Genomic DNA, 520,905 nt, shown 5'->3' with positions numbered 1-520,905 from the left:
GTGCCGAGACACGCCATGGCAAAGAATTTTGTTAAAAAAAACCAAAAACACCATAAAAATGAATATTGAAAAAATGACCAAAAATAGCATAAAAATCTCATATTATAGCATGTTGTAGAAAATGGTACGCAAAAAGTCATACTCAATTAGTCAAATTATATTTATATAGCACATTTCAAAGTAATCAAATGTAATTCAAAGTGCTTTACAGTTTGATTGAAAAAAAAAAGAACAACACATGAAATAAGCAAAAATGGAAACCAGAGTAAGTAAAAACCATAAAATAGTAAGACACTACATAAAAGCCAGACTAAAAAGATAGTTTATGTTTAAAAGTATCAACATTTGCAGCTCCTCTGAGATTCTCCGGCGGGCTGTTCTTTTGGAGTCGGAGGATCTGAGGGGCCTTCCTTGTGCGTAAATGTAGTCCAGTGCAAGGCCATGTAGTGCCTTATAAACTAATAAAAGAACTTTACAATTAAAAAAAAGTAAAATTTATCTGAAAACTAACAGGCAACCACTGTATAGCTTTTAAAATAGTCGTAAGGTGTGCTCTCTTTCTTGTCTTAGTCAAAACTTGTGTTGCAGAGTTCTGAATTAGCTGCAGCTGATTGATTGTGTTCTTTGGTAGACCAGAAAGGAGAGCATTACAGTAGTCCAGCCTGCTGGTTATAAAAGCACGCATTAGTTTCTCTGTGTTGCTCAAAGAGAGAAACAGCCTGACTTTGGAAATACTGTTTTAAATGATAAAATACTGTTTTTGTAATACTAAGAATGTGGGGTTTAAAATTAAAATCTGAATCAAATATGACCCCTACATTTCTTGCTTCTTGACTTGGGTTTAGTACAAGTATGTTTAGTTTGGAGGCAAGTTTCTCTCTCTGAGCCTTCGATCCATGACTGGTACTTCTGCTTTGCCATGGTTGAGTTGTAAAAAGTTACAGTTAAAAAGTGATTTAATCGGCCCAGTGTCATCAGGAGACACAGCCACATAGAGCTGAGTGTCATCAGCATAGCTGTGGAAAGAAATGCCATGCCTCCTGATGACACTGCCCAGCAGTAGCATATATAGATTAAAAAGTAAAGGTCCTACAATAGATTCTTGTGGTACACAACAGGTAACCTCATATTGTTTGGAGCAGGGATTATCTAAAAACTTTCTTCCACAATGATATAAACTGAACCAATTTAAAACAGGCCATTCCAGACGGGCCAACAAACGCCAAAATTTATTTCTCTAAAAACTGTACTCAAAATGGGAGATTTGAAATTGGTCTATGATTGCTTAATGATAAAATATATAGTTCCTTTTTTTAAGAGGTTCAACTAAAGCTGTTTTAAAATAATTGGGGAAGACGCCCAGCAGTAGAGAGTATAGTAACTATGGCAAGGGTGTCTTCAGATAAAGAATTAAAAATGGTTTTAAAAAGAGAAGTTGGGATGAGATCAGAGTCTCAGCATCAACCAGGTCAAAGCATTCATACTTTGCGTCACATTGTAAACAGGGTACAGATAAAGGTGCAATGGGCGTGTTTTGCTGGCAGACGCCAGACCTTATGTTGATAATTTTCTTTCTGAAGTAGGCAGCAAACTCTTCCCATTTAGAGGCCGGAAGCGCAATACTGTTATTTAATTTTGGATTTAAAAGATAATCTATTGTAGCTCTTTACCCTAGCAAGGGTACCCCGGGTGCCGGGGTCGCTTCTGCGAGCCAAATGGTTCCTGTATAACCAAAGTGAGAACTGTGTCCGCATACTCGGCGTGAAGTCAAACATGTTTCGAGTTGATGTTGGCCTCCACCAGGGTTGTCCCTTGTCTCCGATCCTGTTTGTAATTTTCATGGACAGGATCTCAAGGCGCACCTGGGGGGAAGAAGGGGTCCAGTTTGGGGACTTTAGAATTGCATCTCTGCTTTTTGCAGATGATGTGGTTCTGTTGACTTTATCACACCGTGACCTCTAGCATGCACTGGGGTGGATTGCAGCTGAGTGTGAGACGGTCAGGATGCCTGTCAGCACCTCCAGATCTGAGTCGGGATTTCTGGGTAGGGAGTGAGTTGCTGCCTCAAGCAAAGGATTTCAAGTATCTCAGGGTCTTTTTCATGAGTGAGGGTAGAACGGTGCGTGAGATGGACAGGCAGTTTGGTGCAGCATCCGCAGTGATGCGGGAGTTGGGTCTGACTTCTGTGGTGAAGAAGGAGTTGAGCTGGAAGGCAAAGCTCTCGATTTACCGGTCCATCTATGTTCTAACCCTCACCTATGGTCATGAGCTCTGGGTAGTGACCAAAAGAATGAGATAGCGGATACAAGCAGCTGAAATGAGATTCCCCCGTAGGGTGGCTGGGCTCAGGGTGAGGAGCTCGGACATCCAGAAGGAGCTTGGAGTAGAGCTGCTGCTCCTTTGTGTGGAAAGAGGCCAGTCGAGGTGGTTCGGGCATCTGATCAGGATGCCTCCTGGGCGCCTCCCGTTGGAGGTGTTCCAGGCAAGTCCTACTGGTAGGCCCGGGAAAGCCTTGGGGTCCCCCCAGGAACTGGAAAGCGTTGCTGGGGACAGGGACATCTGGTGTGCGACCTGGCCACGGATAAGCCGGACGAAAATAGATGGATGGATGGATGGATGGATGAAGTCAAAGCTTGTGCGACTGACAGACAGTAGTTCTGAGAATTCTGTTAAAAAAGAGGGGACAGGTCAATTTTAGGAGCCCTATATATAGTCACTGTGAGGAAACAAGTCTGACAGTTTAAAAAAGTTGCATTATATTCAAATGCATTAAAAGAGCCTTAGTCCACATCTCTGCCCTCCAGTGACTCTGAGGCTGTGCCTCCACCCTTCTTTCCCATTCTTGATGAGAAGAAGAAAATGTAGCCGGGTGAATGGTAAATGGACTGTATTTCTATAGCGCTGTTCAAGTCTTATTGACCACTCAAAGCACTTTCACACTACACTGTCACATTCACCCATTCACACACATTCACACACTGGTGGCTGAGGCTACCGTACATGGTGCCATGTGCTACTCAGTAATCATTCACACGCTCTCACATTCTGACGATGCGGCATTGGGAGCAATTCAGGGTTCAGTATCTTGCCCAAGGACACTTTGACATGTTGCCCAGAGAAACCGAGGATCGAACAGCTGACCTTCGGATTAGAGGACGACCCGCTTTACCGCTGAGCCACAGGCCTCTATTATCGTGGCAGGTGCATCTGAGCCTAGCCAGTCTCAGTAAGAAAAAGACAATATAGACTGTTGTCATTCATTAGTTCATTAACATTAAAAGACTTGTTCGTTAATGCCCTAATGTTGAACAGAGCCATGTTGTTTTCTGTCTGTTTTGCGGGTGAAAAAGAGTTTCTATTTATGTTAATGGTAATCAAGTTGTGTGGGTTCCGTCCTTTTGTTTTTCTTTTCACAGTATTTTGTTGAGCTGAGATGATAGGTTCAATAAAATCAGCCGGAGTGGGTGAGGTAACAGTTAGTCACTGTGTAATACAGTGCATTATGTTTTGGGCCAGTGCTTGTGTACCCCTGCGGTTGGGGTGCAGTCAATCATGTGTAAAAAATGCAGGGCGACCCCAGAACAGATCATTAGCCATGGATTAATGGTAAAAAGCTGGCTGAATTTTTCTATGCCCCTTATGTAGGTCGGTAGGGGTCCAGAGATTGCAATGTATTTACCATTTGCTTTAAGGGAGTTAAGAAGAGTTTAAAAAGCTCCTTTAAAGTTTCAGACTCACGGTAAGCTGTGCTGTTGCTGCCACCACAATACTGACGTTGGCGTGCTTTCCGTGTACTGCTGAAAGCTGTGTGTTGAGGTCCAGCAAACGGGCACCGGGGAAACAGTGGACTGCTGCGGCGTTGTCGTAGGAGGGGAGCAAGAGCCCCTGGACGATCCGAGTCCCTGATCACCATGATGGAGGCATGCGCTGGTGAGGGGGTGGGCACGACAGAGGGATGTCGGTTAGAGGACGAGTCTGGGCTCAGCACCGGAAAATGGTTTTCCAGCCTCAGCTCCAGGCAAGATGGTAGGGGCCAGAGAATTTCCCTCTGTCTTCCCCTCCAGCCTCTGCCACCCACCTGCTTCCACTGACTCCCCCTCAGGCATGGAGTAGTGCAGGAGCCCGCTGAGTGCACCCCAGCTCGAGCTGCCGTGCCAGTGGTCAGTGGCGGAAATTGCTCCTCACTCAGTGCCTCCACACATGGATCCTGAACCGGGAGAGTGGAGGCAAGCTCGGCAAGCTGACTGGGCTCCCATGCCAGCGGAGCCGATAAAAACCGTTGAGTTAAAAGTTTCCTGTGTTTTAGCTGTTGCTTTTAGAGCGGTGTTTAACTCTCTCACTTGACAGAGTTTTATGTGCAAATCAGTTAGCTTCTCCTAAAGCATGTTCTCCGAAATAGCATAAAAAAAGTCATACTATAGCATGCCGTCCAAAATAGTATAAAAAGTCAAACTATAGCATGTTGTCCAAATTGGCACCAAAAACTCATACTATACCATGTTGTCCAAAATGTCAAAAAAAATTCATACTATAGCATGTCATCCAAAATGGCTCCAAAAAGTCATACTATAGCATGTTGTCCAAAGTAGCATAGAGAAGTCATACTTTAGCTGGTCGTTAAATATTTTTTTCACAAAAATGTTGGAGTATAGCATGACATGAAACCCTGGTATAAAGTATGGTATGCTTTTATTAAGTTTTAAGCCTGATATCAGAAACATTTGGTATTTTAGGAGGGCTTTCCTCCTCTTAAATCATACATTTTACTTTCATCCCAAATTACGACACAATCCAATGAGATGCTGGAAGGTTCTTACTGCAGCCCCCTGCATCTGAATGGCTCTCAAGGATAATTCAGACTTGCCATTTTATACCCGGGACGCTTTAGGCTATGAGGTGGTTTAATTAAATATCTGAATGTATTGAAGCTCTGAGGGGACAGATGCCACATGAACCTGGCCTGCTTCCCTTAAAAGGCATGAAAGATACACACAAAAAAAGAACTTTGCTGCATCTATATTCCTCCCTCCTAATGTTAAAAAAAAAAAACAGCTCTAGCTGCAACCTTATTTTTGCCTTAAGACTTAAAGTCATCAATGAGTTTAACGAAAAGCAGTCTGTAGTCTATGACATACACAGAGTGCACCCAACGAAATGCTAATGCTGCAGCAAGATTTGAATGGGCAAAATTTGAAGCTAATACAATCGATTTTAATGACAGTAAACAAACCAAGGAGCCAATGTTTAGATATCATTCAGAAACTTGCATAGCGTTGTGCAGTTTCAGAGGGGTGAAAATGAACCATCAGCGATTCACATCTTCTTGCAAAATTAGTCCAGAAACATTCACGTACCTTTGGTCATACGATTATAACTGGCTCTCATCAGGAATCAGTCTCATGCAGTTTTCTCTTTCCAGAGGATCCTTCTTCAGAGCGACTCCACCACTGCAAGTCAAACTCTTCTTTGATGTGACAAGGCTAAGAAGCAGAGCACATGACAGTGTTGATTTACTAGTAGAAAAAAAAACCTCAGCTGCAATATAAAACATTAATTTTTGAATGTGCTCTGTTGAAGCATTCTTTGTGTCATCTGTAGGACCTCTTTTGTAATTTAGAACAGAAAATGTATAATTAATGCCTTTGAGGACATTTATTTATTAGAGGAGGAGTAAGTAACAAAGATTGTAGAAGAGTTTTTAACAATAATGCCAATTTCATCCTTTTATCATTACGATCCATTAAAGCTCCACTAATGTATTTGCAATATGCGGAAGCGTCTGCCATCTGCTCTGTTGCAGGTTTGCCTTTTCTTCTGTTGAAAATATGAACTTCATCGAAAACATTGTGTGAAGAAAAAAATAAAAGTGACACTGGCAAACATGTTAATTTCTGTTGTTTTTCAGCCGTAAGTGTACTAAATTAAAGATATATAGTTTAACATGGTAGTTCAACCTATCTGATATTTTTGCTGTGATTATTCGGTTTACTCTGTTGCTTTGCTAGCATCTTTGATATGACAAATCTACTGACATGGAAGCTAAGCAATGTACTGCTGGATTGGGGCCACCACAAAACATATTTTTGCCACTTAAGACCCACTAAAACATCAACATCAGTTTTAGTGTATGCTATAGGTGGAATATTGCAACTGTGGTGCTCTGCAAAGTCAAATAACTATTTTTGTCAAGGGACTGTGCTGTCTGAGAAATACCAGCTTCAGTTTGCTGTCAGACAGAGCTGTCAGAGCTGAGAGACTGAAACACACTTGTCATATCAGGTAAGATTGTTTTTCATTAGTCTTTAACTCTTCAGTAGAAGCGTTTCCTGGTTGTTTGTGTAATTATTCATTGGCGGCAGATATGCTATATTCTTTCAACACTGGATTTTGCTTCTAATGTACAGGCTAACTAGAGTCATGATGGTCTTCTGGTTTCCCTTTTTGAATGACAATTACAGATTACTGCTGTCTGCTGGTATGGAGAGTTTTTATCCCTCAAGAAGGCACAGATCATATGTACTTGTTTGCCATTGGTCTTTGCGATGTGTTGATGTGCAACTTTTTGGCCAAGACACAGGTGATGTGAGGCAGTGCAACAGTCCGCTGTCATCGCCTCTAGTTCTTTGATGTTAGTTCGGTGTGTCCGGGCCTTTAAAATGCTTTTGGGTAAACCTCTGAGTGTCTTGGATCTGAATCAGCAGAGTGTTTTCTATGACAGCCTGTTTTTGTGAATTACAATAAGACTTTTCTTGTAAAAAGTATTGCCTGAAGCTGTTTTTTAATGAAAATAATGGGCTTCTTTATCAAACCAGACCTGTTTTACAAGAGCAAACATAATTTCACAGACTCCATTTTGACATTTACCTCTCAACGAAACCCCTTCGACAGAATCAATACTGAGCTGGATGATGTGCAAGTCAATGTTGCTTGTAGTACCTGTCTAGAAGATTTGATCAGTGTTGCAGAGCGCAGGGTGGAGTGGCTGATGGCCGCAGCCCTCTCTAATCGCTCCAGCAGGATCCTGGTTCTGGGGACCTGACTCCAAGACACACCGAGGCCTGGCTGCACCTCCCCGCTGCCACTTCTTGTAACATGGTTTGTAACCTGCAGGCCCAGACAGATTCAAGTTAATCTTTTGATTTTTTTCCCTCTTAGGGGATTATGACGACATTTCTCTATTCTGTTTCATGGTTTAGTATAGCTTGCAACAGAAAGCTTTAGAAGAGAAAAATACATATATAAGTGGGACAGCCAGATTGTGCCGCTTTTAATCAAAGGCCACCATCAAACAGTCTATCAAATTGTCTTTATTTCACTTCAGATAACTTGATGATTTAAGGGGAAGGCTGATTTTCTTTGGTGCATGCTTTTTTAATGTGATTAGTTCATATTTTACATAATCGCAACCCCCAGCCATACACCTGAACTAACAAATGGATTTTTTTGTTTTACATATTTAATCATCAGAAATGATTAACCTTTGGATTTTATCTTGATTTTCTTTTCTTACCCAAACAAAAATGGGAAAAAAATTGTTTAGTTTTCATCATGTGTCTCAAAGCAATAACAAGAGGAAGTGTGAAAGGGTTTGCAGAGAGTTTAGATTGACGCTGGAAATGCATCTTGCATTTAGAGTAGCACACGTCAAGGACTGTGTCATCCTTACCAAAGCAGCAACATTGAAGTCCTTTGCCATTGTCTTAAGAACTCCTGCCACTTGTATCATCAAGGACATGCCTGGAGGCAAAGGAAGTTGTAGAAAGGTTTGTTCGTGTGCAGAATATCTCAGTGTCATTTACGGTACTTTCTAAGCAATGCAACAGTAGGAACTAAGGCTACAGATATCATTGTTGTGACATTTACAGTCTTTAATATTCTTATGGTTGACTCAATTTGTTTATAGCGACACCGACAGCGGAGCTCAAAGGATTGCAATGACAGTCAGTCCTCAACAGTGGTCCAGAATAAAAGTGTTACACAGATTGACTGGAATTTGGTGCAGACATTCATTTAATTAAAAGCCCTAAAAATCTATTTTTTATAAGCTTTTTACTATGAGCCATGAGGTCCGACATGAACATGTTTTCTGCCAAAGTCTGAAAAGTTTGTGTTTTTTCACATGATTAATTTTGTATTTGCAGTTTTGTTTTAATTCCTCTCACTGGTTTGAAGTTGGCAGGGCTAAATTGGAAAAAGGCGATGACACATATTGCGGTTCACTAATCAGGATTTAGCCAGATTAGCTGGTAAAACTGTTAATTTATTTAAATCAGGGCTTAAAATATCATTGTCTTTTTAATTTGTAACTATTTATTTTCTTGCTTTTGCTTCTTATTACTGTCTTTTAATGCATCACCTCCACACCCAACAAATTTTTAACTATTTATTTACTCGTTTTTGCTTAAACCACACTCAGAAACACAGAGGGATTCCTATTTTGGGGGGAATTTTTTTCTTACATTACTTATTTGCAGTGCAAGCATTTACAAACTACAATATTATCTACTGAACAGAGCTAAATATCTTGGTCTTTAATGTCCACTTTGGAGAAATATTTTGCAGCGCTTTTGTTATATTTGGTTTTATTGCAGATTATTCAAACAGACTTGTTAGGTGTGGAGAGCATGAAACTGCTTCATGGTAAATCAATTATATTTTTCAAATTATAATAAATTCTCAAAGCTCAAACTCAAGTTGGTCACGAATAAATGAGTGTACACAGACCAGTAGCTTTTGCTTAAAGGGACATTTCAACCAAAAATAAAAAATACCTAATTGTCTTCTTACCTGTGGTGCTATTAGTTAATCTAGCTTGTTCTGGTGTGAGTAGCAGAGTGTTGGAGATATACACAGAAATGCCTGCCTTCACTCAAATATAATGGAATTAGATGACACTTGGCTTGTGGTGCTTATAGTGCCAAAAGAAATACATATGAAAAACGAAGCTCCATGTAGGAACTACGTAGTTCTATTATATTGGAAAGAAAGCAGACATCTCGAAAGCTGATATCTAGACTGATAAATAGCACTACAGGTAAGAGGAAAATATGTATTTTGGATTTGGATTTAGGGGTGAACTGTTCCTTAATAGTGTTTATAACTTTTAACAAAATACGTCATCAGTTAGCTATTTTTAATACATTTAATATTTTTAGATATAGTTTAATTACATTGTTCTTTAATGTTTTGAATTTTTTACAGACCCATTCAGCAGGTTTATTTTAGAGCCCTTCTAAACCCTGTTGTATTGAATGATTGCTTAATTAGATTGCAGTTTTGGAGCTTTTCTATAAACCAATAGTTAGACATGAAGTTGAATTAAGTTCACTTGGATTAAGAACTTTAATTATATTGATTCTCAAGAGGTCAGACTCCAGTCGATGCAGCTCCAAGGTTAATGAAACAGCTCTATTTATGACTGACATCAGAAAAACTGAGCTTTTATTCTAAACGTGACTGTACAAATGTTTCTGTGTTATTTTCACACCCTCTCATGACTGGAACTAACTTAGATGTCATGCCTGCAAAATGTGTGGGAACCCTGTTGTGGTATTTATTTTACAGACATTTGGAGTTTACAGGCTCAGGTGTAAACACAGCCTCAGGTATGATGCACTATGATGGACTCGCAGAGAGAGATATCACCTTCATTTTGTTTGCCTCCCAGTAGAGGAGAGATAACAGCTGACACCGAGTCCACGATCACTGCCTTGACAGAGCCACCGCCAACAGAGGCCTAATACAAAATGTGACAAAATTAGACTGCTGAAAATTTCACCTGTCTCTCTGAAAGGTTCCCTGGATGCAGCAAGATTGTTGGTATATTTTGAGCAAAAGAAAAAAAACAAATACAAACAAACCTGCTGAAGCCCACCGCTGCAAAGACCGTACAGACAGTCGAGTAAAGAGAAGATGTTAAACAAATGAAAGATATGGATCCTCTGAAGAGCTTCCATCTGTAAAATGACAGTTTGTTTTAACTTGTCTTATATTACAAAACATGTAATTTTAGTGTCAAACTTAATCCTTGTCAACTCACCTGCTCTTCTGTGTTACTTGTTTCAGCTTGTAGCATTTGAAGCAAGCGGCTGGCAGTCAGCCCTCCTGTCGTATCAATAAATATTACACTCTGTTTCAGCCGGTGAGAAATGTGCACTGCAACTCCGAAACACACCTAGAAGACATGACAAGCACACAGGGAATAGTTAAAGATAGCATGGATAATTTGTGTTAGTTAAACGATAACTTGGAAAAGGATTATTTCAACCAGAGTACAATTTCTGATTCTATGGGAGGAGAGGGAATTCTAAAAAGGGGGAATTTATGAGTAAGAAATTATCAGTGATGGAGAGAGTAGGTAGGAAATGTTCACCTGAGATTTGCCACTTCCTGGGCCTCCTGACAGCTCCGTTATCTCTCCAGTATACAAGCCTGAATCCAGCAGTTTATCTAAACTGCAAGAAACAAGGTGCAATCCATTACTCACTCCTGCCATCCCGTGTAATAAACCATTAAGTCCACGTACATCCGTAGAGCCAACAAAAACTGCAGTTGGGTGAGCATAATACAAACAGAGCTTGCAATAGGTTCCAGACTATTCTGAAAATGTTTGGCTAATTCCTAATTTCTGTTGCTGTTTCATTGCTTCTTATCAGGCTCAGCCACTGGCTGTGTTTTTAAATTGAATATATCAAAAAATAGTTGGCTTTTCATTAATCTTAGTGTGTGTGTCTGTGCGTTACATAGTGCGGGCCCAAACATGCTTTTAACTGACAGAGTGAGGACCTTTTTGAAAAGTGAGACAATTTTGACCCCTCTTCACTTCTTTAACAGTCTGTTTAAGGGTTAAAACATCAGGGTCTCGCACATAGTAATTTTTTTGTGGTGGCCCGCCAGGATTAAAACATCAAACACCACAAATACAGTTTCTATTTTCAAAGTTGGTGTGTCATTCAGAGCGCTGTTGACATATATATATATACAGTTAAGTTATGCATTGCTCCACACTCTCACAGTGCAGAGTGCACTCTGGGCACACATGGAGCAGTAAAACATTAGGCGCATTTAATGTTAAACTTAAGCGTTCAATACGCTGTGTCTAAAAATTTGCATTTTCTCACAGCAGCTGCTTCTCTCATTCATTGATCTAATCTGATAAGCTCAGATCAATTATCCATCCTGCAAGCCACAAACTGCTGCTGAGGAAAAAGAACTCACTGAGCGCTACACCTATGCCCGCAAAAAATCTCAGAATTTAGGGAGGGGACGGAGAGTGATACAAGGGAAAGACAAACATTAAAAAAACAAAACACTGAAAGTCTGCTGTCGGGTCAAAATTGGGTCAAATTTGGTTACATTCTGAAACTATGTTGCACTGCTTTCTTTTCAAAATGAATTTGCTACAGATCTGATTTGCTGCTCTGGCTTGATTCCTCTCCATAGCAAAGCAGAGGCAGCTGGAGCTTATGGGAGAAGAAGTATCTATACCAAATTCATTGAATACTAATTATTTTTCAGAAACTGATGGCTACAACATATAGAACTGTTAAATCTTCTTGGATATGCTGAGTATTTACAATATTGTCATGAAAACGTTGATATGGGAATAGCAGTTTTTTATATTTGATTCGATTTAGTGTAAACAACTGAGTGTAAGATGAAATAAGATAGAATAAGTCATTATTGATCGCAAGAGGATACATCTGCAGCAGCAGAAGGACAGAATAAGTACAAGTAAATACAAAAAAAGAGTAGAGGTAAAAATAGAAATTATACATGTGCAATTTAGTTACTATGCTCATTGTATTGTGTCTGTTGGTGTTAGTCTCAGCATTGGCTGGGTTTCAAACCTCAAAACGTTTGAGTGCTGACCTAAATATGTCCACAGCATGGACTACCACAAACTGTAATCTACTGATACACTTTCGTTGCTGTCAAAGGCTTGCTATACTTCTAAATATATAGATATAAGTAATAATATAGTGGAATTCCACATTTCATTTAGGAAACATTCTCATAAGTTACTAGCTGTGTAAGAAAATACCAACACACTTCAGTATCCTGATATTATGTTATTTTATTATTATGTTCACTTTTTTTTGAAGTATTTAATTTTCTCAATTTGTTTATCTAAATTATTCTGCGAGCACTGTTATTTATTTAATAATTCATGTATTTATTTATTTTTACTGATAAAGAGCAAATGTTAATTCCTTCCAAGAAAAGTAGTACAGGGAAATACATAAAGATACTCTGACTGTAGTAAAATCATCGCAATCGCAATATGTCACCTTGCTTACAGTATAATAATATATCACCAGATTCTTGAAATACACAGCCCTGAGCGTTACAACATAAAACTGGTGCTTTAGAGAATTACAGACTTATTTTATTAAAATGTAGATATTTCTACTGCTACTAGCTCCTAAGGGAGTGAGCGTTGCTCTTGCACCTGTATTTTGATCATCACCAAGGTAGTGTTTGTTGTATTGCTTTGACCATATGTTCTTTCAGCGCTGGAGTATTATGATGTGTCTATGTTGACGTTCAGTGATGTGTAGTTTGTGAAATCTCATCATGTTTGCTGGCACATGTGATGGTGGATGTGACGGCGATGCAGTCAAATCTAAATAGCCAAGGTCCTCCAGCTTGAAGGTTAAGCATCGCTGGAAGCCTGCGATTGGTTAATAGAGGTTCTTATCGCCCACAGCGTGATTGTGAAGAGGAGAATTGGTAGGGATGGACATACTTGCATTATTCCTGCCTTCGCTGACGACAGATCAGAGAGGGCTGCACTGTTGATGAAAACACCAGGCTGTGTTCCTGTAAGACCTCAGAAGGATAAGAGCGATTGTCCTTGAAAAGCTGGATTTCTTATGGACCACACTCATTGGTGAGATCAGAATACTGTAATACTGTTTACTACTTAAAACTCAAGGTCCTTTCCCTTGTGACTAGAGTAGAAGCAATGAAGCTCAGATGTTGTTATGTGTAGAGCTCTTGTTTGATTCCTGCAGACAGATATCTCCTTCCTGTGGCCATACTCAGCACCTGGATTTAAACAAATAGTGAACAGGGACTAAGCAGCACATTGTGTGGGCTGCTGAGAGCCACTTACACTGAACTCTGAGGCTGAGTTCTTTATAAGAAGGCTACGACTATTGCACAGTATAACATCATTGGTGTCATTACTATCAGGTGATGACAAAAATATTATGTAGGCAACATGATAAGCAAGCTGATGACGGCTATATACCATTATCAGCCCTGATCATTCGTTCTGTTAGTGTGAAAAATCGCGACAGCATCAGGATTTCTGACAGGGTCTGTTTAGTTTTTGTAGCTTCCTCTCTGTTTGTCTTTGTACATAATGTTTGATTTTCTGTGGCTAAAAATAACTGAATGCCATTTATTATCCCTTAATAATGACTATGTTAGGTTTGAGCTTTGATGGAGGTGTATGAAATGCAAGTTGCACTAGTGTGACTTTTTGACTGTAATGTTGTCAAAAGTATGAATAATTCCATACTTTTTTGTAGGGCTGTCAAACGATTATTTTTTTAAATTGTGATTAATCACAGAATTCAAATAGTTATTTGTGATTAATCACATTTTTTATTCACGTTTTCAATTACATTATTTTGCTTGACAAAACAGGAAGTCCATACTGACAAGGTACGGCAATTATTAATAAAAAAAAAAAAAGTTACGTATTAACCAAATAGAGAGCTAAGTATAAAGGTTTAACAATGCATTTGGTTATTTTATTATGTAACAGTAGGATTTCTTTGAGCTCTTTTGATTTCAGATTTAATTTCTGACATTTCTGCTAGCTGGTTTGACGTAACACCAAAAAACTGAAAAAAAGTTCACGTCCATCACATCCTTTTATCCCTTTCCTGGGCTCAAGGCTCTCATTCACTGAGCATATATCAAACAGCTGGAAGAAGAAAGGGAAAGAGACATAAAAATAATATGCCAAAAGGTGTCTGGCAGCAGACGTGATTGAAAGCTGAAGAGAAGTCCTAACAGTGTTTACAGCCTTCAGGGCTTCAGGCTTCAGGAAGGAAAAGTCTAAACCTGGCTGCCTTCACTAAGTATGATGAAGAAAATGTAAATACTCAAATATTTGCTTCATTTCACCCAGGCTGTATAGTTTTTGGAAATACATCACAGTTTGTTTGGTATTAAAATGGATATTTTTTTCTACATTCAGTTTGCTAATTCTGACGCAGAGATGAGAAAGATCTCCTCTTCTGTCTGTGCAGACGATCAACAGACACGCTCAGCGTTAGCAAGTAGGCAAAACAGGAAATATCATTCTAATCATCAGCATATCACAGTCTCTCAAAGAAGCTACTGTACAAAACCATTTACATATTATACACTCAGATAGGTGCACCAAGCTAAAAGTAATGTAGTCTAATAAAACAACCTGCAATAAATTCTACTTCCATGACAGTTATAATGTTCAGGTTTGTTGAGTCTGTTTAAGAGAGGCATTAACTCAACTTTATGGTCATTTTGGGGGTCATTGTGGTTTGTTTTTGAAATGAGAGCAGTGGTGGATGAAGTACCTGCAAACCACACTTGAGTAAAAGTACAGATATATTTTACCAGGAAATGATTTTTCACCTTTGAGAATATTATCTGAGTAAAAGTCTTAAAGTATAGGATATTTACTGCACTGAAGTATCAAATGCAATTATATGATGTACTGCTTGACTTTCTGTGTCACTGTAGATGAGGACAAGGAACCAGCAGCATCACTGGGTTTGCCTGCTGCACGCCCACTCTATAAACAAGGGAAAAGCAAAACAAACCCACGTCGCATGCTGTGCGACTACTTTGGTTGACACCAGACAGTATTTACTGTGAGTTTTGTAAAATGCAGTGCTCAAGTCTGGTTTTAATGATAATTAAAATTTCAAACAGTAGGACTAATCATAATTAATTTTATAGAAATTTATTGTGAAATAAGTTAACCGAATTAACCGATTATTGATATTATCAATAGTTATAATGATTTGAATGTTAATCAAAAATAATTGGATAAATCATTTTTCAAAAGTAATGGTAAATGGACTGTACTTGTATAGCATTTTTCTAGTCTTATTAATACTTCAAAGCGCTTTCACACTACACTACCACATTCACACACTGGTGGCTGAGGTTATCGTACAAGGTGCCACCTGCTACTCAGTAATCATCCACACACACTCACACTCCGATGACGCGGCATCAGGAGCAATTTGGGGGTCAGTATCTTGCTCAAGGATACTTCGACATGTTGCCCAGAGGAGCCGGGAATCGAACCGCTGACCTTCCAATTTGAGGACGACCTGCTCGACCTCTGAGCCACAGCCGCTGTGTAATGAGATTCTAACTGGTCCAAGAGCTGCAACAATTAATTGATCAATCAGTTAGTTGTCAACTATTATTTCATAATCAGTTAATCATTTAGAGTTGTTTTTTTTTGGATTTGGGAGGGGTTTTTTAAAGAAAAAAAAAGTCAAAATTTTCTCATCCCAGCCTCAAAAATGTGAATATTTTCTGGTTTCTTTACTTCTCTACGACAGTAAAGCGAGTATCTTTTAGTTGTGGACAAAATAGCATATTCAGGACAATATTTCTGCTGCTGAAACTGCATTATACAGAGAGATTTGTCTAATATTTTACCCACCCCATTTAAATAAATGAAAATACTTAATGTTACAAACACCTCTTGTATAACTCAATAAAATGTGACTACACCACAAACTTCAGCCTAAAACTAACCATAAAGTTGTATCAACACATCCCTACAACAACTTTGACAAAAATTGAACTTTATAACCATGAAGGTAGGATTTATCGCAGGGCTGATGTATTAGATTAAGTCACCACAAAATAATCATCACAAAAAAAACCCAATTAGGTCATTTTCCAACAACATGAAACAGGTTTTCTTTCGGTTTCCGTATCTAATTTTGAACCATTTGGAGCATTTTAACCAAAAAAAAAAAAAAAAAAGGTTCAGAACCCCAAAAATTCACAGCTTGATTGAACCAAAACACAGTAAGTTTTCCTTGACCTGAAGTGCGAACTGTGACAACATCAGTGGGTGTGCCAGCCTTGCACGTGATAGACTCTCATGCTTTCTTATTTTTAAAAGTTGGGCCATGATTGTCATTTGGACAAAAACAAATATCTGTAATAACAGAGCAAAAGCTTGCAGGTAATCAATGCAATCTGCTAATTTGTTACTGTTTAGTTTCCGCATTCTTGATTACGTTTCTACTCAAACTGATGGAAATGCAGGCAGGACAAAACCAAAGGTCAAAGAAACTTGAAATGATCTGATTCAAGAACCAGAGCTAATTGAGTGGAAAGAGGGTATCTGTGTATGTTTCTCTACTCAGTCTCTGAATAAACCACAGAACATACTGGCTGTACAAAATAAGACACCTTCGAGAGCAGAGAGCATCATCCATCACTTCATCTTCTCACCAGTAGAGCGCAGCCAAGATACACAAATCACGCTGCCTCTACTCACATGGCTGATTCACTTTCATATCACTAATCCAAAGCACTAACTAATTTATGAAAACCACTTAAAAAAGAGCCGCGGAGAGAAAAAAAAACACCTGTGGTCATTAATTATGCTGAAACTGTGGGTTTAACTGTAGGAAAGGTACCATCCTATAAATTATGCCATGCTGGCCCATTTCACAGATTTGTCCAGAGCAGTCTGTGTCCTGGCTAAAGAATATTTCCCTTCAAAAAGTGGTGAATTTATCTGCTATGATTTGTGCTGTGACTGCATACAGATAACTGAACCTGCCAATGCCAGCACACACCTCTGTGCAAACCTTTTATGGGATGTTGTGTCTCAGTTTTTGCAGGCTAATTCCAAGTATTGCTGTAATACGACGCCATGCTGGTAGCAGTGGGAATTTTAGGTTTCTTTCAAGTCATTAAATTTTTATTTTTCAATGTACCGCAAAGATGTTTTAAAGGACTTGTCTGTGATGTTTGTTGTTTTTGGTGGAAAGTAGTCAGCTAGAGGCAGAGTTAATGCAGCTGATATATCAGAAGCCACTTTAGGCTGCGTTCACGAGCCAAATGGAAGAGCAAGCAAAGAAGGCAGCTTTAGCAACTAAAATATAGCACACAGGCCATTTCTAAAACACTCTATTGCTCTGCTGTATTTTTAACTTCAGGTACTATGCTTCAGATGCATATTCTGCTGGCACAGTTCGATGCAAATTCGATTTCAACAACACTGAAAAGATCTTAGTTTGATAAAACGGATCGATGCAGAGGAATCCGGTTACAAACATCTTGTAATGTACAATAGTATTGATTTTACAGGTTATCCTGTGATTGTGGACAGTCTGTGCTGGTCTGCAAAGCTAAAGAACAAAAATTGCAAATATTAAACTGAAAAAAGTGACTTTAGCCCTTTGTACACAGAAAGGGTGCTATAAGGTCACTACGAGGTACGTTCTTCATGCTGCCTTTGGTATTTTCACACAGAACCAAACGACAGGGGATTTGTACCTTTTATACAGATCACCAAGGCACCATAACAGTGTGACATTCCCGCCTCTAAGAGCAGACTTTTGAAATCCAACCCTTGAATCAATGACAGTTTGAAGGAGCTCTATGCAAAATTCGAAGAGTATGCGTTGTATGGACACCTAAAGCAGCAGCTGATGGTGCCAACTCTGTAAACAGCACTAAACAACGGTAAAGGTTGGTGGTGCTCACCAAGGGGAATGTATAGGTTGGGCGCAATGCTTTCACAAAGCTGCCAGATTGGTATCAGAGGTAACCGCTGTATGGGCAAAGTGCAAAGAGGAGGTAATGAGATAGCTAGTATCCCACAGAATTAGAGTAAGTGTGTAGAGGTAGCAGACAAAGACACCAAACTGTTTTTTTCTTTTAAATGTGTGTGTGTGTGTGTGTCCTTTTGTATCATTTTTAGTCCCCTCTCTAAATTTTTGGGTCTCTGAATGTAGCGCTGGTGGAGCTTGTCATAAGTTATTTTAGCAGCAGTTTTTGAGTGGAAAATGGTGGAAAATTAATCTATCGATACATTCAGAGCTAATCAGATCAGATCGATGGATGAGAAGAGCAGCTGCTGCAGTCTTTTAGACCCAGAGGAATGTGGAGTTTCACTTTCAATGCACTAGACGTTCTGCTGCTCCATCTGTGCCCAGAGTGCTCTCTATGCTCCGAGAGTATGGTGCTACAAATAACCACACAGTATGTATATTTCGACTACTGATCGGTCCAGCTCCAAAAATACAAAATCTATTTGTGGCAACATATGTTTTGATCATGGTAGAGTTCCACAAATAAATAAATGTGTAGGAAACCGTGCAGTAGGATACACACATGCATTGACATGCACACATTGCCAGACTGGCTTACTACAACAAACCACAGAGAGGCTCGGATTACAACACACTTAGATAGCATGACTTCACTCTCCACTCACGACGCCATGACTCAGCTAAATCTTTACATTAATGCTGTGAATGTTGCATACAGAAAATTTCAGCACAAATTAATTTGGTACAGCATGTTAAGTGTTTTGTTGGCATCAACCAACATGTGCTTCAACTTTCAAAACACACAGAATATGGCTATTAACACCGCTAAACAAATCCAAGACTTTAATCTGAAATAATATCAGGTAGCACTGATGAAGGAGCCACTGCATGCTGAATCAACACAGAATGACTTTTGCCTCTAAACTGAACACTGGGGAAATGTCTCTTAATTCAATATGTGGGGGAACTGTCCTTAGGAATACATATTTGATTTGGGAGGTGAATCTTCCTTTAAGCTCCTGTGGCACTGAGCCCACTGTTAAATCCCCCAGTCCTCAAAAGACAAAGCAGTGTGCTCTGCTGTGTGTGCAGAATTGTCTTTACCTGGGATTTCCAGTAGAGAGGATGGCTGTTGAGCTCAATAGTTCTTCATACAGATCAGCGCCTGACACGGGGAAAGCAGTGTGTTGGGCCAGCAGTACTCGGCGGATGGCAAACAGAGCCTGAAATACAGAAATTACACCATGAGGTTCACACGACTGCAGCACAGGACAGCCACAACACAACAAGTACTCATCTACCTTGGACAGTGTTGCCAGACTGGGTGGTTTTCTGCCCATTTGGGCCATTGAGATTATATCCCAAAAGCTCAAGGTAAAATTTTGGCATGTTTTAATGCACTTAGGAAGACTTTTGAAATAACACAATCAGACCTACACTGTCCGCTGTCCATACTTTCTCATATCATCATTTGGTTAATATTTGATAACTAAAGCTGCAGTAGGCAAGTTTGCATTTAAAGGTCCAGTGTGGAGGAATTAGGGGGATCTACTGGCAAAGATGGAATCATATATAATAAGTAGATTTTCTTTTGTGTATAATCACCTAAAAAAATGTGAATCGTTGCATTTCCGTTACCTTCGAATGAGCCAATTACATCTGGATAAGCAGCAGGTCCTGGTTTACGTAGATCATCATACTGCACCGTATACCGTAGCTCAGGACAAACCAAACCAAACACTGGCTCTAGTTTGGGCCATTCAAGTTTAACAACAACAATTGTAGTTCGTAGCCCCTCAGTGACAGTAGCATCGGAAAAACACAGTGTTATCACTGCTTTCGATCACCAGGTCCATTTATTTTAGAGCAGAGACCTCTGTGGATATTTCAGCTCTTGGTAAAAACCTCCAGAACGTCTAGGCTTTAAATTAAGCCAAGCCAAGGTGGTTGCAAACTGCAATCCTAAGGGTTGCGGGGGGGGGGGGCAATCCCAGCTGTCATTAGACGGAAGGCGGGGTACACCCTGGACAGACTATCACAGGGGCTGACACATATAGACAGACAACCATACAAGGGCAATTTAGAGTCACCAATCAACCTGAGCTGCATGTCTTTGGACTGTGGGAGGAAGCACGCAGACACGGGGAGAACATGCAAACTCCGCCCCCCCTGCCTGGACTGAACCCTGTTCCAACCGGGACTTGAACCAGGCACCCTCTTGCTGTGAGGCAACAGTGCTAACCACAAAGCCACTGTGCCGCCCACTTACAAAAGTTAAATCACCAAATAAGATTATAACTGGTGAGATGTCAATAATTGTTGTGCTCAGGTTCTATATTAGTTTTCTTGTATCATGTTATGATGCTTAGTTTTAGATATACAATCGCAATGGTTCAGGATAGTCCTGCTGGGATTAACAATTATTTTCTTTATTGATCTGTCTGATAATCTTTTGTTCAGTTGATTACAAGTCAGAAAATATTGAAAAACTGCCATCAAATTTTCCTGCCTCTTTTTCACACTGTTAGATTTTTTTCTTTCCCTCACTTCCTTAAACATTTTAACACTGCTACATACAGGATAATGGTTGTCTGCATCATTTCACACACGTCTCACACATACACCTACACTCCTGCATTAAAGGAACAGAACAGCCGAGTATATAATTTTAATGACCTGTTTACCTTTGTTTTTCACTTCCATGGACACAGAATGTCAATTGTGTTCACTGTTTAACATCACTGTTATGTTGTACTATACCACTGTGTTATTTTTATAATAAAAAATAAAAATAAAGTTTCATTTTAAGTTCCCAGAACCCAAGTGAGAATCTTAAAATTTTCCAGCCACTTGTGCAAAACCTAAATATTCTTAATTATTTGAGAAAAGCAGCAAATCCTTAAATTTCACAAGAGCAGGTACAAGCAAATATTGGACATTTTTGTTTGATAAAAGTGCATTGGTTCTGGTAGGTACTTTGAAAATATAAAGGGAGAGACAATAAAAAGTTTGAGTTTAAGCGCAAACAGAGACCATTTTCAGTATTAGAATACTTCTATGCATTTTGCTTATCTTGGCATTTTAATTGCCAAACAAGGATGCTCACAGCTGTACACAAGAACATTAACTGTGGCATTTGTTGCCTAATTTATAATAAGCAGCATCAGCATTCAGTTGAGACACAATAACCCTCCATTTATTTAAAATTCACTACAGTTAAACATTAAAACCCACAGACTATAAGAACAGGCACATATGACAATTTGGCATTATTCAGTTAATTATAACTGCATCAATATTATGTTGCAGATCAATAGCTATCACTGTGGCATCATCAGTCTTAAAGGACTGAACCACATCCCACCTCAGGACAGCTAAACCACTGAGAAACGTCACTGACGGAAAAAGAAGGAATATTTCTACATCCCTGCTGTTAATTTAGTCCCTTGTGTCCGCGGCCCATCGGTTAGGAACCACAACTTTAGTTCTCCACATGAACATGCAACTTAAAAATTGAGAGATAAGAAATACATTTTCCAAGTTCTGTGTCCCTGTGTGTTAAAATATCAAAATCCTACTCTTCTTTCCTCCTGCAGAATGTTAATACATATTTTGATGATTCATATTGCACTCAAGGGCACATACATAAATGTATCCAATGAAAAGTAATATGGGGTTTCCAGCCAACCTCTCCAATCATATAAAACTGCACTTGACTGTTAGTTTGTGGGTCACAGCAGCTATCAGAGCGATATTATGGGTCGGAGGTGTGCTTGTTTTTTTATTTTCATAGGGAAATATTTTCGCCTTTGCCTCCAGATTTAATAATGGATGTGTGGTATCGCTCTGTAAATCACTGTGGTTCTTCATATACAGCACATGGTGAGGCTGCCAGGAACCGCCGCCACCTCCCGCACTCGGCCGCCTATGAGCAGATTAATCAGGCTGTTATTTCGAGAGTCTGTGGTCGCTAAGTCACACCCACTTATGAGTGATCACAACAATTTTATCATATCCTTCTCATAATTATGCCCCTGCTCACAAACTCACTTTACCTCAAAAAATGTCTAAACTTGTACGCAAAAAAGCTATATATGCTCCATTTGACGTTTCACTTAGACTTAAAAATTGCTAGGAAACAGTGATGGAAATAACGTTACGAAAATATCTGGACTTTTGTCGTCATTTCAAATCTCTAAAGGAAGAGGAGAACTTTTCTATCTATCTATCTATCTATCTATCTATCTATCTATCTATCTATCTATCTATCTATCTATCTATCTATCTATCTAATATATTAAAACTATATTACAGAATTATTATTTTCAAGCACTATTTCTGTCATTTCCTTAATTGTTTTTGTTTTGTTTTGTTGCTTTCCTTTTTCTGGGGATAATTTTCAGGTGATTTTATTGTTCCTTTTACTAATTTCTAGCTATTTTTGGGGTCATTCACTTTTATAAATTGCTTATTGCCCTCTTCCCATTCTTTAAATAAATCAGTTTGCTCAGGTTCCAAAGGGTTAATAACTCAATAACTTTTCAAAAGTCTTAATGATTTTTACTAATTCCATAACTTTTCAAGGCCTTTATATGAATGAAATGTCAGGGTTAGGTTATAAAATTCCCAGGTTTTCCATGACTGTGGGAACCCTGCGTATTGTTAAAACTGAGTTTAGAACAGTAACATGCCACATTACTTCATTACTGCATTACTGACAAATGGAATGTGATTACAGCTACATGGTACTTTCAAACGCATTACTGTGATCACATCACATTACTCTGTAACACGTCATCCACAACAGCATAAACTAAACAGCTGGGTTGTGATACTTTTTATGGAAACAGATCAGAGGGGAAAAACATCACATTTTGAGCCCTGCTTTCTGCAGAATGAGTAATAACTTCTGTTTAGCAGGCTTACATTCTGATTAGTCTCCTCTTCTGGGCAAAGAGGATTTCCTGCCAGAGTTCATGTCCAACAGCAGAAATGTATTTGGGGAAAATAAGGCAAATCTGCTGGGTCTCAATTAGTGGGAATGTTGGCGCCCCATTTTAAGATGTGGGCTCATAAGATAGGTGTGTTTTTACTTACAGACCTTGCCTTGAGCGGCTTTAATTGAACTGTAGCAGGCTGCTTTAGTCAGACGGACGTGCCGGTGCAGATGGCCTCGCAATGACCTCTGAGCCATTGCAATGTGTGCGCACAACAATGGTTCAAATCAACAGCAGGAGTCTGATGCACCACAGGGAGACTGGTGATCAGCTCAGGGGATGCCTGCAGGCTGTACAAGCTGGTCAGGAAGTGTAGCTCGGCCACTAGGATGAGCCTCAACCTGCTGCAGGCGGTGATGGAAAAAAAAAGATATTCTAAAAATGTAATGATCTCAGGGGGAAAAAACTGCAGTTCATTCTGTGATATCTTTTTAACACTTTAAACTGAGATGACCACCAGCAAGGTGTTAATCAACGTCCAGAACGGCAACAACAGGGTTCCCACGCATTGTCATGGACAGAATTTCAAAACTTTTCCATGACTTTTCAATGACTCAGGATCCGACATAATGTGTTCAAGGACCATCGAACATTTAAAAATCCAACAATAATTTCTGTTTTTACAGTTTTTGGCCATGATGAATGGTGTAATTTGGAGGAATTTAAATTAAAAATGCCTATCAAAATTTTAAGAAATAGAAACCAATTAGCCCAAATTTTAAATTTTCAAGGAAAAAAAAATCACCCAAAATGTTTTTTAAAAAACGTTTTCAAAGAAAGCATGCTTCCCAAACTTATTTTCCAAAAAAAAGGAGAAGGTAACTAAAAATAAAAATTCTATAAAAGTTTCTATTAAAAAACAAAGCCAATTTGAAAAAAAAAAAACTTAAAAGAAAACAAAATCACCGACATTTTCACAAAAGTTAAAAAATACCTCATTATTTTTTAAAAGAAAACATATGTATGGAAGGCATGTTTTCTTAAAAATTGGTGGTAAAATATAGCCACAATAAACAATAAAAAAATACAACACATCAAGGCATATTAGAGCTTCATTATATCGTCAGCTACAGAATATAAATTCACCACTATGTTACATTAATGCTAATTAAATTTTTTTTACGCACCACAAATTAACATGATTTTTCAATTCAATTGTTTTTACTAGTTCCATGACTTTCCCAGGCCTGGGAAATGTGACTGTGACTTTTCCAGGTCTTCCCTGACCTTGGGAACCTTGTTTAAATTCAAATGATTGACATCAAGGTGGTATTTAACTCTCAAAAGGGCAACAAGTCAGTCATTAGGGGTTCTAATCTGAGATAGGTTTAATGCACCGTAGCCAACGTGAAAAGAAGATTTGCAGTGATATGAGAAAGGAGACTGCAGAATATAATTCACACTTTTCAAAAGTTTCTCTTGGGGTTACAAAAATCTTTGTCTAGACTGCACGTACAGACCGTCTCACCACAGAGGATGTGCCTCTGACTGGAAAGCTCTCACTCATCTTTTTTTTAACCAAGAAAGCTCGGGTCGACTTCCATGCCCTGTCCACCCACACAATTATTCACTGACACACTTATCTAAGAGGCCCTTCTGAGTCTCTTTCCTGATTATTTGCACTCTTATATCTCTGAAAAAGTTTGGTGGAAAACACTATTTATGATCTAAAAAAAAAAGTAGTTTCCTGTTATCTGCCCATAAGGTCAGAACTGAGTTAGGCAGAATTTCTTTCATGATCTCTGCTCTCCTCCTGGTTCTCACAGCGAAATGATTTAAAACTGAAAGAGCTGGCCTCTCTCTGCAGGTCCAAACTGATAATGAAGGACTATGTGGCATACCCAATAAGGAGTTTTTTAGTTTTGAATAGAAATGATAGAAACTTTCCTATTGTTTATCGCTAAGTGTACACACAACTATATTTAAAATACTACTTATACTTCTTATTAAATCCATTTTTGCTGTGCAACCTCTCTGCTATATCTACCGGAAACAATGTAGTCTAGTTTTAAGAGACCTGAACCAGTGCTGTGGATCTATTTTGCCTAGCTTGTTAACCAGATGACCTGTTTGCCATAACAAGCCAAGTGGAACTTTTGTTTAATTAAGAGAAACAGTTTGTCCTTTTTTTTAAGTTCACCTAATATGAACCACTTACAAAATGAGAAACTCACGCTGCGTGTGGGTGAAAATGTGCCCAAGATCAACATAATATTGGACAAGGCCTAAATCTCCCACACTTCACTGTTTATGCCAAGTATTAAGTGTGGGTGTCTTTTGTTTTTATTTCTAACACTGCAAAATAAAGCTATGAATTTGATTCATCATCAGGAAATAAGGGAACATAAAGGGTGTCCTTAGTGATGAAGATGTTAAATGTTACAGTGGGGAAATTTGTTTGGTTGTAGGAGCTTTATAAACGGCCAATACGGTGAGATATATATGCAGAAATTGGATACAATGTAATAAATATGTTTTCTTTAGCGTTTGATTGCCTGGAAATAAGATTTGTTGTGTTTCTTGTTACCTTAGAGTTAGCTGTTTATATCTGCACAGGCAGCAGGTCGTCATCCATGGACAGCGCCACGCTACACCGCCATGTTTTCATGGTGCTGTTCAGAATGGACAAACCAAACACTGCACTGCATATACTGTAACAGGACTTTCTGGAGGCCATGCTGAGTCCCTTTTTTTGGGCCTTTCTCACATTTTTCAGCCCCATAAACTCTCTCCACAAAAATGATCAGAGAACATCTTTTTTTTTTTTTTAAATCTTGAAAATAAAAATAGATTCATAATAATAGATACGTAAAGTTAAAATTTTAATTGTTTAATGTGCTCAATGTGAAAATGTATAACAGAAAATTACTAAAAATGCATTTATTGGCATGAAATTTCAATCCATTATGGAATCCCACCATTGCAGTTTTTGGTAGTATTTAGGTTTAAAGTTTTACAGTCATCATAATGTTCTTTTTATCTCTGCAAATTTACCTAGATAACTTTAATAATTATAAACATTTTCCATACAGTATTGTATACAATTTTATTTTTTTAAATAATGTTTATCTGTGTTATGACAAAAAACATTACAAACATTTTTTTTGGGCAACTGGCATCATAATGTGTACCATACAAGATACAAAGTAGATTTACTGTCATTTTTCTCAAATGTGGTTTAAGAAGAAATTAAACTGAAGTTAATCCTAAATCCTGCTACATCTTTTTTGGCGTCGAAGGAGGAGTTGAGGAGTCTCACAGCCTGGGGAGAGAAGCTGCTCTGTAGTGGTTTGTGGTTTTTCAGCGGAAACTTCAGTATCTTTTCCCCGATAGCAGCAGGGTTAACATTTATGTTTTAAACTGCACATGTCCCCGCTTGGAACCGTCCCAAGCGGCTGGGACGAGGAAACTTCTCTTGAGTTACAGCTGTGAGCGACCAACACATGTTGAACTCTATTCTCTGTACACAGATGAGGCACTTTGCACCATGCACTTTATGTCATACAGTTTACATTGACCCTTTTAATGCACTTTGTCCTCCGTATAATTTATGTTGTTTTTTTCTGTCAATTTTCAATTCAGTTCAATTCAATTTGCTTTATTAGCATGAATGTGTAAAACAATTTTGCCCAAGCCTCAGATACAATTAAATGATGATTATAAATAAATACAAGGAAAAAAAATCAATAATGATATTCAAATCAACAGCAATCCATTGGATAAAAAACAGATGTATAAATAAAAAGAGCACGAACATTTACTGTATATAGACGTAAACAAATGTATTTAAACAAAAAGTGAGACTTGCAGGAGGAATGAAGTATAAATGTCATGTCAGGTTGTCCCGTAGACTCTGACATGCACCAACATACCTTCACTGCTTCTATAACACAGACACTGTTTTCCCCCAGCAGGTACTGTATTACTGTATCAAAATCTTGGCATTTACATTTAATTTGTGTGAAGAACTTTGTTCTAATATCATCATATGTGCTACAGTGTAGCAGGAAATGTGTCACTTGCCTCTGAATTTCTTTTACCTGTTACCTGCCAAGGGACTACGGATGTAAATTTGTAGTAATGCTACCTCGGGCATATTTACATTTATATTTTCTACTGATGTTCATCAATACGCTATGTCCCTTTTAAATAAATAAGTAATTAAAATCTAAATTAAATAAATAAATAAGTTTATGTATGACATAAATACCTTATATGACACAGAGCATCTCTGTGCAAGTTCCTCGATGTCAGATGAGACCACGTCCTCCACTGTGAAAATAAAAACCGCGCCTGTTACTGCTGCTCTGTTTTTAATGAGATGAATCCTCAAAACAGCGACACACAAACACTCACCTGTTTTAACATCGGCAGCACGCAGGTCACGCAGTAAATCCGCATCCAGTCCAGGACACATACCTTCTCTTAAGACCGCCATGATCTTGCATCGTCAACAAACGTTTCCTAACATCAGAAACAAACGTGAACTAACATCCAGCTTCTAATTTACGCTAAAACAGGTGAAAAGATGCCGCGAGCCACTGTTGTTGTTAGCTATGCGGCTAAGTTACAAAGCTAACTTTTCCGCCCGTGTGGTCGTTGAAACAGTATGAATGACTTTCTCGAAGTCTCCTACTAAAGTTCACGACGATAAAAACGTAAAAGTATTTATTTACGGCAAACTTACGCTTTTACAAACTTTTTGGGCTCGCTTCACAAACGCCACAGCAGGAGGAGGAAACACTTCCTTCCTTCAAAAAACAGCAAAGGCTCACATTTCCGCCTCCGGCTTGCCGTAGTTCCGTGCACTCGCAATGTTGTGGGGAAATGTAGTTCAACTTGACTAACTTGTTTCCTCATTTCTATTTAGTTGACTGTCATGAATGCTTTAACTTTATTACTGTTTTAAGTTTTGTTAACCCTGTTTTTGCAATAAAAGTTCCTGAAAATTAGCACACCAAAATGTTTTGTTCTTTTGTTTGTTAAAAAAAAAAAAGAAATGACCAAAAATGGCGATAATAAATGATTTACTTTACTTTAATTTAATTTAATTTTAATTTAATAAGTAAATAATATTAAAAATAATAATTCCCATATCCCAGATTAGACATGTTATTTGGTGTGTTTTTTGTTTAATACTTAGAAATCTGTGATAGGTTTTAATAATCATAGACTCTCTGGTGTATATTTTGGTGCTTCACTGCTGTCTTTATAATTTCATAAAGTCATCAATGAAAAGGCTTTTGGCGCTCACCTTGTCCCCTCTGTAAAAATCAGTGCTATCACAAGTGTGGAAGCGGTCACAGCAGCTTTGACACTGAGGGCACTTCCAACCGGACAATGCACTGATCATGAAGCCTGTTGCATAGTGATTCTCACCAGCTCAAAAAGTCATTGACTTTGGCTCCACTTGTCTCTCTTTTGGTACTCTGACCAATTACTATTTATAGTTCTTCTGTAGGCAGTCGTTTTTCAGCTGAAGTGCCCCTGAGCAAGACAGAGAACCTATTAAGCATTGTAATGTAACTAAACTGCCGTTTTGCTGCTTTTGTTTGAAATTTTATGCAATTTCTGCTTCATAAATACAGTTGGATTTATTTGATCAGATACCCTGTGAATGACAGGGAGACAAGTGAAAATCTGATTTTCTCAGAGATCAATAAAGAATCCTGTAATAACCATTAATATGCTAATATAATTCAACCCAAATTAATCATATTAGAGTTATGGATAAAGAGCTGGAACTGTGTTAATCTTTTGATGACGTCTGCATGGATGAGTAATGAAGTTGTACTTTGTGATGGTGGACTTCACTGCTGCTCTGTGCTTTCCATTATTGAAGGCTTATTCTGAAAAGTTATTTCTGTTTCCAGAATAGTCCTGCGAGTACATCGCCCTAATGAAGATCCTCCACCTTACATACAATATGATGTAAAAATACTGTGCATGTTAAAGTTTACAGCAAAATAATGGACACTTGGACCAAGTACTTTGCAGAAAGGATCTCATAATAATGAAGCACATTACATGTCACATTATATCAACAGGGACTTCAAAACAATACCGGCATTTAAAGGGAGAATTCACCATATAATCAAAAGTAAATATTCTTTCTTTAAAAAAGGGATGGACTTATAAGCAAAAAACTGTGGTGTAAAAGATCCAGGTCCAGGCACTCAGGATGGTTTGAAGGCATAAAAGCCCTTTAATTCATGGGATAGAAACATTAAAAATACACACACTTAATTTAATCCGATCCATGTTGGTGCATTCTTTATGTTTCTAGCTGACTGCATTTTGTGTATGTGTGTGTGTGTGTGTGTGAAGGTAAAAAAAGAGAATTTGTTCAGATTTCAAAGGTTTAATGCTTGTGAAAGGTGTCAAAATGCAGCAGAAGAAAACTGATGACTATCCCGGTTTCAAAGGCCTTTTATGCTTTTCAAACCACAGTGAGTGCCTGGACCTAGATGTTTTTTAGATATAAGTTCCCCCTTGTTTAAAATCTTTTGGCGCTTTGAGCATCACAAGCTGAGTGCCATCAAGTTTCATTATATCTCTACGACCGATATCTCCAACAATAAGCAGTTGATGTCACTGAATTTGTACAAGATCAGTAAAAAGCCAAGCTAGGACCGCAGCACATAAATAATCTCCTCTACCTGTACTTTTTGGGTGAGGTAATGTAAAATAACACACAGGTAGTGAAGAAGAAAAAAGATTGAGATGAGTCATCCTTCTCACGCTGCTCTCAAAAAGCTAAATATGAACATATGTCCTCACCAAAGCGGTTCGATCCAAGTCTGCCGAACTGGCTATTAGCAGACTGAAAGGCTGTTATGCTGGCTGTTTTGTGAAGTCAATTTTTAATTCTCTGGAGAGAGAAATGTCAGTCACAAAAAGTGTTACTGGGAATCACAAATGGCAAAGAATCCCTGCTTTGATTAAAGTAAAAACTCTCTAAGTCACGTCTTCTCAAACTGTTTGATGAGACAGAAATGGAAATGTGGTCAAAATCATTAATTTTTAGGGGCAGCCAGAAGGAAAGAGATGAAAATTCAGAAGTTTGCATTGGAGTCCTTAAAAAGATTGACCTCAACAAGAGCATTCACAGACTCTCTGGGCTTCGGGTCGATAACATATTGAGAAAAGTGAAGAGGCAGCACCATCTCTGCTCTACCTTCACCATCTCTAGTGAGTACAGATTAATAATGCATGCCGCAGTTTCAAAAAAACTTCAAATGCCTTCGATATTTGATGTAGAAACACTGCTCAAAAAAGATGCACAACCCCGTGGTTCGTCAACACATCAACCCTTTGGAGAAAACAATGTCTCCGTCTCATTTTTACCGAATGGAAGAAATGTTGCCAAAGTCAGCCTCAATCACATTGAGCATTTCTCTCACAAACATACACCAGAGCCATTCCAGTCAACACATTTCAAACCCATTTCACACGTTAAAGTGAGTCCAGATTGGTGTCTGAGACGGTGTCAGCTACCATCAGCTGAAAACCTCCACATGCGGGAATTTTTGGTGAGAGAATGGTGTCAAATCTCTCCAACACCAGACACTCGTCTATGCCAAGACTCTGTGTAGCTGGTCTTCAGAAGCCAGTTGCCAAATCAAAGTGTTTTATTTTGGCAGCTGCACTCCTAAAAGTTGAACTTACAAGAACTTTTTTAACTCCCTCATGACTTTCTCCAGAGAAAATCATTTTTGGCCTGGTTAGGCTTTGACGTGAGTTATACCTTCAACCCCCTCTGGGAAATTCCTCAAGAAATATTTAATAATATCTCAAAAGGGTGCAATAGTATATGAAGTTATTACATCTGAATCCCTAAGTATTCAAGAAAGACTCCTCACACAGCCTCCTTCAAGGATTTGAACCATGAAAATACAGTTGGAGTAGAAAAGATATCGAGCTGTTTGCTGTTGTCATCACTGTAAAAAAGAAAATGACAATTGTTGTAAGTTGATTTGTTGAAACACACATCAATGGGGACATAAAGTATGTCACACTCACTAGTTTGAGAACATTGTTTTGGCCTATTCTTACACCTATTTTACTTATTAAACAGAAAAAATAATTTTCTGTTTCTCCTGAGGCAACAGGGAAATAGCAGACACAGTAATATCATTAAAGTGACTGCTGCGGCATCTGGTAGCTCACCTGGTAGAGTGGGCGCTCCATGTACAGAGGCTGTGTCCTCACCGCAGGGGCCGCACGTTCGACTCCAACATGCATGTCATCCCCTCTCTGTTACCCTTTCACTCTCAATCTGCCCTATAAAATAAAGGCAACAAAGAAAAGAAAAATCATTAAAACTGAAACAGTGAATTTGTGACATTCCAGAAAGACAGTTTGTTTATACCATAATTTTGTGTTGTGTTGCAATGTCAACGGTACACGTAAAAATGGCCACGACTCTGATCATCCTGCTCCTCTGATTTGGACGGGAATGTCCGTTCTACCGCCGTTCTGTTCCTGTGGTCTAATGGAGAACATTTTAGGAATGATCTCAACAAGATCCCTGTTGTATTCTCAAATTCTTGAGATACCCTTCTTTGTAGAGCACTTTCGTGTCCTTTACGTTTTTTTGTCAAAAAATGCCAATGACATAATAACAAAACTAAGGGCTCTGTTTAAATGCACAGATGCAACAACATAACAACATATGCTTAAGGTCAAGAAAATGCCGAACAGTCGCCAGCACAAAAATAGGGCCTTAAGAGTATCTTTGAGTATCTTCGATCTTTGAGCATGCTCATTTAAAAGAAAATCAAAGGTGCAAGAGTGTAGGTTTTGTTTCAACATTTGGGACACACACACACACACATGCACACACACACACACACACACACACACACAAAATGTTGGGTACGGGGGTCCTCTGTCAAAAAACTGGGAATCAAACCATTCCTTGCATTGTGGTGATTTTTTGCAACAATTTGTGCCTTTCCTGCATAAATTCATAGTGTAAATGTCTTGAATTGTATCTGTATTTTTTTTTGCACATGGTCCAAATATGTTGAGAGTTTGACCTAATAATCAGTTAGACGAACAGCCGCATTCACCACAGTTTGCAAAGACCACAAGTGTCTCCGTCACCCTGCGTCGAGCAGATGTCAAATTTCACACTAAACCACAAAGGTCAACCCGCTGGTGGTGCTCCACGAAAAGTCAAGGAGTCACCAAAATCAGATTTATCTTCGATAGGGAACATTAATGTCTGTACCACTTTTCTGCTCAAGTCCACACAGAAGCCTGCATGTAGAGATTATTTTTTTATAAAGATTTATTTTTGGGCATTTTTGCCTTTATTAGATAGGACAGGAGATTGCTAGCATGAAAGGGGGAGAGAGAGGGGATGACATGCAGCAAAGGGCTGCGAGCTGGGACCAAACCCGTGGCCGCTGCAGTAAGGACTCTGCCTTCATATATGAGGCGCCTGCTTTATCCACTGAGCCACCCAACGCCCCAGCATGCAGAGATTTTTAATTGGATGAATGAAGACTCTGACCTGCTGGTTGGATGTAAATGGCCTCTTTGATCTTTCTCTAATCACCTACTGTCAGGTCGATGACTTTGACCTCTTCCCAATAAATGCTTTGAACTGTTGTGTTCAGATGTTCACAGAGAGCTGATGTCCGTTTCTAGTGTTCGTTCAGTCTCTTGTCCCAGGTCATTTAATGCCAAAAACCACCTCCGTAAACAGATATAAACCACCCTTTATCGCGTGACATGTGAGGTTACACACTTTACTGGCATGATGACATTTTGAAAAGTGAAGCTGTGGCAGAATGTAAAGAGAGAGCAGACTGGAGACCTACATCTACAGGTTCATGTGCTGTTTTAATCTTCTCTGCTTGTCACGGCTTTGTAGGCGAAGTCAGAGAGGTTGAAATCCAGATGCTTTTAGAAACTCTGTGCATGATACCGCTGAGTTTATTCTTGTTAGAGACAGTGCGTGATTATATTGAGACATCTGTTTTACTGTGTCCTCTGACCAATGACAAAGAGTGTGGAGAGATTCTTTCAACATAAGAAGCAATAAAACAGCAGACTTACTCTTGTTCAGGTCAGGTTCACCAAATCCTCCTCACTTAGGTTTTTTATACAGGTACCTGCAGATGTAAAGACTGAGAAGAAACAATGGTAAGTGGTTGCACATGGGCTTAACGGTCCAGTATGTAGGATTTAGGTGGAAAATTGGTAGACATAGAATATAACATTAAAAAACATGGTTTCAAGGTGATACTTAGAAGTGTTACGTTTTTGTTACCTTAGAAAGAGCCGCTTGTATCGACAATACATTCAGGATGGGGTTCTCTCCCACAAAGTCCGCCATCTACAGTAGCAAAAAACACAAATCAACAATGGCTCTAGGTAGGGCCATTCATGATTTGGTATTTTTGCATTTTTCTCAATGTGCACCCTCAACACTAGATGCCACTAAATCCAACACACGGGACCTTTAACCCTTTGAAATCTGTAGTGACATAACTTTTCTTTCAGATGCCTTTCACAAGTATTAAAACCTTTGAAGCAAACTGATGCAATTTCTTTCAAAAAAAGGAAAAAGGGCAACAAAAACTTGTTAAGAAATGTTTGACAAATTGACAGATTTAATAAAATATTTTTCAAAGCTAGGGAAAATGTCTACAGAAAAAAATAGAAAAAATAAAGTAAAAAAACAACATATTTGTAATGATTATAATTACATAACTGAAAGTGTTACAGAATTATTATACTTTTTTAAAATCACTTTTCTCTGTAATTTCCTTGTTCTTTTTTTAACGTTCTTTTTCTTTCTTTCTTTTTCAATCTAATTGTCAGGTAATTTTCTTGCACTTTTTATTAATAATTACTAATAATGATTCGTGGGTGATTATACACTAACGCCAAAATGGACCTTTAACATAGAGGACTGGAAAAAGTTTTTGTTCATTTTGCAGCATCATTGTAAGATAAGTGAACACTATAACAAACTTTCCTTTGGTCCTGGTAGAATAAATGAGTAATTGTCACAATAAAATAAATGATCCATTTTATTTTGTTTGGCCAGTGGAGGAAATCACATAAGACACCTCTGAAGCTCAGTTGCAAATTACAATAATCAGTGTCTGTGGTGAAGCCACCGGATCTCTTGTGAGGGTCACATCTCTTGAGTTTTGTGGGTTTCGAGACAACAACTATTGTTCTGGTCTCATATAATTGGGCCCTCCCTTTTTAATCATTGCCATGGTAACTAAACTGCACATGGTCCCCAGCAGGCTGTATTGAGGATATTGAGCCTAAATGTGTAAAAAGGCCTCTGCGTTCACTGGACCCTGTGGCCATTTTAAAATAACAACCTTCACTGCGACAATTTCATCTCCAAACCCGATTACCTGTGTCATTCGAAACAAATGAGACAAGTAATAAAAAGGACAGCGCAGTGGGACAGTTCTGAATTAACAGATAGTGAGAAGAACCGTTCTCAGGGCGGCTCTCTTCAGAGAGCAGCGCAGCCGCTCTGCCTTCTCTGATGATTTATTACATCAAACATGTAATGAATGCTTGTAGCATCTCCAGGCCATTCGCCCACCAAAGGCGGCCTCTTTAACTAGCAGGTAGCTCGCATTATTTGATGATAGTTATCAATAATGAATTAAATTTACTACTGCATATTAAGAGTGCTGAAATTATTCATTGGATTCCCACGAGAATTGATGTAGTAGAATGCACCCGTAGTCCATCACCCCAGCATGAGCCTGACACTTTCAGTGGGAAGACTCAGAGTTGTCCCAGTGAAAAGAAACTCTACTTGGTGATCAATTTAGATTTGATATCTGCCTCAGCAGGAGAAACAAAGTTCATTTTCGAATGTTTCTGTCCTGCTGCTTATTATGTTAGTTTGTTGTTTTGAGACGAGTGCGTGTGCTGGTGATCAAATCTGCTCTTCTAAGCTTCCTCTGTGTCTATGTATTTAGCTATGTGGAGAAACTGCAAGCTGCTGTTGAAAAGAAAAACATGCAATTCCAAGTTTGATGATTTCCACATTTTATTGGGCAAAATGAAAGATTATATAATGCAGATGTGGAACCATGTCAGTGTTTTGCAAGTCATAAGTAAGTCTCAAGTCTTTACACTGAAGTCTTGAGTCAAGAAGACATTTGCTCTGTTGACCACTGCGTAAAATTTCTATGCAAAAAAAAAAAGATTTTTGGTTGACTATCATTTTTTTCCAACTTTTCCTCAGTAATATGTTCATCCTGGTTCAGGAAATGGAAAATGGATTTGTGGTAAACGTTTCAAATAACATACTTTAAATCTTTGGGCATTAAATCCTGGAGGAAGGTATCAAAGTATTTTCAAGTCAAAAGGCTCAAGTCCAAGTTAAGTCATGAGTCACTGTCTTTAAAGTCCCAGTCAAGATGCAAGTCTTTTTGTTTTTTTCTGAAAAGTTGACATTGTGTAGATACAGGGTTTTCATATGACATGAACACTATCATTAAGTAACGCATTATTATTTCACAGCTGTGTCTTTCCTTTTGTATTACAAATAACTTGTGTTAAATATTACATTATGATCAGGTGAGTTTTTTTTTGCCTTTGCAACAACCTGATTCCCCCACAGTAATCAATACTGTAATCATAGCCAGTAGATACAACTCATCTAGATTTGCCCATGTTGCATGAAATTGGCTATTTGCTACAAACAGTGCCTTTTTAAGTCTGAACCTGGTTATATCCTGTCCCAAAACCCCCGCAGCAAGATGATTATAACCAGCTGTACAGATATACAGGAGATGTAGATGGGCAGACTGAACCTTTACATAGTTTCAGCTCTTGAAGGTCATACAAGTTAATTTATCGAACCTCTTGTGTTCAAGTTTTAATATGACAAAATACGATTCTGTTACCCCTGACACTGTTACAGTACATGCACATCTGATAGCTAGTACCACTCACACCACAAAACTCCTCTTCAATGCATTTCCAGACATCTTGTATGATTTCACATTTAGAAAGATTAAACATCCGTTTCAAAACACTAATTCTGCATATCACTTATATGTCGGTATGTAAGTTTAAATCAATGTTACAGGAATGTCCCTGACAACTAGCAGATGTCCCAACTGCCTCCACAGCCTTGTACTACATCATCTGGTGTCAGAATAATGGGTGAACACGGCTAAACTGATTTGTCTCCTTTGGTCTCCCTTACCAACATGTTGTTTAGCCACTCTGAGCAATAAAATATAACAAATTGTATTTATGGTATCTATTTTGTTTCCATATTACAACTTAAAGCAGTGTCAACCTCCGACACTATAAAAGGAAGATAATGTCAGAGTGCCAAAAACTGCAGTTCCACTAATGTCCACTTGAGGCTGACTCTAAGATCGAGTCAGTCCCCAAAGACCCCCATGTTAAAATGTCCAACTTCTTAGCACAAACAATTTTGGTCTTTATAGCTAATTTAAACATTTATAGATGTTTAAGGGCATATTCAAGGGCAGGGCCTCTTTGAGTGACGGGCTGTCTGCGAGGTTTCACTAAAGTCTGTAGGTGGGTTTCTATTAAGTCTCAAATGCGCAAATATAAATTGCGAATATCAAATACGCCTAATGAAAATGTTGGAATGTTATTATGAGAGATGTTGCATAACATCACTCAGTGGAAACACAATCACCTCGCAATTGTATTTTATCAACATTTGGTAGATATCACTCAAGTTTTTTTTTGTGCAAATCTGTAAAACAAAACCTGCTTTTTGAGTCAGATCCACCTCTCGCTTCTCCACAGCTCCAGCCTCTCTAAATACAGTCACCTCTGGCTCCAAAAACACAAAGATGGTGATAGTCATAATGCCTCGAGGATTCAAAATGGAATACCACAAACCAATGGATTACATATAGTAGCTATATCCATTATTATACAGTTAATTCTTTAAAACTCACGATAAGACCTATGGTGGAAGAATTTAGGGAGCATGTGAATGCATCATTGACTGTGGGTGGCGGAGGTCATAACTTGAGTCCTATTTATTTGGACCTTGATTATTAATTCACTGCTGTTACTGCATGACATTTAGTCACATTAAAGATTCTTAGACGTCCAGTGGGTTGATTCTGTACATACTATACAATAAGAGCAGTTAAAAAAAGATTTGTTTGCTCATTTTCACCCATAACTAACAGGAGATGAAGATGGTACTAACATTAGCTACTTGGTAGAAATGTTGTAAACTTGAAAACATCAAACATCAGGCAGACGGAGAAAACACAGCAGATTGAGGCCCTTCCTGTTCATCTTCTATAGCTAGAGATGAATCATGCATGAAGTATAAATTATATAAAACACGTCTTTGATCGTCATATAACATGAAGGGATCGCTCAGAATATACAGCAGCACATGGTGGTGTGATGTGACCTACAAGCCCTTATATCTCCCCCTGGAATGAAATATTATTAATCTCATTTTGCACAAGCGTTCTCATGCTGTGTTTTCGTCCCAAGATGCCTCAAACACTGCACATCACCCTCTGACCGTCACTGCGGCTCAGCTCAGGCAAGTTCCTTTCAGAATAAAATAACCAGACTATAGAGAGGAAAATCATTATTGATTATTTTTCCAATTGCTCTAATTTTCTTTCACCTATTACCAAATCCCTGAGGACCATGTTCTTACAAAAGCAGTTATGTGCAAGGAATCTTTTCAGAGAGAAAACTGCAAAAACATCCCTCTGACTTGCTATAGTGCACCCATAGATTTATCCTCATGTCCTACTTTATGTTTCTTTTTAGAGCAACATAAAGGTTTGTTTATTACACATGATTATCTATGAGATGAGATTACACCTCATAAGCCTTTGTGTGGCTGAACAAAGGAAACTGCTGTTTTAATCTGTAGAGACAGGTGAATAAAGATCATTGTTACAGATTATAGGTGTACAGATTAACAGACAGTTAACAGTCGTGATGATTAAGATTTTGACAGAGAGACTTTGGCGCTCAGACTCTACAGGGAAATTTGGTAATCAATGGGCGTCTGCTCTGCGGAGCAGCAAGATAAATCCCCCCAATGGAGTCCAAACACTGGCTGTGGCTGACAACTTCTGAGGGCTCATTTACGCTCAACTTAAATACAGACATGGACGGAGCCCTCTGTGTGCACTAAACTTTCATTTTGTCTGTATTTGCAAAACGTTCTCATCCAAAGTCGTTACATATTGCAGCTTTGTCGAATGACTTTGCGCCTACGTATTACGCTCTAGGTATCCACCTGCTTCTACTGTTGATGTTCCAGGATGCTGCAACTAATGCAGGGATGACAACAAAAGTTAGGATAGGGCAACAAAAGCACATGGCAACCTGCGCCACAACCTCAACAAAAGGCAGGGATGGTTAGGTCAAGGCAATAAAAGGATGTAACTGTGCAGATAACCCTAAACTTTTGTATGAGGTCTATACCATTTTTAGATAAGCTGCATTATGTTACAACAGAATGTTTTTTTATATGATCAGCATATAAAGTTGGATGAATTCAAGGAAATTGAATTAAAGAATCTCTTATTCAACATATTTTGGACTCAGAAGCAATCCTCCAACATTCATGAATTGTCACATCAGACTTGATAAATATGCGGTTTGTTTGTTGTGGTTGAGGGTTTATTTGCTTTCTTTGCATTTCCTCTTCTAGGTTAGACTCACACTGATGATTAAATTGGACATGTTGGCTGAGAAAAAGGCTCGGGGTTATCACCCTCGTGCAGAGGGCTTGCTGCCGATGGACCCTGACAAGATGTTGACTCCCACATAGGCTGTAAACCCTCCCTTCCTCAGCCATTTAAGGGGCTGCCAAGTTCCTATTAAGTCTGTCTGTGTGTGTGTGTGTGCCTCTACTGTCTGTGTAAAGCATCTTCCTTAATGGAAGTGTGGGAGACATCTGTAATGAAGGATGTCGGAATCAGGCTGAAAACAAATTGCATTATTAATTATTAGCAATTTGTGTTCTGTTGTTCCAAAAAAGGTTTCTATGATTGATGAAAAGCTGATATATTTTCTGTTATATCAGAAAAAGCAAAAATACACTTAAAATAGTTCACTTGAAAGCAACCTCAGTTTACACAATTTTTTTAGTAAAGACTTCAAATTGTCACTTTAGCATTTTACAACTTGGACCCTATTTTCCAACGTTTTTGTGTCTAAGTGACTAATGGGAACAACAGTTTTCAAAATTGGTCCAGTATTGAGCAAGAGGGCTTAAGCCAACAGCATGGAAACAGGCTGCAATGTAACATTAATTGTGCACTGCCATTTTATGTCCATGGAAAGGCTTGTTTTTGCAATTAACAGGATCAGATTTTTTTAAGTGTCTGAAAACATTATGGAAAGGATCCAAAAAGAGTAGGACCCTTTTTCATTCTTTCAAACACACTTCATTCAAAGTTGAAAGAAACAAAATAAAACTGACACAACTGTCTTGGTTCTTCTTTATACTCTTCTAACAATTGCTAACCCTAGTTTAGTTTAAATTAACCCTTAATTCCCCCACTTAGATATGAAAATATGTTGGCTCTGTACAGATTTAAATTAGTGTTAATTAAATGGAGTCTGGCGGGTTTGCCCATGGAGATTTTGGGGCAGTTTATGGTTTATAAAAAAAAAAAAAAAAGAAAAGAAAAATCTTTAGCAAAAAGGTCTTTCTCTGTAGGGTCCCTTCCATAATGTTGTCTGACACTAAGAATAATAATCTAAGCCTGTCAGCGGCAAAAACAAGCACTTTTAGTAGACATAAATTGATGGTGTACAATTGCCCCAAATGGTTACATTTTAGCCACTGCCAGCTGCAGCACTCTCACACAATACTGGACCATTTTCAAAAATTGCCATTCCTATTAGTTACTAAGACAGACAGACAGACAGACAAACAAACACACAAAAAGAAAAAGGCTCCAGTTGTAAAATACATAAGGAACCCTTTAACCTCAGCCATACACAATCTACAGCAGCCTTACATAAATATAATTGATTGCATTCAGATGATCAAAAAAGATGACTTTTAGCGTCATATCTGCCAAAACCCGTGGCTTTGATTGCATGTTTGCTGCCTGTGATAACACTTCCACAATTCATGACACTAAGTGGGTGACACTGGAGCCTACGCAGACTTCCAACATGACATGAACGCATCATGAGCTGAGCTCCAACATCAAAGCGGGCTGAGCTTCCCAGGCCTGCTGTGAAGGTGGCAATGGACTAAAAACACATTTTCACCGTCTGAGAGACACATTTGCATGTCATTACACGGAGATCGCTGCATGGCCCAATCGGAAATGATTTTTAAAAACTGGGTTTTTTCAAGCACCCTACGTGGAGGGAAGTATGGCCAACAACAGCAGCAGCAGCAGCAGCAGCAGCAGCAAGGCACAGAGGTTTAAAAACAGTCACCTGTTATTGTCTATCTTTCTTCTGTTTCCAATGAGGCCCAGACACCAAAAAAACCACACAGGAGATCTGAAGGGGAAAAACAAAAAGACCCAATACAAACAAGCTTTGCAGTTGTTGGGTCATGCCTCCTCAGAGGGCCCAGGTGAGTTGCGGTCCAAACACACAACCTCACACTCATCACAGCAGGTGTCAGTCTGTGGCCAAAACTATGTTCTTAAGCTCTGACTTTTGTTTTCCTGAGCACCATAGCAGGAGCCAAACAGACTCCCACACACTCATGCAATCGTTCACCGCGCTCGCGGGATCGCTCTGAAAACGCCCTCAGACCGAGCGACTCTGGATGCATGTCAGGATGTGACGGCATGAGCTGTCAACACTGCTGTTGTTGTTGTGCATACACTCAAATAAATAATTACTGAGCCCTGTCCTCTAAGTTATGATTTCAGGCCTTATAGGACAGGACAAGATGACAATTTTGTGTTTGAGTAAGAAAGTTGAATTTTTCATGGGCACTTGTGTTCATAAAACATGTATGGCTATTTGGTGTGTTGCATAGTTGCTGTCTAAAAGTTCACATTGTAGTTTTTAGCCCCAGAGACCATCAAAAAGCAATAAAAGTTGTTAGCACAAGGGCTTGAAAACACATCTATACTGACTATCTTCTATGATTTTTTAATCTTTGTGTGCTTCACATACAAGAAAACCTTGAAACTATATTTATCTAAAAAAAAGAAACCCTTTCCAAAAGCTAGCTTGCCTTCCCCGCAATTTTCTAGGCTTTCATTGGCCAAGGTTGAAGGCAAGACACGCTTACAAAGGAACACCTTGAGCCACCATAAAACTTTAAACTGCTGTCTTGCCCACCGTGATGAATAATGGTTTTGTTGTCCTTGGTTGCAAAACCGTCTTGCCTTAGAAAACAGAAAACCATCCAAATAGATTTATTTAAAAAGCCACCAGGACACTGGGAGCTGCACTCAGTCTGCACAGCCAGTTGCTTCTATAAAAAAGGAAATACATGCTGGAAGTATGCAAGTTGAGCAATAGGAGGACACATTGCTTTGGTGAGCACCCGCCAAATGCGCCATAGCAGCCCCGATTACGCAGCATTTAAAGTGGAGACTAATGTTGGTATGGATAGAAAGGCTGCTGGCACAGCACATTGACGTGGCTGAGAGATTTCAACATGTGTCGGTGAACCCAGCTTGTTTTGATGCTGTCTCTTTAATGGCAACTGCTCTCTGTGTTTGAGCTTTACCACAAAAAAACAAATTGATTTTTTTTCCCAACGTGCAACATTGCTGTGTCTGAGAAGCAGAACAGATCTAATTGTGAGGATTCCTTTGACGCCATCTACATTTGGCCCCAAAAGTTTGAAAATGAGCCTACTTAATGATAAAATCTCTCGCCACAAGCTAGAGACTGCAAAAACTGATTTTAGGGTTATACTTTATCCAAGATCACCAAAAACTCATCCAAAGTCATCCTAAGAAATTCAAAATCCTGTCTAGTTGTCCACCTATAAGTGGGGTACAATAGCCTTTATAGATTAACGTGGCATGTACAGTCTGACCTTGTTTGGTGTTGAGACTAGTGAAATGCCAATGCAAGTTTGGTCCTCACCTGCAGTAGAGAGTGTGGGAGCTTAGACTAAAGCCTTATTCCCACCGTACAAAAACCCGCTAACACCTACTAACATCTGGCTTTTTAATGTAATGAGGATGCTTAAGATCGGCACTCACACCTGAGTCAAATGACTCTGCAGTAGACATGGGCTTTATTGTCTCTGGCTCAGATCGGCATTATTGGGAACACAATACCCAGGTGAATGCACTAATTTCAGCTCCTTAACCAGCAAGATGCAACAACGCACCACCACTAATTACCCTCCGTTTCCTCCTAAGCAGCGCTAAAACACAGACCCAAATACACACACACAAAAGCTGACTAGTGGCAACCGATTCAACATGCTAAATTTGCCGGAGAAAAGCCAACAAGGACCAACAAGGGCAGCCAGTGCAGGACGCACTGCAAAACATAATGCAACATGCGCTCACCAACGCTTGGTGTGTCAGGGCCTAATTAATCTGCGCAACAACCTGTGCAGAGCTTCTGCAGATCCACAGAGATGGTATGCAGGACTTGTTGAGGGCCGCATGGATGTGCAACCCACCTCCCAAAAATGTGTCTTCATGCTAGGCAAACACCTTTATCATCACCACCTCTATCACAACCTTTTTTTGTGGGAATGTGAGAACGAGCGCTGCACACGGATTTCTCTTCAAAAAAAGTAATTTCACTGGTTTCTAGCACCTTAGTTTATTTCTCGTTTTGGAAAGTTAATTCTTCATGAGAGGGCAGGGAGTGACGGAAAAAAATGGAAAGCACGTCCAATCATTTTTAAGCACTGTGGAGAACTTTTGTTTTTCATTTGGCTTAAAGGGGACATACAACCATAAATGGTTTTATTTTTTTATTCATTTGTTTTAAATACCATTTGACTTACAAAATCAACCAGTGGGTTTGAAAAGCTTTTTTTTTTTTTTAAATTGCCAACAAATTTGCTTATTTTTTGCCAAATTGCCTGTTGTTTTTCTGTGCTTCGAACACACCTCAAATTTGAGGGCAATTCTATTAATTTATTAATTATCTGTAAAGTTTCAACAAATGAATGAAAATTGGAGTCCATGATGCTGAAATATGCGCCAGAATAGGTAAAATGAAAAATATTTTTCACTGTTCTCTTTAAGTCAAAGGTGATTGTGAGAGAACTGTTTTCAACAACAGAGCAGGTCCTTGACGTCATGTCATATTGCCTTACCTCGGCATCTGCTGAAACAACGCCCCTGCACTCTGCTCATCATCCCTGCCCTCCCTGAAACATATTTTACATTCATATAAAAAACATAAATGTCAGTGTACACGGTCAGTGTTTTAAAATGAATAATAGCAGCTGTAAAAGTCAGGATGCACAACCCTGAGCCTGAACCTGAACCCCCTAAAAATGTGGTATCAAGCTATGCAAATAGTTTGGGTTGCTCATATTCAGTGCTATCTGCTTCAGACTTTTTTCCACAGCAGACACTTAAACTTGTTGTAGCAAGAAAACCACCGGTGTGAGTAACATTAAAAAGACTCTCCTCTACTTGCCATTCCCGTGAGCCAGCATGCATTATTAACTTTATTAATCGCAACCGTGCTTCTCTTCCTATGACATGTCGAACTGATTGCTGTGCCCAGGTTTTAAGATGCAGTATATGCCTCTGAGGTTTCTGCCCCTCCCTCAGGTGAATAAGGTTTTGTTTGTGGTGCTCACAGCCTTGAAAAATGACACTGAAGAAATACAACAAGATCATCACTTTCCAGAAACAGTGTCCTGGGATCAGGTCAATCCACAGAACTCGCAGTATTTTTTATTAGAACTATTTATACTGGAGAAATAGCTCTGATGAAAACAGTTCACAGTGAGATCTGAGGAGTAATGAAGACAGTGTTTCTTGAAAGAAATGATTATGCTAAATTGGTTATGATAATACAGTGATTACATCTTTTTTTAATTAATGGTCAACAAATCTAAAGAAAAGACCAAACCCAGCAAAGAACAGATCCTATTAACAAGTAACATCTGTGTTTTTATATTTACATGAACATGGCAACAAATGTGAATTAATCCATAGCTGAAAATAGTCCCCGACAAAGGCACTATTTATTTATTTATTTTGTTAGAGTAGTGCTTGCTAAAAACTATAATGGCCAGCTGTTTGAGGACATTCTTTAGCCATTTACAACATTTAAGCATGTTTCTAATAAATTTCTTTAATTGGCTTTGGGCTGAGTGCCAAAAATGAGATGGACATACAAATCATTAGTTTGGTGTTTTCATGAGATTTGCTGACAGTATAAAGAGGTATAAGTTATAAACAGGCTCTTAAGCCTCATTCCCACTGCACAAAAACCCTGCTATCACCCACTAACATCTGGCTTTTTAATGCACTGGGAATGCGTACAATCGGCATTCAAACCCGGGTAAAACGACTCTGCAGTAGACATGGGTTTTTAACCCCTTCGACTCCAATCTGCATCGGTGGGAACATAACCCCCGAGTGACTGCACTGTTCCTCACTCAAAACTCAAAATTTCAGCTCCTTAACCGGTGAGATACAATGACGCGCCGCCAGTAATTACTGTCTGTGTCCTCCGACGCAGCGCTAAAACAACGATCCAAATACTTCTGCACAGAGTTTGAAAGAGGGAGTGAATAAGTAAGACATAAATAAAGAGACGAAACCACTGAAAATACACATACAGACACACACACACACACACACACACACACACACACACACACGCCAGCTGACAGAAAGCCGACTCGCTCTCCAGCGGTTCAGTGGCAGTGGGAATACAGCCATTTGGCAGGTTTACCCGTGTTAAAAAACCCTGCGTGCACCCGCTCATTGCGGTTGGAATGAGGTAATAGTACGATTAATCACCATTGATCATAAGTGTTGGTCATTAATTTAAGGTTTTCTTTTTTACCACTTCTCAAGAACTTAAAGTAACGTTGTAATGCACTTCTTTGGGCGTATCAACTTTCCCTGAACTTATCTGTCTACTTATATTTCAGGTAGTGATTTCGTGCCTTTTGTCTCCAGAGAAGGGACTTATACAAGGATATATTTAGGCAAACAAATGTGAACGGCACAGCAAGAGCATGAGTTTTACCAGTCACATGAAGGGTTGTAGCCTTTACCTAAAATGCAACATGTCTTGTCTCAGCATTGCATTCTGGTCTATGGAGGCAGCTGTCAGTGTGATGCTGTTATCTCTGCCTCTCCTATGATGGATTTCTTCCTGTACGATTGCTGAAGGCCTGTGAAAATGGTAAGTCTAGAAAGAAGGCTCCCTCTTTGATTCGGATGGGGCTGACGCAGAATGCTGACATTTACTGTTGATGTTTTATATAGTTAAAGATATTTCTGCTGTCAAGCTTCGTTGTAGCTGCTTTGACATGGGATCACAGTCTCCATGACTGGCCTGTTATCCACAGGAATAAAACAAAAACATTACAAAACATAAAAATGGGACCAGAAATGTAAGCTTCACCACCACCAGCTGCATTGGGTTGTTTTTCTCCTTTTTGTTCAGCATTTCATGTATTAAAGTTATGAAAATGTCATTGAATTTAAGCCCATGCAGGCAATGAAGAGCTCTATCTATGCACTCAGTCTTGAAACATACAGGTTTTCTACAGCTGCAGGACTCCTCCTACTTCGATGTCAATAATGGTATGGAGGAGCCCCTCTACAGAAGTGACTCTTTATTACAGGTTGGATAAGGTATAAATGGCTGGTATGCTCACATAAGGCCATGCAGATTGATTAAGTCAGAGTCACCCCTGAACTCCACATTGAAACAAATTACCGAGTCATATTATTTGAGTGCTGAAATGCCTCTGACACATGACATCAGAAAAATAATACGTTAAGCCACACATGTCCTGTTATTACCAGAGTGCACTCATAATGTTTATCTGAGCATCACACGTGTAATTTCTCACACAGTGGATCAGCTGAGAGAGATGACCACTTGAGTACAAAATGAAAAAAATGACAAATGAGCGCTACAAGTACTGTAGATTTTTCCAAAACAGGGAGACACACCATAGTCATAGCTCATGATGTGTCTGGATCACCTGAATCCTACATTTAGATGTGAAAACATAGACTTTAATCCTCACAGTAGACGGTGTTAAATACTTTAAAGTACATGTAAAAGTAACAGGTCATAAAATCTGACTACAAGGTTTTACAGCACAACTGTGACTGTTTCATAATGTTAAGGAGCTGATTAAAACTGTAACCATTAGGACGGTAATATATGTTGTTTTGGGAAAAGTCATACATGTTGCTTGGGAAGTCAGTAGAAATTGACTTGTTCTGTCATTTATGTAAAACAGAGCACTGTCAAAAGCGAGTTTTAAACATTAGATCAGCACATGTCCAGCAGCTATTTGAAGCCAAAAATGATGTTTTCTTTAATTTAACCACCACATATAAAAGGTACAAATGTAACATTTTGGTGGTTTGCAGAGACTACAATGCAAAGAGGTTTACAGGTTTTTTCTGTGCCTACATATAACCACGTTAAATATTTAAAAACAAATGTTAAATATCCGTGGTTTGCAGAAATGAAGTAACCCTTACCCTAACCTCTGCCCTAACTCCTCCCACCCCACCCCACCCCTTAAAAAATCCCCTATCTTGAGCTGTCTGGGGAAACAGGATGCAAGATTTCGTGTGTTACACTGCCCCATCGTGGCCAATTTAGGAATTGGAATTAAAGTTTGGATGAAAAGTTGGACTGCGAAATTTGGAATTGAAACTAATTGTTTAGTAGCTGATAAAATGAGTTGGAAAGGTGGAATTTGACGATTTCAATTTATTTCTTATGGGACAACCCTGACCCTAGACTTAGGCCTTAACCCAGGTACACCTCTACTGCCAATGAAACCAGAACTGTCCATGTGTGATACTTACACGAGTCAGCTGCCAAGCAACAGACAGAAATAGACAATTGTTTGAGACCAACAAAAGTGGTTATTTGTTAATGTGGGGACATGTCCAGTCATGTTTAAAGCAACAAAACTGGGTATTTTAAGCAAAAGCATGTTTTCCTTTTCCTAACCAAGTAATTTATAAATACATTTATTGTGGTGATTGGGTTGATAAAAAGGATACTGCATGTTTTGTCCTTTTTCCATGTTTTGTCCAATTTACTGGAAATGTATCTAAAATAAACCAAATGTTTAGTTATGACTGAGTAGTGTCTTTTGACAATGAAAATCAGGTCGATTTCCCTGTAAAAAAAAAAAATCCCTGCGATATGTGGAACTATTTTTTTTAAATCAAAGCCTGAAGGAAGAAACGGTCATATTCTCCTTTTTTGAATTTCACACATAACTATATTTTTCAAAACATGTTTGTTTTATTACTTCCGCTAAACCACACATTGATCATTTTTTGGACGTATTTGTCTGAAATTTGGTTAACAGAAGAAGCTGATAATATTGAAGAATTCAGATTCTGCCTTAACATAATTATTGTTTTTCCAAACACAACTATGAGTGTGAAGATCTGTCCACACTGTAGTATTACGCAAGTGTTTGCAACCAGCTCAGCCTGTCTTTTCAGTCCCATAAACACACTAACTCTCTCCTAATGACCTGAGTGCCTTACCTGAGTTCAAAAGGCTTTGATCTCTGCTGCCCAAATGAAGTGAACTAAAGGAGTAAACACTCCACGGTTCAAGTAAACAGCTCCAGGTATGGATTTTTTGGATGAGAGCTGCTGGATGAGTAGACGTGCAGTACAGTAGGTGTATACAGCCGGCACAGCGAGGGGTGAGCAGCAGTGATCCATGGACTTCAAACACTAGTGGGACTCAAGCCAGGATCTGATCAACCCTGGCAGGGACACATGCATAGGCAAAGGTGTCAGATGTGAGCTACATACTGTATAATTTAAAAAAAAAAACAAAAACAAAAAAAAAACCTCTTATGTAATCAACCTTCTCTTTCTCGTCTTCAGTGTCAATGAATTTCCCAGCGACCCATATGATAAAATATACAGAACAAAAATTAAAGCACTTTGGTTTTTGCTCCATTTTCTACATGTTTAAGTTATTTTATGCACTCAAAAGATATAGATCTGCACTTCTCCTTTTCCAAAAAAATGCATCCACCTGACAGTTGCAGCATATCAAAGTACTGATTAACAAGCCTCATTACTACACCAGAGTGACCTTTTCCTGTGACCATTTGAAGGCACACCTGTACAGTAATGGTGCTGTTAGAGCAGCATCTTGATATGCCACACCTGCCAGGTGGATGGATTATCTTGGAAAGGAAGTTCTAAACACGGATTTTAAAAAATTGGAGATAAATAAGTCTTTTGTGTGCGAAAGAAATCTTTGATGATCTTTGATGCTTAACTACTGCCTTTGAAAAAAATGGTAGCAAAAACCAAAGTATTTTGTTTAAATATCCATGGATGAGTGTGAGTACAATTAACAATGAATTAAAGTGGAAGTCTTTTTACAAAATGTGTAAAAATCATTGCTTTCATAAACCGTATACATCAAACATGTTTGTGACTTTTGTGCCAAACCTCTCGTGAGCCAAACGAGCCAAACTCGTTCAAGGGCAGAGCGTTCCTTCATACATGAAGATACTGAGGCTGATCTCTTATAAAAACCTGTGAAAAAATACACACGTACATACAGTAGACATCACAACACTGTCAACACTGGCAGGTAAAGTAAAAATGACACAGTGTCATTTGTGTATTGCATTTTCTTTAGTACTTTACATATAACGGGAAAATACAAGGGTTTATTTTCAAGAGAATACAGGAAATTGAACAGTGCTCTGTACATTAACATATTATCGTGAGTGTTGTGTTAACTTGGCACAGCCGACTGAGCCGTGCACATCGTGCACAGTCTCCCATGGGGGTGATGGGGGTACAATTCAAGATGTTCAATTATACGTTGTAAAAAGACCAAGTTCCTATTAGCAGCTTGATGAAAATACAAAATGAGCAACATGTGCACTGTCACCAAAGCAGCGTTACAAAAAAAGACGTCATATGCACAAAATAAAATGTTTTTTGAGATGCATCATGTAATGTAATGCATCATGTAATGGGCAACATATTTACATAATGTGAGTAAATCAATGGGAAAAAAACTGAGGAAACAGTGTTTAAAGCTGCTATTAGATACTTAATCTGTTACAGTAGCGTCACCAGATTGGGCTGACCACATTTACACTGAACAGCCAGGTTTAATTTAAAATCCTACATTCATCCTGAGAAACCATCATTTAAGGTTAAAACTGAAATGCTTCCCGCTGGCTGCTGCTTCTCCTAATTTCATGGCAAATCATGTTGATGCTGTGGCTGAAGGACGGGCTTGGACTGTCGAAAAGAACATCTCTTCTTCTCTTTAGATGTTAACACAGATTGAATATTATTAAACACTAGAATCAGGTCATTATTCATTTCAACCACATGGAACATAGAGAGGGCATGCAGTAAACCAAATCCTTAAAAGTCCCAATCCAGGATCAAATGTGGGTCTATATACACGACGAATATTGATGGTTTACTGATGAAAAATAATCTCATGGCAACTTTCAGAGAAAATTAAAGCCTGTTTTGCTCCAATATTTACAATGTTGCTGTATGTAAACCATCTTTAGATCACACTTTACGCATGTGTTTAGCTGTCACACATCAATGAATAAGGAGCTCAGGACTCATGTCTTTAAAGTAAATATAAAATCTGTCTTCAGTGTTTTTGTCCCTTTTATAATGACGCTGCCTCAAGGAGAACAATTCTGGATTGGGTCTTTAATAAGGCTGCGGGGGTTGAAAAGCAGGTAGGATGGCAATAAAATGTTTTGAGTGACGAACAGAGCTTATGCTCATTATCACCAAAGAGCACGTAACATTAGTTTTCTCACAGGATCACCAAAACCAGTCAGTTAACATAAAAGAAAAATCCAAGCCCTTAGATGCACCACCGAATTAAAGGAAAAGTGACACGGAAACAAATTTTCATCACATAGTTGCTTCATTAGTCTTGGAAATAAGTTGTTTTATGTGAGATCAGAGCTTGAATAACACCAGCCTTCAAAAGTCATCTCCAATCATCCACTTTACTACTAAAAAGCATACGCTACGCTAACAGGGCAACGGCAATTAAAAATACTATTAGCTCTGCTGTCATCATGCTCTCAGTTACGATGTGTCTGGCTGCCTTGCAATGTTTTGGTTGAAATCTTGCTTGAGATGTTTTATGCTCTTTCTAAACCTGCCAGATCTTCCCTCTTTTCTGCTTAAGTGTAATTTAAAAGCCTTGTCAGTAAACCTTTAAATGCTCAACAGCAATTAAGACGTTGCTGCACAACAAAACCTGTAGACTACATCCAGCGGCTGTGCTGTTTTCAATCACTTTGATTTGTCACTGAAGCCAATCAGCTTCCTGAGATACTTTTACACCCTTCGCATCCACGCAGCTCATCTGCCAGCAACAACTCCACTCTTTGCTACCTGTCTCTCGCTCTGTCCTTTTAGCTCAAACAAAGCAAATCTGTGACATCCAGATGCGAGTTCACTGGAACAGATTAAACAAAAAAGGGACTACAAAGAGTGTTTTAAAATCAGCATGACAACATGGGATGGTCATGATTTAAATGATGGAACAAAATCAATTATTTATTCTTCTTTTCGTGGTAAATGATATTTCCAGGAGAGTTTAGAGGATCTTATGTTCAGTTTTTCCAACTAGTACATTTTTTTATTTTACCCAAAGACTAGAGGCCAACCGAACTCGAGGAGGAGAAATAACTTATCAAAAGATTAGTTCTGTTGCAATTCTGATGCATAGCAAATCCCCATGTTCAACAGTCAAATGTGACACCACTTTGTTAAAAAGCTACAGTTCTGTCATGAAATTTACCGAGGGGAACCATCTACTCAACACGAGACTATAAAATTTTCAACTGACTCCGCACTCCAGCTCTGAGTAAGTAACTTGTTGAACGTTCGTGCGGGAGGCGACGCTGGCTCGATACGGTATATACATATACTAGAGAGGAATGTCTGCATGTATGTAGGCCTGACACGGCATGCGTGTGATGCATGATAACATATTTACTTTGTGTATGAATGAGTATATAATTACAATACAAACATTTACAAATTTGGAAAAAAAAAGTTGCTGATTGTGCCTCGAGATCCCCTTCCATGCAAAGAACGTTAGAGATCCTCACAATACACAAGCTCTTTTCTAATTTTACCTCATGCTCGAGATCAGTCGTAGTATTTTACATCTTACCACGCCGTCTCTAGCCGCAGTGAGAAAACAGGGTGTCCGCGCTGATATAAGAAGTGAACCGTGACCATTTTTATAAGGCATTAGATTTGTTCAGGACCAAGAGGACTAGTAGGGCACTGCTTTCGACTACCTATGAAATGTAGAAAAATGTAAGGAATGAACATGAGTACAAATCATGAGTGTGCTGCACCAAGAACAACAATGAAGAAAGTTTCGCCACTAAAAGAACGCTTTTCCTACTTTGGCAAAAACAAAATGACTTTTTTTAACACAGCTTTTATGAGAGTCTTTGACAGTTTTTGTTCATCAAAGGCATCTTTGTTTGGAGTAGGTACAGTACTGCAGAGTCCCACTGAGCCAGCAAAAACACAGCTAACACTGAACCTCTTCTACATTCCTGTCCGAATCAGGCTTTCTTTCAAATCAAATCCTGAAAATCAGAGAGCTGGAGCAGCTCTCACCTCTGGTCATGGCTCAGCTTTCCGCGTGAAACAATGTTTCCTGTAGCCAAGATTTACAGATTTCTCTAGTGATTGAGATCCTCTGGTCAAGTCTTTGGCTTCCTTGCATTCTCCTCTGTGTGAGCGTGTATGAGATTACAGCACTGTGCAAACTAAATGGAACACACCCTAACCAAAACAACAGTTGGCCTTTTAGTCTGTGAAAAATTATCTTTCACTTAGGTGAAAAAGAGAAAAATAGAAAGGAACGTTTCTTTAGAAAGCTGAGAGCTGTGCTTCACACTGCACCTCTTATCTCAGGCTATTTCTTTTATTCTGCGCATGTAATCATGCAGTTCCTCTGGGTCTTGAAAGCCCATATCCTGGCAAACCCACTGAATGTCCTCTTCGTCTGCAATGGGGATGGAGTTATAGGGCAGCTCCTCTGTGGGAAGGGTGGTGAAGGTGGTAAACTTGACTCTCTTGCGCTTGGAGGTGGGTGAACTGGCCTCCTCGCCGTTCTCTTTTGTGGAGCCCCCGGAGCTGCCGTCACCCCGCCCGTGTACCTGGCTTTGAACGCTAGTCTGGGAACTGCCACTGCTGTGGTGGTCCCCATGGCAGCAAGTCTGTACGCCCTCCAGAGGGTTACTGGGACTTTCTACCTGCTGTGGCGACAGATCACACTGGGCCCTCAGTGGCTGGCCGTTTCCCAGGAACACCCAGTGATGGGAATGGTCCATGTTGGCCTGACCCTCGGGCGGGATCCGCTTATGGCGGTATTTAAGTACAAAGACAATGCAGTTGATGAGAAAGACTAAGATGGCAAGACAGAATACGCCTAACAGAGCATACATGCCGATCTCAAGGTCGGTCATGTTACGAGGTGAATGCACAAAGTCATCTTCCTCCTCTTCATCGCTCTCAGTTGGTCGCTCCTGGTTGCTAATGGTGGGAAAATTGGTGTAATCAATGGGAACACTGGCAGGCTGCTCATTAGATGTCTCATAAACTCTTCCACTGCTGTTCGGATCAATGATTGGACGCCTGGTGACAGGCGCCAGCTCTATCTCGCCCTCGGTCGTTGCCTCTTCCTCAGAATCTTCCTCTGGGCCAAAGCGGACCTTGACATAAACCGAAGCAGATGCGATGACGCTTTTGCGTTTGGTTTTCTGGCAGGCCTCACAGATGGTCATCTCTAAACGCACCATCTCGCCAGATCCCTCCCCTTCTGCCACCACCACAGGCCAGCGTTGCTGAGGCTCCTGGGACACCAACACAACTCTGTCATCCAGTGTGGAGGCGTTGAGGTTGTAGTCTTTAGGATCAAAGTAAGTCAGAGTGGCGGCTGTGTTGTCACTGAAAAGCATCCAAACAGACAAACTGGCCTCCTGTCAGATAAAAAGAAAAAAGGACAGTTTAGATAGCTGTTTCTTTACACTACAAGTTAACTTTTGTTAACTTCAAAAAGAAATAAAAAGGTTACAGCATCACAAAAATGCACTGAACTTCCTGATGCAGTTGTTTGAATATTTTTTGGCATCACAACAGAAACTCACATGTAGCCCTTTTCCCTACAAATATGCTGGCTTGGCTTGACTCAGCACATCAGCCCAGAGCAGTAGGGATTCGCATTGCCATACAACAGGGCCACATGTTTAAAAATTGTGTCTTTAACCCTTCGAAACCTGAGCAAAATGGCTGGATTTCTTTTGAAAACATGGGAAGAGGGTGGTAAGCAGCTTAACAAGAAATGGCCAAAACATGAGCTTACAATCAGTATAAGCTGCAAGATAATTTCCTGAAAATAAGAAAAAAAATTAAATGAGTGAATACACTTTCAATTAATATATAATTTAAAAAATAATAATATATATATAATATATAATATATTATAATATATATAATAATATAATTTTCTGGAATTTTTTTCTTTATAAGATCTTACAACCCCCTCCCCAGCTAATTTTCAGATCATTACCTTTACCTAGTATTTTTTACTATTTTTTTTCACTTTGTGGGATATTTTTTGTCTAGTTGCTCATTATGTTTTTCCCATGTTTTTGAAAGAAATCAAACCATTTTTTCAGGTTTCAGAGCTTTAAATATTAATAAAAGGCATCTGAATGTAGCACAAGAAAATCAAAGTCAATCCGGGTTTTAAGGGGTTAACTGATGATGCATCTGTGCTTGTGTACCAGTGCAACATTCTTCTCGTCTGCCCCGCTGGTGTTATTGTGGTCATTAACTTTCTTGTACTACTTTTGTAAGTTTTTAAATTTTCTCTCAGCAGTGCATGATCTCCTGCCTGTATGGTCTTCTCGCTCAAACAGCACGCAGGTTTTGTGTTTCATCTGAAGACTGAGCTATTCTCTTTTCTCTTTGAGACACAGAAGAGACTGAGGAAGTATGTACCATATCTGACAATAGCAGGGGAGGTAATTTACAATAAATACGTTGCTGCATTGTCACTGAACGTTAATGCTTCATAATGATAAGGAAACTTGGAGGCAGTCTGATGCACACTGGCCCGATTCTGGAGATGGTCCAACTTGGGCATGATTCAGGCGTGACTCTGCATCTCGGCACATTCAAACTGGTAATGCAAAGGCAAATAAATGCAGCACGGTTTGACTCAGCAGGGCCAAAAGTGCCAACGGTTGCTTGTCCTCAGCCAGTTAACACATAACCACAACTTTTTCATGAATAAAATACGAACAGTAAACAATCTTCTCCAGAGAATGTACTTGGCAAAATGTGTTTCTTAACCGCTAGCTCATGAGAAATAGTTTTACAATTTTTTGAAAAAAAAAAAAAAGAACTAAATCTCTGCCAAAACTCAACAGCAGACTGTAAAAGTCCAAGAGCAACTAAGTCAGCACCACGGTTTGTTTGTGACTCAAAATGGAGAAGAACTCTGTAGTCACATAAAAATGTGGAAAAAAATAATCAATTTGTAAGTGGTTGTAAGGATGAGAATAGGATAATGAAAGGGATCACTTGTGCTGGAGACTTTGTAATTGCTGCTTTGTGATTGTCACAACAGAAAAGTTGCATTTACTTCAGGTCTCACGCTACTGAAAAGTAGCTACAAATATCCATAAAAGGGCCCGGCGATGAAAAAATTGTCTTTGACCTTTCAAACCAACTTCTGCAATTAAAGTCGGCTGATTATTCATACAATTAAAATGATGATGGTTAATGATTTTGCTGAGCCTAAATTGCTCCATTAGCTTCACAAGTAACAGAAAATCTATTTAATGTGTGTGCTTTTTGGGTAGCCAAAAAAAAATGATGGAGAACATAATGGAATAAACGAGTTCAACATGACTTCTAACATAACTGTACAGGTTAACAGCAGCACAGTTTTCTTTTAGACTTATCATGGTCTTAAGCTTAGATGAGATACAAGTGTTGGCAAAAAACTGATAAATAGGGTGAAGGAAAGGTACGAAAATAATACAATTCCTTCCCCAAACAGAAAATTTACAATATATTTGCTTCATAATCTTTTCAACAACATATTGTTAATATCAAAGTTTAAAAAAAATTAGTCACAAAGCTGTGACAGTGCCTTGTGTTTATACCTCTCCAAAGAATATTTCAATGGTTCAGATCCCATTCTTTCATGGCATTGACCGTGATTTGAATATCTGTTCCCAACTGAGCCTTTGAAGTTCTGGACTTGCTCCAATCCCTAAATCTCCAGAGCGTTTGTGAACATCCGCAGTACCCTGTGCTCAGTACAAGCCTTGACACGCACACAGACGGCCTGCCTCTGATGTGCACACCAGCAAACCACTTTCAAGCACGGAGGAGGAAGGGGTGGCAGGAATGACTGCGTTGTCCTGAAGGCTACAACACGGCTCCGCTCTGCAGCGCAGACAGATAAGGCAGCAGCAGCGTGTGCTTCGAATGATGAGCTCCTGTCCCGTCTTCTCGTGTTTGTTGCGTGTGATCTTCTCGTTTGGTATTTTCTATCACTTTTTACTGTCTATACTCCCCTATGGAGAAACTGGACAAAAATGAAATTCTTCTTGGTGGTTACCTGACAACATTCATCTGCCGTGGAACAAACCGCAACGCTGGTGTCCATGTAATCAAGGCTGCGTTTGACAGTCCCCTTTGTTCACAGCGTGCTTAAACATCAGCAACCAACCATTAGGTGAGCTGACAAAAAGGGAAGATTTTCTGTCTAAAACCCAGTCAGACAATTTTAGAGAAAGGGCAGACACACAAGAAGTCTTTTCAGGACAAAAATCTCTTTGGTCCAGTTTGGTAGAATTTTGTGACGATATCCCGATGAGAGTCAAACCTCTATCATCTCAGCATGACAGAATGAAGACAGCCTTTGATATGGATGATTTAAATAATACATTGAATATGAAATATCTGTTTTTTATGAGCTGACTCGGCTAGGAAAGGAGTGATATAGCGAGCAAAAACAGGAAAAAAATGGTGTTTTGAGGCTGACAAAACAATTGGCACTGGTTTTTCAACGCAGACCCAATGCTGGAAAGTTGTGGCCATTTTTTGCCTAAAAAATAGGCTTTTCTGTCGAAAAAGGCAACTGGGGCATCAAAGACCTGATGAGACCCAGAAGGATTTGTGCACTATGTTGATATTATTTTCTGCATGTGGCTTTTTAAACCATCAGCACACAATTTCTACAATTAATGAAACCTGTGTTTTTCCAGAAAGTAATGTGCATCAGGATGAATTTTCCCATTTTCTTTGATCTGTGCTTCATGGCATCGGGGAGTATATATGTATGTAAATTAAACATAAACAGCTTGGATAATAAAATATGTATATGCAGGAAAACCAGCCCCTGGAAATATTATTTTGGGACATTTGCATCAATGCAATAATACCATTCAGACTGATAAATGCCTTATTAAGTAGCACATTTAGGCAGTAACAATGAGTAAGTCATTGCAACAGAAATGGTCCATGTTGAACCGTCAAGCACTGAAACCTTTCACTTCTGAAAGGCTTCAACTTTGTCAAGTGGAAAAGAGAATAATACAAAGAGACCTTGATTGTCCAACTCTTTCCATCCATAGTTTATGTGTTTCATTCATTTCTAGAGTAATAGAGGACATTTAGAAAGTTTTCCTGTGAAACAGAATCAAATGGCTTGAAATAGCTGCAGTACTCCTCTGAGAGCTTTGCCGGCAGAGGAATTGGCTGCCTTTTATGGCCCGGCCTTGGAGAGCACTTAGGACAATACATTACAATAATTAAATTTCAAGGTGGCCAAGAAGCGGAAAGCAAGAAAAATTGGAATTTAATGCTCGCTTCTCTCTCGTTGATGCTTGATGTGGTTGTCGTTGCATTTTTAGCAACTTACAGGCCAATGAAAGGGCGAAGCAGGGAATGAACTCCTACACACACACACACACACACACACACACACACACACAAACACACAAACATACACATCTCCCTAGGTGTAGCAGGGCTGCCAATTAATTCCTTGCAGAGAATTGCAGCGATCCTTACTCCTGTGTAAAGAGACAGTGGAAAAGAATAAGCACAGTTTCTGCTTTTTTTCACCCAGACGTCTTCTCGCTTCTCACTTGAGCAATAAAATCAATTTTGGGAAATGCATTTGGACGTATCAGAAATATTTCCGCCAGGCTTGGCTAATATGAAGGTTGTAATAAAACAGCACCAAGGATACTTATTAGTTCACTGCGGCTGCCTTTATCTGGTGTCCTTGCTAACAATGCTGGCTGGAGCTTAAAAGATTTAGCTCGGAAATAATTTTATTACTAAGAAGTGAAACTAGTGCCTGCTTGTTGATATAGAGCCACTGAAGGGATTTGCAAATAAACTTCATTTTACCACTCTGGAGACAGAAAGAAGGAAACACACAGAATGTATGTAAGGCATAAGGAGCATTTCTTCTGATTTTAGTAATTGGTTCAGTGCCATATTTGAATGTATATAGAACTCAGTGGTTTTAGTTTTAGACCTAAAGTAGAGGTGTGTAATTATTCCTCTTAGGCCATTCAACACCTACATATACAGTTTATGTACCAATACAAACCAATACAGATACATTTGTAGCAACTTAATTCAGTGGCAATTTGATTTAAGTGGAATTTAAATATTGATCCAATGGCAATTCAGTGCTGTTTTATGTCATTAATCAGAACAAATCCAGAACATTATGTCCTGTATACATCCAGAACAATGATAGTAAACACGAGAAGTGAGTTTCAGGTCCTCAATCAGGATAAGCAGAATACGCCAATTTTGAATTTTTGATCACTAAAGGTTTTAAGAAGGTCAATCCAGTCGTTAAAGAAAGTTGATATTTTAATGGTGAAATTGATTTGGGTTCATCAGATGTTGCGTATTCCCTTATTTAGTAGAAAACTATTTTAAAGCCTCAGTGTTGGGCTTCAGATAATGCTTGATCACCAGTGTAAGACAAATATTCATCTATCTGGCTTAAAGATTTTTTTTTCATTTTAAGTACACATTTTATTTGGATGACACTCAAGCTCATATATGGAGCATTATCTGTACTGTACACTCTTTTCTTCTGAGTATTTGGCTTAACTGTAAGATGCATGCTTTGGATGTTAATAAGGTTGGTGGCTGTAGTTTGATAGAAAAAAAAAAGTTCCTACATTAGACTGCTAACTGCTGGATTTTGGGATGACCCTTTACCCTTTATGTCTCTGATGACTTAACTCTAACCTTAACCATAATCACTACACTAAGGTATTTTGCACCATGCACTTTATACCATGCACTTTATGCATACAGTTTACATTGCCCCTGTCACTGCAGTTTTGTCCTCTGTATGAATTGTTGTACTGATTTTTTTCTTTTTTTTTTTTTTCCTTTTTCTTTACTTATTTCTACTGCCTGTTACACAAACAAACACTGACAAACACTTGAGGGACAAAAGCACAAAGACAGAGTTCAGTTTCTGACAAAAAATTTAAAAAGCATTTGGTTCAGGACTCTTTACTGCAGTGTGTGATAAGTTACCTGCTTGGGAGTGGTGAGTGTCTGGATGCCGGTTGCCTTGGCCACCATGGTGTGGCTGTTGCCGGGGCTGGGCTGCAGTGATAGGGTCAGGCCTGAGATGGCGTGAACACGCATCTCCGTGATGGAAACCTTGTCATCTGTGACCGCAAACGCAGACTCTCCCAATACTGCATCCACTGCCAGTGGAGACTCCACCTGCAGAGGGAAGATGCTCTTTTATTGTTTCTGCACCTGACTGAGGGACATCGTTTAAGTCCAGAATAGACAACAGCTTTATTGTTTTTCTGAAGCTCATAAAGCCCATGACAAGGCAATTTTGGATTAAAGTGCTTTGTGCTATTGTTTGTTCCAGTGTGTGTTGGATCTGTATGTCAATGCCTCTCTGTCTATCACAGTGAAAAAAACAAACAGAAAAAACCCAATAGAGATAGAATCCATCAGAAACCAGACAACAATCCAGAGCAGCCACCACACGCTTTCAAAGTGACGGTTAGCAGAAACACTTGTGCCCATCTAAGTGTCACCACATGAAATACCAAAACCATTTAAAGCCGGTCTCGCCTCTTCGGGTAATCCCAGTCTTTTGACAGGCCTCTGCACCCGGTACTTTGAGGACTTTTAAAAGATCATCATTTCACTTTGCAATTGCAACCAGAGGTCATGAGGGACTTGAACAAAAGTAAAGAGCCATTCAGTGAAGCAGTGGCCTTGTCCTCAGAGTCAGACGGAGAAATCTTTTCCACCTTCGTCTCAAGCATTTTCCAGCTGGTGTCAAATCAAGCATAATAAGCCAGAGCAGTGAAGGGTTTGGTGCTATGACAAGTTTGCCCGATCATCGTCAACTGAAACCTTGAAACAGTAAAACCAATCACAAGATACACAAGTTCTGTTTACAAAGCATAGTAACTAGAAATTTAATGTGATAATCATGTTTTGAAAATCTGGATTCAAACAGGCAAGACTGATAAAAATAAAATGATAAATAAATCACCATGGTTACTTACCTGAAGCTTTCAATCTCCCTCTCTAGACTAGAGCCTTGTTGTGACACAAACCCAGTTTCTGTGACTGCTTCTTCGCTTGCGTGATTACTACATCATTTATCGTCCAGTGTTTTTTTCCCCCTCTTTGGCTCAGATCTAGGTGCCACATAATTTGTTGCGTAATTTGCTGCAATGTAATTTGTCATGTAAAGGCTGGAGCCAAATCCTCTGCGGAAACAGATGCACATGCAGGTGTCTGGTTTTATTAATTTGGTCTCGATACGTTACGATTTCTGTTGTGCTCAAAATCATAAACAGCCCTAATAAAAACACACACATGCATGTGCCTAATCTACACCCACAGAGTGCATGCTGGTCTCATTTTAGCCCCTGTAGCTTTTACTCTGCGCTGTTTAGTGAGTCAAATCTATGTGACAGAGAAATGAACTACAGTTTTTCTAAATGTTCCTTTACGGTATAAGTTGCTTAGGGCCCATGGTCTCGGGGCCCCCCTAGAAAATATATAGTTTTTAATAAACAAAAGACAATAGTAAAATAAAAATGTAACATCCTAAATAAGAACTGACAACATTTTGAACCATCTTCTATAAATACTGGCAACATGCTGCAGAAGTGTTAACCAAGTTGGAATTTACTTTGTCATTAAAAAGGATTTGATTTAGAAGTTTCTATTGAGAATTCATAAAGAATAACACAAATGTACTTCAAATCCTTGTGTACGTAAGTTCACTGCATAAAAAAATAATTGATGACAGAAAGAAAAAAAAAAAAACATTTTTTGAATAAAACAAGACTTAACTACTGCCTGTAGGAATCAAAATGAATTAGTGAATGTTTACATTTTACCTGCCATTAGAAGTTTGGCCCTTTTCTTGGGCAATTCAGTGTCAACATGTTACTCAAGTGCTCCAGACTTTTTATAGTTTTATAATTTGCATTTTATGTTTGTTCCTCTCTCTATTTTTGCTTTTTGCCTTTTGCATCAAACTTTAACCAGATCAAGCAAGATATACTGTATTTACTGTAGTCTGTTGAAAGAAAGTTGTCATTTTAACACAGAAATCACACATTATTGCCGTTACGAAGTCCTGTCTTTACACTGTCTTTGCATTTTTACACAGAACCAAACAAGGGTGGCATCAGCATGCCGGCATCATGTAGGCAGTGTAAAGGGGGCTAGTGTTGCTGCAAGTAAGGCTTAAGTCTTTACATAATCATTTTTACATTATATGTGTGTAAACTCATATTTACAATACACAAGTTGGTTCAGTGCCATGTAAGGTGTCAACATGTTACAATGAGGAGGGACCAAACCGCAACCTGTGTCAGGGATGCCAGAAGTCTCATTTTCAAACTTTTGCTGCTTTTTTAACATCATTTCACACACCTTAGCAGTGATTGAGTTTGCTCCTCCAAAGTATTTTTGACACATTTTATTTGTAAAATATTAAAATATTCTAAACTCAAAGTTCACTTGCTAGCTTTTTCTGGAGCTTTTTGTATCTTATTCTGAGCACGCTATAAAAAAAAATCTATATTCTTCACTTCAGAATGAGATCATTACCCTCTTTTTTTTCAGTGTAATGGCATTTGTTACAACATAATAGCTCACACTAATTACATTGCTTGATGACTGTTGCCAACCTTTGTATTTCATAGCTACAAGAATGGTATAATGCTCCTTACTAACATCCTCTTAGCCTACAGAGGCTAATGGTTGGAAACAATTAAGCGGAGGTGTCGGCTGTGTGAAAGGCTTTCTGCAGCTGTGTGTTTGTGTGTGTGAATATATCTAACCCTACAGCTACTCGACTTCCCTGCCCTTGATATTTTGTTTTATACATCTCTGCAGAACACACTGTGTATGCAGAGCAAAGTGTTATAAAAGTTAAACAAGTATTGCTGAAAATTTTACAAAGAAATATAAAGTAATCCTCCATAGTGGTAAATGCTTAGGGCTAAAAATAGGAGAACAAACTTTTAACAGAGCAGCAACATTTTTCAGTCAGGTTCTACTTCCATATGCATACTGTCTGAGTGTGTTGGATTAATGTGCCAGAAGAGAGTTAAGGTTTACTGGGCAACATGTGCTCATGCAAACACGCACAAACACACACAGAAGTGTACATGCAAAGCCCTAAGGCATAAAAGTAATTTGATGCATAAGTAAACTTTTCAGGAGGATAACTCGGTTGCCTGATGGATCACTCTTACATTACTACAGAAGCTTTTTCGACAACAACTTTGCATCAACTTGACTGCAGAAGTGTGTTTCTAGGGATAGATTTAGTTTAAGAGAAGAGTTGATAGAGATGAAGACCAGAAGTCATCTTATAAATACTGTCCGAGAGGTGAAAGATGTGTCCAGAGCAAAAACAAGTCAGTTTCTTTGTGAAAACACATCGAGACATAAATCCTACTGAGGTCGCAGTGAGTACGAATCCACCAGTAAAAACTGTTTGCTTGCAATTGATTTTCTGCTATTTTTCACGTTCCATTTCACTGTGGCTGATATTTTCACCGGCCAATTAAAGTGACTAAAAAGAAAATCTAATACTATCAAAATCAATACTTGCAACTATGTACAAATGTCAAAACACGGTTAAAAAATACACCACATTGTGCACATTGATTGTCTAAATAAATAAAAAAATTGAATCACAGAAACTAATCTTGTTCTGGGTTATGATCCTTTATGGATACATATCATATGGTAAAGGCTTTTATTCTCAGCTGTCATGTATCCAATTTCAGGAATATTTAAGAAAAATCACACTGGTGCTACAGAAGGGATGCTGCATTGCAAGTTTGGTACCAATGCTTGTTCCTCCCACAGTCTCTGCTATTTTTGGTACTTGAGATGGCACACATAGACCCTCAAACATCACATAAACCTGTTTCATGCATGTTATAGTTGTCAATAGATTCGTTACCCCAAATCTACCTGAGCATTACTTATTTTTCCAATGAAACAGACACCATTATAACAAATCAACTTAACAGAAATACAGAATGAAAAAAAAAATCTATTTTAAATCAATAAGCAGCCAAGCTCACATTTTGGGACAGGAGCGGTACCCAGTGATATTTATAGATAAAATGGCTCACAGGAGTTGCCACCCACAGTTGCCAAAGTACAAAAAGCGGCTTGAATGTGGAGGAAAATAAAGAGAGAAAACAGAAGTGCTCAGAATGATTCATTCCTTCATAATATTTGCAAGTTTAAAGGCTGTGAATATCCTTGAAATACTGGATTGCTCAAGGTTTCCTTACACCTAATTCTGCAACTGTGCTCACCTAGAATTCTTATGTAAGGCATAATTTGATTTATGGATACTTATCAGTGTTACTGCCTGAGCCATGGTGCTGTTATTTGTATCGCACTGTGACGTTAAAAATAGATGTATTTACAACTTTATGCACTACTGTATAATTTGTGCACAGACTAGATAGAAACACAGGGTTTCTGTAGGAGCATCTTGTCTAGACTTTTCCTGTCACTTTAAGTTTTGTTAAGGGCAAGTTTAGCCAGTGATGACTTTGTGTTTAGTTCGGGCCAAGCACCCTATTGAAACGTAAGGAATTATTTATGCAAATAAATCACATTTTTAGAGGGGCTAAAGTGTCTTGAAAACTTGTATTTTAGAGGTCTTATGTTCTGGTGTCAAAAAATTGGCTCAGTAGCTTCCTCTACAAAATTTCATTGAAGGTGCCCCTGCAGTATATTTCACCTAGATGTACAAAAATTGGGAGGCAGATGTAACATCTTATGGTGTTCAAAAAAATGATCTTGGAGCCATACTATAAACCCATCAGGAAGTCAGCCATTTTGAATTTAGTGTGCATTTTTTGTGCATTTTGGCCCTGTACAGGGGTTATACTTTAACTAACTTCTCCAAAAGATTGAAACTTATCAACTTCAAATTTTATGTTTGCCATCTTAAAACCTTTGAGACCAAAGGCTATTAAAAGCTTAAGTTTTTACAGAAAAGTATGACCATGGTGAGGCCTTATATTTCCGTGTTTTGTCATGAAACAGGATGTTGTTTTTAACACCGCTGTAGATGGTCAAATCTGGCTGAAACTTTAAGTATTCGATAAACGTCACCACTGGAAGACATCTAGATGCCAATATTTTGTTAAACTTACAGAGAGACCTACTGGCAACAGAAAATTAAATGTTTTATACTGTGCAATATGTCATCTCCAGCGCCACCGCTCCCTGCAGTGAATACCATACCCCTGAGGTGTGCAAAGCTGCGAGGGCCTGTTCATCCCTGCTTGCAGCTTTAAACAAATTATTTTTTATTGTTTGAAGCTGAAAATTGTTAAACTGTAGGACATGACTGATGATACTGAAAGTTTGGGTATTCATTGTAGTCTCAATTTTCAGTTTAAAAGCTATTAATGAAAATATGAGTTACAAAGACACTTAGAGTATTCTAAATTCTCTTGACAAACAACTGATTGGAAATACTTTTGGCCAGCTGCATGGTAACATGGTAAACATTGTACAAGATAGAAAAGATGCAATTTCAGATTACAACACGAACCTCAATATCTTATATGTTAAATTGTGAGTCATGATATCTTGTTTTTCATCTACTCACTACTGATGTTATCACAATCAATATTACTCCCTTCACCCACACATGCTGCATGCAGAACGTGTGGGAGTTTCCCGCAGACATTGTGGGCAAACTTAGAAAATCTGGTACTGTGGTAAAAGAAAATGAGGCAATCTGAGGGAAAACGAAAAACTAAATTGCAGCACTTCATCAGCAAATACACCCTGGAATACATCACAAACATCACAAATTGATAACAGTCTGGGAGAAAATCTTTCCCCCTAGGTTTTCATTTTTAATGTGACAAAAGCTTGTTTGAAGCACAATTTCTTTCTGCAAGTGCCAGCAGTTCTCTCCCCCAAGTATTATTTTAAAAACAGAGGACTGCATCAGTGCCAATAGAGTAAGTGATAAACTGTGGCCATTTGTCGATCAGTATTTTGGTACATAGTACTTGTGATACAGATCTACCTTTTTACAATGACTCTGTCACTCTCTGTGGTTCACCATAACTTGGATGTTACATTTTGACTACTTAATACTATATATTTTACACAATTTTGAGATTAAAAATACATAATATTTAATGTCCATTTTGGAAATTTACCTCCAAATAAAAAAGGTTACTGTTTTTAAGTTAATATACCACTCTCACCATGCAGACACCATGGCCAAACATTACGTTTTATTATATTCTGTAATTCATAGTATAGCATATAATGTTACAGTGAGGATGGCGATATTAAGTGTGGCCAAACTTTCAGATAATGGGGTAAATGTATGTAAAAGTAATCCGTGTGAACAAAAACCTCAGATGTTCTGAAACTGTTTCCAATGTTTTTTTCTACTTTTGCGATGGATTTCTTTAATTGGTCATCTGCTCCAGGCACGCTACTACAAATATTAAGGTTACATAAACTACTACACGTGGCTACTGGCTAACATCAGGGAATTTTGGATCAAGTTTCTGCTGGAACAAGTTTACTTGTGCTGGTTTAAAAGCATTTTTTGGTGTTTTTTAATACCAGAAAGTGCAGCTATACACATAGTTATTCCCTAGCTACAAGTAAACTGCTACATGCTAATGTCAGAGAAAAATATAATTTTGCCTGCTGATGTTGGAGATTTTTTCCCTAATTTGCTTTCATATTCCTGCTGGAACATGTCCAGTTGTGTTCAGAAGTTTTTATCTGTGATTTCCCATGGCAGATAGTACCGTCATTCTCTGTTACAGCCATTTCCCAACTGCAATGATGGTGCAGAGGTGCTAAGAAAAAAGAAGACCCGAAAATGCAAACCAATCAGAGCAGACGGGGCTTTTTTTTGTAAAGACAGGAGCTAAAACAAAGTGTTTTTGACCAGAGAAACCCAAAGAACATGATCATAGCAAGTCCATTTTAAATTCTTGAGAACTCACCTGTGATTTTTATACTTTTTACAAAGTATACCCATATCAATGTGACAACTGTTGTACTGTGGAAAGAAAGGTGTTTCATGTCACATTCATCAAGCCAATTTCAAGTGTTTGAATGTTGCGGCAGGGTTTATTTAAAATCCTAATTGGGGCAGGGACAAAGCTAGTGAAAGAAAAAAGATTCTTGAACCGAGTCTGTCCCTTTTACTTTGAAAACACTTTCTCCCCCTCTGATGGTGGGAGATAATTAACATATGAAAAGCCAGCACCTCCCGGCTGAAAGTAAACAGTGCTATTTTGACAAAATTTGACAATGTGGGATGAATATTGATTCACAGCTACACAGAGTGATGAATGATGAATGTGTTCCATGTCGGCGTTTCTGTCTGCCAGCAAGGAGAGGTCAGCTGTAGCTGTGTAGCTCCTTCCAGCCCAGCTCCCAGTTGAATTTGTCATCAGTGCTGCAGGCAGGGGAGGTGAAGTGAAGCACGAAAGTAGTTACACTTTACATGTTCCTCAACTAGGAGCTCCTCTATCAGTCACTGCTGTGTGGCTGTGCGAGGCGTTGTATTGGTGGCCTTCACAGGAAGCCGCGGCACTATTTCACTGATGCTTAAGGCAAACAGAAGATCAATGATGAGTCCAGCAGATTGACACTGACCAGCAGTGTTTCTTCACTAAGCGTGGGTGAGCACTCACTCATGCTAGTGCATATTACTTGCATCACACTACATTATTTTCTCGTTACTACACTCCATGCCTCTCTTCTCAAACCTTGCATTCAATAAATCATAATTTTGCTTTGCAGTGCAATGGGAATGTCAGTGGAGGATTTATTCATGCAAGCAGCTGATGTCGTGGGTACCTTACAGAAAGAGGAAAACAAGTCACCTTTCATGCAACAGAGCATCCTCAGACATCTAAAGAAAATTACGCAGGTCTGTTTAAAGTGAGCACCACTTTAAACAGACCTTGAGAAGAGATCATTAACACCTTTTGTCTCATCTGAAGGCTGTGCCCTATATCACCATAAGCTGCTAATGTAGGGATCTGCTAAAGGCAATTTAAACCTTCAGTTATACTTTCATTATGTTTAATAACGCTAAAATAAACTTGGGCTGGTTGAAAGCTAAAGTTGCAAGTACAAAGTGCATCTTAATTACAAAGTTGAGGAGCAGTAAGAGTATGCCGTCCCCACTAATTGGGAGACTAGAAGGGCATCTTATCAAATAGTGTGTGACATAATACAGTATGAATCCAGCATATTGAAAGCATTTCACATTTTTTGAAATTCAAACAGTTTTTTTTGCTGCCACTTGGGACAGCCAAAGTGAGAAGGGGCGTAGTGTAGTTTTATCTTTGTTTTTAAGAAATAGACACACAGCTTCATTTCAAATTCTCTTGGTGTGTAAATAAGAAAACAGAAAAAGTCACACAGTTCTAGTATTTTTTTTCTTGCATGTAGTAAAGTCATATGTGTTTCTTGTGTATTCTGTAGAAATAGATATCCCTCTAAAGTTTGAAAATACAAATTAAGCTGTACAGTAAATTTAGAGCAGCAAATATAATATAATACTATATAATTCATTCAATATATATCACTCACAGTATAAACATATAAAAACAGTTAACCTTAACTAATTTGCTCCTGGTTGCTGTTTTTTATAATATGGCCTTAAAGCTGGAATAAGTGGTTTCATTTTGGCGTCATTGAACAAACGATCAGAATTTTCTTTATCTCCAAGCAAGAAGCTGATTTATTTCTCAGAGACAAAGAAAAGACTATTGCGAGCAGCAAACTCTTCCTCTGGGCATGGCTGCACTGGAGAGTTTGTGCTAGCAAAATTTGAGCCGCTATAACCACCAATCAAAGCTCCAAAGCTGCTGCTCACTCTCCTCCCCAGAAAGCAATGGCTAACTGGCTGATTCTCATTTGTGGTCTGATAAACCAATGCTACAATGCAAGAGTAAATAAATCACTGGAAATACCCAAACTCCATTATCAGTACTTCATACTTTAGCGGCTAAAAGGAAAACCAAACACATTACAAAATATCCCACTCATCCTCCGAATAAGTCTTTCCCGCTACTACCATCAGGCTGCCGCTAAAAAGTCTCCTTGGCCAAGGAAAACACCTATAAAAACTCCTTTAATCTCACTGCAACAAACATATTAAACAAATGGTAATGATCAACACATCTACATAAACACGATACCATTTTGCACACAGTAGTACATTGTCTAAATTATTAGTATCAGGTATTAATTCAGTTTTTAGGAACACATGCTACATGTTTACTGGCCGAGTTTGTTTTCCACTGTATGTTGTATGTTGAGCCACGTCAAAGACGATTTTTTTGTCATGACAGACAATAAAGTTTTCTGAATCTGAATCATGTATGGTAAACATTGGGTTACTGTTTGGGGCATGTGCATGTGTCTGTGGTCCTCTGGTTGGAGGAACTTAGGATAGAGAGACGAGGAGGTGGAGGGCGTATTTTCAAATCCAGCCTGTTTCTGCCCGTTCTACATCTCCGACTCACTCTCCTTTAATATTCAGCACACATATGACACATGTAACAGGCAGCATCAGTTAACAACATCAGACAGTAACCTGTGCACAACGTCGAGAAACAAAACTCCAAGCAAAATACAATTTACTACTCTGAGGAACAGTTTTAGCAAATTGAACCTTGATCAATTATTTGTGGACTCAAGTGACAGATCAGTTTAGTCTGATTATGCTTTGACAACAAGCTGGAGCCTTCATCTTGTACAAATGACGATTTTTTATTAAACCTTCCATCAGTGTAATCAACACTGACGAGCACCGAGATGCATCCTGCCTATTTCTGCTTGTTTGCACAAAACACAAAGTGCTTCTTCTCCAAGAGGATGAAGTTCTGATGAAATACAAATGTAATACCTCTCGAAACACAGCGAAAAAACCCTGAAAACATGACCCTCGCTTTCAACTTTTACCGTCCTGTAAACTTTCAGGCAATTACACAGCTTCCCACGTTGCAGAGTAAGTGGGTGCAACAGCTGCAAAATAAACCTCTACACCCCTTCCCGCAAGGCAAGGGTTCCCTCGACAGCTAGAGCCGTGCAACAGAACAGTCTGCCTAGTATCCCTGATAGACGCTCCAATAAAACTATTACTTTCTTGGGGGACATTTTCAACTTTATTAGGTAGATCAAAGTGCGGAGAGACAGGAAGGGGGGGAATGACACGAGACAAATGTCCTGTGTCGTTTTTCTTGTCTATGCGACATCTGGGGATAGAAGCCGTGATGTAGAAGTTTGTTTTGACATTTCATTGCATTTCTTATCTTCTCACCTTCATCTATTACATAACTCTCTATTTTAAAAAGATGTGATAATATTTGAAGAGTCCCACCATTTCATATACATTAGATGGACCTAAATTATGTATGGAATTTGTACTTCCATATTCACTCTACAAACCTCCACTTTTTCTTTTTGTGAGTGACACCATTTCTCCACAAAATCCATTTAAATCATCGGGTGCCGTTATCATTTAAATAGAAATCAAATAGTTGAGATATGTGCCATACTGTTCATACATCATAGAGTAAATATTGAGCTATAATTTTCATGGGAGATTAAAGATTCTCCAGATTGGACTCTATTTCTATCTGCTGTGTGTGTTTGGGCAAGCGGTTGGTGTTTTCAGATATTAATGAAATAATCTCTGATGAGACGACTAACTGTGAATTCTGTCCAAGTCTGGCTTTGAGAAGCAGCTATTGTTCAATAATCCTTTGGATTAAACCCCCCAACTCCCCCCAGGTTTGCCAAATTCCTAGAAAGTCATCATTCTGCCATGTAATTACGGAACATAAATATACAGAAATCTACAATGTACTATCTTTATATTAAAACTTTTAAAGCTCAGATACTTTCTCTGTGTCCTCAATTAAAAAAAAACTGTCAAATCTAACAGAGAAATAGTAATTCATGCAATAATCCTTAACCATGTGTCCAAAAAGAGAGAAACTAAATGACTGCACTAAGTGAACAAAAGCTGCTCCTTGTCTTTATTCACATTCATGAGCTGGTGGACAATTTGAATCGGACTCTGAAAGAGTCAAAGACTAATTCAAATCCTCTGAAAGGCTGAAAATTTTAGTAAGAGCTCCATTGTTGAGATCTATACTGTTCACTTTCAGAAAATCTGCATAATAATTTCACTGTTCTGTGCTCTGCAAACTGGAGGTCTTTTACTGTAACTTCTTTGTAATGTGAGTTTTGAAAGCCATTAATTATCTCATTGCGCAGGGCTCTAATTTCAGTTTCCTTATTTGGGGTTTCACGCAAGCCTTTTTAAGAAAAGTGTTTTTACTTTGCCTTTTTGATTCATTGACACCTACAGAGAGTGAGCTGCAGGTGCAGGAAGCAGCTGGAGTTTCAGTTTGGTCTCATTGGCGAGCGATCACTTGACTTACACACTTAGCCACGTTAGCCGCATAGCTCGAAGGATTGTTAATGTGGTCATTCCACCACTTTAGTTAAGAACTGAAATATCTCATCAACTATTACATGGATGCTATGAAACTTCACACATGCATTCGTGGTGAATAGTTATTCCCTAACTTTACTTCTAGCACCATCAGCTGGGTTGATATTTCTGGCTTTTAGTGAAATATCTTGACAACTATTGGGTAGATTTATCATGACAATTTTGTATAGATTTTTATGGTGCCCAGATGATAAATAATGAAAGCTTTTGTGATCTGTTTACTCTTTGTCCAGTGCCATCGGGAGGTTTAAACTTTTTAGATATCCAGTAAAATATCTCAACCTCTTCCAGGTGGATTTGCACAAAGTTTTGCATTGATGGCAAGACAAAGAATCCCATTGACTCTGGTGACCACAATTTAACATGAAGTTCACATTTGTGAAATTTCTTAACAACTTTTGGATAAATAGCCATGAAATTTTCTGTGTGAATTAAGTAATTTAGTCATTGGGCTGATGCATGTCATGCGACATTAACTACTGAATGGTTAAAATCAACTCTAAATCTTACATGAGACACCAACATCCGTCTTCTTAGTGAAAGTCCTGTGTTTGTTTTACCCATCCGCCACCCCTCCTCCCACTGTACTTTTGAACTTTCTCGTCCAATATACTACATCATTGCTTCAGCATTATTTACACTGGAGTTAGCTGAAAGCCCAGTGTATCACATACAGATACTAAAGGATGCCTTGTGTGTCGTAATCAGAAATTGGCGGCCACTGACCAAGCTGCCGTTTTTGATGCCCTGGAATGAGAATACGCTGAACATTCCCACCATCCTTAGCTATAATTTGTGCTCGAAATGTTAGCATGCTAACATGCTGAACTACAATGATGAACATGATAAACATACCTGCTTCATCATTGTTAGCATTTTGCTCAAAGCACCAGTGAGTACACCCTCAAAGAGCTGTTAGGATGGCTGCAGACTTATCACAAAGACCTTTGAATAGTGATTAAATGACATCGAACAAGGCTTGCTCGGATGAGAAGGGGGCCTGAGGGCCACCTGATGGAGGACTTAATCCAATAACAATGGGTGTTTGAGTGATCCAATGTTTCCAGACCAGCTCTAGCATGTTGCTCTATATCATTTCACAATATTATAAAGTTGTTTGAGGGATGTAATTATTTTTGAACACCTTATCTATTTATTTATTTACAATTGCTATGACGCAGAGTGGCAAGTTATGTCTGGTGGTAAATTGATAATTATTCATGTCCTTCACCAGATTACAAATGATCCATTGCCCATTTAAAATGATGGATTGGTGACTTATATCTTTCCTCCCTATTTCGCCATCATTGGACGCATCCATCAGGCAACCATTCTTCCTCCTGACAGTCTGAAATTGTGATCTTTCATGGTGATCAAAACTCTCACCAACCGTTACTTCTCTCTGTCCCCATAAATGACCAGTGAAGCATCAGTAAATCACTGCCCAGGAGTCATAACTTTTGCTGCTTCCTTTTTTTAAGCACTCCTGAATCTGTCTCGGCTGAGGCATTTATATGCACTTTCCGTCAGGGAGCTCTTTTTACTTGAGAGAAGTGGACATCAACAGCCGCATAAGAGAGATCGAGGGGTTGTTGTTTTATAGCAGACAAAGGGAGACAAAGAAAGATGGAAGGGACAATAGATTGATTGTGAAACTTCAAGGATGAATCTTGTTCATTACAACTTTGGTGTTGTGTTCTTAGTTTCAGTCAGCGCTATACAATTTAAGGCCTGCGGCCCAAATTTGACCTGCAATAGGTACCAGGTTGCCAAAAAAAACATTCTCTAAATAACAATGAAAATTAATGGATTCATACTTGGATTTCTTTGCAATTTGAAAGTAAACAAGGTGCCAGAGCATATAGAAAAAGCATTAAAGTAGAGCTTGTATATGGTGGCTCAGATGGTAGAGCAGGTGCCCCATTTACAGAGGGTATGCAGCAGCTGCGGGTTCGATTCCGGCCTCGGCCCTTTGCTGCACGCCATCCCATCTCTCTCCCCCTTTCATACTATCATTGTCCTATCATCAATAAAGACTAAAAAAGCCAAAAAAATAAACTGTTTAAAAAAAGTGCCAACAGCTAATACACTGAGTCCCAAATATCCTCACAGGACAGCAAACATGCAAATATTCAAAACAGGCAATTCATGTATTATATACACGGATAAATATGACTATTTGTCTATTAACTGGCCCCTGGCCTCTTGTCATACTGCAAAAGTAGCTTAGGGGTAAAGCAAGTTGATTATCCCAGCTTTAGGCCATCATTCCCAATAGTAATGATACCATTGTATTCCTCATGTTAAATATATATGATATGGGAAAAGGGCAAAGAAAAACAACAGAATTAAATCATAGATCAGGTTTTAAACAAATTCCCATGTTTGTCAGATTTTTTTTAAGAGAAAACAAAGATGAACAGTGATATTAATTCCCTAACTGTTGCACCCACCCATCACAGTTTATCAACTGTCTTTTGGGTTCATCTTCAATCTACCAGCAATGTTTTTTGGTGAGTACAATATTATTAAAACCAAAAGAAAAAAAAGATCAAAACTCTGAAAATAAACCCCATGTTGTAATACACCTGCATTATCCTTTAATCAAGGGATCAGCAATCTCAAAGAGAAACCAGCTTCTTTAGCCCTGGCTAACAACTGCTGCAAACTCTGAAAGAGTAATGAGCTCTAACTTTTTAAATCTTCCCTTCTCATCTATTTACCTCAGCCTTCATTATGTGTGTGGTAGCTGTGGTGGGCACATTCAAGGAACACCACGCCTGCTTTCACGCTTCTCACTCAGACGCGTCATTTGTCATCAAGAGGCACTTAATTTTTCACTGCTGATTTATGTGAATTCTCAGCACTGAGCTGTAAAAAGGCGGTTTGTTTACCTTCAGCACAGTCGATCCCAGCTCCAGACCCACCAACACCGTCCTGTCCACCAACTCAGCTATCCTGGGGTCGGCCACCTTTAGGGAGTCCTGGACCAGGTCTGTGACATCCACCTGCCAGTCAGGCCCCAGCATGGTGATGACCTGGTCGGTGCCTTCTGTGGAGGTGGTGTGAAACTGGGTAAGCACCTTGACCAGAGCCCTCTGGTACTGCAGGGTGCAGCCTCGGCTCACCCGGCGCTCGTCGTCTTCATCATCTGCATCGCTGTCTCTGGTGCTCCTTGGAATGAATGAAAAATGGAAAAATATTTATAGAAGGAAAAACTGGAATTTCCATCTTGGGGTTGTATGCATCAATACATCAACCTGCCGTAGCATTTCACATTCATGTCTGTCCAGACTGATATGTAGCCATGACAGATGACCATGCTTCACATATGGATGTTGCTGCTAAGAAGCTACAAACTCTAAAATGTGAATGTTTCACAAGCACTTTTAACCCCGCAGCACAGATGATCTATACAATCAATAATGGACACACAAGTTTGGTGCCACCAAGTCAATATCTGACCAGATGACCTCTCTTCTGTTCCTGAGTTATGACGTTGAATAGTGGCCAAAAAAGTGCTTTTGTAGAACTTTATGATGTCACAATAAGGTTGACCATTAGCCTGTTTGAATATTAAATATCAGCATTGTATTCATATTTGATCTCATCTGACATTTGTGTGAAATCTTTTCATAAGAAGCATATAATTTCTTGAGTTATTGCCAAAAAAATGTTTCATAAGATGACAGTGGCCTTTGAAAAAATCTAATCAGTTTATTGTAGCATCCAAAAGGATGTTTGTGCTTCATTTAAGGAAATTCCCTCAAGGCCTTCTTGAGATATGTCGTTAATGAGAATGAGATGGACCAATGGTCACAATGACCTTTGATCTTCAACCACCAAAATCAAATTGGTTCATCCTTGAGTCTAAGTGAAGGTTTGTCCCAAATTTGAAGAGATTCCCTCATAGTTTTCTTGAGATAATGTGCTTATGAGAATAAGACAGACAAAGCCACCACTTTCCTTGACCTTTGACCACAAAAATCTAATAAGATCATCATTGAGTCAAAGTAGACGTTTGTGCCAAATTTGAAGAAATTCACTCAAAGCGTTCTTCATATATCACATTCACAAGAATGGGACTTCAGAAGACCGAGGAACAACCTGAAGACATAATGCTTCTGGTCACAGCTGTTGCATTGGAATAAAAACCGCTTAAACATTCCTCTATTTGGTGTCAAGGATTTATTTAATAGAGTCAGTGCTGTCCTAAACCACCCATGAATGCTGTGTCTGCCAGTTCTAGGCAGCTGTAAGTATCCAGAAACAAAGCAACTGAGCTAAAAAACTTGCGAAGCTACACTTAATGTCGAAAATCTGGCCAAGTCTGGAATTGGCCACCAAAAAGATTGAGAACTCCTCATAAAAACATTATGAACTTTAAGCCGTCACCAATCACAACTAGTCACTTCTCTAAACCGAGCAGCTGCTGCTAAATTATGCTCAGCACTGTGGCACGATGCTACGTCTCAATGTGTGCCTTCTGTTCTTAAGGGTCTCTACTCATTTTATAATTTGACATCATAACACTGATGAGAAAGTCGGCACCACTCCATGTGAATCCATCACATTATCTGTTCTGATGTAATGGCGATGAGGAAAAGGATCCTCTGAGCCAGCAGGGAGGGAATGATAGGCACCAAAAAGCAGAATTTTGGACTGATGCCCTTATTTCACAGGAGCCCTGGGCAGCGGGGTTAAACATGCCAGGTGCAACCCCCACTGAGTGCAATCTGCTCTACAACAAGATGTATGAGTTACCCAACTTCTCCCAGCAGTCTTGACACTCTGCCAGTTACTCCTTAAAAAGCACTCTTCTGCTTAATCTTAGCTTTGACTTAACTATCTGAGCGACTTGAGATTCAGGAGAGGCAGCAGGGCTGTCAGCCACTGACAAAGTATATATCCCCCCCATTGATTCAAGGTAGAGGTCTGATTATTAGGCTAAACACTTCAGTCCTGAGGTCTCATAACCGCTTAGAATACACTCCCACTACAGCAATATGCATTGTTGAGTGTGCTGCTCCACCTGTCCCACCTACTGGGTCCGATTATTAATTCATCTTAGCATGCTTCCTCTCCACACCTCATCTTTCTCCCCAATGCTTCGGTGCTCTGCTTCGCTTATAACTTTGCTCTGGCAGGTTATATGATGTATAGGAATAAAAAGGCCTCCCATAAGGCTCTCATGGATCATTGGAGGTACCTGCATGTAACTGTTCATTCAACCCACTTTAACTTCACCTCAGGAGCTTCTTTCGCTCTGGTTAAACTCAGGTCCTGGACTTATCACTCCTGTTTCTATGGTTGGTTGAATGTGTTACTTTAAAATTAATAAAAAATGCAAAGCCATTAACACTTGATGTGCTTTTTTAACAATGTGGCAAAGCCTCTATGAATTCAATACTATGGAAATGATTGCCCTGACAGGTAAAAAGCTGAGGACATTACACTGTTCAGTGCAATGAAGCATAGTATTAGTACAAAGTGCATGTGTGCAGACAGTAAAACAATAACAATGCAAATGGCATAATAAAAATAGCATTAGCTACAACAACTTGGTTTTACTTTTGAGTGTTAAAATAACCTTGCATATAGATTCTGTCTTAAATAATAGAGAGGATCTATTGCGCTCATCTCCAGGTTTAGACTTGTACTGAAGATTTCTACAAGAACCCATTTACAGGCTTTCATGACCAAAAGCACTTTTTCTCATATTGCAGAGATACTCAACTTGCTTTGCTTGGAAGCCAGTTTTGCAAAATGCCAGCAGGCCAGGGGCCAGTCACAGCAGTCCCAAACATATTTCTAGGATTTTAGAACAATTCTTGGATTTTTAGACATTTCTAGGATTTCAGGACATTTCTAAAACTTTTGTAAGATTTTAGAATCTTTCTAGGACTTTCTAGAAGCAGGTTTCATTGGGCAGGGAAGGTCTAAAAAAGATGAGACTGGGTGCATTATAGGCAATGTGGGTAGATCGACTCATAGACTGAAGTCAAAAAATGAAGATTTTAGCCATACCTGTAAATTACAACACATTACAATGTATTTTACGTATATCAAGACTGTAGCCACGTGTCCAAATATATACACTGGATAGGACTGTGTGTATGACTATTTCACGAGAAACAAAAATGAGAAAGAAGTGCTGATAAATAGAATATTTCTACAGCTTTCACTGCTGTTGATGCGCAAAGCAGCTACCTTGGGATTTTGAGGTCAGAGTTGCTGACGTTCCTCCAACTTTCCGAGTCAGAGATTCGACTTTAGGGGTTGTTCCAGTTGAAATTTCCAACTGACTACCATGAAATCTAGTGCAAATGGAACACAGTACTTTTGCTTCATAGATAGTTCTCTTTTTTTAATGCAAATTTTAGTGCCTGTGAATTGTATTTTGTCTCTCTTTGTGTCTCTGTCTGCAACTTTGTGTTTTCACTGCTGACTGTCTTGGCCAGGCCTCTCGAAAAAGAGATTCTTAATCTCAATGGGACCATCACGGGTAAATAAAGGTTAAATACAATAAATAAAAATGAAAGTCAGGATATGTCTTATGTGACCTCCGGTTATACCTCAAAAAATAATATGTAACTATATTGTGGGCCTAAATGACCCCAAACCAGAAAAACCCAATCAAAAGCAATTACTTCATGATTTTGCTGATTTTTTTCATAAAAAACTGGGGCCTTAAACTGATCTTAGGTAGGTTGCATTTTTCTTCCTTTTAATATAAGCTTTCTGGTCTAGATGTCATCTGGACTTCATACTGCGGGCCTGTGTGTGTCGCAGACTGACAGTGTAGCTTCAGGTCATGTAGTTGCTGTTGTACTTAGGTAAGTGAGTTAACAGCAGACGCTGAGGCTGCACACTCAGTTACTCATTCACTTAAAGATAGAGAAAAACCCAATGAGACAGTAGGACTCTCTCCGTCTCTGTCAAGGAGTTTCACAACTCTGGGCTCAGGTCAGTGAAAGTTTACCTTTCTGAGTCTGTACCTGAAAATAAGGCTGACATTTTTTCTCCCCAAGAAGAATATTGTCTGTTCTTATTAGAGTCTCTGATACAACCGTACAAGCTGAAGCTTCAGTGCACACGGGCTGCCCGCCCGATTACACTTTCTTTCCTTTTTTAGAGCATGTTGCTGGATAATGCAGCCAGTGAGCAATTCTGCTGCACTGTAGCAAAGGCCCACTGCAGGCCAAGAGACCTTGCTGCGCATGAAGGTTCAGAATGTGTCACATTGCAGAAGTGAGGGAATGTAGGATGGAAAGACTGCAAAGGAAAGGGAAATTAAAGAGCTAAGGAGGTGAGGGAGAGCGTGTGGGAGGTTAGAGGTTGTGCAAAGGAGAGTTGGAGAGCTTGTGAGAGCAAAAAAATAAGCAGGAGAGACTGAGCGATAGGGGGATTAATGGGAGTTAATGAAAAGGCAATAATTCAGTCTAACAATCCCAAAATGAAGCAGCTTTAGTAAAGTCTGATGCAGATAATCATCATGATTTGGTGTTACTGGAATATGTTTGAGATGACTAACGAGCTACAATATATTGTATCAGAGTTCTTACTTGGAGGTTTTATTTACAGTGCTTTGTGAGGCCTGTGCAAACATCATCTAATTCATAATCACAACGCTCCATGATTACTGTAAACAGACAAGACCAAGGTCAGGACAAATAGATCCTGCCATCCCTTGCCAGAGCTGTAAGTGCTGCTGTCCCTCAGAACTAAGATGATTTCTCGTAAATCCTGTTGCTGTGTGTCCGTTCTCTGCCTGCCATCTTGGTACAGTAGAGTTTGCCAGTCTTGTTGACAGTGATGATGTTTCGTTAAAGGGACAGTTCACCCCAAAATCAAAACTACATGTTACCTGCCGTGCTATTTATCAAACTAGATTGTTTTGGTGTGAGTTGCAGAGTGTTGGAAATATCGCCCATATTTTCTCAAATATAATGTAATTAGATGGCACTTGGTTTGTGTGTGCTCAAAGCACCGAAAACATACAATAAAAAAACTCAACCGCAATGTCTCTTTCCAGAAATCATGACCTGTTCACTCAAGATAATCCACAGACCTTGTTGTGAGCAGTTGTTAGGAACTTTTTTCTTGCTATGGAACTACAACTGCCAACGGTACCACTACAAAGATGACAACATGCATCAGGCCCCCAAGACGTGTGCTGGGATTTTGAGTCAATTAGCGGCTAAACTGTGGAATTACACCTCCCAAATCTGTGATGTGATGCTGTTTAGCCCCAAAACCCCTTTTCCTCAGTACCAACATTGTGTAAGAGGCACATGTTTTGAGCTTTGCAATCCCACAAAATGTCTTATTTCACTCTCATGATTTGATAAATTTAGTGCAATAACATTTGGAAAGTCTAGAGAAACCGTAGGAGTAAATAATTTTATTCCTGTTCAAGATAGCAGAGCACTGAACCAGAAGTGGCCGGCTCAACCTGCGGATGTCTCTTGGGCACTTGTTCTGTGGGCCCAATGATTTAGAAGGAGCGCTAATCATTTGGGTAATTTTATACGCGGCAGCTTAACGTTTTTGACTTCATGTGCTCCTTAGCAACTTTTCAACGCTGCATCCAGGTCTCTTAATGCATCCATGGCATGCATCTAATGCTGGCTCACCTAGCACCATTGAGCTAACTACTGTTTACAACTCAGCTGCCCTGTCACAAGCACGAGCCTCAGGAGACAGATGCACGCTTCCTTCTGTGCTGTGATAAAGTTGCACAATATCAACTCAATCTACTGATGATGGCTTTGTGATTCAGGCGAAGCTCCTGACTCCTGGCGTGTAAGTAGATCTTGATTGCGGTTGTTTTGCTGCCATAAGAGATTGATGTTTTGACATTAGATGTCTTAAATTTAATATGTGAAGCATCTGAAAACCACACATGCCTGTATGTGAATCAATGATGAGTGATAAATGTGCTCTTTTATGAGGGATTTATCATTTTTCCAAACACGTTGATTCATGAATAGCCTCTGTATCAATCAACACAGAACAAGTACGATTACCCTGAAATGAGATGTGGGCTGATTTAAAAACAAAACATTACTAAATCAATCAATCAAGAGGTGCATATATAAGGATAAATTGATCTATTTCCTGTGAAGTAAACAGAAGGTATCATTGCAAGCTACACTAAGGTCTCAAATTAAAGTGGTAATTACTTTATGATGTAAAAACAACATATTTCACATTTAAATAGCTCCAAGTGAACGCCAGCCTGCTGTCACAGTGCTACTGCAACAAATCAGGCAACAGAGAAACATTCTATATCGCATACATCAAAAGATATGTCCAACACAACCACTAGAAATATCACTGAAAACACAAAGCTTCCTGTGGGAAGGCCAGTCTAGTCAGTATCAGCAGCTTCAATAGTCGGCATGTGGCACCATCGAGAACGATGGGAGCTGCCTTTGTCTGCAGTTGCCTGATGCTGCAAAGATCTACAGGGAGAAGTAAAGGAAATTACATTCCCTCAGTAAATCCAAATGACAGCATGCAAAAAAGAAATGCTTCACCTGCAGTGAGATGAATTCTCTGGCCTGGCTGTGTGGCAATCATAGCAACCTAAAATAGCTCACAAGGGGTCTTTGATTATTGTTTTCATGACGGCACAAGGGAAGATAGGTGCATAGAAAATGGGTTGGAAGAATCGCATGGATACATAATTCAGAGAAAGAAACTTTAAAACACGCCAATTTGCTTGAAACAACCAGCACAACTGTTGGTTTTCAGGGAACGGTAATAACTAAGGAAATATTGTTAGGCAAGAGTTACACCATACGAGACTGCTGGCAAACCCTGGGGCCTGGTAAACGTTGGACGAATGACAAACACCACTCACAATAACGAGGTCTGAACATCTCACAAATCTGATAAAAGCCCATATATGATTCTTCATCTGCAGAGTTCTACTTTAATAGGCTGGGCCTTTTAGAAAAAAAATGAATGAAAGTGGGGATTTAAGACACATTTTACACGTCAAAATAATACACCATCTATAACACATTATAGCCCATTGGGGATCTTTGAAAAATGAGGCTATGCAAGATGTTTTTCAAGCACTCTAGGTCATTTGAAATACCTTAATTCTTCAAACAACTCCTTAAACACGCCATTTGTATTCAGCTTGGGTAGAAATGGATTTGGTCGACTGTGATGTACTCCAGCAGCGACGACAGCAGCCACCCGCGTGAGTGTTAATGCTCCCATTAAACATTTCCTAAATGAAGGGTTGTGGGCCTGTTTGTTACTGCTCCATGCATGACAAGAATGCAGGAATGTTTTAATGAACCCAGGTTCCTTAACCTCAGACCACTTTTCATCGGGGTCCAACCTCATACAACCTTAATCTCCCACTGGTGCCTTTTCACCTAAAGCTGTTATATTTCTAATAGCTCATTCATTTTTTATTGCCTGCTGGATTCTTTCTATCGACAAAAGCTTCTGTGGTATAACATTGACATGAAGGCCAGACTTGGCCTTTATTCCTCACAATGGCGACAATATAAACAGACCACTAGAAGTGTAGAAGTGCGAGAGCTGTATCATGATGTTGCAAAGATGTATATAACACCTTTAATCTGTATATACTTTACTTACAATATCGTGAAAGTGATTTGTTTTTGTTCTTTACAAGATATTCCTCTAGCCAATCCCAACTACTTTTATTTCTATACTTGTATAGCACTAAATCAAGGATATCTGGCATCAAAGAAACATTTCACTGATATAAAGATACTCCTCATATAAAACTAGGCCATCTCTGCAGGAGAAAGATGCAAATACTGGTGCTAAATGACCAAAGCAAACAGGAGGAAAAGGACACTTTTGCTCAAGAGGTAGAAAACCTAAAATTACCAGAATGCATCGCACCTTACCAGACATTGGAAACTTCTGGAAGCATCTGAGGAGAGAAATAAGTCGTGCAGCAACATAATCTTGATCTAGTTGTCCTAATCTAGATGATGGGAAGTTTACCACAGTTCATCTACACATGCTACCCACATTATTTTGAGTCAAAGACGGTTGAAAATTGTCAAAATATACCTTTAAGTGCAAGTTAATACAGACCCCCTCTATCTCTTGGTAAATATACTTTTTTTCTGAGTAATTCTAGGCTTTTTTTTTCTTTCCACAAAAAAGAAGAAACCATTTTGTCTATATAATCAAACCAAGGTTTTGGATGATATAATAGAACAGAAAACAATAAAAAAAAAAAAAAAAGTCAATCTAAGGTCATCTTAAGCACTTCCGCTCTGACCACCATCTGAGGTCCTCTCTTTTAATTTAGTAAGGATTATGAATTTGAATCAAACATTTTATCAATTGGTGTTTTAATCATTACACCTAAATATTTTATCTCTTCTGCTTTCCACATAAAATGAGTTGGTACCAGTTCAGTAATGTATAATATCATGTATTCACTTTTGGTCCAATTTATTTTATAACGAGAGAGACTACCAAATATTTCAACAATTTCTGGGGCTTTTGGGATGGATTATGATGGGTAAGACAAGGTCAGCAAAATATCACCTGCGTACATATTTAGTTTGAAATCATGATTCCCAATTAAACTAAAGTAAAGTCAAACAGTGGTTGAAATTATGCACTTGCCCTTAACTGAGGACATAGGTTCATTATCTAATACTCAAACCTATTGTAATCATCTTCGATCAAAACCATATCTGGAAAGTGAATAAAACAGGTACCTAAAATATCCTAATGAAGCAAATACAGACCAGTTATATGCAGCATATGGCTGAACTACTGCATCAGCAGTGTTGCTGCTATTTGGAAGTACAGCTGAAACTACCCTGACTATTTGGAGTCTTGAGTAACACTCTAAATTACCCGCTTGTTAGTCCAAAAACATTATTTGTGTGAAAGAACAAGCAGTATTCATTATGAAATGTTCTCTGTATGCTCACCCAAAGTCAAATTAAGTTTGTGTTTTGGACTTGTTTTGTAAAAGCAGTTCAGATGGGTATGACACAAACATGACAGCCTCGTAGATCAATTTGCACTTGAGAGCCTCATTTTGCCGGGTACAGTTCTGCTGCCTACCTGAGCAACTAATTGGAGCAAAACAAGCAACTACACATGAAATCCTGGGAAACAGAGAGAAGGCTGCTTTTAGTTTCTAATGTTTTAGAATGCTCTTTGGACAATGAGTCCTCTGGTCATCATGTACGAAAATAAAAATGAAAAACCTTGGCCGCATCTAATGCATTCTGGCTCTGTTGGCTTTTATTTTAAAGTATAGATATAGAAAAAGAATGTTCTAATATATGAAATGTACAGAGCTCCTGAATATCTTTCCATCGAGGTAAACTTTACATTACTTTCTTTTCTGGGATTTTAAAATGGAAATGCCCACTCAGCTGTTGGCTAAAAGCAGTGACATAGGTCAGAGCGCTGATAATCATAATAACTGAAAGTGATAGTTCAGATTTTTTGAAGTGGGATTATATGAGGCACTTATCTATAGTCAGTCTTTTGGCCTCAATAGACGCCCCCAGTTTGGAGAGGCAGGCAGGAGTGCTGACATTGAAGCTAAGCAATGTACTGCTGTGGAGGGATCAGCAACAAATGTATATTTGCCACCTAAAAAAAATTGACCCTTTAAGTATATGTTATATAAAGAATATTTTTGTCGCTCTACCTTGCCATCAGACAGCGATTTCCAACCGAGGACTGAAGCTGTTATGTCATTCTTTTTGACAGAAGCAGTCATTTTACCTTGCAGAACATGGGAGTTCCTGGTCTATTGGTGCCACGATCGGTTAGTTTGTGATATTGCCCGACTTTCGGATAAAAATTAACTTTGTAACCACAGCAGTGCATTGCTTAACTTCTCATCAAATCAAAATCAAATCAAATCTTTATTTGTATGGCACTTTTCATACAAAGAGTAACACAAAGTGCCTCACAGAGATTAAAAACAATAACAGAAATGAAAAACATCAATGAAAATCAAGAAAAATACAGACAGCCTGACCCTCCCACCCCCAGTGCCAGTTAAAGGGTAAGAGAGATATAGCTAATTTGGAAGATCGATAACAGACAAAGCTTGGCTCAGTCACAGAGAAGCAAATTACGCTGGATTCACGCTAGATGCAAAAGCACCGCAAAGTGCGCTGATTTAAGTGCTGCATGCTTTTTTAACAGGCCCATGTTAACAAACTGAGCTGTTCAGACTGGACAGCTCATATGTTCATAGGTCACATTATGGTCTTTAGTCTGTTTGACTGAGGAACGTGTAGGTATATGTCTACCATCCATTTCATCGAAACCACTTTATTTCAAGCACAAAATGGAAAGTGGGAAACTGTCTGCATATAAGTGTGGTCATTATTGTAGGTCAAAGTTGAGGCAGGAAGTCGATCTGTGAGCTTTCATAAATAGACATTTTGGGTAATTACAGTCCTGCCATGTTTTTTCTTTGAAATAACAACCTGTCTGATCTTAAGTTTCCTCCCCTGTCTTTAGTACTGCGTTCCCAAATGTCAACAGCTACCTTGGTGAGTACAATGCTATAATTACAGATAGGAATGAAGGCCAAAGCTATTAAAATAAGACTCAGGCTACATGAAACTGTCATTTCCCAATAACACTGCATGCATGCTGACTGTATCTCTGGATCTGAGCCTCACCTTCTGTCGGGCAGAATGGGAACCCTCCAGCCTTTGATGAAGCTCAGATTGTTGTCGGAAAGTTCCACCTGTAGGGGAAGTTTGGGCACCCAGACGGTCAGCTCCAGCGGTGCGCTCAAGTGCTCGTAGCTGAAGATAACCCTCGCGTTCATGGATCCCCGCGTCTCCTTCCCGTTGACGAACACGTAGTCGCAATTCATGGACACCTAAGGCAGATCAGGGTCAGAAGTCAGAGACCATCTATATGGTAATGGTCACGTCAGTGGCAGAGGATCTAAGTGATATGTGATGATATACGGCACAGTATGGATGCAGCTGTCAGTGCCACAATTTATCACAGAGCATTTCAAGGTTGACACTTTCAGCAGAGCAAATACGCAGCAAGATATCTGAATGTGATGTGAAAGTTCAGGACATGTAAACCATCTCTGCAGGTGCTTCCATTTTGTCTTAACCCTATAGAGGTAACACTCGTGGCTTTACTTTTTGGAGATCAGTTTTTTGGAGATCAGATTTTGAGATTGGAGAAACTCAACAGTTACAGTAACCAGAAACAATATCTTGGGTAGTCAGGATAACTACCATCTAGTGGATAAAAAGTCTTAATGAAAACTGTGAACATGAATATAATTAAAAACCTATGCACATAAAACTGAAACTATCTCAGAAATCATGAAACAATTAGCACTAGTACCTCAATATTTAAATATTTAAAAATAATATATGTACAATATGCTGAATATGTAAGTGTGTAAAATTATAAGTTTAAGAAATACAGTAATGGACAATTAGCACTAATATGCAAATATTTAAATTATATTATGGATAATTTCCTGAGTTTGTTAAGTGTGAAAAATATAAAACTCTGCCTTATGCCACAACAAAATGTATAAAACTAGTATGTAGGTTCAAAATACAAAATATACATGTGTGCAATGCTACAACGATGAACAAATAAGCAAGAAGAACAATAAAAATATATATAATATATACAATATGTGTAACATGTTAAAATTAGTCTAGATTCAAGAGTGGGAACATTGCACATTTAAATAATTGCACTGGGAAATGCTGTGGTTGAAATATTGCAGCAAATACTGCAGTTAAGACAGTGGATCTGCATGACTAGATGCCCATATGAATAAGTAGGAAAACTTAGCGGTGAAAAACATTAGAAAACTCATAAACTTGAAAACTTGAAGGCCCTTTCTAGAGCCAGTGTTTGGTTTGTAGTAATGTATATTAAGGGTGGGGTCACTCGATTGAAAGCCAAGATGGCGATGGCCAAAATGCCGAAGTTGACGCTACAAAACAGCAGTCCACAATTTACAAAAAGTACTTTTTAATGTACAAGAAGTACAGAATAAGGGTAAAAAAAATCCAAAGCTAAATACTAAACTGTCAGTCTTTAGTTGGGGTATCACCTCTGGACCATCTACTAGTTCATCAGTGAGTGGTCATCACAATCAGAACATGCTAGAGCTTTTGTTGGTATGATGGAGACGCGTGTGTTTGAAAAGCATTAGGATAAGAGAAAATGAAGGGACAAAAACCATCCAATGCACAGTAAAAAAAAAAGAAAAGAAAAAAGACAAAGTTTAATTATTATGTATGCATATGTGTAACGTAGCCTGTAATTGTTGGCTAATTGATTTATTATTTGTGTATCTAATCTAAGAGAAAATAAAAATAATCACAAGAGATGGGGTCTTGCCTTGGGCACTGAATGTGTTAAGTCCAACACTGAGGACCAGCTCTGTATGTGGATGTAATACTCATGCCAAGGAAATAAGGTCATTATAAACAAATTAAAACATTGTTATGAACATTACACACCATTCTCTGCCAGTAGATGCCCCTAAATCTTACACAATCAACCTTTAAAATGAGGCTGTATGTTAATATTTAGCACACGGTAGACCAGTGCTTCTTAGCCGTGTGCCACTGACTCTGCAGGTTTTCACTCCATCCAAACACTACAGCAGCTGATTTGGGCGGCTTTAACCAGAGACGTGGAACGAATCAGTGAAAATCAGCTGCTGCTGTGTTTGGTCAGAATAAAAAAAATGCTGCAGACTCTACGGCCTTGATGGTACAGCGTTGAGAACCAGCACTGTAAACAATGCTTACTGACTGTGGGCTGTTCTCTGATCTAATTTGCATCTTTTATGCAGTCAAATTAGCGCTTCTAAGTAACAGTGTTTGCTGAGCATGTACAGTGCAAATTAGGTATGCAAAGCACGTCCTAACCCCACCACCTCTGCTGCCCATTCTCGGCATAATGATCTATGAACAATTACACACACACACGATACGCCAACAAAAGCTTTTAGGCAAACACATAATTCATCTGACAGCAGTGTGACATTTCTTGTGAACTTAGTTCACAACACCTACATGGCACATTAATAAACACATTCACATGTTTCTCCTTTCACAAGAAATTCATGTAATGTGATATCATTTGACACAGCACAGACACTGAGCGAGAATTCAATATATGGAAATTTCTAAATTTAAGCCTTAGCAAATGCCATTTTTAACTTAAAGCCATTCTTTAGCTTTCCCATCTAGTCAAAAATCTCCAGCTCCATTTGAATTATCATAAATACTTGTCCCCCTCTAACACTAAATTATTAACTGCAATGGAACTGGAGGGCTTTGCTTTTGGGCTCCCATCGAAGATTTATCTAGTGGTGGGAGGTAGCTGGCATTGTAATCAGAGGATCTAATCTCCAGCAAATGGAGGTCGGGCTGGCCAGTCTTCTCAGGGCTGGGAATTCATCATAACTGGGAGGAGGTCTGGGTAATATAATTCCCCCTCCATGCAGACAGGCCAGGGTGGAGGGGGGGTGGATGGACTTCTTAAGATGACAGTCTTTCCCTCTGGTTCAGTTAATGCAATTTTGCAGGGTTTGACCTTATGGGCTTCCACAGTATCCAGTTTTTGTGCGTTATTGTTCTGTCTGCTTGTGTGCAGGCTTATCTGTGTGAAGTGAGTTACAAAGACAGAAGAAGAAGTAACTCAACACAATGACCCCAGCCACCTTGATTAATCACAGCATGGCTGGCTGTATGTAGAGTCGAGAACATCTGCCTGACACATACTCCCTTCTACCCTAAAGCCACACACACACACACACACACTGAAAAGGTGCCCTAGCTGCAGTGCCGCTTCAGCTCCTGCGGCTATTGCGGCTGATAAACTTGGCCGGCTAATTGCAAGTCAAAAGCTGTTAGCAGCTCTGGGTATCAGTGGCCCTGTGGGGGCTTGCTGAGGAGGGCTTTCACACACTGAGCCGCCACATGCCGTCACACTGCTGCTAATGTGCTGTGGCATCTTCCCTGGTGCCAGCAGATTGCCTGGGTGGAGACAGATGATCAGGACAAGTGCAAGTGCTTCCTGCGTTCGGTCATGCACTGGTCACATGATGCAGAGTGAACGACTGGATGGGTTAATAAAGGTGAGGACACCTAAAGAGCTGCCACACATTTATTCCATAACATTAACTGAAGTCATTTTCCAAACGGTTCCAGGAGAGGCAGCAGCTTCAGTACTTCAAGCAACTAATGCTTTAGTACCATTTTATTATGATGTGACCATTCTCCGTTCATCCACATTCTGCAGCGATAGCAGTTAAACACATACATATTCCAGTGTGGAGCTTGAGCCATCATTTTATCCCTTCTTGAGCAGTCGGACTACTAAAATAGATTTACTGCCATTACATCATGGGCTCATTATTTACACATGACCCCTTGAAGGGGCACTTCGGCAATTTAGTGTTGAACTTCCGCAAAGTTTGGGGACTTACAAGTGACAGATTGAAACACGAATGGTCAGAATAGATGCAGAGGCAGAAAAAGCCAGACTTTTAGTCCTTAGTGTGGGTCAAGATCGCCAAAACTGGATTCTACACTTCCCATGATGCAACTCCATAGCATATTTTGAAAGACCAATCCTGCCAAATAAATGTCCACATCTGTCCACCTCCATAGCCCCAGTTCGTAGCTCAGACTTTGTGTTTTTTTTTGTCCCTGGAGCGAAAACAAGTTACACAACCTGACACATCTTCACCTTTTTGCTCATTCATACCTGCAGCAGTTATGGATCAAATTCCTTTTGGGTCCGCCTGCTGAATATAAATTCAATATTCACTCTGAGTTTTTGTTTTGTTTAGTGATATACAATGTGAATGCAACAGATTTCACCCGGCTGCGTTTTTTTTTTAACTTTGCAAAGTCTGCCATGACTTGATTTCAATTAGATTCACTTCAGGGGCCTGCAATCGATATGACACGATTTCAGTAAATATCCTCATTGTCTTTTTCTTGGCTGCTTGCCGTTGTCTGCCTGGCGCTGGGCTTCATTTAAAAAAAAAAATGTTTACGACGGATGTGGGCTTGGATGGAAATGTTGACACGGCCGTGAGATGGGATTTTCATATCTAAAGGATGATGATATGTATTGATGTTTCCACTTTGCATCAAGCTTGTTAATCATTTAACCCTTTGAAACCTGGATCGACATCACTTTTCTTGTGCTGAGTTCAGACGCCTTTCACGAGTATTTACACCTTTAAACCCAGAGCGTATTTAGTTTGAATTATTATGGAAATGTGGGAATTGAAAGAAAAAATTTTGTGCTAACTTCCAAGTAATTTTCTTGTACTTTTTAGAATTGATTTGCAAATGTTTGGGTCATTTCCTTTTAAGTTGCTCATTACCTTCTTCCCATATTTTTAACAGAAATTTGCTCAGGTTTCAAAGGGTTAATTGGATTATCAATTTAGATCGATGTATGTTTAACCCTCAGTGACCAGGGTGAACATGAAGTGAATACTGACTGGTGCAGACATAACTACACTGATCAAAACTGATTAAAGCCTTTGAGAGATGTGTACTGATAATGAAGGTTAAAAAAAATACAAAGAAACAGAATACTAAAGCTGCTAATTCATAATTCATTAATTTCATTAATAATACAGTAATCTCTCTGTATAAAATAAGCTGAGTATCAACAAAGAATAATGGCGTGAGAAGAATGTCTAATTAAAATAACAACATCATCAATGTCATGTCCAATTTTAACGTTTTCTCTGGCTCTGATCGAGGGTTGAGTGCGGCAGGTGGCGGGTGAGGACAGTCCACTGCAGATGCTCTGACAGCACAGTATATATTTTGGAATTTATAGGATATGTTGAGCATTTAGCTTTTATTAGACGGCAGGAAAGGTCAAGAGAGAAAGGGGATGACACGCAACATACTAGACTGGAACCTCAGTTGCCATGGTTACACGGTTAGTGTCACAGACCCAAAAGCAACCTGGTCATCACGAAGATCAAAAAAGTTTTTACAAAAACAAAAATGGTAAAAAGGAAAAAACTAATACACAAAACCAGATGCAGACAAAAGATTCAAAACATCTTCCATGCTGGAGGTGCAATTATCCTGAGGTGGCAGGAAATGAACACTCAGCTGGGCTGCTTGAAAGTTAAAAAACACCGGGTAATTTCACACACACAGCTTTTGTTCCAGTGTCTTTCTGATTTCCTTTAAGTGTACCAGAAAGACAACGGGAAGACAAGTGATTTTCTCGCCCACGTTTCAATGTCAGAGACACCACATGACAAAGAACAAATGGGCGCAGAAGAAAAATGGAGCCATCTTGATGACACATTCATGCTGCTTGGCATGTGTTTCCAAACAGAAACCGCAATATTATCCTCAAATTTAAATATTCACTGAATTAATTGCCACAGTATTCTGCCAAATGGAGTCCTCATTTAGGGATAAGATATGTATTAAATGAACACTGGATGAGAGCTGACATATGGCTAGCATTACTGGGATTGTGTCTTGGAGCTGTTATGAAGCTTTTCTTCATGTGATGGATGTGTGCTGGCTTCAGGAGCGCTGCAACCAATGAGTTCATTTAGCTCTGTTAGCTAAATGAGCCAGCCCCCATTAGCCTGTTGTTGGTTGGATTAATGGTGTTTAGGGTGAAATGATCTGTCTGCAAAGCTGGGACTTTGGGGACTTTTGTAAACAGTTAAAATGTAATTTAAAAAATATCATATTTTTATTTATTTATCTATTTCATATATCAAAGCAGCAATCTGACTTGAGCATATTGGCTAGATTTCTTTTAAAAATTTGGAGGAAGGTAATGAGCAACTTAACACGAAATGGACAAAAAAAGTAACAAGAAATTAGTAAAATATTACCTAAGAATATTACCTAAAAATAATAAGAAAAAAAAAAGAAACTGAAGAAAATTACCTTAAGAAAGAGGTGAAAGTAAATAATTATATATATACATATAACTTTCAAGCCAATTTTCTCAGGTTTCAGAGGGGTAAATGCTTGTGAAAGGTGTTTGAATGCAGCAAAACAAAACTGATTCAGGTGTTAAAAGGTTTTTTGTCCAAGGTATATATCAAAGATGTACCTCTGCTCATATTTGGCCATTCAGGCAGATAAATTCACCTCCATTATAGGATGGGAGTAGGACTCTCAGAGACAGATATCAGGGATTTCCTCCCGTCCAGCCACAATAGCATTAGCAAAGTCCAACACTGATGTTGTCTGATAAGGTTTCACTCATGGTCGGTGTTTCAGTTTCTCTAAAAAGGTCTGAATGGGATTAAGGTCAGACCTCTGTGCAGGCCAGTCTTTATGGATCTGGCTTTAACAGGAAAAGGCCTTCCCCAAAATGTTGCCTCAAAGCTGGAAGCACATTATTGTCAAAAACAGTATAGTGTGCTGAGACATTAAGACTGGCCTTAAAGTTGCAATGTGTAATACTTGGCCACAAGCTCCAAAATAATGGGGGGCAGCATTTCACCTCCAAGCCAACTACTTTAACAGCAGGGCAAGAATGCACAAAATGTGACCAAAGTGCTGAAGGACTGAGAGCCAGTCTAAATAACACCGCTATTTTATGATCCTCACATGTGGCAGTTTGAGCAACAGCAAGAAAACAGCCACATCAAAACCATATGTTGACTCCATTTGGAATGATTTTTAGTACAGTCTGTGTTGCTATTCGACAGTCTGACTAAAAACAAATTTTGACAATTGTCCCCTTAATGGGAACTAAGGGGAATATGATTGCCTAATGTGTATGCATAGATGTTTGCATCTTTAATGACATTTTTCTCCAGCATAATTATTGGTGCAACTTCAACAAATCATTAAAATCACCTTCATCCTGAGCTGAAAGTCTGTTCGACCCTTTAAAACCTGAGCAAATTCACTAAAATTACCTGAAAATGCACCAAAAAAAAGAAAAGTTAAAAAAAAACAAGGAAATGACCTGAGAAAAAGGCTAAAACAAAGTAAATTAAGTCTTGTAAAATAATTTTAAATATATAATTATAACAATTATAATGATAGCTTCCTGGAAATTTTCCTTGGCCTGAAAAAAATCAAAATCTACTTATTCCTTGCAATTTGCAGATAATGTTTACAAAGTTGCTCATTGCCTGTTCCTTGTGTTGTACAAAAAAATTCAAACCAATTTTCTGAAAGGCGTTTGAATGCAGCAAAAAAGTGATGTCGATCCAGCTTTCAAAGGGTTAAGCACACAGCAGTAAAAGAGTTGTCCCCGATGTTGTCTGTAATTTCTTGTCTTTTAGATGCTAAATTTGGAGTTGCACTAAAGGTAAATGTGTCACACTAATATGCAAGTGTGGCGAGGAGGAAGAAGCCTTCAGCTTGGTACAGTACGTGTGCAGGATGACTGCAGGCATGAGAAGTAATGTGCAGACACAAGGCCTTATCTTTGCCTTCAGATGGCTTCTGTGAGTCACAATGCCAGGGGGAGAGGATGATGAGTGGGGGAACGGAGGTTGGTCTAGGTTGCTCATGATGGCCGGCAAGTCGCCCCTACCCCCTGACACACTCAAAACCTTTTTATTCTATCTTTTCCAAGCTTGTACAACGAGGGTGCCTTAATAAAGTCTCCCGCACATGCACATGCACATGCACACACAGCTACTACTGTGCACATGCAGGATTGGCTTATCTGCTATAGGCTCTTGATGCACGCTGCAGCTTAGTTATTTCCAAAGAAGAAAGAACTAAAGAAATAAATAAAAGTTCCAGTAAAGAAAAAAAATGACAGCTTCTCACCTATTTTTACTCTCAAAGTTGGAAAAGAATACAACAGCCTGTAGGTTGGCAAATATCCAAATGAGAAAAACACTGGGCTGAAAATAAAGCTTTATTCAGGGAGGAAGTCTTGAATATAATTTTAGTCTAAATGCTGTTCGAGTCTCAAGTCACGAGGCTAGCAGGAGAAAAGGTACTGGAAAGCTTTGTGGCGTGTGTACTTTGCACCGCTCATCTGTAGTGCTCAGAATACGAAAACAAGACAATGTGATTAGAATAGATCGGTGACTTTTGGCATGACAGTAATGTGTGCGGTATTAAAAAAAACCCCACACACAAATAAAGTAATGGAGTGTTCCACCTTTGTCTGTCTCACTGTGAATATTTTTATTTCTGCATTCAGGAGGTACGTTTTATTGAACTGTCATGACTCGTGTATTTCCTGGGCCTGAAGGGCTCATTTTAAATTAGCCTCGAATGTTCAATGGCAGGGGCACTGAAGCAAGCCCACTCAATACCACATGGCCCAGCGCCTTGTCTTTAATGGATAATGAAAAATGATAAACGACGTGCTGAGGCCAGCCATCCTAATGCAACACCTGTTCTCTTCTATTGACAGCACGATGCAATACACCACAACTCCCGCCTTAAAGACACACGTTTATACAGGAAACGCATCGATCTGAACTCCGCAATGGGTTTAATTCATCTTTTGTTTGTCCCGCAGGTATCAGAATCTATTTATTCCAACCAATTTGTATAAAAGATAATAGAGACAGTGTGAGGCAGAAAGTCCAGTAGATCAAACTGAAAATATATTGGACAGATACTGGTCTATCAATAAGAACAGATACAGCCTATACACAACGATCTGACTGAAGTCAGTGTCTGATTCAGTTTTATGGCTTCATGCCCTCAGTCTGTAAAATCCACAATCAAACCTGTTTCACCTGACCTTGAGGAGCTGCTAAACCACTGAATAGAGTTTCATTAGTCTGGCTTGATATAATAGTTTTACTATTCAATGAACAAAAGGCTTTTCGACAGAGACTGGATTTGGTATTCTTCAAATATAACGTATTAATTTGTTGAATTTAAAGATTTCTGTGACTGCGGGACAAGCCTGACAAGTCAAAGTTGATCGCACTGCCAGTCACGTCCGTCCTCTCTCTCCCTGATGGCTGTTTGCCACTGAGAGCAGTGTATTAACATGCAGCTGTTACTGTAGTCAGAGTTTTCAATAGCTGAGCAAGGAGAAGGAGATAGAGTTGGAGAAATGTGAGTGTACACTTAGAAAAGTACTGCTATTATTCGTCATATTCCTTGGTTAAATCCATCTGTATCCAGGGGTTGAAACACCCTGCAGGCGTTCTGCTAGACCCGGTGAAATGGCTTAAGCTGTGGGACATATTGCTATAGGCAGAATTTATTTTTGTTCATAAAATACATGCTTGGACAGTTAGTGCCAACCTCACGGTAATTAGAAAGTGGGTGTAAGACAGCAGAAACAATGCACAATCAACATCCTCTTTCATCATGCTGCCATTGTCACCCTTTGTGCCCGACAGCCAGCGATGAGGAAAACTTTGAAGTGAGACACCTTTGTGAAAGCTTCTGCAGTTGTCCATCTCACAAAACTTTAGGAAGAACAAAAGAAAATGTCTAAAACTAAAACTTGCTGTTAATAACTTTAAGGGTTCCAAAAGGGTTCTTCCCGAAGGACTGAGGTTCTATGCAGAACCATTAGAAAAAGGATTCTTTTACGACTAAAAGCCTTTGCACGCTGTCCTTTTTTTATCCAAAATTGCTGCACGTCTACAAATAAGTATGACCACATATGTGTCAATCATGTTTGCACACTGATTTCGAAACCTTCTCCCAGCATTTAAAATATCGGAACAAGTATGATTTTCTGTGTTTGTAATCATCAAAAGCCTTCAGATAGCTGTTTGACCAAAAATCAGAGAAGAAAATGTGCCGGCATTGCACATCTGTGCTAAGGAACAGGTGCTCAGTATCATTTTATAATTCAGATGGCTCACTTAACAGGTCAGATAGTGTCATTCAGGTGGATGATGATGTCGTATTGCGGTCGTATCGTGAATTTTCACAACAAATAGAACAATAAAACACATCCCTCTCAGTGTGAAAAATTTCTGCGTGTGATGTTATTTTTTTGGATGATTAAAAAAAAAACATCTGGCGAAAACTAACTCAGCGTGAAAATGCTTAAGCTGCTGTGTCCAAATGAGACGCGTGAGCTCATGTTTACAGAATGGGCAGTTGTGAGCATTAACTCGTGAACTTGGAGCTCTCAGAAAATTTCCACTCACAAGGTTGTGAAGACAACAACAGCAAGGACGTTCATATGACCTCCTCTCCATTAAGTCCCAATAAAACCCTTCTCATCCAGCGAACCCTTTTTTGAAGAAAGGATTCTTCATGAGTTCTTTGTAAAGGCCTTTGCACATTAATTATGTTTTTTCATATTCATGTTTTAATTTGATAAAAGTCATTAAGCAGATAAACTTGCAAATCGAGTCCAACGTGTTTTATTGTTCTATCCAATGTGAAAATTGACATTACAAGTCAAATGGAAAGACCTCTTATTGGTGTGTCTTGCATTTGGCAACGCAGCTATCTGGGTTGTGAAATTTTACTGTGCGCCTAATCAATTACATCATCCTTGCAGTAGTGCACTTCTGGATAGGCTCACATTATCCTTTTTTTGTGATGTAAGATTTCAAGAGGGTAATTGCTTCCACTTATTTCCACTTCTTTTTCTAACTGGGCCCCTCTTCACTTCTGCACTGTTCCTCTATGTTATTACAGATGTATGAGGTTACGACCACATTTTTTGAACTGCTTCTTGGTCAAACAACACTTCTGACAGAAGTAGAAAAAAAATGAACATGTTCCAAAAACTCTAATGATGGACTAAAGTTTCAGAGTCGGAGAGGTGTTTGGCACAACATAAGATTTGTGTTTCCTCTTGAACGGGCAAAAATTTTAGACTAAAAACACAGACTTGGGCAAAGGCTTCAAGATGAGGAGAGATAAATTAAAAACCCTTTTTATTCAAAGAACATTTTTTGGAAGAAAGAGTTCTTCAAAGATCATTGAAAGCATGGGTGTTAAAAGATCCTCAACCTCAAATACTCAAAAATTAACTCATACTCCAAATGGTATTCTTAAATGTAGGTGTATCTGGAAAAGCCTGAATCAGTTCATTTTACTTCAGCTCTGCCGTTGATATCTTTACCATCAGTTCATGTCCACAATCTCTTTGTTTTCTGAGTATTTGGTTCTTGGCATTTTATATTTGGTTCAAAGTCAGTTTCAGTTCCCCACCCTAATGCACCGCTGATATAATAAAGGCTGTAGTAGTGGTGATTTCACGCACCTTTATCTCTATGACTGCAATTTCAATTTTATTTATAAAAATGATTAATTTCCCTAATCTGATCACAAACACCAAAATGCTCACAACATAGAGACTAGAGCTCTGTTAGAAACTCAGCAGATCTTTTATTAGTTACGCTTGTCTAGTTTCTTTTGTCTTGGTTGGTCCACACATGCATTCTGCAAACCTTTCATTAGATTTCTGTGGATTTTATTTTTTTAAAATTGTACTCATGACATTATTATAAATGAGCGCATGCCCTCAATGATTTGTTGCGATTTAAATAAATGCTGATGAAAATTAATATTAAAAAACTCTTTTCTCTTTATTTGATCCCTTGATTGTTTAGTTTTAACACATTTTATGAAGTCTACTTTTGGAAATTACTAAAGAATGAAAAATGATTATATTAGCATTATTAGAGGTTGCATGAGAGGAGACCTGAGAGGATGAATGAGGCAATATGAGCTTTTTTAATACAGTGACATAGTGTATGCTGTTGGGATGAGAACATGTTGGCTGTTTACATCCTCTAAGGTCACATCTCCCCTTGCACCATCACTTCTAATATGATCAACAGTGCAAAACGACACTGCGACACCTCACTGTGCTGCCTATACAATTATGCAATCTGCATATAGCGCAATCCATTATGATTGTAATTGACTGGAGAAAATAATAACGGCGTAATCACAGCCTCTAATGTGCTCTGCAAGTTGTTTTGATCCCACTTTAATTTATTTAATCAACCAACGAGACTTGATATTGTACTCTCAGCTTGGATTCCCTGTGAGCGCAGACCGTGATTGTTCCCTGGATCCTGGGACACCAGTGTTATATCAGCCCGCAGCTATCAAGTGAACAACAAGAGATGCTGGGCTTTGTACGACAGCACATCAGGTGAGCAGAGCAAGGTGACAAGCAGTATGTGTGGTGTTTGAAAAAGCATACTGTATAACAGAGCTTTTACCGTCCCCTTGCAAACACATTGATATGTGGAGCTTTATGAACATCCATTGATTTTATCTGAGGCATAAGGGAATAATCAAATCACGAGTACCTATGGAGCAGCCCAAAATGAAGTTTTTATGCTTTCCTGATGTTGTGACTGTGGTGCTCGGCCACTCTCCAGTATTAGCAGAAGAGTAAAGGGATTACATTTTCTAAATTGACGTTGTCTCCCAGATACAGAGATTGAGCAAATCAAGTTTACCGTACCTTGACAATGTCTTCATTGGAGGACTTGCACTGCACAAAGGCTGAGACGTCAGTGACTGCTCCATTCATCTCTATGGAGACCATTTTGACGGGAATGGCCACAGTGCGTCCGGTCAGAATGGCTGTGTTGATAATCTCGGTATCCTACGGAGAGAGAAAAAAAATAATGATGATGAGAAAAAACATCATATTCATGAAACAGTGAGAGGTAGAGGGTGATTTTCTTTGATATTTCATCAGTATTACTGATGTCCAAGTTTAAAGCCATTATCACCAGGGCTCCAGTGTCTCTCAGGTGAAACTCTCAGCAGCACACCACAAGTCATTTTACTGAGACATCTTACACTGGGTGTCGTCAACTGACATTTTAATTTCAAGTACGCTCTTCTTCAAGTGAGCGACTGGAAGTAACCGAACTGGGGATAAAAAGGACATCATTTGAAGAAAAGTTAACAATTTCAACCTTAATCATTCTAGGAAACCCATTTTAAATGTGTTCTTCTCGGTAAATCACAGCAGCAAGCTTCAACTTCAGGCCACACAAAAGACATGGCATTTACTGTACGGATGCACAAGATCTGATGCAACTACTTTAAGTCGAGCACATGAGTGGAAATTTGACTCAGATATTAGAGGAGATGGGTTTTTGTCACAGCAGCAGTCTTATTAGGGATGGATGCTTCTGTTAAAGGACTCCAGCAAATGCAAAAGGAAATGCTAATGTCCACATGATGCGTAAGAGCAAACTTTTTATATTAAAATGACTAACAAAAATACCTGTAATTTTCTCATAATTTTATCCATTTACAAAATTTGGTTGCTATCATGTATGCTTAGTGCACCTCCATTACCTATTTATGTGCTTAGCACTCTACTCAGGAAGCTGAATTATTATATTAGTTTGAACCATTTTGCCATGAGGGTATTTGAGAAAAAAATGCATGAAATAAGTTTGGTTTTAATTGGGCCAAATAAAGCATACAGAAATTCATGGAGAATTTCTCAGTTGTTAATTTTATGGATCTCTCTATAACAATTTAAGTGCTGCTCAACAGTTTGGGGGGTTTGTTAATCCATTTGTACTTGAACAATCATTATGAAGATAATCCTGAGTGAGGAAAACTATGCACGACAGAGAAGCCTTTATTTTCACTTTTCTTGATAGTGTGTCTGGTACTTCACACATACATATTATATAATTATGCCAGAGTTTATTCAGAGAATGTCTGTTATATTGTTGCCCCGTTATTCTACATAGTTAAAACTTCAGAATATCAAGAGGGATCAAATGGTGATAAATCCAGCTTGTTGTACACACTGATTAAAATAACCCTTGAATTCTTATAAACAAGATCAACATTGTCACCCCATCTGCATTTTTATTTTCAATGCATTGGAATGCAAACAGCCAATTAAAATACACACCAGGCCTTCAGCTGAAGTTTGCATCAATTCATTATTTTTTTCTTTGCAGATCATGTAAGCTGCGAGAGGGTAACAAGTTTTCTCATTTGCGGTGCACAAGTAGCCCAGGAGAGAGACCATGTAAATTTCCTGCAATCAAAAATAGCATATTTAAATTTCTGCTTGACACTTATATTGAAGTCTTAATAAGGGTGCAGAGCACTAAATATGTGACTTTCTCCCCCCACTAATTTTTCATACATTCCCACTCAACTGCAAGGCTCAGAATTGTTTATTCATTGTGGGATATTATGCAGGAAACTTAGCATTTAGTTTTGTCATGGCATCCACTCTTAAGCCTTAAGCAACAAAAGTAACAAAAAGTAGTCAGTGCTGCAGCATCCTTAGGCATGACACTTTACTTCTGACAGTGACAGAGCACTAAGGTGCAAAGATGTCAAGAGGATCTAAAGATACATTCTGAAACATTTTTAAGTATTTTATTTTACCAGGTAAGCTTGAGGTGTAACAGCTCTTTCACATGGCTGACACCAAAAACTGAAAAGGGGGAGAGCGATCATCAAGCAAATATATAACTGAAACCCTCACGGGAGCAAAATCTATATCGATATAATTGGTAATAACTGAGGCAATTAGCAGCAGAGTCATTAACCATGGACTTCACAACAGTTTTTAATTGCACATTTCTTCTAGAGGCCTTTCCAAATGGCTGGAGTAAAAAACATTAAAATTTTCAGTCCCGTCTGAGCAGGACAACTCCCAAATATGAGACAGTGGCTGAAGCCAAGTCTGTATGATGTTTATAAATGTGTCAAGCCACGTTTCAAGTTAATAAATAAAAAGTAACAACCTCAATGTATCTCCTCTGACTTGTAATGATGCTCAACAAGTGCATCACCAATCATACCATCAGCCACTGTGCCGCCTGCATTTGGAACTCTTCAAACTGGCATATTTGGTCTAATTTCATGGTGACACACACATCTTGATTTGCACTGATGAGGATTTTATTATAATGATTTTAAAACTGTTTTTATGAAAGATTATGTCAAGTTATTATATTAAATAATTAATTTATATTAATGACTGTCTGATTTTATGATTCATGGAGGCATTGCTGCTTGTTTTTAATTTTGTCTTGTGAGATGTCTGAGTGCTTTGAAAGGCGCCTATGTGTTAGTATTATCATTATTATCCACCTGTTGTTGTTTTTTTTAAATTCTGTTATATTTACATTTTTTATTTGCAACAAAACCCCACAAAAACTTGAAAAACTAAAGGAAAAGAAACAAATGGGCCAAAATATTGCAAAAAAAAAAAAAAGGTTCTGTGCAAAACTTTGTGTTTCAATACAGATAAAATGCAAGAAAGTGCAAATGAAAAAATCTAGTTAAGACAATGTTTTAGGTACTGACAGCGGTGCTTTTAATCAAAACATTTCAACATAGACTGAAACTTTCAATGTGTCCTCCATACAGCATGTTTGGCTGTTTTAAGTCTGTTGCTTGGTGGTTGTATGTGGATTTTTGTGTTTGTTTTTTGTTTATGTTTTTGCTGTTTTGTTTTTATTCTGTTTGTTCTTTTGTGTAAAATTGTTGATGGTGCTGTCTTGGCCAGGACTTTCAATGGGACTATTCCCAATTAATTAAAGGTTCATCTGAAAATAAATAAATACATGCATACATCAATAAAAAATGTTCAGAAATAGAAAATACATTTATCTATCATTGCTCTTAAGCAAGTCCAGTCAGAGAATCACAAGGTCCCATTTTTTTTAAAATACTATGTACTTTGAGTCCTTTGAAAATGCTGTAAGACATCAGTATACTTGTTGCCAATGATAACGTCCAGAATTGTTTTTTTTTTTTTGTTAAACTAGCACATCAGTTCATGGTGATTAAACCCGATGATCCAATCTATCTAATATTGTAAATCTTTTATTGACACTCATAAGCAAAATCTGTTCAACAAGTTCCAGTATTTTAGAAAGATTTGTTTTTGTTACTAAAGATAGGCATTTCCGACTTTATGAAACATGCCCAATTTATGCAAAACAAAGCACAGCAGACCTCCATGGATAATCGACTGGACTCTGGGGCGAAATCGTAATTGAAAGACATCATCCCTGAGCTCTACTTGCTGTTTTGGCATCTGGTATGTGGTGCACTACACAAGACACTTTACAATTACATGTGTGCTACTTTGGGAGCACTAATTATGCTTACCTGAATTCAGCTTGGAACAAAATCAGTCATCGGTGCACAGAGCTATCATTTTGCTTAATTACTATGTTCTTTATGAAGCAGCAAAACAGTTATTAGATTACCTGCTTAATGGTAAAACAAAAATATTTTAATTCCAGCATATTACTGAACTAAATTAGTTTGTTATGGCTGCACTGAATGTGTTTTTTTATTACTACACTATAAAATAAATCACTAATTCACTTTAATAAAGACACCAGCATGCATACTATTCTTGCCATCACCATGGAAGTGTGGCAGCGCATTATAAACGTCACTCAAAGCTCAAAAGAAAAAAAACAAACAAAAACCTTCTCACTCCCGCTTAGTCTACAGGCTGAATCACCATTATTTGTCTCTCTGTTTTGTTGTCAGCATTAAGATATATTGAAATGAAAACAAGGTTAAAAAATGATCATACATTTGTGTGGGTTTATGGGCTATTTTCCTTTTTGACCTATCCATCACTTATTTTTTCCGATAAAGTTCATCACTCTGCAAAGTATATTGCTCAGTGGTTTAGTTGGTTGTATTGTAACATACTGTGATGTTTGGTTTTAAAACCCTAAAAATGTATTTTTTAGGTTTACAATGTGTGTGTGCATGCGTGCATGCATGTATAATCTCAGTTTAATGGAAAAATGTGTCAGATTTGGGGGGATTTGGAGAAATCTTGCAGTGAGGATTGCAGATTGCAACCAGCAGAAACATCTCCCTGTTAGGATTCTTCAGTGTTCTGTGTTCGGGAGGTTTTTACCAGGAGCTGAATTATCTAAAGGTAGGTCTTTTCCTCACCAAAACAAATGGACCAAGTGATTAAACTGGTAAAAAAAAAAGAAAAAAAAGTGACTTAATTAAGCATTTTAATGCTGCAAATCAGTGTTTCTGAAATGCTGTTCAACATGTCGGAGCCGGGCCAATGTGCGCTCACCTTTTGTCTCTGATATCTTACTTTTGACTCCTTTGGGAAAGAAATTCTGAATCTCAATGGAACTATTCCTTACCAAATAAAGTTTAAATAAAAAAAAGAATAATGATTCAATTTAATTTTGATGTGAATATTTACCATTTTGTCTTCTTTTTCACCATAACTGTTACTGTATGCACATTATTGTATGTAACCTTGATATCTTCCTCTTTTTCTTAAGTAGTAGCCCAACTAGGGACAGGATTTGGAGAGTAGCAATAGCTACAAACTCAATATGTGAAACATCAGTTACTACATTACAACAGCTTGTTTGTAATAAGCTGAAGTTGTACTATGTTAATTTGCATTGTCTCTATCAAATAAACTCTATAAACTCAAAAAACTCTATAAATAAACAGATAATTAAATAAATACTTATTATATTATATTCCTTTTCTGTCAATATGCCCCCTCATACACACTGTTTTTTTAATGCCACTCATTCACAGAGTCTATTAGACCAACAAATAATTACCTTTTTGTCCAAACCGTGTTTACAGATGACATATAGTAATTTGTTGTGGTTATTCTTGTCCATTTGAATGTAATATATGACTGTGGAGCCTGCTTGGTTTAACAAGCAGTGAAGCGAGTTTATTCAGCGTGTGAAACTTAAATGGCATGTTAAATTCCTATAATTTCCACCTGCTTTTACATTATGTAAACAATTCACTTTGCCAGATGTGTGTCTTTATGAATGCACAAACATATACATGTAAATAAGTGAAGCGTGACTTCAAGCTGTGGGATTCGTCATTTTTTATTTAACATCTGGTTGCTTCTGTGGCACAGAGCTGCTAATGGAGTTAGGAAATCTGGCATACCCCCTGCTCAGCATCCTCCTTCCTGTTTTCTTCAGCTTTCTCCCTTCAAAGTAATGAGTACGTCCGGGGAAAGCGGGCTTTGATGGCTTTGTGTTAACAGTGGCCTAAACTGTGTGACGAGCCTCGGGGTTGATTTAACCTTACCATTCAGGAATTGTTTCTCTTTTTCACATTGTAAATTCACTAGTAATTCCCCCCTTTTCTCCCTCCTTCCGTCCTTTATCTGCAGCAGGTCAACTGTAGTTGGCACACAATCTGTGGTCTGCCAACCATAAAAACCCTCTTTTTTTATGCTCTTAACTGTCGATTTACCAGCTCTTTCTTTTCTCTCTCTCTTTCTCCAGACAGTCCTCTGTCAAAAGTTACTATAGGGGTCCATCCCAAACCGCCATCTCTGTTGCTTTTGTTGCACAAAATTTGTATTTTGAAGACAGAAAAACCTCCCACCTCTTTATATCAGCAGTTTCTGAAAGTGCTGATCTGTTCTACAAGCCTCTCAGTGGGTGTATGGCACAGGCTGAAAAGTGCAGGATGGTTTGCATCAACTACAAACCCTTAAAATGACAGTTATTCTACAGGAAAAACAAGTCAGTTTTCTCAGCCTCTTTTCCTTTTACCTGATTCATTTATGTTTTAAACACTAGCTCCTTGACCTGAGAGGTGCAGGTGTGCTCATAAAAAGCCCTCAAGACACACTGCTTGATTTATGAACACACAGCGACCATGTTCTCTGTGCTAATTACAGCACATTCTGATGCTTAACATAAAAACATCACTTTTGTACTTCAGAGCCGCATTGTATTCTTGTTAAGGGCTAAGAGATAAGCACCTGCTGCAGGGTCGAGTCCACACTGGCAACTCAACTTTCATAGCCGCAACAGCAGTTATTACTGTTCTTCCATTCAACAATCAGTCAAAGTCATTAGATTATTCACATCACATTAAAAAAGGCTCCAGGGCTGTTCAAGAACAATGTGCAGCAGAGGTTAAACATAACTGCAACAACGAAAAGCACAAAAGCACCACTGTCAGTATTCATTTTTCCCTAGATAATAGTAACCCTGAAGTCAGTCTTCCAGTTTGGAGAACAAACATTTATTTCTGTGGTGTAATGTTACATCTGGACCAACTCCAGAGGGTGATAATCAAAAGGCAACAAACCAATATGAGCAACTTAAATTATACATTTAGATGAAGGCATTAATTCATGCTATCCTCCCATCCTGCTTTTTTATGCAATGTGATACAGCTCAGTATGATCGTAAATTTACTGATTTAAAGGTCCACTGTGTAGGTTTTAGGGGGATATACTGAAATAAATTGAACATAATATAAGCATGTTTTCTTAAGCGTATAATTACGTAAAAAGAATAATGTTTTTGTTACCTCAGAATAAGCCATTTATATATAAATATGGAGCAGGCCCTCATTCACAGAGATCAGCATGTTGCACCACCATGTCACTACAGTAGCCTAGAATGGACAAACCAAATGGTAGTTCTAGATAGGACCATTCACGTTTTTGTGTCAACTATAGATAGAAATAAACAGTGTCGGAAAAACACTGATTTTTTTTTTTTTGTGAAACTGCTTTATTTTCAACCAAGCCGCAACTTCTGAGGCTGTAAGACAAAGCCAATGCAGAAATGCCAAAAACTGGCCATCTGAGGTTGGTTAAAATGTCTAACATTACAGCAGCTGATACAAGCCTAAATCCTTAAATCTTACAAACCACACCTTTAAAATGATCTTTAGAGGTAGAGTGAAGTCATTTCTTGACTTTCTGATTGTACATCACACATCTTTGCCACTGCACACCGCCCCTTTAAGCTCCTCAGCAACCTGCCATGATGATGAAGTTGGTCTGTTCTTTTCTGCTCCGATAAGACCAACTGTTTTCAGTTCATCAGTCATGTATAATGTGGTGTTACCATTGTTTAACTGTGTCACATCTCCTGCTGGGTGATATGGAACATCCACTTTTTTTGTTCGGATGTAATTTACAACCCAATTAGTCACCCCTACTGAAATGATGGATTAAACCTTATCTTTCAAGGTGACCACAGGTGACCGACCTGCAGGAGTCCGTCCGATCTTTAAATCGATAAATGCTGCCTGATGATGAAAGTTTTTAGAGTTAGTCTGAGCCTTTTACTGTGCCTTCTGAAATTTTAGAGAGAGCAATGAGCAGAGTTGATCTGAGTTGCTCTCAAATTTGGTTTTGAAGCAAATTTGTGACTATTTCTATCAATGACGATGTCAGCTGTACTCGATAGAGTAATTGGAAGCACTCAGAGGATTCCCAGGGTGTGAAAACTTTCTGAATTGATCATCTTTTCCTTTCCTTCCATTTCAAAACAAATGTAGCCAAGTCTTCTTTTTACAGTGACAGGGAAGCTACTGACGTCCGTAAAATTCCCTGCCAACCAAAAATATTGGAGAAGATGACAACGCCAGTCCTCTTTTACTGCTCCGTCTAGTGTTAACACAAGTTCTGTGCTCAGAAACTGCAGCTAAAAATCATTAGAATCAATTCAATTTACCCACTGATGTAACTACAGAGTAATACACGGAGCAAAACTGGCAGGCAGTTACAGAAAAAGCACCAAACGTTGCTGCCATCCTGCTTCAGAATGTAAATTTTTACAAGCAAAAGTCACACAGGCAGAAATCTAATTTTGCAACACAGCTAAACACATCTGGGTACAAGACGCATGCTAATTCCAAATTTCACCGGGACCGGAGACATGAAGTGAACCTTATGTTGCAACAGATGTGCTGTACACACAAAGTCACAACTGCAGATCAGGTTTATTTAACGGAGCTTCAGGTGAGACACCGCTGTAATTATGCAAATCGATGACAGTGAAAACACTGTACTTGAAGATTCTCAGAGCTGCGACGATGACCTTTGCCCACCATGAACACCGCAATGTCCTCAGAAAAACCAACATCTACTTCTACACACTACATACATCCAGTCTTCTATATCATTTACCATGCAGTGTAAATTTTAATGAGCAAATATCATGTGGGTTTGGACTTTTATCACTGGCTCTAACTCGAACAGGTGATTGAAGCAAGAACACAAGAGAGGAAGTCGGCAAAGCCAGAGGTACTCAGCACCTTTTGCTTGATTAATTTCCCTTTGTTCCCATAATCTGTTTACTACCTTCACTAATTGCACCTTTCACAAGACAATGAGAGGAGCTCCAATTAAAAGTAATAGATACCTAAGTGTTCCAGAATTGGTTGTCTTTCTTAACAATCAGCACGTCGTTTGGAGCCTGTGTAGGTGTTGATTAGATTTACTTGCAATGAGAAGCTGTCCGTTTTATGTCTGATGCTCTGTGCGTGATATTTACTTATATACAAATGCAGGCTGTCATGAATAAAGACATTTAAAGGTACAGTATTAGTGAGTATTAGTAAGTTGCAAAACTGTTGATACTGAATGAATCAGTAAAATGTTGATTGACGATGACAAAATCAAAATGGCTTTTGTTGTCTCCACAGAAGTGAATGGATTCTGGGGTCGCAGTCCCTTTGTCTGTTCACCATCCACCTCGACCACCTCCTCAGCTCGGTACATACATGCAGTGTTTTATCAGCTCAAAGAAATGTTGTCTGCTAACATAATCCGAACAGCGAATACGTTGCCACCACAACTTCCATTATGAATCCAATTTAGCAACATACAAATGTAGTTTCCTGGAGATAGGGTTGAGAGTATGCATTGTGCCGCAGTGTTAGAAAACGTATACGTTAGAAAAACACTACATATAAATATAATCTTACAGCAGCTGTGCCTAACAGAGTAACATTTCTCAGCACTACAGAGGCACTGTCGGAGCCATGCAGAAACCAACCAGATATGACAAACTTTTGTGTGGCTGCTTGCACTGTGCAGCCACACAAAGAGTGGTGTTATATTTCACAAGGAACAAGGCTTGAATGAAATCAGACCTACTGATGGCCTCCACAGCAAAATATGTCATTATGCTTTCTGACAGCTCACTGATCATCTGTCTTACATTTTGAAAGCTTAAGGCACAATGTAAATGGGAGACATTGTTTAAAATGAGGCATTTCAGTTCTGTTGTTTTGGTTTATTAAACTAAAACTTAACTTTAACCCTTTGAAACCTCAGAATTATACATTCAAATAAATTAGTTATGTTATATAATTATTTTGCATTTTAAACACTTTTTTGTCTTGTTCGCCTTTTTTAAAAATCTATTTCATTTTATTTATTTATTTATTCGTACTAATTTTCAGTTGTTTTTTTTTTTTTAACTAATTTCTTTCAGTGTTATTTCTTTGGTTGCTCATTGCCTTTTTTAATCTTTTTTTCTTTTAAATTAAGCCAATTTGCTCAGGTTTCAAGACGTTAAATAACGATAATTAGATGAATCTTAGACTGATAACAATCCCTCCCATATGAGTCTATATACTGAGCTATACTTCCACTCACCATAGCGAGCGGGATGATGGCCTGAATATCTCGCTGCACCACCGTCAACTCCGTCACCACCTTCTCTGAATCGGGAGGCGGGTTCTGCCCCTTGTAGTCGATGTTCCAATTGATCCTTCTGGTCACGGAGAGGCTGGTGAAGTTTTCCATCTCGAAGTCCAACTGCATCACCTCGACATTGCCCAATACATCCCTGCCAGACCAAAAAAACACACAAAAAGGCAGAGTTAAAATAAAGGCCAAATGTCAGCTGCAATAACAACAAGAAATTCTGGCACTGCATGCGTTGGTGATGAAATTGTTGACAGGAAAGTGTTTTATTATTAAACAGCTGTCGACACACTGCTTTGCTGTTATTTTTAAGTTTTCCTTAGGTCCCCGTGAGTTGAAAAAAGCGACTATGTATTCATAAAGGCATCAACGTAAAGAACTGCAGCCAAAAGCTTTAGAGCCCAGTTGAAACTTGTCAGGTGATGTATTTTAGTATTTGTTCTTTATTCAGTTTTATTCCACATCTGCATATCTGAAGGCGTGTCTTTTCGTGACACATGAGATAAAAACACAAAGGCAGCATGAGATTATATGTATGCTGCTGTTAACCTTTAGAAAATGACATCACAGCTTTATTGTCTTTTACTGAAATGACAGAAGAGCTGAATGTACTTTTAATATCGTTTTCAGTTTTCTGGATGGATCAATGAGTCGATATCCAATAAGCCGTCCAAAGAGGATTTCAGGATAAAAGCCAGTATCTTGTTTTTGGCTTCAAGGGGAGTTTAATCAATCTTATTTATTCAGCAGAGCTCACAGAAGTTGTCAGTCACATTCATCGATGAAATGGACGTTGTGACATTTCATTCAGTTAACAGTAGCCGAAACAGCTTCTTCAGTCTGGATCTCAGACTTCATGACACAAACAAGGCAGCGAACATGTCGGACCTTAAAGGTCACAGTTTGCTGTTTGCAACCTGAAGCTTCACAGCTGGACAACTGACCTCCCATTTGAAATGTTACCATTCTAAACTTTCAGAAATGTCATTGTTTGATTTTTAAAAAAATAGGCAGCAGTAGCAGCTGCAATGTTATTCAAGTTTTGATGTAAACAAAAAGGGTGTGAAGAGACGATATAATATTAGTGGTTCTGGTGAAAATAATTCCCAGCCATTATGATAAGTGGTTTCAGTTCACACCTTTCTTGATTAAATGAAGTCAAGGTGAAAAAGCTGAAACTCTGCTAAAGCATATTACAATAAGAATCCTTCTCTCATGCTGCAATTTAATCCTTCAGTGCCGTAATCCCTTTATAAACTGTTTTTTTTTTCTGGTAACAAACACTGAATACAAAATGATTCCTTCTGGACTGAGCCCTACTTAAGTCTAAATAATGATGTATCAATAAACCAAAACGTCCTGCTTTTTATTACCCTTAGTGGTCTGCACTTTCTTTTCAAAACATTAGACACAGCCTTCTTATCATTACAATAGCCTCAAATGGAGCAAAATAACCTTCCTACAAAATGCATTCATATGAAATTCAAAGAAATATCAAATGTTTAAAATGTAACTCCACCTGTGCTGAACATATCTGCAAATTGAAAAAAAGAAAATTAATTATAGACCTTAAAAAGAGTTGAACAAAATAATTTTAACTCAAGTCCACTTTAGTTTTCTTTCAGTCTCTTTCAGTGTTTTCTAATATGTATTTTTTGTCTTTTACTAAACCGTATCGCTGTCATACCCTGCTGTCAAGGTATGATAAAATGATCACGGTAAATAGGTATTTTTGAGCCATTGTAAAATCTTGTTTCAATCTGTAGATTGCTGTTTTTTTCACTTACTAATCTGCTTGGCAATGTGTGCGTGCAAGGGCGTGTTTGGTTTCAACATTGGGGTACGGTAGGAAACAGTAGGTTTCAGACATTTTGGGGTCTATTTATGGTGTCATTGTCTCCAAAATAAAAATCCCCTGCTACATTCATGTTTTTATTGGGGGGAGAAAAATGTGCATGTAAATATTGAGTCCTACAATTCTATGTCTATTTGTGTGTTTCTGCTCAAATAATTTCATCAAATGTTGGAACTGATTTCTCTTAAATGAACTGAATATTGGTTAAATATTGAAAATTTAACATTGATGAAAAGCACTGGACAAAATGACTTATTAAATATTTAACTCAAAACGTCTATTGGGAACCTTAACAAAGTGTTTTACAATGTCTTAATGTAAAAACACAGGAATCAATGTGCTGTTTCAAAACTCTATGCGCCCAACCATCCAGCACTATGAGCTCTGTGCAGTATAAATATGTCACACTTTTTGATTTACAAAATCTTTTTCTGTATGTAATCACGATGGCAATCAAATTTTCAATGACAAGTATATGGCAAAGGTATTTTGCTGGAAAGTGGGTTGTATTTTCTTTCTGATTCATAAAGCTTCATGTCAGACATGATTTATTTATTTGTGCATTAATGAAAAAATCTACTCTGACGTCAGACTTCTTTATTTTCATATATGTGTTTCCACTTATACACAGAGATGTTAAAACGGCTGAGAAGTGACAGTTTTCTAATGGCTTTCCTGCTTACTTAGATGGAGTTATCATATGCTGTGAATTCAGTGTGTGCAGTGTGCTTTCCAATAAACAATCACTGCTCCCTAATCTTGCTGGCTTTCTTCTTTCATCTTAAGGCTTGAGTGTGGAGCTTGTGCAAGGGGATTGCAAATTTGGTTCTACCTCACTCTTTCAAATAACCGTAATTGCAGTGGCTGCAGATTTGCTTCTGACCAATCAATAGCTTTTGGTAGGTGACCTGATTGTTCTCATGGCCATACACATGAAATATTCCAGCATTCTCTCTTTTGCTCGTCTCTGCAGTGTGAAGATACCAACACTTCAGCTGGGATTTCATCGCAAGCATGCCAGTGATGGAGCAGCGATAACAGCCCCCCTGTTATGAAAATCCTGCTTGTTGGGTTTGTAATCCTCAGGTTCAACAAGCCTTACATGAAACTGTCTCACTGGTGGCGAAGGGGCAAATTAAATCTCTCTCCACCCGTGACGAGAAGCATCCCGCCAAAACCTCACCTCTAAGCTGAGAGCGAGGCGCTATAGCCGTCTGTCCTTCACAAAAGCAGGGACCCGTCCCACCATTCAGCCTGAGAGCCTTTTAATGAAAGCTGCATCAAACTATCTGTGCGAGCCTCCACCCACAAAAGGCTCCTCTCAGGAACATCGTGATGAGATCTCAGCCTATTTGTCTCGACATCACTCACTGAAAACAAACACCCCCGTCTGTCTGTGACACACTAAAGCTGTCATCAATATGGCCCGCTGGAGTGAGTACATGTACAGCCGCTCAATACAGTGTCGACTGCCACCGCGCCGGAGGAAGGAAAAATGATGTTCACAATGCACTGATCTGGGTTAGAGGGAATGCTTTTTTTTTTATCAGAGTAAAATGTATAAAATGTAAGTGAAAACAAAAAACATATTTGCACACTTGACATTTTGACATGGTTTTTGAGATCAGAAATATCACATCGCTGTCTGTCTGCACATGGCCTTATCCGATTGGCCTCATTGATTCCTGTTTCGGGTTTCTATCTCCTTACAATGCCAACAACAAAGGTAACCAAACCCACAGGTTTAACTTAAAGGGACAGTTCACTCTAAAATCAAAAATACATATTTTTTCTCTTACTTGTAGTGCTATTTATCGATCTAGATTGTTTTGGTGTGAGTTGTCGAGTGTTGGAGATATCGGCCGTAGAGATGTCTGCCTTTTCTCCGGTAAAATGGAACTAGGTGGCACTTAGCAACACATACTGCGAAACATCAAAATATGACGTGCTAGGTACTTTTCGCTGTCAGTTTTGGATGTTCAGGGCAGCCTGTTCTCATTCCAAACACCACTGCTTTCCTAGTGCTTTAGACGTAAGCGTGTGATGCCAAAAGAGACCTTGTGCATACACATATTAAATTTCCTTAGGCCATCTCAATGGAGTTATAGAGTGACCTTTCATCAAAATACTAAATTATGTATGTGTTAGCTAATTAATGTTACTTGAGTCCAGTTCTTAGGGTTTAAAAATGAATTATCATTCTACAAGGAAATGTTTCGGTGAGCTGTCCTGTCCTCCGTTGTGGTCCTTTATAAATATTTCATGTAAGTCTTTCCTTCAGATTTGATGGCAATGAATATATAAAAAAAAGACATTGATATTGATGTCAGACACAATTCAGCATTAAGGTGTTTTTACAAAGTAGTGGGCGGTGAAAAGTGAGTGATTTCAAACAGGAGGAGAGGAGGGAAGTAAACATGACTTCAGAAAGTCCAGTCTTGTTTCCATTAGGTTAATGATGTACGGTCTGTATAGCACAAAGTATATATTTTAAAAGCTGTAGCTTGGGGCCTTTCCTGAGCTCGAGGGGATTTCATTCTTTGATCAGAGGTCTGTTTGAACTGATTAACAGGGAGAGTTCATCGGATCAAAGCGCTGCAAGGCAGAGTTACAACAGCCCAAGAACAGAGATGGTGAACTGAAGGCTCAGAATGGGCCATGCTTAAGTCTATAATATAAAATCTGAAGTACTTAAGTCTATAACACTGATTTTTAAAAGCATTTAAAGCAAAGTATAGGAATGTTCAACTGAAATAAAGTTAGGAAGATTAAAGTTTTAAGGGGATTTACACACTGGAACTATTTTTCTGGTGAACCACAGTTGGCACAGTGAGCCTGCGAGAGTTTTCTTCACAGTGAGGTTGCCAGGTTTGGTATCACTGCGCCTGTAAAGAGACCAGGGTACAAAAACCTGTGCCCACTTGTTGTATTTAACCCCTTTAAACCTGGATCGACATCACTTTCGTTGTGCTGAATTCGGACTCCTTTCACAAGTATTTAAACCTTTCCACCCTAAGCAAATTGGTTTGCTTTCTTTCACAAACATAGGCAAAAGGCAATGGGCAACTTGGTAAGAAATGCCTGGAATATTATGAGAAATTAGAAGATTTGGATTTTTTTCTTTTTTTTAAGCTAGGGAAAAGTGCCTAGGGAGCTAAACTTATTTATAATTATTATGTTGAAATATTAGAAATTCTTTTACAGAATTCCTTTGAGCAGCTTTTTTCCAGCTCATTTCCCTTTTTGTTATTGTTTAAATTGCTGAAATCAAGTCATTTCGCCCAGGTTTCAAGGGGTTAACAGACAGACCAGGCAGATGCATTAACTGCTGTGGTCCATTTTCTTCCATGTAACACTACAACTGTAACTTCAGTGACTGTGTGTTGGGCTCTTAGTGCTGCCAAAACACCAGTGAACTCTGCTGTAGTGCTGTGCCTCCTGAGTATACATGGTGCTCGCCTGCTTCATATATACTTGAAATGTGTGAGGGATTAAAGATAAATTGCGAAAATTGGTCTTTGATAACTGATCTATCAATCTGTTGATTGATTTGATCAGCTGATCTGATCAAACTGATGGATGAGAGGAGCAGCTGCAGTGGGTGGATGCAAACTTTCTGAGCTCTCTGATGCTCCATCTGTACCCAGAGTGTGCTGTGCACTCCAAGAAGTGCAATGCATAACCAATTGGTATATATATTTCAACAGAACTCTTCATAAATAGTCCAGCTCCAAAAATAGAAAATCTATTTGTGGCGGCAGGTGTTTTAAGGCAGGCCACCACAAATAAATTGGGAAATCCTGAAAGTTTTTGGATGTGTTTGAAGGGATGACAGCTTACATGTGATAGAACTTCTTAATATAAAAAGCATTCCTTTATTGCCTGTTATTGGGGTCCTTTTCAATAATTGCAGAATTGTAATTCACACCCATATTTTTATTTTTCTTACAAAATATAGTCCAACTTAAGGCTGACTGCAGATGCCTCAGTGAAACTGATCATCTCCATGTTGTATGAGGATTTCAGCAGCTGGTGGAGTCACAAAGCTACTCTAACCGCAGCTAAACATGCAGACCAGATTTTACCAGTACAAGGATAAGGATATAAACAGGAGGATATGACACAATATGATGCTTCTCCCCTTTTTAACTACTAGTTTTTTCCATGCCTATGCTAAGCTAGGCTAAGCACATCCTGCATTTGGCCATGACTGTATTTAAACATGGACAACAGGACAGCTCCCAAAAAGTGAAGCCAAAACATCAAAATTTCCCTTTGGTGGCTGGCTGCAGTATGGGTAATAATGGCACCAAAATAAAAGAAATGGTTTGAACAGGTATGTGCAGGAACTCCATATAATGGGGCCCATTGCCAAAAGCGACGTGCAGACTCTTGGTAAGCATGACATCTTGTATCTGGGACTTTTTAGCTTCACTTTCTGCACAGTGGGAGAAAGTGTAGACGCACAGTCCATATTTATATAGTCTATGGTTTCAGCTCTGTACTTTAATAGACAGGCATGAGGTAGACGATCTTCTCATGTCACTCTCACATAAAAAGGAAATGATTGCATTTCCGAAAATGTGAAATTATACTTTAAAAAAAGAGTAAAATAACAAAGAAAATATTGATCAAAAAAATAGTTCAAATTACTGAGAAACTGCTAAAATTGAGACATTATCTGCTGTGCTCCCCACACTGCTCAATATTTTTCCAATTTTTGGCCCACAAAACTTACCTTCAAAATAAAATGCACATTGTTGTAATAAAAGATTTTCCCTTGGGTGTTGGAACAATTTATGTAAACACTCCCTAGAGAACATCTATTGCGCTAAAAAAAACATTTTCTTTTTCATGCTGCTTCAAAATGGGCAAACATCAGTGGCGACGGAGCAGCTTTGAAAACCGGATGAAAGAAATGAAAGAGTGCTTGTCAGTCCGCGTCTGTGCTGCAGAAGTTTTGTTGGGAGTCAATATTGGCACTTTAAAAATGTGCTCTGAATCCTTTTTCCTGTTTCATCTGCTTTTTAACATTGAATTATTCAGAGCACAAAAATGAGACTCATCTTATAAACGCCCAGTTATTTCTGTTGTCCTGACTGCGACAGTGGTAATGCCACAGCTTTTTAAAGAACATTATTCATTTGAAAGCCATTGACCACGATCAATAATGCATTGGTTCATGTGGTGTTATCAACGAGCCGCTGCTGGAATGGGATCGTTCCAGATGGGCGGTTACAGAAGAATAAATAGGTTGAATAATTCCAGCATTGACGAGAGAGTGATCTGATGAAGAGAAACTTGGAAATAAGAAGAGAATAATAAAGAGAAGAGAGTGATGAAGAGATCAACAATACGCCCCGAAGGGAAAACACTGTCACCTCGTTTCCTCAGTTTCAGGTAATTTTGAGTAAACAAAACCAGATGTTCAAACAGAACTGGTACTCAGACGTATTCACCAATGAGATGCAAAATGATGCTGGTGTGTTTATATTTGTCTTTTTTGGGGGGAGAAGGGATTATGTGGGTGTGGAGGGGGAGGGCTTTAAATAGTGAGCAGTTACTTGTTTGCTGCTGTAATTTTGCAAATAAACATATATGGACAAGAACAATTATTGAACTTAGAAAACATGTTTGAATTGTGCTTATTACTGCATTGAATTGGGTAATTAGGGGAAGAATTGTCTTGAGAATTCATGTTTTTATTTTGGGCTCATTACTGTAAAAAGTCTGAGTTAGGCTCCTGCACGGTTGTATGCTGCAGTAAAAGCTCATTCACCCAACGAAAGGAAACAGGTTTGAATACATTTTCTAGATAAAATAAAGTAGAATACCATCAAAAAGAAAGCTGCAGGGAATAACGGTGCTGAAAGCGTGATAACAGAAACACACCTGAAAACCATTAAAACATATAAAACTGCAGATCTGTATTTGTGCATTTTTCCTTTTTTTGTTAATACGCAGGAAGCAATGGGAATTATTCCCCACTTTTTGGCTCCCTTACATTCTGCCATGTTTTGCAATTAATCTGGTAAGAAATACATTTATGTGGGAAAATGTGGAATTCTGTTTCCTTCATATTAAAGTGGGTGTTTTGAATGTGTTCTGGGTTAGATGTCATGACCTATATGGCCACCAGTGTTGTTAGACGTTGATATTTGGTTGAATTTAGGTTGCAGCACTGGGTAACCAAAATTTAATGAATAAAATAATTACAAAAATGACGTTGATATTTGGTTGTTTCCAAGTTGTTGTTAAGTGACCAAAATCCAACATCTTCCAAAATTTCACACCAACATCATCTTGACTTAGAACACCTGTTAGTTGTAAGGTATGGAGAACAAAACCCAATATCCACACAATGTGAAATTCTCACATTGTTAGACATATAAATATCCTGAACTTGATTTATATTACAACCAAAATCTAATGTCTCTCTGACATAAGAGTCCAACGTCTGTGTGACATCATACTGATGTCCAGTGCCAGCTGGAAAGCTCTGTGGTTTGCATACGTTTCAGAGGATTTCAAGCTTTGTTCTAAAGCATAAAATCTTTTAGTTAATACCCCACGTGTAAATTTTTAAGCTTTTGCATGTCTTATAAAAGGCTAACAAGAGGCTTAATGAGACTACAAACATCATCACTCCAAACATCGCTTTACAGCCTCGTTGTGATGGTGACATTAAAGTCATGCAACCACAGTGTAGTTCATTTAGAACCTAACATTAGCTTTTTACTTTTAGTGATTACATTAAAGCTTAAAAACTCTTAAAAAATTGCGTTCATTTGTGAAGATGAATACAACATGTAAGTATCGTACATTTCTGTTTGCCACAGAGCTTATTTTCTGAAATAATCCCAAGTCCAGTGAAAAAATCGAATTGGCTTTTAGTTGAGAGGACCAAGTTCATGTTGACTTCCATGCAACTCTACAAATAGCATGTCATCCATATGGCACTCTGTTGTGGTTTAAATTGACTCTTTTCACTAGTAAAAGATGATTAATGTGAGCATTTTCTGCACCCCTTCCTTTATGGTAAAAATCAGGTTAAAGCCACTGTGTATAGGATTGCAATGACTGTAGATAATACAATGCAATATATGATCAGATGAAGAGAAACATCTTGATTGCCAACTTTTACAGATGTAATAATCACATACAAATATACACATAGCTGCTTAAGGTTGAGGCAACTGACATCACTTTAGGTTTGTAAAAGAAATCAGCTTAATGGTGCCTTCATGATGAGTACAGCACAAATCTTAAATAAATTCTGCTCTATTCTGATACAAATAAAGACTTCATGCAGACCTCCAAACAACCTAAATTACATGTAATGTGAAGCAATTTCACAACACTACATCTCCACAAGAAAATCTCCAGAGGCATGGTGGCTTTTTTATATAAAAAGATTTTACACTCACGCTCAATCTATTTGATGGGAACGGAGCATTAAAACATGAATTCCTCCGTGACACCACTCTTTATAACTCCAAATGCGATTGTTGAGCTGTTTGGCTTTAGGTGGTCACAGAATTGACTGGGTTTTTGACAAAATGCAGCGTGACACGTTGTTTCTCTATCCATGCTTGACCCCCTACTGGACATTTCACACACGGTGACAGGGTGGCAAAGATTACAGGACATGGGTCACTAAATATAGCAAGAAAGACTGCCACAAAGGCGCTAAGAAGTAAACAAGAGAGGAATAGTGGATTTCTTTTTCAGGTAAGGCTGCTCCTTTTGCCTCCTCTCTGTTCGCTCTCTCCCCAGCCATGAAGGAGTCCACCGGGATGCCAATATTTAGACCAGCAGTTGCTAATGTCTCCGAGGCTTGGTGATAACCAGCGTAACTCCCAGTGCTTCAGTTCTTAATGAATTGAACGCATCACATACTGTGATTTATGGTTGTAAATTTTTAGTTGCTTTCCCTCAGTGGAACTAGCTCAACAGCAGGCCAAACTGTACCCATGTAAGAAACCCACAAACAAAACGTTATTGATGTACCCTGGGCTAACGTGCAAGCAGCTGTGTAAAGGATCCGTTCACTCAAATTCCCCAAACAAAAAGAGGACCTTATTTTCTCACCTACCTGCTGTGGCATCTGTTTAAAAAGTTTCGTCTTAATTTGCAGACTCTGAGATTTCTGCATCCACTTCAATTCAATTGAGGTGAATGAAATTCTGGTTGATGCTCAAAGCGTTTATCAATACAGCAAGTGCAAAAGCTTTGCCTTAGTAATTCTGAATATTACATAAACTTTCTATCAATAGTTGTCATTAGAACACTTTTTTCCAAGCAAATAGCCTCTAAAAAAGTGGAAAGACACTACAGCAAGATATGTTGCCGACAGTGGATACGATTACACCCAAGTTAGCTGGCTGCCAAGCTGCAGGCCACCAGGTGTTCAGCCATGACTGTGCTGCTATAAGGGGTTGTTTTTTTAGGTGTAAAACTGGGCCTATAACCCTTTAAATCCTGAGAAAATTGTTTTGATTTCTATTGAAAACATAGGGGAAAAACAACAAGCTACATAACAAGGCATGGCACAAAATCTAGTCAAAAAATAGTAAAAAAGTTACGCAAAAATGACCTGAAAATAAACATAAAAAAAAGCAAACAAAAAACAAAAAAACAAAAAACAAAAACAAACAGGAAAATGGCCTAGAAAAAACACTAAATAAAAAATATATTTATATGTTTTTATTTGATATATGTTATTCTTCTTATTTTTCTGTAACAGTTTTTAAATATAAAATACTATAAATACAGATTTTTTTTCCCATATTTTCAGGATTATTTTATGATAAGCCTCCCCTCCTTTAAAAACAACTTTTTTCAGTAAAATTTCTTGCAACTTGAAGGGCATTTCTTGCCAAGTTGGTCACTGCCTTTTTCCATTTGTTTTCCAAAGAAATCAAAACAATTTGCTCATTTTGTAAAGGGTCATATAGCTTGTAAGAGGCATCTGAACGCAGCACAAGAGAAGTGATGTCGATCCCGATTTCAAAGGGTTAAGCTGCCGCCACATGTTAATGCCTATATTTACTGGTTAAATCATTTAGGTCGTATCCCTAAAAGCAGCCTAACAAACGATTAATAGCCTATACACCATTTAGACTACATTAAGCCTGCAAATCACTTAGCAACTCCAGTTTCTCTATTACCATAAAGTTGCGTTTACCGTAGAATCTGCCCAGACAGAGTCCATTACAGTCCCGTCAGACACTGTAGGACTGTGATTAGGTGTTTTTACTCCTTTGAGGAACTTGGCATAATTACTGCTGTTAGACAAGATCTCATCTCAAAGGTATTTTAATGCCCCCAGTCAAAATAGTCTACCTCATCACTCCACGTAGACTGAATTAACAGCAGATGTAGCGAGACTCGGCAGATAACATCTCCATTCATTTAACTTTGTGCTATAAAGCAGAGGGTGCTTTAGTCACTGCTGAGGGCCAAAGCCGTATTTTATCTTACAGCTTCTGGGGCATTTACAAAGAGTGGTGTATGCTTTAAAAGCTGCCTTTAATCAGAGAGTGAACTATGACCGTTGCATGCAAGGAAACCTGTTTGGAGACCTTTTGTCCATTGTTTAGGAAGATAAATATCTTTGTGTGGCGGGAGTGAGGGCAGGAATCAACAGCTGCAGCTGCGGTAGCTGGTTAGAGAGACGCGGTGTGTTTTGGCCCGGGGCTGTTGACTTACCCCTGTTTGACTGCTTTGTTCTTGTTCACATCGATGGTGGTGATGGAGTGCTTGGCGCCGGACTGCACCTCCCAGTCCACCTTCCACTGGGCGTTCTTCGACTTGGTCTCGAGCAGGTTCACCCCTTTCTTGGCTTTGACCCTGCAGGAAATGGTGAGGGAGAAAAGAAATAGGACGAGTCAATTTTATTAGAGGGGGGTGATTTATGTGCGAGGTCAGAGGTGAGCGCCCTCTGTGCGCACCAGTCCTCCTCCTTGTATTGCGTCATGGCAAAAGCAATCCCACAGATGAATCAATAACAGAGATGAATGAAGATGACAGTGCAGTGATACATGAGACCAGAGGGCTCAGACTACTGCAGGTCACAGTGTTCACCAACACTTTCTGTGAAATCAGAATCTACCATGCTTTATACTGAACCCACTGGGCATTTATACAGTATTACAGGCTTCTAAATTCAGCTCACATGCTTTGTGGAAACATTTAGACACACAACTAATGAGGCATTTGATTTCACATAAATAAGAAATTAAACACTGTTGGATTTCCTAAAGATATAATATCATGATACTATATTGATTCTTGAGTGAAGTCCTCTCTTCCACCCCTCAGCTCCTCAGAGAGAACAGACTGCACAGTTTGGTCAGGTTATGCTACAGAACAGGAACCCTGGAGCTGCTGGGGGATTTGCAGTTTTTGCTCAAGGACACTTCAGCGGGGAAGATGTTTGAACTCGGAAACCCACTTATACTCCCTGCAGTCTCTTATCATTTCATGTTTTCACATTAAACAGACTGAAGTAGGAAATTATGAGCGCAGCAACGTTTAATACTACAAGCATGTCTTTGAAAATCTCACTTTTTTATTATTATCTCAACCTGGCATAGGGTTGGAGAGGGTTGATGCATTTTGCTGTGTGTGTGTGTGTGTGTGTGTGTGTGTGTGTGTGTGTGTTTCTGTCCACCCACAGCTAATCTAACAAACTACTGGACCAATCAGCCTAATATTTCGTGTGCACATTTATGACTGTATGCTCAATGACCTCTCATGGTTGTGGTGATTCACAATTACTGAAAAACCTGTTTTATTCACAGTTTTATGCAGGGATGCCCCATAAAAAATGGAAATTTCAATCACTTAGAGACCCCTCAGCTGGCTGAAATCGCTTCATGTCGAGCAGGTCCACAGAATTTACAGTGGAGGGAGTGCTCTTGACTTTCACGCAGCTCTGACAAACAGTTGCAGACATGCAGGCAGTGGCACAGAGGGAGAGAAAGAGAGACCACATCATAAGGTGAAGAAGTGGTGAATTCACAGCCCACAGCAAGTTAATACAATACAGTCTTTGGCTGCACACACACTTGGCTGTCACACTGAGCATCCTGCTGAGGCCCGTTCAAACTTTAAAACTTAATACAGAGAGGAAAAGATGAATATGTGTATTGAACTGCAGAATCTGATTTAATTGGCATAATTCTGAGTCACATACAGCCCTAGTTTTATATTGTCATTGACTGCTGACTCCTCAGACTTCTTAACCAGCCATTAGCGGCAAAAGTTTTCAGAAATCTGCTTGTCTTAAAACAAGGCTTACTGTCTGTTTCAGGCCACATTTTGTCCTTCATTGTGGCTCAAAAACTGACAGCAAACGAAAAGTTTGGTCTCATTTTCAGCAGATTAATTCCATACTTTATATGTTAAAGTTTGGCACATTACAAGACAAATAAATCCCCATTTTTGTTATCTTCAATTAGATTTTGACTGTAAAAGAGCAGGGAGGGACAATTCATCTTTTGTTCTGTCTGCTGAATGTCATCATACCACACCAGGAGGGTTTCAGAGGTGTTTACCTGCCAGATTTTGTAGTCTTGCAGATTATTTTGCTTTGGTCATTTTTTCTTGATATTTGTGCTTCTGCCATAATTAAGTAAGTAGGCAATATTGAATGTGTTTTCTTTATCTGTTTAAATCAAATCTATTGTTATCAGTTCCTACTTTGTTGTGCTTCAGCTTTAATACTGTTTGTGTCTGTCTAAGTCGCTAAAAATACATTTGTACACATAATTACATCATATCTGCATTTTACATATAGCGCCTGTGGATCTTTTAAAAAATAAATGATGTGTGTATTTTTATTTTTTTAGCTCTGAAACCCGCTGCGGTGTGTTCGCTGGAATTATAAGATCATCTAGAGTGACCGCGATAAGCTCAGGCATCCACCTGGTGGAGATCTACACTCTACTGAGTGCACTCTTCTACTTTAATTATTCATTTTTCCCATGAATAAATATAAACACACATACATGCACATTTCACTTGATACATATTAAAGAAAACGTCATACTGTGAACATGATCTGTCTCTTACACCGCATCAAGGGAATAAATATAACAGTTAATCTAATATACATGTGTGTCATTTACCAAACATGCACAATCTCTCTCGCTAACAGGCACGTGCATGTTAATGCACCGACCACATTCATTCAAAGCATACACATACATACAGTGCTTTCATAATTCTACAGTGCCTACAGAGATTTTGTATGTTAACTGAGCATGCATATGCGTATACAGTGCACATATAAAACTAACATGTAGATGCAAAAATCTGCTGTAACTGCAGATATACAGTATGTTCCAGCCACACAAAAACAAACGTGTACCCAAACCTGTCTGCTGAGAGAAGAGAAAAAATGCTACTGGGACATTCAGCTATGATATAGATTTACTGCTCCAATATGCAGCAAGTATTTTCCTCTTTCTTAGAGAAAGCTCAGGTTTTGATTTAGAATTTTCACATCTAAATTTGACAATCTAAGGTTATTCAGCTGCAGCCTTCAGATAAAAGCAGATTCAGACTTGAAACTGAAACACCACAAGTTAAATATTTTCAACAGTGATGGTGACAGTAAGCAGCGTTTACAGAGAAGCAGAGGACTTCCTGTTAAGAAATGAACATTTCTGGTTCATAAGTGCTTAAACTAATGTAGATTTAAGGTAAGTTGTGGGAAACGTTTGGGTCTGTATAATTTGCTTTGCTTTAAATGTGTATCATTATGATAGCGCTGGCTTCCACTTTAAACCAAGAAGCTGTCCAAATCAGGGACAAATAATCTGAAGTTTTCTGTCAGCCGGGTAACAAACGAGTTCTGGCAGCTGTCCTTAGTGACTTTACGTAGACGTGCTATTAAAATGTCCACTGACAGAACACAAAAATGGAAGTGAGGAAAAACAAAAGCACTCGACTCCCAGTTATTATTTTGAGTCTGGCTATTTGACCACAGAGCCACGCCCGGCCCCTGCACTGACGCATGATGCAGACAAGCTGCCCGTCCACAGACATGTGGAGCCGATGGAGTTCATCGATCTCATGGTCTCATTTTCATGAAATAGAAGACAGAGATGAATTATTAACATATCTGGTTTTTGTTTGTCTGCCTTGTGCTGTCAAGACGATTCATTAAGAGTCAGACTGGAAGCTGAGTTAACGCCTACATTGTGGTCACAGACACTAGTAAAATATTTTAAATTCTGTTTTAAACACCATATTATAATGATATGGAGAGTATGAGAAAGTGTTGTCCAGAAGATTGGCCGGTTATGAAAATAAGAGTGCCAATTTCTGCTTTCCTGCAGGCAAAACTCTGGGGATCTTAATGATTTTTCCTTGTTTACCAGAAAACACAGTGCTGGATTTCTCTTCCCACCATGAGATCACTGCATTTCCATTCTGACAAACAACAGCTTTCTCTGGACAAACTCGCTGAGAGCATTACCTAAATCATATTTTTCTCTCAAGTGTCTCATTTACATTCGGCTGAAAGTTTGAGGTCCCTGCAACATCTTCCAGATCATTCCATTTATTTCTTTGACAGATAAAAATTCTGAAGTCCCGCTGAGGTGTTTCCATTTGCTACGCTAACCTGCGCTCAGTGCATCGACCACTCATCCATGATTTGTGAAAGCAATTGACTTTCAGCTGGAGCTGTCTCCCCTTCTTCAGCCCGAACAGGCACACAGCTCAAACACAATCGCTATTTTAATGTAATCGCCACCATTTTTTAGTTAGCTTCTGGTAGGATTTAACAAGTGACTCATGGAAACTATGCAAGATAATTATAAACATTAACTTATCTAGCCATCAAGTTAACTTAAGGTCCATTTTTTGAAATGGAAAAGCTTTTGGCAAAGGAACTGCGAGGCCAAAATGCATGTATTAAATTATCGTATGAAGGGTTACGTCCGGTACTTTCTGAAAATGTGCTTGTTTGCCATGCTGGCAAAACCCAACCTTAACTACATCTTCAGCAGGGCCCCTCAGCTCTGCAACAACCTGCATGAAAAGATAAAGTGGGCAGAACTGGTGACTTCTTTTTAATCACTTCTTAAAACTCATTTTAATATACTTGCTTTTATGTGATGTTGTCCTTTTATTAAGTCTTTTTATTTCTTTTATTTATTCTTATCTATTTAATTTATGTTTTATTTTATTTCCTTTATTGTGGTTTTCATGCTTTTATTGTTTCTGTTGTGTTTTTGGTCAGTTTCTTTGTATTATTTCATATTGACATTATGTATCCTGCATCTTGCATTATTTGTCCTCTGGTTTGTATTTTATCCTGACTCTACCCTAGTTTCTTCTCGCTTGTGTTCAATAGGACTGTTTGACTTTCCGTTGTATTGCCATCTGTGTATCCCATTTCAGCTTTGCTCTGTTTGTCAAAGCACTTTGTAAACTCTGTTTTTAAAGGTGCTATATAAATAGTAAATAATCGAGGAAAAGACACATATTCAGACTTACTGACAACTTAGGATGTAGAAAGCCAGCACTTTTCTTGTGTTTTTTGTTTACCATGCTGGTATATCTTGAATTCTGAACTGAACAATTGAATGGTGGAGAATCTAACAAAGCTAACGATGTGCAGCATCTCCACTGACAAAAGTTTAAACATTTATATTTGCATGCCTCATGCCTCTGAATGGACACAAAATGATTCTTGAACATGTAAAGTCTGCACTAAACAAGCTTTATTTTGAAATACAGTGAATTTCCTACACAGACCTTATATTTTGAAGTGCCATTTCTGTTTATTCTTGTAAAAGGTTTTATTTTTTGTGTTATAAGCCAACATGTTATTTAAATATTTTTGAATTAAAAATACGTGGCAATTTATAATGTATATGCCTTGAACTAACGACTAAGGAGAAACCTGGACTCCATGACTGGACCAGTTTTGAACCGCTGGTATATGCAGTTCATGTAATTATTTCAAGTCCTTTAAACTCAACTACAAACAGTTTTTTTTTGCTATTCCAAAATTACACATATGAGCGTGATCTGAGAGAATTATGATTCATGATTATGTGAAACCAACTAATTATAAACTAAACCTAAAGCTTTTGCACGTGCTGCCCTAAATGTGCAAAATCTAGTACAAATCCTGCCATCAAAAATGATGTCTTTTACGTTTCCAATATGCCTGAAATAAACAGAAGGCGCAGGTTGCAGCTTCCAAAACATTGTTTCCTGTTATTGCAGCTCTTATTGTCCTCTTTCATCAAATCCCCCCATTAGAGAAAATACAGTAATTATCTGATACAGTGCCGTCAAGGGGAGATGAAACAGAAATATGTAATGTTTAAGAAATCACCCTGATCAAGCGTGTTGCCTTTGATGTGAGTTGAAAAGGGGAAATGTAATACCCTCAGACTCTCGCTAAATGAGGTGACCCAGTTGCTACTTGATCACTGCAGCTTGTAAAAATACTGATCATAAAAGAGGATAATTACACATTATTGTGGGGCATAACCATTTCCAGTGCATTTCCTGGTGAGGATGCAGCCCTGGTGAGTAATACTTATATTTATATTCATTACCTACACTCGCCAGCAGCTTATAAAAGCCACTACATATTCATCATAATCTGTTTTAGAGAGCCCACATATTGCACAGAACCAATGTTTTTAATCAGATGGTCCTTTTCACAGACTCTGGTTCATTTTTGCGCCACAAATGAGAGGGGATGAAGCATTACCCATGGGAGCGCCACATGAATCGGGCTCCCATTGAACAGTGTTAATGCTGATTAATGAAAGAGCATTGCAAATGGAGAAGCTGCACAGCAGCAACCAGCGATAATACACGCCCAAATTCTCAGAATCTCTGCGAGCTGTTGCTGCTGCCTCTGCTGCTGCTGCGACGCAGGGAGAGTGGAGAGGCAGTGTGAGCCACTTCAGCTAAAACAGAGCTATTACTTACTCATTCCACACAGATGCCTTCTGCCATGGCAACACCTATTAGACTCCGAGTTGGCTGACGGACTGCTAAACAGGAGAGCTTTTGGTCAACACATTTCAGGCCAGATTTCTGAGCTGCCTGTTCCGGAGCTCCCTGGGGTTATCGAATTTAGACTTGTATTTAGTGGTAAAACAACACTGTACCACAGCATGAAGTGACCACAACAGAGCACAATCAATCAGTGATCAATACAAAAATGACTGTTTGGAGTCTGCTATCAATTTTGCAACCAGTGCAGTGTCTGGAAGAAAAACCCATCACATGCTGGAGCTGTAAGACACTTTTAAAAATCCAGTAAATGCTTTTTTAACTGCTCAGCGCAGACATAAAAGTGGTTTTAAAGACAGTAAATTTACAAATGTACTCAACAATTCTTCCCTCCGTTATATTGTATGGTCTGCCCTCTAATTACAGCGTCCTTGTCTCTTCTTTGCAGTTTGCCATGTCTCCATGGTGCGCTTGTGCTTGTGAGCTTGGATTCCTCTCCTCTGGGCACATAGGCTCGTGTCCTCATGACCCATTTATGACATTTGCTGTCAGAAATCACGCCAACTTCCAAGCCACACTCTGTCATTTAATCTAACTGGCTGCTGTTAATAAATAAAATATGCAAACCAGGATTAAGTCAAATCATGGCTCCCAAGTCTTTAATTTCTCCTTAATGGCCCTTTTAAAGAGTATTTATTGAACACATTTGAAGAGAACATCCCCACAGGCAGAGCAGTCGCAAAACTGGGATTTTTTACCACGACATAATGAGACTGACTGTAACAAATGCATTTTTAGACTTCAATCACTTTAAATCTTGACAATGAAATAAAATTTTTAATAGTCTAGACTTCATACGCGTGCTGCACAGGATTAATCTGAATGTCCGTTACAAATGAGCCAATTGGCAAGCTCAGGGCAGAAGACAGGGCACAGTGGGATGTGCCCTCTAACAGAGGAAACATGATCAAATTATTGCTTTTCTGGAGTATTAAGGCGAGTTGATGCTATGATACATGTTGTAGTTGTTGTTGCTGACATGCATGCTGTAAATTGTGGTCGTGTTCTAAGACTTTTGCGCGCTTATATTTTGATGCACACGTACACCACCAGTGTGTCATATGCAGTAAAAATGTCACAAGACTGACTTGAGGAGTCTGGCATGGTGCCACTGCTGAGGGCTTAAACAACCTCTTTGTGCCCAGCAGTATGTTGGGTATCAGTCGTTTCCCTTTGGAGAACAGCACATTGACCCAAATACATTTTTGTGAGGAACTGAGGCAACATTGAAAGATCATGCTAAACATGTGAAATAATTGGACGTAATTAATTCAAGTTTTGCTGTCCTTGTTTATCAGCCTTGGTTTATTGATATACATCAGTGGAAATGAGCATCTCTAAAATATACAAAAATACTAAAATCAAGCATATTCAAATGTGAAAATATTAAAAACTGAATATAATGGCCAGTTTTAAGACTTAAAATAACCCTGCAGTTAATTGGAGAGGCTCTGTTATTTATGCAACACTACTGAATAGTAGGGGTCAACGGGTTATCGGCCTGGCCGATTATCGGAGCAGATATTTGGCATTTTATAGCTATTTTTATTTATTCATTTTTTCATTTAAATTTTCAATGAACTTTATAAAAGAAGTTGCTGGGAAAGTTGCGATTTGTTTTGATTTGGGCTGATATGCGTATTTTGACATGGGCCGATATTATATGCTCATTTAACAGTCGTTTACAGGAGAAGCTGCCAACCCTTTCTTTGATTTTGGCCAGAAAAGATAAAAACAACATATACATAAGTGGAAATAATTAAAACTGGCTCACTTTATAAAGTATAAAGGGAGAGCTTATCTAGACCACAACATGTAGTTAGTAACTAGCAAAAAAAACGAGTTTGGGATGCTGGTCACATTCGCTTCCAAGTTGGTAGTCATATGTATTGGTCTTTGTATTGTTCTTTACATTGTTATATAAGGATTTTTTTTTAAAAAAGCACTTATATGAGTGATTTTTTTCCTGTTTCCAGGGTTCTTGAATGAACATTTTCAATGAAATAAAACTTTTAAAATTCATTTTTTTAGAGTGCCTCCATTCTTTTCCCTCCAGCTTAAGGAGAGTATGGTCATTTCAGTCCTACTTGACACTTTAGGCATCCATTACTCATGGAAAGGGAATCTATTAAGAACACAGTTTTTGAGGGATTCAAATGAGAATCAAAAATGTGACGACCAACCACTTTTCTCCCCACTTTCTAACATATCCTGCTGCAGGGCTTTTCATCTCACTTGTTCTTCCTAAAAACGTCACTAACCACTTACAAATTTTGTCCTGGCACTGTAATGGTTTTCCGCAAAATACTCGGCAGCTCTCAAGTGACAAACATGGCTTCACCCTCAGATCGCAGGCAGCAATCTTATCAATCATCTAAAGCACTTTGATATCTGTGGTGTTTATCTTCACAAGTAAACAGCTTTGAGGCTTTCTCGACAGCAGCACGGAGACATACAGCTGGAAAGCCAGACGGGAGGGTGAACCTGCCAGGGACAGACTTTTTAATGGGAGGCTCCGAAAATTAGAATATGAGAAGCAGGGGAAATATCAGACAGCAGATTACAAATTTGAAAGTGCAGCTGCTGGTTTGCACACGCTGAAACTGATTTATTTCTTGTAGGTGGAGATGAGCGATGCAGCGTGGTGATAAATTTCTCCTCTGCAGAGTATGGTATTGTTAACAGCAGCACAGTCCTAGTTATTAACACCAAAAGTTTCCTTACAAAATAACCGGACTAAGTGCCAACCATAACTGCCTGGTATTAAAGTAGCATCAGCAGTGCTTTGTTGCAGCTTACAGTGCTTTGTAATTAATGAAAACAATAAAGTCGCATTGTAACCAAAGAGATGAGTAAGCCAGATAATTATAGCAGAGATCCACCAAAAACATCTAATGCTGAGGTAAAATATTACACTGCCAAACACTGCAATTATAAAGCTGCTTTGTCATTTTTCCTTTCATCTGGAGAAATATGCTTTTTACCCTTAAAGTTAGACAATTTTATGATCTTAGATATCTTAGATATCTCTGTCCTCGATAGTTATGTTCAGACATAACATATATGCCTCACATTTTTTAACTCAGCTCATTGTATTTGTTCCAAAACTAGACAATGAAGCGGTTTTAAAGATGCAATTTAACCCCCAAATCAAAAATACATATTTTTCCTCTTACCTTTAGTGCTGTTTGTCAGTCTTGATTGTTAAGTCTTAAATTGCTTAAAGTGCTTAAATTGTCTAATATAAAGGAACTAGATGACACTCAGTACGTGGTGCACGCTTCCCTCTGCACTGTGATACAGTTGGCCTGTATAGTTCAGTAGAAGAAGGTAGTTCTAAGGTCTAAGGATTATCTTGAGTAGTTGGGTCATGATTTTTGGAAAGAGGCATTGCTGTTGAGTCTTTCAAATTTATTTATTTTTTTCTTTAAGCACCACTAGCCGAGTGCCATCTGGTTCCATTACATTAAGTGAAGGCAGACATCTCTATGGCAGATATCTCGAACACCAAAACAATCGAGGTTGCTAAATAGCATTTTAAGTAAGCTGTAAAATATGTATTTTTGATTTTGGTGTGAACTGTCCCTTTAAAGGCTTAGATTGACTTTATACTACATTTTTCACATTGGTTCCTACAAAAAATAAATGTTTCAAAACTGGTCAAAAATACATTTTATTTAATTTTTTTTAAAGGCTCTGTAATTTCTTTAAACAGCCGAGCACACCTGTTTTTTGGTCAACATTACTCAGAATGAAACAGCATTTGTTTGGGACTATTTTTATCTGCAGATTAATACACATCTGGTGATCTATTGAGTTTGATTTCCTGCAGCAGGGCAATAAATGTGGAAGTGACTCAAAGGAGACTACCGTGCTGATGTTCATTGTAAAGAGGATCATGTCATTTCATGCAGCCTGTAATTGTGTGGGTCATATATAATAGTTTTTTTAATAGTTGCTGTACAGCAGCGCAGCTCTCTGGCTCAGAGAAAAAAGCTACACGCATTGGCTACACAAGCAATACTTGTTTATAGGATCAACTGATGGCTTTGATCATTTCATGGATTTGTGGACATTAAGAAAAAAAAGATAATCATCAGCATAATCTTTTCAGAAGCAGATTTGAAAAAGCAAGAAATATGAGCGTCTAATGAAGTCATCTTTGAAATACTGGCATTGATCAATAAACCCATCAAAGCCAGCAGATACTGTATAATCACGATAAGGAGGTTAAAATCATACTGCCCTTGCCCCTTCAGGAAGTATTTAACAGCTGATGTTACGGTCTGCTGAGAGTGAATATCTCCAGAAGGCCTTGGGGAGCACAGAAGCAGAAAATTAAGTATATTGTGATGCTACATGCCTGAACACGGGCATTATCTTTCCATTTCTTCATCACATTCAAAGGCTGCCCAAACATGTGTGACAGAAATGTACTGGGGGAGGACTTTTTTTCCACTGGATTTACCACCAGCTGGTTTTCAAACATTTTCTCTCTCTGCCTTTGAACTACAGAGACGCTCCCACTGCTCTCACCTTATAAAGCTCAGGCCTTCTTCTTCGCACTCTGAGGACCAAGTCATGATGAATAGCTGCAGTGCCTCTTAAACTAGGCCTTAGTTTGCACTTATCTCCCTCCACTTCTCTGTACAAAAACACATGAACTCAAATAAATCATGTGATGTGTGATAATGCCATTTCTCATGTATGAACATCTGTGCATAAGGCATTTTTTATCTGTTACTGAGAGAGTTTTTCTTAGAAAATAAGGAATTTTTGCAAAGGGGTTGACATGTAAGTGCAACCTCCATAGTTATCCACACATTATCAAAAGATTTAGACTCAACTTGTCCAACTCTCTCACTTTTCCGTTTGCTTTGTAAATAAATAACTCTACAAATGTTAAAACATTTTCTGAATATCAAACATGAAAGTGGAGCTTTTTAGCCCCAGCCTGTGATGATTTCATCATAGCAAATAAAAAAAACATTGCTGGAAAAATATTGCAAGATGTTTCAAAGAAATGTCATGTGATGATGACATATTACGCCTAATAGACAGGATTATTTTACTTTTTTTTGTTACTGAAATTAAGTTAACTCTTCACAATATGTTTCTGTGGTGCTCTGTTCAAGGAAGAATTAAGTTTATTTAGTTTTTGTAGTTCAGCCTTCATTTACATGTGCAATGATAAAGAGATAAACATAAATCTAACAGGGTAAGTGTGGGGTTATAACTTTTTTGGGCAGGCATTCTTTTAGTTTCAGACTTCTTTTTAGCAATGTTACAATGACCCAATTTTTCTTTTTTAAATTCTACGTTTTTCTATTCAGGATCAGCTAATCCATTTTACTTATGTGCCAGTATTTCAAAGCAACACTGTGTTGGTTCACTTCGATCTAAATAAAAACTTTTTAAGAATTATAAAATTTCAATTAACAAGTGTTTTAAATGGGATTGCATATCACAATGCAGGCAGTCTGCTGACAAACTCACTGTATTTATCACTTATTGCCATGGGTACCGCCAAAGAGACTGAAACAGAGATCCCTGAGATTGTAACTTTATTATTATTATTTTATACTGACAACTACTTTTTTATCTGTATATATTACATACACTGTATATGTTTGTTTTCTTGTTACTAATTTATGATTCTAATTTTGTTTTTTTGGAGAACACGTCACTTTTTCTATGTGGCCAAAAGAGGAGGGAGCGGTTGAGCATGAGGTTAGACTTATGCCCTGATGAAGCCTATTTTTGGTTGTGACTATTTTACATATTTATTTATTTACTTTACCGTAATGAAATGCTTAAATGATACCCTAATGTCTACTTTCTCTGCTTTATAAAATAACTGTTAATTAAATAAAATAAAAATAAAAAGGTGCAAAATATAAATAAATGTGTACATATTTGACCAATTTGAGTGTATTATTACATTTTGTTCGTAAAACAACTACCCTGAATCCTCCCTCGCTCTGGTTACCACTGATCTGATCTGTCTAATCTGATTTCAGAATCCCATTTTTATCTTTTGAAAATTTTCAAGATTTTAACCAATCTTGGCCTGTTTTCTCAGATCCCAGCACTAATTTTGGAGAGTACATAAACACAACGACCAATACTAAAATAAGAACCACATTGTAATAAACCAGCAGTATCCTTTAAATAAGCTAAAAGGACTTAAGTTAATTAACAACCCTGATAGCATACAGTAATAACGTCAAGCTGTAAAATGTCAGATTCTTTAGGATAAAGAAAGTGTTTTTTTGCCTTTGTTGCCAATTAATTTAGAATATTTTTTACAACGCTTGAACAAGAGAACTAATGCCAAAATCATTAAGAGTGTCCTTCCCTTTGGGGTGGATATCACTTACTAATTACATCCCTCCCTACACTCACCATGAAAGGTCAAACTCGATCCGGGGCTTTGCCTGCACACCAACAAGAGTGATTTTGATGAGATCTTGGTTTTTGCCGAACTACTGCCTCAATTCAATCTTCTTTTCTGAGCTCCACCAAATACAGCTTGCTGCTCTGGTTTGTGCATTTCATCAGGGCCTGACTACAATTCCCTTGTGAAATTATCAAATGAAACGACCAAGACCTTCCTCTCTGTCTGCCAGCCCCAGACAGATTGGAGTCCTGTATTTGGCATTCACAAGTGGCATGTTATGCTGCCGAGTGGGATGTCGTAAACAAACATCTGATCACGGATGGCGGTGACAACAGGCCACAGAACACTTGTAGTGCCACTATTGGTGAGCTAAACCCTGATGGATGGAGTTGAGATTCACGTTCGTCCCTTTAGCGATGCACAGATGAAGGCAGAAAAGTAAATAAACAACTAAAATGTCAGCACTTGGATGTCTCAGAGGCATTAGATGCACTCCCTTTTGCATTACAGAAGAAACAAGCCTTCGCCCCAAAAGCTAAATTTGGCCAGCGATGCCTTTTTTCCCCCGCATTCATCTAATGGAGGCAGAAGCTCCATTAGCTCCTCTGAGGGGGGCACTTTACAGACAACTTTGCCACTTGTGCGACTGCAGACACAACAAATCCCATTCCATGAAGATATGTATAATTCACAATAAGTGCACATTTTTATATGTCCTTGGCCAGTCGTGAATATGGTGCTTTTATGTGTCCAACGACATGTGTTTCAATTATGTACTCCACTGTGTTTCAGCTTCAGCATGTTATGTTATGTTTATAGCTTAACTTAAAAAGCAGAAAAAGTTGCTTGCTACTGGTTTACAGAACTTTAATGACCCTGTCAATTGACCTCACATACAAAAGAGAAAGTTAAAATAACCGCAGTGTCATGCTGTGTTCCATTTTTACCCTGGGAGTCAGAGGTCGGAGCTGGGAATGACCTCTAACCCGAGTCAATAACTTTCCAGCACAACAAGTCAGAAAACCAAGATCTTGTTAGCGATACCAGTTAAAGCCAGGTTAGCCACTGAAGGAACTACCAGCTGATCAGAATGCATAACGCTGTATTTTGTGCATAAAAACACTGTAGCAACATGTACATAGATAGAAGTTGAACAATACTGTGTGTGCTGCTGTTTTAAAGAGACACAAATAAGACATAAACATTGCGATTAAACAGTATGGTCCTGCAGCTTTTCCTACTGTTAATGCGCAGAGCTGTCGTTTTGGGTTTTGAGGTCGATATTTGTGAGGTTTCTCACATTTTCCACATTGGAAATCCAGTTTCAGATGGCATTCAAGTTAAAATGTCTGACCAGAAATTTAGACTTTTCAATGAAAATGTAACACATCATAAACATTCAGTGTATAACTGCTGTCAGTTCTAGTTTAACTGAAGAATTATAAAAGATACGATGACGACTTATGTTTACCATATACTCGAAGACTTTGAAAACTGACTGAAAGACTAAAGTATGATGGCCTCTAACATCTAATGGCAATGTGACTTTTTAGTCACACACTGTAAGACTTATGACTTATTTAGACTTTACAAAGACTGGAGATCTTGCATGGTCACTATGTGCAAGACTGCAAATAGACTACAACTCTTTCCTATCCTGCTTCTGATGGAAAATAAAATGGCAAACTCACTAGAAGAAATACAACATTTTAACAATTCATTACATTTCTGCAAAAACACATAATTCTAAAAACACAAGATAAAAGACGTCCATGTTGACAGTGTTCTTGTCTATTCGGCAACAATATAATCCATAAAGATAAACTGTATTTGCGTACAAACTCCACATTTAGATTTTGTTGTCTTAACTTGCTACGAGTCTGCTTATGCACTATTTTAGTGGGAGGAAACAGTAGGTGTAAGAGGTGAACTGTTTCAGAAATTATGATTTTGAACTAAAATCAGTGCTGGTTGGTGGATCAGACACACAGACTTAAAAAAAACAACTCCTGTTCACTCAACAACGCTACTTACTCTTCTTTTTTACAGTACGAAAGAACCAGCTGTTCATGTTTTTGTGCCTCCACAAACTTCCTTCCATGTTTACTTTCTACTTGGTTTGCTGCTTCTTGTTTGGTGCTGGAGAGAGTGCACCTATTGGATGCTCCATGAACAAAGACTAAAAATGTGAAATAATACTAAACATGTTTGATCTTATCAGCATGTCAAGACAAGAAAAAGACTGACTTGCGACAGTTGGAGCAGAGTTTAATGACCACGGGAGCGCACCACAACGAGCAAAACTCTCCTGATTTCATCCCAACATTGAAAATTTGTCTGCAACAGTGACTTTGCTTGAAAAATCACTTGGCATTAATTAGTCTTCACCCTTTTTCCTTCCAGTACTTCTTTCCAGGTGTGGATAGGAGCCAGAGGTCTGTGCTGCCTGATCAGCAAATCAGAGAGCATGAAAAGACTGACAAAGGATGGAAATTCTCTGAGTTTTGTGTCTCCTGACCTGTCAGTCAAACATTTGAGGAAAACATTTCTGTGGTTTGTGTGTGTGTGTGTGTGTGTGTGTTGTGTGTGTGTGTGTGTGTGTGTGTGTGTGTGTGTGTGTGTGTGTGTGTGGCTACGGGGTGGGCAAAAAATCTGAGGGGCTGCAGACCCACCCAGCACCCTGCTAGATCCCTCTCTGTTTACAGTTTATTTGGAATAAAGAGAAAAAAAGTGTTGTTGTTAGAGTGAAAGTAGTCGCCATGGCTCAACAGAAGACCCCAAGCCCTGCATGGAAACTGAAGATGATCAATCGCAAATGCAAAAATAAAGATGTCACAATAATTGCCACAGTGTTGTGACATTTTGACAAGTTTGACAGCTGACAGCATCTGGGAATGCAGCGCAGAGATACTGCTGTAATGAGCACTTAGCACAGAAAAAAGTTTATGCCAAACACAAAAAAAGTTTTGTTTTGTTTTACTGTAAAACTCCACATCTGTATTGTGTATGCATGATGACAACCTCGCAACTCATCTCATAACAGACTTCACTAACTTCAACATGAAGGCACAGTAATGCTTGTCCTCAGCCGAAAAAAAAAAAAAAGTGCTCATCATTATGGCCCCGAGACAAGAGAGGTGTCAATGTCAATATGGGGGCTGCACAACATTGTCAGTCATGAAGAGCGGGGCAGCCATCACCACAGATGTTCACTTGGCAAAGTGATGCAAATGCTCATTATGAGAGTCAGACGAAAGAACGCCTATCTCACAGTAAACAGAGCGGCCAGGCCATGCGAGAGGGCTCTGCCAACGGGGACATTATCAGCAGCAGACTCTGTAATTCACCCATTTCTGACTGAAATAAAAAACAATGTGCAGCACAGTATGGCCCAGTAGTCAGGATTTGGCCTAATCTGACAATTCACTGGAGGAGAAAAAATGAGTGGAAAGCAGGAAAATCATTTAGTTGTTTAGATGAGAGGCTTTTCTGGAGCTGCTTAAATAGATGCTTATAACTACTGATTGAATAAGATGACATTCAGACACTTTTATCTATGCAGTGGATACAAAGAAAGGAAAAGGCAGTTTTTTTGTTTTTGTTTGTTTGTTTGTTTTAATAAAGAAACAGAAATGCAGAATGATCAATGAAGGATACATCAGTGGTGGATTGGAAATAAGTGCATTTATTCAAGTACCGTGCTTATGTACAAATTTCAGGCAACTGTACTTTACTAAAGTTTTTTTTTTCATACTTTTACTTCACCACATCTCAGAGGAAAACAATGTACTTTTTACTTCACAACATTTATCTGAGAGCGTTAGTTACTTTACAAATCAAGATTTTTGCACAAAAACCTAGCAAAAGTTGTTTTTGTTACAAATTAAATATTAGGTATATTATTAAGTATGGCTAAACTGGGTAGTTGACTAAAAAAATAATTTGTTTTTAAAAAACAATTTATTTTCTGTGTTTTGTTTTAATTATTTTTGGGGTGTTTTTTTTCTCTTTTTAATCATTTGAAGGTTTGGACTTGTTTTTTTCCAATTTCTAAAAATAATTATTTCCAGTTTGTTTGTTTTTTAATTTCTCTGCATTGGGTACTTTTACTTTTAATAATTTAAATACTTTTTCCCTGATTATACTTCTCTACTTAGGTAACATTTAAATGCAGGATGTGATATTAGTACTTCTACTTAAGTAAAGAAACTGAATACCTCTTCTACCACTGAGATAAACAAATACTTGCAGCCATGCAAAAGATGTCTGTTGCTATGGAAACGATCTAGACAATATAATTACAGTGTACAGGAGAGGGTTTTAAGAGGCTCAGCATTTTCTTCTTAAGTTTAGATATCTTAGAAGTCTAAATGTCAGTTGTGTTCCTACTTGCTTTGGCTGGATTTTGCCTTCTTGCTGCAAAACTCAATTACAGGCCTTAAAACAGAGGCTGTTTGTCTCTGCAGCAGATGAAAAGGGACTTGTGGTGGGTTTTAGCTTAAAAGAGTTAAGGGGTTTACAAAGTCTACTTCAGGGAATTCCAAGCTGCTGTGAGCAATCTGTGCATATGGACCATAGACTGTGTGGGCAATCATTCGCAGCATTCGTAGCTGCTGATTTTCAACCTCTGATTTGGGAGAAAGTGTGCATGTATGTATATATATATATATATATATGCATGTGTGTATGGGTACACACATTATCCTCTATAAACAAATGCAAACAGGAAAGGCAAGTGAAGACAGGACAAGAGACAATGGCAAGACATCAAACCCAGCCCAGGAGCCAAAAGAAAATGTTGGTATACACTTGTTGAACCTTGAATACGTTATATTTGCAGATATGTATATGAGCCGACTTTACCAACTGGAGGAGGAGGGAAGGCAGATGAACTGACACACCCAAGCTTCAGACCACTGTTCAAAACAAACAGCAAAACCGATTATGGCACAGCAAGCAGTTTTTTTAGCAACCTGTTTCTGTTTATTTCAATCATCTTTATAGGAACCTGTTGCTGTGTCTTCAGCATCTTTCTTTTAGTCCCCTGACACTGTTTTCCCAGTGGCTTCTTTAGCAACCCATTGTTGTTTTTCCCAAGTATATTTTTTTCAAACATCTTTTTTTTCCAAGTGGCTTTTTTTGCCAACCCATCTCTGTTTTTCCAGCTGCTTTTTGTTTTTTTGAGTAGCTTTTTTCTGCAGCCTGTCACTGTTTTCTGGTGGCTTTAAAAGCAACCTGTTGCTGTTTTTCAAGCAGCTTTTTTAGTTATATGTCACTGTTTTACAGTGGCTTTTTAGCCACCAAACCTGGGTGTTTTTCAGTGACCTGTCACTGTGTTTTTTGTTTCCCAACATTTGTTTTCCTGCCAGGACAATATTCCACAAAATTGGTATTTTAAGCCAAAACATGGTCTTTTTTCTAACCATAAACTTGTGTTTTTTTATGCCAACATGCTTCAAATAAAACATTTTCAATTTAAAGGCAAACGAAAATAGAGAAAACATGTTCTGCCTCAGAGATTCACTGATTACAACCTGCAAGATTCAGGATTTTTGCTTCACCTGACCAACATTTACTCTACACATTTTGAACATACGGGATGCCATACGATGGAGCAGAACAGATGGTAAAAAGCATGACCCACCGTATGTGACCTGATAATAAAACATTAATGATCTGCTACTATGAAACCATTATAAGTAGCTGCTGTCGGCCAACATGATGCTTCTAGCTCCATGTGAACACACTGATGCTCATGTTGTGACTAAATGTGACCTTGGCAGACCTTTTACCTACAGTGATCAGGCTGTTTGGAAGTAAAACACATTAGACTTTAACCATGTTTAATTTAGCTCTGGAGGGATATGTCTGAAGTGAGATGCAGTTGAGACACATACAGGAGAAAAGCCTTAGACTTGCACATTTAATTAAGCTGATTGGCCAGCTTCTATTGATTTTAAACGCATTGTTAACACCTTTGGTATTTACTTCTAGTTGCATCACCGTTGTGAATAAACTACATAGAGTGTGTTCAGGCTACAGCTATTATTTTCTTTACCATTTACTGTATCCATTTTTTTTACAAACTCATTGATTATTTGGTCCTATGACTGTCAGAAAATACTGAAAATTCTCTATCATGTTCAACTTGCACTTGACCTGCAGTTTGTAGTACGTGCCTTCTGTTAACAAGGTGCTGGCCATGCTAGCAGCAATGTAAGCCTGTTTTTGGGAATAGCTATTATTTTAGTTAAATTCTAGTGTCAGAATGCTCTTGCAAAAAAAAAGAAAAGAAAAAACAGCTGGATATGCTGCCAATGTCCTGCTAAATTCCAGTCAATTTAGTGGCACAATCCCAGCTGTAAATGACACAGATGTCTCATGGAAATATACCTGTTTTTGGTAGTACAATTATAGCTGGACATGCCTGTAATGTCCTGCTGAAAAACAGATGATTTAGTGGCACAATCACAGTTGGAAATGCCACAGATGTCTCACTAAGAAATACCTGGTTGTTGGTCCTTAACAGTGGTCTGCAGTCTGGCAACTGTCTCACTATTCCCTTCACCTCCAGATGAGAAAATCTGAGTCATGTCATTTTAGAAACTTTGGTATCGTACATATGAAACGCACAAATGCAATGTATCTGTGATGTGCAGAAATGTTAAATTCCAACCTTGCCTTCCCACGACTGGGCTGAACTCAGACAAAGAGTTGCAAAGACAGACTCACACAGTATTCTTTAAAGCCATGCTACCAGTGTGGCTATAAAAATGTAAGTTTCAAGCTCGAGCTGAGATGACCCTGATGACATCACAGGGGTTATATCTGTCAGAAATCTTTGTCCAGAGCCACAGGAAACATTACACAACTGAATTTATAGTCTGAGTAGCATTCTGTATGATGAATAAACCGATGTGGTGGAGTGCCCTTTAAAAGCAGTACTTTGCACAGTGGGGCGGTAGATAACATCAAAGCAGATCTCCAGATTTACTTGCATCACTGGAGCAGTTCTGTTTAAAATATAAAGCCATAAACAAACACTCTGAGGGCTAATGAAGTGATCACCAGACACCAACTTACTGCAGATAGCATCAGTGCATTGTAGTCAAAAGGCATCATTCATACATATTGCATGAACCTCTCTGCCTTCCCTACATTTACACCTCCTAATGTATAGATCAAAGTGAAGATAATTACATTTTGTTACTGCTGTCAAGCCAAAAAAAATGTTTCACTTGCTGCACAACAAATAAATCTGAGCCAGCTTTTCAGTGTTCCAATAACAAGGCAGTGCAAGAAGTGAACACGCTGAACACAAATCCTGACACATCACCTGAGAAGTAGTATGCCCTTAGCGTGTATCTCCCTCTTACTGTCACACACACATGCGTGATGCACATGCAGCAGCATGGAGGCGACAGCATTGGCTTGGAAGGCGTCCTTTTGGAGGACAATTATTCTAAGTAGTTTTCCCATCAGCCAAAGCCATGAGCAGAAGACCCTCGGGTAAGCCAGAACCTTTCTGAGGAGGCAATCGGGAAAATAGCCACTGTCCAATTTATTTGATAAGGGGAGTAGAGCTCAGACCTGCCAACAGATGCAGAGGGGAAGAAAATTGGGGCCGTGCCGCAACCTAGTTGCTGACATTTTCAGAGTTCAAATCACTATGCATACATAGTGATTATAATAATATTTCAGCCAAGGTTCACAGTAGATATTCAAAGTTCAGGGTGCAATGGACGACTTTTAGCTTTCAGTATGCTGCACGGACAAAGTGATAAAGCAAAAGTATTGGTTACTACTAGTCGTCAGAGCATGAGATACCGAGGCTGCAGCTTGTGAGCAGCAGTGATTACTACATAGTGAAAGTGGGCAACTGAGCTTCCCTTTAAGGTACCGACAATCGGAGATTAAATTCAAAGATCTTTTCAAGCAGGGGGTGGTGTCAGCACTCCTGATGTTCTCAACTTTTCCCCCGAGGAATTTCTATTTCAAATTGGACAGCTCCGCGTAAAACTAGCTCTCTCTGGGGATCCTCACCCACACAGAAGCCAGTGTACAAGAAATGCCATCCTTCTCGAGGGAAAGACACACACACACACACACACACACACACACACACACTCTCTCTCTCTCTCTCTCTCTCTCTCTCTCTCTCTCTCTCTCGCCAAGTAACAGAAATGATGCCTTCACAAGAAATAAACAAATCACACAGAGCCCACAGCATTCTGTCAAATTAAGCTTTAAAATGATGGTACCATATGTGGATTTAACTAGTTTTAAAATATTTAAAAGTGCATGTGCATTAACTTTGAGACACACTCTGCTGGATGATTACTGCAAAACAAATGACACGATGGTGCTGAAATGATTAATGGGTTTTAAGATCAAAAGAACAAAATGTATTGAGGACAGTTTCAGTGATCAATTATTTACTCAAGTAATAACAATAATTATTAATGCCAAATATATGTAGGTTCCTGCTTATGTAATGCAAGATTTGCTGTTATTTTCTATCTCATATTATCAGTATCCACATACCTACAGTATGAGTTGTTTTTATGTTGTTAGGGAAAAAAATATTTTTCAAGTGGACTGTTTGGGCTTTGAGGATCTACAGTGAGCTGTTTTTCTACTATATTCTGATTTGTCCTTATATATATAGAAGAAACAGTGAAGTAACTGTTCTAGAATACATTAGAAATCTTGAAAAATAATTAAAATAATCATAATCTGCAGCCTTAAATGATAGCTTGTGTAGAGACGGTAGCTCACACAATGCATTTCACGTTATTCTACCTGATAAGTTTGATCCAACATGCTAGTTTGCTGTATGCCAAACAAAAAAGGATGCTTATCTTTAATGTCAGTTGGTATAAGTATGAAAAAATCTGGTGGTAGTATAAAAAAAGACACAGACCCCAAAAAAGGATGCAAGGATTTTTTTGACAAATATATTCTTATGTAACCGAAATAAACTGAACAACGAACAAAGTCAACAAAGAAATCCAAGAATCTTTAATACAGCTGGTGAAACAAAAAGTCAACAGAGCTTCTCATGTCTCTTTTTTATGTTATGTTTTATGTAAATAGTTTTGTCCAGAATTAATGCAAAGGTATAGTGCAAAAGGTAAAATATTCAGGATCTTCTTGAAAGTGACATGAGGCATCTTAAAGGGCGAATCATGTAAGTAAAGTTGTTCAGATAATCATGCTTCCTTTTTGTTGATTTGAGTAAAAAAAATAAAATGGACAAAAGAAAACACATCAAACGTTTGCAACTTTTCGTCAGATACAAATGTTAAAGTCACACTGAAGGACATCCGGAGCCAAAAGTTAACTACTAGTGTAATATGGACAAACTTTGGTCATTCAAAATGTAAAATGTCTCTTGAACTGAAGACATTTGGAGGATATTTGGACAAGATGAAAAGTGAACTGTAGCTGCATTCCCAATGAGTTTAATATCTGAAGTAATATCCTCAAGTGTTCTGGACTCTAAAGGTCATGCACTGAGAGAGAAGTCTGTTCCTGAATACTGTTAACAACAGTCCATGACATCTCTAAGTACATGTAAATGACAATGTACAAGACACGGAGCCCAAGAAGAAAAGCTTCAGTGATGAAGAAGGCCTAAGAGACAAACCTACACGATGTGACTGTTGAGGCTGGTAGGCCTTTTAAGTTACTTCACACACTATGGCACTCTTTCATGTTGTGAATCTCAGAGAAATCTAACTCTGTTAGATGATCAATGTCTCAGACAGGTCATGTTGCAGACAGGATGAAAAGCAGACAGAGCATGAAGAACCCCCGCAGATTGCTATTGGACCTGCAGCTCAACTACAGCCAAGAGAAACCATTCATATCTGATTCACACAGCAACATGCAGCCAGCTTTCTTGTGCCTCTCCTACAATCGATTTTCAAAACATCTTTGGTAATCGGAGGCAAACAGAACTCCTCCGACACAACGCTGGCAGCAGCCTTCTGAATGATGTCAATTATCGCGCAACAAATGACAGCAATACACCTGAGAGCAGCTCCGAGCTATCTGACATACCCTTACCTTGCATATCTCGCTCTTTCAAATGCAAATGTGCCTTTATTTCCCCGCGGCACAGGAAATCCTCCCTGTACACCTACTGTATGTCAAATTGGTAGAAAGAGAGACATCCCTCAAGAAAGACGCATGAATATGCTGTCTAAAGTAGCCAATAATCTGCCCGAGACAGCGAGAGGCTCCACCTGAACGTCACTGAGACGTCTTTGAGCTTATGCAGAGCCGTCTGCGCTCTGAAGAGGGGAATGCTCAAGGAGATGAGTGAAACCTTCTAGGCGCTTCTCCACACGGAGTTTAAAATGAAAATGGGAGACACCTTGAAGATGTATTTCAAGGAAGATGACATTACAAAGGAATCACAGACCCATATAGCTGACATTATCTGAAAAAAAGTGTATGCTGGCCTGCATCCCGGTAGGCCGGCAGTCTGTGGAAGTAGTTTCCTGGCAGAGAATACATCTGCGTCTGTTGATGTCTTTTAAAGCCTTGTAAATTTCCCATCTCTTCCATAACATCCCGCAGACTGCAGAAAGGTCTTTCACCATCTCAGAGACTAAACTCTACATGTCCTCTATGCCCTCCACTACAACTTCACCAGAGATTTATCCAGTCCCAAGCACTGACTTTCGACTACCCTCACTCACTGGGCATGTCTCTATTTGGAGCCCTTATTACTTCAAGGAATTTAGTATTGCCATGGGACCAAGATGTCATTCAGTTTGTCCAGTGCACTAACAGGACTACATTCCTAATCCTGGACATAGCTCCTTCTTCCATTAAAAATAAAAATAGTCTGAGAACAAGAAGTTCACAAACAGTAAATATAATCCCTGGCTTCTGTAATATGTAGTCAGCCATGTGAAGAGATTCCAGGACATATTTGTTATTCCACAACACAACAAATTGGCGTCTGACCTTCACAGAAAATCCACAGGTTTGTGGTTTCTTTCTCATTTCCTCATGGCCAAAAGCTGGCAGTCGCTGCCCCTCCAAAAATGCACTCCTGATTAGGCAGTTTAATCAGGCTTGCCATTATTCAGTTCAAACGAATACCTGAAAAGAACACAAAGCGTCTGGAAATTGACTGAGGCAAATGTAAGGTGAGGCGTGGAATGGCTGGAAACTACCCTGCGGCATTTTGGAGAGATGATTCAGAATACCTGAAAAATCAAAAGGGGGGAGAAATGAACCAAACAACTGACAACAGTGAGAAACAGCGTTTTATCCCACACTGACTTCTTGATATGCAGTTTCACTACATCATTAGTAAACAGGCGGCATGGACTCTTTACAGCCTGCTGTCTGAACTATCTTTGCTTTGTTTCATCAGGTAATGTGCAAACCTTAAAGTGAAATAATTAGTGCAGTAAAAGATTGGATCTAAACACACAGCACTGTCATTAAACACACTGAAGACTGACACTGGACTTCTGTGGCACTTCAAGAGGACGGTGGCATGTGGATGAGAAGATAAAAGAATAAAAGAAACATAACAGAGCTGGAGTGGACAAAGTTGAATTGCTTTTTAAACTGGACTGCAGCAATTAAATCAAAGCACCCAACTACCTATTTGATCAAGAAGTGAATCCCTGTTTGTTCCAAAAAGCAGCCTGGTCTCACTCACAGGGTGTCAAAAAAATACTGTTCAGTCATAGGTGCTCAGTGTCAGATACACCCGTTAACATCTGTATGAGATACACTGGGCTTTCTATCAACTCCAATGTAAACCCCTCCATGTCATTATGAGACCACCAGAGCAATGGACATGGCATAAAGAGTGAGAAAGTCTGCTTTGGGTGCATTTGGAGGGGAGGTGGATTGGTCCAACAAGCATAGGACTTTGACTCATGAAACGTGTTTGTGTCGCCTTAAAGCAGACAGTTGAAGGAGTAACAGCGCCGAACTGACGTCTGTGTGAAAGAGAGAGCCAGCAGAAAGGGACAATGGACGGTATGGGTACAACTTTTTGACAACATATAGTGGGTGCAACCTTACCTACTGCTGGAAGATGTAAAAACCAGCTAATGGCAGTTAACAGCTAACTCAAAAAAGAAGAGCAGAGACTGAAAATGTCCACATATTGGTGAAGCAACTAGATCTATTAGTGCCTTAACCTCCGAGCAGAGGGTGAGATCAGCCACAATATTACAGTGACGGGTGCCGGCATGCTAACTAAAATCACACACTGATGGGCATTATGCCTGCTTTGTTCGGTTCTCTTAAAAAAAAAAAAAAGCACAGGCAGCTTAATGAAAAGACCCTGTTGCAGATCTATCACACAATCTCTTTGTACAAATGACTAATGTGACTGTTGTAACTGCCACTTAAATGGGACCCTGAAAACTGAGCCAATCAGAACCACTGACAAAGTAATGGCCGTTAATCGGACACTTTCCTCTGACCCTATGAACCACTATGTTCAATATACATTCAGATGAGGCATATCAAGATATTGTTTTCACGTCATTCATGCGTACAGGCGGTCATTCAGGCACATGCGGAGAAAGACTAATTCTGATGCACTGACTACACCCATAGTAAGAAGTTGCTGCAGAAATGGATCAAACTTTTCCAGCCACCATACTTGGATTGATCATTCATTGTTTTATACAGCCATGGTGGTATTATGTAATGTTCAGTTATACATAATACACTACACAGCAATAGTGCTAAGGTTAAAGTTTTACTACTTAAAAACAACGAAGATTCACAATTCACAACGATGACAGAAAGAATAAAGACCAGCTTTCGCCTGTTGCTCCTTTATGAGCCACCAACTCTGTTTACTCTGCATCTAATGACTCAGCAAAATTAGCTAATATTTAAACTGTGTTGTATTTAAATGTACCTAAACTGTTTGCTAATCAGCTGAATGGAAATTACCTTCCTTAATTACAGTGTATTCAAAATGTTCACTCACTTACATATATATATAATGATACAGACTTCTACAAATTGGATAATAAAGTTAGAATAACCAATTCAACACTTACTAAATATCCAGTGTAAATTCAGTATATAAACACTTCAGCCATGCTTAGAGAAAGTACTTTTTGCATGGAGAGGCCTGGTTGTACAGGACTATCTCCACCTCTGCTGCTGCTGCTGCTGCTGGGAAATCTTGGGGTGTTTGAAGGTTAACAGAAATCCATAACTTCTAACTTCTAAAGTCAATTAGGGACAAAGCACACATATACAGTACACAGGCTGTTTTGGATGACTCCCTGTGGGCAACTCATTAAAATGCAAATAGTGCGATTGTGTACCACTATCTATAAAAGAGGCACCTTCCCTTTTCTCTCATATGCATTTTGTTATCAGGAATCATGCATAATGATGAAATTATCTAGATGCTTGCTAGATTCATGTGATGAAGATACAGTAAAGATTTATGCAACAAAGGCCTTTAGCTCGACAACAGACACAGCACTTGGTGTAAACTATGTATTTTGGTCTTTTTATAGTAAATTAAATCTGAGCACGGTTACTATACATTCACACACACACTTGCTCAGTACAAACACTGGTAGCATCTTGCATCTTCAATGTATAACTACAGACAACTCTGCTGCAGTGATGGAGTTGTATTGCTTTGCTCAAGGGCAACTCAATTTATTCACTTCCTCCGACTAACAACCTTCAAACCACCTGTCTAAACTTTATTTTACTTTGGCTGCACGGTTTAAGGATTTATTAACAGCAGTGTTTGACTGCCTGCCCTGCATGTAAGAAAATGTGTGCACATGATTCTCAATAGACATAGAAATTTAGAAAAGTGCACTCAGTAGAGCAGCTGTGCCCAGTGGAGTTGTCCTTCCCTGCTCCATTTCAGTCAAGAAGATAACAAAAACAATTACTTATTCATCTCGCATCATGCCTTTAGTGGATAACAACAGATCAGGAATCAATCTGCAGATGTTCTGGTTCAAAATGAAACCAAACCTTTCTATGGATGTCAGTTTTTAAGCCACAGCAAAGGCCATAATGCGGTCTGTATTAGACGGTAAGGCTTCTTTAATCAGTACTCATTAAAACTGGGAACTAAGGAAACGCTACCTTAAGTGTAATCTGTTTTAACCGAACCCATTTCAGAGCCCCTTACTGGCCGGTTAAGAAGATTGAGGAGACAGCAGCCAATGACGGTATGAAACAGTCAATAATACAAATTTTTCAAAAATTGCAAATCACAGCAACCACCAGAGGTCCTTGAACATACATCCATTGATGTGCACACAAAATATTAGGTCATTGGTCCAGTAGTTTGCAAGATTACACAAACACACATGACCAAACACATGATATGATAAATGTATACATAACCTATAGTTTCATAAAATAAACTGCTCATTCATTGAATTAAATAAATAAATAAAAGAGAGGCATAAAGTATAACTAAATATAAATGCAATGAAAGGGTACTTGTTACAATTATAATGAATAGAAAAACTGTGCAGTGATCTATATTACTTCTTAGAAATGTTAATATGAAAGAAAGACTGTTCCTCAAAATGAAGTCTCAATTTCCCATAAACCCTTTTGCTTCCTTTCACTGACATGTCTCTCTCCCTCTTTGCCGTCATTGGCCTAAAGCTTTCTCTTTATCTTTACTGAAGAGGCTAAATGTTGGAAGTGGTTTCTCCATTGCCCTTTTGCGCCATCCGCCTTCTGGCATTGTGAAGAACTGATAAATTTAGCTCAGTTTGCAGTGAAGGAACAGCATCATTTTCTTTTATGCCTCAAATCATTCTCTCGCTCTCTTGTCTCTCTCTCCAAAAGCAATCCAGCAGACTTACAAACAAGCCTGACCTGGTGGCAAGAAAGCATAAAATACAGAGTAGAAGTTGGCAATATACTCAGCTACAGACTTGTGTCTTTGCTAGAATCACACAAATGTCTCAACCTAAATAATGCTATTGATTTACTGACGTTAAAATGCTCCATGTAGCATATGTATCCCTTCCTTAAGAAATCTGTGCATCACTTTTCTTTCATGTGGACGCCCCTCCGAGCTTCCACTCAATCTGGATGTTCCATCTCACTATCTGGTGTTTCCATCTTAACTGAGTGAAATAATTCTGTGGCTGCTGTTGACAGTCGAGGACATGAGGGGGCTGCTTCCCTGTGGCAGTTAGTGCTGATGAAAATTGTATTATTTTTGTGCACTTTATATAACTTTTCCATCCATCTTCATGTGCACTCTCATTTCTCTGCCCTTTAAACAACAAGCAACAACTGATGCCGGATTTATTTCGAGAAGATATTAATGTCAGGTAGAGCACTCACGGAAATCAATGAAATATCAGATTCTCACCTCTGCATTCTAAACGCAGCAAATATGAAGAAAAGCAAAAGAGCGATCACAAGAAAAAACATTAAAAGAAATATTTTGGGTGTTTCTGGGTCATATTTTTGATCACACCTGTAGGAGTTTTGACATATTTTTACAGATATTAGTCACAAAAACATTAGATAGTTGGGTTTATAGTGACAGTATAGCAAGATGCATTCTGTAAACTAACTCCCATGCATTTTTTAGTTGCAGTGCAAACTCACTTTTACTCTCCGTTCACCCTCTCTCCTCAGTGCACATTACATTCTAACATGCAACGGTGTTGAATTAAACCGTTACTAGATTTGGCTGATGGCTTCTCCATGTAATCAGAGTATGGTTTAGTAGTTAGTGCAGATCGCCAGGCTGCAAAAACATGGCCTTTGAGATAAATGTCGTTTGAAGTGGCGTTGCCATATGTTCACAGCTTAGACTGACTGGCTCCTTCAACATTAATGTTTTATACAAACTGCATGAACTGTAAAGATATCTTTCTAAACGACAGAAAATGGAGCAAAATTTGCAGCCCATGTAATGTGGGCTATTTTAAGCTCCATTACATGGATGGCACCTGTAGATAGGATGCAGACTTTCTCTCACAGGGAGGAATCTTAAAAAAGCAGAGAGGAAGATATTGTAGCATTAGTTCTGTGCCAATATTTAACAGCTTATTTGCAAATGGCGCCATACATTGGTGCACTGTCCAGATGGAGGGAAGGCAATTAGAGGCAAAGGCAGGAAACACTGCACTAAGGCCTATGATTTGTGCTTATTACAGCTGTCAATCTGTCAGCAATCAATCATATTGGGAAAAACACTGGCGACTTCAAGCAGAGTCAACCAATTTCAAACCTTAAGGTTAAAGCGTTGTCTTAAGCATGCCTCGATTTGGATGTAATTTTAGTGTGCTGTGACGGTTTTTTAAAAACATTTTTTAGCCACAACCTAGATCTTTCACAGCATTTTACCAGATCAGGTAGAATATAGTAATGTTAGCTAGAGTTAGGTTATGTAAACTGATAATGTTGGCCTGACAGCTTGCATCCATATACAGTTAATATATAAACGTTATACTCAAGCACATTCACTAACCCTAGGCTCACACTGGACTTGAAATGGCTGCAAAACGCCGATTTTCCACGGATCTCCAGCAATAGTTTCAGTATCTGGTCTGTGTATTCTGCGAGCCGCAAGTGAATCTGGCAGGAAAACACACTAAATAATCTATTATGAATGATATAGATATGGTATGAATGATTTGATCATGATGAATGATAAAATATGCATCCAGGGCTTCTACAGTACTTGCCAGTTGAGTCCTCAGAGAGGGAGAGAGACAGACACACTGACATGCACACACACGCGCGCACACACACACACACACACACACACACACTCACTCACGCACACACTCAACGACATACACACACAGAAACAGACACACAAACAAGCAGGGACAGAGACACAGGGACAGAACTCGCCATGTGATTAGAAAGGAGCAGAGAAGGTGAACCAATGCAAAAAAATGTGCTTCTGGTGTGAACATCCAGGTGACTGCTGATGGGTAGCTAGCTAAACCATTAACACATCAGGGTTCTGCGTCCAGCATGAGCCCGGCGAAAGCCGCCCAAAAATGCGACGGCAGTTGTTCCAGATGAGGACCTAATAATAAATAGCTATCATTTCTCAAAATACTGCTGGTTCTGTGGTGTAAAATCTGACAAAATGATTTTAATTTTAAAAAATCTAGGAAATCAATTGTCCTGAAAACTGCAGGTTAATATAATTACTAATCTTGATTTATGTTTACTTTATATCTAATTGCTAAGTTTACATAAAATTTAGTTATATATATATACACTTAATTTTGTGAAGTTGATGCAACTTAAAAATTACAAGTATCATAAAATCTTTATAAGTTTTAGCAACTTCAGTAAACCAAGTTCACTAAATGATATATCTGTATTTTGCTGGTTGCACAGTAGTCAATCATATTTTTATTTTCTTAAACATGTTAACAAACTGAACTCGCAGTTCTCTTAATTTCATCATTGGCAAAATCCTCTTCATGATGATCAAGTTAAGTCAGACTAACTTAGTTTACTGAAGTTGCTAACACTTAAAAGGAACATGTTAATTTTAACTTGTCATTTCTATAAAGTAAACCTAAATGAAGACTTATAGTTATATTTACTTTCCTTTTTCACAGCAATCAGTTTACAAAATTATTTTCAGCAAGATCAACTTGTCAGATTTTACATTCAATGTGCAAAAATTGTTGCTTAAATAGCAACCTTTTTTTCAAAAATCCTGCTGGTTCTGTAGACTTGGCATTTCAAATCTGACGCCTGCAGTGCGCCATAGGAGCATTTATTGATGCCTGTCAAAAGAGGACCATCAATGATCATTTTAGCGTTTGGGTGTTAAGACAGTGAACGGTGAACATACTGTAGCATTTTTAAGGCATCATGATTTTTCTTGTGTTTTTGGTGGATGAACAGAGATCTAATTTAAATGTTCCAGGCAGGATAGGTGAGAAAGTGGTGAAATAACACCCCAGATGTCGTAACTTTGCCTTTATCAGAGAGGTATCGTCAAGAGGCCAATGCAAGACTAGAAGTATTACAACCTTGCTTTGAGTTTCTTTCACCCAGAGCTGTAGGCTTATCTAGCAATACTATCAGGACCTGCCCTCAAGGATATGAGATTCGACCTGAGATTTGACTTGGACTTGTCTCAATCGACTTGACTTTGCAACTCTGCTTCACTTTTGTTTAGCAAGTGATCCTAAACTAAACAGCAAAGTTTTTCTTAAAAGAGTGTAAAAAGCTGTGTTCTCTTGGTGTCTATTCCTGCAAAAGCGAAGCAAACAAGAAATCTAAAAAAAAACAAAAAAAAACAAAAGACACTATTTGATACTATGCCAAACTCTCAAGTCTTACCAAAATAATTAACTCTGACTTTATACCGCTGTAAACCACCTGCATACCAAACACATATAGGATTCCAACTTGACAGAAAGGACAAATGCAATTTCAGGAGAACAAAACCTTCCTAAAGACTTAAGCAAAACAAGTTTGAGGCATGTTTGGTCCAAAACAGAGTTGTTTTGTAGCAGGCTGTCTGACCAGAATGACTGATAGGAAGAAAAAAAAGAGACCTTGGCAATGTACAGATGGAGTCAGAGTGGTGTGATGGCTTTAGAAAGGACACTTGCCTGACCAAAAATGGTGGTTCTGCCAATATAATGGCAACACAACAAAAAACAGAAAATCATTTCCAAAGTGTTCTTAGTATAAAAGCACAGGAGGAATGATTATCAAAGCACCTGCTCAACAGGTAGCCTGCTGTCACAGCGAGGTCAGTCAGTGGGACACTGACTATATCAGACAGGACCAAAGACAGGGATGAGAAGATATCATGTGAGAAAAAAAGACATGCATATGATGTCTTGTCTTTTTTACCAGCAAACTATGACCTTTATGGCTGTCGACTTCACTTTAGTCTTTTTTTCTTGATCATTATCAGCAATTTTTCAACTTGCTTTGGCAGCACGTCAGCTGGCCTCCCGATAAAGCCCAATACAGTGAAGCAAACTAGTAATGCCTGGGTTGACTCACATCTCATGGGTTGACCCGCTGGTTGGGCGGTTCGGGTGAGCTTGTTAGAATATATTGCAGATTTTGGGTAGGGCAGGTCATAAAATGACAAAACAGCATTCTGAGTTGTAATAATTTAACACAACAAGCAACTCTCCCATCAGCGCTGCTGCGCTCAATATTTCTGATCCGGCTTTTGATAAGGAAAATCTGTTAAGGTCTGACATTTATATATCTCTCTGCAAATATGTAAGACTACTACAGTGTTTTTACAGGAAGCAGGAATCTCCCTGTCCACACTGACTGTTGAATATGCACCTCTGTAACATCATGTAAACTAATCACTTTACTGATCGTCTGTCAGCTCATGTAAACAAGCCACACAAGTTATCAGCTGTGCGCTCAAGATCATATTGAAGGACCATATTAAGACATAACCACTTTAAAAATGGGTAATCTGCACATTAACCTTTTATTTATTTATTTATTCATTCATTTATTTCTCGCAAATTTCTAGCCTTTGTGTGTTTTTGTGTTTTGTGGTTTGTTTCAGTTGTTCATATGTATTTGGATTTTGTAAATGTAGGCATGCTGGGACAGAAGTATGAGAAAATACGTATATAATTTGACAATACACGTATGCTGGCCTTCTGATATGATTTGTTGTGTTTTTCGACAAAAAAAAGTTTCTGTCATTTGTAAATGTTAAAGCAGAAAACACGTTGTAAATTGTGATATTTACTGGAAATGACAAACAATATAGACAACAGCGAGTAAGTCGCTCCCAAAAACTTTCAGCTGCAGTTGGCAGGTTTGTGGTTCAGTTTCGGGTCATTGAATACTGCATGTGTGTACGGGTCAGGCGGTTTGGGTCTGCTGTCATAGTGGGCCAGGTTGGGTCAGGTTTAAAAAAAAACCCTGATCTGCACATCACTAAAGCAAACACAAGTGAATCATCTCACGTCACACTGAGCGTGTAATCATCACAGCCTTACTACTCTCACCTCTTAGCGACTGGCTCTAATACTCGCCGACCTGTCCTCATGTCATCCCCACCTTAATGTACTTCCCCGGGCTCCATTTAAATCACTGCGCTCCAGTTCCCTCCATCCTCTTTGTCTTCCTCTTGTTCACTCGCTCTTCCTTTTCTGTCTCCTCACCCAGCCACTCTAATTGCCTTGCTTTGCCAAATGAGCCAGCCGATTGCGCCTCAAGTTAAAAGCTGATGAGGAGTCTGCCCTATCCAGCCCTCCAACTTTGTTGGGCTTGGGAAGCTAAATAAAGAGGGGAGAGATGAATGAAGCGCGCTCCTGAATGCAGATGCCATCTCATCTGCACTGACAGCCATCGCCCGCGACAGGCAGCATGCAATCATATTCCCGTGTCCCACGAGAGTCGAATTTCTGGCACCCACATCTTTGCAGTTTGGAACCTCATGTCAGTGTTGTTTTCATGGATCAACTGATGTGCATACTGGGTTACTGATACCTAGGGGAAAAGGAACTCTTTTCTCTGTGTGCCTTTTACACAACTAAGAGATTTACAATAAATGCAACTGTCTCAAATGGTATTGGAAACTTTGCTGAAGGGTAAACAGTGAGAAAGGAACGGAAAAGCAAAGGACACAGTTTGACACTGTTAAAGGAGCCTAGCTGAAATGCATGGAAGGCCTATGTGATAAACAACCCTGGGCCCCGATCATTTTCCAGGGTCAAAAGCTGCAGATCTCCTAAACTCTGAAAGTTATAAAGATGGCATTTCACACATTCTGTTACGTCTGGCAGGAAGTCATAACAAAATGCAGGCTTGTTATTCATAGCTGCCTTAGCGTCACAGAGCTGCTTTTTCTTGCAGCAGAAGAATGAAAAGGTAAACATGAGCATCAAGCTTCTGGTTAATTTACTAATGGAAAATAATTCTCACTTTTACCACCAAATGTTGGCTGACTTGGCCTCTGCTCTCGCTCATTTTCTGTGCTTCCTAAATGTCACTTGGTCTCTGCTGCAAGTCCCTGAAGAAATAACATCCCTCAACAGTTCATGTGTGCTGAAAAATTTAGCAAGAGGTGCCAATTATCTGATTCTGAAATGCTTTGTTGCTTAGTGCTATTGTTGTGGCAGAAATAATTAGAAATGATCTAATAGTCCGTTCATCAGCCAACAAAATGTTAGCAAAATTTCAGTCAGGTATCTGTAATTTAAAAGGTGGGTGTACTTTCATTTCCCCTCAATTATCTTTAGTTGACCAACAGTCACCTTTAGGAAGGTATTCATTTATGAAGTCACTATAGTGGAGGGTGCTGCACCAACTGATAAAAGATTTAATGTCTCACTAACAAATGTCACATTCTGTGGTTCTCTTTAAACAGTAACCCAATAATTTATTACTGTGATGTTAGGGGATTTGAAAGAGAGAAATTTAGGATAAAAACTAAAGCAGCAGAGCAGAGGTGCTCAAACTATGGCGCACTGGGGCAAATCTGGCAACCGTTGGGGTGCTGGGTGGCCCCCAAATCATTTTCTAATTCACAATAAAAAATGAAGTGATTCTCACTAGAAATTGTTTTTCTACTTTAAGTATACATACGGTGCCAGACAGCACCAAAAAGAAAGCTTGTTCATCAAAAACCAGAGAAAGATCCCCAGCACCAAACAGAGGCTGGCTAAGCCCCTAATGTCCTAAAATCCAAGAAATTTCCCAAATCCTAGAAACAGCCTAAAAACCTCCCAAAAACCTTGGAATGCCCTAAAATCCTTAATACTTCATCAGAACCTTGAAATGCCCTAAAATCCCAGAAAAGTCCTGAAGTTTAAGAAATGCCCCCAAATCCTAGAAACATCTTAAATTCCTAGAAATGTCCTACAATACCAGAAATGTCCTAAAATACTAGAAATGTCCTAAAATCCTAACAACCTCAAAAATCCAACAACTGTCCTGAAATGCTACATATGTCCTGATATCCTACAAATGTCCTAAAATCCTAAAAATCCCAGAAACGTTAGGGGCCTCTGCAATTGGCTCCTGGCCTCCTGTCATTTTGCAGACATTGTCCCCAAGCAAAACAATATGAGTATCTCTGCAGTAGAGGCTGAGATATCATGTTGTTTAGTCCCCAAAATCAACCTCCAAAAACACTGGATCCTAAAATACCCATAGTGCAACTTGACAGCACTTTTCGTTGGACCCTCTCATGGCAAAATTGCTCCAGAGGAACAGGCTGAGTGCTCCCCATGACTAGTTCATGTAAAATTGGTGGAGTTCGTGGTTAAGCATGCTTACATTACAAAACAACCTACTTCATAACTAGAACTGTCACCTCCTGGTTTTAATGCCTCTGTGAACAATCTGAGTTGCAGTTACAGTTTACATCCATGCAGTGCTGCCAACTTTTTGAAAGTAGCTAGCTCCAAGCCGCTAGATGATGACTTATGCTCATATGAATATTGGTGATGTCATCAGGCATAAATGGGAGCATCAAAACTTCACTGAATTAGATCAAACGGAAAAATCCTCAATTACATATTTAAATGGGATAAGAGCTATGGCGCTTACACTATAGTGAAACCACTTCCTTGCACTTCTAATGCAGAGAGCAAGGGAGTCAACGTAACCATGGAAACTCAATACAGCTGAACTCCCATTGTGAACGATGTCTCGTCTCCTCCTGCCTGTCACACACCTTCTGCACGGCACAAGAGAGAAGATGAGAGACCCCATGCTGATGCCGAAACAAGCGTGGACTGTGATTACTCTGAGCAGTATGACTGGTCATGAATTAAATATATTTCTCTCTTTTTTCCTCATGGTCTGATTGAGTCACCAAATTGTAAACAGTGCAACAGTCTGTCTAGACTCCTATTTAGCTTTGACGGTTGAAAATGTTTCAAATATAGATGTTGCTGTCACAAAGCTACATATTCTAAAACATGACTTGCTTCACACATATCTTCAACCCAACAGCACAGAAGATAAATGCAATCAGTACAGTTTTAAGATGGACACCCAAGATTACAGCAACCAGTTCAGTATCTCACCAAAGGACCAAATGGCCAGAAAAGTGTTTTTGCAAAACATTGTGATGTCACAATGAAAATCACCTTTGACCTTCTGGATAAAAAATGTCATCTTTTTCAACTATCAGACATTTACGCAAGGTTTTGATGAATTGTCAACAAATTATCATCCCAACTTGTCCCATATAAAAGCTTTGCAGTGGACTTCTGCATCTACATATTGCACTCGAAGATCCTTCTGCATCTGCTGATGACGGTCCGGGACCAACTTTGTTTGTTTCCCATTCATAGTCAGGGCTCTGTATGAACACCAGATTTTTCCTCTGGGCACAAACAGAATGACAGCTAAGGAACCGAAAGGAGATACTTGTTGAATTTGACAAAAAGTGTATTGAATTAGCATTGCAGACTGCACCTTTAAATTAAAAAAACAAGTATCTCAAGACAGTTGTTTTACTAGTTTAGCTTGCAAATTATAGCTTCCTCTCTTGGGGTTTATCCAATGTTTTCATGAGTAACTTGAATAAATTCCCCTGACTTCACTTACATAAAGAAAAACAGGTTTCACAGTATTTCAAATATTATTCACTCCCTTTCTTTTATCTCCTTTAAATATCACTCTGTGTCTGCTTCCAGCTCGGTGACTGTGAGTTTGCAGTAACCAAGCTGGTATATATATTTTATGGTCTATTTTACACAAAAACAAGCTGCAGCTGTAGCTGTGTTGTTTATCCACTTCACCCTGCAGAGGTGACCTCCTTTATGGAGTCATGCTGATGGCAACCCTAAAGCTCCAGAGTATCTGCTGCGCAGGTGGCTACTGAATACGGATCTTAAAGATGAGCCTATTAAAAAGGATAGGAGGATATCTCAAGAGGACGTTTTGACCAGCTCACACAGAGAGAATGCTTTACCAAGTAGTTCCCACTTGCCTGAGCCTAGATCAGTCATAGATGAACACCAGCTCATTGTTGATCCAACTCTCAAGTGATGGTTTTAAGATCCTCCTACATTGATCTTTTGACATTGCAGTAATAGAAATTATGTTTTGTGGAGATCTGATATATGTATACTGAACACCCACTTCTTTTCTTTATATCAGGAAATACTGAAAACTGTCAATTTTGTAGCCAATGTGAACCTACACTGTAAAATCTGACAAGCTGATCTTACTTAAAATAAACGTGGAAACTGACTGCATTGAAAAAGGAAAGTAAATATAACTCTTAAACTCTTTTTTTATGTTTACTTTATAGAAATGAAAAGTAAAATTACTATGTTCTTTCTAAGTGTTAGCAACTACAATAAACCGAGTTAGTCTGACTTAACTAGATCATCATAAAGGATTTAGCCAATGATGAAGTTAGGTGATCTGTGAGTTCTGTTTTCCTAAAATGTTTAAGAAAATACAAATACGACTAATATGCACCCAACAGACTACAGATATATAGCACAGTATACTTGGTTTACTGAAGTTGTCAAAACTTAGAAAGGTTGATTTGATTACACTTGTCATTTTTAAGTTACAATAACTTTACTTCATTAAGTATATATAATATAGTAATATATATCATATCGTATATATAATATAACTACATTTCAAGTGATTGAATTAATAATGATGATTAATAATTGTGTTAAGTTACATTTTTCAGGACAATTGGTTTCCTAGATTTGACAGATTTTACAGTGTAAAAAAATGCTAAAAGATGCATGAAATTATTTCCTGCAGTAAACATCTAACACAAGAGTCTGTGGCTTGCCTCATGTAGGAAAACCTTGAGCCCCACACATCACAGCAATAACAGCACGAGAGATGCTCAATCCTGTAGCTGCACATTTTAAACTGGCAGAGCACAACGTTGGTGCGCTGGCAGTGAAACAGTTGAGAAAGCACCCGGGAGAGGCGAGCACAACAGGAAGCTTTTTAAAGAGGAAACCTATTGAATGTACTGTCTTACTCCCCTCGCGGTTTGAAAGACGGGTAGCTTTCTCACAGTTTCAACACACAGAGTTGAAATTGATATTGATCTTTACATCTGACTCCGGGTAAGAAACTAAAGAGGTACATTACAAAAAATATGTTGGAATGTTCCTTTAAACTAGCTGCTGCTTTTTTTGATAAGTCCCTGTCCTCATTTTATACTTATATCAGTGCTATAATGTATTCTACAGGATGTGAGGATAAAAATGTGTTGAGACTCTGTTTGCATGGATGTACTGTATCATGGAAGTCTTTCAAGGCCACCATGGGTAATGTGTGCATCCTCACTGTTCGAGAGTGTGTTTGCGGTAGCGCGCATGAGGCTTGTGGAGTGAATTATACAAAGTAAAGTGTTTCTACAACCTCGAGCTTGGCTTTCGCAGCAGGATAACAGGGCCAGCCGGGTCTAACTCATTATTCATGTCCCCTCGGTTTCTTCCCAAACCAAATTAACGTGAATGTGTTGGAATGTTGCTGCTAAAAGAAAATGATTTGTCAGTCCGGCTCTTGTGTCAAAATAACTGCTGTGTGTTTTCAGCCATGTGGAGAGGAGAGGAGGCGATTACGGGATAGATTAGAGGAGAGGAGGAGAGGAATGATGGAGGTGAGGATGAGTTGAAAACAGATACGTTGAAGGTGAGACAGGTGAGGAGTGATGAGGAGCATGATGATACATCAAAAAACCTTTTTAGTTTTGGACAGTCTTTTCTTCTGGAAGAGTGTAAGCAATTTGAGCTGATAAATGTGTGTATGTGTGTGTGTGTTTGAGAGAGCAACAGGGACAGAGGAAGTACCACAGGCTTTTCAGAAAAGTATATTTCCCAGAATGTTCCTTAAAGATATAACTTGAATAACTCAACAAAACCATCAAGATTCATTTGTTCATCGACTAAAATTCACCTACACTATCTGCCGTTCTTCTAAAACAAAGTCCAACAAGTTCCCCTTGAGGCACATTTTAAAGTATGTAAAAACATAAAATATATTATGTTATGATTAATTTTTAGTTAACATGGATTACCCACATAAAAAGTAAAAAAAAAGGTCTACCCTTTCCGTCTCATTGTAAAATTCTGGCCTTATGCCCCACCCACACCTCCACCTTCTGTAGGTTTCACGTTTGCTTCCTGTTTTCTCTATTGCTGACAAAGCGCTAAAAGAAAGTGTGGAGATGGCGAAACGAGACTAGTGCTAGGTTGAGCAGTCAGTGTAAAGAAATTCCCCTCTTTAGTAAAGATGTGAAAAAAATGTCGAACAGCCAATTTTGCACAAATACAAGTCAGTAAAATCAAGGTCAGACAGTGGACACTGGAGGGGGACTTTAAATTGAGAGAGAGAAGAGTGTTGACTTACATGCGCTGTTTAATTCATAGAGGGAGGTGATGTGGGACCTTTTGGTATTTTACAGCTGATGCTGCTGTTTTGTTCCAACTGTAAATACCATCCACTGGCCAGTTTGATTGCCTCCTTTACAAATTAAAAGCCAAAGCCAGAGAGCTCATAAACAAGCACAGTAGTTGGATAAAATGTCTAAGGGGTTCAAATATCTGGATTTCAATCTTTCTTTATAATTTCTAATCTATAGTCATAGCACATTTAGTGAGATCTGGAATTCTAAACCAAAATTATCCCAGAGGCAGCAAACTAAGTCGCATTTGCTTGAGCAGAGGCAAAGTGGATGTAATTGTAACTGACCCTGATGATGGGAGCGATTGCTGGTCATTAAACCGTAAAATACCAGCCAGGGTAGGAGATAATAAATCTCAGACAGGAACGTGAAACTCAGCAGAATCAGCCAAGGCCAGGACTGTAACGGCTGGGGGGTTAGTGAGGGGCCGGGTCTGAATCTCAATTGTATCTGTCCCCGAACTTCCAGCTTATACACACGTACACACTCGAAACTGCTTGCGTAAGAGCACATGTGCGCGCACACACACAAGCTGCAGAGCGGATCTGTTCCTCGTTCGATTATGTGTGCATAAAGCATGTCGATATTAACAGTGACAGTGACAATAACAGCAAGCCTCCTCACCCCTTCAAAGCATGGAAACATGAGAGCAGTGAGCTGAAAGAACATCCCAAAAACATCACCCATCATCGCAGTCACTGCCAGGACAATTTGAGGTCTATGTTCCATCGAGCACTCACCAACCAGCTTATGAGGCTCTGCAGCTAGTGGCCCGACATTTACTTCTCACACAACAAGCTGTACTTTTGGCATTCAGACGTAGGGTGCAAAAATAGAACATCATATTCTTTTGTGTACCCAGACCTCTATCAAAGTCAAGTTCACATCTCCTTTTCCTCTCACGCCTACAAAAGCACAGCTGAGGTGAAGGCAGCTAAAGATAAAACGGGATATCTAGCTTCCTGGCTGGGAGCCACGCTCTGCATATGGCACAAATATGGACGCATTCATTGTTCACCTGGACACTTATGTCTGAGGTGTTCTGCCCTGTGAGTGATGGTACAGTAATACAACACACTGCTACAGGCATTTTTACGCATGAAAGGGCTGCGAAGGTATGTTGCTTGCCTGACTGCATGATGAGGTGATGCAGCACTGTGGTTTGGTAAAAAGGTAAGACTTAACAGAGGAAAAAACACATTAAATGTGCAAGTTTCCCAGCCATCCATTTAGCCTCATGAATTACAATGAGCCGAGTCTCGTCAGGTAGTTTAATTTAGTGGCTGTTGAGAATTGACATTTTCTGTTTAACAATTGTCTGAAGCAGTGCGTCAATGTTAAATACATGTTTGGTAATGAATGTTGAACTGAATGGAAGACACATTTGGGAATGCTGTCTGCCGTGCACCAGCAGGAGCAGCAACTCATGCAGTGGTTTGTATGATATCATATGAGAAGTTATTAACATGGTTCATATATTTAAAATAAGTTGCCCCATAAGTTAGGTTACTTCAGAAAATGAATCAAGGGTGGGCATCTTCACTTCACACATGTTACTTACAGTAAGTCAGCACTGATTTTTGTTTCACACAGGACACAAACCCCAGTTTCCTGGGTCAAAGTCTTATGTTTGCATGACCTGACCTGTTCCTCCCTACACAGACTCTCACAGACCTTGATATGTATGCAGAACCTGCAGGAGACAAGAGTTTCATGTCTCCAGTGTTTAGGTTATTTGTTTGTAGTTGTTTGGACCACCATCTTAATAAATCTGTGTGTACACCTCACAAAACCTGCTTAGTTCCTTCCTCAGCAACCAATCTCTGTAATAAGTACAATAAATCTGGGCAGTAAGCAGGAACAGCACCGAAGAAAAGCAAACCACCTATTGAGACACAAACTATATCAGCAGGAGCTCAAACTAAAGTTGCAATGGCACCAACTGAGTGACAGACTGGGCAGTGCATGACATAACAACACCACAGCCAGAACAGTTAGCACCAAAGATACTGTGAAATTAACTATAACGAGGCATCTACTCAGGTTATGGGAGTGTGTGTGGTCACGTACAGCAGAACACACCAACTGTTACAGTGTATGTGATCATAAAGCAACAGATTTTAAATATCCTGTCTAGGGCTGAGTGCAATTGAGTGCTTTTCCTCAATACAAGATCCAGTGTGGATTTGTTTGTAGCCAAGGAAACAGTTCAGCTTTGTGAATGCTATGATGAGAAAATAAGCTTTCAGTCACCGCTAAAAGGTGAGTAAGTTCTTTTGATCCATGGACAAGAAAATTAGTTCATAGTCAAACCAAAACTGCAAAGAAAATCCCTTAGAAAAGCTAGAGCTGGGAAAATGTTCAATTATAGTGGCAAAAAGATACCTGAGTTTTGACACTGACACCAAAAATAATTGAATTGCTCCAAATTTGCTTGGAATTTAAAAGGCAAAACCTCTTAAAAAGTTGTCTAAACACTATAGCAGACATACAAGGAGCAAAGCAATGATGGCCGAGTCAACATGCAATGGCTTGTGACTAATTGTGCTTCTAAACACACTAGCTTAGTGCGCAAAATCAGATGTGTTTACAGAAAGTCAGTGGTAGTTAGCTGATGCTATAGCAGGCAAGCTAACAAGCTGGCTTTAACTAGACACAAAATCAATATGATGGAACAGTGCTGAAGTGATCAATGCAAAGTCAATAATAAAATGTAAATTTACAGTAGCTCGATTAGTAGAGGAGTCTTTCTTCTGCCCTACTTTCGCTGAGGGGTGTACTTTCGCATAAAAATCTTGCCCAATGCCCAGTGAAGCCTCAACGCTGTAAAACATGACAGGCGGCAGACACACTGGGCCCAGGTGTTTGAGCTCTGCAAACACAAACTATTCCCCTCGCCTTCACCACACCAGATAACACCGGGCCCCAAGGGAGGCAACACACAACAGCCACGACACCAAGAGGTGGGCAGAGAGGGTGTTGGGGACCTGTTGTCAGTTCCAATTGGCTTGCTCTCCCACACTGAGCTCTTGGAGGTCCACTAAGGTAGCCGAGTCGAGCGCCTGCTTGGTTGGGGACAGATAGGGAGGGAAAGTGAAAGTGAGAGATGGGTAAAAAAAAAGAGTGTTTGAGTGCTGAGCCGCTTGCACGTCCTCAGCCCCACTGCAACCTCGGTCTGCTGGTTTCATTAGGCCTCAATTAACTGCAGCACATGATAAGGGGGGCATTGATGCTGCTTAACAAGTTAATGCACACGCTGTGTATTTAAATGCTTCAGCTGGAGTTACAGATGATGCTGCTTTTGCACTTTGTCTTTCCATAGATGAAGCACTTAGCTGTTACTCGGCCTATTTCACATCACTGGACACTTCTGCATTACAGATCGTGTTTCTTAATACTCAGTTCTGACAGCAGATGAGCAGCAAAATGGCATCCGCCACACAAAAGGACTCTGTGATGTTCTGGGCAGTGGGAGCCGAATTACTACATGAGCCATTCAGTGTGGCTGAGAGAGAACATGAGCTGAAGCCAAACAATCCTCTGCCACTCACTATGAATTCAATTTCAGTGCCTGTGTCTATCTCAGGTTTAAGCAGGAGAGAATAATTAACCCCCTTCCTGGTGACATGTAGCAATTTCCTTAAGTAAATGAAGTGCTAATATTCTGAGCAAATGCATTCAGACACCTTGCTAGGCTTAAGCTTGTTGCCTGGTAACAGTGTTTTTATAAAAGAACGGTAAATCCTGATTTGATCTGAAGGTGATATGTTTTTGAGTTTATAATCCCATATCATCCGATAACAGGAACACCAAATGGTCCAATTTTTTGTGTAATCCTATGATAAATGATCTAAATGGAATTTTTGGGCTTCTTTAAATGGTATTTTCAGTGTATTTTTCGACAGATGCTGGAAAACATTAAGCATAAATGTCACTTTCTGGTTATTGGTTCCATTAGGCAAAATCTGGATATTGAAAGCAGCATTTTACATATTCCCAATTGTGCACCACCAATTTTGTTTTTATTGTTTTAATTATCATTTTAACCTTTTTTTGCAGCAACTCATAATGAAGGCTCTTGCTCCACCGGATTTTGGGGGAGCATTACTAGCAGTAATTGCAGAATCGCCCAGTTAATGGCTCTGCAAGCTAGCTCACAAATTTTCTTTACCTAGGATAGTGTGAACTGCCCTACCCTGCCTAACTGCCTTACCCTGACATTTTTACCCTAACCCTAACCAAGGTAAAAGGTACATGTATTAGTTAATTTTTGAACATAGTCTAAAAAACAAGATTAAAATTTATCCTTGATCTTGCTACATCTTTGGAGGTAAAGGATGAGTTTATTATAATTACCAGCTACTATGAAAATTCCAATCCCACTCCTCCTGCCCAGACTTATCCCATCCAACCAACAAAGGCAACGAGTTCTATCCTGTCACAGGGAGAGTAGATTGGGTCATGCCTTCGCTTTTCTGGAAAATGCAAATTTGTGACCTGGGATGTGTCCAGTGGGCACTATGTTTCTAAGCATGTTAACACGGCTAGCCGGCTGTCTCTCAGCAAAGCCAACAGAAAATAAAATAAAAGGCAAGGCATGTACGTCACCAAACATTCAAAGTTCACAACTTCTAACTAGATTGTACTTGTGCTGTGTTAAAGCTCACTGAGTCAATGGAAGGCTGGACTCAAGGGAAAGGCCTCTTGGTTTCATTTCATTAACTGATTTGCCAATAGATGTCAGGCTACCAAAAGCAAAAGTAACCAAAACTGACATCCCTTGTTAATGCACCTTCAGATGTTTTTATTTTTTGCATTCCAAGTCTCCATCATCTTGCAATAAATTGTGTAGTCTTATATATGTTTTTAAAGTTAATTAAAATATGCTTTTTTGATTCCTCCTGCTGTGTTCTGTAAAACTCAGCTCTCTCTATCAAAATGTCTCACTTATACAACAGACTTCCCTAAAAATACTTCTACCAAAGCACAAGTATAAGTTGCTCTTTTTGCAAAATGGATGACTTTCTTGTCAAAATGATTTCACACCGCAAAAAATATGACACTGTGTGATCTCCAAACCTGGATGTCAAAGGATTAAAGGGTTGATTCAAACAGGGTTAAGCTATCAGCTTTCCAAGGCAGTGGCAGATATTGTGCAACTGAGTGTCAGGTTGGCTTGCGAAGGGGTTGGAGTGGAGTCAGGAGCGGTGGCAGGGGATCATGACAGAGGTGTGTTTCCCTGGAGGGATTTATGCTGTATCACAAATCATAATTACTGTCATTACATAGATTTTATAGCAATTATGAAGAGTCTAAGATTAATTAATGTGTGGAGAGTCAAAGTGCAGGTGCTGTGCATGTAATTAGTGTAAGAAAATACAGCCTGCAGGATAGTCAAGAAGCCAATAAGTCCTTAAATACTTGATATAGCCTTATTCATCAATGGGTTATTAAGTTTAAATGGGTGGCATATTGATACACAACTTAGAATTCTTGGTTATTATTGGCAGACAGGTTTTCTGTTTTCAGCCATTTCCTTTAGATTTGCTGAGGCGGTGGTTTGCTGCAAAAAAAAACTTAAGTGCAAATGTGGCTACAACAGCATATAAAATAAAGAGATAAAAGCAGTGTTACATACACTTTGTTTGATGTTATCCATTATGTTTAAATAATGCATGATCAGTAGTTCAGGTATAGGAAAATAATGGATGAGGTGGAGGAAAAAGGCACTTCTTCTGCTGAGTCCGTCATTACACTAATTCCACTAACAAAGTGGGAAAAGGAAGCTGCGTACATTATAATGATATATATTTCTGTGTGTGAACTCAGTTTAACTCTTGCGTAGGTCAAGTAAAGTCATCTTTTATCATCCCATCAGGGGAAATTTGGTTGCAGCCACGAATCCAAACACTTTCATCATAAAATGAAAAATAATTATATAATGCAACACTCTAAAAAAAACAAAAAGGACCAAAAGTACAAATTCCGGATCATGTCCAATGAAGACAGCGAAAGAAACAGCTGAAGTGCTTAAAAGTGCTTAGGTGCTAAGATCTCATGCAAATTCAGGCTACCAGCTGTGCAAACAAAGAGACTTTGTATGTTTTTGTTCCTTGAACAGAAACTCTGTACCATGTAACTCACTAATAATAATTGACTGGTAATGTAGCACAATTAATGTATCAGCTCGAAGAATATTTAAAATTGTTGACAGATCAGATATACCATTTTATTGAAATGTCCCCATCCATGACCAGAACAAACACTAGGAAGCTGATCAGGAGCAGATATTTTCCATACTCATGGTATAATAATCACAACCTGCCCACAAAACAAACAAAAAATATTTTATGACTCACTCAACCTCTATTTGCCACATTAATTATGACAGGAGCAAAGAGGGAAGTCAGATGACGAATAAGAGTGAAGAAATTCGCATAGAAGAAGGCTTGGATGGATGGATGGGTCAACCAAACAGGACTCTCACCCACGAGGCTGCTGTTTGTGTCCCATGTGAAACCAAAAGTCAATGAGAACTTATTTTAAGCATGTACCATAATTAAATTACATTGCATACAGCATGCATGTTAGGTCACTTAAATTACATAACAAACATACTTATTTAATTCGAACTATGATATTTTATTAAAACTTAACCTTGAATTCTGTGAGTTCTTGAGTTCCAACCATTTTACACTGCTAACCATGTGTTTAGCCTGTCACTTGTACTTTTATAACAGTCATATATTATTGACATATATATATATATATATATAATTTATGGGAGTCATTTGGGAGTCATCGGCAAAATAGGGCTGGGTATTGTCTGAAAAAATATAATATGCTACCAATCAAGCACTTCCTTGATACTTTTTTATCCAACTTTTTTAGTTACACAACAAGTGAATGGAGGCATTTAGTTACGTAAAATCCCACCAGGCATCACAGGCGTGTAGTAAAACTACCTTTAAACATTTTTGTGTCATCTTGGCATAATCAATTGCAAACTGTTAAATATGCCACGCTCGACATCACCACACCACAGACTGTGTGGGTCGTAGCTGCCACGATAGTGAGCCGATCCCATGTTGCAATAAATCGAAGAATGCTTGGGGTGACTGACTGATTGATTTGGAACTGGGTTATTTTGGTCGATACCTAAAGGGTATTGAGAACAGATACCCAGCCCTACTGGCAAACCAGCTATTCTGTCAGCTAAGTATGTGGATTTGTTGCATAACCATCTTAAAATGTAGATACTTAGAAGAGACTTATGACATGAGGCTTATTACAAAAAAATTATGTGTGTGTGCACCCATACAGTACATGCAAACACAATTGATCCACTATGTTTGACTTTATCATACAGTACATCAATGATAACAAGCAGAAAGCAAGTATTCATGGAGATAATGAATTGTGCTCTATTTGTTTGTCAGGAAAAAAAACCCAACATATTCTCTGTCTTCTGTTGTCTAGGCTGCTTTAAATATGCCAGAACCTTTCAAGTTGTAAATCTTGGTTAGGTGTCAAATTCATTTCAAATAGCCTCCACTCTGTGGGCTGTAATGCTCAGTGATTATTGTAGTCCTTAAGTGTTTCTTCGTGGGTGGGTAGAGAGCTAATGGAGGCTATCTTGATGGAGAAGTAATTAACTGTAGTCAATACCAATACTAAGTAGTTGAAACTTCCTACTGCAACTTTCTTACATACCATCCATTCATAATGAGGGAAGAAGAAAAAGATGCATATGGTCTGTAGGGGGAAACATAACCATAAAATGAGAAATTCTGTTTTTTTTTCTTCAGTGTGTGCCCTGTTGTTTTTATAATGATCCCTTGATAATGTATGACAACATTTTACTAGTTAATTACTCATATGGGAATGTGGCAACATAACCAAAACAGAATCAACAAACACCTACATTAGCCATATTATCTATTAAAGGAGACGCAACAAATAAGCACAACCAAATTGTTGCTTATATTTACACAAATTAACTCAATGATACAGTAAATAAAGAAGGACAAAGTTAAACCAGATGTCACTGTGTAAAAATTTTTCCTAGAACAAAAATTTGACCCTGTTCTGTGCTCAGATTTTAGCTCTAATGGCCAGAACTGTGAAAAATAGCTTTAACTGAATTTTCCATTTAAGCAGGAAAAAAATTAGAGAAGCGCCTTCAAGCCAAAGCCTGAAATAACAACACTGTTCTCTGTCTCTCCTGGTCCCTCTGCAGCAGGATGCTTTCTAGTGCTACAAGAAGAATTGCTTTCTTAAACAAAACACTTCCCACAGAGGAGTAAACAAAGACAACCACAGTCCTCAAAACCTCACCACCAAGGAGAATTTTACTTCTTGGATATGGTTACCAATTCATACAGACTACTATTAAAAGGAGTGTGACTTACACTTTAACTGTGTTTTTCAATGCTACCAGATCTACCAAATGTTTTCAGGACGTGCTGCCTACTCTTCTTATGTATGTAAAAGAAAGGGGAAAAAAAATACATGTGAGAGTTCGCGACTCCGTGTGAGGCTGGAGCGCTAAACAGCCATTAAAGAGCATGGGAGGGCATAGCAAATGGCCATAACAAATCTGTCCTAGTTTGCTGGGAGGCATCAATTTTGAGGAGTGTGCTCAAAATTATTCTAATTTAAATCAGCCTAACATAACAACCTTCCAGCAGCGGGAACCTCCACTCTGGAGCCCACTCCTCCCCCGAGAAGAACAAAGAAATGAGATGAGAGAAAAAAAAAGGTTTCACACATGGTGGTATGAAGAGCTGGGCTTCGCTGCGTAGGAGGGGGATGCAGGTGGGAGGGGGGTGCAGTCAGTTCTGCTGCATGCAGCCTGGGAAGTTATCACACTGTTCCTGGAGATAATACTGACCACATATAAATGCAATTTGCAGTTCTTAGATGTCACCCCTGTGTTGTTGAAGAGATAGTAGCAATAGCCCGGGGCTAAAAACACTCCACTGTGGAGCTCTCTTTGAACTCCCTTTAACACCCTCCACTACAACATACATAATGTTTACAAAAGAAATGGCCCCCACTGGAAAAGGCACAGACTGCACTGCATACGTTCTCAACCTGGAGGTAGATGGGCTTGACAGCAATTCCTTAAGGCTGGTAAATGAATATTAAATACATTCAAAAATGTTTAAAATTGACTTGCTCAGTGATTCCAAACTGTCTTTACTGTAAATTGTCAAAACAAAAGGAAGAAGAAAGAATGAACTACAAAATTCTTGAGGAAAATATTCATGCCACAGAGAAATTCTCATTAAAACTAGACCTTTCTAATATAGCGGCCATGAAAAATGACACAGAAAAACAGGCTTACCTGTAAAGGTTAATAAAACTTTCAGTGACTGTATTATTATGACCTGGTATTAGCTTCTATTAATGTAGTATGGGGGGAATATTTTAACATTTGAAAAGTGCAAATTTCAGGGCTGTCAGTTTTCCAGTAAAAGAAGTAATATAAAGGCACTATTAAATATGACAGCTAAATAGTTGTGCAGATGACAGTGAATAACATGAATCATAGCAGCAGGAAGAATATTGTCGGTTGCTTTGAATCTTCATACAATGGTTCATTTGGTATTTTACAAAAATGAGCACACCTCGGTTCGAATGATATAAGTCATTAGCTAACCAGGAATGGCATTGTTTTGTTAACTGACATAAAGTTACATACTTAATGTAAAATTTCAAAGGTTAGCTTCAGACAAGTAAAGTTACATAAGCTATGTTGAAGTTAGTATAGTTATGTAGGTTGGGTCAATGTTAGGTTAAGGTAAGTGAAGTTATACAGGTTAGGTTACGGAAAAGAAACATAATTGGGTGTCATCCCTTTATGTACCTAATGTTACGTACTTAGCGTAAAGTTCCGTAAGTTATGAGTGGAAAGTAAAGATAAGGTTTGATTTAGCATTACAGTTGCAAATGTTAAAATAAAGTTACGTAGGCCAGGTTTAGTTAAAACAAATAATGACTCAAAGTTCACTTTGTTTCGCCGGTCTCCTAGTCCTTTCTGTGCAGACTTTTCTTCTTACTGCTTTCTGTTTAACTCCCGACAGAGCGATGTACACGTGATCACAGTCTAGCCAGTTTTGAAGGTTACATATGAATAACCGGCTCATGATTACAGGGATTATATATGAATTCTAGTGCATTGATTTCATAGCTATAGGAGTGAACAGTGCATGAGAACAATTTGATAGATTGACATCTTAAGTTTCGAGCAAAAATGAGAAAATATTGTCACTGATTTTGGTGAATTGCAGAGTTCCATATCCTTTTTATGCAACAGCCTGTCTGTATCAGTACATGTAAGTGTATCAGTCAGTGGATTAAAAAAAAAAGACAGGCTGTACATCCATACAGACATGTGCATATCAACATAAGGCCTGCTGTTATAGAGGAGGTATGATAATATCAGTGCAGCTCTACAGCCCGCAGCTCCTGCAGCTCAGCAGAGGAGTGATATTTACCTCCAGTTGGTATTCATGGAAACAGGGACCTGGCCTATCTCACAGCTGCGGGTTAGTCCACCTGGGAAATATTGTAGAGGGATGGGTGGAGTCCAGCAGTGTCGGGGCCAGCCAAAGGTTGCCTTGCCAATGTCAGATTCTAGCCGATTACTGTAGACCTCCATTTCAAATTCTCCCTAAAAAGACCCCGTGTGGATCCAAGTGTCTATATGCCAACTGGACTCTGGGCCAAAACGCAACCTTGACGTTAAATTCCAGCACAAAAAAAAATAATGTGGCTTCTTCAATTCAGCGACATGAAAGTGAAAACAAGCCATTGTCCTGGAGTGTGATGGAAAATCTGAATTTCAGGCGAAGCAACCGCTCTTGTGATTGTATGCCAAAACACTTCAACAATATGCTCCATTGGCAGGCGGGGAGTGCCGTGCATTGAGTTGGAAGCTCTCTGCCACTGGAGTACATCACTGCAGATGCTAGGGATGAATATTGCCGTTTCAAATGAAAACGTGACAGGAGTGAAAATGTGACGGGGCATATCATGCGGACTGTGCCACCAGAGGGAAGAGGGAAAAAAACAATTCATGCATTTACAATCATTAGATTAGCAGTCCTGGATGGCTGCAATGTATTATGAATATGCATTAACCCAGTCATGTCTTTATCAGAATTTCTTCCATTGAGATTGGCTAGTTTCCCATGTGCTCACAATGCATTATCTTAGCCATTATTCATTTACCATTACTCCCATTATGCTATGTAGAAGGCAGAGCAATGCTGCCAAAGTGTATTCGTATCTGCGCTGCTCTTCTTTCTTTAACACCATCATGAATATAGCCTCATGACTGACTTCTTTTTCACTCCACCCTCTCAGCTCTGTTGGGACTTCTAATGTTTACAGTGAACACAAGGTTGTGACTACATGTTGAACCACAAACAGTCCATGCTAACATCCTAACAGCCTCAAACAGAAAAATTGCTTTCGTTCTTTCAGGATCAATAACTAAAAACTGTGTTCTCCTTGTCAAAAACCACACAATTATTTTTTTAGTCCCAAGAAATTGAACATAACTGTGCATGACCCAAAGAGTCCTGCTCTCAGGACAGCAGTAAACAGTGCATCTCTTGATCTTTGTGTACAGGATTTGATGTTCAGCTTTGCAAATAACAGCTGCGAAGAACACTCACTCAAGCCAGAGAGTGCATCATTAAAATCAGAAGTTAGTTGTGGTGGGTAGATGCAGCTTCTCCACACCACTGCCTCCTTTGAAACTGTAGCCTACTGGGCAGTACAATCCTTCACGCTGGGTAGAGCCGTGTCTATTACTACAGATTGGTTCGGCAAATCTCTTGGCAGGCATCATAAAAAAGCAGAACGAAGGAGGGACGGAGGGAGAGATAGTAATAAAACCTCGCCAATTTCTGTCTGTGACAACATGAAAGAGGGAGGGACAGGTAAATAGAGGCTGCCTGCAGTGGAAAATATGGCTTATCTTAGTCTTGTCCCCTAAACCCCTAAAGGTTTTGAAGATAACTGTGTGAGGCTGTGTGTGTTGGAGGAGGGCTGCTTTGTGCACGTAGAAAGTGATCTAATGGAGGAGGAAAAGGGGACAGAAATTTGATGCTGACTGAGAAATGTGATAACCTCACAGGGTTGATGCCTCACTACCTGCCTATCAACCTACACATATTCCCCTCGTCTGATTTTCCACATTATTGCATCTCCCTCGCTGAATGTCATCCAATCATGAACCAAAATCTGCTACGAGATGAAAAGCAACAGAGAGTGAAGACATTCTGTCGCTCATTTATTTCTTGAAATAAAGTTATGCAACAGCCATTTCGGCGGTGTAAAAAAGCAACACTTCCTTAAACTCAATAACTGATTACAGCACATTTAGCAGCGGTGGCTGCAGCCAAACATTTCCTGATGAATTAATCAGACTCTCCCAGACGCGTGGGGTAATTTGATCCACTGTTAATGCAGAACTGCTGTTAATCAGGGTTATTGAGTATTAACGGCTCATTTTGTTTTCTTAAAAAGTTAATCTTTTGACTCGTGTCCACAGAGAGTCACTCTAGATGTGCTTTCTGGTACTCCTGACATGAGCACACAATATATTTAACTATTAGAAGGTAACATTTTTCCATTTTGTAGTCAATAACAAACTAGTATGCCTCTGCAAATCAGTCAAGTTGCAGTTTACAACCCTGTCTATCAAAACATGGACACTTCCATCCATAACCCGGCAGCACAGGAAATCTACACAATCAGCACATTTTTATGGTGGACACACAAAATTAGTGTCACCAATTCAGCATCTGACCAAATGTCTCCCCTTTTGTTTCTGAGTAACGGCACTGAACAATGGCCAGAAAAATGTTTTGCAAAAGATTATGATGTCACAGTAAAGTTGACGTTTTAGATATTAAACGTCATCACTTTATCATTGTATCCTATTAGACATTTGCGTGATTTTTTTTGCATATAGTGTAGGAATTCTTTAGTTATGGACAAAAACATATGTGAGATCACAGTAACCTTGACTTTTGACCTTTAACCACCAAACTGTAATCAGTTTATTCTTGAGCCCGGCAGGACGTTTGTGCCAAATTTGAGGAAATTCCCTTAAGGTTTTTCTGAGATATCATGTTCAGAAGAATGAAATTGCTACAAGGTCACTGTGACCTGGACCTTTCCCACTAAAATCTAATCAATTCATTATTGACTTAAACTGCAAGCATGTCTTGCAGACAACAATGACAAAGTGCCATACATTGTGAGACTGCAGGAAAGACCGGCACATCGAATACATCTGTATTTCCCAGTAGAGATGTCAAAATATTTCACAACTTGAGCGGCAGCACAGCACATTTCGTGAAAGGCTAAACCCGAACATAAAGCTGTCCAGATGAAAACAAAGAAATGTGTTTGGATAGAGAACAAACACATTTGGTGATCGAAAGATTTGCAGTTTCATTTGGAGCGCCGGAAAATGAATTTAGAGAGATAAAACAGTTAACGTAAGCCTGTGCAGTCAAATGAAAAACACATTTTTTTATACCTGACGGCTGCTTGTTTGATTACCTTGGAAATGAGGAGCTCTGAGCTTTTGTCAATTTGTCTCTCAGGCTCCTTCTATAAACCACTGCAGTCTGCAGGAGGATTTGGCAATATTCAAATACGCTTTGGAGAAAAAGTGGGAAAGTACAGAAAATCCCCAGGTTTGTGTGTGTTTATCCATCTGCCAGACAAACAGACATTTGATCAACCGACTTCCCAAAGCGTGAGACCTAAATGAGCGGTCCAATGTAAATTTAAGGTTTACAGTTTAAGGTGAATATAATAAATACTAAGTTAAGATCTGCATGTGACCAATCACTGACACAAACACACAGTGGCTATAAGATTACAGCTTTCATCAGACCAATGCAATCAAATGGACAAAATAATGACATGCATTTCTGCAGAGCCAGAGCTTTCATTGCCAATCTGTTGATTAACTCTTGATGAAAGGGTTCAAAAACCAAACCGATGCAAAATAACTGAGCAGGGAGTTTGAATGAACGGCACTCGGTGCTATTTTACATTATATTAATTACAAAAGATTAATGAAAGCCATTTAGGCTACAAAAAACGCCTGCGCACTGATACTCAGCAGTGGGAATACATGATGGGGATGAAACTGTGCAATTTTCTCCCCCAAACATACGGTTTTTAAAATCGTGAAAAATGTATGCGAAATGATTTTTCCCCACAAAGCCTGAGCACATCACAAAGGTCCAGCACAATTAACGGTGTCAGAAGGAGTTCACTCAAGTTTGATTAAGTGGTTAATTGGGAAAATGGCTGCTGATTACACAGTCTTCAGCACTTCCATACCAATCCTAGACATCATTAAAACTCATTTCCTTTTTGTTTGGTTTCTTTGGAAACTCCTTAAATTTAAAACAGTTCTGTGTCCCTGAACAATAGGCCTCATGCATTAAAAGATATGCAAACAAATTTTCTCTTATTTTTACTCATATCCACAATTTGTTCTTATTTTGCAAGTACCCATTGATTTTTGGGATTCAACAATGTTTTCTTGTTTTTGCTCTAATCTTAGAGAGAAATAACGTGCTTTTTACTCCACTAATACTTTTAGATAACTACTTTGCAAATTATGATTTTTGCACACAAACCATATGAAAGTGTACAAATGCTGCTGAAACAATTCAATTTATTCGAAAATTAACTGGCAACTAGTTTATTTAACAGTACGTCAGTTTCACTACTGCAGAAGTTCCTCTTCTAACAATCTTTTTTGATGTGATGTCTCAAGTCTTTGAACACAGCACAAACCTGTGCTTATATAGTATTTAGGTGTTACCTATCCCTAATAGGTTACTTATGATTTAGTAAGAGCAGATTTGGATGGTTAAGAAGGTTTGGTGCATCTGGAGTTGACTTCTCTTATATTTCCTCTTACCAGAATATTAAGAGAAAATGTAAGAGACATTTATGAGAATGTTACCGCATGAGGCCCAGAGTTTGTCTACACAACATGTTTAATGAGCCCACCGGCAGGTCTTGCAGGGTTGAAGAGGTTAATGAATAATCTTCTGGTTGGCTATGTTAACAAATGTGAATATTAACTTCCTCTAGTGATAGGGTAGGGAAAAGATAAATATGCAAATATCTCTGCCTAAATGCCTAATGAGTTTACAGCTGTACTCTTGACCCAGATGAACTTTGTGGGTTCGAGCTGAGTTAGATAGAATGTCTCATTTAATTGGTTGTGCTTGGGTTTGTTTGTCTCCAAACCGGACCATCACTCAACAACCTGCTGAGCATACCAAAAAGCCCTCCACAATAGATACGAGTCTACAATAAGAATCTTTCAAGCGTATAAACTAGAGCTACCTAAACAAAGTTACTCAGCTGGCCTATTCAAGGTTACAAAAGGGCTGAATTACTTTAGTGGTAGCCAAGCAGTGGAATAAACCTGCATAAATATCTGCATTTCGCCCTGCGCAGAGAGCTGACACATGCAACTTTCTTTAAGCATTAAAAACTCCAGCTCAAAACAGCCCATTTCATTAAAACCTTGGCACATGCACTATATCCCCCTTTTGTGACTTGATCCACACACATTAAAGTTCACAATGGTAAATGCTTCGCCCCCTGCTGCTTGGCCTCAAATGACTTGTACACAGTTTAGAAAGAAAGAGTGAGGAAGGAATAGAGGTGAAGAAGTAGTGGTGGTGCAGTCCAATATGGCCTAATAGAGAGGTTTATTTTGTCATGGCAAAAGTGGAAGCACTTTGAGGCGAGCAAGACTCTCCTGACCTCCTCTCCCTTTATCAGAGATGAGTGCTGATAAACAGCGGTTCTCCATGTCACCCGATGTGTCGTGACAAGACGGCCCCACGGCAGAGGCATCACTTCCCTAGTCATACGATCTGAACGGGCGCACGCTTCACGGCGAGAGGTGCTGACATTTCCCATCAAAGCGTTCGGGAGAAGACGAGCCGACACTGACAGCGACAATTGAGACGTGGGACACGGAGCGGAGCGAGACCGCAGAGCTGGCAGGAAGCAGAGGATGGGGTCAGGAAGTTGCTGTGTTCCCTACGAGGCACGAGCAACCATCTCACTGCCGGGGATGAAGCCACTCCTGCTGAATGTGGGTCACTCTCCCTGGCTTCCACTGCGCTTTCTCTCCTCAAGCCTTTATTTGGAGCCAGGGCATTTGAATACTGCATGTTGCACCCAGGGCTCTGGAGTATTGCGCTGTTTCCAAGAGCCTTGTACCGTGCACATAGATGAGAATAATATGAATATAGTTCATGTGTGCAACGAGGCTGGGTTTATTTCAGCGAAAATGTCAATGAGTCACAATAATCTAAATTGGCAGGTCCTCTTTGAGTACATTTACATGCATGCAATAACTCTAAAAGTCGTATCCAGGTTTTGCTGAGTATTGCGAAAACATGTAGTGCAATTTATTACATTTCTTAAACTGCAAATGAAGGAAAACACACTAAATGTCTGTTTTTATCTATTGAGACAAAGTTTTCAGTCTGTTTATCTCATTTCAATCATTTTTAAAGCAGCAATGTGTGTCTAGATGACTGAAGAAGAAATTCATTTTATTATTCAAAATCTAAATTTGTATTTGCAATATTAATACTTTATCGATACAATATTGCAATGCAAAATATCGCAATAATATGCTGTATCAATTTTTTCCCCTCTTCTTATCTCTTAAATTGTGTCTCTTTGTGGTTATTATCAATCTCTTCCTGGTCTGCATGAGTTAATTTGAATGACATTTTGCAGGTTAAGGCCAGGTTCAGTAATCCACCTATGACTGAATTAGTTTAAGAGCCCCAGAAAGCCTCATGTTGGACTTCCATGACCATTTGCACATTTCCTCCAGGTGACCCAGCGGGACCTCGAGTCAATCAAAAATCTTTTGACAGTACATCGGGGGGAAAGAGTTATAAAGTACATCTGGAGAGGGATTTTAGCAAATGCACAGGGAGAACTGACACTGCGATGACAAAATACTATGAAGACATCACGAGCATTTTAGAATGATTCATCGGCCAACGCTAGGTATTTAGTCGAGAATCGTCTTTGTGTCCTTGAAGCTGTGACAGATAGTCCCAAAAGCCAAGAGTGACACCAGAGTAAGAAGACATGTTTATGTTTTGAAAATTTAGTGAGTGATTTATCACAGCTTTTTTTCCCCCCCTAAAAACAGCTGTCTGCTGCAGGTGGAAATGAAGAGAGCTGTGGGCGGTAAAACACGAACAAGCTAAAGGGGGCTAATTGGTAATTCTCGATGGGTCCATCACTATAAGAGCCACTTTTCACATTACATGTAGTCATCTTAAGAGGTATTTAAAGCTGATTTTCATGGCAGTATTCCCTGAGTGACTCCCACCACTGACTGTGGTTTTCACCATATGACATTCATTATATATGTACATCAACTGGCTCCTCTCAGCCCTACAAATTAGGTTTCCATTAGCATAATGAGGAAGTGATGCAAATTAACGAATCTGGCAAATGTTCACTGACGTATTTCAATAGTTTTCCATCAAAAAAGGCATTTCAAACCGTAACACCCCAACCCTAACATTGTGCCGAAATCACGATCTTCCCTAACCCTTAACCAAAGGGCTTTTGTTGTCTAAACATTGAAAAGGGGCCTGGATGCAAAACCAAAGTTCTGGTGTCAAGATCCTGCACTTTGAACGCCTGCCAGCATCCCTCTGAAGCCTTTGCCGTACAGAGATGCTCTGTTTGGTTACCTAAAAGAAACATCTCTAAACATTAATACAGGAAGTAAATACTGAAAATAAAGGGAGCAGTTTGGTGACATAAAAACGCAATTTCTAGGAGACAGGGTCTCTTATGCAGTTTCAGTACAAAACTGTCAATACAGTAAATAAGCTTGCCTGGTAAGACCATAATGATAACGTGAGCTCAGCATTCTGTTTCGCATACTGTATCAGTATGGAGTCACTGCTGACCCAAACACTTTCCAGAAATTAAAATCCAATTAGGGCCAATCAGGGATCCACACTGTAGCTGACAACATATGCAACCAATCAGGGACCGCGTTGTGTTTGATAACTTAAAATGCAGACCACCACTTGCAGAACAGTAATGGTGGCTACTAGAATGACAAGTGCTAACTTTTAATGTTAGTAGGGTAAACACAGCATTAAGTGAAGTTACTGCTGAAATACAGTAGAGAACCCCTGGAATGAGTCCTACAACTTAAAGCACCTCTTGTACTCTCGTCTTAAAGTCAATTGATTTTTTTAATGGACTTTTTTTGTTTGAAGACTGAAACAAGGTCTGTAGTTAGCACAGGCTGAAGAGACTTTCACCTTTTCTTCCACAACATAATATTCGTCAGCAAATACTCAGTTGCAAACTTTGTGTCTTAAAAAGGTGGTTGCTAACAAGTAATTGAGACTACAGAACATCAAGAACAGAACAGATCATCAAGCCAAACTGTGCCAAACTTGGCTTTGTAGCCTCTTTGCAGTGGCAATGCGACTGTAGTGTAGTTTCTTTATATAACGTTAGCTTGATGTGTCTGACATTGCATTTAGGGTTCAAAAATCCAAGAAGTGGTGTTTATTTGTGAAGACCATCTTGTTGAATGTAACTTGTATCATAAACTTGTGTTTACCACAGAGCATATTTTCTGTGATGATCCAAAATGCAATAGAAAAAAAACCCAACGGAAAAATCCCATAGGCTTTTTGACGATGGAACCAGGGTGATGTTGGCTTCTAGGTTGGCCTACAGAAAAACGTGATCCCTGGGGCATTCAATGACAGTTACATAAGAACAACAAAATGCACCTAAGGAGTTTCTCAGAGGAAAAGATGTTCTTGCTATTCTTCTACCTGGACTTGCTCCATTGGTGTTGAAGACGTTTCCCATGGCAAATCCAATGTTCATTGTTGCGTCCCTACTGATTACTGTGATTGGCTGAAGCATTTTGTCTGTCAGACGAGTACTACAGAGTACTTTAAGTGTTTGAGGGCGGCAGAGAGTCCAGACTGATACAGAGAGAGAAAGAGAATGTTGAACTTGCGTCATCAGGATGGTGATACCACAATAAATCTGATTAGCAGGTTAAATAAACACAACAAACTACTTCAAATCATTTCCCACCAAAAATGATAGCTCAGTTTAAGTGGTCATCTGTGAGATCCTTGAAATTTTACCAGCTTATTTGCTGTTAGCCTTGACTAAGAAGTCATTTGGCAACAAGCACATCTCATTAAACAAGCCTGTCTAGTGTCACGACATTGAATTCTCTGCTCAAATTGTAATTCTCTGCTCAGGCAAAACACAACTGCACAAGGAAAAATATCACTTTCTGTGCAACATCATGATTTCTTTTATCTGCAAAACATGCACATGATAATGAAGAGCACCCTTCATGAACCACATGTTGTTGGAGTCACTACTCTGGAAATATGAATCTGAGATGGTGAGTAGAAAATATTGCAGACAAGGGATTCACCAATTTTGAGAAGTGATTTTTAAAAGACATCTGATGTGAAAAAGAAGCTCATCCAGAAAAGCAACATCATCCTGCACCATGACAAGCAGAGCATGCCAAATAATTTCTAATACAGCAACGCATGTTATTATCGCATTGCCATGGTAACCAAATTTGACACACCACTACTTCGCATCTCACTGCATGACATGTACTCATGCAGGCACACACGACGCGCATTTCTGACAGCGCTGCTGCAGCCGCGGGATAAGTGGGGCAGATTCCACAAGTGGCCGGCTCTGCCCTCTGTCTGCCTGGCACGCCATCATCTGCATAGCAAGTCAAAAGATCTTCAAAGCTGGACGCCTGAAAAGGAGGAAAATTGGTAGGAAAGATAGAGGCAAAGGGAGAGTCAGAGGAGGCCTTCTGATTCATCTTTAAAGACGCTCCTTATTGCATCTTTAATCATCTTCCTCGATGCGCGGGGACTCGACAGTTGGCTTCCAGAACTATTGAATTCACACCCTATTGAGTCGAGTCGCTCAGGAGGTTCGGGCTGGGCTTTCTTCTCCCTGCCCCATCTCTTTTTTAACTCTCCGGCTTTATAAATCCTCATTTCCATCCCTGCAAGGGGCTCAGAGAGGCAGCATGGACGAGGATTGCAGTGGTGTGTGGATGCTAACATGGTCAGCTAAATGTTTCAAGAGGCAGGGGATGTGACAAAGCCCTCCGCTTGTACTACAAAGCCTCGCTGTAACTTTGTCACACCACGCCTTGACTGACAGATTCCCACAGCATCTCTCTTCTCTGATTTAATGAAATATTTTGTAATCTAGATTCCAGATAAAGGCGTACATCAGCAAAAGTGAAGAACACTGTCAGGCAGAGGCTCTGTTGTTTAGCTTTGTGAGAGCAGGATATTATGACTGACACTAGATCATACATTTTACAGAGGGGGAGTCTCAAGGAGTGTAAATGTTGCTCTGACGTTGTGAAGACAAATGCTTGGGATTCCTTGGGGTTGTGACTTTGATAATAAATGGTTTGCACTCGAGTCTGTCTACGAGAAGGACTGAGAGAAGATCTTTAAAATACATATCAAAAAAGCATTCATTCATACATTAATTTCAGGTCTCAGCTACCTTCAATACCAAAAATGACATCAACTTGCAAGGCCGTAGTCATGGAGGTACCAAACACTGGGAGTACCAAATATCCGGGGGTCCCCCAAACGTTCAAAATTTGAAAATAACTTTTCCTATTTATCATAAGCAAGTACTGCTATACAGTACACTTTGCAAATATGCAATGAATAAAAAGCTAATACATAATTTACACATTCAGCTTAACATATATGATACATGACACTTCACTCCGGCTTCACATGGGCCATCTGATTAAAATAATGTCAGAAAGACATTAGCATAAGTTGAACACACCCAGACGTTGTGTTCTGCTGAGGTGCGGCAACACCACTTATACGAACAACACACAGAACTGCAGTCCATCTTAAAACTTGAAGCAGTAGTGGTACTTCAGGCAATTTGTTGTTTTTATGGTTATGATTACATTTTCTAATGATTATTTCAGACAGCCACGCATGGTTACCTGTCATAGAATTATTGTATTTTTCTTTATTTTTTAAATCAATTTATTTGAGGGGACATTTCAGTATATTTGAATTGGGGCGGCGGTTCCCCAATATAATCCATAATAATTGCTTTGTACACTAGTAAGAAACGGTCCAATATGGTCATTAGTTCGGTTTATCAAAGACACTGATCAAACTCTAGCTGTCCATCATCTGGCCAATAAATGCCTTCTGAGGCCTTTTATTTGAAAACAACAGATATAATCACATCAGCCCACAGTAAAGAAGTCAGCTTCATTTTGTTGATTATTCATGAAGTTAAACAGAAACACTTTTGACCAAAAAGTTTGGTTAATTAATGTAGTTTATAAATCATCCTGATCGGTGTTTTGTCTGTATAAAATCATGTTTGTATAGCGACAAGGTTTCAAAACCTTTTCTGCAATGCAGCTATTGCAATTTAAACCTTCGTTACTATTAGTCTGCTCAAAAAGTGGGGACTGATAGAGGGGAGGGGGCGTGCACAAGGAGCACCTTTACTGCAGATACAAGGTTTCCAGCTGCCTGAAAGAAAACAAAGCACCACCCATCTTTTAAACCCACAGTGGAACAAGAGTCAGCTCCCACCAATAATCCCCGACCACATCTGGCCACACTTTTCAAACCAAACTCTAAAAAAGACAGCAGTTGCATGATGAAGTGCCTGCTTTGCCCCCCCAAAAAAACTCTGAGATTTCCACTTGTAAAAACTCGTCTCCTAACCTCTGCAAGCACATTGAAGTAAGATGCACCTACTGTAGGTGAAAATTCAGTTAGCTAGCGAAAAATAAAAGTCCAAAACTGCAATAGTTACTTGATTAAAAGTTTGTAATTGTTCTTCATAAGCATCTGTATTTCCCAAAGGATACGATAGTAAAATTTACTTCAGGTAAACTGCTGAGGCCGGAGTTAAAATGACACCTAATCAGAGCTGATGCAAAGAGACATCAGTATCTGTATTAAGAAATGCATCAACAAGCTGCTATGAGGATGTTGTCATGGTTTTATGGGTTATGAAGAGTTAGGAAGCTGACCAAATCGGTTTACTTTTGCTGTATTGGGAAGTTACCGCTGTGGAGATGTCATGTGTCATATGTTGTTATTGAGTGTGTAGATTGTGTCAATGTCTTTGTTTACATACTGTGCATGTCTTTTTGTTTATGATGGCAAACCAGTGTATCTTTTGGGGGATGAATAAAGTGAATCGTATCCTATCTTATGATATGGTATGGTATGGAACAGTACCACACGGTAATGTATGCTGTGGTAAGGTATTAATGCGATGACGTAGTGCGGTATGGTACAGTATAGTATTTTATCCTATCCCATCCCATCCTATATCAATCAACTGTGTCATTTAGGTAGTTTTAAGTCCAAATTTTGGGTCACATTACAAAAGGTGAACACGTGTCACCATGTTTTTGATTGACTTGGGTCATAACCTCTAGAGGTTAGATTTATTAATAGTGATTTCTCCAGCTGAAATGTGAGGAATTACTATTAATAAACCATTTCTGCAGGGAGAACTCATACTGGTTTTGCGCTCTGAGCTTATTGGGTTATTGAGACTTTATGAATATCCTGCAAATCTCCAAATTTCATTCTGTAAGAGCTTCAGTTAGGATTACAACAATCGTATTTACAGTGTGTTTCATCATCATTGCTGAGTTAGTCGGTAATATTCTCCTTACGTTTTCCATTCTTCCTGCTGCCTTCACACCTACAAGCAGAGAAACACTTACTTTCCTCAAGCTTTGTCAAGTGCAAATAATCATTTATTCTCTAACCCTGAATATTGTGTTGACAACCGAGGAGAGGAATGAAGTTCAGGGACCGGTGAGCCGAGCTGGGCCTCATGCTTCCTCAGCTCTATTTCCATGGAGAGAGGGTCAAACTCAGGGATTTAACAATGCCAAATATTATTTACTGCAACACCAATTATGGCCCCTCTGGGACACAGGTCTTAAGTCAGAGAATATAAAAACGAATACTGATGTCCTGAGAAAATAGGGAAAAATGTAAAGCTGAGATGGCAGAGCTATGGAAGTAGCAGGGGGGTTGGGGCAGACATTTCAACATCCAGCACACTGGTAGCCACTACTGGTTGCCTTTTATGTCCTGTCATGTCATCCTATTCAAAAACCAAATCTTTTATTTTACACCGTGCTAATTAAATATAAAAAAAAAACTGAGATTGGTCCTGGATGTACAGTATGTACAAATATAAAGTTCTATCATCTTAGTTTGATGGACTTTTGCCATCTATATGCTAATAAAATAAAGACATTTTGAATGCTTTCATTTACTGTAAATTCAATCATTCCTTTTTATTCCAGCACTACAACAGTCAATAGAATAGATTGCTCATTAAATGTTATTTCATAGTAAATCAAGGTAGATGTTATTATAAAATTTAAAAGAGCAGTGTGTGTGGGTTTAGTAGGATGTAGTGATGATGATTGCAGATTGCAACTAGCTAAATCTTCTTCCATGTTCAAGCGAAAACTCCTGCTTAGGATTCCTTCAGATGTTCATTGTTCAGGAGGTTTTTCCTGACAGCAAAATTATCAGCAGAGGTCCCCTTCTCTCTCCAAAACAAACAGATCAGGTGATTGAAACCAGTAAAAACACTGAATGAAGCGGCTTTATGTTACAAATTAGTGTTTTTCCAATGCCGTTCAGCACGTTGCAGCAGGCCGCCAGCCCAGCACGTGCTAATATGTGCTTGCCTACTTTCTCTGATAACTTAGGATCCAGACTTTCAGGAGGTTTTTAAGAAGCCGAATTATCCACAGAGGTCTCCTCTGCACCAAAGCAATCTGCCCCAGTGTTTTTAATCAGTGAAAACATTGAATAAAGCAGTTTTACATTTCTACATTTTACACTTACATTTTAGAAGCATGGCGATTTCTGTGAATGAAGACAGTCTCCAAATATTTTAGGTTCAGTTTGTTCTCTGCTACAGTAACTCTGCATGAGAATACGACAGAGGACTGCAGCAAGCCATTTCAATATGTGATCTACAACCATTACCTGGTCAAACAGCACAAGCCTTGAGCTTTTAAACACACTCTGCTTTGAGCAGCAGTTCACTGCAAATTATTCATACAATCCTGTCCTGAGAGAAAAAAGACATCTCAGGATGTTAAGCCACCACTTCAAAAGGTGAGCCGTGCAGTGCTGCCACACTTTAACCCTGTCGTCTCCTTTTTTATCTTACCTAACTGTAATTACTGCTGGCACATCATCGGGCTCAGTGAAGGAGAAATTAATGAGAGGGATGAAATATATGATTACATGCTCATTTGGCTCTTTAGGCCTAAAATGACATAAATGGCAAGTCGTGTGCTGGAAAGAATTGGAATTACATAACGCTGGCAACACTTACATGCACCCCATGATCATATGCTCGCCTAAAATGCTGCAATTAATGTTGGGGTTATTTAAAAACCTTTATCTAATTATGCTGCTTTGAATGAGGTTGATTATCAAAACTGTAATGAAGACATCCAGTGCCGTGATAATTGTGCCATTAATAGAGGGCTATTTGGACGAGTAAATCCAGAATTTCTTATGAGCCTGTCCGCCAGGGACTTCACAGGACGCAGCACTGCAGAGCTTTGTTTACATGCAGTGCTGCAGCCTTAAGCCTAAGCCTTGGACAAATTGCAGACAATTATGTGTGAGCATAATTATAAAAGGAGATATAAGACTGCAGTTCATGACAGGAGGGGAATGACTAATGTTGGCCGAGGCCTAGCAGGAACCAGACGAATTATTTATTCATCAATAACTCTTGTGTACATGATTGCATAGAAGGAGGGAAATTCTCAGAATGAGTGTCTGCTGTGCATGTAAACAGCTTGATATTTTTTTTCCCAAGGGATAAATGTGTGAATATAAACACATTAAAACATGTGACATTCAGTGTGGAATACATTTGGAAGAACACACGGAGTATGTTATAAGTAAACATTTTAAATGCGACTTACTTGAGGGTGAACTGCTCGACGGTGGAGTTAGGCATCAAGTAGAGGAAGATTTTGAGGGTTTCTCCTGGCTTCAGGGGTTTCTCTGGCAGCCTGAGGAACATGTTCTTGTCTAACTGCTTGTCCACCAGCAGCTGCTCTTGACTGGCCTGGTACAGGCTGATGCTCCCGATGCGCAGCAGGGGGTGCTGTGACAGAGGTTCTCCCCTGGAAGCACCACCACCCCTGTGACCGGAGCCCTCGCTGCACTCCCCATCCACATTGGGCCCGTGCAGCGTGTAGTAGAGCTCAGCCTGGAGGGTCTCACTGGTCAGCCCATCCAAGAGCCCGTCAGTGGAGCCTTTCCTCCGACCCAGTGGGGCTACATTGGTGTTAAACCAGGACGGAGGCAGCTCCAGCTGGGCCAAGCACTGTGCCAGGTTGCCTTTCATGCGGCAGGAGGTTTTAATTTCACGGACATCCCGAAAGGCGTGCAGACGGACGCAGGGCAGCTTGTCCTGAGCCTTGAAGTCATCCCAGTCACGGCCAGCAATGTAGAAAAACACCTGGACTGTGGGGTTGTTGGAGAAGACCCTGGCCTGGACAATGAAGGCCCGCACCTTCCAGTTGACTGTCAGCTGGCCGGGGATATCCAGCGGACTAGTTGGCTGGAGCAACTCCTTGGACAGGGCTTGGTCCCGGGCAAAAGGCCCAAAGCTTATGTTGATGGCAGGGAGGTCTTTTGTCTGGAAAACCACGAAACTCTCCGAGCGCTGCAGTGGGTGTCCAGTGCTGGGGCTACTGCTGCTCCTGCTGCCGCCGCCGCCGCCAACGGTTTGTCCTGTGATCTGAGCTTCCCGCAAGAAGAAAGCCAGTTGTGCATTGGACATTTTGAAGTTGACGGGAAGGTACACATTGGGTGGTGGAGGACTGGCTGTCATTGCTGAGGAGCTGAGGAGGGCATCTGAGCTGGTTGGAGAGATTTTTCCTGCAAGAGCTGCAAAGAGAGGAAGGAGAGGAGAGAGGTTAAACCTTTAAATACGAACTTTTTGTCTTTTCTAACTGTTTTTAATATGAGCATATTGGTTTGATTTCTCTCATAAACAAAGGGGGGTTGCAACTTTAACCAAAAATTTGGAGATAATGAGTTAAAAAAAGTTACAAGAAAATTAGCTAAAAATAAGCACAAAATAATAAAATAAATAAAGAACAAGTAAACAAAAAAAAACAAGAAATGCCCGTAAAATGTGAAGAAAAATGATAAAATGATGATATTTTATTATATTTATTTTGTAACCAAATTTTAACAATACATTTTTTGTAATTGTGAATATAGTTTTCTAAACATTTTCCCCTAATTTTGAACAATTTTCTAATAATCCTCCCCTCTTTTTAGAATTTTTTCAAATTATTATCTTCTTGTAACCTTTTACTAATTTCTTGCCAAGTTGGACTTTGCCTTTCACCCTAAAATTTTATGAAAAGAGGAAAAGGGGAGAAGGTCAACACACTAATCAGATGATAACTGGTCAATTCATGTAAAGCACAGGCTATTAAACAAATCATGTTGACATTGTCAAGGTGCATGCCACATGATGTTTATCTGGGATGCAGCAACAATCAGTGTTTGGCTATTCAACAGTTTGAAATGGAACACACACAACTCTTTAAAATCTTTAAAAAGATACAAACTCACAAGAGACCTGAAGGTAATGAGCTACCGAATTAAACAAGAAACCTGTGTTTGTATTGGCACACACACTACATCATGCTGCACCGCACTTGTTGAGAAAAACAAGTCAACATAGCTTAACACCTAAGTTACGACAGTGAAATCAAAGTAGGGCAAAACCAGCCCAGAACAAACAGAATAAATGTGACATACTTATCAAAATTACCCAGAGCTGAGCACAAAAACACAGTTTCCTGTCCCCATGGTCCAAATCATAGATTAAAAGTCCCATATTCCAAATGGTTTTATCATTGAAATCGCATCCTTAAAATGTGGGGGAAAAAAAAAAATCAAGCGGATCTTTTTTGAATTCCCCAAAAGGAAAAGCCTCTTCAAAAGGTTTGTTACTCAGCGGGCACTCCACAGAAGTTTCTTTTTTGGGGGTTTCGCTTTAGAAAATCTTTGTCATGAGTTGCAAAAAGAGGAATAAATGAGGGTGTAAAAAAGAAAAAAAAGAAAAAAAGCAATATGCTCCGGCAGTTCTTCACTTGCTTCTTGTATCTGGCTACAAAGACTCCACCGAGCTTCTTGAACTTGTGCTTGTCTAATTCCCCGTGGCTTGGGTCTTGGTTTAAGAGTGGTTCAGCCCCATGCAGCAGCTCTTTCAATCCCAGACTGTGCATGGCTCCAGGACAGACTCTGATAGACAGGCAGAGCCTCCTCCCGGTTGGTGGGCTGTACGGGAACTATAGACAAAGCCTTTGACGCCGCCCCATCTTGCCACACCTAGTCTCTAGTCTATAATCACCATTTTAGCTCCCGGTCAGAGCTAAGACACACAGACTCTCAGAGGACTCACACACACACACACATATGGAGGCGAAAGGAACAACACTCTCCAGCTCGATTCATCCTCTCCCTCTGGACGTGTTCAGGCAGACTCTTATGTGTGTGTGTGTGTGTGTGTGTGTAAGGGCTGGTTGGTGTGTGTGTGTGTGTGTGTGTGTGAGGTGGGGCGGGGGATGGATGTATTGCTTGAATGCCTCCAGGCAGAGAGAGAGAGTAAGAGAGTGTGAAGGGGAGAGGGAGGGATTAGGTAAAGATTATTGATGAATTAGCCTAGCTCTCCTCCTTCTTCTCCTTCTTTCCCTCCCTCCTCCTCCTCCTGCCCCCTTTCGTCTGCTTTAGCCCCATGAGAAATCCATGAGAAAGAGGGGATACCGGCCGGAGAGGGGGAGGGGTATCTGGACTGCCTCCCTGCTTCACTCACATGCGCCTGGAATTCCCATAATAAAAGAGAGAGGGGATCCGTGATGTGTGTGTGTGTGTGTGTCTGTGTGTGTGTGTTTGTGTGTGTGTGGGCCCCATAAACTGAATGGCAAACAGTGCGGGCAACAAAGGATGAAGCCACAGCCGGGGAAACATCCCGCATTTACAAATGAGCAGCCGTAGCCATAGAGAAGGCTGGAGGAACTATAATGATGAGAGGAGCTACTTAGAGGCTGTCTAGTCTTTATCGACCAAAGGCTTTCTACCTCGCAGGAATGCTTGTGTGCTTTTGAGTGTGTGTGTGTGTGTGTGCCTTGATCAACATTAAAAGCGACAAATATGCACAGCATTCCACAAACTTCCTTAAGGGCTCCTCCACCAGAGCACCATCTGCTTCATTCTCCCGGGTCCAAACGCAGGAGCCGCCGTTCAAATCTCCCACCGCTACTGTATATTTTACCAGTCACATGACGACATAGCAAAACTGTAAGAGTCTACCGCCAATCCTCGCCTCAGGGAAGGATCAAATTTCAGCGTCACGTATGAGGACGTACACCTAGTACACCTTCCAGTGTTACTATCAAAGCTCTATGTGATTTTATTGCTGTTTAACTCTTTGAAACTTGAGCAAAATGGCTTGATTTCTATCAAAACCATGCAAAGAAGGCAATGAGAAACCAAAGAAGAAATGACCCTAAAATTTGTAAAAAGTACAAGAAAATTACCTGAAAATTAGTTAAATAAATACATAGTAAAAGTAAATCAATAAAATGAAATAAAAAGAAATGACCTGTAAAAAGTGCTTAAAAATTACAAAAAATCTGTGACATATTTTTAAATATGTAATCACGATGATTAGCTATGAATATAGTTTTCTTCACTGACTGATGGAGGTCTAGTCCCGAACGGCATTTTAAAATAATGATCTTTGCAAGTTAGTTGCAAGTTTTCCTCAATGTTGTATTCCCCAAGCTTTTTAAAAATAATTTTCCATGTTCATGTTTATGAAAGAAATTGCACCAATATGCCACAGGTTCAAAGGTTTAAATACTTGTGAAAGGCGTCTGACATCAGCTCAAGAAAAGTGATGTCGCTCCAGGTTTCAAAGGGTTAAAAAGAAAGAAGATATTGGAACAGAATACAGACCACTTCTCTCTCTGACTGTGTCTTTAGGCAGCAGTAGCCTGAAGCTCAGAGAGAACTTGAATGCCCAAACCTGCTGGGACTTTTAAAACTGAATGTGCAACATTTTCCCTGCTTTCCAAACTGCTGCTGAGGTGTCCTTGAGCAAGGCTCTTAAAGAAATGTCTCCATGTGTTTCACAAGCACCTGCTGCTGGCCAAACAGCCCAAAACAAAATGGTTTCCAGCTTGCTGCTGTTTTTTTTTTAAATGGTAATTTAGTTTTTAAAGCAGTTTGCCTCTGACTCGACTGCTTCTCTCTTGCATCTGCTCATTTGAACACAGGGAGGCTGTAGGGCCCACATCAGGGAACTTAAGGTAAAACTGTGACTCCAAACAGCTTGCTGACATTATTTGAGTGTGTGCGAGACAATAACGACGCAATATGTGGCTGTTTGCATCATCAGTGATGTGCATTATAATCTAGCTGTTGGATCAACTCAAACAGGGTGCAGCAGGAGCGGAGAGTTAGTGAAGTGTGAGACGCTGTTTGGCAATGCGAAGCAATTACCCCAGGAAATTGGCAAAATACACAAAAATAACTCAGATTCAAAGGGACAGGATATCTCTCCACAGAGGAGTGATTGTGACTTCTTTCATTTTTTGTACAATAATCCTGGCTTGATACAAGATATTATCTCAGTATTTATTGAAATAAGATGAAAATCCTCCCGACACGATCAAAACAGTTTACACTATGCTGGTTGTGGAGATGTGTTTTTTATTGCGTTGCCGCCTTTGGCGGTGACTATTTGAACATTTGAACAAATGCTTTACAAGAGTCAATATCAATTATTTCTAATGAATTGCAGGATTGCCACAATCACTTTTTGCCCCTAAAATCTAAATATCAACACACTTTGGAGGACCGTCTCTGAGGAGGAAAAGTCACATTTTCTTTTGATATGCTGGAAAAACATTGATTTCCCTTTCTTTTACCATAATAAATGTGTATTAAAACAGCACGTTCTTGTAGTTATCATCTTTTTCTACGATAATGACAGCAGTACAGATTCATTCTATAACTGCGTTCTGTCAAAGAAATACAATTTGACTCTTATTGTCTTACTCAAATCAGGTGGCCTTGCTGATAGCGGTTTCGGGGCCATTTCTGATTGAACAAAAAGGAGCTCACTTTTTAACGAAAAGGTCTGTCTCTTTAGGGAACCTTTCCAAAATGTTGTCAGACACTAAGCTTATTAATTTGAACCCATTAATGGAAAAAACAATATCAGCAGACAGTGCATATGCTTTGTAGGCTGACGTGCTCTCGCTCAATACCGGCCCTGAAAGTCAAAAATGGTGTTCCCGTTACACATCCAGAAGTTACTCATAAAGATGACTGAGATTAGGTACTGAACGTGGTACTTTTACAGCTACTGAGCAAATAACGTCAGTAATACGGATTCTTATTAAATCCATCACTGCCATATTTTGGTACCAGAGAGCATCTGAGTAAAAATGTGAGATTCAGAAAAGTGTCAGGAAGCACCCCAAAGCCTGGAAGCAGGGATGCACGATAATATCAGCAAGTCATCTGTATCTGCATATACTGACTTTAAAATGAAATGTGCAAATAGGCCAACACACCGATTTCTGAAGATATCACAAACTGTTTTTGTTTTTTTAAAGAAGACGTGTTCAAAACATCATACCTAAGCTGAAGTATTTTTTTTTCTTATTTTGCACAATGAATGACTATGACATACTTTGAAAAGCATTTTAATTTGTCTCATGCCATCACGATAAGATAATGCATAACATGATGTTAATTCAACCACAGAGGAGACTTGATGATCAATAAAATTAGGTGGGGATTCTGGGGAATAGAGTGGATATATTGATATCGGCATATTGGATATCTGCAAAATTCCAATACTGTGCTGGAAGCCAGCTCTGTGGAGGCGCCGGCTTTCACCTCGGATATGAGGCACAAGTGCTCCAAAGTCAGGAAGCTGGACACAGAGCTCCCCTCTAATGCGATAGTTTTGGCATCAGGTCGAGTTACTTTTGTATATTATTTCAATAGCAGCCTAGCATCACTGTATATGAGACACACACTAACAGACACATACACTCACAGAGCCGACAGAGACAGAATTAAATTAAAGATTTGCTCTTTAGTCTACTGTGTCAGGACTGTAGCTTGTTAAAAATATATTTTTTTTGTTATTACAAAGAAAGTACAGAACCAAAAAAGGGTACAGTAAAGTACTAGTACCAAACTACAGGCACTGGATCTGGTACTGATGTCAGTCCAAATGTGAAAGATGAGAAAATGTCCATAAATAGGGTGTAGTCCCTCATGCAGTAGTGGAGCAGGTGAGCGGCTGATAGGAGACTGTGGATGTTGCTGGAACAAAGTACTTTGCTAAAGTATATTGAGTACATTGTGCCAATTGCACAATGGTCTGTTGCCTCTGTGAGCCTCCTGGGGAATGTGAACCAACATTGACACAGATACTTTGATGTTACGCCTGAAGGTCACCTGACTCCCGCCCAGGAGTCACCTAATCCCTTTAAAATCCAATGAAACTGTACAATGACAATACACACATTGAATGCCATCAAACAAAACAAATCTTTGCCCCTTCCTCTAAACCCCGAGGCCTGCTGGTGTCATTCGAGAAGGTGATTACAGCCTATGATGCATCAGGGTGCTCTTGTCTCATTTCACTCTAACAACATCACTGGGTAGGTGGGTTTGAAGGGGAGCCTGGACACAGATGGGCTTCCAGTGTGAAACCCTATCGCCTTCCTCTTCCACTTGATGTCCTATTAGACCTCGGGCCAAATTGAATTGAATTCTCTTCCTGTTGTGCTCCCATTACATGAAACATCTGCTCGGTGTGTTGGTGTGTGTGGGGCAGGGAAATGAGTGGGTGTCTAGTCAGAGGGCACTTTGTATTCATCAGATTACTTTGTCTGATGTCAATTAATGAAAGTATCGGGCCACTTTGAGGCTGAGGCCACTTCTACTGTTATGCCAATAACAGTCTGCAAAGAGAGACGCTTTAGATAAGAAAAGAGCGAAGGTTTCCAACCACAATGCTGTTGATTTATCCCAGTGGAGATGTTAATCATCAATCCACTTATTGGAGGTTTTTTTTCGTGTTTTAGAACTAGATTCGATTCCACTTCGATGCAAGCTTTTTTTTTCTCAGTGGCTAATGTGGGAAAGTTTTTCGTGCAACAAGTTTGCTTTTATTCTCAGAAGAAGCAGGAGGTTAAAACTTAACTTTAGTGGGTCTGAAGACAGACTTAGCAGGATTTATACCTCCGTACTGAATCAATGGTGGCTGAGCCTGATATGCACCTCCTCAGAAATGTAACTACAAGTCACTGCAATAAGGATCACTTGCTTTTTTGTTGTGTTTTTTGTATACTGAAAACCATTTCCCTTGTTGGAATCAAAGCTTTTCTTTCACATAAAAGATTATGAAGAAAATGAAGCCCCCACAAAATAGCATTTTGAACCCTGTGTGTTATTTGTCCTGGCTTTCTATGAGAGGTGAAAAGTCCTAGTGCTAGGCTAACAGGCTTATGCTAATAAAGTCAGCATGTTGTATATAGGTGGGAAAACACGCCCAGTATGATACAGTTTTTTTGTCGTTTAACCTTCTGAGCTACAGTGGAGCTGAATTTTCAAATGAATTTTTCTTAAATGTTAGCTATGGCACAGACCTGATGCACAATCACAAATCAGCCTGAAGAGGCTGTGTTCACTGAAGCTTTTTTCTTTTTATTTTTTCTAAGGCCAGCATATTTTTTCTAATGCTTTGCAATGGGAGTGCTGCATAGCGTATTTACGTCGCACTACAATTGCCAGCAGCACAACAAGGCGTTGGGCATGCTTTTTTCAGAGCATCCACAGTTGAAAAATGTTCAACTTTGTAGTTGTAGCTGTCACTTCAGCCATCCAGCCACAGTGCAGGAGGGACAAACAGCCTCTGCGAGGACAAACTGTCACATCTGATATGAAGAAGTACTGAGCAACAACAATGAAGGAGAAATATGTTAACATAATGTAATATACCATAAAACATCAAATATAAACCTAGGCCCACTCAGACACCCAGTCCCTTTCACTAGCCCGGTGTGGCTACACATTTTGACAAATAAAGGCCTGTCTCAGTCAGAGGCCATTACATGCAGGTCATTCTTATAGAGGTTCTTTGAATGTATAAAACTGGGTTGTCCGCTCCCCGCTGGAGATAATGTTAGTTAGCTGCTAAGATAACACATACAAATATAAAAGCTTAAACTCTTGTATATATGTATATATATTAATTGTGATTTTTTTTTTGGTCATACTACACACATGGTTAGCGTGATAAGATTGTCAACAATTCAATCATCCACTTCATTTTACAAAAAACATAAGCACCAAAGAAGATGTCAAACCTGCAGAGTAAACCAGAGAGATGCAAAAAAGCGGTTTAAATAAGCAGTGTGATTGATTTCCATCTTTGCTGAGCAACTGTTTAATGTGAAAGGAAATAAAAGCCTTCCCAATAAAGACACCTGTCCCAAATATAAGCCTACTGAGTTCAGTGGTTTAGGCAAATAATAGCCGGGCTATTAATTGAAGTTTTATGGTATGTTTCCTCTCATGAACCCACACAGACTGGTGGGTCTGTCCTCTGTCCCTGCATGCTTCAGCCTTCCCCTCATCCAAAGCAAGTTTTCTACCTTGTGCTGACATATTTACTTCTGCAGATATTCCGTATCATAGCAACGACACAGCAAAAGCTCCTCAGCTGAAAAAAACGGAGCACCTCCAAAGCGCTCTCAAACGCTCCCAGCTGGGCCTTTCCTGAGGAGCTCCTGGTGTTTGCAGCTGGATAAAAAAACCCACCTTGGTAGACGCGGCCCCTTAGGCCCTACTACCGGTGGGGAAACTTATTTTGAGCAAAATATCTGGAAAAGCCTACACTCCTGGGATAATGTAACCAGATACACTTTCAAACCAAATAATCCACTTAAACACAACCATCTTCTTTTCAATCAGACAGACTTTACCACTTATTCTATGCATTCAAATTTAAAAGGATCTAAAGTACCTGTTGTGTTGTTTAGTGCCCTCAAAAGCATTTAGAAGGCTGAGACTAAAAAGCTGTCCTCCACAGTTACCGTAAATGAAACACTTAACTGTACGTCTTGCTGCCCATACAAAAGCTGTCAAACATAAAAGCCGGCTGCCAAGTCAAGGAGAAATATATGGAGAGGATGTTATGAGGAGGGCAGACATTTGATCTTGAGGAAGAGAAGTGCATAAATGTCTCTTCAAGTAAAAGGTCAGGAAAAATTGTTGAGAGGGTTTAGAGAGAGATGGAGCATCCTTACAGCATTACTAATGTTCCAGTGCCAAGGGTTTCCCTATCGATCTTCATCTTACCCTTCACTCCCTCCCTTCTTTTACTCACTGCACTGCTATTACATTTGGAATGGTGAAATAATACCTCTCGACTCGCTCGACAAAATACTTATCGCACTATGTTACAGTGAGAGATCGCACTTAACAAACACAGTTATTGCACTTTCTCTTGTCAACTTTTAATTTCCGTATTCTTTATTCAGATTCCACTTTTGCCGAGACTTGTATGCAAATAAAGGCCCATAATCTAAAATGGTTCACATTATCATTCAATTAGCTATGAATGCAACACAAAGTGCAGATGAAAAGACATGTTAGCCTGAGGATGAAGGCTGTATTAGCACTTGAAACACTAGTGGAGTTCGTCCTATTTTTGCCTCTCTCTGAGGAATGTCTATTTCCATCTCAGTCAGACCTGGATTACCTTTACAAATGGACTGCAGATGGATTATCTCAAACTGTGTGTGGCTTTATATTCCATCACTTTTCATCTATATGCATAGAGAAATTACATTCAAGTTTGAGCCACACTGTGGCAGGTTTGTCCAGTCCATGTATTTGCATGAAATCAGATCACTTTGGCAATTTAAAGTAAAGTAGATCAAGTCATTCTACAGGCTACTTGTCATTGCTACGTTATATGTCCCCTGAGGCGGGCAAACACGCCTTTCACATTTCCGCCAGATTAAACAGATCTACGTTGTGAATCAGCATGTCCGTAATCACATCATGCACAACTGACATCACAATGAAGCAGAAGCACTGACATGAAGGCCGATGAAGGCTGTCGTCCACAGCTGCAGCATGCTGTCTGGATACATAATGGCCACAACCTGAAACGTCCAACGGCAGCGTTTACAATGTGGACACAACGTAGAGAAGCACAGCCTGAAGTTTGTGTTTCTCGTTTGTCACGTTTATGGGTGAGCGATGCTTCAACCAGTGTGTATTAGCTTTTATATAACTAAACTGCTCTCCGATTGGTCTTTTCAGTTTATGTTCAGCCACAGATTTGACAAGACAAACAAACAAGGCCAGAGAGCTGCCAAGCCCACAGAAATAAAAGCCAGACGCAGCCGATGTATCATTCAATCAGTCATTCATTGATTTCAACCATTAAATCGATGAAGAGTCATCCAGTCACTAGAATAAAATGTTGGCATTGTAGATTTCTGCAAACCATTGATTTGTTACATTTTTACATTTGATACGTACCACATCAACATTTCAAAAGTGACAGTTCAGATTAAATGTATATGAGCTGGATGGCATGACATTTTAGCGAGATGGCTGCCAAGCAGCAGACAGTAGCAGACCACTGTTAAAGACCAACAAAATCCGGTGTTTTGACCAGATTTCAGCCATGTTTGTTGCAACAAAAACAAGCATGTTTGATGAGTAATGTTTGTATCAACAAAAGCATGTATTTTAAGCGACAATATTGTATTTTCCTAACCACGTGTTTTTTGTGTCTAAATCTAACCATGTTAACCACAGCATTATCACAAATAACACTAAAAACTGAAACGCACAGTTTCAACACATCCGCAACATATGAAACATACAACTGTAACATATCCATGGTTTTCAGCCGTAAACCACACCATCATTTATTCTGGCAATTATCTTGGACATTGATCCTTAAACAGCATGAGGAAAATGTGCATGTTGGTGATCCCAAAAATGTTCCAGATTCATGAGGATCAACATCTTGTCCTCCTTTAAAGACATGGCAAAATAAAAACACAGTTAATTGTAAAAAAAAATGTTCAGGGTTTATGTGATTTTACATCATTTATGTCTATTTCACTATATATGCAAGTACGCAAGTGAGGGAGATGTGATCACATTTTTGTTTCACTTGAAAACAATTTGTCAGAATATTAAAGCTAAAGACGCTCTAACTTCCCTTTCACCGTGATTGTATGCAGCTCTGCAATGTGGAATTTAAGACTCAAGATTCAATACTTTATTGCCATGTCAACAATGCAATTCCTTCAACATAACTGAAAGTAGTTTATGTTACTGTGTTGGATTTGTAATCAATCCTTGTAACTGGATTAAAAAAAAAAAAAACACAATGTGTTTTTTAAATGTTTTCTAGACATTTCGCTACCTGAAAAACAGCCTTTATATCTTGATAGAATTATAAACCACTACCTGTTGTTCGCCAAATAATCACCTTGGTTTTAAAACAAATCCCCTATATAAAATCCCCCATTTATATTCTATCTGCATCTACCCAGAAACATTGCTTGACCTTTACAACTAATTGGCATTTTATCTTTTGCTTCCTCGTGAAGAGTACTGTATGTACACGTGAGCATGTGTACAGTCCTTATGTATGCACTGTCACAGCTATCTCTTGCTCTCATGGAAAAATTGTTTCTGGGAACATGATGAAATTAATGAATATCCAGAAGAGAGACTTCAAGATATTGTTACTGCACTGAAGCCCTACAGGGAAACTCTCGCTCTGCGACAAAAAAGGATAACAAAAGGAAGGGAAGGGTTAATGATTTAAGAGTCCAGCTTCCTCTGGATGAAGCCATCCCTCTGCGGGGTTTAGAAGACAGTTCGAAATTCGCCCTCAATTTTCAATCTATCACCTCATGTGGACAAGAAATGTCTGACACAAGGATGTAATTTGGTGAATCTACAGAGTCTCAATTAGCGGAGATGGAATGTTTCCTCTGTTAAAGTCTCACTTTGTAATTCAGGCTGATAAGAGTGGTGTATTTCCACATTAAATTCATAGTGCAGCTTTAATGAGGCATAATTTGCAGATTAAAGAGGAAGAATATATAACCAGTGTGACACCGTCAGTGGGAAATGGAACATTTCATCATTGATCCTTTATATGCACCCATAAAATCATCCATAATTTATATTATCAGTCGCCCTTATCAGGTCCAGCAGAGGCTGTTTGAATGGTGGAAACTAGAATGTGATGGTCTTCTGATTAGAGACCTGCGAGGGATCTATAATTTAACTACGCGACTCTTCCCAATGAGCAGATAAGAACACAACTGTTTGACATCAAATATTTACCAACCAATTAGTCACAGGCTGAGCTATGAAAGGAAGTATCGCAGGATGCATGCAAAAAGGATGCATGTTTCAAGAACTCTTTGAAGCGGTACAAAACACCAACACCCACATTTTTTTTCCTTGTTTTGATCATGAGAGCTCGGATACGTTGTACAAGGCTTAAGTCAATATCTGTCTACACCAAACTTATAACTAATGATCTGAGACTTTATAGCAGCATGACATTCTAATTCAAAATAAGTCCATCTCCCTACTTCCAATCATCAAGAACGTCCATTTAAGATACATAAGACATAAGACATAAAGGGAAACTTTTTTTTTTTTTTTTTTTTGTTACTTGGACCCTATTATGTCATGTGAGTGAGTGAGTAATGGAGACAACAGTTTTTGAAATTGGCCCAGTACTGAGCGAGAATTAGGCTGCTATGTAACCACTTACACTTACCCTAAAGAGAGTTGAACGGTTTTTCTGGTCTGTTTGTTAGTGTGGCTAACCGAGTTTCGCTCAAGAAGTGCTGTTCTGAAAATCTCAGACTTTTCCATTTTTTTGAACTGGGCTAAATATTCAGCCATGACACTGAAAACCTTTTCGATAAGAACCTTCTGTACTTCAACACAGCAAACTCTTCCCGGCCCTCCTTCCTGTTTTTTAAAAGCACTTCGTAAACTCTGTTTTTAAAGGTGCTATATAAATTAAGTTATTATTATTATTATTATTATTATTATTATTATTACAATTTAGATTTTTTAAAAATGTATTTTCCAGCCTTTTCAGGTAGCCTCTGGTTTCCATTCATTTCTGTTCTGTATGCTTATTGGTCACTGTTACAGTATGGTTGTGTAGTTATGCAGTTTAAAGTACAGACTGGTTTGCACTCTGGGGCCTCATAGCAATAATTTAATACAGCCAAAAATGGATTTTTACTTTGGTGGATTTTTAAAACTCAAGCACATTTTAAGTTTACTAATAGATTTTCACATTGTGCAAAAATGAATGGAAATGAGTGGGAGAACACGCATTCAAATTCAAACACAAATCTTTTAGTTTTTACATTATAGACCATCAGGCAACCCCTTCAGCAGGAACTTAATTCTGTGGCCCTTTACTGAAGTTATGACCTTGTATTTCCATGCTCAAATTTGTTATTTCAACTTAATAATGTAAGAAGTACAGAGCTGTGCAGTTTATAAATAATTATGTAATGTGAGCTCTTGCTTCATCGCTTTGCTCGTGTCTAGTTTGTTTCTCTTCATCGCTGCTGGCAGTCTCTGATGAAGGCTTGTACGTCTTAACACTTGCCACACCGTTTTCTGAATACATCTGAAAGCTGAAGAGGTCAACAAAGACGCTTTTAAATTCAAATTCAGTTGGCATGGGATTCACCAACAACTTCATCAAGTACCAGAGAGCTGAAGCTCTGCGTGTGAAGCTGAGAGGATAACGGAGTCTGGGAGAGGAGGGGTGCCCTGCAACTATAATCACACACTAGAGCTGACCTATGAAGTTGCGGATGTTTAGTATGTGCAGTTGCGCCTCAGCTTCTACCATGGCCCCTGCCTTCTGTTTCTCTGCTACCAAATGGAGCCTTGTAGGCCCAGCCACTGCATGGATTAGTAGTGTATTGATGAAAGGATGCAAATGCCTCGAGGCTGCATGATCTGTGCCTCAATACGATCTGAGGCTGACGCAATCTATAGGGCTCCAGACAACAGGACTTCCCATAGGGGATACTCTGTGTGAGGTAAACTGAGCCCCACAATATTATACAGACACTGTTACAAAAGGATTTCCAATGCAATAGGATTTACTGTATTATTTGATGCATTAAACTCTAAATTCTCTTTCTATTTTTTAATTAAATATGTTAATCTGCATGGTATTCATATGCTTTATATTGTCCATAAATTGCTCCCTACACGTCAAGTCTGTATGTCAAAATTGTCACAAGTATACTATCTGTGTAATTAAACCATTTGTAGTCCAATTATTATTTTATAGTCGTGTTTTCATTATTTTTACTGTTTTGTTGCTTGTCCTAAATTCAATTTTCAACCCTCGAACCCAACTTTCCCCCTTCTAAATCCCATTACTTTCACAGAATAGACACAACGACCTCATTTCCCTATGGCGATCAATAAAGCCACACATCCATGAACCAAAGATAGGGAAAAAGACCCTAAATGATTTGAATGAAAGAAAATATATCAAGTTATACCCATAAAAATGAGAGACCGACTTGCATTACAGTCAATTTACCTCCATTTTATACCATCATTTAGACTGATCCGTCAATGGCTTTACCCCAAGGAGCGCAAGGACAACGCTGATGCATGCAATTCCCGGAGACAAGATAGCTCTCACATTATTTGGCATATCATTCACAGACTGAAGCTATAACTGCGTGCAAGGATCCTCGTTTCAAAAAGTCTCAGCTCTGCGACTTGAGTTTCTCTGTACTCCCTGGCAAAGCCCGCTGTCCCGACTTTTATTGTAATCACTGTGAGCCTAAGTAATGCTAAATTATGCTGATTTGTAGGTTATACATTGGCAGTCTTTCATTGTATTTGACCAGATTCAGCAGCACTGCACTAATTGCAGCCCTTTGGGGATAATAAAGCTCTGCTGAACATTGTAACAGGATACACCACTGGACAAAGCTTCTTTTTATTACCATATATGTTTTCAGCCTTCTGGTGTTAGCCATTAATACGTCTTGGGAAGATAAATGCAAGCTTCATTATTGGAAAGAAAGGGCGGGCAAGACAATGGAAAAGTGCACTCAAACATAGACAATTTTAACCCTGGAGGACCAGGCCGAAGCCCCCTGAGGTAAATTTGTGATTCCTGATGTTGGGCTATATAAACAAAATTGACTTGGCAAGTAGATGAAAGCTCGGCACTATTCTATATTTTATGTTTTTATCATCAAATCCCATTAAATGACAGAAACAAAAAATACCAACTGTTTCTAACTGAAGATGGAAATCTTATGTTATCAAAAATGCTTTACTGGATTTTTTTTTCAGCCAGGGTTGGGCCATTGAACTGATGTTCTAGTGAGTATGTTGAGCCAATGAAAATCTGGTATGGAAAATGTACTTTTTAAGAGCATAAGTGTCATCTTAGTATATGTGTCATTATACATAGGAAGGAAATTACTGATTTGGGTGGCGAAATAGTTCTACTCTTGTGATTGAAGCTCAGTCTGAAGCTCAATTCTGAGGCTGCTGTGTGAATGGTTTTCTAATAAATAATGAATAAAGCAACTAACGATCAACCCATATCGATTTCAGGCTTAGAATAACTATTTATGATCAGGCCCCATCCACTTCTAATATAAACCCCACCTACTTCTGCTTCAATCCCTCCTACTCAAAGTACAAATACAGAAAACTTAGTTAGCTAAAAACATACAAATACTGACTGTTGTACTCTCACTTTTTATGATAGTTTAATAAGTTAATCAATTTGAGTTTATCTCTAATTGTGTATCTATATGCCCCTCAAGAACTGCATGTATTGGAGTATCTTTCATAAAAATAAATAGAAACCTGAGAAAAAAACTATAACCCAGAATGATACTACTTAAGGACATCTCTGTGGATTCATCATGAAGGTTAAATATCTCAATTCTCCTAGAGTTTCACTATGCAGAGAGCATCTTGTTTATGACTGAAGCATCACCCTACACCATGGTAACAATATCAATGATCTGCTGGAATTATTTTCCAGGTTGTTAAACTAATTCACTATGAAGGACAACGCAGTGGCCCTTCCTCTGCCACACACAGCCACCTACAAACAGGTTTCTCTCATGACACAAAGGACTCTTTCAAGGCTGTTTAATCATCAGAGGGGAAAAAAAGTGTTGACCACGTCCCTGAGATGACTGCTCAATGTGTGGCCTCCACTCTTTTAAATTGTTCCCCAGGAAAAATCTTTGATACACGCTCTTTGTTACTCACACAATGCTGGTATAGCTTTTAATCTCGCTTCTCGGTTGAATCAGAGGAGTAATAATCACTTAGTGTTCATAACAATATAATGAAAAGTAAAACTAAAATTGTGTCCTTAGATGAACAAACAAGCCTGTTTGACCCTGGGCGATCCATTTTGTAATTGGATTTCAGATGAATTTTGAGTTTTTAGATTTGAGCCTTTATGGAGTAATTATGTTGTTTGTGTTTTCAAATAAATTTTCCACTATTTTTGTACTTATATCTGAGAACCAGTCTACACAATCAGGAGTTTACATAACTGTTAAGCTTAATGGATAACTTTGATACTTTTTGACCTGGACCCTATTTTCCCAAGTGACTAATTGAAACAACAATTTTTGAAATTGTTCCAGAATTGGATGAGAGGGCTGCAGCCAGCAGCCGTGAAACAGGCTGCAATGTAACCACTCAGGGCAGGTGCCAATGTGCATCCATTAAAAGTGCTTCTTCTCCTTTGACAGGCTAAGATAATTATTCTAACAACATTATGGAAAGGATCCCTAAAGAGTTAGACCTTTTTGTTGAAGAACAAGATCCTTTTGTTAAACCAGAAACCGCCCTTAGTTGCTATCACCAACCTACCAAACTAAATTTAAATACACTGTAATTTTATTAATGTAAAATGCTCTTTATTCAAAGTGGACAGAAACAAAACAAAACTGTTTTCCACTGTTTTAATAATTACCAAATCTGGTTTGATTGATAAAACCTTAAAATTTATATATAAATTATGAAAATATGAAAATATACCAACTGTTGCCAGTAGCAATTTCTGGACTGTTTCTCGTTTAACAAGTATGATCTTACTCCTACGTAATTTTAAAATCTGTTGTTACCACTAATCACTTAGACAGAAAAACAAAATTGTGTCCCAGTTTGAAAATACCAAAGTAACACTTAATGATTAATCTAAATAACCGATGCACATGGAAGAGCAGGGAACTTTGCTCTCTCTTCCTTTGGCTTTCCACGTAGGCGTGCTGAGGGTTGAGAGACGCTATCTCCGCCTTAGGTGTTTCATGTAGGCACAAGGAAGGGCAGAGAGGTCACATAACCAAGCCAATTTCACACTGCAAATATGTTTTCTTTGACTAAAGTGATCCTGACTAAACTATATTTTTTGGCTGATCAGCTTAACCTTCAAGATCTTTTGTCTATGGATTTTTTGAAGAAGTGGAAAGAAGTTTTGACTATGGAAGAAGTCAAGACTCTACTAACACTTGTAGTAATGACCAAAGGGTTTTGGCTGGTGTCCTTTATCAGGATCATCTTTCATCAAGGTCACAAGTTAAAGCTTTGGTCTGAAAATAAAATAGTTTTTTATATACAAGTATTGCTAGATTTTGACCTCTTAAGATTTTTGTGTCTCGGTCTGATACTTTTATTGGTAAATCATACTCTGTATGAATATTATCTTGTCTTTTTTTCCAGTGGCAAATTAAAATTGAGACCCTATTTTGTCTGCTGGGCCGAAGCTGCGATAAGGAAATAAGACTGTTTTGTAGACACACGTTATTTGCTAAGGGGCTGCAGGCAGCATAGGGGTGGATGTTTCCTTTCTGCTTTTGATTTTCCTGCCTCTGATCATTAAATTTCATCGCCGCTGGGGATACTCTTCATCCCCTCGCTGGTATGCATTTCATTTAGTCATGGTATTAACATTTTTGTAACCTTTGTTTGTTCAAGAAAGCTATTAGTGAGGCTGAATGCTTTAAGCCACATCCTGCTTTACACCTGAGAGCCACCCGTTGGGACCACAATCATCTCCTTCTTGTTGACCACCGAGCAATGGGGGGGTGTCATTTCTTGCTTGAGGCACCTTGACAGTGGTTGCTTTGTGAGGGAGAGTGAGAGTCATTCACTTCTCAACAAACATCAGATCTGAAATGGGAGCTTCCAGTTTGCTTTTACTGATAAGGCTTTAAATTTCCTCTGCTACATGGCACAGTGTTGTTTCTGGAAAAGACTTGTAGAGGTATAGTCCTGTAGATTTCAACAACAATCAAGGATTGTATGAAGAAGATCTTGGTGGTAAAGGATTTTGTTTTTGGTAAAATGTTGTGAATAAACAGTTTCCAATTTATTGGGTGTACCTTGCTAAGTTTACAATCTAAAACCCTGTCTTGTACATTTTCTGCTAATTTGTGTTTTGATGGAAACATGATGTTGAAAAAACATTTTAATGGTTATGTTTAGGTGGTCAAGGTTACAAAACTATTTGGTTAGGATTAGCAAAATTAAACTAGGCATGTATGTTACATACTTAAACCTACAATGTGTCATGTGACATGTATTTTCATGACGTTAACTACATAACTTAGTCAAGAAAAAACAAAAAAAGCCCTCAACATTTCAAATGACATGGACAGCTGTGTTATTTGACCCAAAAACACCTCTTCCCATCGCACTTGGACTTTCTTGTTCTTTATAATATGTCACTGCTGCAGATGGGTTTACATTGAAGTTAGCTGAAGGTAAATGCCAACTGGACCAAACTTGTATAGCACTCTTCTAGTATCTTGAACACCCAAAGTGTTTTTTACACTACATATGACACTCACGTATCCACACACCCATTCACACACTGGTGGCCGAGGCTACGATACATGGTGCCACCTGCTACTTTGTAACCAATCACATACACATCGATGGAACAGCCATCGGTAGCAATATGGAGTCCAGTAGTTTGCCCAAGGACACTTCAACAAGGCCCGGTGCACCTCATACAGACGCTAAAGGCTGCCTTGTGTGTTGGAATCAGACGTTGAGGGCCACTGACCAAGCTGCCGTATTTGGGAATGAGAATGTGCTGCCTAGCCACACACAGAACTCAAAATGCAAGTCTCAATCTCCAGTATCAGAGTGTTGCACTTGTGCTAGGTTTATTCCACCAAAACATGATGGGGAAGTGTCATCAGTTTAATACATTTCCCATTATTGGGCACTGATTCATTTATGGCTCTCACCGCACACAAACGGCTCCATAATTTGCTTGGGAGCTCTTTTGCAGGTACTCATAGCAGTCTGAATGACATTGACCTCACCATGCATGCATGCAAGGGGTGACCACACCACTGTTGATTCACTGATGACGCCGCTACTTTTTGTTCTCTTAGATCAGTTTTCATCCCCAGAAAAAATAAGGATAAGAACTATTTGACAATGTTAATGCAGAGACAGTGACACTGTGATAGCTGATGAGATATCAAATCAGCAATACAGAAAAAAATCAGTGAAGATCACACTTTCATGCTGCCATGCCATGGTCATATTCAGTACCTCCTTCTAATTCAGCTTTATGGGGCTCAACGAGCCAAATTCTCTGGTTGTAAGATGACCTCTGACGTTTGTAAAGAAAAAAAAAAGAAAAGTAGATCTTTTCTAAATACTGCGTCAACTAAATGCAAATCTAACATTTAATTTCCTTGTATAACATCAGTTTCCTGGGCAGACCACCTATTCCAACTGTAATATAAATATACAGAATTCACTGAACCCATATCTGTTCAAAAAAGCTCAGACAGACACCTCACTAGCCCCTCTTCTAACACAAGGGTAAAATATTTTCGCATGACATCATACACCCTTGATTTTCGGGTCAAGAGGCTTCAGCTAAATCAACATTCCCTTTTTCCCCTCATGGGACCCACGTGACATTTCGGTTTCACAGCTTATCCACTGCTTGTGATGCCTTTCAAAAAAAAAAAAAAAAACAGCAACAGCAGCCTTTGGTCTTTTGTGGCAGAGGTCCATTGTATGCCAGCGCTGCATAGTGTCATGGCCAACGCACAGTCAGCGCCGAGCTCTCTGAGCAGAGTGCCTCAGTGTAGTCAGGAAGGAGAAAAGGATATCTTTGTTTCACATTTTCTTCATATCACTGTCACACAAAAACACTGCTTTTAGTTGTTTTGTTCCCATGGTGATGGGTTACACAACTTGCTGCCAAATCTCCATAACAACATGCTAAAAAGGAGGTGTCAGGAGAAGCACTCACTCCTGGACAAGTGGAGGCTAAGAGCGCAAGATCTTGATTCCAGCATAGTAACACCATGTCTTTTCTCCAGTGGCAGATTAAAGAGACGTAAAATGTGTTAACTCACATTTAGTGAGATTGTGATTGTGATTAAGTGATCAAACGGATGGAACAATCTCATATCACCAACCTCAAGTAAACTGGGAGACAGAACTAAAATAAAACTAGGCAAAAGTGATCAGAACACAAGAGAAGAAAACAGACCAAAACAAAAAAATATCTAAATGATGAAAAGTATTTTTAAGATATACTTTGAAGGATTTTTCCTAAAAAAAAACAATATGAGACATACAGAAATAATCCATCTCAATCATCACTTCCAATATATAAATTTAAATAAAACTGCAGGGAAATCTAAATTTCTGACGCTCCACATAGTATCTGTGTCTGTGCAAGCCCCCTGCATGGTCTAACTCTCTCAACATCCACATTACTGTGGGGAATTGCTGCAAGTGTCAAATCCCTTGAGCTAAACTTGTACATTATCCTGTCAGACAACTTGACATTACTGGCCATCATAATGTCCAAACCACAGAATCACCGCCTGGGGATGTGTTTTCCTCCATAATACTATATAAACCAGTGTCACTCCATTATAATATTGCCAACCCTTCAGCAAATTGACATTTGCACATAACAGCTCACTAATATTGCACTGCGAGATTAATTCCCATAAAGGTATTACATCCCAAAATAAACTGCCTACTTAGTGGAGACAGCTGATTCGGAGAGTTGTAGCTTTTCTCGTTTGATGGGATTTTTCTCTAACTTTTTCGTTTTTTTTGGCCAAATTGTGCAGACTTCTGGTGCACTGTCATGTCATGTACTGGGGGAAAGTCTACTGTAGGAGCTATAATACAGACAGACAGTAGATGAGGTTAAAGTAGAAGACAGGTACAAAAAGTATGATAAACGGTGTGGATAAAGGTACCAAAATTAAAAATAAATTACATTTTCTCATTGTTCATGGGGAGTATCTCTTATAGAAAGTGTTTTTCAATGAAAAGTGGTAACAGGGAGGTCTGTAGAGTATTACGTATTTTTTTGATCTCTGCTTTATTGGGGTGAGGTGGAAATTTTGGAGACAGATATCCAACAATATGGACGAATAGAGGAAAAACTATCTGCATGGTCAGATACCACTACAGGCAGAAAAATATGCTTTGTAAATCTGGTGGACCAATGCATCAGAACAAAAGAACAAAGTCTCTTCTTCATGAGTATGTAAAAGAGTATCTGCACTTCACTTCAACAGGCACTCAATCAACTATTTACCATAAGACGGCTTAAGATCAGGGTGTTGAGTTTTCTTAGCCAGACATGGCATTTGTGTGACAGGCAATAGTAATTCTACGGATTTGATTTGAATGAGACCCACTGAAGCGTGACGAGTTTATTATATTATTTTACAACACTTTGACTCCATCTAAACGGAGCTGTATACTGCAATTTCTCATTTCTTTTTTAAAGGCTTAAAGGGGCATTCACTGAAGACAAAGCTGATTTATTATGTGCATAATATCACACACACTCCAAATCTGTAAACAGTTTTGAATTCATTTGGTGTGACACTCTGAATGAGCCCAACAAAGATGTAATCTGGAGGCCATTTATTCCTTGTAGTGTTAAATATATCTCACTAAAAGTGATGAAAACAAATATCAGCATAGCCTGAAGCTCCAAAGGAGGAAACAATGTGGAAAGAGAAGTTTGGGAGTTTAAAAGCTGTTTTTCTTACCTGGATCACTGTTAAAATTAGAGTTTTATGCACTAGGAAAACATGGATGTTTATGGACTATTTAAAAATCTTGCAGTTCGGATATATTGTAATTTTTAAGGTCTCTCATTGGAATCAATTTTGAGCATAATTCAACAAAATAAAGGTGTACGGGATAATTTTTTGAGCTCTGACTGCACTCATTGACAATTCATGAATTAACAAAGAGGTTAAATGCTGATTTATGCAGATTGAATAATTAATTTGATAATGTGTGCAAAGATAAAGACAACAATAATTATTTAGGACAAATGACAAACTCAGATTCATTGCCTTAATTAACTGTGACTGGCATCTCCTTTGACATAATCTGTTTTCCATTAGTTGGAGTGAAAACAAAGGGGGTTCATAATACTGTGCAGGTGGTGGAATGTGCAAGGTTTAAACACATTAATTACAGAGAATTAAGTTCCTATCAACAAGGTTCAGTGACAAGGTGCAGCCTGAGCTAGCAGAGTAAGCGTGGGGCACAATACCAGTTGTAATGTGCCTAAAAGGTAAATATCAGGGCATATTATGGCGGTTATGTGATGCTAAGGGGATGTCATTTAAATCAGAAAATCCAGGAAATCATTTGTGCAGTGAATAGACTTTATTACAGAACATGGCCGCCTATAAGGGGGGATACGCCACAGATAATAACTATGTTTATCCTAGATATTAAGCAATGCTAACCACACTTTTTAAGCCAAAATATTCCATTTTGAAACAACCAAAATAAATCTTAAATCTGTTGTTGCTTTAGTAAAATGTAGTCTGTTCCACAATGAAATGCCCCTCACCTAAAATCGGTATGAGTACTTTTTGCCTTATGCGTATGTACACAACTGTTACACACACACAAAAAAAAATCAAAACAATGGGAGGCTGGCCACATGACCTGAGAAATTTGCTGATCTAATCTAGAGAGCATGTGCATTCACTGATATCATAATGTCTAAAAAGACCTTAGTACAACACATGAGGTGGGCCCCCATTTATTCCTATGAAAGTTGCTCAGTGGTGCAAAAAGCCAAAATGGTTCAACTGCCACAAACAAAATGACTTGCTCTCATTCCAAAGTTGCCAAATACTGCCACTTTGTCAGTGCTGCATGATATGTTTCTGGACAGCGTTAGATTGAAAGGCTGCCAGTAATGACATAATATAATGTGCTGGAAGGTTCTTGTAGGGTGGGCGGGAGGGATGGATGGATCTAACTAACCCCAGACTTTCACCTGGGAACCCAGTCTTCGCTTACCATATGAACTGGAGCCAAACCATGATGCTTTTTTCAAAACCTAACCACCCATAGCCTATGTGCTTTTATTGATGTCTTGGCATTGGTTTGCACTGTGCTTTAGTTGACATCCTGGCATTGGTTGCAGCATCCCAGAAAGTCAATAGTAGATGTAGGAGAATACCTAGAGCGTTATATATAAACATGAAAGTCCACTGTGATGACTTGGGATGAGAACGTGTTGGGATAATTGGCCTAGAGACTGCCACCCTAACCCTTTCCCTAACCCAGCCAAGACAGCTACTTCCAGTTTAGAACTCTGTTTGAATGGATATCGTGCAGGTCTTTTAGACTTTCCAATTGTTATTGGACCAAATGGTATAAAATCTTTTATTTCGCTGGAGTTGTGATGCTCAAAACATGTATCTAGAAAAAGACGTTTAGTTTGCCATGTAAGTAAATGGGAAAAAGACTTTTTGGGCCACAAGGCATCATATGACACTGTTTGGACACTAGAATTATTGTCTACAAAGTGTTGTAGTATTGTCTCCCTGGGGGCCTGGTTTATATGAATAAAGCAGATTGGAGAAAGCCAATTCACTGGACATTTTCAAGGGCCCAGCCATTTCTTTGAGGAGGCCTGTTAGAGACTCCAAGGTTGTTGTGTGTATTTTATACTGTATTAGGAACTGCATATAAGGTTTAGGTGAAGTTGTACTCAAAACAGAAAAGTAGTTTTTGCATAGTGAGGTATAGTAAGTCCAACAAGAAGTTTGTTTTCCAGAATTGTTTATGTTAACAGCATTTTCAAAGCAGACAATAAACTTTGTAAACCCTACACTAATCCAATAATTATAATTTATCGCTTCTGCTGCAAAACCTAGGCAATAATATAATGGATGACAGAAAGATGGCCAAAAAGCAAAGCCAGCATTGGAACAGGTGGAACTTTAAGTCTTATGTACCCAATGCACCACCTCTGCAATAATTCATATAAAGAACGTTTTTTTTCTCCTCTCTTTGGATTGAAAGTGGAAAATAACTTGCTGGTAGTCAAAGTGAAGTTAGATAATACATTTTTGTCATTTTATCTCAGTTTTTCAGTCCCCTTTTACACTTTTAAAGAATGCAACAATGTAGGTGGCAGCTGACAATTGGTATAAAGATGTGGATTTCTGCACAATGACATCCAAGTTATCAGCAAGACTACTGCTTCTGCTAGTCGAGAACAATATGTCCAAAAATCCACTGTTACTTTGTTTTGCATCCATAAAAAATATTTCCATTAATTTCTTCATGATAAAAAGTGACTTAATCTCATATCAATCTACCAACATGTCTTGTACAAGTGCAACTGTTGAACAGGAACAGGAAAAACATTTTTTTATCCCTCCTTAAAAAGTCAAAATCTGATGCTTTCCTTGCTTGGAATTACTTTCTGTATTTTTCATCCTCACTGTTGCTGTAGCCAACAGCTTCCTTGAGAACCTTCACATGAACTCTGTTGTAATTGGTCCTGGTGACCATCGACTTGGGCATTGTGCTATTATTTGTAAAGGCCGACATAAAAGAAAGACTAAAATTGGGAATAATGACTTGTTTCCTGCAAATGACACTGTGGTGAAGACCCTAATTCTGATACTGCTCAGGTCGGCATTTCAAAAGAGAGCATAGCTCAGATAAATTTACATCTCATTGACACCATTCTTTAATAATGAGATGTGAAACAAAGCATACAATAGGTATGCATTTAAATTTAGTCACTGACGGGAACATTAGGCATGTGAGCATGGATGCAACCGACATTAAAGAACTGCACTTTCAGCAGGGATTTTCCAATCCCTTTGTGATTCTAACTTTACTGTTTCCTTGCTTCAAATGGGCCGTATAAAAGGAAACAATTCAAAGTCACCGACTAGGAAAGATTTCCTGATCTTTCTTTAGTGATTTGGCAGATAAAAGGAAACAAGTGGTGAGATTAAATATTCACGAAACCCCTACATGTGGAGGCATATGTTTTATTGATTGAGAGCAGAGAACAATAGAGTCTCAGGTTTTTTTCTTTTTTTTAACTTTAAAAGCATTCAGAGAGCGAATCGAACTTTTACGCACTGAAAGACCACAGCGGATGCAGGGAAAGTGACGGAGTCCTCCCTCCAGAGCCATTCTCCTGCTACGCTACAAAGGCTAAGGTTAACACTCTGCTCGAGAGGCTAATGGAATGCATTGGAGCTCTCCACTTAGAAGCATATACGGGGTAGCGCTTGCCGTCTGGGGAGATATTATGGCTTTGGGTTTGAAAAATGAATAGGAGGGTAAGGAGACTGTTTGTTTAGGGATCAAACAGCCAAGACAAAGGAATAGGCGGATGACAAAGAGCCTTGCCAACATGGATGCTGGTTAAGTGGATGTCGTGAATGTCAGATTGAGTATTGTTCTCTAATGGACCTTGCGAGGAAAGAAGTCTGCGCTTCGGTTTTCAGACCATTACACGAGGTATAGGCCTACCTGAGTCGGCCTCACAAGAGACTGTAAAGATACTAATGGTTACTTTGCAGGGGGAAAAATCCATGTGGGGAAATTCTCAGCATGGGGAATTCTTACTGTTTGGCTGAAAAAGTTGTTTTTCTTGGGCTTGCTCTAGGGATGTACCAATCCAATCTCAACCATCAGTATCAGGACTGATTAAGGCATCTCCTCTACTCATTTGTCTCTGTTTCTCTCCTCTGTTAAGCTCCCGCGTGTTAGAGCAGTGATTGAGCAAGTTATGAGCACTCATTTCATTTCAGCTTTGTGTGAGAGTCTCGTATTTTGCCTTTGCATGGTGTTTCTGCACCCTGCTCAGAGGAGAGACAGACAGGTGTAAAGCTTACCACATCACTCACCACTCGCCACTGCGAGTGCACGGGCTAAAAGCCAACATGGCTTATGTATTAATTTTTACCCAAAAGGCTGTCAAAGATAAATACAGTTCATTGAGGTAACTCAGGCTGCAGCGAAGCAGCAAACACTGCAGAATAAGCCCACTCTCTTAAAGAGACAGACACTATCCCGAGACAGGCCAAAAAGGTTAAAGGGAGGGTTTGTCGTTTTATAATAATAATAATGACAATATTAGGCTAATGTATTTGCCAAGCTATTAATTTATGCATATTGTGATGCATAGGCTATGCACTGGATTGTGTTTAATAACTTTAAAGAAGCCTACTTAAAGTGAGCACTGTGCAGCTGTATTATCTAGAAAAATAGAGGTATTGGGTCAGGACTTGGTATCAGTAGATAATCAATATTAAATGACTCTTATTAAAGGCAAAAAAAAAGTAATAGGGACATCCCTATCTAGGACTACGTATTAAACACTAAAACTTTTCGAGAACTGAACGAAATGTAGATTCCCACTCAGATATTTCCTAAAGCCAAAAAAGTCTACCATAAAATATGCTTGATTTAGGCAGAGTAGGCAAAAATGGCATCAAAGTCTTCATCTGAACCTCAGTATGAAACAATGGATCAAGACGTTTCAAGCCGAGCTGACAGCACTCTGCCAAACACCAATACATCATTGTACAAGTCAGGGCTAAAAAAATGTCAAGGCTGCTGTTCACAGAAATGTGTCCAGGTTGCCAGTGTGTGCTTCCCATTCTAGATATGAAGCCTCTCCTCTGTGCTGCAGTCAAAGGCGTTGAATAAACAGTGCTTGCAATTTTGTCAAAAGGATTACTCAGCCTGCGGAGCGCTCTATCACAACTCCCTCTCTGTCATGGCGATAAAACATGGGAACGGGAGATTAGCGGTGGCAGTGTTACTTGTCCTCGGCCTTCTGAAAGAGCTGGCGAAAGAACTGGAGAGCAACAGAATGGCCAGACACAGTAAACACATCACAGAATTTGTGAATTGTTAGAGGGAGAACCAAGAAGGTCAGAGCTCGCCCTCAGTTCCTTTAACAGCGGGCTAAGACCTTTGTCCATTTTATAGCTTGCACTGAAATGCCACATTGCAAATGGAGACTGTAGCAATTTAGGTAGGGAAGTGTCATTTATAAGGGTAGCAATGTCAGTCTGCCTGACTTTCCACTTGTTTGGTCCAAGAGTAAATATCTGTTAGATAGACTACAATAAAAACCAAGAGCTTTACTCAGGTTGAAACAGGATATGGCTATTTCCTGGAGGTAGTATGTATCAGTGCAGACCTGGTGCAAATCAAAGTCACAAAACTATCAAGAACTGTTCATTAATTTTTTCACTAGCATTACAAACCAATTGGCAAAAGAAATTTCACGCTATACATTTCTGCAAATCACTGATTTGTTACATTTGTACAGATATGTTGAAACTTTACATTCTCAACAACTCTGTGGTGAAGGTGTGGTTAGGTTAAGGTACAAAACCAGTTGTTATAGTTGGAAAATATGTTTTGGCTTAAAACACCTATGTTTGGTTGCACTAAAGCTACTGGAGAGATGTGTCAGTGAAAAACACCCAGGTTCAGTGGCTGAAATGCCCCTCGGAAAAGCAGCAACATGCCAGTAAAAAACACCTACATCCAGTGGCTTTAACACCACTGGAAATGCCACAAAGGGTCAAACAACTGTTGGTTTCAAACAGTGATCTGCAGCTTGACAGGTATCCCGCCTAGGTGATACGCCATCTACCATCCCCTCCACCTCCGAGTGACACAGTCAGCTTATATATTACATCATGAATGATGTATATATGAAACCTGCAAATGTGACATATTCTTGGTTTGCAGGAACATACAGTGATGGTGACTGTGCTGCACTATAATGCATTAGAAATGATTCTTTTTTACCATCAGATAACAAAATATATATCTTAGTTTAGATCAAATCCTGTTAGCGCAACTTATATTAAATGTCGTAAAACATCATGTGTCATTCGTCCAACATCCGCTGTAGTAAAATGTAATGGTTGTATAAACATGAGACCGTGGGTATGAAAACTAGTCTATTATATGTGTTGTTTTTTTGAACCCACATAGGATTTGCCAGGAAATATGCAGCATTGATTTATGATACAAATTATTCAACCCAAACAGCGAGTGGGCATGTTCATAGTCAACAAAATGCACAGAAAATTCCAGATCTCACACTGACTCCTCCTGCCTGAAGCAACAACTGCTGCTGCTGTGGATGACACAGTCCTGGTATAATTAGGAGCAGCATCAGGTCAATTATCATTCATCGTGCTGCCAAAAGAACACATTCAATTAATTGTATTCCTGCTGTCATAACACACAGTATTGGCCTGTTTGGCAAACTCTTTTGTTCACATTGAAGAAATTAATAGATTCCATCCCAAAGTAATTTTCTCTTACAGATCAATTAGCCACTCCAGCTGCAGACACACACACATACACACACACTGTATCTGAGAGCGTACCAGAGGGCGAGTGAGTAACACTCAGCACAAGGTCAGAGTGCTGTTGCCTTAGCACTTTGCAAACAATAATTCTGCTCCTGTTATGCAAAAAAGTGCTTTGCAAGCTTAATCTACTTGGTCATGGAAAGATTAGCCTCTGCTGTTTCCCCTGCCCATGATAATGAAAACTGTAACATCAGGCGAGTGAGCAGCGCTGAATAGAAGATGAGAAAGCACTGTTAGACTGACTGACCCAAATTTGTCCTGCTATGAACCAATCCTGCGCCCAGTAAACAAACATCCATCTGCACATGTTGAGCTATTAATTCCAGTCCTTTTTTTTCAGTTTGAGTGATGGCAATTTTGCATGGTGAAATCAACACCCTACCCAAAGTAAGGTCGTCTACTGTACATTAACACTAATACCCAAGTTTGACTCTTACGTCAGTTGCAGTCCAGACATAACTTTAACATGGAACAAACTTGATTGTTTATCTCTGTTTACATAATACTAACAGCATCCAAGTTTTCGAATATGTGCATTGCTTAAGGTGTATACCTGGCTTTTCTTTGCTGACTTAGGATGAACCTGCTTATGTTTTTGGCTGTCAGACTACAACTTTTCTAAATTTAACATCAGTAATGGCAGACAGAAGTGAGAAAACACGTTTCATCCCTACAATATCGTGTGCTCACTTTGATTTTAGTGCAAACCGTCATCATTCATCACAATATTTCCCTTTTTTAAAACAACTAAATAATTTGAGTTGAAGATGCACCTGCAAAAACAAGGCAGATGGTAAAAAGAAAACTGCAGGAGGTGATTCTGTTGGATCCATCAAGCTAGTATATTCAGGTCTCTTGAAACCAGGGTAAGAGCTTATTCAGCATTATAAGGCATTGAAGGTGCAAATACCAAACATATTCATGGTTTCATCACTGATTTTTACAATTTTTCTTACATCTATTTGGGATAATCACAAATAGATGAAAAACCCTGATATGATACGATACGATACGATACGATACGATACGATACGATATGATATGATACAATACTATATGATCCCATACAATACGATAAGATACGATGCTGCACACAAAAATGTCCTCACAGTTACAATTAAACAAACTACATATCAACAAAACAGCACTCTCTGTACCAAATCACACCAATAAAACAAAGGTTTACATTTTTAAACATGGATGATACAGTAGTATGCACATAAACATCATCAGACTGGAAGGAGTCATTCAGAACTTCAGGGGTAATGCAGAAGAAAAAACAACAGACAACAAACAGTCTGCAGTATGGATGATGGTGCCAGCTGCAGCTGCTATGATCAATTACATAAATATACCGTCTCTGCTGCCATTAATTCAAGAGGAAATGTACATAAGCCTCTATTGTCTCATCCATTGTGGTACTAATTGCCTTTTTCCTAGTACTCACCTCCGTTTAATCATACACATTTACCTCCTTCCATAAAGCCATCTGCAATTGACACAACAATCACAGTCCTCCACCTTTCACAGTTAAACAGCTGTTGGATTGTCTCGGGAGGGAAAAAAGCTCAATTTGTCCCTGTCTTTCAGAACTTTATCTCCATATTGATTCTTTTGTGGGACAGAAAACCAGTTTCAGCTGTGGCAAATTGAGGAAGGCGGTATAAAGCCGTCAGTGGTCTGACATTAACACTATCATGAGGCAACAGTATTGATGGTACTCCAGGTGGGACAGGTACAGACGGTGCAGCTGGGGGTGTCTGCTCCAGTCTGTCCCCGCGTCGACATGACAGAGGCCCTCACAGCTCCAGCCTTTGCGCTGAGCAGATGGGAACAAAAGAGTTAGCTGTTTGTTGGAATTACAGGGGAGCGCTCATTGATAATCTCCCAGGATGAAGAAGTTGGAGGCAGGGCTGAAGGAGGACGGGTGCATCAATAATTTATGAAAACGGCATCAAACGGGCACAGAAGTGAATGCTTTTTTTTTTTCTCCTCTGAGTGTCTGTGAGCATTTGCAGGCGGTGTTCGACTTTAGATCTTAAACCGTCATCAAAATTCTAAATTTAATCAGAGCAAGAATATATTTTAAAAAGCATGCAATCAGTTGCATTCTCATAGACGATTACCATGAGGTATGTCAGGATCAGTCGACATCATGCTGCTGGCTCAGCTTGATGCAAATGACTGCTGCTCTGATCACTTCTACAAAGAAGTCGGTTGCTCATTTATGGAGCATGAGCAGGAATATCGGGCTTGACAACAGTCTCACCCCTCTGAGTCGAGTCGAGTGAGTCTTATGTGGAACACAGCAGATGCTAATCACTTATAAGACAGTGTGCTAAATCAGTGTCACACACAGCATTGAACCAAATCCTACACACAAGATGCTTTTTCTGTCAAACCAGGCGCAAACACAAGTGCAGACTTAAGTCGAGATCCCTAGTGGGTATGGCCAATTAATTTTTGTGACGTGAGCCACGAGCGTAGTCGTGACGCAGCACAACATAGAAAAGTGGCTGGAGGAGGATGAAAACACTCTCAGTGGGAGGAATAAATTATCAGCAGGTGGACTTGGGGAGAGCTTCAATACGGTCAATTACATCAGATCCAGTCATCCCCTTTAAAAGCAGGCAGTTGCCAAACAGGCTGTGAAAAGACCCATGGTCTCTTATCTGAAAGAAGACCAGTTGTCAAGGAGGTGAAGAGCCCCAATTATACAACATCCTGAATACAATTATGAAGAACTCCAAATTAGTGCATAGCAAATATGTATTTTCAAGAACAAATTATGTCCTTTTAGATGGTCGGACTTGTGTGCCACTATGCCTGTGCTCATCAGAAAAATAACAGAATTGGTTTTATAAAAATTATTACAAATTATGACAGTAGCACACTCTAAGTAGCAAAAGAAGTGTGTATAATTGTTCCTACTGCAGACTATAGTTTGCATCCTGTCTCCTACCAGCAGATGGCTTTAGGTTGTTTTTACCTTGACCACAACCTAAAAGCTACAGTTATGAAAAAAAAAAGTTTTTTGTCATATTTGCTGAAAGTGTCACAACAATCACACAGTACTACATGAGGAAGATAGTTAGTGAAAACAGTCACGTTCCTCCTTCTTGTAGTGCTTCTAATGGCATTAGCTAGAAGCTACTGCAGCTGTTGGAAAACAATCAATCAGAGTTGAGGAGTCTCTAACCTAGCTCGGCTTGTGAACTGCAGTCAAACTTCTATTTTGACAGGAATGCAAACCTTCATTAAATCAGCTAAGTCCGACTGAGATTGAGATGTCATTTTAAAGAAATCAAGAGAGATCTGAGTACATAATAAAAGCAGATAAACAAAAACAAATGCTGGTCTCTTTTAATGGAAAGAGATGGCCAACCCACTTTTTGATATAGAAAATGGTGATGGGTGCCAAATGCCAAACTGTCAGACTAGACAGCGCTGATCAAATGTGAATCAAGATGCTGCTACTGCATTACCTTTTCCTCACCTCAAATGTTTCCAAAAAACATACTTTAGAATAATGTTAAGCGGTGAAATGAGAAAGTTTGCGTCCATGCCTCTTTCGGCTCGATATAACATGGCAGCTGTGTCATAACCTTTATCATTTTACACCTAAACAGTACACTAATATATGTCTGAAAACATTTGAGGCTGTTTTTATTTATGCTCAGTGGACTATTTCAAATGCTAGTATGAGCACTAAGAGTACGCAGAGGGATATGTTCTTTTTTTAATGTTTCGTTTCTGTGGGGATATGGTGACTTTTTAAGCAAATTAAAAAAAAAAAAAAAAAACTACAGCTTTGACAAAGTAGTTTTATGCCTAAACTTAACCAGACTGTAACAATGGAGCTGACAATCAGAAAGAGATTGTGTCTAATTTTTGGGAAAGTAACGTGCTGTTCAGGACGGCACTAACAGTGGACCATTTAGGTGTGCAGAATTGCTTTTTTGAGCAGTATGTAATAACGTGAACAAATTTATTTTCAGGAGACAACAAAAATTTCAAATTAATATTTCCAAAGTCAGGCATGAACTTTCGAGGTGATTGACAGCGTAAGTTGCAGAGTACTTATCAAGTAATTAGTAGTCAACTAAATTGTTTCCATTGTTTCTGTCTGTTGTCTATGACCTCTGGTAATCAAAATGATTAAAAAAGTTGCACTTACTTAGTTATATTCTAGTAGACTTTCATGTGTACCCTAGAGTCACTATTGTCTTTTATACGGTCTATTTAAACCAACATGAACTGTCAGATCCTAACAAAAATCCAATTCAACAAAAGAATAATGATTATCCAGCAAAGTCTGTAACCAGATCATTAATGGACTGAATAACAGAGCCTCTTTTCCAAAATGGCAGCTAAAACTGCACTGCAGTACCTGATCTGCATAATTATTACCTCAGCTACACAACGTTGCCCATTTGGCCACAAATGAATTTATTTGATGCCGCAAAACTGGGCGAGTTACCCACAATAAAATTTTAAAAAAAGCCAACAGTGAAGCTGTTGAATATTTTTTTTCCAACTTGTGAGAGAAACAACTAATAAGTTTCCGCTCATGCATTTTATTAACATGCAACCAATGCATGGAGCCAGCTCTGGCCACTTAAAGTCTTGGCCATTTAGTTTGGCCATATATGTTGAGTTCCCCTCTGAGCAGAAAGGGACATTTTTAAGCCTCCAATATTTTCAAAAGCACCAACTGCCTCCTTCGCCGAGGCCAGTGCTCTTCTGTGGAGCGGAGGACATCCAAGGACCAGATCAAAACCTCCCCGCTAAGATCTGCCACTCCGTCTGTCAGAGTGGAAGACGTGGTCACACATTATTCGGCCTGGCACTGTGTTTGTGAAGATGCAGTCCAACACTTGAGTGAAAACAGAGAAAGAGGAGGAGGAAGTGAGCCCTGGCTACTCTTACACCAACAAACCAGGAAGGGAGGGGAAGGGAAACCACTTGTATACTTGAATTTAAAAACCTTTATAGATTTCTTCCTGGAAGCTTTTGCCCAGATTCACTTCATCAGTGATTTTTTTTTAAGAATCAGATTTTTTGAATTGGGGTTATGTGAGTCAATGTATAACATACAGTAGATATCAGTCAGCACACCCCCAGTTTGGAGAAGCAGACTTGGATCTGACCTTGAAGCTAAGCAATCTACTGCTGTGGATGTAGTCTGCAACAAAATGTATTTTAGCTACCTACAAAAAGTCCCACCTAAAAAAAAATCAATATCAGTTTAAGTGAACGCTATACTGGGCATATTTTCACTTCAGTACCTTGCTGTCAGACAGTGATTTTCAGCAGGAAAACTGTGAGCTCTCTCCAGAGCCAAACGCTATTGAGAAAAACATTGATTTAATATCACTGAACATCAATGAAAATAGGTACTACCACAATCCCTCAGCTTATTTGGGTTAATTGTGTGACTTTGGCATTTAAAAGGGTTGATTTGGATTCACCAAAGTCACACAATAACACAACCTGACTAAGTGATCGAGGCAGCGGTGGACCAGCACCTTCTGTGTTCAGCGAGCTAAGATAACTGTTTTTGTCAGAGGAGTCTGGTGGATTTGACCAGAGCATAGATGGGAAACTGAAGATGTTAATTGCTTCCTCAACAAAACAGACGATGAAAAAAAAGGTAAAGTAGTAAAAATACTCTCAGCATAAACTTAACTGATAATGACTTCCTTTATTTAGGTGAGACTTTTTTAGGTAGCTAAAATAAGTTTTGTTGCTGACTCCATCCACAGCAGTACATCGCTTAGCTTCAGTGTCAGACTCCAGCCTGCTTCTCGTGCCGATCGTTATCTACCATATGTAATACATTGATCACTGATAAGTACCTCATACAAACCCACTTTGAAAAAGTAAACTATTCTTTTATTAGTTCACCTTGTGGTCTTCATTCTAAGTGTCCATCAATAAGGTCCATAACTCGATGTTTGGAAAATGTGGCCATTGTCATCAGATTTGTGAGACTGTGATGAGATACTGGTGACAGTGGAGGAGGAAGACAGTTCGTAAATGCTTCACATTAGTGACAAAAAAACTGTTACAAAGGCTTGGATATGATCAATCTGCTATGTGAATTTAAGTCCATATGCATATTATCTGTTTAAGCCTTGTAAATCTAGAGTAACGCTGCCATCAGTTCATACAATTTATTCATACATTTGGTGTGAATGTGTCCAGATGTGGTATTAGCTGAAAATCCCACTATGAATGTGACAGATTTTTATCTGCTATGCATTTGAGAGCATGTATCTACATGTTCTATTTGATGCCCGATATGCGTGCATATATTAAACATATTCCCACTAACGCAGTCTTTTATGGTAGTGACACAGATGCAACTGATGGCATCCCACTGCTCGCACTGATCATTCATGTGGCTGTGTCTCATTAAAATTACAGACAAATGCAAATATTCATCCATCTCTCCCTCCACCTCCCTCTCCTGTACACTGCGTGTTTTTCACAATGCCAACACATTGAGCTTCCTGTTAATTAACTGTAGGAGTGTTGCCACTTCTCACTGACTTTTTACATGTTTCCAAACAGCTTGCTGGCGTGAGTGCTGTCAATGACAGACAAGCCCTCCTGTATGGCTGCCTAGTGCACTTAAACTAATAAAAATAGTCATTAGTCTTCAGACACATGACTCTGCATTTATGGACTTGGGTTTAAGAAATGTATGAATTTAAAGGCTAAGTGGAATTAATGTTAATACTTGTGGAGGCATCAGTGATTCAGGTATTACTGACTCTAATCTTCATTCTAGCGGCTGCCATTTCAATGCTGTCACTGTGGAATTACAAATTATTAAGGTGTTCATAATAATGTCCACATTAATCAGAGGCAGAATTGAGTTTCATTTAAATTGAGGGAATGTGGTCTTTATGTAGATTATTCCAATTCAAAACGGTGTTAGGATTTGGCTTCTGTTGCGTCATGAAAGACACATTTTAATCAGGAGTTTGGCAGCCTGCAGGTCTAGACACTTGGGCTTAAAATTATTTGACCAAAAGGGCAAGTGCTCCTGCTTTAAACTGAGAATAATGCCCATTTATTTTAATCAAGCTCTTTCAAGACCATATGCACGTCTTGCTGGATTGTTTAATTTTGAAATGGATGGTGGGCCACTGGGTTAAGTAAAAATCTTCCTGTATAAATGAATGGCTAAAGGGGAAACAAGCAATGCTTAAAATATTATGACCACAAAAAGGGATTCAGTTGTTTAAGGGACACTCTACTGACTTAACACATAAAGTTTAGTTTAGTCATCATGGTTGCATACTTTGTTCTGTGGCTCTGCAGGAGCATTTTGATGTCTCACTGTAGCTCAACAAAAGAATTTTAACTCAAACTGCATCAGCTTATGAAGATACTGAGGTGGGGTTAAAAGCCCCAGCAGAGAGGTTATTTTTCCAAAACCTAACTATGACATGATACTACAAATTTTTAAAGTGCCAAAAGTTAACTAGTATTAACTGCCTCCCTGTTGTTGGACTCCATAAACCAGTCAGGTTGCAGTTATATTTCATGTCTGTCCAGGCTCATATGTAGCCATGACAAAAGACAATGCTTAAATACGGATGTTGCTGCAAAAAAGCTACATATCCCAAAAAGTGGATTCTTCACACGCATCTTCAGCATGGCAGCACAGATGATCTACTATACAATCAGCACAGTTTCACCAATTCAGTATCTGACCAAATATCTCTCCTTCTTTTCCTGAGATATCAATGAGGTTGAAAAGAGAAGTCTTGGTGCCATATCACATCATATCAGTAGGGTACAACTCATGTGCTGTGAAATCTTGTCTGCAGTTGACGAAAGGCTCAATAGCTGGCGCACGATCATAGAAAAAAGAAATCTGTAATAGAAGACCATAAACTAATGCCTTCTGTGTGCAAATGTTCTGTTGAATATCGCCCATCATCACCACCAAGAAGTTTTGTCAGGGTAAGCGCACCCACAGATGCTGAAAAGAGCGCACCAAAAGAGCGCCTGAGCTAAAAACATCCCTATATATCTAGCACCGTCTGCAGCAACCCTCCAACATCACAGCTCCTGTTATATTGTGCATTTGTTATACATAAGTCTCCCATGTGGTCAAAGAGCGTGTCCCAGCCTTTTGAATAGCCTTGTGAGGTATGATGATGAGTAATGGCCAGAAAAGAGTTTTTATACAAAATATAGTGAAGCTGAATGTTTAGATGTGAAATTTCATCACTTCATCATTTTATTATATTTGACATTTGTGTGAAACTTATAATTAACAAACTGATTCTTAAATTAGGGCAAAAACATGTTTTGTGAGGTCAATTTGACCTTGACCTTTGACCATTAAATTCTAATCTAATCTTTTATTCTTGAGTCCAAGTGGGCATTTATGGCAAAGATGAAGGAATTCCCTCAAGGCTTTCTTGAGATATTGCAATCAAAATATTAAAGACAAAAGTTAGGACACAGTGACCTTGGCCTTTGTCCACCAAAATTAAATCAGTTCATCCTTAAGTCCAAGTGGATGTTTGTGCCAAATTTAAGGAAATTTCACCAATGCTTTCAGCTATAGCCTTCACGAGAATGGGACAAACTGATGAACAGACAACCAAAAAACAAAATGCCTTCGGCTATAGCTCTCACTGGCACAGAGGCATAAAAAGTGGCGGTGTAGGCATTTAGCAGGCTGGGAAGGGCCTTACAAAGGAACACTGCAATACACAATACACAAAACAATACACAGTTTTTTCCCCTGCTTCACTACCTGCTAATTTTCAACTTGACATCAGCTTACTTGTCCAACATGTATTATTATTTTACAAGGGCTGTTAGAGACTCTTATGTCTGTGCTCTTCAACACAAATGTAATTCCAGCAAGGGGGGCAAGAGATAATATCCTCTTTGTAACAACAGCAGGGGTTTATGGGAAGTATGAACCCAATTTTGAGGAAAAACAAAATACAACCAGTAATTTCTGGCACACTGCTGGATGTTGTTTACAGCTCACATTATGCCCTTGCAAGGTTGTGTCTGGATGTAACTGGTCTCTGCTGTAATTCTAACTATTTTACCTTGGTGTGCTAAAAATCAAGTTTTAGCAGGGGCAGATAACTGAAATAAGTTACGTTCACTGGGATAAATGTGCTGTACTATGTGCTTCACAAAAAATGTTCTTTTCTATTGTACTTTTTTAACATGTTGTTTGGGGGCTTTTGTCTGATTTCCCACAAAAATCAGCTGAGTCAAATAAGTCTTCTATTCTCAATAGATGATTTGCTACATTCCTTCATTTTTCAGTCCATCAAGAAATAAATCACACTACTGCTAAGAGCAATTCATTTACCAACATTTGAATTTATTAGTTTATATATTCTGTGTACACGCACAGTAAACAACAGCCGTGTCATATAGGTCCTGGTGACGGTGTGAGAGCCACATTATCCACAGTCACAGTAAAGAATGCCCTGTTGGATATTAATGCTAAAATATGAAAATTGAGTGTGCTGCCCTCTGGACAACCAATATGCACCTAAAAAATTGAAACATGACTGAGTTTGGCTTTCACACTTAAAAGGTTTTGCATACATATGCAACTCTCTTTGTAACTACCTTGCGGCATTCCACCACTTCAATTTAGGATTCAGGAGAGCTCAGACAGAGAAAGACAACACTTAGACAGGGCTCTGAAAATAAACTTCTGTATTAATAGAGCGATTCCTTTGCTTTTAACCGATGAAATTAAGCATCAGAGTTCTTCAAAAAATCATAAGTAACAGAGAAGGGCAAAAAAAGGATGAAGAGGACTAGAGCTTTATCATGTGAATGTTTAAAAATTAGAGAAAAAAACAATGTTTTTGTATCATTTTCTATCAGTTTCTAACAGCTTTGAAGTGGCGATAAAAGACTTTGGTCTCAAATGAGCCCGAGACAATTTTCTTTCCACCACAGTGCTCTTACTATAAAAGTATAATACCTGATGGCAATCTACAGTATAACCGGCTATGGATTGTGAATATGATTATAGCAGTGATTCAGATGATAAAACAGCACCATAGCACCACAATAGTAATGTTGAACAAGGATCTTACTCCTTTTATACAACACTCACTGATGCGAGGAAGGTTATGCTTGTTGTAAATACACATTGTTATCATTGTGAGTGGTTAAAAAAAAATAGGGATATGTTACCTATTTTCAACTGCTTTTATATTATAACTGTGGGTAGTGCGTGTAAATGGATTATGGTAAATTTCCCTCTTCTTGTCAGCACTCATATCTCTTAGTTGATCTCATTTTAGTGCCCTATTTAGCTGTAATACAAGAATATGTGAACAGCAAGTGGGCGCCATATTGTTTCCTATATTGTGAAAAATAAAGGCTGAAAAAACTGGGATCAAATGGTAAATATAAGTAGTAAGGATCAAATATTAACCATCTTTCTGGAACTGTGTTGCCTATTTTGTGCCAAAAATGTTTTCAGACACATATTTTAGTGCACTGTTTAGCTGGCAATTCGAGATAATTTGTTACCAGCTACCTGCCATGTTATTTTCAGACGAGCAAATTGGATTCTGCCACGGATCAGCAGGCATGTATTGATCCAGTGCAGTGCAGTGCAGTGCATTTTGGTAGTTGTAGTGCCCTTTTTCAGTGATTTCTCTGGTCATGTAGCACTAATTTCAAAACTATTTAGGTCTTTCTACTGCACAGACAGCCCAGTTTTATGAAAAGACGATCTGCCAAGCAGTCATATACTTTTTTTAATGAAAATAGTACCAAACAGACTGTGATTAGTCAAACTTGTGATGACAAAAATGCACAATTGATAGGGATATCATGTCAAAAACTCACATAATGAATGTTGAATGAATGTAAAAAATAGCTGAAAAAGAAAGAAGCTATATAAGGTCAAGAGTGCAAAAAATTCTTTTTAATATATTTACTAACTTAAAGATGTTTGTAAATGTTTAGAAAGTAGTTCCTCGTGAGGGTCTGGCAATCCACGTGCAGCCGACTCACATGCTAGATTTCAGCACATTGCGGAAAGCAGTGGAGAAGCCAATGCTTTCCTTCCACAGATAAGGTGGACTCAAATGTGTTGCTCTGTTTTGCCAAGGACAACAACAACCTGGGAAAAGCTGTCAGAAAAGTGCCAGAAAATAGCGGGCAGCCACCAGACATATGTATCTGCGCTGTGCACTGATGACGAGGAAAACAAGGCCGATCATCGCTGATAGGATCCATCCTCTCCACGGAAATGTCTGCGTATACAACGGAAGGGGAGCTGTCGGTTCTCTCAGACAAGTTGTACGAAGGAACTCCCATTTCCCAGCAGCCACAAGACTGGATGACAGCTTGAACCCACTTTTTACAGTCACATATTTCACATCTGTTTGAGGAGTTATATAGAACAAACTCCATATGTATGTCTAAAATATGTGTTTGCAGTATTTCCATCTAGCAAATGGCTGTGGGTAAATACCAGGCGAGTTCCCATGTGATCGAGGGTAATAAATACAAAATTAAAGGTGTATTTCACACATTTTGATTAACGCTAAATATGAAAAGCCTCTCCAGTGCCGCAAATAGGTCCCAATCTTCATTTCATCTCATAACGTGAAGGTGCTGAATGAAACAAAAAAGATTCAAATATATTTCAAGACCCTTAGCAGTTATTTAGAAGTTTAGGTAAAATTTCTAATTAGTAAATATCATCACAACACTAAATTACGCAAGTTCAGTAAGGCAATGCATTTTCATGCTGAAGTTTTTTATATATATTTTTTATTATTATTATTTTTTTTTTATAATTTTAGTTTTAAATATGCCATTATTTAGTTAACATAAATCTGAACACTGGATGAAGTGAAGTTCAAAATTCATGTTTCATTTTGTCATTAGAGTCAAAGATATTTTGCAGAGGAAAATTTGGATATCTCTTTTTATCATTCCATATAGCAGAATATACGACAGCCATAAAGACATCAATTTTCACCATATTTTTAGGAGTAATGTGTTTTACGTATATTTAGGACTAAGAATGATATTTTAACAAAGCCCTGTGCAGAAACCTTGAGAATATAGAGAAAGGAATAAGACTGGATAGTTTGTTGTAAGCAAGTGTGACTGAAGAGAAGAAAAAACTAATTTCAAGAAAATGTCCTATGAGTACCATAAACTTTTAGACTCTGAGAAGAAGAATGTTAACTACATCACATTTCATCACATTACTTACACTAAGGCAATTATTTTCTGTATTACAAGTTTTCTGAAATTTTATGTTTAAATATGTAAATGAGGCATTATGTTATTAAATATGTGCTTTTAACATACATTTTCAGAAATCTGAACTAACAAACACACAAATGTGTATTTTGGATGTTTTCTTTCTACAATTCTGAAAGAAGGCATGTTATGGAAGCAATATTGTTGAAAATTTTAAAACTGACCAATGCATGGAGAAGCTATGCTTCATCTAGGATTATCGCCTTCAAATTTGGCATTTGATATGCACGAGTGGAAATTTTCTGCCTGATACTGATGCAGGAGCAAAGGTTTGGTCTCGAACATTCAGGTTCATTCATCGGATATGTTGATACCAAATGTCACAGCAATCTGGCAGATATCTTGGCCTGGACCAAAGTGTGAGACAGGCAGACGGGCGGAGTAAGCAGCCAATGTTGTCATCCTCTGGCCCAACTGTCAGCAACACAAAAAACAAAATTCTGCTCCTCTTGACAAGAACTACTAGTGGTGAAGTGAATGACTGTTGTCTCGTAGAAGCAAAGGTGGAAGTAGTTTCAGTTGCTTAAACATAACCAAACTTGATAACAGAGGTGACAGAAAACACTCATATGGGATGTTTAGGTTAAAGAACATGACAGTTTGAGTGACAGGTGGTTCTATGCACCAGTATCAAGACTCTACTGGGACACAAATTGGTATCTCTCACCCCAACAACCTTTTTTGCTTCAACCCCACAGCAAAAAGCAGATCCTGTAAAGTGTCTCTTGTGCTAATGCCTAGACAGACCACTGAGCTCTTCTATGCACTTGTAGGGAAAAAAAGTGTTGGTGCAGTTGTTGAGGTTTCAGCAGCAAATCCAGCTCCCATCTGAGCTGACAGCTCAACACCTGACAGACTGTCTGGAGGAGCAGAGGAAGAAATCTTTCTGGGAACAATGAGAGGTACTAGACACTCCCAGGGTCTACATCTTACAATAACTCTGGTCATGTCACACCAGTCTGTTTCTAATGAGTGTGGAAAGGAGAAACAGTAAAGTTATCCCAAGACTTTTTTCTTTTGTGGAGGTTTTCCCCAGAGGGTCATGATGGAATTATCATCCAGCCTCCTTTCATGCTAGACAGACCATAATACTGAGAAACGATAATCTGACAAGGCACAGTCACATAATTGCCTAGGATTTTTGTTAACAGATAATTCAAATTTATTACAACTGGGGACATTTCTTACCAAGCTGGTCATTGCTGTTTCCTCCCTATGCTTTTGAAAGAAATCAAACCAATTTCTCCAGGAGATGCAGCACAAGAAAACCAATGTCCAACCAGGTTTTAAAGGGTTAACTGCAAATGCAGAAAAACTAACGCAGACAGACAGACAGACAGTTTTCTTACTTTTGCAGTGGATTCCTCCAGATTTTTTGTAATCATCTTGGTGAATACAATTTTGTTACTACTGGTGGGAAAGATGGCAAAAACTATAAAACCACAGGAAGACCGAGGCTGCAAAAAGAAAAGAACTGTATTATTGTGAATGACTGTAAGCTACAGAGCACCTCGGATCAGGCTGGCTGATGAGGCCACTAGTCGCCTGATAAGGAAGCATCAGGAGGAGCAGATTGTCCCCAAAGTGCCGCAGGGCTCCCTTGAGTCTTTCTCTCTCTTCGCACCCCCGGTACAGCTCAGTGTCAGAGCTCTTTGACTCAAAAAAGCAGATTTGGACAGATTCTTTGGCAGCCACAGACCATTAGGCCACTTTCTCCAGTTTCACCTGGAACAGGACGGTGCTACTGAGACGGAGGTCAGGGATCATGTCATGGTGGAGGAGCTGAACTGCTTCCACCAAAGTTAACTGTGAAGAAAAAAAAGTCCTGAGTATCAAAGATGACGCAGATGCACGGTTAAAAAAAAAAACATTAATTTTTGCAAAATCACTCTGTGGCTCAGCGCCCAAATATACTGTATCTCTGACATGCTTGTGACAAATGAAGCTTCTGGGACCCTCAGGACATCTGGGACTGGCCTACTGACCGTGTTAAGAGCAAAACATGGAGAAGCTGTGTTTTGTTATCATGCAGCACAAACCTGGAATAACCTCCCAGATGATGTTAGACGAGTCCCAGCTCTGGACACTTTTAAAGCTTAAAACGATTCTCATTAACACTGCCTCCTCCACCCAATAATGACTGCAAACGTTTTTTTAAACTTGATTTTAAATCATTTTAAATAATATTTTTATCTTTGCACTTCTTGCCTACATCTTTGCTACTTTAATGTTGATTTTTTAAATCATTCAGTGATTCATTTTACCTTAATAACTCATAACTAACTGTTGTAACTCTTTTACAACAAATCTGTTACCTTTATTGTGTTTTATATTTGAATCGCCCTGTTGTATGACATGTGCTATACAGATAAAACTGCCTTGCCCTGCCTAGATTTTGGGTTTCTCAATGCCAATTCTCATTTGCAAGACTTTGAAAAAGTTGCAAACAAATTAATAATTCAATATTAACAAAGTCAAATTTTGACTAAGAACATGTCTGATGTGCCCATCTGCTTCATGCACTTTCCTTATTAACAGAAAACTATCTGCCCATCTGGTTCTTTGTTTTCTTTGTTGTTTATTTTTTGAAGTATCACTTGCCTATTTACTTTTTGGTTTTCCTTTTTCTACATTTCCTTTTATAAAACTGTTTACCTTGTTAGGTTGTGTTGTCTTTTTGGATTCTATCATCCATTTCAGATATGTTTTTACTGTCATCTTGATTGGTTTTTGTTTTATTCATTCCTTTTGAGGTTTGAATTTTTAATCAGGTTCTTTTCTTTTTTTCTCCTACACATTCAATATATCTGTGTCATATTTGCTTTCATCATTTTTTTCTGTACATATAAATAAATGCATATTATACAGGCACTCAACAGGAAGCTAAACATTTCCCAGTTTTAATGTGTTTGATCTTTCATTGGTTGCAGACATAAATCCTACCCAGAATCCCACTATTCTGCCAGTTCACTTTGCATTTTTAAGAAAAAAAAAAACAGCATCCTCTAAAGGCTGGAAACTCTCTTTGCATTTTTGATAGAAATGTGGACTTTGGATGTCTTAGATGTGGGAGTTAGCAGCCCCTGCTATGGTCTTGGGTAATATGTTGTCTCCTAACTCTCCCTTTGTGCCAGCTGCCAAACTGCACTGTTGCATCTTTTAAGAGAGCAAAGTGTTTGGAGAACAGCCAAATCTGAGACTGGCATCGCTCTTTAAGCTGAGAAAAATGAAGGTAAGGAAACCTCAAAGGCAAGTTAAATGCTAAGAAAGTCTCATTAGCCCCACATATCAAACATCTGAGAATCACTGCTCGGAGTTACACTGAAGCTTTGACTAAAATGATGACGGTTTTTTCTGAGAACGAGTGGCGCCGGAGTTTTACAACACGCAGAACTGAGCCTGTGTCTTCTACACATTCAGAAAACAGACAGGTTGAGCATCATAAAGTAATGCAGGGAAGAGAAAACATATCACAGAAACAGCATCACTAGTAGCAGTAACCCGTGTACAGAAATATATACTTTACCAAAAGGGATAAAAATGTCCTCATGAACAAAATGAGCATCTCTACCATTCAAATTCAAAACAGAGAGCTGGATGGAGGAAGCCTTGCCTCCATTAAAACAGCCAGGCACACCAAACAGACATCAAGGAACAAGTGACAACAAAAGCCGACTGTTGCAAAGACTACAGCCAATAGAAAACTTGCATATATGTTGGTGAAGCACATACGCTCTACGCCTGTGTGAAGCCCTTAAACCAGCCGCCAAAGTCCAAATAGTGTTACCGATGCAAGACACACCACAAAAACTAGGGTGACAAACAACTTGACACTGAGCTACACTTGGTGTGTCAGGGTCTAAAAAGTAGTGTCTGCGGTGGAAACGCAAACCAGATCTAAGGTTAAATTACATGTCCATACAGATTATGTAAGGGCTCTAAGGCTACTATCCCCAAGTATTGGGACAATGCATTTATGCGAAATTAGGACCGTCACAGTTGTCGGGACCCAAATCAGTGCTGTTCTAGCTGTATTTATTTATCTGTTGCAGGAAAGCTCTCATTTCCAAAAAGGTCACAGTTTTGTAGATGACAAGGGCTCATTCCAGACAGCAACTGTCACAAAAATTTTAATTACGCCATAATCTTGGCAGAGACAAGTTGTTATTTTAAGGCAAAATGTCTACATTCTGTATTTACACACCTGCGTGTGCACATTTGTCTGATTAGTCACCACCTGCAGGGATCTCCAAACAGGTTTTGACAGCTCTAAAGCTCTCCTAATTCTTAAAAGTGACAGCAGATTAAGTTAGTTGATAAACTACTTTCCCTCCCAAGCCTTAAAATAATCAAAATATGTGTCACGCACTTTCAGTGGGTGTGTTTTCCTAATCTGGTTAGTTTTAGCCATGGCTCAAGTTTATATTGTTTACATGCAGTAGCAAGTTCTTGACGTGTATCTTCTGTGGGCACGGGATGTGACATTCAAGCAGTTTCATATTCATATTCAGAGATATTTCATCTGATATCACATCTTCAGGTACTGACTGAATATGAGTCATTGCTCTGGGCCATGAAACAAACTCACTTATTTTCTAAAAAGTCTTTTTTGAGTGGGATTTCTTCACTTTGCTAGACAGCTTTGAATAGTGACAGAAAAGAGAGTTGTGATGTGTGAAAGGTTGTGTTCACCTCTTTCTTGAACAATTCTATGAACAAGATCAGTTTTTCTTCCCCATCTGGTGCATTTTCTTACCCTACAACACAACAAATGGCTACCTGTGTGCAGAATGTATGCACTGATTTATCGGATGCTGAAGATTATAGCACAGAGCTCCTGAAACTCCCTATTCATCCTTAAAGTAAAGTGATTTCATCCCTGCTCATCGTATTTGTAGTCTGGTCACAGAACTCAAATTTACCTTGAAATACCTTGAAAAATATTGATATTTGATACCATTATCAACACTACCATGGAAAATTTGACATTTAAGGCATAAAAAACGTTTTCATGAAATATAAACATAACAGGGATAAACATATAAATGACATCTTGTCTCTGCATGGTTAGTGTCAGAGACCAGCAGAATGACTGTAGTAAACATTAACAATAAGAGAGAGTGAGAAAGCCCAGCTGGTACCAGAGTATCGATACTGCTGAAAATGAATATTGAACTCTATTTAAATATTCAGAGCTCACCTGTACTAATAAAATTATATTTTTGACATCACTATTTTGATGCTCAGGCAGAAGCCACCTTTCGCTTGTATCTTGACATGGGCGTCAGCGGTTAGGTTTAGGCAACAAATCTATTTGGTTAGGGTTTGGAAAACATCGTGGTTGACATGAGTCTCATCAATTGACTTAATGAAGACTGATAACAACATGACAAAATAGAGACACAAACACAGGTCTCCTGGGTCAAAGTCCTGTGCTTGTTTGACCCATCCACCTCCACTTCGACCCACCCTGAGCAGACTTTTTTGCTCTGTACTATGCATCTCTACTACTCTGAATGGACTTCCACTTCTACGTTTTACGTTTTAGGCATCTTTCTGTCATTGACATTCTGGGATGGCGCAACCTTGTTATCACCAACTGCATCAACTGGTGGGATGACACAGCAAGTGGTTATGTTTAGAAGACACAAGCACATGGTAACCAATGCCAGAGCTCAACACAAATGCTACCATGGATGGTTAGATTTAGGAGGTACATGGTAAGGTGTAGGAAAAAAAACACATTCAGAGGGGAAGCAAACACTGGACTCATGTTTGAACATCAGACTCCTGCATGAAAGTCTGGGGCTCATTGGACCCATCCACTGCCCCTCCCACCCGCCCTTTAGGCACCCCCGCCCTTGTTGTATAAAGTCGTTACCGGCAATGTCTCAACCCGATGCCGTTCTGTGGCGTATCGTGCGCATGCGACAGGTTCCGTCAAGCCATGCTCTCACGTGACGCCGCCCACCTGCATATCAGGCGGACGCGGCAGGTGCCGTCTGGTGGCATATTGTAACAACACAAGTGGTTCTGTCTGCGTTCTCATCCGAAGCCATCAAGCAGCATATTATGGGCATGCAAAGGTGCAATGCCAAAGCAGTGGTATCTGATGACTTCGGATCGAGAACGGGCTGGTGCAATGTGCGTCCGTATGTGATTCCACAACCTACTCACCAAACTATCTTTTGGATCTCTGGAAGCGGAACAAGGCTGCCTACAGCAACTTCTCAAGCCTTACTAATAAATGAAATACATGATGGCAGTTTATTCCCTGTTTTGAATTTTCCCTTAAATAATATTTCTTAATAAAGCCCCTGTGGAAAATAACCATAATTAAATTATGTTCTATTTGACTGGGTTTTAGTCTGTCTTGAGTTGGTCTCAGGAGTGTATTGATTTCAGCTTTTTCCACAATAGCATACAATATTTCTATGGTATGTAACTGCTCTTTAAAGATGAAAATAGGTCTTTGGGTCATCTCATAGGGTCACAAAGGCTGTCCAGAGAGAATGCCTGTATTATTGTGTTAGCTTATTAGATAGTCAGACATTTTAAAGGTAGCCTACCTCTATTTTTCTTTTTGAAAGATAGAGGGGGCATGGTTGGATTAACCTGCTCGGGGCCTCAGGGCACAACTGAGCTGCTCAGCTCATATTAACCCCGCTACTCCCCCTCCTCTCTGTACAGTACTCCTCTGCTGGAATATTACAAGGCCCCAGGTTTACTGTGTGGTAATATGATTAGACACAATTAATTTAGGAGTGCCCCTTGAACGTAAGCACAATATAAGCTGACATAATGAAGATCTTAGAGCAAGATTTTGATATAAAGCCCCTCTTCAAGACAGCGCCTAAAGATTAGGTAATAAACTGGGACACACCTTAAGGCTCTTATCAGCTGATATTGTGCTCTAGTGAGTTATATTCCCATAGTCCCAAGCAAAACAGCAGTTAATCAAATGAAATTACCATAAATTAATTGCCATACAGTGAACTTGGGGCTTTTGGGGGCCCATGGGGGGGTCTGGGGCCACAGGGCAATTCCCCACTTCACATGGTTGGTAGTCCCGCTTTGAGAGGGGGTCAGTATGAAGATGTATGTGATATTGTTACCGGTTTCAGGCCCTCAGAAAGAATCAGTCACAATTAATCTGTTAATCACAATACGTGAGCAGATGGATTAATGACAATGGGACTCATTTACCAACCGTTCTTAGAGGGAAATTTCTTTTTAAAACCTACTTAATTTTCACTGAGATTGTGCCATTTACCAGTGTTTACTTATTTTGGGATTTGTTCTTAGGTTAGAACAATCAAGCACACACTCAGAAGCAATCTTGCACAAATTGGCATGCTTATTTTTTTGTGTGCAAAATAATGGGTTACTGTGTTTTCTCCAATTCAACAGTTTTACAATACTGTAGTTGAAGAATTGTTAGGGGTGTTTCGATTTATTTTGTAACACTGGGAGATGTTTGGATTGTAAATAATCCTGGGATAGTGGCCTTTTAAAATAAATACATGCCAACTTCTCATTTTACATATATAGTTAATTGGGAACCGTGCAATCCAGTCATTACTGACTGATGATGCTTCTTATAGGCCAAAACCAGGCCTTTTCCACAACATTTTTTTAAATGTTGAATTACGATCAAACTTCGTTTTTTAACTTCCCCAGGTGTATGACCTTCTCCAGCTTAGAGTGATAGCGTCCCATGCATTGATTTTTTTGTTATTTTATATTCACCACTGACACTACTGAATATGACACCTTGTTTGGCGTTCACCTCCTGCAGGAGTACCCTCACTTCAAAGCTATTCAAATTTTTCAAGTTTGGAGTCTGGTGTTGCATTCTCTTCAGACTTTTTGTTTGGGCACTCTTGACTTAATTCTCTTAACTTTTAAAATCAATTTCTGTGTACACACAGCCCTAGTCCTCTAGATTTACGAGGCATTTTCCTTTATAGCATCACTAAATGTGCATTTGGGACATATTCAATCCACTAGTCTAAAAGAGGACATGGAGGCAAAACAGCCCCAAATCTCAAAATTGACCTGTGTATGAAAAAGCAATGTATTCAACTGGGGTACCTCGCCTTAACCTCACGTCATTAGCCCGATGTCGATTTTTCTGAGGACCCTTCTCGAGAACAATTTGTAGAAAAATCTTGGGAAGACATTGGTCAATGAGGCCTTATGTTCTCTGATGCAACAACCCCTGAGGTTATTCTCCTTCAATACTTCTCATATTTACCATCTAGATCACCAACTTGTCAGCCAGCTTCTACCAGTTGTACCTGTACAATATCATAATTTCTATCAAATGATATAAGATATATTTGCATGTACTGTAACCTCTGGGGAACAAGCACTCTCGGTTGGGAATCACTCATCTAGACAATGTAATCTCACATATGATTCATAATACAAACAGTGCATATACACATACAGAAGCTCCCTTTCAACAATTCGACAATATAAAAACGGGAAATCTACAGAAACCCTCATGTTGAATTGTGCATGCAACTTGAGGCTTGTTTTAATATTGTTTCGAGCACCATCTGCAATACTGATGAAGCAGCATTCTCTAAATAGGTCATCTTAAAAGTCACAATAACGTACAATACACTTTTGTCAGCAAAACCATACAGCATCTACACTTTAGCCCTGAAAACATGTTTTAAAATAGAAGTGATGAGGCTAAGCTTTGCAGGAATCCCATGGCTTTGGCACCTCGGGCTGCAGCACACAATGTGTCTAAGAAGTCACCGAATGACTTTAAATTGGGAAAGTTTTTTTTCTTTACAATCTGGATCAGGAGATGTTACTTTAGCATTACATACATTTTTGCTACAGCCATATCTGCATTCATTAGCAATGGTCCTTCAGTAAAACATTTACACAGTTGATGGTGCAACCAATTTATGTTAGTTGTTAGAAAGTGATTCCTATGATTGTTTGAAATATTTATTTACTTTTTATTAATTTTTTCCATGTTTTTTTATCACAAACTGGATCTGTGGTTTTCTAGAGTCCCATGGAACATTAACTGTCATCTCATATCTGTAGTTTTGTTTGGATAGGATCTTGCAGTTGAAATAAGGACACAGCGAGTTGGAGGCGAAGTGATGTCCAGTGAGTCACAGTAGACATCCTGATTGTGCCCCCTCATAGTTTAAATGAAACATTTTTGCTCATAAAACTACTATTACTGCCATCTATTCTAAGCTTGACTTCAGGATGCCTCTTGCAATGCTGAATTTAGTCAGTGAACTATGTCAGATGATAACTGCTCTCTCGCTACTGTAGCTACTTGCTCCTACCAGGCTCATGAACATAAGTGGGTAAAAATGCAGTGGCTGCTGTCAAACTGCATCAAAAAAGAAAGCAAAATGCTTGACAGAAAGTTTTTTTTAAAAAACTCAAAGCTGGATAGAAATATCTATTTTTATCTTTTTGCTTAAATTGTTGAAGGCCCAGCTGTCCACCAGACAAAAAGCTGGCACAAGAAAATATTTGGAAGGGAAGAATGATGTAACAAGTCTGTACAAAAAACAACAACAGTGGCTTCATTAACGAAAATAATGATGAAACAGGGAAAAACAAAAACAAGTTGTGTGCAAGGTAAACAAAAACAATTTAACGCTTAAACACACAGCAGCCTGCCACCCCCTCTCCTTTTACTTTTTATGTTCTGGCCGACAGGTTTGCTTTCCCTTTGGTGCATTTGTAGTTTTTTAAAAATATCTATTATTTTAGTTTTTATTTAAGAGTTGGTAAGGAGAAATGGGAAATATAAGGACAGAAGGGGGTCAGACGGGAGTCAAACTGGTTGAGTTTATGTGGCATGTGCTCCAAAAACGAAGCCAACAGTGTGCAGGAGTTTGTATTATTAACTCAGCGCTGGCTGAATGTCTGAAATAAATGGATTCCCTCAAAGTGTGTTCAGCCTGAACATGAGGCTAATTGCTGAGGTGCTTTACTTGCATATAAAGTCAATGTGAGTAGACAAAAACAATGACAATCTGGGCCGAGCAATGCAGCACATCCAGCTCAGTTGAAAATAACCAACTAACCACTGGAGCACAAAAACAGATTATGATTTTTTTTTTTTTGTTCATGGTAAGTTTTGCGATCAAATCTGAGCCGTCACAAAAACAAAGTATACAATTTACACACACATAATTATGCTAGCAAGCTGCTGAAAGCAAATTTACAGTTGGCTTTTGGGGGAAAATAAACACACTCAAAGAAATTATTTGATCTATTGTCAAAATTTAAAAATTCAAATCAAAATTTCCCATCCAATTAAGTCAAGTAATTCTAATTAAATTAAATTTTAATTAAATAATTGTAATTAAATCAAATAACACTGAGACTATAGTAATTTATGTAACTATAGCTCATACAATTTACCCACTTTATTTTGAGTTAAGTTAATGTGATTACCATGAGTGAAAATCAAGAGGCACTAAAATACAGTATTATCACGATACTTTAGTCACAATACGATATTATTGTGATTTTTAACATTTTTGTGAAATATTGATTATTGCTGTAACATTGCGATATATTGCAAATTATTACCTTTTTTCAACCGTAAAGTATGTCTTCAGAGGATAAAAGATCAACAGCTTTTTTTTATTGACATTATTATTGCAACCAAATGCATCCAGTGGACTGAAAATAAAACATTGCTGTTAATATTCTGTAGGGCTACATATATATGTATATATATACACATAGAAATTACTATGTAGCATACATGTATCAATAACATTCTGCTACACAATATATCACAATTCTATGCTACATCAATTTCTTCCCCCACCTCCTAAAATTACTTGTAATTAATTCTGTTTATTGTGTATAAAATATTGATAAGCACTGACATATGTACTTTTAACATATTTACTTAAAGCTTTTAGGTTTATGAAAGTAGATTTTATGAGCTGTAGTTACATATATTCTGTATGCATCTCAGTTTATTTTGATTTGGTTACATAAACAGCATTTTTTGGGAAATGTTAGAATAATGTGACTCAGTTTGATGGATATTTTATATATAATTGAAATACATAAACCTGACAAAATAGACCCAATAAATCATTTGAGTGCACAGACTGAAAATGGCACCAGCATTAATGCTCATAAGAAAAAATAAGGCCAAAATTACCTTAAAATTCAGTCGTCTAGCCTAAATGACAAAACAGTTGTTTTCTTCAGTTTCAAAATGTACATGACCATCACTGGCCCTTATGAGCATTTTCTGTTTTGCCAAATTTCCAAGTTCAGGTTGAAAAAAAGACTGTAGTCATGGTTAAAAAAAAACACTGTTGACTGTTGGTTAAAGATAGGATGCAAACAGTGATCTTTGGTGTCAAGGTCGGACACTTTGTTGGCCCAAACATCCACCCTGACCTCCCCTCTAACAGGTTTTGCGGCACAATAAACATGTCACATTACATCTGCCTTTGCTTCTCGGAGACAACAGCCATTCTTTTCCCATCGCTTGTCAGGAAAACGTAAAAATAGGCTGGTTTAAGTGAATGAACAAACTACTGATGCTGTTGTTTTTTCTGAGGACGACAGTCTCCCTGAAGGGCCGATGGAGCCACATGAATGCACCCAAAGAGAGTGGCACAGCCTGTGACAGCCAGACAGGGGACGACAGACTGTTGTAGCAAGAGCCTACAAATGTATAATGTAACAGAATGGACTTCAGATGGTGGCGTTTAAACAATGTGAAGGAGTGCCATCAAACACAAAGCAGATGGAAAAGGGTGGAATGTGAATTTTTTTCAAAGCAGATGATTTTTGTACTTTTTTCTTCCAAAGCAGGATGGATTCACCTTGCATGTCCCCACAAAATGAGCCTTGGTATTACATATTACATCACTGGCATTCAGCATATTTTCATATAAATTAGATTTCAGCTCATTCATGATGTAACAGGGCTAAAAGTCACCCTTATAGCAGCCCTGCAGGGGATAGACCAACAGACAGACTGTCATCAAAATCCATAAGCTCAGCTGCCCTGTTTGAACTCTGCCAAACACTTTACATATCATATAGAGAAGAACTGGATTACAGTTTACGACTGATTTCAAAAAAGTTGGAAGGGTGTTCAAAATGTAAATGAATACAGAGTACAATTGTCTTTTTCGATGACCTATATTTAGCTGAAAACAGTACAATAGTTTGATACCTGCAACACATTCCCAAAAATTTTGAATTGGTGAATTTTGCCAGTCAAATCAGATTCTGTAGTTCAATACAAATGTTCAATACATTTTTACCCCATATAAAGTTTTTAAGTTTGAACGGGCTCAGCAGGTGTGACAGCGACATTCACATAATATTGTAAACAAGCTAATGGCACTAAGGGCGTTAACGTCAGATCGCACATGCGCCACATTTTTTGCAGATACTAGATATCAAACAAAAGCGAGAGACTTTATCGTATTAAGTTGTTGTGAGCTGTAAATTCGCCACTTCTTCACCTTACAGTGCAGTCTCTCTCTCCCTCCATGCCACTGCCTGCATGTCTGCAACTGCTTGTACCAAAGAGTAGTGTGAAAGTCAAGAGCAATCATTCTGCAGCAAAATGGGGGGCCGGGTCAATGGGCCCGAGTTTAGCTGAGATGGACTGACACAAACAGCGTGCCGTGGTCTGATGAGTCCACATTTGAAATTGTTTTTGGAGGACTCTAGAGCACAAAGTTAAAAATCAAAAATGCTGAAAGGTATATACAGGTTCTGGAGCAATATATGCTGCCACCAAGACTCTTTTTGTTTTTGTTTTTTTTTCCAGGGACGTCCCTGCTTATTCCAGCAAGACAATACCAAGCCACATTCTGCATTTGTTACAACAGCATGGCCTCGTAGTAAAAGAAAAACTAAACTGGCCTGCCTGTCCAGACCTGTCTCCTGTTAAAAATGTGTCTTGTTATTAAGAGCAAAATATGACAACGGAAACCTTGGACTGTTGCGCAACTGAAGCAAGAATGGGAAAGAATTTCAATTTCAAAACTTTAACAATTATTGTCCTTGCTTCCCAAACGCTTACTGAGTGTCACTAAAGGTGATGTAACACAGTGGTAAACATGCTCTTGTCCCAACTTTTTTGGAACGTGTTCATACTTCTGTCAAATTAGTCGCATAACTATGTTGACATGTTTACCCGTGAAAGTCATCATACAATCTTGCATGAAATCATTACAAATGGCTGTTTGTTTAGACTGATCCAGTTTGGTTGTTAAATCTGACAAAGGGCTGAAACAATGACAACAACCAACTTTCTTATACCGCATTTCCATGATACAGAATAAATGCAACAGAATGGAATATCTTTGAGTTTCATGCTGGCCCTAGTGTGTATTTTTTAAAACATCTCTGAAAGCACCAAACAACAGGCAGCTCTGTAAACTGAGGGCTGGAACTTCAGGGGTCTATTTCTATTTGCCATCAAATTTCATTCACAATGATATGCTATCAATCTTAATATTCTCTAACGGGCTCAAGTTGTGTAAAAATGTCTTTAAATAAGGCTCGTAAATAGACTTCTTAGTAGCTGTGGCCCAGGGAAATGTGTCAATATCTTTAACTGTAAATGCCATTGAATTCCGATTCCTCCAACATCTGCCTGACCCTTTTTTCCCATGTGGGTGACATTATCGATTGCGTCTCCAAATGCTCTCTGTCACTGCATCACATTACCCTCCGTCTACACATTTGCCTTCTTGCCTTGTGGTTAATACTGTATGCTCAATGAAAACTGTGGATAATTTCACATGAAAATGTAAACCATTTCATTGTTAGAAGAAAAAGTAGCCAAGAAAATAGAGGCAAATCATCTATTTGGTGACTATGGATTGACAGCCTTTTATGATGCATGATGCGCAGTTCTGTTCCTGCCAGCTCTACTGGCTAACAAATCGTTGTTCTCTCTTGTATGGAGTTAAGTGAAAGTCTTTACTGATCAAATTGATATGTGCTTGTCAAAACTGACATCTGGGATATGGGTACATTTTAAAATGATAGAATTTTAAAATGAAACACATGACACTCATCCAAGGTTAAAAGCCCACAGGCACACTGGCTATCTGTCTTCAGTCTACTGCAGACAAGAGGCATTCAGGGCTGCTGATGGAGAGCTGACAAAATGTTTGTCTCTTATTGTTGCCAATTTAGTATTTCCAAGTATGATGAATGAGCTTAGAAAGAGCCACGAGGGTGTAAACTGGAGTCTACTTTGATCTTCAAGGAAGTCCTAACACATTATTAAATGCACAATTTTGTAAAACACATGAAACAAGAAACTCTGTGAAATAATTATCACATACTTTTTTCCATGACTTCATTTTGGTTTAGGATTTCTATTAGTTGGAGCCATAATTAAAAGACTAGTATTACTGTCCTACGTTAACTAGACATGGGAATTAAGAACTGGTTAAAAATCGTCGAATCCATCGGAATTGCTGACATGTTTGCCTGTTAGTTGTGCATAGCAAAACAATGATGTTCAATGTCTACACTTGAAAATGTGGGACAAGAAGGAGTCATGGCGGAAAGAAAGACATGGTTCAAAGCATGGCTTCTTTTTAAAGGAAAGTTTTAGGAAAGTTGATGACACTGCTGCTGCTGCATTATCTACATCTACACAACAAAGGCCTAAATTCAAGAAATGGCACAAATTTGACAATTTGACCACCACTTCCATTCCTTTGAAAGCCAGGATCTACTATATTTGTACATGATTTGCAGCATTTTCTTTGGATCAAACTGGTTTTCTGTGGTTAATGTGTGGCTCAAATATACTGCTGCAGAAACACCACATAGGGTTGCCAAAAAAACCCCCAACATGTTATTGTTTGCTAGTCTTGAGCATAGGTGTCACGCCATCCACCATCCACTCCACCTCCTAAAATACCTCCCTTTAAAAACTTTGATATGCTATATATGGAAAGTACAATTGTAACATATCCATGGTTTGCAGAAATGTACAATGCAAAACATTCTCTTCTGCAACTGTGCTGTGGACAACACATTGGCAAATAAGAAAAATAAGAGCATTAGGTGTATTACTTTGTCTACACTCATTTTCATTATCCATCCATTTTATCGGGGTTAGAGAACGGTGTTGGTTTTGGCTGTATCTTGTAGCTTAGCAGGAGACCTCATTAATCAATCAAAGAGATAATGTCCAAACCCTTGCCATCTGTCATTACCGTATGACTAAGCACATTATAGATGTAAGCTGGGGCTACTGCACAGGCCAAGACTTGCACTGAAGCTTAGGAGGAACATTTAAACATCAAACAGTCAGTAATCTAGTTATTTTATTAAAAAATATATAAAAAACAAACCATAGTGGCTGTTTCTCCACTGCGTCTCTAAACCTGCACTGTCCCTCCCATGAACACCACTGAAAAAAATTGATTTTTTGACATGTCACTGTGAGTAAAGCAGGTGTAATAGCATTAATGATGGCTGTGTTGCATTTAGGCAAGCCAGTATCCATCCAGAGCCCTGGCAATGTACATGCTGACTCATTGGCATACCTCACTGAGAGCGTCAAAGGAATAGAGCCATTAATAATGTTATTAGTTACACCTGTGCTTTTCCTGCTTATATGACAAGTTAAAATGTCTACCGTTATTGATGCACCTCATGTGCATGTCCCACGGATATGTTAAGAGCAACTCAAATGTGGTGACTTAAAAGCAAAAAAAGGGAAAAAAAGAAAGAAAGGAAAACAACACGGCAGCCTCCACGCTGCAGTCCTTTCCTTTCCGTGTGCCTCATCCTCCACTTTCATCCTCCCCCTGCTGTCAAGATGAGTGTCGGGCTCTTTGCTCTCCCAGATGTTAACTGGCAGGAAGAAGCTGCATGTCTGTCATCAGTCAGGACAAGTGACAGCCACGTCGGCGGCCTGTCACAGCTGCCGTTCCTCAGGTCACTGAAGGTGTTGCCGTCAAGCCTCCACACCCAGGCGACCGTCACGTTCCCGCGGACCATTGAGGACAAAAGGAGCTCATTGTGAATATGCTCGCAGTGAACCTTTTTAGAGAAACACTGTAGCATTTTTTACTGTATTTATGGATATTAACAGTTGTATGCACACAGGTTATCTCCTCAGATTTACCTCTAAAGCCACAGGATGTAGAACAACTCTGAAGCGCATACAATACAAAACAATTGAAATGTAATCCTTGAATGCATGCAAACACAAAAGGACAAGGCCGTTTCCATGTACATGGAAACACAACTCAGATATGATGAGCATCTCTGTTTCTGGGATTTCCAACTACACACCTATGTAAATTCATGTGGACTTACGCACGCAACACGCCCACACACTGACGTTAGCGAAGACTGACCTGTATAAATGGACTATACATTAAGCCACCAAATGTTAGAGTCTGATCCTGCAGCAATTTGATGTAGTCATTATTCCAAACAGGGTTACATCATCTGTCAGAAAATGCCGTGACCCATTTTGACTGCAAATGAATCATGCACTATCTCTGAGAGTCTTATGAAAAAAAAAGATTTTAATATCTGGTACCTCTCAAACTGTTTCCCAACCCATTTTAGCTGACCTACCCCTCAACCCAAACATAGCTTTCACTCGGTCAGGCCAGAATGACTTTCTGATTTCCTTTATGCGGGAAGAGAGTACATCAGGGGAGGGTCACCGAATAAGCCTGTCTTAATTTCTTCTCCTTTTTTGAGGACAAAAATAAATTACCAACAACTGGTGAAACCAGTGGCCAGATTTTATAAAAACATAGAGTAATAGAGTGTCTATTTTAGTAGTCCTAGTAGCCTATTGACTGTCCATCCCCCAAAAATTGACTCCGTAGGATGCCTGTACACGCAGGTCATTGCAACCCATTTTTAAGTTTGTTGTTGGGTGGCAACCTTTAGTGTCCACAGTAATTATGACTGGCGCAAAGGAGGAAACACAGGACTTTCATCCAGGAGACTGGTGTTTGTGTCCCTAGTGAAACCATGAGTTATTTCAAGCCAACCCGTTTTCACTCCTATAAAGTAAAGTACCAGCGCTTGGTCAATGGCCATTGGCATTATTGGTCATCTGATGTAGTATAAAGAGATGTAGTATAAAGAGTGAGAAATGAAGCAAAGGGTAAGTGAGAGGGGAGGTGGGTGGTTGGGTGGGTCAAAAAAGAATAGGACCTTCACTCAGGAGACTGCTGTTCATGTCCTGTGTGACACCAAAGTTCATTGTTGTGTGATTTCAAGTCAACCAGTCCTTAATTTAACTCATCAAATACTGTGGTTGTATGGGTTGAAGGACTTAAATAAAATTATTTACTTTTATTTATTTTTTGTCCCAAACTAAAATCTGTATTGCTCTCAGTTGAAACACATCTGAAAATTAGGGTACAGTAGCATTGATTTCGCAGTATGTGATGGCACAACAAGTAGGTTAAAATTATACTGTTTGATCTAATTGCTTCCATCTTGTAACCACAGCTGCACAAAACCAATTTTTGCTGAGATTTATGTGTGGAAACATCCATTAGCACTGGGAAATGACCAGATACGCAGCAGACCATTTCAGAAGTGCTCAGATGATGACATGACTCACAGAGTCTCCTGAAACCTTGAGCAACATCTTGCTGTGCACTTGGTGATTTGGATATAAATGACACCAGATTTTACAACTGCATAATGTTAAAATTTATGCAAAGTGTGACCCTGGTGGTAAAAAAACAAGGAATCCAGCACACTAGTATTAAGTTTATTAACCTTATTCTAGTTTCAAGACCTTCACAAGTAAAAGTGGTTGAGAGTGTGCTGGATTCTTTGACTTCTTTTTATAGTCAAGGGTCTTTGATCCTACTGTCAATAGATATCTGTGGTATGCAAGAACTTTGTCATAACTGTCACCTGGGGAGATGGTTTAGCAGAAATTTGTTTTTTTCCAGAAGAAATATGGCTATGAATACAAGGACAGATAGGTCTTGCAAGATTTCAACCTTCAAACTACTGAGAATACAGATTTAAAAAAAAAAAAAAATCCAGGGGCTCTCTTTGTTGTGTGGTTGTTGCCCTCTATAGCCTGGAAAAATAGATGTACAAAAGTATGTTTGTATTCCCTAAAGATAAAGAAAGGCGCTGCACATGGATCGATGCACCAAGGAAGAGGTCACAGGTCAAAGGCAGCTGTACAGCAAGGTCGGCATTGAGTTGCTTTGACTGCTAACTACTACTTGAATACCCTAACACTTGGAAGACAACAGATGTATACTGTTGCATTTTATTCAGTGAAATACCAAGCACATGTGGAAACAACAAAGTATTCCAAATGGTATGATAAGATGTGAGTAGTACTTGTATAACACATGGTAGTTATATAACACATGATCCATCAAATAACAGCTGATATTCACATCATCAACCGCCCACCTCCACACTGTGAGAGGGATTTATGATTAAAGTCAAACAGAACAAAAACATGCCAGAGTGATGTCAAAGTGCAGTGATTCCCATATAGTCTGCTCACAGTTTCAAGTCCCACTTTCTAAGTTAAAGCCACATGGTAACAGGACAAATTGGTGAAACTAAAAGTAGAGAGACACCAAAAACTACTGCTGAATTTACTGTAACTGTATCAGTAGAACAGAAGCAACAAGAGCATGGATGGTTCGATTTAGGCAAAAACTGCACATTAGGTGTGGAAAAAAAAATCACATTCAGATGGTAAGTAAACATCGACCTCCTGGTGAAAGTCCAGGGTTTGTCGTACCCATCCACTGCCCCTCCCGTCCACCCTTTAGGAAACTGGCAGCATTTCAACTTGATGGCGTTTCATACAGATGCAACTGGTTCCATGCGTCTGCATTCTCAACTGATGCCGCCAATCCGTGTATCATACTGCTGCAGCAGGTGCAGTATGGCAGCATATCTTAACACTGCAACCTGTTCTGCATTCTCAGCTGACACCGTCTGGCGGTGTATCACACCGCTGCGAAAGGTGGCTCTTGGTGTTGGGATCTTACCCTGAAATCGCTGCAAAAGCTGCAGCATTTGAAAAATGAGAATGGGCTGATTTTGCAATGACACCTTTTTATGGAATCCTACAATGGTTTTTCATTTGTGCTAAAGGGTTGTCAGCTCATGAAACTTCCTGTCACACAAAAGACCAACCTTTCAATCTGAGAAAGGAAAAAAAAATCTGAAATTGGCACTGAAATGTTTTCCCAAGACGACAGGAAAAGGCAAACGGGAGATCTGAACGCTAAGCCAGCGGTGTCAACACTAAAAACTGTCCATACTAATTACTTCCCACAGGGAGTTTCCACTTTATTCCCTCTCTGTTGTCAGCACAGTCAAATATTCAACTGCAGGAGAGCGCACTCACTTCCACTCCCAGGGAATGCTCAGCATCCCATTTCCATTTTGATTTGCAGTCAAAGTATAATACCGCCTTTGTCTTCTATTTAAATGCAAAACATGACACTATTCAAAGTGTGCACTGTATGTATAGAGCTGCAACGGAGATGCGGTCCATAGACGATAATCAGGAGCAATGTGACTGCAGGGGTACGCTGACACCCTGCTTAAAACAATCCGATTATATTGATATGTTTATTTATTGAATGTGCTCAGGGTTATCATAACTCATCGGTGTAATGCCCACCCCCCTGGCGTACTTAATCTTCACTCTCATTTTCTCCGTTTTTTGTTTTTAACCCCACCTTCTATCTTGTCCTCCCAGCAGTTTTTTCCTTCTCCGTTCATTCCAGCCTTCATCAGTCATGCACTCGTTGCTGTTCTCTTTGTCTTTCCTATCTCTCCTCACACTCCTCCCTCTCTTCCTCTCCCCTCCTTTCCATTCAGATCACTCTCCTTCATTTCAGCGCCCCTCCTCCCTCTGGATCTCTTCATGTCTTCTCTTTCTCCCTCTATCCTCTCCTCTCTGTCCTTCCATCGTTTTCATCTCTCCCTCCCTCAAAAGCGATGGACCAAGGACGTGACGTGCTGATAGCGGTGTGATGTGCATTTGCCAGGCTTTGTGCCACCCAACTCTCTTCTGTCAGACTCAAAACAAATGGCCTCTGCTTCTACTGATACATGGCTAATACCTCCAAAAAGTCAAATACATCACATTAGCTATCAAGGCGTAGTATAAAGGGGAGCAGTGGTGTGTATGTGAGTGTGTGGTGCGACTACTGATGTAAGGTACTGGCTGCTGTCTCAGCAGATTGACATCTGGGTAATGAAGTCCTGATGATCTTATGTGTAGTTCTGCTTAATATGGATGCATGCTGCCAGAACTTTACGCAGCTCTTCGGATGAACGACTCGCTCATGATGGCTGCTCATTTGCCTGCGGGCTTGTTAGGATTGTTACTGTCACTTTCAGGTTAAAAAGGCGCAGCTGCTGGTTTACAGTACGGGATGTTGCACAAAAAGAACCCTCGGGGGCTTTTTAGCCCACTTTCCACCTGGTATCTATATACTACATGGGTGATCACAGTGTCATTGAATACTGTGCAAAGGCAGCCAGGAGGCACTGAAGATCTGATCAACTAGATCAATAACTGGAGTAAAAGTCCACTACTTTTGAGTAATTTATTGCACTATGCCTTCCTAAAACACAACAGAACTGATCATGTTGCTCTGCTTGTTTGCATTTATTGTTTTTAATTGAGCTTTATCTGCCTTATTTCAATTGCTTAATCTGTTTTCATTTAACTTTGTTATTTTGCTACATGGGCTTTGCATTAGGAGGTTCTGTAATTTTGTTGACTTGAACAATGACATCCAAGCCACCTTAAGAGGAAATAAGGGACATTTTTAGTTACAGTCACAATGTAAACATCCTTGTCAACGGAAACAACAATGTATTTAGTTTTGACACATGGTGAATAGCTATTCTTGCAGAACAAGAACTTTACTGTCAACAAATGACGTTTTCATTTAGGACATCTAATCTAGCTGCCAGACTGGCAACAATGCATCAGAAAATCAGATGTGGCACATGACCATTCACCACCCCCACCTAAACATCCTTACTTTCCTCCTTGCAACATGAGAACAAACTACTTCTTGTACTGGCACTGGACTGAAGGTAAATTCTGAGTTGCTTAACTGTCCAATATACATGTGCATGTGGAATGCAACATGTTGTAATTGCACACATCTAACAAGGACATCTGCAATGCAAACCTTCTAGTTACTGCTACCGCTGCTCACTATCACAGTGGATAAACGGACATTAACATGATGAGTGGACAGAATAGTATCGTATTCGGTCATAAAACAGGACAGGCCTTCTGTCACTCGTATCAAAATGTAATGAAGGAATCTAAACACAGTTGGGACTGTTATTAACCAACAATGTGGCCTAAATTTGTATGTCTGTCTGACTTTAAAGGGACACTACACGCCAAAGTAAAAGATACATAATTATCCTCTTACTTGTAGTATTATATTTATCATTCTACACCGTTTTGGTTTGAGCTGAAGAGTGTTGGAGATATCAGTCGTAGAGATGTCTGCCTTCTCTCGTGAGCATCACTGAGCTAGCTAATGTTACAGCTCAACCAGGAGCAAGCCTTTTTACAACTCCCTCTGTCCTAAGCTCGAGTCCCTCATCCACGAGCACGTGATGATACAGCTGGTGGGTGTAGTTCAATAGAAAGAAAATAGTTCCAGCTTGAAACTGCTCACATCAGGGTCTACAGATAATATTGAGTAACAGGGTCATGATTTCTGGAAAGAGACATTGCTGTTGAGTTTTTAAATTGTTTTTTATTTTTATTTTTGACACTTTGAGCACCACATTCCATTATTTTGGAGAGAAGGCAGACATCTCTAAAGCCGATACCTCCAGCACTCGGCAGCTCACAACAAAACAATGTAGACTGATAAACAGCACTACAGGTAAGAGGAAAAAATATGGGGGGGGGGGGTCCCTTTTTTTCTGTCCCTTTAATGTGGGTATATAAATTCTTGAAATCTTACACTGAGCAGCTTTAAATCAAAAAATATGTTGTAGGTATTATGGAGAGATGCCTGTTAACTTCTTGCGTCAAAACTGATACAGGTTGAATGAACTTTCTTGCAATGGTCCTCTACTTCTCTTTTTTGGCTCAGAGAAAAAACAACAGGCTCATATAATAAATGACTAACTGGCTTTGCTGTGGCAATAATGCAAAATAAAGTGAGCAATGACGGAAAAGCATTAACACAATATGATTCTGCACCTGCAAAGTAATGTATTCAGCAGAGTATGTCTACAATAGGTAGAATAATTACGTTCTGCAACACTGATCAGACGTGTAGTTTGTCAGATCAGAGCCAGTTTTCAACCACAGATGCAGCAAATGAGATAAGACTGAAAGAGCTCCTTTGTTTTTGAGAATGTAATAAACAGTGTTGATATGTTTTGCCAGCATGGACTGACTTGCTGTATTCAGACACATGGTGTCCATCAGGGTCCACCTGCTCCACTGCTTCCTGTTTCCCCTCACTCACTCCTGTTTATCAGCCCTGTGGATCTAAATGATGTGCTTCCCCTTGAACCAGCTCTCTTGTTTTCCCTCTGACGATGTATACGGTATATCATATATAGACTGGAGCATAATTTTACTCACCCAAGTAATGGTTCTCTTTTGTTTTGGTTGGTCTGCCTCGGTGTGTATCGGTGTGTGTGAGGCTGTTGTGGGTGTCTGACGGGTTATTTTTTGACTTTTTTCCCTCCACACTCAATTTCACTTGTTTTGCCATTTCTGATGGAGTAAATCAATGCGACAGGACCACTCTCTCTCGCCTAGGTGGAAGATTTTACACTGCCAGTGTAGAATTTTTTGTTCTCCTCCCAAACAAAAGAAAAAATGGTTGCCAACAGGGGCAAACAGACCACATGAAATGTTGACAATCCAACAGTGGAGGAGACAGAGGATGACAAGCAGGAGAGTTCTTAGCTTGAATGTGAGCATAGGATACTGCTTGTAAATACATGCACATACTGGTTCACACTGTTTACTGTGAGATATTACGTTGAAGAAGCAGCTGACAGTATGGGAACTTCAAATAAACCCTCTAGCAGATGTGATTTGAAACTGTGAACATTAAAATAAGACATTTAATTTATTTACTACCTCCTGTCACCCTGTTGAGGATTATGCCGGCGTGTTTTAACACACCCCGCGCTAAGCCTGTGAGCCTGCACTGGGAGTTGACATCGCAAGAAAACAAAGCTGCTACCCATCCACTGGGTCAGAAGTCTTTCCTGTGATCCCAACGTACAGGCAACCGGAGGAGGAGGAGGCTGTCCCCGCCCGCCCTCCCCCTGTGGAGACCTCACTCATCCTATTTGTGCCTCCTCTGCCTCCCCGTGCTTAAAACACATCAGCAAAGTTTATGTGTTTTCCTGAGCCAGGCGAGACAGCGGTCCATCTGGCGACCTCAAGCTTAGAGGTGACTTGGGGGCAACTGCATGGCATGGAATTACCGCAGGCTACCTTACATTCTCCCATCCGGCTTTTCGATCTTTGACTTCCTCTCAGGATTGTGATAAACGCTCTATCAGTCAACATCAGAAAACAATTTGCAGAAATTGTGTTGAGGGTTTTCCAACTGTGACTTGACATAGCGGAGTACACTATAAACTCACAAGCTGACCTTACTTTTATACATCTAGAAAATCCGTTGCCTTGATAAAGGTAAGCAAATATAACTCCTTTACTTTTAATTTACTTACATGTCATACCTAATTCTTAAGTTTACTTACATTTTATCTGTATTTACTTAATTTTGTGAAGCTATTGCAACTTAAAAATGACAAGTGAATAAATTTGTTCTATGTAAATAATAGCAACTTTTTGTGTTTTTATGTGAACCAAGTTAGTCAAATTTAGTTGAACAGTTTTATGTATTTTGCAAGTTGGCAGAAGCTTGGTTGAGCATTGATATTTGTGATAAAACAGCATGACCCGGAGTCCTGTTGTAATCTTAAGTCAGATTTTACAGTGTGGGGAAACAACAGCACAAAAGGTCACCTATTTTTCACGTGATACTAAAAATCGCTTACAATAAAAAACACAGAAAACAAAATGACCCAAACAAAAACACTTGAATATCCTCAAGCTACCTCACTCCTGGATTAAGCCACGGTGCCCTCCATAACTCCGGTCCAATTCCAGTGTCTTAGTATTAATACAACAATTATGTCGAGCAAAATAAACTGCTAAACATTAAAAACAAGGAGCTCTCAGCTCTTCCCTCTAAGCTGGTGCTTATCTTGTGCTTGCATCTTATAAAAATAGCGCTGACTTCATCACAAGTTAATAAGATTCAAAGCTCCACTTTGTTCCCAGATATTGAGCAGACATAATTGCAAGTTTTGATGGAGGAACTTTGCCATAGTTCAATGTTTAGTAAATTAATGGTTTCAAATTTTTAACCACCAGTACTTCAGTTTTCATTTTCAAACCAAGGCACTGGGATTGCAAAGTCATACCCCACCGGATGGGAAGACAGCCGAGTCTTTAAAAGTGCTGATTGTTGAATGGAGTGCTGCAGGGCATCAGTTTGAATGAATGACGTCTAGACTGCCATCACTCACAATTCAATCAAACTGCACTTGATGCTTCTCCAACCTCTATCCAATCAATCAAGTTTCCATAAGCGAATTATGCTGCAGTAGGCCCTGAGGATCCTACAAATCTTGCCAGTCTCATTAGCAGTTACCTGCGTTGAGGTTCACACGTGTTCAGACGTATAGACATGTGCACACATGCTGGGAGTTCATAATCAAAAGCAATGAAGAGTCCAGTCAGGGTGCTGAGTGTTTATCTAAAGGCCAATATGTAATCACATGATCAATCAAAGAACTGTGCATACTGTTAACACTAACACAGACTAATAGCTGCTAACTAGATATTTTCAAGCTTCCTAGGTCAGTTAGTACAGTTAGTGACAAACAGGGTTAGTTTTTTTTTAAACAATTTGAACTTAAAGCACATGTAACAGTAGCACTGCAATGAGGGTCGGCATAAGCAACACCTTCTTGCTTGAAACTCATCCAATAAGGCTTAGTCAGTGGCTCTATACTTCAAACGATGATGCTCTAGGTACCCTTCAAGCATCAATTTTGGCATAACAATTTTTCAGCCATAATATATCAGTTTCTGATCATTACATGCTAAAGTGTCTTTTCAAAATTATTTCATGTGTTACAGAAAATATGAGGTTTTGCAACTACTTTAGGTCAGGGAACAAATTGGTTTAGAAAAAAATATCATGGTTTGGGTTTTAAAACTATTTCTTATGTAACATATGTCACATGATGTTAACTAGGTTACATACTTGAGAGAAACTCAACTGAGAGTTTTGGTTTCAAACAGGACACATACAGCATTGTCGGGTAAAAGTCCTATCATCAGTCAAAGATTAGACCAAAAGGGTTACATTTAAAACACTATGAAGTTACAGCACAGGCAGAAGCAAGGTAGCACTGCAGTGAAGATCAGCATCAACAACACTCTCATTCCCAACTCTCCCAATACAGCAGTTTGGTTGGTGGCCCTATGCTTCAAACTTTGATGCTCTGGGTACCCCTCTAGCATCGCTTTTGGACTTGTTCCACAAATACTTCAGGTTTAGGAAAACAAAGGTTTAGGAAAAAAAGATCGTTGTTTGGTTTACATAAGTATATTTCTTACATAACTTTGGTCACTTAAGGTTAACTATGGTACCCACTTTGGGTTTCACACATGACACAATGAGCAGTCTCATGGGTGAAAGTCCTGTTTGTTAAACCAATCCACCACTCTGACCACCTCCACCTCCCTACATGGACAGTCAGTTACTCTGAGGGTGTCATATTCCTGCCAATGGGTTTAGACTGGAGTTAGTTGAAAGCCTGGTGGGCCTCATACGGATGTCGTGGAGTGCCTCATGCGTCGACATTAGACACAGAGGGCCACTGACCGAGCTGCCGTACTTGACGACCTTAAACCGCTGCTGCTGTTTAGACAACCTCAGGGTGTCAGAGAACAGCATTTAACAGTGGTGATTATGGAGCTGCCAGCTGTAGTTCTTAATGAAATACAGCATTTTGTTTTAATACAAGTAGAGGAAATAATATATACAACAGAATTACAAGACAGCTAAACAGCCCTGTAATTAAACTTTACTTGCTTTCAAACTCATTTCAGTGTGGGAGTCAACACAACAATGTTCTCTCATTGTTGCCTGATGAAGCAGCTTACTTTACCTCCACCTTGTGGTGACACACAAGTTTTCAAGTTTTCTTGTTGTCAAAGATGCCACACCCAGAAAAGCCTCCTAAGCTTGAGTGGTTTCATTGTTAAGAACCTGTAGTACGTCAGGACTAAAACACTGGCGGTGTGATGCAAGCAACGGTTTAGGTAACAGACTGTATGCCTGCAAGATACGTCCGTAAATTTTCCTTTAAAGCCCAGTTATTCCACCATGTGTTGTTCTAATTTGTTTATCTGAATGACTAAATACTGTGAAGTTTGAAGGGTACTCACTGCCTTTACGTTGGAGTGGAGTGGCCGACTAATTGCCTGAAATAGGGAAGGTCATTTACCATCTGTACGCCATTTTTCTGTACTGCTTCATTTGCCAGCAATCATCATTATCTAACACAACTTTATACTGTGGCTGTGAATAACATAACACCTCTGGATAATGAGCAAAGAGAAGAGATGGGGGATTAACACACTGCTGGTAGCTCGTAAAGCTACCAAATGCAACATGTAGCATTTACCTTTGCTGCTGTATACTTTCCAAGAGTAGACTGCGTATGATGGTAATTATATAAGGTCCAGTGTGTACAAGTTAGTGGGATATATAGGCAGAATATGGTATGCTATGGTATTTTTACTGATAATAAGAATTGTTGCATTTTTCATTACATTGGAATAAGCTTTTTATCTACATAAGGAGCAGGTCCTCTTCTACAGAGAGGGCCATGTTATACCGCCATGTTCCTAAAATAGCCCAGAAAAGACTTACCAGCAATGACTAGATAGAACCATTGGTGTTTTCACATTTTGGCTTTGGCTACCGTGTTAGGCAGCATCTGTGATGAGCCAAACAGCATAAGGAAAACAAGGATTTTTTTTAACATAAAACTGCTCAGTTTTTATCGGTTTACTTGGTCTGTTTGTTTTGAAGAGGAAGAGACCTCTGCGCATAATTTTGCTCATAGTAAAAACTTATCGAACATCTGGATCAAAAATAAGGTGAGCACATATTAAATCATCAGAAAGAAAAAAAAGTGAGCACATATTAGCACACAATGCTGCTTTATTCTGTGTTTTGTTTGGTTTTAATTGTCTGTACTGTTTGTTCTGGAGAAGAAGAGGACAATGCAGCTCCTGGTCAAAACCTCCTGAACAATGAACACTAACAAATTTCTAACCAGGAGAAGTTTCAGCAGGCTGCAATCTGCAATCCTCTCCGTTAGATGCCACTTCCCCTTAGTTTTTACACACTTTTCCCTTAATACTGTTGGTCATTTTAATATTAAGTTCCTACTATTATTTTTTTTATTATTATATTTCTTTTGGTGACATTTGCAAATTGAGTTTTCTAAGTAACAATAAATGGAAATCTCTAAATATTGCACACTTAATCTATTTCTTGCATTTACATTAATATTATAGAATATGTGGATCACATGAATAATTCATAGTGTAGCTTGAAAGTCCCTGCTCCAGTTACTGCTGCATTACAAATGTGGGCTCAGGTGCCAAGCCCCATCTTCAATATTACCAATGCACTAGTTGACATTCATGTGGGCAGCTACTGAACCAAGGGCACAAGGCTTTAAATCACTGTCGCGGCTTGACATGGACCTGCACACATAACTTCTGACTCAACTCTGTTGGTTCAGAGCAACAGCAGATGATCCAGGCTTAAGTTAGACAAATAACTCCCCGCCACTCCCTCATGCTCCCCAATCAGCCCCGGGCTGCTTTTGTCAATATCCGGTTCTTCTGTTGCCACTTCTCAGTCCGTCCCTCCATCCTGCTCAACTCTTATCTCCCTCCGTCCTTTATTGCCCTCCTCAGCTGAGTGCTGTTGGCTGGATTGAGGAGTGTCACCGTGACTGATGTGATATCGACATACTATCAGTCACAGCAGGGTGCGCAGCGTCCACTGACGCTGATGATCAAAATCCAATTCTTTTTTTTTTAAGTGTCACTTGGCGAAAGAGCAGATCATGCTTCTATTTTACCTGAGTGGCCTAGCCCCTGGCACAGCTTTGAGAAAACCCACTTGACTGTATATAATCAGAAAAAGCACCGCCGCTCAAAATGATCCAGACAAAGAGCTGACCTACCCACCAAATTGACCACTGCTGTCTATCAGCCGCAATCCTTCCAGCCCATATCAGGCCGGCACACACACATTGCCACTGAAGCACTAACATGTCAGCATAATGAAATTAGACAGCGTAGTTTGTGACGCTGCATTGTCCTTGTTCATTTGCGGCACCATTCCCACCCCACGCAGCCTCTTCACCCTTTCCAGAGCTGAGCGACCAGGATATTGCTAATCGCTCACAATAGAGGGATTAGCAGGCGAGGACAATGGGGGTCTAAATGTCAGAGCCCTGCACCTGCCTAAAGCCCCCTCTGTCGGACAACAGTCAATGGGCAGCAGACGGCTGGCTAACTGCAAAATGTTGCTTGTTTATAACTGCATGAAGGGGGGGCGGAGTTAGAAGGCCTCCAGAGAGGACTAATACATACATACAGAATCAAACCATTAAGTCCATCCAAGCGCAGACTATTTTTTAATTAGGACATGGAGCTGAAGCTTATCTCTCCACAGCATTGAAGCCTCATTTTTCATTTTCTGCACTGCTACTTTATTTTGTACAGTTTCGGTTTTAACAGTTTAGGCATTAGAGGCAATGCTAAAGTAAGGACTTTATGGATTATTCACTGGCACAGATTAAGTAAAACCTCAAATAAATGCAAGATTAACACAAACTTTGAATGTAAAGCCTTGCTAGTGACCCCTTTAGGCAGTAAATTTCATTAAATACATGATAAATAATTTCCTATAGAATTATCATTTGAGGTTTTAAATAGTCTTAAAGGGACAACTTGCACCAAAATCAAAAATACACATTGTACCTCGTACCTGTAGTGCTATTTATTAATCTGGATTGTTTTGGTGTGCGTTGCTGAGTTTTGGAGATATGGGTAGTACAGATGTCTGCCTTCCCTTCAATATAATGGAACTCAATGGCCAGACATTTTGACTCAATCCAAAGTAGAAAACCTACCCAAATCCCAACATGTATTAATAATTTATTTTACACTTTTTGTTTCCCCTGAACACAATTTTTCTTTCGTGATGATCTGATGAACACGCATTGTCAGATCTACTAAAGTATGAGACAGAGCCCATCCCCAAGATATGACCCTAACAGAGCCAGTAAGACTTAATATAATTTGTCCGGCCCCGACTCAGATTCCAGACTTTGGATGCTAAGAACCAAAAGGACCCACGAAGACCTCGATTAGCAACATTGAGAATAACTGTCAAATTTATATCGAAGGCTGCACTGAAATCTCATAATGAGGTGGCTTCCTCTTCGGTGCCAAGCTTTTGTTTCATTATGTAGGCCTACTTCTTCATATTGAGGTATTTTTGCTTCTGGTGGTCTTATTTTTGCTTCCTTCCAGTTGCAGGTGCTCCATTAATTTGTGGCCTAGCCTCCAGCCAAACAAAGCACAATATTACAGGTCCAATTTAATCGCTAAGGTGCAGGACTTGAGAGAGCAAATCTAGCTCAGTGTCACTGTTATCAAAATTATTGTCTCATAATAGCTGACTCTCCGGAGAAAGCTGACATTTTTCAGTGGATGGCTTTTTTTTCAAACCAAGGGCAAAACGGTTTTGAGAAATATTGAATTTGGTGCTTTTCATGCCTTACAAACCTGCAGCAAAGGACGAGGACTTCACTTTCAAAGATGCCACACTTGTGTTTCTCCTGTCTCATTTTGCTGCACAAATTTTTGAAAGCCGACCAAAATTGGCCTTGGCACATGATGGTTATTTCCTTACCAGTGCCATCCAAGGCACTCCAAATTCATCCTGCTTGCTGCCTCACTTATGGTGCAAGTGCCTCTTCCTGCTCAGCAATGCTCGTCCTAATCTTATCAGTGCATACTCTTAGCCAGCAAGAAAACGTCAATGCCTGCTCTCACCTTGTGATCAGTGGAGATCACTTTATGGGTGAAAAATAGGAAAATCCCCCAAAGTCTGTTATCAAGTGAAGGTGATACAAAGAGGGGTTGAAAAGTAGATTTTCTTCAACATACTTGACAAGTGGGACTATGCCACCACGGATGTCGCCTAAGACAGTCAAGCAGAACACGGGCAGTTTTCAATGCATTGCCAGCTGCGCTCAGTAACCAAATCATATGGAGAATTAGCTTGGTGAAAATATGAAAGGTGTTCCAAGTTGAATACCTTATCATGTTCACAGAGAGTTAATTGTATTGTGGACAATCCACAAAGTAAATGCGACAGAAATTACACAATGTGACACTCCATTCATTATTGCCGAACCCAAAAGAGATAAAAAATGAACAAAACTGATGTAAAAATACACCACCACCACCACAAAAATGCCAAAAAATGCAGTTCCTCAAATGTCTACTTGAGGCTGTCTCCAGAAGCCAGTCAATCTGCATACACCCCCATGTTAAAATGCCGAACGTTACAGCAGAAATTAACATGTTTATAGCCTAGTGCAAAAAAACAGTTTGTGTCTCTAAGGCTTATTTCCCCATTCATGACAACTGTACAGGGGGTGAATTTTTATATAGCTCACCCATTTCCATACTATCGAGGCTTAAAGTTATGCATAATCAGGAGCATGGCTGCTTTGAGCGACAGGTTGTCTGTTGACGACTTAACAGCCCCCACTGTACCACAGCTCCACCCTTTCATCCACATAAAATCACCTTGATTCCCGGCTCCAAAAATCCAAGATGGTGTCAGGGAATATGCCAAAATCGAGACCACAAATCAATGAGTGATGTCACTGTGGCTAAATCCATTATTTTTATGCAATCTATGGTCAAATCTGTGGTTTCTAATATTGGAAATGTGCTTAAATCAATGTTTTTTATGACCTTTCTCCATGTAGTCCATTAAAGACACTGATAGGATCAACTTGTTGCCCTCACGTTTCAGCCCCTCCGCTCATGTCTACCAGAAGAAAATTACCTCATGAAATTCATGAATTCATATAAATGAATTCATTAAGTGATGAAGAGAGCATATTAGGATGCCCAACATTGATGACCCCGGGACAACTTGAACTTTTTATCCTACATCGCTGTGAGGATCATTTAGGAAAAGCACATGCAATACTTTACAAAACCACCATTAATCTTCTTGCCAGACACACTGTAAAATCTGACAAGATGATCTTACTTTAAATAATGTTGGACACCGATTGCCTTGAAAAGGAAAGCAAATATAACGACTAATCTTAATTTATGTTTGGTTTATATCTTAATGTTAAGTCCACTTAAAATTTATCAGTTTTTACTTAACTTTGCGAGGTTGTTGCTACTTAAAAATGACAAGTGCAATTACCTTGTTCCAAGTGTTAGCAACTTCAGTAAACCAAATGAGTCTGATTTAATTTCACAAATGGGATTTTGCCAATAATGACATTTCTTAACATGTTAAAGAAAATACAAGTATAACAGACTAGTTTTAAATTTGCCATTTTTTAGTTGTATATTATTATTATTTATATATAGTAAGTAAACATAAATTACAAATAACAGTTATATTTACTTAAATTTTTCAAGGCAATCAGTTTCCTACATTTATTTATACAAGTAAAATGAACCTACCTGATTTTACAGTGTTGAAATTAATTTCTTGTTAAAGACTCCGCAGCCCCCTTGTTTTATTGTTCCTCAAGAGCAATGTTCAGCACAGTAACATAAAAATAAATTAAATGTCAGACCACCACAAACATAGTGACCTTAGGTGAGTAAAATCTATTGTACATGTGCATGAAAAATGTCTTATACAGTAACAATGTGTCCAGATGAGGTCAGGCGTAGATCTGACCCATTTTAGATCTTGTTTCAGAGCTTCTAAATAACCACGATTGACTATTTTTGGCACAAAACAAACAGTATGAGTTTGATTTAAAAATGAGCTTCTTTGTTATATTTCAGAGCAAGGCGGTGTCATCGACACTCATCACTTTTTAATTACCCGCTGAATTTAAGTGAAGCTGACACCTTCATAATAAGCCCATGTGTCATGGGAGCTCATTTGACACAGGGATAATGTGTCTGGATAATATGATTAGCTGTCCAAACAGTCACCTGTCTATCAATCACACTGATTTGCTTCAAAGTATCCTACTGGGATTGTCTGAAAAAGAAAAACTAGAATAATGTTTATTCTTATACAAACCGTAACATCTATTAATGACATAAACAGCAGAGTTTATGGAGAGCAATCTTGATTTTGTAACTGAAAGATCAGATTCAGGGTTAGAAACAGGTGACGAACCTTCAAAAGTCCATCGACTGCTGAGGAAAGGAAAACCCTCGGAGGATTCTCAATTTAAATATTCGAATAACAAAGAGAGCCGCGGATCAAGTTGTATCTACACATCACATATAAACCAAAACAGATGGAGCAAAGGATTATGGGAGGGGTTTTGGGGGTGTTTTGGTGTGGGGTGTGGGGGGGAATAAAGTCAACAAAACAAAACAAACCACAAAACAAGAACATCTATCTTCTATTCTGAGATAAAAAAAACTACACTGTTGATCACCCACTTTCCATATAAAGGAGGCAACCTATCAAGGGCCCCCAAGCATTTGTCTGAAAAACTGACATGGCTGACAGGGAGGAAGAGAGGGACGGGGGAGAGAGGGAAAGGCTGACTGATGGGTTATGTGGGCTCCCCCACTGCCTCCCTGCATGAACTTAGGAGCTGCCAAACCTTGTGTGATATTAATGTCATCTGCCTTTTGTAATTTGACTTGGGAGTTCAAATCTTGTCTCAGCTTTGCCTCTCTCATGTCTGCAGGGTCTTACATTTCCCGTAAAGGAAAAAAAAAAGATGTGAGAGGCTTGTTGGGCTTCAGTTTCAAGCAGATGTCAGATGCACCTCACTTTCTCCTAAAAACTGGGATGAGTCTGCTTCTTGCAGGAGAGGAAAAAAAAGGTCATTTGGCAGCGCTCTCGGCATTTCACGGCAATATTTCTTTCGTATGAAGTGGTAAATGGGAGCCTTAACTCACAGATGGCACGCACTTTGGTGAGAGTCGTAAACCGACTGCTTCCTCTGAGGGATTTGTTTGTGTCAAGCACCTGACACACGTCCAGGGTGTCTGTGATAAATACTGACAGTGGCCAGCTACCACAAAAGTGCTCATGCATGATAGTAAGTTAGATGTGTGAGCAAACTTGCCAACCAGCTTAAGGTCATTTATCTCGGATAAGAACAATAGATAATGCACTATGCACTACTGACAGTGTATTGTTTTAGTAGTTAGTAAAGAAAAATGCATCCATGTCATGGTGGCGTACTAGAAAGGAAATTATACAATGTATGCTTTCATAGGTTTTCGTCAACCTTCTGAAAACTGCTGCAATTGTCAGTGTAGTACTTTTAGAACAATTAAATATCACAATGTTTTTTACCGAACACCTTGATATCTATATTGCAACAATACTGTAGGTTTGACTATTGGTGCCAATACTAAATACTTATAAAATGAGATATTTGATAAATAATCATTAGCAATTTGGATATAAAGATTAAATGTAAAGTAGTAACAATGGAATAGCAGTCTAGTATATACAGAAAATAACATCACTATACCGTAATGCAGCATTTAAAACCAGGAACAGACAAGATATTACAATATCCAAAATCTAAAAGGTTACCTAGTCTCATATCACAATATCAATAAAATGTCCATATGTTACCAAGCCCTAATTGATATTTGTCTGTTTTCTGCCTGTCAGGAGAGCTGTATTATCAGCTGATATTATCTTATTACATGTAAATGAGTATCGGCACATATTCTGGCAAAAAAAAGTAAGTAACAAATTGCAGTAACAAAAATGCCAACGATATTTTTGAGTCAGTTTCGAAACAGTGTCACCAAAGTATTTTGGTATCTTTGACAAGTTTCATCTTCAGCCACCTGAAACTTAACCCTTATGCCAAGCTTGCAGAAAAGCTACAGTAGCTGATGCAAAACAAGAATGGCCCTATCGATAGCCAGTGTTTGGTTTGTCTACTGTAGAACTACATGGTGGAATAGTAGTAGGAGAGGACCTGCTTAGTATCTAGACATACAGTTAACAGCTAATTCCAAGGTAACAAAAACCAACACCTTCTCATCCCAAGTCACATATGGCCACTTTGTCAGTGGACTTCTGCGTCTACATATTACACTCTAGTTATCCTCTAGCATCTGCTGTTGATGTTCCACAACCACAACCAACAGCGGGATGTCATAAAAAGCACACGGTTAGGTTTACAGAAAAACATTGTTTGACTTTAAATTCATACAGGAAGGAAACACCGGGCTCCCAGGTGAAAGTGAAGGTCCGGGGTTTGGTTGACCAATTGACCACCCCTTCTGCCCTCCCTATAAAAAGACCATTGCTCTCCTTATATCAGGTCAAAATCAGCAGCCTGACACCATTCAGCGGTATATCATGCGGCCATGACGTCTGGCCATGTTAACAACCAACGCCACCCATCCACAAATCATACGACCGTGACATGTACGACAGGTCAAGCCACATTACTTTTGGCATCAGCATGTTATGCCGAAATCACTGACAAAGTGGCAACATCTGATTACTTTGGAATGAGAACGGGGTGCAATAACATTTTTTAGTTTCAGGGTATTGAAAACAAAGTTGTTAACATTATATCTCATTTTTGCCAATATACCCCCCAAAATCCTACACTATGGACCTTTAAAAACTTAATTTAAGGGATCTTTGTCAACCAGATCCTTATCAATATTGTCTGTTAATGTTATGCATTTAGGTTAAAAAAAAAAAATATATATATATATATATATATATATATATATATATATATATATATATATATATATGTAATAGCATATATATATTATATCTGCTATTTGTTTACAGCTGTAAACAGTGTCTCTGGTTTATTGTACACTACATAACACATAATGAAACATTATAGTGTATCAGATAAAGTCAAACTTCGAGCAGTACTGGTAGCATAGTTTCCACTTTGAACGCTCGCTGTCACTGAACTAAACAGAAGCATAGTAAACATGAGATATCTGAGAAAACATACATTTTGAAAGTTATGCGCAGGATGAGAGCTTTGCATGAATAGTATGATTGAAAGGTGAGCAATATGAATGATTACTGTTCAATCAAATGTGTTCATGCACATAAAAAAAATCCTGGGTGAAATCCTGGGGTATGGCAATGTCAGTACAGGTTAATAGAAATAGATTTTTCCTAAAGCACCTTGACATTGTGCAACCTGCCTCCGCTTCTTTTACCGTTGCTTTCTTGTATAGCTGCAGAAAAGCAAAAGCCTCTTCGTGCTGCCATTCAACATCACTCGTTACATATTGCCACCACTGCCACTACTGCAGCTATCTCTTTCATTACTATACTGCTACCAGCAGCTCTGGCCTGTTGCCTTAAGAAGTGATCCATCAACAGGATGAACACGGCTCTAGCCCTCCCTGCCTGCTCCATCGTGGCTAACCCTGACCTCTGACCTCCATGCAGAGGACAGCGTCTGTCGAAAAGTGTGCTTCATCATTAATAGATCACATTACATGTTTTACGAGGAACCATATATTTGCTCCAGCTTTTCCATCTGCCCTTCTTCTTTTCTAATCCGCAAGCCAAACCTCAACGCCAGTTCACTGATGACACAAAAGGTCCGCTACAGCCTGCACTTTACACCGGATTTCCATATTCTGATTCATGTTTTGGCAGTCCTCAAATGAGACAGCATGCCCACACAAAGGCTTAGGAACATCAAAAGAGCCCAGCTTCCACCCTCAGATAAAAATCTGAGGCCATGAGGTAGGGGGTGAGAAAGACCAAAGCAAATAACAAGAAAGCAGATGAGCCTGAAGTCACTGGGTGAGATTTTGAATTATGCAGAGAGCCACTGTGGAGGCTTGCTCCTGTTCAGACCAGAGAGATGCAAAATAAGAAGAGGACCCGTGGTTAATGGCTGGAGCCAGTGGATTGAGTTTCTGGAGATAGTAGCACCAGCTATCAATTTTGGGCAAGATAATCAATATGAAATACAACCTCCATGCTAGCGCTCTGCCCTGAGAGTGGGTTTTCCTGCCCTGGATAATACCAGAGGCACACAAGTACATAAAACAGTTTCAGATATCCCAACATAAAAATAAGCCTAATCCAAATATACTAATGTAGATTTGAAAAGCGCAAATTATCTTCTTCCAGTAACTCGCTAGCAAGGGTTAAATACACAGCTCAAGGGCATTACCACATGAATGAAATGAAAGCAGAGCAATTCTTCTCCCATCCACAAATTAATCTGCAGTTTGTCATTTAATATTTGTAATATATAGACGTTCCAGACTGAGAGCGTTATCTTTTTATTAACCAGTGCTTTTGTCTATTTTATCCCAACCAGGGTAACACATTATCAAAGTCCCATGACCTTGGCTCTAATAGTAAGAATAATGTTTCATTTTCTCGGATCAGATAGAAAATATTTCTAAGCCAGTTTTTGCTGAACGCAAGCCAATTAAGTCATTACATTTTTATCTGTACAACCTGAAAAGTCTTGAGGTGACTACCATAAAATGATTTAGATCTAATGTCCTGACCTTTTGAAAGACATTCATAGAAAGGTCACATTTTACTGGGAAAACATTCTCATTAATAAAGAGGATGTCTTATTCGAGCAAGGGGGATTGACCTAAAGTTGTCTAATTTTTAAAAATTAAAGTGAACATGTTTTTTTACCATGTTATCTATGTATTTAAAAGAGATGTAAAGTTTGCATTGCAAAATCCCATCATCATTAAAGTGCATACAGCACACGTCTAAGGGCTAATTTATGTTCAACATTAGATATGTATACAAACAGACGGAGCCTTCTGTCTGTAGGCTGCATTCATTTTGTCTGTTTTGGTGCATGTTTTGAGAATGCTCATGGGTACGGACGCAATGGAGTAGTGCCATCAGAAATCCCAGGGGCAGCGCAAAAAAACCCCAATAAGACACAAAGAATTTATAAAAATGGCAGAACAGAATGAATCTGTAAAATAGGGAAAGTAATTCCCTTTCCAAATGTCGCAAAATATTTAATGGCCTCACAGACCACTGTTGTTTACAACACCAACATGTGCTCATCCCAACTTGTCAAACATCACCACGTGGTCAGAGGAGTTTCATGTCTACATATGTTGTTCTAGGTATCGTCCTGTGTCTGTTGTTGATGTTGTGGGATGCCGTGTTAATTTATGTCTGTTACTTGCATTGTACCTTTCCAAAATGCACTTCTGTTTTTACAGGAAATGCACAGTTTCTGCACACGGTTAGGTTTAGAAAAAAAAAAAAAAATATGTATCATGGTTTGGCTCAACATTCATACAGAAAGCAAATTGCGCGCTCCCACTTGAAAATCCCGGGTTTGTTGGACCCTGCAATCGCCACTCCCGCCGCCCCCAATAGGGTGCGGCGGTACAATATTATGACAATATTATGTTGTCACTGACAGTGTTTCAAACTGCTGCTGTTTGCTGGCATATCTATTACATAAGATCCTATACAGTGGTGTTATGCTGCCCGGCGCGGCATAGCATACCGCAGTGAAAGATGCCTTTTTGCATTTGTGTGACACTGATATCACTGACCAGGCCGCAGTATTTGAAGAGATGGAATTAAAAATGGGCGGACATCACTACCTTTGTTAAAAGGTACATTATTACAGCCTCCTCCAGCATCACTTCACTTCCTGTTTTCTGAAACCTTTAACTCTGCCATCTAGGGCTATCAGTTGGCTGTATCTATGACATCATAAAGGACACATATCTATTTTCATACGTACAGGGAGTATAATTGAGCCCTAAGGTAACTCTCTGCATGTAAGTGTCTTTCTGGAAGACTTACAACATGCCTGAAATCTGGAAACTCTGAATAAACAGAATCTAAAAAGATGAGACCAGGAGGCTAAGTAAAGAGTGTTTGTGTCTGTGTGCAGCTGGTGCCTTTATTTACATATTTACAGCTGAGTAAGCGTATTTTCCAGCTTGTGGGACACACCGGCAAAGAGAAAGTCAAGAGAGTTGCTGCAAATTCTTAGCAAGCAAGTTGGATTTTATTTTTTTTTGCCTCCATTAATTGTTCTGTCTCACATACACTTTTCATAAGTAAGAGTCACTTGCAAAAATTGGTCATGGTGGTGAGACATATTGATACCTGATAAAGCAATCTGTACATGCTGACACACCACCTGTGTATAACTGTGGGGCACATATAAGCTTGTAGACTACCTACTATTAGGCTGACTATACTCACTGTGCATTGTGCCACAGTGTACATTCAATCTTTTTGGAAGATGGAGCAATGTATCAAAAAAGTGACTGTCGGAAAATGTATCTCTCCCATCATTATGATACTTGAAAACATAAACTGGTGTTTGATGGTGTTTTTCCTCACATTTGTCAGATTCAAATCATGAATATGCAATTCACATGCAATCCGGTGCAACAAATCACAGTCAGTTGTTTTATTAATTAAGTAGTCATTTGTCTTCTGGTATAATAACCTGTCAACAGCAGCCTTTATAGAGAAAAAAAGAAGTGATTTTATTTGGCTGCATTTCACAAAAATCCCTCCACTGAGCTGCAGCATGTTTGTTTGTGTTTGCATATATTAAAACATATAAAATAAATATTTTTATCAAAAATCTCTTACATCAGTTACATTTAGTTTGCCAGACCAATATATGTACTAAGATAGATATTTTACAGTAAAAAAAAACATATAAATAACACAAAAAGCAAACATATTACTAAATTTTAAACACTAAATGTCACTTAAATGAAAAAAGTCTCAAAAACAACAATTGAAAATCAACACAAATGCAGAGTAAACATGTTTAAGCTGAGATATTAAGATTTCCCTGCCTTGTATCGCTCTAATGGCATGTGGTAAAGTGAATCTTTCATGAGATATTTAAAAAATTACCTTGTGATGATACAGTATCTTCTATTCCAAACAGTCCATCAGTGAGTTTTATTTTTAGGTGCCTTAAATGGAGTGGGAAAGATTGCAAAGTACCACTAAAGGTGAAGGGGGACACAGTGCAAGCATCAGTCCCTAATGGCTCTCATGTAGTATTTCAAAGAGGGGAGAGCAGGAGCCCGAAGCCCCCCAGGGATCTGGCTACAGGGTAAACACTCTGCAGGTAATGGCACTGCAACAACTGAATGGCTTCAACATCATTGCTCGTCTCTGCTGAAGCATTGGCGAATGGGATAATGGCAGAGACAGCGGCTGCGTAGCTGTCATGTTACTGATGAGGTCGCTGCTCGCGGAGAAAGAAAATCAGCAACTCAGCATCACAATTAAACTTCTAGTTCTCTGAATATTCCTGAGATGCTTTTTAGTTTCTCGTTATTTTACTTTTTGGTATCAATAACTCAACAAACAAGTATCTTCTTGGTAGATTTGTGGTTTAAGTGGTGTTCGCACATTAGAGTGTACAGTTCTTGTGAACTGCAGGTATGGAGTGGCTAATAAGTTCTATGTTTTTCTAGAAAATGGAAATAAATAAATCAACACAACAAATGTTGTTTTGATGAATTAAAGTGACTTACATGCAGTCTCCTCTGCGCCTATGCTCTTATTTCGCATGACAAGACTTTGCTGACTTTCCCAAGAACCAGTGACATTTTAAAAGCCTTGACCCCATGTTGGTTGCACTACTTGTTCTTCGTGCATAAAAGAAGAAAAAAAAAAAACAGGACCTCTTCTCTCGGTATGGAAACTATTAAATATGGTTCAGATTCCATTATGCACTTTGGCTCCACTTCTAGATATGTGAGACTTGAAGTTCAGAGCAAAACTAGAGTTCAGATGTTGTAACTGTCTATTTGGTGCAGACAGCCAAATATTAATGCAGTTTTTCACTCAGTTATGACTAAGGTATGTCAAATGTTTCATAAGATAACCTCTCCCATATTAAGAGGTTGATAAAATCATTAGAGCTTAAATGACTCTTCAGAGGCAGGATTTATGGTTCATGATAATAAACCAGCTATCTCTAAAATAACTTTAGTTTCACAGCCTAGGAACGACAGGCCTCCTATTATCATTTCCTCACTTAGAGAAGATTGAACAAATAAAACATGATTAAATATAGCTGTGAGCAGCCATTAGCGGCGTCTCAGCCCACAGGGCAAATTATCTGACAGTGAGGAGATGTGCTCCATTTATCAGTCGCAGAAAGTTCTACATTGCAAAGTTTCAACATTTTAGGGAAAGTCCCGCAACTGCAGGTGGAGTGGTACAGAAGGTGCTGCCATTTTTCAAAAATTGCCAATTTGAGCTAATGGAGGATTCAGACTGATCAAATAGGGTCTGACACCTCTGGGCCCGATGCGAGCTGGGGCTGAGAGTTAGTGCCTCTGAAACTGAGACATTATGCCTATTTGTATGAATCACTGCCTAACTTTCTGAAAGTCGATAACACCTTCCAAAGCTGAAACAATAATAACAAACATTTTGCAAATATAATGGAACCTGGTGCTGTAACACAATAATCTATGACCTTAAACATCTCTATAACAGGATAAATACCCCTCTGACACAGTCTGAATTAAATTCACAATGGTAACATTTCCTGCAAGACTGTATTTGATTACATTATTCATTTCATACATGCAATGTTCTCTATACTATTGAATACAAGCTTTAACTTTGCAGCATTATGTCTGCTTATAAGAGGAATTTCACGCAGATGTGGCAACCCATGAAGTAATAATTTCCTGAAAATGTAATAAGGAAACACAATTGCCAGAAGAAAATGGTGGCATTGTATATTTCTGCAAATCACTGATATGTTACATTTGCATGGCTTAAAATATCAGATTTGGGGGGCACAGTCCCCGCTGAAAGGCAGCAATGTCTTGGTTTTAAAAAAAAACAAAAACCTGCTTTTCGTGGCATTATCCCTGCCGATCAGTTCCTACAAAACATCCATGTTTGAAACCTAAAAAGCCAAAGGAAACAGAAATGATTCAATAAAGGAAAACGCTTTTTGTTGCTTGTGAGTCGTGGTCTGCAGTTTGCAAGCATTTTGCATTGGTGACACACCATCCACCATCCCCTCCACTTCTAAATGACAGTCAGCTTATATATATCATGTCAGTACAGAAATGTTGATATGACATGTATGAAACGGGCAAAATAAACATATTCCATTTTCGGAAATTTCCTCTGGCGACTGGGCTAAATACAAGCCTGAAATGAATTGAAACCTTCACTACGGCTGAGCTACAATTTAATAAACCTAATAATGTAATGAAATGTCTGATTTATGTTGTAATTTCATTTCTACCTATGTTGTAATACCATTGAGGTGGCTCTTCTTTTGTTTTTTGTTTCCATAGTCGATGAAAAAACAGACAATTAAACAATGTAAAAATTATGCTTTTTTTCTTTGGTAATGTAATTACCAAATTGGATTGAATATTCATCAGACAGTTATTGTCATGTGAACCTACTGAAAGCACTAACACTTGACACATTTTATGACCCTGAGGCTTTTTGTAGAACTAGAAAGTTACAAAGTGGTACGCTGTTATCAGCCAAATATGCATTTAACCAAAATCCCTGTCACCGCTCTACCATAGGCGTGAAATATACTTTATATTAAACACAGTCTCTGTGCTGCCTCGTCTGATCTTATGACATTTTCACATGGATAGAGGGGAGTTCACACACCCAAATATAAACCTCATCAATACAAGTAGGAATCTTACGTAACTATTTTCGGTAAAACCAAACTCCCTTCATTGTTCTTGAAGGTAATAAGCTGGAAGTGGGTAAAAGGGAGTTCAATTGTACTGTTTGAATGCATTTATTTACTATCGACTAGAGATCTGGTAATGGTAAACCGTTATTAGACCAAAACAGCTTAAAATGTTTATTGGGTTAGAGTTAGATCTATGATTTCACTTCAGTTTACAGTGCAGTTCTTTTGTAATTTTATTACAATATCAGTTAGGATGTTATGTTACATTATTGCTCAAGTTATTACTTAATTGGGTTTTACTACATTTTCAATCAAGTTAAGTGCAAATTTAATCACATTTTCAGGAAATTGTTATTATTATAATTGGGTGCTACAGACCTGCTGGTACTTGCAGAAATGTGTTCAAGTGAAGAAGCCTGCTCATACTGGCTCAGTTTTTTTCTTAGTTTGCAACATTCAGCAGTGAGCATTTATTTAAAAGGGCAATGGCCTTTTTCCTTTTCCAACAGACATAAAAATCCTGAGACACTAACTTGCTACGCTTGTGTTTTGTCTTCCATAAAATCCCTCTCTATATATCTGTGAAGGAGGACACATTTGGAGGTGGCATGTGACACGGTAGACAGTGTGCCTTACTGTCGTTTGGTACATATCATGATGGAGATACGTAGTTAAAGAACATTTTATATTGATATATTTTGATGTATACCTATCATTAATTCAATGTTCTTCTAATCTATAAATGTACAGTGTTTTATCTTATATTGTTTATTAGTTGGTTAAATTTGACTTCTTCTTACCTAAAATTACATAAAACACTATGCATTAACAAACAATATATTTGGGGATCATCTGAGCCATAAAATCTTCAGATAAATAACCCTAACTCTAACCGCAGGACTAAGCTTTGGCATACCAGCCTTTTATAGAATGTTTCTAAAAAAATGCTTGTTTTTGTGACAATTAGAGAATGCTGGAAATACCACAAAATACAAATTATCATTTATTTGAGAGAAGAGCACCTAGCTTCTCTCTTTGTATTGACCATTTATCGTATTTTTGAAAACACACTCAGGCGGCACTGCTGCCAGACTGTGTTGAATGTGAATACCTGCATCTTGTTGTTATCGCTGCAATATTACATTTTTTCTCTCTCTAATTTTAAAAGAATAAAAGGCACAAATTCTTCATCATCGCTGCCTGTGTCCTTCTCTTGGCATGAAATTGTCTTTTCAATAACTATGGGGACATTTCGGAGTGTGTAAAACATTTGCTGTGGGTGAGACCAGAAGTGAACCGGTGATGCTCCTGGCCATACAGCAGTTATGTCTCTCCAACAAAGATGGAGGGAGGCAGTAAAAACAAGACAAAGCTCTGCATTCAGCACTTGAAATCTAGTCATTAACATGTGAAAGCATCAATGTGTATCTCTTAGTTTATTTTTTATTGCAGATTAGTCTTGTTTTTAGCCTCCGTCAACTATTTTGATAGCCTTATGGATCCTGCACAGCTCAGCCGCCGGCTACACGCAGTTTGAGGGTAGACAGCTAATCAAGATGAGTGTCGGGGCAGGACCGCAATGAACGGAGTGGGAGGAGGCGCACACAATACACTTCCTGTCTAAGGGGCAAAAAGGATGGATGCTTTATTAAAAAAGGGTCAGTTCACACAAAAAACTGACCTTTTCAGGCAAGCAGAGTTGCCTTTTTATAAATAAGGAGAAGAATTGTGTTATCTCAGTGGACTGACCGTTTCAGTACTCTGTATGGGTTCAGTGCACGTTGCCTCTATGTTTAGGTTAACCCTTTAACACCTGGATCAACATCAGTTTTCCTGTGCTGCATTAAGATACCTTTCACAAGCATTAAATCCTCCGATACTGGAGAAAACTGGTACGATTTCTTAAAAAAAAAAAAAAAAAAAAAAAGTCACATGATAAAATATAATAAGCTGCATGGAAAGAAATGTCAACTTGCAAAAGAAATAATAAAAGGCAAAAAAAGTGTATATTTTACATTATATTTGACATATATTTCAAAGTATTCATTCATTCATTAATTCATTTTCTGTAACTGGTTTTCCTCGCAAGGGTTGCGGGGGGGCTGGAGCCAATCCCAGCTGTCATACCAGCTGAAGGCGGGGTACACCCTGGACAGAACAGGTTGCCAGACTATCGCAGAGCCAACACATATAGACAGACAACCATACACACTCACAGTCACACCTAAGGGCAATTTAGAGTCACCAATCAACCTGACCTGCATGTCTTTGGACTGTGGGAGGAAGCCGGAGACCCCGGAGAGAGCACGCAGACACGGGGAGAACATGCAAACTCTGCACAGAAGGGCCCCCCACCCACGGGATCGAACCAGGGACCCTCTTGCTGTGAGGCAACAGTGCTATGTATACATATATTTATTAATCTATATATTTATTTACTTATTTTCTGGTAATTTTCTTTTAACTTTTTACTAATTGCTTGGTAATATTTGGGCCCTTTCTTGTTAAGCTGTTCATTGCCTTCTACTCCTGTTTTTGAAAGAAATAAAGCCAATTTGTTTAAGTCTCAACTAGATTTTAATATAGATTACATTTGTTTTCTGTGCTTTTTTCCACATTCCAGAAACACTAACTTTGGATATAATCAGCTGGTTTGAAGGGAAGGGACTCTCTCGGTGCTCGTCCACATACCAGGAGAGCCATTATTTCTGCCTGATGAAGGTTTGTGCTGCATCTCTCCTCTTTACCAAGGTGCACGCCTGCAGCCAGGGCAAGCAGCCAGATGCCACATTTCGGCAGCGTGAACACAAAATGAGCATTTAAATGCATCTTTTATAATCGAAATAAATTAGTAAGATTAGAAGCATCACCCAAGAGAAAATAAAATACACTGCTGTGAAATACTGAAATATTTTTGAAACTTGTTAGAGCAAGTCAAGTATTGATTTGCACTTTTTAGACACGATTTGACATTTGACAATTTTAAGTGCCTGGGCACATATTCACATTAACAAACTTAAAGTGCAATTTAACACTAACCACTTAGAATGCAAATACAGTTGATGCGATCAATAATTCTGGTCTAATATAGTGTTCATTGCAAGGACACATAAATTAATACAATAAAATTATCTGAAAATCTGTGCAGATTTTTCCTGATGTCTTGTACTCCACAGATTCATTCTCATATGGTGTTTCGCCTTGCTATATTTGCTTTTTTCCGGCGTTGCCTCTTAGATGCCTGCTGCTTATACTCTGGTACCAGAAAATACAAGAAAATAAGAAAGTACAGGAAGAGGGCAGAGTCTCTGCAGAAAGATAGTGCCACACACTTACTGGGTCATACATGATGATTAAAAGAGTCACTTCTGTCACTGTATTCTCACAAAATGATTTGTATGATATCAAACAAAAATGCACGCGCAACAGTTTGTATACATGAATTATGCCCCATGAATGATGTTATGTTCTTAATGTAGAGTTACATAGTTAATGCACAGTTATGGAGATTAGATTTAAGCAAGTTGAGTCCCTGGTTAGGTTTGGTCAAAGAAATATGGTGAGATCATACCTTATAATGCCTAAACTTTTATTGGGAAATTTCCCACTCCAGTGGGAAAGTCTATATTTTTGTGACCCCACCAACCTGCCTCCTTATACGACTGCTCGGGGCAGCTTCTTGTTACTCCAAGATAGCACGGTGGTCATGTGATCACAGCCTTTCAAAATATGTGGGATATGCACGCATTTCATTTCTCATAGAAAATGTACCAACCATTTGCGAGATCAGCCTGTTTCTGTATGAGTTTATACATGTATGCATAGAAAATACTTCCATGATACATCTTTAAGTACAAACCAATGTCACGTTCAGCTACAGGCAACATGAACACATGAAAGCAGAAACTGAGACTTGACTATGTTTTTGGAGCAGTTTGAAAAGAAAAAAAATCTTCACTTTTTCTCCAAATTATAAGTGCTGAAACAGGCTGTACTTTCTTTATGCAGCGTGTTTCAGCACTTATAATGTCGGATCTCACATAGTGCATGACAAGAAGACATTAGATTGTAAGAGGGAACACTCAAGTACAGAAAAGAACCGACATCCCTTTTGTGAGAAAGACAGAGTTTGTATGAATCTATAAAGAGTATATTTCAAAACTGAGTCTACAGATACGTGTTCTTTTTTATTTTCATACATTCATAGATATTTTTTTTCAGATATACTCCTAGATTTGAGTTTATTCTCTCATAGACTCACCAGCTCAGACTATAAACTTATCAGAAATTCATTTTTTCAACCAGTAAAAACACTTTTTTTTAGGTGCTGTGTGTGTGTGGGAAGAATATTGGAGAGTTTTTTGAGTGGTTGCATCATCCTCTATTTCTCCCACCTGAACCGAAAACATGTTTCCCTGCTGATGTGATTGTGTCTCATAACCTCATCTTTCACTGTGTCAGCGACTTCTTTACAGGCTGGGGAGTAAAATGCATAGACGATCCCGGGGACTTGTTTTGTGGCATAAACAGAACAATGAGTGAAGCACTTCCATGATATATTTACAAGGCACATTTATAGTCTTGTTTCCCTTTGAAGAGCGGGCCAGAGTTTCAGCACTGATGGAATATTTGGCCATCTGCATTAAAATCTGTTCACTGTGAACTACAGTGGGCTGGTATACAGCAGACAGCTTGGGAAAAGAGATGTTTTTACATCTCACTTTAAATTGAGTACATTTATTTAAAAAAATACGTGTGCATAATCACAATACATATTCTTTACAATTAGTTGTTAACAGTTATTTCAGGATGTCTTTCCTGAAGAGGAGGCCAAACAGGATGATGAACATTTTTCACACGATTTTTGTTTTGCTCAGTTTATTTTAATCCATCTGCACAAAGAGCAAAGACAAAGTTGATAGCACCAATGAATTATTCAAGTGAAGTTTTTCTTTTATCCTTCAAAGCTTTAAGGGCTTATTTAAAGTGGACAAAAAAATGAAATGTTAACTTTTCAATCATGCTCTCTTTTTTTTCTGGACAAGCACCAGCAAAGCATCTGGATTATTGGCTTAATTGTGATCAACACTTTTCACTCTTATTAACAGATTTTGACTTTGCCATGTATTTTAGAGCGTCTCTACACAAAATTAAGAGTGTATGAGTTGTCTTAACATGCACCTCAACATGGAGGTGACTGAGCAGGTGGCTAGCAGCTAACAGTGCTAACCTCATAAACAACTGCGACAGAGCTAAAGGTGTGAATTAGGGGGGAACGAGTGATCGTAATGCTTCCTGGAACACATCATCCTGCTATCAGTCGTAACGACTGTATTAGCACAGTGCAAATGGGGCAATGAGCTAGCCAATGAAATACAGACTTGCACCTACATGCACCCATGGCCATAATAGTTTACAACAAGAAAAAATAGAGAAGCTCAAAATAAAACACACAAAGGCACCATAACTTCATTCTCTGCTCAGGACTCTATTAGTCCACTATATCTTTACAAAGCAAAAAGTGGTTTGCTGCTATAATAATGCTCTGAATGTCATATACAGAACCTTTAAGACATGTCAGCCTCATCTCACACACAATTTGTCAAATATTAACTTTGATCAGTTGCCCATGGTGGCAGACACCAAAGCAGAGAGGTACCTTTTTAGCAGCTGTATGACACACAATGGGTGGCAGTAGTTTCTGCGGCTTCGGGCAACTACCGTAGAGCAAGAAAGTCTGCATAGGGTGTGTGGAGTGGGAATGACTGGGTCAAGCAAACTCGACTTTCACCCAGAAGTCAGCTGTTTGTTTTCAGTGTGAAACTGTCAATTGAATTATTTTAATGACAATGTCATACACTAGTATGTGTAGCATGCTATGTTAATGACGTATGTCACATGACATTATATTACGTAAGTAAAAAACATACTTATTTAAACCAAACTATGGTGTTTTTGTCTAAACCTTACCATGCACTTTTGTTGTCTAAACCTAAGGCAGTAAGCCTAAAAGAAGTGTTCTACCTACAATGTAAGTTTATTTTGAAAGAGACTGGATGCATTTAATGCTGCATGTAGCAAGCTTAACCCCTCAAAGTCAGATTTCCCCATATAATTTTCTTGTATCCTCGATGTTTACCAGTTTTATAAACTATTTGTTCTTTCTTGTAGGGCAATAACATCTATATTGTGTATCTGCTGGTTGCAGCTTCATTTAAGCCACATTGCACTTATCACAATTTGATTAAAACATTCAAAGCTAAGATGCCAATACCTTATGGTTGCAGCATTTTATCAAACACAAAATATCCTATACACACATTTCCTTGTAATTAAACAAATATTTGTTAACTTTTGAAAGCTTGGGATCTGCACTGCAATCTAAATGAAATGTTTGTGGCTTTGAACAAAGCTTAGTAGTGCAGTTTGTGTTTGTAATAATGAACTTGCCGTCCCTCAACGTCCCAAACTGACTTATTTTGATGTGTAGAGCCACTGTATTTAGTATTTAATATGTTGGGATAAGATTATGCTGGATATTTGAGTAATATGAAGTGACACTTGCTATATGACACCAAAATCACATGACTAATGTAAAAACTACTCAGAGCAACTCTAAATCCCTTTAACCTTGTTGTGTTGGTTGACTGTGTAGTTCTGTGTAGATCCTGGTTATATATTCAAATTATAACATGTTATTTATTTGTGCAGTGAGGGAAAGTTTGAGCAACTCCAGCATCTAGTTTACAATCAACTTTAAATGTACTTTGCACAGCCAAAAACTTCTCTCTCATCTTCAGTTGAGGTCAGACTGCTAGCCTGGTGAGGATTTTAACACTTCATATGGGGTTTATTTTTCCAAATATAATTCTACATCAATGTGTCATGAGTTCAGCAAGTAGACTCAAGGATGAACTACATAAACCAGTATGGATTCAACCTGACAAACTCAAATATGTCAAAAAGTCTTATGGTTCTGTCAGGCCAGCTCTACCTCATCAGCCTCGACTCATCCATGGTGATGGTCTAATCTGCTTAAAAATAGTTTATTGTGATGAACGCTTATCTGTTGCCTAAATGGCCTTTCTGAGAGATCACCAGGTAAATGACAGGAATAAAAAACAGTAATATCTCCCATACAATATACACAATCAAATATACCACTGACTGACCATTTTTCAAATTGCTCCTTTTTGTTGTTATTCTATTATGCACAGACAGAGAACCTCCAGTTTATTACAAGAGCACTTAAGTTGCCATTACTGTGCAGGTATTCTATATCTGAACATTTGCTGGCTGGGTATCGTATTGCATGAGCAGTCTTCATTATCAGATAACAATTGCTGGTAAATGGTAACAAATAGAGAGCCCGGTGAGTGGAGATGAGGCTAGATAAGATATAATAAAGTTACACAGGCCTTGTGCATTCACCAGTGATTCAATTACAGGCTAATGTTCTAGATTACCCAGTCTGTGATCAAATAAAAAGAAGAAACACTTTCCAATAAAAGTACACCTAGTGCCGTCTGTAATTGCAAAGCATCCACCGTGTCACTGTAATTAAGCCTATAGTTAAATGAGGTGGTGTACAATGAGCATCCTACATCCTGAGCAGCAGTGTAATGACAGTACCTCAGCGTAAGGCATGCTTTTGTTCCGCCCATATATGAGAGCAGAGACGAGATTCTTGCCAATTTCCTCGACATTGTTCATGCGGCACGTGTCAAGCATCGACTCGAGCAGCCCTCAGCTCTGCAAATTCCATGAGACTGATGGTTGCGTGTATGTGTGCAAATGAAAATGCGAGCGAATTGTCAAGAGTGCGAAGGAGTGCATCAAACCATGCCACCGTCTACAGAGTACAGCATCCATAGATGGCTGCTGACGCTGATACGGGATTATCCTCTGGTGGATTTCCACATTATACATCTCATCTCTCCCTGCAGAAGCCATACTGCACAATAGCAGGCTCAAGCTAAACAAACTGATTGCTCAAGCAGGGATCCCATAGGCATGGATAACCATCTTTTTATCTCCGATAATATGAGGAGAGACTTATTGGCTTTGAGGCATACTAACATTTTCAACTATTGTGTCTTGAGTCAATAATTTGGTATCCTCCCGAATAAAAGTATTTCAATTATATCCACACATGGTTAAGCAGTGGGGGAATTAGTATTTCAATCCTTGACCTAATTGAAAACAGCAGAAACCCAATATAAATATCGCGAATAAGAAGTAAAAATGCTTCGTTTAAAAAAAAGAACAAACTTAAAATTTGAGCAGTCTCAAAAACATTGGAAGAAGGCAATGAGCGAGTTGAGAAGAACTGAACCAAAAAACTGTAAGAAATAAAAGAAAAAGAAAATTACCTGAAAACTAGCACCAACAAGGAGAAAAGAAAAAGGAAAGTAAAAACCAGAAATAAACAACAAAAGACTAGAAAAAAAAAGTTCTTAAAAATTATGTTACGTAATTTTCAAAATATAATTATGACTATTATTAACGTTGTTTTCTGGGAATTATTCCATATTTTATACTTTTAGATATTTTTTTAAATCTACTAAGTTCATGGAATTTGCAGGTTGTTTCTTGCCAAATTGCTCATTGCATTTTTTTAAGGGTTCAAAGACTTTAAATTTGTTTGTTATTTACGACATCTCATTTGTTATTTACGACATCTCATTTGTTATTTACGACATCTCATTTGTTATTTACGACATCTATTGCTCGTCTGTCCGTCCTAGAAGAGGGATCCGTCATCATCCTCTTCCGCTCTTCCTGAGGTTTCTTCCTTTTTTTCCCCTGTTACAGGGCTTCCTTTTTGGGAGTTTTTCCTTGAGTGATGTGAGGGTCTAAGGGCAGAGGGATGTCGTACACTGTAAAGCCCTCTGAAGCAAACCATGTTTTGTGATAATGGGCTCTATAAATAAAACTGACTTGACTTGACTTAAATACTTGTGAGAGGCATGTGAATGCAGCACAAGAGTTAAACAGTTAAAGCTGCATTCATCAACACCTATTTTATTTTGGCAATAGATTGAATCACTTTATGTAATGAAAAAGCATTTGTTCATAATCATGAAAGCATGAAAACTGACAACATATTTTGTTCTCCTGGACTCTGCAGAGCTTCGTAGTCATTTTAGCTCCTTGTTTTGGTCTTCCAGCCAACCCAGTGGCCTAAAGAATCAATTAATGCCATTTGTGAGTTGAATATGACCGTTTTGTTGCCTTATCTTATCATTATGAAGTAAATGCTGTTGACTGCACAATGTATTGACTATAGAATAATGACAGCATTGCCGTTTAGATTGTTTCTTTATAAGTTCTGTTTTCACTATGCAACCTCTGTCTGCCACTGGCTACAATCTCCTGGGAAAATGTAGGCTCCATTTATGGCACAAAGGAAGAACACCAACTACTGGGCAACCAAAACAGGAAGAGGATAGTGCTCTCATTTTCCCTGATAGGTATGAGAAACTATTCCCAGTTACCAAAATAAATGCCTGTTCTTTGCAGTTACTATCCCCAGCAGTGGAAATGGCAAGAAGTGGCACAACTGCAGAAACTGTAGAAAACAAAATGCAGGGTGTTTTGTATTGTTGCTGTTGCTGTAATGAGGAAAACAGAAAGCAATCCTGTTGTCTTTCCAACAGTGTTGCCATCAATAATACTACTTCGAAATATTAGGGAAGGAGAAGTGGAAAAGTTGTCTTTTTCTACTTTAAGTACAAAAGTATGTGCAGAATGTACTTACTATTATGATAAGTCTTTTGTAACTGTTATTATTTTATTGAATTTCTTTTGCCACTTGGAAGGCAGCAGAACAAGCCAAAATTAAAACATTGTCTGATCTGCACCCTTTAGAAGTTGTTTTCAGCTAAAAACAACTGGCTGCTATGAAACAAAGAGACCGAACTACAGTAGCAAAAAGATTGTGCAATAATGGTCTGTAGAGCTGAAGAAAACTCGGTATCATAGCCTGTTACATGTTATTATTTGATCAATTACTAATATAAAATCACAGGTTATCACAAATAACATTTTAATTGTAAATGACTACAATAAAACTATATAACCTACCTCAAAACTGGACTTGTAATCGTACATTCTGTTGTATGTTTGTTTTTAACAGCGTCAATTTTTGGGGGGAATCAGGGTGGTATAAAATCCCACTAAATTTTGCCAAAGACACAATTTAAAAAACCCATCATCACTTATTATTTTGATTGACAAGATGTGATGAGAACATTGAACAGCAACTAAAAAATCAAAGGAGAGGCTTTGATATATAAAGAAAACGGAGTTAAGCATTACATTGCCTAGCTTCATTAAAAGATGCACTGACTTCACACTGACGGTGCCCTGAAGCACTGTGCTATCTCTGTGACAGGGGCTCTGATCGGAGATCTTCAACGTGACAATTGTCAAGTCTGACCTCGCATCTTTCACTTTGCACATGCGTCGCCTTTTCTGACACTTTTGATTAAGCAGGAGAGAAGTTAACAGAGCAGCTGATTCTTGAGTGTAGTCATACATAAGGGCAAATCCCTCTATGCACTGGGCAGAGTGTAAAAAAAGAATACAGGCAGGTCATTAGTCCATCACCGGTCAGTCTAATGTTAGAATAGCCTTATAAATTCTCCAACTCAAGATATTGCTACAAGAACACCTAGGACTATAAAGAGGACAGCAGAACCCAGAGAGAATATGCAAACTCTCAACACAAAGAGCTGAAACAAACCTTGATCTCAAACAAAACAGTATGTGCATACTAAGTGTCCACATAAATGAATGCGAGCCCACAAACAACCTGTTCCATATGACTGATTTAGCCACTTAAAGAATACAGAATGTAAGTGTAATGCACAGAGCACTGTATCTCTGAATGCACTGACGTGACAGGCATTATAAGATGCATTTTAACTGCTGAAAAGCAAAGCTAATTTGTATCTTCCAAAATAAACGCACTTGCAGAGACACCTTCTCAGATGTTGCGACTTGATTAAAAGTGTCTTGTGGGAAGAAAAATGCACATGGCGTTTTGTTTTGAAACCATAAGTTATTCTACTGACTGAACTGACTGAAGACATTTGTCACTTTTTATTTTGATTTTCTCTATTGTGAAACATAAGACAGTGAAGGCAGCATCATCCCTTAATGGCACCAGTCCTTCTAAGGTTTCATAAGGTTGAGGCAAAATGAATCCTCATCCATTAGAAGCCTGATGATAAGAATGGCTTGCTTGATTCATGGACACGGGACATCATTTAGGATGCATTAGCAAGTATGCAGACTTCATAAACAAAGATAGAAGGGTTTCTCTGGCATAGAGAATTAAAAGCAAGCTCCTTTGCTCCAATTCTGCACCACTTTATCCAAAACCTGACCATGTGCATCAACTGTAACCGCAACAGCAGAATCCTTCCAGAACGGAGCAAGGTGAAAAGACAGCAGCTAACAATGTAGCACCGGCCATCAAAAGCATACAGTACGTGACAGACATAACAAGATGCAGTAAATGTGTCAAATCTGACAGACAGAATATCAACTGCGGGAATAATGATGATGGGGAGGAGTAACTGTGTTATGCTTCAACTGGTTTCCTTGTTAACTGGTGACTATTCCCTGAATGCCTCAGTAGTTATTTGGAATGATGGCAGATGTTAAAAGACAGAAGGCGGAAGACAACATTTAGCTGTCCATGCGCCTTTTGTCATTGAAATTTAAAAATGATAAATGTCTATTAGAAAAAATAAAAAATATGTACATTTAGAATGTAAAAGAATGGTCAGCATTCATAATATGCCTTTGTGTGAAATCAACTAACCAATCAAGGTATCAGTTTGCCCACAGTGGACAAAAAATACTTCTAGGATAACACTGTGTCATACAGTACCACAACAAACAACAGCCACCGAAAATCAACACATCCAAATCACTCATAAAAAAGATGACTGGTTGCTCTGTATACTCAAATGTAGATCAAAACATAACCACGGGTACTCATGGAAAACAAAAACCAAAATTAGGATACAAAAGAAGGTAATTCAGGCAAAATATATAAATTTGGAAGGAAATATTTAAGTCCCTTTATTATAGTGGTTATGTCATCAAAAGAGGAGACATATTTGACCACTGTAGGTCTTTGTAAGGGATTTAAATACAGACAACAAGACTGTGGCCTCACTTATATGGTAGCAGGAGCCAATGGGAGAAATCAAAAGATCCACATGGAAAGAAAATTGTCAACTAGAATTACCACACTGTTGTTGTCTGCTTCCGTAAAGCAGCCAAGTTGCATTTACAATTTTCATCCATGTCTGTCAAGAAGCTACGTATTCTAAAACATGGACACTTCACCCACATCTTCCCCCCAAAGCACAGATCTATACAATCAGCAAAGTATCAAGATGAACACCCAAGATTAGCACCACCTAATCTGACAAAATGACTCCCATTCTCTTCTCGAGTTATGATGTTAAAAAATGACCAGAAAAGGGTTTTTTTTGTTTTGCAGAACATTATGATGTCACAGTGAAGATGACCATTGACATTGTGGATATAAAATAACAGCACTTCATTGTTTTATCCGAGTGGAAGTTTGTGTCAAATTCTTGTCAGAATTAGCACATTCATTTTTGAGTTATGGCCAAAAATCACATTTTCTAAAGAAACAGTGATCTTGACCTCTGACCACCAAATATGAATTAGCTCATTCTTGGTTGATTGACGTTTGTGCCAAAATTTAGAAAATTCCCTCAAGGCATTCTTGATATTTTGTGCTCCTGAGAATGGGATGCACGCAAGGTCACAGTGACCTTGAATTTTATGTTTGACCACCAAAATGGAATCAGTTCATCGTTGAATCCAAGTGGATGTTTTTGCCAAATTAAAAGCAATTCCCTCAAGGTGTTCTTCAGATATTGCATTCACAAGAATGGGAAGAATGCAAGGAACACAGTGACCTTGACATTAGACCACCAAAACCTAAACAGTTCAGCAAATAGTCCAAGTGAATGTTTGTGCCACATATGGTGAAATCCCCTCAAGGCATTCTTGAGATAAACACAAGAATGAGACGGATGTTAACCAAAAACATACAAAAGAAAACACACAATAAAAACACAAAATAATATCAGATGAGATGAGAAAACCACTTACATGATAGGCTTCACAAAGGCACACTAACCCTTTCTCACAGCAGACACTTAAACTTGCCCCAGCTGGGGAAGCACAGGTGTTACTAATGACATTAATGATGGCTCTGTTTCATTCAAGTGTCCCAATATGCCATGACCGTGTGACAGCGAGCCAGCACGCACAATACCAGATCTCTGCACTCCGCACCAGACGATGGCAGTGTATCATGTTCCTTTTTTCTGCCAACTGAACAATAAGAGAGAAGATTTAACAGTTTTCTTTTGTTTTGTCTTTCCACTGAGGACGGCCAACTTTTTGAAAATGATCAGAACGACTCCGGATAATGCAGCACAGTGAAAAAGAGAGTGCCAAAGATGGAGAAAAGAAAGAGGATCTCAAAGCTTTCAGATAGCTTTTAACCTATCCTATCACCTTTTTCCTCTGTCTGTGACTCCACTATCGCCCTGCCCACTCTGCCAGAGGAAGAAACAAAGAAAACATTAAAGGTCAGTGGACCGAATTCTGTTTAAAACGCATAATATAGCAATAAATAACACAGCCTTCCATTGTTAACTGGGGAAAGGCATCATATTACATTGTTACTTCAATCTGGTGGGAGGTTAAAGAGCACAGTCTTATTATCCTCTTAGATTTGTGAGTACTCTAAAATAAAGAAGGCGCTCATTGACTGGAGCTGAAGAAAGCATGTTCATGCTGTCCACACCCACGTTGTATCATCAATATTTGGTACCTGCCGACAAAGCTCAGTGCCTGTCGGTAAACAAGACTGCCTCCTCATCCTCTCCGGAGGCTCATTAAAATTTGAGTACCAGCTCCCCTTGTCAAACAGAGAGTGCTTTGCTGTTTTGTCGAGGGGGGGGTAACAATTCAATAAATATGATGAACCTCAGCTGGAGTGACCTGTGCTATGTAGCAAATGACTTCATGAAAGCTGAAATAGGGAAGAGGGGGGAATTAGACGACTGGCGTGTCTTTGCGGGTCATCTTTCAACTTTAAAGCCTGCATTTTATTGAACAGAAAGTTCATTGCCCATCACATCCTTTCACCGTTCATTAAGCAAAAAGTAAGAAGAGATATGGTATAATTAACGTAATTTCAATGTTAAGCACATTGCCTTTTTTCCATTTCTATCTCTTCTATGATCTATGACAACATAATTAATCAATGACTTGCTTGATATGGCTCCAATTTAAGTGGATTACAGTGCCTAATTGCAAAAAATGGTATAAAATTTGAGTGTAAATATGTAAATTTCTCAGGAGCTTACCATAAATGATGAGCAGATAGAACATGACATAGATCATATTGTTCCAACACAAGTGGACTGCGAGTTATATTTCCTGACGTCTCTCCACTGTCTGATGATGAACAGGAGACGTGACCTGCGGTTCATGGAGATGCAGCAGGATATCGATGACCTGACCCCATGCATCTCGGAGCTTTTCACAGCCGCCTCATTAAATGCACTGCCGATGATTACGCATGTCTGAGCAAAACAAGCCCTTCACTACCTTCACTGATTGCATGGGCATGGCTCTATGCAATCCATCTCAGCTTTTCTGCAACCTACATACTTCAGGTCATTTTCTGTCAAGGTTAATCCACAGTGTGTGCGTTTGTGTGTGTGTGTGTGTACACATACATGTGTAGATATATATGTATAAATAACCTCACTATGGAGGTCATCCGTTCCATTATGGATCTCCTCATAAAGACATTTCAAACATGTGTGCAGTAGTCTGAAAATGATTGCATCTATATGACTTACCTATTTGAAGAGGGCACCATGAGTAACATCAGGTCGACAGCACATGGAAAAGAGAAGGAAAAAAGGCAGAAGTTAGCAGGAGGAGGAAGAAGAGGAGTTCAGCTTCACACACAATAAGAATCACCCTCCTAAGGAGCACAATATTGTCGTCTTGAGAGTGGCAATGATCACACTCGCCTCCCCCATCATCCCCTTCTGGAGGCCCTCTATGAGTCACTGGAAAAGAAACCTCTCAGCTACCCCTCAAATCGCAGCCAGTCTGCATGGACATAAGAGTGCATCTCTCCAAAACAATCCATTTAAAGACATGTTGAGCTTTAATGATCAACAGTAGCTCCAAGTGAGCAATTCACAGTTTTATTTTCATCATGGTGATGTGATGATGGCTGGTGACTGTTTGAATAAAATGTGTTTTATGGTGAGTTAACGAAGAAATTAAGCCTCGGCAGTTTTCTGCGACCAAAAGAAAGTTGAATTCAAAAGGTGTACAGTTGTATTTCTCTGTTTAATAACTTAAATAAGGATATTTTGTGTCAAAATATTGATTTCTGTAGTACATTACTGTTTAATAAGTGGGATAATGTACAGTGGGTGGGTCATTATTGCGAGGTGAACCCACCATGCATCACCCTGTCGCAAGGCAAAGGTTTTGTTTCAACCTTGGGAGGGACAGATATGAAACAGGGGATTTAATGGTCATCTACCAGGCAAGCTTGAGCATCAAACACTGCATTTCATTCATTATGGTGAATTTTTATGCAGTAATCTGTGTCTTTTCTGCATCAATTTCTGATGTAAATGTCATTAATTTTGTCAAAATTAAAGATACTCTGATACTTTTATGTTTTTATTGTAGCAACACCTTACATATGGCTGAATGATGAAGGGACATGTCCCCTGCATCCCCTCCAAAATCTACACCTTTGCCCTGTCAAGGCTCATTTCACAATATTGACCTGCTTGACATACATTATCCCTTACATGTATCAGCAATGAATTTATATAGGCTGATGTATTGCCTTGGCTATTTGAGGTTCTTGTTATCACTATGAAAATGAACGTTAGTGAGTCTTTAAAAGCTACAATAATCATATGGAAATAACTGTTTTTTTTGGCAATTCTGCCAAACTAGATGACCTGGATTAGAAATGCATTTTTTCTGCAAATTAGTGAGCAGCCCTACTCACTGTTTAGAGACTTTCCTCATGTTTTCTATTTCTTGAAGGAACTTATTTTGCTTTCCCTTCTTATATATTTTGGCATCCAAGTTATTGCATTTCTGCCAAGAAGTCAATTTCATGAATTATTCCATTTCAAAAGTATAATAAGTGCTTAGAAGTAATAAACAAGTTAGTGGCAGGAGTCTGCAAAAAAAATAATGGCTGCTCTGTCTGTAAAAGGGTAATAGGTCTTTAGAGAGAAATTTGTTAACAATAGGGAGAATGTGACATATTTTGTGCATGAAAAAAATTACAGATGGGCTTGAAGCACACGAAATACACGACACTTATTACACAGTAAGTTCTGTTTTACACAAGCGTATTCATTTTTTTTGAGGCTGCAAATTTAGCCTCGCACAAAGCTTGAGCACATACTTGCATTTAGCTAAAACTAGAAATACTGCCACATGGTTGTATGCCTCTGCACACCAGTCAAGTTGCACTTACAATTTACATCCATGTCTGTAAAAACATGGATGCTTCACACACATCTCCCCCCCAGGAGCACAGAAAATCTAATCAATCAGCACAGTTTCAAGGTGGACACCAAAGATTAGTGTCACTAATTCAGTATCTGACCAAATGTCTTCCCTTCTGTTCCTGAGACATGACGCGCCAAATTTGAAAAAAAATCGCTCAAGATTTTCTTGAGATATCACTTAAGAAATGGACAAGGTTACAGTGATCATGACCTTTGACCACTAAACTCTAATTAGTTCATTCTTGAGTCCAAGTGAACATTTTTGCCAAATTTGAAGAAATTCCTTCAAGGTGTTCATGAGATACTGCAACTTGAAACATATTGCCTCCAGCCTTAGCTGTTGTCGGCACGGAGTCATAAAAACCCAGACAATTCATTATCACAATGATTGCTATGACCAATAATAAATCAGACCTACAGGGCAGATTGGATTTGAAATGGATGCAGTTGAGAGTTAGGACAATAAAGTTGGCAACCTTTTTGGAGACAGCACAACAGCAGGGCTTTAAAGTGGTCCACAGGTGCCCCTGCCAAAAGGTTAATGTGGCTCTGAACCCTGTATGTTGGAGTAATTACAAAAGGGAAGACATCACATTTGTGTTTGAAAAGCTGAGAGTATCGTGGTCTCGTTTGCACTCCAGCCAAACAGAATCAAAGAGTGCACCTGTGCAGCTGAAAATATGACTATGTTTACATCTGGAGGTAGGACTTGAGTTTCCAGACCTTCCATTTTGTAGTCATCCATGTAAATATGATCTTACGAACAGAGGAAGTGTTTGTTTGTAAGACAAACACGCAAGCTGCGGCATTCCCAGAGGCTACCTTGTGCAATATCTGCAGCAGCCTTGCACGCTCATACTGTACCGCCACATTCTACTCATCCATCCACACACTGCAATAATCTCACAGGACGTGTGAGCGTGTGAGTCAAGCAGCCCAAACGTGTGAACCATTGCATGAGAGCAGCGCAAGCTAAATGAGGCACACTGAGAGACCCTGATAAAAATCACAGAGTTGAGAATGGAGCAAAAAAAGGCACTGCAGTGCTACTAAGTCTCCATCTGAAGAATCAGGGAGTGACCTCTCTGATTCTAACCCAACGGACAGAAATATGACAGGCAGTTTTATCCGTCTTGCTTCCATTGACGCAGCTCATGCGTTGCCCATTTACAATGCAGAAACATGGATAGCAATAAAAAGGAGTTTTGCCACAGTGCTTGGGCTTAATCCTGAATGGATGCTGGCAACTCTGAATCATTTCTGCAAAATGAATGGTAATGGACAGACAACACAGTCTCAATGTGCTAGAACAGTGTCCAAAATTTACTCTTTGACTTACTTTCTAAAGGGAAGGTGAACCGAAATGATTCCTTATACATTTCCAGTGCCGCGGTGTATATTACTTAACTACAACTATACACAACCAAAAACAAAAAAAAAAGATTTTAAGATGCATTGTGAAGTTCTGAATGGTTTGATTTTGCTTCTAAAGGTAGCAGATCAGTGTGACAGGCGATTTTGATTTATTTATCCACCAACAACTAATTTTAGCAACATGCGGTGCTTGACAGATGGTAATTTTACACCTTGGCAGATGTCTCTGAGCCAAACACTGAAATCACATAATAACCACAGGTCATCTCACCAGAAGGCAGAGCCGTGTGTGTCAGGGGCCTTGCAGTTTTTCAAATGATTTACTATTATTGCAGCTACTCACATAAAATTGAGAGCAGACATTGGGATTAAGTCAATAAAACTACTCAGATAAAAAAATTGCAACATTTCAATCCATAAAAATGATTTGCAACAAAGTGGAATAACAGAAATAAGTACTGCACACACTGAAATTTGGAAAATTGGAAAACTCTTTGTTTGCAACACCAGGTTCAAAATGCTACCTGTGTGAAGAAAAAAAAGTAGCGACAATAGTACTTGAAGTAGCATTAGTATAAATGTAAGTATAATTAATAGTCGTAATAGTAGTTGTGATGGTTGAAGTAGTAGTGGTATTAACTGTAGTAGTAGTAGTAGTAGTAGCAATAGTAGTGGTAGTGACAGTTTTAGTAGTGGTGGTAGTATCAGTATAAGAAGTAGTAGAAGAAGCAGTAGAAGAAGTAGGAACAATAGTACTAGTAGTTGAGCGTTTTCCATTAATAACTGTAGTAGTGGCAGCAGTAGCGGTAGTTGTAGTAGAAATAGCCTAGTAGAGTAGTAGTAATAGTAGTGGTAGTGTTGGTCCTAGTTGTGGTGGGTGTGGTAGTTGTTGTAGTTATAGTAGTGGTAATAGTAGAAACAGTAGTAGGAGTACTTGTAGCAATAGCAGTATCAGTATTTGTATTAGTATTATCATTATTATTAGTAGTAGTCATAGTAGTGCTACTGGTAGAGGTAGTAGTTGTAGTAGTAGTAGCGGTAGCAGAAGTAGCAGTATTAATGGTAGTAGTAGTATTCTGAGAAAATGTTTAGATATATTCATTGAAATCCAGCAAAAAGGACTGCACAACTCACTTTAAATGCTTGTCTTAACAGTATACTTCTTTTAAATACTTTTCTATAGGTATACAGTGTACTGATACACACACACACACACACACACACAATCAGGCTGAAACTCTGATTGGATATTTATTTATTTCCCTATCTGTTGGTTTATTTATTTATTTTCTTTCCTAATCAAATCCAGCAACTCGCACACTTGAGATAAAAAGTGTTCTCTAAGTGGGCTGAATAAAAGAAAACACAGCAGAACAATTTTAAATAAAGTCAAAGTGCTTCACAAAGACTGTGTTGACCTGTTTCAGTATTTATCCATCCACTCACATTCTGTTTTTAAACCCTCCATCCTCCTCCACTTCTCATCACTGAAGTCCAATGAAACAAAACACTAAACAGTATCACATTCAGCATGACCACAGCTTAGAGCAATGTGTTTCTATACAGTAAGTCTATGTGATTATTACAAATATAGGTTTATTTTCAGGATTTGAATGTGCTCTCTGCTTCTCTCTACACATCTTTAATTAGTTCAAACAGAGCTGAAGTCCCACAATCACAAACCAATCAGGTCAGGTCACACACAAAAACAACTTTTTAAGGTCTTAGCTTCTAATTTCAGTTCTACCTTTAGCATGACAAAGCCAGTCCCTAAATTTCTGCACACCACCCCTCTCAGGACCTCATTTCAATCTCTCAAACTGTCCCTGAGTCTAACAAGGAGCAAAGGTGAGAGATGCAGGTTTACGGTACATAAACTACTAATGGAATGGATATTGGCAAACGACAGTGAGAGCATTTTCTTGGCTAAACTATCCAGAGAGTCTGTGAGCATTTTGTACACAGTGATTGGCTTAAAGTCAAACAGAGCCAAATTGAAACTTTTACATCAAATTCCAGCACTGAGACTGCCTTGGACAAGAGACCTGTCTGTAGCATTACAAGTGGCAGCCAGAGGCTCACGTGGGATCTTTAATTCATGATCTACCACAAAATTGGCTGCAGATTAGGTCTGGGGTGTTTTTTGTGGGGTTTTTTTTTGTAGGGGAAAGCACAAAATATGTATATTTAGTTTTCACGCCGGGATTGTACAAATGAGTCCCTATACAGGCACAAACACGCTTAATGTCCTTGTAAAAGTGAGCACGCACAAACTCAAACAAGCAGCATCCCAATCTAATCAGTGATTCATTGCTCGTCCTGCAGACAGTAATACACAACAACACAGCTAAATTGATCATTCCCATGATTCCCCAGCAGTACAAAGATGGACTACAGCTAACTGAGAGGGAAATGGGGAATGTGGTGATGTGATAATAAATTGACTTCCCCACACAATGCAATTTGTGGTTTCCTCAACGGCTCCAGCAGTACCTTTGATTTGCAAGATTACATTTGTAGTTTGGTAGCATCCTAATACCAAAGGGGGTAAGGCAGAGAAAAACAACGGAAACACGAGTTACTACTTGCTGCTGTGGCTGTCAAGTTTAAACGCCCACTCAAACAAAAACAGAAGAATACATTTATGCTGCATTTCGTCTGGAAACAAACACAGACGTTAGCCATGCAGCCACAAACCTGCAGAGGTGTCGTGACAAACTCAACCCCCTCGCCTCCTCATCATGGTGGCTTTAGCGTGTTCTGTCCCACAAAAAAAAAAGGGATACACAGATTCTGCATGGGCAAACACATCACTGCACATGCTCAGGGACATGCTTGATGCCCCATTAGAACATTTTTTGAACATTTTCATTCAACTCCACTCCAGTGCTCCACTACATCAGTTGACCCTAAGAATTTGTGCACTGCAAAAAAAAAAAAAAAGAAAAGGCTCAAGCACGAGCACAGCTTTGTGGCAATGTGACAGGCAATTAGGGGCGAATCATTTCTGGACAGCGTCCATGGCTTGAGGGGGGAGGATGAAGGGAGGAAACTTGAGAGGAGCAGGCCTACAAGACCTGGCATCAGGGATTGCTTGCTTTGTCTACTCAAGATGTTGTCCTACTTCACCATTTAGAGAGTGCTGCCTTTAGTCACGCATGGCTGAAACATCATTGTGTTTGGGGTACATTCAACAAAGGTTCAAGATGCTTCCGTAATTGTCAGTTACAGTTTAGGACTGTCAGGTTTTGACCAAGGATCAACAAATTATTATAAATAAAATCCACAGGTCAAACATGTACCGCTGGGCGCTACAGTGTACCAGGTGATTTCAGTGATTGGCTCCTCCTCTTTAAACACATCTAATCGGTAAAATCATCTAAAATAAATGAATAAATACATTTTTTAAAAATCACATTCAGACGAGAAGTGAACACCTGACAGCGACATGAAAGTTCGGGGTGTGCTCGATCCATCCACCTCCTCTTCCACCCACCCGACAGAGACCTTTGTGCTCCTTATATTACATAGTTACAGACAGCGTGTCAACCTGATGTCCAGTGGCATATCATGACTACAGAGTGAGAACGGGCTGTTAAATGTAATGCATTAATGGGTATGGTGTAGTGGAGTGTCTGTAGCGACAATTAGAGCTAGAGAAAATGAAAACGCAAAAGCCATGTAGGGGTCAGTACAAAAAAAATGTTAAAATTTGCAAATGCCATACTATTTTATTGTTTGCTATTTATTATGATTGTTTGATTGTTTGCTAGCCAAGTTGTTTGTGTTGATTTCCAGATAGCTCTTGGTTCTAGTTTGTAAATAATAGAATAAATACTAAGGGGTTTTTGGGGGGGGGGGCAGCACTGAATATGCTAGTTTTGGCACTGCTTGGTGCAGATATTTGTGGCTGACTGAAAAGACAGCAAGCTCAGTGACACCCACCTACAAAAAGTACTGTTCAACATTTCTCAGTCATTCATCTTGTGCAATAGTGGAACAGATATGGCATGTAAATGAATATAGCTGTCTACACCAACCACATAGCCTGTATTTCACTTGCATTTATACAAACACTGCAACGTGAAGCATGTTTTCAGTCTTCAAGTGTTCATCTGCACAGTAAAACTACAGTGATTCTATAATGGGCTGTGGTTACTGTAAGAACACCTCTGAGTGCACAGCAGTACTGTGGCTGAACAGATCCAGCACAGACACTGACAGAGCTACTGTTGAGCTGCTAACCTGCTCTTTTAGTTGCACGGATGGTGTAAACAATGTGTTCGCGCACAGACTCAGCTGGAGAATAAGAAGTGCTATCTTTTCTCCTGAGCTGAATTGTAGTGATGAAGCTTCATGCAGCCAATCACGGCCCACCCTGGGACAAAACAGCGAGTTGTTTCTAAAATTCAGGTGAAATTCAGTGACAGTTTGACTTGGAGTTTGCAGTGTGTCTGCACAGAGGTTAACAGCTGAATGTCTACCATGTGCCTCACTGAGGCAAATCAAGTCAAGTTGATTTATATAGGCCAAAATCACAAGTGTGTCTCAGTGGGCTTTACGGCCTGTACAGCATACAACCTCCTCTAAATTAAAACCCCTGGTGCAGATAGGGAAAAACTGCACAAGTCAACATTTATCAAGTAAAAATGATAGTAACTTCAAGAAGACCAACAGAGAATTTTGTCCCTGAGGATAGGCAATAGACATGCAATAGTCACTGTATGTTTAAGCAATATCACACGAGAGGGAAAGCTGTTTTACTGTAAACCAAAGACAATCACAGCCGTGATGAAATACAGTTACAATGTATGACCGCGAGTGTGTCATTGCTTCTATACAATTCAGCGAGCATCATTTATTTGACAGTAATACATGAAAACAGCTTATGACTTGTTAGTTCGTCTAATGGTGTATTTACATTGAATGCGAAGCGTGCATTTCGTGCAATGACTTTACATACTAAGTGAAAGCAAAGACACGAATAGACGCTAATTCAGGCCAGGCAGTGCGATCGATGGGTAAATTTTTCAACTTGGGCGTGAACCTCTCGTGACACTGTGTTGTGATAGCCCATCAGTGTTAAGATATAGTTGAGATTCTCCTCACATTACCAAGATCCAGAAATAAAGGATAAACAATGTCGCTGTTTGTGGACACAGAGCTTCACTCAGCATCAGTACTGTACAGAGACAGAACAAATAAGGACCTGAAGGGCTTGGAGATCAGTAAAGCAAAGCTATAAAGTTACATGGTAAGCTCTGAAAATACACCTGTGTCTTTTGTAAGCTTCTTTTGTTGAGTTGCTTCTTAGTAAGATGCTCAGAGTAATTCAAGTTGGTCTTTCTTGTGGAAAAAAAAAACAACAGAGGGCATGTAATGCCTGCCCTGACAGTCTCACTCTGTTTCAGGGCAGGGAGCCTGGGTGTTTACATCCAGCTTCCTGTCATATTTCACTGCAAACCAGGTTGGCTATAAGCTGCCTCTCCTTGCCAACGTAAGCACAACCACAGCTGGTGAGGGCGAATTTTGAGTTGCAAAATGCTCCAAAAATACTTCAGCGGCCATATACATGCGAGTAACTTATGATATTGTCATATTACTTTTATACAACATTTTAAAAAGCGTCATGCATTAGTCAACAGTAATACGCGACAGCAGATTATGATTTGTCTGTTCATCTAATGATTTTTTGGGCTCCGCCAACACAAATAGTCCCGGAACCGCTCAAAGTGACAACTTTTGCGGAACAACGCAAAACTTTTCCTGCTAATTACATTACTTTTTGGGTAATTGGGTCTTCATGTTATGCGCAGGGCAGCTACTTAGGAAGTATGCCCTGTCTGATAACTGTGGCAGACTGTTGTATATTATGTGTCTCTCTTGACATGCGAGGCCGGCAGGAAGAATCCTCACCTGCTCATAAATGCAGTCTTTGCCACCTGTAGCTGTCTCTCCCGGCTGAGGTCGCTCTGGGTCCAGTCGTTTATCAACTTTGGAGTCCCAGCTGTCAAACACCCCGTGCCGGGTTTAAAAGGGTCGTCCTCTCCGCGCGAAAACTTCGTAAAGTAGTTGCGTCCAGCCCTGAAGCACCACTCACGGTTAACCAGCTAGCTAGAGGCAGCTAAGCTAAAAACAACATCGTGGGTAAGGTCTCCACAACACCGCCGCCACCAATGTAACCAAGCGTCCTGGTTTCGCCTAACTGGACAACTAATAAAACAATAAACGCGACGGAAGACGGTGTTACAGCTTCAACAACAACCACTGTCCTCATATTTTCCTAAACCAAAACTCCCACAGGTGCACCAGCTCCCGTAGCTTTTATTAGCATATTAGAGCAGTTGTGAAGCGGAGTGATTCGTGAAGAGTTATAAGTCCCGGTGCTGTTTTACTGTACGCAGCACTCATGGAATGCCTCTGGACCAATCAAATTGCTTGGTCGGAACTAACTTGTATCAACAAAAACAGGAAGATAAGTGGTAGAACTACTTCTACAGAGTTTTTATTATTATTTTTATTATTATGAGAAAAAAGTTGTAGTTTTATAAGAAAAAAAAGTCCTACTTTTATGAGAATAAATGTATAATTTTATGAGAATAAAGACGCAATTTTACGAGAATAATGTCCTATTTTTACGGGAAAGGGGATATTATATTAAAGAAATAAACATATTGCCAGCAAACTATAAAACAGGCGAGGTTCTTTACTGTCTAAAACCATGTTAAGTGGTGTTAGACAAGAAAGACACAATATTTATGAAATACTAAAATCATAATATTCACTTTTGTTAATATATATTTTTTTATGTTATTCCATCATATGTATTTGTTGAAAAAAAATATATCTATAAGTTCTTCACCATTTCTGGGATGTTTTCAAAGTACTGTGATGATAAATATCTAAAAAACAACCTGTGGAAATAATACCAGTAGAGGCAGTACAACTAATGCCATGGTCACAGATTGATATAGTGGTATACTAACATATTTAAGCATTATTCATTATAACAATAAATAATCTGTGATTCTATTTTTTTTTCTGTTTTACCAATGCAATGAAGAAACATCTTTTAGTAGAGGCAGGTTGAAAAACCACTGGGTCTGTTAAAAACAATAAACACTGATCTTTGTTATTGTTGTCCCAAGGACATAAAAAATGCAAAGAATTTTTCTTTACATTGCTTTTTTTTTCTAAGTGAGGGCCTTGAACAGTAGCAGCATCTAAAGCCAAAAGAGAGGACCATCACCTTTCCAGCATCTCTCCTCTGAGGTATGGTTAGGATGTTCTCATCATGGGGGAGAAGCTTAACAGATACAGAAAAAGCACATATAGAAAGGAGTATCTCTCTGCTATCTGTTACTTACGGGGTTGTCAATGGCAGACCTTAATATATCTTATATGGACTGTCTTTTGTGACTTCTCCTCCAGAGTTCATTGTCAGAAGAACCTTCACAAAGACCTAATTTATCTGGCACAGATCAGCCAGGCCTTTACTCTCCTGACAGTCATCTTGATGAAATCCACATAAAGTGAGTCCCACTGCCTCCTCACCCCCTCTTCACCCTCACCATCAGCCTCTCCTTTTCCATCTCCAGGACACCATTTTAATCTACTTTCTTAAACGTCTCAACGTCCCTCACTTATCACGCTCTTAATTTTGCGGTTTGAAGGTGCATCAACACAATGACCTTGGGAGTCGAGCTGCAGCTCTTTGTGTGTTTCGAATCCTTGCAGTGCAGTTTGGGAGGCCCATTCGACAGTAAATTAAAATGATGGAGCAGACAGTCTCTTTCCCAAAATCTGTGTCGCGGAAGTGGCACAATGTTTGTGCACCCTGATTAGTTGAATAGTATGGTACATGAAAAAGCCTCCTGCAATTCTGCGAAACCTCAGTGGGACTGAAACAATCCAATTACGGATAACAGCATCAACGTGACAAAACAATGCATGAGTGTCCTGGCTTCAGGATGGGTTTGTGCTGAGAGGGTTGAGAACATTTTGCCATTCCCACTCCCTGCATTACACAGTTGGTAGTAATGGTACAAAGGATGTATATACTGAGTGGATTAAGGCAGAGGAACAGTAAAAGGGTTTTACATTAAATTAATATAATGGATTACACAGTGATCTACTTTTTTGCCACAGCTCTATTGTGGCCTAAACTTTCACCAAGCACTCTTGGTAATCTAATCATGCTGGTGGCAAAGGTTCCAAAAAAGCACTTATCTAACTTATATGTCTAATAGGTAGGATTTAGTGTCATCTAGCAGTGAGGTTGCAGATTGCAACCAACTGAAACATGTCCTGTGTCTGTGAGAACTAGGGTGGGCAATGAAAAAAAACTCAAACGACCCTTTCCATTTTTAGTTTCAGGTGATGTTACACTTAAAAAAAAGAAAAGTTTTCAATACCCATTTCTGCCACATATCCCCCTAAACCAGTGATACTCTACGTATGGCCTGCAGGCCAAATATGGCCCCCCGATAGGGTGTAGATTGCCCCACCAACCATTTTCTAATTCACAATTTAAATAAAGTGATTCATACCAGGAATTTGTTTTTGTACTTTTAGTATACATGAGGTGCCATAAAACAGCTTCAAAATACAGCTTGTTTAAAGAGAAACATCCTAAAAATCCTTGACACGTCCTAAAATGTGTGAGATATAAGAAATGTCATAAATCTTATAAACATATATGGGGTTGCAGAGACTGGACCCTGTCATTTTGCAAAAGTGGCCCCTCAAGCAAAGCAAATTGAGTATCCCTGCCCTAAGCCATACATACCAGATTTTTAAGAACGCTCAAAGTTAATGCTCACAGTAAATCTGGACTTTTCCGGTACACACATACACACAGTGTTGGCCTTTAATAATATATCTCACCAACTTGGCAAATAGTGAAGCATTACTCTATACTACATCTGTTTGAAAAGTAAATTCTTAACAGCTAGGTTTCTGCTCTACAATAAATCTCTACTTTTTCATTTTTTTTAAATTTTATTATTATAATTTGTGTGGGAGGGTAGAAAGAAATCACGGAACAGCACCGAAAAATTTATGATTACATGAACATCAAGTCAGGGGAAATCAAAAGGAAGAAATGAATGAACACTTGTGCAAAGACAAAGAGAAGGTACTCCAGCAGAAAATAAACTTGGCTCAGAGTGATGAAGAAAGTAGCTGAAAGAGTTAACATGGAGCAACACAGCCAGTGATCTACCACAGAGAAATGCCTGTTATGCCCCTTTTCTACAATTAGCGCTCGTTTGCAGGTTTTTTAAAGAGAGGCAAACCTGTCAAGAAGAGGTGATAAACTGCTTTCCCGCTGCTAGATGACCAGAGCACTGTCACTGGTGTGAGACTGTTTACATCGCGGACAGGCCTGAAAACTGGTCAGTAAATGGTTTAAAGCAGCAAAGAGCCCACTGAAAATGTTATTGTGGTAATTTCTTTTTAATTCTTACTTATTCAGTCTCTCTGTTAAACTCAATGCGGACTAATTTTTGAACAATGTGTGATTCTAACCTTCCCCACTATAAAGCAAACCCAGATGTTAATGGGTGTAAGTGGGATTTTTGTCTAGTGCTAAAGGGCCTTTAGACGATTGTAGCATTTTACATGATGATTCATAATCTTTAAATACATATACTGAAATTATACTAAATGTAGGAACAAAAAATAAGCATTATATAAATATTTCAGCTGATAAATGCACTAATTAGCTGATATTTTACACGTTTACACTTCTGCATTCTCTATATTTATGAACCGTTCTTATAACAGTATCTTAAAAATCATTTAAATTTGAAAACTATTTATAATATGTACATGTATTTAGCAATCACAATTAGACATGTGGTCAAACTATTTGGTTGCTACATGTACTATAGTTTCCTTTTCACACAGACACGGACAGGGTGACATTGAAATCTCCTGCATCCCATGTAAGACAGTGGAGGCCATAAAAAAGAACGACAGGTGTTAATTCAAATTGTGTTTAGCGAAACAGATGGGATGCAGATTTTACTACAAACTCAGTGGACATGAAATGCAAACAGACGTCTTTTTTCACTCTGCGAAAACACATCTGTTCATTATATTTAATATAGTTTTGATGTGTGTAATTCCATCAGGACGCGCAGATATTTGCCGAGTGTAAAATGTGCAAATTGATAACCAGCCGTCCCACTTTAATTGCGAACTCAGGAGACAATGCTCATTACTAACATTAACACATTCACGTGGGCCTGCTTAGTGACCAGCCGCAGGCACTGGTGCTCATTTTAACACACTCACACACTACAGATAGACCTGTCAACAACGTCTGGATTCCCTGTCTGTCAATTATTCCAGATGAGAATTCGGCTATGCAGACATTCACTGCCATATGTAACACAACATGACATCTCACAGAGCCTGCTGCCACACACACGAAGGCCTACGGAGGCAACAGCACATTTCTCTGTTAAAAACAAAGCCGGGGATAACACATCACACTCCAACCAAGTGGGACATCACGTCTTCGGCTTAGCCGTGATCAAATAAGTTTTGTGATCTTGCTTTGACATGTCGGAGCAGCCCTCTAGTTTACTCACTGGGGTTGAGTTGCTGCATTCCCATGAGGTAGAAGGCGCCTGTCCAGCCCTTCTCTGCCTCCTGCAATCCCTTTGCCCAGCCCTTGCCTTTTTATAGCCCCAGTTCTTTGACTTTTTTGTTCTCTCATCCATACAGCCTATTTCTTCACATTTACATCAGTCTCTTCTCTGAAGTTCGCTGCTCACTCATCCTCCGTCTCAGACTGCTGCCCCGGGGGCCTCGAGGGTGGACCATTAACACAGGACTGGGGATTAAGGGACAGGCTTTCCCAACTGATGATCCTGGACAACCTGGACAACTCAGAGCACAGCCGCTGCACAACGCACCGCCAGCGTTAGACTGACCTGGAAGCATGCATGACCAAAACAGACATGCAGATGCACAGGCAAGGTGCGCACATAAGCGAATTAGAATTAGACAGATATAGCAACTGGACCCTTTTCAGACGTATTATTCACTTTCTTGTTCAGTCATGATGTCTTTTTAAAATCAACGAAATATCAATTTAAGGGTAGAAATATACACAAAGGGTTTTTTTTTTTCAATTAAATGAATGTGATGGGTCATCCTGACAAAAGGAGCAACTAACCACAGAAAATGTCATTAGTCTGGGTGTCAGAGGAGTTTTGCTGCATGATCTCTTCAGAATATTTACAAGTATTTAAGGTCCAGTGTGTATGATTTAAGGGGATTTTGTAGCATCAAGTGATGAAGAATGCAGATTGCAACCGCCTGAAACTTACCCTTGTTAGAATTCTGTCAGTGGTTAATGTTCAGGAGGTTTTAAGCGGAAGCCGAATTATCCATAGAGGTCTCTTCCTCTCTAAAACAAATGGACGGGGGGATTAAAACCAGTGAAAACGATGGATAAAGCTGTTTCACGCCAATATTCGGTCTCTCCGATGTTGTTTGGCATGTCTGAGATCTGATGCTAGCCTAGCACCTGCTACTGTATGCTATCAATTTTTCTCTGATAACTAAAGATCAGGGGGTTTTTTTTGTTTTGTTTTTTTTTACTAGGAGCCAAATTATCCACAACAAACTCTGTGTGTGTCCTAACTATCATTCTGTGTCCCCTCACTGCGTTCAGACATTTTTGCTGGTGAATGCAGCTCAGGTGGAACTCATAAGATTTTTTTTTCCTCAGCTGCAGTTTGTAGAGTTTGAGTTGCGGGGTGGATAACTGATAATTGATAGTTTATCCCATCAAAACTGATCAGATCAGATTGTTGGATGAGAGGAGCCGCTTCTGCAGAAGGCGAGTAAAAGCAAAGTTTTAGATCAGGCACAACAAACTGTTAAGTTTCACTTTCACTGTGCCTGGTGATCTTCTGCTCCATCTGTGACAACAGTACGCTCTGCACCTCAGCAATGTAGTGCAATCATTAACAAAATGGAATATATATTCTAATACCACTCTTAATCACAGTCCAACTCTGAAAATAATTTAAAAAATCAACACGTGGCGGCATATGTTTGTGAGAAACCCATGCTCATTCTACGGTAATGACAATCCAAAAGAGGCCTATTTTCAGGTGATTTAACACTAAAGAAAACATACATATTATATTGCATTCTATTTCTGCCAATATATTCCTTAATTCTACACACTGAATCTTTAATGTTCAGTAAATGAATATACTAGTATCAGCACTTAAACAAAATTATATCTCTTAAACTCATAAAAGTGCACAGTTAGTCACATTCATAGGCAAGCACACATGCTGCTCTGCGTTCAGACGCCCTTGGATGTTTCACCTTTAGGGTAACCCAGAAAGCGAAGTGTGGGAAGAGGAAGGTAGTCAGAGTCACGGCGCGCCTGCAGGCAAACACACTCCCTGTCCCAATTTTTGTTTGTTTGTTTTATTCATTCTCTCCACATTCAAAAATGGCTCTCGTCTTCCACCCTACATACTATCTATCTGTCCAACAGAGTATCTATCAAACAGACTGATCCGGAGAGAAATTGTGTCATTCGAAGTTCAAGAGTGAGCTGTACTGTGGCAAAAGGGGAAAAAAAACCTTAACAATGCATTTTTAGGCACTTGAAAGAGCGAAGTGTGCGCACATTCACAGTGCCTGCGGCCATCCTAAGGATGCTATCAACCTGAGTGCAATTTCCATCTGGGTGGAAGACATAAGAGGAATGAGCATACAGTGAATGACTTCATCTTTCAAGCCAATACCCCTACAGGCAAAAGTAATCCATGTGTTCATTATACATGGGATGTGGCCATATTATAGCAGAAATGTGACTTTTACAAATATATATATACTTATAAGCTATACTGTATGCGAGCTTTGTGATGTGGTACTCAAAGAAAGCCTGGATACTATTTCTGTCTTCCAGTCTGTGTGTGTTACAAATTAGATTTTCATTAATTGTAACTGAAAAAATGCCAGCCTGTCATCAATCTGTCATTTGAAGTCAGAATTAAAAATAGCTCCATGATTTGATGTGATGATTTTATTTGAACTTTACCTATTCATTTACTGACTATCTATTTATACATTTTGGTCTGTTCTACTAGATGGTATTTTAATTTTTTATTTTTTTGCTAAAGATTTTTTATTATTTTACTTTGTGCTGTTATCCTTTCATTTACGCCTTATCCACTATTTAGAATATTTTACCAAATTTATTTATTTCTGTAGGTTTAATCCTGCCACTAGTGTTTCCCCACTTTTCGCTACAGTCTTGCTTCTTTAAGCATGTGCTTTTGTGTGATTGTGTGATTTTGGTTTTACTGTATGAGGCACTTTGTGTTACAGTTTTGTTTGTATGAAAAGTGATGAAAAATAAAGTCTGATTGGTGGATTGTTTCCTTGACCAAAGTTTTTCAAAATTACACATAGAAATTGTGTTTTTTGATGGGATGACATCATAGACCCCAGTAATGTACATCCTCTTTTAGCATTAAAGGAAAGGAGCAAAAGCGATGGGGGCTTCAATTTTCAAATCATCAGTTGAAGAGTAACTGGAGCAGAGGTATTTGTAAACCTTTTGTAATGTGGCTCCAATTTTTCTTTGTATCATAATCCCTTTCTTGAAATCACAATACAGTTAGCGGGGGGTGGGCGGTAATCAAGGCATTCAACGGTGAAATTTCCCTCTTATTTGAGGACACGGTAACAATTGGCGGGAATGGCGACGCGCTTGTGTATAAAAGACACAGTGGTGGGCAACATCTTCAGGGCAACTGGGTGGCTCTGAATCTGCCACTTCTGATTCCATAAAGCAGTGCTGTTTCTGGTGCAGGAGGAAAAGAGGAACAGCTACTGTAAAGAAAAAAAAAACTCCTGACAAAACCTTCACTGTTAGTTTAATGCGGATGCATCTAAAGAGGCTGGTGAGGTTAAAAAAAAGGAAAAAAAAAAGTCTTAATGGATTATTTAACAGGACACATCCGCTCTGCATGGCTGCTCACCGGCTGTTACACAGCCTGCTTTTCTCCGGTGTTACTGCCAAGTGTCTCGGTGTGACAGCTGGCACACCTGATCTATCTGATTGGATTAGTGCAATCAGTGGGCAATGTGCTTAAAGCTAACCAGGGTGATGGTGGTGGTGGTACGAGTGCTGGTGATATTGTTTGTCAGGTATGAAAATAACTGGAGAATCTCCATGTCTGCATGGTTCTTCTGGCAGTGTCACGCACCAAATTAAGTGCTTAAATATCTCGTTTAATATCAAAGAGACTCATTATGAGTGGCATGTTGGCATTTGAGGAATATTTGGTTGAATAAAGAGTTTGTGTGAGTGACTGGTGGAGATATGGCATCACAGGTTCACAGTCACTTAACCGACCAACAATGCACTGCACCAATAAAACCAGCCTGTTCTTATTCCGACACCTAAAGCCACCGTCAACGTCCACCTGGAACACAGCTGGACAGCTGGTGGCGTCGCTTGAGAACGCAGCCCGACGGAGCCGGTCGTGTGCGCACGAAACGAGAAAGGATGGCATCAGGCTGGAACACTGCCATAATATATATTCATATTACAGCCAAACAGGGCACTAAAATATGATTCTGAAGACATTTTGGCAAAAAATTGGCAATACAGTAACAGAATTTTGGGTTCTATTCGATCACCACTGCCTAGTTTAATTGTTTGATTAGAGTCTGAGGGACCTGCATCTTGTTACTGCTTTTGGTTGTTTGTTATTTGTCTTTATTTGCTGTAAGTATTGTTCTAGCCAACTTCATGCTTATGAGTGTTTGTCTTTTAGTTTATTTAATTTATGTTAATGCAATGTGATTAATGTTAACTTTTCTATATTTTAATATGCTTTGGCAATACACACAGTATTATGTCAAGCCAATAAAGCCAGCTGAATTGAAAATTAAATTGAGACAGAGAGAGACACAGCCGCAGAGCCACTGAAATCAACCTGATGGAGTGTTTTTATCTGAGAAATGAGCAGGGAGATCAGTGCTCCGGTCAACAGAGAATTTTACCATTGATTATTTACACAAACAACTCACATCATTATAATAGAAAGCTGGTATCCCTTAAATTTCGATAAATCTAGTGCTTAACACAATCAGCACCATCACAATAGCAGGAAACCAGCCTAATGTTGCTGTCAAGGAGTGCAATCAACCTTCTACCAGTGGCAACACACTACAGGGAAACACACTTCAAGTCTCAAGTGGAAGAGTTATGCTGATAATCAGTACCGGCAGGAAGATAACATCTCTGAATTTTGGAAGCAATTACAACATCATTTTTAATTTTACTGCTTATGGTGACGGCAGGTCGGCAACATCTAAGCAGGGCAAAGATGAGTGAGTCACTGAATAACTGTACTTTATATTACAGCATTTATATGAAGAACTGACAATTAAGCTCTCAAGTTTATTAAGATGTAACATTAGTTTCGTACTTGACTTTTGCTTTACAGTGATTTTATTTTGCAGACACTCAATTTTGATCAAAGCAACAAAAAATATGTGCGTTAACTTTCAAAAGGAGAAAAAGCTAGATGTCATTAAGTGCTGTTCTCCTAAATAAACAACCAAAAGCAAGTTAGAAATCTATGTGCAAGTGTGTTTTGAAGTTACTCATTGATATTCAAATATAACCATGGCATTTAGTAATATTCATAGACAACAGCTGCATAGTTGGGACAATTATGGAAATACTGACAATCTTTTGATTTCAGACTGATGATACTGTTCTGCACTGATTGAGCTGATGGTAATGTTAAACCTTGTGCCTCACTCGGGACAAGTTTGGCTTCAGCAAGGATGTGAGGTTTTTCTTTTGTTTTTGTTTTTTAAGGTCAACTTTCCCTGGCATTTAGTATATGGAAACTACCTCTTTTTTATGTACGTAAAAACAGTGGCATCATTTCAAAAACTGGCATTTAAAGTGTTAAAATTATGGAAATTAATTAATATTTGTTAATTATGATTAAGAGTAATGGTAGTTAAAAATTTCACTCAGTGAAAGTGGAAAATAATATTATATCTAATGCATTTTTAGGAGAAGATGAAAGTTTTTTGTTAAACGCTGACACAAAACATTTTTAAAAAGCACTGAAATCACTTATTATTATCGACACGTCCCAGACTATGAAAAAAAACAAGACTAACACCTTCCCCTTCATTTAGTATACATAACAAAAAATCTAATTTTTTTTTCCATCAAGGGAAAAAACGTGGGATTGTGTAAACACATAGGCAATTAAAGAACTAAAATAAATGAATATTTCGTAGTTGTAAGTAGGACTGAAGTTGGATTAAAGATGTAGTCAGTTAAATTTAAAATTCAATGGCAGTTTTTTAATATATTCTTTTCCTCTAATGACAAAAATGCTGGAACTTTTTTTTTTTAAAAAGTGAGACACAAGGGTTAAATTTACTGCCAACAATTATGCCATTAAATGTTATCCTATCAAAATTCGCCAGCTGGCAGTATGTAATGTCACTGTTACTCCTGAAAGATCTAATTAAAGTCGTGGCTCAAAATCAATTAATTGTACAGACCTGACTGTACTTTTGCTTCAGGTGTCACACTGCTTCATGGCTACCTGCTCCATTACAGATCCAATTTCCTCTCCTCTCACAATCATACTCTACTTTAACGACACTACGGAGGCATGCATTATCAGTAATTATTCAAAAATTAATTCAAAATGCTTGCCTACTTCAGGTAACAATGACAAAACCCCAGCAGCTGAGTCTCATCTGACTGTGCTCAATCTACACCACTGCCAACAGCTCTCAGTCTTCACTTTTTGTGGCTGAGCTAGCGCCAGTTTCAAAAAACTGGAACTCATCTCTAAATCCTGGAGGTGCCAATTCAGAGCTTTTAAGGTAATAAGCTTAAAATATTTAAAAACAGTTGAACAGGTAAAATCTAACAACTGCTCGGTCCCCACTAGTATTTATGTCTATCAATGTACTTGATCACTCACTTGCTAGCTGTAAATTGCTTTTGCTTTAATAAATTGCAGAATTAGCTTTTAGTTTCTTTAAGTTCTTAATATACATGTTATAATAACATACAACGTCCCTTTAGTCACTTAATATAGGTATTCTTACAGATGGATTGATATAAAGGACTGTAGTAGCGGAGTAAACACAACAAACCAGTGCCAGCTGTGCACACATTTACTCAAAATTAAACTTAAATGTATAATTGTCATCCAAACGTACAATTTACTGCTGCACAAGATGTGCACAGTACCAACAGGGTGTAATGAGGTGGAATGACCTACTTTAACCAACACTTACAGCATGGGTGGCCTCTCCAAAAATGAGAGTAAAGCCAGAGCCTGTATAGGAGAGCGAGTGACAGAGACTTAATATAGCTGTCTACTGCTTCATTTGGTGAGCCACAATGCACCGAGGCCAGGTGTAACTGCAGCTAATTTAGCTCATCCACATGAATCTGACATTTTACTGATAATTAAACCCAGTCAACTGAACGTGTGAGGCTGACCTTCGAACCCGGGGGATGAGTGTATCTAATGATTCAATCTGTAAAGCAGTAAATATTCTCTAGTCCAGTCTTGTATGCGACAGATTCACTTGTAGAATGAGTCCAGTTAGTAAACAGCAATATTTTTTTAAGCTGCAGTATTTTTTTTTTCCATTTTATTTTTTTTAGTTTGAAACATGGTCGTTCCACAACAGTTGCTTTAATCGTGTGCCAGTGGTTTAGTATGCAGGCAGTGCTCCTGTGCTGGCTCCTGGTTTGTTTTTCTCCATTCATACAATCTTACTTTAAAGCTACTAAGGCACACAGCTTATGTGCATTCAGTTGTGATTCAATAAAATGTCAGAGGGTGATTTAGGACGGCTGCTCTGAGGTAATATTACTCTTTACAGAGAACCAGGCATAAGGTGCTTTGCTAAATGATGTGGCGTTGTATGTTCATACAGTCCAACACACCGACTACATCACACAGCACATGCCGTAGGAGGATCCTGCTGATGACACTTTAACGGGCATTGTGATTTGTGATACATTATATGCATGAGCACACCTCCCCGGCTGGAGAGAAAACAAAGGGACTCCCATAGACAACAAACAGCAGAAATCTGCGTGTTTATGCCAGAAAAACAACAAAGAAATACACTGATCTGTGAGTCCCGCAAGGCACCTGATGCCCATTCAGACCTGCATGAAAAACAGGGGACATGGAGAGAGCAATGCATAAGATTTTTTTTCTTTCTCACCCAAAACACAGAATGTGCATTTATTATCCGCAGGGGGTGATAAGGTTGCTGATCGATTACTTTGCCAGGTGCTGAAATGTGTGGCCTGAGAAACCCAATATGGTCTATATTATTATTTCTGGAACTAAAGCTCCTCACCTTCTATGAACTCTCATGGAATCCAAACCAAAGCTAAAAGCAAGCAACAGCGATGAGGCATTTTTCCTTTCAAGTTTCAAGTCCTATGCAAAAAAAAATTACAATATTCTGTAGGCTATTTATAGACCATTTCACTGCATCTTTCAGTTGTTAAGAAATGACATTGTTGTTCCACTTAGACTTCCAGTCCAGCCACTACTGCACAAAAACAGCATATGAGACGCTGTCATCCTGAGCTGTAATAAACACTGTGGGAAATGAGGAAATAGTTTTTAGGTCCTTGCTGCTCAATAGCAGGTTGTTCCCTTTGACAAGGTTAAAACTTGAAATGAAAGTCTACCGCTTTCCTAAACAACCAGTGCAGAGCGTGGATTGTGGCAGTCGATAGAAAGACCTGGACACAGTCAGGAAACGATTGCAAGCCAACATTATCAGCACGTTCAAGCTGACAATCACCAGCCAACATTGTAAGCTTGTTATAACTAACAACAACTAGCTAACTTTGATAGCTTTTTAAACCTAACGATAGCTAGCCAACATCCTTAGCTTGTTCAAACCAAAGATCGCTAGCCAACATCCTTAGCTTGTTCAAGCAATGGATGTATTACAAAAACGTGGATACAGTTATGAGAGCTGCTCAGTAGGGCTTGAAGGAAAATCAAAGTATCAAAGTACCTACATCTTTTGCATTACCGGGGACCCATAGAGCATGCACACTGTGCCTGAGCGGGTATCAGAGCAGCTGACTTCTGTGTTAGTGTCTCACTAGCTTGAATGGCGATCAGATAATTTAATCTTGTGGTTAACTGAGTCATTTCGCAGAGGTTTAAATGTTAAAAAAAGTGTATCCACTGATTTACAGATATCTCTTTAAGTCAACAGGAAAAAGTCTTTCTGGGCCCCACAGCATCACGTGACCATGTAATTCCACTTTTGGTCACTATGTATGACTAAAATTTGCTCCAAAGCCTGGCGCTCTTCCTGGGGGCTTGGTTCAAGCCAACAATCGCTAGCCAACATTGTCAGCTTGTTCAAACTATCGACTGCAAGCCAACACTGTTAGCTTTTTCAAAGTAAGTATCGCAGGCCAGCAAATCAGTAGCAATTATTTGCAATGGCTAGCCAACAATTTCTAGGGCTCATTAGCTTAAAGTTTGCGAGCCAACATTGTTAGCTTGTTCAAACTTAAGATTGCTGGCCGACGGTCCACAGAGGGAAAGAGGACCATTTGTATTTGTGTGAGGTGTGTTGGTCTTGTGATTTTATTCTCAAAAAATGAAACAAGAGCTACAGACTGCAGTTTCTCAGTGGTGTCCATTTTTCCCATTTAGCCACTACAATCCAAACTCTACGCTGTTTCACCTGTTTAAGGAGACAGTACACTTTCCTTTTTTTTTTCTCTTGTCAAGGGGAACAGTTAAGAATTTTTTATGCCGTTTATGTCCAGTAGTGGCTGGAGTGGAAGTTTTACAAGGATAACTAAAAGACCTCTTGATACAATATCTGATATAAGTGAACATTTCTGTTAGATCCACCAGCCTCGGCTCAGCTCTCAACTCCTGACTAAATAGTCGCACGTATGAAACATATGGCCACACCCTCTATTGTCCCCCACTTGGTCTCTAGATGCAGCAGCAGCTTTTGGCGTTTTAAATAATAAAGGAGGGTTGAAATTTGTTCTGAAATTTTAATTGTGGTCTGGTCTGGGGATGTGCATTAGGGAGCATGGATGGAGCAGTGGGCGGGGATAGAAATAAGTGCTTTCCAACTGCCTTCATTATGAGGGGAGGTGGGGGGCAGGCAAGGGTGAGGTGGTGAAAGTAAAAAGGCAGAGTAGAAACAAAGAAAGTCTAAATCTGGGTCTACTTACTCTCTCTTCCCGAGAGAGTCATGTCCCAAGAGCTGCATCTGCACACTCCTGCTGCCCAAACCATCACTGAGTACAATATTGATTCGAGGATACGCGCACCACCCACTAACAAAAAGTTCCGCAATCAAGTGCAATTATGGCACATTTATGACCAGATGACTGGTGCCTTGTGCTGCAGTCATGCTCATCTGCCGTTATAATTCATCAGTAATGGGACAGCTAAATAGATGTGTCTGACCAAGAGGAAATGATCTTTGTTCCTGAATGATTTCACCACTGAACCAGCCTGCATGTTGCAATGTGTCTGGGATTTTATAGAAAGGTTACAATGTTCAATTAAAGATGTTACTACCCACTGGACACAATCAAATGCAAGTTTATAAAGTGGCACGTTGGCTTGAGATAATTCCCAGCCCCTAAAGAGCTTTTGCTTAACGGGCATGAGACTATTGGAATTTTTAAAAAAGCATTTATAAAATTAATTATTAAGAGTTTCTTATGTAACTGTGGCAATCTGTAATTTCTACACAATACAGTATGTTAATTGCTTCTGCCATTCTGTAAAACAGATTGTCCGATTACAGTTTCTGACAATAAGGGCCTAATGCTTTATTAACGCTTGCAAGCGCACATCTTTAATCTGCATCATTGTTTGTCCACATGCATGCCCTGTTATGTTATTAAAGTGCTTAACCCCCATATGGACATCCATCACCCCCAGACCAAAATCATCTCAGCTGGAGCATGTGTAGCAAACTCAACAGTTAATGCTACTGTACACTGCACATCAGAAATGACCTACATGTTCATTAAATTGTGTCCTTGGAGGCCCTCTCATCTGCAATGCAAACAAAACCCATTGTTGTTCTGTAAGCAGCTTATGAGGGGGGCTGTGTGGCGGTGTTTCATACACACACACACACACACACACACGCATACACACGCAATAAAGTCCTTATGGGTGCAAATTTCTATTTCTATATGGACCCATAGAAAGACATGCTTTTTCTACTTCATTACGTTGCACATTGTTGTAAACGTTTGCCATAATTAAAAATCTGATTACGTAGCGAAACATGGTGATGCTGCACTATTTTCTAATATAGAAAACACATGCTTTATATGACTTTAAATTAAAAAGTGCAGCTTTAACAGAGAAGAGTTTCCTATCCAAATAAACTGAAATGAAGTATATTCCCTTTCTGTAAGTTTATTAGGCTTAACTGTATAATGAATCTGAAAACTGAGTTGACAACTTTCAGTCCCATAACCTGATGATGCAAGTCATTGAGACTGTGTAATGCCAAACAAAAATGCACTTTTACTCAAGTACTCATTATTACCAGGCTTCAGTGCAAGATAAATTTGCCCTGCCTTTAATTTCTCTTCCCCAAACCAAATGATTTTGTGGTCAGTGTATTTGAATTTCTGACTAACATGAGAGGTGATTTTGATAATTGGCTTATTTCTGTGGCTTTAATTTTAAGTCAAACAACATTTTGAATCACCCCAATTATTTCATGCATTTTATCTGAAATGTGTTAAAGGCATTAAAGCTGTAGTTGGGAACTTTCATATTAATAAAAAACTTTTTCTCACATTTGCTCAAGCTGTCACTATATTCACACTGCACTAAATGAGACAGATAAGCTGTGAAGAAAAAACTCTGCCTGTGCCTTCATGAAACTTCTGATGGCCTTAACCATACGTGAATGAAAACGACCAATTAGAGCTGAGTCGCAGAGCAGCTGTCAATTATGTCAGTCAACGCTCATTTGTTTACTGTTTAGCTGTAAAATGAGAAAGCTGGTCTGTCCTCAGTGCTTGGCACTTTGGTTAACTGTTTCCAACAAGGCAGTCGGGTCCAAAACGTTCTTAGTTTCAAATGTTTTCAGAAAGATAATTTAGTATATGGTTTAGGTGTAAAATGAGTTGGTCTGGCCTTGATGTTTGGCACTTCGGTTAGCTATTCCCAATGTGGCAGCTGGGCTACAAACTTTCTTTTTTCTCATTTTAAAATGATTTCAAAAACATATTTTAGTGTACTGTTTAGCTGTGAAATGACAGCATTTGTGACCTGGACACCATTTTGTAAACAGTTAAGTGCAGTATCAAGCATCTCCCATCAGAGCTCTGATTGGTTGTTTTCATGTTCATGCAGTAATGCCATTAGAAGTGTTATGACGTAATATGGTATGCAAAGGAATATAATTTTTTTCTCAGATTATTGGCCTAATTTAGTGCTGAGTATATTGACAATTTCAGCAAAAGACCAAAGTTATTCATGAAATAAAAGTTACAAAACAACAGCTTTAAATAATATCTGTTTGGAGTCAAAGTTGAAAACAACAGGTGGTGCTATTCAAAGTTTGGGGTAAGAAAAGCCATTAGAAAGGTCTGTAATTAAACTGATGACGTTATAAGACTGCTTTTATGACAAAAATCATGAATTCACTGACCTCTATGGGTTTAAAGTTTTAAGGCTGTTTTTCTGTAATTGTGACAAGGTCGAGTGTGATCAAAGGTAATGAGCTTTAAAATTTTATTTTTGCTGCAGGGTTTGAGCCTATGAGGACTCCATTCAGACGATCTGGAAAACAATCAACAGAAGGGAAGGTGACCATAAAGGGTCATCAACCACACTTGTAACTGCGTTCAACAGCAGGGAAGGAAAGCTGCACCATTTTTGTGGGGTGATTTATTCTTTAATCCATGTGTTTATTTTACTGGAAACACTAGCTGGATTTTTAGTTGAACACACTAGTTTGAGGACACGACTCATGAACCTGCAAAGTCCAGAGTCTGAATGTGAAGAAAGACAGGATTATTTATCATACCTTTGTGTGCACGCAAAGGCCGCACCAAGACTGTGAAAATGTTATTTTCCTGTACATGAATTTCCATCCGCTGTTGCTCTTGAGACAACATCAAATGACAAAGAAGCTCCCCAAACACAAAGAAACAAGATCAAAGAGTTTATATTGTGGGGATTACAGTGCAGAAAGACCTGCTTTGTTGTCAGAGAGATGAGAGACACTATATCCTTTCTTACTATTTAAGTGCCCTGTAGCAAGGCACTGTCATCAAGTGTGTAGAAGAGATACTCAGAGACCAACAGTTCAGCTTGTGTTTCAATTGTGCATCAAATAAACAGTGGCACTGCTGAGAAAGAGTGCTTTTGGATTTATAAACTGTTACAAATTTCATTAAGCGCTTTAGACATAAAAAAAAGACAAATATTTATGGATGTTAAATACAGCAGCAAAACAGCAGCATTGCCACTAGAGATTGCAGGGATTCAGCTCCAGCTGCACAAGGAAAATGCATCCATGTATAATTGCAGAATATCTATCACTTCATACATGATTGATGCAGGTATTTAGGGCGGATAATATGGAGGATTCCATTCCCAAATGCTGCGAGCAATCAATGGCAGAGAAGATGAGGCGCAATAATGACTTGGCTGCATGATGAGGTTAACCCCACTGCCCTGTCTCAGGCCATAAAATAAAAATAAGGGGCCTGAGCACATACCTCCCAATGCCATTAGGCTTGATCATTCAGTGCACATCCTGATAACTCCAGCAATCCTCATGAAATGATTGGGGCACAATTACCCAAGAATTCAGCTCAGAGCCCAGAGCCACTGCAATGAGAGCACTGTTTCCTCAGAAAGTTGCATTTAGAAGTATGCCACTTTAGAGCAGTAATATTCAACTTACGACCCACGGACCAAATCTGGCCCCCGATAGGGTGCCAGGTGCCCCCCCCCCCCCCACCATTTTCTAGTTCAGAATAAAATTAAAGGGATTCACACTGGGAATTGTTTTTGCACTTTAGTGTACATAAGCTGCCAGAGTGCATAAAACATAATCAAAATAGAGTTTGTTTATCAAAAAAATGCCAGTGGAGGATCCCCCACACCCTTGACAGAAGGTTATGTCCTAAAATCTTAGAAATTAACTAAAATCCTAGAAACATCCTAAATTCAGAGAAACGTCGTAAAATCCTAGAAATGTCCTAAAATCATACAAAAATCCTAAAATCCGAGGAATATCCTAAATTCCTATAAACATCTGAAAGTCCTAAAAATGTCCTAAAAGCATAGAAAAGTCCTAAAATTCTACAAATGTCCTAAATTTGTAGAAACATCTGAAATCCTTAAAAATGTCCTAAAATCTTAGATGTGTCCTAAAATCATACAAACATCCAAAAATCCTAGAAACATCTGAAAGTCCTAAAAATGTCCTAAAATCATAGAAACGTCCTAAAGTCATAGAAATGTCCTAAATTCGTAGAAACATCTAAAATCCTTAAAAATGTCCTATAATCTTAGATTCTCCTAGAAACATCCTAAAATCCTAGAAAGGTCCATAAATCCCAGAGATGTGCTAAAATCCTAAAAATGTCCTAAAATCCTAGAAAGATCCTAAAATCCGAGAAACATGGTAGTTCCTGGAAAAAGTCCTAGAAACGTCCCAAATTTCTAGAAAGATGTATGTGGCTGCTACGAGCAATTGAGCAAAAGTGGCCACCAAGCAAAGCGTGATGAGTATCCCTGCTTTAGAGGATATTCTTTGTTGATATGTTTTTTCATTAACATTGAGACCATTACTAAATATGACTCAGGCTTCCTGCAGCCGAACATTTGATTTACCTGCGTGAACAAGCTTGTGAAGGGAGATTTGCAGTATGAATGGCCCCAGCTGTATCTGGTGGCCTTGTTGTAGCCGAGGCGCTCTGACCTCGGTGTAACTGAATAACCCAGTTAATCAGGAGCAATGGTAAACAGACTTTATGAATAAAGAAAGAGAGTGCCTCTCAAATATGCGCTGCCATTGCCCTTCAGAGTGTGCAGATGATATCACACAGAGGTGTCTTAAGCAAGGTCTGCTAATGGCAGAGTGGACCAATTATAGCAGCTGGAGGCCGAGGACAGAGAAATGACTTTGAAAAAATGACCTTTCACTCTCATTTGTACCATTAGATTTCAATATTATGAAAAAAGGAGATATCAAACCTATAAGACACTAAATACAAAAGCAAACAAACAGCTTCCCTGCCTGTTCAGCAGATAGTTTTAAAGAGAATCTGCGGTACATCTTCAGCTCTACAACTCTTAGAGGAACACTTCACCCACAAAATGACCATTTGTATATCAATAACGCACCACATTTTATGTTGTTTTTGCAAAGAAAACTGTTTTTCTTACATGCCTCCAATGAACAAAGAGTCCAAAAACAGAGAACATTCTTGATGATTTTAAGTGAAGGGGGGTCATGTTTAACAGCAGGAACACTTTATCAAAATACTTTGTCTACAAAATCTCACACAACCTGTGAGGTATAATCCAAGTCTTACTTCTCTAGGCCTTTGTGACAGGAAACTGAACTTAAAGTGAAAGTTCTCTTAAAACCCAGACGCCATTGACAAAAACAGTCATCTTACTTCACTGAAAACCGGAACTGCCTGTCTATTACTGCTCCGATCTGTATTTTGTTTGTGTCATTGTGTGACTTTGCTGAACAGAAAGTTAACCTTTAAAAAAATCAAGTCACACAATAACAAACAAAGTAACTGATCAAGGCAGTGGTAGACTCGTTTTTCAGCAAGGTAAAACTATTGTTTTTGTCAAAGGAGTCCGGCTTTGAAAAGACCAAAGATACTGAGCATGTGATTGGATTACACTTGGATTAATCGGTACAAGTTGTGTTAGAGTTTTTTGAAATTGATATTTTGATACAGTCTGGCTGCTGGACCCCTGTGATTTCAGTTAAAGAAGAATCCATTTTTTTGATTCTTCGTTCATTGAAGGCAAAATGTAACATGGGGTGAGTAATTAATTTACAAATGTTCATTTAGGGGTGAGGTAGTCCTTTCATTTTTATATTATTGTTCCAAATCAGTATTTCATTGATGGTGAGAGCATGACACTGAGTCTTAAATACCTGAAAGCATGCATGTTGTAGATTGATAAGGTTAGAGAGTAGAATAATAACTAATCATTTAAAACTGTTTTAACTCCCTTTAAAAATCCACCATCAAGAAAAGCATCAGTTAATGCATCAGCTCTTCAGTGTATTACATATATTAGAACCATCACCGGTCCACTTTATCGCCTCCCTCGCTGACCTCTCACTGACAAGAGGCATGGTAAATGACTGTGTTCGATTTGCAGCCTGCAGTACTCTGCTTGGGAGTAATTCAAGCTAGATAAAGAATACTACAGGACAGAAATAAAATTTCTGTTCCCAGGTGACCTCAACTGTGTGATATATTCTGAAAATCAAATGCACAAACACGGAAGAAAAAGTTTGTTGTTGGAGAAGGAAAAACTTGTGTTTTGAATAAGTGATTTTCACATGAATCACATTTTTCCCTCTCCACCATTACAGTACCATTTACATTTTTGCACCATTTTTGGTGAAAACGGTGACAACCTTACACCAGAGCCTTGAGGCTGAGCAAACAAAAATATTTCTTGGCCTGGTCTTCAAAATGAGAATGAGTAAGCAGCATTCAAGGCCTTCTTTGGGGCAGCCAAAAAAAAAAAAAAAAAAAAAAACTACTCAACATGATAGAAACAATGCTTTGAATACAGATCTAGGTCAAGAAGAAAGTACTGGAGCCTAATGTGTAAAGATATAAAAACATTTAAAAGAAATGCCTTATTACTGATAATCAATCCAAATTTCAACCTTTGCAGGCGACTGGTGTTCAGCTTCTCACTGATAAGATACACATTTGACCTTAACCAGCACGGTTCATAATTAACTACCAACAAAGTAAGACAGAAAGAACAACAGGACAGCCGTCATGTCTTGCTGTGAATCAGCAGAATACAGAGTCCCCTGTTGTCTCTTTCAGGCCTCGCATTAACTGATGAACTGGCTGTTTTTTTAAATAATCATAATCTACATAATGCACTACTGTCGGGAGGAAACAAATCACTAACACAGGGCGTTCAAACCAAACTCGAGCTGTTTCATCTTCACCTTCCAACACATCACTGTTGAATAAGCATTGAGGTAAGTCATTACTCAGCTGTTTTAATATTTTTTCTGACGTGTGTAAAGCAAAACTACACGACTGTACACTGAATACACTGAAATTTAGAGAACTATTTATATAAGAATGGTTAAAACGGTGCACAGTCCCTCGTGTCTTGATTTTTAGTCACGATTGTAGGTCACATTCAAAAACTGCATTCTCATTCTTATTTCCAGGGCATCAAAAACCGTTGCTTTGTCACACAAATCGATATCAAAGGCACCCTTTAACGTCATTAAGACATGCACCAGGCTTTCAATCAACTCCTGTAAACCCATCACAGTTACGCCTGAGTGAAGTAGTCATAGTGTTTATTTACAATAAACTCCAGGTAGAAAACCCTCACGTCACTTACATAAAATCAAACGGTGCTGAGCAAACGCTGCCCAAACTGGTTAGTTTTAGCCACCTAAAAAAGGCCCACTATAAAATTCAATTTCACCTTAAGTGCACCCTGTATTAGGAATATTTTCAACGCTTTACCTTGCCCTAAAACGCCCCTCTCTGAAACTGCCATCAGTCATCGGACTTTATTTATAGATTCTAATTAACTAGCATTAGAAGTTACATCTCCATTGTATACCTTTACCCTTATCATAAGAGGTAAAAAAAAAAAGAGAGAGAATTAACTGGAATGCAAATCATGCCATGTGCACTAAAATAACTACCTGTGTTATTGCATGTGTGCAAATAATGTTTTATGTTTGATCTCCCAGAAACGTGTTCAACAGCTCATTAGCAGCCGTTTCATCAACAACACACACTATATGAAAGCAGTGGTGACGGCAGTTTGAGTGGAGTGATACAAACAAAACATGCATGTTCTGTTGGCCCACTGACCAAGATCGTGACCCACTTGCCATGTTGGTGGACTGCAGTTGAATCGCCCCGACTTACACCCACAGCAGTATGTGGACATTAGCGTGAAAGACGTATCAGTTTACTCAACTCTCAACTTCACCAGAGAAAGCAATCCTGTTAGTGGTCCCAGAAGCTCTGAGCACTCGCAGAGTAAGGATTTCACAGCTCTTTGATTACTCTGGAAAATATCTCTGCAAAATCGATAGCCTGAATGCCTGGCTGGTGGCTGGACCCCCGTATCTATTACCATAACATCAGTCTCCAGGTAAAATCTGACTCCTGCTGTGGGTGCTGATAAAGTCTGCCAGCAGGTTTCAGTTTCCTGTCTTTTCATCAAAGTCTGCTGGACGATATTTACTGCACTATCCCTCAAGCCTAACGACCTGCACACGCACAAACAAGCCCAAACAACTGCATCGACAAACATATTAATTGTGTTTACCTTGTGCAGAGTAATGAATACATTTCTGTGCTGCCTACTTTGTAAGGAGTTCTTCAAAGGGAGAGATTCGCACTGTGAAGTTTTGAGGGTAGAGACCCAAATGATTCACAGAAAAGATTTAAAATCAGGACTCAAAACTTCTCTGGTTGACACTCAGTGTCAGAGAGATGGATGAGAATAAGCTTCTGTAATAGACTGGCATCCTGCCTCGGGGGAAGGGCTGGTAAACCTTAGCTGCATCACACCGCAGAAACAGGAGATGAGCAGCTGGTTTCCGAGCCAATGGCTCCAACAAGACTTACACAACCCAGCCATCATTAAGATATCAAATTCAAAGGCTGCGGTTCTCACTGTAGTCTGGTGAGTTGTCGTCTTGAAGTGTATATTTAGAATCCATCATATATTCTGGCAATTTCCAGGTATATCTGATAAAAACACTACACGTGGCTGTTAAAATATACTTTCTTACCTTGTCAAAAACACAGTATATGAAGGATTGCTCCACAGGATGGGTATTGTATGTGTGTGCAAACCACGGATTTGCAACACTGGCGCAGTTGCTTTTGGTTTCATCAACACTGGTTAGTTTAGACACAAAATGTCCTTTTGGTGACCAGGCTGGTAATAGATATCGCCCAAAATAAAGTATATTCAAATTGCTCTTATGGTGTATGATTTTGTTTAAAGAAAAATAAAATGATATCAGAGGAAATTGAGACTTTCATTCATCACATTCTCCCTTTGTATATAAAAGTGGGAGAAGGGTAATGACACGCACCGCCTCCTGCTTCTACAGTGTCATTTTTAATACTACCACAAACTCAGAAATGGTCAGATCCTGCAATATAGTGACTATAATCTTCATGGTGAGGATTTAGAGCATGGACCTGTGTGTTAGCCACCTTTGATTGGCAGTTCTGGAGTACTTTGCACATTCAAGTATGAAAAACAGGGCATCCTGGTGGTCAAGCAATCTGAAGACGAATACTGCACAACTTCAAGCGCATCTCTGGTTTGAATCTGTCCAATGACCTTTGCAGCATCTCATTCCCACTGTCTCACAGCATGTTTCCTTTCACTTTAGTGGAGACAGCTCTCTGCACCATGCAGTCTGCATTACCACGATCGCCAACAACAACCCCTCCCTGAACTTTCCTGGTGGCAGAGGGAACAAATGGGACTGCTTTTATGTGCATACAGAGGAGATGACCTGAATGTGTTTCCCACAGCACCAGATGTATTCATCGGGAGCCAAATTCAGGTCAGTCAGTCAGACGGACAGCTCTTTCTCGCCTTATATTGAGTGATGCTCATGTTTACAGTGGCGAGTCTAGCTTTGTAACTGTGGCTGACGGTGTCACGTAACAGCCGTGCTCTTACACATACCTGAAAGACAGGATGCGTGGTTTTCAGTGCCTTTCAAAATTACCTAAGAACTATACAAACTATTCATATCAGGGTTTTGTGGCCTGCTGTAGTTAACGTTTGGTTACATTTAAAATTATGTAACTAAAACTTTTTGGCTAAGATTAAAGGTATAATGAGTGTTGGTTCCTGTTTGTAAAACACAACATTCAAACTTGGTCACTTCTTCCATGTACTAAAAAATCTTCACTGCAAGCTACTACTGTGGGAACGTGGTCGATATATGCTTGGCGCATCTGTGGGGGTCACTACTGTCTGCAAAGCCGAAATGCCGTCACACTATCAGTCATGTACCTTTGTAAGGGTCCCATGTTAAGAGCTTTTGCCTGTCCGTGCATATCTAACACAATTCTAACTTCACGCACACGGATGAATGGAGTAAATGGGAAATTCATGCTAAAGACATCAGTTTTATATACACTGCCCCCCATAGTTTAGGAGCATATCAGTTTGCATTGAAGACACACCCATATAAACTGTAGATCCAAACGTTTCCTTGTCACAATTCCTCATCAGCTCATGTCTGTGCAACAGTCTGTGTGAAAGGCATAACTGAAGCTTTACATTTGTTGGAATGACAAAGCCGATACTAAGCTAACCACCAGCACCTACCTGTCTACTTCTGCTCTGCTCTTCAGCTATGTCCTGTTCATTAGCACCTGACGGGGACAGAAAAAGCCAACCCCAGTTTAAATCTAGTTTTTGGAACAAGCATTGTCCGCTTACTGTTTTGCCTTGTTTTTTTTTGTTTGTTTTTTTTTTGACAGTGTTGTAGGTCAGCAATTTCCCTCGCTTCCTCTCGGATGCATGCTGCTAATACCTTGTCACCACAGTCCCCTACCTCATTGTGTGCTTGGCTAAGGGGATACACACCAATGCCCATTTGCAGCCCATAAAGCGTACAGGATACAGCAAAAAACTGTAAGAAAATAATAAATCAGAGGCAGAGGGCACGGTCATTGCAGATAAATACACCATTGCACAATTGTAGTGGGTCAGTATACCTTTAAAAATGGTAGAAAAGAGGTTGCTACCTCCAGTATCTCGTCCATACACTTTGTTTGCTTAAGTATCCATAACAACCTCCTCTCGAGGAATTTCAGTCACAGTATAACACAGTTTTTACTTCCATATTTGCTTTTTCCTTTATCTAATAATTATACTCTCAATACAAAGCATTGTGCTCACAGTGGAAAACACATAACCTGGCAGATGTAGCAATATAAACCAAGTTTTCTCAATGGTGAATAGTGTGATCATCTTCAACACTAACACCAACTACAGTTACAGTGAATGCTTCACACCCCAAGGGCTGTGGGACTGCAGAGCACTTTCTTTGGGTTATACAATTCCAACAGTTGTGCGCATATGAAAAACAGAATTGGCCTCATTTTTCTAAATCCACCACGCTCTGCTGTCTGAAGTAAATTGAAAATGTAAATATTCTATATGAGGGGGCCTCAAGCTCAGAATGGCTGATATTATCAAAGTGTTGATAGGCAGTAACACTGATACAAATTAGAAATGTCTTCCTCCCCGCCAATGAAACGCACATCAGTTCTTCATCCTGGCACTTGTGTGAAATCATGCAAGTCATGTCTCCATATGGATGTATATGCTGATTGATACCGCTACTATCTGCAAATGCAACTTTGCTTTTATTCATATGCAAAGGAGAAGGATTTCTTATCTCAACTTTTGTACTGACAGAGAGATAATTCATTGCAGAGGGTATATTCAGTTGCATAGCAACCTGCAATTATGCATGCTGTCTGGCGAAAAGATACTCACTGTGTCCTTCTTCATTTCCTCCCTTTAAACTATACTAGAGTAGTTCGTTTTTCACATGGAGTGGTATCGATAAACACGTCAATTAGCCTCGGCGGGGACAGATCCACTGCATACTCATATAAATTAATCAAAAATCTAAGCCTGTATATAAAGTGCTCAAAGGTCTGACACTTCACAAGAGCTGACAGCGGCAACATCAAAAGCAGTAGGGGGTGGAGTGAGAGAAAATGGCTGCAGCAGTGCCCACAATGGACATAAATTAGGTATTCTGCAGAGTGGTGTGTAGCATCTTGGGATGAAAATAGCAAACTGAGCGGGATAGCATCACCTCAGGGTCACCAAATCTGTACTTTTTGGGGTGGTTTATTACACCTGCTGCTAATAAATCTTCCAACGATAGGGACCACATGGAAAGCCTTGGTACTGACTCAGCTGGCTGTACATCAAGAGGATCTTCACCTTTGCTGCACTGGTTGAAGAAACTTCAGTGTGAAAAAAAGACAACAATAAGAGTGTGGCAAAGAGCATTACTTTCACAGATAGAACCTCACTTATGTCTGGGAAATGCAGGTCCAGCGCAAGCTCAAGTATCATTGACTGCAGTTCACAGTCACCTGAAGTGGGCCGAATATGAGCCAATGCCTTCGGGCTGTTATTCAGGAAACCACAGGCTAAATCAAATACATTGAACTTTTCATTTTTACCGCACACCATATCTTAGCTGGACTGTCAAGGACGGCCTCCTGCCTGCCACTGCAAGCTCCGATTACTTTGTAAATTCTAACCATGATTCTTTACTTCTTCATGTTGTTGATTATGATTGTAGAGGTCTTAAATATTATATACTCTGATGCATAAAGTGATCCCACACTTCCCAGTGGTTAAAATGTCTTGAACTTCAAAACTGCAACTCTTCTCATTAAAACTCTGGATCTTAATGTTTAATGTTCAATGTACCACTCCGGCCATTTGGGCCACTTTGGATCATCAGTCGCTGAGATGGCGAGAAAAAGGTGAAACAAATGGAGGGTTTAAAGAGATCTAAGCGGGGTGCAGAGGATCCCTTTTCCTCCCTGGTTATTTCAAAGAACTGTTTTACATCAGTCAAGTAGTTGAATAATCAGAAAACATGAGTCAGGCCGGTGAGACAAAAGGTAATATCTCCAGTGTGCAGTGAGTAGTGTTTCTGCTTTCCTCAAAAACATGAAATTCATGAATAATTTTGAATATGTTGTCAAAATATGAAAGAAAAACAAAGAACACATGCAACTTTTAACGCTGCAGTTCTTGTACGGTCTCCAGAAGGTCAAGTATCTGCACGGGGGATGTGTCTCAAAGCCTGTAGCTCTCTTAATTATGTCTTCTGAGAATGTAAGATGACAAATCCATATGATTCAAAACAAAAAATGATAAATAAATACAAAATAAAAAAATGAAATTTTCTGTGTAAAAGAGCATGAATCATAAAACTAGGGCTGCTGCTGCCTTTAGTGCAAAAACTTACAAACTCTGCAAAGACAGCAAAGAGTCAGATTTTCAGCAGTTTTCAGAGGCTCCCCAGAACGACACGCGTCTGCATTACCTGGCTTCAAGGTGGCTGATTAGGTTATTATTGGTCTTGAGTAGAAATACGCATCGTCACAGCGCTCAACATGTCAGCGCTAGAGTAGGTCATTACATGACAGCTCCTGAGCGAGTTCTGTATTGATGCTGATGACAGCACGACCACTAAGATGGTCCTGTGCCATTGTTGAACGCGAGTATGTTTTAATGAGCTTGTTTTTAAAAAAAAAAAAACATTACTCAGCATAATGTGTCTGTATTAATAACTGTTATAATAACCTAGCTGCGCCATGTGTGCCAAACCAGCAGCAAATGCAGCTCAAAAACCGCATTGAGTTGGAGACTGTCTTAACTGGCAGAGTGAATGCAGTATGTATGATTATGACTGATAATGATCATATTGAGCTGTTTTGGTGCCCTCTCCAGCACTGATGTCCTATGCACAGCGCAAAATATGTGCTCCTGTAGCGGCAGCGCTGCATAAAACATTAAGTACCTCCAACAAGGGTCTATTTTTCTGAATATGAATGTACAACACAAGTGATGCAACAAAATATGGGAAGGGCTTTTTTGAACTACTTCAAATGCATTCCAGGAGATAATTTTATTTTTCCTACATATTGCAGCTGCTTCTTCAGGCTACTTCAGGCTTAAATTAAAATGTGTAAGGCAATCAAGGTATGTTTGAACGGCTCTAAATGAGCTTTCCTGTAATGGTTTTCAATAATAACTATACTACTATCATGTCCACCGAGAGAGGAAACTCGATGTGGATTTGTTGTAGCAGAAACTTGGAAAAGGACTTAGACAGCTTATCTTCATCCACAACACAAACATTAAACTGATGTTAAAATGCAACCAACAGCAGCATTTAAAAGGTGAAAGAGACACACAGTCATCGTGTTTTTAACTAAAGCCGTTCTGCTCACATTGCATACTGATGGACACTGACAAATCAGTAATTAAACTTGCTGTCTGCTGTTTATTTTTTACCATGCTGCTCTGCAGTTTATATTTTCACAGCGCTGCATGTTGAGAAACCATTTTAACCGCGTGTAATGAAGCATATTTGATAGCTAGTACACACAGAGCAAACAAACAAAGAATCAGTAATGATCAGGCTTCCCAAGGCTGACACAGATCTCTCAAAAATGCCTCAATACTGATCCTGTGGATCAAACTCTACAGATCAGTATCAGGGATTTAAAACATCCCGACACAACAGAGTTTGAGGTTTCTTTGTTTTCATGCTGTGTTTAAGAAATGACAAACTCTTGTTTGCTAAGTTGTGTGCGTCATTTTCATGTTTATTGAATTCCTCTAAAACTATGTCAAAGTCATTAACTGTAAAATAAAGATGGATGACGTGACAGCTCCAGATGCAGGTCTGCAAAGTTAAATGTAAAATTAATAATAAATAGGTAATAGTTTACTCCAAATGAACTACCGTTAGAGTTGAACAGCTAAAGGCTGACTCGTAAGATTACATTAATTTGCCCAAATTGTACATCAGTGAAGTGATACCCTCATTAATAATTCCACGCTTTTCACCCTACTTAGTATAACTACCTCTTGGTGGATTGGTCCAACGCTCAGTCAGACACTCCACCCTTTTTAGCTGTAATTTGCCACACTAACCCTTGTCAACATGTGGTCCCCCAAAGCACACTGCAGGGATCAATCATGATCCTTCAGAGAATTCCAGGTAATTCTTGGAAAAATGAGGAATAGTTTAATAGTTTAACCATACTGCTACTCCCCAGAACTTAATGTAATGAGAGGGTTTTTTTAAGGATGATTTTTGCTCATTAGTCTTTATTTGCACAGGGACTAATGGCACACTGGATTCCTCCCTCAGCTTTCCCTGCCGCAGATCTCTTCCATTTAGTCTTAATGAGGCTCACATGGGAGTTGTTCCCTGCTCCCAGTCAGGCTCCCAGGGCAGGGGTTGTCATTTTCACTTACGAAGGGCATCCTGATGCTCTTTGAGGATGTGGTAGATATTCCATGCTATACAAATTGACAAGAGAATTACACTGTTCACCCTGACAGTATCACCTCACCTGCGGTACAGGCAATTATTTCTGTTACGCTGAAAACGATATCTGAGAGGTAGTCTCATGTGGGCTTTCATGGGCAAAATCTACGATCATATACATTAGTTGGGGTGAGTAGGTGTGTTGGTGGGTTAGGGGGTTGTCCTTTATATAAGCACAAAACTTTACAGATTCTGGTACTCTTAAACTTTTAGCTCTTATAAATGCAGAAAAGAACTTCACACCATCTGCTCCGGCTCACGCAAACAAACTGAGGCTTTTTCTAGCACCTGATGGAAAGTAATCATTTTCACTTCTCACTGTGTGCTTTGGCTCTACAGAGATCTGCAGATGATGCATTAAGGTTCCCGCATTAGTCACCATCTTCTCTCTAACACTTACATTTTTTTTCCTGACTATGTGTTTATAGATGCCATCTAAAGCTTCCTTAAGTAATGATATCAATAGAAAACTGTTACCGACCTCTCCACCCAGCTCAAATGCCACTCAACGCCCACCAGACATTTTATTCCAGCAATGATGCAACTAACTACCACTCAAACAAAAGTGTTATGAAGAGGACTGAAATGATCCACCGTTTCCTCCTCTTCATTTAACTTTCAGCTCGCTGGTTGCACTTGCCTTGTTGTTCTACATAAATCCTGTGAGAACATTGGTTTTTTGTTGCCTGGATGCAGCTGCATATATCACTTCCGTTTTCTCTTATTCACTAAGTAACCATGCCAACCATCTTGAATTTGTCATTTGTGCATCTGGATGAGGTTTAATTGTGGATGTGTTCTATTTTAATGAACCAGTGTGGGAGCTTAGTGCCAAATCCATGGGCAAATCAGTCAATATAACCCCAACATTAACCCTTTAAAAAAAGAGTTAGATATGAGTCATTTTTTACTTCACTGCCAATACGATAGAGAATTCTCTCGGTAGACGCTTGCATAAGACAGCCTGTAAACCTACAATGTGATTTTTTTTTCACTGCTTATTTGTGTAATTTTTCATTCATGTTTTATGCAAATTACTTCAACTAATGTATCCTGGAGTTTTGTCTTCTGTGGACAGATGGTGTGGGTCAAACTGTCTTACAGAGCTGCTAACCCTCAAGGAATTTCATTAGTCTGGGGTTTCATTGGAGGGGTTCACTGTCCCGTGATATGCATTCTTACAACATAGACGGCTGACAGTACGTAGGTTTTGCTTCCAACTAAAGGCCACAGTAGTCAGTTTTATTGGTTTCTCCCTGGTAGAAAAAGTGGTGAAATCAGACCACACACTCCTCCTTTGGAATGAAAAATGCATGGCACATCTTTGGAGGTCCCTGGTCTAAACCCTGTTCCAGAGGATGTTTAACTTTGGAAATATTTATATATATATTTTGGGGGAAGAAACATGAGCTACAGACAAGTTAAAGAGTTGTGATTTAGTATTGCACTCCCATTGAGTTGGAAGAGTCACAGGAGACGTGAAAAGTCGAGTTAAAAATGAATCAGTGCAGGCTGGAATATTCTGACTTTTAAGGCCCAGAAACACCATACATACATCAGAGAACTAGTGGTGACAAAGGCAGACTGTTGCATCGCCTAGCACTGCCTGTATCTGAGCTAAAACCCTGCACTTGAAACACTGAAAAGACTTCGGCCAACCAGTACATAAGTTCTGTGCCTTTGTCAGAGGTACCACTACTAAAAGAAAAGTTCTAAAATTGCTGGATCCTACGTTTCCCATAATGCAACCAATTGCATCTTTTCAAATGCCTTGCCAACATTTCATTTCCACACCTTCAGTCTGTAACACGGGTTATACATTTTTACTCAACAAGCTCAAGCCAAGAAATGCCTGACGAAACCATTAGGGTTACACTCTGAAACTTGACAAAAAGACAGAAGACGTTAAACTACTGTTTCCACAGGCTAAGTGCTACCCCCCATGGCAAATAAACCCCACATATAAAACTGGCGAGGTGGCCCTTTCAGTCTAAAACACTAGCATCTGTTTTTAAATGTAAAACTAGCTGAACCCTAATGGATATTTTCTGGTTCAGGTAATAATCAAATTCATGATACATTCCCCCATCAACATTAGCAGAACTAGACTCATGAATCACAAGCTTCAAAACACTCTGCATGCCTAATGAGTGATCTAGGAGGATTTATTCAGGCGAAGCAGTTGCTCTTTAATGGACAAAATTCAGTAATGTCCTTGTAGACATCAGCAGAGAGGTCATTTTTTTTTCATCAGTGCACTCAACAAAACAATGCTGCTGAGTGCTGGAGTGGGACTTCACAGTACACTGTATTTATGCAGCTTTAACAAAGCCAACAAAATCCACATACAAAACAGAGCGGCCGTTGTTTCTGAAGGGGAAAGGCTTTGTGGCGGCTGCAGGCCTATCTGCTGGTGTAACCCTGTTGACTGGAGCCACATCTGCATGCATTAGGTTTTGCTGTTCAGGATCAATAGTGGAGAGGCTTCAAAGAGGACGGCAATGTGCCAGAGGGCTCCGTCGAGAAGACGTGCTCAGCTAAAAAGCATCAGGGTGCGTGAATCCCAGCTTCTATTGTGCTATGTGTTTTACATTTGCCCCCTTGCAGGGAGCAAGCAAACACTTTTATCAGCACCTCAGCTCTGGACATAAATAGGGCTCTTCAGAGAAGGAGAAGAGCAAAGACACAGAGCAAGATGTGGTTTAGAGAAAAGAACCAAAGACTGTCACTTAAATGAGAAGAATTATGTATAAAATATTAACCTTGGTTTGTTTGAGACACTGAGAGGAGATACACGACATGGCCGATTGGACGTAAACACTCAACAATACACTTATACGCACTTATTGAACATCTCATTGTAAAGCCATGGGCATTGAGATAAATACTTAATGAATCTCTGGAGGAAATTCTGACATATTACAGTGGCTCCTACTGTACATAAAAGTGCAGAGACATTTTCAAAAAATAGAAATATAAAATGCGAACAGGGATGCTACAGCTCATGGTATGTTAGATTTCAGTCTTTTAAGGACTTTTTAATGCCATTTAGAATGAAATTTCAAGTGATAGTTCAGGATTTGGAGTGGAGCTCTATCAGATACTTATGTATAGTCAGTTTATTACATACTGTAGCTTGCTGTCAGCACACTTCCAGACCAGACTCACAACCAACAGCTCAGCATTATGCTGCTGTAGAGGGGTCGATATCAAAACAGATTTTAGCCACATTTAAAGGGGCCTACCTAAAAAAAAAAATCTAAAAAATATTCAAAAGCCTGTGACATACAAGTAATGCACTTGGGTACAACATCAAGTTTGATGTACACAGACTGGATGACATCACCTACTGAATCCCGGGTTACAACGTCCATCTACGTCAATACACACAACACGTCGTCAGCACGTATCATCCATCTAGGCCGCTGTAGTGGTAAGAGAGAAATGTAAATAAACGCATCGGGCCTCGCTTTAATGGCATAAATGTGTGTTGAAAAAAGTCTGAACAAGAGGAGGTGGAGGAGAATGTGGACGCAGTCGTGACCGGAGAAAAGAGGCCAACTTGGCGTGCCAAAGTTGCAATGAGCTCTCAAACTAAGCACTAGCATCTACTAGGATTTTGCAGTGTTGCGCTGATCAGTGTGTTACTTCATGCTGCATTTCTTTGGTAAACGCAGGTCCTAACAGCAGTCACATGGGAGATGGTCATCCCAATCTCTCACCGTGTGACGCAGGATTACTGATTCAGAGCCCTGACCAAAGATATCACCACATTTCTTTCATGTTGGTCATCTTTCGTCTGGGACAGCCGAAAACCGCACAGTTGTATGCCAGGCTTAAATGAGTGCGGTATTGAGAGGGTTTTCACTGCTCTACCTCGCCATCACACAGCCTTTTCCTTTGGCACTACCTTTTCTAAACCGTATAACTTCTTTATCCCTACGTAGAGGCCCAACTGAGCCTTGCACGGTATTAAGCTTCCAGTCAGCTGTTTGGAACAAAACGTGCTGTTACTGGCTGTTAAGCGATCGTTTCTTGAGATTTCACATACTTGTGTTTTCCCAAGCTGTTCAAACAAGGAAATAAAAAACTGCTGTGGCCACTTACACTAAATATAGACATCAACACTTCATTTGCAAGACTGAGACAACACTACATTTGCATTACATAATAAGAGTAAATGAGAATATACAAAATATACGAAATATAAGTATAAATGCAAAAAATAATAAATAAGAATTAAATATAAAAAAAGTACTGTATAAATGAAATATTAAACAGCAAATTACACAGCTGAATTATTGCACAGGATATGAAAATTTAAGTCAGTATTGCACAGTTAAAAATAAAAATGATAAATAAATTATGGAGCTATAGCTGCTGATGGGTGAAATAAGTATTAATCTGCTGTAACAGCCTCCACTCCTCTGGTTCAGGCTTCCCCAAAGACTTTGGAACCTGCTGGCTGCAGGGATTTACTCCCATTCAGCCACAAGAGCATTAGTGAGGTCTAACACACATGTTTGGGTGATAAGGGCTGGCTCACAGTTGCAGTTTCAGTTCAAGCCAAAGGTGCTGGATCGGGTTGAGGTCACGTCTCTGCGCAGGCCAGGGAAAACCTAAGTCCTTTTTTGGACTTGGCCTCGTCCACGGGGGCACCGGCATGTAGAAACAGGATAAACACAAACTCATGCCACAAAGCTAGAAGCACACCAGAGCAAAAGCTTAGAGAAGCATGTGAACAAGGGTGTCCACAAACTTTTGGCTATATACTGTAGACAAAGGATTTTATTGACAACAAGGGGACTGGTGTTGCTTTATGACTACACGTCGGCTGGCTGCAATAACACTATCAGTATAACTTAAGGTGGACAGGTACACTCGCTATGCAACAGATTGGTCCTTATTATCACAAATTACGGTCATTTGGTGCGAAATATGAGGCATCTGGCCTCTTTATTAGCCATAGCACCATCAATTCCATAAAAACAGAAAAAGCATGACTCATTTTGTGCTCTGAATATGGGAATATCTATGATTAAAGCATGAGAAATGAGCAGTAGTGGACAAAGTACACAACTCTATCACTTGAGTCAAAGTATAGATACTCCTGGTCAAGTATTACTCCAACGCAAGTAAAAGTTGCTGAGTCAAATTATTACTTGTGAAAGTACTGAGGTACTTACTTTCAAGAATTCTAGAAGAGCTCTGTGAAAACAAAAAAATCTCAACGCATTGGCAAATCCACAGCTAAAGTGAAAATGCTGAGTAATGATATTTTCTGTTGAAAATATCATTACTATATTACAGAAAATATCAAAAACAGAATGACAAATCCTGACCTGTCGTGATGAAGTTTGTCCACGGTAAACCGAGCAAACATTTAAAATGTGCACTTTTTTTAGTAAAGTGGTCGGAATCAGGGATTAAGAATGGGAACAGGGCCATGGGTGCTGTTATGTTATTTTACTGTATTGTGTACCTCCTTATTGTATTTTGTACTGATGTAATGCTTTTTCTCATAATGTCTTTAAATATACCACCTTATGTTTAACTACCATTCCTAATATAGATCGTACTTGTGTCTACCTGCCACAGGGACTGCAGATGGAAATTAGCTAAAAGCTTTATCTGGTGCAATACATCTCTTCTCAATCTGAGATTAATGTCTATTGTATATGGCACCCAACAAGTAAACAAATAAAATAAATAAAACTATAAGAATCACTCTTCATCCCCAAAAACTCCAAACAGACATTACTAACAATGCTTTACCACGTACATCCACCTGCTGGTGACCTCTCCTCTCTTCTTGTCTCTACCAATGAGCTGCCCAGTCTGAGAAGCGCATGCACGAGGCAGAGGTACGGGAACACCAATCTGACAAATAAACCACGCGCAGAAGTGCATGATCACAATTTATGAATTTCTGCATTTCAGAAAAAAAATGCTGACTTTAAAGCAAATGTAACGAGTAACGAGGGCCTAAACAGAAATGCTGGAGTCAAAAGAGCAATATTTGTCTTCCAAAGTAGTGGAGTCAAAGTAATAAGTTAAAAAAAAAAGTCAAGTACAGATACTCAAAAACTGCAATTAAGTAAATGCACTTCATTACTGTCCACCACTAGGAATAAGGACAATTGTAAAAATAAATAAATAAATAAAAGAAACAGAAAAAAGACATATCTGTTGGGATGTGTTTGGCTCTTGTTTCATGATAGCCGACATGAATACTTTATTAGTCATTAACAGGACAGAGTGGTGACGATGGTGTTGAAAGTCAGGAGAGAAAATGGGAAGACGAAACGTTAGAGAGGAGGTAAATTAGTTTCTCACCTGTATTGGGCTGCAGATCTGAGAGGGATGGTGGAGAAAAAAGCGTGTGCATACTTGAGAATTAATTGCAGTGCCAGCTGCCAAATGTGGACATATTTGCTTTGTAGAATGTGAAGCAAAAAGACTCCATGATTACAATGCAATCGCATACTGATTGGAAATCCTCAATGGCGCAGCAAAAAAGGCAGTCATTTCGGCGTAGGGTGGGCCTGATTACAGCTATAGAGAGGAATAAAAAATATTGCCACATTTGGCACAAGTCAGACAGCCCTCCTTTTGTCTACTTCTCTTTTACTAACTATTATTTTGACAGTCGACACCTGAGAGATTAAACAGAAGTGAGAGGAGGATGCAAGCCCTGAAATTATTATTTAGTCCCTGAAGTGATTAATGCTCTGAAGATTTGGAAGAGGTTCATGACGATTAGCTGAGAGGATCGTATTGGTGGTGGAATAAGTTCTAATATTCCCCGAGTGTATGAGGTAATAACGCTCATTTGTAACTTCCAATAAGCAGAACTCAGGCATGAAAGGATCTAGTTTTCATCATGCCTCGAAAAACATTGCAAAACACTATTCTTTGACCACAGGGCGCCGCATGCTCATGTGTGTATTCATATTACAACACAATAGCCCTCAGAAAATAACAAATAATATGCTGATGAACTGAGGAAAAGCTGGAACTGAGCTATGAGGTGATTTTGGTGGCAACCATACTAACACTGGAGGCAGTTTTTCTACTTATGCGGTAATGAGGCTGGTGTGAGATTGACCTTGCTTAAATGGCATTGCTAATAATGCTACGAGGACCACAATCAGGGCCATTTAATCACCCAGCTTATTGTCCCTAATATCCCAGGTTGTGAAGCCTGGTCGATTAGCGGCTTCTGTAAGTCAAAACAAAGACCTGAACAGGTTAAAATGAGTTCAATGGCTTTAAACCTTTGCTTGCGACTTCATGAATTTCAGTCACCAATGCCCCCTTCAAAGCCAGTCCGACCTCACTTCAACAGCTGAATACGTATGTATTTATTTATTAAATGTATCTGTATTCCTTTTTTTATTACTCCCTTATCAGCACCTACCTATTACTTACTTTTCAATATATGTATTATTGCTTTCATTTGATTATAATTTATTATTATTACTGTAACAATAATAATAACAATAATAATACTAATAATAATAATAATAATAATAATATTATTATTATTATTATTATTATTATTATTATTATTATTATTATTATTTTTTTTATTTATTATTGTTTTTTTGTGTTGTTTTTTTAGTTATTTATTTATTTTATTCTTCCCACTGCCATATTTCACATCTAACAGATTTCCCACACACCGATCTGAAATTACGTTAATTTAAGTGATAGTAACTGCAAAATCCAAACTGTAGAAATATCCTTATTTGGTTCGCTGCGTCTATTATGTATTTATTTTTATTCACCATGTCAAGTTCTGTACGCCAGTTTATTTCCTTTGTCTGGTCTTGTGTGTGTGTTGTTTATGTATGTTTGGTTGTTTGTTTGTGCCTTTTAAATTCACAGTTGTTTTAACTTTTGCACCAATTAAAAAAAAAAAAAAACAGTCTAAAATTTTTCACTTTGTTATACACCCCTGCTAAAAGTTAAACCCTGCAACAGCTTAATCAGTAATGCATAATGCTCCTAATCCCACTGAAATCCTTGACAAGTCGCCCTGCCAAACAACATGATTTGTGACAGACTCCTGCCATATATCCCACTGTTTACATGACCCGGCACCACCAGTGAGCACCCCGGCGAAGGGTTTCACTCATCATCACAGCTCCTGGAAATTCAGATTCACTCTGCGCCTCACTGTCCCATTTTCAGCCCAGCATAAGACACTAACTAGTAACCACACTTCCCAGGGTTCCATTGTTTTATTTGAGTTCTTTGTGATCACAGGCGGAGACGTTTTGTCATTTGTACTCTGGGAGCCTGTGGAATAGTCCTAATTCCTGCTATTCTCAGGCAGGAATTACGCTCTGAAAAAGCCTTTCTTCCTTGAGACAATGCAGGCAAGTGAGGAGAGAGCTGCGGAACCCGTTGTGCATGATGGAGGCTGTAATTGGAGCTACGCCTCACTAACCACATAGCAAAGGTGTAACGATTGGTGATGGAGTGACATATGGTGACGATGAGCAGTAGCTTCGAACATGTGTGAAGCTCTGAAAAAATCTTAAGAAAATCTCAAAATCAAGAAAGTAATAATTGGACCACTGGAGTGCATGGAGTGGCTCAAGATGCTGCTCATTTATTTAGCCTGTATTAATGTCCATTGCTGTAATTTAATTTTTGTATTCATAGCAGTGTTGGTCTTTGTTAGTTGGTCCACCACTTTGGTCCACACAGAAGTATCTATCTCAAAATCTGGATGGATTGTAATTAACTGTCCATGGTCCCATGAGGATGCATCTGGTGGTTCTCTGAGTTTTCCTCTAGCACCACCATGAGGTCAAATAATCCTGACATGAACATTTCCTGCAGATATTAAAGCTCCCTATAGAGGATCACCTCTAATGATCATGCGATCCAACTGTCCCTCTACCACTATGACAAGATCAAAGTTTTGACTAAATTCATCTACCAGAGCAGCAAAAACTGTTCAGACTCAACACTTTCAGGACAAAGTCTTAGAGTGACGTTATCATGCGTTATCACTTTTTGTTACAGTATTTTGACAACTGTTAGATGGATGGCCGTGAAATTTGGTGAGTGTGTTTGATTCCCTGACTTTTCATTTCGTGCCCTCGCAATTTTTCCAACACTTTGGTTTATGGCCCATTACTAGCAGAGCGAAAGAAATTCCCATCAGCTCAGCTCCACTTTGTGTTTACTGCTAATTAACAAATGTTAGCATGGCAAACTAAGACTGGGAGCACTGTGAACATATATAAAAAACTTTAACATGTTAACAAATACTGGCAACAATCTGGCAATTTGATACAGATTACGATACAGGGGTCAAGTATCAATACCTCGTGATTTATTACAAGCCTCATGATATACAGTGTTTTTTTTTTTGTTTTTATCTAAAATTAGGAAAACTATCATAGTACAGAGAAAACACCACCATATCACTGTTCCCCAAAAGACTGGAAAGGTTTGTTTTTTTCATCTTGTGCGCAGGAGTTATTCTTTCGTGTTTAAAATCATGCATAAATTAACGTATGAAAACATGATCTTCACGAGTTACAGGGACGAAGAGGGGGTTTGACATTCAACAGGTGTTTGAAGGCGTTATTGTTTATTTATTTGGTTATTTAATTTTTTTTCCTAGTTTATCTTCCTCTTTTTCTGTAAATATTAATGAAAAACTGTATATATTTGATTTTGAGTATGTGGGTGTATGTATATATTTAATTTATTAAAGGTTAAAATAAATAAGCTGGTTAATTAAAATTCAGTGACTTGTGGAGATGGGATGGGATTAGATTTTACTTCTTCTCACTCTTCCTATGCATAAAACAAACCAAGTTTTTTATTTTTAGGCAATGAGAAATGTCCATGTAACATCCAACATCATAACACTGCTTTTGTGTAATCTGAGCAAAGTCAGCATTATCTGTGGGTAAAAAAAATGAAAGCGCTTACAGGATTGTTAAGATAAACAAATAAAGAAAAAATTTAAATATAAACAAATTATACAGTATTTCTGAGAATCAATACAACACAAAAAATAGCAAAACCTAAGCAGTATTCCAGTATTTGAGTAGTAAACATAGTTTTAATATTACAGTTATTAATGATAGCCCAAACTGTCAATTAGACCCAAGTTGGAATAAACCTGAATAGTCCTCAGAGTACAGGCACCTGCATGTCAACCTCAAAACTGCAGCTGTAAAAAACCTCACTAGCTTTGCATGCAGCTGGCCAGTGAACAGCATGACAACGGTCACAGACCAAATCTTTCCGACATTAAATGGAACATTAAATCTGCTTCTGTCTCATACATGCACTCTGGCCAGAGTACATGATTGCTCCTGACAGCCAGTCACGTTCACTGTTCCACCTGGCCTTTGTCAAAGATGAACACACCGCATCAGCTCTGTAAAAGCACTGTTACATCAACAAAAGTCTAAAAGCACACATCAAACGCAGCCCTCCAAGAGCCAATAAGCTGGTAAGCCAAAGCTGAAGACTGAGGCTACATCGCAAAACGCTAAATAGTATTATCACAGAAATACAACTTAAGAAAAGGTTTGTCAATAAGTCTGTCAATCTGAAAGAATCCTGACACATTTTTAGCTCAAATTAAAGCCTTGTCAAACATGTTAAGCAGTTACTCCAGTGTGTCAAGAGACTTCCAAAATAAAATTGACATTTTTTTTCCATCATTTAATCAACCTGAAAACTGGGGTTATGCTTTCAATTTGTCACATTTTGACTACATTAACTCACCGTACCGCCTGCATGATATCTCCAGATCCCTGTCAAAAACTGCAGCCTGACTCCTGAGACACGATATTACACACTTAAACTTCACTGCAATAAAATTCTGTTGCAGCATAGTATTGATCATGTTGTAGAGACTGTTTTGTCTTCGAGCCTATATAAAAAGAAATTCTGAGCTTTACACTCACAATAAACCAATGTGGAGCCTCAGATTTCCTTGCTACAGTTCAATTATTCAAATTAGGGTCATTATCTCACAGGTATTGTAAGATCTGGAAGGATTTAGTGGCGCCCTGTAACAAGGATTGCAGATTGCATCCAGCTAAAACTTTTCCCAGTTATATTTTCTTTGGTGTTCATTTTTCAGGAGGTCTTAACCAGGAGCTGAATCATTTGTAGAGGTCTCTTCCTCTTTAAAACAAACATACCAGGTGATTAAAGCCGACAAAAACACTGACTAAAGCAGTTACACGCTACAAATCAGTGTTTCTCTGATGCTGTTTGGGTCATTGCAGACGGCCGGCTAGCCAAGCACCTGCTAATGTGTGCTCACCTTGTTTTTCTGATAATTTAAGATGCAGACATTCAGGAGGTTTCAATCAGGGGCTGAATTACCCGCATTGGCTTCTTTCTCTTCAAAACAAATGGACCAGGTGACTTAAACTGACAAAAAACACTAGATGAAGCAGTGTCACTTTTTTTTTTTTTGTTTTTAAAAGGGTGTTTTTCTGACACTGCTCATTGCAGAGGAATTTCAAAGAATGGTGGTCAACACAAAAAGGTGAATGGCCCTATTTAGAGCCAATGAATGGTTTGTATTTTCTGAACTAGCATGGTGATTTGCAAGGACGAGGACCCGCACTCTATGTAGATATAAACATCCCATTTAAAACACAAAGATTCTTCTTTTTTCTGATTATACACTAAAGAAAACATTGTTACTTTATCATATTCCATTTCTGCTGATATATCCCTTGAAATTATACAAACTGGACCTTTAAAAGGTAAAAAATCTACAAAACAAAGCTTGGCTGTTTGGAGTAAAACTGTAATGGTATACCCTTTACTATATGTTTACTGCAGGATATGCAGTAGTAAAGAGGAGAAAGTGAAGAAAACTTTTGTTCACTCAGACACAAAGACCTTCAGGCAGGCCTCCCGAAGACGTATGAAACGAATCACAGAGCAAGAGGGCATGCATAAGCTAAAAAGCCATAGCTGCTGGGCCATGGTAATGCGTGGGCCTGGTTTTTGGAGGCATCGTCTCCTCATACAGCTGTGTCCAGGCTGGAGGAGCCAGTGTTTTGAGATCAATCTAGGCTAAGCCTTTCTCATCCGCACCTCACCCTTGGCACAACAAGCAGCCTCACACACCTGATCACAGGGGCTTTGGTAGGCTCAAGGCTTTTTCTACGTTTTTTGAGACAGACTATATTTGTGCTGCAGCACAACCCGTGGCCCTGTAACCCTCCTGCACAACCATTTTGTATTCATGAAAAGCTGCAGGACAAGATGGAAAATTTGCTGTAAATGGGCTTGATTAATCTGGCAGCAAAGTCACGCTGGGGCGACAACTTTAAGATGCAAACTCCTCTTTAATCAGCTTGTGCCCATTATCACAATTATCTATTTTCAGCGGCCTAATCTTTGCTTTAATCTGTCAGGATGGTGCTGCTAGTGCTAAAGTAAGCACACATCTCAAATGAGATCCCAACTCTGACCTTGATAAGTGCATAAAACTGCCAAAGGCCGGTTCTACTCAGAGCGGTAAATATACGGCACTGGGAACACAACAGCTACAAGCTACTCTCTCTCACAGGTACTCAAATGTTTGGCAGAGGGCCACTTTGGACAGAACAAATCATAGCAGCAGCTGCACTTATCTATGGATATTTTTTTCATCCTCTCACAAAATGAGGTGAATAAAAAGCCAACTGTGTCCCGTACTCTTCTTCTTTTTAGCCATCTTAATCATGCAGCGGCTAAACTGCACAAACACAGGCCTTCTGTTGGTGACCTGAGTTCAACTCGCAGCCAATAGATGAGGCATTCTGTACAGCATGGCAGGTTGACACCATAATTAGAAGGTTAATGGTTTAATCCCTGCAACAGCACGTTTCTTCATTGCCGGCCAAGTGACACACTTGTCGAGTAAATCCAAACAATCACTGTTGAGGAACTTTTTTACCACTGGAAAGATGGCCTTTTCATGATACTGGCCTGTCTATGTAGTACACAGACACAAATACTTTTGAAATTGGTACTACATGGTCGGATAGTCAAAGGGCAGTGGCATTCGCTTTAGCTACGGAGGTAGAAAACCTACAATGACAAGCATGCACATCCATATCAATAAATGCTCCTGCCCAAATGTGACAAAATGCAGACTTGTCTGTTTAACACAATGGTGGATGTCTGGCAACAAATTATCTCATCTAACAGTTAAACAGTTAGCTAAAACATGTTTCTGAAAACATTTTAGGTGAGAAACAGGCAGTGTAGTAAGTAGTTAGTTTATATTATATTATAATATAATCCTAGTTTAAATTATATCGCTTTTTTTGTAAATCTTGTAAATCTGTATCCTTTATTGTGTTTTATATTTTACTGCTGTGTAAAGCACTTTGAATTGCCCGGTTGTATGAAATGTGCATGAATAAAGCTGCCTTGCCTATATTTGATCAATAGAGCCTAATCTTACCCTTTGGTCTGAGTCTGAGAGAGAGATAGAATCTCTTGTTCCACTTCTATTCTCTTTCGCTGCATTTCCACTGCCTAATCTGGGCGGGAGCTCCTTAGCCTCTGAGCAGAGTACCAGATCAGCCACCATGTAACAGAGAAGGTAAATGATTGACATTATGCCGTCATTGTTTAGAGAGGCTGCAAACACATGTTATATGCGATGCTGTTGTGTTAAACGTCATGCCTATTTGGTTGCAGGATTCCAGGATGCGGTGCACAATCACACACTAGAGAAAAATGATGCCGCTGTTATAGCATGATTTCCGTGTATAAAAGGGCTTCTGTATCTGTGGTGGCGGCATGGGGGGGGGGGAATACAAACTTAAGGAGGCACAGCCTGTAGTCTGAGCAACAGCCTGAGAGTTTCACTGGGAATCTAGGCTCTGATTAGATGGAGGGAGGCTTACCACAGTTCATTTATACATACTGCCCACATTGTTATGATGAAAATCAGCAAAGTACCCCTTTAAATAGTTTTGTAACACAGTGCGACGTTGATGCAATTGGCTAAAGATGTGCTGTTTCTGCACTGTGGATGGTGATGTTGGATACATGTCAAGGGATTTCACTATTCAGGCGTCTTATGAAATGTCTACGCAACAACATAAACTCTGCTATAAAGCAGCTACAGCACATTTATGGTAGTGACGACGATGACTACTAAACTCATAATAACCCTCATATTTTAGATTGCAACCCATGTTAACACTTTCATAAGCAAAGCTAAACTACTAGATGGATCATTGTTGTTAAATTGGCCATTTTCTTCTAATTTAGCCCAGTGGTTGCAAACACCAGTCCTGAAGATTTATCAATGAATTCCAAATTGGGAGACACAAACGGATGGCAGACGTTTCGGGCTCTCGAGGCAAAAATCTTCAGTGAATCCATGGACATGTAAAGTTAGACATCACTGACTAATGAGGCATCAGAACAGAGCCTCGGTGTTTGAAGCCTTATTATAACCCCAAAGTAGCAATCATTCTTTGTGTTCATGAAACAGTCTGCAGTTGGACTGAATACAGAACAGAAAGAGAGGTAGAGAATAGGAAGGAGAAATGTTTGGCAAACCTAAAAACTCAAAAATGTTTCCAGCGAGGTGAAATATAGTTCACCTTGATTTCAAGTGTTTCACAAACTGTCTGTTACCATCTACAAAAACAAGTCAGAAAGCGGCACTTTGCCACACTGGCATCCACAAAACACGTCTTTACATTCATTACACAGGAGTCAAGGGTGCAGTCCGCTGTGAGAATCCATAAAGAAGTTGAAATCAGATGTCAAGAGAACAATAAGCCCATCCACGAATAGACGGTGCACACTGCATGGTGTGCGGCTTGGCTTTTGACTAATAAAGTCAATGCGGTTAATGTGTTATGCATACAGTGAGGAATGTGGGCGACTTACTATATCTGTTAATGAGATAAGTTTGCATTCTTCTACCGCGTAGCTGCAAGCAACATGATTCCCATCAGTACACTTTATATCATTTCAAAATTTTAAAAAATCATAATGTATCTATTTTAATCCAAGCTAACATTTGACCACAAAACCTCACAGTCTGCTAGTTAATGTCATGCCCTGCAACATATTTTGCATTTGTGTGGCCCCGATAGACCCCCTGCTCCAGTTATGCTTCATGTCAGTGGGGCCAAGTAGCAATGAGAGATCACTGCTTGAGAAATCTGAAGTTCAATGCCCAGAAATTACGTAATTTCTCATCAGTAAACTGCTCACAGCACGCTACTGTTTACCAGCTCGGCTGGACTGTGATCTTTTTTTCTTTACATCAACAGACACCGAAGAGACAAGAGAAGCAAAAGATCTTCTGTTGTTAAGTCAGGCAGTCTCTGGATAGAGCACGGCTTACTGTTAAAGAAGAATTTCACTGCTGGAAAGATGGTCTTTTCATAAAAGCGGTCTGTCTATGCAGTAGAAAGAGGAAAATACTTTTTAAATTGGTGCTATATGGCCAGAGAAAAAGCGTAGTGGCATTCACCTTTGCCCATGTGGTACAAAAAAATCTACAACTACCAGAATGCACTGAGCCCCAACTGGCCAATAAATGCTCCTGCTGGTGAATGGTGGGATTTCAAGCCTGGCTGCTTTGACACAAGACAATTTGTCAGTTCAGTGGTAACAAATGACCTCAAACTGCAGTTAAACATAGCACTAAAATCTTTCTGAAAACATTTTAGGTGAGAAATAGGCAACGCAGTAACAGAATTTTGGATCATGTGTGATCAGCACTGCTTAGTTTTACCGTTTGATCTTAGTTTTTTCAGCTTCCATTTTTAGGAATCACTATGGCACCCACTTTCTGTTCACAAATTCTCAGATTAAAGCTAAACAGTGCACTAAAAGATGTTTCTGGGGATATTTTAGGCAAGAAATAGGCAATACAGTAAAATAATCTTGGTTTGTGTTTGTTCAGTACTGCTAAGTTTTATAGTTTAACATCAGTTTTTAAAATTCAGGAAAACTTTCTGTTCTTGTTTTACAGCTAAACTGTGCACTAAAATATGTTTGTGAAGATGTTTTAGGCACACAATATGCAATTCAGTAACAGAATATTAGATTATATCTGATCAGCACTGTCTAGCCTTACAGTTTGATCGAAGTTTGGTGGAGTTTCCGTTGTTGTGGGAATACAAAAATGCAGACATACAATCTGGAATTTGAGCAACAGCCCGAAAGCCAGCAAAATTTGAGATGAGAGATGAGCAGGGAGGAGGGCACTGGTAAAATGGAGTAAAGTATACTATAGTTCATTTGCACACTACCCACAGTGTTATGACACAAAGGGTTGAAAATCAGCAACCCTCACTGCTCTGGATGTTGTACTATAATTTCACTTCATCAAACCCGTGAGCAGAATTTAGATTGAGGGCTGATTAGACAAGTGTGATTTTTACATGAAAACACTGTGTGCCACTTTGTATCACTCTCACATTTCTCTGGTCAAATGAATCAAATCCTCCTAAGCCACATCATCAACAATGTGTGTGTTTCTAAATTTTAATCTTTAACATCCAGAGCTCTGTTTAGATTGTCAGGCTTTACACACAGTCATTTTCCCTCCCATCATCAATCCAGCTGCTGCAGGATTTCTCCAACTCAGACGTGTGAGCCCACCAGAGGCCCAAAATGAGACCGCATTTGTTTGTAGATAAATTTATGATGTCTCATAAATTTCAATTGGAGTATGTACCCATGAAAATGTGTTTGTGTTGCTGTGAGCTATGAACCCTCATGCTCTCGCCTATGCTCTGGCATTTTTCTGATACTTGCACATCCTGCTGATATTGCTTTGCTGCTTTGTAGTTACCCTCACACTCAAATTTGCATCAAATTTCAGCTATCTTCAATGTTTGGGATCATTTGCATGATGTTGTTTGCTATCTGACAGGGTGTGCACTTGACTGTGTCGGAACTTGAAAGGGCTGGTACATGGAATCAGGGATGGGGATTACTGCGACGGATGGTGCTGGATGGCGGGAGCCAGAATGATCTGCTCGCTCTCCAAATCTCTCCATTCTCCGAAAGACACAATAAAGTCTAATATATCTATTAAATGTCTTCACTGTTGCACACAATAACACAAAATACATATGTTCAACATCTCAATTACACATGGTCACAAAAAAGAGGGTGAAAAATGACAAATGCCCTCATAATGCCCCTGTGCATAGTACATAGGTGTGTCTGTCTAACTTACGAGGACTCTGTCTGTCTGTATGTATGCCCTTTACGTATATAAAAAACCATTCATCCTAACTATTTTAAACTAGGTATGTGTCTTATTGGGGACCCAAAGACGCGCAGTGTCAAATTTCAATACCAATACATTTTAAGGCTGTACCGGACTCAAGAATTATCTTCGTTGAATCAGATTCAGCCCTTAAATAAAAAGTTTCGACAATTCAGGGGAGGATTTCCATATAAAGTTTTAGAGTTTGAACAGGCTCAGTGGGATGCACAGTGTGACAGTGACATTTACGTGCTATAGTAAATAAGCTAAAGGTGTTAACGACAAAACGGCAGTGTGCAACATTGCAGTGCAGAGAGCATCTTCCTCTGTGCCACTGCATAGCGTGTGCTGCAGCTTCTACCAAAGAGTAGCATGACAGTCAAGAGCCCTCACTTGGCAGCAAAGTCTGGGAACCAAAACGTCCGCAGAAGCACACACACAGCACACTAACTAGTGAATAAAAAAAAAAGAAAAAAACACAACTACTCAACCTGAAGCTATCTTTGTTGACTGAGGGGTCTCCGACTGATGGCTCAAATCTGACTTTCCAGCAGCCCTAATAAACTTTGAATACACAAGCGAACACTGTGCAGCAGCGGGGGATGAGTCGAGCACGTCTTCACCTACGTCTGCATCGACTGCAGTTTAACTACTCAATATACCAGTTTTACAACCAAACTCTTCTTCACTTCCCGAGAGTCACTGAGCACCAGTGGATAGCCTGCAAGTTCAGTGCCACTGCAACATTTGCAACTCAGTGGTATTGCTCAGAGCCCAAGGAAGGGCAGTGTGAAGTTATTTGTATGAGTGATCCTCAAGAAAGCTGCAATCAGCAATACCACAGGCCCAGCAATCAGCAATCCAAACATGTCTGTTTGGAATGGGCACAATATCACATGCACCATATACTGCCCCAATATACTGTATGAACTGTACACTATAATCCCACAGTATTCATCAAAGCCGGAAAATAGTGCGACAGGCTGCAGCTTTTAGTTCCAATCAAACAGTTTTGGAGCCAGCCACGTACCTCTATCCAGAACAATCTGCTCCCACAGATGGAAGACAAGGCCGTAGAAGAGGCATCAATATATGTGATCAAGTGTCGGTGTCCCATTGTAATGCGCTTGGCAAATGATTTACCCCCAGCTGCTCCTCACAGTGTCATAAACCTGAAAACAACAACTGGAAAAACAGCGAGGGATCTCATTCATTTCCCAGCCGAAATGACACCAGACTGAGGAGAGGTCGGCTTCCATCTGCAGAGATAAAGGTGGCTGTCATTAATCTGCACGCACCTTTCATCCCCACGACTAATTGGCTACTACTAATTTGATGGAGGAAAAAAAATCAAAAAGCATTCTGTTAAGGTTGAATTTTACAGCTGTCAGTATGATGATTCACAGTGATATTTCAAACAAAAATTTATTGAGAGCAGTGGCGTTATCAAGAGAAGAGTGGAACAGATCAGAGACGAGAACTGTCAAAGTGATGCATATAATTTAGTCGTAGCTAAAAGAGATATCAAAAAGTCATGTTTAGGAATATCATGTCACTTACACAAATCAAGTGAAGCAAAGTTTTTATTGAGTTTGTCATTTTCTGTATGACAGAATGAGTGATTTCCCTTTTTCTGCCTTGTAAAGAGAGACACATGACACAATAAAACAGACTGAACCAGTCAAAAGTTTCTAGTAAAACATTTCCTTTGCTTAAAGCAAAATAAATGTCAGAGTGAATGGCAATACATGGATTCAAATGGAAATGTTTTAGCAGACTAGTGCCTTAATGAGCCTCAATGATTCACAGATGCTATTTTATGACTTTTTTTTCTCTTTTTTATGTAATACTGCATCCTTTTTTTTCCACACATTGGGAAGGCATTCAGGGAATATTTTCATTTTAACCCAAACCAATGTCTTCTTCCTATATCTAGCCAAGAAAAGGCCTTTCTGGCAGAAAGCCATGAAGGCAAACTGCTCTTAATAGTGTCACGCCTGTCTGAGCCAAGGTTCGAACCTAGGTTTTCATTTTTAGTACATTGTAAACATTTGATCCAGTTACATCTGGCTAACTGAGAACTGTTGTTATTTTTCAGGGTTTTTTTTTCAACTGACCCTTTATAAAGTCGTCAGACAAAATGTCAATGAAAAATTTGGACTTCTCTCCCTCCATTTGCTACCTCGTCTCCTTTTGTTTTGTTCCTCTGCTTTTGCCAACACCTGTCAGCTCTAAGCAAATTCACACTGCACCATCTCCCTCGCTCACTCAACCGTGGATACACTACACACACGCTTATTCCTGAAAGCAGCTACGATGCTCTGATAACATGATGTTGGATAAAAAGAGGTTTTCACATGAGAAATGAATCAGGCTGTAATGATGCATAGAACTGGAGCGATACATCGATTCAACGACCGATGACCCACTGACATATACAAGGTGAAGACATCTGTGCATATAGTTATCTTTAAGAAATGCCTTGATTTTGAAATTCCCATTTTAACACCTGTGTCACCATTTCCATTCAAGCTAACCTCCTTACTTAACGTTCTAGCGCAGTGATACTCAACTTGCTTTGCTTGGGGGACATTTTTGCAAAATCACAGATGGCCGGGGGCCAGTCGCAGCAGCCCCATACATGTTCCTAGAATTTTAGGATGTTTCTGGGATTTTAGGACAGTTCTAGGACCTAAGGACATTCCTAGGATCTTAAGACATTTCTAGGATTTTTGGATATTTCTAGGATTTTAGGAAGTTTCTTGGATTTTCGGACATTGGGAGCTCAGCTAGGACCTCTGTTGGTGGTCCGGGTCCAAAACAGGATCTATTTAAATGCTGTTTTATGCACTCTTGCACCTTATGGAAACTAAAGGTACAAAAGCAATTCCCAATGTGGATCACTTTATCCATCCATCAACCTATTGGGGGCCAGATTTGGGCCGTAAGTTGAGTATCACTGTTCTAGAGGCTTTCCACCAGACAAAGAACAGAAAACAGTTAAGAAAAAGACGACATTGTCTCATATTGATATGGGTCCCTAAATGGTTCCAATCAAAATCGAGTCCTGGCAGACTTTGTGATATCAGCAAATAGTGTTTCGCTGTCCAGCATATCAGCATAATATCATGTTGTGATGAAACTTGTGATTTACACCCCTAAAGACAAACCGGCCCATGATTTAATTTGTTCAGGGCTGAGAACAGCTCTTTTCATCTTTGGTTCTGTTTGGAAGCTTTACACCAGTAAATGTGGTTTGGGTACCAAACAAGGTGTGAAAGGGCTCTGATTAACAGTAGATAAAGACCTGAACAAGTCTTTGAGAAAGTTGCAGTTTGTGTAGATAAAAGAGGCAAGAAAATGTTATTGGAGACGGGTATTTCTTCTGCAATCCACATTTTTCCTCTACAATGTTGATAAAAATATGTTGCTTTTGGAACAACCAGCGATTTCTTAGGTCAAGAAGGAATATCCTTTGTTAGACGAAAATCTTTTCTGCTAATCTGTGCAAAGGATATGACAAAAGCAGGAACTCTGTTACATTTAACTAAGACTTACAGTATTTTCCCATTTTCTTGGTAGATGGGTCAACAGTCAAGGACTGCTATATCGTGTAAATACGTCCTCTCAAGTTGCACGGTTGGATACATGGATGGTTTCATTTATCTAAGAAGGCATGAGGCAGAAAAAAAATATTCATATTTGCCTTTAGAGTAAGATTTTGAATGACACTTGGAGATTCTAGCAGATATTGTAATGGATACCGAAAATGGGCAAGCTAAAAAGAAACACAAGGAATTCTGCAAAGCAATATAATAAAAGAGTCTTTTACCTTCTACGGTTAGGCAGACAAACAAACCAAAAACCGTATTTAAGTTAAATGCAGACATCAGCCTGTAAACTGATTTATTGGTCTCAGCTTAAATAAGCCTAATATCCATCTCATTGCATGATCTGTGCTGAACTGCAGCAGACATTTGCCAGATTGCATTCATGGCCTGATATCTACACTGGCTTCCCTGAATGATTGCCACGAGGCACTGCACCACTCACGCTTCATCTAAGAAATCCCCAGTGAACACTCCATCATCCTTCAGCGTTTCCTGAGCTGGATGCAGCGCTGAGGCCGTCGCCATCAGACCCCATTCGCTGTGTGATTTCCTGTTTGCTTTCTGCTTAAGCTCTGCCTCACTGTTGCAGCTCTGCCTCACCGTTGCAGCTCCAATATTTTGTTCAATATCACAAGACACAGCACAATCACAGTTTGTGAAGAATTCAGCATTTCACATAATATTCATTCTGCAAACGGCCCTTCCAAAGAGAAAGTAGCACAGTACAAATACTGTGGTATCTGTCTGGATGATAAGCCTAATTTTAAGCACCATATTGGCTTTTTATACAGAAATAAGAACTGTTCCTCTTTTTTGCACAGATAAAGAATAGTTTAATCATTTTTTAATCTGTTTAGAATTGGAAAATCTCTACATTAAAATCGCTGAATGCTCTCTCCCTTTTAGCCTTAAGGTTCATAAGCGGTGATCCTTACAGCACCACCACTACCATCTTTATCAAAAAGTCGGCTGGCCACTTTTTGCTTTGAGGTGAGGCTGGCATCGGATATATAATAATAATAATACAACTTCATTTATACAGCACCTTTAAAAACAGATTGTTTACAAAGTGCTTTGATAGACGAAGCAAAAGCAGGGTTAGGGATAGGGACAGCAAAAAGGCCAGAACAAAACAGAGAAATAAAGAACATTTTTAGAAGTTTTTGGAAAATATAAAAATAAATGGAATGAAAGACGATAAAAATTATAAAAGAGGAAACCTAACAAGACGACAACAAGTTTTATTCATCTATAAATCTTTAAAACAGATGCTTTCACCCAATATTTCATCCCTTTTAACTCCAATCTTGTTTTAATTGAGTGTAAATGTTTTTAATTATACCTCTTCACCACAACATGTTTCTAATCTGTTATTTGAATTTTTAACTGTTATACATTGCTATTATTGTTTGTATTATATGATTTTATTTCTGTTTTAATTGTTTTTCGTTTGCTTGACTGTTTTTAATGTCTTTGTTCATGCTCGGCATCACTGAAAATGAGGGTCTCTCTTAATTGATTTCCTAAGTCTTATAAAGGATTAAATGAATGAGTGAATGAGTGAAGTTAAACAGTGGTTCAGTGAAGTGTGCCACACTTCACTGCTTTACAAGGCTGCAGTTAGTAAATGTCGCTTTCGGCCGACTCAGACTCAATAATAAATCCATGAATGCCTTCTCTGTACAAGCTAAACTAGGAATCAAGGTGTCGTACCCAATGAGAATCAGTGTCATAGAAAATGAGAATGAAGGACTCATAAAATGAGACTCTTGTAAAATATAAATGACACCTCAAGCCGAGAGGTCGTCCTTGGCTAGACAGTTACAGTTAGCAGGGTCAAGCTGAGAATGAATGATCATAATGCCTTCTCTCTTGGCATGCCTACCTTTCTCCACGCACACAGTTGAACTAAAAATATCTCTGATAGTCATGTGTAAGCAGCCCATGTAATTAATGGACTGCAAAGTCAATAACGTCCTCTGAGACTGCATCCTCACTACAATATGGCGCAGTGGCTTTAAATGTCTTGTTAAGCTCCATTTACCACTACAAACATCGCACTGTACCACTTGTCAGTACATCTGAGTAACTCAAGTCCAAACTCAAGTGAAATTCAATTAACAAATGTCTATCTGTAACACAGGAAACAGGCTGTTTTAAGTATATCAAAGCCAAAGTCGACTGATTATGAGTCAATCTTCGTCCTCTGAAAACCGCGCCTCGGCTCCTTTTGAAGCTTTTAGTTTAAAAAGAGGAAACAGTCTTACTTGGCTCCTTAATGCTGAAAGCATATTAATTTGTATGCAAGAATTAGATGTTTGTGTGAATGTCCAGAACCAGAAATTGACCCAGCTCTAGTGCCCTGTATAGAAAAGACAGGGTTAACTATTTTGAAAGTTTTCCCTACACAACATAATACATCGGAACAAGGCCGAGTCTCGTCCTGCCTTCCAGCCACCGAGGGTCTTTGCAAAATGCACAAGGAATGCTCCAGAATCACAATCTAAAAGAACGTCGGGTCCATTCATAACATTAAGAAATCAAACGGTGACATCAACGGCACCACAGCGGGCGCAGTACCTTCAGCCAAATTCTATGAGTCCGTTAAAGTAAGCTGACAGCTCAGGAGTCCCGAACAGCTAGATAAATAGATAAAAGCTCCGAGCGACACGGAGCCTGAGAGCTGTGTGACATTTGTCTGGGATTTGTCTCGTGTGAGGAAAATAAAGCGACTACAATAAAGAGGAGAAGGTTGAAGCTCTGCCATTATTTTGCCCACCGAAGAAAAACAGGAGTGTTTTACCAGATGCCTGAAATATGGGGGAAATAAAGCTTAATACAAATTAATCCTCTTGAGGACAACTTTGCGACACAACTGCCAAAGACAAAATTAATGTTCGCAGATAATTGGCAACCTGCGTCTTTCATGCTAATGAAGATTAATGTTGACACAAACAAGGGAAGATCAAAGATGCCTGTCACTCCTGAATGTAATGGAGAAAACATCCGGAAACAAGGCAGGATCCATCATAACCTTCAGGCATCACTTCCTGGGCTTTTGGCAGCCGAATGAAAACTCATTTTGGTCAAAACGCGGAGCAGCAATCCCCATAAATATCATAAACTGCAGCAAGGCAGAAAGCATCTATTATATTTTACACCTGGAACTAAACTGGGATCTTGGTTCCTAAATTGTTTTGCTGTGTAAAACCATAACTGTGTCCACGCTTGAAAGCAGTCAATTCAATTTATACTGTAGGATGCAGGAAACTGCAGTTCACCAGGCTGGGGAGTATTTTATATACTATATAGAGCTGTAATCCATCCATGTCCCAAGCGGTGTGCTGAAGTGCAGCCCTCTGGTGTCACCAGCACAGATGTTTAATCACATCCACGGCAGGGAAGCACCTGATTGGAATTTCGCTGGTGGGGGACACAAAGGCGGGATAATGAGCGCCCTAATGGAGCAAATACGTATGTTTATGTACACATGACTCTCTATTATCATTTCTTGTAACATGTTTGCTGTTCAGATCTTCTCAAACAGAGTCCTCAAATAATAGCTGGAGTTCTGGTGGTGGCTAATAAATAAAGGCTGGTCACTAGTTAGTAAGGGTGCAATTCAAAGCTGATTTATGTACTAGTTTGTATCACAAAATGCCTACATTTGTATCTGTATTTAGATTAACAGTGGACGTGGGCATGGCCTAAATCCTAATTAAAAGGTTTGGAATTGGCTGTTTTAGTGATTCTTTTTCTTCTTTCCTTCAATAATGGCTATTTTATGGCTGGTTGGTTGGTTGGTTGGTTGGTTGGTTGGTTGGCCAGTTAGTTGTTTATTTGGTTGGTTTGCAGTGTTGGGCAATAACTCCTTATAAGTAACACGTTATTTTTACCAACCTCCCACTGATTTAAAATCCATCAATCAATCACACCGCTGGATTCATTTTTTAATTGTTGCACATCAACATTCAGCAAGCTGCCATGGCTTAAAAGATGAAAGGGCTTATATTCAGCAGCTGGAAATATTCCCATTTCTTCAATTCTGTTTGTAACAAAGATCAAATGAACACCAAGAATCTGTCCACTGACAAAAACATGACTTTAAACCTCCTGAAACACCTACTATGATTGACAGTACAACAACATGGAGCTTGTGAAAATACACCCCTCCAAAAATGAGTCCCTCTGCTTCCATAAAAGATGGCTGTAGCCCCACAATGACTAAACAACCAAAACTGGATTTTATTTTTGGACTGCAGACTACAAACAACAAGGAGCTTGTGGTTGGCTATGTTGTGGATAAAATCTTGGCTTTCTCCAAAACTTTCCATCCTTCAGACAGACCCTTAAGAAAATACCAGTCACAGGCAGCAGAAGACCTCCAGGTTAAAGAAATCATTTGCAACCTATCTAGTTGCGATTATCAGAGATTACCCTGACACTGACAGAGGTGTACATGCAAAGTGTGAATTTTGAGGATAAAGGGCACAGCTACCAATTTTGTGGGGTGTAACAGAAAAGTAAAATTACAACGGGCGTAACAATTTACTGTTGCCAGGGAATAAAAAGTTAGTAATAACATAACCTTTGAAATGAGTAATGAGTGACAAAGTATATTTTTTTGAGTAACGGGCCTGACACTGTTTGTTGGTTGGCTGTTGGTGAATTTTCAGCCCATCTCATCGTGTTCCTTCTGATACAGCACCTCCGAGTGCAGGGACGAGACCTCTGCCTGGTCCTATTTGGCCTGCTGGCTCTTTGTCTTTGCCCCAGGCAAATTCTCCCAACACAAAATACTACAACCATTTCTGCTCCTGCCCCAATTTTGTTGTTTTGCTCCTCATAACTGAACCAAGTGTTCTTAAACGGGCAGTGACATCGACTTCAACCTTATTCATTTATTACACTGACAGACAGGCAACCTAAATCTGATTCATATGATTTAACATCTACTTTAAAACTACGTTATTAAGGTTTTACATCATTTTTCCCTAAAAAAAAAAAAAAAGCAGATATTTCAACTTTGAATGAATGGCAACAGCTTTTTTTAGTTTCAAAACTTAAATGTAATGGATTGTGGCTTGTGAAGAAAATGTAGAGAAATTCAAGCCTGTGAAAAACGCAGACTAACAGGAAACTTGTCAGAGCAGAAGCGTGGCCTGCCTCTGCTATCAGTATTTTATGGAACGGCTTTGTGAACAGAGCTGGCAGGCACAAAATTTTTATAGACAAACAAGAGTGAGATCGCTCGCACAAGACACATTTACTAAATAGCACGAGGATGAATAAGAGCGGGGCGGGCAGACGGGGCACGCGTGCAGATTTGATGAAGAAGAGTGACAGCATTTCTAAAAAATTAGATTTGATAGAGCAGGAAGAGTGAGAGCTCAATACACAGGTAAGTGTTTCCGAAATTAGATAAGAGGGAAGAGTAAGAGCAGGATGTGCAGGTGGGCATTTAATATATTTGATAAGACGTGTGAGACTAGAGCGAGATGGTAGTGAACAGATTTCTGATTATATTCGCCTCATGCTATGATGATATGATGAAACAGACTCATGTGGTTAAATTCCACTCTGGTTTACAGTGAACTGCTGATAGACTTCAATATATGAGCTCATATATCAAGTCAACAGTGAGCCTTACAACATAAACCAGGTGCCAGTCAGGTTGTCAAGCTTCAAGATTACAGCCAGACTATCGATGGATCTTTCACATCTATTTTCACAAAAAAAGTAAATGAAAATAACTAACACGCCATCAACACAGCATAAAGATTGCATGGTAAAATATGTCTGATTAGGCATTTTGTTGTTTCCATTTAAACAATATACTTTAATATCAAAGATTAAATTTAAAATGTATTATACTTACTCAATATTTTTATATTAATAATGGATCTAATGACTAAAGAGCTCATTCATAATGAAAAACCCACAGACATTTATCACCTGCAGTGTTACAAATAAAGTCTGTATTATATGTTTTACCTTGGAACAGTGAAGACGCTGTTGGACCTTAAACTGTGTTAGCCCAGAATTTCTTCATTAATGTTTTTAAATCTGAAATATTCCCATTTTAGATTTGTTAAATCACCCTGGCCCTTGAACTGCAAACCCTACAGTATAATCTGAGTCTCATCCTACAGTGGCAGTCAGATTAGATCACAGCCTCAATGTCTCAGGAGCTGAACGCATTTCCAGAGGCTTTAACATCCTGAAAAAAGGACAATTTTGGCAAATCCTTGCTGTTATTGTTTTTTAACCTGTCAAAGAAGTGAATACATAATAAATATAAATACAAAATAATGCCTGTCAGATTTGATTTTTAAAAATGGCAGCTAGAAACAAAACATGGTAGTTTAAATTTCTCCACCGAATCTAAGTCTGTTTTGAACATATTCCAGCTCTTGTCTGAAAAAAAACAAAAAAAAACATTTTGATGTCATATTTGTCTTATTTGACTGCCAGCACATGCCAAAGTGATTGTTTGCGAGCAACAGGAGCTCCCTCAGCCAGGACTCATAAATAAAAATATATGCTTTGAATGTAAGAAGCAAATCCAATATTATATTAGGTTTGCTTTGACATGTTGCGTTTCCTTAATATCTCAATGACTCAAACAGCAGCCTGTGTCCATAATTAGCTATCTGGGGAGCGAGTTTCAGTTCAGATGCTAACAGATAGTTAAGGCCGTCTCTCATCAAACAGCCGACTATCGATTCAAATGATAAATCTCCTCGTCTTTGCTTGATTTTGGTGACACCTGTCATGATGACTGGTCACTCAGTATCACTTCTCATCTCGGGAGTGCTTTTCATCTTTGAAGGCAACATAATGTGGTCTGTGATCAGGCCTGTTTAGCATGGAGGACCAGCTTTTCACATCTGGCTGCTTTTTGATGCAATCAAATCAATCAATTTTCAGAATGGAAAGGGAGTTACATTTGTCGCCATTGTGTGACGGGCAGCTGGAAACAGCAAGTGCTTTAAAGAACAGAGTATGAGACGTGTCCAGCTGCTCTTTAGTGGATTTTAGCCTTTCTCTTCTTAATTTGCCTGCAGAGAATAATTGACCACTTAGAGGTTAACAGCACGCCTCATGAATGACACATTGAATAAGTTGGTGCAGGAGGCGGGAGTTAATCACAAAAAAGAAGCCCAAAATAGCAAAAACTTTTATGAAAATAATATTTCATTAAAACATCATTCAGTTTGGGTGACGTGTCTTAAAAATGTGCTAGACCTAAACTGGTCGGCATTGTGAAGAAACATTTAAAAGTTTTATTGGGTGTGAATATGAGTTATCAGTCATAGATAAATATAACTTGAACGTAAAACAACATGAATATGACTGGCCCAGCCATGTCATCAGATGTTGGCAATGTGCATATGCAAATACAAATGCAAATACATTACATTTGTAAATTATCTACATATCAATATCAATGTTTGTAAAGCGTGTTCCTGGCAGCTTTTTAGGCCAAAACATGGGTGTTTTGTAGTGACCCACTGCTGTTTTTCCAGCAGCTTTTAGGTATGAAAAGCATGTTGTTTTTTGTTTTGTTTTTGACCACCACATCACTTTCTTTTCTGCAAGATACTTGGCCCAAAGAGCTTTTTTTATTTTTATTTTTTAACCAATACATTTTTGTCCACTATGCAAATGGGCCGAGGGTTGTTTTTTTTCCCCCGTGGGATAGTTCCCCCTATTTTAAGCCAAAATCTGATTTTTTCCTAACCATAACCATTATGTTTAGTGCCTAAACATAACATGCACCATACCATGCATGGTGAAACTATTAAGTTTTAACGTATCACTTACATTATAAAATGCAAATGTATCATATCTGCAGTTTGCAGAAACTTTCCATACCGAAGGTTTATCTGGTGACAGGGATGACTGGCCACGGGCGTGGAAAGGTGGGTGCTATGGTGCTGAATATTCAACACCATTCAAAATGACATATCATTAATTTTGGCAAATGCAGTCCAGAGAGAAACTGTGTCTGAGGTGAGGGAGTGCACGTTCTTTGGACTAACAGATGTGAGCATTATCATTCAACGTAAGTAAATCTAAGCAGTTTCATGTAGATCCTTTAAGCACGTGCACATACATAGTAATGCACATACTACAGCTCTCCTCAGTGAAAATGATCCCGCACTCATGTGACTGGCAGAGCATTTTTTTTACTAACAAAAACAACAAAATGGCAGACAACCAGGGCTCATCTAATAAACTAATAAATAAACACACAGGTTTCGTGTCAACAAGTCCCCCAAATTAAACTTAAAAACATTTTCTAAGCTGACACCCCGATCAGCAAGCTAGCAAGACTGTGTCAAAGTCTGTCATATAGTTCACCCATCCATCAGCCTCGCCTGGCAGCCACACAGCAGTTTGTGTGATTGCTTTTGCCTTCGCTAGTTCATAAGTGAAATGAGTCAACTGCAAACACGAACCATTTGTGAGACTGTTGGGTAATCAGCCAAAGTAATGAAAAGGTGCCGATGCCTCTGTGGCTTTGCAAATTTGAGGAACTAAAATCACAAGGTACACTTGGCTTTTATAAAAAGTGTGGACTTCCGGCAGAGAAGTGAGAAAATTTGACTTCACATGTAGAAAAAAATATGAAAAAAGTTAAATTATAAGGAATTAACAGCACCAATTATGTTATCATATTTGACAAATTGGATTCTATTGTCGATTCAGGCAATGTAATGTTGACTGAGTTTGTTTTAAGGCTTATTTGTGCCAAAGTTTTGGGTTGGTGGAGGCATCCATAATAAATGTAACACCTTCAAAGTAAAAGAAGATGCAAAATTAGTATGATTTAGTAAGCTCAGGCACTGTGTAAGTCTGTAATTTTGAAAAATAATGAGCAAAAATGTCAAACATTTGAGTTCTGGCTCAAATGGGAGCTTTTTCTCAGCTTGATATCATTGTAAATTTAATATCTCTGCTTGGGCAAAATGAGCAATTGAAGACATGACCTTGGGGCTTTGGGAAATTGTGATGTAAATTCATCACGGGTGTCTGACATTTCATAGACTAAATGATACATTGATTCGGAAAGAGGATAATACAAAAGAGGAACAAAATGAAAAGAGCATAATAGAAATAAAATACCCCGTCAGTGCTTTATTACACCGCTAACAGTCTCCTTTAGTACTTACAGACATTAAGACTACTACGTCAACGAGATTATACCAGTGGACAAGTGTGTCTGACCTGAACATAACGTAAACCCCACTGTGATTATCCTATTTTCTGAAAAGTATATGCAAAATAATGACATCACCTCCAATTTCCATAGCATCCAATGTCATCCAATTTCCTTTTGTTCATTTTATTTTTATTTTTTTCCTCAACATCTGTCCTTACAGCACTGGTCTGTCTCCTCCTAAATAGAGCAACTGTTGCTTAATAACAGCTCAAGACTGCATGCATTTCTAAATGCTTATATTAAACTAATTAAAATACTCTTAAATACATAAATCATCCCATAAACACCACTGGATAATTGTGCTGAATTTGTAGCCAGTTTAAATTTGTGCATGAAAAAGAAGCAACATTTTCATGCCTCAAATTAAAGCAATCAAAATAAATGTAAATATATTAACACATTACATGGTGTCAGTGACACTGTCAAAAAGTCACCTCAACATAGAGAGAAGAACAACGATAGAATTACCGCATCACGGTTGTATGTTGAATGACACCAGGCAAGGTACAAAGTTTCGAGGTGGACACCCATAATAAGTGTCACCAGTTCGGTTTCTGACTTTGATATGTTGAATTATTGCCAGAAAGATGTATTTGCAGAACATTATGATGTCATCGTGAAGTTGAAGATTTTTGAGTTATAGCCAAAAACATGTTTTGGCCAAATTTTAAGAAATTCCCTCGAGGCGTACTTGAGAAATTGTATTCACAAAAATGAGATGGATGCAAGGTCACAGTAAGCTTGACCTTTGACCACCAAAATCCAACATTTGTGCCAAATTAAAAAAAAAACCCTCAAGGTGTTCTTGAGATAACACATTCACAGGAAAGGGCAGACAAGGTCACAGTGACCTTGACTTTTGATCTATGACCACCAAAATCAGTTCAACGTCGAGTCCAAGTGGACATCTGTGCCAAACTGCAAAGAATTCTCTGAAGTTGTTCATGAAATACTGCGTGCACGAGAATGGGACGGATGGACAAACAACCCAAACACATAATGCCTCCAGCCACAGCTTTCTCCAGTGCATAATATAATAAAGCTGAGTATAAAACACTTGAAGTGTGATGCATTTCTGATAAAGTTTTGCAGCAAACTGTCAAGTTTGAAGATGAATCGACACCACCTTCAGATTTATTTCTACACACGTTACATTAAGTTGCACTCAGACACGTTTCTGAGGCTGACGTTGTCCCAGATCCAGCTGGAACTGAGCTTTGCATCTTTTTGGATTCATGTCACTTTTATCTTTGTGACATTCATTAATTTGCGAACAAGTGCTGCAAACTTTGGAAATTTGACATGAACACACTGTTCTGGCTGTAAGTTTTATACTCAGTGCTGTGGGCAAACTACTGCAAACACTTTGCAATACGATGCCCTCTGATAAACAAATTCATGTTCGTAAGCGCCGTCCGTGTACTATCTAGATGCATCACTGCTCAAAAACATTATCCCTACCAGCCATATTTCTGCTTTAGACCCCATAAAACACACACACACACACACACACACACACACACACACACACACACACACAGGCAGACAGGCAGACAGTGTCATGTAGCAGTAAATAAAGACACCAAGTCAGTCAGCAGTATTTTCTGTACTCTCACCCTGGCAGGGCCTCAGCAATTAACATGCAAACAGGCATCGCCCGCTGTCTGAGAGCACCAGAGGCTGAACTCTGCATCAGTCCAACTGCTGACTGCTTGAACCATATTTACAGATGCCATTTGAGCGCTCACACAGAGCGAAGGACACCCCAATAAAAAGTGAGCCTTGTAATCTGCATATATATACAGCTATTTTGCACGGACCACTCATGATGATAATGAGGCATTTCTCTTTTACGCTTTCAAATTATAATGATGATTTATTTTCCATCCCACTTGTGGCCACGGGGGGCCACATGTCAAACCACTTGTGCAGATGTTTGCAGCTAAAAAACAGGAACTGGAATAATTTGGATAGAAAAATAGAATAAAAATAATACAATGTTTTGGTGTAAGTTGGAAAGAAGGACAATACAAAATAAAAAACAGGAAATGTTTGAAAGGCATTGTTGTATGACACGTTCTTTCAAATTAAAGTCAATGAGGCATGACTTTAACTTGTTTAAATCACTTATGTCTGAACATTTGTATTTAATAGACCAACACTTGCATATGCTTACAGTCACACCTACTGTACATGTATGGGTTTTTTACTCTGCATTACAGGAAACCTGCACAATTGTTTCTTTTGCTATGCATGCATTATATGATGGGCTTTTATGTTCTGTGGCTAAACAGCTTTCCAGTTAAAAGATGAAGCTGTGGGAGAGAAACTTGCATCCCTGCTTCTTATATAATGGACTGACAACTGAACATACAAACTTTCCCTTTTTACAAAGATTACAATGTTATTTTTACCATTGTTTTCAACTTAAAACATGCTAATACTCCTTATAATTATCAATAAGTCCAAGGTAAGTCCTCAAGAACAAGAAGAAATTAACACAAAAAGAATTATTAACACATAGGGCACTATGTTATACCATGCACAAAGTTGTGCGCTGCAACTGTCATTGCTAATTTCATGCCATTGCAGATGTCATTTTCAAGGCCAAGGCCCCTGTTGTGTATGTGGCGAATGTATTTGCACATATCTGTGTGACGATGGACGTGTGGGCCTAAAAATGAGGTGTGGTCAGTTTGGCGAATTGCTATACTGAAAAAGCAGGGGGTGATTGTGCCATTGACCTACAAAAACCTGGTCTAAAGTCAGCATGGCACTTTACTTTCTGCTATTTAAAGGGCACCGTTTTCAGATAGTAAGATGTGCCAAAATAGATGTGTTCAACCTGCATACACTCTGCTTGTTACACACACATAGGGACGCAAAGATGGGTTGCAGGTAGGTGAAAAAATGCATGATTAAGGAGGAAAATATTAATTAAATTCTCTAAAATGTGAACATAGTAGAAGGCAGAGCTGAGCTGCTGTCTGCGACCCCATTTAGAGAGACGCTGCGCACACTTGTGCACACGGAGCCGCAGACCTTGATTGATTATTTCAGAAGCTAAAAGTTTAGTTCTCTTTCCTCAGTCAAGTATATCACTGCTTTTTTGTAACCTACTGAAATGTCCCACAATATTCGCTGCAGTGACATTACTGTTGCTACTGCATTACTCTCAGAAGAAAACCACTGCAACAATTTTCCAAATTTGCCATGTAAATAGCAATGGGAGATGACACTCTGGTTGAATTCATGTTACGCTCAAAATAAACCTGACACATGATTAATTGGGGTAGTAAATACAACCCCTTTGCCCCTTGTGCCTCTTTCTGTGCCCAGATTTTCACTAAACACAGTTGAATCATCTATTTTAGACCATGTGCTATTAATCATTGAACTAGGACTCCAGAATGCAAGGCATACAATAGTGTTAAACAGTTTTAAAACAAACTACCAAGAAAGAAATTACAGTAGCAGCTAAATGAGGTGACATGTTACTCCATTAACCCCCTGAAAATACAAAGCTGAAGTTATTTTGAACCTGAGCCTTGTATTCTCCTGTTCTGCCATCATTACCTGAACTGTGTTCAAAATGTGAAGTGTTTTCAATCATTATAAAAGTATAAACTCATAAAATAAGGCCCAGGATGCAAACAAAGTCTGGCCACAGCATAATGCCAGCTATAATCCATTTCCATTATAATACAAGTTTGTAAAATGACTTTTATTTTGTGTCTTTAAAAAAAGTTATGGTTAGCTCATCATATTTCCCCCGGCAAGTTGTTCCAAAGTTTAAGGGCCCTCACTGCAAAAAAAAATGCTTGATCATCTTGTCTTTGATCTCGACTTTGAAACATACAAAAGAGCTGTTTGAAGAGCCCAAAACTATACTTCTGAATAGATGAAGAGAGCAAATTCTTCTTGTCCTTGTGGTTTTTTTTTCTGTCCTTAATTTGTTTGAAACATTATCTGCTTTAAAGTATAAATCTGAAACCAAAATAAAAGGAAAAACTGAAGAAAGAGGATGGATAAAAGAAGTTAACTCGGATAACTCAGTGTAAACAAGACAAAACAGGATCGACCTTACTTTTTAACCCCCCAACCAGCTGTAGTCTCCTTTCATTTCCAAAGGGTCAGATGCTTTCAAGACCTCTGCCACGTTCAAACAGTCTGTCAGAAAGAGTTTCCAGCTGTAATTACCACTCTAACTGTATTTACAAGTCAGAAACTGGTTGTTTCAGCAGCTCCAGAAGAAAAGGTAGAGGAAAACAAACATGTCTCCTGGAGAGATACACTATGTTTACACCTTGTTTTACTTTTGAGATAAAACAACTGAACTCTGTGATACGCAGATATGTAGTGAAAGAGTACAAGTACAGAAGAATCACAGTGTTAGTGAACTGGAGCGGTTATGACAGTTACAGCAGCATTTATTAACAGAAATTGACGTGTAACTCGCATGTTTAAACATTATTAACAGGGTTGCCACACATATTCATGGAAAAAAATTTCAAAACCTTTTCATGACTTTGCAAGGAACCATAATAAAATTTCCATGACAATTCACCACATCAAGACGATTGTTTAGTATAAGAGCAGGCGAGTGACCACCGATAGTTGGGTTGGCAGTGACAGTGTAACGCCCTACGCACCCCATGCTCCGTCTCAGAAATGTAAAAGTAGTACGGAAACTTTCATGACCCTACGTGTTAAATCACACTGTCACAACATAGGTTTTCTATTTTCTTCACTGATGCATTTATATCAGTGCTATTTTACATCAACAGCTGCAGAAAATACATTTTACAATGACGATACATTACCTGAAGGGTTATCAAAGGAAGATTACTGTAACCATTTCATTTCAAACAGCAAAATTCCAAAATTTCTAAGGATTTTTCAAGTATCATGACTTCCATGGGCCTGTGAAATGAGATTGTGGGATTCCATGACTTTTCCAGGTTTTCCATAACAATGAGAACCCTGTATTATTTTTTAAAGTTACGCATAATTAATGGCGTGGATGTTTCAAATGACAGGTGGGTAGAATCTGTTGAAATGTCACCACAACATCGACAATGTTTTTGATAAATACATTAAACAGTCAGTCAGAAAATGTCCAAAATAAAGCCGAGGCCTTGTCACAGTGGTTATTTTTCTGTGGACTGATTCATTAACGATTCACCAGATAATTTCAACACTATTTGGTAATTTTTTACAAAGGAATGAGGAAAAACAGACAAAAGTAAAATTAAAAGTTTTTGGTGTTATACTTTTCCAAAACTTCCAAGGATTTTACTAATTTCATGTGTTTTTTAGGCCTGGAAAACAAGACTATGGGATTCTCTCCAGACAGTTAAATGTTTAGTTTTTCCTGTCAGTAGAGTTAGATTTTGTTTTAATGATTTTAAGCCATGTTTTGCTGCAGGATTTTAGTATAAGCAATATTACAGTTAACCATAGCTTTAAATGCACTGTGCTGACTAAGGTAGCAGCGAGTTAGAGTTAGAGTTAGCACCACTCTCTTGTCTAAATATGGTCATTTCTGGCTCCAAATATGCAAGAGCCAAAAAAAGTAATAGGTGATGTCACAGTGGTCACAAGAACAAGTGAGACTGCTGTATTAAAACCTGAGTTTAGACTGTGTTCTGTGAACCATGAATTCAGCTGTTTTGGGGGTTTTTTTTGTCTTTTTTTAAAGTTACACACTGTCATTTCAAAGTACATCTTTACAAAATTATTTAAAGATATATAAAATTATAAAAATTTCAAACACTACATTACGGTAACCGAAAGCAGCCAAAACAAAAGATGCACATAGCGTGATTTATAATCCTCTTGCAAAGTGGCTTGGTCAAGTTTAGTTTAAGAACATAAGAAAGGATACAAACAGTATCAAGCAGTAGAAAATTAAATTCTGGACCCAGTCACAACAAATTGCACGGATTAATTTGATTTGCTATCACACATAAGTGATTAACTGCGGGGATGCCAAGGAGATAAAATTCAGTTCAGGCACAATCAGATGAGGGGGATTTGTCTTGTTCTGATAATCTAAACCTGTAATGATGTTTTCTTCTTTTAATTAAAGAATTAGAGTATTGCATCTGTCATGGAATAGTAATTCCTGTTTGCATATCTACATGCATCATGCTGTTATCATTACAAATTTAGATTTTTTTTGTCTGTAGCTGAGGACATATGTGGTGTTTTTAAGGATACAGAAAATGAAGTGTAAGCTAACAAAACTTCCTGAACCATGTCAAAAATAAACTGCCATCAAAAACATGACATTTTCAAGATACGGGCCTTTCATCAGATAATTATACTAATAACATGAATAATGGCAAATTCAATGAGATGTGAATGTATGCATGGTTAATGATGTTTTGAAGTGATCCATTATGCAAACAATTTACATGTTTTTAATAACCAGGACACTGATGAGGAGATGGGGACTGATTTCATTAGAGGAGTGATAAACACAGACATCACTGCCCTTATTCACAAGCAGCAGGACAGTCAGTGACAGCCAAGCAAACGCGCTGTTCATGCTCCATATTCAAGAACCACGGCTGCTACAACTAAGGGCAAGTGGAATTTAAGACTTTTTAAGACTGTTTTAATGCCACTTTATTTGAAATTTAAGACTAATTCTACAGTAGCCAATTGGGCGAATGAAGGAATTGAAGGGACGGACAACTGGATTTTCTTCTTTTAGTTGTAAAAAAATACCTTGTTTTTCTTTTAGTGTAATGGCCCCATTTTAAGTGTGATGTATAAACTTTATATTTGTCAAAATTGGATTTTGTTTTTAAATTTAATATCAGCATTTACTTGTACCTTTACTATTAATACTTAAGCACATTTAATAGCTTGACATTACTTTTGATACTTGTGTACAGTAAATAAATACTTAAAGGCTACATTTTAAGAGGTGATTTGAATTTCTAACAAATTCATTTTACGGTTAGATATCTGTACTTTTACTGTACTTTTTTTTATGTTAACCATAAGTTTGAGCTTTTAAAATGCAATGTCAGAAATAAAGATTCACAAAAATCCTACCTCCAATGTCTAAGCATTTTTTAGATTTTTTAGAGATTGACTTAGGACAACTTAATCCCAATAAAAGCCTTATTTATAGACAAATTAATTTAATATCTTAAAATACCTTTTAAGGATCTGCGGGAACCCTGATTTGAATGCAAGACTTTCTTTTCAAGACCCAGAAATGGATGTGTGTAGTGCAAAAGACACATTGGAGGGCGTCACCTTCCCTGCAAGAAGTCAAATCAGGACTTCTGATCCATGCACTGTTTGTGTAAAGCAAATTCACTGTCCGGGTTTGTTGTAAATCATCGTTGTGGGTGTTGTATGTAATCAACTGTCTCAGGTAATCTGTGTGGAATTTCATCACCTTTCGCTGTTAGATATCATGGTACTAACGTTGCTTTCCGGGCTTTGCTTTGATGGCAGGTGATAACAGTGATTTTCTCCCTTTTCATGGCTGTGGTGCTGAAACTTAGAACTGACTCTGTTTTTGTGCGCTGGATAGCAAATGATTGTACCGACTGCTCCTAAAGTAACATGACTTTTCCTTCCTTGATTGTCTCATATATTATATATATATATATATATATATATATATATATATATATATATATATATATATATATATATATATATGTATAAATGTATGTATAAAACCCTGTTGGTTTTCTGAGGGCACTGGCTCTTTATTTAAGTATTGCAACATATTTGAGGATGTATTGTGTCAGTAACAGCCAATATTGGCTATGTTATCTACTGGCAACACCATACCATAGAGGGGCATATAAGAATATACAGTATTCTGTAGTGATGCTTCATATCATGTAACACATGCGAATGGCATTTAAGAGTGAAGAGCTTGTTTGTGAGACTGTAATTCAAAGAGTCAAAGTACACCAATCAATTACGATGTTAACAGTTCCTATAAAGCCAGATGACAGAGACATATTTGCTCTGTGGTTCCCTCCCCCAGGCATACATAATGTTATATTGTAATAAGTGCTGAGATGCTTTAACCTGGTGAATTACTCTGAGGCCAATAGTGAATGACGAGAGGAAAATCACTTAGCATACAAATCAATTACCCATAATGCAAAGAAGCTGTGATAAATTGAGAAAGGGGAATGAATGTATTCATTTTCTTTAAGCTGGAGTCACATCAAGGCCACTGTAGTGGAGTGAGAGAAAAACTGAATGAAGTCAAACTGTGTGATTCCCCAACAAAGGGTTTAAAACTTTGGGAAATGTCATTAATTGAAGAGGTTTGCTGGGATGAAAGTTTACCTTTCTAGTTACTTTTTCTACTCAAGTTTTTTCTCTACCTGCCTCACCAAATACTACTTTATAACAAAAGTGGATGAGATGAATATATTTAAAACTTAACATTTTTCTGTGTGGTTGTTAAATGTGAAAATAGTTGAATCTATACTCTGAGTGGCAAAAACACAAGCACAAGGCCAAAGATGTATTGTTGCATTTCGGTGTGGGAACGTGTTAAATCATCCTCTTTGAATGTTATCAATCTTTAAAATAGGTGTTAGCAGTACCTATCAGCCTTCGACATTAGTTAGAAGTTAGAACATGCTACACCGAGCATGTTCAGAGGGCTGTTATCAGTTATTAAATGGCTGTTTGTCATAATGCGGCTATATGTATATATGCTGACTTCAGTGAAAGGTGAAGGGGATGTTGGCTGGCATGACACCTAGACAGCTGCCAAGCTGCAGACCACTTCAAAACCAATAAACAATATCTTAAGCATTGTTTTCGAAGCATTTCCAGTGGTGTTTCTGCCCCCAAACGTGGGTGTTTTTTGCTTCCCAGTGCTGCATTTCTAGGTGGTATTGTGCAACCAAAACCAATTTTAAGCCCAAACATGATCTTTTCCTAATCATCTCGAAGTGTTTTTTTGTGCTTAAACGTAATCACGCATTAACAACTGCATTATTGAAACATAAAGTAAACATAAATCCTAAAACAGTAACAAATGGCAGCTCAAACAATCAATATTGAGCAATATTGAGCTTTAGACATGTCCTGAATGCTACCTGGTATATATATAGTATTGTAAACCTCATGTTGTCCTTCAATCGGAAATAATGACGTCTAGTGCAATGGCTGCAACAGAAATGGCCTGCTAATGTTTTGTACATCCATTGCCATGCTTCTTGGAGTGTTATCGTGAGAGGAGAAGTGACATGACATCACGAGAGAAGTCTCTCAAACACAGCCATCTCGCAATTGTGTTTCACTGACATTTCGAAAATATAGCTTAAGTTTTACACAAATCTGTGATAAAAACCCGCCATCAGTAAGCTCAGTAAGATTCTCTAAAATGCAATCATTCATTTCATTTATCTGAACCACAAGCACCTAAGAAAACAGTAATACCAGCATAGTTAACCTAAGAGATACAAAAAAAGAGGTTTAAATAAAGAATTTGATTGTATTTCCCATCTCTGCTGAGCGACAGTTTTGTGTGAAAGGAATGAAAAGCCTATAGACGGGAACATGTGATTAAATGTAAAAGCTTGTTTCTGCTGCCTCCAAGTGGCCAAAAACTCTTTTCTGCCTTTTTCTGAAGTTGACTGAACAAGCAATTGAATGCAACGTAATGCCATGTTTTAAAGCTGCTGTTGTGTCTCTCTGATTCATATAAATGAATCTTCTAATGTATAATAGGTATCACCACTGCTTGCTGGTGTTAACAGTGACTCAGATACCATGTTGTGATATCTCCCTTTGCCTGGAATCTTGGTGACTGTATGATAAACTACATAACATGGTCTTTATCTAATTTGAATCAAGACAATCTGATTGGGGTTGCTGCAGATGAAGTTATGTCACATTTCATGTGCCCGGCAGCAGACTATGTATACTGCATATGACTCATTGCTCTAATTGGTTTGAGTGTTTCGGTGGTGCAGGGCAGCAGTGTTTTCATCTCGTGGGAGGCCAGATGTTTCTCACAGCGAGATCACTCACAAGACTTGTGGCATGTGAAGTCGGCAGAAAACATGGAGACTCATAAGCTGGTCAAATTCAATCATACAAATGGTTCTGTTTCCAGAGCACAGACAGAAGGTTGGATAATTGGTACATCCTTAATTGTCAGCGAGCACATTAATGTAACATCCATGTTTATTTTCAGTCCTTCTAACACTGCTTTCATAATGACACTCAACAGAAAGCCCCTCGGCTGTAGTGGGTAATTAAAACCAGTAAAATCAGTTTTATTTTTTCAATTGAATGTGTCACAGTTTCAACATCACTGAGTGAAAAAAACTCGAGTGCACCAAACCCGTAAAAAAAAAGCTAGGGGATAAGTCGACATTGACACTGAATTTGGTAGAAAATCCTAATTTTGGATGCAATTTATAATCAACATTTTTTAGCAATGGCTATTAATGTATTCCAGTCTGGAACTGCCTTTCTATATAATAGTTCTCATTGCTCTTATTTAACTTGCATACCCACGTGAAAGGGATTTACAAGAAACCATATGCAGTATGCATATATACAAAAATTACTGTCATTTTATATCATTAATGGCAGCCTCCTTGTGCACTGATTGCCCATCAGCAGTCACATCAGATTTGCTACTGCTGCTGCTTCATATCAAAATCCTACACCTGGCAAACCAAGGTAGATTTTGTTGTGACGCAGAGAGAGGAAATGCATTGTTTGTCACCAAGGTCAGTGAAGGGATGTGGTCGTTTTCAGTGCTTTTTGTCAGTGCATCGTTTTTGATTTGTGCAAAAATAGTTCAGGAAGAAAACAGCCATAGTGAGCTTTTAAGACAAAGAGTTGCAGGGAACTTCTTCTGTTTGTGCAGGCCAGCACACCCCCTACACATCATCACCAAGAACAACACCTTTTACCATGCTGTCCTGATGTGAGGAAAAACGTACTCCCGCCGTGCATGCAGCATGAGGTGTCAGATCACTGCTGCTTACCATATGAAGGGAAAAAAAAGTAAAACTGTTTACATTTTTTCTTCATTAACATGGTGCACTTGCTGGCTCCAGTTGATACGTTCTTTTCACTTCCTTCTAATGAAACACTAACAACTGAAAACAGAAATAAACAGGCAGAATTTATATTTACTGCCAAAGCGGGAAGGTTTTTGTTGTTGTTTCATTTTTTTTACATTAGTACATGAGACAAATTGTCTGTAAAAACTAAGAGGTCCCTCTGCCTCCCCTTAGTGCTCCTTATGGCATTTGCAAGAATCATGAAAACGACCAATCAGAGTCAAGAAGTCTCTAATGCGGCACAGTCGTTTCACTGCTCATCAACTTTAAGTGTAATTTGAAGAAACGGTATATTGAAAGCCAACAATGTCGGCACTGATTTTAGGCTAATTTTACCTCATTTTAAAATGACTACACTCACTATATTACACACTCGATCTTAATGTTGTTTGTGTTATGCATAGTACATACTGCATCTTAATATTTTATATTAATTTAATTATTTTAGGACGATTATTAACATCAGGCAAAGGACTACTGATGAAAACTAGCTCCCCAGCTAACTCGGGTGCATTTACATTTGTTAAAATGTAGACTGATGCACATTGTCCCTTTTTTAATAAATAAATAAATAAATACAATCCACTGTGGTGAAACTGTCAAACTAGGCAGCACTGATCAAATATGAATCAAGATTTTGTTACTACATTGCCTATTTCCCCCCTCAAGTGTCCCCTCAGACATAATTTGGTGTACTGTTTAGCTGTAAAATGGGAAAGTTTGTGACCCGGCTGTCATGTTAAAAACAGTCGGGCTAAAAGAAGCACCAGCAGGAGCAAACTTTCTCGTGTTTTCACAAACATATTTTTGTGTATTGTTTAGCTATAAAACAAAAAGTTTGCTCTGGCTTGTTGGTGGTGCTGCATCTCATCCCTACTGTTTTGAACATAGCAGCCAGCTCACAAACTTTCTCAAACTTCTCTCTGAAACATATGAGGCAAGAAACAAGTTGTGATTGACAGCTGCTCTCTCTGAGGATGGCTTCTTAGTGAGTTAGTGAGTTAGTTAGCTTTAAAATGTTGCTAAAAACAGTTGAGCTGAAAGAAGCACTACGCACCAGCAGGAGAACTGTCTCATGTGTTTTCAGAAACATTTAGTGCACTGTTTTAGTGTACTGTTTAGCAGTCCCTACTGTTTCGAACCGGGTCACAAACCTTTTTATTTTGCAGCTTAATAGTACACTAACATTTTTTTGTAAAACACATGAGGCAAGAAATTGGCAATGCAGTAACAGAATCATGATTCATATTTGATAAGCGCCTCCTAGTTTGACAGCAGTTCACAAGTTATGACTGACAGCTGCTCTCTCCGAAAACGGCTTGTATTTGGCCAAAGTCTTCCATCATAGACTAGATTTTCTAAAGCCTGAAAATAGAGCCAAGAGGAGGTGCAGAAGTCTATTATTCTCTTTTACCACTTAAATTATGACAAGCGGAAAGGCTGAAAGGGGTTTTAACCGAATGACGGCTAAATTAAACGGCCTACCTGAGCTTTAAACTTCCTTACGTAGCACTGTGTGGATGACTGCATATAAACATGTATATTCTACAGTCTCTTATACAATACAGCCTGCTCACTGAGTTATAATTCTGTCTGACACACCTGAAAACAGTGTGCCCTTTCAGCTAGCCCTGAGGTGCTTTGCTCTGTAGCTGCATACAAAGTTACATCAGAAAAGGCCAGCAGCCAGATATGACCAGAAACTATTTTACTTAATGATCGGAATTAAAGAGAAAGAGGACTCACAGATGATGCTGGATTTTAGTGGACAAAACTCCAAGTCTGGCCTGCGACTACTTGCCACTGGCAAACACGGCTCCTTCTATTTGCACATGAAAGACGGCAGGCATCTGTGTTGCGGCCAGCTGAATCATTTTCAGTGAGATTGGCTTTCCACTCTGGCTGAATTAGTGGTGGCCGAAGATGTGTCACGGGGGGGGGAACAAATGCAAATTTGCTTGACACCTATTCCCCACAGGAAACCCGTCTGCGGTGCCTAATTAATATCACATAATTCAAATGTTTTCTATCTGGTTTTGGTTCAAGGGGTGGAACTGTCTGGGTGTGTCACCCTCCTGTCTTCACCAGCCCAGCTGAGTATTACTCCTCCACTGGCAGCACGAATGACAAGCCGCTAAAGTGAAAGATTACACTACTGGCTAGCTGTAAGTGAGAACCATTAATGTGATTTTGGGATAATGCCCATTGATTAATACGGCCCTGGGGGCTTTGACATTGAAGGAGTGTGCTTGTCATCTCAGCTAAAAGCAAGGGAGCCTCAGATATCTGCCATCAGTACACAACGGCAGGGGAAAAAAAGCCACTGCCAACATTTTAATTTATTTTTTCCCCAAAGGTGAGGCGATATGAGATCTAAGCTGAGTCTGAAAAGAAGATAGGCAATATTGCTCGCTGTGGGCCTGATTAAAGCCGGTATATTGAGAGTCAGACTATCAGTTCATAGAAAATGCTTTTTTTAGTGTCAGTCATGGAGGATCATTACACATCAGCCGCAGGGAGGACGGATATCAAGTTATCTTCAGTTTCATTCTTCAAGGTTTAAGAGCATTGGCAATCTTTCTTCATCAGCCCTCGCAAACCCAGCTGCTGCTAGTACAGACCGCGGCCGCCGTCGTAATGCCTTATCGCTGCACTCGGGCGCATTAACACTGTCTCCTCTCTCTCTGTGGTCTGCTGCCGGATCACATGGGGAAGGACTGTCTGGAAATATGTAGCTGGCCAATTAAAGTCAAGTGGTGTTGAAACAAGGCATTTGCTTTTCTTTCTTTTGTTTACTTCATGTTGCATGAGGGTAACTTTGCACATTGGCAGCTGCAAACGGCAGAGGCTAAATGGGTGAATTCGAAAGACTTAAATTCCCTGATGTCATGTAAAATGGCAGCAGTAGAGGGCACGAGCCTTAATAACAAAAGAACAAGAAAAGGAAGAGATCTGTGGTTGGAGAGAAATCTTTGTCTGAATGTGTAGGAGGTTTATGGGGAATTTTCACACCTAAAAATGTATTCATTAATGTTGTCACTTTCTGTGGGAAAAGCAGACTCTCCTGCCAGCAACCAAACCAATGTCACGGCTGAAAAAACTTTTTCATAAATAAAAAAGATGATCAAAGACTGTGATTTTTAATAATGCACATTTAAAACTATGGTGGCAAGCAAATATAAAAGTGGGGTATAAGTACTATTTTGCATGACATGTTTTGGCATTTTTTATTGTTTCTGCTTTTTTGTCATTCTGTCGTTAATTCTGTCTTTGTTTTATGTTTTGTATAACTCAGACTTAATGAGTTACTCATGAGAACATGATAAGTTAACAGCTTTGGTATAATAAGCTTAAGCTTCGGCCTACACCTTTTCAGTCTACATATATGGGTTGTTTTTATTTAATGTCTTGGTGTTATTTATTATTTATTATGTGCATTCCTCTTGGAAATTGTTAACAAAGACTGAACTAAATTGCCACTAACACAATGTAACTAGAGGCTAATTACAAAAGTAAGTAAAATACAACTTTAAATCTTGAAAAAATGACAAAAATGACAAGTGGAATACCTTGTTGTAAGTGTTAGAAACTTCAGTAAAATGAGTTAAACTTATTAAGTTAAACTTAATAAGTTTAACTAAACATGTTTAACATGTTTAAGAAAATACAAATATGACTGACTAGTTTGCAACCAGCAGAATACCGATATATTGAGCACATTTTGGCTGGCCCTCATTTCCTCGAAAGACTTGGTTTTAGGGTTTAAGTTGGACTGTAAGATTGGAGTTTGGCAGGCCTGACTTTTAAACAGATTCTGCGACCAATTTTGTTTCTTTCTCTGTCAACACAGCTGCAAAATAATTTAGGTTTATCAACCAGACAACCCACTATTTTGAAAGTAATCAGTCAAGTAAACTGGAGTGACAGAAACAAAGCTGCACACGATAAAGATAGAGAGAGAAAGAAAGAAAGAAAGAAAGAAAGAAGGAAAGATGCTCAGCTGTCCTGGTATTTCCTTTGAAGGCGGTTTCAACTGATGCCTTGCGGGTGATTCAGAAAAGAGAGCCAGACACTCATTTTCCCCCCAGTTGGGATCCCTAATTTGCACAGGAAATTACAGCCTCTGATGTTGATGTACAACAATGTATCTTGCACTGCTAGTGTATCATTTGGATGACTCATCTGGTCGGCACCATTTTTTGTGGAATTTGAGAAAACTTGTTGTGTTGTTAAAAGCCCTCTCTGCAAACCAAATGTTCCTTGCAGGAAGATAAAGAAGTGACTCAGCATAGCTCAGTAATATTACATAATAAGCAGCGGCATCTTACATTGTTGTATTAAAAACATATCAGATGAAAAGAGTTGATCTCAAACCTAACCCCTTTAAACTTTTGTTTCTTCTCTGTAAATTGTCATCAGAGAACGCTCGGGATGTTCACTCGCAGCTGACCTTCAGAGGTCCTCAATAACAGCAACGTCAGTGCTGGAACATTCAGATATACTGAACTGAAGAAGCAGCATCAGAACTTTAAATGTCAACAGTATTTTCCAGCCAAGAATATCCTTCATTCAGTTTTAAAGGGCTGCTGTGGCCACGGCTCATTCATCCATATATCAGGTGAAGAGCATTCCAGGTGAAATGTGTCATTTTCAAGAGTAAAGCACAGACTTTCACTTTTTGGATGACACACATCTTCACTGGATTGAAAGCACAATTATTATAATTATCATTATTATTTCTATTCTAAATCCTCTATGCAGCTCCGGATACTTCGAGGAGTGTGCCAGGGCAATGATGTAAAAAGGGAGTTAAAGACTTAAAATGTTAGTTGTGTTGGCAGCAAACAGAGTAAACGTTTAAAGCTGATTTCTATTTGAAAGCTGCTGCATATGTAAAAATCACCTGTCCTTTTGTTACGATAGTATTATATATTATAATATAGTATATTCTGTTATATCTAGGGATGTCAATGGTTAACAGTTAATCGGTACTGCCGAGAATATTACACATGTCCGTTTATAGATTATTTTTGCAGCTCTTCAGTTTGCTATATTGCGCACCACCTGGGTCTTGTGGGTCTTGTGCTAACTCAGGCAAAATTGCTAGAAATGCTGTCCCAAACCAACAGCGTTACTATGGAAACATTGTGCCCACCCTCCACTCTCCCTGGTGAGTAAGCGGCTCAATTTTGCAGCGTGTTGCACCACGATGTTAGCACTAGCAGTGCTAATGTAGTTAACAATGCTAAAGCAGTTTAAAATAAAGCTGCTTACTCACCTGGGTGACCAGAGGGAAGATCGAATGGTGGACACTATGTTTCCACTCATTAGCTTCCATCAGACCCAGGTGGCGTGCTAATGTTAATGTTAGCTAACTAGTAAAGATTGGAAGGTGGGTAGTGGGCACAATGCACTGAAAAAGGAGAATTTTTAACCAATTTAAAATTATTATTTCAACCCGTAACACATAAATGAATTTTAGAAGTTTTCTCAACTCGATGTCCAAGCAGTTGGAAAAAGTAAGACATTTACATCACAAAATATTTTGCCACCTCTAAATGAATACACTTTGAAATGCCATGTGCTGACTTAGTCAGTGGAGCACCAGACCAAAAGGAAAGGCCTCTTGTATTTTGCATTATCTTGCATTTTTTTTATTTAATGGTTGGACACTGGTTAATAGATGTCATCTGTCAGAAGCAAAATTAACTGAAACAGACATCCCTTGTTACATCAGCTGCTTTGATCCAGCATTCAACGTGGTAATGCCATGCTGCATTAATAGACAGGCCTGGGTGTAAACACATTCAATTTCCTCAGCCTTGGCTTTAAATCTTCTAACAGTTGTAACAGTATTTGTGCAAAACAAATACAGAATCACTACCAATCCACAGTCAATTTAGAAAAACTGAGCTCCACAAAATACCAGCAATGGAACTGCCACATCCTGTTCTACATCATGTTTTGCATTGACTCCTGATTGAAATGTGCACTGCATATAAATGTTGCTTTTCTTCCTCACTTAGAATAAGTTGCTTGAGACTTTGAAAAATTCTGCCACACTTGTACTGTAATAGTCTGAGCATTGTTTCAAACTGTGATTCAGCATTCTCACAACTCTAATTAGAATAATGAACTGACAATTGCCAAGAACAGTATACCACATCTCAATGCCATCATGGTAATGATACTACTCACAGCTGGTGAAAACCCAAAATTTGATCCAGAAAATAAAGTAAGAAGAGAAATAAGCCATTATTAGTGACAATCTTTTACAAAAAAAAAATCCTAATTTGGGCTTTCATGTGGCTGTGAATTTTATGGGAAATCATGAAATCCAAAATCCAATCTTATCACAGATGAGCAAATCAAGACAATGTAATCTGATGTGAGTGGCTGCTGTATTTCAGCTTCCAAAAGTACGATGTGACGTATGTGACTGCAGCTTTTGTGCTCTCATGTTGACACACTCTTTGTCCTTGACTGGACAAAAGCATGCATCCAAACCTTAGAATATTTGTTGGATTCCTTTGAGCTACATAGTGAACGAACAGCTTCCACCTCTGCACGGGTTTTATTGAACAAATATTGGCTGAAAGCACCAACAACAGCTCACAGACAGATCCTGAAGCAGCTGTGACTCCTCACCAAATACATTGGTTTGTTTGATTTTCAACGACGTACTGCCGATAGGAAGAGCAATCATTTTGAGCCCCTGATTCTGATGATGACAAGGACATAGAGAGCAATCCCCATCAATCTAGGACTGTTTGAGTGTCCCAACAGTGAGGCTCATTGGATTACACGATCTCTTCATCTCTGTTATTCTCTCCCCGGCTCGCCCCGTCTGGAGCTCTATGTGCGACCTACAGCATTAAGGGCAAAGCAATAATTCCCTGTGGACTGTCTAGAGCCTGAAGGGACAGGATAGGCCTTTAGCACGCGGGCCAGCAGACACAGCGTCGCAGGGCAGGGTGTGGTGATGGTGGAGGGTGGGGCTCTAGAGGGTGAGGATTAGGGATACGGAGGTGAGAAAGGGAATCCAGGGACAAGTGTATGCTGTGAAAAGCTTTTATAAATCCGACATGAGGCACTGGCCATATTGATTGCCCTGGAGGCAACTTTAATTGTAGCGAGTAAATAAACAGAACAAACACAGCGAACAGTCTGGACTGTGTAGTAGCTGTCAGACTGGAAAACAATGAGTTGTGTTTTGGAGGATCAAACAGACAGCAGCCTGTGCCCATGTTGAGCACTTGAAATATTGAAAATTTAGTGAGTGTGGTGTTGAAATTTAAGTCCAAATGTCTGCAGTCTTTCATAGATGCCTCTGGTGACTTTCCTTGAAATCGGGAGTTTAAATTCTCTCTTATATCACTTCAAAAGAAGTTCTCTGGTTTTTGTGTTGTTTTATCAGACTGTCAAATCTGTGTGTTTGGAACTTGCACATCACAAGTGCTGCAATCACAGACTGTATAACATAACGGACTTAGCCATCGGACATTCAGCCATTTGTATATGGACTCCTGTTTTTATGCCTTAAAGTTTGCCATTTCTTTGATTTTTGGAGCCAGAAGTAACCATGTTTTGACAAGAGGGTGGAGTTTTGGAGGAGCAATGGGTGGATCTGACTCATAGACTGTAGAGAGGCCTCGCAGACGGCCTGTCAGCCTGTCAAAGCAGCCATGCCCTTAATCATGTGTAACTTTAAGCCTTGGTGAAATGTAAACGGGTGAGTTATTTAAAAAATTCAGCAGATGGATACTATTTTTATCATTATTATTATTATCATTATTATTATTAGTAGTAGTAGTAGTAGTAGTAGTACCAGGTTGTACACATGTATTTCTCCTGTAAAGTTAGTAATCTTAACATTGGTTTCTATAGGAATTGACTCATTTTTGGAGCCAAGCTCAAGTGGCCATTCGAGAAACTGCAGTTTTCCACACATCTACACTGGCCTCGCTGTTCAGCCAAAGAGTCATCTGCTCAACTGCAACAAACAATTATTTGCATTATTAATTAATACACGGATTTACTTCTTGATTAATCAGTTGATCATCTTATCTATACTTAACACCCTAAAATAATAAAAAAAATGTAACAAAATACAAGGCAACCTCTTCAAATTGCTTATTTCATTTAAGCTGCAGACAATCAGTTTTCTGTCACATAAGATTTAGAAAATCACCAACTTTGCATAATGGGAAAGCTTGTTCCAATAAATGTTTGGCAATTCAACTTGAGACATGCCCATCTGACACCTTTGTTCTCAAAAATATTAACCTCTGTCCACATGGATACCTAAACACACAAGAGAAGCGATGTCAACAACATGCCAAACCAACAGAGTGATGTAACTATAACCCTAAAGGCAAGTGAAGAGGGGGATGAAGATGATGTTGGCCAATTAGATGTCGAAAAAAAAGGATTACTGAAAAGCTACCTGGAGCCATGATCTTCTTATCAGTTCCTCAGTATAATGGAAGAGTAACTGTACATTTATGTGTAAATGTGTAAAAAGTCCTGTAATGACGGTAAGAACTAGTTTTCAGTATAGCGGTTATTTTCTTCCTTGCTTTTTGCTGACGCATCTCTATGTTTCTAAGAATATCACCACCGACAACTGTTGATCAGTGAAATAGCTCATAACAGAGATGCTCTGTACCAATTTCATTGGATAAAAATGGTTAATCTTTGCAGTAAATGCAATATCTGCCATTGTAATGACTTCTCTTTTTATTTTCTATATTTTATATTCTCCCCTATACTTATTTTTTTATATTTTCCAGTTGAAAAGGTCCCCTTTAATACCATGTTCAGCTGTTTTATTTCTCACAAAAGTTGGGTTTTATGGATGTTGTTGTGCATCACCACATGCTCATATGAACAAATAAAACAGGGCTCATGCTCATCAAACTATTGCTCAACAGCGCCACAAGTGCTCAAATATTTCAAGAAGAAACGTATAAACATTTTCTCATATTCAGTGAGTTATGAAAACCATAAATCTCAGCAACTAATGAAGTACAGACACATTAAAGCCTTTTCTGTGACCATAAGGTGAATCTGAGTCATTGCCTCTTAAAATCTATAAGCTCCTGATGTTCTTGGGAAATTAATATTTTTTTCCCAAGACAGCTTTCACTATTAGTAATTAGGCCTACAATTAGCCTACTTTTTTAAATATATACTGTGGCATGATTGCATATGAGTCATGCCGCTAAAATTAAAACGTGTGGCTTTATCAAAGGAAAAGGAAATGTCATTTCTTCCTGTTAGGTTACACTAATAGAATATGCTCAGTGCCTCTGGCAAAAAAAGGATATGTTATGCTGTGAACACTGATTGAATCCAGTGTGTGTCTCCCAAAATGGTAAAGGTAATGTAGAAAAGAAAATGTAAATCAAGATGTGAGCGCTGTGAATCAAATCCAGGTCATATTTCCATCAACTTTAATATCTTGAGTGAATGTGAGTGCACAGCAACTACAATGTAGAAGTGAGAGATACAGTATGTCTGTGCAGTGACAACATATGTGAAGACATCTGTTCTATTCCTGTCATATTTAGGTGTGTGTTATAGTTTTAACAGATGTTGGCCTTTAAGGTATTTTCAATGCAAACTTTTTTTAAGAATCATCAAAATGAGCCCCATTTATTGTGAAAAATAATGAATTCTTTCCTCTTTTGCATGCAGTTATCCAACAAAACTAAGTTGGTGAATACATTTGTTTCTGGTTAATCTTCCACTTGGTTCAGGACAAATTTTCTGCACGAATGTCTCCACCTTCTCGGATTTTCATAAGGATTATGATCTATTTGGGAGCGCTCAGCAAGGAATATAAACGTACTTTGGCATTAATTCACATCAGCAAGCACGGGTGGCAAGATTACCATGCTGAGGGATATGACAAATTAGCAAAAGAATTTAAGATGCTTGTTAGAAACTTCAGTACATCTCAAAAAGAAGTTACCAGTCCCATCATAGTCTATCCCATCTATCATTGCCTGGGCTCACACAACACACAAATACACTCTTACATTACCAACAGTGGACTGTTGTTAACCTAAACCTAAACTGGTTACCCGAACTTGTATCTGTTTTAAAGTCTTTGGATTTCAGATGCAATTTAGAAACTTTAGTATATAATCAAAAGGAGTTACCAAGCCAATCATTGTGCCATGTATCACTGCAGAAAACTGCAGATTGTGCTGTACTTTTGCCTGGGCACACACAACTCACAAAACTGACACATATACACTCCTCCAACAGTGGACTGTGGTCTCTGAACCCCAACCAGGGGAGGACCTTTGTTCCTGGTCATTTTGACAAACTTTTTTAAGGTCTTTTCCAATACTAGAAATGGACTTTTTATAATGTTTTTAAAGAAATTGTCATGAGTGGACTTGCATTGTTGAGCACTGACCATAAATCGATGTCTTCAGATTTTAGATGCATGTTAGAAACGTCAGTATATTTCCAGAAGGACTTGCTAATCCCATCATAGTGCCATGTATCACTGCGGAAAACTGTGGATTGTGCTGTACTTTCTGCCTGGGCTCACACAACACACACAACACACACTCACTGACACACACCACCTTATGTCAGCTGCCAAACCCACACTGATGCCTCATTCAATATAGTAAATGGGGCAGAGAAAAGCTACAGCTAAACACATAGTGACTCTTAAATTAATTTGCTCAACCTTGAAGCCTTGAATCTCTCAACCAGAAAAAAAGCCAATGAGAGTGTCATGTTATATTTGGAATCATATCGAAAATGCCACAACACACTGTTACACCTCTGTCATGGATATATGGACACAGAGGCTCTTATCTGAATGGATTGTTATGTCTACTGCTTGTTGTTTGTGTTAAGGTCTTTCACACAGATTTACACACATATCATTTTAAATTATACATTATCAGTGTTTTTCTCTTTGAGTTTACCCATGTGTGCAACTGACCACGTGACTGTGCCTGACCTGTTATTACTGGTAGTGAAACCTTTTCCATAAGTGCTAATGAGATTACAATGTTCCAGACAAGGCTGCCTGCATTATGTGGATTGATGATACATTTTAACAACCTGGCTCTGCAGAGGATGCATGCATTATGTTTTAAAGACTGATGCCTCTATGGCTTTTGGCTGTTGTCTGTCCTTTCCGCCTTTGTGACTGATGCGACGGCACAGTTTTGACAGGTTGGGGCATTAAAACATTGGGCAAATTTTAATTTTAACAGCTTTGTTTTCTACTCCAATTACATGCAAAGCATAATTGTGCAGTCTGTCAGGAAGGACATTTGGATCGGACAAAATCTCCAGTCGCCAGTTCAACAGGGAAGTCCATTTTCAAAATGACAGAATGATATTAAAAACTACCCACTGCAGTGTTCCCTATGCTGTTGCTATACAATTAGCCCTGCTGCTGTAAAAATCTCCCCATACACAATTAACTCACAAACTCTGCTTAAATCAGCCAGAGTCAGATACAGAAAAGATTATAAATCAAATACACCCAGATGCCAGGTTGCTTCAATCGATAAACCATCGATCGTTGTCGGTTGACATATGTTCATGACGGTGTGAAAGCAGATCAGAGGGCCACCCAGATGTCAGATGAGAGAAAACATGCATGACAACTTCTCTACGCATTGCTAAAAAAGCTTCACTGGTCTGGCAGTTCTGACAACCTGAAGCTCACACTAAACTTCACATGGTTACATTCATGGTTTACTGTTAACCTTATGTCCACTTCCCCTGTCTGTCCTGAGTGCACACAAACACACACATGGTCTCTCTCCTCACTCACCACACACACACTGAAAACTTCTGCAGAAGCTGCGATACATTTGGCTTTCTTCTGACAGTTTAGCAGTTTAGCTTTGTTTTGTTCTGCACTGTGCCGGCATGACCAACACAGCATCTTTATGTATTCCAGCTCTTTCTCATCTGCATTTACTCAGAATTTAGACTTTTTGTCTCTATGACTGGAAACATAAAGTTGATTAGGAGACCGGGGGCAATTTTACCCATTTTTTGGTTTCGATATCATTACTCAAAAACCTCTTGGAACTATTTGGATACAATTTTTAAGTAGGTAACTTGTGTCTGTGTTCTAATTTATAAAAATAATTAATTGTTTTTACAGGCAGTGTTAGAGTCACAATGATTGAAACTAATGTAATTTGATTTTTAACCATGTACAGATGTTTGTCTAAAGCCCCCATGGTGTTAGTGGATTCGCAAAATATCTTTTGGTGACGCAAAATACAACTCTTGCACTTTAGAACCACTGCTAGAAAAAAATTGCTGTTGAGTTCATGTAAACTTGATCTGTTCAATACAGCTTGGTGCAACTGACACAGAGAAAGCAGTCTGAAAGAAACAAAAAGAAATGGATAGTAGGGGTGTAACAATGTACAGTGGCTCAATATTTTGAGTTTCCAAAAACATGACGATGTATCAAAGAGCTAAGAAATGGATCACTATGTGGATGGAGCACTTTGTTTAGAACAGATCAATATCAAGAAAATCTTTTGGCTCCCAAACAGAGTATCAGCGCTGTGTGGAGTGCACAGCTCAATGGAGCTACTTTTTTTTTTTTTTTTTTTAAGTCAGACTATCTAGGTTCTCAACTACTCCAAGATAAAACTTCAACCCAGTGAACAAGTTGGTTTGAGATAAATTGTGTACAACTGGAAGTGAATTTTCAACTTGTTTCGACTGCCGGAGTTAATTCCGGTCCAGTAGTTTTAGGACAAACAGTCAAATTCTGCTCCTCTCTCTTTACATTCCCTGGGTCAAACAACCCTGGGTATCAAAAACTCTTAGCTCAAGTCAAAACATTTTAAACTTACATACTGTGTTTGCACTTTCTGCGCCCAAGGAAGATACACAAGGAATGTTTTGGTTGGGTAAGTGATGTTATGACAGCTGAACAGAGAACAACATCTACTAAAACTTCATACTGCGAAAAGGAAAATCTAAGTGAGATGAAATGTTTTAAATCAAGGCAATATAGTATACGTGTTTTTGTCTGACAAGATATGGGGCTGATTTTATGTCAGAATATTTCACTTTTTAAGCTTTTTTTCTTCTTTAATTGCCTTAAGAGATATAACTTCCTACTTCTTCCTGAGATTTATTACTGGTAACTTAATGCTTGAAACTAAAATGACCGGAATAATAAACTGACAAGTACAAATCTGCTTTGTCAAAGTCATAATTTCTTAGTTGAAACACTGCCAGTGATATAAGGAGTTGAAAGGTCCCTATGGGGCGGGCTGGAGGGGCGGTGTATGGTTGAGTGTAGAGCCAAAACATGATGTTTTTTTCTAAACATAACCACTTGCTTTTGTAACCTTGATCTAACCATGTGCTTTTGTTGTCTAAACATAACCGTGTGCTTTTGTTGTCTAAACATAACCATGTGCTTTTGTTATCTAAACATAACTATGTGCTTTTGTTGACGTGCTGGTGGGCGTCCCAGAACATCAGCAGCAGACTCAACAGGACAACTACTGCGTAATATGTAGACGTGGAAGTCTACGGACAAAATGGTGATGTGCAATGAGTTGGGACGAGAACGTGTTGATAATTACCAAATGGAATTCACCGATGTCAATTCTATAGCACAACAATCATGTATTCCTATAGACAAGTACAGTACAGAACAACTGGGGAACATACTGTAAATAACTGAATTGTTGTACAATTCTATTTTTTTTAGAGTAAAGGAAGTAAAAATATCTAGTCTAAAAGAACCCTAAATTATCTTAAAGCTAATGTGGCCAAACTAAAAGTTTTAAGATATCTCCTGGTTCTTTGAAAGAAGTTTTACAAACTCTTGACAAGTTAATTTCTCCTGTTCTGTTGGCCAATAATTATGCTTATTTAAAAAGATATTTCCTACAATTGAATGCTTTTTTTCTCTTTTTTTTTTATCCTTGAGAACTGACGTTTTCTTGTGCACTGCTTGTCACTGATATAAAAATCCAGCCAATTTCCTTACAAAGGTCACTTGTTGCATCTCCTCTAAAGAAGTGAAGTGAAGACAGGGTATGGATATTCTGATTTCTTGGCTCACATAGGTGAAAAACCTAAGAGCATTTTACCTATTTTATGTGTCTGATTATAGACTGAATTAGGTCCCCACAGAATGTGAAAGAAAATTACTTCAAAAGAAAGGCCAAAATGAGGAAGGGAGCGATGGACAAAGAGAAAAAAACATCGAAGAGAAACAGGGAGCAAAGAGGACTACTGTACATGAAAAATAGATCCCTCCCTTTGTAAGTAAACCTATTGAATGTTGCATATTGAGCTGTGCATAATGTATTCGGTGACATCTCCCAACATCTATTGGTGATGAGCAGCAACTGCAGCAACATCAATACATATTGTCTCGCATATCTGGCTGCTCCATCTCTTTCATCCACTTAACTTACTGTGGCCTGCAATTAATCGACACAAACAGTTAAATTAGGTCTGACAATGGAGAGGAAGTGCCAGCAATTAGGATTTAAAATCTAAATAGAAATGTGTGTTATCACAGTCATTATTAGCCTTTTTTTGTCATCTGCTTTTACTAAAACTGGTCTGCTGGGAAGTCACTGGTTGCAATATTAAAGTAGAAAATATGTGGGCGTTTGAGTGGGGTTTGTTGGGATGTACGTAGCGGTGTGGATAGGCGTGGGTGTCTCTACTGGGCCAGAAATTGAGTTTTGAAAAGTCCTTTAACTGACTGTGTAATTACTGAATAATTGATTTGTGACTTCATCAGCCCCAAAAGATATGTTATGGTAATATGTTATGCTATATATTTCCATGAATGCATATATCGACATGTAAATTAAGTGTTAGAAAGCAGAGAAATGGCTCCAACACAAATTATTCTTGCTGGCATTAAAGCCTCACTCAAGATAGGAGTTTGCTTCACATACAAGTGACTATAGAATATGTATTTTTTTAAAAAGGGCATCTTTAATTTTGTTGCATTATGGACCCAAAGTTGTGTTGATGTTATGGAAGGATAAGATCTGATTAGTCATGTTTATGTTATTTAAAAAATTAAACGTGGCGTTCTAAATGTTGAAAATATTGAAGGCAATGCAATTTGACAAGTGAAACCTCTGCTAATATCTGCTGTAACATTTAAAGTTAAAATTTAAATGTGTCTTAAATCTTTCCTTTTTTAAAATTTTCTGATTAAACATCAAGCGTAGGTGGGCATTTAAGCGCCTCAAGGACGTTTGAGACCATGAAAGAGCCATACAAATGTACATGACATGCAGCAACAAAAAAAGCAAAAAAGAACTATGACAAGGCAAGTGTGTCACGTAGTGGGTACATAAAAAAGGCACAGAAGTGCATTTCTTCTTTTGAAAACATTGTGGCTACAGCTCATAGCCAAGCCAACATGACCTTCACTTCACTTGAAATGATTAGTCTTCAGCCCACAGGCCACACATCTTTTATCATCCCTAAATCCGAAGTAAACTCATGGTCCAGAGTAATTTAATAAGCGCTGTGTTGCAGCCATGCTCCTCCATAATAATTACCATGTCTCGTCTGTTGGAACATTGGTGTGTTTGCGGTGCATGCAATCTCCCACGGTTAAAATCTCTCCAGGACAAGCAACATGAAGAATTTATGCCTCTTCAACGCTAAGCATCGGACTGATTCACAGTAACGCCTGATACCGCCTCTTAAGCTTTAATTGTGGTTGATGGAAATCTGACCTGGTGAATCTCTGAAGAAACACTGAATGTAAGAGACATTATTCACCTTGAAATATTCTCAAGTGTTCTGAGTTTTTTTAATGAAATTCATATGCTTTTTTTTTTCAAACTTAAGAAAAAGGCATGTAATTGTTACCATGCAGTTTTCAGTATATAGAGCTTCTACCTTGTTTAGTTAAACGGATGACGGCAAATATAAGAATGTTTAATTTTTAAAAAAACACAAAAAAAACAGACATTTAACAATTGAAATGGCCAGAATTTACTGAAGAATTGTTTAAATTGTTTTTCAGGATAGTTTGAGATGCGGTGTGGAAAACTGCCAATAAACTACTCAAATCAGGAACTCTAACAGTTAATCGGTTACTTGGATAGTTGGTCCCTCCACAGCTGCATTCACCCACAAGATGGGATTGAGAGGACAGTTTGATATTTTGGGAAATACAAAATGCAAGGGGTCAACAAACTATTTGGGGTCTCCACTTGTAAACTGGCAACTGGTCCAAGCCAAAGTACAGTATAGTTTGGCCAGTAACTATTTGTATAACAGGAAAAAATGTTTTTACTATAAACTGTATAGAAGAGCATTTATCTCTTCTCTTTTCCTCTTTACCGATACATCGTTAAACGGCTTTCCAAGTAATTAGCTGTGGATAGCTATGGTCAACATGAATGTAATTTATTTTGGTGACCCCCTGACATTTTTACTATTTTTTACAGTTGTAAAAAAACATATTAGCAGCAACTGAACTATGTTTATTCCTGCTCCCCAGAGAATAAACCCTTACAGATTACCAGCAAACTCATTGAGCACAACATGAATTAAATGTTGTGAAACGTTCAGAATTTTAAGCCCCACTATTGGTCAACTTCTAAGAATAGTAAAAAGGCTATTATGTGAGACTTCGGTCTAACGGACACAGTAATGTGTCACCATGGTTTGACACATCGATATGTACATGTGGGCCTGTCTTGCTGTATATTCAGGTATCTAACTTCCACAAAGTCAAAGCATTTTAAAACTTTTAAAAAATACAGAAGAATGATAAGTTATCAACACCTGGTGCATTAATTTTCCCTGTGCGCCCTTTGTAACCTTGGATTTCCATCTGAACTCCCTAGTTTCTAGCACTTTACATAAAGTTTGCACATATAATTGCAAACATCCTCATTATTACACCGAGGCCTTGACCTCAATCCCAATTAGATTCTTTTCAGATAGGGTGTAATTGACTGTAAGCAATGTCTTTATCAGACATTAACACAGCAATTTTAAGGCACCGTGAAGGAATTCAGTATATATTTTTGTGAGATAGCACTGAAAGATTTGAACAGGTGGTTTGAAGTCTTATATTGCTTTCACTAGACAGTGTGCCTATATGGCTGTGTGAGAGATTGCTCAGCAATTCACTGTCAAGCTTTGACTCATCAAATCCTGTTAATAAAGATATCCATTCAGCATCCCAGCCAACATTTCAATTGATTTTCTTCCTCTTCACTCTTACATCACTCAGCTTTAACCTTAAGGCAGGTGTAGCTTTACATTTAATTCTTACAACTTCTAAAATCACTTTCAGTGCCTCTTCAACGCTGTCAGGATTTCTGTAGGTGTAGACTCAACAAATAAAATTCCAAGAGTGACAGCGATGTCTGCACAGTTGGCTGCAGAATTTGTCAGGCACATAAGATTCAGATCAAACCACAAGCGACTGCATTCTTGTTTTAACAACGCCGCTCCATCACAACAATCTCATAAAGTGATGACACATCCCACTGGGGGATCTGTGTTTGACCATTTGGTTTTCCTCCCTTTTCACTAGACCAAAGCGTCTTATTAATAGCACTGTTTTCTTCTCTGAGAGGCTTTTCCAGACGTTGATAGCACCTGGAGCTGAGAGCTGTTTCATCATGTTTTAAAGCAGCCTGTTGACAGCACTGCAAGATAAGAAACTGTGATAGATGATGCTTGTCAGGTTATGCGTTTCAAACTCCAAAGTCCACTCCAGAAAAAAGCAGAATCTCGTACTTTTATCCGTCCAACACTGGTCTTTATGTGCCGACAGCTACTTTTTAAATTGATGGGGATGGAGAGGGAAGGAGTCTTTGCTTGTGTGAGCTAACGTAACAACATACAGGCCTGTTTGTGATCATGACAAAGATTTTGAAGCCTTTCTTAAAAGATCTGTCAACAAAAATAGGTGCTACCATGCATCAGCTGGCCCCGATCAAAGAGATCAAATAAATGTAAACAGACTTTTGCCTCAGCACTCACACCCCAATATTTCCGATCTTTTATTCACATTTCAGATTCCTTTGAAATGCCATTGCCTCTATATCCTCAATATTCCCTGTATTTTCCCTCTTGATGCTATTGTGTCCCATCCCATCTACAGCCATGGACAGTGCAGAGGAATTGGATAAGACAGGTCTTTTGAAGATGAGAGAAGGGCGAGAGAAATTTAAGTTAGAGGAAGTGTTAATGGGGCCCAGTGGCCATGTGCTGGTGCCCTGAGTGGCTTTGATCCCTCCTCTCCAAATCCAGCAGACTCCAGTCAGGGTGCTGACAAGCGTAATTTCCTGGTTGGGGTGGAGGAGGAGGAGGTGATAGTGCTGACAGGCCAAAAAAACCAACCGAGACTCGTGCTTTTAAAAGCTACGCTCCCTCAAAGATCACACAAGGTGATTATTTGAGCTCAAATTCAGAGAGCTTTGGGTGTGAACTACAAGCCAACTGGATGGAAACGAAGATGTCAGGGCTGCAAATAACGATTATTTCCATTTTCACCTAATCCGACAATTATTGGCCCAATTGACTTATTAAACTGACTCATGAAATTAGTCTATGAAATGTCAAAAAAGAATAAAACAAATGGGAGATGTTTTCATATTGTTTCTTTGGTCTAACCAGCAGTCCAACACAACAGACATTAAGTTCAAAATAACATTAAATTAAATTATATTAAACAAAGAAACGAGCCAATACTCACATTTGAGATGCTAAACAAACAATGATTTTGTATTTTTGCTTGAACACTTCATGAATCTATCAATTATAAAAATCTGTTGCTTATAGAGTGGTGAATGAATGAGTCCTAAAACCCAGAAATCATTTAGCTATTTAGTTTTTGCACTTGTTTGCAAATGTTTTTTTGCTTTTGGTTAGATGCTGAAAAATAGGGTCTGCAGTTAACACAAGCGAAAGAGACTTTCACATTTTGTTCTATGACCAAAAAATATATCATGACGTGATTTTTTTTAAAAAAGCAGTGATTAAATGAGACTACAGAACATCATCACTCCAAACTGGGCCAAACATTACATTGGTGGCGATGTTAACATCATGCAACTATGGTGTAGTTATTTGATAGCCTAACGTTAGTTGTACACTCCTGGCAATTACATTTAGGCTTCAAATCCTAAAAGTTTTTTCTTTGTGAAGATTATCTTGCTGAACTAAACATGTAAGTATCATAAACATTTGTTTGCCTTATTTTCTGCAATAATCCAAATTCCAATGGAAAAATCCCATTGGCTTTTTGTTCAGGGAACCAGGGAGGTATAGGTAATATGTAGTCCTTAAATGATATTTTCATTATCAAAAGCTTTGCACAGAAAGTCACATTTATTGCTCCGAATAGATGTGGAATCAACACATCTCTAAATCAAATATCTCTTAAGTTAAATCATTTCAGCTTTAAATGTTTGATTTCTTTACTGATTATGTTTATTGGCTAATCCTTGAAGATTCAAAGCCCTGATGAAATGTCAAGGGGAACATTTTGTTCTATTTGCCTAATTTGTTTTGAGTAAAACCTTAACTGTCTTATTTGAAAAATAAGTGTTTTACAGAAGGACAGAAAATTCCAAAAGTTGAAAAAACAAAAAATAAATAAAGTGAAAATAAAACAAGTGGAACAATATGCAGCCTGGACTTTTTCTAAAACTGATAAAATAGACAAGTGTTTTGTTGTATGTTGTAAGACATCTGTTATGTAATTAGGTGTTCCAAACTCGAGGGGGGAAAAAAACATTATCCGCTGGGTTTTGGTGCAACTACAAATGTTAAAATAACATATTTAAGATTTTACCATTACTATTTCCCCGAGGCACTGGAAGCACAAGTGTGAACATGATCACCCAGCTATTAAAACACAGCATTCCCCTCATTTAACTGCATGTATTATCAGCAAATGCTTAAGTATCTTGATGATGAGCTGTAGTTATGTACAGAGCCAAGAAATGTAAATATTAATAAGTGAAAAATAATTACATGTCTGTGGAGGATGTAACCATGACTCATTCTGTGATAAGAAAGACATTTCTCACCCGATTTACAGTCGGACAGAAAGATAAGCCCCATCTGATTATATTCCAGGTGGATCTCACTGTAGTAAATACCAAAGAAATACGACTCAGCATGTGTGCTTTGATGGACGTGCATTTTGCTAAGAGGAACTCAAAAGCACTGCAGTTTACAATTTTTCCAGCTGCCTCCTGTGAAGATCCCAACAGGATATATGTATCTCTGAAAGCTGCAAGATCTGTTCTGTTGCATTTCTGCTTTATTAAAGAAGCTTCTAAAGTTGAGTGATGAAAAATAGTGAAAAAGCAACCGTGGACTCGTGTACATAGATGTCCAAATGTCCTTGCCCAATGAGACACTGCAATGTTTCAACAGCTCCACGCAATTATCACTTAACGTTCACACATTCTTGAATAATTATTTTCTTCATTATTGTTATTGTTACTATTATGCTTTTTGAGGATCCAATATGTATTTTTATGCATAAATTAGCATTTGAATAGTTTTAATCACAAATGTGGCTGCAGCAATTAAGACACCCCCAAAACCAAATTAATATTTGATGACTTGAATCCTAAAATGATGAAAGTATTTCAATCTCACAAATAATTAACCACATTTTTTCATGGGTGTTAATTATTTCTATCAAAATTCAAGAATTTCAATAAAAATAATAAACATACAAGAGGATTTTTGAGTTCCTTATGATGTTTAAGATGCTAATTAATTTCTATTAGTTAAAAAGCCACTTTTGTCACATAAGGGGTAGACTAACTTTGGTATATTTCAACCTGGACCATATTTCCTAATGTTATTGTGTTTAAGTGACTAATGGGAACATCAATTTTTGAAATTGTTCCAGTATTGAGCAAAAGGGCTTCAGCTGGTGGCTGCTAAACAGTGGTAAAAGTATTGTTTATATAAATGGAGTCTGGTGGATTTGGTGATAGCAATTTTAGGGCCATTTTGGGTTAAACGAAAAGGATCTTACAATTTAACAAAATGTCTCTCTCTGTAGTGATCCCTTCAACAATGCTGAATAATAATCTAACAAGTCAGTGGCAAAAACATGCACTTTCAGTGGGCATAAGGGAATGGAAATTGAGATTGCTTTCTCATTCAAATGGGGATTTCTGTCTGAAATTGAACTTTAAAAAGGGTTAACAGAAGCATGTACATCCAGATGATAAATCCTAGCCCAGTCCAGCACAGAGCTGGACAGGGGAACATGGGAAAAACTAAAAAATAGAGTTTGCACACAAGTAAATGCTCCCAAGAAAACACACAGTGGTGTAGAGGTAGTTGTTGAGGTGGGTGTACCACCAGGTAGATGGGTAGTTTACCGAGGAGGGTGTGGGTATAGTCTCAAAGATATTCCAGTGGCTTTTTGGCTGATAGGTTGGTATACTACAGCCAGAAAAAGAGGAGGGCATATGTTGTATACCTGCTTATACCCACCACCAGACAACTGAATATACATGTTTTATTACTGCACCAAGAGTGCCAAGCTCTTCATCAGATTTACTAACTGTGCAGACTGTAATTTTTTCAGTTTTTAAGTTCAGCTTTCAGCATGTGTGGTTTCAGTCACATCATGTTCCCCGTGGGACCAGAAGTGAACAAATCAAGGCGCAAAGGCTGATTAAAGAAAGGATGGCTCATCTATAAATGCCGCAATCAGTTTAATGAAACCTGAAATTTATCACCTTTAATCACTGTAATGCTGCTTTATATTGTTCAGGATTTCAGCTCCACCAGGAGCCATGACATTGACTTCCTCTCCCTTCAGCTGTACTTCTTTTAATCTATCTGTCATGTAAGTGACACAGAGCAATGTACTGGTGTATTTGTTTGTGCAATGTTATATTATAAAATTATAGTGTTTGAGTTATCCTGTGCCAAAATGCAGCCAGCTATTGTGAATTACAGCCCCCACTGCACACCACTAATTCTTTTAAGTCAAGCTTTATTTGCAGAGTAAGCTTTATACAAGGTCCTTTACAGTCGGAGTAAAGGTGGTGCCCTATTTAGTCCTATTAATGAATTCTCATATTAATCAATCTATAGGTAAATTAACCGTGGAAATAAAGACTGATGAGCATCTAAATGATTTAATTACTTCACAGGCCTCCACATTTAATCTCTATGAAAGCCAATGAAGTTTCATTCATAAGATGGTACCTGCTGCAATACACTCAAGTGTACAACACACAAGCATTTTCTGATGCTGAGTCGTGCTTCTTTGTGAGTGATCCATGTAAAATTGGTGTAAAATCCCTCTTTCTCATGTTTTCTCAGAGTCATTTAAATACAAGTGGGGTTAGTGCATGAAAGCCTTAGGAAACGAGGTATTTATTTCTAAGATTTCCTACATTACAACACGCACTGGCAGCTGATAGAGTTCGACAAAGGTCATTGACTGCTCAATGCTCCTTTAACTGATGTGTACTTTCATCCTGTATGCCATGGATTAGACCAGTAATGCAACAAAAAAAGTGCTTTTCCTTTCATGTTGTTCGACATCCCAGTTGATGTAGAGAGCCACTGAGGCTTGGCTTTTCCAGCTGGGTCAACCCTTTTTCAGATGACATGCAAAGATGCCTCTTCACTGAAAAACAGCCTTAAGAGACTCACTTTATACAGATCCAAATGTGTGTCCTTGTAAAAATAGATGCTCAGACGACCAGATATTAGTGGACAAATTGACAACACAATTTTCTAAGAGATTTATAAGAGATAAGAGAAGAACATGTAAGCTTTTTTTTTCCTGTGTGCAGAAAAAGGGCACTCTCACTGATGGATTAGCGCTTTAGATTGACGAGGATTATAGTCAGCAGGATATTTGATGGAAGTTTCGAGTAGTTCTTATGAGCAGCTGAAGGTCGCGCTACTTGAATTGCATGAGGCTGCATTCAATACACATGCACTGGAGAACAATCTGCGGGGGCTCACAAAGGATGTTGCATAAATGTGCATAAATGAGTGAAGTCAATTTATTGGAGTTAAAAGTTCATTTATTTATAAAGTCGTATTCAAAGTCTCAAAGGACTTGATTGTTGTAATATGCATGATGAACCTTGAATATTCAGCAGATGCATATCTACAGACATGGGAAGCTATGAATTTATATATACATATATATATATATTGTTTTTTTTCTGTGGTTAAACCAAAAATACATCAGTTTAATTAACACGAGCTGTATGCTGTGTGTAATAAATGTACTGTAGGAACAGCTCAGACTACAGTTTGCAAGAAAATGTGATACTTATTCAACCAAGCGAACTAGACCAGAAAAAAAAGGGAATATATCATTTAATACTAAAATTATTTGTCGATTTAAAAATTGCTTAATTGACAAAGATTTAGATAATAATCTGCTTATTACATAACACCAGCTTCTCAAATATGATAATTTGTTTTTCTCTGTTTTATATTGTAAATTAGATATCTTGGACAAATTTTGAATGAATCACACCAAGCTCAGAGAAATTGTGATGGTTATTTTCACACTTTTTTCTGACTTTGTAGAGACATGGAGAAAATGCACACGTACTATTAACATGCAATCTGCAAGGTGTATGTTATGTTCTGTTATGTATGTTTTGTCATGTTCTTGAAAAAAAAAAGACAAGTTGGAAAGCCACCTAACGCCACCTACTTCTGATATGTCATGCTCCCTTTCAAAAAGCTGAACATAGCACCAAATCCCTGAGCTGCCAGTTCGACAACTCCTCCTATTGCACTTTAAAATCCAATAACGATGACTACATTTACACGCACAAAAAGTCCCATCGCTGCACTCATTCAAAAGAAAGACAATATACCTACAGCAGTGCATACTCGGATTAACGTGCCCTAACGTCCTTTATCACAAAACATGAAAAAGTGAAACAGCTGTCACTTGCGCCATTTTTTTTTTAGTTTTCCACCCTGTTGTTCAAATGTGCAAACACAGTCTCTCTTTCATTACTTCAAACACACATCCTTGAAAAGATAACCATTGCAATATTAGTGCATATCTAAAATCTGTTGATACCACAGTTTTCATTAAAATCGAAAGTTAGAACCACCTGTCTGACAATAAGAGCATTGTCACATTTAAAATAATGTTGGAATATAAGTGTGCATGTTAACGTAGGCAGAATCGAGGTAACACCTATTCATATTAAGTGTAAATTACTATGATCAGATAGTCATCCAAAATACTGATAGCATGTGAATACCAGCTGTGAACCACTAATCGGATAAATAATCAACAGATTTATCAGTGTAGAATATTAAAGGTTAAGGTTCAAAAAGGCTCAGAAATCTCATCCATTTTTGACATTTCATTGTATATACTATATGTGTTGAGACTGTGTAGAAAGGTACCACAGACGGATGGTGGAGGACCCCCTGCTGTCTCAGAGACCTTTGTTGGTCGTCTTCAAACACAAATGTTCGTACAGTAGCAGTATGTCTGTTGATGGGATCCAAACTTTGCCTCAGGGGCAACATCAAAGATTTCTTTTCAAAGTTTGGAAAAATAAATGTGTCTTCTAATTGTATTTGATTATAACATGCTGCACTGATTAGTTTTGTGTAATGTGCAACAAGTCCAAGTCAGTCAGTGAGCTAATTTGTTCTATTTTAGGACAAAGCTCAATCTAAACACTTGTGATCGAGAGGTCTGTGACCCACACCTGTCGATCTTTTGGTTGTCGAAAAACCAACTGTTTTAGTCTTGTTGTATTGGAGGTACTGGTACACAAGATTACCTTTCAACACTGCATTAATGCGATAGATGGTTGCGTCGCTCTTTGGATGGAGTCGATCTCTTCTGTTCTCATATTATTACTGCCAAATAACGTTAAATCAAATCACCTGAATTCTAATAGATAGATTGGGTTTTCAAGACCAGTTTTCAGATCTAACAATGAGGATTAGCTCTCCCCGATGGAAGTGAGGTTCCATTTCAGGGGCGAAATAAACACTTCTTTTCATTCAAGAGCGAATGCAAATGTCTTCAAACCTACGATTCAAGTTTAGAAATGCTGTGTATTAGGCAGGGATGTAAGAACATACATGTGTGATACTGCGAGGTAATTTGTCACTGAAGCTTAAGCTGAAGCTGAAAATATTCTGGGTTCCTTTTTCTGGCATAAAGGAATCAAGATCGCTTTCGTCTACATTCGATAACTGCACTTCAAGTTTCCGTCTGTCTCTCTGTCAGTATTGACACCTCCGGGATATTATGCCTCATTTTAAGCTATTTAGACGTTTTCACTATTGCTTGCTGCAGGGCGGCTGGTGAAGATTCAAGGTCCACAGGATACTTCTCAAACGTGTTCAGTGCAATGACTGGATTTTGAACTGGCCTCACATGGCAGTCAGGAAAGTGTGCAGGAAGAGGGCCTCCCAGGTCGCCCGCCGCAGGCTGGCAACACTGGGGATGACTCACCATGCTGCTCAGATACAGTCCTACTTCAGCAGCTTATCATGTGAAAAGAGAACATTACAATCCTTTTCTTCTTGATGACTGAAGGCAAAACTTTCTCCAAGTACAATCCTGCTTTATAGAGACCAGAGGGCTCTAACAAATGCAGAAGGCAGGGGGGGGATTTTTTAAATCTAAATACTAAATTATCTCGACAGGCCTTAAAAGAGGAATTAAAAGAGCCATTATATTGCAGACAAAAGAGGGTGGAGGTTAAAAACCTCCATTATGTTCAGTTCTTTCTTTCCGTTATCAGGTCGCGTGTACATCAATGTCTGAATGGAGGAAAACATTTAATTTCAGACCATATTTCCGACAGATTATGACAGAAAATACTCTTGGGCCGTCTTTGAAGGATTTTCTCTCTCAGGCCATGCCATTGTTCAGATTAAAGTAAACAAGGTCAGAATGTTGGGACTGTTCATGTTTCAGGACAAAGAATCCAAAATATACCGTCTATATTACAGACAATGTTGGGAGATGAAGGACAAGCTGTGTCCTATCTAAAGGTCAGAACTTTTTTGTTATTCTGCACGTTTGTGGCATTGGACTCGTTTTTATTTGATTCTTTTTCTGTATATCTTCCCACTGGGAAATAACACAACAGCGCTTACTTTAGCTTGATAACACCAGAGTAACCTAATGAATGTCACTGTAAACCTTAATAGCAAACAGTAACCACTTGCTAAAGATATCGTCCAGATGCAGAAAGTCATAAAAAGCAAAGGGAATGAGGATGTAATGATCATTTTGAAGATTCAAGTGGATCGCAGGAGTCTGCGAGTTCAAGTCGCAGCACAGCAGCATCCCACATACTCACTGTGGTTGTCCTTGTTAGCATGTATAATTCAGATGGCTGTCACCTCGCTGCTAAAACAGAGGAATTCTCTCAGATTTCTCTAATTTGTTTTGGAGTGGGGGCCACCCCACCTCAGCTCACAGTGAAGAACTTCCAAACTAGAAACCTTTGCCGTTACGTGGCCAATTTCCTCTCCCTGGAGAAAAATGAGCCGAAGAATGTATTGAAGGTCAGAGTAGTATCAGCAAAAGAAAGACTAAAATAATGATTGCATTAACATGCAGCTGGGGAGCTGTGTGCTCTTTAAAGAGTTTCAGAGAGGAAGTAATACAATGGTCTCTCATTGTGTATTCTGCCATCACGCCAGATGAGGAGCAACGCACAAAACAAATATGAAGGTAAATCTTCGCTCTCTGGTGCACACGTGCTCGCGGCTATGCTCTAATGTGAGTGATAACATGTATGTGGTTTAACTGTTGGTGTCAGTTTTATTTTTGATTTATTGTCATTCATTTTCACTTTTTTTTTTTAATGGTTCATTTCTGCTTGGGTGCACTTTCATTTTTCCTGCGTTTCAATTTGATTTTTTATTCCGCTCTGTGACATTTTCATCTAAATAAATCTGCTATGCTATTCTCCTTCACAGACCATCATAACAACAGGGAATCAAAGAAAAGACTTCAAGAAACCTTCAGTATTTATTTCTCTAAACACCTGGTGTCCTGAGGGAAATCTGTAAATGATATATAATTTATATAATCTTTAAACACATGAAATGCATTTACATGCAGACATTAATGCTGCCCAGAGGTTTAATCCATCCAATAATTTCTGACACATATATCATGAATGTCTGCATAAAATTTCATGGCAATCCATTATTATTAAGATATTTAGTCAGGGGGTCTAGGGTTGTTCCAATATGGCAAATCCTATTGCAGCAGTTAATCATGATTATTTGGTCAATATTATGTTTATGATTATTTAACATGATTATTCTTTAAATAGATTTCATTTTTTCATTTTAATCTTTAAATATAAAAGTTTAATTAATTAATATATATACAAAAAAAATGATTAAAACAAAAATTAAAAGATTAAAAATGTAAATAAATAATATATAAATATAAAAATGGTGTAAGAGAAGAGAAAAAGAGCTGCTGCACTGTTTGCAAAAAAAGCCATGGACTGCGATTACTCATAGCAGCATGCAGTAGAATGAATAACAATATATTTGGCTGTGTCTCTTGCTTTCCCCCTGATGATGGTCGCTAAGTCCCTACATTTGTCACATGTCACTCACTAGAAAAAAAGTGACCAAGGGAGTCAGAAAAGTTGCTTAATGTTGCAAGTAAAGTTGCCAACTTGGCAGCACTGAGCCTGTAAAGAAAGAGGGTGCGCTGAATTGGTAACATTGGACAAAACCAGAGAATCATGCAAAACAGAATGCAGCACAATACTGTTTTATCTCAATTATGTTGTGTCTGGTTTGAATAACCACAGGAAGCCAAATGATTAATGGGCCAGCCCTAGTCTGGATTAAAGTGTTGAAGTGGCCAACACACTATTAAGTTAAAAATCAAGTGGGAAAACCCCTTGAGTGTAAGAAGTGATGCAATTTATATTCACAGTTTATTCAGACAAAAAACAAATCCAATGTGTCTTAACAGAGAAAGAACATGAGCTGAAAAATCTCACATGTAATCCAGAGAAAACCCGAGGAAAAAGATCACAGAGCTAGTTGAACTGATTAGAAATCTCGGGGGAAGTTCACTGCAGGAACAGTACAGACCGGACCGCTTAACATAAATGTAAAAGACTCCAGCGGTTATGAAAGGAAGTGTTTGAATTATTTTTATCATGTAGAATTCTTCTAATTTTTAAAATTTAAGAACTATTATTGTACTTATTATATTATATTATATATATATTATATTATATTATTATATTTATTATATTATATTATATATTATTATATTTATATTGTCATTACTTTAGTGTTTCAACACTCTGAACCCCAAAAGCTACCACTGGTTTGTAGAGCACATTTTAAATAAATAATAATATGAATTGATAATATATATTATTAAAACGTAATAATATTTTATAACATTATGATTATGATTATTATGATTATAAAGTATTAATTATGTAATAAATAGAAAACATTATTTGAATTAATTCTCAGAATTTCGAGTTGTTGCTTTGGGGTTTTTTTTGTTTGTTTTTAACCATTGTTTCTACTTTCTGCTCTTTCATAACTCTTTTGTCATGTTTTTCTTCATCCCTGTTAATATACAGCACTTTGAGCAAATGTTTGTGTGTGAAAGCCACAGTATAATTAGTTTTTTTAATTATTAATATTGACCTTGTGGTCAACCTGTTTGGTATCATTGCTAAAACGACCAATTTTGGCCAATAAGCAGCAGAGGATCATCAAAGCGAGATGACAGACTCACGGCCACAACCGTACGAATGATTTATGAAGCTGTGTAGTGGGAAATGTTACTGAACGGTCTCCTATTTACACACAGTGCACACAGAGCAACATTAGCATTCATATGGAGTTATGTTTGTGTCCACCAGTTGAATGTTAAGTCAAAAAGTCACTCGCCTTTTAGCTTTGTTTTGTCTCCTCAACCTCCAGACAAAAATATCTGCATTTCACACTCATATTCTCAGTCAAACCGTGTCAGTGTGCACTGTAAAAACTGACCATCCTCCGAGGTATTTTCATCAGCCCCTTCAGAGCAGCATTAAAAGCCCACTGGCTCAAACATACAAAATGAGACTGAGGTGTTTTCTGGGATCTTCATGGTGTATGCCATGGCTAGCCTCTTTAGCAAATTAGTCAGTTTCATTTATTTTGTCTTCAATAGCTGAACCACAGATGTCCATTAACCACAAAAAAATAAATAGATAAAAATAAATAAATAAATAAAAAAGTTGAAAAAATCTCTGCACACCTGAATGTGTGACAGGTGCGTCGGAGGATAGAGCGATCTGAAAACAAAGAGATAAACTGCCACACACTGTCCTGCTTACTGCTGACATATTTATTGAGTGGAAAAAAAACCTGCATTTTTGTCTTGAACCGCTAGACCGAAACGTTGCATTTATTTATTTATTTTTGAACTAAATAAATATGCCAGCAGCAGGACAGTGTACGGGAGTTTCTCTCTTTGTGTTAGGAAAAAAGAAAAAGCAAACTGACATGAAATTGAAAAGGCTTTTCCTTTTATTATAGCGCTCCACTGACTCTTTGTGCGGCACCACTACACTGACCAGAAATTTGCTCCTATTTATTGGGTATTGGAAGCCACAAGTGACTAGTAGGGCAGGGCAGACGCGATGTTATGCACATTTGTTGTGTATAGTTGGGCTGTACGATCAGTGAGCTTTAGTGTTGCATTCAAAGTTTATTTTAAGACATTGCTCAAGACCCACTTCTTCTCGTTGGCCTTTGTCTTATTTTGAGCCGTTCAATCCTCATATTTGTATTTGATTAATTGTTTTGGAATGTTTGTTTTGTGCATTTTATACTGCATTTTCTGTATTTTTATTGACTATTTATTTCGTTAGCAATTTGGTCAACCTTGGTTGATTTTTGAATGTTCCATATAAACAAATTTGACCTTGACCTCAAAGCTCGATCCATTTAAAGGTGGCAAAATTGTAATATTTTGTGTTTAAAATGTCTTGACTTTATTTTTATTTAATTTTGGGTTTTGCTGAGAGACAGCCAGCTAGCCACGTTAACATGCGAAAACATAGTGCACACTGCCCACCCTCCGGTCCCCACTGGCTCCTCTCGGTCGGGTGGGAGCTATCTAGCAGTACCGCTCATTCGGGGATTCCAGCTGGTATCGGACGGCGTTGCTGTGGAATCATAGTCTTCCTCATTCCCAGTAGGCCCAATGAGTAAGGTGCTTCACTTTGACCCACAAAACCTCTTTATCATTCATCACCTCTGCACCTATAGCTATTATCACTATCAGTGATAACGTAGCTACCAAAGGGGGTTTGATGCTCAAAATAAAGCCGATTACATGTCTGATGTCTGATCATAAACCTTTTAATTAAACCTTTAAATAAATTCACTGCTGATAGTCACAGTAAATGATGTCTGATGTAAAAGAAATATTCAAGGTTGATATATGGCTTCTAACATCCAAAGAGACTTATTCAAACTGTCCCTGATGCCTAACAGGTAAAGATTCATACTTCAACATGAGACTTGGTAAATCAGTAAAGCATTTGAGTCCAAAATGTAAAAAAAAAGAAAAGAGAGAGAATGTAATTTTAGATTATGAGCAAAGTGTGACACACTAGTTGTCTACTTCTTGATGGACATGTTAGAGTTTCTCTCTGCCCACACGTTGTTGGGCAGTGATTCAAAAAAGACGACGCTGTCTGTTATGTTTGCAAGTCGCAGACAGAAAAAAAAAAAAGCAAATCTGTGTGTGGACACTGGGTTTCAGCTGTGACGGAAATACCCTCGAGTTTGCGAGATGGAAGACTTCAGTTGCAGGGGAGGTAAAACTTTAGGTCATGTTTGTCACAAATGTCATTCCAAATCACTGCTGCAGAGAGAGAATTTGTCTGGGTATGCATTTTTCACCTTGGGTCAGTTTTGACATAGTAGACTCAAGAGCTGATTCACCTCTTAAAAAAAGACATGCACAAAAAAACTTGTGTTACATAGTTAATCTCTAACAACGATGAATTTAAGGCGAGCACTGCATTGAACACAACGCTGAAATATTCTGCACAATTGTTTATTACACCGCTAATCGTCTAAATAAATTTAAACCAGGTTAATATAAACACACATCACTTGAATACATGAATATTTCATGCTTCACTGTGAAGCATTTGCATAAAGCTGTTTGGTCTGGCTGGAGCTATCTCCACGGTGAATACAAGGATGATTTGGCAAAAGGGACAACTCTGGATTCAAACAATGGGGAGGTTGCAGTGAAGGAGCTTCTCTCTCTGCACGCAGCATTGGATGCAGTCTGCAGGAAATAATGCTTCAAGGGGGGAAATATCATTTTGGTTATGGAGGAACTGCTTTTGTCAATTTTAAATGCTGGGAAGAAAATGGATGACCCAAATAAGCAATGACCCATCGATCCATTCGGTAAAATAATTTGTGTAAAATGTTGTTTTTTTTAAACTTGTTTGCAGCCCCTGGCGACCTTGCAGAGGAATAGGCAGTAAAGATAATGAATGGAGTGAACTAAATTCAAACTTAAAGCTGCATTAATTGATTATTCTGGCTGCTTGGGGAGAGCATAACAAGTTGGAAACATAGTTATCACTTTTTAAATCGGTTATAGTGAAAGAGTTAGAAAATAATAGCCTATTTACACACCCAGCAGACACTCATTACGAGTTGTGCTTCTTTTCATCTGATAAATATGTGTTCGATATTCACACTGTGTTGGTATTTAACAGCACCTGAGGGAAACATCTGGTGTTTTAGTTTGCTGAGGTTCATCAGGTACACACTAACCTGTGTGTGTGTGTTGTTTGGTGGTAGGCAGATAGCACACAGTGGCTTTTGGCTGAAAAAAAAACTACCTGCTGCTTCTGCGACAAGGTCAGCGAGAACAGAGAACAGAGTTTACAAACCGTAACACCAAAATACTGAACTAAAAGAATCTATCAGCCTACACAGAGCTGAGGGGAACCGCAGTGTCCTGTGAAAGTCATCTGTGGGTCACTACATAGGCTGCTCTCATGCAGCATATGTATACTCAAAAAACTAGTGCACACTAATTCCTATATAACCCACATAGCTGGTTAGGCTGCGATCAGGTTACCAATGCATTGGTGGGAGTCAAGAAGAAAGTAGTATAAAGAGCAAAAGTCCGACCGAGGTGGCAGGTTGGGATAGTGGATTGGTCAAACAAACAAAGGACTTTTCCCCAAAAGACCAGTGTTCCTGTCTCATTTTAAACAAAGTGAACTTTGAGTTAATTTATGTCTTCACCATGTTTTTTCCTAAACCAAACCTGCATAACTTTACATTATGTACATAACATGTCATTAAGTATGTAAGGTGACTACAACCAACCATGCTTCTTTCCCTAAACCCAACCTACATAACTTCACATGAAGTACTCTACTTTGCTCCACTCTAAGAATGTAACACTCAACTGTGTTTTTTTTCCCTAAATCATACCTATGTAAATTTGCGTTAAGTATGTAACTTTACTTCACTTTAAGTATGTAAGGTGATGACCCCCAGCAATGTTTCTTTTCCTAAACCTAACTTAGACAACTTCATGTTAAACACGTAACTTGACATTAAGTCCGTAAGGTGAAAACGCCTAACTAATTTTCTTATCCAAAACCTAACCTGCGTAACTACATTAACGAGGTAACATGAAATTAAATACATCAGGTGACAACGCCAAGCCACGTTTCTTTTCCTAGACCTAACCTGCGTAACTTTACGTTAAGTGCGTAACTTGACATTAAGTATTTAAGGTGACGAGGTCCAACTAAGTTTCTTTTCCTTAAACTAACCAATGTATCTTAACGCATCATGCTGTTGCCATTTGTGGGGCGCTTATTCAATAGATATCATATAAACAAATGCGTGTATTTCATGTTGTTGCATGAGGATATGCTGCACTATGAGTGCCCCCTTATATATCGTTTCTAGTCATTTAATCAAGGTATAATATGAAAAATATTTTTTACAGCTCAAAACATTTTGATCTATCTTGGACAAGTGCCTGTTACGCAACATGGTCAATATATCTGTTTTAGTGTAATGCTTCACATGTTTTCTCATGCAGACATCCTGAATCTTCAGATTTAGGGAGCTTGTCTTGGTTTTGCTCTAATGAAGGACAGATATACAAAAAGACAAGTGCAAACTGCAGCAGGTTATTTGAAGCTGCAGGTGTGTTAAAAGAGAATATTATGTGCACACAGAGCGACAGAGCCCCATGGTTTCAACCCAGATAACCCCAAAAAGGTTCTGCACCTCTGCAGGGCAGGCGAAACAACACAGCAACAACTGAGGCTTGAGTGTGCTGTGTACAAAATTACAAAGAACCATTTCTGTCATGCATATGCATGCACACAAAGCCCAAAACAGATAAGAGATTACAATGAAAAGAAAGAAGAAAACATTTTAATTAATAACTTTTAATTGAATCAAGTGTTGTAGCAATCTTATTTGAAATTCACAGATGGTATCTCTTCTTTCTGTCGCCATTGTTATGTTTGCCTTTATTGTAAAACTAATTTTCTGTTTAACTACAAAAGTACACTGCGAGCCAAAACTTGATTCAAGTTGAAAATATTACATGTTAATAAGGACTGTGATGATGATACACTGAAAATAAAAATCAATTTAGGCTGTTTCTTTTTATGCTTAAGATGAAAATACATCAAGTCATGATGTTAATGACTAAACTTTTATTGCATTACATCACACTTAGGGTCAAAATAATAAAAATGCAAGCAACGTAATTTATCTCAGGTGCCACGATTTACTATACATGAAATAATAACTTAAGTACTTGTTCAATCTTTAAATATTAAGCATAATTGTATTTAAAGCTGCAGTAATCAAAATAATTTATTCTATAAATGGATCAAATCACTATGTTCTGTGAAATGAGTCGCTCACAGTTACATCTCAATGCAGAAAATGATCTCAAAGTGACACAAGATCTCAAGAAACACAAGGACACACAAAATTACCACAAAGCCACACACAAAACCACAAAAATATGCTGTAAACTACAAAAAAACATAAAGATATTTCCTAGAGCTGGTGGAGACCAAAACAAACAGTTTTAAGTTGTAATGATGTCCATGTTGTGCTTTTAGCCTTTTCTGTTGCTCAAAAGATGTTAAAAAAGAAATATTAAAGCAAAATGAAACCAAATTGAGAGCTTGGTTTGACTCATGCAGCATGCAATTGTATTCTGAAATTCTAAAATCTTTTTTTTTCTCAGTTATAGTAAAACAAAATGTGCCTCAGACATAAAGGTTCAACTCCAGTATGCCCTACCACTGTATTTTTGCATACTTGGTTTATTAGAGTTAAATTTATTATGCAAAACATGCAATCTCATCAGGGGAATTAAAGCAGTTATACATTTTTTGACTGTGCACTTTGGTTATTCAGCAAAACACATTTTAGTCATTCCCATTGAAAGTTATAATACAATATTTTCAGTCATCTATGAGCTTTCTTTATTGGTTATTTGGGGAGGAGAGAACATTTCTGAGCCATTATCCGTCACTGAGACAAATAACAGAAGCTATGCAGAGCCAATTATCATCCTATTTTTTGCTTCCACATTATGACCTTCATTGTGTACTCTTTGGTGGATTTCTTTTCTGCGGCAATTCAAGAATGCTAAAAGGAGAGCCAAACCACAAAATGACCATCAAATATCTCATTACGAAAAAAGGCTCCGCCATTGGTCAAAGCAATGAATCTTAAAAATTGACATAAACCCACATCTTAAGGATGATTAATGCATTAAAGATTCATCAAAGCTACGAGCGCTGTGGACAACAAATCATTATAGCTCATGAATATGTATAAGGCCAAAGGTTTGGTGTCCAAATAAAACGCCCATGATACATCGTTAATGATTTAAATGTCTGTGTGAAAGTACATTATGTGCAGCATTACTTCTTGCATTCTCGGTTCAACCCTTTAAGATTACACAGTAAACTCAAGTGTTTCAAAATCAAAGCATTTATACGCATTTTTAGACTAAATAGTTTGTGAATCAAGAGCTTTTTTTAAAGATAATTTGTCTACTTTGTCTTTAATTGAGCTACATAGGTAAAAGATGTAAAGAAGAGCTTCCGGGGAGAACAGAGCGTGAGATTCTTGTTAGTCAACTCGAGCTGGATGGATTGAGAAGAAAGTTTTAGACGGACTCTAGAGGAAGGTAGACAGCAAAACCATTTCAAATATGTTGATGAGTAGAATATTGCAAGGCTAGGACTTCATTCGCAATTCCCCACAACATTTTATCCTCCCTCGAGTTATTAAACACTACTTAACCTGGGTAAATGTAGCCCAATGGCAAGACACACAGCTGATTGAAATTAAAGCAGTAGATAACGGAAGAATACTCCAGGATACATGACCCACATTTTAAGCAACTGCTTTACTTAGGTGTCATCCATGATAATGACCAATAACTGCTTATGTAAAATTTGAAAAATGCACCATTTTCTTGAAAAACTTCCTTCATTAAGAACTCACAGGCTGTTTTTCACAGCACAGAAAAACTAAATGATTGCAATTAAACAAAATAACAGCATGGGTCAAAGCGGCGGCTCCTGCACTCACTTTAATTCTACAAATTTAAAAGGTTAATTATAGTCATTGTGAACAAATTACGGGCATTTCTTGTTTTGATGGAAATTAATTTGGTGAGATGGACATGCAGGGCTTGATGAATCTATTATTTTTCTAATGAATCTTGAAATGTCAAAAAATAGTTGACATTGCCAATATCCAAATATCTTTTTCAGACCAACAAGAAAAACAAAAACATCTATTAACTATTGAAATGTACAGATCTTGTGAAACTTGTTTCAGGCTAAAAATGACCTACTACAAGGAAATACCTAAAAACTGTTCAGTGATCGAGAAGGAGGTTAACATTTGAGGGGAAATTTTAATTCCAAACCGTGTAGCGTTCGTATCCCCAGAAAATGTTTTTGTTAATTAATCTGTGGAGTTAAACTACGGAACAGTTTTAATGTGGTAATAAAGCAATGTCCAGTCATAAACCAGTATGCAATAATGTATAAAGCAATGATTTTCATGAGGCAGGTTTGACAGGTTGCTGTTTGTTTAGTTGGTTACTTGTTATTTATTCTTTCCTTGCTCATTTTTCTCCTTTTTCTGTAAATAATCACGAAAAATTGTAGATATTTGATTTTGAGTATGCGGGTGTATGTATATATTTAATTAATTACACTATAGGTTTAAAAAAATAATTAAAATTCAATGACTTATGGAGGGGGGTAGCATTAAGTTTTTACTTCTTCTCACACTGTCTCGAATATTTAAACTGAGTCATCAAGTTATTCATTGTCTGTAAATATTTTTTGTCTGTCTGCTTTTGTATAATAATTTCTCTATTTGAAAAAAATCTAAATCAAATAAAATCTTTGATGTAACTGTAGAAAAAGACAGTTGACTGCTGAGTCTCAATCCCAGCACATTAAACACCAATTTGGGCTGGTGGTTTGGTCCGACTACCAGCCCACAGCATCAATTTTTGACGACCTGGAAATAGGAGTCACCAGTCAACTATCTTTCTCCGAAGTTACATACAGCACCTTTAATTGTCTGGACATTCATCAGCATTTAACCACAGATGAGACCCAAAGCCCCAAGGATACGCAATTAATGTCACGTCAACTCCACTTACAGCCTGCTTGTTTTTGACCTTTTCTTTAGTCCTGTGTCACAACATACCTCTGTTCGCTTGACTTTGTGAGTGGAAGACTGCAGGTGCTCTGGGTGGCTTCTGTTGTTGGCAAGAAATCCCCACCCAAGGCGTCTGACTCAACCAATGATGGCTTAACAAACCCATTTGCCGCTACAGTGCTGTCAGTGCAGCTCTGCCCTGCTGCTGTCGCCACACTGTCTGCACCTCTTTCACCTCCATCTGTAAAATTCACCTAACGCTCCTGTGCTCCGATCTGTGGCATCTGCTTTATTACATTTGTTTGTGAAACTGGAACAACACAGAAACAAATATTGTTTCCTCCAATTATTTGTACCTACACAGTATTTTAGATACAGTATGTTAATCAACTGGAGGGCCAACTTCTGCATCTGTTGTGTTGTTGTCAACCAGTGGGGGGTTTTAATTGGAAATCCCCTCAAGAATTGAGCCATTAACAACAAACACAATTGTATTTGTACAATGCAGCAATAACATGGATACACCAGTGAACGAAATAAAAGAGGAATGCACGCTCAGCAAAATCCTACCTGAGTAAACATAAATAATCTGCTCAAGCTTTATCAGGTTCCTGGCTGTGAGAAAGGAATTCTACGACAGCAAAAAGCAGCTTTTGTGTTTGACATCAGCAAAAACACCATTTCTTTCAAATAAACTATAAAAATCAGGGGCGCATCGACCAGACTGATATTCATTAATACTTGAGGCACACAAGTTTGCTTCTTATTGCACCTTTAGTTACACCCTTACTCTGTCAAATGTGTATAATACAAAAATGTCTTCACTGCTAAAACTACAATTACTGCCAGTGCCTTGTGGTTGTATGTCTCCGCCAACCAGTTAAGTAACAGTTACAGTTTATAGCCATGTCTCACCAGACCTGTACACATGACAACTGACAATTCAAATATAGAAGTTGCTGCAAAGAAGCTACAAATTCTAAAACATGGAAACTTCAAACACATCTTCAACTCAGCCCGACAGAAGATCGATACACTCACCACTGGTTCAAGATGAACACCCAAGATTTGTGTCAACGATTCAGTATCTGACCAAACGTCTCCCTTTCTGTTCTGTAATGACGTAATGGTTGTTTCAAATCAAAAGCTCTCATTTCAAAATAAAAGCCCTTTAATTTTTCCTACAGTAGTATTTTGAAACCGTCCTCCAAAGTGTGTTGTTTCAATTTACATTAGAATTTTCTAATTTTCTGCTAAAAAGAAAAAAAAATAAAAAGTAACTGAAATATGCATTTCAAATACAAGTAACAGAAACACTAAACTGTTGCATTGGTGCTGTGTTTTGTCTAGCTGTGAGTATGTATGCTACGTATGTGTATTTGTGTAATCTTGTACATGAAATATTGGAAATGGGAATAATGGAGACCCCTGGAAGTGTAGCTACTGTTTAAAACAGAAGCTAATCGGGATCTTAATAACCAAACAAACCTGAGGTATCACTCTCACACGAATGGGACAGATGCGAGCTCACAGTGACCTTGACCTCTGATGTTTGTCCACTAAAATCTAATCAGTTCATCCTTGAATCAAAGTGCTTGTTTGTGCCACATTTGAGGAAATTCCCTGAAGGCATTCTTGAGGTATCACATTTATAAGAATGGGACAGACACAAGCTCATAGTGACCTTGACCTTTGACCACACTAATCTGATGAGTCCTTCCTTAAATCTAAGTGGACGTTTGTGCCAAATTTGAGAGAATTCCCTCAACAAATTCCTGAGATATTGCATTCACAAGAATGGAACAACCCGAAAACATAAAGCCTCTGGCAAACATAGATCGAAATTACACCAACTTTTTACAACTTTTCACGTAAAGATCGAACTGCATGGTATTGGGCAGGTTTCCATGAGTATTTGGTGAAAGAATGTGAAATGATGCATTTTATGGTTCTGGTGGAAACCACCATGGTTGCACTGCAAAAGGAAATGGCTGCTGCTTCCCACAGAAACCTAAAATCGACAGAAATTCAATGGAAAAAGAAGTCAAATTAGGAGGAAAATGAAGAGGAAATGTGCAGGACCTCGATATCGGAACTGACATTAATGAAGCAGTTATTTCCTCACTGTTTACCCCGAAGCTTAAATCAACGATGACTGACAACACTAAAGCTGAGTTGGGAATAAAACCTATTTGAGAAAAGATGTTCAGCTTTTAATTGAGCTACAACAGCTACATTCCTCTACACCTGACTGTCTAATGACTCTAATGAGCTCACAGTTAGGCCTGTATCCTTGGAAAGTGAGCCAATCAAGGGAGCTAAGCAACTGAGCGCTGCTGGAGCTCTCCTGCTCAGGTCTGAAAAACTACTTTGATAAATAAACACTATTGTAAAAGCTATAGACAGAAAACATGGACAACTGCAAAAGCAGCATGATATGTTGTGTGCGTTTTCCCCCCATTTCTGCTTTGCTCCAAAATGATCACTGGCCAACAGATCATTGGGCTTTTTAGAAAAGCCACCGGGGAACTTGATATACCAAAGTCATGCTGATCTGCTTCCCAGACAACCTTTCAAGTTCATTACAAAGAAAAATATCCCCATTAGTTTTAAGAATTTCCCCAAAAGATTGTAAATCTTTGATATCACAATCCCTGCGGGTCAGACAGATTATTAACTTTAGTAAAGTGAGATTGCGTCTTTTTAAAAAAGAAACTGTTAATGTCATATCAAATAAAAAGTTAATTGTATTCATTCATTTATCTTTATCCACTGTGGAAAAAGTTTAAACCAAAGTTTATTTAATCAAAGTGATTAGAGGATGACAGGTTATTGATTGGCACACGCAAAGCTAAATATTATCTCTCACTGACATGCCACGCATGTCAAATACCCACACGATGTGACAAAGAACACGGAGCTGGTTCTGTATGGGCGATAGGGGAGTTTTGATTGCCGTCCCCTCTCTGTGAACTCGTGAGAGCTAAAGACAGAGCAGCTATGTCTAGCTACATCTAGCAATCTGTAAAATTACTCCTGGGCTTTGTGCTCTCATCTACACATTTAAGCCCAAGTGCTGCAATGGCAGCTTAATCTTGATTCAGTCAATCTCTCTGACCTCTTTCTTTCAGCCCTCCTCCTGCTGAGGGGACCTGAGGCGCGACACTTCCAGGGAGATGTGTCAGACAAGGATAGAGAGACAGCTGGTATACATTTCTCAGCAATGTGGGAATCAGATTGTCAGACGACCCTGCGCGCTGCTCCCTGACTTCAGAAGGCAGAAGTTACTGTCAGTGTCAAGGATGCCCTGTGGATGATCCCTACACTGCTCAGCAGAAACAATGAATTCTCAAGAGTAAGAATGTGGAAGAATGAGTACTGAAAATTCAGACTTTTTTAAATTATTATTTTTTGTTCTGTCATTCTCATTAGTTTGTCCTGTACTGTAGGCTCTGTATTTTAGCCATAATTAAAGGATTAAAGGATGCAGTACAGTTAATACCATATTGGATAGTTTAGATAAAGTTACTATGGTAAATAAATTGCTTAAGATTTACATAAATAACATTTAAATCACATTTTTTTGGCAATGCGTGGAGTAAAATTACATCAAATAACAAAATAAAATTCAATAATACATTAAAATAGGCTTTTTTATGACAATTCAGAACTATCAAAGAAAATGTACGGACCTTGATGTAGGCTTATTACATGCACTGCCAATTCAAGTGAGCCAAGTATTGATGTCTCAAATTTTTAAATTTAGAGGACCGCATATCCAAGGTCAAACAGATCCATGTTAAAAAAGTATTTCCCTGCTTGATGGTTTTTTCATAAAACTAGGCTGTTTATGCAGCAGAAAGATGAAAATACTTTTGATAGTCGTGCTACCCAACCAGAGAGAACAGAGAAAAAAGACTGTGGTTTTTGCTTTTGCTCAAGAGGTGGAAAACACTCCTGCTGGTAGCTGACATATGGGAGCATGGCGGTATTGACACAGGCGGCTGGCTGGTAACAAAGGATCTAAAATTGCAGGTAAACGGTACACTGAAATATGTTTCTGAAAGAATTTAAAGCAAGAACTGGGAACACAGTCACAGACTCTTGGTTCATATTTGATTGGCGCTGCTTAGTTCTGTCGGATCTCAGTTGTTTCTGCCTACATTTATATAATAACGGAAATAGTATGACGCCAGCTTCCTGTTCATAAACTCTCATATAACAGCCAAACAGTGCACTAAAATATGTTTCTGAAAACATTTAAGGCAAGAAATAGGCAATACAGTATCAGAGTCTTGGTTGATATTTGATCAGCACTGACTAGTTTTACAATTCAGTTCGAGTTTTGTCTGAGTTTCACAGGAAAAGGGTGGATCTCTCAGTCTCCGCTTCTATACTCAATGCGTCCGTGGTGGCAAGCATTCAAAAATACAAAGGTACAAGCTGTAGTTCAAGAAACAGCCAGCAAAAATTACTAGAGCCAAAACTGAGTTTGAGTGTTGAGCAGGGAGATCTGGATGTTTGTAAGGTGGAGGAAAGTTTACCACACTTGACACTTGACATACTACCCACATTGTTATGACACAAAGCTGGCTGAAATTGGCAAAGGATCTCTTTAAACAACAAGCAACATCATTGTAAAACTTTTCCTCTGCTGTGTTTAACATCAAAATATGACTAAAGTACCTCCAAACCTCAACTTCAGAACAGTACACACTTGTTTTTGCCAAGAAATCTGTTCAGCGTCAGCAAAATGCTGCTGCCAACAGGAAAATATCACCATGCAACAGCTGTCCTGTCATCCCACAAAAGGCTTCCAACATCCGCCAGATGTGCCCCGAAAGGTGTTCCTTTTACTTGTACACACCTCACCTTAAAAGTGACTAAGATGGTGCTGACATCGTTGCAGCAAATATAGCATCCATGATCACCATGACAACAGCAGTAGTCTGACAACATCTAAACTGGTGCTGATGCAAGATCCAGATGTTTCAGTCTACATCTTGTTAGTTAATTCTGGGCGCATACATGAAAGCGCAGAGCAGCGTGGTCTTCGATGCAAGACTGTCAAACTTAAAAACAGGACGTAAAACCCTTTCCTATTACAACATGCTTTTTCTATCAGACATTATTTAGCACTCTTCACCCCTCGTTTTGATTAGTCTCATCTTTGATCGTTGTCAAACCTCTCTCAGCACCTGAATTGTGTCAAAAGTTTCCCAGAGTTTAGGAATATAATAATAATAACTTTATTATGGACAAAGACAAATGCCCATAGCATACTACACAAAAACAGACAACAGTATTCATATATACGACTTCTAGAGAAAAATACAAATGAGAAAAGGCCCCTGAAATACTTCAACGTCTTGTTAAAATTGTCAATCCTATTTTATAACTTTGGACAAGACCAAAGATCTCATCTAATTTGTGTAGTTTTACTTGCCGCATGTCCATTTTTACCTTCTCTTGTCAGATTTGGACACACAGCAGGGTATTTCTGAGAACTCTGAAGTTTTCCTTGACATGCACAAACCCTTACTAAGAAAAGATGAAACCCGTCCCAGCATGCTCTGGGCAGAGGCATGAAATTAAACAAATTTGCAGTTCATCGCTCACAATAAGGCTGATAATCACGAGGCGAAACATGAAAACTCCAAACCAACAGGGAAGAGAATGAGAACATGACACATCCTTACCGCAGTGACATGGTGACACTATTTACAGAGACATCTTGAACCTTTTTTTACTTCCACATCATTAAGAAATACTAAGAAAAATAAATTGTACTCACCTGATCCATAGGGAAAGCAATGAGGACATCAGCAGGAGACAGGAAGGCATAAAAGAAAAGAAAACATTATAAGCAATATGTTTAAACCGTGTGACAGTAAGAGGTCAATTAAAGTAATGGAGGTTAACATCATTAATGTGAGTTTTTTTCATGCATTCAATGTTTACGAAAATGGAAAGATTTAATTGCTTTGACCTGATTAATCAACTTTACCAGTTCATGTCACTATCAAGATTTAAATAACTGGTTATTAAAGAAAACACATTTACACAAAGAATGACACTTGTCAGCTGTACGTTTGTGCTTCTGTTTACATTGAATATGACCAGATTCAGATTAACTGCATAAATCACTGACAGACTAAAGGCTCATTGTGGTAACTAACAGACCTCTGCGAAAACAAAATCAGCATTTGTGAAATGTATCTGCTCAGGTGAAAGCATCATGTCGGAAAAAAAAAAGTTTCTATGTGGAACTTATGACAGAATGCACAATTTTATTTGGTCTTTACTTGGTAGAATTTAAAAAAAAAACAAAAGTTTGACAGCTTATTAAATTTAGACTGATTGATGAAAGCTGATAAAAATACTTTCTAACCGCCTGATGTACATATCATTTGGTAACAGCTGCTAAAAATGTTTTTTTAATACATCTGTCAGTTGTTAAAATAAGACACATTGGGGTATATTATTCAATCAAGTCATATCAGAGTTGAATTAGTTAAAGTTATTAGCAGTTAATGATCAAAGACTGATGCAGGATCCACATCAGTTGGATTTACTGTAATGGCCCGTTACTAACGCCACTGAAACTGCTTTAACTGTTCTGTAAACGACAGACAACTTGTCAGTGTGTGTTACACAAGAATCAAAGCTCCTGAAATGAGTTAATATCAAAATATTCATGTCATTTTGGTGAAAAAAACCCTTACTGGTTCTTAATTCTTAGATCTGAAATTCCAGATTTAAATCTTTGTTAAAATTAAATCCAGCCTCCACTGTAAACCAGAAAGGCTTCAGGATCAAACACATCAAGAAAAGTCGAATTCAGAATTCAAAATCCAATGTCCTCTTTTTAGTTTCAAATAATACTTAATTGAAGAAAACTCTGTTTGTCTCACATGCTTCTGAGGTGAAAGAAGAATCTGGAGAAAATTCTTAATGAATTGAAGTAAATTGTGCTGTTTATTTAACAACAGCACAACTACATAAAAACATCAATTTACAGAAACTCATACAACTATTGCGGTGTAATCCAAGTGTTATTTATCCAGCTGTATGCTCAGAGCACGTCTGTTTGAAACCAACTCGTGCATTTCATTTGGCAAAGTGAAACAGACACACTTGCCCAGGCGCGCTACTCATATCCAGAACTGTTGTAAACAGGGAGGCCTTCATGAAAATGCATGTTTGTGAGGTGGTGACCATACGACTGGATAAATGGGACTTAGATTACACAAACAGAGTATAAACATGTATGTTTTGTTATAGTTTTACTGTTATTAAACACAGTTCATTGAGAATGTTCTCCATGTTTGGATTCTTCATTCACTGTGGAGGCAAAGAAGAAAATCAAAGTTTTCTTCACAAACTTAATGTAACATGAGATGAATAACTGATAAATAAAAATGATCATGTTGTGAGTAAGGTGTTCCTCTCACATGATGTGCTCATAAAAAGGAAGAAGATGAAATAAAACCGTAGCCATCCAAATGTAAATGCAGCAACACTGCTTGGCGCAATACAAAAATAAAATACAGTTTGGGCAAATTATATATAAAATCTGATTCTATGTTATACTTTATACAGGAGGCCAGATCTTGTTTGTGCTAATTAGTCAGACCTAATATTCTGCCAGAAAAGCTAGTCGGCGAGGTTTAACACATTTGTGCTGTATTCTGCTAACTTACAGAATATAATCATGCAGTCAAACACCAGGGACTCTGTAAATAAAACATCCTCTAGGCAACACGTTGGGGGAAAAACACTCTTTAATCAAGTGAGCAGGCGCGGGTTGTAAGGATGTCAGACATCTGTTGGCATACATTATCTCAATTCCTGTGTCGACAGCTAGTTGGTATCTGTCTAAAAAAGGTCAGCGGAGGGAAGAGGAGGTGTCAGCGTCGTAGTGGTGATGGAGTGGGCCGGCACAAAGTTCAGGTTCACCTGGACTGGGAATCTGTATGCCCTTATTGACAAAAGGTCAAGGTAACTAACGATCTGTGGGAAAAGGTCACAGCTGTCTAATGAATACACCTCATGCCATTTACATACCCTGCCATCGTGCATAACAACCGGCTGTTAAAGAACTGGATGCACACATCTCACATATTACACACTGCAAATGCTACATGTTGTAAATGATAATAACGACAGGAGTGATTGTATGACACGTAGAGCATACTAAATCCTCACCTAGCTCACAAAATTACGCAAAACACTCTTTGCATTTTATTTAGTAAACACTAGCTGCAACATGTTCTCTGCTAGAATATTAACTATGCAAGATATCTGATGTTTCTGGTGCAGAATGCATTAATATTTGTTGCCTGTGGTCAGATTAAACCTTAAAAATTAATGCAAAGCTTTGAAATCAGTGTTTACAGCGAGGCAGGGGGCGAGTGAGACGCTGGATACACACTGAAGGAAATGGATCAGGCTTTAGAAGCAGAGACCACGCTATGTTGATGGTATAAACCACAGCATCTATCCCTTTACAGAGCGTGGACAGGAGCGAACCGCGGGCCTTTTTCGAGGCTTTCAGGTGCATGCTCTGAATATTCTCAAACAGCGCGACTTGAGAATATTCAGCGAAGCTCATGACTGAATGCCGCTATTCAGAAGTTGTTTCTTCTTCGGAAAGTGAGGATCATGCCAGTGTTATACAAGCTTTTCATCTCCCACATAAATAGACCTAGAGGTATTCAGCTGGAAACCTTCTCCCTTTGGATTTGTCGCTGAATGTTTCCCCATATTTTTCCCGTGGCTAAATGAAGAGGAGACATTTCATTTGTTTGGCTCGTGGAAGATAATAGTTTTATTTTCTATGAATACAAAGAGCTTTGTTGCCATAAATCAAATTATGCATTCAAAGACTGAACATTCACATGGACTGTGCAATCTTTTGTGGAAGATTAGTATTTGTCACTGTTTTTAAGTTGATCAGTCAGGAGGATAGGTCGTTATTAAGATTAATCCCTTGACTAATTTGCTTGGTAATAGCATGACCTTATGCTGAAATTATTTTCTGCTTTTCAAGTTATTAAATAGTCACAAAATCACTCAGGTAAGGCAATCTGGCACAGTTGGCTCAGGAAGGGAGGTGTAAGAAGTGTTAAGTGTTGTCTGCTAACATATCTCTCTGATATTTCCGAAGCCTTCAAAAACAACTTGACACCTGATGACTCCTGCAAGGATCGGTGCTGAGCTGATGAACTTTTGATTCACTAATGTTGTGAAAATTGCAGAGATGATGCTGTGCTTTTGTTTAGTCCGTACGTAGCAAGTGAATGTGTGGTTTAATTAAAATTAAAATTTTATTTAATGATTTAAATATTTTTTATAAACATTTGTGACCACATGTTCAAGGAACTTGCATGGTTGCTGTGTTTTTTAAATTTTGAAAAGTAGCTTTTATTGACTACAGGTTAGCTTGACTCCGGATCCTTAAGAACTGCTTGTACTACTGAACCCATCAGCCTAATATTTTTTGAGCGTATTTATGACTGCATGCTCTGGGACCTCTCGTGGTTGCAGTGATTCACAATTTTTTTTTTTATTTGCACAAGTGACATTTAGAGCTTGACAATTAGCTCAGAACGTCACTTGTTGATGAGTTGCACTTAAGGGGGCTACCATGCGCAGACATTTCTTCTTTTTTGCTTTTTGTTTGTTTCTGTTTTGCTTTGTGTTTGGATATCTTTGCTGTCATCTTCACTGTAAGGGAGCCGAGAGGGAAACTGAGTGATATAAAACTCATCTTTGGTTGGCAGGAAGGTTGGTAAGGTAGGAGGGTAGACAGGGGATTTATTGGATACTGTTGGTCTCCATATAGCCTGTGGTTACACCTTAATAATGGAACCTGCATAGTATCCCTTTCATACCACTACTAGACACACAGCCAGTCCTGCACTCCATACACCTGACAGAGATCCTCACATAACTGAGTGCACAAAGCATACGCTGGTGTCAAACTGCAGTGCTGCACACAAAAAAAAGATGATAAAGATGACCACCATATGCATTTGTTGTCTGTTTGCCAAAATATGCTGTTGTTAGTTAGGTTACAGAGCCACATACTGACTGTTTAAATGCATGGACTAGATCAGCACCTTTATTCCATCTCACTGACTATGTTCTTGTATATACTTCACATATTGACAACCATTTCCCCATTACCTTTGCGACCTATGTTATGCCTTTGAAAATAGTTGGCAAAGTATTAAGAGTGTAGGCATCTTGTAGTTAATGGGCTACAATGTAGAAAATCACAAAAATAGTCCTTAATTCAACTGTAACTCTGTGTTATAGGCTCATAGTCAGTCAATACATACTGTAATGTTCTTTGCAAAGTGTTTTGCATGTTACGCTTTATGAAAGTGAGTAGTGACAACTTGCATTTGTAAAGTGCACGTCACGATAGGGTAAGGGAGATTCAAATATTAAAGCGACACTATTCAACCATGCAGTTTGGCAGCTGCACAACGAATCTGTGCCTGAGGGTAACAGTACCTCAGCTTAGGCCTGGAGACTACAGACTTGTAATAGAAAGACTGTGTTACAAACTGAAAAGTGAAGAGTTTGAAAGATGTGGGCGTTCCCCTGGCAGGGAGGGTCAAACAAAAACATGCCATTCAATGTTATCACTCTATTAAACAGGCTTTCGTACACGTTATGAGCATTTAGGTGAGACGGCTGCCAAGCTACAGAATAACAACCAACAACACTGGATGTTCAGAAATGAGACACTGAGGTGTTGCTAGCAGTGTTTCTTTCCTCAAATGTGGGTGTTTAAAGCCCAAAAATGACCTTTTCCTGTCTATAGCCAAGTTGCCTTTGTATCTAAAGATAACCACACATTAACCACAGCATTGTTGAAAAGTAAAGCTTTGCCAAAGCCATTCAATGAGGTGATAACAGCCTTCCCAACACACTAGTTAATATAGCAGGACCATTCTTACCCAAATCTATAACAATGATAACATCTAGTAACTTCTATATAATAAAGTCATAGCACTGGAAATGGGTTACCATTCACTGCTTTATGACCTTCCACCATACTTTTGACTAAAAGTCAGGATACCTCAGGTCTCTGCTGCATCAATTTTGATTTTTTTTTTTTTTTTTGTTTAATGTCTCTTGTCAGTCAACCAAAATTATGGTGTTCCAATAATATATGCCTGATGTGCCCTTTTAATTTGTTTCATAACACAAATCCTGCATAGTAACAGGTCATGATGAACTGCACACAGCAGCATGCATTTACAACAATAATCAGTCTTCTGTGCATTTTATCAAAGAGGATAGCATGGAAAGAGTTATAACCTTCTCAGTGCTATGGTTTTAATTCATCATTTACACAACACACGGGGCTCAACGATAAGGATTGCCTGTTTGCCCCAGGCAAGTAGAAAGCTACATCGGGCTAGTAAATCTAGCAATTTACTTGCCAAATGAGGCCCGATTGGGCAAGTGGTAAATAATTGCGCACATACTTTTTTGGGAGCTGATGATGGAAGTAGCAAAGGAGTGAGCCATCTCGCTTCTTTCTCATGTTCGCATGTAGAACATGCCTAGTATTGATTTGGCACTCACGAGAAAGGACAAAGGTATATGAGCTAAAGCACTGGAGAACATTTACATTATTATTACACTGAAACATTTGAAACTGAAAACATTGAGTTTAATTGGGTGGCATTTGAGGATTCAGACAACTATGTATTATACAGATTACTGCAAGTTTGAGAGCAAGGTCAACAAAAAGGGGTCATTTTTCATGACAATTATTTTTTTTTTCTATTGTTATTTGATATCCGCTCAAAATAAAACAATTTGTTACAATTGTTACAAATTGTAATTTAATATGGCACAACTTTAATGTCCAAATGTCAAATAATGTAAAGCTTTAAATTTTTTGTTTTTGTATTTATGTATGTTTGTATTTATTATTTATTTATTTATTTATTGATGTTGTGTCTTACCTATTAACAAGTGTTTTTATCCTTATTACTCATGCTAAGAAAACAGAGGTAGGCTGTGATGGCTAGGGTTTTAGAGAGCAGAGAAAAGTGGGCAAAACCGTAAAATAAGCTTTCATTCATCTATCTTTGGGAAACTGAATAAAACACCCCAACCAAAGACCTAAGGCAAGTACATTTCAAACCTACTTGCCATATTAGCAAAAAAGAGAGAAAAAAAAGAAAACAAAATTCACTTTTCAGCCCAACACCAAAGTATAATATAGTAAAATTATATAAATCTTCAGAATGTCTTGAGTCCTTCATTTCTTTCATATTACAGAAAATGTATCTAACACACATTTAAGACCCACTGATTGATGCATTGTTGCTAATTACAGCCCACTTATGATCCACATTGCACAAATTCATGCAGAGGTCTGAGATTAAGATTTATGCAACACCACAGCTACAAAAACACGTTTAATAAAGACAAACATGATATTAAGCGTTAAACATTCCCCGTGTGTATCAGCTCAGGAAACAATCCATTCGCCTCCTTCCTCCCTCTATCATGTGCCAGAAAACAAACAACACAGGGTCATGTCTATTACTGAAGAAAGACAGCGCCACTCTCAGACAAAGTCAAATTTGTTGCCTTGTCTGAAAAGGGTAATCACTCAACGAAAGTGCAGTCTGGGAGTGAACGAAAGGAACGCGTTGACATACAAGCGGCCTATAAAACAAGCAAAGCAACGGCGAGGAGAGACAGAGTGGGTTTAGATTCAGTTTATCTGTAAATAGATGCGGTTTTTCTGACCATTGCTGAAGAGGTAAAACTCACATCAAGTGTGCAACTTAAACTTTAATAAGCCATCAGCCAGATTTAATACCGTGCCACCGATACCGTGGGCTCTTAAGATAAACCCTGCAACTGTTATCTAAGCGAAGAGCCGGGATGCATGGAGAGCTTACTGTATGTTCAGGCACCGGTCCAGTTTTTAATGAGGGTAAAAGGACACAGCTCTCATCTTTATTTCATGGCAGTATGTGTGCATCTGCGAGTCCTCGAAAATAAAAAAAAATCTTGGTGATAAACAAGGCCTATCTCGAGGAGGCCTTGCAGCACTGAGCAGGCCTATATCAGGCACTGTTGCATGGCAGATAATGTGAGCTGCTGGCACCGGGAAGGAGGGGGTGTTTGCTGCAGACTGAAGGTAGAATCAGCTCCATGGGAAAGGGACATTGCTGCCATCGATGTCCAGTGAGGTCCCTTCATTAGCCTCTGTGTCCTCTGCTTTCTCTTCATGCCTCTCTTTCAGTGTCCTGTTCACCCTCCACAGAGCGATGGGGAGGGCTCTCTGAATAGCAATAACCCAGCCCAGCGTCAATCCATCTTCTACTTCATTAAGGGGGCTGCAGCGTTATTGCTGGGCTGTAATGATCCCACAGATCTGCCTCCCATAGGCTGCGTTTCTTAGGCTTTCCGAGATGTCATAAAAGAGAACACATGAGTTGTGCCGGAAATGTATGTGAATTATTAATTCTCCGGTCCCTGGAGGAAGTTTGTCTATGTGTCTGTGTGCGTGGGCGAGTGTGCATGTGTACGCACGAGTGCACACTCCTGGCTACTGCTTTATACTTCATACAGGTTGATTCAAAATTTATGTTGCCAACTCCTTTGGCGCTGGAGAGTTATTGCAAAAAGAAGTCAAATGAAAGGCTGCAGTAATAGTAATGCAGTTCAGATATACGGCCGCGGCTTCTCATTCACATCTCAGGATGGTAATGCAAAAGAGATGATGCTTTATGCGGACTAATCCAGTAGAAACACATCAACACAAACTGGAGAAATGAAAGAACAAGACAGGGTTCAGAGCCCTGTGTATACAGATGACAGCAGGCTCACATACTCAAACCCTTTTTATGTTTGCTATAAAAAAAAGTTCAGTAAAAAACAGGAGCTTGGAAAATCCTCTAAGAAGCCATTAACACTGATGTTGGGAATATTTGTGGATTTTGTACTTGTTTTACCTTTCATACAGACATTTAAATGAGCTTTGTGTATCATTTTTAAATATCTCATATAATTGCCATAATGGAAATGCATTGGCATAATCACTATAAATAAAGTTAAGTTATTTTAGAGATGATTAGCAGTCTGTAGCTTGTGGTAGTGCTTTTATTATATCTGTTGTTAATCAAATTTGAGACTACATTTCCCACTAAATATTTAAATCCTGTCACTGGGGGTCTTTGACTCTTTCTTATGTGCTTCATTAAATATATTTAAATGTGATTAGTCTCTGCCACTGCAAAAAAATATCTAGCTCTTTGCAAAAATAGAGACTGTAAAACAACACAAGGGCTCAAAATATAATTTACTAATCATTTATTGGTGTCAGAATGCTACAAAAAGCACCTTTGAGACAGCCTTTATGCTAATTTACACAATTTTATTTTACCTTTTTGAATGCATATGTCCTTTGTCTTTAATAATAATCGCTATGTTCAATTTTCCAAATGGAAATGTGAACTGGAACTCCTCCCAAAACCAAATTTCTGACTTGGAAGGTTGAAAGAACCTCACCAACACAAAATCCGACTGCTGCTTTGCACATCGACAGCAGGAAAAGCTGGTGTAATATACTTTATATTAGTACTCTCATCTTATTTGTGAGTCAATAATTCAGTCATGCACACAGTATTGTCCAACCTCTACCTGTGTACATGTTGCTTCTGTATTTGCATGTGCAAAACACTGCCTGATAAGTTGTTAATTGGAAGTACTAATAATAGCTAGAACTGTTTTGTCTATTTGTCTTGGTTTTCAAACTTGTTGCTGTCGAGTGCTGTCAACCACGGTGTGACATTCCCAGCTCTGACTTCCGAGGTACATGTATTGCAGAATTAAATTCAACATCCAGTGCCTACACACAGTGCAGTGGGATTATCATTTTCACTTTTAAAAGCACATTCTGACAGTGCATTGACCTACATTACAGCATCTATCACCAGAAGCACTATCCTTTGCCTTACAAAGCAATGTCAAAGCCAATCATCTTAATGTCCAGCTTAATGTTACCACGACTTGGTAACCCCTGCACAGTGACTCATGTGTTTAAACTGGTGGCGGAAAATGAAATCATTAAGATCTCTGTATCAGTCATGTGTTGATGCAATAATGCACAATGAATGTGGTAAGAATTATATTTCAGTGTAAATTAAGATGTGTTTGCACATTATATTACAGTTATTGTTGTTGAAACTTTCTATTATTTGCTGTTTCTTTAGTGCCTAATATAATTTACCTGTTACAAAAAAATAACTTTAAGAATTCAGACTCCAGTTTGTCAGGAACAAGGTCATAAGTTTTTATTAGAGGTCGAATAGATGGATGCATCTACAAAACGTGATTTGGATAACTCGTCAACAGTTTGTTTAAAAATTACCATGTACTTTTAGTGCCTACACCCATCCAAACATTAGCCATAGTGTTGGCAGATGGAATGGTCATATGAATCATTTTTGTAATGTTCATATTTAACAGTTGGCACTGACAAATGATGCTCTGCCAGTTAGGTAGTCAGATCAGAAAACTCTCCCATGGGTCACTTTGAACAGCAATGACAAATGACATATTTACCAGCCACAACAACATTGCAACAGCTGGTATTGTTTTCATTGTGTGTGCGCGTGTGTGTGTTATCATGGCTAGAGACACCTATTGTAGCGGGAACTATCAAAGACGGCGAGTATTTTGCCAGGTGTTTATGTCTGCTTGTGGACAGATTTCGGCACTGCAACAGCATCAAAACTTTACAGGTGTGTACCTGAAATTAAACCAAAGGTCCGGTTAGCTACATATTGCTGTGTGTTTAAACAATATGCCTTTTTAGTTCGCCTCCCACAGGAACTTATTTCCCCCCAAATTTTTTTTTAAAAAACAATATAATAAATTATTGTTGTTAAATTATACATTTAGTGTTAATCATTATATATACACTGAAATAATTTCAGAGTACTACAGAGTAGAGTTCTTTTCTTTTACCAATTAAAACTATGTTTAACTGCTAAGATAATAAATTCAGATTTTTTTTTTATCAAATTAAAAAAAGGTGAATATACACTATCATTAATATTATAAATTCAATGTTATTCCTTTGTATATTTGATGAAAAAGAATATATCAGTATGATTTTTTTCACCATTTCTGAGATGTCTTTCAAAGTAGTGTTGATGTAAATATGCATGGAAATAATATTAGTACTGGTAAGACTACTAATTAAATGGTCACAAATTGATATATGTTGGTATAATATCATATTAAATTCTTGGTGAGGACTTTATGTCTGACAATTTGGTCCATAACCTGTAGTTTTCAGATTTGCCAATTTGGGTGCATCACAGCTACCCGATGTGAACAAATAGTCGGAAAAAGGGCCCAAGAACTGTGTAAAGGGTCACACTGATAGACTGCTTGTTTGGAGGGCCACACGCACGCCTGAACGCCGCCATTATTCATAAGTATCGGCAAGCCAATCAATTATCCAACAGGGAGAGGTGAAACAAAATCCATGAACTCTTGAGTCAATGAAGTCAATGAACTCTGACCTTTTCACCAATCTCAAGTCGCCCACACTAATCAGACAGCTGTAACTACATCGACACACACAGAATCAGCACAAGCAGGGGAGCTCCACAGTCACGTAGTCCAGATGCAGTTCGAACGCCTCCCAAAGTCCCACACAGATTAGAAAAACAAGGCAAGCAAAGGATGAAGGGCTGGATGTGAATGAGAGTGATAAAGAGTACAGGGAGGGAGAGGGGGTGCGGACACATCACTTATCTGCTACTGATGCCGTGTTCACCTCCGCCAAATAGATCTGTCAGACTGGAGCTTCTCAAGACTCCAGAGGGGAAACTCAATAAAAAAAAAAAAAAAAAAAAAAAAAAAAACCCGGGCATCTTCCAGTTTCTCAGGCCAAAGTAAATAGGCGCTGAGCGTGACATTATTGATATACCATAAACTAACACTGCTGTGGCTTCTCAGTGTCAGTTACTGCTGTCAGAGCAGTCACCGCAACTGTCACTTCCTGTCACTGCTCTGGAATATTTTCCACATTTCAGGAGAGGAAATGGAGCTCACAAAATCAACACGCAGTCAAGTGGAGGTAGAAATATGTTTTTCTAAACTGAGCTGCACCACACATGAACCGACTCCCAATCGCCTTTCAAGTTTCCAACTTTTTAACCGATTGAACTCTTTTTGATGCTGAATCTCCAGCTAAACATTGAACTTCATACATTATACATGGCTAAGCGAGCACATGACCTTTGTTTGAACATATTAATCACGATGAGGCAGTTGCTGTTTGAGATCTGTGCGGTTAAATACAAAACACTGCTTGTGTTAAATGAAGGAGAGTTTGAAATGAGCAGGTTCAGAATTGGGATTTTTTTTTAAGGATCAGAAAGCTATTGAGGAAAGAAAGAAATCTGTTGTGAGGTTGGATTTATTAATACACTGCTTCAATGCAATTCAAGTTATACAATTTAGAAAAGAATTAACAAACTAGAAAAAAAATCACATAGATGCTTTTAAACAACAGACTTGGGATACAAAATTCCTATAAAAAAATATTTATATATGTATACAGAATCCTTTGTCAGTGGTTTATTTTAGTATTGAAAACGTTCTGGTTCCCATTTGTAGTCTAAATAGTATTGGCCAATCACGTATGAGCAGCAGGTAAACAGTCTGTTTAGAGTAATGGTTTATACCGCAAGTTTATATACAAAGTCAAAGATGCAAATAGACGCTAATTCATGCATCATTCATGAGGATTAGGCAGAACTCTGGGTAAAGATTATGGGTAGACAGATTATCGGCCTGGCCAATTATTGAAGCCGACATTTGGCTTTTTGCCGATATCTGTTCAAAGTTATATAATTAATAAAATTAATTAAACAAAAAGTGCAGATAAAGGAACTTTAACTTTGTAAAACCTCAGGGAGCTACTATTATTTATTTATTATTTAAATTTTCACTGACTTTATCAAAAAGTTGATGGGAACTTGCTGCATGTTGAATGTTTCAGTTTTGATTAAAAAAAATTTAAAAAAGGTATTTAAACACAGTTTTGTGGAGTTAATTAATTACTGATGTAGGATTTTCCATTTTTTTTGTAAATGCATATCGGTTCTAAGTATCGGTTGTCAGGCTCATTTACTACTAATTGGTATAGGTATCGCCCCTTAAAAAACATTATCAGTCGACCCCTAGTAAAGATAGTTTGGTTTGATACGTGGCTTTTGTTTCACCTTGAAGTCAAAGCTTCATTCTTTTTAATGTTAATATTGACTGTTAAGCAATAAATCACTTTGTTTTTATCATTATATTGCGCTCCCACACCCCGAGACTGGAGCATTAAGCTTTTATTTGGCCTTTTTAAAATCTGCATTCATATAAAAATATCTGTTTATTGAGATAAGCTGAAGTGATCGGCACACAGAGGCGGAGGTCTTGGCCTAAATTTCTGCTGGCTATTTGGACTGTGGAATCCCTAAGTGGTTTGAAAATGATGTGAATCACATGCTATTACCTTCACAGTCACCAAATCTCAACCCAACTTTTGGAGCACATCTTAAACAGGAGTTAGGAAGTTAGAAAACTTACTAATGAGGAAAGGACAAGAAGCACTGAAGTTGTTCTTGGGGCTTGCGATATCACAACACCTTACTATGACAATTTGTGTTGATTTTTTTTTGCTTCTTAAATTATTTCAATATGTCATCAAACAATCCTTTTATGGTATGAAAAAGAGAACGGTTCGTGTAGAAGCCATAAAAGCCTGGCTTTGACACAACAATCATAAAAAAATCAGCTGCAACCTCCGAGCAAACGTGGGAGGATGTAGAAAGTGTTGAGACCTCCCTTATATTCCAAGTATCTGAAGCACAATGCAACACTTACTATTAATGTCTTGTTAGAATAGTACAATCAACATAATGCATCAGAGAATGTCAAGTTCAAGATCAAATTAAAGTTTAATTGCGAATACCCGCAACTCCCCATCTTCTCCTTTGTGTGCACAATTTAGCAGAAATCATGTTCAGTTCATTTATTATTACTGCTCTTCGTCTTTTCAACTATCACTTCTTGCTTCTCAACTAATTAAGTGGTGCTCCCCCCGTTTTTTTTCTTTTTTTTATGCTTAGACATTCCACCTAAATATTCACCCTAGCACATCTTTCTTTTATTATACCTGCACTAATTTGCACTTGCTTTTTGGAGATGGAATTATTCACGCAAGAGGGACCTTCACAAATTGGACCGTCGTCACCCACTTTGGCTGTGTCTTCTTTTTATCATTCCTCCCCTACAACATTTTACACCTGATTAAACCACAGCACAGAGAGTGTCATTAAAGTCCATATCTTGATGGTTTTAATCAAACACTAAGTTAGCACTGTTGCTATTTTCTGTGACTATTGCTGCACTTGTTGTAGCTCCTTGAAATTAAAGCCTTTGCAGTGGTTTGCTCTAAATTGAGTTGTTTCGATCATAATGAGAGAATAAGACTTAATTTTACTGATTTTCTTGAGAAATGCTCCCTATTAGTTTCAAACTGGCTTCTGAGTGGGTCAGCAGGGCTGCTGTGTTAATAACCAGGTCAGCGTCTTCTCTCGGTGGGAAACTCTGCACCACTCTGTGTCTTGGCTGGACTGCTTGATCGATGAATGGTGAATAAACTCATCTCTCTGCAGCGCTGACCCTATTGCTTCAGTCTACAGACACAATCAAGGAATACTGCCTGGTAAATCAATTCACCAGTTTAGCAAACGGGCTGGCACACTGTGCGGCCCAGACGCAGCCAGAGTGTAGCAGTGGCATTTTCCCAAGGTACGAAGAGGCAACAAGCCACCTGCAATGAACAATTGCAGCCTCTTTTTGTTGTTTTTTCGACCTTGAAAAGAGTCACAAGTGAAAGCTCTGAATTATAAATAACAAGGCTAAGAGAGAAGAATATGTGAAAAGGAGAAAAAATCCCAAAGAGACTCAGTGTCCAGTTGTGTTCATCAATGCATAGGACAATGGTGGTTAATTTTCAATATTAGAACCTGTTAAATGCATGCACTACAAACTCAAAGGAAAGGTTTGGATATATTCAAGTCTACCTTAACCCTTTAAAGCCTGAGAAAACATAGGACATTGTCAAACATTGTTATTGTCATGGTTTTCAAAGGTGATAAGCCCTTTTCTGCTGCAGAAACTTTCCCAGCAACCCAGGAACCTTTTCGGAACTCAACGCTTTCTTTTACTCAAGGGACCAGGTTTTAAAATCAGTTTCTAGGCCCAAAAAAGTCCCTGGTAAGGGCTTTCCAATGGCCCAAAAGGGTGAAATTTGATTTATTGAGTGGTGCTGATTGGGCAAACACAAACCTTCAGATTACTACAGCTACTTCACCGTTAGCAAGCAGTGGTGCCACTAAAATCAATACTAGGGGTGGACATTTCTGGCAGTGCTTGCTGAAGTTTAAAAACAAAGTTGTGTGGTCGTTGTCCCGACTTGTCTAAAAAGAGATTGTAGCAAAAGATTGACAGCAAGTGAACAAAAAAAGTTTGTTTTTATGTGATTTTGTACTAAAGCAGGAATAAAAATCACCAAACACTTACTTTTGCAGCCTTGATTGAAATATCACATGTTGGGCAACCAAGAAAAACATGATTATTTTGGGTTTTTTTGTGTGTGAATTGCTCCTCAAACTGAGGAGAGCTGTACTTTTTTAAATATTGTAATCAGTCTGTGTTACTAATTTTCTTCAGATGTGGTGCAAACACAAACAGCAGCTTTTTGTTCCTGATTTAATGTGTGAAGGTTCCTGAGTTCCTGTCGCTGTTTGAGTTTTGGTTGAGATTTAAATGTTGTTTGGGCACACACACTAACAGACCCCTCGTCCTCGTGTGGATCCGGGGAAAACTCTGATAGAGACTCACACATAGTGTGTCACGTTTCTCATTAATCAGTATTCCTCATTAGATTGAGTTCAATTCCCAGGTGAGGCAGAGAACGGAGATAGCAGTGAAACAAGCAGCCAAGGTTAAGTACGCTGCATGAGTTTTTTTTGGGCTTATTTTGGCAAAAGTCATTACATGCAGAAAATTTAATTCAGCAGAACTAAGGCCTCCTCCTGCCGCGGTTCAAATCACAATTAGGCATTGTCTGAGACTCTCTTAATAATGAAAAATGTTATCTTCAACACTGTGTCTCACTGAGCAAACCCAAAATAAATGTCGACAATGTTTTTGCCAGTCATGTGTACCATTACATTTTGAACTTGCTTTTGTTGATTGAGTGTGGTATTGTTGAATTCAGCACTGCCATAGCCTCATACCATGGCATTGTGAATGAAGATTAGTCAAAATAAAGAAAAAAGACTTTTGTTCAATCTCACACATATAATAAATTGCAACTGCTAACAAGAAAATAAGCAGTAAGTCACAGACGTGCAGGTTTTCTATCCACCCCTTGAAACTACTTCCAATTCTTCCTACTCGTCACTCTTATTGCGTCTGTCATCAAATGTCCTACCTCCTGCAGAGGACATTGTTTTTTAGTTTTCCTTCTGAGAATAGTCATTTCGTGTAGCAGTTTCTGTCTAGTTTAAGGCAGAAGAGCAATTGTACACACATGGAGGGAAACATTGTGGCGCTGGCAGTTTGGGAAGATGTCTTGCTAAATTGAGTGGAAGTGGGGCAGAGTGCACTCTAGTTTCTCCCCACTAATGAACAGATGATAATAACGGAATTATAAATTAATAACAATTCAGTGCTGCAATTATCTATTATCTCAGCTCGCCGGGCACAAACTAAAAGATAAAACATTTGAAATGGGGAATTATCTTTTTTTGGAATTACATTAGAGTCATGTTTGTCACATAGGGTTTGCTGCTCCACTCTTGAGATCTCGAGCATCTGTGGGTCCTTAACGCCTTAAAAAAAAGGCTTTGTAAAGTATTAAAATGCCTGAATGTATCACTGTGAGACACAGGTTTAATTTTTATGAAAACATGGCCACAGAGAATGCTCCGTTCTGAATATCCAGAGGGGGTGCATTTTTATTCAGATAACCTCACAGCTCCCACGTAGCAGCCTTAATAAAATATTCAATGAAAATAGTGTTTTTTGGCTTGTTACTAGGCTACAGCTTCCCCCATTGGCCTCTGTAGTCAAGAATTAGTCATTCCAAGTTTGACAAAGATATTGCCATTAAAAAGTTTACATTTACATTTACATTTATTTCATTAAAATATGAGTAATCGATACAAAACCAACAACAAAATGTGATGATCTTGTATTGTGACTCATATGTCTTTTTCTTAAGGGCATCTAAAGTATTTCAAGCATAGATCACATTACTGTTCCAGTGCCGTGACCTTCTTCTCCTTCCCTGCTCTAACTTGACAGCATTGTCAAACTTAAACAACGAAAAACATCCCAAAAAACAAGAAAATGCCAGAAACAAGGATAAATTAATAACAGTATGTTTGAGAAAGGCACTGCTTTTTTTTTTTTTTTGTCTACAAGATTTTTTGGGTTTTGTGACTTAAATTGATTTTTGGATGACCTGCTGGCGCATGCCATGTTGAAGAGATGGCTATGATAATTAAAACTTTTTCAATGTTTTCATTTTATTGAGTGCTTGAACAAGCTAAAAAAATGAGCAATAAGTCTGTCAATAACAATGTTGAACTGATGTGTTTTAAAACGTTAAATGATCTCTCTTATATGTTCACTTTTTTAAGCTTAATGATCCAAAAAATACACCATGCGTTGTGCACTGTACATTACACATGTTCTTTTTAGCAAAGAATACAGTAACACATAAAAAATAAAGTAACATCAGCATTTTGGATGTTAAATCGCATGACGTGTTATTGACTCTGTAACTGCCCAGCGTGAGTCCAGTATAAGACTGGGGGGCAAAATTCATTTACAGGCGGCACAATGTGACACGCTCCGCTTCAGCATTTAAGTAGCAGAATGTGTCCATTATAATCAATAGAAGCTGCGACACTTAACCAGGAAAGCTGTGCATGCAGAGCAGACATCGTGCAGACATCGTGCTGCTCTGCACTATTTGTACAAGGCTGGTCTATTCTTTTTTTCTCTGCACGTCTCTGCGGCTTTCTAACAGGTTTCAAAACTACACAGAAAACTGGTTGTACCAGAGGCAATGTGATGCCGCGGAGCAACCTTGTGGGTATTTTTTACATTTCACGCTAAAATAAATGTGTCATGTAGTAAAATGATCTCTTTAAGGAATGCAGTGTCACTTAAGGACCCAAATTACACATGTTCAAGAGCAGGGCTACTTGAGTGACTGTCTGCTTAGTGCTCTAGTTTCCTGTCAGATTCCAGTCAGTCTATGGTTAATATTAAAGTCCTCCGTAGTGGATAAAAGTCAGTATGCTTTCTCCCTCCAACCAGGAATGTGGGCTTTTATTTTGGGCATGTATTTCTACCACACCCTAACAAAGTTTTCTATCCGGTTAACCCTATCCGTTCAGACTTTTCTGCTTATAAAATGCAAAACTTACATCATTAATGCTACGACTGTGTCTCTGTTTCTGTAGCCGTTGTGAGCATGAATGTTGATTAAAATATGAAAAAGTGGAGCAGCTAGAGCTACTTGTCAAAGTTTTTCCACCGGTGGCGGACTTGTTCAACCGTGCAAACACAGCCTCACAGCCTCCCTCTTTCATTCCTTTAACCACCTTCTTGGAAAGATCGATGTTAAGATATCTGAGTAAAAACCCTGCTGATATCTAAGTTTTCATAATGTCTAAAAGTAGGTGTGTTTCTCCTTCCAATGAGGAGTGCAGGCTTTCTTTTTGGGCATGCATCTCTAACCACAGCCTTGCAAACTGTTGGCAAGTTGATTTATGTACAAAGTATCCATGACAACGCACAAAGCTGACTGTAAACAGGCAAGAGGCCCTATGTCGTAAACTGTGTTCGAAAACCCCTTCAAAGTGTATATTCTGAATGTCCAAAGAATGCTCCTAAAAGAATGACTAAAACTGACAAATCCCATAACCGGAAATCGCTAGAGGCCTCCAAATGGTTTTAGAAACAGAATACACTTTTAACATGACCTGTATCAAATTCAGAATATTGTCATATTTGGAATAATACTTCAATGTCAGTGTGCATGTAAATGTAATCAGTAAGAATTACAGAGCTGGCTATGTGAAAAAATAAGCCCTACACAATAAAATTTGCTGGACGACTTTTACTGTAATAACAGGCTACAGATATTCTGAGTTTCCATCAACTACATGCGCCTCCTGTTAGAGGTTTTTTGGGCACGTCCAACTGGTTGGAGGCCCCAGGGTAGACCCTGAACACGCTGGAGGGATTATATATCTCATCTGGCCTGGGAATGCCTCGGGATCCCCCAGGAGGGGCTGGGAAATGTTGCTGGGAAATGGATATTTGGAAGGCCTTGTTTAGCCTGCTGCCCCTGCAAGCCAGTCCCCAGATAAGCAAAAGATAATGAATGGATGGATGAATGGATGGATGGATGAACGACATGCTAAAATCTATTTTTCTCTTGTTTATTTTGTCCTTAGAGGCAAACACCCACTACATTAGATTAGGATAGGAATATAAAACCTGCTCTGTGTCCACTGCATGTACCTGATTCTACTTGCTGCTGACAATTTAATCTACTCAGTGCACATTACACTTCGGCATTAATCCAGATTATAGGATTACAGTATAATCTGCAATGTCACAGTAACCAGTGATGGTTAATGATCAAATGTCAGTATGACTGTAAAACCACGGCCAACAATGACGTCAATTAAGCAAGGCACCACCAGACCTGTGCTGTTTCGACAGGAGTTTTCGTGTTAGTTAAGAGTCAGTTTTATCTGCTCAGTAGAGTAATTAGATTCACACCTGGCACCTGTTCTGTCTTCCCATACACTGGGATTCAGTTCAAGATGCAGTGTGATGTTAGATGCTGTTGCCACATGTCAGCTGTTTGACTTGGCTGGATATTGTGCTGACTGCTGCAGTCCGCTGTCCAGAGTCCCAGGCAGTGGATCTGTTTATTACCTGGCTGCTCTCTTAAACTCAAGGATCTCAAATATGAGAACCTTGGAGGGCACAGACAATCCAGGATTTCACTGCAGTCAAGGAGGACACTGGAGAATTTCACTGATTAGTGCAGAGGAGGAAGGCAATCAGTGCAGACACTTGTGAGATGTTTGGCTCAGTCAGAATTCTGCACAAATCTAGAAAATAACACATTTTTTTTTAACGACTTGATACAGCTTCATTATTACAATCCATGAGCCACCATGTGGAAGTGATGGCTGCATTATAAAGAAAGGCTGCATTTATCATGTAACACGTATTATATATATTTTATATATTCTTCTTGTTATTCTTACTTATGTAAATCTGTGTTGTTCACTTTCATTTATTTGTTTATTTTTAACTTGCATACTAGTGTTATACATTGCATTGTAGAATAAGGCACTGTTTTATATTTTACACACTTTACATACTCAACACATTATCCACATTATTATTTAAATATTCGTATTATATTTCTTTACGTGTATATTTCATTTTATTTTAATTGTTAACTATTACTGTATTTCTGTTCTATAATTTATATTTTTATATACTTGTGCTGGTACTTACTTCTACTTGCTTTAATTCTCCATGCTGGAATCAGAGGAACGTATCGAAGCACAATTTCCCCTGTGCCAAAGAGTCGCGTTTCAGTCAAGAAAACTCGCTCAGCAGCGAAATTTGGGGAGCAAGACGTCCCCAGAAGTACAGTGCACACACAAAAAATGACTGCTTGACTTGAAGCTGTCTCAGTTGACCGAAGGGTCTCTGACTGATGATTCGAATCTCCGACTTTCAAGAGGAAGCCCGAGTGAATATGAAAATATGTGAATAGATTGTGTTTATATGAATATGTTTAGTGTTGATCCTAAAATAAAAAGGTCTTACTTATTTAATTGTTCCATGTGTTATGAAGTCCTTTTAATTATTATCATGTCTACTTAAGTACAATATAGTTTTCTGTGACCCTGCATTAGTATTGTTGCCAATAAACTTGGGCGTGACAACTTTTAAGTCAAGGTGGGATATTTCATCCTATTAGAGATTCAAATCTTAACTCGTCATTAAAAAAACAGCACAGGAAACTTTGCATATACAGCAACAATCATCTTGTAAGTAGATGCATCAGCACATGCAATCATTTTTTTTTGATAAGAGGGTATGTCTTTGAAAAGTGTCATGATTTAAGAGGTGCATTTAAACCACTGCTGTGTTATCCATTCAGTCCCTGAGCAAATCTAACCTCTTATCTAGTTATAGTCAAACAATACAAAAAGCCATCAGACAGGCAGTCAGGCAGAAAGAGACAGAAAGACAGAGTCAATAAAATCACATGGAACCTCTCACGCCTGCACACATCACTGGACAAACTACACACATGAATCCACAGACACCAATATACACTTTTATCTCCACTAAGTCACATGATGTAGCAATAACGCCTGCAGATTATGGCTTTCTCCACACCAAACAGGTCAAAGCATCTTTTTGTTGCATTAAATGACTCTTAGCATCTCTAATTTGCATATTTATTGTCTTCCTGAACCCATTATCAGTGTGAATTCATGGCTTGTTGTGACACTATGACTTAAATATTTAGTAATGATGGGATATTTTCATCAGCTTGGCAGGTTTACACTGTCAAAAACAGCCGAATAAATACAAGGAAGACAAACCAACTAAACACTGGCCCATTAAATGCAGCCATTAAGTGACAGACCAAAGACTGCCCCATTAAAAAATAAACAGTGATCGAGTAAATACTGGCCCATTAACTACAAACAGACTGGCCCATTAAGTGCCAAGATAGAGTGACAAATTAAGACTTGCCCAATACATAATTGAGATTGTACGATTAAAGAACAGCTCATTAAATATTAAGTGTGACTGACAAAGAAACTGGTACAATACATAAAAATTGAGAAAACCCAAATAAAACTCTGGCCTATTAAATACTGAGACATAATAAAACTATTCAAAGCAGACAAAGATTTCATAATGGTCCTTATTTCATAATGGTTTTTAATGGATAAGTCAAGTTTCAGTCCAGATTATGACCCAGACCTTAATACCAACCAAAATATGTCTGTAGCACCAATAATGGAAAACTGTCCGGCACCAAAAGCTAGAAGCGAATGATTGGTCACTTTCGACAGTTGACAGTGGGAGTCTCTGCTAACTACCAAGTAAATAGTCCAGCCAAGAAACCATCTGGCACATAACCCCCAAGATTTAAAAAAAACAAGATATAATGTGTTAATAAGTAATTTAAGAGGTGGTGATATGGGACGTTTGTTACCTTTTGTGTCTTTTGTATGAGTCTCTTTATCTAATTATCGGCAAAAAAGTGTAAAGGCTATGTGTATGAGATAAGATAAGATAAAATGAGACAAGATAAGATCAAAAAAAGATATGACTTCATGTAACCCTAAATAGCTGTGCAGCACTTGCAACACAAAGTTGGGAAAGACTGCAAATATACAAAAGACTAAAATGTCATAATTGTCGGTGCAAAACATTTTAAAAAACTAAGAAACTTATTTGCGTATATAACAGTATTTACAACTTACAACTACTGAGCTTGGCTCAAAATACATTTTTGAAAAAAAGTATTATTTTAACTAGTGTTGCCCCACATCACTAGTTACTTGTTACTAGCAAGTAGCGACCCACAAGGCTGAAAATTTAGTGCTGAGGAGTTGCCAAAAGCTGCTACTAAAACAGAGTCAGTTCTCATAGACCATCATGGTAAAATGCCTTTACAGAAGCATTAAACATATTTTCAACCTGGTACCTGGTTATGGTCACTAGTATTGCAATTGATGACAAATTTAAAGTGTGTGTGTACTATAAGCCCAACACTGCTTTAAACACTGGAAACTCAGACATCACACTGACGTCACAGTGATCAGTTTCAAATGATACTAAACCTGAGTCAAGAGTTAGACATAAACCCTGTCTGGGAAAACAGCCGTCAGTGTTTAATTTTTAAGTGCTTACTCAGTCAGTCTGTCTGAGCGAGACAAACTAAACACTGGCACGTTAAATATTCAGACCTACTGACTAAACACTAGCCCATTTAAAGGCTAAGGCGGACTGACTGACTAAACACTGGCCCATCAAACACTGAGGCAGACAGACGGACCCGACAGCACAGCATCTGTTCAGCATTTTCATTCTCGCTGAGGGGGAGGCACTCGCCACTTGACCCTGGGAGTGCCATCCCTATCACTCCAACAGCTGAAAGAGCAGCATGAAGCCGACCGCATGCTGGTCGCAAGATTTCGGATGCGGCGCCTCAATATTAGGGGCCGCGTGATTGCAAAGAAAAAGAGGGGACAAAACCAGAATTTTGCTGCAGGATGCTGCATTTGAAGGTGAGCAGTTTTATCAGCTGCAGGCTGCTTTTGGTGTACCTGGTAAAAACATGGTGTTTAACAGACTCACACCATCTCCAGACACCAGACTGTTCCCCAAGACTGCAGTCAGGGAACACTGTTTTGGTGAAAGCATTATGCTAATGTATACTATTGTGGTTCATATTTATGCCAGCAATGCAAGTTATTACTTTGATGTGGCTGTCACGATTAGAATAATAAAAGGAGATATGTGCAGAGGAGATGAAGAGAAAAAGAAAGGGTGGAAAAGAGAGACACTCCAAGTCATGGTGAGGGGAAAGATAAAAAGAAGGAGAATGAAAAACAAAGAGGGAGAGGACTAGTGAGAGATAAGTTATATGAAAAAAAAAACAAGTGTGTGAGGAAGATGAAGAGAGACAGACGCGGTGAAGTTTGACGTGACATCAGCCTAGTTTAGATTTGGGAACCGAGAACCATTTCCATAACAGAACTGGTTTCAGCTGTAGCAGAGTTCTTGTTATTTTATGCTTAGACACTTACTGCGTGAGGATGGAAAACCCATTTATAGGCTGTCGAGAGCTGCTGTCAAAATGTACACAATGGAGGGCCAGAGAGCTGTTGAAAGCCTTGTGATTTTGTCAAGTCCACTGAGCAATGTGGGGCTTTAAGGGCAACACCAGAATGATAACTTGTGAGGAGAGGAAGGTAATTTAGGTCCAGCCTGCAGGGAAGTGAATGCAAAAAAAGAGTTCGCTTCAGCAGCCCTGAGAGATCAATGCGAGGGGCTTACTACAGAGGAACCACAAAATAAGCTGTAACTCAGGGTGGGCTCTGCTCTGTTCCCGAGGTGGAGTCTGTAATCCATGATCTGACACCAACTCACACAACGGACTTGTGGCGGCCAAACACTGCCGGCGTTTTGGTGGTTTGATCAACATATAAAAGGTGTGTTTGGTTCCGCCATACTTACGAGATCAGACAGTTATCTCATGGCTTTTAAGTTCATTTTGGCCAGTCCTCACTTCATTAGAGCATTTGAATACTAAGCATGTCAAAAAGCTTTGACCACAGTGCTCATGGGATGGTTGAACCGTGTCAAATTGGGAAGGCTGCCCTCTGACATTTTCTGTTTCTGAAACTGAGACATTTTCAAGCTCTCTGCCTGAATACCTCCTTAACTTATATTTGAAATAGCTTTTTTCAGAGATACATTATTGTGCTTTTCAGCTTAAATGAAGGACAGTCTTAATGTGAAAGGGCCAAGGCTGGAATCGAACTGGCGGTCGCTACAGCAAGGACACTGCCTTTGTACATGGGGCACCTGCTCTACCAGTTGAGCTACTTGGCACCCCTTTAATAAACATTTTGTCAAAAAATAATCACAATTGATATTTACTCTGAAAGTGTGTGTGTGCATGTGTGTGTGTGCAACAGGATACTGTACCACAAGCAAACACTGTTTTGTTTACTTGCCGCAGTTTAAGCTCTGAGGTTGGCTTTACAGACTGATGTGTTTGTCAGTTTATCGTTCCCTCTGTGTCATTACATCTGCTTTGATTTGTCACTCTATTATCGAGCCATGCAACACGCTTTTGGCATTCTCAGCTCTGGTTTCAGAGATAGTTTATCACAAAATACAATTGAAAACAGAGATTTGTCTTGGTCACATTTGCGGTGACATTAACGGATTACTGATGCAGGAACACACTGTGCACGGATACATAGTCATAAAGATAGAAATGGGAAAAACAATTGATTGTATTTCATTTTCACCTTCACGAATCTTAAAGAGGCTGATTTGTATGTCAAAATTTAAGACCAAGGTGTCAGACATAAAGGTTTCATTAATAATCTGCTTCATTTACGTTGATAAATATCAATTGTGCTGAAGAAAAACAAGAATATATACCCCATAATAGAGTTTTCAACCCAGTTCAAATCATAGTGAATGGGGGATTCCAGTTAGTAGAACAATGTCAAAAATGCTTTAACTTTACTGCAAATAAAGTTCTTTCATTTTTGTACATTAAACATAAATGCAGCAGAAATAGATAGCCTGCAATTTGACAAGGAGAGGTGAGAAACTGTTAAGGTCAAACAGGTTATAATAACACAACTGTTTAAAACACCTTTAAGTCACAGCTGTTTCAGTGTGTTACTACAGTGTGAATGTCTTTTAAACTCCCACTGGTGATCTATTTATCTCTTTAAACTGGCTGTGTGTATGTTTTTCTGTGTATTTGATTGTGTCAGACTGTTAAAGCTATGTCAGGCTCTACATAATCACCAAAACAAGCAAAATGAAACCCAGGTTGAACGTTCGCAGAGGTAGTTTCTGTATTTAATGATTCCACGGTGACAAATTTCGAAAGTTGCACAGGAGTAGTCTATAAAAGTAGCAGGATTATGCAACTATTAGGGATAAGATAATCAACGGCCGTGCGCAGAACAAAGATTTCTCTTTAACAAGCACAGTTCTGGCTTTCTCTTGTAATTGTTGTCTCTGTTTAAAAACTGGCATTCTCCGAATTAATTTCACAGTGAGTATTATTTAAGAAAATGTTCCCACAAACTCCAAGTGAACCAGTGTTTGCAAATACTGCAGCTCCCTCCACCTAACTCAATGGAAAACTAATCAGAGAGGAGATAAAAAATAAAGAGGGATTGATTAAATCAGCGACTACATGGTGCTGAACATTTTCTACTGTGTTCTACATTGTGTGCAGTGGCAATACTACTTATAATAAAAGAGTAGACTTTAAAATGTAACAGATGTGCATATTACATGCTAGAAAGATTCAGTCTGTCACTTAGACATGACAAAAAAATACTCTCACAAATTAGACCAAAAACAGGAAGTAATGTGAGGGGATTTATGATTAAATCGATTTTTTATTCTCCTTTAAAATGTGTTGTTTTTGACCAATTTAGAGTTTGTTTGCTTTTTTATTCTATCATCACATCTATGATCACCATCATTATTTAAATCATTATTCGAAGATGGAAATAAAGACGAACTTTAATGTTATCAATCATCCAACTGTTTAATGCTTCCGATTCTTCTTAGACGCTCTATATGTACCATAGTCAGCAGCCACATGCTTATGAAATCCAATCCATTATAAATCAAACTGGATTTATTTAAAATCTGTCTGATATTGCTTGTGTCTAACTGCGTCTCTGCATCCCTGTGGCACTGCAATAAAAATGATGAGTAAAAAATGTATCATATAAGAGACAAATTAAAAAATCATGTCACTGAAAGCTCTCCATATTAAAACTATATAGTGTGATACTGCACAGTATATGATATACACATCACATAATTTCATTTTTTTTGGGGATCAGCATGACAAACTATTTCTATTTGTATTGCCTGCTACTAGAAAAAAAAAGTTTGCATAGTACATTTCTGCTACATTTGCACGTTATAATGTAGCAGACATGATTAACGTTGAACAACTATGTGGTTAATAAGTGGTGATGTTGATTGTGGTTCGAAAAGTATCATGTTTTGGCTTAAAATATCTTTTCAGGGGACACAATCAAGGAAGGAAATACAGTGATATCCCTAGAAAAACAACTGCTTTTTGTGCCTAAAAAGCCTTTGGAAACAGCAATGACTTGCTAAAATACTAACATGTTGTTTGTTGGTCTTTATCAGCGGTCTGCAGTAGTTTGCGGCTTGGCAGGCCCATCCACCCACCAAAGTGTGACGCCATCCGCCATTCCCTCCACCTCCAGGTGACAGTCAGGTCATATAAAACACCCCTTTAGAAACACATGGTGGGTTTCCATTAGCCCTCAAACTTTGCAAATCGATATTGGTGATTTAAAATACACCCAACAGAAACATGTCAATTTCAAAAACAAAACCAAAAACCATGAGGTGGTATTTCAGGCATTTAGAAAAAAAAATGTATATTTTGCAAAACTGCAATGGAATCACTTTTTTCGCTTTTATACGTCACATGATTTACAGCAAAAAGTCACATGACATTCTAAAAAACATGTCACGGTATGTGTGGGTATGTGTGGACAGAGGAAGAGACCAAGACCTTCTCAAGTCTTAGACCAGACAGAGAAATCTGCCTGCAGAGAAACTGGCTTCGAAGCAGCAACAAAGTTCCAGTATTAATCAAATATGGCAAATATTGCAAGCCAATTGAAAAGAGAAAAACAATCTCTGCAAAAGTAGTGCCGGGGGAAGAGGCAAAATAAAGTTTAGGTTATGGTGAGAGGTTGCAAAACACGGCGAGAGAGGTCGCATAACATCACTTCGTCGCAGTCATCTCGCAATGCGGTTTTATCAGCATTTCAAAAAATGCATGTTTTGTGAAAATCTGTAATGAATATGATACGTATGAAATGTGCAAACAAACACATCTATGGTTTAATGGCAACATTTTCTTCTGAAAATTAAGCCGTATATTCACATTGCTGGATTGTCCAAACACAGCTCCATCTGGTTATTTTATTTATTAACAGTTTCACAGTAAATACGTCCAGAAGATGTATATCTCAATATATAAATTATTTGTGGTATGACATCACATGTACCATGTTTCCATACATATGTCCAAGTCTTTTGCAGATATGCTTTATGACAATGCTTCAGAATAAGAGTATGACAGATACACAAAACTGTCACTGCAAATATTTTAAGGGTTTTCTTTTGACAGTCCAAACAGACAATTTTGACAATCACAATTTTTAATTTGCTATTTTTTTTACTATCCTGAATGACAGTACACTGAATATCTCAAGTTATGGATGTGTTGTTCAGACACATTAAACCGTTTAAAGATGGGAGAGATCTTTGGCTGCAGGAAATTGTGTTCTGGGGATTTTTCAGTTTCCTGACATTTTGTGGGCCTGACATGATTAACTGACAGTGGATATAAGCATATTCTGCAGCCCTAAAACATAAATATCATCAAAATTCAAAAATAAGCTGTGCCATCAATCATTCATAAATTCGTGACAGCCAGAAAGGAAGGTCAAACTATTGCCCACAAGTAGCTCTGCTCTAACTTGGCTTCAGGTGGACTTAAATGCCTCACTGTGATTCCTGATAGGACATGGACCTTAAATGACCAAAGGACACAGTCTTCAGGAAATACGATTCGCTTCACTTGCCCTCAACAAGGAGGATGACGGAGGACACAGACAAAAAGATAGTGACAATGTCCAATCCGGCCACTCCATTATGGAGAGGCGCAGGGGAAAGCAATAGGGCTGGATAAGTCTTCAAATCTTAAGTCTCCGCTCAGAAAAGAAGCAGTGAATGAAAAGACTTCTCTCCATGGCCTGGAGAGCTCATCGTACGAGTACTCTTAGGAGGGCGACTACAAAATTTGAGAAAAAAGGGCATCTGATTTGTTTTCTTCTGGTGCACTTAGTAGGCACGCAAGCATGTAGATTTGCCCTACAAGCACACGATGTCAACTGGATGGAAAAAGAGGCCAGTTAGGCGGGGGAGTGATGGAATTAAATACTCTTTTAAATCCCATTTGGTGACATCTGGTGCCATCCCAGTGCTTAGAATAGTTTCCGAAGTCTGAGTGAAATGAATTAATAATTTATGCTTTTCTCCGTGTGCTTTCTTTGTGCTTATTTGGCAAATGCAGTTGTGTAATGATCAGGCTTGAACTGTTCATTATATTTCAGTCAGTCGCTTCTGATTCTGATTCAACTTTGATTCTGTATGCAGGATTATTTGAAAATCACAGCATGTAAATATGCACTTTCTAAAAATGAAAAATGAAAATCTTTGATAACCAAGAGTCCTAAATCAAATGATCTTCCGTAAACAGCACTAGAATGTGTTGTCCAAGTTACAGACCTACATAAAAACGCTCTTTAATGCTCATAAATCTGTCGCAGAAGAATACACAACTTATTCATTACACAGCAGGCTGTGTAGCCAAGTATCACTCAGAATATCACTCTGGTCAAAGCCAGCTGCATTGAAGAACTGCATTTCAAAAACAGTGTTGCTCTCTGTAGAGCGTTTATCCATTGGTTAGTTTCAGTCTCAGTCCTTAATTAAAAGTAATCAACTAGAGGTAACCCTTGAAGTGCCAGGAGTAATTATTTATAGAGAGTAGACAACATCAGTCAGTCCAGCAGTTCAGAACAACCACGCTCTCATTTAGTTACTTTTCGGCCCAGAAACCTATAGGCTTACATGTCAAATATTTCCTTTTCTTTCACTGAATTAAATGACTCTACTCTAAATTACTGCTCTTTGTGCAGAATTTACAAAAATTTAATACTTAACTCTGCTACATCACTGAGATTCTAGCCTCTTTTGGCTCATTGTTTCGGTTTTACTGTATGGCTGAGTTGGACCAAGTCCTCCAGGTGGGTCATTCCAGCACAAAAGCTCTTTACGAGAGTTAATACTGGCCCTACATTTGTCAGGTGACCAGCAACACAATGCCAAACATATAACTATGTGGTCATAAAACTGAAGATACTCCGGTGCAAAGCCGCGCCTCTCTCCTGATTGCCAGCCGGTGCAGGACGAACCACATGCACCAAAAAGTAAATCAAATTTCCAACAAACACCAGGATACTTCATCAGATTTACTCTGTGAGTAATTGCCATCAGGTGTGCCTTTTAAATAATAACATGCTGATTAGTAAAGGATCAAACAGGTGCACCGCAAAACACTGACAATAAATTAATTTAATTTCATTATGAAATGTAATATTACTGAAAATCATTTGGTAGAGTAGAATGACATCTGCCATTGCCTTTATTGTAGATGTTTTTATGGTGCACCTGTTTGGTCTTTTGCTTATCAGCACGTGATTATTTAAAAGGCACACCCGATGGTAATTAAGCACAGAGGTTGGATTTGGAGGCTCATGCACACCTTTGAAAAACCTGTGGACAGGTGTGCAGGAAGAAATTACAAAGCCACTTCAACTTAATATCACATGTTAAAAAAGGAGTAAGAGGAATTACACACATATTTATTCCTACCTCTATATACATTCACATTCTACATAAATGATGTCCTAAATGTTATATACAAACCACCACAATATGACCAACTATCCCAGTTTTATATACAACCCAATTCAACCATCCCAATTTTGTATACAAACCATCACAATATAAACAGCTATCCTTTTTTCACGTACATTGAAATACAATATACAATACAAACAACATAAACACCCACACTCACCAATAATACCACTAGCAATCAAAGCGACTGCTTTTTATCAGAATAAGAAGCAGCAGGAGCAGGATCTTGTATTTACTGGCTTTATATTATTATGTAGATCTGTAAACGGTCATGAAATGTGTACTGCATGTTGGCTATAACTGCCAAACGGCACTTTACAATCTTATAATGCAGAAAATGGTGACTATTTTTCCTTCAACTTGTTTTCACATCTTTCTTCACCCTTGTGACCCCAAAATCAATTAATGTGGCATTACGTGTATGCATGATATTTAACTGAAACTCAGGTGTAAAAAAAATGTGGCTTGAGACATCAACGTGCAGTTTAATCTGTTGATTTTCTCGCCTGCCGGTACACCCATACTGCGTATGTAAATAGAACAGTAGATAACAGCAGCAATCATGGGAGGAGGCATTTAGGGCAGAAGACTGACTCAGAACAGCCAGTTAAGCATCACTTCCTACACAAGTTCAACATATCAACAATACAGGCAAACATCGCTGTTGCACAACGAGGATGCTTTGCCAAACTAAATGATTTACATAAGAGTAAACAACAAATAGTTTTAACACCTTCAGATTTTGAGGAAAGTAGATCTAAGGACACTGCTGATACCTGTTGTGAAACGGTAAGATTTATTATGCTTCCAACCTGTCTCAGGAGGAGGAACGAGAAAGGAAAGAACGCATGAGAACAACTGCTGCAATGAAATGGGGTCATAATTTAATTTTCCTCAACTGACAAGCTCTTAGTGGCTCTCTGAACGGCTCTGCTGCCCAACATGCATGTGATTGAAATGGGGGATGTGAAATCTGTGTCACCGTCTATTCAATTTTGAACTTGCACTTTCCGGGGTGAACTCAAATATAACCCAAAGTTAATTGCATCCTCATCAGACTCCAGACAGCTGCATTTAGCGCAGTCACAACAGAAGTCCATTCGCTGCTCCGTATGCGTCAAGTGAGACAAATATTTACTGAGGCAGACACTTCCAGTTACCAACCGCATTGGATAAACAAAAAGATCAAGTCTCCACACACAGGGAGCCCAGAGATGTCACTAAATGAATTCACAGAGAAGATGAATGATAAATAGTTAAGTGGAACATGGCATGCTTTTCTTCTGAATGACAGACCAGCACAAGGGAAACCTCTGTCATTCTCCTCCACCCCATCTGATGTTCTCTGTATCTAATAACTGGCAGAAAGAAGCTCATCTTTACAGTTTGCTGCATCTCTGTACAAGTTTATCTATGAGGTGCCAGAGAGGATGAAAACAACATCAAATCATCGGCAGGAGGGATGCAAACAAGCTGCCAGATATCATCAGAGGGAAGTGTAAAGTGCATCGGTGAGGGCATGGGTGGGTAGAGCTCCACTGTAAATCCATTCAGTAAAAAAAAGATAAATAAATAAAAAATACAGACATCAGTATTGAGTTTTGTGTTTAGCTCTGTCGCTGCGAGCTTGTAATTCAAAGCTGGCGTGATAAATCTGACCCTTATTTACTCATTTAAGCAGCAGCTTCTGTCTGTGAGCCACAGCTAAATATTGTGTGATCAGATATGAATCATTATTACATACAGTAAAAGCTACAAGGACTAGAGGGAAACTCTATTAATATGACAAGAGCAGTGCACTGTTGATGATTTGTGGACTTAAAGGTCATGTATGCATCCCATGCATGTTAAAAATTTTGTTTATGGACTGAACCCTAAGAGCAAGGTATGTAAATGTGGTTACTCCTTCTTTCATGTGAGAGACACCTCTGTGTCTCCAGTTTTTTCATGCTCTGGTCTATTATGAGATTTATGGCTATTTGCCTCCATTTGTGATGTTTTTAGGACATTTCTAGAATTTTCAATAAGTTTCTATGATTTCGGTTGTTTAAAGGATTTTAGGATGTTTATAGGATTTCAGGGCATTTCTACGATTTTTGGAACGATTCTTGGATTTTAGGAGGTTTCTTGGATTAAGGATGTTTCAAGGATTTTAAGACATTACTCAGATTTCAGGACATTTCTTGAATTTTATGACGTTTCTTGGGCTTTAGGAAGTTTACAGGATTTTAGGATTTTCTCGAATTTTAGGACGTTTTCTGAATGTCAAGACATTTCTTGGATTTTTTTGACATTTCCAGGATTTCAGGACATCTCTCAGATTCTAGGACGTTTCCAGGTTTTTAAGATGTTTCTCAAACATTAAGGCATTTCTGTAATAAAAACATTTGTTTGCTTGTTTTGGACTTTTTTAAAATGCATATTTAATTAGATGATGCATCATTTTCCTGTTTAAATATTAAATTTAAAATTAAGATAATACTTTATTAGTCCAACAATAGGGAAATTTGCAAAAACCTTACAGTACAAAAACTATAGTCTTAATATCCTCTAATCTGAAGACCAGTGCTTCGATTCCCGGCTCTAATAAGCATGTTGTATTCTTGGCCAAAAGAAAATTGTGTGAATGTTTAACCATGTATTGTAGCCTCGGCCACTAGTGCATGTAAAACACTTGGAGTGGCCACACGACTGGAAAATGCAAAATACAAATTCAAGTTTACTAATTACCACGTTCAAACCAGAAAGGGCTTTCCCCACAGTGTTGAAGCAAAGTTGGGAACACACTACAAATAAACCTGCCATCACTAATTTTTGGCCACTTTTAGGCAACAGAAACGAGCTGTGACACATCACCGACATATTATCACTTTTATCTTGATAGACAAAAGACAAAGCAGCTAGCAAACATTTTCCTATTTACACAGCCAGCAGATACAGAGCACCATTAGCATTCATCTGGAGTTGTGTTTATTTACACTCGCAGAATAAAAGTCCTCGCTCTCTTTAGCTCTGTGTTGTTCTCCTTTAACTCCTGAGGAAAACATCCGTGTCTTTAGCTGCTAAATGCTCAGCTAGTCTCTAACTGTGTCTGTCTGCTGTTTGTTGCTGAGCAGGTAGAGTACAGTCAGTTTTTGGATGTTCTCCAGCTGCCGACTGTGGCCAAAAACCACATGGTGAGAGTGAACCAACACAGTGAAGTTGTGGATCACAAAACCAAAACACTGAGCTGAAAAGTGAGGAGCTGGGGGGAGCTACACGCAGGTGATAATTATCTGTGGGTTTGTTTAGATGCTTGTGCGCTGAAGCATAAAGATTTCTCTTAATTGGGACTGAGGGGCCGAGCCAAAACCAAAAGTATTTTCCCAACTAAAGTGTAATGATTTATACATTACAACAGAAGCTTTTGTGAGTCTCTACCGTTCTCACATAACGGCTGAACTCAAGACACCCAACGCTTTCAAAAGCAAGCGTCCCACAGTCGGTCCCTACATAATATCTTCAAAAGGTATTGTACTCCAGCGCCTCTCTCGTTGCTGGAAAGTTCAGCTTAAAGACAGTCTGTTTGAAATGAGCACCTCAACACCTCGTCTATGCTGTTACCCAAGAAAAAAAATCTTTAAAAAGATATTCATGTGGAAGAACAATACCAAAGAGAGACTTTTCAATCCTTAATCCTTTTCTCAACCAAATGCAGCACGCTCCACAGTACTTCCTACCTGCCAGCCTTTCAGTATGGGTGAGCAAATAATTCACACGACTGTTCTTAAACACAGAGCCGCTCAGATAAGATTAGCCAATATGGCTGTGAATGAGAGATAAGTGTAGACTAATTCCTCCTGTCTTGGGGGCAGAGTTCCTGCAGAGTCCCAGTGGGCTGTCCTGCAGCTGAAGCTTCTTGAAATGCTACTATGACTGATCAAAGGCGCCAGCTGATGACTTTGCCACACTTGGCAGGCGAGTGTTTGTGCAGAAAGGAGGAGACATGTGGAGGCATTTGTCTACTGAAGGTACTTCCTGATTTGCCTTGAATGACAGGCAAAACCTTTGCATGATCACAGCACCGCGGCCCACAAACGCATTAGCCTGACACGGTTCACTCTTGATCCTGAGGCGAGATGCTGGAGGTTTCGTCAAGGTGATCAGTCTGCTACGCACGCCTCTTTTGTGGAGCCGCGATGATGGGGAAATCTCAGTGAAGTAGACAACATGGCTGCCTGTCTTCGAGCTGGCAAAGAGCACAAAATCGCAAATATGGGACACCTGCTGTGTGACGGGCAGCAGAGAGCCAGGAGGAGGCTTTTCATCTGATCTGAAGCGAAACCAAATGGTGGCCATGAGTGGAGCTAACGTCTTTCCCAAAAAAGACAAACAAGAGGGGAGATATCTGTTTCCATATCAAACACTTAACAGACTGATAAAGCAGCAGGATTAAAACGCTTTCTAACCAAACGATGACAAGTGCAGCGACGGACCCTTTTTATTACTCATGGCGTGCTGGCAAACTTGCATCATTTGCCAAGAGATAAGACAACTGTCCCTTTTTTCCCCCTCCACTTCAAGTAAACAGAGTTCTGGGGCTGTGATATCCAGCATTCACAGCGCAAAACTGTTTACTTTGGAAGCTGACACACTCAATTACGGCAGAGGGCAAGATAAAAGACAATACTTCATTTCAAAACAGATATCGACTAACATTTTCTGCTGTCGATACTTTGCAACAAAAGCTCTGAGAATTCTCTCTGTCGTCTTGATGGCGTGCTATTTTACCTTGACAGGTGCACATGTTACAATCCTTCCCACTGTTCCTTCACTCTTTGAGGGAGAAATAATTCAACTGGCAAACCTGAGAAGAGACATGTGCTCAATCATGTTCTCCAACATACAGCGACGCCACCGTCTTCTAATACCCAACAGTATGGGCGCACTGTAATTTGTCGAGGCTCTTGTAAAACTCTCTCAGACATGGGAAATGGGAATATGAAACAGAGAGCGTTCATAAATATGCAATGGGTGTTCTTAGCACTGACATTGTCTCTGTTTTCCCATACAGATGTGATGCAATTTCATATTTGATGTGGCAATGAAAAGCATGATACCAATGACACCGTTGAGGTTACATGAAAAAAATCGTACTGCAGAGGGGCTTCAGTGGGTGCTCAGTGTCTGACACTCATCAGCTAAAGCAGACCTGTTGTCCCTTGAATAGTGCTGAAGATGATTAATTGATTTTTCAGTTAATCAGTGCCGACATCCCGCTTAAGCTGTAATCACATTAATCATATTTCTAAGCATCCCACACTGTAGGCCACTAACAACTGATGGGATAATTTAACCACTTATTTCAATCATTTTCCTGACCTGCCAACTTTGATGCACATCAAAGTCCAAAGGCATTAAATATGTTAGAGCACAAAAGGAAAAGAGAAAGAGCACTGATCGTGGATGAAAAGCATGCAATGACAATCCAGTGGACAATCCACACGTTCCTCTGAATATAGATGAAGGGAAATCCAAACACTGTAATTGTAAGAGCCACTTGATCACATATTTTATACTTGGCAGAAATTCTTGTTTTGGTATATTAGATGGGTTCTGATATTTATTGAGTTTACACACACACACACACACACACACATATATATATACAAATACACACACACATATATATACACACAGGTGTATATTTTGAATAGTGTATAGTAATAGTCTATGTTTAAGTTATATTCAAATGTATATTGTTTATTATACTCTTTCTGATAGAATACAGGTAAAGGTTAATTGCAACAGGAATGGTGCTGTGAGGCGGTTTAGTGTGCATGACTAGGGAGATCGTGAAGATGTAGTGCTTGAAGATGACGAAAAGTCTGTGTAAGTGTGGATCTTTGTAAGTTTTTGACTGTGTGGTGACGTATTGTGCCATTTTATGCCTTGTTATAACAGGTAATATCTGAAATTAGGAATAGGACATCAAGTTAGTAGTGGACCACACGAGATGTGATTACGAAAGGACTTTGCCTGATGTATTTAAAGTTTAAAAAAATCTTACTTGGATTAGACAAAATGGAGCAGGAACATAAGTTCAAATCAAGACATCTTGCAGACTAAGTGGCCTTAAAACTTTGATATGTTGAAACGACCACAATAATTAACACAACATCCTCTACTGCTCTCCCTCTCTCTCTCTGTTTCACACATACACGCACAAACACAAACTCAGACTCAATGGATCAAACTGTGCATCAGTGTGACCAGTACAAGTCCACAGCTGACGACCAACTCTAAAACCATGCCCACCCTCCCACACACTCACACAGGCTGGATGTCTAGCCGTGACGCGGAATAAAACAGGTGCTTTTGGGTGCACGAGAGATCCTGAGAAGAGTGGACGTGTGTGTGTGTGTGTGTGTGTGTGTGTGTGTGTGTGTGTGTGTCAATTCTCATGCACACTCACGCATTAAAGAGTACCTGCTGGAGTGTCAGTGTTTTAAAATGAGATAAGTCAGGATGTTAAATACAAAGTAAATAAATGTTATTTGTTAACTTTTATTCAGCAAGCTGTCATCATGTTTTGTAGGAACCGCAGGATGTGTTCATAATACACAATTCAATGTGACATTTAAGTGACATTTAAAATAAAAATTGCATTTGAAATGGCTCTTATGTTATACTTATTGTTTGTGCACAATGTTTAAGCTCATTAAATTATGCTCAAATTTGACTGTTTTCTGAGTGATTTCTTAATTCAAGACTAACTAGTCCAAGTTTAAACCTTAGTTTAAACGTCAAGGAAATTAGTCTTTAGGAACAAATGAGCGAGCTAATGTTTCATTTTCTCTGGCAGATACATCTGGTCCCGAGGAATCACAACCATTTATCTAACACTGGGCAGGTTTGATACGATGACAAACAACTTGTGGAGCCTTTGTGCTTGACGCAAAATACATAATGCTGTCATTTTTGGTTTGCGCACCCTTGAGCACAAACCTAGCTTAGTAAAGAGGACTTCTGTTGAGGCATTTTTGAAAACAACCAGGATGGCTACAGCAGATGTGCAATTTTCTGTTGAAGTGCTATTTTTCAAAAACACTCATTCACAGATATATTGACGCTGCACCATCACAGCTCATTTCTGCATGTAATCAGTTTACATTTGTATGTCGCTTATATCACTGCATCAAAAATGAACAAATGAATGAATGAGGTTTCAGACTAATTTCCATTTGCAAATCGGTCTGGCGATGTCTCCCAAGACTTCAAATTAAAATTCCCATAAAAAGCATTTTTAGAAATATTGCATAGCACACATATACATCATACATACACATGAGCATATATACCCACATGCACACACCCACACATGCACACATTTCCATGAAAAACCAGCTGTGCCGGAGTCAAACAGAGCACCGATTTTAAGCACACAATGGAAAGGATCAGAGGTCAGGCGTCAAAACTACTATGCTTTGGCGTTTTTCCTGCGGCTTATACATGATCCCGTAAAAGGCGGGGGGAGCGGAGACGAGTAGTGAGTAGAGGAGGTGATACGAGCCAGTGTGAGGAAAATGACTTGAGGTACTATACTTCTACTTCTACAGAGGATTTTACGCCCCCACTGAAGATTGGAAGTGGATTCTGATGTTTCTACTGGAGTGAGAAGTTCATTTCATGACTGATGAGCCAGAAAGGAGAAGAGTCGACAGTAGTTGGATTGATGACCAGAGCCGCATTGGCAGAATGAAGAACATTGCCCAGAATGTAGGAAGTGGACCATGGCCCAGAGCTATGAGGGTTGTGGACGTCTTTGAAGTTGTGTGTGCCAGCTTTAAGGTTTTGAATTTGATATCATTTGAAAAAGACAGCAGTGGAAGGAGTGAGGTAGGAGTGTGAGCTGAGAGAGCTGAAGATGAGGAGGGCAGCAACGTTAACATGAAGGGCTGAACGGTCTTTGTGAGATCACTGCAGCCGGCAGCAACAAAAAAAAAAGATGTCTCATTACATGTTTTAAAGGTAGAAAAATACAGAACACGCTCTGCGAAACAGCTGGCTTCCTTTTAATTAAAGTAAGGTGTGAATCATGCTGACCTCTTTCTTTTACGTCAGACAAGATAGCTTTCATTCTAGGTTTCTGCATCCTATTCAGCAAAGACTAAAAGCTGCTTAAAAAGACTTCTCTGTTTAACTATATCAATGCAATCCATTAAGTATAATTGCAAAGCTTAATTAACCAGTCTGTAAGAATAACACAAAATGTCTGTTCCAGGTTGCAATCCATCAATTTTCTGCTTAAATTAAAGAGGGGAGATTTACATTGTGCAAAATTTACTTAAAACTCAAGAACTTGGAATAGCTTTCAAGATGGTTTTCTCCTAGAACAGCATTTTCATTCTCTTTCATGTGGAACAACCCTCCTCTGGGGTGGAAAATTGAAATTTTAACAGTAGCAAATCACTGTCTCCACCATCCTTTTTCTTTCCTTCCTCTCCTTGTCTACTGCAAGACAGTAAATTGACAAAGCAGGATGCAGAGCATAAACAACACGGGCAAACTAGGAGATTTTATAATGAAGAGACGCAGCAAAGCAAAGCTTTAACTGACGGTGAAATACATAGCATTATACAAATCCAGCTATCAATACTGAGCCGCCGTAGAAGGCCCGTGGGGTCTATATTCCGAGACAACTTATTTAACTTGACAAATATGAGTGTGGTGATATCGACTCTGTTCCTCGTACAGAAAACCCTCGTGTGAGTGAAATATGAATGGTGTTACAGCAGCGGGATTGACACCTGGGCAGGAAACAGCTAATAACTCGTGGCCTCTAATTTCACAGGAGGTGTGTGTGTAAGTGAAGTGTGGACAAACGGCAACGGCGTGCTAGAAATTACTGTCAGACAGCTGCGTCGAACGTATCCGTCAGTGCAGATGGGACGGATCTGCAGTCAGGCTTAAAGGACAGATGGTGTCAGTCATGTCAAAGGGTTAATGGGTTCTAAGGACTCAGGGTGTCGTATGCTGTACAGATTGTAAAACACCTTGAGGCAGACTTGGGATTCATGATGTTGGGCTTTAGAAATACAATTAACTTCACTTAATAAGTCTGCTTTAGTGCACACTTGATACCATGACAGTAGCTTTATCATCCATGGGTGTGGATGCATAACAAACAAAAAACTTTAATAAAAACTTTTTTTTTGTTTTAATTTTATGACATTTTTATTAATATTTCTGAGCTGCTGAACAAGCCTATTTAACCAAACGGGCTGAACGAGAGCACTTCCGTAGGTGTTTCAGGTGTTTCCACTGGTGATTTAAACAGTTTCCTGTCTCACAAACTTGTCTAAGGAAAATAATAAAAGATGGCAAGAGACTGGCACAGAGAGAAACTGAACTGGAAAGGTGATAACCATAGGGGTATGGGTGACATTTTGGGCTAAAATGAGTAATATATGTCAAAAAAAAGTTCTCAGTGAGCTCTTTCTGCCAAAAGGGTACTTGTGAATTTTAAACCAATCCAGAATTATTGATCAAACGGCTGAACACACTTAACTATTTTGTGTCATAAGTGTACTTGCTTTCTTAAAACTATAGCTTTCTCTTTTAAATGTGTGTGTTCCTCTGTATTATTCTGTGTCCCCTCTCTAAATTCTGAGGTTTTGGTGGGTCTATGAATGCAGCACAAGCAGAGCTGTCAATGGGTTCTTTTTATTGTCAGCAGCAGTTTGTGAGTCATGGAGCGGATAATTGATGTGTGGATCTGTCCAGAGCTAATTTGATTCAGTTCAATTCAGTACAATTCAATTTTGTTTATGAAGCCCATTATCAAAAATCATAATATGCCTTAGAGGGCTTTACAGCATATGACATCCCTCTGTCCTTGGACCCTCACAGCGACTGAGGAAAAGCTCCCCCAAAAAATACCCCTTTACGATCACATCAGATCGATAGATGAGAAGAGTGGGTTCTATGCATAATGCAAACTTTTAAAACGTTCTGCTGCTCCATCTGTGCCTAGAGTGCGCTCTGCGCTCCAGGAGTGTAGTGCAATGCCTAACCAAATGGAGCAGCAGAACGTTTTATATATATATATATATATATATATATATATATATATATATATATATATCAACATTGCTCATTATGAATGATCCATTTGTGGCAGCTGATGTTTTAATTATGGTGGGCGCCACAGTTTAATGAATGAGTGTGAAGCCCTGTTTCATTTATCCAATCTTATGCTCAGTATTTCTCAAACACGCATTTACCTGGGCACACGTTTGAGTATGAACTGCGCTCGACTCTGCCCTGCTTAAGACCGTTTGCACTGACGTGACTTAAATCAGTATTTTTTTACCCAAAATGCATGTGTTTGGGAAGTACTCAGCAAAAGACTGGATAAATGAGGATGAAGTGTGTCTTGAACTGTCAAAAAATACCACGAAAAGGCCAAAACTAACATGCATGGGGCCATCTCTTAATACCTTGACTCCCCTGCCCTGTCCTGAGCCCACTGGCTCCTATAGAACTTAAACATTTAAGAATATATTCTTGCATTTAAAAAAAAAAAAACAGAAGTACAGTCATTTTGTCAAGCAGCTGGCCATTGGGGACTATTTTCAGGTGCAGATATGGTGCTCAAGTGAGTATTCGCAGCAGCAGGACGGCATATGAGGGGATCCACTCAAATGAAAATATAGAATACCACCAGACTTATCCCATAAAACCCAGCTTGAACTCACACTATCCAGCTCTCTGCATAAATACATAAATCAGAAGGCAGAGGATCCTACAGAATATTAACAGTAGCAGCTGCTGAGCCCACATTGAACAGATGTAGCCGACGTGTCATTGTGGTGGATTCTCCTGGTAAAATGAGCTCTACAGAGACTTTCGAATATTACAATCAATAGTGACTTTATGATCCCGAAAGAGTGCACATCATCAGCAGAATGAATAAAAACACCGATTTTTAGTTTAGGCCTGAAATATTGACAAATAAATAGGGATGCTGAGGCACAATCACACAAACATTTCACTCTGTAATCCAATAAATGGGCTGTATTAAAATTTCAAAGAAAGTGGGTTATATTTTGCCTGTCTTTGAATAAATCTGTCACTCTGAAGAACACCAAACATCTGTGTCAACTACGAGAACGCTGTGCTTAAACATATCTGTCCTTGCCTTCAATGCAGCTGTCATATTGCTGGAAATACAGCTTTTATATATCAAAGTGACATTTCAGACATTAGCAATGACTAAAACGTACAATTAACATTCCTCCAGATCTGAAACACTCTTGCTGAATTAATGCCTGTTTGACGATGTCAAGTGTTATGTACGGCACTCGAGTAATCACGAAATTCCTCCATAAAACTTAAAACATCTGTTCTCTGTGGGGGACTTGCTTTCTTGCCTTAAAAGGTACCATTAAAGCTAATTGCATAAAACTAATTGAGAGTGTACGTTTTCGCATGAGGTCAAGTGTTTCTTCGATTTTCAATTTTTTTATAACATTACTAAACACAACTGTCGAACGGAGAGTTTTCACAGGCACAAACTCTAAAAAGATACGCTTTTAGTGTGAAAAAGCTACACACTGAACTTTACATTTAAAGATCGACAGTAAGTTAACAGGGTCAAGTGATTCTGTGCAATTCACCCGTTTTATGATGCGATAAAAATCGGAACAGTACGTGGTAATAAACTGATTAATGGCAACACAGTTATAGACACTAGATACAGATTTCAAAGAACAACATGTTCAATCAGTGACCCTGAAGCAATGACATCTTAATCACAACATTTCTGGAGCACAGATGATCAAACAGTGACAGTCCTTGGAAATGCACGTAGGTAACTCGTTTAATTAGCACTAATAGGTAGGAACATGGCCGTTTTTCTTCTGTCCTTGGATTGTTTAGGTGTTAAAGAATGAGTCAGTGTAAGAGACACTCTGATCCTCTGTTTCTAAGGCAGATTGTCTCTCCAGCACAGTAACGAGAGAAATCAGCAGTCGAGAGTTTTCTCAGCTCTTTAGCTTATGCTGAAGTGCTGCATGATGACTCAAAAATCTCAATTAAACATCTAAAAGAAATTCAAGATTGTTTTACATTTAACTTTTTAAAGCAAAGCTTTGAAAAATTTGTTATAAAAACTGCAACAAAAACAGTGCCTAACTTTTTGAAATGAAGAAAAGAAGGAGATGCTGGGCATCTGGGTTTGGGATATGTAGGGCAGTCAATATTAACAGGATTCAATGAGAGACACTGACCTTTGATATCAGACAACCCAACCCAATTTCAACCCTTTTTTTTTTTTTTGCTTTAGCTTTTGTCCAATGTTTACATCTAATTCATTTTGAAGAGACAAGAGTGATAAAGTAAATGCATATTGCCAGGTCATCAAGATGAGTCTGCTAAAAATATCATTAGGAAATATAAAATAGATGTCACTAAAGCCGTAACAATCAAAAGAAAACAGAGTGCCAATTATTTTGATAATCAATAAATCATTTTAAGTTATTTTTCAAGGTTAAAATGCCAAAGGTTTTGATGGTTGTCACATTTTTTGAACAAAAACAAGGCATTAAATTACATAATCCTGTACTTAAGGATATTATGATGAGCATTTTTCATGTTTTTTGTTACGGGTAGCTCAAATGGTCGGACTATCGTACAGCCGAAGAGTGTTATAGTTATCCACCAATATATAGATAACGTAATTAAATAAACAAATTTTGACTTTTAAATCTATTGTCATCATATAATTAAAGCCTGGAAAATGCCTTGTATGTGCAGCTAAACATTACATTGACAGAAAAGTCTAATTAAAGATGCTACATGCCAATATTCTGGCATGTTACAGTGGGACATTAATGATGGCTGAATGCCATTTAGCTGCTTCAGTTTTAGGGTGCTGGTAGTGTGCATGCTGGCTCTTTGTCACACTGTCATGGCTTACTGGTATACAACAGATCCACTGTTAATGGTACCAGTGGCATCTATGTGTTCTCTTGAGTTTTTGTGTTCTCTTGCCTTTTGAGTAGCATTTTGAAAGTTGTGGGATCCAGTGTTGGAGTTTGAGTCGTAATAGACAAAAAACAGAGACTAGTCAATCTCTACTGCTTCAATTTGGACTACCTTTTTAAAATCTGTCTCTTGCAAGTCCCCAAACATTATGGAAGTACTGTACTTAACTGCTGGAGCGCCTCCTTTACGATAAATTATCGCCCTGTGTCCCAAACTTAAAATTTCAGAGAAACCAGGTTTTTATCTGAGTGAAATCACTGATCAAACCAATCTTTGACTAAGATCGAGATAAAATAACATTTTGAGCCTTGTTTTTTTAAATACTTTGTCCTCTTGTTTTAACTTCATTCGAACTTTATCTTAATTTTGATGCCTTATATTTGGTAGGACTGTTTGCTTTTCTGTTGCTATATTTTCTACTGAATATCCTGTTCCTGCACTTTGTAAAGATGTTGTTGTTACTTCTGCTGTTGTTGTTGAAAGCACAAGGAAAAAGGTACATTAACATAAGGTCAAGGATCAATCATGGCCTACAGCATAGGAAACGAGAGCTTATAAGCATGCCGCTTGTTTTTCTATGACAATCCAATACAAAACTGAGTTCTCATTATCAGTTCAAATTACCAGTATCATGTCATTAACTCAAAAACACCAAATAAATAAATATATTTTGTCATGTACTTTCTAGTGGCTACACGATGCATGAAAAAAAAATTGTTTAATATTTAAAGACAACATTGTAGTTCTGAAATATTAATCCAGAATTATGATTTGTAACCTTGTGAGATTGTATAATATTAAATTTAAATGGCATTTAGCACACAATCGCCAATGATGGTACAACATTTGAAGTTAATTTGTTTATATAGTGTTGTGCCAACATTTTTTAAAGGCAAGAGCCTCTCAGTTTTGTGCTTTAAAAAAAAAAGCGAAGAGTGTTTTTTCCCTCTTCGTGCTTTGGCCAGGTTATTTATATCACGGATTATAAATACAGCTTCACTCTTCACTCGGTTGCATCATTTGTATAATATCTTCACATATTTGGAAAAAACAGCTCGCTACTTGCTAAATTAGCTTTGAGCTGTAGATTTGAGTCATGCTGAAGCTTATCTATTGGTAATGTCTTTATTACATTTCTGAAGCACTTCTTCGCTGTAACCTTCTTCAAAGAACAACACGCTGATTAACTACAAGTATGTGAGCTGCCTGATATCCCACCATAATCAGCACAGTGCAGTCAACATAACCAAGTATCCTAATGAGGTCATTAATTAAGCAAATTAACGTATTCGTTATAAAATGTCATGCATATTTGTCTACACGTAATGCATGAACAGAATTCATGTGAAGTTCAGATATTTAAGCATAACAAGGAGACGGAAAGCGTAAGATGTAAATGCATACATGTCATCAGCTCATCTGCTCTGAAGGGGAATCGGCGTTGTTGCTATAAATGCAGGTTTGATGTTCTATAAAAATCACAAGAATGTGTCTACATGCAGACGACACCGTGACAACACGTCATCTTGCCTGCCACCTTGCACAGTGCCGGGACATTAAACATGGATCATGTCCTCAAAGTAGGCCACTGCAGCTCCAGACACCTCCAGAAAAACTCATCGTGCATGTCGTCGCCTCAGCACTCTAACGTGCAGCTCGGCTCAGAGCTGCTGCTTTGATACTTGAAATGGCCATCCTAGCACATTGCTTCAGACTGCAACCACTTAGCCGCATTTTAAACTTTTAACCTGGCAAATATGCCTTCTTTTTGGTCTCGCTTTCTTGTTGGGTGATTATCAGGAAGTAGAGATAATTGGTGTGTGTGTGTGTGTGTGTGTGTGTGTGTGTGTGTGTGTGTGTGTGTGTGGGTGTGTGGGTGGGTGTGTGCATATTTTTCATGTAGTTGTATGAGTGGGCAGCTAACGCGTGGCTTTCATCAGCACAGTAAAAGTGACTGAATCTGGTTCCACGTTGGTAAAACACCTGCTTTCTCCCAAGCTCTGAGGCTAATGAATGTCTTTTTGAATCTTTTCACAATGCTAAGTGTTTTTTTTTGTTAGCAAAAAGAACATAGCACAAAACAGCCAAATAGCAGGCAATTTTTATTTTTAGCAGAAAATGAGATTTAGCAGGAGCTCTCTCCTTGAAATTATGTTTAAATGCAACTAATCTGAAACTGCAAATACCTTTTTGAGGGAAACATAACGTTGAAAAAATGATGTTTCCTGTTAACATAATGAAGCAATGTTGCTAATTAACATACCTGGCAAGTAATGTTGACAGCGAAGATAACAGCACAATGTTCACTGACAACCTATTTCATTTGTTTGCCTTTAAAAAAGGAAAACTTGGAATACATGTAGTGACTACAGTAATAGTTGTAACTAAACCTAACTCTAACCCATTTTCATCATGTTAGTCATTGAAAACACACTATGATTGTATTATTGTCCTTTTGTCTTTGGCTGTTTTTATTATTACTTATTTTAGTTGTCTATGGTCAGTGTTTTTTTTATATATGTTTTGTTTGTTTGTTTTTTTATTTTGATTATTGCTTTTTTTATCATCAAACCAAAATCACTAAATTCAATCATAGTGCTTGTGTTGCCAAAACCTAAGACAAGAGTCTGGACAGATATACATGATTCACAGTCATGCACTGTGTGTGCACCAACCATCCTGAACACGTCCCTGTAAATCCAGTGCAGTACATAAATATATGTTTCATTAAATCAAGGAGACTTTGTCTCTGAACATAATTATGTTTTCACAGGGTTGCTAATTAACATTACTTGTGTCAGTAACAAAATTCCAAAATTAAAGTTTTATCCAAAGTGACATTTAGGAAACATCATAAAAACTACATTTTGAATAAGAATAAAAACATAAGTTGTAAGTATCAAGCCTAACTTGTGTTGATCAAAGTATCTACGTGGTAAATCAATCCATTTGTATCACTACAAACGCATCTACTGTTATATATAGAGAGATAGACAGATATAGACATAAACGTTATTGTCCCCTAGGGGAAATTTTACTTGGACTTTACTTAGACCCATCAACACATACAGTCACACAACACCAGCAAACAGAAGGTATCAAGGAGCACATAAAAATGCAAAAATACAACAAAACCAGTACAAATATGCAAATGCAAAAATACACACCCTGAGGCATCAATCAGTTTGGGTTTTGTAATGCAGTACAGCCACTGCAACCTCTGCATATTCAAGGCTACTGTTTAAAGTTTCAACTGATGCAGGCACAAAGAAGTAAACCGGCTCATTTTGCAACGCTAACCTCTGTGTTGTCAAGCATGTGTTTGTGTTGTTTGTGTTTCATTTACACAATCGGTGCCTCGGGCAACAGCAACCTCAATCATACCACTCGTCTTTTTCATTCATTCAGACTTTACTTATGATAGCTAAACATAAACAGATTTGCTAAACACATGAACAGGATTCATATTCTATAAGCAGATTCAATAGTGGACTCGGACGCAATAACATGCTATTTAACCAACAATCACACGAGTTCACTTCTTTTGATCCCTTACATAAACCACTGCAATGTTATTTGTGTACAGTGCAGTTATTACCAACGCAAATACCAGAAAAAATGTTGGCATTGTTCGTTTCTGCAAACGACCCCATGCGTTAAATTTGATTGTTATTTTGTTGCAAGTACGTTGAAACTTTCATAACATTTCAATAATGTTTTGGTTAACGTGAGATTATGTTTAGGCACAAAACCACAAAAACAACCCAAGCTATGGGAGGTAAACAAACGAAGCATGAAAAGCGGTGGTCACTTGGTCCGTTTTTCAGACCACTATCATAGCAGGAAAAGCAGAGACGTCTTTGTAAAAACAGCCGTTTTTCCGGCATAAAGAAGCACTGGATACAAAAGAACGGGTCACTACAAAACAGCCATGTTTGGTAGGGCAGGACCCAAATATTCAGCTATTCTGGTGTTTGTTAATTAGGTAGGCATTCAGTTTTTAATTCAGGCATTCAGATATACTTTTTTTTCTCCACAGGATGAATGCAATTTTTTTGTTGACTAAGTCAAGCTACTTCTGTGTCGGTGTGAGCAGCACCGGGTGAGCAGCAAACACTTGAGCCCCCCCTGCAGCTCACCCCGAGAGGAACATTTTCCTGCAGCACAGAGCAGGTGCATTTTAATATCTTTCATAATGATGTTACCTGTTGACACAGAGAAATTTAACAGACTGATTTAGAACACTGGACAGATTGCTGGACTGCATAACTGTCAGAGGTTTTATTTTTCTAACTTCATAAAGTATAAAGCATCACGACCACTGTCAAGCAGTCGGAGGGACACGGCTCGCTCTTTCACGTAACACTGCAAGGCACATGGTCTCTATCTGCCGGGATGAGAACTTGTTACTTCCTCACTGCTCAGGTGAAACAGTGATCCTCGCGCACGGTCTCTCCCTCACCCACGCTCTGGGGCGCTAGTTTATCATTCTTAAATGTGCTTTTTTTTGGTCATGCATGACAGTAAATGAGGACTCTTTAGGTTTTGGATGGTTGGTTGCACAAAAGAAGCAAACTTAAGTTGCCATTTTGGGTCCCATGATCATCTATTATGATCATCATTTTTTGCTTTTTTTCACATTTTACAGATTAAAAAAATAATTGTGAAAAAAATTAAGATTAAAAGATTAAACTCGTAAATTGCTGCCCTTGCAAGCGTCGCAAGTGTCACTACCTCCACTATCCTATCTATTTCCTGATGACAAAGTCAGCTTATATATTATGTTCCCAAGACATTGATGTGTTACATATGAAAAGTACAAATATAACATATTCATGATTTGCAAAAAAGTAAAATATCAACATTTTCTTCTGGCACTGGGCTGCTGTTACTACTGATTGACTACACACTTAAGAGAGAGAGGGTGTGGGTTGTGCTAAGAAATTGATTGAGGTGGTGCTCCTAAAATTTTAAGTAACAAGCACCAGTTCTTCTTGAGGAAAACGTTGAAATGGACTCCAGTAGGACGCAGGAACACACTGAATAAAAACACAGCTGAATAATGCAGTGCACCACAGGATTAATGCTGAGGGCAAAAAGTCAGCGCTGACAGATTATGTCTGGATTTCACTTAAGTGGCACCTCATCAAACCATGCCCTCCTGTTTACTCGTGTTTTGGGCCAAATGGTGGACGACAGACTGCACACATGAAGCTGTCAAAGTGAGTGACAAGCACCTCTAAAAATACACCAACTCTGACAGAACTTAACATCACACACTTTAAAGGGCGCAACAACAGTAGCGTACTTCCAAACAGTCCCACTTATGGCCCAGATAATGTATTCCACTAAAGCCAAGTAGTCAGGCTCATCAGTTCAGGCGTGACTTTAATGTATAATCTCCGTTTCTTGATTTTCTCTTTCCCCCCTCGCAGTTCAGACGGGAGCTGGAGTCCCTGAATCCCAACATAGCTTCAAAGCGCTCAACAGTCTGGCCTCTTGAGATAGGTTACTGTTTCGCATTGCATTGGTTACTATGTCACACTCCCCCCGGCAAGCCCGGAAACGTGCTTCCATTGTGCCTGTTTAACCATGCTAAATCATATTCCACTCTTGGGTGTTTTGACATTTCGCTAATTAACCAATGCCCCCTTTCTATTTGCAGCCCACCATACAATCACAATCATGTTATATGGCTTTCAGTAATGGCACACTCCACCCGGCACATATTCGGAGACCCATGAGAACTTTTCATACCCAGATTGGGGATTACTTAATACCTGTGGAGCTGAGTCATGTGACCATGAAAGCTTCTGTGGAGAAAAACTGCAGTTTACAGCAGTGACTTTGGAACAACCAATGACCTGCGTTTAAATTATTTGCCAAAAATACAAATTGAGCACCGGCATTTCCGATGCAATTTCCTTGAATATTCAGGATTATCTTTAAATACGGATTCTGAGAAAAGCGAACAACACCCAAACAAACAGACTGTACTTCTTGCTGCTGAGAGCATGTTAATATGGTTTTAGTTCTGCCACAGATGTCTCACGCTGTTTCATACAGCTCTGCTGTTTCATGACCCACAAAGGCTCAGTGGTCGACTTGTTGACCTAAAATGCATTATGTCAATGAGCTGGAAACTGTTCAATAGCAGATAACTCATAGGACGGATTCCGAAAAATATTTAAATTAGCATTTCTGGAGTGTATCATGAGGGAGATGTGAGTGATGACCGAGCAAATGAGAGCTCCTCGCTGATTCAGCAAAATAACTTAATGATTGAATTATCTTTCAAAGTGTCACAGGAGTGTTTTTCGGTTCATAATTGAAAATGGCAGAAGCTGGAAACAATTTGAGCTACCTGTCACTCAGTAAGTAATTGGCTGTTTTGGGGGAGCGGTATGAGGGATCCTGAGGGCGAGAAATCATTAAAACAAAGCAGCTTTGTGGCTCATCAAATGGAAGCCACTGTAAAAAAAAAAAAAAAAAAAAAAAAAAGTTTTTATTACTGCAGAAGGAATCACTGGTATTATTAAATAGGGCTAAAATTTGTTTTTTCATGCGGACTAATTTTAAAAAGCATTTGTTTTCATTTCATATGTCATTTCTCATTTAAAAATTTACTTTTAATGTGAAGTACAACAAATTATATTTACACACACATCTATCTATCTATCTATCTATCTATCTATCTATCTATCTATCTATCTATCTATCTATCTATCTATCTATCTATCTCTCTCTCTCTCTCTCTCTATCTATAATATATATATATATATATATATATATATATATATATATATATATATATATATATACATATATATATATAACGACAGCGACAGTGCTGAGAGCGCTAACAATGTTAATGAGGGTTATGATGCAATCCATTGTATCTTAAACTCAGAAAAAAACAATCTTCGACATGAAAAAGTTCAATGGAACCATCAAGTTGAAAACTGCAGGAAGATTACCTTTTCATCAGTTATTTTACTTAATGTAGCATTTTTTGTGGTGCTTGTGTTGTGAAACGTGTCGTAGCTTTCATTTGCATTTAGCAGCAGTTGGGATGGCATTATCAGTTATAACTGTGAGAGTTAGCACAACCAAAAACAACATGACGACCCAAAACTGAGCTAGCTCGTAGGTCCTGCGCACATATCTGTACCTCCTAGATTACCGCCCTACTCTGCACCTGATCAGCTAATACTCATTGCCATGAAATTTGGGTTGGTTCAGTTTAAATTACAGGAGTGCGATTGGTTCGGGTTATAGCATAAATGTTTCATGCCTTCGCCATCCTAGAAAACTCAAATTTGCATCCTGACGATCAGTTACTGTCAAAACTGTCAGTCATGGAGAAATATAACTAATTGGATGCAAATTAAATGCTTCAGAGTGCAGGCTGAGTCATCAAATGTTTATCCTTTTTCGGAAATAACCAACTCCATAATACCATAAACAACACCCACTAAACAACTTTTGCCGTCATTGCTGGACCAGATGCTGGCATGTAGTAAATCATAAGTGTGAGAAATAAAAAAAAAGTTTTTACATCTATATTGATTTCATGACGTCTTTAGAGCCTACTTTCCAAAAAAAGTGTGTAATTTGTGCAACTCTTGTCAGTATTAATTAAACTTGTTAGTATGATCTTTTTTAGGCTATATATTATAGCTGTAGACAATAAGTTAAAATCCATGCAGCCTTAGTAGACTCATTTAATACTTAAAAAAAACATTCACAACTCCCATAGACTCCCCTGTACTATATCTTACAGCAAACGTAAGCAGACTACAATGTCAGCCTGGCCCAGATGCCATTTTCATGCTTTACTTTAGTCACTCATTTTCCTCCTACATCCAAAATTAAATTGGGATTGAAAGAACACAGAACGAATGTTTTTAACCCGGAGAAACAGGGCTGAACAACAAGTACAAGTCCTTCAAAACAAAAAGCTCAAAACCCAGAACAATTGAATTGAAGAAAAAGTATAAGCTGATTTGCCTCAAGATTATGAGTGACTTGAGAGATTTGTATCAGTTGGGATTGTCATGCTCCAAACAGCTGACCTTAATACCCAAATCACTGAAGAGGGCAGGGCTACAAGCGATGATGCCCCCGACTTTCTACATTTTTTGGCATCTGGCCAACATGATCCAGATTAATTCACAAGGAGAACAGCAGTCAAATACAGCAGTAACAGCTAGACATGTTGCCAACACGGCACATAACCAAGCGTAAGAGTCACGTCAAGACAGCCAAGAAACATTTTAAATTGTGACTGTCATCACTAAACACAGCTCAAAGTAAACTGAGAGAGGCTGTTGTCACAGGGCTTACTCCTGCTGTCAGTGAGTTGTTCTTAAAAATATGTTCTTTTACATCATTCATGGCAAAAACATTTCCACAAAGACAAAAACCTGAGTAAATTCACTCACTGGCTTTATCCACCCATGACTCTGAGCATCAATCAGTGAGGTCATTTTGTGATTCATCTTATGGTGAATTTTTCTGTTAAGGAAGTGTTGCAATCTGATTTTTGCTCTGTTCAGACACAACCACATTTCACTGCACCTGCTGACCACAAAGTCAGACTTATTAGTTTAAAGTCAACCATAAATAGTAGTCAGAGTGTAGGTTTTACATATATATGGTATTGTTTCTCATCAATATGCTTTGTGTTAATCATTTGACACTAGAGATGTGCGATATATCAAATATACTCAATGTATAGAGAGAGAAAGAGTTTTTTTACAGTCTATAATTAATACATTTAATTGATTGAGAGTGTTGAGAATAACTGATAACAAATTTGTTAGTTGCAGCCCACTCCTGAACACTGTGGTGATACCAAAACACCAGATATGACACCTGCGTCCACTGAGCTGAGGATGAAGACTGTGAACAGATGAAATCAATCCCTCGATAACACGACCAGCACTCACTGACAAAGTCTCATCAGAGGAGACGCTTGCAGATGTTTACACAGCTCTATTCACTATCCCCACTACCACCATCACGCAAACCAACAGCAACAGTAAGCCGGGAGATACTTGGGTATAAGATCAAGAACACGACATGCAGAGAGAGCCTCCCACGGAGGAGAAGGTTGGAAGCCAAGATAAGGGAAGCCCGGAGGGACATTAGCCGGCTAACAGAAGTGCAGATGGAGGTCACGACAGACATGTCCCGGGTGAATAAGACGTATGACAAGATGTTCATAAGTGAGACTCTAGAGACTGCTACACAAGGTCTCAAAGCTCTGGCTGCTCAGCTGAGGAGGTACGATAGAGAAGCGGAGGCCATGAGAGAAGTGGCTGTGGACAAAAACATTGGAAGCCAACTCCAGGCCATTGCACAACTCGCCACAAAGTGCGGCTTACACCAAGGTTACGTACTGTTCCCGCTGCTGTTGTGCATAGGCCTGAATCGTGTCAGTCAGATCATCGCCAAGAGTGGCTATGGATACAGATCCAGATGTGGAGCAACCATCAGCCAACATCTGGACATTGATGACCTCATGCTGTATGCCAGGAGCGAACGAGTACCATCGATTCGCCGATCGACCTCACCAGGATCTACAGCGAGGACACTGGGATGTCATTCTAACCGAAAAAGTGTGGTCACATGGTAACGGAGAAAGGGGTGGTGATTACTGAGGAGGTGCAGCTTCCAATAGACAGGTTAGCAGACATGTAGGACAGCTACAAGTGTCTCGCAGGCCAGTGGGAGTCACAACGAGGACGGAAGGAGGTCAGCCAAAAACCTCCAGGGTGAGACAGGTGCTAAGAGGACAGCTACGTGGGAGGAATCAGATCCAAGCCATTAGCATGTCCGCCCTACCAGTCATCAGACACCCAGCTGGAATAGTGAGCTGGCCACAGGAGGAGATGGGTGCAGACAGTCAAAAAGCATTATGAATACATACAATATGAATTCCCCAAAATGCACAATGGTTGTGGTCTACAGAGACAGTGTTGCTGATTTTTATTAAATCTTTTAAAACTTGAGAAAATTAGCTTGATTTCATTTCCTAAATACTGGAAGAGGGCAGTGAACAACTAATCAACAAATGACCCATAATATTATAAAATTAAAAAATATCTAACAAATTAGCACAAAAAATATATATTAAAAAAATTTAAAAATTAAATTAATTAATTAATTTAAAAAAAACCCTGAGAAAAGTGCGTAAAACATGATAATTCTGTAACATTATAGTAAATATATACTTATGATAATTATACCTTTCTGGACACTGTCCCTAGTTTAAAAAATCTAAATCTATCTAAAAGTATTGCAAAGTTGTAGACTGATGTTTTCAAAAGAAATTACACCAATTGAGATGTCAATCCAGATTTCAAAGGGTACTCATTTGCTTCTGTATTTAATTGGTTATTAATGGCTGATATGTGTCACATGATTGGCTTTTGTCTTGATTTTTTTTCCCTAAAAACAGCAATTAACGAGAGAAAATCACATGTATGTTTAATAAATTATTAGATTTGGTAGTTGTAGAATTTTACCAAAACATATCATTATTTTTGATTAAAAGTTTGGTATCGCCCGTCACTAATTACTGCCACCAGCTGCGGCTGTGTGTGACTCTAGGGCGGCAGTGGCTCCGTCAGGAGAGCTGGTTGTCCAGTAATGACAGAGTTGGCAGCTACTCCCTCCCACATGTCAACGTGTCCTTGGGTGAGACGCTGAACCCCAAATTGCTCTTGATGGTCAGGTCAGCACCTTGCGTGGCAGCTTGTTTCCATCAGTGCGTGAGTGTGCATGTGAATGGGTCAATGACAGACAAATTGGATAAAAGTAAACGCTGTCATCAGTCAGTGGAATAGCACGAAACTGGCAGAGGTCATGTGTATTTTATAACCTGCATGCTTGCATCAACCTTTTTCTAGGAACAAAAGACAGCTGCAAAGAGCAAAAAAAATGATGAACCTGCTGTACGCCACTCAGCACCAAACAGCAGTCAGTTAGAGACAAGCTGGTGATCATAGTGAAGCATCCAGTAGATAAAGAGCCAAAAATTTCCCTCAGGGGTTGGTAACAAATTAATGCTAGATCAGAAATTGTGTTTTCTGCTTTTTGTGCTGCCCTCTAGTGGCCAAAAATACACTCATGCCGCTTTAAATGTGGCATGTCATCTAGAGCTCTCTGTTCAAGCCTGCTTGGGCCCCACATGAGAGCTACCTAAAAAAACACACCACTAGATTGGTCCGACCCAACCTGTAATATCTCTTTATTGCCCGAGGCTTGAATCGGGTCGAGCCCTCACCAATCTAGTGTGTGTTTTTTTTTTAGGTAGTTATCATGCGTAAATGTCAAGGTGTTTTGATGGACTGAGTCAAAAGGGAAAGAGGAGAATGGGGGGGGGTGGCTGCCACTGAGAGAGGTGGGATAGAAGTGTGTAACGTGCAGCAAAGAGCTGTGATTATCACCTGCCTGCCATATTGCCATAGACACTTCTGTGCGTACTAGACGCACTGAGGGGTGAAACCCACTGTGCCAAACCTGTCGTACACAAGATGAAAGAGGAAAAAAGGAGAAGTGGTGGGAGGACACATGTTGACATATTAGCATGTAATACATGATTTAATATATAAAAATATATATTTCTTTTACAGTAGAAATTTGGGTATTTAAATTGGGCTTGAGTTCAAAACTGCTGGGTTGGGCTCAGGTCGGGCTTGACAAAACTGTGCTGGTTCATTTTTTTTTTTTCAGATGGGGGTTTTTTTTGTCTTTTTGTCTTTATAATGATAGGAAAGCTGAAGTGTTAAAGGGGGAAAGAGAGGGGATGACAAGCAGCAAAGGGCCGCAGGCTGGAGTCAAACCCATAACCATTGCGGCGAGGACTCCACCTCTGCACATGGGGCACCCGCTCTACTGAGTGAGCTAATAGGCCCCGCGATCATATCTCTAATGTCATCCCAAGAACAGCCCCAAAACATTTGCCAACAATTTTTTTTTTTGTTTATTTCTTTTTTTGTTTGGGGGGGGGGTTTGCTGTATGCGGGATGGCGAATAAGAGCTATCACCAATAATTTCTGAGGTGATTTAGATGACAAATGAAAATGGAAACCTCCTGTTTCAGGCATTTTGGCAGCAGGTTTGGGTTTATTTCAGGGCCAATGAAGCATATGCGCTTCAGTTTTGTGCATTTAATCAATTGTTTTGTTGCCAGAAAAATTCACAGAGGTGGCCCGAATTGGAAAAGGGATATCTCTCAGCTTTGTCTTAAATAAATGGCAATACTCCTGGGGTTATTGTACGGGAGCTTATATTTAAAGGAAGCTTTGTGCTGTTAAAGAAAAGAATAAATTCTGGCCAGGCTTTGTGCCAAAGTTAATGACGTTTCTGAGGGAGGTAACTGGTGCAAAGAAGAGAAACATTATCATACCACCTTAGTGTTATATTATCATGGGAGAGTCTACTTGTTTGCTAATTGCGGTGGGATTTACAGCAGACATAGCCCTGGCAAATCATATGTGAAGAGTGTGGGAGAAAATGAGAAGTAGCTTAAGTGGGAAAATGACTGAGCGAGCAAGTGTGTGCATTCGAGAGAGAGTGAGAGATGGAGAGGGGGGAGCAATAAATCTAGGACAGGCACTGACTGCAGGGTGAGGGGTGGGAGGGATAGTGAGGTAGAGAGGATGAGAGAGAAGGGAGAGCTGAAGAGGGAGGGAGGTAAAAGCAGTGGCAGAGAAAAGAAGAGAGCCTCAGATGCATGCGTCTCATTGTGAGGTGGGGGATTTGATTTATATTAATCATGCAAAGGGGCAGGAAGAGCTCACTCACTTCACATCAATGTGGTCGGATTACAAGATGTATCAGTTTGCCTTGTATCCAAAAAAATGTTGGGAGTCCTCCACCACTATTATGAAGGAACTGAATATCTTGACTTGTATTCATTTTATTTTTAAGTGTCTAGCCAGAGGAATCATTCCAGTATGCTGAGGATTTCACTCAGTCTGTGAAACCTGTCTCATCCTGCTTTATTAAGCTGCTAACCCCACGAAACTAATTCATCACAATGAACAGAGGAGAGTTGCAGTGTCCCAAGATAGTAAATATGCTGCTTCTGAAGTCTTTCCATCATTGCAAAAATTGTGTGAGGTAGTACGAGGTAAGTGTGAGGTAGTACGAGGTTCAGCCAGAAAATTGTTCAGCATATTAAAAGATAGTCAATACCTGCTGCTTTGATCCAAAACATTCAAAAACCCATAGTGTACTCACTCAACAAACCTCTACAAACAATTTTAGATTAACTTTTTTGTTGTTGTTTTGACAACCCATAGCATTACCGTTTTAGTACAGTAACAATGTTGGAAAACATATTAAAGCATTTAGAAGCTCAAGAACCAGATATTTTCTTGGGAACTGGCAGAGACCAAAAAAAGGGCTAAAAGGAGGGTGAATATTGCTGGAAACATGACTCCAAAATCCGGAAAGAGGGTGATAACAGGTTTTCATTTGGTTTTTGTATTTCTGTTTAGAAAAGTTTAAAACTGGCATTCATTCCCATGTCAAAAGACTCTCCAGTAGTCACAGGGTGTTTATTGGCTCCAGCTCTGATTGGCAACAACACCTTATTTTAGCCCCTCCGCTGGCACGATGCAATAGCAACGTGCCAAAAAAACACCGTCTGTCTCTGTCTTAGCAGGGCTCTAACATCTTATTCCAATTTAACATTTTCACTGGCCTCCATGCTGCTTGTGTTTACTAACCCTGTTTTCTGGCCTGTCTTTGACCTTGAGCTAGACACATCAGAAAAAAAACAAAACAGAAAGGCATACTGCAAAGCCTTGCACTTTCGTCTACTTGCAATATAAAAAAAAGCACTCTATCACCTATTTTTAGTAGATTTTCCCACAATCCAAAAAAACTGCATACACGCATGCTAATGCATGCTAATTTTGGTGGAAAACGGTATTAGCATGTCCCCGTGGGTTTTATGTTTCCATCACTGCCAATCAGAACTGGGGTTGATAATTTCCAGTGACTACTGCAGAGAATGCAGATTGTAACCACTAAAGATAAAAGCCAGATGTTAGTGGGGTTTTTTCAAGTTTTTGTTTTTTGTGCATCAACCAGGCCATCCGGAGCAATTTAGAGTGTAACGCCTGTCCCTTATATTCACTTTATCATAATAACCATGGGGTTGATTTAATAACTAATCGTTAAATGCTTTATTCTAAACAAAAACTAAGCTGCTGCTGTGGGACAAAACGGTTTTCAACATAAACAGCCACAGCTAGTGTAACAGATCAGACTCACTGGCAAGTCATTAAAAGCAATTTTGTTGCTTCTCTACATCCTGTGATGAATAAAAGGAAAAACTCGTCTTTCAAGGTGTCCACTGGTCCTTGGCAGCGCTGGCTTGAACACAGTTTATTTCCTTGTCTTTATGTCTGTCCAGTTAATTTAACTGTAGCAGCTGAGGCTGTGTGTAGAGGCTGCCTAATTAATGGTTCAACTCTAGTTTGGAGACACTGTGGGCTGTCTGTAGGGAGAGCAGCCAGACACTGGGCAAGAAAACCACTCCCCACAGCCACTCCGACGACGCGGCCTCCACTGACGGTATTGACTTTGAGCTTGGCCACAAGTGGGAGGCCGTTTCCCGTTCAGTGTGCTTTTAAATTTCCCCAGGGCATAGACCCCTCTTTATTCTTCTCTTTTTAATTATATTTTAAATACCTTCTTGTACATAAAGCACTTTGAAACTGTCTCAGGTAATGAAATGTGCTGCCTAACTTGCTTAAAGTTTGCATATAGAATCTAATTCTTAACTGTAAAGCACTCTTATTTACAATGCCAGGCTCCTGTGTGTATTGGACATTATTCTGGGGTCAGAGTAATTTCATTTATCAACCATTTCAAAGTAAAGGACAAAAGTAAAATAATTTAATCAGGCAAAAGTTGGTTGCACAAACATTTCTTAACCCTTTCAGCCCCAGCGCCCAAGATTGTGTTTTGTTTTATCCTTTTACTTCCATTTATCTGTCTCTCTTATTTGCTCCAGATTAAAATTTTGCACCTTTTTTTTTTTGAGAATAACCACTGAACAAGATATTTTAACCCTTCAAAACCCTGGATTGACATCAGTTTTCTTGTTCTGTGTTCAGACGCCTTTCAAAAGCTATTTGACCCTTTGAAATGTGAGCAAATTGGTTTCTTTTCTTTGGAAAACATTGGGCAATGACCAACTTGGCAAGAAATGGCCTACAAATTCCAAGAAATTAGCAAAAGGTGAAAATAACCTCGGAAAAAAAAAAAAAATCTGTTTTAAAGAGGAGGGGAGGATTATAAGAAAACTATCCCAAAAAAGGAACAATTGTCCAGAAAACTTTATTTATAAACATAATCATTTTATATTTAAAATTAGGTTACAGAACAAAAAAAGTAAATGCAATAATATATATTGTTTGAATTTTCAACACTTTTTAAGGCACTTTTTCATGCTTGTTCCCCTTTTTTACTCTCCCCTTTTGGCTTATTTTCAGGTAATTTTTGGCTAATTTTTAGTTAATTTCTTTTTTACAACTTTTTGGCAAATTTGTGTGCCATGTTTTCATAAGCTGCTCATTTCCATCTCCCTGTGTTTTTGAAAGAAATCAAACCAATTTGCTCAGGTTTCAATGGGTTGGAGTGCTACTGCAGAGTTTCTAATCTCTATCTTTTCAAAGCCTAGATACATTTTAATGAAGCAGCAAAATGTGGATCATTTATTATAGGCGATGCACGATAATGCATCATGGACAATGATTTTTGAACCATTGGACAGGAACATCAGGGACCTCAGTGAATACTTTTCCAATTAGAGCACCTGATTGAATGGAGGCTGCCCAGGTGATTTTAACGTGATTTTATTTTTAATTGGAATGGTGTCTTGAGGGTTAGTATAATTTAATTTACCTGCTATTATTCATATTTTTATCGCAGGTCCCAATTATTGCAACTAATCAGTTGAAACTTTTCTTCAAGCAATTATGGAGGCTGTATACCCACAGGCAAGACATGAATGTGCCTATTGATTTCAATGTTTTATTTGTTTTGCTTTGTTTGACAAGAATTAGGCCTCAACGGGTTAAACATTTTTTTTAAGAACTCATAGAGAACATTTTGAGAGACTGAGCGCCGTCACCAAAACTGGAAAGGTTTAAAGCAACCACAATATAACACAAGTACACGTGAAAAGGGATCTTAGGCTTTAAGGCAAGAGTTTGTTACCAAATACAAATATATTACAGTTAACACAGCTGTGTCAAATAATTAGGTTACTAAAAGTATTACACTAAAGAGGCTACAGAGGGGCAATTTTAAAGGCACTTTGCTATTTGAAGCCATGAAGAAAGCAGATTATCCAACTGTTAACTCGCTGTTAATTAAGAGATGCTCCACTGGTTACATGACAGATAAGTTTGCAAGTAAATCATGAGAGCGGACTTTTTTTTTTTAAACAAGAAACATTGTCTCCAGAATTATTTTTTGGGGTCAATTGCAAGCCAGTACCATAGGAGGATAGTGAGGGATGGGGTTGTAACTGAGCCATTCATTCTTTCCAAATAGCCAACTAACAGGATGAGCACTGAATTAACTGCAGGGGAAGAGTTTGATTACAAGCTCATTAAATACAAGTATGTGCAATAATTTTGTTTGACATAGATTTTCACAATAAAAAAATGAGTAAAATCCCAAGGAGCTCTCTATGCAGCACAAAGGAAACCACACTGTTGGCTGTTGTCACATCTTACATTAAAAACTAGAACCCATCTTGCAGTGAAATCACTCCAGCCAAGATAAAGCGATCCGGGACTAAAAAGAAAAAAAAAAAAACTGTGCCAGGGGTAAAAAGTTGCCCCCTTGCGAAGACCACAACCATCTTTGATTTCAGCCCTTGTTTTGATTTCAACTACACACTTTTAGGTTTTGTAAAATTTCTTGCACAACTGTAAAATTTTGGCACTGACAAAATTTTAACCATAGACATATAGACATCTAGCAAAGTACTTAAAACTACTTCTGTGGTAGTTGTCACAACAATAGGTGCTTCCAGGACCAAATTTTACTGTGATGACAAACACAGATTCAATAGGTGAAAACAACACAAGCCCCTGCAACATTGCTGTGACTTGTAAAAATGTAGTATGCATGCATGAATTACTGGACAGACCTAAGGGACAGAGCCAGGGTACAGAGGAGGCTTCATAAACAAAATAATAATCCTTATGCGAAATGATTACAAACAGATGCAAAACTACAACAAAAAGGCACAAAATGACCAAAAGATGTAAAACAGCTACCGGGAGATGCAATATGACCACAAGAAGATATAAAACTGAGGCTGCAACTAAAGATTATTTTCATTGTTGACTGATCTGTCGATTATTTTCTAAATAAATCAATGAGTTGTTCGATCTATAAAATGCCAGAAAATTGTAAAAAATGTTAATTGGTGTTTCGTAAAGTCAAGATTATGTCCTTAAATGTCTTCTTTTGTCCATAACCCAAACATATTTAGTTAACTGTCACAGACAAGTAAAGAAACAAGAATATATTTATATATAAGAAGCTGGCATCAAAGAACTTTGCCTTTTTTTCTTCAGAAATTACTCAAACCGATTTATTGATTATCAGATTAGTTGACAATTTTATAGCTTAACATCTTATCAAATAATTGACGAATCATTGAAGCTCTAAATAACAGACCCGAAGTGACACAAAGTGGCAGTAGAAGGGGTGGGGTCCATTCAAAATAATGTACGTTTAACCTAGCTGGACTGCATTCATTTTCTAAGTCTTTGGACTGTTTGCATTAACATGTCTCAATGTGCAAACACACGTCTTTAAAAAGACATTCATAGCCAAAATTATGCAGCCATGAAGTACATGACTGGCTCTTTGCTTGTATTCATGTTAAATTCAACAACTTACAGAAAAACACTGAGGTTTGCTGATCTGTTGAGCTTCAGTTTAATCAAGGGTGGAATCTGAGTTTGAAATGATGATCAGACATCACTGTTGTTAAAAGACCTGTAGAGTCTAATGATGCTTTAAGAGAAACATATCTTGTGCTCTCTAATGGTCACATTGAGTGGCAGAACAACAAATGTTGAGCTAAAGAATTCCTTTGTGGTTTTTAACATTTTAAGAAACAACATTAACAGATGATCTAAAACTTGCACAACAACTTGAAATAAAATCTTTGTTTGAGTTTGAAAACTAAAGGAAGTGAGACAAAGGACTGAAAGGCTTGTTGAACACTGCTCTGTAAAACGCTGAATAACCTCCCCTCGGAGATTTGAGAGCGACTGTCACACCCTCTCAGTGGAGTTTTTTGGCAGACGTGCATTTTGAACAGCCGGAGCCTTAAGAAAAATATTTGGCTCCTTCAAGAGGTAAAATATAAATGCTAGCATGAAATAACAAAAAGTGATCTGCTCAGTAGTGAAGTTTTAGTTTGTGGATTTTGGTTCAAGTGTATTGACTCAGCTACTGATAGACTCATGCTTGTGTCAGCGAGACTGAGTTTCACACGAATCCCTGCAAGGTTTTATATACTTGTGCTGTTTGTTTCTGCATTATTAATTAGAAAAGTCCCTGAAAGTTTCCACTGAGCTCCTCTGCAACATGTCATGATGCTGCATATTAAGGTAGTCATTAATTCCATTTGGCACTTCTGCTCATGTCAGGATCAATTATTTTGACTGACGGACAGAGCGCTTGATGGATTGCAGAAAGCTTCCTAATGGTCACACTTATGCAGGCTTCTCAGCCAATGCTCTTTCATTAGTTTATTTAAAAAAGAAAAGCATGTTCACAGAGGCAATGGAGCCAAACGGTCTGAGTGTTCAGACTTTTTAAGTGTACCAAACATGCCAGTGTAAAGCTGCGCTTCCACCAAAGGCGAAAAATGGGGACCGTTCCAAAGGTACTAAAAGTACCATCAACAACTTTAAACAATGGAAACGCAAAAAAATGTGTAACCAAACTGAACTAAACTAAACCGAACCAACCTGCTGGTTGAAACACCCCAAAAGTGCCAGTTTGTAAATCCATAACTGGACTGAAAGACCGGTTGCATATAAACAGAGTAGTCTAATACCTACTTATAATGGATTAACAAACAGATGGTGCAACAGTGCAGTCGCAGTATGTGGATCACATGTCACCCCCCCCTGTCTTTTGTACTTCACTGATGTTCAGTGCAGGATGTGATCATGTGGGTGGTTTACTGACCTCAATCAGGGCTGTGCTCATTACTTGTTGGTTTTCCAGAAGTTTTTGGTCACTGCTTTCTAAAGAGGACCCACAGTAGCAAATGAGAGATGAATCAACAAGGGGAGGAAGGATGTGGTTTTTGGGAAATGGTGGTAGGGAAGATGGTGTAGCCAGAGGGATTGATGGACAGCCGAGATGTGGAAATGCTGCCAGAACTGCGGAGGCTTATTCGTCTTCCAAGACAAACTATAACCATATGGGCAAGAAAGAGTTGGGGTACCAGAGAGCCTGAGGTGTGTACGAGTATGTGTGGGTGTGTATGTGTGTGGGGAAAAAAATGCTGAAGGTAGTCTATGAATGCCTCTGGCAAGATAACATCCGGTGAAATGTGGTTTTCATCCAAATTTTGGTTGCAATTAAACTATTGCAGAAGGAGAGGGCCCGAAGAGATGATGAATTCAAATGAGCTCCAGTTTAGCCTCCAACAAACAAAGCGGAGTGGAGATCATGATGGAGACAGGCCATCCCTGCTGGTTTTATGTATCAATTTAAGGAACGTTGCTGTCTTTTTCCATCGCACGGTCTCATTTTGTTTTAATCAATACACCACCTTTTCCACATAAGCCAAACACACACACATAAAACACACTTTGTGATGGATCCATATTTTCTGATCTTGTACTGTGAGCATATTTTCAGTTTGAGATCCAGTTCTGTCTCCTACAAACTATGTACTTCCAAATATGTTTTGTGGTTAAATGTGAGTGCTTCCTCAATTATGTTTGGTAACATTTTTCAAATAAGTGTGGTGTAGGTTAACCAATACTGCTTTTGTTCTTAAATAATTCTGAACTGATAAAAAATGTTTGTGTTTTGGACAGTTGGTCAGACAAAAGACGACATCTGAAGATTTTACCTTGAGCTATGGGAAACAAAGGCATTTTGAATATTTGAAATGGTTTCAATACTCATTTTGCACAGTATCGATACGTCAGTAAGAGTGCTCTTTTTTACTGTTTTATTATTGGTATTTTTGACAGTCATTCTGCTGTATGACAAAAAGAGAAGTAGTTATTGTTATGTTTTATTTATCTTTTAATAAATATTTTAAATGTCATGCCCTCTATGTCATTTTCTATATGTGGTATTGTGAGTGGTATCGAATATTGATATTTTTCAAGGACTTTTGTCAAAGTTAGGAATCCCATGATCAGGACAACACTTGGTCGCGTGACACTGTAAAAGCAAAGATGTCAAGATGATGGTTGGGTCAAAAGTGTGTGTCAGTCAATGTTTGTTATGCTTAGCCTTGATTACAGTCTTTAAAGTAGTGTCTAGTCCATACTAAAGGTGTTTTTTTAACCCTAAAGGAATACTTCGTCCTCAAATGACCTTTTTTATATCATTTACTCACTCTGTGTGCAATGAACCTGGGACTTTGTTTTTATTGCATTCCTCTACAAAGAATCCTTGAACTGAGTTTTTTTTTTAATGTAAGTCATAGGATACTGCCTTTAAAAATGGCAAAACTATATTCATTTACAAACTCTGGCAATTTGTGTGGTATATTCCAACTATAATTTTCACTAAAAATTTGTGTTCAAAATACCTCAGAATTAAGAGAAAAGACACGCTACTCATTTGTGTGTGCGACTGTTAGGGCAAAGTGTTTTCTTCACAAATTTAAGCTAACACGGGGTAAATAAGTAGTTTAAGTAGTCATTTTTTAGTCAAACCTTTAAGTTTTTGTGCCTTCACGTAACCATATCATAGCTGTAGTTGCAGCTGATCAGACAAACAATATAAACAGTGTCGTCCCTCCCATAAGGCTGCCAAATGGGAGTCAGTCTAAAAGGCAACAGCAGATGAAGTAATGAAGTATTTTGTCATTTAGTTTGGAGGACTTGATGAGTGTTTTTGGTGGCAGCTGTAATTGCCTTTTCAAGTAAGAGTAATTAGCAGTTGATGACAGCTGAACATTTCTTACTTGGTATGGTACACTCAGAGAAAGTTGAACTTATATTCAAGTCAGTGAAAAAGGGGTCCTTGTTCTGGTAACACTGAGTCATTCCATATAAGACTAAAAATTGATTTCTAAACCAGAGACGTGCAAAACAACAAAGTAACAACCTGATATCAAAAAAAGATGTTGGCTGTATCAAAAATACAAGCATCTCCCAGATTATCACTTCAGCACTTTCAGTCTATCTCCTGTCTGCAGGCAGACGTAGACTTGAGCCGAGAAAGAAGTTTTTTAAAAAATCAATGCGGTACACACCATCTCCAGGGACGAACAACCTCCTGCCTTTTATATCCACTGTGTATCTCACTCTGTTGATCTTTTGACTCAAGACTTACAAATGATCTTCCCTTGCATCTCTTTCAAGGATAATACTTAAACAGATTTTTGTAAATTGAACAAATTCACGTTGTTTCGACAATTCAGTGTTTCACTAACAATTTTAGCAAGAATGCAAAATCTTGAAAAATTGTTTCTTTGTCCTTCTACAGGTTTAATTTGAGAGGAAGCTCACAGTTCAACACAATTCACAATGCATGGCTCTTCACTGCGATTTCATGTATTAACGCAACATCATGCAACCTTTCTTTACTTTAACCCTTTCAAACCTGTATTGACATCAGTTTCCTTGTGCTGCATGTAAACACCTTTCAAAAATATTTAAACCTTTGAAGCTGGTTAACTTTCTTTCAAAAACATGGGTAAAAAGGCAATGAGCAACTTGACAAGAAATATCCCAAATTGTGCAAGAAATTCATTTAGCCCAAAAATCTAAGAGAATTATATTTCTATGTATCATAATTATGTATTTTAAATAATTTTTCAGAAATATTATAATTTTTAAGCTTTAAGGTTTTTTTTCTGGTGATTTCCCTGTTTATTTGTTGTTTTTGGGGTTTTTTTTGTTTGTTTTTTGGTTTGTTTTATTTTTATATTCTTATATATTTTTAGGTAATTTTCTTAAACTTTTTTAAACTAATTTCTGGGCAATTTTTTTCTTAAGTTGCTCATTGCCTTCAACCCACATTTTTGAAAGAAATTCCGCCAAATTGCCCTGGTTTCAAAGGGTTAAAGTAACAACTTTGAATTAATTTCAGTGGTACACTGACTTGCATTAGGGAAAACACATGTTGTATTCCCATTCCCCGCCCTGAAAAACAATTTGCATTACCTAAGATATCGAAGGCATCACTCTCCCTCTGATTGGCTAGTGCTCCGACATTAGTTGGGTTGGTTAGGTTTAGGAAAGAGGAGTGGGACTGGATTGGACTTTCTGTTAAATTTGTTCATAAATGAGTGTGAGCTTTTACTCTTGCAATCACTGCATTTTGTTACAGCAAATATTAATTAGGAAATCTTGTCCATTTGAGATCTCTGCCAATCCTTTGTATTGAGCTTAGCTCATAACAAAATCATATAGTTGTTTTCCCAGAATATCACTTTAAATTCAGTGATGTCAACAGTAGTTTATTATGGGAGACAAATGACATAACTGCGGAGATTTCAGTGCACATTACTTGAATATCTGGTAAGAAAATTGGAATTAATCATTTTTATATGACCATTTGACTGTACATAAGGATGCCAGCACCCTTAATTGTCAGTACTGCAATGTTACTTATAAGATAATTGTGATTTTGGTTTGAAGACTTGTGTTTAGACAGCCTGAACTCCTGTGTTATACTGTGCAAAAAAATGCTCATGGGGATCATTTATTTCCTAAGACTTGAGTATGTTTAATCTACCAACCAAATCAGCAGAAAGTCAGAAGTAGCTTCTAAAGATAATGTTGAGGGAAAAGCCTCAACCTCATTATACTCCTAAGATAGATCTCAGTTTGGATATTACACCATCATGGAAAGTCCTTAAATCTGGCACTTGATGAATCCCATCATGCATTTCACAGAGAATTATGAGACCTGTGGGAGGTAATTAAAGCTGGCAGCCACAAATCCAGGTGCACCAATTAGCAGTTGATAAACATGATAAGATAATTTATTTCCAAGTGTGTGTATGAAGGAGGTCCCTCAAATTGCCAGTTGCCATTACTCATCTACTGCATTTTCTTTGATTCCAGTTCAAATTTAAATCAATACCAATTTATCACAAATTAGCACTCTGAAACTGCTTAATTTAAATTACACAGCTCAAATAAGCACATGTCATTTAAGAGGGCAACTTGTATCATCACAAGAAGATGCATTTTTTAATTAAGAATTCATTAGTCCAAGATATGAACTATATTTTTCCTGATTCCAAACAAAACACATTGATGTTATATGACAACCTGCCATCACACATCCTGCAGGAGCTGTGTGTGTCTGTGCTGGTGACACCCACCAGCCAGCCCAGAGCGAAAAGGTTCACAGCAAAGTCACATCACAACACACTGCTCCTGGCACGGGGCCCCATCTGGAAACATCACCCCACGAATGCATACACTTGAATACACAAACACTTTTTTCAGAGACCTTGCCAAACAGCAGTTGGAGCTGGAGACAGGAGACGACTTTCATCCCGAGTTTTATTATTCCTGCACCGGCCAAATGAGCCAACAGATAAGTGGCCGGCTGCGAAAATGGGATTTTGATCTTCAGACCACATATTGGTTATTATCCTGACACGCCATCCAAATACAAGGGGGTCGCATTCGACCAGATTCAGGCAACAGACAGCTCAGGAAAAGTACTGGCAATGAACATGTTCATTCCAGTAATCTGTACAGCCGTGGAATAATAATGTCCCAAAGAGGTTAAATACATCCACTGAGGATCAGGGCCAGTTCTCTGCAGGATTGGATCCCTATTGGTAAGGTAGTTAGACCAATGCAACAGCTAATTTTTGAAGGTGGTAAGCCAGTGATGTAGCATTTCCCTCTGGTCCCCAGGAAGACAGACATGATCGTTTATGTCATCAAAAGTGACAGCAATGGCAAGAACTGAGGTACATGGTGACTGTTCAGTCACTCCTCCTGAGGTTTCTACCATTTTTTTCCTGCGTTCAAGGTTTTTTTGGGGGGAGTTTTTCCTTAGACAATGTGAGGGTCTAAGAGCAGAGATAATGGGCTTTATAAATAAAACTGACATGACTTGACTGCCTTTATGTTGAATGTACGTTGCTTGTAAGTTATAAGCAAGTTCAATTAAAGTCATTTGCTGATCACCAATCATTTGGCCTTGGATAGAAATCATATTCTGACCTTTGAACATTAAGTTTGAGAACTTAATGTTCTCTGGACTGGGGTAGAAAAACAAGCCCAAAAGGAGAAAAACGCCTACTTTTAGACACTATTAAAGACTTAAAAGTCCGGCATCAGTAGTAAACTATGAAAAAAATTCTTTCCATATCATGAACACCAACATGCTCAGGAGCTTACATTTCCATTAATAATTTATCTCATGGTCAGTTTAGTGACTAGATGAAGGTCTCAACAGTTCAGGCTTTGTCGTTGTAACTGGAGGTTAATGTTACATTTTATATAGGTGCAGAACGTTTCCTTAGCTCTGAGTTGGGGGCAGTTTTTTGTTTCAGCAAGCAGCACACCTCCAAAATAATAGGTTGTGGGAAACCCATGCATTTGCAATGTAAAAAAAATACAACGAGATCTAAAAACGTTGTGTCCCTTTCCCCAAATGATTAAAACAGAAACACATGAGAACATCCTGTACAAGTTGAGAGAATAACATGAGAGCAGTAAATGTTTCTGTCTGACATTCTCAAATTTTAAATCTGGAGCTTCCCTACAGGGATTTGGGGAAAGATGGTAAACCAAACAGTGAGAACTCCCAAAGAGATTTCCTGGAGATGCACACACACTTCCAAATTATTTTGCTAACAGTGTTATATTTTGATGATTAAACGCATTCACTCTAGTGTGGATCCAGAGAGATGACACCGCTGGCTTCGAATCGTTCATTCTGTGTCTCTGGCTCAGGCCAAAAGATAAATGTTTGGTAACACTGTCATCAAACATGTGAGCAACGTTTGGGAATTCATAAATGGAGCAGCACTCCACCTCAGTCCTCATTAAACGTGTGGCAGTGATGATGACTTCGTTTGGTCGTTTCACCCAGAACACACAATTTGTTCCTATAACAGGCTCACCTCTGGCGTGTTTGAGAAAAGGGGCTCGAGTAACACCATGAAAAATGACTTCTTCGCTATTGTAGAATGTCACGCTGCTACTGTGAGGCGGATGAACATGGCTCTCCCAGTCCTTGTTTGATTTCCCAGGGGGTCCGAGTGCTTGCTTCAGGGAGCCGGACCTCCCATCATTCATCAAGGATCATGCTTGTCTCTTAACAGAGGGGCTGGCAGATCCTGACACATCCTAACACAATAGTAAGACTCATAATGTCACCTGTTCTTGCTCGAGTGGATTTTGGAGCGGAAATTTTTATTACAGTCTTCTTGCACATATCTAAAGCCACTGTACACTCACACAGAAGACGAAGGGGGTTGTGTAAGCAAATTAATCTACTCTGTCAAAGAGAAACAGGATGTCTGTGAGAAGCATTAGAATAACATCAAATAAAGTATTAAACTCCAAAGCAAACATTAGCTCAACATACTTATCTTTACTCATATGCCACAGATTATTTTAGGGCTTAAAGTTCTGAACAATGCTTTGAAACTTTTATCTTTCTGGTTTGAAAAATAATATAAACTCATCCCTTTCAAACTGTTGCATCTGAAAAGCAGCAGGTTTTTCCTTTCAATTTTACTTTGGGAGTAAATTAAATGAAATGAAATCTTATTTTCCCACATGCTCTTTTCAAAACAATTGCCTTAATAAGACACAAAATTACGTCAAAAAGACAAAATGGCCACAAGGAAGCACAAAATTCCCTCAAAAAGAACCACAGCAACCACACAGGGACACAAAACCACAACAAAATACATAAAGAAACCACCACAAAATCTGTGTGTCCTACTCCTCTGTAAGAGAGGTGGTGGGGCCTTTTGCATATGTGTTCCCAGGGGCCCCATTATCTCATAATCCACCCAAGGTTTTGGTAATAGATGTTTGAGTCTAATGGATTCAATACATAAAATATTCTACATGATGCTTATATTACTGTTACTGTACTATTGCAATAACGTGTGTGAAATAATGGTAGAGCTGCAACACACTTTTAGTGTGTCTTGACCCGTTTGCATTTAGATTCCCAAACAATCTGTAAGGATAAAACCAAACGCAGCACTGACAACCTCTCCAACAGTGAGAGGTCAGTGGGGAAGAGACAGCTGACTTTCACACTTTAGCAGTAATTAATCATCAAGCCCCAGACAGCACAGTGGGATATTAGCCTTTAATACGCGACTAACGGTGTGAGTACAACAGTGAATTATACCAATCAACATTATAACGGTGTCATTCATATTCTCTGCATAGTCACAAAAGCTGAAAACCTTTTATGAACCTCAGATCCATGTCAGCAATAAGCCCAGGTCATCGTGTGCCAGACTGAAAGTGATACTAATGATTCACAGCTTTACACACTTCTGTTACCTCCTATCCCATTAATCCAGCAAATAGCCAGATTCAGCACCAAGCTGGCTGAAGGATAAAACCACACAAGAACAACACCAAAATGATCTCTTATAAATCAGGATTTGCAGTACATGTTACCTTAAAAAAGCCATCAAAACGCACTAGGCTGGAATTTGTAAGACAAGTAGGACTAGAAATACAGTCAAATAACCAATGTGTTCAGTGGAGTGGGTAGAAAATGTGTTCCCAAATGTTCGATAATGGCAGCAAATAGAGAAAAAGGAGAGAAATTGTAGCTTCCCTCAAGCGCAGTCATCAGACACGTCATTTCCTTGAAGTGCAATCAGCGGCGTCAAAGATGCATGACATACCAACATATGCTGTGGCACCCCCCTTAGGCCAATCAGCGCAATTTTGAAATGCAACTGCGTGTAACAGACGGGACAGCCAGATGAACGAATGGACAGAGGACAGTAGGACAGATCGGGGTCAGCCCCAGTTTCACAGTGGGAACAAAAAGCACCGCCACGTTATCAGTTTGAGCATGAGGTCAGGCATATTTGCTCCACATTCATCACAAAGAGGAAAAAGACATTATCGTCAAACCACAAACCGCAGAATAACAAAACCCTTTCCTGACACAGCTCCAAACCAACACACTCAGTTGAAGATCAAGGGAAGAAAAATTTCTTATTTCTAGGAGACTGATTTAAAACCCCGAGTGGACTCTGAAGCCCAGCTGCCTGTAGCCTCAACAGAACCTTGACAAATAGAAATTGAGCTATTTAAAACATGAAAAGAGAACAGCGGGTCACTAGTCTCCACCACCTTGTTTATCACCCTGTCAAGGATTTCCAAGGTTGCCTGCTCTGCCTGCCCTCCTTTATTGGATGCAACGCCATGGTTATAAACCATCGGCTTGTGATAAAATCTAAATTGGGGAAAGCATTCATTTGACATAAACAAGACGGTTTAAAGTTTCCATTTTGGGAAAAAAATATCTTTAATACTGATTTGGATCTGTGTGCATCCTTCTCTGATACTTTCTCTCTTCTGAGTGTTTCTTTTATGCACTACCTTTTTTAACAAGAAACAAGAAATCACACATTACACTGATTTTGTTCTCTTTTCGCTGGCTTCCCATTAAATTCCGCATACATTTTAAAATACTTGTGCTGACTTTTAGAGCCTTGCACGGTCAAACACCTCCTCCTCCCATATTCACACAAACGGCCACTTCATCAGGTCATCACAACAACAGTTACTGGCCGCCTTTAAAGCTGTCGCAGCCAAACTATGAAATGCCCTCCCCTTATCTGTACGATCCCTCGATTTGTGTGTTAACTTTATGAAGCAGCTGAAAACATTTTTATTTAGACAGGCTTTTTGTTAGAGTACACATCATCCATTTTATTCATTAACTTTTATATGTTTTAGCCCTCGTTATCTTTGTGTGTCTCTGCCCTCGTCTGGCTTTGTTATTGCTGTGTTTTTACTTGTTCTGCTTGTGCTGTTTATCACCGCTCTTTTATTTTGTATTTTTATTTTGCTTTATTGCGTATCTATTTTTTTTTAACATAAAGCACTTTGTGATTTTTATCTGTGAAAGGTGCTACATAAATACACTTTACTTACTTATTTACTTTTTCTTGTATTTGTAGAATACTGTCACCTTTAACCAGGATACTTGCTATGAAGAAGTCAGGTCAAAGTAGCAAAGTAGCATCAGTTTTACTAAAGCAGACCTGCTTCCAAAAGTTTTAAAATTAAAATTTGATTTAATTGCGTTTAAAAATGAATCTTTGTAGTTTAGTCATATGTACGTCTATAAATGGGGTGGCTCGCTTTCGGGCATAAATGTTGTCAGTACAGTCTACCTTGCATTAAACTAGTCTGACTGGCCCAATGTGCATCAGGTCAATCAATCAGAAGACAAAATGTTTTTGGTCTGGACATTTGGCATTTACGCCCAATTAAGGAACTGATCCTCATCGATCAATCGATCAGCAACTAATGTAACCTCACAGTTTGGCAACCATCCTGCTTATTCTGAAGGTGGTTGAATTCGACATCTAGTGAACAGATTATTGAGCTAATACAGAGAATGTTGGTTAATTATTGGCCCCTGTGCTTGGCTTACTTCATATCTCACATTTACATATTGTACAATCTATAAAGTGAATATTGAGTGTGTGGGGATTTTATTTCAATGAAAATCTAAAACCCTGCTCTGCTGGATTCATTTATTACCTCATTTATGAACAGTAACTAAGCCTAACTTTTAATTAAAAGAGTTTTCAGTTCTAGCCAACCATTTATATACTGGGCCAATATACTCTTTGTCCATAGGCAGGAGGCCAGTGTTGGCCTAACATGATAATGGTTGGCCATACGCAAAACAGCAAAGAAGACACTTCACGCCAATACTGGCCCAACTTTGGCTTCCTGTTTCGGCTAATGTAGTTCATCTTTGTACCACCTGCCCAGAGACTGCAGATGAACTTTAGCTTCCTTACTAATTATGAGGCAGTTACTAATGGTCGGTTTTCCTTATTAAATGAATAAATAAATACACACACACACACACACACACACACACACACACACACACACACAAATAGAGTCATTACAAACCCAAGCCATTCAATTTTGCCCTAAATATGTACAATATTCTACTTTTAAATTCAGTCTGATGCAAAGCAAACCTCGAACATCGAGTAAAACGGATTTCAAGTATTTCAGAATTAGAGTAATGAAGTCTATGTGAAACTTTTAATTGTACGAACTGTTATCTGCTACTGATAGACTTGTGCATTTAGGCCAAACTCTCCTCCCTCGTGTCCTCTGAGATCTCTATGACTAATTCATTATTCTAAGCCTCTTTAAGGTTGGCACTCAAAAGCTGTGTGATCACTGAGAGCAGATACAAAGAATGTGGAAGTTTATTATTCTTAGTCCAATTTACTCTGGATTTACCAATCTGTTTCCCCTTTTAATTGTGTGAAAATTGCACATTGCTGAGTAATTTCACGAGTACTGTTAAATATATATGGTAGACATGGCATTAAAGGAATATTTCATCAATTTTCAACCAGCTTTTGTTTTTTCTGTTTTCTCTGATCATGTAGCACCAAATGTACGTCTTTCTATTGCATAGATGGCCTATATTTATGTGAGGTCCCTCTGTGAAATACTAAACCACATCCTGATGTAACAATGACCAAGAGTCAAAGTCAACTATCCTCATATCCAAGGCCAAAAATAGTCTGGACCAAAAGGGGGTATATTTCACTTTTGTACTGTACTGCTTCAAGAAATGTACCTGGATTATATTAAAATATACGTGTAACAACTGTGTGTGTTAAACCAGTTTATTTCTATACTTTCTTCCTATAATAAATTACAAATCAAACAGAGTCCAGCATTCTACCACTGAAAAACGAAATAAGATTTCCCTGCCCCGTGGCACCAAACAACTATTAATCTATCTGTGGGAGGTTGATGGGGTTTCAGTCAATACTGGTGACTCAATGATTACTTGGCCGGCAGCTGAGATTTCTGACTTGCAAAACTAATGCTCCCATCTGCACCCTCTGTTTTGGAACAAACAATCCTTTACCCACTGGAGTTTTTCAAAGATATTTCCAACTTCACCTGCTGGAACAAATATCCTTCACCAACTTGATTTCACCTGCCAGATTTTTAACTGCTCAGTATGGTCAGTCGATAGGACGAACACATCAACTGAACAGGATGAATTCAGGGCCGTAGTCAGGATTTCAAAAATACTGAATCCCTAAAATGATTCTGATTTAGTCTAAAATACTAGAGTCAGCTTATAAAATATGGAGGACAGAAAATGATTTCACCAATAAATAAATACATTACGTATAAATAAATACAGTAATAGCTAAATTAAAACGGGAAAGAATGCAAAGACCAATACATGAATACATATGGAAATAAACAGATAACTGCATATCATTTTTTTTTTTATTTATTTGTTATTTTATTTATTTTTACATATAGACATAGTTTGGTTATTATTTGCCCTCCATAATAAAATACCTGCCATATCTAACCTGAGATGAGAATCATGCTACAGAGGTCTAGTAAGTTATCTTCTTTTAACACATACTTGTAGCCATAAGCCCTCCCTGGAGCAAATATAGAAAATGCAGAGAACATGACCTCAGTGCTCTTAATGGTTTCTACGACCTTGGCAAAGGCTGATGGACAATATTTTTGTGGGTGATTTAATTCACTGAGTAGGTACCATTATAGTTTTGCGTCACCGGCATTGAAGGTTCCAAGCATTCTGGAAATAATTAACCTCTAAAAGCACAATGAGCTTCATGGATAGTTCTGCTGTAACCCGCAATATGGGGCTTTAGTCACTAAAAGCCTGTGCCTGCAGGATGTTCTGCACGACCTCAAATCTTGTACCCGATGATGAGTCAATTTTAAATGTAATATAGTTACATTTAAGTAGAGAATTTAAAGATGTTGTCCTTGGGACGCAGAAATCACCATATGTGTTTGAACTCAGCACCTGCAAAAAGGATGTGCACAACAAAAATTTAATCATCCTTTTAGTAGACATGAAGTGCTGCATGTGGAGCTCACATGGCCCCCCACCATTACAATATAGAACAATGTTTTTCATATTCTTTAATTGGTATCTTTCCAGTGAATTAAATAGCTGCAAAATTAATCAATTTCTCATTTTTTGCTTGAGGCTCCCCAGGAGCCCTTTAATATCCCGCTTTGAGAGCCAAAGATGAAACTAGTGCTAATTGAACAGGTTCTTAGCACATCCACATGTCATGAGGAAACAGGATAAAGGTATGAGGACAGCATATTTTAATGCAGGTGCTCCTGTTTCTCCATCACGGAGGTCCAGAAGGGGATCACATCTATTTTGTCGCTGTCAGATAAAGAGCTGAGTGAACGTATACGATACAATTTCAACAAAGTGACTCCTCAAGCAGAATTTGTAAGCGTGGCAGATGTAAAAACTGAAAGGCAGGGGGGAAAATGGATATCACTAATTTAACATAACTGCTTAAGGATAGGTTTAAGTGCTACAAGTTATTTTTTATTTATCAAAGACAGCGAGTGAGAAATGATTACTGAAACATATGATTAAAATCATAGCCTATGTGAAAACGTTAGCCTAATAGTAGCCTGGCCCAAAGCAAAAAAAACAGTGCAGAGCTTGTAGCTTTCTTGTGCTTTGTGTGGGTTAAATCCTGTTTGATAAGCTTATTGTAGAATTATTATAATGTACTTTGAACTTAATATAGCATAGCAGAGTCTGGGATTCATTTTCTATTAAAGCCTATGTAACCTAATAAAAGAATTGATCACACTGGGCATTGCTCAATCTGGCAGCATGCTGCAGGCTAGGAAAAAGGATGTTTTCATAGAGCACAGAGCGTACAGTCGAATATATAGACCTAAGTCAAGTCAGGGCAGGACCTTTAATTCTGTTGTAGACAACTAAGTGAGCCAATAATATTTTGCCAACTACCCAATAGGCAGTTTGTGATGCCAAATTTATTCATTTTTATTTGTTTATTTGCACATACACATGGATAAAAAAGATAGAAAAAGAAAATGAAAAAGTTAAAACACTGCAGGAGAGGTCAAAAAAGAGAGAGAAAGACAAAGATTGCATAACTGATCAAAATTTCAAGACTAATCAGGGATACTAAGTTGATAAAAATGTACAAATGACAAAAGTTTGTGTTTACAAAGTGAAATGGACAACAAATTAATCAATGACATGCTATGACTCTGCAAATTAGTCATTCTCAAATCTTTTTTAAATATAACATTAATGTAGTGAGGGCAGTGGGCTGATACAAAGATACGGTCCTCTTTATTTCAATAAATATTGAATAGGAGAAGTCCAATAATATGGATGATAAACGTCCCTAGAGTGTCTGAATTCTGAGTTGGTCTTAACAGCGCTGCATATGTAAAGCAACAGTTACAGTTCAAGACTTATTTCAGCTTGATCTGCACAAGCACAGATGGGTTCCAGTCTGCTGTCATGAAATTGGCTTTCAGTATTGTTCCCAAAAATACCAACAGAGACTGAGTGGAGTTTATTCTGAAATGGATGATGATGCTGTTACTGGCTCCGACTGAGGCCGTTTCCAAGTACACAGGTACTTTTGTAAACACATTTTTTTTACATTTTGACCTCTCATCCAAATTCAAACAGAACTCCAGGTCACTGACAGTGAGATTTTTTATTTATTTTTCTAAGGTGCAGATTTTCCCAAACTGTGGTTACTGTTGATATCTTGTGCAATGAGCATACACTATAAACAACAACAACAGCAGCAGTAGACTACCAGTTTGTTTTGTTAGCACTGCTTGGTCTAATGACTTCTTTACAACAGGGCTGTCAGTGCTAATGCATTAATTGTGATTGAGGTCCATACAAATTGCATGATTTATTTTATTTATTCATTTTTTAATTGCATTAATTACATGACCTCTGACCTTAAGATATCTGAATGAATTTGCCCACTTTATGCTTGTGTCATGCAGGTTTTCGCTGTCATTTCATTCTCAATCAAGACGATCTGGTAAGAATAGCTTTAGCCTGTCTATATGATCTTCATATCTGTTTTCTAATGCAAAATAATTTAATTAAAAACATGTGATTTAAAAAAAACATAATTTATCATGAATAATTATTGAAATTCTGTGATTAATGGTGATTTTTTTTTTAAGTTTGACAACCCTAATCTGTAAACATGTAGACTGGGCCTAAGCTAGTTGTTCCTTCTCTCTGAGCTCTGTCATATCTTCATAGACCTAACTGTGGTTTAAACAGCTGAAAAAAAGACATCTCATTTTTCCACAGGGCAGAAAAAATAAGTAAATCTGTGACTTAAAGTGTATTAATGTGCCTGATGTAACTTCTCCAAAAAATGGGTTAATATTCCAGCATTTAATTGAAAATGTAATTACTAAGATTTCACGCTTCAAAGATGAAGTTCCGTTTGACACAGTTTGACAGACATCCTAGATCAATGGCTTGCTGGCAGGAGGTGGAAGCAGAACTAATGAACACTAAAGCCCAGGACGCATTTCTACATCTGGCTTCCTATCAAATCCGGACTCATGTTTGCCACTTTTTAGTGCTGTTTTCATTCTGGATTTGAATGCGTCGTGAGTTCCCCATTGTCACCGACAATAAGTGGGTTTGCATTAAACATGACAGAACAACAGCGGCCTGTTCTTTGTTGTTGTTTTTGTTTTTTTTCTCTTTTGACTGAGGTTTTGTACACAACATGATCACTGGAGTCAGGCAAATCCAGTGCAGTCAATGTTATGGTGGCCTAATTTGTAAAGCATTTGTTTCCCCGCGTTAAAATCAATATGACTAAGATTCAAACTGTATGTTCAGCAGATATGCACACTCCACCCTCAACAAGTCCCAGACAACATTATTGATTGATTTCGGGGTTATTTCAGAGACAAACAACACAATAAACAGAGACTTGTGCTCTGTCCACAAATCTGTTCATTTGTTTTTTGTTCCTCATATATTTGGCAAAGCTGCACACACGCCGACAACACAAAGACACACAGGTAACAGATCGACTTATTTCTTTGAATCATAGTCATAACTTTTGTCACAAAGAATGCCACAATTTTCTATTCAGTGCCCCATTTCTGCTTTTAAATTACACAAATTCCAACAGTCGTAAAAAATAAACCTTCAAAATTCTACAAGCAATAATAACTACATTTTCTGAAGAATACAGAAGCTGGGTTTAATCAATCAATGCCCAATGTGAGTGAAAAATGTTACATTAAGTCAGCACAACAGTTATGTGAACTCGTAGTAAAGCTTATTGTGCCACCCAAGGCTAATACTGAAGCTTCCAGGAATGGCAGTGCTCCAGCACAATCACAAGTCACGGCCAGACTACGGAGCGAGCTGCAGTGTTTATTTAGATCAAAAGGCGGAGCGTTCTCTACACGCAAATACGCCGCTCTGTACAAAGACGGAAACCTGTCACTCAGACAGAGAAGACTTCCTGTCATGTTCAGGGGATTAACATAAGGAGCTGACAGCTACATCTAACGTTCTGGGACAGGTGTATTCATCATAAATCACAACAGAAATGTCTGTTTCAATCTGTTATTACTTTCACTGCCCATATACACCTTTCAATCTATTGGGATGTTGGCGTCCTTGGCTGACATTACTGTCTTTGAGAGACTTAAGCAGGCTGAGTTTCGAAGAAAAAGTAAAAATACTGGTATCATATTAAAGCAGAAGATGTAAGAAATCCATTAACCAGGGTCTGTTTTTTCATTTTCCATGTTAATATATCACTACAGGTTCATATACTTCTTGCAACCTGCACAATTTATAAATTTATCTCTTTGTGAATGCAATTTAACCCTACGAATTTATGCATTTATTTATTAAAACTGACCTATATAATAGAAACACTTTGGGATATGTTAATGATTGTCACTATATTGTGTTTTTAACATTTGTTTACTTCTCTTTTTCTCGGAATAACAATGAAAATTGTTACAGAAATTGATGTTCGGTATTTATGCCTCCCCACTGCATGTGGCTTCTCTTTGTCATAAAACTCTTTGCCTCATTAAGGGCTAGTACCAAAAAAATTACATTAAAATCATTATTTCTGCAAGTCCAACAGTGTGCGGGAGTTTTTCTCTAAGTTGTATTCTGCTCGCCCCTCTTCTATGCACCTATATGAAAAAGTTTTTGTTGTTTTGGTCGACAAAAGGTCCATCAAAATTTCCTGAGGCCATAATGTGGACATAAAATTGTTTTTTTTGTTTTTTTGTCTGACCAACAGTCCAAAAAACAAAAAACAATCTATTTACAATCACATAAGTCAAAAGTAAACGCACTTCTTTCTTCTTTTACATTTTCAGAGTCTTCAGATCCAACTGACTTAAGGCAATTTCTCAGATTTCATCCCTCTGGATTCACAAAAGGCTTTACACAACTTTTTTTCCACACATGAACTAGTACCCCTTAGATCTGTAAACACACTTTAATGTGTAAAATCTGTGCAGTCAAACATCAAAACTTATTTTAGTTGAGAATTTAAAATAAATCTCAAGCCAAAAATGCAAGCAGCAAGCATTTACTTTTCCCAAAAAGACTTGTGTTCACAAACTTTAAGTGATACAGTCAGTGGATTCATTGCTGTGTTTGCAGACTGTGTTGACACTTCGACAACTTGTGACTCTAAAGTGGAAGTTACTGGAGCCACATATCCTATTTGTAATTACCACGAAAAGACTAGAGGGGAGATTTTCTTCCAGTCTGCAGCTTGTATTTACAGTAAATCTTACATGACATGATCTGACACCACATTAGGAAATGTCACCCCTAACCACCGCCAAAGAAATGATTGTCAAAGTCAAACACCGGGACTAATCTACGGGAACACGAAGCTTGTTCAAATACACTTCCACGTCTGCCGTGCTGACAATGAGAAACAGTCCTGAACTTTGAGAACCCTGAGCCAGACTCGCTGAACTGCAGCAGGAAAAGCAATCCCACAGCTGAAAACAATATTGCACCGAGAAAGATTTAAGTGTTGGCCGATTGTAGAGGAGGAAGCTGGGACTGCCAGAAAGGAGCATGCATGTCTGAGTCCTTTAGCAGATTTGTAGCACCAGGACAGGAAGCAGAGGAGATACTGGAAATATGCTGAGCGCTAAAACTGGTTGTATTTCTTCAGTCTCTACTGGACTGACGGCAGACAAATCCTTCAAATGGAGGCTAACAGTCCAATGGAAAAGACTGCTGACAAATGACAAACGGCACATGATATATGTTTGAGTTATATTGTCCATGATAATACCAGTATTATTTTTAAAATTACAATAAAATTTCTCGTGATACCGGCAATATTTTGACTTGTTGACATAACAGTGTCATATCCATGGATACGGCAACAGCAAACATGGCTGAAAGTGAAAAGTCTACCAGCTAGGAGTGACTTCAGCAATGTGGATATTAGTGGCCTTTGTATCCTCAATATTTCATTATCAGCCTTGACTTTTCAGACTCTTTTTGTAACTTAACACTCAGACTAAACTGTCAGCAGCTCCAAGCAGCACAGTGTCTCTCTCCCTCTCCCCTCTCACAGGAATCTGTGATATCAGGTTATTTTTTCATAAGCCTGTCGTAAATAAACCCACATGAGAATACATCGAAATGTTACTGTTGACCAATCAAGCACATGTATTAGCATTTAGTTGTTGGAGCAGACTTGACGGGAGAGGGCAGAGAGGCAGGGCGGGCAAAGACAAAAACAAAACAGGCAGAGAACGGAGCACCAAGGCCACGGTGGCTGATGGGCATACGATTTTCAGAGGGGCATCGAGGCCAGACAGCAGGGCAACAAGGGTGGCCTCTGGTGAAATTCCTGCCCTGGTGTGCACGCTGTTTTGACGAATGAACTGGGTTAAATCATCCATTCACATCAGCATCTGCTCAACTAGGAGTAAAGTTTGAGCACTCCTTAGAAGCAGTTGATAGCAGAGAAGACAAAGAGGTTGAATTCACAGTAAGTATCCTAACATAGTTAAGGTGACACAGCTCTATTAACACTGCTATCACTTCTTCAGACCTTCTGTGAGATTATACAATCCTCCCTGCAAAGCCCCGAGCATTTTGTACAACAGGGGAGGTCTTGCCCCCCTCGTGGACATGTGTCATCTGCCATATGTGGACAAAATGTGTAACTACTTTCCTCTGTTCAAATTTGTATTCCTCTTAGAGGAATTAAAAAGGCCACCTTCAGTGTAACCTTTTCTTCATTCAGAAATCTCATTCTCTTTCTGCGTGTCAGTGGAGACAACTTATTAAGCGAGAGATATATTGCCATTTCATGAAAAGACGGCCAGAATTAGAGGAAATGGATTATAGCGTTGTGGCACCACAGAAAGACAGGAGCGTACCACAGTGGGTATCGTCACATGTAGGTGATAAAACCTGATAAAGGTGTTAAATAAAACTCAACTGACAACAGAGCCAACATCCCTCCCTGAGGGGGGCCATGACGTGGCCATTCCTCTCGAGCGATGATATACTATTGTGCATCTCATCCGTTTTACAGGTGTTTTTCCTACAATGCAAAGCTTGTGAAAATGTTCCCAAGTATGACTCACAATACCACAGGCAGTAGAGAAAGCTATTTCAAATCAAAGGCACTGTGGCATCTGTGTGTGAGGTGCCGTGCATGAGAACTGATTTCATACCAAACATATGTGATCCCCTAATGTGGAGACAGATTGCTTCCCTGCTGAGCATGGTTACAGAGCTCCATGATTTTGGAAGAGAGCTGGAAGACGGCCATGAAATCGCCAAAAATTCTTGGATTCCCTTCTCTTCTGCAAATTCTTTGCTGTTATGAACATATTCTGTGTAGATGTCATGGGTAAATTTCTCTGAAATGATTTGCTGCAAGGAAAAGGTTTTTTTTTTTTTTAAAGAATCACTATGAAGTTACAATTGCAAAAAAAAAAGTTTCTACATTTTGGAAATATAAAGTCAAATAACTAAAGTATCTTCACTATTAGGGATGCATCAAACAATTAGCCAATGCCAATGTGTGGCAGATAAGTTGATTTCGTTTTTTTGTTTTGTTTTGTTTTTTGCATCTTTGGTTGTGCATCCCTTTGTATCATTCTGTGTCCTCTCCCCAGCAGTTTGTCTCTCGCAGGTTAGAAAATTGATCTGTTAATCTTTTCTTTCTGATCAGATCACACTAATATATGAGAGGAGCAGCTGTTTCTAAGTGAAAGCAAACTTTTGGACCCAGTTAAATGAACTGTTTCATTTCACTTTCAACCTTTCCAACAGTATATACATTCAGTATATTGTTTTTTTATAATGGTTTGTTTGTTTCCCTGGTGCAAAATAAATAATCAAAAACAATCTTAAAAAAAACATTGGGACTAGCTATCAGCTAAATTGCTATTTTCAACATCCTTGTCGGTCAAGATTTTCAAAATCAGTGCATCCCCTATTCAATACGCTTGACCTGTGCCTACATATATACTGTATGTGCATCATACATTGTCATCACTTGAAACTTCAAATGAATAGTTAGCACATTCAGTCTAATTATTCTGTGAAACGTCATCGCACTTCAAAACTGCACACCAAGCCAAGCAGGTGGTGGACTATTTCAGACAGAGATTACTTTCCATCATTTCCAAAGATACACAAAATGAAGAGCAAAAGATCACACTACTTAACTCCAAGAAGCAGATGGGCTGCATGTATGTATTCGGAAGCTGTTTAAATATAACCCATGCCGAGAAGACTTGTCTGACACACACACAGCTTAACTATCGGAGATCAAGTGTTTTGGAGGAGTGGTGCTCAGAGCCTTGAATCAGGCGGGGAAGGTTTTGTCTCACAAGGTCCTCACAGACGTGAAATAAATGGCACGCCGCCGTCTGCCACTCAGGATTCAAGTCGATCCATGAACCCAAGAACCTATAATACATGTTTTATTTACTGTGCTTAATCTCCTCTCTTAAGGAATGGGGCTTTTGAGTTGACTGAAAACCAAGCGAGGGTATATTCGATGTGGTAAATTGATTTCTATGAAGGCATTCACCTCAGGGATGAAAAAAGGCATGCAAGCTTTCGTGATTCAGATATTTCAAGTTTCTGACACAAAAGCCTGCCAATAAAAAGGGTTTAATGCATTGTGTACAAGTAGTGTGCTCCTTTTAGTAGGAACTACCAACTCGCCCTGAAGCTCCTTGGGAGAGGTCTTGCGTATCACGCTACTTTGAGGGAACCGATGCTTCACAAAAGGTTCCTTTCTCCGGTGATGAAGGACAGCATCTTTAGAATTCACTCCACAAAAGCCAACCATGAGCAAAGTTACAGCTCCGAGCATCGAAGGGATTCAAGCAAAGATTGGCCTCTATTTCAAACACTGTTATTGTCTAACATTCTTCAAATCATTCTTCATTTTTAAAAAAAACCTTAAAAAAAAAAAAAACATAAAAAAAAGTAAAGTCCAGGATTAAATTTCAAATGTAGCCACATAACCAAAACAAAACACAGAACATCAAAAACAGGGCTGAAACAAGGCAAAATAAAAGCTCACAGATGGCAGCAGGCCAGATGTTAAAAATACAGGCCCCAAGATATTAACTTCAGTTTACCAAAGGGCACAAACCATGCTAAACTTTGAAAATAAAAGTCTATAAATGGTAATATGATCACATTTAAAGTTTGTTAAAACTTTAAATAGCCGTGCCGCATTGAAAACTTCTTCACTGCTCAGATCTGCTCCATTTTTAAATTCCACTACCCTCAATACTGTTATCAACAAACGCAAAATAACGATACTTCTCTCTTACATTTTGCAATGTGTGATACTTAACAGACTTTCACCGACGAAAAACATTCAAATGTCAAAATGCTATGTTCTTTCAGGACATTAATGCTTGCATTCAACTCTTTTTTTTTTTTACTTTGCATGTTTTTAAAAGTACAAAGCATGTATTCTTTCTTCAGTCTTTTAGATAATGTATTCCAACTCCCACCTTTAACAGTATTACATTTCAGTTCCTGCTTTTTAGCAATGTCTTTCAGCTCTTAGCAACTTTAGGTGGAGCAGCTCAACTTCCATCTCTGTCAGTTTAATAATTCAGTTTCCACGTTTTCGGTTAGTACAATGCAATGCATTTGAGCTTAAAGATTCCTGTATTTTCAGCATTGCTTTGCAGCTTCAGCTCTCCATTCACACACATTTTCTTCAGGAAATGCATTTTCTAGTTAAACATATCTTCCCTCCCAGCCACTCTATAAGTGACACGCTCATAGGCTGCCGTCCTGCTTAATACCGCTATACATTCTTTAAAAGTGTTCAAGATGTGGTTTTGTTTTTTTTTTTTCCCCAGTAGCGTAGAGTTATCCCCCTCCCTGTTATCATAGCTAAATGCCACGACAAATTCTTTCTTTTTGACATTTCAACATCAAACACTGTTTTCATACAATTGAAGAAATTCAGCTTTGGCTTATTCTAACAATTACATACAGCTAATCAATTAAAATGGAGTGACAGGCCCACCTGGAAGATCTGTGGGTGTAATTAAAGAACAAGGCCACGAGCGAAACAAGGACCTGCCTTTCCAGAAACAGCTTCTTCTTCTTATTGTTTCTAGTAGGTGGTTGCCCTGCTGTTCAGAGAGCACAGATTGGTTTTAGCCTTAAGCCCATCTGTCACTGAAAATTTAAAAAAAAAAAAAAAAAAGAAAAAAAAATCAACTTGCCAAAGGGTGCCATGCTGCAAACGGGTTTTTACCATTTCCTGACGCCGACGGCTAATGCCACAAAAAGCTCTTCCCTTAAGCAGCGACTGAGAGCAGCTAGCTAAAAATAAAAACCATATGGTTCATGGACGTGAACACAAACAAAAGTGGCAGGTGAAGCAACAACAATGCGACATCCTGACATCACTGGAATATAGAACGAAAACAGAATAACTAAATAGCAACACTGACTCATTTGCAGTCACAAGGTGTTGATGCATATGGACAGGCAGCGAGGTTTCTATCACAAATGTTGCAGTGTTTTCCATAAAAATGAAAGAGAAAAAAGGACACCTCTTCAAACACAGCGACGGAGCAAAGGCTTCATTTTCTACCACATGTAAATCAATTAGGCAAGAACATGAGAGGTGGTGTGTCACACTGCTGCTTTGTCTGCTCTCTGTCCAGTGTCTCCTCTCAGAGATAGGCCGGCGCTGGGAAGGCTGCCAACAACATACAAACCATGACTGGGCAAACACTGCTCCACCGGCCGTGTTACGCAGCTGACTGCAGACGCAGCTCCAAGAAATCAGCGGCACTCAATCACAACTTCCATGTAACACTGTTAGTCATATCTATTCAATCCATTTATCCAGGTTAACCACAATTCATCCTTTCAGGATGTCAGCTGCAAGCTTTCCCTCAGGATATTATTTAGCCAAGGTGGTAAACCACCCAGCTCTCACGACCAATTTATAAAGAAGGAATTACCTATTAAGTGTATGACATTTAGTGTGTGAATTACTGCCTCTGCTCCGTTCTCTGAAGGTTAATGTTTTTAGAGCTGCAATAATTACTCGGCATAACATTTATCAGAAACTATTTTAATAATTGTTTTACTGTTTAAGTTATTTTTCAAGCTTCTAAAATTTGAGAATAACCTGCTTTCCGTCGACTAGCATTCCAGTAAATTCTTGTTATCTTGTCTTGTTTTTCAGTTGGTCTGAAAAACAAGACATTTCGACACATCCCCTTGTGCTCTCGGATGGATGGCCATTTTTTACTGCTTTCTGCTGTTTTATATACTTATTGAATAATTAGGAAAACCAAAATTTATTTCAAGTATTAGTGGAGATGTTATAATTTATGGCTGAATCGGCTAGGTCACAAACTGTCTCAGCACCAACTAAAATCTGTCGTGGCACTTAAGCCACATCCACACTAATACATTTTCGTTTAAAAATAGCATTTTAAAACAAAATCGATTTGCATACACACAAGCATTTTAACACTGCTTTAAAAATAGTCTTCATCGATACTAACACACTTGAACACGCATTTCACATGACCATTCACGTAAACTGGGCATGCACGTACCGGTTTAAACAGGAAGCAGATCGCCTACTCTGCAGCTGGTTTATTGATTCCAGAAAATACTACAGATATGGTGTAAAGGACAACCAGAGATGTCTTTGCTTGGACCAATAATGATGCAGTGGAAGTGTTACTGAAAGAAATGAGTATAAGGCGGTCAAGGCGGGAAAATCAAATACGGCAACATATCAGAGCAGTACCTAAAGTATTATCCTACACAAAAAAGGATAAAATCGCAAAAGGTATGTAAACCTAGCCATAATTTTTGACTTGACAGACTGATAAAAGACCCTATCCGAAAGTGTACTTGTGTGTCTGAGTCTTTTTTAAAAGGCTCATTTGCTTGAATAAACCAAGTTTTCAAACTAAAATGGGATCAGCAGCGTTTTAAAGGTCTCTGTTTTAGGAGCTCCAAAATGCCAAAATAGTGTGGACACTAGGAATAAACATAGCAGTAGCTAATGGTACCAAAAAGCTAGAATCAAATGTATGATCAGTCTCATTATCTGGTCTTCCTCTTCTTTAAAAAGCTATGGATTTAAATTAAAAAAAAGAGCTGCTTGTGTTTTGACAAAGTTGAACTTTTTCAGTTTGGCTTCTTTTGTTAAATGACAGGAAACGGTTTTGAAAAAAAAAGTTACCTAAAAATGTATTGTTCTGTTATCCAAACCGGTCAATTATTGTATTAGCACTACTATCAAATGATTTTTAAACAATAGGCAACTCTACACCCCTCCTAAATGCTGATGTACTTTAAATGTGAGAAAACATGGGCATATGATAGAAACCTAGCTTTAAAACGCTCTTATCAGCAAACGTGCCTATCTGAAGTGTCCTTGAGCAAAATCCTTAATCCCCATCAGCTCCAGGAATGCTGCTCTGCACCTGACCTCTGACCTGAACGTGGAAGAGAACGGACGAAGTAAAAGAGGCAGATTTCCCCTCGAGGCATCAATGAAGTGTCAGGTTTAAGCTGAGGTGGCCGCTGTAGCGCTGTCTTAGCTTATACGGAGAATGACCGATTGTAGTGGCATCTTGATAACAAATCCCTGAGAGGCTTTTATTTCATCAACCTGGCAGAAAACTGAATCGTTATCTCAATAGCTTGTTTACACCGTTATGCGTGAGCCAATATGTACGAAAATATGATTGTGAGGTAAGAAGAATGAAGAAGAATAGATTCATTACAGCACTGTATTCTCCCCAGAGCAGTCTTAAAGTCCATGATATTGCTTTTTCACACCTGGGGATTTGTCTGCTTAGCTGTTCATCCAGCAAGTCGGCTGCATTTCTCTTGAGGTATTCTCGCAACTTCTTTACAGTGTGACAATGAGAGAGCAGTTTAAACTGCTAGGCTGAGTGCAGCAAGGCCTACTGTGTGTGTGTGTGTGTGTGTGTGTGTGTGTGTGTGTGTGTGTGTGTGTGGGACTCGAGGTCTCTGAGGCCAAGAGCCTCTGTAACCATCCTCCCGAGGCAGCCGGCCATGCGCCAAATCTGTTACCGCAATTACTTTTGACAGCAGCGCCTTCATTGTCCAGGAAGGTGGGCATCCCTGCGCTAAGCAACGCTGACCACGGGCGCTAGCGGGATTTGTGTAGGCAGAGTATTGCAGAGCACTTGCTCCGCAGCCTTGGTGAAGCCATCAAGGAGAGTATATTCTGTAGTGCACACGTAGGCGTTTCTTTTGTGTGGTAATGAAATTGAGGCAAGTCTTAGTGAAAATGAGTAGGAGAGGGGAATATATTGTGTGAAATGCCTGAAAGGATGCAAGAGACGGTAATGCAGTAAATATGGAAAGGATTGCACTCTGCACTCATTCCTATAAGTCTCTTGTAATGTCGGCTTCCTGCTGGAAACAGTGCTGCTGCTGCTGCATCAATAAAAAGAAGTCTGATATTAAAGGAGGATTAGTGTTTTCGGAGTTCAACTAGATCACTGGGACATGTCAGGAAATCATCCTTGGGATGTTTGATTTGGATTTCGTACACTTTGCAGCGCAGACGTCAGTCTATGTAGGACAGACTATGTAAGAGCCCTCCCACGATGAAAGAGACGACTTTGCGCACACACAGGAAGAAATCAAAAGGAGATGCTCGACAGTTGTGTAATATGTTGTGGGTCTGTAAGAGTGAGCAGTGATGAATGAGGGTTTGAGCTCAGACTCTGCAAAATTCACATGTTTTTGCTTCTTTGTGGTGCTCAGTTGTGTGATTTTCACTGGAGTCTGGGCTTGGGCATTATTACAGTATACCAGGATATTTGTGAATCAGGAAGGTATGTTTTCCAATGCCGGTATAAATACAGCTCAGTCTCCAGTCTCTACTGGTGAAACAGGCACCTAGTGGTAGAGGAATAAGTTACAGGAATGTAAAACAGACAGCTGCTAGCAATGTTTTTTACATCTAACTTGGCAAATTAAGGATTTATTTTGACCAAACCGGAGCTTGTGATTGTTGAAACAGTGGACTTACTAACTAGATTACTAGCAAGAGTAGCCAAGACAATATGGCTGAGTTTCATTTTGTTATGGTTGAGTTAAGATGAATGAATGAGGTGATTAGGCCTTTTCAGTTTTCTGTGACTGAGAGAAAGCTGAATACAAAATGTGCGCAGTTGTATTTCTATTTTTAATAAGGAAAATAGGTGTAAGAAAATTACTTCTGACAACATTTTGTGGATTGTGTATTTACAGTATTTTATGTGTTTGTGTATGTGCAGTTAGCGCCGCATACTTGCATGGCCGGCTGCCTCAGGAGGATGGTCGCAGAGGCTCTTGGCCTCAGAGACCTCGAGTCCCACACACACACACACACACACACACACACACACACACACAGGAGGCCTTGCTGCACTCACCCTAGCATTTTAAACCGCTCTCATTGTCACACTCACATGCTAAGTAAAGAAGTTGTGAGAATACCTCAAGAGAACTGCAGCCGACAAATCCCCAGTGAAATTTCAGGAGGGTATGAAATGATTAGGTATCGTCCAAGCCTACTGGAGTCTGATGATATTTATGTCTGCTATGGTTAATATTTTAATGTCATATATTGTGGATACTGCATTTTCCTGTAGTCGCTTGTAAAGTGCCTGTGATTGTCAATACTGAACTTCTAGTAACCTTCACGTATAAAAATGCCAAAAGTACCATAACATTCCTGCAGGGGGGTGCACTTTTTTGCCAAGACATCTGTAGATACTCCTCTAAAATGTGTAACAGGATTAGGTATGTGTGTGTGTGTGCGTGTGTGTGTGTGTGTGCCCATCTTCCAAAAAAATGTCCAATAAGAACAGCAGCTACCTCTGCAGTTGCATGTTGCAAAAATTTGGCACCATCACTTTTTTATGCAACACAATTATGATCCTTAAAACCCTACTGGATGGGGGGGGCAGGGTAGGGGAAGGGAGAAGGGAGAAGAGAGGAGGAAGGAGGAAGGAGGAGGCTCACTCACCATATGAAAGCGCAGCCACACAGATGAGGAGAGTCCATCTGCAATCCCGTACACCTGACATGGTAGAAATCCCAGCAGGCGGATGTTAAATCCCAGTTGCTCCAGTAGCCGATGGTTGTTAAATAAAGCTCTCTGCAGGTGTTAGCCTCCACGCGATGCTGTTGCAGTTCTTCCGATGCTCCTAACTTGGATAATGCGCAATATAAATATATATATATCTGTCCTCAAAAAACGTGAATGTCCAGCAACAGTCTTTACTGTCTCTTGGCCAGCAGCAAACCTAAGGCACGGCCAACCAAACCGCGGGCTTCTCCAAGCAAAAAGCGTTTTTTTAAATAAAGTTACAAGTATCCTGCTCCAAATTGGACAACTGGGGGAAAGAGAGAAAACCGGAGCTCCTGAAACGGATCCAAGTCCTTGCGCGAGACCCGATAAATGTCCCCAAAAATCATAAATCAGTGGGCATCAGTGGAGAGATGACGCGCGCTCTGGCTTAAAACACAGGAATCCTGCGTGCTCACCCCAAAAGGGTTAGACTAGAGTAAATAACAAGCAGAAGAGAAGGAGCAGAAGGGTTTGTTTGTGTGATTAGTCATCTCCAATTAAGAATTCAAAAACTGAAATTCCTTGCGCAAATCGTGGATGGAGAGAAGGGCGAAAAGGCGACGGGCTCCGCACCGCTTTCAGCCGTCACTGACTTCCCCGGTTTCATTTAAAATCCGAGAGAAGAAAATACATTCAGAGATACTAAAACGGTGAAAACTGCACCCTTTAAACGAGCCAGAAAGGTCCGGGTTACAGCCCGCTTTCAGGATTTCCAGTAGTTCACCTACCGCAGCGTGTTGCGACAGTCACTCAGTTTGGGAATTACCGAGCAAAAGAAAACACATTTAAAGAGCAGAAAAATCCGGAAAAGTCCCGCTCACTTTTCTTATTCCGCTTTACTTTGTCATGTTAGGACAGAAAGCCCGAGCGGAGCATGGTCGGTGCTGCTTACCGGCAGTCTGAAACACAGCCAAGTCCGACCAACTCTCCGGTTTTGTGTTTTAATCCAAATTATTCGAGCTGACGGCGGCTGTCGGTGATGTTTCCACCGGAGACGGAGCTCATGTAGCGGCTGTCTCCTCCACAGCTGTGTCGGTCCTGTTTTTAACTCCTCTCCAAACTAAATGTGCTCTGCTCACCTTAAAATGTTACACAGCCGCAGCTCGCGCGCGTCAAGCTAGCGATACAAAAAAACATATCCTGTATGAATTTTCAAAGTAAAATAAAGTTAATCAGCAGCTTGTATTTGTTTTAGTTTGAGGAAATAAAGATTAAATATATAAATAAACCACCAATAAAATCGTGTTATTGTTGGGGGGTTTTTTAAATGACCCCCCACACACACACACACTTTTCCATTGCAGCATACAAATATGTATCCCATGCTTTGTGTTTACATTTAATTAGTAAATAAATAAATTAGCATTTTTATAATAATAAAGCTGCTTATCATGTATCCCCCACCCGTGGCGACTCTTCAAATAAATTAAAAAAACACTAATAAAAACCGACCACAATATTGTTATAATTATTATCTTATTTGGTCAACATCGTTATTGTTATTCCTATTAGTAGTAGTAGTCGTGGTAGTAGTAGTAATAGCAGCAGCAGTAGTAGTATTGTTTATTTGTTTATTTTTGGTAGCTAAATTAAAATACAATGTCAACAATGGTTAATGGATGTTTACATAACAGAACTACACATATTATTATGATTATGCTGCAGGTGATGATGCTGATTACGCTGCTGTTTATAACTTACTGAGCTGTTTGTCAATTACACTGTTTTGCACAAAAGTGAAACAAATACCTAAATTCTAAGTGAAGATAATGCAATTAAAATATCAAATTTTAAAAGCATTAAAATGCGAGTTTAAGCTGACGTTTAAGAAATGGCTTAATACTGAAATTATGTTCAAAATGGATTGCGGAGAATCCTCAATTTATCGTCACTAATAGCATCCACACTGCAGCCTTTAAAGACTTAATGAACTTAATCAAAAACTATTTGAAGTAGCCTACTTTTTTTACTGGTATATTTTAGATTTAAAGTTGCCGTGCGTGTATTTTCTTGATCTAGAACTCTGGCATTATTTTAAAATATGTGAAAATATAGATATTTTTGTTAAAAAATATAAAATTATCTTTTATTCTACCTTTAAATTACAAAATTTGCATGGTTTAATTTTGAAAGGGAATACGGCTGATGTCCGGTCTTGTCTATATTGGGCGTTGTGAGCTTGTCGTGGCTCAAACCGGGCATCTCAGACAAAAATTAATCACGTGAGTGGCTTACCCGCCTCCTCCTCATCATCAGAGAGGAAAATATCCTACCGAAGAAAAAGGCTGCACTCCTGCACAGTCATGGCTTCACTTTGTGTTTGTTGGGAGGCAATAAGAGGGTACAAGCAAAAGTAATGTGTGATATGAAGCGTCCTGAAACCTAAGATTTTTAGGCATTAGAGACTTCTTACAGCTAATATGTTCACCTGACAAACACAGGTGCAATTTGTTATAATAACCTAACAATGGCTGCATGCAATTTATGTGTGCCAGTGTTCTTGTATTGTACATTCTGGCTGACTGGTGCACCCAAATGGAGTTATAGGTTGCACCTTTGGTTTTTCTATTGAGCCACAATGATGCCATCAGGGGTCTATTGTGATCTTAAATAAGTAAGCTAATGGGTCAATTATCTATCATAAAGCCCTGTTCAGACACAGTATACATGTTGCAGGCTTACATATAAGTGTCCATTATGTAAATGTTCCATAATGGCTTTTTTTATTTATTTATTTCTGAACAGACATAATAATAAAGGAAGAAAGAAGAGTGTTTTCCACTGTCTCACAGGCTGCATTAGTTAAGGGTTTTAAAATGTATTTTGACGTTGTTGTTACACACTTTCATCTATGCAGATTGCATGGAAGAAAATATAAGGAGTGAGTGCTTGTCTGTTTATTATTGTGGTTCTACATGTTTTGTTTTGTTTCTGTTTTTGTAAGATTTATGTTTTACAGACTGATCTAACATATGAAAAATCTCATAAATGTCTGAGACAGGCAGCTGTAAAGGAAGACAGCAGGAGAAGCTGCAAGTGATGTTACTTTTTTCTTTGTTTTACAATGACAGAACGCCCCTATGGCTCAGGGGTTAATGCAAACCATGGTGTGGAACCTACATTTTGCAGTTCTCTCTCTTTCATTCCTGTCTTCTCTTGACTGGCAATATAAATAATGCCTCACAATTGTATGCCTCCTTGAATTAGTCAAGATGCAGTTGCAGTCTGTATCCATGTTGGTGAAAACATGGATGTTTTACACATCTTCCCCTCAGCAGACAAGATGATCTCTTTAGTATCTCACCAAATGTCTCCCCTACTGCTCCTGAGATATGATGTTGAATAATGGCCAGAAAAGTATTTTTGCAGAACATTATGTTTTCACAGCGAAGTTGACCTTTGACCTTTTGGAGACGCAATGTCATCAATTCATTATTATATCCTATTAGACATTTTTTCTGAAATTTTGTTATGATCTGCATAGGAACTCTTGAGGTATGGCCACAGTTTCATGAACCTTGGACCTTTGGCCATGAAGCAGTTCACCCTTGAGACCTTTGAGCCAAACTGGAAGAAATTCCCTCAAGGTGTTCTTGAGAAATTGTGCTCACAAGACTGAGACAGTCAAGGTCATTTTGACTTTTGACAACCAACATTTTATCAGTTCATTGTTTATTTCAAGTGAACTTTTCAGGTCATTCTGAACTCGTAAAATAGCAACAATTTGTCAGTGCTTTTGGCGTAAGTGCATGACGCCAAAAGGCACCTCTCATGCGCATGGAGTGCCCCTGGACAACATCAGCTGAGGTTGCAGACGGACAGAAAAGGTTGGGGTGTTATCGTGTGCTGGCGGACTGCCAGACGGCACCTGCAGTGTCCGACCGATACATGAATAGGAGGCGTCACTTGAGAAGGCCAGCATGTGCGTTTGTTGACATGCAGCCGTTGACTGCCATGTGCTTTTGTTGAGTAGACATAACCATGTGCTGCTTCATCCCTCCATGTGCATTTGACGACATCGTGGTTGCGGCACCCTGGAGTGTAAAGAACAGGCACAGAAGGACACCTAAAATGAGATATTTAAACACAGAAGTCCACTGACAAAACTGCAATATGTGACAGCTTGGGGTTAGAACATGTTGGGACGTTTGTGCCAAATTTGAAGACAGACCCTTAAGCTGTTTTTAATATATCTGTTTGTCAGCTGGAGCCAAGCTAGAGAACCATGCAGCAACTTACATGTGATTTGAACACTTGGTCAGACATGAGACCAACATGGAAAATTGCACATAGACATTAGTATAATTGGGTGCATGTCTGAAAATGGCTTTAGTTCTTTGTTTGTTTTTCAATAAGGCAGGTTTCAAAGTAATAAATAAAAATTAAAGCTTAAGCAGATGTTTCTATTATGGTAATTGACTGTCTGACGCACAAAGAGCTGGTCATGATAATTCATAACCTTTATTTGCTGCTTTATTTGAGAGGCTAGTTAACAATCTAGCAAAGCAATTAAAAAAATTTAAATTAGCGGACTTTCCTTCCTCGTAGCCTGTCTGTAATGAGTAAAGTTTCAGAGCTCATTGTCTTTGTTTTTTAATAAACTCTTGCAGGAAAAGGCTAACAGGCACACTGAAGTCCCATCGCGCCCAAGAACTTAACAAGAGCAGCTTTCTCCGCTTTAGCAGCTAATCTATCAGGACCACTTATGCAAATCAAGTCACTTGCAATTTTCCAGTTAGAACACCTGAGCCGCAGCGCAGCAGCAGGCAGCCAGGTGAGAGAGCAGACTGTGGTTCCCCACTGTAGCCGGGAGAAGACGGTGCTGCCACAGGCTCCACTGATGCAGCCCTGGCATGACTGCTAATGGTTTGTTAATGCATTTGACTTTGTAATTTATCTTTTTATCCTCTGACATTTAGAAAAGACTTATTGTCAAATGGAGAACTTATTCCTTCAAACTCCTGTGCCTCTGAAGACATAAGAGTCTCTGGTGGTGATAAATTAGGATGTGGCCAGCCTGGGAATTTAATACCACCCACAATTACACATGAAAATGGACTTCTTTTACACTAAAACAATTGAGGCTTTTCACTTAAATCAAACAGACCCCTGTTGTTGCACCTTTCCATTGTCACCTCGCAAATTTGATACATTAATTTTCTCAAATGTGTTAAATTCTCCTGCCAAGTGTGCGCCACATTTCCATGTGAGAAATGTTTTAACTCACAGTTTTGTCCGTCACATCCTGTTGTACTTATTAATACTTCTTGGTATAACTGAATGCTGCTGAAGCCTGTGTGTTAGCTTTCGCATTGTCATTTTGGCAACATTTTCTGTGCTCATGCAGCTGTTTGACACATCCTTGTCTTGCTGTTGTCAACAAGATAATGTGGCTTTTTTTGATGTTCTGAATCTTGAATAAAAATGTTCCCTGCAAAAGTGTTGGTTTCCAAATTTGTCCATATCTTATTCTTCTTGATACAATTGCTTGTTTTTGTTTCCCACTTGCAGTGAATTAGATAGATAGATAGATAGATAGATAGATAGATAGATAGATAGATAGATAGATAGATAGATTCCAGCACTGCTCGGCAGAGGGATGTACAATAACTGAAATTACAATACTTGGGATCAATGTACCAAGTACAGTATTTCTTTGGCCTTGAAATTTAATATAGTAATTTTAATAACTCTAAAACATAATCTAAATTTTATTAAAAGATATCCATACCTTTTATTAAATGTTCCTCAAATGGAAAATGTATTTTTCCTTGTGCTGGGCAACAACTTGTGGTCCATGAAAAGATGTTTTTCTCTTATCTTGGTACGAGTGCTCTCGACCACTCGTTACATTTTCTCTTACATAAGAAAAAAATCAAAAATAAGAAAACATTGGTGAATCCTAAAAATCAATAGGTACTAACAAAATAAGAGCAAATCATGGATACAAGCAAAAATAAAAGAGAATTTGTTCATGTATCGTTTCTTGCATGAGGTCCATTGTGTCTTTTTAGCACCCAATTGTTGTTCCTGTCGTAATTTTACAGATAAGTGATTTCTCTTCACACATGAATCTCCAAATTTCTCAACAAGGTTATTTTCTTTTTTTCTTTTCTTTGTGACTAATATCAAAAGCACGGTGCTTTGTAAATGCTGATAACCCATTGTCCCCAAAGCTACTCCACACACACACAAACACACACAGATACAGGCATCATAACACCAATTACATTGTTTCCAACACACCCTTATCAAACTTTATGTCTCCTCATTTCCCTTTATATTTGTTAAGATGTAATTTTGGTAAAAATGCATTTTCTCATACACACAAGCACACCACAACAAACAAAACATTCAAAACAACTCATTCATATGCACATCCGTGGCGACAGGATAATGGGGCGCTAAGATGGTATGAGTCATTCACCAGTGTGCGGTATTCATGCACGGTCATTTGCTCATGTTGCAGTGAGTTCTCCTTATTCGAGATTTCCCAGCAAGCCAGGGGTAATGTTCTCAGATGAGGACCACACATGATGAAACTAATGCTGAGAATAATGTGTGCAATATAGTGACAAAAAGTGTCAAAATAATCCACTATCATGAACTTGTGTCATCAGAATAGCTCATTACATCTGTACTTTCTCACTTGTTTGTAGCTGAAAAAAGGTGATGTCAAATGCTACTGTGGACCACTCAGGATTTATCAAAATGTTGAAATATCTGTGGAATGCATACATAGAAGTTTGTACAGACATTCATGGTGCCCTGAGGATGAACCATTAACCATTACATTTGGTACACACATTCATGTCCCCCTCATGTCTTGTTTTCACATAGCTCTGTGAAGGCTTCGTATGTGGTATTCATGCACGGTCTAAAGTCCAATAATTCCTAGGAGAACCTCCATGATATCTGTTGTGTTTGTGAAACTCCTTCTTTTGTTTTTTAGCATACAAACGAATCATATTGCTGAATGTTATACAGCTTGATATATTCTTTTTTTTAAATGAAAAGTTCAACTGCTTGTTTAATTTACTAACATGCTTGCTGTGTAACATATAGAATTTATGAAAAGTGGATCATATGTCTAACAAGATATTTTACTTGTTGCCATGAATTATTGGTCCTGTTTTTGCTTCTGTACTGCTCCATGTGCATATTCAGCCTGTTCTCACTCTGAACTCGTCAAATAGCGCCGCTCTGTCGGTGCTTTTGGTATACGAGCATGAAGCCAAAAGTCCCCTTCTGTGTCCAACCACAATGGGCTGGACAGCGTCAGGTGAGAAAGCGCTCTGACATAACTAGTGGTGTTGTTATCATACACTGGCGCACAGCTGGAGGGCACCTGGTGCATCCACATGCACTTGAAAATGCAAGTATTCAGTACTTGCACTTTTAATTCCAGACCAAGATGTTGCTGTCAGTGACTGCCATGTTTTTGTGCCCTGTCTTTTGTTGTTGCCATGGAGTAATTAAGGTGATGTCTTGTGTGGTGTGATGCGTTTGTATGCTACTATGAAGCAAGCAGCACTGTGTCCAAGACAAGTTTCCCTTTGGGGACAAATAAAAGTATAATTATAATCATAATCATTAACTTAATGTTTTTGGAGGAGACTGTAAGAGCACTCACAAACTTTGTGCAAATATCTTTTTTTCAATACAAACTCTTATATTGTCATATTGGTCACCATTTGATACGGCTGTGTGCTGCAGTGACAGCAGCAATAAGTTGAGGGAAGTTTCTGTGTAAAAATCCACAACTTAATTTATGTGCAGTCTAGGCAATGAGTACATGCTTTAAGGCACATAAAAGTAGTGTTTAGTTTTAAATGCTGCAGATGCTCCAGCAACATAATTGCCTGAAACCACGCTTTCACTGTATAATCAAAAACCTAATGATGTGAGGACTAAATACTTTTCTGAATTTATTACATCTCAGTGGGAAAGCTCTGCTTGTATTCGTGTGATGTATTCGTGATTGCCATTCTTACCAGTATTCAAGTTATGGTGCATCTATCCTTTGAACTATTTGGGAGCTGATGTCAACATGTGAAAGTGAAATTGCAGGTGAGAACAGCACTTCCGCTGTCATTCCAGTCTTTTCTCAGAACTGATGAGATCAATACTCAAATTACACTAACGCACACAACACAACACAACACAACACAACACAACACAACACAACACAACACAACACAACACAACACAACACAACACAATGTCCAATGACCCAGCGTCACACCATGAACAATTCAAACGACGTAGTCACCAGGTCCATTACTTTCCTATAGAGTCGAGTTGCCATAGTCAATGTGTAGACTCTCATCAGGCATGATGTCAAGAAAGAGTCTGGCACCACTGACTTTTTTTTTCTTTGTGTGGATTTCTTTTCTTCCCCGACAATGTGATTCACTTTTGTCAATACATGTGCTGCCTGGTAAGTGTGAAATGGATGAGAAATAGATCACTGCCATTCAAACCTTCCCGGATCTCTTTAATCTCAAAGAATTCCCACGAGTTTCAGACCAGAAATGAAAATGTACAAAGTTCAGAAGATGACTTTGAGCTACACTGATTTGCATGTAAGACATCTCTTATTCTGCCTCTCAGTGGGAGCTGGATAAGCTTCATACATGTCAGATTATTTAGGTGCCAAAGTTGAAATTACTTTCACTTAGAGCAAAAAACCTGGAAGAATATCAATCTGCTTTTGATTGTAGTATCTGAATTTTCAATTGAAAATAATAATGGCTTTGCACAATAGTTTGTTGAAAATAGGGTAAGGTGTTAGTTTTTCTCGATTATGAAATAGCATTTATCATAAAGCTTCTGTAATGAATATTTCTGTATCAACCCGTTCAGATCCCCCTGTCCATGTCAAAGGACATAACTCTTCTAGGATGTCTAGATCTATGATAACTGTCAATCAACTCCACCTAAATGCACAGACTTATTTGATGGGATTTAACATGGACTCCAGTGGGGGTTTTTCACATACTATTTTCGGGAGATACTTTAGAAATTAATGAAATTTAAGTCACATTTTCATTTTCACTTTTAGGCAATTTCTGCATTAAGATTTTTCGTCTGTTGTAATGGACAAAAGTTTTTAACAAAAGTGCTATTATTTATTTTTTGCCAATGATTTATCAGGGATTTGGAGAATAAATTCATCATTAGAATATTTTTTTGTGTTTTTGGAACATGATTTGGTTCAGAACGGGTTGGTTTGCTCATAATGACAAACCCGCAGATAAATATCAAGCATCTATCACTTTGAAAAATATCACAGGTCTTTAGAGCTTTTTAACTAATTCTTTTTGTTTTATAGGTGTTTTTATTCACACACACAGCTCTCATTTCATGTTCAGCCAAAAAAGGCAGCTGCTTTCATCAGAAAAGCTCTGTAAACCAATTCGGTCTCACAGAAATACATGAAATGGACACTACCTCTTAATAAAGTGTTACATGGTGGTGCTAATATTGCATGCTGTTAACAAGAATACAAAGTCCATTGTGAACAGGTGCAGTTTCATTGAGAAACAGTCACATTTTGTTAAGTTTAGGTAAAGAAAAATGGTTAGGTTTAGAGAACAGAAAAATACTTTAGGAAACTTTAAGAAAAGATTGTTGTGATTTTACTTAAAAAATTCCGAATGGCGTATAAATGACATACACCTCATGCTTTGCATAGTTACATAATGTACCCTCTCAAAGTACTTTGTGTCGTTACATTAAGTGAAGTAACAAAACAACGATGACTTTTGGTTTCACACTGTACACAAACGGCACTTTCCTGGTTAAAGGTTCTTATTTGATGGACATATTCACCAACCCGTCATGCTACCCTACAAAATCGCTGCATTGCAGTTGCATTAGCATTGCTTTTGTGTTCCCAGCATTTGCAATGCCCCAAAGTGGCCAAAAAACGTAGTCTTCTTATTTTCTTTTACGTCAATTTACCGCTACATAACTAATAATGAATGTAATCTCGCTCTGTTGCAAACAGCATTTAGTATTGTGTGTATTACAGCACTTCTTGTATTTGTGCCTTGAATGTGTGATTTTAAACTGTTGCTGCTAGAGCACGAGACACACTGCAGGGTGCTAGCTCTCCATGTGATATCCTTTCATTAATTTTAAATTATTTATATATTAATATATTATTTGAGGATGTGCACCGTCTGCTTCCTATGACTTGTCTCAGAGGCTATATATGCACATTCCTTCTTACATTATTTCACAGACATCTCTAACCTCTCGAGAGGCCTACTGGCGAAGAGGAACGAGTAGACATGTGTAAGTGCACAGCAGGAATCTTTCCAGGAAATTAAAGCAGAACTGGAGCCCCCCAGAGATCAGTATTGGGCTAGTGTTAACACTAAGGTTTTGGCAGATTTATTCTCCTATGGGCAAGTGGATGTTTTTATACAGCAACAGGGAGATAACTCATATAAACTAGCTGCGCATACATTGAGAAGCTTGTTTGAGAGCGACAGAAAAAATGTGTACATCTTGGGAAAAACAACACGCTGCCAAATTAGCTTATGCCACACCCCAGTCGTCAAAGTTTTTCTGTCATGCCCTCCTATGAAAGCAGAGAAGATAAACCAAAAAGTAAAAAACCCTTAATTGTCATTAACCAGGAATATTAGAATAATCGCAATCAGAGGTAGCTCAAAAAATTATTTAAATATTCTTTTCAAGAACTTGAACTACATGTTATCTTTATACTTTACATCAGTTTCTGGCTCAACTTTGCCCACTTCGACACTTTCTCTCTTGTCGTAACATCGCTCCCTGTCTGTACGCTGTTTGAAAAATACAAAGCTAAAAGGAGATGTAAATACACATATGTTTATGAGATAAATTGCAATCACTTGAGACATCAACAATCACAGGGAAAATAAGAACAACTGAAGTCACTTTGCAAGTCAGATGAAAGTGCAATCACTCTGTAAGAACATCAGTACAGTCCATCATCACTGAGCTGCACGGCACAGATTTTCAAAACAGGCTCGCAGGCTTGATGTTGCCACTCTTCGTCATGTTTAATGTTATACATCTGAGCTTTGTTTTCAATGAGGCAACTGCAGAAAATCACATCTTACTGAGAGTGTTGAATGTGTTTTCTGCCGGGTGAGGTATGTTTGTTTTTTGCCCTTCAGCTGCAGATTTTATTCCTAAACAGCGTTTTGGTTTTTTTTGTTTTGTTTTTTTTAGAAATAAGGTTAGTTTCATCAGGAATGTACGGAAGCCAAGACTAACAACCCATTATTACAATAAAATAAAGTTTGCCTACTCTTATTAGCCAACATATAATATCTGTCAGACTTTGGGAGTATATGCAGTGCTAGCATACATGGATGGGGTCTTGACAATTGTAGCAACTGATTTAAGATGAAATTTTTATAAAAGTGTACCGTTATTGATCAACACATCAGATGTATTTCAGTCCTCCGACAGTCATGACAGTGATGTTGATGTTCATTTTTGGTCAAATGAACTACACACTCATTTTAGTTTACCTCATAGTTATTCAGTGATTTTTGAGATTACAAAGTCATTTTCTTGTTATCTTGAAAAACTGGCCTTTTTTCCCCAGGAAATAAAATAAATTAACTTAACACGACAAAATGAGCTTTTTTTACTTTTATTTTTGGATAACAAAAAAATTAACTTGTGATCTTAAGATAACCGCATGAAAAATATTTGTCATCATGGCTGTTCTCTGCCTCTGTAAAAATAGTCTGCTGCTAAAATTCCTGCTTGTTTGACCCAAACCTCAATGAACTATAAACTATAACAACACAGCAGAGTCAGTAAAACTAAGAATAGCCCGGCTCGGAGCTCTGTCAGTCTGCTGTAAAAGAAAAGCACAGCAGTGCTTTAAGCTAAATGCTAGCATCAGTATCTTAACATTGTCACAATGTCACCATGCTTGAGCTAAGCAGCTGTAAAGTTTACCATGATCACTTTTTTATTTAAGCATGTTGGTATGGTCACATTTGCTGGTGTATAAACTCATAATGTAGTTTAAAATATATTGTGCTACACTAGTATACTATAGTATTGTTGTATTTTATTAAAAAAATAGAATATATATTGACATATAATAGATAGCTAGATACTTTATTAATCCCTCACAGGAAATTACATTTATTTCGCCAGTTCATTCACCACACACAATCACACATAACATAAAAGCACCTTTGTGATTATCCACAGGAAAAATAAAAATACTATAATATGTATAAATCAGTCAATCAATCAATCAGGCTTTATTTGTCTTGCACTTTTCATACAGATGAACTATAACACAAAGTGTTTTATAAAATTAAATCAAAATCTACCCCCCCTTACACACACACACACACACACACACACATGTACAAGCATGTCAATAAAAACACAAAAAATGGTACTCATTCATAGTCAAATTTATACTACAATAAATACGAAAAAACAAATAGTCACTTCTAAAAAATATCCAATAATAATAAATTAACATTACTAACAATGGTTATTTAAGTGTCTCTCATACCAGGAGGATTTGTTTAACAGAGCTAAACTGCAAGGTATGAAGGATCTCTGGACACTGGTAGTCTGCAAAAGATGTACCCAGTACCTCCATCCTGCAGTAACAACTAAAAGAGAGGTGGGATACATCACCTGGGATTGCAGGCCTTTTCCTCACCACTCGGGACTCACAAGGGAGCGTCACACTGTGTTTTTGTTGGCTCGTAATTTTGCTCGACACAGTTTGGTCTTATCGACAACAAATAGTGAAAAATACCAGGAAATAAAGCAGAAAAATAGAATACTCTCTACAAATAACAGACAAAAGAAAAAGTATAGATTTCTATCTTCTCCAAACTGTCTAAGCTTCTGTGTGAAGGAAAATCGTTGTTATCCTCTCCTGGATGTTTCATCAGTTACTGGTCCTTGATATTTATATTAATTTACAACTTTAATACATTCACTCTTAGTAGCAAGTTGTTGGTATTTTTGGTGTGAGACTTCTCTGTGTAAATCTTGGTATTGTGCGAGAGCACTCCGTTTATTATTCCCACACAAAGCAGATAAATTCGACATTAGCTCTGCCTCACATTTCTTCCTCTGGTCATCCACACCCACACACTGGGTATGTGGCACAGTTTGAGAACCACAGCCACACCACAGCTCTTCTGTAGGAGGCCTCATGAAAGCAAGGAGATAAAGTTGAAAGACAAAGCTGCTAGAGTCTGTACACAAACAATGCGCGGGTGTTTCAAAGTGGAGAACCCGAGCGCAGCATGTAGTCTGCTGGAGGATTGAGTGCCAGCCATTGACGGACTTGTAGCACAGCGTGAAGTCTGTGTGAGACTGCCAGTTTCTTGCCCAGAGCTGCTTGTGTCAACACGATGACCTATGAAATCCCAGCAGGTGTGGAGGGCTGAAATGTTTATTTCATCATAAGTATAATTTGGTAATTATTTCAATATAGGACAAGCCTTTCACACTGCCACAAAGCAGGTTTTTGAAGGGCTAAGATCTATATCTGCTGCACGCATTATTCTAGAAGTGCTTGGACACACATAATCGCCTTCAATTTCTGTCTTTTGTCATCAAGGACTTGCAACATGTGTGCAGCTGTACTCCCCTGTCATGCAATGAACTTCTCAATCGCTAGTAATTTAGATTTTAATTGACAATATCTTTTACAATTTGACATATTTTATTTTGGCAGCACTGGATCATATTACGGTTCTTGAATCCATCTAAAAACTTAATGTCAACAGCTGTCTGTGGTCCAATGACCAGATTTGTGCTATTAAAGGAAATCACGGCAAAGACACAACATAAATGAAGGAGTCATAAACTTGTTTTTCATTTACGCATGAAGGAATTACTGACAATTTAATGTCGCACTTCAGGCTGCCAGAGAAAATATGTTAGTAATCTTATTACCGAGAGCAGCAATAACTGCAGAACTTTATTAAAGGCCACTTGTCAACTGGTGAATCCAATGTTTGGTCACTCTCAGGAGCAAAATGAAAAGTTCTTGATTTTCTCAGCAGAGACAAAAGCTGAGATATGGATGCACAAAATGCCAATGTATCGTACATCACCAGCAGAAAGTAAACAAATTAATGTTTTAGAAATGTATCTATGAACAGGATCAACAGGATCAGACATTACAGCTGATAGTATTTCAGGTTTTTATAGGTAAAATATCACAATTACAGCAAAGCAGATTGCCCACACCTGTTTCTACCTTAACCTTTACCCCATTTGTGACCTCTGCACTCTGTACGTTACTCTGTGAATTCAGCCACACACCATTTAATCCCCAAGATAAAAGTCGCAAAGTACCTTTTACATGTTATCCACCGGCAAGATGCATCTTCAAAGATATTCTCATGATCCCACAGATGTCTACCATCTGCCTGGGATGATAAAAAGTTTGCCCAGAGGGAAACCAGCATTTTAATTCAGAGTTTCAACAGACTGTACCTCCGTTCTGCTCTTCTTCTTCACAGAGGGAAGCAGTTTGTATGGATGCATTGAGAGAACTGGATACAGTGTTCCTGCATAGCACTCCATACATTTGTATGAAAGACTTCTTCAAGACATGCATGCCAACCACAGTTGAGACTTTTTAAACTGAGCTGGATCAAATTCTAATAATACCAAGAGTAATTTCGGGGTGTTCATCATTTTACAGCTGATCCTTTTTTTTTTGTAATAATTGTGCATTGTCTTTTTGTGTCATTGTGCATCAGGGTCTTGCAATTCAGACTATGGCCACCGTGCAAAAATAGCCCTAAAAACCTGAAAAATCCTTCATTTGCGTTTTTAAAAAAAATCTGCATTCATATGACAACATTGTGAGAACGATCCTTGTGTACACAGATCCACAAAAACAAACGAAAAAAGCTGTAGTATGCCAGGCCAGTAGATGGCAGTATAACTTTGTAATAACATACCATAGAAGAACACCACACACGCAGTCTTCTACCCTTTTGCAATCTGCCTGTTTCAGATTTCAAAATCCTCATATCCCATGATACTATTCTTATATAGCCAGATGTCCTCCACTTCATTTTAGTGCTTTAAGTAAAACAACATCCTCCGAGCTAGCAACCTACACGCCAAACCATCTTTTACTGTTTTATGTGGCGTTTTCTTTTGTAGGGATTTAGCCATTTAATGCCAGTGCTCACCTCCGTGCAAATGTTCCACCAAAACAAGGCCCCTCCTAACCAAGCAAGGCTGAAAAATGAAGCCAATGCGGAAGTGCCAAAAACTGCAGCCGCTCGAGGCTGGCTCGAAACACAGTAAATCCCCACAGACGTGCATAAAATAAGATTTATTTTTCATGTGGATATTTCAGCTGAGGATGGGGAAGAATGTAAGACAAGATTTATTTTTGTGAAATTTTAATTTATTTGGTAGATTATTTTATTCTCTGATTTATTTTAGATAAATAAGTCAATTTCATTTATGCTCAATTCTTACATTATAATGTTTTAAGTTGCTCCTGCTTTAATTACTAGGCCTACATAATGTGGTGCACCTTCCACTGAGTGGTATAAGAGATGTTTGTGTCTTCAGTGAAATTGAGTTGTTATTCTTCTGAGGCAACGGACAAAAAAAAAAAAAGAAGAGAGACAAAGAAACTGAGAAGATGTCCCTGTGCTTTTCTTACCCACAGCCCTCAGGTAATTCAACCTTTAAAGTTAATGCTGGCAAAAGGCAGCCTTACATTTAAACTAACAACTTAATAGCAGAAATAAACATGTTTACACTTCATTAAAGCCCAAGGTTACGCATATTTAAGGACAGGCAGTTTGAGTGACAGGCTGTCTGCCAGACATTGCTACAGTCTATGAGTCAGATCCACTTGCTCCAAATATAGTCACTTCTAGCACCAAAACACCAAGATGGCAATGGTTAAAATGCCAAATTCGAGGCTCCAAAATGGCAGTCCACAAACAATTAGATGGCATCATGGTAGCTACGTCCACTATTTATATGTCAGCGTAACACTATTTTGCAAGGGCACCATCGCTGCATCCCTGGCTGAGTATCACCCAAGATGATTGTGATTGGTTTAGAGAATTACAAACAAGTGTTTTTTTCCCCTTTATTGTGGAATTATAATGGGTTGAGACAGATTTTTCTCTTGTGATAATTTTAAGATTGTTAAGTCCTAAGATTACTTACAATAAGCCGTACAGCAATGTGGATCTGATCTACATTGTTGGCATTTTTTTATGGTTGTGGCTCCATGTCCATTCTTTAAGATGCAGCAATTAATATTTTTCTATTAATAATAGAAAAGATTTTAGCTAAATATGAAAGAGGTTGCTTGTAGTGATAAACACAGTATCAATAAACTGCAGTTCCGCCCACCTCTGCAAAGCACTGAAGCATAAATCAGCTGTGTTGTTTGGCTTGAACTAATATGTCAACACTTGTGAAACTGAAACGTGCTTTGCAAATTCTTCTTTTCATTTACCCTTAGACGCCAATGCTGCCAGGTGCTTCAACCCCTGCAGCCCAAAACAAAATGTTGGCATTGTTTGCTTCTAAAAACCATCATATCAACATTTCTAAACTAAACGTAGTTCAGATATGAGCTGAGTTTCTTATCAGGAGGAGGTGGAGGACGAGGAGGAGACCTTCATGTGAGACGGCTGCCAAGCAGCAAATAACTGTTCAAGACCAGTGACATTTCCAACCATGTTTTTGGCGACAAAGCCAGGTTTTTTGAATGAGATGTTGGGATATTTCCATCAGTGGTTTTGCGCCAAAACTGGGTATTTTTAACAAGAGGTCAGGACATGCCCAGCCTCGTCTGTGGCAACCAAACCAGGTATCTGGAGCCAAAATATGTTGTTTTCCTAACCCCAAACAAGTGGTTTCTGTGCCTGAAGCATAAAGAAAAGTTTCTGCTTATTCACTGTGTATGAAACATACCAATGTTACATATCTGTGGTTTGCATAAATGTTTGTAAAAGTAACATAATGTACCAATAAGATTACTACTGCAGATGCACTATGACAAATATCACTCCCAAATATCATATCAGTATCAATCAGACAAATACATTTATTTTTTGGATTTTATATTCAGAATTAACTCACCTGCTGCACACATGGGTTGTGGATATGTATTATTTAATTTCATTCTACTTAAAATCTCTGTGAAAAGTCCATTAAATTGATTCTCCTAACATTTCCATTTCTCGGCCTTCGAACAGCTTAGTCAGACTGCATTACATTTAGAATAATCCTCAGCATAGAACATTTTCACCTTAAGATTTATACTTGGATAAATTTGTCATATTGACAGTATTGTTAGGAAATAGTATTGCTGTGATAAGGGCCTGTGGATTTCCAGGATTGTGCTACCAAAAGGTTCATAACTGATGATAAAACTGATTGATGGAATTGACCCAGCCACATTTATAAATCATCACACAATGTAAAAGTTTAATTCTTAAGGAAATCTGTGCAATAAACACTGTACACAGAGTGTGGAGATGAACTCTGCAGCTCTGCTAGTCGCAGTGACCTTATTTGACCAGAGTTAGCCTCTGAATAGTCTTTGTAATGTTTGTATGAACTTTATAAGCCTTGGCGTGGCCTCCAGTGCTGCTGAAATTGCCTCTTTGTGAATGGAGAATTTGTCTGTTTAGCCTTAAGATGCTTCCACAATTGTACAGTTTCATCTCAACACACTTTACATAATCATTGTGAAATGTGCCCTCCTTATATAAAATACTGCATTTAAATACTTGCTTTTTCTAGTGTTTGTTTATTTTTAACCTTGATGGTGTCACATCCACTATCACTCCTCTTTTATTCACTGCTGATATGCCTTCATGCAATCTGGAGTTAAGACTATTAAGAAAGGCTTATCTTTACCATAGATGGTATAGCAGGTCCTTCCAGATGCTGTATCACACTGGAGGCTTTGTCTCTGCACTCTAAACAGTATTACCACCAAAAGGAGGTTATAGGTGCTTTATATTTTAAACAAATAGAGTTTAAATAAAATGCCCTTATCATGCTAATACTTGGGTGTTCAGGACCAACACAGTCTCGCTCCAAACTTGTCACATGGTGATGGACGGTCAGTGACCTTCCATGTCAACCTATGACGTTGTAGTTATCCTTGCTGCGTCAACCTATGACATTCCGGGATGTCGCCACGATGATGTAAACAAATGCACAAGGTGGGGTGACGTCATAGTGGGATGACGCAGCCCATTACTGTCATGTCAACAAATGCACGTGTGGTGGGATGACGCGGCAAACACACACACACACACACACACACACACACACACACACACACACACCCTCATCCAACTCCAGACCCCTGCATGAACATTGGTTGTTTGTGGGACCCATCCACCTACTCACCTGCCTGCTGTAAAAGCACATTTGTGGTCCTTATATTACACGATTACCCAACAAATTCTCACTCTGAACTCTTAGATAAGATAGGCAAGATAACTAAAACATCATAGGTTGATCTGGAAGGTCACCAACCAACCATCACCATGAGACGACTTTGGACTGAGACTGGGTTGCCAGGACGCAGGGTTGCAGCAGAGACATCCTATGGCCTGATATTGCAAAATCAAATCACAAATGTTAATTAGTCTGCAAGTGGCAACCTCTGAGGCTGAAGAATAAAGCCAGTGCATAAGTGCCAAAAACTATAGTTCCTCTAATGGCCACTTGAGGGTGCTAAGGAAATCTCCATAGACCTCATGTTATAGTTATAGCTCAGGATTTTTTTTGAAGTGGGTCTATATGAGATACTTATGTATAGTTAGTGAATTACATACAGTATCTGGTGGTTGGCAGGCTCTCAGTTTGCAGAAACAGACAAGGCTCGCATCCCACAGGGGTTTATGTTGAAACATATTTTAGCCACTACGTAGGTTGTATGTAGAGTATTTTTACCGCTTTACCTCGCTGTCACACAGACTTTTCCTTTGGGACTACATTTCTCATCTGCCATCAGTCAGCTGTTTGGGTCAGGAAGTGCTGTTAGCGGCTGATATGCAATCCGACTGAAACGAAATTTCTCAAACACTGTCAATATAGTGTCCACTTAGACTGGTATTACGTTTTTTGGGAAGGCATTTTTTGATGTCAGCCCCTCTATGCAGCATAGTAATGCTGAGCTGTGGGGTGCGCCAACCACAAGCTACTGTATGTACTAATGTGACCATTAATAAGTATCTCATACAGCCCCACTTCAAAAATCCAGAACTATCACTGTAAATTTATAGTGTAATGCAATTTTTCTTTGGCCGGATTTTTCTTAGCATGCTTACAGTCATCCATATTTGTGGTTCTGAAATCTGCTTTAGCTGTAGCATAAGCGTCCTTTAGCAAAAGCAGCCAGAAGCGACCCACCATCTTCCTCAATCACAGCATCTGTTCTGTTGCTTGAAGTCTCAACGTGGTGGATGTCATGCAAGTCAGAGTGAATCCCCCCACTTTTACATTTTAAACACCAGCTGGTCGGGCAAATTAAAACATGCTGCTTCGTTACACAAAGTTAGAAATGTGATTGTTAAAATGTTTTATCATGCTGAACTATATTCATGACCATTCGTTCACTGCATGGACTGAACAAAACAGTCTTAGTGAGTGTGATCTATGAGGTCATTTTCCACATGCCAGGTCACACTTTTCATGCTGAAAAGGTAAGCAATTTAATAATTTTATGAGCAGAGATGCAGTTGTAAAAGGGGGCTGGGTTATTAAGAAGAAATTACCTGTAGGGGTATCAATAGGGGTGGATGTCACTCAAAACTGCACCTTTGAAATGGCACAGTGTTTGGGAATTGCTGAGTCACAAGTCATGAATATGCAGCATGCAACATGTGTTTTTTTATTCATACTTTCCCTTCTGTATATTCATGCCTTTGGGTGCTGAATAGATAAATCTTTTTTTTTAATTTGAATTTATGTTTTTTTTAGGAGAAACTGAAATCCCTGTTGCCATGCTTTCTGTGTTAATGATTGGCACCAGGAGTTTCATTCAACAAGGAGTAGGTACAGCTAACCTTGTTGTACAATAAAAAAGGTGTCATTCAAGACTGCATTTACATGCACACAACAATGCCAATGTTCCTTACTCTGCAAGACACCCTGAGGCTGCTTAAGCTGCAAAAGAGAGAGAGATGTAATAATAATCCTGTTTACAAGACTGAGGGAATTATTCTGACTGTCCAGAGTTCTTCAGCATGCTCAATTTTCACTCTTCTTCTAAATTTCTGCTTGCTTCCTAAAGCCTGCCCTTTGAGCTAGCTCGACCTACCAACAGTACATCTGATATGGCTTATATAATTGTTTTACTCAAAGACAGCATGTTCCCGTCTGTTTAACAGAAAGTTCTGTTACATATTTTCTTCTGTAGATGTATTCTCAGATATGTTTTCAGTGGCCATTCTCTGGCATTTTTTGGTCACATAAACTCACCGTGCACTGTGAACTGCCCTTTAGATTTATTTCAGAGTTAAATCTCCCCAAACCATCACCAGTTTAAAAATAAGTCTGAGAATGGCAGCCTAGCATAAAAAATGGATTTGACTTCTGTTATACTTTCTGTGGCTCCATCAAATCATTCCAAGGTTTGTATCATTAACAACGTTACTAGTTGTTCTCCTTTTTTTCGCAGTGGAACTTCTTTGTACAAACTGAATCGCCCGAAAAAATGTTGGCATTGTATGTTTTTGCAAACCACAGATATTTTACATGTGCATTTTACTATAAAACGGATATGTTTAAACTTTATGTTTCAACAATATTCTGGTTAACATATGTTTAGGATTTAGGCCCAGTGCCTACTTGGCTGTGGTTAGGTTATGTTCTGGCTTATAATACATGTTTCTGGGGCATAATCTCTGCTGAACAAGCAGCGATGCCTTTGTAAAAACAATTGCATTTCACGGCACATTCCTCATTCGAGAAACAGAGATGGGTTTCTTAAAAACAACCACATCTGGAGGCTAAAAAACATCTGGAAAAAACAGCAATAATTCACTAACTCACTGGTCTTAAGTAATGGTCTGCAGTGGTTAGGTCTGAGCAACAAAAGCATGTAGTTAGGTTTAGAGAGAAGCAAACATCTGTCTCCTGGGTGAAAGTCTGCCCATCATATGATATGGATACCAGTGTTAATTTGCTTTAAATAAATATTACTGGCAATTCATTGAATTACGAACAATAAAGAACTGAATCAATGAGTCACTGAGAAGTTGCACAACTAAAACTAAACTTTTCTACATATTGCATGTGGAGTTCATGCAAACATGTTGTCTCTGTGTGACAGATCGAACTACGACAGTCTGAACTGTAAACAAGGTGTTAGCCGTATTGTTGTGTCATTGTGTTTGTTTGCAAAGCAACTCTTTCATCACTTGGCCAATAATACACTCTGCATCTCATAGCTGAACTTAACAATCCCATTAAGCTGTCAGCCTTTCCATGCTTGTGCCTGGCTGATGAGACTTTACATCTGAGCATTTTCTTCAAAGCCAACTGTTCTCTTTCCAAAATTTGTTCTGGTGTCTCGCTAAAAGGTACACTCTCTTAGAGTTATCCTCAGAAGCCTCAAGTCATTTTGCCAGCCTGCGCTTAGTCGGGACGATGCTCACTGGCGCAGATTACTGGCATGTGTGATTTTTGTGCGCACGGCTGCCTCCTGTTGAATGCACACAGGCACAAGTGTCTGACTAAAAACTTAAGCAAGCCACAAAGTGAACAGCCAGCCAGCACAGAAAATGTCCTCGCTGTAATGGATTCAGTGCCAAAATAAAACAGGAAGAGAATGAGTCTGTGACCCTGAATTAGTTGTGTTCAACTTGTGTTTTGCATTGTGCCTTCTGCTGACTGAAATTAACATAGTCAGCTTTGTCATAATGCACAGTACATTATGTACAGGAAGCCCCTTCATGGATTATCCTTGCTGCTGGACTAATAAATTGACATGGTTCCCACAGGAAAATCTGAAAAGATAATTAAATTCAACAATCTCCTCATGGAGTTTGTAAAATCCCTGAAAGTTTTGGAAAACATTTTTTTGTGCGTATTGAAATGATTACAGCAGTATCCCATAGATAACCTTTGTGTGGAAATCTAGAATAAAGACTGCAAAAAAACGACATCATACTTACACTGTTGCATGGTTCTTTATGTGTACTTTCATGGAGAAACAGCTTTCACATGAGATGTACAGTAGTCTTATGTAATCGAGAATAAAAGCTACAAGCCTTGCAGCCGCAGTCATTATGATGATATTGGACATTTTGACGTGCTCTGACACATTTTATCACAATTTTTCCGCTGTGAATCTGGGTCGCCATTGGAATCCACTGTAACTGCTATGAGTCTATGCAGACTGCAGATGCTGGTCTCGGCAATGAACAAACAACAAACATTGCAGAGCCATCTGTCAGGCAGTTTTTAAAGCGTATTCTATAATGGTGACACTCAAAAGATTTTTGGCGGATTATTTTTGAGGCATGGATATTTAAGGCTCGTATGAACACCACTGCTGTTACACATTTAAGAGCCTCCGTCACAGTGTAGCAATCTGTCAAACGAGGATCTGAGCATGGCTCCCATCGAGTTGTTCAGGTATGACGTCAAGTTGGCAACATTCAGCATAAGCTGAGATGAAATGGACTCAATCTTTTCTTGACTGATGATGCTGACAACAGCTGTTGGCAAGTTGACCTGTCAGATGCTCTGTCAGCTCAGAGGCTAAGAATCAGATGCTCAGGTACTAAGAATTTTCCTAACAGGGGCATCAGATCTCCTGGTGTTGGTTTAAGCAGACAATGCCCCGACAATTTGTCGCACCAGCAGACCTGAAGGACATATTTTCACACTACAACTTACATCCGTATTGAAAACAGTAAGGTTTTCCTTTCATGGCAAAATGTAGGTTTGTAGGTTTAAGCCAGGTGTAGGTCAACCTGTTTGTCTCAAAGGTGAATACTCCATCTCTACCATATTTTATATATTTTTTCCCTTTTTTTTTTTTTTTTGCCAGGGGTGTGACTTGGGAGTGGCCTTGGGTGGCACAGGCCACCCGATTGGCCTTGCAGATGCTACTCCATTATGATCAGCTATCTGCCCAGTCAGTTTTAACTGTTTGACCAGTCAGCCCATTCTCATGACTAACTCATCAAATAGCATTACTCTGTCAGTGCTTTTGGCGTACAAGTGTGATGCCAAAAGCCACTCTCAGCATCCAACAGGAACGTGTCAGATGAGAATGCACTTGGACAGAACCAGTGGCGTTGTTATCATACACTGGTGGCCGGCCAGATGGCACCGGTGATGTCCACATGCAGCATGTCTACATGCAGAATGCACAAGCAGCGTCACTTGAGAACGCCGACAGACGGAACCTGTCGAGTGCGTATAAAATGCTGAAGCACAGCGTCAGGTAACAAAGCTGCCATTAAATATATAACATAAACAACTGACTTTCGTACAGGAGTTTTGAGTTTGCCTCCCGTGTGGATGAGTATGTGTGTTTTTTTCTACATGTCACCATGTGTAACCCTTTTGCCTAAACCTAACCATTCATGACTTTGTTGCCTAATCCAAACCTCAAACATTGTGATAGTCCATGTTGTTGTGTAAACATAAGGACCATGCTCCTTCATCCCACAATGTGAATTTGTTGACATCACCTCGACGGCATCCTGGAGTGTAAAGGATACCTAAAACATCATAAGTAGACAGGGGCAGTAATGTGCCAGAGTAGTGTCTAACCTGACTAATTTTACAAATATATTGGTAAAACTGTTAAAAAAAATGTTCACACTTTGCACTTTAATTTTGTTGGCACTTTATGGAAGCTTTATTTTTATATTTGTATGGTGTCACTCTGCTGTGTTGTGAAGTCTATTGTTTTTCAAATTGAACTACATAAAGGAATGTAAGACACTGACATGTGAGAAATTAAGGCAGGTATAGATAGTGGAGACACAAATGGTACATTAAAGCTATTCTGACATGTGTGCCTGCCACAACGCTTGTACTTCATGCCACCTCTGAATAAGTCAATGCCCCACTACAGCCACCCCAGTTAAAGAAATCTGGATATGCCGCTGTGAGGGACCAAGATGTTCAGTTGGGAATAGATGTGCTGGCACATGAGAGGCCACAGGTTCTGTTCTGAGCAGTTACCCCACTGGCCTTGACTGTTTTACACCACCAAGAGTGAGGGAGAGGACTTCTCATTGATACTGATGGCCCCAGTGTGGGCAGGGAGCCATTGGTTAATGGAGATTGTTCTGCTCCTCTGGAGCCAGTCGTGGCCCTTTCTGCTGCACCGGGACCTGGCTCCCTGAGAGGAGATATTTCATTATTTCATCCTCAGCTGAAACGCCTCGCCTTATAAGCCTGGCCCATGAAAGGATTAATTTGAATGCGATGGGGCTCATTCATGTCATTGACACTATTCAAAGTGCAAGGCCATGACCACATGCAGGTTTTTGAACTGTGGTGTGGAAAATTAGAGGTTATTTCACTGCTCTGTGACAGCAATTCTCATTTTCTTCAGGAAATGTTGGATAAGGACCAGTCTTTTTCCACCTTTCAGGCCCGGACACACAGATCAAACCCAAGTTGGCACTTGTGATGATGAGGCATCTCTACTCGGGATGACAACGTGATTAAATGACCTTGACATGTAAGAGTCGATTAACCAAGTTCCAAAAGAGAGAACCGTAAGAGTGCATGTGTGGCCGAGTAGGAGAGGAAGAAAAGGACATCACTTTATTACATTATTGTGTCATGCAGTCCCTGTGCAATTCTATGGTTTATAAGTGATGTGTAAGAAGTTACACTGCAGAGTCTGTACTAATGATGACAGCCAGAGATTAGCATGGGACAGCAGCTTTGTATGATGCATCAATAGATCTATGCTGTATGCATGTCCCCCATATGGCAAACATATCCTCTGCTGTCATGTGGATTGTTGTAAATGTGTGGTGAGCCATACTTTTGGGTCAGTATATATCCATAGTGGGACACAGAGAAACGTAAAGGTCTCATGTGTAAGATTAAGGGGAATTTTGAGGCACTAAGCTGTAAGGATTGCAGAATCGGGGGATGAGATTGTGGTTTGTTACAGTTGCTTTGATGCTCCGTTTAGAGAATTATAGACGGTAGAAAAAAGTGGTAAAAATATAAAATAGAAATACAGTAATAATAAAAAACAACTCTCTCTCTCTCTCTCTCTATCTATCTATCTATCTATCTATCTATCTATCTATCTATCTATCTATCTATCTATTATATATATATATATACAATTGTATGTAAATATATAAAATTACAAATATGTATAATGTGCTAAGTGTGTAAAAATATAAAACCATGTCCCTTATGCTACAATATAATGTATGAAACTAGTATGTGAAGTTAGAAATACAACATATGTGTATGACAGAACAATGTACGACACAATATATACACAAGTAAGAAAGAAAGAAGAAGCCCCCAATGTGTTTAAATCCTAGAAACACCCCTGCAAATTTCCTGTGCTTTTTGGCACATCACAGACAGTTTCTTCCTCCCACAACAGACCCACTAATTTAAACTGGTAAAAATACGGGGGAACAAAGCAGGTTCAAGTTAAAAAAACGAGTGTTTTTCCGGCACTCGTATAGTGGGTGAAGTTGTATCAATCTCTTTAACGAGGAAAAGCAAGTGGCTCTGACATCATGAGTGATGACATCATGGCTGGAGAAAATGACAAGGAGGCTTCTGGAGATAACGCTGAGAGAGCGTTCACAGTTTAATAACTATAAGTTCTCATGTGATCAAAGTGTGTCAGGCATCACGTCAGGCATTCCTCTGCTCTCCGTCTCCATCCCCCACCCCCATCACAGCACCGCTCTACACAAGACAGGCAGACCTTTAGGCCAAGCACATGCACTTTCAGACTTGCTGGTTGTGCAAGCTGAACAGCTCCTATCAGACAGGCAGGAGGTCTGTATCGTCAAAATGTTTCGTACTTTCCATTTTGACACTTCAACAGCTGCCAGGTGCGCACATAAAAAATGGGCAGAGCTCCAAGCACTCCTCAACTTCTTTTCTCCGCATTCTTCACATTCCTCCTTCCATCACCGTGTTCACATGCTGAACCGCTCAACATCACACTTGTGTTGACAGCAGCGGAGATGGCATGCCTGCAGGAAAGAGATCGGGGGACGAAGCGAGCCTAAAACAAAGATCAAGCTCTGGAAAATGTCGATTCGCCTCCAATCAGCATCTTCAAATGCAGCTCTCACATGTGGTGTTACACACACTGAGATGCACATACCTCCACCAGCTACACCTGCACATGCTGTTTATCGTCCTCTGCAGCTCGTCTATCGATCGCTTGTACCAAGGACGAGGGCTGCTTTATCATTCCAGGTAGCTACTCAAGTACATATGACTTGACTTTTCCATTGTGGCGGGAATCTGCATCATCTGACCTTCTGAAAGACGAGATGCCCACATTTATCCAGGTGTTGTTCAAACACTCCAATGTGTGCAAAGTGCCATTTGACCTTGAGGTAAAGTATGCTAGTGTGTTAGTTATCTGTAGTTTCTCACAGCTTAAAACTCTGCGAGACCAATCATTGGACTAATCTGTAAAAAATAACTGCTTTTCATGTAAAAAAAAAAAACAACAACAACACTTTTCATGCCACTATGCCAGAAGGACATGCAACTATGTCCTGATTAACAAAAAAAAGCCAGGAGATAATGCAAAATTTTCTCAGTGAAAAAAATAACTTATAATAACAACATGAGACTATTCCTGGTGGAAAAGCAGCAAGAATTTTGCGCCTAAAAAGCTGCCAGAAACACAGCAATGACACTAAATCTCAACCTGTTTTGTTGTTTGTTGGTCTGCAGCTTGTCAGATGTCTCACCAAGGAGACATGCACCATCCCTGTCACCTCCTGATGACAAAGTCAGGTCATACATACAGGTCATAGAAACTTTGATATGAAACATATGAAATGTGCAAATGTAACATATTTTAAGTTTGTAGAAACGTGCAATGCAAACATTTTGATCTGGCAACTGGAATGGCTATAGATACCAGTATGGGTAAACTAATTAATGTATTTTTGTTGTAATTTGGGGGAACTGAATCTTCAAACACGCTATATTCTTACACAAAATGTTTTAGTTGCTTACATCATCCTGCATTGAATCAGTTCAGTTTGGTAAAAAAAGGCGAGAGAGAAAGAAGATTAAAACTTAACATATTCTCTCCTGTTTACAGGAGCCAGTTTGTCAGACACCATTTTCACAGGAGGACTTTCCAATGTTCTACCTTGCAGATGAAGACCTTGCAGAATGATAAATCAAGGCCATGCTCTCAAAGTTAAATTATTTGACTCACTGGCTTGGAAACCACTATTAGCGGCATGCGGCTGTTCCTCATTTTTATTGTTTATTATGTGTGAAAATATTGTGTCCTGTCCTTATATTGCAAAAGAAGAACCGAACAATGATGGTTTTATATAACAGTTTCATATACTACTTCTGTGCGGGCTCACATAATTACATTTGTCATTTGGAGACAACTTGGCATGGCCGTGGACATTGATTATGTGTCGGTTTATGGGGTAATGCGCAAATCCCACTTGGGCTACAATTTAAACCATGTTCAAACTGGTGTGTCAGAGCTGTCAACTTCTATTACATTTTATGAGAACTTAATGAACACCCTCCAGACACTAAACAAAGCTTAGTATTCTCCCAGGCCTTGGTACAAAGATTAGAAAGTAGTTTATTTTAATCTTTAGTATTTTATAATCCGTGTTGCATTAGTTGCGCTGGGTATTGTGGACATAATGCTATTTAGCTGAGCCTGCTTTATCTATTCAGTATTTGGGTCACAGACTTTGGTTTTGACGAGTAAAATTTGAGACATATTGTATCTTAAATCAGATTAGTTGTTGCCAAGACAACTACATATTCAACTTCCTATGTTGAAGTATAGGCCTATATATTTTTTACTTTAATAATTAAAACAGGGGGGTTTTAAAGATTATTTATCACAGCCTGACGTTTTAGGCAGATAAATTTAGATTTTTGATGGACTGTTATTTGTGTTATACACATCCATCTCCAGTTTGAGGGCAGCAATACTATTGAAAGGGAAATAATCTCCTTCAAATAAAGATGCAGAGAAAGAAGCGGAGGACGGACAATGAAGACGTTTGCTGGAAAGAAGAAGAATGCAACCTTCAGGTGCACCTTGTAAGCTACTAACATAGAGGTGAAGACGGTCGCGTGCTCAAACCTTTTGCCAGTATTTTCTTTTGACTGCTGACTCGTTAAATATATTTTTGTTGAACTGATGAGTGAAAAACTGGGAATGAAGAATATTGATGCCTTAGTACTGACAGAGATAATATTCCCAATTTTTTTGAGTGCGTCAGTATTTCCTCAGGCAAAAAAAAAAAAAAAAAAAATACAATGTATTATATGAGTGTTCACTCACTAAGGGACTGTTCGTTCGTTATTTATTATAACCACAAACTGAAAAAACAGAAATTATTGTTGGATTTTGATATTTTGGACAATCTCAGGCACATTATGAGTTGAGTGCTTCTGTCAGAAATAAATAAATAAATAAAATACTAATACTAATTCTAATGCTAATGATGATGATATTATTATTATTTTGTTAGCATTATTATTATTATTATTATTATTATTATTATTATTATTATTATTATTATATTATTTAAATAATAGTAAACTAATTATACATCAGACTCATATATTGCTTTTCAGAGTCCCGAAAGATGCTTTACATAGGGAGATATATATACATAAAAAGAAAGAAAAAAATACACAGTCAATTCTTTCATATAGTTAAAAAAAACAACTCAGCTTAAAATTGTGATATTTCATCAACTATGACTTTGAATCGTTTAAAATGTTGCCAGAAATTAACTGTTTGCATGAACTATCCAGTATGCATGACTTGAGCATTTTCTTTAAGCTCCAGATTTCATCTTAAACTTTTAACTTTCAAACATCAAAGGGCACATTTTAAAATCTAATAATGTATTTGTGATGAAGGGAGGCTCAAAGAAAAATATAGCTTCAGGAGGGTTAAAAATAAAGACAAAGTGACACCCCAGCCACCCCGCTCTTTTGATAAATA

The 520,905-nt window shown here is 38.8% G+C and overlaps 2 protein-coding genes across 4 annotated transcripts; both read right to left on the bottom strand.

Annotated features, from left to right (window-relative positions):
- Nucleotides 1-269: 269 nt before the first annotated feature.
- rad51d (RAD51 paralog D) lies at nt 270-27,564 on the bottom strand. Of its 2 annotated transcripts, none has more exons than XR_006106468.1 (12): nt 27,173-27,497; nt 27,027-27,088; nt 18,924-19,042; nt 10,373-10,454; nt 10,040-10,174; nt 9,861-9,956; nt 9,646-9,736; nt 7,667-7,737; nt 6,937-7,104; nt 5,355-5,480; nt 3,739-3,927; nt 270-2,666 (listed from the first exon to the last, which is right to left on the bottom strand). XR_006106468.1 is itself a non-coding variant. In XM_042499791.1 (12 exons), exons 2-11 carry the CDS (start codon nt 27,252-27,254, stop codon nt 5,385-5,387), a joined length of 1,002 nt encoding a protein of 333 aa, XP_042355725.1. In that variant the 5' UTR covers nt 27,255-27,280; nt 27,504-27,564; the 3' UTR covers nt 270-2,666; nt 5,355-5,384. The 2 variants fall into 2 exon arrangements, 1 of the variants encoding a protein (XP_042355725.1); XM_042499791.1 differs by lacking the exon at nt 3,739-3,927 and adding an exon at nt 27,504-27,564 and having other exon boundaries at nt 27,173-27,280.
- A 21,071-nt stretch (nt 27,565-48,635) lies between these two features.
- tmem132e (transmembrane protein 132E) lies at nt 48,636-492,727 on the bottom strand. Of its 2 annotated transcripts, none has more exons than XM_042499185.1 (9): nt 491,574-492,727; nt 182,388-183,360; nt 118,098-118,238; nt 106,481-106,673; nt 96,548-96,691; nt 83,812-84,017; nt 73,027-73,306; nt 58,603-58,797; nt 48,636-52,982 (listed from the first exon to the last, which is right to left on the bottom strand). In XM_042499185.1, the coding sequence occupies exons 1-9, from the start codon at nt 491,632-491,634 to the stop codon at nt 51,912-51,914; spliced, it is 3,264 nt and encodes a 1,087-aa protein (XP_042355119.1). In that variant the 5' UTR covers nt 491,635-492,727; the 3' UTR covers nt 48,636-51,911. The 2 variants fall into 2 exon arrangements, with proteins under 2 accessions (XP_042355119.1, XP_042355118.1); XM_042499184.1 differs by lacking the exon at nt 491,574-492,727 and adding an exon at nt 184,249-184,717.
- Nucleotides 492,728-520,905: the final 28,178 nt, after the last annotated feature.

Source organism: Plectropomus leopardus, chromosome 13 (genome assembly GCF_008729295.1).
Source record: "Plectropomus leopardus isolate mb chromosome 13, YSFRI_Pleo_2.0, whole genome shotgun sequence".
Taxonomy (NCBI): Eukaryota; Metazoa; Chordata; class Actinopteri; order Perciformes; family Serranidae; genus Plectropomus; species Plectropomus leopardus.
The sequence above is the reverse complement of the archived record's forward strand: the minus strand, read 5'-3'. Positions and strand labels throughout refer to the sequence as shown.

Coding starts and splice junctions, on each gene's coding strand:
- rad51d (XM_042499791.1), bottom strand. CDS start 27,254: ATGGCGGTCTTAAGAGAAGGTATGTGTCCTGGACTGGATGCGGATTTA. Junction 27,089..27,172: donor TGCTGCCGATGTTAAAACAG/GTGAGTGTTTGT, acceptor TTATTTTCACAG/TGGAGGACGTGGTCTCATCT. Junction 19,043..27,026: donor GATGCTCTGTGTCATATAAG/GTATTTATGTCA, acceptor TCTGTATTTCAG/GCTCTGTTTGCCATCCGCCG.
- tmem132e (XM_042499184.1), bottom strand. CDS start 184,327: ATGGGACTTTTAATCTATGATTTGGACCATGGGGACAGGAAACTGTGT. Junction 118,239..182,387: donor GTCGAGCAGTTCACCCTCAA/GTAAGTCGCATT, acceptor CATTTCCTGCAG/GGTCAAAGCCAAGAAAGGGG. Junction 58,798..73,026: donor TGGGATCGACTGTGCTGAAG/GTAAACAAACCG, acceptor TTCCCTCTGCAG/GTGGAGTCTCCACTGGCAGT.